Raw genomic sequence first — 576,716 nt, 5'->3', positions numbered from 1 at the left:
AATGGAAAGAGCATAGGTTTGGGAATCAGAAGACCTGAGTTCTAATCCCGGCTCTGCCACTCACTTGTTGTGTGACCTTGGGCAAATCACTTAATTTATTTGCACCTCAGTTTCCTCACTCATAAAATTGATCTTTCTCAAATCCAACTTCTCCTGTTTTGCTAAAATTAACATAAATTAACTGTTCTCCCTAGAACAGTTCATGTGGGACAGTGACTGTGTTTGACCTGTTTATTTTGTATTGACACCAGTGCCCGACACACTGAGAAGCAGCATGGCTTGGTGGTAGAGTATGGAGCTGGGAGGCAGAAGGACCTGGTTCTAATCCTGGCTCTACTACATGTCTGCTGTGTGACCTTGAGCAAGTCACTTAACTTCTCTGGGGCTCAGTTCCCTCATCTGTAAAATGAGGGTAAGAGTGTGAGCCCATGTGAGACAGGCACAGTGTCCAACCTGAATAACTTGTATCTACTCCAGTGCTTAGAACAGTGCTTGGCACATAGTAAGCATTTAACTAGTTATTTATAATGATCCTACTGATGCCTGTTTACTTGTTTTGATGTCTGTCTCCCCCCTTCTAGACTGTGAGCCTGTTGTGGGCAGGGATTGTCTTTGTTGCTGAATTATACTTCTCAAGTTCTAAGTACAGTGCTCTACGCACAACAAACACTCACTAAATAGGATTGAATAAATGAATGAACAAGTGATATTATTATTATTTAATGTGTTTAACAAATTCATTATTATCATATTTGTTAAGTGTGTCAAGCACTGTTCTAAGCTCTGGGGTAGGTACAAGTTGATCACATAGGACACAGTGCCTATCCCACATGGGGCTCACAGTTTAAGTGGGAAGGAGAACAGACATTTAATCTTCATTTTACAGTTAAGGAAAATGAGACACAGAGAAGTTCAGTGTCTAGTCCAAGGTCACACAGGAAGGAATAGAAAGAGCCTGGATTGGAACCCAGGTCTTCTGACTCCCAGGTCTGAGCTCTTTCCACTAGGAAACACTGATAAATTGTTAAAGTATAGTGCTGGGAATAGGATGTTTGGGGCTGCAATGAGGCAGAAGGACAGGGATGTAGTGATTAGATCATTCATTCAATAGTATTTATTGAGCGCTCACTATGTACAGGGCACTGTACTAAGTGCTTGGAATGTAAAATTTGGCAACAGATAGAGACAATCCCTGCCCAATAACAGGCTCACAGTCTAAACAGGGGAGACAGCAAAGCAAAACAACAAAACAAAACAAGACAACATCATCAAGATAAATAGAATCAAGGAGATATACACCTCATTAACAAAATAAATAGAGTAATAAATAATATATAAAAATGAGCACAGTGTGGAGGGGAGGGAAAGGGGGAAGAGCAGAGGGTGGGAGAGGGAAGGAGAGGGGAGGAGGAGCAGAGGGAAAAGGGGGGCTCAGTTTGGGAAGGCCTACTGGAGGAGGTGAGCTCTCAGCAGGGCTTTGAAGAAGTGAAGAGAGTTAGTTTGGCGGATGTGAGGAGGGAGGGATGCAGAAGCACCATGGTGAAGTCCAGGAACCCTGAGGGCCACAGTTTCTAAATGCTGAACTGGAGTGACCCCAGTTTTCAGTTCCTAGACCAGTGAGCCCGCAGCAATCAGTCCCATCTCAGTAACCGCAGCTTCCATTTTACCGTAACTAAAATTTTTAAAAAAAGAAATTATGCTATTTCTTAAAGACTTAACATATACCATGCCCTGAATAGAGCACTGAGGTAGATACAAGTTAATCAGGTCGGATGCAGTCCCTGTCCCTCGTAGAGATCACAGTCTAGAAGAGAGGAAGAGCAGGACTAAGTAATAAATACCCTAACTTAACTATGTTTGTCCCTCCTCCCATCTCCTATGAGCCTTTCAAATAGCTGGAAAAAAAAAAAAACTAGGGGACCAGGAAGATAGAAGAGTTTCATCTGGCATTTCCATCCAAACAAATAATGGAATAACTGTCAGACTCCTCCACCCCTCGCCCCGGAGCCCACTACTGTGTATGAGCTCCGAACACAATAACCCCAAAGTTCATTCAGCTGGATCCTGAACGAAAGCAAGGATGGTGACGTCAGTTTTGGTGCTGTTGTTGATTGAGATAAGGCCTTTGTCAGCTGCTTTACATGAAGATTACAGAACAATCTTTGCTCTGTACTTACAGAGATGTCAGCAATAAGTACAAGTACTTTCTAGCTAGAACCACTCAGTCACCTGTAGCTAAACAGGAGAAGTTGGATTTGAGAAAGATCAATCTCTCATTTGTCTCACTCGATGTTTTTAGGTAATGGTAAGCAAAACATATAACCCCTCTTTCTGGGTCTTTCAGTACCCAAAAGGGTCGACTATGAGAAAACAAAAAGAATAAGGGGATAATATTCAATATGAAAAAGTTTTAAATTTTATCTATTCCCCATTAGCTACAATCCTCATTTTTTTCTTTTCTGCTGCAAACGTCAGTTAGTGATTGGATAGCCAGAACAATCCCCATTTTTCTCCTGTAAAGCTTTATTGAAAGGAATAAGGAAAAGAATAGTTAAGTAAGTAATTTGGGTCAAGTCTACTTTGAAATTTTCAGGATCTTGTTTGAAAATCCTTTTACTAGCTACCAGTACCATTTCCTCTCCAAGCATTAAGATTTCATGTCATCTCACCACTCCCTGTTCCTCAATACAGTGAACAAGCCTAAATGTGTTTGCTTTCCCCTTTCTTTTGCAAATTCTGCCTGTTTTACTTTTGGCCTTGTAACAACTCACTCACTTATAACTTTCAGTCACATCTGCTGGGCAAGAAACTTTGAAAAAACATTTCCTTCAATGCAGAATTGAAGACAAGTGTTTGAAATGCGTGGGTTTTTGCCAAGTGAAGAAAATGCTGCTGCCTCAAAGGGAAAATTATAGTATTTATTAAATGCTTACTAAGTGCCATGCACTGTACAGAGCACTGGGTAGACAAAGGATAGAACAATCAGACCCTGTTCTCGTCCTGAATGGGCCTTTCAATTTAAGAGGTAGGAAAAGCAAGCGTCTTATCCCCATTTTCCAAATGAGGAAACTGAGGCACAGAAAGACTCAGTGACTTATCTGAGGTCACAGAGCCATGCTGGGATGGGATTAGAGCCAGGGCTGCAATTAGAACTTAAATCTTCTGGCTTCCAGTCCTGGGCTCTTTCCACTAGATAACCCTGCCTCCCTTTACAGAAGAGAAAGGAATGTACAATAATAATATTAATAATTGTGGTATTTTTAAGCACTCAATATGGGCCAAGTGCTGAGATACATGCAAAATAATCAGATTGGATAGGCTCGGTTCAACATGGAGTACACAGTCTAAGGGGGAGAGAGACTGATATTTAATCCTCATTTTACAGATGAGGAAAGCGAGGCACAGGGAAGTTATGTAACACACAGTTCCCACAGCAGACAACTACCTGAGTCGGGATCAGCACTTAGAACAGTGCTTTGCTCACAATAAGAGCTCAATAAGTAAGATTGAATGAATGAATGAATTAATGAATAGAACACCCAAGCCCTCTAATTCCCAGGCCCGAGGTCTTTCCATTAGGCGATTCTGCTTCTCAGTGATCCCATGCCCTCATTGGCCTCAGTGATACAGTGCAAATATGAACCTTGTGGTGATAAAACTCATCTATCCCTCTCAAACAAATACCCTTTAAAAGGGGAAGGTCCAAAAAGTTCTTCATAAATGTCATTATTGATTTCATCAGCATCAAATGACTCTGAGGAAAAAATCGAGTATTAATAATTTAAGTTAGAGCAAATTTGAAACAGGCGAATGAAGTTTCCCTTAAAACAGAAAATGCTCCACAAAAGTAGCCAGTAATATAAATTGGTGTTGAGATGTACTTTCCCTATCTCTTAGTACAATGCTTAGCACAAGAAGTGTTCAATAAACACTATTAATTGATTGATAGAGCATAAGGGTGCTGGTAAACCCTTTGCTATGTAAATGGAGCCATCAGAAAGAGAAGAATGTTTTATCACCAGGAACTCTAGAATGTCAATAAACTTTCAGGTTTTCATTACCTACAAGCCAGTTTTCAGAATATTTTTTCCATTAATTCCTAACATTCAGGCACTCCAGTTCTATGGCAAATTGTCACACTGCTTAAACAGACACAAGAATTTCAAAACACAGCAGTTAGTGACCTACCCAAGGACTCACAATGAGTCAGTGTGATAAACGGACACTGTTGACTCCTTATCAAACACTGGGTCTCAGCCCTTGAGCAGTTTTTCAAGCACTTTTCATTCCTCTCAGTGTTCTACCACCTTCCAGAACTCTCCTGCCCCTCCCTTCATGGTCACTACATGTTCTTGTCCATCAACAATTCAGTCATATTTATTCAGAATGTGTTTGTTATATTGTGGTATTCTCCCAAGCGATTAGTACAGTCCCCCGCACACAGTAAGGACTCAATAAATGTGATTAATTGATTGATTGTTTGAACAATTTGTGCAGAGCACTGTACTATAACTTAACTGCTCACAGTGAGTTTACAGTTTAGAAGGGGAGATGGCCATTAATATGAATAAATAATTTGTGGATATGTAAATTGGAGTTGAGGGTAGGATAATGATGGTATTTGTTAAGCACTTACTATGTGCCAAGCACTGTTCTAAGCGATGGGGTAGATGCAAGGCAATCAGGTTGTCCCATATGGGGCTCACAGCCTTAATCCCAGTGCTCTGTACATAGTAAGCGCTCAATAAATACTATTGAATGAATCCCCATTTTACAGATGAGGTAACTGAGGCAACGAGAAGTGAAGTGACTTGCCCAGAGTCACACAACTGACAAGTGGTGGAGTGAGGGTTAGGACTCATGACCTCTGATTCCCAAGCCCATGTTCTTTCCACTAAGCCACTCTGCTTAAGGTGAATCCTAAATGCCCAAAAGGCCCAGATTCATTCATTCAATCATATTTAGCTTACTATGTGCAGAGCAGATCCAAGTGCAAGGGCTGTAAGCTTGTTGCGGGCAGGGAACGTGCCTACCAACTCCATTGAGTTACACTCTCCCAAGTGTTTAGTTTAGTGCGCTGCACCCAATAAGTGCTCACTAAATGTGTTTGATTGATTGAAGCCAAAGTCGACCATCTTAGCAGGTAAAACCGACCTTGATGGTTCTTAAGAGGACAATTTAACTTGTCGGGCATACTCCAGGTGACAACTTCCCCACAGAACAACCATCCTGGGGATTCAAACTGAAATGTTTGATGTTTTACCGGATTTGGCCAGTCCCGACATTCACCGAAGCATTACAGGTGAGAAAAATCTTTTCTCTCCCCTTCCCTGTCTGTTCTGCGAATAAGCACTCAGTGATGAATGGCTCTTAGAGCAAGCTCTGCCTAACAGTCAATCAGTCACTGGTATTTATTGGGCCCTTCCTGAGTGCTGAGCACTCTACTCGAAGCAGCATGGCTCAGTGGATACAGCACGGGCCCAGGAGTCGAGGACCTGAGTTCTAATTCCTGCTCCGCCACTTGTCTGCTGGATGATCTTGGAGAAGTCACTTCACTTCCCTGGGTCTCAGTTCCCTCATCTATGAAATGGGGATTTAGACTGTGAGTCCCAGGTGGGACAGGGACTCTGTCTGACCTTATGTGTTTCTTTCTACCCTAGTGCTTAGAATAATGTCTGGCACAGAATAAGCATTTAACAAATACTTATATTATTATCACTAAGTGCTTGGGAAAGTACAATGGAGAATATAGACATGATCCCTGCCCTCAGAGAGTTTTTAATCTTATCAGAGGAGTTTTTAATCTAATATCAGATTTTCAAGGTGATAAAAAGATCCCTGAACAGATAACCAAAAAGACGTAAGCTTACTGTAGGCAGGGAAAATGCCTTCCAACTTTACTGTACTGTACTCTCCCAAGCGTTTATTCATTCATTCATTCATTCATTCAATCATATTTATTGAGCGCTCACTATGTGCAGAGCACTGTATTAAGCGCTTGGAATGTACAATTCGGCAACAGAGACAATCCCTGCCCAACAACGGATTCACAGTCTAATAAATTCTTAATAAATTCCACTGATAGGTTGCTGAACTGGAGAGGCAATTTAGTTCAGAAATGGATAATGCGGAGATCAGTATGTTAATTGAATCTCAACAGTTCAGTGCAGCAGTATTAGTAATAACAGCATTTATTTAACACCCACTGGGCAAAATGAACTCTACTAAGCACTTAGGGAAGTACAAAATCAGTAATCAACACATCCCTGTCCCCAAGGACCTTACACCCTAATGGGTGAGACAACGTGTATCTTTGTAAGATGTCAAAGCAGATGAAGTGTCATGGTCTCTCCACCACCACCCAAATCATGAAATTAAAAAGTCTTGAATCTGTTTCTGAGGAAGTAGATGAATTTATAAATGGGATCGAAGAAGAAGACAATAGAAATGTCAATCAAAGATGTAGAGAGGTGTACACAGTTTTTTAAGAAAATAAAACAAAAAGAAAGCTGCTGTTGAATCTAATTTAGATGAATTCTTCACTGAAAGTGAAAAAAAAATACCAGCAGTGTGCTTCTATTTTGGAGCTGTGTGCAAAGACTCATAATCATATCACAACTCCTCAATTAATCAATGTGTGATGTTATGCTTTGCATTTCTTCAACCAGCCAATCGATGGTATTTATTGAGTGCTTACTGTGTGCAGAGCACTGTACTAAGCACTTGAAGAGACACAATCCCTGCTGTAAAGGAACTTACAGTCTTATGTAAGAGGAAGTTGTTAATAGAAATGTGTGCGTTTTAGGGGTAGGGTTGGGAAATAGCTATAGGGCTGGGGAAATAGTGTGCATGGGAGAGGTAATAGGAAGAGAAAATAGGGTTGTGGTTTGAAAGCTTAGTCAGGGAAGCTTTCCCCAAGGTGATATGTTTTCAGGTGGGGAGAGTAATATGACATTCCCTTTCCAGAGGTTCTGGAATGGATCCTAACTTATAAATTGCAAATCTATAGGAAAACAAGTCCCAGGATACAACCATTTATAATACAACCAAATTTTCAAGGAAGAAACCCAGTTGAATCGTGGGATGTGCTTCTATTTTGTTCTAACTCATGCCATTATCATTTCAAGTGTACTAAGTTTGATTTTTAGACAAAACACATTTAAGTTACAATTAACCTATAATATATATAAAGGAATAAAAGTCTGATCTAACTAAAATGAGGAAAAAATGCAGACTCATAGCCAAACATGCAATGCCATGCAAATCTAAGTAGCACTCTTTTACTTATAACTTGCTTTTTTGAGAGTTACCATGTGACCCAATCTCTTCTTGTGAGAAGTGACTGCCAAAGAGGATCTGCGGTAGTGGAAGATCAGATGGGGTTTTTCAACACTAACTCAGAATTTTGTATTTTATTCTTTAGCAATTCTATTAAATCCCTGGCATTTTAGTTAAAATACTTCCTGAGTTTCACTGCCTTAACTTCTTCTGTAGTGGGATCATTTTTTATGAGTATTGGTAATTCAAGTAAGCATTCCAGTACTGTGTTTTTCCCACAAAATCCTTTTACTTTTATTAAGGGGACATTCAAATGTGTACAAGAGAAAAATACATGGCCTATAAACAATTACATCAATGTGTAGATAGCAATCAAGTGAACAAAATACAGATTACAGGGACTTAGATTGCTAACTCAGTGAATTGAATCATTCAATGAACGGTGATATTTATTGAGTGCTTTCTGTGTGAGGCACTGTACTAAACACCTGGAAAGGTACAGTATAATTAGAGGACATGAATCCAGCTTTCGAGGAGCTTATAAACTAGTTGAGGAGGCAGGCACTTAAAAGAATTATAGGCTGGAGAGAGCAAGAAAAAGCATATATGCTTTGAATTTGACCCGGTGCTGGACATGGTTATCTTGTGTCTAGCATGTGGTTCAGTGCTTGAAAAATAATGAGCGCTTGACAAATACACTTATCAACATCATCATCACCATCCATAACTGTACATAAAAACTATAGGAGATTTTCAGTACTTAAGTATTTAGGTGGTTCAAAAGTGCTGAAGTGGCAGTTGTGAGGATAAAAACTGGGGAGATTAAAAATTAATAGGGGAAGTCCTGCAGGAGATGTGATCAGAGAAGGGCTTTGAAAATGGGAGCGTTGCGGTCTGTTGGATTTGCAGGAAGGAGTTTCAGGCAGAGACAAAGACACAAGCCAGAGGTTAGCAGTGGGAAAATCAAGAATGAGCCAAGGGGAAAAGATTAGCATAAATGACGGGAAGAGTATGACCTGGGATATAGGCTTTGGAACGAGTGGATAATAATAATAATAATAGTATTTGTTAAGTGCTTTATTTGTGGCAAGCACTGTTCTAAGCACTGGGGTAGATACAAGGTAATCAGGTTGTCTCATGTGGGGCTCACAGTCTTAATCCCATTTTACAGATGAGGTAACTGAGGCACAGAGAAATGAAGTGTCTTGCCCAAGGTCACAGAGCAGACAAGCAGCAGAGCTGGGATTAGAATCCATGTCCTCTGAATACCAAGCCCAAGCTCTTGCCACTAGGCCAAGCTGTTTCTCTAATGAGAGGAAAAGATAAGATTGATTGCCATAAGGGCAGTGGTAAGGATTTTTTTCTTGATGGAAAACATAAATGTCCTGCTCTCAAAGAATTCCAAATTGGAAGGATGAGGTAGACAAAAATAATCTACAAATAATGTTCCTAGGAGAATGGGCCAGGAAGTAGTCCAAGTAAATCAGGAAGAAGAAGCAGAATAAGTGAATAAATATACAAATGAAATCCAAATTAAAGTATTCATATGCACCTAAGTGCTGAGGATAAGAATAAAACAAAATAGGTAATTGCTAAGGTGGCCTTTGAATCCAGGTTGCTGTGAATCATTTGGGGAAGTCTTCTGGAAGAAGGTAGTATGTTAAGAGGGCTTTATACACAGGGTGAGCTGTAGTCTGGCTGATTTTGGGGGGAAGGAGTTCCAGACTGTGGGGGCCACATGAGTGAGGGGGTGGAAGTTGGAGAGTTGCAAGTGAGGTACAAGAAGTTTACCTTGGAATCAAGCCATCATTTAGTCAGTGATATTTATTAAGTGCTTACTGTTTGCAGAGCAATGCACTGAGCTTTTGTGAGAGTGAACAACAGAGTTAGTAGATGTGTTCCCTGCCCACAAAGAGTTTACGGTCTAGAGAAGAAGACAAACATTAAAATAACAGATATGTACATAAGTGCTGGGGGTTAAAGATGGGGTCAACATGAAGTGCATAAGCGATGGCAGATGGGAGAGAGAGTGGGGAGGAAGAGGGCTTAATCAGGCAAGGCTTCTTCAAGGAGAAGATATTTTAGTAAGGTTGGAAGGTGTGGAAAGTAGTGGTCTGTCGTAAAGGGAGGGAGTTCCAGGCCAGAGGGAGGATGTGGGTAAGGGGGTGGTGGCAAAAGAGATGAGATCAAGGGACAGTGAGTAGGTGAATATTAGAAGAGTGAAGTGTGAGGGATGGGTTGTAGGAGAGAATCAGCAAGGCAAAGGGAGGGAAGAGCTGATTGAACACTTTAAAGCCAGCGGTAAGGTGAGCTTCACCTTTTCCCTCTGCTCCCTCTGCTCCCTTTCTGCTCCCCCTCCGCCCTCTGCTCCCTCCCCCCTTCACCTCCCCTCAGATAAGCCCCCTTTCCCTCTGCCCCTTCCCCTCTCCCTTCCGATCCCCTCAGCACTGAGCTCATTTGTATATATTTATGCTACCCTATTTATTTTGTTAATGAGGTGTACAGCCCCTTGATTCTATTTATCGTGATTATGTTGTCTTGTTTTTGTCTGTCTCCCCCGATTAGACTGTAAGCCCGTCACCGGGCAGGGATTGTCTCTATCTGTTGAGGAATTGTATATATCAAACGCTTAGTACAGTGCTCTGCAAATAGTAAGTGCTCAATAAATAATATTGAATGAATGAATGAGTTTCTGTTTGTCATGGAGGTGGATAGACAACCAATGGAGGTTCTTAAGGAGTGGGAGAACCTGGACTGGATATGTTTTTCAGAAACATGATCCAGGCAGCAGAGTGAAGTGAGGAAGAAGCACTCCCTAGTGGATAAAGCATGAGCCGGGGAGTCTGAAAGACCTGGGTTCCAGGTCTGCTACATGTCTGCTGGGTGACCTTGGTCAAGTCACTTCACTTCTCTAAGGCTCAGTTACCTCATCTGTAAAATGGGGATTAAGAATGTGAGCTCCATGAGGGACACTGTGTCCAACCTGATTGACTTGTATCTACAGAACAGTGCTTGGCACATAGTAAGTGCTGAACAAGTACCATAATTATTATTACTAGAAGGACCTGGGTTCTAATCCCAGCTCCACCACTTGTCTGATGTGTGACTTTGGACAAGTCATTTAACTTCTCTGGGTCTCAGTTCTCTCTTCTGTAAAATGAGCATTAAAAATGTGAACTCAATGTGGGACAGGAACTGTGTCCAAACTGATTAACACGCACCTACCCCAGCATTTAGTACAGTGCCTGGAATATAATGAGTACTTAACAAATACCATTTAAAAAAAACAAAAAAAGAAGTAAAGACTAGAATGAGGAGAGAAGGGAGTCAGGGAGATCAGCAAGGAGACTGATGTAGTAGTCAAGACAGAATAGGATACGTGCTTGGGTTATAATGGTAACAGTTTGGATGGAAAGGAAAGGGTGGATTTTAGTGATGTTGAGAAGGTAGAACAAACAGGATATGGTGACAGACCGAACATGTGGGTTGTTTGAGAGAGATAAATCCAGGACAATGACGATATTATGAGCTTATGAAACAGGGTAGCCCCTCTCAGGGTTGCACCTGGAAAGTTTCCAGTACTCTACCAGTCTTGGCTACAAGAGGAAGAGTCAAGCAGAATCCTACCTATTATATTCCTAGCTTGGCCAGTGGCTAGAGGGTGAAAGGCAATCTGCTACAAGTCAAGACTCACCCACACAGGCCATCAGACTCATGGGAGAAAGTCAAGGGCAGAGACTCAAGTTTACTGTGTGGAAAGAGCAATGGTAAACCACTTCTGTATTTTTACCAAGAAAACTCTATGGATCATTCTACCAGAATGATTGCAGACAGACAGTGGGATGTACAGGGAGAGATGTGTCTTTGATGTGGGTATGGGTCGGAAAGAACTCAAAGGCATAAGATAAGACAAAAGATGGAGAATGGTGGTGTTGTCTAGAGAAATACAGGGGAGGACAGGGTTTGGGTTGGAAGATGAGTTCTTTTTGTTTTGGACAAGTTAAGTTTGAGCTGTTGGCGGGACATCCAAGAAGAAATGTTTAGAATGAACAAAGAGTGAGCTGGGGAGTAGTAAAGTAAACAAATATTTAAGATGGGACAAGTTGGTAGAAGTCCTTGAAGCCAATTAAGAGGAGTTTTGACTTGAAGCAGGAGGAAATGGGAAGCCATTGGAAGTTTCTGAGGCATGGAGAGATTTGGGCTAAATGACAATTCAAGAAGACAATACATGCAACAACACGTTGGATGGATCGGAGAGGGTGAAAGGCTGGAGGAAAGAAAACTCATATGGAGGCAATAGTCTAGCCATGATCTGACACAGTTCCAGTGAAATCTTAGAAGAATAATTGAAAAGTAACCAATCAGGTGATCAATAGCATTTATTCAGCACCGTCAATGTGGGTGCACTATAGTATGTGTTATGGAGGACCTGGGCCCTGATTTTGAGACAGTCCCTGGCCCCCAAATGAAATACAGTCTAAATATTGGAGGACACATATGTAAAGGAAAATAAAACAGTGACTGAATTCTATAATTCAAAAAATCCAACAGACAAATGCTGGGAAGGAAGAGTACTATGGCTTTTCAGTGCTCCAAGCTAGACTGCCAAAGCTCTAAATTGCTATACTCCTTTCCCAATTCCCCACATCCTGTGTACATAGGTTCCATTGCTGAAAGAGAGGGAAGAGGGAATGCCAACAACTTTGGCAATATCTGCTCTGCCCCTCCCAAGGACAGATGAAACCCCACAAATTATAAAGACTCTGCCAAGATGAGTCAAGGTGACCTTAGTGTGAGCACAGACCCTTTTGGGAATCAGGACAATGTAGAAGAGAGTGAGAGAAGAGGAAATGAGGGCTTAGTTGGGGGAAGGCCTCTTGAAGGAGATGTGCTTTTAATAAGCCTTTTAAGGTGAGGAGAGTGATTTTCTGTCAGATATAAAGGGGAAGGGTGTACCGTCCAGTGGCAGGACATGAGTGATAGGACCATGGTTCACCAAAACTCCTCTTTATTAAAGTGCCACTTGTCTGCTGTGCAACCTTAGGCAAATCGCTTAAGTTCTCTGTGCCTCATTAACACCTGTAAAATGGGGATTAAGATAGTGAGCCCTATGTGGGACAGGACTGCGTCAAACCTAATTATCTTGTATCTGCCATAGTGCTTAGTACAGGGTCTGGCACATAGTAAGTACTTAAAAAATGCCATTTAAAAAAAAATCCCACTGACACCACTTGCCAGAATGCACTATTCCAGCATAATCTAGTATATATTCCCTATTTCTGTGAAGACATTTGCCCTTCATAGTCCAGGAAACCAACTTAAAAGTATCCCAAACTCTCCTCCTTAGTCCTCAGTTCATCAGAGGTGGGTAAGTTGAGCAAGTTCCTCTGTTCCTTTGGTAACTGTGAGCAGGAAACCCCGAGAAGAAGTTTCTCCTTCTGGTGATGCAAACAGTACCTGTTCTTCTCCTTTGAATGAAGGTATGCATGGGCCCTTGGAGAAGAAATTTCCCTTTTAGAGATCTAATCCATCCCATTTCCTCCTCCTTTTGAGGATTGCATGCTGGGACACTTTTGAGAGATATTTTATTTTCATGATGGTGTGCGGGAACCCCTGGGAGGAAGTTTCTCCTCCTGGGGCTGCAAAGAGTCAGTTTCTGAACGCCCCTCCCAGGGGCCTCCAAGAAGCCTTCCCTGACTAACCCCTCATTTTCCCACTCTATTTACCCTCCTGTCTGTGTTACCTACGCACTTGGGTAAGGAGCTCCTAAGAACTTTGATACTCACCCCCACCCCCACCATCAGAACACTTAAGTATATACTTTACACTGTACTTGACCCCTAACTATAATTTATTTGAATGTCTGTCTCCTCCAAAAGATGGTAAGCTCCTTCTGAGCAAGATTTGTGCCTACCAACCCTATAGAACTCTCCCAAGTACTTAGATTAGTGATCTGCATACATTAAGGGCTCAATAAATACCATTGATGGATTGACTGATGGATGTAGGGCCTGAGATATCCACATTATTTCTGGAACTGAAGTAGACTCATGCCCCATCTTGCTGCTATGTTTACTTGCAGCTAGCTTATGTCTGTCCAGTTGCTGACCAGTCCACTGGTAACACTTGTTCCAACTTCTGAATAAACAGCTCGCATACTTTAATATTGCTGCAGGCAAAATCCTAAAGAAAAGCAGAGATCCCAGGACCCAAAGACATACATTCGGTGACTTAATAGGGAGAAGAGAGGCTGCTTATAATCAATCGTTCAGTAGTGTTTATTGAGTGCTTACTAAGTGCTTTGGAGAGTATGATACAAGGGAGTTGGAAGACATGTTCGCAGCCGAAAAGCAAGAGAAGCAGCTTGGTCTAGTGGATAGAATACGGGTCTGGGAGTCAAATGGACCTGGGTTCAAATCTCAGTTCTGCCTCTTGTCTGCTGTGTGACCTTGGGCAAGTGGCTTAACTTCTCTGTGCCTTAGTTCCCACATCTGCAAAATGGGGAGTAAGATTGTGAGGCCCATGAGAGATAAGGTCTGTGTCCAACACGATTTATTTATTTGCTTAGTACAGTGCCTGGCACATACTAAGCGCTTAAATTCCACAATTATTATTATTCTACTCTAGAAGGTAAGACATTAATGTAAATAAGGTTTTATAAGTCTTCATAAATATTATCTCATCATGAATAGTGCCAGGAAAGGCCATGAGATTTCAGTGATGACTCTATTGTTGTTACCTTCAAGAAGAAAGTTGAGAGAGGCAACCTTCAGTTTGTCTCATTTTGTCCCACAGCTGGCAAGATCCTGTCCTGAATCCTGGCTCCAATTACTGCTTAACAGAAATCTAAGGACTGTCCAAGTTGTCATCTTGTAACTCAAATGGCAGTAATGTTTGCCACTTCCAGTACCCTTAAAAGTAGCTTGGATAAACCAGTCAATATTCTCAATGAACTAGGATATGGGGAGTCAAAATAATAATAGTAATTCATAATTATGGTATTTGTTAAGCACTTACTATGTGCCTAGCAGTGTCAGTACCACTAACAATAGTCGGTCTTCCCTGCATCCAAAAATGAGTGAGTGGGGGAACCCAGTTCCTTCCTCACTGAAGCAAATCAATTTACTAAGGGTTAACACAGTAGATGAAATTTTCTCTAGGGAAAGCGTTCTAGTACTTTCAACTTAATCCATTAGATTGTAAATTATTGGAGAGGAATGACGGTGTGATTTACAAATACCAGAATTATTATTATTTACTTTTGGTGCAATTTCCCAAGCATTTGGGGCAGTGCCTTGCCCTCAGTGGTGATGATTGTCCATTGGGAATGATGAACATCCCTGATCTTGGGACATCAGGATCTTGGATGGTACAAAACAATTGATGAGAGCCCAAGTGTGTTGCTCAGCACTATTTGTACTCTCTTGTTGCTGCCAGTCACATTTTCGTGAACCGGAATTTATCAGCTGGGTGGGTGGGCAGGGGTTGTACCCCTTTGGAAAGGGATGTCAGAGGCCTATTTAATAAAAATAATGTTGGTATTTTTTAAGCGCTTACTATGTGCAGAGCAGTGTTCTAAGCACTGGGGTAGATACAGGGTCATCAGGTTGTCCCACATGAGGCTCACAGTCTTAATCCCCATTTGACACTTGGGGTCACTGGGGCACAGAGAAGTGAAGTGACTTGCCCATAGTTACACAGCTAAGTGGCAGAGCAGGGATTTGAACCCATGGCCTCTGACTCCCAAGCCCGTGCTCTTGCCACTGAGTCACGCTGCTTCTCTAGGACCAAAGTGATCACAGGATAGTGACAGTGCTAGCCTTCAAAGCAGCTACCTCAGTAATCTCTGAAGTCTTCACCAATCCATGTCAGATACCCATTTTTCAAGATTCCAGCCACACATGTAAGCCTTTCGTGGGCAGGGAATGTATCCATTTACTGTTGTATTGTTTTCTCCCAAGTCTTAGTACAATGTTCTGCACACAGTAAGCACTCAAGAAGTGCAGTTGAATTGAATGAATGAATGAATGCATGTCCACCTAGTGAAATACCACAGGTGGTTTTTTGGTCAGAAAATTTCACCGCTGATGCTGAGTCACCCAGCAGGTAGAACTGAGACTAGGACCCTTACCTCCTGTTGCCCAGAGCAATGCTCTTTAATGGACTAACAGCAGGACAATCACATTCAGTGCCTGATGATAAATCCTTGGCACCTAAAGGAGAACAAGGGGCAGAACAAAGGGCATCCCTGGTTCAAACCCATATCCCAAAAATTCTAATTTTCCTAATGGGGATTATGGGAGAGGCATGCATGTACCGTAGCTGCTTTCATCACCCAGAAAAGATATCAATTGATTGTCAGAAACTCCTGGGCTTTTGTTGGGAGTCTCTGACTGATTAATGTCCTTCTTGTCCTCGCTATAGGTAGGTAGAGAAACAGCCAAGGTGAGTTTTGAGGGGAAGTATTTAGGGATGAGAGGAGACAAAACAATATAGATGCGAGGACTCTCGATTACTATGCCTTTCTTTAGCCCTCCTGTCTCTCCTCCCCCAAGCTTCTTTGCATTGGCTATCAATGGTGGCCTTTCCAACTCCCTGCTGTACAGCTATCACTACTCTTGCTTTCCCCCTTTCCCAACACAACTTCTCCCCTCATATTCTGCCACTGCCATTCCTAGACAGGGTCTTTGGATTAGTTTATTCATTCATTCAACCATATTTATTGAGCACTTACTGTGTGCAGAGCACTGTACTGAGGCTTGGGAGAGTATGCTACAATACAAGTACAAGATGAGTACAATACAACAACAGGCAGACACGTTCCCCTTCTACAATGAGCTTACAGTCTGGGGGAGGGGGAGACAGATATTAATACAAATAAATACAGTAGAGGTATATATACAAGTGTTGTGGGGCTGGGAGGTGGTGGAAGAACAAAGGGGACAAGTCAGGGTGACTCAGAAGGGAATGGGAGAAGAGGAAAGATGGGGCTTAGTCAGAGAAAGCCTTCTGGAGGAGATGTGCCTTTAATAAGGCTTTGAAGGTAGGGACAGTAATTGTCTGATGGATTTGAGGAGGGAGGGCATTCCAGGCCAGAGGCAGGATGTGGGCAAGGGGTTGGAGGTGAGATAGACAAGATCTAGACACATTGAGAAGTTTAGTATTAGGGGAGTGAAGTGTGGGGGCTGGGTTGTAGCAGGAGAGTAGTGAGGTGAGGTAGGAGGGGGAAAGGCGATATAGTGCTTTAAATCTATGGTGAGGAGTATTTGTTTGATGTGGAGGTGGATGAGCAACCACTAGAGTTTTTTGAGTTGTCCTGAACATTTTTAAAGAAAAATGATCTGGGCAGCAGAGTGAAGCATGGACTGGAGTGGGGAGAAACAGGAGGCTAGGAGATCAGCAAAGAAATTGATGCAGTAATCCAAGTAGAGATGTCTTGAAGGCAGGAAGAAATGTGAGACTGCAGAGAAGGAGAGAGATCAAGGATAGAGACATAGATTGGGATATTGTCTACATAGAAGTGGTAGTTGAAGCCATGGGAGCAAATGAGTTCTGCAAGGGAGTGGGTGTACATGGAGAATAGTAGGGGTACCAGAACTGAAACTTGAGGGAGCCCTGCAGTTAGGGGGTGGGAGACAGGGGAGGAGCCCATGAAGGAGACTGAGAATAACAGCCAGAGAGACAAGAGGAGAACCAGGAGAGGACAGAGTCAGCGAAGCCAAGATTGGATAATGTTTCCAGGTGAAGGGCGTGGTCCACAGTGTCGAAGGCAGCTGAGAGGTCAAGGAGGATTTGGATAGAGTAGAGGCCATTGGACTTGAAAGAAGGAGATTACTAGTATTTATTGAATAAGAGACCTAGATAGAATCAAGTCATGTGCAGGAATTGACCACCATTGGATTAGAAGTTTACATAGGAGACTGCCATTCTTCACCCAAATTTAGGATTTAAGGGAAGGAAAAGATGCCCTATGGTTTAAACTGATGATGAATTTATAACTGCTTAAAGAACTACAGCACCTCCACCTGGGAATGCACCCGGCTTCAGGGTGATGATTATTGTGTCCATTACTTGCTATGTGCCAAGTACTGTTCTGAGTACTGAAGTAGATGCAAGATTATCAGGTAGGACACAGGCCTTGGCCCGCATGGGACTCACAGTTTAGATAGGAGTGACTAGGATTTAAAACTCATTTTACAGATAAACAAATTGAGGGTTGGAGAAGTTAAGTGATTTGTCCAAGGTCACACAGCAGACAAGTGGCTGTGCTGGTATTAGAACCCAAGTCCTCTGACTCCCAGGTCTTTCTACTAGTGACACTTCGCTTCTCTAGGGCTAGGCTATTCACTGTGCCCTTATCTCACCTATCTCACTGCCAATCCCTTTCCCAAATCCTCCCCATAGCCTGAAACTCACTCCTCATCCTGTAAATGTCAGATCACCACTCTCCCCACATTCAAAGGATTATTAAGGTCACATCTCCTCCAAGATGGCGTCCTCTATTGAGCCCTCTTTTCTCCAGCTTCCTCTCCTTTCTGCATCATCTATGCACTTGGATGTGTGACCTGTGAGTATATGATATTAGCCCCACCCTCATCCCCACAGCACTTATGTATGTAGCTCTAAATTATATACTATAAGCCATTTATTTATAGTAATGTTGTTTTAATGAGATGTTCTTCCCCTTGATTCTATTTATTGCCATTGTTCTTGTCTCTCCGTCTCCCCCGATTAGACTGTAAGCCCGTCAAAGGGCAGGGACTGTCTCTGATACCGATTTGTATATTCCAAGCGCTTAGTACAGTGCTCTGCACATAGTAAGCGCTCAATAAATACTATTGAATGAATGAATGCATGAATAATGTCTGTCTCCTCCTGAAGACTGTAAACTCACTATGGCCAGGGAATATCTCTGCCAATTCCATTGTATTGTAATCTCCCAACCACTTAGTATAGTGCTCAGCACATAATAAAATAATAATAAAAATAATGATGGCATTTGTTAAGCGCTTACTATGTGCAAAGCACTGTTCTAAGCACTGGGGAGGATACAAGGTGATCAGGTTGTCCCACGTGGGGCTCACAATCTTAATCCCCATTTTACAGATGAGGTCACTGAGGCACAGAGAAGTTGTGTCTTGCCCAAAGTCACCCAGCTGACAAGTGGCAGAGCCAGGATTTGAACCCATGACCTCTGACTCCCAAGCCCATGCTCTTTCCTCCGAGCCACGCTGATTTTCGGTAAAAGCTCAATAAATGCCATTGTTGAAGATGATGATGATGATGCTGATACTTCTCAGTGCTTAGAACAGTGCTTGGCACATAGTAAGCAATTAACAAATACCATCATTATCATTGCTATCATTCTCAGGTAGCGAAGACTGTCAATTTTCGGTTAGACATCAATAAAATATTGTTTCATTTTTGAAACTAGGACACAAAGCATCATCCCATGTTCTGAGGACGTTACCCCATGGAAGAGATATCATCCAGGATATCTCTTCCGTTCTAAGGTTGATTCTCAATGGCCACTGTAATGTTGAAAGCGTTTCATGGTCACCTTTTCCCACCCCACTTAATCCATTAAAGAGAAACTGTCTAGCAAAGAGTGTATATCTTGCTGATAGACTGTAACATAAAAGTTTCATCTTTTTCAAAAAAGTACTTAGGAACATACTAAAAGGTGGATTATCGACTCAGTTTGGAAGATTGCTTCTGTAGATTGTTTCTGCTTCTGCTTTTTCTAAAACTCCAGAGCAAATCAAAAGTGATGATTTAATACCAGAAATAGCATTTAGGGTAAAGAAGCAGTGTGGCTCAGGGGATAGAGAACAGACCTGGGATCAGAAGGTCCCGGGTTCTAATCCTAGCTCAGCCACATGTCTGCTTTGTGACTGTGGGCGTCACTTAACTCCTCTGGGCCTCAGTTATCTCATCCGTAAAATGGGGATTGAGTGTGAGCCCTATATGGGACAGGAAGTGTATCCAACCTGCATAGCTTGTATCTACCCCAGATCTTAGAACTGTACTTGGCACTTAGTAAATGCTTAACAAGTACCACAACAATCATTATTATTATTATTATTATTATTATTATTATTATTAATCACAACTCTGCCATCTGCATGACCTTGGGAAAGTCATTTCACTTCTCTGCACTTTAGCTTCCTCATCTGTAAAATGGAAAGAGCATGGGCTTTGGAGTCAGGGCTCATGAGTTCGAATCCCAGCTCTGCCACTTGTCGGCTGTGTGACTGTGGGCAAGTCACTTAACTTCTCTGTGCCTCAGTTCCCTCATCTGTAAAATGGGGATTAAGACTGTGAGCCCCACGTGGGACAACCTGATTCCCCTATGTCTACCCCAGCGCTTAGAACAGTGCTCGGCACATAGTAAGCGCTTAACAAATACCAACATTATTATTAAAACTGGGATTCAATACATGTTCTTCCTCCAACTTAGACTGTGAACCCCAGGGTCAGAGATGGTCTGACTTGCTTAACTTTTATCTAGCCCAGTGCTTACTATAGTGCTTAGCCCATAGTTAGCACTTACCGTGATACTGGTTAAGTACTAACTTAAGTACCAAGTTAAATATTCCAAACTATGTGGTGATTGAGAATTAATAAAATCCAATTACTCAGTGGTATTCACTGAGTGCTTATTATGTGCAGAGCACTGTAGTATGCACTTGGGAGGGTACAACACATGATCCTTGCCCATAAGGAGCTGACAATCTAATGGAGAAAAGTGTGGTGGTATGAGTGAATGTCAGTGTGAGTGCTTAGCTCAGTAATGTCTTAGTTAAGGGGTGAGGGCACCCCAGACAGCTCACTGGCTTTGCCAGCCATCTCTCAAAACATGCTGTAATCTGCTGAGTGTCTGGGCTAGAGAGAGTGTGGATGATTCCCTGCGACTCATCACCACTGCTGAAGCAGCGTGGCTCAGTGGAAAGAGCACGGGCTTTGGAGTCAGGGCTCATGAGTTCGAATCCCAGCTCTGCCACTTCTCAGCTGTGTGACTGTGGGCAAGTCACTTAACTTCTCTGTGCCTCAGTTCCCTCATCTGTAAAATGGGGATGAAAACTGTGAGCCCCACGTGGGACAACCTGATTCCCCTATGTCTACCCCAGCGCTTAGAACAGTGCTCGGCACATAGTAAGCGCTTAACAAATACCAACATTATTATTATTATTATTATTAACTGTGAGCCTCACGTGGGACAACCTGATGACCCTGTATCTACCCCAGTGCTTAGAACAGTGCTTGGCACATAGTAAGCGCTTAACAAATACCAACATTATTATAAATAACTCAAGTTCCTGCCCTGTTGTCCAGGGGATATATCTTTCTCTTCACTCAGTCAGCCCTTGACCTAAAGTGTTATGGAGATGGCTGGCTAGACACAATAATGTGCTTCATGGGCGAGATACACATGGGGGGGTCGATGAGGGGTTGGAATCTATGTTCCTTACACATTTTCCCTTTCACACATGTGGATGGGTCCCACTCTAGGTGCTGGTACTTTTGATACTGCAGGGCATCTCTAAAAATGATTCTGCTTACCACCTTGACAGATTTAGTTTGACTTGTGCGTGTAGAGAGTTTTTGAAAGGATTTTGTGGTGGAACATCCTTCCTTTGAACTGAGTCCATTTATTGTTATATTGTACTTCCCCTAGCACTTAATAAGAAGTAGCATGGCATAGTGGATAGAGCAAGAGCCTGAGAGTCAGAAGGTTGTGGGTTCTAATCCCTGCTCTGCTACTTGTCAGATGTGTGACCTTGGGTGAGTCACTTCTCTTCCTCTGGGCCTCATCTGTAAAATGGGAATTGAGAGTGGGAGCCCCATGTGGGACAGGGACTGTGTCCTATCCCATTTGCTTGTACCCACCCTAGTGCTTAGTATAGTGTCTGCCACACAGTAAACACTTACAAATCACACAATTATCATTATTATTAGAGCAGTGCTCTGCACACAGTAAGCGCTCAATAAATTCAGTGAATGAAACTCTGCAGGGCAAATCCAACCCTGTGTCCCTCCTGTCAATCAGTTGACTATTAAGCACTTATTCTTTGCAGAACACTATACTAAGCACTTGGGAGAGTACAATAGGGTGGTTGCAATATTTGTCAAATGCTTACTATGCCATGTACTGGGGTGGATACACAATAATCAGGTTGGATACAGTCCCTGACCCACTCAGATGGATGATTGATCAGTCAGACTGCTTCTTGCACTCTCAGCCACATTCATTCATTCAATAATATTTATTGAGCGCTACCTATGTGCAGAGCACTGGACTAAGCGCTTGGAATGTACAATTCGGCAACAGACAGAGACAATCCCTGCCCATTGACGGGTTTACAGTCTAATCAGAGTTTCCATCATCGCTTCAAGCTCTCTGCCATGAAGTGGCAGTCATCACTTTGGAGAGCTAAAAATCCAGACTATTAGCAGGATTCCTATCACCAATCAATCAATTTTGGACTTTTAAATGTCAGCCTGAAAAATTAGAGGACATTCTTCCACTGAGTTGTTTTTGTCTTTGTTTAGTTTTCGTATCAACTGTTGTTTTGCTTGGAATGATCTGCAGGCTTTTGTTTCCATTCCTGAAGTCTTGGATAAGTGGGAAACTATGGTAAGAACCCATGGAATTGAGCTTTCCAGCACAGGTCCTGAAAAGCCAAAACCAATTGCAAATCTGAAAATACTGTTTTCCTCTCCTCCAGGACTGGGCATTTGAAAGACAGAAAACATTTTTCTTCTACAGATGTTAAAGTGATTTTCAACCTTATCAAAATCCAACACAAGAGTGGTGAGCATGCATAAACATCTTTTTCTCAGGATGCTAGTGATAGGAGCAGCATGGCCTAGTGGAAAGAGCATAGGCCTGGGAGTCTAATCCTGGCTCTGTCATTTACCTGTTGTGTGATCTTGGGATAGTCACTTAACTTCTCTGTGCCTCAGTATCAGCAAAATAGGCATAACGTCTGTTTTCACTCCCCCTTAGATGATAAGCCTCATATGGGACAGGGACTGAATCTGGACTGTTTTTATTGTATGTACCCCTAAACTTAATACAATACTTGGCACAGAGTAAGTGCCTACAAATGATTTTTGTTAAGCACTTACTATGTGTCAGGCACTGTTCTAAGAGCTGGTATGGGTACAAACAATTCAGGTTGGACACAGTCCCAGTCCACATGGAGCTCACAAATACCGCAGTCGTCATCATTATTGAAACCAAAAACAGAATCTAAAATTTTGAATGCCAAGTGCGGCTCATGGACCTGAACCTTTCATTCAAGCATATTTTAATCATATTTATTGAATGCTTACTATGCGCAGACTACTGTATTAAGCCCTTGGGAGAGTACAATATAATAATAAGCAGACACATTCCCTACTCACAACATGCTTACAGTTTAGAGGAACCTGAAGTACTGCTACCAAATCTAGGCCCTTTCAACTGACCTAACGGTCATTTGGAACTCTTTACCTGTGAAATGCCATCAATAGTTCTTTCTTGGTGAATATTATGAAATTATAGACATTTTGTGACCCTAATATCTTGAACCTTCTTGACAAATGACTGTAAAATGAATAATATCAGTAATTCTGATTCTTTTTGCTCTGAGGTTTTGAGAAGGTAGGTGCTCCTATGTCACATCTGTGGTAATGGAATACAGATTAGTCGTGTGACCTTCTCCAACACTGCCCTTGAAACCCAGCTGTCTAATTCAGTGGCCTCCCCTCCACCCTCCACCCTCCCACGCAGTCTACCCCACATCCCAGGATTTATCATTTCAGGTAGCAGCTGCTACTACTTCAGATGACTCCGCTCCTCTGCCATCCACCTCTTCACCATCCCCCATTCTTGCCTATCCCACTGTCGATCCCTGGCCACATCCTCCCGCGGTCCTGGAATGCCCTCCCTCCTCACCTCCCCCAAACTAATTCTCTTCCCCTCTTCAAAACCCTACTTAAAGCTCACCTCCTCCAAGAGGCCTTCCCAGACTGAGCTCCCCTTTTCCCTCTGCTCCCTCCGCTCCCCCTCTACCCCTCCTTCACCTCTCCTCAGTTAAGCCCTCTTTTCCCCCCTTTCCCTCTGCTCCTCCCCCTCTCCCTTCCCCTTCCCTCAGCACTGTACTCGTCCACTCAACTGTATATATTTTCATTACCCTATTTATTTTGTTAATGAGATGTACATCACCTTGATTCTATTTATTTGCTATTGTTTTAAAGAGATGTTCATCCCCTTGATTCTATTTATTTCTACTGTTCTTCTCTGTCTGTCTCCCCCGATTAGACTGTAAGCCCATCAAAGGGCAGGGACTGTCTCTGTCTGTTAGCGATTTGTACATTCCAAGTGCTTAGTACAGTGCTCTCCACATAGTAAGCACTCAATAAATACTATTGATTGAATGAATGAATGACTATCACCAAAACCACTTTGAGGTCTGTCCTTATCTATTCAGCTAGTGCCAGTAACTGGGCAGATCAGACTCACTTCTTTTAGGAAACAAAATCATTAAGCGCTCCCTGCTGAGGGTTTCAAGATCTGGAGACCCCCTGGATTGTCTCAGCAGCTCACTTTACCCATATCCTAACTTCTTCAGAGTCCCCAGTCATTTAGACTCCTCTAGACTGTAATCTCGTTCACTGAGTCCTGTGCAGAGCACTGTACTAAGCACTTGGGAAGTCCAATTCAGCAACAGAGACAATCCCTGCCCACCATGTGCTCACAGTCTAGAAGGAGGGAGACAGACATCAAAACAAATAAACATGCATTAGTAGCATTATTATAAATAAAAAGAATTATAGATATATACATACTAATAAAAATAAATAGAATTATTATTATAAATATTTACATATATGCACAAATGCTGTGGGGTTGGGATTTGGGTAGGACAAAGAAAACGAGTCAGGGTGATGGGGAGCGGGAGCAGAGGAAAAGAGGGGCTTAGACTAGTAAGGCCTCCCGGAGGAGGTTAACAGTGAACTGTGTCAACCAACTATGTTGTATTTTTCTCTCCCAAGTGCTCAGTACAGTCCTCTACACACAGTAAGTTCTCAATAAATTCCACTGATTAATTGACTGAGAGAAAAACACCCAGATTTAGGGGAATGCCTTCCAGGGTCCTGCCATTGGGGGTTGAAAGTTTTTGGGTGACTTGAGAGTTGGATGTGCTCAGCAGGAATCCTGAAAACAGCTGGCAGATGTTGGAGGTGAAGACTACAGTGGTTACCGAGGTGATTATGAAGGCAGCTATCCTGGAAGTCACCTGCTAATCTATAGCATATCATCTCTCTTAATTTGACATAAATTTAATTTCAGAGCATTCATAGAATACTCACTGGAGGCAAGGCTCCATATTAGATCTTTCCCAAGTATCTAATATGGCGCCTTGTCTCCAGTGGGTATTGCCCACAAATAGCTTACACTCTAAAAGGAGATATGGGCATATAACTATTTAAAAATGGAATCATCGGAATAGGTAACTGAAAATAAATAGACATGTACAAAAGTGCGGACGGTGGATATCAATTTGTTCATAATACTAGATATGGTTTTGGAGGTAGACTTTTTACATGTATTTTGCAATAATAATAATAATGATAGTATTTGTTAAGCACTTACTATGTGCCAAGCACTGTTCTAAGCGCTGGGGTAGATACAGGTAGTCAGGCTGTCCCAAATGGGGCTCACAGTTTTAATCCCCATTGTATAGATGAGGTAATGGAGACCCATAGAAGTTAAGTGACTTGCCCAAAGTCACACAGCTAAGTGGCGGAGCCGGGATCAGAACCCATGAACTCTGACTCCCAAGCCCAGGCTCTTTCCACTAAGCCACACTGCTTCTCTGTCTCCTTCTCACTTGCTGCATCCCCTATCCCAGCAGGAATATGACCAGCAAGGATAAGTGAGTCCCAGTGGTGCTGTGTAAGCAAGGTCTATTAACTCAAACACGAATTTCTTTCCCAGTACTTAGTACAGGGCTTTACAGTGATAAGTATTAAATGAATACTGTTATTTCTAGTACTCCTCTTCCTATTACTACAACTATTACTGAAGAACAGCATGGCCTAATGGAAAGAACATGGGCCTGGGAGTCAGAGGACCTGGATTCCAATGCCAGCTCTGCTCTGTGACCTTGGGCAAATCACTTAACTTCTCTGTGCCTCCATTTCCTCATCTGTGAAATGTACTTTCTCCTATTTAGATTGTGAACCCCAAGTGGGACTTGATTATTTTGTTACTACGAAGCAGCGTGGCTCAGTGGAAGGAGCACGGGCTTGGCAGTCAGAGGTCATGGGTTCTAATTCCGACTCCACCACTTTTCCCCTGTGTGACTTTGGGCAAGTCACTTAACTTCTCTGAGCCTCAGTTACCTCATCTGTAAAATGGGGATTAAGACTATGAGCTCCATGTGGGACAACCTGATCACCTTGTAACAACCCCAGCACTTAGAACGGTGCTTTGCACATAGTAAGTGCTTAACAAATGCCATCATTATTTATTTATTGTTTATTTTACAGTGCTTGGCACCTTGTAAAGTGCTGAAGAGATACCACAGTTATTATTGGTACTTCTACTAACCATCAGTACCATAATCAGTTCCTTTTCTCAGAAGCAGCAAGGCTTAGTGGATAGAGCATGGACCCGGGAGTCAGAGGGATCTGGTTTCTAATGCCCACTCCACCACCTGTCTGCTGTGTGACTTTGGGAAAATCACTTAACTTCTCTATGCCTCAATTACCTCATCTGCAAAATGAGGGTTAAACCTATGAGCCCTATGTGGGACAGGGACTGTATCCAACCTGATTTACTTGTGTCTACTCCAGTGCTTAGAAGAGCACTTGGTATTGAGAGCTCAAATAAAGCTGCCTTATTAAAGACTGTGATCCTGCAAACAACTACAACAAGGGAGAGACTTTGCAAAGGCACTGATGGGTTCTACCTGAGGCAGGTGATTGCGGGCCTGTGGGAGTGGAGCATGGAGGGAGGTGAGTCTTTCTCTCCCTATTCTACCCAGTAAGGGGCCTGAACCAATCAATGACTGCATGTAGAGCCACAGCTGTGATGCTTAAGGCAGATAAAAGGCGCTCATTATTTTTTTTTTTCTTCCACAAGTACAGAGGGAAACCTCTGCAGCAGGAGAGCAGCATGTGGAAGCAGAAAGAGGAAGCTTTGGCAGAAAGGGCTCCTTTGACCCCAGACTGGTAATGGACCCTTGGTGCAGTGGAGTGAATGTGTGGATGTGTCACTGCCTTGCACGTTGGTAAAACTAAGTAAAAAACTTGCCACAGTAACGTTGGTAATCAGAGGTATGGTTTAAACTCTACTATGTGTCACTGCGGCTCCTCCGGTCCAAGAAGGACCTGGTTGGTATGAACCGGGCGCTCATTACATTTAGCACATAGTAAGTACTTAACTATCATAATTATCATTATTATTGTTACAACTATTCACAGACCTGAAGACTATGTGACTGGACCATGTTTGATCCATCATTTTAAGAGGAGCAGCATAGTTTACTGGGTAGAGCACAGATCTGGGAGTCAGAAAGTCATGGGTTCTAATTTTGGCTACAACACTTGTTTGCTGTGTGATCTTGGTATAGTCACTTCACTTCTCTGTGCCTCAGTTACCTCATCAGTAAAATGGGGATGAAGACTGTAAGCTGTATGTGGGACAGGAACTGTGTCCAACCTAGTTTGCTTGAATACCCCAGTGCTTAATACTATGTGCCAGGCACTATAAGTACTTAACAAATACCATAATTACTATTAACTATCACTCCATCACTTCGGGTTCACATTCTAAAGGGTCTATTGAACTTCCAAAGCAGGCTAATGTGCCCCAAGTCTCTCCAGCATGTGGAGGTAAGTTTATTAATCTTCCATTCATCTATGTCTCAAGTCAGTCATCTCAATCAATCAATCAATCGAGCCATTGGTGATATTTATTGAACATGTACTGTGTGCAATCCTAAGGGCTTGGAAAGTACAGAGCTGCTAAATGCAATCCCTGCAAAGAAGGAACTTACAGTCTGCAAGAATTCAACCATCTCAGCTACCACCATTCCAATATGTACTTATCTGTTTATTTTCCAGTCATTCAGTCTGTCAATATGGTGCCTGGAAGCACATTTGGGAAAATCTAACAGAAGCTTAGTCTGCCTCCTTTGACCACAAGACACTTACAATTCCATGAAAAAGACAGGGAAAAATGCTGGAAGCAGGAAGAACAAAGAAAAAATAGGTAGTGTGAGTGTCCCAAAATAAAATGTTTTTTAAGAAGTAAAATAATGTGCATTTGACTGTATATAGCAGCTGATGACTTCTTTGTTGTTGTTTTTATTTTTCTAGTACTGTTTACCATTTATAACTTCTCTGGCACTTATAACTATTGTTCTCACAATTTTTGTTGAATCTGTGTTGACTCATCTCTCATTAAACTGCTAAGCCTCTTGAGGGCAAGGACTGTATATTTTTTCTGTATACTACCCTAAATCCAAGACAGTGTTCTGTGTGCAGAAAGCACCAGTCTATAATAATTTTGAGGATGATTTCTACCACATTAATCCAAGCACTTAGACTATCTTGCTTTATTACAGTATCAGACTCCTTGCTGAACCCCCTGCCTCCTGTCTCTCCACAACAGTCCGTACTTCACTTTCCACCCAGATCTTTTTTCTATGAAAGTTCAGTCCATGTTTCCCCACTCCTCAATAACCTCCAGCAGTTGTCCATCCATCCCTAAATTAAACAAACCCCTTACCATCAGCTATAAAACAGTTAATCACCTTGTCCCCGCCTACCTTACCTCACTGCTTTCCTTGTACAACCTAACCCACATGTATCACTCCTAATGCCAAACTACTCACTGTACCTCAATCTCATTTAATCTTGCCTCCGAACTCTTGCCCACTTTCCATCTCAGGCTTGGGAGACCTTCCATCTTTATATCCAAAAGATGATCACTTTCCCCACCTTCAAAGCCTTATTGCAGACACATCTCTGCCAAGATGTCTTCCCTGACTAGGTCCTCAATTTCTCTTAATAATAATAATGATGGTATTTAAGTGCTTACTATTTGCTGAGCACTGTTCTAAGCCCTGGGGGAGATATTAGGTAATCAGGTTGTCCCCACGTGGGACTCAGTTTTAATCCCCATTTTACAGACGAGGTAACTGAGGCACAAAGAAGTTAAGTGACTGGCTCAAAGTCACACAGCTAATAAGTGGCAGAGCTCGGATTAGAATGCACAACCTCTGACTTTGAAACCCGTGCTCTTTCCACTAAACCATTCTTCTTCCACTCCCTTCTGCTTTGCCCTTGAACTGGAATTTGTACCCTTTATTCATCTTCCCCAGCCTTTCAAAACTTATGAACATATCTATAATTCATTTATTTATATTCATGTCTGTCTTCCTGGTCTAGGCTGTAAACTCTCTGTGGGCAGGGAACATGTCTGTCAGTTCACTATACCGTGCTCTCCCAAGAGCTTAGTATGGTGCTCTGCAAACAGTAAAAGCTCAGTAAATATGACTGATTTATTGATTGATACCACATCAACCTGGTTATGCCCTGAAGCCAAGACTGCTCTACTGACCCTTAACACAAACTTGCGCAAATAGTTTGAGGCTGTCTATTGTGACTTTTGCCTAAATTTACATGTGATCCAAGCCTCCAAATCCCAAGACTGTGAAGCAATCTCATTCTGCAGGGCTAAATGCAACACTAAATCTTCACTGTCTTTTAAAGAGTATACATTACATTGAATTGCTTTAAGGATATGGAGACCATTCAAGTGAGGCCCCTTTCTAACAGTGGATGGTGAAAATAGTTTCCCCAGATCCTGTGAACCTGCTTAAATATACTGTTTCCAGATTCTGCTCTCTCCAGTCAAGTGGAATTGATTTAGGACACAAGCTGATCTTCCAGTTTCTTTGTTCCCATCAGTCAAGCTTTGGTTCCAGGGAAATCTGGGCCATTTGTCTCAGAAAGTGGCAGCTCTGGAAATCTGATATGTGTGATACACAATTAGGATCAGAAACTGTTTGATGAAAATAAGCCGTTCTGACTTGTAATGAGCCAGCAGTCACTGACAAAGCAACCAACTCCTTGACAGAGACTCTGTTTTGAAAGCTCGCTCCAGCTCAACACCCATTTTGGTGGCTTTCCATGTTAGCTTGCAGCTTGGAAGGGCAGTTTGATGCCCTTGGAGCTGCTGACTAATAATAATAGCAATAATATTAATAATAGAGGTATTTAAGTGTTTGTATTTGGACTGTGCTTCCTCATTCCTCAAGAACTTCCAGTGGTTGCCTATCCATCTCCACATCAAACAGCAACTCCTCACCAGTGGCTTTAAAGTACTCCATCACCTTGTCCCCTCCTACCTGACCTCACTACTCTCCTACTATAACCCAGCCTGGACACTTTACTCCTCTAATGCTAACCTTCTCACTTTACCTCGATCTCATTTATCTCGCAACTGACCTCTTGCCCACATCCTGCCTCTGCCTGGATTGCCCTCCCTCCTCAAACCTGACAGACAAGTCCTTCAAAGCCTTACTGAAACCACATTTCCTCCAAGAAGCCTTCCCTGATTAAGCCCTCATTTCCTCTGCTTTAAGTCCCTACTGGGTTGCCCTGATGTGCTCCCTTTATTCGTCCCCATCCCCAGCCTCACAGTACTCAAGTACATATTTGCAATTTATTCATTTATATTAATATCGGCTTCCCTTTCTAAACTGTAAGCTCACTGTGGGAAGAGAATGTGTTTGTTATATTTTTGTGTTGTATTCTCCCAAGCGCTTAGTAAAGTACTCTACACATTCATTCATTCATTCAATCGCATTTAATGAGTGCTTACTGAGTGCAGAGAGCACTGTACTAAGCACTGGGGAAATTACACTACCCTTAATAAAGAGAGACAATCCCTGCCCACAATAAGCTCACAGTCTACGGGTGGGGGAGGCAGACATCAATACAAATAAAGGGACTTTAATATAAATAAATTTACAGATGCATAAGTACTGTGGGGCATGGAGAAGTGGGAAGAGTGAAGGGAACCAGTCAGGGCAATGCAGAAGGGAGTGGGAGATGAGGAAAAGTGGGACTTAGTCTGGGAAGACCTCTTGGAGGAGATGTACATTCAGTAAGACTTTAAAAGAGGGGACAGTAATCAACTAGTGGATTTGAAGAGGGAGGCCGTTCCAGGTCAGAGAAAGGATGTGGGCCAGGGGTTGAGACTGTGAGCTCCATGTGGGACAGGGACTGTGTCCAACTCGATTTGCTTGTATCCACCCCAGCACTTAATATAGTGCCTGGCACATAGTAAGCATTTAATAAATAACCCTATTATTATAGTAAGTGCTCAATAAGTACGATTGACTAACTCTGGGGTAGATAAGAGTTAATCATTTCAGACATGGTCCCTGTTCCACCCACCTTACCCCCCTCCTACCTCACCTGGTTACTCACCTACTACAACACAGCCTGCACCATTTGTTCCTCTATTCCTAACCTTCTCACTGTACCTTGATCTCATCTAACTCATCACTGACCTATTGCCCATATCCTGACCCTGTTCTGGAATACTCTCCCTCCTCATATCCAGTGGACAATTATGTTCCTCACCTTCAAAGTCTTACTGAAGGTCCATCTCCTCTAAGACCTTCCCTGACTAAACCCCCCTTTCCCTTTCTCCCAGTCCTTTCTGCATCGCCCTGACTTGCTCCCTTTATTCATTCCCCCTCCCAGCCCCACAGCACTTATGTACATATCTGTAATTTATTTATGCATATTAATGTCTGTCTCCCCCTTTAGACTGTAAGCTTGTTGCAGGATGGGAATGTGTCTGCTTATTGTTATATTGTACTCTCCCTAGCTCTTAGTACAATGCTCTGCACAAAGTAAGCACTCAATAGAATTGACAGAATGAATGACTAGGTGGGAGAATGAGTATGTATTCCCCACTCTATAAATGAGGAAACTGAAGCACTAAGAAGTTAAGGGATTGACCAAGGTCATATGGCAGGCAAGTGGCAGAGCTGGGATTAGAACTCAGATCTTCTGGTTTCTAGACTTGTGCTCTTTACACTAACCAAGCTGCTTCTCCCATAGATGGATTCTTCAATCCAGCCCACCAAAAGCTGTGTAAGGTTTCCTTTCTGATCCCCAGAGTGTTCTGCAGAAGACCAATAATGAAGCCATTTAAATTGTTTGCAGCCTTCCCTGTTGCAATTACTACTAATCTGCTGTCAATCAAGCAATAAATTTTAATTATTGAGTGCTTACTGAGTGTAGAGCACTATACTGAGAACTTGGAAAAGTATAACAGAGTAATTGGACACTTTTTTTTAGAGTATTTGTGAAGCACTTACAATGTGACAGGCACTCTACTAAGCACTGGGGTAGATTCAAGCTAATTAGGTTGGACACAGTACATGTCCCACATGGGCTCACGATCTTAATCCCCATTTACAGCTGAGGAAACTGAAGCACAGAGAAGTTACTGACTTGCCCAAAGTCACACAGCAGACAAGTGATGAAGCGGGGATCAGAACCCAGGTCCTTCAACTCCCAAGGCTGTACTTTACACACTAGGCCATGCTGCTTCTCTGGGTTGACATCTGAAGAGACGAGATTGAGGCACGGTGAGTAAGTTGGCATGAAAGGAGGGAAGGGGGCTGACTGGGTTGCATTGTGTGAGAAGTGAGGTTAAGGAGGGAGGAAGAAATGCTGGAGAGGAATGTTCTCTTGGTGAGGAGATGGATTATAGGGCTGCTGGAAACACTGGGAAGCTCCAGGGAAGGAGAAATCTGGAATTACAGTAGCCAGGTTCTAGATGTGAAATCACGTCTTCTTCATTCATTCAACTGTATTTCATTCATTCATTTATACTGTACTTCATTCATGAACTGTATTTCATTCACTCATTCATTCAACTGTACCCTACTTAAAACTCACCTCCTCCAAGAGGCCTTCCCAGACTGAGCTCCCCTTCTCCCTCTACTCCCTCTACCACCTCCCCACCTTCACCTCTCCACAGCTTAACCCTCTTTTCCCCCCATTTCCCTCTGCTCCTCCCCCTCTCCCCTCCCATCCCCTCAGCACTGTACTTGTCTGCTCAACTGTATATATTTTCATTACCCTATTTATTTTGTTAATTAAATGTACATCACCTTGATTCTATTTAGTTGCCATTGTTTTTATGAGATGTTCTTCCCCTTGACTCTATTTATTGCCATTGTTCTTGTCTGTCCATCTCCCCCGATTAGACTGTAAGCCCGTCAAAGGGCAGGGACTGTCTCTGTTGCCGACTTGTTCATTCCAAGTGCTTAGTACAGTGCTCTGCACACAGTAAGTGCTCAATAAATACTATTGAATGAATATTTATTGAGCACTTACTGTGTGCAGAGCAATGTACTAAGCACTTGGAAAGTACAATTTGGCAACATACAGAGACAATGCCTACCCAACTGTGGGCTCATAGTGTAGAAGAGGGGAAACAGACAACAAAACAAAACAGACAACAATAGCATCAATGTAAATAAATAGAATTATAGATGTATACACCTTAATAAAATTAATAGAACAATAAATATGTACATATATACACAAATGCTGTGGGGCAGGGAGGGGGGTAAAGTGGAGGGAAGTCGGAGTGATGGGGAGGGGAAGAGGAGCAGAGGAAAAGGGGGTCTCAGTTTGGGAAGGTCTCCAGGGTCTCCTTTGGCAGATCTTCCCTATTTGATTTATACTCCCCCCCAACCCTCTAACTGCCATTTCAACAGTTGTTGAGGAGCAGCATGGCCTAGTGAAAAGAGTTCAGAATTGGGAGTCAAAGGGACCAGGGTTCTAATCCCGGCTCCACCACTTGTCTGTTGTGTGACTTTGGGTAAGTCATTTACATTTTCTGTGCTTCAATTCCTTCAGCTGTAAAATGGGAATTAAGACTGTGAGCCTCATGTGGGACATGGACTGTGTCCAACATGATTAGCTTGTATCTACCCCAGAACTTAGAACAGTATCTAGCACATAGAAGTGCTTAAATACCATTTTAAAAAAAGGATTGTCATTTTAGCACTTAGGTACTCACAATATTCTGCAGCACTTTGGGGGCAGTGATTGTGTCTTCTAATTCTATTATTCTCTTGCAACCATTTAGTATAATGCTCTGCCCTCAGAGGACACTTAGAAGGCACTCTGCTCCAGAATGTCCACACAGATATGACCAATCAATAATGGTTCTTGGACTTAAATCCATAAATCGTGGCATTCCATGAGAGTGAGCAGAGGAATTATAATAAGATAATAACAACTATGGTATCTGTTAAGCACTTACTATGTTCCAGGCACTTCACTAAGCACTGGGATGGATAAAAGCAAATTGGGTTGGACACAGTCCCTGTCCCATGTGGGGCTCCCAGTCTCAATCCCCATTTTATAGATGAGGTAACAGACACAGAGAATTGAAGTAACTTGCCTGAGGTCACACAGCAGACCAATGGTGGAGCTGGGATTAGAACCCATGACCTTCTGACTCCCAGTCCCATGATCTATCCACTAGGTCATGCTGCTGCTCTATGGTCGGGTGAATTATGGGCTCCTTTGCGACCCAGGGTTTCTTGCAGAATGGGTCCCCAAATCTCTGGCTTTATCAACAGGTAACCAGTCCAGGCTCTACATCCCAGCATATCCCCGGGATGGTGATATTTTCAAAAAAGACTAACCCCTGAATCCTATTAAATGATTTTCTGAAACCTCCTGCTTTGGCAGAAGACAATGTGTTGTTATAAAACCATATTTGGTTTGGAGATCCCATTAAAAATTCATCCATTCGTCACCTGGAGAGCATCAAAATGTGTTCCACGATCTTGAAGCGGTTGTAAGTGTAGGGTGGAGCTGTAGTTTTCCATGGCTTGCTGGTTCGATGAAAATTATCTCTCAGGATTTTCACTCTGGATTTTTTCTAGAGCAGTGGTTTTGGGAAAGCGATCACTGAGAAGCAATCTTAATTTCATCTTGGAAACTTTCCCCATCCCACCCAGCCTTTCTGTCTCCCACCCCTATACTGCTTACTGCTCTGGAGTTCAGAGGCCTCTTCCCATCTAATCAATTGTCATGGATTCCACAGGCATTCCGCTCCCACCTCTAACAGTTCTGCTGTATTATCTGGGAAAAAATTTAAACTCTTTACGGCTCAGGTTTCCACTCGGTAAAATGGACATTCTTGTGAAATCCAGGAATATGGTACTTATTGTATGTCTGGCAATTTATGTTCCCTTGTCTCCCCCATTAGATTGTAAGCCTCTTGAGGACAAAACACAAAACTGAACGTTTGGAGTGCAATCAAGAATAGGACATGTCATTGTCATCATCATTATTGTATTTGAGTATCTACTTCGAACATAGATAAAATGCAGTGTGATGATGGAAATAGGACTGATTTAGTGTAGAAGGGATGATCATATTCCTGTTGAAGTGATTTTTGAGTGTTAATAGGTAGGTGAATTATTAGAGGAGAGAGGTGCCAGTTCTGGTTACCTGTTCTTTTGGTCATTCATTCTCATCATCACCATTTGCAGCAGCAGCAACAGAACTGATTAACATTTACTACTGGCAGAGCACTTGGGGGCATGCAGTCAAATTAGAAAACATAGTTCCATGATGGATTGGTGTATTTTACAAGCAGCACACTGATGAGGTGAAATCCTTAAAGATGATCTAATAAATGGGTTCTACTCTTTATATTGGTTCCTGATAGATTGTCTTCATAGTCTAAATTCTCCTCTAAAAGCTCGTTTGGGCAGGAAATGTGTCAACCAAATCTCTTATATTTTACTCTCCCAAATGCTCGGCACACATTAAGCGTTCAAAAAATATGATTGATTGAAGTCTCCAGATCTTGCGATTGAGGGGCAGAGCCAGGGAAGAGGGAGGTGGGATTTTCCGTGACCCGGGGTGGCCTCTTCCCACAGTGAAATGAAGGTAGGGTGAGTGGAAGAAAGGCATGAAGGGAAAGGAATTTAAGAATGCTTAAATTTTGTTCTCCTATTTTATATTCTTTAGGAATTAATTAATAGAAAGCCATCCTCCTTGTGATTATGCCTTTCATCTCTCTCCCAGGTCCCTTCTTCCAAAGGTGACCCTCACAGTGGGGGCAAGGGGGACAGACTTTCTGGGGCATGTGTGGACTGTGGGAAGTGGGGGGCAGACCAGGTGGCAAGGTCCCAGATCATAAACATCCCACTATGACACCTCTTTTCCAGGTCCCTTCCTCCAAACTGACTGACCCACATGTCAGGGTCAGAGGACAGAGGCTGCACAATCCTTCCTTCTGAGCTGATCAAGGAAAAGACCAGGGGGCAGACCCCAGGCCAGTGCCTGATTGTACCATATGACTGGCAGATATTTATCACAGAAGATGTAGTGTCATGTTGAAGTATAATTCAGTGTTGTGTATTAGGAATTAGTAGATTTGCTAGAATGTCCAGACACATTCATAAATAAATTAAAATATGCCTCAGGCAAAATTTCACCCTTATTGCTTACCTGAGCACTTGTCATCCCCTTGCTCCATATCCCCACTGACCCATCTGGGCAGACTGGGCAGTCTAAGTTCCCTCCCAGGAAATTGCTATCATGTGGTCCAGGGAGGAAACTGAGGCAGAAATCCTGACCCTCAGGGGCATAAACATTCCCCCTAAAGTCATCTCATTGTAAAATGGGGATTAAGATTGTGAGTCCCACATGGGACAACCTGATTACCTTGTAACTTCCCCAGAGCTTAGAACTGTACTTGGCACATAGTAAGTGCTTAACAAATGCCATCATTATTATTATTATTGAAGATCATTTTTAAACCTACTCTCAACAGTTTCACTGCTGGTCATGACTGAAATGCTTGTGTTTAGAAGATGTTCATTTCCTTTTCTTTTTCTACTGGTCCTGCTAATACACATTTTACCCCTGGAGAGTGTGATCATGTTTCTTGTAGTTTATATTTTCAAAACTGTTCCAAGTTTTCCAGTAAGAAAGAGGAAAGGAGAGAAAAGGCGAATGTCTTGACTCTTAAAATAATCTTTCAGCACACAGTTGTGGGAAAGTCAAAGATCATTGGACCTTAGGAAATTTCTTCTCTAACAACAAAAAAAGAAAGATATAATGTAATCACTCTGAGCACTGCAAGTGTCGTGTCTTCAAAGAACCTTTAAATATTCCTCCCATACGTGCTTATTTCCAAGCAAGCATGGCACCCACCTCCTGGAAGGAAATCAAGGATACCACACATCTGTCACTCGAAAGGTTTCCTAGTGTGTCTTTAGCTCAGACATGTCATGGAAGAGCCCCTTGTCATTTCGGTAGAGTTTTACAAGGTTTAAAGAATTCTCATGAATCTTTTTTCTATTTTTACTTGCATAGCTGAGAGGAGAAAACACAAAACAGAATAAGAGGAAGAAAGAATGAACTCCTTAGGGTAATCAAATCAAGCCAGTGAAATCAGAAAAATATTTTCTTCACAACAGTGACAAAAGTAATTTAACGAGGAAGCCAAACAGGAAAAAAAAATACAACCTCTGAGCACGAGTCTTTTGAGATGAAATTTTTATTGAGAGGGGACCAGGGGAATATTGAAAAGCACGCAAACCGGCATTAGGCATGTTTCAAGCTTTACCTTCCTCCTGCCTGTGGAGAGAGAAGAAACATAGAAATAATTTTTAAAAGTATACTGTTTCTTGAAAATATAAAATATAAAAGAAAGCTGAAGATATGCAAAATTATCCTGTGTATGAAGCCGAAAAATAAGGTAGTTTCTATGGGTTTTGAAAAATCATTCCCGCATAGAATCTAAATTCTAGACATTATTTCTCATCTCAGTAATTCAGAGCTTGAAGACTCTCCAGATATATACCGGAAAGAATATGAGTGCCCAGCATATATTTGCAGCTCTAAGTTTTGTTTGTCATCATTGTTAAGGAGTATTTATGGTGTGCTTCCTGGAGAGGCATGGGAAGATGAATAGGTTGCTATTTTAACTTAGCCCTTTATATTTGCCATCCCTCATTTTGCTAAGGAATGCTCTATTGTAGCTCCGAGGCAGGAAATCAGAAATATTGTCTCCATTTTACAAAGGCCAAAGAGGCTAAATAAGTTGGATGGGAAGAAGGAGTCAAGCATTGTGATTTAAGAGTAGAGGCTTACTCAGCCAGGTGAGCTATGAGCTCTCATTCCCTGAAGGTCCTTGAAAAGAGAACAGTCATCGGTCTGGACACTTTAGGGGTGGCCAACCAGGGAAGCTGAGGGATAGACTCAATGACCTTCAATCTTATGATTCTATGAGACACTTTCAAAATTATATTTCCAATTGGGAAGCTTTTCTATCTGAGCTGAGACATTATATCCAACAATGCTTCCAGGATTCCAGAGAAGCAGCGTGTTCTAGAGAAGTAGCGTGGTCTAGTATAAAGCTTAAGCCTGGGGGCCAGAAGGACATGAGTTCTAATCCCAGCTCCGCTACTTGTCTGTATGACCTTGGGCAAGTAACTTAACTACTCTGGGCCTCAGTTACCTCATCTGTAAAATAGGGATGAAAACTATAAGCCCCATGTGGACATTGTGTCCAACCTATTTTGTTTCTACCCCAGCACTTAATACAATGCCTGGCACAGAGTAAGTGTTTAAAAAGCACCATAAAATATAATGATTCAATCAATCAGTGGTATTTATTGAGCACTTAGTGTGTGCAGAACACTCTACTAAGCTCTCAGGAGAATACAATACAATAATGTTGGTAGACATGCTCCCTGACCTCAAGGAGCTTACAGTTTATTATTATTTTATTATTATTATATTTAAGTGCTCCAAAACTGAACTCCTTAACTTCTCATCCAAACCCTGTCCTCTCCTCTGTTTCCCATCACTCTAGACAACACTACTATCTCCCTCTCTCACAACCTTGGCGTTGTCCTAGACTCGTCTTTTTCATTCCATTCACATATTCAATCTATCTGTTCTACCTTCACATCATTGCTAAAATTCAGCCTTTCCTCTCCATTCAAGCTACTACCATGCTGATCCAAGCATTTACCCCATCCCACCTTGACTCTTGCATCTGCTTCCTTGCTGAGCTCCCACCCTCCTGTCTCTCCCCACTCTAATCCATACATCACTCTGCTGCACAAATCATTTATCAACAAAAACATTCAGTTCATGTCTCCCCACTCCTCAAGAACCTCCAGTGGCTGCGCATCCACCTCCACATCAAACAGAAACTTCTTACCATTGGTTTTAAAGCACTCAATCAGCTCGACCCACCTTTCCTCACTTCACTGATCTCCTAGTACAGCCCGGTTCGCACTCTCCACTCATCTGGCACCATTTTACTCACTGTGCCCCGATCTCAATTTTCTTGCTGCTGACCCCTTTCCCACATCCTCCCCCTAACCTGGAACCCTCTCTCCCTCCATATACACCAAACCACCACTCTTTCCACCTTCAAAGCATTACTTTAGGTAATATCTCCTCCAAGAGAGCTTCCCCAATTAAGCCATGTTTTCTGTGGATCGCTCTCCCTTCTGTGTCGCCTATGCACTTCAATCTGTGACCTTTGGACGTTTGATATTCACCCCACCCCCAACGCCACAGCCCTCATGAAAATAGATTTAAATTATATACTAAAAATTATGTATTCATATTAATGCCTGTCTTCTCCTCTAGACTCTAACTTCACTGTGGGCAGGGAATGCATTTGCTAATTTCTGTTGTATTCTCCAAAGTGGTATCGTATATGCCGAAGCACTTAGTACAGTGTTCGGCAGATAATAACTGCTCAGTAAATACAACTGATTAATTGCTTACCATATGTCAGGCACTGTTCTAAGCACTGAGGTTGATACAAGTTAATCAGGTCAGATGCAGTCCCTGTCCCACATGAAACACTTAGTCTAAATTGGAAGGAGAATAGGTATAGAATCCCCACTTTACAGATGAGGAAATGGAGGCACAAAGAAGCTAAATGACTTGCCCAAGTTCACACGGTAAACCAGTGGTAAAGGCAGAAAAAGGACCCAGGCCTACTGACTCCCAAGCCCATGCTTCTCACAGCATGGCATAGTATGAAAGAGCCACAGTAGCAATAATCTCTCTTCATTCAAGTTGTCCTCATCATGCCAGTTGTTCTTAGCAGCTGGGTCTATTACTTATCAAAGGAAAACAGTCCTCCTGAAGAATGTAGTTTAAATTTTTTAGCAGTCCTCAAAGCAGGAAAAAAGGCCAGAACTCTGATTGATTCAGCAAGGAAGTGATTCCTTAGTTCTGAAGCCATTGGAATACAAGCCAGCTGCCATGTTTTCCCTCCTTGTTTGTTCTGAACAAAAAAGAAATTTAGCCAGAATATTAAGAGGAAACAAATGTATTTGCAAGAAGGCTTATGGGGGGAGGGAGTGTGTGTGTGTGTGTGTGTGTTAGAGAGAGAGAGAGAGAGAGAGAGAAATTATGGAGTGTGTATACAATGTTTTATTCTTATCTTTATATCTGGGCTTGCCCTGGAGACAGGGATAGGGTGGGGAGAATGGGTAGGAGTCCTCAAATATTTTAGTCCCAATGAACTGGAACTGGAGGATCCCTAAATGGTCATTTGGGAGCAAATGGAAGGAGTGTGACCTAGTGTAAAGAGCATGGGCCTGGAAGTCAGAGGACCTGGAATCTAACCCAATCTCTGCCACTTGACTGATTAGGGACCTTGCACAAATCACTTAACTTCTCTGGGCCTCAGTTCCCTCATCTATAAAATGGGGGTTCAAAACCTGTTCTTCCTCCTACTTGGATTATGAGCCCCATAGGGGGCAGGGACCACATCAGACCAGAGTAACTAGAATCTACCCTAGTGCTTAGAACAGTGACTGTTGCTTAGTACCCTCTCATAATATCCCTACTGGATTATTGTGTCAGCCTCCTTTCTGATCTCCCTTCCTCCTGTCTCTCCCCACTCCAGTCTATTCTTCATTCCGCATCCCCGGATCATCTTCCTACAGAAAGGCTCTGGCCATGTCACTCCCCTCCTCAAATCTGTTGCCAAATTGTATATTCCAAGCAATTAGTACAGTGCTCTGCACATAGTAAGCGCTCAATAAATACTATTGAATGAATGGAAACAACTTACAGCGTGGCTCAGTGGAAAGAGCACGGGCTTTGGAGTCAGGGCTCATGAGTTCGAATCCCAGCTCTGCCACTTGTCGGCTGTGTGACTGTGGGCAAGTCACTTAACTTCTCTGGGCCTCAGTTCCCTCATCTGTAAAATGGGGATTAAGACTGTGAGGCCCACGTGGGACAACCTGATTCCCCTATGTCTACCCCAGCGCTTAGAACAGTGCTCGGCACATAGGAAGCGCTTAACAAATACCAACATTATTATTAACTTAGCACATGTTATTATCATTAATAAATCATTTATTATTATTAGTCCATGAGAGCGAGCCTGTTAAATAAAAAAACCTCTTCTCCACTCTATCTTCTCCTAATCAGTATCAGTACTGATAGTCACTACCAAGTGTCCATTTACATAGAGCATGGTACTAGATTCTGGGGAGTCATGCAAAAGAAGTCAGTGACATGATCCCTGCCTTCAAGGAGATTACAGTCCAGGGGATACAATAATAAATATAACTCAATGAAAATACCAAAATTAAGAGAGAATAAATATGAATGCATATTTAAGTGAATAAATATTTCAATATGAAATCAGTAAGCAAAGAGGAATATGAGTGCTGAAGAGGCTGATGGAAAGTCATGACCCGGAATAGGAAGACTGATCGGAGAATGTCAAATGAAAGAAAAGAGGAGGGTTGTGGTTTGGTGAAATTAAGGATAGAGAATATTCTAGGAAAGGGAAAAGGCACCAGTAATACTTTGGAGGCCTTAGAGTTAAGAGCAAGTAACCAAGGATGGTTACAACTGTTGACTTTTACTGAATACTAACCACTTGTTTTCACCTCCTCCATCATGCCACTTGTCCATTTTGATGCATCTTCATAGAAAGGAAAAGAGAAGCTATGCTCAGTTTGTATGTCCTAGTGTGCTTCTCTCTAGATGTGGCTCTTTCATTTTATGAAGTATATTCTTGTAGTATTTACAGTTGAAATCAGTTTATCTCGTCTTGAGAATCACCACTTGGTTAAGTCTCTTGCTAACAATCTCTAGACTTTCATCTTGGATCCATGACAATTTCAGTGGATATTTCAATTGTCCACCTCTACTCAGTGATTAACAAGGGTTCACATGCCTTTTTAATGGTATTTAAGTACTTACTATGTGCCAGGGACTGTACTATGCACTGGGGTAGATACAAGATGATTAGGTAGGACAGTTCCCTGCCCAACATGGGGCTCACAGTCTAAATCAAAGGAACTAGGATTCCCCATTTTACACATGAGTAACTAAGGCACAGAAAAGTTAAGTGACTTGCCCAAGGTCATACAACAGGGAAGTGGAAGAGCTGGGATTAGAATTCAATTCCTCTGACTCCCAGGCCTGTGTTCTTTCCACTTAGGCCACAATGCTTCCCCATGAAGGGCATTCATTCCATGAAGCCTAAAAGGGTGTGTTTCACTGAATATAACCCAGAGAAATGATAATCTTATGAAAATGACTTTCTACATAGATGCTATGCTGGTATGGTTTCTCAAAGGAAGTGTATTAATCATTTCAGTGTGAACCATGCAACCAAAATTATCATTTGGTCACTAGCCAAAGCTTTAAAATTGACAATACAGAAAAAAACACAATACAGCATTTCAAAATTTCTGTAATCTGAGCTCAAACTGTCTACTTTCTTAGTCTTAACTGAGAGTTGCAGTCCTTCACATGTAAAACAGAAGAAATGTATCTGTGCCTCTTTAAGCATGACTAATTATTTTCAAACATGACTGAGGCGCCTGGTAACTTAATACCTGGCAGCTTCTGCTGGCTGTTCCTGTATTAGGATTAGCAGGAAAAATTCCTCCTTTCTGTCATCCTATCTTTTTCTGTGGTCAACTGGAAACTTGTTTGACCATTTCTTGAGAAACAGGGCAAGCTATTGCCTGAAGACAGTAAACTCTTGAGTGACTGAGTGACAGAGATGAAAACATACCGGATTGCTTAGGTAGCAGCAAACAGACTTATGACTACAGTTGGTCTGCACCTCTTACACTGTGAATCGTGAAGTGTAATCAGTACAAAACAGTTTTAAGAGTTTCAAAATGATGATCCTACTATAAGTTTGAAATGCCTCAAGGATCAAATGGTGGAAGAAGGCTCCAGCGCAAACTGTTATATTTCTTCTCCTGTCAGTTATGAATAACTCCATAAAATGTGTGATTGATAGTTCCTCTCATTGGAGCCTTGTGCATTTTACAAAATGTTAGTTAAATATAATTTGTGTTGATGCATCTTTACTCATTCTAATGACATTTGTTAAGCATTTATTATGTGTCAAGCTCTATTCTAAGTGCTGAGGTAGATATAAATTAATCAGGCTAGACACAATTCCTGACACATATGAGACTCACAGTGAAAGTATTGAATCCTTATTTTACAATCAATAAATCAGTTGTATTTATTGAGTGTTTATTTTATGCATAACACTGTAGTAACCACTTGGGCAAGTAGAATATAACAGCATAACAAGGTTGGTAAATGTTCCCTGCACACAGTGAGTTTACAGTCTAGAGGAGGAAACTGAGGAACAGAGAAGTGAAAAAACTTGCCTAGGGTCACACAACAGGCAAGTGGCAGAGCTGGGATTAAAGCCCAGGCCCTTGATTCCTAGACCCCACTTTTTTCACTAGGCAATACTGCTTCTCTACATCTGTTTCTACATCTGCATTTGTCCTATCACCCCCCACCCCCTGGCCATTAGGTGGTAGGCTTCTTGAAGGCAAACTCGTTTCTTACTTTTCCTTGGGACTTTTCCCAAGATCGAGAGTAATGGTTTCCCTATTAGAATATTCAAAGAATCCTCCTAACTGGTTAATCTTTTTATAAAATCATGGAGATCTTAAAGTATGATTTTTTGGATTCAAACTTTGCTGGATTGCTTACTTCCTGGTCACCACAGTGCCCAACAAAACAAAGGATTTCAAAGACACATTAAAATCTTTCTGTTATTGCCAAAACAATGACAAAACTCACAAAAGCCAGAGAATTGAAGTCCAAGCCAGCTTGCTTCTTTTCTCGATGGTGTGAAAAGAAATATTTTACTGGTTGGGAAGATTTAAAAGATGCTTTTTCAAAATGCTTAAATGAAGTCTAAAAAGTTGAAATTCAAATTGATCTAAACACGAAGTAAGATGCCTGAGATACCAACTTTAAGTCGTCAGTCTCTGTCTTAGGTGCCACTGCTCACCCATTTGGCTTTTAGGAAGACAGAAAGAGCAATCTGATAATCTTTGCTATTTTCCCCATGGGGTTGTGTTAAAGGGAAGCTTGAAGTCAGGCACTTCCTATTTAAACAGTTCTGGGAATCAGTTTTGACGTTGGATCCATAATCATCTATTTCCAGGGCTGATTAGAATGTTTGTTCCATTTCCCTTACAAATGTAAATATTCCCCACTCTACCCTCCTTAATGAAATTAATGGGAATTGAACACCCTCAAAGTAACAAGTGTTTGTATTTTATAAATGATGGTAAAGACTGATTTCCAATCAATTAGTCTATCATCCAATTGTACTTACTGAGCAGGTTCTGTGTGGAGTACACTGAACTAAGCACTACGGAGAGCGTTAGTACACAAGTTCCCTGCCCACAACGAACTTGCAGTCTAGAGAAGCATAAGAATATTAATAAAAATAAATAAATTACAGATATGTGCCTTTTGTGCTGTGGGGCTGAGGGTGGGGTGAATACAGGGTGAAAATTCAAGTGCAAGGGTGAATCAGAATGGATGAGTGAAGAGGAAATGAGGCCTTAGGCAGGGAAGGCTTCTTGGAGGAGATGTGCTTTAAATACGACTTTGAAGGTGGGGAGAGTGATTGTGGGATGTGAAGTGGGAGAGTGGTCTGGGCCAGAGGTAGGATGAGGGTGAGGGGTCAATGACAAGATCAAGAAGATCGAGGTACAGTGAGTAGGTGGGCATTAGAGGAGGTAATTATGAGTTCCGGAGGGTAGTAGGAAGACACAGAGGTAAAATAGGAGGGGCCAAAGTGTTTGAGTGCTTTAAAGCCTATGATGAGAAGTTTCTGTTTTCTTTGGAAGTAAATGAGCAACCACTGGGGTTCTAGAGGAGTGGGGAAACACGGACTGAACAATTTTGTAGAAAAATGATCTGGGCAGCAGAGTGAAGTATGGACTGAAGTTGGGAAGAGCTAGAAGGCAGGGTGGTCAAGGCTTAAACATTCTAAACCATGAATAACAGCTTATAATAATAATAATCATTGTGATATTTAAGCATGTACCATGTCTAAGCACTGTGCTCAGTATGGATGTCGATACAAAATATTCAGGACAGACATAGTCTTTGTTCCAATAAGAGTTCGCATTACCCTATTTATTTTGTAATTGAGGTGTACATCCCCTTGATTCTATTTATCGTGATTAAGTTGTCTTGCTTTTGTCCGTCTGTCTCCCCCGATTAGACTGTAAGCCTGTCAGTGGGCAGGGATTGTCTCTATCTGTTGCCAAATTGTACATTCTAAGCACCTAGTACAGTGCTCTGCACATTGTAAGCGCTCAATAAATATTATTGAATAAATTCTAACTATGAGAGAAAAAGGGTGTTGAATCACTATTTCATAGATGAGGAAATCAGGGCACAGAAAAGTAAAGTGACTTGCCCAAGGTGACACAGCAGACAAGTGGAGGAGCTAGGATTTGAACCCCAATCCTCTGAATCCTAGGTCCATGCTCTTCCCACTAGGTCATGCTGCTTCTCTGTAGCAAAAGTCAAGACTGAAGGTGATAATCAAGGGACTTGGTTTTAGAAACAATCAGCTTTCATTTTTCACCTTTTGTCTCCTTAAATATAAGAGTTTCCTCCCCCTCCCAAATCCCCACTATTTTGCTATTCTTTAATCTTGGCTTTCATTCAGTCTCCAACTTGTGTTCCTGGCCAATTTTATATTTGAAACATCCCAACTCTCAAAATCCTAATAATGGGGCTTTCTGTTCCATCTATTTTTTTAAAGATAATAACTAAGTGGCTCAGAAAAGTTTGGATCTTAGCTCTTTTGGGTTCAGCCGCTAAAACCACAGAATATTCAAAATCATCTGCTAAACTGTTGGTATTCCTTACATTTGGTTTTCTGGACATTTCAGTTGAATTCTGTCAAATTTTTGATGTATTTCTTAAACCTTTAGAATGAATACTCCAGTGCTGTGTGTGTCTTTGTTTTAATTTTATTTTCCAAAGAAAACTGAGTTGATGAAGATTAACACAGTGGTTCTGTAATCGATTGATTGACTCTGGACATGTCTTATGCCTTACTCTGCTTTTGCCACCTTCAGCTTCTCTGACCAGTGAGCCTGCAAGTTGTGCTTATATTGTGTGTGATGTTTCACTGTTGAGATTTACCAAGTATATGCTGGGCTCCAAAAGAGTTTTAATTTTGAAAACCTCCAAAGCCTCTTCAATGTCCCAGTACAAGCAGACTGAAGCTGGTAGACTAAACCTCTCCCTAGTGAAAGCATCAGGACTCCAGGAGCTTAACAACAGACTAGAAATTCAAGGACCTACCTCTAAGCCCGACCCCGACTTAACTCTGAACGATCCAGGAAACTCCCCAATTCTTCTGTGTCGGCTTCCTCACTTGTGAAGGAAAGAATAAGAACAGCACCTGGTCTCTTTGGTAAGAATAACTCAGAAAAACCAGCATTATACATTTCATACTTCCAAAATGAATGATGCCTGGTAGCTAAAACTCAGGAGAACCAAAACACGGAGCTTGACAAATATCCCAGTGCTCCCGACATCCGGAGTGAGAAGGAAAAGGAGTATCATGGTGAAGGTTCTCTCTTGTCCGCAGAAAAACTAAAAGTTCCTTACCACAGGTTAAAGACTCCTGCTGACGGGAAACCACAAAAGATTTCCAATAGACTCATAGTATCAGAGCTGACAGAGTGGACAATAAAAATAAAACACTGGGAAGGAAGAGAAGGCAGTTCTGGGAGCTGAATATGAATCATGCTGGCTGCCATTACAAGTTAAGGAATCAGGGTCTGGGAAAATGCCACCAGGATAGGCTGCCTGCCTTTCCCCTGCTCCTGCTAAGGAGGACCCTGAGTCAGCATTCAGAAGGCCTCAGAACACAGCCCAGGAATATATTTCTGCTGTCAGTGAACAAAGGGCACATTTAGCAGTCCCAACTTGTTTCAGGAGCCGATTACCTACTTAGCAATCTGCCTTCTGACATGATAAAACACGAAAACGTTAACACCCAGACACTTCCTTAAGCCCATGCAAATCGAAGGCAGTGTCTTGCTGCCAGCTCGTGTGTGGGGCTTGAACAGGACATAGTTGGATGCAGAATTAATATTTGCTTTAGAGTTTTGTAACTAGAACAAGACAAACCAACCCTGGGGAGTGTTTCCTCCCTCCCTCTTCTCTCTCCAGCGCAGTGTGACAGTCACAGCCAGTGTTCAAACAAGAACAGGAGAGAGGCTGCCTGATCCAAATGAACATTTCAGATAGTGGATTAAATTTTCCAGCTAATTTGAGGTTTCCCAGTTGGAAGCCGGAAAGTCAATTCTCACTTTCTGTTCAGGCGAGAGCAATTATCTGGTAATTTGGGTATTTAAGGGAAAGGCAGCCAAGCTGCTCTCCCAAGTCTATTTAGTAGGGTCACCGTTTGCACTAAATGGAGTTGATCAGTATTCTGGTGCAAATTAGCAACCCCAAGCCTGGGCCCCCAATACATGTTACACAGCCCCCAACGGGCCCCCTGTGAGAGATCCCATGGAAATTCTGAAAGATTAGGCCCTGCCAGATCAGAATTCAGGAGTCAGTATTCCAGAGGTGATGGCCCTCGCTTTTTAATTGATTTCTTACCCCACTTTTTCCTGCTTCTAAAAAATGTCTGGTACCACCCTAAGGGCTAGTGATCCTGTCAATTAATCAATCAGTCATTCATTCAATCGTATTTATTGAACGTTTACTATGTGCAGAACACTGTACTAAGCACTTGGGAAGTACAATTCAGCAACAGAGACAATCCCTGCCCACAACGAGCTCACAGTCATACTTTCAGAGCACTTTCTCTGTCAGAGCACTGTGCTACAGCACTTGGGAGAGTATAATAGAGTGATAGAAACTATCCCTGCCCTCAAGGAATTTACCATCTAGCAGGAAGACAGACACTAAAATGAATTAATCTAATCTAAACTAATCTAATCCTGGCTCCACCACTTACTTGCTGTGTGGGTAACTCGCAGCATGGCCTAGTGGCAAGAGCATGGGCTTGAGAGTCAGAGGATGTGGGTTCTAATCCCAGCTCCACCACTTGTCTGCTGTGTGACTTTGGGCAAATCACTTAACTTCTCTGTGTTTGTTACCTCATCTGTAAAATGGGATTAAGGTTGAGAGCCCCATGTGGGGCAATCTGATTCCCTTGCATCTGCCTCAACACTTAAAACAGTGCTTGACCCATAGTAAGCACTTAGTAAATACCATAAATATTATTGTTTTCTCTAATTCAGTTACCTCATCTACAAAATGGGGAATCAGACTGCGAATCCTAGGCAAGACAGGGACCATGTCTAACCTGATTAACCCCAATGCTTAATACAATGCCTGGCACATAGTAAGGATTTCATTCCAAGCACTTAGTACAGTGCTCTGCACATAGTAAGAGCTCAATAAATACTATAAATACTATTGAAATACCTTAAAAAAATTATAGGGCGGGAGAAGGAACAGAGTATACTAATATGTCCAAATGTATATAAATGTTGCAGAGAAGTGGACAGGTGAGTACTCAAGCCTTGGGTGATGTGGAAGTGCTGGAATGGCAGAAAAGTGTGTTTGAGGGGGGAGGAGGGAAGATCAGTGATTAGGGAAGGACTCCTGGAGGAGATGTGATTTTAGAAGAGCTTTGACGATGGGTAGACTAATGACCTACCCAGTAAGAAGAGGGAAGGAGTCCTCTAAAACTGTAAACTTGTTGTGGGCAGGGAATATTTCTCCCAACCCTGATTTATCATACTCTTCCAAGCTCTTAGTAGTCTCAACACAGTAATCACCTAACAAATACCATCGATTAAAGGAGTTCCATGCAAGAGAAAGAGGGTAACCCAAAAACTGAGGGTGAGAGAGTCGAGAGTGAGGTACAGCGAGTAGGTTGGCTTCAGAGGAGCGAAGCTTGTGAGCTGGGTGTAGTGAGAGAGGAGTGAAGATAACTAGGAAGGAGAGAGTTGATTGCCTGCCTTAAAGTCAAGGGTCAGGATTCTTTTCTTGATGCAGAGAGGAATGAACAACCATTGCAGGATTTCAAGGGAATTCAGACCATCCTAAAGACTGGATTCTCGTTCAGCTGCCACCTTTTATAAATCTTCACCCTTTTCAGTGGCCATGTGATTGCCACTGGTTTCTGTCATCTTGGCAGAGGATACAACACAAAAACGACCCTATGCATCGGTCTGCATAATTCATACTTGCTTTGAAAGCCAATTCCCATCTCCTTGGTGGGAGTCTAGCAGTGACATTCATGGCAGGGTCTGCTCCATTCTAGGAAGCCTAGTGATTGATCATAAATCCTTCTTCCTTCTCTTTCACTTCCCTGCAGGGTAACACCCTCACACTGGCCCTCAGTTGATGACCAACCCCAGCTGGGAGAAGTGTCTAAGCCACTAGTAGTAAGAGCATCCATAGAAGCAGCATGATGTAGTGGATAGAGCACAGGCCTGGGAGTCAGAAGGTCTTGGGTTCTAATGCCGGTTCCACCACTTGCCTCCAGTATGACCATGGGCAAATGACTTCACTTCTCTTGGCCTCTGTTGCCTCATCTGTAAAATGGGGATTGAGAGTGTGAGCCCATGTGGGACAGGAACTATGTCCAACCCTATTTGCTTGTAACCATCTCAGCTTATATCCATATTAAGCGCCTAACAAATACTATAATTATTATTATTATTAAATACTATAATTATCATTGTTACTATAATGTATGTACAGTAATTTGTCTATTTTATTTATGTATATTAATGACTGTCTCCTCTTCTAGACTGTCAGCTTGTTGCGGGGGGGATGTGTCTGTTATTGTACTGTATTATACTCTTCCAAGCGCTTAGTACAGTGCTTTGCACACAATTATTGTTCAATAAATATGATTGAATGAATGAATGAACAAATTCTAAGTGAATGTCCCAAATCTCTTTGTTATCATAAATTCCTCTTTATATCTGAATCCATGTTTCTCTGCTCCAAAGCACAAATTTTATGCCATTTGCTAAGTGACCACTATATACAAAACGCTGTACTAAGTACTGGGGTAGATATATGATCATCAGCCTGGACGCAGTCCTTGTCCCACATGAGGCTCACAGTCTAAGTAGAAGGGAGAACCTGTATTGAATCTCCATTTTGGAGATGAGGAAACTGAGGCACAGAGTAGTAAAGAGACTTGCCCATGGTCTCACAGGAGTCAAGTGGCAGAGCTGAGATTAGAAACCAGGTCCTCTGACTTTCAGGACCGGGCTCTTTCCACTGGGCCACTTTGCTTCCCATCCATTACTCCATGTTCTGTGTTCAACACACTCTTCCTCTTGTTTTCACAAGCTTCCACACTGGATTATGCTTGACTTTCTTGCACACGCCATAGACAAAATCTTCTGGGGTCTGTTACCACCACAGACATCTCAAAGGAGGAAAACCTCAGACCTCTCTCTCTGGGAGTTTCTATGAGAAATGTCCTCAGCCTTTGTGACCTTGGACCCCAAATCCAGTTTGGCCACGAATTAACCCAACATTAGATTTTCTCAACTTCATTTACAGGTGTTAAAAGTCACAGCTCTTTGTGGGCAGGATACATGTCTACCAACTCTGTTGTTTTGTACTCTCCCAAGTGCTTAGTGAAGAGCTGTACACAAAGTAAGAACTCAATAAATACCATTGATGATGATGGGATATACTGCTAGTTCCAAAGATGCTGGTTTGAGTCCACTCAAATCTACGTCATGAGGTGCAGATACTTTCCTCTTACCCAAGGAGTTCTCCTTTTAAGTTATAATTAAAATTAGGAGCAAAATTAAGATTTTTCATAATATTTGTTAAGCAATCGCTATGTGCCAGGCACTCTACTAAGCACTGGGCTAGATCAAGATAATCAGATTGAACAGAGTCCATGTCTCACATGGAATTCACAGTCTTAATCCCCATATTAACCATGGTATTGCATGAGGATACAGCGTGAGCTTTTTCCTCCTTTTGACAAGCAAGTCTCCTACTATTTCATTAGACTAGTGGAGAGATACAATTCTTGGCTGCTATTAATTATTGAGGCGTCATCCATATGGAGCTCAAATGTTGACAAGGCAGAGGAAAGTGTGAGGTCAAGAAAGAAATAAACGTAGACATGAGTTTATAACTGGCCTGTAAAGTCTATGCATCCCCTTCTCTTTAAATAGAGTAATATCAAATTGAGCAGATGGTCTCATTCCTTCTGTCAGAAGTCTTTGAAAGTGTCTTTCCTGGAACTGTTAGCATTGGAAAAGATAGCAATAGATCTTTTTTTTTCCTTTTCTGGCTAGGATTTATCTATAAGATTGAATAAAGTTGGGAAGCAAAATTACATTTTGAAATGGATGTCTGTCCAGGCTCAGAGCCATGAGTCTTTTGGAGCATGGTGATAGCAACAATATGAACCAGGAAGATAGGAAATTTGGAAACAAATGGAATTTGGGAAGCATCTAAGTATTGCAAAATTTAGTTCCAAAAAAACTGAAAAGCCCTTACTACTTGAAATATGTATTTTCCTCAATATTCAACCACTGATAGAATGTGATCTAAGGGAGAAGGTATAAATCATTAAACAGTCAATCACTCATCTTTATTGAGTGCTTATTTTGGGAAGAGCACTTGGAAGAGTACAATATAACACTTTTACAGACACATTCACAACTAGCTTACAGTTTAAGGGGATGCCACTTCTTTGGTCACAGAAAATGATCCATGTAATTTAAGAGGAAATGGAGGAATGTCAACATTGTTTCATAATTGGAATTTGAAATCCCTAAATGGCTTCCAACCACTTGGCTTATCCCAAGGAGTCAATCTGGTCATTTATCCTCCTAAAGTCAAAAAATTAGGACTTTATCAGGGTAACAATCTTGGCCTCCATCATCTCACCATATAGTTTTGCCCAAGAGCCACGTCTTCAAGAAAGTCCCTTGTAGTTAGTCCCAAGTTCTCTATCAACTCTTGTACCAACTATTGGATTCTTCCAAATCTTTAGTACAGTGCTCTGCACACAGTAAGTGCTCAATAAATATAATTTACTGATTGACTGATTCTCTAAAGCAGTACATCTCCTAGCCATGAGTTTGACAACTAGTGACAGACATTAAGTGGATAAGTATCATCTTCCTTTGAGTGACTTCTTTTGTCACTGGGTGAGAAAGCACTGACATGAGACCAAAGTGTTTAGTTTTGCAGTTTGGGGAAAATGTGTAGGAAAAGCAACCATTTTCATTCAACAAAACTGTTTTCTGTAAAAACAGTGAGCCTGCCCCATTAGTTAGGAAATAATTAATTACCACATGGAAATTTAGCTTAAACACTTATAATTAATACTGTATTAATAGTTCCAAAGCAAAGAGACTATTACAAGTTAGAAGTGGAATTATTTTTTGAATTCAATATGGTTATTTAAATAAAGAAAAAAAATACTATGCCTCTTTGCTAAAGTGTTTTACCGTCATGTGGAAAAACACTCAAATGTTTTATAGCCTGAATGTGGCAACACCTTTATATTTTCTCACTTTGTCCTTGTTTCTAAACTTATTATCTTTTGGTTTAACACTAGTGTTTTGTACTCGTTGCCTGACAACTTGACAAGATATAAATGTTTTTCAAAGGGAACAAGCAGAATCAAGCCACAATTTAATGATGTAAGTTTTAACTCTTTCCCTGTTCACTTCAGATATACCCAGTTGCACTAACCTATGCCTCTATTTTAAGATTTTTCTGCTCTGTGTTTTGAAACCAATAACAATAGCATCAATACTCTTAAGCAAATATTTACTGGAAAAGCCACTGTTTCCCAACATCACAATAGGGTCCTCCTTCAAGGAGAGGAGAGTGAGTTGGAATCTGAAATTTGGGAGCTCCACAGAAATCTGGGAAATCCCTGGAAGAAGGTCTGATTCCTCTAAGTTTTCTCTCTGTTGGATTCTAATAGCCCCAGAGAAGGCTTCAGGCCCTTAGTAGCCTTCATGATCAGGATGATCATATTCCATATATCTTGGACCCAGTAATTCAAACATGCCCGGAAATTTATGTCATCCAGATTAGGTTTAAATAAAGAGATGGGACAAGTATCCAAAGTTCTGAAATCACTGAAGAGATCACAACCTTTCACCTCTTCTCCTTTCTGCTGCTATGGCTACATCAATAGATCATACTTACTGAGGGCTTACTGTGCCCAGAACACTAAACTAAGAGCTTGGGGGAGCACGAGACAATAGAGTTGATAGATGTGTTCCATGCATGGAAATTGGGAACACCTTTTACTCCAGATTTCCAAGGGCCAAGGTTCACAAAATGCACAATAAATTCAAGCATTTACATTCTCCCAATCAAACTGGGCTTATGATCCTTTGAAGAAGGGTATTGGTTTGATTTGTTCACACGTTGGAACACTTTTGTATGCAGAGTAGTTGATTTTTTTCAAAATTTGGGAAAATCTTGATCTCCAATCCCTCTGATGGAGTATTCCTAGCAGGTATTAGAGCTAAATCCTGCATTTCATAACATTTTTTGTAAGTAAGAATAATATAATTCTTTGCCTACTGAAGACAATGCACTGTAGTAAATGCTTGGAAAGTAAAAGACACATAACCGTCCACAACAAGTTTAACCTCTAATAATGGAGGAAGAAGTAAGAATATTTACAAATAGAATGATCAAAGTGAGAAATTAACTGTATAGTTGAATAATTAAAATAATTCAGTGCTTACTATGTAGTAAGCACAGTTCTAAGTGCTCAGTAGATGAAAAAATAATCAGATTGGACACAGTCCCTGTACCAGTTGGGTCTTACAGGGAGAAGAGGTATCTAATCCTTATTTTACAGATGAGGAAACCAAGGCACAGAGCAGTTAAATGACTTGCCCAAGATCACACAGCAGGGAAGTGGCAAAGTTAGCATTACGATGCAGGTCCTCTGACTCCCAGGGCCTTTGGTCTTTCCACAAGGCCACACTACTTCTCTCACATTTATCAAAGGGGCTCAGGATGTATATTAATGAGTGTACAAATCAATCAATTATATTTATTGAATACTTTCCATGGACAGAGTATAAATGCTGGATATTGCTGATGGGTTTGCACAACTTGGGTGATGGGAGCTAATCATGGAAGGCATGTTGGAGAAGGTGCCTGAATGTGAAGATTGCTGTGATTTGTCTGATTTAGTTAGGGAGGGAGGAAGTTACTAGCTGGGGAATAGGTTTGGGGGAGAGGATGAGGGAAGGAGAGGCAAGAGTGAAGCATTTCCCCAATCTGTAATTTATTTTAATGTTCTTCCACCTGTACACTTTAAGTTCCTTGTGGACAAGGATCATGTCTAGCAGCTCTATGCATTGCACTTTCCCGAATGGTTAGTACAGTGCTCTGCAAGCATTAGTCACTCAATGAATACTATTGATTGATTGATTGAAAGAAGAATATGATCTGGGGAGTCAATGGCAAAGAGAGCAAATAGACGATTAATCAATCAATGATATTCATTGAATGCTTACCGTGTGCAGAGTACTCTACTAAGCATTTGTGGTAAGATGGAACAATTTGACTGACACCCTTAAAGCTGATTGTGAGGGTTTTGCTTAAGAGGAGCATGAGAAGCCAGGAGAAGGCTTTGAGGAGAAGAGGGATGTGTGCTGAGTGACATTTAAAGAGATAATCCTAATCCTTGCAGCAGTGAGTGGTGTAATTAGAGGTGGGAGATTAGAGAGGTGGGAGAGCAAGTTGTCTACCCCCACTGCCTCCACTTACTCTCCTCTGATTCTCCTTTTGATCCCTTCCAATCTGGCTTTTACTCCCTTCACTCAACTGAAATTGCCCTCTCAAAGGTCCCCAGTGATAACTTTCTTGCCAAATCCAATGGTCAGTACTTCATCCTAATCCTCCTTGACTGCTCAGCTGACCTCAACACTAACAAACACCACCTTCTCCTGGACACAGTAACCAACCTTGGCTTCACTGACACTGTCCTCTCCTGGTTCTCATCTTGTCTCTCTGGCCACTCATTCTCAGTCTCTTTCACAGACTCCTCCTTTCCTCCCACCTCTTACCTATGGGAATCCTTCAAGGCTCAGTTTTGGGTCCCCTTCTATTCTCCATCTATACCCACTCTCTTGGAGAACTCATTTCTTTCCATGGCTTCAACTAAGAGAAGCAGCTTGGCCTAGTGGATAGATCACAGGCCTAGGAGTTAGAAGGATCTGGGTTCTAATTCCAGTTTTGCCATTTGTCTGCTGTGTGAACTTGGGAAAGTCACTTCTCTGTGCTTCAGTACTCAACTGTGAAAAGGAGAATTAAGACTGTAAGCCCCAGGCGGAATAGGGACCACATCCAACCTGATAACCTGTATCTACCCTAATGCTTAGTATAGTGCCTGGCATAGAGTAAACACTTAACAAATACCATAAAAAAACTATCATTTCAATGAGGATGACTCCCAAATCTACTTCTCCAGCCATGATCTCTCTCCTTCTCTAAAGTCTCACAATTTGTTCTGCTTTCAGAACATTTCTACTTGGTTATCCCTTTGACACCTCAAACTTAACATGTCCAAGACAGAGCTCCTTCTCTTCCCACCCAAACCCTTTCCTCCACCTGACTTTCCATCACTGTAGTCAGCACCTCCAACTTCCCTATCTCACAAATCCATATCCTTGGTATTATCCTTAACTCTTCTCTCTCATTCAACAAATATAGTCAACCTGTCACCAAATTCTGTCAGGTTCAACCTTCACAAAATCACTAAAATCTGCCATTCCTTCTGCACCTAAATTGTTACCTTATTAACCCAAGTACTTATCCTAACTCACCTTGACTACTCTACCAGCCTCCTTGCTGACCTCCCTGCCTCTTGTATCTTCCCACTTCAGTCCATACTTCACTCTACTGCCTGCATCATTTTTCTACAAAAATGCTCAATCCATGTTCCCCCACTCATTCATTCATTTATTCAATCAATAGTATTTATTGAGTGCTTATTATGTGCAGAGCACTGTACTAATCACTTGGAATGTACAATTCAGCAACACATAAAGACAATCCCTGCCCAATAACGGGCTCACAGTCTAAATGGGGGAGATAGCAAAGCAGAACAGAACAAAACAAAACAAGAAAACATCATCAAGATAAATAGAATCATGGAGATATACACCTCATTAACAAGCTAAATAGGGTAATAATATATACAAATATGCACAGTGCTGAGGGGAGGGGAAGGGGGAAGAGCAGAGGGTTTGGGGGGAGGGGAGGAGGAGCAGAGGTAAAGGGTGTTCAGTCTTGGAAGGTCTCCTGGAGGAGGTGAGCTCTTAGCAGGGCCTTGAAGAGGGGAAGAGAGTTAGTTTGGTGGAGGGAGGACATTCCAGGACAGCAGTAGGATGTGGGCCAGGGGTCGATGGCGGGATAGACACGAACAGGGGACCATGAGGAGGTGAGCAGCAGAGGAGCGGAATGTACGGGGTGGGCAGTAGAAAGAAGGGAGGTGAGGTAGAGGGCAGGGTGATGGAGAGTTTTGAAATCAAGAATGAAGAGTTTTTGTTTCATGTGAAGGTTGATAAGCAAACACTGCAGGTTTTTGAGGAAGATGATCCAGGCAGCAGAATGAAGAATTGATGGGAGTAGGGAGAGACAGGAGGAAGGGAGAACTGAGAGGATGCTGACACAATAATCCAGCCGGGATATTATGAGAGCTAGTACCAGCAAAGTAGTAGTTTGGAAAGAGAGGAAAGGGCAGATCTTGGCAATATTGTAAAGGTGAGACCAGCAGGTGTTGGTGACAGATTGGATGTGTGGGATGAATGAGAGAACTGAGTCAAGGATGACACCAAGGTTGCGGGCCTGTGAGATGGGAAGGATGGTAGTGCCGTCCACAGTGACAGGGAAGTCAGGGAGAGGCCAGGGTTTGGGAGCGAAGATAAGGAGCTCAGTTTGAGATATGTTGAGTTTTAGGTGGCAGGCAGACATCCAGGTGGAGTCATCCTGGAGGAAGGAGGAGATATATGCCTGGAGGGGGAGAGAACAGGAGAGGAGATATAGATTTGGGTGTCATCTGTGTAGAGATGATAGTTGAAGCTGTGGAAGTGAATGAGTTCACCGAGGGAGTGAGTATAGATGGAGAAACAAAAGAGGACCAAGAACTGACCCTTGAGGAACCCCTACAGTCAGTGGATAGGAGGGGGAGGAGAAGCCCTCAAAGGATATAGAGAATGAACGGCCAGAAAGATAAGAGAACCAGGAGAGGATAGAGTCAGTGAAGCCAAGGTAAGATGAAGTGTGGAGGAGAAGGGGATGGTCAACAGTGTCAAAGGCAGCTGAGAGGTTGAGGAGGATTAGGAGAGAGTAGGAACCGTTGGATTTGGCAAGAAGGAGGTCATGGGTGACCTTTGAGAGGGCAGTTTTGGTAGAATGGAGGGTTTGGAAGCCAGATTGGAGAGGGTCCGGGAGAGAGTTGGAGTTGAGGAATTCAAGGCAGCAAGTGTAGACGACTCATTCTAGGAGTTTGGAAAGGAAGGGTAGGAGGGAGATAGGATGATAACTGGAAGGGAAGTGGGGTCAAGAGAGGGGTTTTTAGGTTGGGGAGACATGGACATGTTTGAAGGAAAAGGAGAAGAAGCCGTTGGAGAGTGAGTGGTGAAAGATAGAAGTTAAGGAGGGGAGGAGGAAAGAGGCGATAGTGTTTATAAGGTGAGCACCCCTTAGGAAATTCCAGTGATTTTCCATCCACCTCCACATCAAACAGAAACTCCTTTCCACTGGCTTTAAAGAACTCAACCACCTCACCTCCTCCTACCTTAACTCCCTGATTTCCTACTACAACCCAGCCTGTGCACTTCGCTCCTAGAATGCCAATCTACTTAATGTATCTTGATTTTATCTATCTTGCCACTGATCTCTTGCCTACATCCAGCCTCTGGCCTGAAACACCCTCCCTCTTCATATCTGAAAGAAATCACTCTCCCGATCTTCAAAGCCTTATTAAAAGTGCATTGCTTCCAAGAGGCCTTCTCCAGCTAAGCCCGTATTTCCTCTTCTCTGACTCCCTTCTGTGTCATTTTTCACCCTTAATTCATCCCTCCCTTAGCCCAAAAGCACTATGTGCATATCTGTAATTTATTTATATTAATGCCTGTGGGGGCTGTAAGTTTATTGTGGGTAGCAAATGTGTTTACCAGCTGTGTCATACTGTACTCTTCCAAGTGCTTAGTACAGGTATTTCTACATAGTAAGCACTCAATATATATATGATTGATTGGCTGCTTCATTGAGTCCAAGAAAATACCAGGGTTGTACTTTCAGGGGCAGGGAGCATAGTGATTTTACTGATGGATATGGGAAAGTTAGAAAGAGGAATCAGTTTAGACAGGGAGATTAGTAAATTCCAATTTGGACTTACTGAGTTTAAGTTGTTCAAAGGACATCCAGGTGGTGATGATGTGGAGTAAAGTGGAGATGCAAGATTGTATCTTAGATAAAAGACCAAAGTTAGACATGTAGATTTGGCAGCTGAAGCCATGTGATCAGTTGAAGTCCCAAAGAAAGTCTGTATTCAGGAAGATTAGGAAACAGAATAGACCCTTGTGGAATGCCCAGAATATTCATTCATTCATTCATTCATTCAATCAATCGTATTTATTAAGTGTTTACTATGTGCAGAGCACTGTACTAAGCACTTGGAAAGCACAATTTGGCAACAGATAGGGCAGGGTCACAGTCTAAAAAGACTAGATTAGACTGTAAGCCCGTCAAATGGCAGGGACTGTCTCTATCTGTTGCCGACTTGTTCATTCCAAGCGCTTAGTAGAGTGCTCTGCACATAGTAAGCGCTGAGTAAATACTATTGAATGAATAAAAAGGGATGGAAGGCAAAAAAGCAGGCAGCAAATGTAGGACCTGGATTCTTATCCCAGCTCTGCCACATGTCTGCTGTGTGACCTTGAGCAAGTCACTCAACTTCTCTGCCTCAGTTACTTCATCTGTAAAATGGGGATGAGTGTGAACCCCATATAGGACAGGGACTACATCCAACCTGAATAACCTGTATCATCCCCAGGGCTTAGATCAGTGCTTGGCATATATTAAGCACGTAACAAGTACCATAATTATTACTATCATCATTATTGAAAAAAAATCAAGATTCATCCATCTAAAAGGGAAGTTAAAAAAATATTTTAGATACTCAACAATGAATTTCATTTTCAAAAGTATTGCAGTGCAGCTCATCAATTCAAAATGTGGACTATGGCCTCTGTAATTTGAGGACATTCTTTTAAGACAATGAGTGACTTTGTTGAGAAGAAGTTGTCACAAAAGACTCTTAGACATCTGATCTTGTAGATTTTACGCTAATACTTAGACCCTTTAAATATGTAAGTAAAAATACATGTTGTGCCTTTTAAATATGAAAGGACTAGTTGTTTGGTATTTTTAAATCTCTCTTGTCTAACCTCATGCAACCACCAAATCACTAACTTCCTCTACAAACTTCTCTGGAGCCTGTAATTGCAAAATGTTATTGTTTGCTACACTGAGATTAGTACAGTGTATTGTTTTCTTAGGAAAGAGGGAGATGGAGATACGAAACTGGAATCTGGTGCTTTATCTTACCAAAACAATCCAAACCTGGGTGAAAATAGGCCACACTGGTATTTACTGAGGCATCTGGAAAATTACCATCTGGGTTCTGTCCAAAAGAGTTGGGGTCAGAACACAGTCTTTAGGAAATGTCTTTAAACTCAAGAAAGGTTCATTTTGGGTGCAATTTAAATAGCCTAAGTTCAGACTTTTCTTTCCAAACTTTCAGGGAAGAGGAAGTCCTCTCTCTCACTAGCAGAGTTTACCTGGTCAAATTGATGATCATCGTCCAAAATGATTTAACTGAATTAGCAGATTTAAATTATGGAAGCAAATCAAATCAACTTTCGACATATGTTGGGAAGCATTCCAAGACAATTTCATCTAGAATCACTTTATTCCTGTATAGGAACCACTCGATTGGAACTGCATTCAGGGAACTAACTCTGTAGTGTTAGAGAAGTTAGTGTAGAGAAGCAGCGTGGCTCAGTGGAAAGAGCACGGGCTTTAGAGTCAGAGGTCATGAGTTCGAATCCCGGCTCGGCCACTTGTCAGCTGTGTGACTGTGGGCAAGTCACTTCACTTCTCTGGGCCTCAGTTACCTCATCTGTAAAAGGGGATTAAGACTGTGAGCCCCACGTGGGACAACATGATTCCCCTATGTCTACCCCAGCGCTTAGAACAGTGCTCGGCACATACTAAGCGCTTAACAAATACCAACATTATTAGTGCTGCCCATAACATGTATTGTAAGATCTGAATGATAATAAAGAGCCTGATTCCCCTGGTTAATCTCAGCAGACACAGAATAGCCTGCTTTAAAATGGGACAGTTTAGCTGCAGGGCCTCACTGATCCTGTCTTTATAATCATGGTTTGATTGTAAAGCCCAAGACCAGCACAAACCTATCTAAAATGTGCCTCTTCTATCGTTTGACCTCCTCATATCCCTGCAGTGTACCATGGGGAGATTCAGAGAGGGGGGCAACTACCGCTGACTCCTGCAAATATTGTAAACTCCTTAATCAATCAATATTATTATCTGCTATGTGCAGAACAATATGATAAACACTTGGAAGAACAAGGATAAACAGTGTCATCTAGTGGATAGAGATCAGGCCTGGGAGTCAGAAGGACCTGAGTTCTAATCCCTACTCTGCCACTTGTCTACTGTGTGACCACTTCTCTGTAAAATGGGGATGAAGACTGTGAGCCCCATGTGGGACATGGACTGTGCCCAACATGATTAGCTTCTATCTACCCCCGCGCTTAGTACGGTGCCTGGCACACAGTAAGCATTAAACAAATACCATTAAAAAAGGGCAATAGATATTCATATACCTGGAGCATTGAGTTTACAATCTAGCGGTAGCCGGGATCACAATTTATATTCCTTCTTTTATCACAACCAGCCAAAGCTCTTTTGGACATGTTGTACATAGCCTATTGCTTAAGCACTAACTTAGAACATATCCCTCTATGCTTCATCCTTCTTTCTGAAAATTATTTTCATGTTTGCCCCACAAGACAGTAAACTCCTTGATTGCAGGAATCTTGTCTAACTATGGCTACTGTGCTCTTCCATTCGCTTTGTAAGTGCTCCTTACCCAGTAAGCACTCAGTAAATACTAATGATTGGATAGATCGGTAGTAGAAACTCTGCACATAACAGGCACTCAGTCCCATCCCATCATACAGCCTAGGTCGCATTTTCCATGGGCACCCACTGGTCCATTCTCATTTGAGGTGGGGAGAATTGGGCTCAGATGATTTCTTTGCCTGTGACTTTGGAGTCAAAGGTAATTTTTAAATCAACCAGTTGGTATTCAGCACTTTCTGTGTGCCAAACACTGTACTAAATATGGCAAAGTACAATACAAGAGAAAGAGTGTGGCTTAGTGAAAAGAGCCTGGGCTTGGGAGTCAGAGGTTGTGGGTTCTAATCATGTCTCCGCCACTTGCCTGCTGTGTGACTGTGGGAAAGTCAGTTAACTTCTATGTGACTCAGGTACCTCATCTGTAAAATGGGGATTAAGACTTTGAGCCCGTGGGACAACCTGATTATCTTGTATGCACCCCAGCACTTAGAACAGAGTTTGGCACATAGTAAGCACATAACAAGTATTATCATCATCATCAATACAATAAAGTGGATAGGCAAGAGTGTGGACTAGTGAAAAAGCAAAGGTCTGGTAGTCAGAGGGGCTGGTTTTAATACCCGCTTGACCTTTTTTGTTTTTTTGCTGTGTGACCTTGGGCAAATACTTAACTTTTCTGTGCCACAGCTTCCTCATTTGCAAATTAGGGATATAATTCTACTCCCTTCTACTTAGACTGTGTCCGAGCCCGATATGGGACAGAGACTATTTCCAACCTTATTATCTTGTTTCTACCCCAGTGATTAGCACAGTGAATAAGTGCTTTACAGGTACTGCAATTATTGCTCAATGTAAGGAGCTTGTAGTCTGTAGGGGGAGACAGACTTCAAAATGAATTTTAGAAAGGGGAAATGATAGTGTCTAAAGACACTTACATAAATGTTGTAAGTCTGGTATTCCTAATGTTTAAGGGCTACAGTTTCAAGCTTATAGTTAACACAGAAGGGAGGGCTAAAAGGTGAAGTGAGGGCTTATTCAAGGAAGACCTCTTTGAGGAATTATGATTTTAGTAAGACTTTGAGGGTGGAGAAAGTGGTGGTCTGTCAGGTATGAAAAGAGAGGGAGTTCCAGGCCTGAAGGAGGATGTGGACAAGGGTTTGGTTATGAGAAAGATGAGAATGAGAACAGTAAATAAGTTGGTGGTAGAGAAGTGTGGGGGTTGAGTTGTAGTAGGAGATTGGCAAGACAAGTTAGGAGTGGGAGAGCTGAATGAGTGTCTTAAAGAATTATGGTATTTGTTATGTGCTTACTATGTGTTAGGCACTGTACTAAGTGCTGGGGGGGGATAAAAGCAAATCAGGTTAGAGACAGGGACCCACATGGGGCTCACAGCCTTGATCCCCATTTTACAGATGAGGTAACTGAGGTACAGAGAAGTGAATTAATAATAATAATAATAATTGTGGTATTTGTTAAACACTTATTATGTACCAGGCACTCTACTAAACTCTGGGGTGGTTAAAAGCAAATTGGGTTGGACACAGTCCCTGTCTCATGTGGGGCTCACCGTCATAATCCCAATTTTACAGATCAGGGAATTGAAGCCCAGAAAAGTGAATAGTCATGCCCAAGGTCACTCAGCAGACAAGTAGCAGTCAGGATTAGACTCCTAGTCCTTCCGACTCCCAAGCCCATGCTCTATTCACTAAACTATGCTGTTAAAGCCAAAAGCAAGTTATGTCACATCATCAACTTCATCATAAATGATTGAGAACCCTCTGGGGAGCAGTCCTGGATCTTGGACTAGAGAAAAAGGCAGAGGAATTATAGTAAACTTTCCCTTCAAGAAGCTTACAATTTAAGAAGGGCGGGGCAAGGAAAAGATGGGGTGAGGAGGTAAAATAAGTATAGACAATATTGAACTCGTGGAAAATACCAAAAATATAAATGATAATAATAATAATGTTGGTATTTGTTAAGCGCTTACTATGTGCAGAGCACTGTTCTAAGCGCTGGGGTAAACACAGGGGAATCAGGTTGTCCCACGTGGGGCTCACAGTCTTAATCCCCATTTTACAGATGAGGGAACTGAGGCACAGAGAAGTTAAGTGACTTGCCCAAAGTCACACAGCTGACAAGTGGCCGAGCTGGGATTCGAACTCATGAGCCCTGACTCCAAAGCCCGTGCTCTTTCCACTGCGCCACGCTGCTTCTCCTGCGCCACGCTGCTTCTCCACTGCACATGTAAAGGTGTCTATATGTGTTAAAGTGGGTTCAAATGTATAGCCTCTATAGCAAATCTGATCGACGTGTGATGCTGTGTTTGAAAAATTGGGTGCCAGTCCCCAAATCCCTCCCAAAAGAGTAAAATTATACAGCAAAAATCTGAAGATGAAACAATAGCCCTTCACAGCTAATAAAGACTCAGGGTTTCACCTTTTCCCAGAATATTTCTCAACATTTTAAGGACTAGCTTTTTCTGCCTTCCTGTTCGACAGACTGGGGTGATATCGTTTCCCCTGGTGGTCTGAGAGGGAAGGGGAGCCCATCTTTTCCCCTTCTTTCCCTGTCTCACATCTGCTTCTGCTCACCCACTGGCCTCAGAAACTCCCAAAGGGAGTGAATTGGAATATTGCTCCAGCTGTGATCATTTGTGAGAAGGAGAAATAGAGTCCTATCAACTTTGGACTTCCCCAACATTCCCTTGGTGCTCTCAGGAAGTCAGGGTTGAAGCAAAGGAAGATAGAAGGAGCCACATGGCAGCACTTAAATCAACTTCCTGAAACTAGTGGCCAGACTGCTGGTAAAAGCTCCCCAGGTGCATGCAGCTAAATGTCCACGTTGTGATGCATCATAATGGGAGACACATTTTCATAAATTAGGTTACAAAAGTTTGACCCTTCCTCTCCACTGTAATTGTCCATTCATCTTCACCACCATCTCTTTTGTCCCTAAAAGCCAGATTGGAAATCTCACAAAAAACAAGCTTCCCTGGGAGACTCCCAGTACTTCTGCTTCCTGTCTGGGACATAGAGACAAAGTGGTGGGAGCCTGTCTTGTGATATTTTGGCTCTTTCTTCTTTCTAACAAGCCAGAAACTACTGGAGGAAAGAATAAGCCTAACCCAAAATATTTCCGAGTCCCAGGTTCAAGTCGGAGCCTCAAGATGAACAAAGATTTGCGGTGAAGAAAAGGAAAGGATTTGTTCCAGATTATTTTGGCATCACTCAGGTTAAACCGTGCCCCAAGAGAAACTGACCTATTTGACTTTGGGTTTCATGGCTCTCTAGTCTGGACACCCAAAGCTAGGAAAATCTAATCAGAAGGTTTTCTAATAATAATAATTGTGGTTTTTGTTAATCTGTTACTATATGCCAAGCTCAGTACTAAGAGCTGGGTTTGTTGTTGTTCTTTTATGCTGTCGATTTGTGTCCAACACATAGCGACTCCATAGACTCATTTTTCCCAGAATGCTCCACTTCCATCAGCAATCGTTCTGGTAGCATATCCATAGAGAATTCTTGGTAAAAAATACAGAAGTGGTTTACCATTGCTTCATTCTGCTCAGTAAATGAGCCTCTGCCCTCGACTCTCTTCCATGCTGCTGCTGCTCAGCACAGGTGAGTTTTGACTTGTAACAGATTGTCTTCCATTCTCTAGCCCCTGCCCAAGCTAAGAATGGATTGGGTAGGCCTCTGCTTGACTCTCCCTCCTGTAGTTGAGACATAGAGTACTGGAAACTCTACAGGGGTGACTCTGAGAGGGCAGAGCTGGGGTACATTCACTATAATCTGGACAACACAATCCCTGTCCCACAAGGAACTCAAAGTCTAAGGTGAAGGAAACAGGTACTGATTCCTTGCTTTACAGATGAGGAAACTGAGGCAATGAGAAGTGAAAGGACATACCAGAGTTCACCCAGGAGGCAAATGGCAGAGCCAGGACTTCTCTTCTTTTATTTTCACTGTCTCTTCTTTTATTCATGAGTTTTGTAAAGACCGTATCACTAATTCATGGCATGCACTTTCCAGAGGGAATAGAGATTTCAGATATAAGGGAAAACAGATGAAGTGGCTTCCTTGAACATCTCAGGTATCGCCCAGACTCCCTTCCTAGATGTTAGAGTTTTCTGGACAGGACTACCTGTGAAGACCTACGTTTCTGTCCCTTGGATTTCCTTCACTGCTGTGGATATATTTCTGTCATCTGGGTCAGTCAGGCAATCAGTAATTATTTATTGAGAACTTACTGTGTGGAGAGTATTCATTCATTCATTCAGTTGTATTTAATAAGTGCTTATCCTGCACAAAGCACTGTATTAAGCACTTGGGAAGTACAATAGTAGAGTACAATGGATACATTCCTTCCCCACAACAAGCTCACTAGTCCAGAGGGGGAGACAGACATTAATATAAATGAATTACAGATATGTACATAAATGCTGTGGGGCTGGGAAAGGGGATGAATAAATGGAACAAGTCAGGACAGTATAGAAGGGAGTGGGAGAAGAGGAAAGGAGGGCTTAGTCAGGGAAGGCCTCTGGATGTATCCACCTTACCTGGTATGCAGATTATATTTGTAGAGTTGTATTTGTTATGTCATCCCCCATTAAACAGAAGTGACCAGGATTTTTTTCTCCTTTCTAAATACTGTAACACTTTGTTCAGGATGCTCCCTCAACAAATTTAGTTGATTGGCTCTTATTGATGGAAATTTTCTGTGGGGCCAGTGGGAAATTAACAAAATAAAATCTTCCAGGGGCTCAGGGATTCAAGGCCATTTTGACTTTCATGTGTTTTCCTCACAGTGGGGAGAAGGGAATGATTATGAGGAACAGCATGGTATAATGGATAAAGCATGGGCCTGGGAGTCAGAAGGTCATGTGTTCTAATTCCAACTCTGCCACTTGTCTGCTGTGTGATCTTGGGCAAGTCACTTCACTTCTCTGGGCTTCAGTTACCTCATCTGTAAAATGAGGATTGACACTATGAAGCTCATGTGGGACAGGGACTGTGTCCAACCCTATTTACTTGTATCCACCCCAACAGGTAGCACAGTTCCTGGCTCATAATAAGCATTTAACAAATACTACAATTATTATTATAATTATTATCATCAACATCATGTTTATTACTGTTGTGGGGTGACTCTGGAAGTAAACAGTTGAGGGTAATTTCAAGTTGAGGGAAAAAAAAATCCTAGTACATTGCTAGTTCTACTGGTCAGTCTACATCAATTACCACAGCAGAGCATGTTCTCTAAACACCTCTTATAAATCTCAAGCATTCTCTGATCAATCAATCAAATCGATTAAGGGCTCACTATGTGCAGAGCACTGGGCCAAGTGCTTGGGAGAGTATAATACAACAGAGTTACTAGGCACGTTGCCTGACCAGAAGTAGTCTCAAAGAGGAGATAGGTTTTAAAATAAATTACAGATATGTACTTAAGTGCTGTGGGGCTGAGGGAAGGATGAATAAAGGGTAAAGGTCAAGTGCAAGGACAACGCAGAAGGGAGAGGGAGAAGAGGAAATGAGAGCTAAGTAGGGGAAGGACTCTTGAGGGAGACGTGAGTTTAACAAGGCTCTGAAGGTGGGGAGTGATTGTCTGTTGGATATGAATTGGGAGGAAGTGCCAGGTCAGAAGGAGGACATGGGTTTAGCCCCTTCCTTAAACCTCTCTTATTTCCAGAATTAATCCAGCTACTGCACAACACAGAATTGTTCCTTGTCCACATCTGTTTCCAGGACAGGTGAGGGGTCTCCAGGTAGAGACTGATTTTTGAACACTGTCTGATACAAAGGACTGTTGGCTCCGGCAGGCTGGGCTTGGCCCGTCCTGTTACAACAACACTGGAAGATGCACAACCAGACCTTGGGAAAGAGCTTGCCTTAATTGCAGGCTGATAGTAGGTGGTCGAGGAAGCATACAGGGAGGATGAGTCACCCTTTGGAGTAGCAGGCCCAGAGGAGCAGATGTTGGGCAAGCTTCTACAGAAAAGCAGCCTTTATTCCCAGACTTTGTCCCCCCTTCCCCCCACTCCACCCTCCCCCTCCCAAGGTTCGCCACATCTTGCGCATGCTCAGGGGACAACATTAATTTTGGTAATATCCAATTGTGTGGCTGGGGGTGAGCCATTCAAAATCTCAAATGTTTCCCTCTTCAACCCCTACCTTACTTTTAGTGACCTATTACTGGCTATTCATCATGAATTTACCTCAGTCTCTCTTGAATCAACCAACAAATTCTGCTTGCCCAACTCCCCATAGAAACACATCCCACAGATTTAACACATAATTTCCTTGTAACTCAAGTTTCCTTGTCTGTAAAATAGGGATACAATACTTCTTTTCTTCTCCCTCAGATTTTTGAGTTTCATGTGGGATAGGAAGGGTATCTGATTTGATTTTATTGAATCTATCCCAGTGCTTAGCACATTGCTTGACACATAGTATGCATCTAACAATTATTATTATTATTATAACCACCTTTAACCAAATTTATGTCAATTTCAGATCCCTTCAGTGTTTAGATCTGAAGTCAACTTCTTCAAGATGCCTTCCATGATTAGATAAGAAAAAAAATTTTGATAAACGAATCAACTACTGGTATTGACTGAGCAACCTACTAAATGCCTAGTGAGTAGTAAAGTAGAACAGCAGAGAAGAACACATTCCTTGATTCAGTGAGTTTGAAATTTAAATTGAATGTGACATCCAGACCTAGAAATTTATTTACAAAGCATTCATTCATTCAATTGTATTTATTGAGCACTTACTATGTGCAGAGCACTGTACTAAGCTCTTGGAATGTACAATTTGGCAACAGATAGAGACAATCCCTGCACAACAACGGGCTCACAGTCTAAACTGAGGAGACAGGCAACAAAACAAAACAGAATAAAACAAAGCAAGTAGTCTGGTCTCAATATCATCAAGATTAATTGAATCATAGATACATACACATCCACAACAAAATAAAGTAATAAATAAAATATACAAATATGCACAAATGCCGTGGGGAGGGGAAAGGGGAAGAGCAGAAGGCGGGAAAAGGGGGAATAGGGAGGGGAGGAGGAGCAGAGGGAAAGGAAAAGCTCAGTCTGGCAAGGCCCCCTGGAGGAGGTGAGCTCTCAGTAGGGCCTTGAAGAGGGGAAAAGAGTTTGGCGGATGTGAGGAGGGAGGGCAATCCAGGACAGAGGTAGGACGTGAGCCAGGGGTCAACGGCAGGACAGGCGCGAACAGGAGACCAGGAGGAGGTGAGAGGCGGAGGAGCAGAGCGTACGGGTGGGCTGTACAAGGAGAGAAGGGAAATGAGGTAGGAGGGGGCAAGGTGATGGAGAGATTTGAAGCCAAGAGTGAGGAGTTTTTGTTTCATGTGAAGGTTGATAGGCAATCACTGGAGATTTTTGAGGAGGGGAGTGACGCGCCCAGACTGTTTCTGTAGGAAGATGATCCGGGCAGCGGAATGAAGAATAGACTGGAGCAGGAAGAGACAGGAGGAAGGGAGATCTGAGAGGAGGCTGACACAAAAATCCAGTTGGGATATTATGAAAGCTTGTACCAGCACGATAGTAATTTGGATGGAGAGGAAAGGGTGGATCTTGTCGATATTGTGAAAGGTATTTGTTAAGTCCTTACTATGTACCAAGCACTGACTGTTGCTCATCCCCTTCTCCTCCACACTTTATCTCACCTTGGCTTCACGGACTCCGTCCTCTCCTGGTTCCTCTCTTATCTCTCTGGCCGTTCATTCTCGGTCTCCTTCGCAGGCTCCTCCTCCCCCTCCCATCCTCTAACTGTTGGGGTTCCCCAAGGGTCAGTTCTTGGCCCTCTTCTGTTCTCCATCTACACTCACTTCATTGGTGAACTCATCCACTCTCCCGGCTACAACTATCATCTCTATGCAGATGACACACAGATCTACATCTCTGCCCCTGTCCTCTCCCCCTCCCTTCAGGCTCGTATCTCCTCCTGCCTCCAAGACGTCTCTATCCGGATATCTGCCCGCCACCTAAAACTCAACATAGCCAAAACTGAGCTCCTCATCTTCCCTCCCAACCCCTGTCCTCTTCCTGACTTCCCTATCACTGTGGATGGCATGACCATCCTTCCCGTCTTTCAGGCCCGCAACCTCGGTGTCATCTTTGACTCGGCTCTCTCGTTCACCCCACACATCCGATCCGTCACCAAGACCTGCTGGTCTCACCTTTATAATATCGCTAAGATCCGCCCTTTCCTCTCCACCCAAACAGCTATCTTACTGTTACAGGCTCTCATAATATCCCGGCTGGATTATTGTGTCAGCCTTCTCTCTGATCTCCCTTCCTCCTGTCTCTCCCCTCTCCACTCTATTCTTCATTCCACTTCCCGGCTCATCTTCCTGTAGAAACACTCTGGGCATGTCACTCCCCTTCTTAAAAACCTCTAGTGGTTGCCTATCAACCTCCACATGAAACAAAAACTTCTCACTCTAGGCTTCAAGGTTCTCCATCACCTTGCCCCTCCTACCTCTCCTCCCTTCTCTCTTTCCACTGCCCACCCCGCACACTCCACTCCTCTGCCGCCCACCTCCTCACTGTCCCCCATTCTCGCCTATCCCGCCGTCGACCCCTGGGCCACATCCTCCCACGGTCCTGGAACGCCCTCCCTCCTCACCTCCGCCAAACTAATTATCTTCCCCTCTTCAAAACCCTATTAAAAGCTCACCTCCTCCAAGAGGCCTTTCCAGACTGAGCTCCCCTTTTCCCTCTGCTCCCTCTGCTCCCCCTCCACCCCCCCCTTCACCTCTCCTCAACTAAGCCCTCTTTTCACCCCTTTCCCTCTGCTCCTCCCCCTCTCCCTTCCCCTCCCCTCAGCACTGTACTTGTCCACTCAACTGTATATATTTTCATTACCCTATTTATTTTGTTAATGAGATGTACATCACCTTGATTCTATTTATTTGCTATTGTTCTTGTCTGTCTGTCTCCCCCGATTAGACTGGAAGCCCGTCAAAGGGCAGGGACTGTCTCTATCTATTACTGATTTGTACATTCCAAGCGCTTAGTACAGTGTTCTGCACATAGTAAGAGCTCAATAAATACTATTGAATGAATGAATGAATGAATGAATGCTATGAATGCTGGGATGGTTACAAGGTTATTAGGTTGTCCCACTTGGGGCTCACAGTCTTGATCCTCATTTTACAGTGGATAGAGCAGAGGCCTGGGAGTCAGAAGGTCATGGGTTCTAATCCCGGCTCCACCACTAGTCTGCTGTGTGCCTTGGGGAAGTCACTTCTCTGTGTTTGTTACCGCATCTGCCAACCCAATACAGTTGTATCCAACCCAGCGCTAAGTACCATTCCAGCTTAGTACATTGCCTGGCATATAGCAAGCGCTTAATGAATACCATTATTATTATTATTATTATTACTGGGACCTGGGTTTTAATCCCAGCTCTGCCAAATGCTTGCTCTGTGACCTTGGGCAGGTCACTTAACTTCTATGTGCCTCTGTTTCCTCAACTATAAAATGAGGATTCAATACCTGTTCCCACTCCTATTTAGACATTGAGCTCCATGTGGGCTGGGGTCTATGTGCTACCCGATTAACTTGCACCTACCTCATTGCTTAGAAGAGTGCTTTACACATAGTAAACACTTAGCAAACATAGTAATAAATATAGTAACTAATATTAATTAATAAATATTAATATCACTTCATAATGAAATAGTAATAATAATAATAATAGCTGAAATACCAAGTTAACAATGTGCTAATTGAATTCCAATGTGACTTCAGGGTAAAACACATTCTGCAAGCAGAGGATCCTGTCCCAGGGAGGCTAGGAAAAAGGTCTGAGGGGGAAAATACTGTCCTGCAGTGTCCCACTCACACTGGTTTTTTTACATTTCCATTTCAGTTTCCTTAGTACACTGATACAGAAAGAACTCTGGGCATTGTATCATTCAAATAAAATCTCAAGTCTATGCAGTTAAGCCCCTGCTGTCGAGTTAGGAGAAAGAGCACTTCCCTGGGAATCAGGATGTCTGGGTCCTAAATCCAGATAGGCCTTGTGGCCAACAACAGTGAAAGTTTCTAAAAATCGAGGGAATTTGGTAAGATGGGGATGTCCAAAGATAAGCCTATAAAATGGCTTGTTAACATAGTAACGAAGTCAGTAGCACTTACCAAGACAGTCAATTGCTGGCACTCTGCTGTAGTCTCTTTGACTGTAAGTATTAATAATAATAATAATAATAACAGTATTTGTTAAGCACTTACTATGTGCCAAGTAATGTTCTAAATCCTGGGGTAGATACGAGGTAATCAGGTGGGGCTCACAGTCTTAATCCCTATTTTACAGATGTGAAAACTGAAGCATGGAGAAGTGAAATGACTTGCCCAAGGTCTCACAGCAGATAAGTGGTGGAGCCTGGATTAAAACCCACATCCTCTGACTCTCAAGCCCATGCTCTTTCTACTTGAACACTTAGCAATATACTACACTCTTGTCCACCTAATTGCTTGTAAATTCTTCTACTATATGAAAGTTCTTAGAGGGCAGGAGTCATGTCTACCAACTCCATTATACTTTCCCAAGCACTCAGTACAGTGCTTTTACAGAAAGTGCTCAATAAATACCATTAATTGATTCCATTCTGTGCCCCCTTGGAAACACGATGGGCAGCAACAAATCTTAGACTGAAATCTGAAGACTGAGGCTCAGCCATCATTCCTGACCGAGTTTCCATCATCGGTGCATTCAGTGCAAAGATCACAAGTTGAGGCAGCATGGCCCAGTGGAAAGATTACGAGATTGGAAGTCAGAAGACTTGGGATGAGAACCCAGCTCCACCACCTGTCTGCTGTGACCTCAGGCAAGTCACTTCACTTCTCGGTGCCTCAATTACTTCATCTATAAAATGGGGATGAAATACCTGTACTCCCTCACCTTTAGACTGTGAGCTCTTTGTGGTACAGGAATGGGGTCTGACCTGTTCATCTTGTATTTACTGCCGTGCTCGACACATGCTAAGCTCCGAACGGATATTATTGTTATTATTCTGCATGAGTGCTTCACTCAGTCCCAGTGTAAAAAGCAGACTAGTCCACAGCAGTGTCTATTATTGAAGAGAATAGGAGAGTATTGTGTTCCAAGGCCAAGATATCCTGACCCAATCTGACCAAGTCCCTTGTGTTACCAACTTGGTTGCATATATGATCCCATTTCATCACTTAGCCTGTTTACTTGTTTTGATGTCTGCCTCCCTGCTTCTAGACTGTAAACCCAATGTGGGCAGGGATTTTCTCTCTTTATTGTTATATAGTACTTTCCAAGCGCTTAGTACAGTGCTCTGTACACAGTAGGTGCTTAATAAATATGATTAAATGCATGAATGAATGAACCTACTCATTGCTTCTATGTGTGTGAATTTAGACTGGAAGCTCACCGAGGGTCATATTCACTGTCTTTCATTTCATAGTAGCCCGATCTGTAGCATCAAGCACAGTGCCACATGCCAGATGGTAGCCTTAATAATAATAAAAATTGTGACTTTAAGCGCTTACTATGTGCAAGACACAGTACTAAACGATGGGGTGGATACAAGCAAATAGGGTTGGACACAGTCCCTGTTTCACATGGGGCTCACAGCCTCAATCCCCGTTTTACAGAGAAGGTAACTGAGGCACAGAGAAATGAAATGTCTTGTCCAAGGTCACACAGCAGACAAGTGACAGGGCCAGGATGAGGACCAATGACCTTCTGACTCCCAGGCCTGTGCTCTACCCACTACACCATGCTGCTTCTCATTGAATGTAAACTAGCATCTACTTAGACTGTAAGCCCCATGTGGGATAGGGACAGTGTCTGACCTGATCATTTTTATTTTCTAATCCAGCTCTCAGTACAGTGTTTGGCACATAATAGGTGCCTTACAAATATCGTAGTTATTATGATTCTCAATCAGATATCCCCACCTACCTTAACTCATTGTTTTCCTACTACAACCTAATCTGTGCACTTTATTCATCCAGTAGAGAAGCAGCATGGCTCAGTGGAAAGAGCCAGGGCTTGGGAGTCAGAGGTCATGGGTTCAAAGCCTGGCTCTGCCACTTGTCAGTTGTGTGACTGTGGGCAAGTCACTTCACTTCTCTGTGCCTCAGTTACCTCATCTGGAAAATGGGGATTAACTGTGAGCCTCACGTGGGACACCCTGTATCTACCCCAGTGCTTAGAACAGTGCTTTGCACATAGTAAGCACTTAACTGTAAGCCCGTCAAATGGCAGAGACTGTCTCTATCTGTTGCCGACTTGTTCATTCCAAGCGCTTAGTACAGTGCTCTGCACATAGTAAGCGCTCAATAAATACTATTGAATGAAAATACCAACATTATTATTAACACCAACCTACTCACTTGTCTATCTCATTGCCGATCCCTTGCCCACATCTTCCCACTGGCCTAGAACTACCATTTCCCCTACTACCTTAATATATGACGGACCACCACTCTCCCAGTTGTCAAAGCCCTACTAAAATCATATCATGGCCTGGTGGATAGAGCACTCTCTTGGAAGTCAGAAGGTGTGTGACCTTGAGCAAGTTACTTCACTTCTCTGTGGGTCTGTTCCCTCATCTGTAAAATGGGGATTAAAACTGTGTGCCCTACGTGGCACAACCTGATGACCTTGTATCTACCCTAGCACTAGGAACAGTGCTTGGCACATAGAAAGTACTTAACAAATGCCATTATTATTATTATTATTATTATTATCTCTTTCAAGAAGCCTTCCCTGAATAAGCTCTTCTTTCCTTGTCTAACCCCTTTCTTCTGACTCATCATTCATTCATTCATTCAGTCGTATTTAGTGAGCGCTTACTGTGTGCAGGACACTATACTAAGTTGTTGGGAAAGATACAATACAGCAATAAAGAGAGACAATCCCTTCCCACAGTGAGCTCACAATCTGGAGCTGTGGGAGAAATACATCAGTATTTACATTAGACTGTAAGCCCATCAAAGGTCCGGGACTGTATCTGTTACCGATTTGTACGTTCCAAGAGCTTAGTACAATGCTCTGCACATAATAAGTGCTCAACGAATACTATTGAATGAATGAATCAGTACAAATAAACAGACATCAATATAAATAAATAAAATTACAGATATATACACAAGTGCTGTGGGACCGGGGGTGCTGGGGAGCAAAGGGAACAAGTCAGGGTGACAGATGGGAGTGGGAGATGAGGAAAAGTGGGGCTTAGTCTGGGAAGGCCTCTTGGACGAGACGTGCCTTCAGTAAAGCTTTGAAGTGCTGGAGAGTAAATGTCTGATGGATTTGAGGAGGGAGGGTATTACAGGCCAGAGGCAGGATGTGGGCCAGTGGTCAGCGGTCAACAGTGAGGCAGATGAGATCAAGGCACAGTGAGGAGGTTAGCACCAGAGGAGTGAAGTGTGCAGGCTGCGTTGTAGAAGGAGAGAAGTTAGGTTAGGTAGGAAGGGACGAGGTGATGAACTGCTAGAAGCAGCGTGGCTCAGTGGCAAGAGCCTGGGCTTAAGAGTCATTTCTAATCCCAACTCCACCACTTATCATCTGTGGACTTGGGCAAGCCACTAAACTTCTCTGTGCCTCAGTTCCCTCATCTGTAAAATGGGGGTGAAGACTATGCACCCCACTTAGGACAACCTAATTCTCTTGTATCTACCCCAGTGCTTAGAACAGTGGTTGGCACATAGTAAGAGCTTAACAAATACCAACATTATTATTATTATTATTATTAAAATCAATGGTGAGGAGCTTTTGTTTGATATGGTGGTTGATAGGCAACCACTGGAGATTTTTGAGGAGGGGGGTGACATGTCCAGAACATTTCTGTAGAAAGATGATCCGGGCAGAGCAGTGAAGAATGGACTGGAGTGGGGTGAGGCAGGAGGTTGGGAGATCAGAAAGGAGGCTGATGCAGTAATTTAGGCAGAATAGGATGAGTGATTGTATTAAAGTGTCAGCAGTTTAGATGGAGAGGAAAGGAAGGATTTTAGTGATGTTATGAAGGTGAGACTGAGAATTTGGGGATGGTTTGGATAAATGGGTTGAATGAGAGAGGGGAATAAAGGATAATGCAAAGGCCATGGGCTTGTGAGACAGGTAGGTTGCTGGTGCAGTCTACAGTGATGGGAAAGTCTGGAAGAGGACAGAGTTTGTGTGGGAAGATAAGGAACTCTGTTTTGGACACATTAAGTTTGAGGTGACAGTAGGCAGGAGGAGATGTGAGCCTGGAGAGAGAGAGATCAGGGGAGGAGATGTAGATTTTTGGCAACATCCACATAGAGATGGTATTTTAAGTTCTCCAAGGGAATTAGTATAGATGGAGAAAAGATAGGACCAAGAACTAAACCTTGAGCGACCCCCACAGTTAAGTGGTGGGATGCAGAGGAGGAGCCCACAGAGGAGACTGAGAATGAATGGTCTGAGAGAAGAGGGGAACCAGGAGATGACAGTCACTGAAGCCAATGTTGGATAACATATCCAGGAGAAGAGGGTGGCCCACAGTGTCAAAGTCAACTGAGAGATAGAGGAGGATTAGGATGGAGTAGGAGCTGTTGGATTTGGCAAGAAGGAAATCATTGGTGACCTTTGAGAGGGCAGTTTCAGTGGAATGAAGGGGACTGAAGCCAGATTGGAGGGGGTCCAGGAGACAATTGTAGGAGAGGAATTTAATAATGTTGGTATTTATTAAGCGCTTACTATGTGCAGAGCACTGTTCTAAGCGCTGGGGTAGACACAGGGGAATCAGGTTGTCCCACGTGGGGCTCACAGTCTTAATCCCCATTTTACAGATGAGGGAACTGAGGCACAGAGAAGTGAAGTGACTTGCCCACAGTCACACAGCTGACAAGTGGTAGAGCTGGGATTCGAACTCATGAGCCCTGACTCCAAAGCCCGTGCTCTTTCCACGGCACCACGCTGCTTCTCCTATATATTTGAGACTATGCATTTGTATCCATACCCCCAAACACTTCAACCCCTTCCCCACATTCTTTTTCTGTCCTGGCACTCCCTCCACCACCTTATAAAATGGATGAACACTCTCCTCACCTTCAAAATCCTTCTAAAATCACATTTCCTTCAAGAGACCTTCCCCACTAAGTCCTCATCTACCCTATTCCCTCTCCCTTCTGTGTCACCTATATACTTTTTTACCAGTTACTTTATTAAATTTTTTCAGCATTTGATTGCAACCCCCCCAACCCCAGACCACTTACATACATATTATTATTTTAATCTCTTACCCTCTAACTCAGCAGCAGAGAAGCAGCATGGCTTAGTGGAAAGAGCCTGGGCTTGGGAGTCAGAGGTCATGAGTTCGTATTCTAGCTCTGCCACTTGTCAGCTGTGTGACTGTGGGCAAGCCACTTAACTTCTCTTTGCCTCAGTTACCTCATCTGTAAAATGGGGGTTAACTGTGAGCCTCACGTGGGACAACCTGATGACCCTGTATCTCCCCCAGTGTTTAGAACAGTGCTCTGCACATAGTAAGCGCTTAACAAATACCAACATTATTATTAACTCCTTTTTAAAATTTATATTTGTTAAGTGATTACTATATGCCAGACATGTACTAAGATCTGGGGTAGACACAAGCTAATCAGGTTGGACATAGTCCATGTCCCACATGGAGCCCACAACCTTAATCCCCATTTTGCAGATGAGGTAACTGAGGCACAGAGGGGTTAAGTGACTTGTCCAAGGTCACACAGCTGCAAGTGGAGGAGCCAGAATTAGAACCAGGTCCTTTTGACTACCAGGCCCGTGGTCTATCCACTAGACCACACTGCATCATCTTTTTTGTGGGTAGGAGATGTGTTTACCAACTCTGTTGTATTGCAGTCTCCCAAGTGCTTAGTGAAATGCTCTGCCCATAATAAGTGCTCAATGAAGGTCACTGATTGCTTCATTTCCAGTTTTCAATGTTTTGAGACCATACTTTCTGGGGTCCCCTGAGGCACGAGACCATTTAGGATAATGTTCATTGCAATAATTGAAAGTAAAGACTGAATGAAAGCAGGGGGATTCAGAAACCCACAAGAAGTCCCCTCAGGACTTCTATGCCTCTTTCCAACCCCTCGTGATATTCTACACCAACTACAACCTGACTGCCATAATTCCAGTTAACCCTGGTGCATTGAAAAGACAAAATAAAGTTCAAGCCAAATGACACACGGCATGAAATATGAACTTCAGAAGAGCCTAGATTTTCTTGGAACACTCAAGAATTGAGACCAAAAGTAAGTCAGCATCCAGATTAGCTGAGATAAATTTGCCTCCAGATGAAAGAGATCCTTCAGATTCTCTGCCAGGAAAATCACCCTGAACGGAGCCCAATGTACTCGTCGGTGTTCAGAGTCTCAAGCGAGGGTGTATCAAGGCAGGGTACAACAGGTTCGATGAAAATTCACCTCAAGAATATGAACTTCTTACTCTTCACACCCATCACACCCATCCAGGAAATCTGGGTATGAATCGTCTTCTGAGAAATGCAATGTATTGTGCCTATCCTTTTAAGGCTGCAATAAGAGACAAGTTCTAGTTATACCACGGAACACTCCCTTGCCCGCTGTCACCTGGGCAATGCCCAATCTATGTCTCATCAGCATTTAGCCTGCCAATCTTACAGCAGGTCTTACAAAATACCTGACCCTTGATAAACCCTTAAGCATCTCGACAGATGTGGATTGTTCACTAAGAAGGCAACTGGCCAGCACTGAGTCACGGCTGATGTTTATATACATGTCCAGTGATTCAGTCGTGTTGTCTGGCAACCAAGACAAGTTAATGAATGAATGAGAGCAGCTGCTTCGAATGCAGGAACAGAATGATTTAAGCATTCTGCCTATCTAGTCGCCAGTCCAAAGGAGAGGCCGGCCACTAATGTAAGGTAAAATGGGAAAAAGCTGACTGCAGAACATTTGACTTCTTTGCTATAATTCATCTCACTTTGATTCAAAGTGTCAAAGAAAGAGAGAGAGAGCTTCCGTGAAAATTGCAGGGTCATCAATTAAACGATTCCCAGACGCTCCTGACCCGCTTTCTCCTTCAGCAGAGATGGGTTTCACAAGCACGCTGCTGCCTGGCCTCTTGTTTGGTCAGAAAACATCTTAGGCGTAAATATCAATGGGGGCCGGGGTCGTGTATGCCCAAAGGAACATTCTTACATAGTTCACTAATCTGTGATTTGTTATCCTGAAATCATTCACTCGGGATATCATTTAAGATCACTGGAAACGAGAGGAGACAGGATGTGGTTTCGACTGCAATTCCGTGGCTGACCTACAGCGGGATCTTTGCTGCTCCCAAGGCTATAAATTGATCAAAAAAGTGACTGGCAGCAAAATGGCATGCCACCACCGTTTGAGGAAAGCAGGAAGTACAGTGTCGGAATTGGATTGTCAAAAGGTCAAACGCATGGGTTTTCTCATCGTTACCCTTCCAGCTTTGCTTAAATAGAGGGCAGATTGCGGGACAGTTGAGCAAACTGAAAAGTGAGTCCCACAGCTGTCTTACTGTAAACTCCTCCACTCCAGAAAAAATAAATTGAATGAGCATATTGGAATTGTGCAAAGCTCAGCTGCTTGGTTCTGGAGTTATGGTGGGGGAGGGATGTAAGAATCACTTCTTCTGGTTGATGGTGATGTTTGCCCTGTGGTTCTCTTTGAGCATCATAAACTCTGAGTGAAATTTTTGTCCATTACGCAAGCCTCACCTCCAAATAATGATTCTCAGAAGTCACTTTTCCTGTGAAATTCTGTCATTAGCCCCTGATTCTCTGAGGTGTGGAAGAGCACTTCTCACTATATCCTTCTTCTTCCTCTTGCTGTCACTTTTTAAAGAGAAGAGCAGCATGGCCTAGCAGAAAGGGCACAAGCCTGGGAGGCAGAAGACCTGTATGCCAATACCGGCTCCTCTACTTATCTGCTGTGTTACTTGGGGAAGTCATTTGACTTCTCAGTGCCTCAGTTACCTCATTTGGAAAATGGAGATTGAGTACCTGTTCTCCCTCCTGCTTGGACTGTGAGCCCCATATAGGACAGGGACTTGGTCCCATCTGATTGACCTGTATCTACCCCAGCTCTTAGTGCTTGACAGATAGTCATCATCAAATGCCATCTAGTCGTTTCCGATCCAAAGCAACTCTGGATATATTTTCTCCAGACCATCCTATCTTTGCTCTTCTATAGTCACTCTGGTATGTATATTCATAGAGTTTTCTTGGTAAAAATTACAGCATTGGTTTACCATTGTCTTCTTCCACCCAGTAAAAACTTAAGAAGTCTCTGCCATTGTCCTGAATCAACACTGTGATCCTTTGTTCATCTGCCTCTGACTCTTTCTCATACCACTGCTACTCAGCATGGATGAATCATCTTTGATGCTTTGGCTTAGACCATTCCATTATGGTTAAACCTGGTGAGAGAATATCTCTCAATTGCATAGTTCTAAGCTTTTTTGGAGTATGCAAACTCTCCTCCCACGATAAGGCATTGATTCTTAGGAGAGATAGTAAGTGCTTACAAATGCCATAAAAGAATTAATTTTGTCTGCCTTTTTCCCCCATTAGATTTTAAGGTTCTCAAGGGCAGTAAGCCCTCTCTTTCTTCTGTTGCACACTCTCAAGCATTTAGAACAACGCTTAGCACTCAGCAGGTACTCAAAAATTACTTTAGATTGATTGACTTACAATAGATTATCCTATGGTAACCATATTAAGCATTTTAGAATATTCAGAAGATCTCTAAGACATGTCCTAGAGGAAATTGTAAGCTCCTTGAGGATAGGAATCTTGTTTACCAACTCTATTGTACTCTCCCAAGCTCTGCACAGAGTAAGGGCTCAACTAATATCTTTGATTGACTGATTGATTAAGCTGACAATTTAATAAGGAGGATAGGCCAAAAAAGAGAGACAAGTATGCATTTGTGCCAATTATAAGAGTGGATATAAATGATTAACACAGTAGATCAAATAGATCAATGAAGAATTACAAATGTACAGCTTGCATTAAACAGGTCTGTGGGGGCTAGGGAAACAGCCTCACTGGGAAGATAAAATGATTTGCCTTTGATTGTCAGGGAGGAGGGGCTATCAGACAATCTTTAGAAATTTTCTGAGCAAGCAAACTCACGTTCACCTGAGCCAAAGGAAGATGTTACTTATTTCCTAATTTGGATAGCCCGTGGTTATCTTATAGCTAACATAAAGCTGATATTTACCCCCCAAACCAATGTCCCTCTAAGTGAGGATTGGCATTCCCTCTCACCTGGGCCTCAAGACCACCATTTTATAATAATAAAATTTGTGGTATTTGTTAAGCACTTACTACATGCCAAGCCCTGTATTAAGCGCTAGGGTAAATACAAGATAATCAGGTTCCTCATGGGTCTCACAGCCTAAGTAGGGGAAAGTACCAGAATTAAATCCTCATTTCTGCAGATGAGGAAATGGGGGCACAGAGAAATGAAGTGACTTGCTCAAGGTCATGGAGCAGGAAAGTGGTGGATCTGGAATTAGAAAGCAGGCCATGATTCTTCTCTCCCCTGATACTCTTCAGTGTATTCACCTAACTGAATTCACATAATTCATCACTACATGATAAGCTACTTGAGAGCAGGAACTGCATCTTTTATTTCATATTGCATGTTTCCAAGCGCCGAGTATAATGTGTGGCATTCAGTAAATGCTGTTTTGATGATGATTAATCCTTATGGTTTGACATTCTGCAAAGAGCAAAATTAGATCTTTGCTCTACTCAGTCAATTTATGGTGGGGATTCTCAAAGATGGAAATATTCTTACCAGTGCACTGACTTTACTGATGCCTCTTTGTCTCTGAGCTGAGATGCTCACTAGCTCAGAGAGGGAATGTTCCAAACTGAGGGATTCCAATCATACCACCCACACTATGAGAATCAGAAGGAGAAAAATGAGCCTGTTTAATCATGTGTTTTCTGTAATGGAGTGTGTTTACTGGAATGCAAAGGGTAACGGGGGGGGGGGGGGGAATCAGAGGATAGGAGATGGTGGAGAATGTAAATAGGGCATGAGGAAGTATGGGATGGGGGTAGGATGACGAAGAGTCTAACACAATTTCTTTTTGATGTCCCCCATCTCTGCTTTGCCCTTTCTGGTGAGCAATCAGCTCACTGGTTCACAGATTCTCTGGGCAAGACATACATAGATAATGGATGATGGCAGGATACCCTGAGGGATACCGAATGGAGTACTGAAATTGGGCACCTACGAGGCACTTGGAGGTGGATAATGCAAATGGGGTGAAGATTCAATTCTTGCCTTCAAGAAACTTATAGGAGGGAGACATTCCTTAAAATAAATTTCAGATATGAAAAGCAACCAAATATGAGGGTATGCATATAAATTCTGTGTGACTGGTGAGTGAGACTAAGTGAATAGGAGAGGCAGTTGGGAGGGAAATAGGATAGAGGGATGAAACTTTAGTCCAAGGAAGCTTCCTGAAGAAGATATAATCATCACCTCTAGACACTATACAATCTCTAACCTCACCAATTCTGAAACCCTTTATCTGACCACAGGCTCCTGACCCACCTTCTCTCCCACACACCCCCTCCCTGCAAATCTGTCCTGTTCCCCCACAGAGAGTTTTTTTATCCCATCCAATTTTCTCAAGTCATCATTTCATGTTTAGTCTCCATAACCAAGCTACCTTTCCTTGGTGACCAAACTGACCCTCAATATGCCCTCTCTACTGAACTCAACCTACTTGCTCTCCTAACTCTTCACCTATCTCGTATCACTAACCCACGGCCCTGGATCACCTCCTCAGTTTGCCTCCTTTGCTCCTGTGCCCATGCCACAGAGCACTGCTGGCCGAAATCCAGATATCAGGTCAACCTCGTCCACTTCAAGTTTATCCTTGCGTGCTTTAAGTCTACCCTCTCCTCTATGTGGCAAAATTATTTTTCCATCCTGATTGACATCCATGCCCAATACCCTCACCAGATGTTCCAGATTTTTAACTCCCTCCTCAAGCCCCCTGTTCTCCGCCTCCCTCATCTCTTGCCCCTAATGACCCGGCAATGTACTTTATTGAGAGCATTGAAGCCATCAGGTGTGATCCCCCTAAAATATCCCCTGCTTCTTTCCAGAAACCCCCTTCCTCCTGCCACTTCTTCTACTCTATCTTCCCCAGCAGTATCTCAAGAGAGCTCCTGCCTTCTCTGAATATTACAGTCGATTAGACTGTAAGCCCATCAAACGGCAGGGACTGTCTTTATCTGTTGCTGACTTGTTCATTCCAAGCGCTTAGTACAGTGCTCTGCACATAGCACTCAATAAATGCTATTGAATGAATGAATATCCATCCCCTCCACCTGAGCCTCTAACCCCAGCCCGTTGCACTTTATTAAAAGACTTGCCCCTCCCGTCTTCCTGTTCTGTTCATTATCTTCAACTGGCTGCTCTCCAATGACTTTTTCCCCACTGTTTCAAACATGCTCATCTATTCCCTATCATAATAAAAATAACGACTGTGTTATTTGTTATGTACTTACTATGTGTCAGGCACTGCTCTAAGAGCTGGAGGAGATGCAAGCTAATTGGGTTGGACAGAGTATGCGTCCTACATAGGGCTCACAGTCTTAATCCTATTTTATAGATGAGGGAACTGAGGCATAGAGAAGTGAAGTGACTTGTCCAGGTTTACACAGCAGACAAGTGGTGGAGGTGGGATTAGAACTCAGATCCTTCTGACTCCCAGGCCCATGCTCTAATAGGTCATGCTGTATCTCAAAAAAACCTCCTTTGATTCCCTGGCTCCCTCCAGTTATTGCTTCATTCCCATCCTACTGTTCCCCGTCAAATTCCTGAAGTGAGTTGTCTAGATCCGCTGACTCCACTTCCTCTCCAATTCTCTCACGGACCCTATCCAATATGGCTTCCATCCCCTTCACTCCATAGAAACCACTATCTCAAAGGTCCCAAATGACTACAGTGCCCTGTACACAGTAAGCACTCAATAAATATGATTGAATGAACGAATGAGTGAATTTCCTTCTTGCTAAATCCAATGGTTTTTACTCCATCCTAATCTTCCTTGACCATTCAGCTGCTTTGACTCTGTGGACCACACCTTTCTCCTGAAAAAATATCCAACCTTGGCTTCACTGACACCATCCTCCTCTGGTTCTCCTCCTATCTCTCTGGCCTCTCATTCTGAGCCTCTTTCACGGGTTCCTCCTCTGCCGACCACTCCATGTCTGTGGGAGTCCCTCAAGGTTCAGTTCTGGGTCCCCTTCTATTCTCCATCTATACTCACTTCCTTAAAGAACTCAGTCACTTCCATGGTTTCAACTCCCCTCTCTGTGTGAATGATTCCCAAATCTACACCACTAGCCCTGATCTTTCTCTCTCTGCAGTCTCATATTTCCTCCTGACTTCATGACATCTCTGCTTGGAGGTCCCAACAACTCAAATGCGACAAATCCAAAACAAAACTCCTTATCTTCCCACCTGACCTCTTCTGACTTTCCTACCACTGTAGATAGCACCACCAACCTCCCTGTCTCACAAGCCTGCAACCTTGATGATATTGTTTTGTTTTGTTCTGTTTTGCTTTGCTGTCTGTCTCCCCCATTTAGACTGTGAGCCCATTATTGGGCAGGGATTGTCTCTGTTTCCAAATTGTACATTCCAAGCACTTAGTACAGTGCTCTGCATATAGTAAGTACTCAATAAATGGTATTGAATGAATGAATGAATGAACCTTTATTCATTTCTGTCATTCTACCTACATATTCAGTCCATCATTAAATCCATCAGTTCAACCTTCACAACTTCACTAAAACTAAAATATGTCATTTCCTCTCCATCCAAACTGCTACCTTGTTAATCCAAGCACTTTTCCTATTCCATCTTGATTACTACATCAGCCTCCTTGTTGATCTCCCTGCATCCCGTCTCTGCCCACTCCAGTCCATATTTCAATCTGCTGCCCAGATCATTTTTCTACAAAAACATTCAGGCCATGTTTTCCCACTCCTCAAGAACCACCAGTAGGTGCCCTTCCACCTCCACAACAAACAGAAACTCCTTACCTTGGGCTTTAAAGCACACAATCACTTTGTCTTCTCCTACCTCACCTCACTATTTTCCTACTACAACCCAGCCTGCACACTTTGCTCCTCTAATGCTAACCTACTCACTGTACCTCCATTTAGTCTATCTCTCATGGACCTTTCTCCTGTGTGCTGCCTCTGGCTGGAACACTCTCCCTTTTCATATCTGAAATGTGATCACTTTCCCTACCTTCAAAGCCTTATTGAAGGCACCTCTCCTCCAAGAGGTCATCCCTGAATAAGTCTTCTTTTCCTCTTCTCTCAAACCCTTTATTCACCCCTCCCTCAGTCCCACAGCACTTATGTATATATCCATAATTTATTCAATTTCATTGAAGTCTGTCTCCCCTTCTAATCTGTAACCTCGTTGTGGGCAGGAAATATGTCTACCATATCTGCTGTATCTCACTTTCCAAAGTAATTAGCTCAGTGCTCTGCACTCAGTAAGCTCTCGGTAAATACAATTGATTGATTGATTGATATAATTTCAGTTGGGAGTTAAAGATAAGGAGAATTGTGGTCTGTTGTGTATGTAAGGGGAGGGATATCCAGGGAGAAGGGAGGGCATAAGCAAGGGATTGATATCTGGGGAGGTGAGAGCAGGGGACAGTGAATTAGTTGTTATTAGAGCAGCAACATGTGCTGGCTAGGTTGTGGTGGGAGAGGAGCAAGGTTAAGTAAGAGAGAGAGAGCTGACTGAGTGCCTTGAATCCAATGGTGAGGAATTTCTATTTTGATGTGGAGATGGATGGGCAACCATTGGAGGCACTTGAGGAATGGGGCAAAGCTCATTCATTCATTCAATTTGTATTTGTTGAGCACTTACTGTATGCAGAGCACTGTACTCAGTGCATGGGAAGTTCGGGTGCAGCAATAAACAGTAACATTCTCTGCCCTCCATGAGCTTACAGTCTAGAGTCTGGGAGACAGACATCAGTACAAATAAATAAAATTACAGGTATGTTCATAAATGTTGTGGGGTTAGGATGCATAAAGAGCAAAGGGAGGAAGTCAGGGCAATGCAGAGGAGAGTGGGATTAGTTTAGGAAGGCCTCTTAGAGGAGATGTTTCTTCAATAAGGCTTTGAAGGAGGGGAGAATAATTGTCTGTTGGATTTGAGGAGGGAGAGCGTTGCAGGCCAGAGGCAGGACCTGGGCCAGGGGTCGTCAGTGAGACAGGCAAGATCAAGGCACAGTGATAAGGTTAATTAACACCAGAGAAGTGACGTAGGTGAGTTGGGATGTAGGGGAGAAGCAAGGGAGATAGGACGGGGCAAGTTGATAAACTGTTTTAAAGCAAATGGTGCGGAGTTTTGTTTGATGTACACATGGATGGGTAACCACAGAAATTTGGGGGGGGATCAGGGTGAGTTGTTCTGAACTTTTTTGTAGAAAAATGATTTGGACAGGAGAGTGAAGTATGAACTGGAGTGGAAAAGGCAGGAGATTGGGAGTTCATCAAGGAAGCTGATGCAGTAATCCAGGAGGGATAGTATAAGTGATTGCATTAGCATGAGAGCAATTTGGATGAAGAGGAAAGAGCATATTTTAAAGATGCTGTGAAGGTGGGACAACAGGATTTAGTTATGTGGGTTGAATGAGAGAGAGGAGTCAAGGATAAAACCAAGGTTAAAGGGCTTGTGAGACCAGAAGGATGGTGGCACTGTCTGCAGGGATGGGAAAGTCAGGGGGAGGACAGGTATTGTGTGGGAAGGTAAAGAGCTCTGTTTTAGGCATATTAAGTTTAAAGTGACAGAAGAATATCAAGTAGAGATATCTGGAAGGTGGGAGAAGATGCAAGACTGGAGAGAGGGAGTGAAATCGAGGCTGGAGATGTAGATTTAGGTATCATCCACATAGAGACAATACTTGAAGCCCTGGGAGTGAATGAGTTCTCCCAGGGAGTGGATGTAGAAGGGGACCGAGAACTGAACCTTGAGGGACCCCCAAAGTTAGGGGGTGGGAACCAGAGGAGAAGGGAGAGAGCAAGAGTTTTGATAAGGTGAGAAGGGATGGTTTTGGATGCCCAGGTGGAAGCAGAGGCTTTTGAGAGGACACAGGAGTTCTCCTCTAGAGATACTGCTGGGAAGGATGGGAGAGTTGAAGAGAGGGCTGGAATGAGGAGGATCTGAGGAGGGGCAGGGGCGATTTTAGGGAACTGATGCCTGCTGGTCTCAATGGGCTTAATAAAGTAGGTAACCAGGTCACTGAGGGCAGGGGACCTGAGGAGGGAGTTAAATAACTGGAACAGCTGGCAAGAGAGATAGGCATAGGTGTCAATAAGGGTGGAGAAATAGCTTTACTGGGCAGAGAGAGCAGAGTTAAAGCACGCAAGGATAAACTTGAAGTGGAAAAAGTCAGCATGATATCTAGATTTCTGCCAACAGCACTCTGCAGCTCGAGCACAAGAGTGAAGGAAGCAGACTGTAGGTGACCCAGGGCTGTGTGTTAGTGGTCCGAGACTGATGAAGGGGTTGGGGAGCGAGTGAGTTGAATTCAATAGAGTGAGTGGCGTTGAAAACGTTTGGCGATTGGTCATCAAGGGAGGGTAGTTTGGGTATGGAGGCTAAGTGGGGCATGATGAGTTGAGAAAATTGGATGGGGTCCAGAGATCCGAGGTCTCTGTGGGCAAGTAGTACAGATTTTTGGGGAGGAGGTAAGTGAGAAGGCTGTGGTCAAATAGAAGTATTTCAGAGTTGGTGAGGGTAGAGATTGTGCAGTGGTTAGAGATGATGAGGTTGGGTATGTGTCCATGTTGGTGAGAGGGTGAGGTGGGGTGGAGAAAGAGGTCTTCAGAGTTGAGGAGTGATGGAAGGTGGAAGCAGCAGAAAGATCATTAAAAACATCTATGTGGATACTGAAGTCCCCAAGGATCAATGTGCGCATGGACAAAGAGAGAAGAAATGTTAGAAGGAGTTCAAAACGGTAAAAGAAGGTGGAGGTGAGACCTGGGGGGTGGTAGAATCTAGATTGGGTGGTAGTGTGTGCAGTTTGACAGTTTAGAAAAAATGTTCCAGCCATTAGAGCGAAGTACACCTGGAACTTCCTGCTGACAGGGAGGTCAGCAAGGAGACTGACACACAAGTCCAAACAGGATATGAGAAGTATTTGAACTAGTGTGATAGAAATTTGGATGGAGAAGAGGAGCAAGTTCTGGGGATTCTGTGGAGATAGAATTGAGAAGAGGAGCAAATTCTGGGAATTCTGTGAAGATAGAATTAACACGATTTACTGACAGCCTTTCTTATGAAAATGTTTACAGTGGACAGAAAGGAAACCCATGTTTGTTCTAAAGGTTGACAAATGATCAGAGGACCCTCATTTATTGGTTAAAAGATAAGGTGATAGCTTTCATGAGGTATGTCATGTGCCCCACCCAGGGATCACTCTTTCACAATATCAGGTGATCTACTTATGAGCCCTTAACCAGGAATTTGATTTACTTACTAATTCAAGCACTCAAATGACATGTCAAAAAATTAAACGAAACCACCATTACAGTAGAAAGCTTTATTTTAAACTAAAACAGAGGTTAGGCACATATGCCGCCTCCGCCCCCCGCCCCCGCCATAGTTACCAGTCTAGTTGGTTTGGCCCAAGCCTTCATGAAGATGATAGCTTCAAGGAGTCAGACTGCCCTCAGCTCACCTTCATCCTGGTTCAAGGCCCTAGGTGCCTCTGTACATGTCTTAGGTGGTTACATGCCGGGCAAACTGGGCCAAAGAGGGCCAATTCTTTCCCCCTTTTATCCATTGTTCTCTGGGGATTGCAGTGGTGGGCAGGGCATTGGGGGGTCTGCTTAGGATTGCCTGCTGTCTTCTCCTTTCTCCTTACCAAGTAAGCCAGAGAGGAAAGCAAACCCTCTCCCAGGGCTCATCTCCCCGCAGGCATTGCCCCCTCTGGCAATTCTTTTCCTGCCCAGCAGAGCAATTTAGCCTCTCCTTAAGCCCTCAGCAAGGCACATCAGTTCCTCTCTTCAAAACTCCTCAGAGAGATAATACAGTTTCTCCTTTAAATTGTCCTTGGGTCCTGTTGCTCCCAGAGTCAAATAATACAAGATGGAGTCACTCTTGTGTTGTTGCTCCCAGGGTAAAATAATGTAAAATGGAGTCACTCTCGCTCACCACAAGGTCTAGTTTTTGAAAGCTAAATAGAAGTATTGACACAATAATATTTAAAACACAGCTGAACTACACCTTAACAGAATATGCCAAACTTGGTTAATCATTTCCAAGTACCAACATATCAATCAAAGTTATTTATTAAGGGCTTACTGTGTGCAGAAGATTGTACTAAGGTTTTTAGTAGACTACAATTACAAGAGAGTTGATAGGCACATTCCCTGTCCACAATAAGCTGACAGTTTAGAGGTTATGTAGCTGCATTTTTACTTCCCTTTCCTGTATCATTTTAAAGAACTAATGGATTAGTTAATATATTTAATAGTAGGGAACCATTCCTAGAAGTATCTGAAAACTTTGTCTTTGTTTTTCTTAGACCTGTACAGGAAGTATATCTTTTACGACTTAAGTTATCTGCTGTTGTAATCATAGATTTTTGCTAATATAATGTGGAATGAGGAGATTTGATTGGGGCCTGTCTATCCTTCAAGGTCCAGTGCCGTACATTTTGTAAATAAGGGTACTGTTGTCAGACATTTCCCAGGTGCAGTATTCTATTTGTATGACAGTTGCGAAGAAAATACAGAATCAGTCTGGGTTGTTTAATGACAGAAACTTGGTATCACATGCATGTAACAGTTGTTACATTGCTCTTATTATACTCTCTCAAGTACTTATATTCTGCATAAGTGAGCACTCCATAACTATGATAGATTTATTGATTGATTGGTCTTAATTTACTAGATGTGAGTTCATCAAAACATTTTTGTACAAACAGGTTAAATTCAAACCATTTGGAATCCCCCTCCCCTTCTCTTTCTACCCCAACCTACGACTCCATGGATTTTCAAAGCCCTACACTGAAATAATATCTCCTCTAGGAAGCCTTCTCTCTCCTCGTCCCATCCTTCTCTTCCTTATGGGAAACAGCATGGCTGAGTGGAAAAAAACATGGGTTTGGGAGTCAGTGGACCTAGGTTCTAATCCTGGCTCTACCACCTGTCTGTTGTGTGATCTTGGGTGAGTTACTTAACTTCTCTGTATCTTAGTTTCCTCAACTGTAAAATGGGGATTCAATTTGTGCTCTCCCTCCTACTTAAACTGTGAGCCCCATGTGGGTCTAAGACTGTGTCCAACCAGATTAGTAAGCATTTGACAAATATTATTATTATTATCATTATCCTTGCTCTCTTCTGCTTCACCTATGCATTTGCATCCATATAATAATAATACTAATAATGGTATTTGTTAAGCACTTACTATGTGCCAAGCGCTATTCTAAGCACTAGGGGAGATACAGGGTAATCAGGTTGCCCCACGAGGGGCTCACAGTCTTAATCCCCATTTTACATATGAGGTAACTGAGGCACAGAGAAGTGACTTGCCCAAAGTCATACAGCAGACAAGTGACAGAGCAAGGATTAGAACCCACTAATAATGACTACCAAGCCCGTGCTCTTTCCACTGAGCCACACAAGCACTTTGATCCCTACTCCACACCCACCCCAAAGCATTTATTTATTTATTCATTCATTCATTAGTAATTATGGAGCACTTATTGTGTGAAGAGTACTGTATTAAGCACCTGGGAGAGTACAATATAACAAAAAACAGACATGTTCCCTGCCCCCAATGAGCTCACAGTCTACAGATGAATGATCTCATATAATCTGCTGCTTTCCCTTTGTGTAATATATTTTAATGTCTAATCTCCTCTGGGCCTCAGTTACCTCATATTTAAAATGGGGATTGAGACTGTGAGCCCCTTGTGGGACGATCTGATTACCTTGTATTTACCCCAGTGCTTAGAACAGTGCTTGGCACACAGTAAGAGTTTAACAAATACCATTATTATTATTATTATTAAAGAGTCACTTTCCCCAAAGTGTGAAAGGTTCTTGCTCTTCTGGGATTGGCTTTAAAATCATAGGGCTGGAAAAGACTTTCTGCCTTAGCTAAACCCCTATTTTGGAAGACCCCCCCCCCCAAAGAAGGAGTTACCTGAACATCTCACAATCAAATTACTGATTCACCCCTTTCACTTTCAGCCTGTATGAAAGTATCTATGACTTTGGGCAAGTCACTTCTCTGAGCCTCAGTTACCTCATCTGTAAAATGGGGATTAAGTATAACATCCTTTTGTTTCTTGACTGTTTTCATAAACGATAGAAAGTGGAGGATGAATCTGAAAAAAGTTACAGATTTGGGGAATCTCATTCAAAAAGTCTCCCCATAAATTGGGTAACTCACCGGAAATTTCTTTTCATATAAACCAGCCTGCGAATCTTAAGAAAACTGAAGCCTATGGAAGGTATCTTCTCCTGGCCACTGTTAAAGCTCAATCACAGCAAGCAAGAAGGCTTTTCTCTCATCCAGTTTCATTTAGGAACAACTATTACCAGGGACATCATCCAGTTCAGGAAAGGGTTTAACTCTGAATTGGAAGGATGAGATTTGAATTTTCCCAAGGATGCTTCCCACATGGATTTAGATCATTTTAACAGTTGTGTGAATTCTTGCTAACACTGGAGCATATTCCAAGCAAGTGTCTCACCCACAGGACTCTGTGGGGGGGAGGGGAGGGGAGATGGTACGGGACTCTGTGTGTGTGTGTGTGTGTGTGTGTGTGTGTGTGTGTGTGTGTGTGTGTGTGTGAAAAGTGCATTCAGTGATTCCTGTTTCTCTGAAGACATAAAATCTAAACAGTAATGAGGAATGCATCTTCCCCTCTCATCTTATTTATGGAATGACAAGAAATAATCAGAAATGTTTGGAAGCAGGGAAGTAGCATCTGTTTTTTATTATGCATACAACATTTACAAATATTTAATTTTAGGTGATGAAACTTGGAGGGCAAATGGTATGAAGTGATCTTGCTGAGAACTGAGCCGAGACCTGTTTGCCTGAGAGTGAAATGCATTCAGCATTCCAAATTGGCAGTAACCTTTTCTGGGAAGGAAATCATTTTCTCTCTACCTTCAGACCATAAATTTTTTAATGTCCTCATCCCTGGGAGCAAGTTTGACTTGACAAGCATCCAGTGTGCCTGAAATATCCAAGGCTTCTTCACTAGGGGTGGTCTCCAGTATTCATTTTCTAGGTGGAAGATCATTAGCCTGACCTTTGAACTATCTTTTACTCTATTCACTTATTATTGAAGAGGCATTTTCACACTTTAGAGAAATGTCACCTCTTGCTTTTCATGTGGAGAGAGTTCTGTATTTAACCACACTAATGGCCAAATAAAAAGTCAAAGAGATACTTAGAAATTAAGTATTGGATTTGGTGGAGAGCTATGGGACTCAATGCACTTTTGTTCCTCAGCATTCAGTGGCAGCAGCGACCACTGGAGAATGAAGATTTTTTCCTCATTAAGAAGCAGCATGGCTTAGTGGAAAAAGCCCAGGCGTGGGAGTCAGAGATTGTGGGTATATAATCCCTCTCTGTCACGTATCAGCTGTGTGACTTTGGGCAAGTCACTTAACTTCTCTGTGCCTCAATTACCTTACCTGTAAAATGGGGATTAAGACTGTGAGTCCCATCTGGGACAACTTAATTACCTTGTATCTCACCCAGCGTTTAGAACAGTGCTTGGCACATAGTAAGTGCTTAACAAACTACTTCATTGTCAAAGGGTAGAGAAAATGTGGAAACTTCCCATATGTCCTGTAGTCTTACTTCAGTTTCATGTGAAGAAACACATAAATGAGAAGTGTGACCTAGTGTAGTCAGAGGACCAGCCTTCTAAACCCAGTTCCGGCTCCTCTCTGCTGTATGATTTAAGAGAAGTTAGGTAACTTCTCTGTCCCTCAGTTACCTCATCTACAAAATGGGGATTAAGACTGTGAGCCCCACGTGGGACCTGAACTCTGTCTAATCTGGTTAGCTTGTACCTACCCCAGTGTTCAGGCAAGTGCCTGGCACAGTGTAAGCACTTAACACATACCATTAGGAAATTAAAAAATGAAACAAGGCCAAGCTTTTTGTGAATATTAGTCACCAACTCCTTCTTCCCCACTGGAATATAAACTTCTTTTGGACAGGGATCAGGTCATATGCTTCTGTTGTACTTTCCCAAGCACTTCAAAAAGTGCAAAGTGCAATACAGAATCCTCTGTACCGTAAACTGCTTGTGGACAAGAAATATGTCTACCAATATTCTACTCTTCCAAGTGCTTAGTACAGTGCTCTGCACACAGTAATCACTAAATAAATACCATTCATTGATTTTACTACTGCAGTGAGAACTCAATAAGTGACTTTACTATCACTGAAACTTTGTGGTTCCACATTCAAGAACTGAGAGATGTCATTTGAACATAAAATATTTTCTCAACATTTGCTTCTTCATGTAGCACCAACTCTGATGACTTTAACCAAGGTTGCACTTACAACGGGACAGTGTGACTTAGTGGAAAGAATATGGGCTTAGGAGTCAAAGGACATAGGTTCTAATCCCGGTTCTGCCACTTGTCTGCTATGTGACCTTGGGTAAGCCACTTAACATCTCTGTTCCTCAGTTCCCTCATCTGTAAAATGGGGATTAATACTGTGAGTCCTATGTGGGACAACCTGACTACCTTGTATCTATCCCAGCGCTTAGAATAGTGCTTGGCATATAGTAAGCACTTAAAAAAATACCATAATTATTATCAGGAATGTTTCCTCAAAGGAATGGAGAATTAAGGTGTTTGGTTCATCAGGTGGAAAGTCAATAGTCAATACGAAAAGGAGCCACCAAGAGAATGACACTCAATAGTGCGTGGGCAAGGCCTAGACCATCGGTTTCCAAGCTGGGAGGCCAATGCAGGCCTACGCAAACCTAATCAGCCCACACTCCCCCAGAATCCCTTGGCTGCCATGTTCAGGTGGCCATCACTGAGGGTCCTCTTCCCTTACCCCACCTCCCTGCCCAGTTTCTCAGCCTGGCTCTGTCCCAGGTGTCAACAACTCAGGAACGGCTTGCTATTTTAGAGAATAAAGGGTCCTGATTTACAAGGTTAAAATAAAGCACTTTATTTGGCCGGGGAGTGAATGGATATTTCATTTCTCATCTGCTTCCTGCAGAAAGGAAATGATTGCTGTTGCTTGAAAATCACAGCAAGCAGCAGAGAGAGTTGATCGATTTATGAAAATGGGACCAAAATACTCCACTTCAAACATGGACAGTTACTAAGTCTAAATGTCCTTGAACACTAATAGCATTAGTAGTAGCTATGGTTATTGTAGTAATAGTGGTAGTGTATTTATTAAGTATTTATGTGGAGACATTTCCTCCCCAAAGGAGTGTACACTCAAAAGGGAGATATACATAAAAATTGTTCACTCAAAACAAGGAAGAAGCAGTTATCTTGCAAGAGATTCGGACCTTATCGCTGAGGCTTACAATGCTAAGGGTGAGAGTGACCCCTGAAAAGGCTAGGCCTGACCCAAAGAACACTCTAGTTTCAAATTCATTCATGGTATTTATTGAGTGTTTACTGTGTACAGAGAACTTTACTAAGCACTTGGGAGAGTACAGTACAACAATAAACAGACACATCTCCTGCCCACAATCTCCGCTCAACCTGAATCCAAGCCTGGGCCAAGGGGATTCATACAGGCTCTCAGATCCACATTTTCTGCAATTTGTGATTTCAGTCACAAAAAGCCATGATGTATTTTCACACATTAAATTCTTGGCTTATGGTGTTTCTTGGCTCCTAAGTGGCTCCAGCCTGGAAGAAGTGCTAGCCAATTGGGAAAGGTGTGGGGAAGGGAGAAAGACTTAAGCCCAGCTCAAGTGGCGGGGCCACTGGGAGGCACTCAAAAAAAGCCGACATTCCTTGGCTGACTCCTCCTCCATTCCTGCTCAGTACCAGATAGGGGACAGACAAGCTGAAAAGCAAAACTTCCCCAAAATAAAACCAGAGAAATGGCCTCTCAAAAGTGAAGAGGTCATATTTGGAGATTTTCAGGCCATTAAAGTGTCCTAGTGGGCCAGATTGGCCCATGGACCTGTAATTGAACCACAGTGGCTTAAATACAGATCTGCAAGGGACAAGTACATTCTACAAGCTTGCATAAGTCATTCATGCCTTCCGTAAGACAAACAGTTACAAACAGAAACTTTCTATTTGGTCTCCAAAGTGGCATGTTTGACCCCACCATCAATATTATGGTAATAATAATAAAATGGAGGTGATGGATAGATGTCAGGAATGAATAGATTAAAGTTTATTTCTTCAATTTTGCAGTCTTATAGTACAATTGGTAATAGTGTCCAAGCAGAGTTGCTATATGGCTGGCCAATTAGGGATATATTAATGAGAAATCTCAGCCATGACTGAACATCATAGCCCTCTTCTTAGTTGGGAATGTCCATTGATATAGTCAAAATAGATCTGGAGAGATGAGAATTGTGAATATATATTAACAAAACAGGGAGTTCAGGTTTGGAGCAAGCTTCTGGAGAATAATATATTCATTTCAAAGAAGAATCCTTTTATAATTCATTTGCACATCACTCTAGCTTGAATTTATCTTCCCCGATGTGTTTAGAGATCAATTAGGAAGCTCTTGATTGTTCTTAAACAAATGTGAAATTTGATTTTATCTTTAGCTGCCCTTTCTCTGATAAATTACTCTGAGAATAGCTGCTCATTTCTTTGAAAGATATCTAATGAAAAGGTCCTCGGGAATGGAATTGAGCTCATCACTTCAGATTCCTACTGTATCTATTAGGAAATTAATGAATGTCTCTGAGAAAGCAGACAGTTGTATTGAAAGCATCTTCTTCGCTGGCTGAATTTTCTGCAAACACCTTGCTCAGGTTTCTAGCTATGTAAAAGTTTTGAGCAATAAACTGCATCATAGAAAAACAAGACTATCATATCAAACGTGTAGTTTGTCACCTTAAGGGAAGTAATTTGCTGTAGGTGAATGAGATATCTTGACCTTTAAATAGAAAACCTCTGTGCTCAAATTGTGATAAGGCAGCAAGAGGAAGGGATGGAAAGTATCTATTATGAAAGCCAGAACAGGCCAATTCAGCTCATAGAAAGACTGAGAAAGATTCTTGAGCTTATTAGAAGAAGGAAATCTCACTGCAAAATAAAAAAAGAGAGTCTTTGGCTGAATATCTTCCTTTAACCCAAGATGAGATGTACAAATAACTACAGGCATCGTTTTCCACCCCACCAAGAGCTCCGGAAAATGTCATTCTTCGAGTCTACTGAGGTAAATAGTACATGTAGATGTGATCCATCTTCTGCTTCATTATTCTGCGCTAGCTCAGCTCCCGCTCGTCAAAGCAGCTATAACCTGAATGTGAGAACTACCTGCTTCCTTGGCATTGATGAAAGCCCTGGCCTAACTGGGAGTTTATGCTTTGCTAGCCCGGGTCCCAAAAGACGAAGATTCATCCATTCCCATAATCATATTTATTGAGTGCTTACTGTATGCAAAGCACTGTACTGAGCTCTTGGAAAGTACAAATAGGCAACAAATAGAGACAATCCCTAGCCAACAACGGGCTACCAGTCTAGAAGATTTCAGGGACCTGTAGAAAGGGCCCAGGCACCACCAACCTTGGCCAGGTGAGTTGTGGATTTCATTTCATTCATCCATTCATTTAATCGTATTTATTGAGCACATACTGTGTGCAAAGCATTGTACTAAGTACTTGGGAGAGTACAATACAACAATAAATGGACATACTCCCTGCCCACAACGAGTTTACAATCTAGAGTAGTTGAGCCTTCTTTTCTATCACTTCAGGTAGATAAAAACTGGGTCAGGTCTGGTACAGAGTGGGATAGGCCTGAAAAAATGGGTGACTTGGATTTTCTTTTGCCTTTCCAGTGAAGTTTTAGGACAAGGAGGGCGTAGCAGAACAAGCCGCTAGCACAGGTCAGTGTGCAGCCCAAGGGCAGAGGAGCATTGGAAGTGGGCAAACTAATCCTTTGTTTGATCGGACTGCTTCCATCAATCTGTCCAAATGCTTTATGAAAGAGTACAAGGGAATTTCTAGGCAGAAAAACCAACCATATATAGTATAAACACATTTCCTAAAGCATCCTATGACAGTAGCAAGTTACAGATAAGTGGTTCATCAAAATTCCCAGAATTGCTTTGTTTTTTTCTTTCTTTGACAGCACGGAATCCCAACATTTATTAAATCTTAATCATGACAAAGTGATGAAAGAGAGGATCATTACCGGAGATTTGTTCTCTGAGCTGACAATCTTGTTTATTTCCTTGCTCGCTTTTCCTTACAACCCTTGTTTCTCAGATGTGAAAGTCTGGCAGCCTGGAAAAGAGACATTAGTGGAATACCGTAGAGACTTATGAGAGCCCTCAAACATTTCAGAGATAAAAAAAAAACAGGCATTGACTACAGCTAAATGAGCCACCCAAGTGGAGTTTGTGTGCAGCATATGACAACGGTTTTTCGTGCCAATATCCCAGTGTGCACTGCTATATTAGCTGAGCTGAACTAGGAGAAATACTGTAAAAATTAAATTTTGAGTTTTGGATAAGTGGATGCATAGAAATGCAAATTTTTGCACCATGTGTTTATCTCCATCCTTTCTGTCTGCTTAAATATAATTGAAGACTGAGGGTCAAACCCGTTTTTGAGCATATCAGCTAAGATACAGTTAGTATGTTCTTAGACTATAAGTACATCCTCTAGATTGTAAGCTCACTGTGGGCAGGGAACGTGTCCGCTCATTCATTCATTCAATAGTATTTATTGAGCACTTACTATGTGCAGAGCACTGTGCTAAGCGCTTGGAATGTACAAATCGATGACAGATAGAGACAGTCCCTGCCCTTTGACGGGCTTACAGTCTAATAAGGGGAGACAGACAGACAAGAACAATAGCAATAAATAGAATAAAAGGGATGAACATCTCATTAAAACAATAGCAGATAAATAGAATCAAGGTGATGTACATCTCATTAACAAAATAAATAGAGTAATGAAAATATATACAGTTGAGCAGACGAGTACAGTGCTGAGGGGATGGGAAGGGAGAGGGGGAGGAGCAGAGGGAAATGGGGGGAAAAGTGGGTTTAGCTGCAGAGAGGTGAAGGGGGGGTAGAGGGAGTAGAGGGAAAAGGGGAGCTCAGTCTGGGAAGGTCTCTTGAAGGAAGTGAGTTTATCGTTGTATTGTAGCCTCCCAAGTGCTTAGTACAGTGCTTTGCATGCAGTAAGCTATATATAATGAATGAATGTCTGAATTCTTAGACTATAGAGACTTTCCACCGTTTCCTATTCACAGTAGACCCAGAACTACCCTGGGCCTAGAGCCTTAAGTAAGGTGGAATCCATGGGGACAGCATAGCCTAGGGGAGAGAGCATGGGATGGGAATCAAAGTACCTAGGTTCTAATCCTTTCATTCATTCATTCATTTGTATTTATTGAGCATTAATAATAATGTTGGTATTTATTAAGCGCTTACTATGTGCCGAGCACTGTTCTAAGCGCTGGGGAGACACAGGGGAATCAGGTTGTCCCACGTGGGGCTCACAGTCTTCATCCCCATTTTACAGATGAGGGAACTGAGGCCCAGAGAAGTGAAGTGACTTGCCCACAGTCACACAGCTGACAAATGGCAGAGCTGGGATTCGAACTCATGAGCCCTGACTCCAAAGCCTGTGCTCTTTCCACTGAGCCACGCTGCTTCTCGAGCATTACTGTGCACAGAGCACTGAACTAAGTGACTGGGAGAGTACAGTATAACAGTAAACAGACCCATTCCCTGTCCACAGTGAGCTTACAGTCTATATAGGAAGGCAGACATTAATATGAATAAATTACAGATATAATAATAATGATAATGTTGGTATTTGTTAAGCGCTTACTATGTGCAGAGCACTGTCCTAAGAGCTGGGGTAGATACAGGGTAATCAGGTTGTCCCACGTGAGGCTCACAGATAATCCCCATTTTACAGATGAGGTAACTGAGGCAGAGAGAAATTAAGTGACTTGCCCACAGTCACACAGCTGACAAGTGGCAGAGCCGGGAGTCGAACCCATGATCTCTGACTCACAAGCCCTTACTCTTTCCACTGGGCCATATTGCTTCTCTAATATGTACAGGATTATATATGTACATAAATACTGTGGGGCGGGGAGGAAGGGATGAATAAAGGGAGGAAGGCGCAGAAGGGGGATGAAGAAGAGGAAATGAGGGCTTGTTCAGGTAAGGATTCTTGACTAAGTCTTTGAAAGGAGAGAAAGCAGTCACTTCATTCATTCAGTAGTATTTATTGAGCGCTTACTATGTGCAGAGCACTGTACTAAGTGCTTGGAATGTACAATTCGGCAACAGATAGAGACAATCCCTGCCCAATAATGGGCTCATAGTCTAAATCAGGGAGACAGACAGCATAGCAAAACAGAACAAAACAAAACAACATCCTCAAGATAGAAGCATAGAGCTATACACATCAGTAACAAAATAAATAGGGTAATGAATAATATATACGAATATACACAGTGTTGCCTGCTGTGTGAATTTAGGCAAGTGACTAAACTTCTCTGTGCCTCTAGTTTCCTAATCTGTAAAATGGGGATTTGATACCTCTTTTCCCTCCCTCTTAGACTATGAGCCCCATGTGGAAAAGAAACTGTAACCAGTCTTATATGGTGTAGTGGATAGAGCACAGGCCTGGGACTCAGAAGGTCATGGGTTCTAATCCCAGTGCCAGAACTTGTCTGTTGGGTGGCCTTGGGTGAGTCACTTAACTTTTCTGTGCCTCAGTTCTTTCATCTGTAAAATGGGGATTGAGACTGTGAGCCCCATGCAGGACAGGGACTGTGTCCAACCCAATATGCCTGTATCCACCCCAGTGTTTAGTACAGTGCCTGGAACATAGTGAGTGCTTAACAAATACCATTCTTATCATGTATCTACCCCACTGCTTAGCTTTTTGTAAGCACCTAGTATATATATCACAATGATTACTATTAACAGCACAGTGGTAGAAATCATCTGCCAAGGCAGGCATTCTGGTATGATAATGATGGTATTTGCTAATCACTTACTATGTGTCAAGCACTGTGTACTCGTGTACTTTCCAAGCACTTAGTATAGTGCTATGCACACAGTAAGTGCTAAATAAATACGATTGAATGAACCGAATGAATGAATGAATGAAGCACTGTTCTAAGCCCAGGGGTAGATAAAAACTAATCAGATAGGACAAAGTCCATGTCCCACACAGACGTCACAGTCTCAATCACCATTTTACAGATGAGGTAACTGAGGTCAGAGAAGCAAAATGACTTGCCCAAGATCACATAGCAGACAAGCGCCAGGGCCGAGATTTAAACCCAGTTCCTTCTGACTCTCAAATCCTGTGCTCTGTCTGCTAGGCCACGCTGCTTCGCGATGACTGGTGTCTGTGGACCAGGACATCTAAAGTGGCATGGAGACTGGCTGCTAAGCTGTCCCTCATAGAGCACTTGTGCTTGCGAAGAAGAACACTCTGCTCTCGGTCCCTCCCGAGGGTGGGGCACAGGACCAGAGCTGGGATATGTGGAAAGACACTGACATCACTGTTTCCCCTCTTTCGACACAAGGGGATGTTTGCTGGAAGACTATAGAGCAGTGATAATAGTGATTAATAACTATGGTATCTGTTAAGTGCTTACTATATGCCAGGCACTGGGGTGGATAAAAGCAAATTGGGTTGGATACAGTCCCTGTCTCATGTGGAGTTCACAGTCTCAATCCCCATTTTACAGATGAGGTAATTTAGTCACAGAGAAGTTAAGTGACTTACCTAAGGTCATATAGCAGACAAGTGGCAGAGACAGAATTAGAATCCATGACCTTCTGACTCTCAGGCCCATACTACATTCATTCATTCAATCATATTTATTGAGCACTTACTGTGTGCAGAGCACTGAACTAAGCACTTGGAATGTACAATTAGGTAACAGAGAAAATCCCTGCCCAACAACGGGTTCCCAGTCTAAAAGGGGGAGACAGACACAAAACAAAACAAGTAGTCAGGCATCAATACCATCTAAATAGATACATAGACTCATAGATATATACTCATCAGTAATAAAATAAATGGAGTAATAAAATATATATAAATATACACAAGTACAGTCGGGAGGGGAAGGGGATGGATTAGAGGGAGGGAGGAGGGGGAATGGGGAGGGGAGGAGGGCAGAGAGAAAGGGAGGGCTCAGTCTGGGAAGGCCTCCTGGAGGAGGTGAGCTCTCAGTAGGGCTTTGAAGAAGGGAAAGATGTTAGTTTGGCAGATGTGAGGAGGGAGGGCATTCCAGATCAGTGGTAGCACATGGGCCGGGGTGGATGGTGGGACAGGCGAGAACGAGGCACTGTGAGGAGGTTAGCGGCAGAGGAGCGGAGTGTATGGGGTGAGCTGTAGAAGGAGAGAAGGGAGTTGAGGTAGGAGGGGGCAAGGGGATGGAGAGCTTTGAAGCCAAGAGTGAGGAGTTTTTGTTACATGTGAAGGTTGATAGGCAACCCCTGGAGGTTTTTGAGGAGGGGAGTGACATGTCCAGAGCGTTTCTGTAGAAAGATAATCCGGGCAACGGAGTGAAGTATAGACTGGATCAGGGAGAGACAGGAGGAAGGGAGATCAGAGAGGAGGCTGATGTAATAATCCTGTCGGGATTTTCTGAGAGCTTGTCCAGCAAGGTAGTAGTTTGGATGGAGAGGAAAGGGCGGATTTGGGCAATGCTGTGAAAGTGAGACTGGCAGGTTTTGGTGATGGATTGGATGTGTGGGATGAATGAGAGAGCAGAGTCAAGGGTGACACCAAGGTTGCGGGCTCGTGAGATGGGTAGGATGCCAAAGAACCCAAAATAAGCACTCAATAAATGCCCCTGATTGATTAATATGGTTCAAATATACCACTGTGACTGATGTTACTTGAAACAAATTCCTATATTACAACTGTGTATTGTGTGTTTTATAATTGCTTTAGGCTAGTTTGAGTTCATTGCATTAAACGCTACACTGTAAAATTGCAGAAGCATAAGGCTGTCCAAAATGTATAGCGGTGGCCTGAGGTTGGTGCAGTTGGATGATACTAGTTCAGATGCAAAAGATTTGTATGGCTCCATTAGTCTAGTGGGGACACATAAGGCTGAGAGAGAGGGTGGGAAGTCTAGCAGTAGCACTTGATGAACTATCCCACAGGCATTCGCTCAACATTGTCTTTACAATGCCAAATTTCTAGTGTGTTGATGGAATTTATGTCCAGCTCAGTTCACAATTGAGGAGAAACATTCCGTAACTCCATAATAGTACGCTCCTTAAATTAGACACAGAGCCTGTCACATATGGGGCTCACAGTCTCACTTCCCATTTTACAGATTAGGGAACTGAGGTACAGAGACGTGAAGTGACGTGACTTGCCCAAGGCCACAGAGCAGACAAGTAGACAGCCACATGAGACTAGAGGAAGGGGATGAATATGGCAGTGGTACCAGCTCAGTGCAGTTCCTGCTGGGAGGCAGGGTCTTCTTGTTCCACATGGAGACAGTTTAGGCTTCCAAAGTCAGTCAATCATATTTATTGAGCGCTTTCTGTGTGCAGAGCACTATGCTGAGCACTTGGGAGAGTACAATATAACAATGCACAGGCACATTCCCTGCCCACAATGAGCTTACAGTCTAGAGGGGGAGGCAGACATTAGTATAAATAAATAAATTACAGATATATGCATAAGTGCTGGGAACTGGGAGAAGGGATGAATAAAGGAGCGGGAGACTACACTGCTTCCATAAAACTACACTCTAAAGAGTCTTGGGCAATCTGCTCCATTGCCCTGACCTCAGTATCCCTGCCCAGGTTTTAGGGAGCTCCATGAATCTCCCCACAGCAGCCTAAAGATAATAAGTAGTGTGTTTGGGCCTGGATCATCTCTGCATTCTATCTTAGTCATGTTGACATCATATTTCCTGGAAAGGGTTCCTCTAGAAATATCCCATTCCCCAAAATCACTACCCACCTCAACCTCTGTAGAGCTTTTGAATGATCAATCGATCAATGGTATTTATTGAATACTTGCGCAGATCATTATATTAAACATTTGGGAGAGTGCAATGTAAAAGAGTTCGGAGATAGGTTCCCTGCCCACAACAAGCTTACAGTGTACTGGGGGAGGCAGACGTTAGTTACTTGTTAAGTAAATTGTAGAACGGTTTTCACTCCTCCTTCTTCACTCTGCCTCCCAACCTTCACTCATTCCCAAAGGGTAGACTTGCTTATCACCAGCTCACTGAATCCTAATTCAACCAATTAGAGAACCAGCCACTGAGAAATCAAAGAGTAGTCTCCACCCATTGAGACTGAAGCTATCAGATTGCCACAGAATTTGAAGAGAGATTTAACCAGTATTACCTCTCAAGCAGACAGCCTGACCGAGTGTCGATTAGACTGTAAGCCCATCAGAGGGCAGGGACTGTCTCTATCTGTTACCGATTTGTACATTCCAAGCGCTTAGTACAGTGCTCTGCACATAGTAAGTGCTCAATAAATACTATTGAATGAAATAAATACTATTGAATGAGTGAATTATGGAAACAGAGGTACACTGGGTACTTTCTGAGACTTTTCAGTATAGAAGGGGGATTGTATAATGAATATTATAAAGCAGTTAGAGAACACACCTTGAAATAGCAGTGATACCACCAGGAGGCCAAAAACTGAAAGATTCAAGAGAATTCTTGAGAGCAGGGATTCACTGATTGGCTTGGGTTTTGGAAAGACATTTGTGGACCAATCTTCCCTTCAACTGTTTCATCACTAACGGCCGTGACCATAGGGAGCTTTCCATACAACTGCATAGAAAGTATTGAGACTGAGACTTTTTTCTGGTGTTTGTTAAGTGCTTACTGTGTGCCAGGCACTGTACTAAGCACTGGGGTAGATAGAAGCTAATCAGGTTGGACACAGTCCCTGTCCCTCATAGGACTTACAGTCTTAATCCCCATTTAACAGATGAGGTAACTGAGACACAGAGAAATGAAGTGTCTTGTCCAAGGTCATACAAAAGACAAGTGGCATTGCTGGGATTAGAACTCAGGTCCTTCTGATTCCCAGGCCCATGCTCTATCCATCATGCCATGCTGTTTCCACCAGTGATCACTCAACTAGTGATTGCTCCTGAGGGAAGAGAGTTTTAGGAAAGCAGAAAAGAACTAAAAAGAGGTATAATATAAAACTTACAAAATTTGATTTTTTTTTTCTGAAAACCTAATTAGCAAAATGAGTGCAATTAACCAGAAATGACTTTCTAAAAATGTCTAGCGAGAATCGAAGGGCTTTACTAGGAGGACTGAAAGGTGCTTAGAGACGTTAATCTATGATTGTTGAAGAGAAGATCAAGCCCAATTCTCCCTCAGGGGTCTTAGAGTGCTCTCTTAGGAACAGAGGAGAGAACTAACCTCTCTCCAACCCCATCCTTTTTTTACCGTGCCTGCTTCCACTGGACAATCTCCACCAGGTAGTAATACCTGAACGTGTAACCTCTCCCCTCCTTCTGAGCCTGTCTCACTGAATAACTTTAAAAAATATTCAGTGCTATCCTGGTTTTGAAGAGAGTTTGGAGCTGTAGCATCAGTGCCGATAGTAATCTCACTAGGAACGCCCAACCATCCAAAAACCTGTCCTGGGAAGATCCTTGTTCTCTGAACTTGCATTCTGCTCCTTTGCTAAATGCCATAATCAACCAAGCAAGCAAGCATGTATGCTGGGAGGAGGGTTAATGTTTCTATTTTTTTGGTTTTCCATTGGGAACCCTGAATGATCACACAGTGTTCCAGGTTTCAATCCCCAGTCCTCCCTTCCTAGAAGCAGAGGTATAATTTCCCAACCCTCTTTGTTTATGGTTTATAAAGTGCTTGGATTTCTTTTAGGAAAGCAACTTAAAAATCCAATAAAAGTAAAATGGCACACTAGGACCCCAAACCACTCATCCTATTATTGATTTCTGCCAAAGTAGGGATTCTCGGATACTCTGTGGACCTTCCCTGACCTCAGAGGATATCAAAATGCAACATTTGTGGGCACCCATAATTCCATTTGTTAATTTGTTTTTTTTCTGGGCACTGACTGCTGATATCAAATCAACTGTAAAAGCTAACTGAACCTTTTAGCCTTTCTCTGCATGGACCTACATGCAGCTACGAAGATGGGCTAAAGTGTTCATTTTGGCATCTGTAGAGTTTATCAGTCTCTTTTCTTAAAAAGTTGAAGCATCATGTGTTGACTCTACCAATTCATGTATCTGCTAAAAACTACCTAATTGTTATTAGATCTGTGAAGCGGCATGGCCTTGTGGATAAAGCACAGGCCTGGGAGTTAGAAGGACCTGGATTCTAATTCCAGCTCTGCCATTAGTCTGCTGTGTGACTTTGGGCAAGTCACTTCACCTCACTGTGCTTCAGTCAACTCATCTGTAAAATGGGGGTTAAGACTGTGAGCCCCATGTGAGACAGGGACTGTGTTCAACTCAATTTGCTTGAATCCACTCCACTGTTTGTACTGTACCTGGTACATAGTAAGTGCTTAAGTACCAAAAAAAAAAAATCTGTGATTAGGTAATGTTAGGTAATGTTCAAAGGACCTCCTGTTCTCCTTCCTACTTACACTGTGAGCCCCATGTGGGACCTTTTTAATCTTGTATCTACCCCAGTCATTAGTACAGTGCTTGGCACATAGTAAGCAGTTAACTAAAAACACAATTATTAAACCAAAGTGTTTATGAAGCTCTAATCGGAACTCCTCACCAAATCTCTTTATAAAGGGGGCAAGTGAATCGCTGAAAAGGAAAACAGATCAGGACATGCTAGAAAATGTGCAGTGATATAGTGGAATTGTCACTGGTGGATGGATTTCAATCAATGGTATTTATTGAGCACTCTATGCAGAGCACTGTAAAAAGTGTTGGGTAGAGAGGGGTGTTAAGCAATCGAGTTAATAGAAACTGCCCTCGAGGAGTTTGAAATCTGAGACTCACGAGATGGGGATTAGATTTTCTTCTTTTTCAGGACCAGTTTCAGAAAATAAACAAAGTCAGAACTTCCTTCAGAGTGAAGCAGAGCAGGGGACAACCAGCAGCGTGGCTCAGTGGAAAGAGCCCTGGCTTGGGAGTCAGAGGTCATGGGTTCAAATCCCGGCTCTGCCACTTGTCAGCTATGTAACTGTGGGCAAGTCACTTAACTTCTCTGGGCCTCAGTTCCCTCATCTGTAAAATGGGGATTAAGACTGTGAGCCTCATGTGGGACAACCTGATTACCCTGTATCTACCCCAGCGCTTAGAACAGTGCTCTGCACATAGTAAGCACTTAACAAATACCAACATTATTATTGTGACCTTCTGAAGATGACAACCATGGGATCCTTCTCCAAGATGGCAGCCCTGTGGCTTCTCTCGAAGATGGCCACACTGTTGCCCTTCTCAAAGATTAGCAGCAAAACAGAAATGATCAATTAATCAATGGGTGATTTTTTTTTGAGCACTTACTGTGTGCAGGGCACTGTATTAAGCACTTGGGTTAGTACAATACAACAGATTTGGTAGGCACAATCTCTGTCCACAAGATAGTGAGATGTAAGTTGCCGGGTCTCAGAAACGAACTACTTGGGATGTTCGTTTGAGGGGTTGCTGAGGGAACAGGGCAGTGTGAAGACAGCAGCAACTTGGCAGTGGCAATGCCGGAGCAGGGGAGAAACAATCTTCCTCAAAATGTTACACATGATTCATTCATTCAATAGTATTTATTGAGCACTTACTATGTGCAGAGCAGTGTACTAAGCACTTAGAATGTACAATTCGGCAACAGATAGAGACAATCCCTGCCCAATGATGTGCTCACAGTCTAAATGATGTCATTACCTTATGTATAAGAGTCTAGAATGAAACATTGGAGAGCTTAGTACAGTGCCCTACATAAAATAAGCACTCAAAAAATGCTACTGATTATCAGGTGGCATAGGCCTGGGGAGACTTTGGAAAGTTCCATAGTATTTCCCCAAAATCTGGGTGAAAATAACCACTTTTTCCCAAGATTCTATTGTCAAACATACTACCTGCCAAGTGTTTGTATTTAATGTTAGTGATAATCTCATCCCCAAGCAACGTGTAATTCACTCAGAGAGAGACACTTGCAAACCTCATCATTTGCTCTCGCTATTGAGAAACCACGAGTCGGACATTGTGGATGCCGAACCCAGGCAAACGAGCTGGGATTAATACTCCTGATAATGGATTCTGACTGCTGCCTTACAACTATGTCTACCCCAGCGCTTAGAACAGTGCTCGGCACATAGTAAGCGCTTAACAAATACCAACATTATTATTAACATTATTAACTAGATTGTCCTCTTTTAAGCAGGCAGTGACTATATTAGAATCACTGAGCTATCCAAGATATATCCTCCTGCACCCTATAGAGGCTCAGTTATAACACTAGGATGATCCATGGCTCCTGAAAAATTGGGGATACCCCACATAATCATGGTATTTATCAAGCACTTACTATATGACAAGCACTGTGATGGTCACTGGGGTGGTTACAAGATAATCAGATGAAGCATAACCTTTGTTTAATTCTGGCCTTGTGATGGAGAAGCAACATGATTTAGTGGACAGAGCACAGACCTGGGAGTCAGAATGTCATGGGTTCTAATCCCAGATCTGCCACATGTCTGCTCAGTTATTTTGGGCAAGTCACTTCACTTCTCTGGGCCTCAGTTACCTCATTTGTTAAATGGGGATTAAGAGTGCGAGCTCTATGTGGGAAAGGGACAGTGCCCAACTTGACTATAACTTACCCAAATGCTTAGAACAGTGCTTGGTACTTAGTAAGTGCTTAACAAGTGCCATAATTATTATTACCTAAGAAGGATGGAGAACAGTTGTCCTATGCCCATTTTAATTATGAGGAAACAAATTTACATAATGGTTAAGGGTAAAGATAATATTTTAAAAGGTATTTTGTTGGAACTGCAAATGAATATTGCATAGGGGGCCAGGTTCAGAAAAAAAGTTTCTCTTGCCACTACAGTGGCTTTAATGCCTGGTCATTCTGGTAAAAGCTGGTGTTCAGGTAATGTTGACTCCAGCTTATGTGGACACCTACTGAGGAAGATTGCAACCCACTGGCAACCCATCAGCCCCCAAACTGGACCAGGGTAGCGTCTATGACTGCGGAAAGACCTGAAACTGGGGAATATGAGTTTCTACTCTGTCAAAGTTAGTAGAAATCCAATCCACATTCTTCAATATACACCTCATTTACCTCTTCAATGCTTGTTTACCTATAAGAGTCAATCTCTATCCTAAACTAAATGGACTAAGTGAGTATTATTAATGATTTCACATCATTTTGTAATGAACTGGGTTGGGAAGATATTTGAAGCTGCCTTATTTTTCCTCAAAAAGTACAGCTAAACCAGTGTGTTCTTTAGGTCTGGACTAGGCTTTCTTTGTTTGCAAAAATAAACAAGTCTGTCTTGCAAAATCAAACAATTGATCGATAGTATTTATTCAACACAATGCCGCAGGGCACTCAACTAAGCATTTGAGAGAGTATAATGCAATAGAGTTGGTGGACATGATCCCAGCCTCCTTATATCCAAGTGTTCAGTATCTTGCTTTGCTTACAAAAAGCACTTAGTACGTGTCAGTAATGATAAAGACAGTGCCTGTTTACAATCCCATTACTTTATACCAACTTCAGCACTTAGAACAGTGCTTAGTTACATTATTATTAGTAATAGAAGTGGAGAGGTGTAGTGTTCCAGAACAGTGTTTGGCATATTATTAAGAATGCTATTTGTTAATCCCTTATTATGTATCACACATTGTATTAAGCACTGGGATAGAAACAAGATAATTAGATCAGATTCAGTCCCTATCTCTTGACAGGCTCACAATCTTAGTAGGAGGGAGAAGAGGCATCAAATCCCCATCTTATAGGTGAGGAGACTGAGATCCAGAAAGGTAAGCGACTCTTGCACTTGGCCACCCAGCAGTTAAGTGGCATAACCAGGATTAATAATAATAATAATGATAATGATGGCATTTCTTAAGAGCTTACTGTGTGCCAAGCACTGTTCTAAATGCTGGGGGGAATACAAGGTAATCAAATTGTCCCACATGGGGCTCACAGTCTTAATCCCCATTTTACAGATGGAGGTAACTAAGGCACAGAGAATTTAAGTGACTTGCCTAAAGTCACACAGCTGAAAAGTGGTGGAGCTGAGATTAGAACCCATGACCTCTGACTCCCAAGCCCATCCTCTTTCTACTGAGCTACACTGCTTCCAAGTCCTCTGACTCCCAGGCTCTTTCTCTGCGGTTCTACCAGGGTTCCTGTTGTCGTTTTAAGATGGATGTTCACATGCCTTTATCATAATAATAACAATTATGGTATTCGTTAAGTGCTTACTGTGACCCCGTTGTTGGGCAGAGATTGTCTCTATCAGTTGCCAAATTGTACAGCCCAAGCACTTAGTACAGTGCTCTGCACATAGTACGCTCTCAATAAATATGACTGACTGACTGAATGAATGAATGAATGAATGCAAATAGACTAGTATAAATAGTTAATTGCACAAACACAAAAGCTCAAAGTTATGAATAAAACATGTGAAAAATAAATTAAAAGTCTGAATGATGACAGAGAGAATAAGCATGAAATGATTACTATTTCAAAGCTTGTATCTAAGCACCCGAGTAGATACAAGGTAATCAGGTTGTCCCATATGGGGCACAGTCTTAATCCCCATTTTACAGATGAGATAACTGAGGCATAGAGAAGTCAAGTGGCTTGCCTAAGGTCCCACAGCCAAGTGGTGGAGGTGGGATTAGAAACCACGTCCTCTGACTGCCAAGCCCGGTCTCTTTCCACTAAGCCACGTTGCTTCTCATGTTTTCCTTTGCCACACTTAGGGTGCTGAGGAAGGGGTACCAAGTCTTTGTGAAGGGGTGGGACCTTCCCATAAGTGGCGCTGACCATCTCCAAAGACCAACAGGCCCCTGGCCAGCATGAGAGGCCATCTCACTAATGGGAACCAAGCCTCCTCGCCATGGTGTGCCAGCTCAGACTCAGGGTGCTCTGGTTTGTGGGTCTCCTCCCCTTAGGCCTGCTAGGGCTCCCCTCCAGCACAGGCTGAATGCAAGATAATTGAAAGTTCAATGTCCTGTGGTAAACAGCCCTGGGGGGATTGCGTTATTAAATTAGAATTAGAATTCTCTGTTGGGACTTTCAGGATCATTAGAAATGCCTCGTGTACTCTTGTGGCTCTGCCCTAATTTCCATTAGAGTGCAGTGATTATGCTGTGGTTTGGTCCTGTTTTACATAAAATTCAACCTCCAGCATACTCCAGCCCTCCCCTTCTCTCACCATCCTTTTCCTTCCAACTCTGCCTCCTCTCCCGCCTTCATCTCCTTTTTAACTTGTTCCTTCCAATCCCTTTCCGGGAAAGAAGAGCACTGTAAAGCAATCAGTACATTTCTTTAAAAATACAATAGAATACATGATTCCAAATAGGAAAATAATTTGTGCAACAGGCAGAAATTCAAAAAGCAACCCACTGTAAATGTATATTCAAACAAAATTCCAGTAAATAAATGAGTAGACCATGCAAACAACTAAGCACTCAACGAAAAATGAATATATACAAATAGTCCTTACAAATATAGTGTAAATAGTTAATTGCACAAACACAAAAGCTCAATGTTATGAATAAAACATGTGAAAAATAAATTAAAAGTCTGAATGATGACAGAGAGAATAGGCATGAAATGATTACTATTTCAAACCATTACACATCCACAGATAAAATAAAGATGAATTGGAGAAATAAAATGACATCTGTAACGTTACACAGACCTTCTTTGCTAGGACACTGGTTTACTACAGGGTTTTAAGTAGCTAAGATTTGAAGATGTGGCTTGCTGCTTGGTCGAATTCACAAAAAACACTCGATTTCTCAAAAAACACTCGATGCAAGCAGTTTTCAGCGAAGAACAGAAGAGTGACTCCTCAGCCCTCTGGTGGTCACACACAATTTACAACTTGCTTCTCTCAATTCTAGATTCATTCAGTCGTACTTATTGGGTGCTTACAGTGTGCAGAACGCTAATAATAATAATTTTGGTATTCATTCATTTATTCATTCAATAGTATTTATTGAGCGCTTACTATGTGCAGAGCACTGTACCAAACGCTTGGAATGTACAAATCGATAACAGATAGAGACAGTCCCTGCCCTTTGACGGGCTTACAGTCTAATCAGGGGAGACAGACAAGAACAATAGCAATAAATAGAATCAAGGGGATGAACATCTCTTTTGTTAAGCTCTTACTATGTGCCAAGCATGTTCTAAAGCGCTGGGTAAATACGAGGTAATCAGGTTGTCCCACGTGGGGCTCACAGTCTTAATCCCCATTTTACAGATGAGGTAACTGAGGCACAGAGAAGTGACTTGCCCGAAGTCAAACTGCTGATAAGTGGCACAGCCGGCATTAGAACCCATGACCTCTGACTCCCAAGCCCGTGCTCTTTCCACTGAGCCATGCTGCTTCTAATTAAGCGCTTGGGAGAATACGAAATAACATTAAACAGATTCATCCTCTGCCTCAACGAGCATACAGTCTAGATATCTTCCCTAATATAGTATGACAACATTGTAGCCACTGACCGTTGGTAGTAGCAGTAGTCATAGTTAATGATAATAATGATGGTATTTGTTCAGCGCTTACTATGTGCCAAGCACTGTTCTAAGCGCTGGGATAGATGCAAGGTAGCCACATGGGGTTCACAGTCTTAATCCCCATTTTTCAGATGAGGTAACTGAGGCCCAGAAAAGTGAAGTGACTTGCTCAAGGTCACACAGCACAAATGGCAGAGCGGGGATTAGCAGAGTCATGACCTTCTGACTCTCAGGCCCGTGCTCTTTCCACTAGGCCACTGCTTCTCATATAGAAGTATCAGCTATATGATTGATACTTCAACTCTCTTCTCTGCTTCAACCGCTTCAACTATCATCTCTATGCAGATGACACACAGATCTACATCTCTGCCCCTGTCCTCTCCCCCTCCCTTCAGGCTCATATCTCCTCCTGCCTCCAAGACGTCTCTACCTGGATGTCTGCCCGCCACCTAAAACTCAATATGTCCAAAACTGAGCTCCTCATCCTCCCTCCCAAGCCCTGTCCTCTCCCTGACTTCCCTATGACCATGGATGGTACAACCATCCTTCTCGTCTCTCAGGCCCGCAACCTCGGTGTCGTCTTTGACTCGGCTCTCTCGTTCACCCCACACATCCAATCCGTCACCAACACCTGCCAGTCTCATCTTTATAATATCTCCAAGATCCACCCTTTCCTCTCCACCCAAACGGCTATCTTACTGTTACAGGTTCTCGTAATATCCCGGCTGGATTATTGTGTCAGCTTTCTCTCTGATCACCCTTCCTCCCGTCTCCCCGCTCCAATCTATTCTTCACTCTGCTGCCCGGCTCATATTCCTTCAGAAACGCTCTGGGCATGTCACTCCCCTTCTTAAAAACCTCCAGTGATTGCCTATCAACCTCCACACAGAACAAAAGCTTCTCACTCTAGGCTTCAAGGCTGTCCATCACCTTACCCCCCTCCTACCGCTCCTCCCTACTCTCTTTCTACTGCCCACCCTGCATGCTCCGCTCCTCTGCCGCCCACCTCCTCACCGGCCCCCGTTCTCGTCTATCCCGCCGTAGACCCCTGGCCCACGTCCTCCCGCAGTCCTGGAATGCCCTCTCTCCTCATCTCTGCCAAACTCATTCTCTTCCCCTCTTCAAAGCCCTACTGAGAGCTCACCTCCTCCAAGAGACCTTCCCAGACTGAGTTTCCCCTTTTCCCTCTGCTCCCTCTGCTGCCCCTCTACCCCGCTCCTTCACCTCCCCTCAGCTAAGCCCCCTTTCCCCCCCTTTCCCTCTGCTCCTCCCCCTCTCCCTTCCCCTCAGTACTGTGCTTGTCCACTCATTTGTATATATTTTTATTACCTTATTTATTTTGTTAATGAGATGTACATCCCCTTGATTCTATTTATTGCTATTGTTTTAATGAGATGTACATCCCCTTGATTCTATTTATTGCTATGGTTTTTATCTGTCTGTCTCCCCCTATTAGACTGTAAGCCCGTCAGTGGCAGGGACTGTCTGTATCTGTTGCCGATTTGTACATTCCATGCGCTTAGTTCAGTGCTCTGTACATAGTAAGTGCTCAATAAATACTCTTGAATGAATGAATGAAAGAAGTAGTAGTAGAAATAACATTTATTCAGTGCTTACTGTATACCAAGCATTGAAGTAAATTCTGAGAAAAACTGCTCCGGTGAGAATTAGACATGGATCCTATGTCTCAAGAGGCTTCCCATCTGTGAATATAAGTTGGTATTTGTTAAGTGCTTACTATGTGCCAAGCACTGTTCTAAGCACTGGGTAGATACAAGGTAATTAGGTTGTCCCACGTGGGGCAACCTAATTATATAATAATAATAATAATAATAATGTTGGTATTTGTTAAGCGCTTACTATGTGCCGAGCACTGTTCTAAGCGCTGGGGTAGACATAGGGGAATCAGGTTGTCCCACGTGGGGCTCACAGTCTTAATCCCCATTTTACAGATGAGGGAACTGAGGCACAGAGAAGTTAAGTGACTTGCCCACAGTCACACAGCCGACAAGTGGCAGAGCTGGGATTCGAACTCATGAGCCCTGACTCCAAAGTCCATGCTCTTTCCACTGAGCCACGCTGCATAAAAACTGCAGACAGACACAATAGGAACAACGAAAAAATAAAACACTAAAACAGCATAAAAGACAAGACAAATGCACACTGCACAAAATAAAAACAAAATCAGTAGGATGCTGTGGCTATTGGAGCAGAAATTCAGGCTCTTTGTGGAAGGACTGCAGTAGCCAGAGCAATAATAATAATGTTGGTATTTGGTAAATGCTTACTATATGCCAAACCCTGTTCTAAGCACTGACGTAGATACAAGGTCATGATGTTGTCCGACGTGGGGCTCACGGTCTTAATCCCCATTTTATAGATGAGGTAACTGAGGCACAGAGAAGTGAAGGGATTTGCCCAAAGTCACACAGCTGATTAGTGGAGGAGCAGGGATTAAAACCCATGTCCTCTGACTCTCAAGCCCATTGTCTTTCCACTAAGTCATGTTGCTTCTCTGCAATAGATACAATAGCTACTGCAGAGAAGCTATAGCTGCAGCTCTAGCTTTAGCTACTAATAACTAATAGCTACTGCAGCCACTTGCCTTCCTGAGATTTTATAGAAGTCTTCGCTTAACTTCTTTGTATTTCAGAAGAGGGCTGGTCATTAAAAAATATGGACAGGTTAATTTTTAGCTCTTATTTACCAGGAGAATAAAGAGAATAGTACCCTCCCCGAGTTCCCAATCCCTTCCCTCTGAGACCCGCTCCCCAAAAAGGTAGTGTAGCTGTGATTTTAGACATCAGCAGAGCAAGTTTCTTGCAATTTCTAGGGAAATTTGGCAGTCCTGAGAAATTTGCCAAGATTTTTGTTCTACTCCATAGCAACTAACTCCTTATTTCCCCATCCTATCCAGCTTTCCTTCTGCATCGCCTACGCACTTGGATCTGTACCCCATTCAGTATTTTGATATTCACCCTACCCACAGCCCCACGGCACTTATGGACATATCCTTATTCTCTGTTTCCCTTAGAAAAGGGAAGAGGAAGCCAGAAGAATCCCTCTGTGGTTCTCTTCTCTGAAGATGTAGCTGAACTAATCAGAGAGAGAGAGATTGGGAACCAAGTAGAGGGGTCAGAATGGGGGAAAAATGAAGGCCCTCAGCCATCTTGAACGTGAGCGGTGAATGATCTGTGTGTCTGGGTGAGCGGAACGTAAGGACAGTTTGTCCCGTGGACTCTGGGCAGACAGAGGACACAGGGAGGGATCGGGAGGGATCCCTGGAGATTTGGAGTCCTGCAGTTAGGACTCTGGAGAACCGAGGCCCCTGCTCCTGAAGGAAAGAAGATTCTGATCCCAAGATGACACAGGAAAGTATACATCGTTCTGGAAGGGAAAGTAGTAGATCCAGGGAAAGGTGGTTTGAACTGGATTTGCTTTCCTCTGTTACCTGGTTAAGAACTTATTTAATAGTGTTGAGGTCTCAGATTTCCCTGTCTGCCTTGATAGGGACTGGAGAAGAAGCTTCACGGGTCAGGGAGACATGCAGACTGGAGGACCCATGAGAATGGGAGGGTGTGTTGATTCATGAGCTTCCTGCAGCCAGCCCTGAGAGGGGTGTGATAGACTGGTCCCCAGTGAGCTCTATGTTTCGGGGGAGCAATAGGGGTACAGGGACTTGGGAGGGGCTGTAGAGGTATTGGAGAGAACTGGAGGCTTTAGGATCCAGCGGAGGCTGACTGGGATCTGGGCATTCCTAAAAAGATATTATCATTTTATAATATATATAAATGATATATAGTAAATGATTAAATATATTTAAATTAAATGATATAATATCATTTTAGGAATGCCTCTGAGGAATCTTCCAGGACAGATTAGCCCCACAGCACTAAAGTCCATATCAGTAACGCGTTTTAGTGTCTGTCTTCCCCTCTAGACTGTAAGCTCTTGTTATCAAGGAACATGTCTACCAACTCTGTTGTAATGTACTCTCCCAAGCACTTAGTACAGTGCTCTGTACACAGTAAACGCTCAAGAAATATCACTGATTGTTTGACGGTGCCTTGACTGACTCAGTTTCAGAGTGAATCAAGTCAGGGTGATGGGTGATAGGTCTAGTCCAATTTCGAGGTCACAATGGGTGAACTTCAAGCTGACATCAAAACTCTCATTTAATCTACCCAGGAAACTTCTAGGACTGCAGAAGGCGCAAGCATCAACAGCAGTCTTATGAACAATGAAGTCATGGAAGGCTCACCTGTGTTGAAGCAGTTCTCACAGAAACACAACTCTGCTTCCAGACAATGTGAGAAGAATGAATTATTACTATTATTATTATCGTCATCGTATTTTTTTAAGCGCTTACTATGTGTAAGCACTGGTGTAGATACAGGTTAATGAGGTTGTACACAGTGCCTCTCCCACCAGACTGAGCTCCTCTTCCCCCTCTACTCCCTCTGCCATCCCCCCTTTACCTCTCCGCAGCTAAAGCCTCATTTTCCCCTTTTCCCTCTGCTCCTCCACCTCTCCCTTCCCATCCCCACAGCACTGTACTTGTCCGCTCAACTGTATATATTTTCGTTACCCTATTTATTTTGTTAATGAATTGTACATCGCCTTGATTCTATTTAGTTGCCATCGGTTTTTACGAGATGTTCTTCCCCTTGACGCTGTTTAGTGCCATTGTTCTTGTCTGTCCGTCTCCCCCGATTAGACTGTAAGCCCGTCAAACGGCAGGGACTGTCTCTATCTGTTGCCGACTTGTTCATCCTAAGCGCTTAGTACAGTGCTCTGCACATAGTAAGCGCTCAATAAATACTATTGAATGAATGAATGAATGAACATGGAGCTCACAGTCTAGGTAGGGAAGAAGACAGGTATTGAATCCCCATTCTACAGCTGAGGGAACTGAGGTCCAGGGAAGTTAAGTGACTTGCTCGGGTTACACAGCAAACAATTGACAGAGTCAGGATTAGAACTCAGATCCTCTGACTCCCAGACATCTGTTCTTTCCAGTAGGCCACACTACTTCTCAATGAATGATTGACAGCAGGATCCCCCAGCAAATGTATGTTGAAGTTAAAAGGTCCACCAGCTGAAGGGGCTTCCTCCATTCATTCATTCATTCAATCATATTTATTGAGCACTTACTGTGTGCAGAGCACTGTACTAAGCACTTGGGAAATACAATTCAGCAACAACCCTTTCTCTCAGCTCCTCCTCCTCTCCACTCCCCCGCTCCCTCTGTTCTTTCCCCTTCCCCCCACGTCAGCACTGTGCTCATTTGTGTATGTTATTTATTACCCTATTTATTTTGTTAATGAGGTGTATATCTCCTTAATTCTATTTATCTTGATGATGTTGTCTTGTTTTGTTCTGTTTTCCTTTGCTTTCTCCCCTGTTTAGACTGTGAGCCTGTTAGTGGGCAGGGATTGTCTCTAACTGTTGCCTAATTGTACATTCCAAGCGCTTAGTACAGTGCTCTGCACGTAGTAAGCGCTCAATAAATACTATTAAATGAATGAATGAACAAATGGAGACAATCCCTACCCACACTGGACTCACAGTCTAGAAGGGGGGAGACAGACATCAAAACAAGTAAACAGGCAGCAGTAGCATCATTATAAATAAATAGAATTATAGATATATCCACGTCATTAATAAAAAATAAATAGAATTATAGTTATAAATATATACATATATACACAAGTGCTGTGGGGAGGGGGATAGAGCAAAGGGAGTGAGTCGGGGCGATGGGAAGGGTTGGGGGGAGAGGAAAAGGAGGGCTTCATCTGGGAAGACTTCCTGGAGAAGGTGAGCTTTCAGTAGGGCTTTGAAGAGGGAAAGTGTGCTAGTTAGGTGGATTTGAAGAGGGAGGGCTTTCCGGGACAGAGGTAGAACATGGGCCAGGGGTCAACAGCGGGACAGACGAGAACGAGACACAGTGAGAATCTTAGAAATTACATGGGAATGTGATGGTCTAAACACATGCAATTTTCCATAACATTGACTTAAGCAGACTATACATCTGGGTTCAGCTAGGACAATGTCACAGTTTTACCAGTAGACATAAGCAACTTTAATCAAAGTATACAAATGCCCCAGTTTTGCTGCTAGATCTGTTGCATTTAAACTGATCACCCCCTTGACCTTCCTTCCTTTAAATTCTCAGACTTGCAAATATGAATGGGAGTCTGCCCAGTAGAACTGCACGCAAGTTCAACAACGGGGGAGTTGAAGTTCAGACAGCCCCCATCCCAGCATTGGAGGGTGACCCTGAAGCCAGGTGAGACTGCATGTATGTGTATCCCACTGGAGAAACTGTACAACGTCACCGGGAATTACCACAGCCCTGGGAAGGGTCTCTCACCTGCAGGATCCCCCCCTCTCCCTGTGGTTGGCTAGAGTCAGATGTTATACCGGGACAACCATTAATTAATTAATTAATTAATTCATTCATTCATTCAATAGTATTTATTGAGCGCTTACTATGTGCAGAGCACTGTACTAAGTACTTGGAATGTACAAATTGGTAACACATAGAGACAGTCCCTGCCCTTTGACAAGCTTACAGTCTAACCATGGATGCAGGGAGTTTTCTGAGGGTCTTTGGGTCATAGGGCGTCAGCTCCGGGAGCCCATGTGCTCTGACTGTAGGCATAGTGGTAATATTTATTATTATGTGCAGAGCACTGTGCTACATGCTGGGAAAGAGTAGACATAGGTCCCTCTAGGGACTCACAATCTATTAATATAGGTGGGACAGGGGTTGAGAAAGGATTGGGACAGAAACACTGTGATCAGTGAAACACTCAAACATTGAAACAGCCTAAGTTGTTATGCTGTCGAGTCATGTCTGACCCATAGTGACACACACGATGGACACATCTCTCCCAGAATGTCCCACCTCCATCTGCAATCGTTCTGGTAGAGGTTCCATAGAGTTTTCTTGGTAAAAATACGGAAGTGGTCTCCTTCCACACAGTAAACATGAGTTTCTGCCCTCGACTCTCTCTCATGCCATTGCTGCCCAGCAAAGGTGAGTTTTGACTTGTAGCAGATTGCCTTCTACTGTCTAGCCACTGGCCAAGCTAGGAATGGAATGGATATGCCTCTCCTTGACTTTCCCCCCCATAGTCGAGACTGGTAGAGTATTGGAAACTTTTCAGGTGCAAACTTGAGAGTTAACAGCATAAGGGAAAAGTTCAAATACACAGAAAAACAAAAACAAAAAGTCAGTAGGGAGTTGTGGCTAGAGGAATAGAATTTATCCCCGTGATTCAGCATCCACAGCAATAACTATCACAGCCATTAGCTTTCCTGGGGTTATGTAAACTGTTCTCATTCCCTCCATGGAGGTGGAAAGCAGGATACGATGAGGTCCCCTTGATGGTGCAGAAAACCCAGCAGCCCTGGATGCCATGGCCTCACACCCCATAATAGATAATCAGGTTGCACACAATCCCTGCCCCAATAGTATTCACAGACTTAATCCCCGTTTTACAGATGAGATAATTGAGGCACAGAGAAGTGAAGTGACTTGCCTATAATCACACAGTAGACAAGTGGTGGTCGGGATTAGAACCCAAGTCCTCTGACTCCCTGGCCCAGGCTTTTTCCACTAGGCCATGCTGCTTCTCTGTGATGACTAGTTCCACTGGCCCCCAAATTTAGGACACAAAGGAGAAAGCCAAATGAGACACTATCTCGTGTCCCCTCCCTGAGGGAAGTGTAAATCAGAGAGGGCCAATAAGAGAGAAGGACCAGGAAGGATGTAGACTTTCAGCCATTTTGGAAGCAAGAGATAGAGAACTCTGAGCCTGAGCAGTCAGGACAAGGGGAGAGCTCATGTTGTGATCCTGGATGGACACAGGGCACAGGGAAAGATTGGAGAGGATCCTGGGAGAGGGTTTGGATACCGTGGAGGTTTGGGGTCCAGCGAATCCAGAAGAGTGAGGCTCTTGGTCCTGAATGGGAGAATGGACACCCTGAGCCAAAATAAACTTCTAAAGGGAGAGACTAGAATCTGAGATCTCCCAAAAGAAGAGGAAGATGAGCTCAAGGAAGCCTACAGGGCAGTGCATTATCCAACCTAGGCTTCACTGCCACTGTCCTTTCCTGGTTCTCCTCCTGTCTCTCTGGCAACTCATTCTCAGTCTCGTCCGTGGACTTCTCCTCTGCCTCCTACACACTAACTGTGATTGTTCCTCAAGATTCAGTTCTGAGTCCCCTTCTATTCTCCATCCACACTCATTCCCTTGGAAAACTCATTCATTTCCATGTCTTCAACTACCATTTCTGTGCAAATGATTCCCACATCTACATCTCTAGCCCTGATCTCTCTCCCTCACTGCAGTTTCGCATTTTCTCCAGCCTTCAGGACATCGCTACTTGGATGTACCAAGTAGAAGCAGCATGGGAAGCAGCATGGCCTAGTGGCAAGAGCACAGGCTGGGAAATCAGAGGACCTGGGTTCTGATTCCCACTCTGCCACTAGCCTGCTCTATGACCTTGGGCAAGTCACTCAACTTCCCTGTGCCATAGTTACCTAATCTGTAAAATGGGGATGAAGACTGTGAATCCCATGTAGGACGGGGACTGCAAACAACTTGATTACCTTGCATCTACCCCAGTGCTTAGAACAATGCTTTATATACAGGAAGCACTTAAATATTATTATTATTATTGTTATTATTATTCACCAACACCTCAAACTTAACATGTCCCAAAATAGAACCCCTTATCTTCTCACTCAAAGCCTGTCCTCCTGTTACTTCCCTATCACTGTAGAAAGCACCACCGTATTCCCTGTTTCACATCCTCCCTGTCTCGATCATCTCGCTTTCATTCAATAGGTTATTGAGTGCTTACTATATGCAGAGCCTTCTTCAACCCACATAGTCTGTCACTAAATCTTATCAGTTCATCCTCCACAACATCACTAAAATCTGCCCTTTCCTCTCCTTTCAAACTGTTATCATATTAATAATCCAAGCACTAATTCTATCCCTTCTTGATTACTGTATCAGCCTCCTTTACGACCTTCCTGTCCCTTGTTTCTCACCACTCCAGTCCATACTTCACTCTCCTGCCCAGCCTATTTTTCTACAAAACCATTCAGTCCAATTCTTCCCACTCCTCAAGAACCTCCAGTGGTTGCCCATCCACCTCTGCATCAAAAAGAAACTCCTTACCATTGACTTCAAAGCATTAAATCACCTTGCCCCTCCTACCTTACCTCCCTGATTTCCTACTACAACCTAGCCCTCATACTTCACTTCCATAATACCAACCTAGTCACTGTACCTTGATTTTGTTCATTTCACTGCTGACTTCTCTGCCACGTCTTGCCTCTGGCCTGGAAGCCCTCCCTCTTCATGGCCAATAAACAATCGCTCTCCCCAACTCCCTCCAAGGTACATCTCCTCCAAGAGGCCTTCCCTGACTAGGCTCTCATTTCCTCTTCTCCCACTCCCTTCTGTGTTGCCCTGGCAGTTGGATTTATACCCTTTATTCATCCTTCCCTCAGCTCCACAGCACTTACACATCTATACACATCTATAATTTATTCATTTTTATTAATATCAGTGTGCCTCTCTATACTATAAACTCCTTGCAGGCAGGGAACATGTCTACCAACTCTGTTTTATTGCAGTCTCCCAGTCGCTTAGTACAGTTCCCTGCATACGGTAAGTTCTCAGTGAAATACGATTGATTGATATATTGATTCAGAGAGTCCTGAAGGAGAAAAGTATTAGCTCCAAGGAAAGGCTGTTTGAACTGCCATGTTTTCACTGTTACCAATCTAAGAAACTATTAAATATGATTGAGATCTCAGGTCTTGGTGTCTGCCTGTGGTAGGGACTGGAGGGAAAACCCTGTGCACCTAGAAAATGTGACCCCCAGTGAGGCGTGGGGGTGGAAGGGAATGCTTTCTCTGAGACTTTCCTGCTGCAGGCCCTAGAAGGGGTATTAGGCTACTGCCCGATAATATTAATAATAATAATATTGGTATTTGTTAAGCTCATACTTATACGCCAAGCACTGTCCTAAGATCTGGGGTAGATTCAAGGTAATTAAGTTATCCCAAATGGGGCTCACAATCTTAATCCCCATTTTACAGATGAGGTAACTGAGGCACAGAGTAGTCAAGTGGCTTGCCTAAGGGCCCACAGCAGACATGTGGCAGAGCTATTAGAACCCAGATCTTTCTGACTTCCAGGACTGTGCTCTATCCAGTAAGTCTTCATTTACAGCTGAGGTAACTGAGGCACAGAGAAGTTAAGTGACTTGCATAAATTCACACAACTGACAAATGGCAGAGCTGGGATTAGAACCCATGACCTCTGACTCCCAAGCCTGTGCTCTTTCCACTAAGCCACACTGCTTTTCATTGAGAGTCACCTGGGGTTCAAATGAAGGGTGGTGGCCGTGATGGGGATTCATTTGTTCATTCATTCAGGATGCAGGAACTTGGATAGCAATGATCAGGTCCCCAAAACCTGCATTAAAAGAACAGCAGCCCTGAAGGGCTTAGACTCCAACAGAGGCTGACTGGGTTTCAGATACTCTTAAAGTGACCCAGGATCCCTTTTTACCATTTTAGGCCCGAATCTCCAGGATTCCCATAGCCCCCTGACTCCCCAAAATGTGAATAAAGACAAAATTAAATAAAAACAAAACATCAAACTGTTCCAGTAGATTCCTTTATTACAGTTGTAGCTGGGAAAGGCTGCTACAGGAAGGAAGGCAAGGCAGATGATTCATGTAAAAACTAAAGATAATAAAAATAATAATGATATTTATTAAGCATTTACTATGTGCCAAACACTGTTCTAAGTCTCTGGGATAGATACAGTGTTATCAGATTGTCTCACGTGGGGCTCACAGTCTTATTCCCCATTTGCTGATGAAGTAACTGAGACACAGAGAAGTGAAGTGACTTGCCCCAAGTCACACAGCTGACAAGAGGGGGCTGGGATTAGAACTCACACCCTCTGACTCCCAAGCCTGGGCTCTTTCCACTAAGCCACACTGCTTCTCTAAAGATGGTTGCCACAGTGAGTGAGAAGGTTGGGGGAGGGGAAGTGGGGACCCTCTGCTTGTACAGTGGCCATTTTGACAAAGGCTGTAGGGTGGGTACCCCTAATGGTAAGAGTGCAATCTTGGGAGCCAGGGGTTGTGGGTTCTAATCCCGGCTCTGCCACTTGTCAGCTGTGTGACTGTGGGCAAGTCACTTAACTTCTCCGTGCCTCAGCTACCTCGTCTGTAAAATGGGGATTAAGACTGTGAGCCTCACGAGGGACAATCTGATTACACTGTATCTACCCAGCACTTAGAACAGCGCTCTGTACATAGTAAGCGCTTAACAAATACCAACATTATTATTATTATTAAATGGGGATTGAGACTATGAGCCCCGTGTGGGACAACCTGATGACCTTGGATCTCCCCCAGTGCTTAGAATAGTGCTTGGCATATAGTAAGCACTTAAGGAATGTCATCATTATCGGCTCTGGCACCTGACAGCTGTGTGACTTCAGGCAAGTCACTTAACTTCTCTGTGCCTCAGTTACCTAATCTGTAAAATGGGGATTAAGACTGTGAGCCGCAGATGGGACAACCTGATTATCCTGTATCTACCCCAGCAGTTGGAACAGTGCTCGGCACATAGTAAGCACTTAACAAACACCAACATAATTATTATTATTATCTCGAATGTCCCAAATAGTGTCTCTCTTGGAAGGGTAAGAAAGCAAGCAGGTGCTCCCATTGATTGCTGCCCTGAAGAGGCTGTGGATTTGCGGGCCAGGGAGTAGGACATATGAGGAGACAGATAGATGCCCAAAACACAGCTTTTTAGTGAGATTAAATGGGGCAAGGGAAATCAAGAAGGACAAGCAAGAAGGAAAGGTTTTTAAGAACATAGTAATGCAAAATCTCCAACAATATGGTTTTACAGTTGAAGACTGGCAGACAACTGGAGCAGAACCAGAATACTTCCCTGCACCCAAAATTGGAGTGGCAGCATGGCCTACTGGAAAGATCATTCATTCATCCATTCAATAGTATTTATTGAGCGCTTACTATGTGCAGAGCACTGTACTAAGCGCTTGGAATGTACAATTCGGAAACAGATAGAGACCATCCCTGCCCAATGACAGGCTTCCAGTCTAATCAGGGGAGACAGACGGACACAAACAAGACAACATAATAAGGATAAATAGAATCAAGGGGATGAACACCTCCTTAACAAAATAAATAGGGTAATAAAAATATATACAAATGAGCACAGTGCTGAGGGGAGAGGAAGGGAGGGGGGAGGAGCAGAGGGAAAGGGGGCTTAGCTGAAGGGAGGTGAAGAGGTGGAGGGGGAGTAGAGGGAGCAGAGGGAAAAGGGGTAGCTCAGTCTGGGAAGGCCTGAGTGTCAGAGGTGCAGGTTCGAGTCCTGCCTCTGTTAGTGGCCTGCTGTCTGACTTCGGCTAAGTCCCTTAATGTCTCTGTTCCTCAGTTTTCTTAGTGACTATTTGCTAAGTGCTGGGGCTGAAACAAGATTATCGGGTTGGCCATGATCCCTGTCCCAAACAGGGCTCTAAGTCTAAGAGGGAGGAAGAATGAATATTTAGTCCCTACATTACAGATGAGGAAACTGAAGCAAAGAGAAGTGATTTGCCCAGAGTCACAGAACAGGTAGGTGACAGAACCGGCATTGGAACCCAGGACCCCTGACTCCCAGTCCCATGTTGCTTTCACTAGGCCACTCTGCTTCCCTACTCTCTCTACCTAATAAGGGTGTTGTCATGATAGAATTAGATAATCGATTCGTAAGCATCTTGGAAAAAGAATAAAGGGCTGTACAAACACAAGATATTTTTGTATTTTATATTAAAAGTTTCAAGAGACTCCTGAGACAAAGAGACAAGTGAAAACAGCACCAGAACCTGCAAACAAAAACAAAAACAAAAGGCAGCAGAAATGAAAAGACAATTTTTGCAGATGAATTGACTGGCTGGGGTTCTAGGTATTGATTGCGTAGTGTACTGGATAGAGCACGGGCCTGGGAGTCAGAAGGTTCTAATCCTGACTCTGCCACCTGTCTGCTGTATGACCTTAGACAAGTCAAGTCATTTCTCTGTGCCTCAGCTACCTCACCTGCAAATTGGAGGTTGAAACTGTGAGCCCCATGTGGGACAGGAACCATGTCCAACCTGATTTGTTTGTGTCTACCCCAGCACTTAGTACAGTGCTTGGCACCTAATAAGAGCTTAAAAACTGCTACAATGATTATCATTACCATCTTCAGCTACACACATCCTATGTACACTTCCCTGCCCTTGGGGTCATCTTTGACTAGGAAGGAGAAATGTACATAAACCTCAGGAAGCAACTCAAGTATCCTAAAACATAAATTTATCTATGTCTAGTGTCAAATTCTTAACAGTTCTTTATAAGGCAATTTCACTTAAACTTGTCTGTTTAATTTGTGTATCACGTTTTCACCTAATAACTGGTTATGCTAAGATATTCTTGAAATTAAATCAGGAATCCATATATTCATTTCAAATCTAGCCATAATTCAAAAAAAGGAAGAGTCACTAATTCTCTTTTCATTCATGAATTTTGATATGGATCTATCGCTTTACATTTGTTAAGAGTTGAAATTTGCTGCCATTAATTTTTTCTAAATTTTAGGCATGCTCTTAAAATAACAATTCATCAGCGTTTAGTCATGTCTGGCTGAGATGAAATTTGCTATAACCTACTGAGTTTTAGCAAGTGGCAACTCATAGATCTGCTTTATATACTGTTATTTGAATGAATGAGGTGTGCCCTTTGATCCGTCTTAGAAAGGTAGGACAAATTAAATAGGATATATATGGTATTATTAGGGACTGTCAGGTAAGTACTTTAATTGTACATCTTGCCAGGTTTTACATTAATTGTCTTAGTTTAACAACACTTTAGAGTCTCATGAATAATGGGCAGAAATTGATATTAGTGACTAAGAAACTTTGGCTAGATACTATTGCAGTTTTCCATGCCACCAGTAGGTGGCGATAGTAGTTCCATTTTATTATATTTCCAATTCTAAATTGTAGTAAGTAATAATTATTCTTTTAGGAACACTGTTATAAGGATAGTTTATTTTTAAAAAGATACATTCATCAGTGCATAGTTTATTTCTCTCAAAATATCTGTGTTTATGCTAAGTTCATAAACAAGACACAGAAAGATTAAATTCTTTTTCTGGACCCATGGAGTGAGTGAAGGAAAACCCAGGCTTATTGCTCAAATGTTTCTGATTCACCGTATGGACCCTGTTAGATTATAAACTCTTTTGGGGCAGAGACCAGGCATGTTAATTGTTTTGTAATCTCCCAAATCATCTGTCCAGTGCTTGGGACATAATAAACACTCAATAAGTACTATTAAATGGTAGATGATTGGTAGAAGGCTTTCATCATCCCATTTTTCCTCATCGCCCACAAGATTCTATAACATTTTAAAAATTTTTACAATCATGAAAAAATAAAGGAAATCTTATTATGATATTACACCTCAGTGAGACTCTGTTGATATTGATATATCTTGTGTTCCCAAATGTCTCTGTTCTTCTCATTTGTGTTTGTAGCCTGCTTCTCTCATTAGATTGTAAACTCTCAAAGGGTAAGGCCTACAACCCCACAGAACCTACTCTCAGAAATCAACGACTTCAAAGGCTTATGAACATGAGAGTTGAATTGCCTTGTTTTATGCTGCCGAGTCATCTCTGACCCTCATCTCTTCTAGAATGCTCCACGTCCATCTTCAATCATTCTGGTAGTGTAACCATAGAGCTTTCTTAGTAAAATTACGGAAGTGGTTTACCACTGCCTCCTTCCACGCTGTAAAGTTAAGTCTCAGCTCTCGACTCTCTCCAGTGTAGTTTGGCAATAATAATACAGAAACCTGAACTTAGATGTTCAGATACATACTATCATTCATCATACACTGAATTGGGAGCCCAAGCTTTTGAATCTGGGATGGTAGGGAGGAATCTTGATATTTCCAGGGCCACATAAACAAATTATAATGATAAGTTAAGTTTACTATGTTTCAGGCATTCACCCGCTAGGGTGGGTACAAGCAAATCAGGTTGGACACAGTCCCTGTCCCTCATAGGGCTTACAGTATTAATGTTGGTGTCAGGTCTGAAGTGTTCATCTATTGGGGACAAATGGCAGCTTCACAGGCCCATCAACATAGAGTGATCCTCTCACCACTGTGGGAGGGGGCATGCCCCCCCCACAGGCTCCACATCTGCTGAAAGAAATCTCCTCACCACCCTTTTCCTCATCTTCCTGCTCCTAATTCCACTGTGGCTGCTGTTGGGGTGAAGATAGATCCATTCCATGAAGCTAATCAATCCATCAATTAATAAGTGGTCAGAGCACTGAACTAAATGCTTGGGCAAGTACAGTGTAACAGAGTTGGCAGACATATTCCCTGCCCACAGGGACCCTTTATGGAAGCAGTTCATCCAGTTTGGTGACCTCCTCAAATTTAGTCATTTTTGAGGCCTTGGTGACTATTCTTTTTCTCAAGGTGAAATACTCAGCACTCCTAGAGAAGATGGGGAGAGGTGGGGGAGAAAGTGAGGTAGAACTCCCTTCACAACAACAAACACAACCACTTTTGAGTTCCTTTCAAATAAGAGCGAACACCATTCTCTTTCTGGTTCTCATTTAAATCTTTGGCAAACTTTTGAAGGTCTTTTCATTTTCTTTATATAGGTGTCTGTGAAGGATTGCATAGCCTTAAGGTAGTATGTTTCTACAGAGCTATGATATTGATCTTCCTGCTTTGACATTTCAGAAAGGTTTTCCTCACTACTTCTCAAAACGACTAAAAATGGGTACAGCCTTTTAAGGTAGTAAATGCCAAATAGCAGTAATCTAGAAAACATTCTTGACCTTTTGTCCATTTTGGCTCCTCAGTGTGCTAAGAGCTACAACTGCTCTGAGCTGTGGCACAAGCCAAAGGTGTGTTTTTCATTCCTTTATTTGAAGATATGGGATATGCCAAAGGAAAAGCATAACATCATTGCTACAGTTGTAGGTGCTTAGTACTGTGCTGTGCCTTCAGTAATTCCTCAATAAATTCCATTGATTAGGGATGATTAGTGGTCAAGAGTCGTCAAGAGTGGGCAGTTCAAATTAGGTGTAGATTTTCTCAAATTATCCTGAAGCTTTATATTTGCTAATAGTCTCAACACATTTTGGACAGCAGCGACACTCACAGCTTTTACAGATCAGTTCATTTCATCCATAAGGACAGATTTCTCATAGCCATATGTGTGCCTCTACTTGAGACCCTTCTGATTTGATCAGATATACGGCCAATCGAATCATTTCATCTGTACGCCAGTGACTCTTGAAAAGAGAAATAGAGCAAAACTTGAAACATTTTTCTTTTTTACTGCGTATATGTAAGGGCTGAAGATGGGTATAAGTAAGTGCTAGAGATAACTCTTGGGTTAATTTATTTATTTTTCATAGTATTTGCTAAGCCCTTACTATGTGATAGGCACTGTGCTAAGAACTAGGTACTTGTCTTAAGTTATCGAGTCATCCCTGACCCCTGTGACTCCATGCACACCTCTGTCCCAGAATACTCAACTCCCATCTGCAATTGTTCTGGCAGTGCATCCATAGAGTTTTCTTGGAAAAAACATAGAAGTTGTTTACCATTGCCTTCTTCCCAGCAGTAAACCTGAGTCCCCACCCTTGACTTTCTCCCATGCCACTGCTGCCCAGTATGGGTGAGTTTTGACTTGTAGCCGATTGCCTTCCACTCACTAGCCTCTGCCCAAACTAGGAATGGAATGATTAGGCCTCTGCTGGACTCTCCCTCCCATAGCCGAGACTGGTAGAGCACTGGAAACTCCAGGTGAGACCCTGAGAGAGGAAAAACTGGAGTAGATATAGCCTAATCTGATTGGACACAGTGTCCCTCCTGGGGCTCAGAGTCTTAATTTTCATTTTACAGATGAGGTCGCTGAGACACAGAGAAGTAGTAATAATAATAACTGTGGTATTTGTTAAGTGCTTACTGTGTGCCAGGCACTGTACTAAGAGCTGGGGTCAATACAAGCAAATCAGGTCGAACATAGTCCCTGTCCCACGTGGGTTTCACAGTCTCAATCCGCATTTTATAGATGAGGGAACTGAGGTCCAGAGAAGTGACGTGACATGCTCAAGGTCACACAGCAAAGGGCAGAGCCGGGATTAGAACCCATGACCTTCTGACTCCCAGACCCAGGCTCTATCCACTACGCCATGATGCTTCTCGAAATCTATATGTCTTGGGATGTGTTGGGAATTAATCAGGGAAGGCATTTGGAGGAGGTGGGCTTTTAGAAGGTCATGAGCTGGTCAGGGGTGATGTGGTCAGCTGCATTTAGTGAGGGAGAGAGGGAGTTCTAAGTAATGGGAACAGTGTGAGCAAAGGGAGTTAGGTTCCAGAGGCGACAGTGACATAGGATTAGAGTTAATTAAAAGGAAGGTAGGGATTGGGCTGTAGCGTAGCGGGGGTGGAGAGCAGATACGTGTAAGGTAAGGAAGCAGTGTGACCCAGCGGAAAGGTCATGGACCTGGGAGTGAGAGGACCTGGGTTCTAATCTCAGCTCTGCCACTTGCTGTGTGACCTTGGGCACATAGTTTACCTTCTCTGTGCCTCAGTTTCCTCATCTGCAAAATGAGGATTCAATATCTGTTCTCCCTCCTACTTGGAATGTGAGCCCATGTGGGACCTGATTATCTTATATCAACTCCAGCACTTAGTGCAATGCTTGGCACGAAGTAGGCACTTAAATACTATCATTATGATGATGATGATGATGATGATGATGATGATGATGATGATGATTACAAGAAGAGTAGGGAACACAGATTGGAGTCACAAGGGTCACCAACAATTCAGAATGCACGGTGAGCAATCAGTCGGTCGGTGGTATTTATTGAATCCTTTACTGAGTAACTAGCACTCTACTAAGTTGGGAGGGAAGAATGCAGTGCGTAGTTAGACCCAGTGATGTAGTGGCTAGAGCATGGGCCTAGGAGTCAGAAGGTCATAGGTTCTAATCCTGGCTCCACCATTTGTCTGGTGTGATCCCTTGAGCAAGTCACTTGACTTCTATGGGCCTCAGTTACCTCATCTGTGAAATAGGAATTGAGATTGTGAGCCCCAGTGGGACAGGACTGTGTCCAACTCAATTTGCTTTTATCCACTCCAGCGCTTAGTATAGTGCCTGGCACATAGTAAGCGCTTAACAAATACCACAATTAGTATTTATTATTATTATTTACAATCTGAGGGGGAGAAGAGAGTACAGGGAAGGAAAGAGGATTATCTACAGTGTCAAAAGCAACCAAGAGGTCAAAGAAGATCAGAACATAATAGAGTCCGTTAGACGTGGCTGTAAGATTAGATTACACCCTGTTAGATTGTCTCTATTTGTTTCTGAATTGTATTTTCCAAGAGCTTAGTACAGTGCTCTGAACACAGTAAGCGCTCAATAAATACAATTGAGTGAATGAATGTAAGGAGGTCATTAGAGAGTGTAGCTTACAATTTTTCAGCCTTAGTTGTCATCTTCCCTTAGGCCTGAGTATCTTGTGGGGGCATACATTTCATCGATCCCACCCTATTTCCAATAAAGTTGTCTCCTAAGGCATCTCAACACTTCTGCCCACCTATTCCGGGAAGCCTTCCCTCATAAATTTTGCAGCATCCCAATCCTTCAATCTAATATCAACTTGGATATTTTATTCCCATCTATCACACTAGTACACAAATGAAGATTTCTTTGTATGTTGACATATTTATTCAGCTATTTCACCCTGACATAACCTGGCATATCCCCCCTCTTGCTCCTATTAGTTGTAAATCATTTTTATCTGTCCCTTCTCTTTGAGGGTAGGAAGTATATATCTTGTTTTTGCTGGGCATTTCCAAGTCCTTGGTGCAACACTATACCCTCAGTAAGCATTCAGTAAATACTACTGATTTATGATGGCCTCCTCCATGTAATTACTGGGTGATTTATTGATCCTCCTGTGTCACATCAACTCTCTAGCTCTTTTCATCAATGCAATTTATATTAGCTTTTTGTGCCCAGTAAATTGTAGCTTCCTTGAGGCTTCCTCCAACAAGCTTTCCCCAGTTAATTTCCCGGCATCTGAGGCATGGAATCCCTTCAGCCAATTCTAGCATTAATAAACGTATTTAGATTCTCCGAGGTATTTGGATGTATAGCTTATAGCTTGATCAATGTATTTATTTTAACCCTCTAGTTGTAAATTTTCTTTTATGTTTCTCTGCCCCATTGGAGGGGGAGAGATCTTTGCCTGGTGGGCAAAGATCCTGTCACTTCTTTCTCCTGTATTGTCCAAGCACCTAGTACAGTGCACCACACTATGGTAATGATAATGATAATAATGATGACAGTAACAATTATAACAATAGTTTTTGTAAAGTACTTATAATGTGTCAAGCACTTTACTAAATACTGGGGTAATAATAATAATAATGTTGGTATTTGTTAAGCGCTTACTATGTGCCGAGCACTGTCCTAAGCGCTGGAGTAGATACAGGGTAATCAGGTAGTCCCACGTGAGGCTCACGGTTAATCCCCATTTTACAGATGAGGTAACTGAGGCACAGAGAAGTTAAGTGACTTGCCCACAGTCACACAGCTGACAGGTGGCAGAGCCGGGAGCTGAACCCATGACCTCTGACTCCGAAGCCCAGGCTCTTTCCACTAAGCCACGCATATGAGATAATCAGGTCTCACAGTCTAATTAGGAGGGAGAACAGGCATTGAATCCCCATTCTGCAGTTGAGGGAACTGAAGCAGAGAGAAGTTAAGTGATTTACTCAAGACCACACAGTGGGTAGTTGGTGGATCAGGATTAGAATCCAGATCCTGGGAATCCCAGGCCCGTGCTCTTTCTACCAGGCCACACTCCTTCTCTATTCAATAAATGGTTATGGCATTTGTTCGTGGATTAGTGGAAAGAGCATGGGCTTGGGAGTCAGAGGTTGTGGATTCTAATCCCATCTCCGCCACTTGTCATTCATTCATTCAATAGTATTTATTGAGCACTTACTGTGTGCAGAGCACTGTACTAAGCGCTTGGAATGTACAAATCAGTAACAGATAGAGACAATCCCTGCCCAATGACGGGCTCACAGTCTAAACGGGGGAGACAGCAAAGCTAAACAGATCAAAACAAAAACAAGACAACAGTATCAAGATAAATAGAATCGAGGGGATGTACACCTCATTAAGAAAATTAATAGGGTAATAAAGAAGCATCATGGCTCAGTGGAAAGAGCCCGGGCTTGGGAGTCAGAGGTCATGGGTTCCAATCCTGTGTCTGCCACTTGTCAGCTATGTGACCGTGGGCAAATCACTTAACTTCTCTGTGCCTCAGTTACCTCATCTGTAAAATGGGGATTAATGTGCGCCTCACGTGGGACAACCTGATTACCCTGTATCTACCCCAGCACTTAGAACAGTGCTCTGCACACAGTAAGCACTTAACAAATAGCAACATTATTATTATATACATATGAGCACAGTGCTGAGGAGAGGGGAAGGGGGAGGAGCAGAGGGTGGGGGGAGGAGGGGAGAGGGAGCAGATGGAAAGGGGGGGCTCGGTCTGGGAAGGCCTCTTGGAGGAGGTGAGCTCTAGTAGGAGCTCACTGTGTGATTTTGAGCAAGTCAGTTCACTCCTCTGTTCCAGTGACCTCATCTCTAAAATGGGATTAAGACTGTGAACCCCACATGGGACAACCTGATTACCTTGTATCTACCCCGTGCTTAGAACAATGCTTGGCACGTAGTAAGTGTTTCACAAATACCATTATCATTATTATTATTACTATTACTACTACTAAATGATACTACTATTACTACCAGGAGCTTGTAATAGTAGCAGTAGTATTTATTAAGCCCTTGCTGCTGTGCAAAGACTGTTCTAAGTGCATGGGTGATTTACAGATTCAGCCCCAGACCTAGAAATAATAATAAATGTGGTACTTGTAAAGCACTTAATATTGGGCAGGGATTGTCTCTGTTGCCGAATTGTACGTTCCAAGTCCTTAGTACAGTGCTCTGCACATAGTAAGCACTCAATAAATACTATTGAATGAATGAATGTGCCTATCACAGTGCTAAGCACTGGAGAAGATATGATTCTGAGATCCAACACAGCCCTGTCCCACAAAGGGATCAGAGTCTAAGAGGGAGGAAGAGCAGTTATTTCATCCCCAGTGAGGGCTGAGATAAACTCAGGCAAAGAAAAGTTCAGTGATTTACCCAAGGCTTCTGAGACAGGAAGGATGGTGGTGCCATCTACAGTGATGGGAAAGTCACAGGAAAGAGAGGGTTTGGGTGGGAAGATGAGGAGTTCTGCTTTGGACACGTTAAGTTTGAGGTGATGGAAGGACGTCCAAGTAGAGATGTCTTGAAGGCAGGAGGAGATGTGAGACTGAAGAGAAGGAGAGAGATCAGGGCTGGAAATCTCCATGAGGGCAGAGACAATGTTAGATATACTTCTACTGAATGTATCTCAGAACTTATTACATAGTAAGCTCTTAACAAATACCCTAATCATTATGACAGTATCAAAATCTGACGGTCGCAAAAACAACCATAGTGATCACCATAGCCAAGAACCGCTTTAACTAAGTATGCCAGTCAGATGATTACAGCTATGTTCTGCCCATATAAAGTACTCTGTAAATGTTAAAAACAACACGTTCGATTACATTTGTATGTTAATGAGATGTCCATCCTCTTGATTCTATTTATTGCTATTGTTTTTGTCTGTCTGTCTCCCCCGATTAGACTGTAAGCCCATCAGTGGGCAGGAATTGTCTCTATTTGTTGCCTAATTGTACATTCCAAGCGCTTAGTACAGTGCTCTGCACATAGTAAGCACTCAATAAATATTATTGAATGAATATATTTATATGTGTACATGTTTGTTGATTTATTCCACTATTTCATATCAATATATTTGTATATTTCCTTCTTCTCCTACAATTTGTAAATTACATTTGGGTCTCCCCCTTGAGATTCTAAGTTCCTAAGAGCAAGGAACATCTGTGTGCTTCTTTTGTACTTTCTCTAGTGCTTAGCACAGTACTTGGCATTGAGTAAGTGCTCAGTAAATACTATTGACTGATTAACTGTTAGTGGCAATCATGATGATGATGATGTATTTTTTTCCCAACTTCTGAAAACTTGATTTGGTAAACTTAGAACAGCATAATTTAACTCAGATTGTTTTGCACTGGGTAGAGAAATACGAAAATAGCAAACCTTCCCTGCTGATTACTGAAGTTTTCTAGTTATTCAGGCAGTTCAGAAAACCTTGAATTCAGCAGAAGATAATTCATTAGCATTTCACAGGGGAAAAAAAATCATCTGAAAGACACAAGGAGAAAAGACTGGATGATCTTAATCAAATTGCAAAATGTCAACTTTTCTGAAGCGATGAAAAACAACATATTCAGAACTGGCAGGATATGATTGATGGATTAGAAACTGCACAAAAGCTTAGCTGAGTTTTATTCAAGGATCTTTTGTGATATTTCTGAAAATTGAATATTCAAGGATTGTTGTGGAGATTTTTGTAGTCAGAATAGTTGTTTAGTTCAGAAGTTACGCGGTTTTGGTGTAGTACACGGGTTATGTAATAACACCCTTTAAATTTGTTTTACTCTATCGACAAATACTAAATTCCCCAAAGATTGAAAGCAATTTGGCTTCAGGAATTAGACTGCCAGAGAAAACATTTAAGCATCAAATATGAAACACTGAATATCTGAAAAGAAAGCACATTTTATTAATGTGTCTTGATTTAAGTCCCTAAAAACCTGGCTCAATTTCAAGGAGTTTTTCTTCATCAAAGATTTTGCCAAACTTTCTGTATTTTATAAATCATTGTTTTACATTTTTTTAATGATATGTGTTAAGCTCTTACTATGTGCCAAGTTCTGTACTAAGCACTGGGGTAGATACAAGACAATCAGGTTAGACACAGTCTTTACCCACATGGGGTTCACAGTCTAAGTAGGAGGGAAGAGTTCTTTCATTCATTCATTCAGTCAGTCAGTCAGTCAGTCAGTCAGTCAATCATATTTATTGAGCGCTTTTTGTGTGAAAAGCACTGTACTAAGCACTTGGGAGAGTAAAATATGACAATAAATAGACACATTCCCTGCCCACAGTGAGCTCACAGTCTAGAGGGGAAGAGTTAATCCCCATTTTACAGATGAAGTAACTAAAGCACAGAGAAGTCAAGTGACTTGCTCAAAATCACCCAGAAGATAAATGGCAGAGACCTAATTAGAACCCAGGTCTTCTGACTCCCACTATTCTATGCTGCTTCTTTATGAAAGGCCCAGTTTTCTGGGTAGTGAGTTCTACAAACCAACAGGCTTTGCAATAAGCAAAACTGTTATTCCTTCATCATTCAATCAATCAGTCGTATTTATGGAGCACGCACTATGTGCAGAGCACTGTACTAAGTGCTTGGGAGAGCATAATACAACAGAATTAACAAACACATTCTCTGCCCATAACGAGCTTACATATATAGGTTAAACATGATTGCCCTTAAATGAGGGAACATTTTTAAAGTTCTTGCCAAGTGGCTGATTTCTGTTTGATATTATCCCTTGTAATAATAGTAATAATGATGGCATTTGTTAAGCACTTACCATGTGCAAAGCACTGTTCTAAGTGTTGGGAAGGATACAAGGTGATCAGCCTATCCCACGTGAGGTTCACAGTCTTAATCCCCATTTTACAGATGGGGTAACTGAGGCCCAGAGAAGTGAAGTGACATGCCCAAAGTCACACAGCTGACAAGTGGCTGAGCCAGGATTTGAATCCATGACTCTGACTCCCAGGCCCAGGCTCTTTCCACTGAGCCACGCTGCTTCTCTACTTAATTTAGATATAGTGGACATCAACAGAAACATCAAAAAAGCTCTGTCCCTCTTCTCTGGGAGCTTAGTTGAAATGCTGAATGCCTTTAGCCAAGCCTTTTCAGTACACGTTCTAACTACACTACTCTATAAAAACAAAAATGATTATATTTAAGAGCTCACTGTGTGTCAAGCATGGTTCTAAGCACTGGGGTAGATACAGCCTAATCAGATTGGACACAATCTCTGTCCCTAATGGGGCTCACAGTCTTAATCCCCATTTTTCAGATGAGGTAAGTGAGGCCCAGAGAAGTTAAGTGACTGGTGCAAGATCACACAGTGGACAAGGGACGGAGTGGGGATTAGAGCAAAGGTCTTTCTGACTCCTAGGGCTGTGTTCTATCCATTAGGCCATAACAGGACAGACAGGCAGAGGCTGAGCTGTAGGGACAGAGAATTAAAAAAAGAAGCCGTTTGGTCTAATAGAAACAGCTCAGGCCCGAGATTCAGTGGACCAGTGGAGCAGCAGCAAGGTGTAGTGGATAGAGCACAGAACCTGGAGTCAGAGGTTCGTGGGTTCTAATCCCAGCTCCACCACCTGTCTGCTGTGTGACCTTGGGGAAGTCACTTCACTTCTCTGTGCCTCACTTACCTCATCTATAAAATGGGGATTGAGACTGGGAGCCCCATGTAAGACAGGGACTGTGTCCTACCCAACTTGTGTGTACCCACCCCAGCTCTGAGTACAGTACCCGGCACATAGTAAGTGCTTAACAAATACCACAATTGTTATTATTATGTGGGTTCTAATCCTGGCTCTGCTACTTTTTTTATTGCACTTGCTAGCGTTTACTATGTGTCAGATACGGTACTAAGCGCTGGGATAAATACAAACTAATCAGTCCATGTTCTACTTTGGGCTCACAGTCTTATTCCCAATTTTAGAGATGAAGCATGGAGAAGTTAAATGGCTTGCTCAAGTTCACAAAGAAGACAGTGCTCTTTCCATTAGCTCATGTTGCTTCTCAGACACTTCAGTAGACACTTGTCTGTTGTGTAAGTCACTTAACTTCTCTGTGCCTCAATTATCTCATTTGTAACATGAGATTAAGACTGTGATCCCCATGTAGGACATGGACAATATCCGACCTGAAAATATTTTAACTACCCCAGTGCTTAGTACAGTGCCTGGCATATAGTAAGTGCTTAACAAATACCAATTAAAAAAAAAGAAAGACAGATAGTGAGAGAGAGGTAGAAATACAGGCACAGAAATGAGGGGCATAAGGAATCAGGCAGAGAGAAGGAATGTATTTCAAAATGTAACCAAGGTTTGTAGAATAGGGGAGGGGAGGGTTCCTATCCCTTTAAGGGAACTCAGCCTGTGAAGAGGCCAAGAAAGAGTTTCTCTTTCCATAACTAAGAGATCAGCTGGAGGCAGGAGAGGAGAGAGGAACCAAAACAGAGAGTCTTGGTCAGGTAAGAGCAAATTTGAATTAAACAATTTTTTTTTTAAGCGTTTACTGTGTGCAGAGCAATCAATCAATGATGTTTATTGAGGACAGTACAACAGAACCAGCAGACATGTTCCCAGGCCTTAAGAGCTTACAGTCTACAGGACTCTACTAAACATTTGGGAGAGTACAATATTAATAGAGTTGGAAGATATGATCCTTGCCCACAGCAAGTTTATAGTCTATAGGGAGAGACAGATACTAACATACATTAATTATAATATATATTATATTGTATTCTATAAAATGTTTAGTACAGTGCTCTAAACACATTAAGTGCTCAATAAAGATGATTGATAAATGAATTACAGGAATGTACATAAATGCTGAGGGAGGGGTGAATAAGGGGGGCAAATAAAAATGCAAGGGTGACTCAGAAGGGAGTGAGAAAAAAGGACATGAGGGCTTAGTCTAGGAAGACCACTTGGAGGAGATGTGCTTTTAACTTGAAGTCCAATAATAATATTTGTGGGAGCTCTAGGCATGGCACTCCCCTCCTCAAAAACTGTATTTTCCCTCCCAAACCCTGTCCTCTCCCTGACTTTCCCGTCACTGTGGATGGCACTACCATCCTTCCCGTCTCACAAGCCCACAAGCCTGTGAGCCCATTGTTTGTCAGGGATTGTGTCTATCTGTTGCAGAACTGTACATTCCAAGCACTTCGTACAGTGCTTTGCACATAGTAAGCGTTCAATAAATATGATTGAATGAATGACTATATGAAATTTTCCCAGTGAGACTTTCTTTGAGAACTGCTGTTCTTCAGGAATGAAAAAGCAGAAGGCAGGCTGCATTTAGAGGCACTTAATATTGCTTAATGATATCAGCTGCTTAACTAGCCCAAACCGTGTAGTTATTAAATCCACTGATGTTCAAAGGATCCAGGCTGGAGCTGACTGCTAAAACTATTCCGTGGGGAGCCCCTCTTAATTAGTTTGAGGAAACTGGACTCTGACATATGGGGTGTTGTCAGCTTTAAATATCAAGGGGTAGAACTAGGTTTTTCAGTAAAGTACTTGCTTTCCTCATTTCTTAAAGATACTTCATCAATCATGACTCTCTAAGAATGAATGGAATTGCAACTTTACCCTCTAATCGGTGAGCTGTGTCAGAAATTCATTACTCCTGAAAGTATCGATAGGTTCACAGGGGTTTAGATACATTGGTAGTTGATTGGTTCATAATGGCTTGTCAGAGGGAAGAGAAGCTTAGGGACTTTAAAAGGATGGATATCAATGCCTAGAGGAGCACTCCCCTTCTGGATCACTGAGCACACCTGCAGCTAGAATCTCTGTAAAGCTCCAACCGGGGAGATGTTGAAACAGTTCAGAGCTGCAGCTGAGAATGGGGGTGGGGAAGCTGGATTTACACTGGGTGAATTCGTTCAGCTGAGTGGAGAAATGTAGCATCTTGGAGCTCATGATGCAGCCAGCATCAACTCCTCTCACCCTTGAGCATTGAATTAACTCTAGAACTGCCTGGGAAACAGAATGGCCTAGTGGAAAAAGCACAGGTTTGGGAGTCATTCATTCAGTAGTATTTATTGAGTGCTTACTATGTGAGGAGCACTGTACTAAGCACTTGGAATGTACAATTCGGCGGCAGAGACGATCCCTGCCCAATGACAGGCTCACAGTTTAAACATCAGAGTCAGAGGACCTGGGTTTCAATCCCGGCTCTGCCACTTGCTGTTGTTGTGACCTTGGGTGAGCCGCTTCACTTCTCTGTGCCTCAATTTCCTCAACGGTAAAATGGGGATTCAATTCCTGTTCTCCCTCCTGCTTGACTGTGTGCCTCATGGGGGACAAGGACTGTGTCCCACCTGATTAACCTGTATCAATCTCAGTACTTAAAACAGTGCTGACACATGGAAAGCATTTAATACCTTATTGGAAAAAAAAAGTCAAGGATAGGTTTGGGCCCAAGTTGAATTCGCCTCCGTAACATGAGGCTGTGGAGTGGAATTCACCTTTGGAGTTCTCTGGCTTGGAACTGATGCTGTCTTCTCCTGTCAGGAGCAAAGGGCTTTTTTTTTTGAGAGGGGAGGTTATTTGTTTAGCACTTACTATGTACCAGGCACTTTACTAAGCACTAAGGTAGATATAAGTAAATCAGGAAGGACACAGTCCCTGTCCCACATGGGGTTCACACTCTTAATCCCCATTTTATAGTTGAGGTAAATGAGGAACACAAAAATGCAGTGACTTCCCAAAGGTCACACAACAGACAAGTGGCAGAGCCAGGATTATTCATTCATTCAACTGTGTTTATTGAGCACTTACTGTGTGTTCAGTTATCTCATCTCTAAAATGGGGATTGACTGTGACCCCTACGTAAGGCCAGGACTGTGGCCAAATCCACCCCAGTGCTTAGTACAGTGCCTGGCACACAGTAAGCTCTTAACAAATGTTACAATATAGCAGTTAATGAAACCATCCTATTTACTAACACTCAATATCTGCCAAGCTCTTAGGAGAGAACAATTTGACAGATTTAGTCGATGTGAACCCTGCCCTCAAGAAGTTGACAATGTAGTGACATAACTTTGTTCCATTTAGTGCTCTTTCTGCCAAAGTATTTAATATTATTGATCTCAGTTCAGGCTTTACAACATCTCTGCGAGGTAGAGACAGGGGAGTAGGATTATCATTCCCATTTTTCAGATGGAGAAACTGGGTAGTAAAGAGGTGAAGTGACTTCCACTTAGGCAAGGGGAAGAGCCAGGACTAAAACCCAGATTATCCAACTTCCAGACCCACACTTTTTCCAGTATTCTTCCTCCCCAAAAGTTGAACAAGCTTTTCCCCTTTCTACCATCCATGTCTGAGCGAAGCTCACTCATGTGACAGGACATCGTGAACTCCTATTTCTTCATAGATGAAGTGTGCAAGAGATTTTCTCACCAAGACACTTAAACTTGGGAGTGCAATCTGATTGCTCACAGCATCATCTTTGACCCCAAGCTTTCCAAACAGTGCAGTGGTGCTCGTTGAAAAATATCTGCTATTTGAGGGAAAAAAACTGTAATAATTGGCAAGAAAACCATCTTCTCTGGCTCCTAAAGAAACCTCAGGTTTTATACATAAAAGGGGTTGTGTGAACTGTCTCCTCCCACTAGCAGCATGGTGCATTAGATAGAGCGTGGGTCTGGTAATTAGAAGGTCATGGGTTCTAATCCAGCTACTCCACTTGTCTGCTATGTGACCTTGGGCAAATCACTTCACTTCTTGTACCTCAGTTACTTTGTCTATAAAATGGGAATGGAGATTGGGACCCCAGGAACTGTGTCCAAGCTGATTTACTTATATCCATCCCTGCACTTAGTACAGTGCCTGGCACAAAGTAAGCACCTAACAAATACCATGATTATTAGGGATGCCTTGGGTTGCTTCTGCAGTGTTTTGAAGAGGAGCAGCATTTCATATTTTGCTTTTTTAAAGGATGGCCAGCATTTCTGAGTCAGAGGGTCACAGCTGGGAACCTCTTTCTCCCTAGAGCATTAATTGAGCCCAGATGTCCAAATATGTAGGACGACGTCTCCAACTCTTCCTTTTAAATGTAGAGAAAAGCAGAATCTCCCACAACTTAACCCTCTAATGGCCGGTTGTTCAAACTACAGGATGGCATTTTCTCCGTTATATTTAATGAGAAGCAGCGTGGCTCAGTGGAAAGAGCCTGGACTTGAGAGCCAGAGGTTATGGGTTCGAATCTCGGCTCTGCCACTTGCCAGCTGTGTGACTTTGGTCAAGTCACTTCACTTCTCTGTGCCTCAGTTACCTCATCTGTAAAATGGGGATTAAAACTTGAGCCCTACGTGGGACAACATGATCACCTTGTATCCCCCCAGCACTTAGAACAGTGCTTTGCACATAGTAAGTGCTTAACAAATACCACTATTTAATAATAGACACTCATTACATGCTTACTACATGCCAAGCACTGTACTAAACACTAGGGTAAGATACAACACAATTAGGTTGGATAGGGACTCCCTGTACCATATGGAGCTCACGGCCTAAGTGGGAAGGGGAACAGGTATTGAATGCCCATTTTACCAATGACAAAACTATGGCACAGAGAAATTAAGTCACCTGACCAAGGTCACACAGCCAACAAGTGGCCAAGCTGGGAATAAAACTCAGGTCCTCTTTCCACTAAGCCACATTTAGTGTTTGGACAGCAATATCTAGATCTCTTGGGACAAAACTAGATGTCAGATTTTGGATGATTTGGTGCATTAGTATCTTTGATAATAAGAATAATAATTGTGGTATTTGTTAAGCACTTACTGTGTCCAGGTCACTGTGCTAAAGGCTTTCATAGATAAAATTGGGTGCAGTCCCTAGCCCACATGAGGCTCATAGTCTTAATCCTCATTTTACAGAAGAGGTAACTGGGGCTCAGAGAAGTTAAATGATTTGCCCAAGGTCACACAGCAGATGAGTGGTAGAGCTGGGATTAAAGCCCAAGTCCTCTTTCCACTAGGTCATACTTAGTGTTTCAACAACATTGGCTGGGTGTCTCGGGACAAAGCTAGATGACAGCTCTAGGATGATTTGGTTCATTACAACATGACTCCTTTAATTACCACTTCATGCCTTTCTCTATGTTGCTGCTTTTGACTAGTGGCTTTTGTTTGTCACAGGGGTTTTTCTGGTTCCAGTCATATTTTCAAGGATCACTGCTCCTTTTTTGTTTAACCCTTGTTCTTTGGCAAATTGTGTTCCCCAGATATAGCGTGCACAATCAAAGTGTGCTTGATACAGCTTCTTAAATGAAAAATCCTACTAGTAGGGATGCCTGGGCTGATGGGGAATGAATGTACTATTTCTTCAGAAAAGGGAGAGCAAGACCAAGGCTGACCTATGATAAGTTGGCCTCATTCTGTATCACTCTTACACTGATCCTAACTGCCTGGGAAGAAACAAACCTGGGGAAAAAGAATTAATAGTTTGTAATGTTTGCAGCCACAATCCTTCAATCAATTAGCCAATCAATCAGTATTAGAGAAGCAGCGTGGCATAGTGGACAGAGCACGGGCCTGGGAATCAGAAGGTCATGGATTCTAATCCTGGCTCTGCCATTTGTCAGCTGTGTGACCTTGGGCAAGTCACTTCACTTCTCTGTGCCTCAGTTACCTCAGCTGTAAAATAGGGAGTGAGATTGTGAACCCCTTGTGGGACAACCTGATTTCCTTGTAACTACCCCAGCACTTAGAACAGTGCTTGGTCCATAGGAAGAACTTAACAAGTATCATAATTATTATGATTATCATTATTATTATTAAGCCCTGATGAGTGCTAGGAGCGGTACTAAGCAATTGGGAGAGTACATCCTTAGCAAGATACAAACTAAGCAAGATTAAACCCGAAGTTTAATGGAGGATTTAGAGAAAAATCATCATGAAAGCAGGAGGAAGAACAAGGATAAAGCGGGAATCAACGAAAGCACATCAGGGAGAAATGGTAGAACAAGTAACTGAATGAATGTGCATAAATTTGAAAAATGCCCGTGTACATGGGTGCTGAAGAAAGGAAAGGGACAGGGTAGGATAGGATAAGATAGGGTGGTTGTTGAAGTGATGTGATTGATGTGTATCGCTAATCCACTTTACCATCTGTCTCTCCCTGTAGTAAGCTTCTTGAGGACAGGGATTGCACCTATCAACTCTATTCTACTCTCCCAGAGCTTAATGCAATGCTCTGCATATAGTAAGCAATCAATAAATACTATTGATTGATTGAAGAATTTTACAGTCTACTAGAATGAGTGAAGCGTGTGAGTTGGAGGTGATTGGGTGAAGAGAGCTGGTATGTATACTGGAAGGGGAATTTTTAAAGCTATCCTTAGATGGATGTTTAGATGGATTATCTGATATCTATTTGATTCATCTGTAATGGTAGGACTTTCAGGCTACTGTCTGTTATTTTGGTCTAATGGATAAAACTTGGGCCTGGGAATCAAAAGGACATGGGAACGAATCCCAGCTTTGCCACTTGTCTTCTGTAATAATGTTGGTATTTGTTAAGTGCTTACTATGTGCCGAAAACTGTTCTAAGCGCTGGGGTAGACATAGGGGAATCAGGTTGTCCCACGTGGGGCTCACAGTCTTAATCCCCATTTTACAGATGAGGGAACTGAGGCGCAGAGAAGTGAAGTGACTTGCCCACAGTCACACAGCCGACAAGTGGCAGAGCTGGGATTCGAACTCATGAGCCCTGACTCCAAAGCCCGTGCTCTTTCCACTGAGCCACGCTGCTTCTCGTGCTTCTCGCTGCTTCACGCTGCTTCTGTGTGACCTTGGACAAGTCACTTCACTTGTCTGTGCCTCTGATACCTCATCTGTAAAATGGGGATTAAGAATGTGAGCCCCTTGTGGGATAGGGAATGTGTCCAATCTGATTAGCTTGTATCTGCCCCACTGCTTAGAATGGTGTTTGACACATAATAATAATAATAATTATGGTATTTATTAAGTTCTTACTATATGCCAGGCACTGTACTAGCTCTGGGCTGGATACAAGCAAATCAGGTTGAACACAGTCCCTCTCCAACAAGGGGCTCACAGTCTCAGTAGAAAGGGCTTAAACAATACTGTCATTGTTAGGTAATGGGTCTCTCAAAAATATATCTAGAAAGGTAATTCAAATCCCCAAACCTGCAAACAATAACCAAGAGAAATGTGACATGAATAGACCCCTGAGAAATTAAAGGATTGCTCCGGAGAAGGAAGAATCCAAGTATTAAGCTCGGAATAATCAGAATTATTCATTGAATCATTGTCATATTTATGGGGTGTATAGTGTGTGCAGAGCACTGTACTAAGCACTTGGGAAAGTAAAATGCAGTAATAAAGAGAGACAATTCCTGCTCACCAAGAGGGCACAGTCTTTGGGGTAGGGGTCAGAGTGGGGAGGGGAGAAGGACATCAATACAAGTAAATAGACTTCATTAAAAATAGTAGATAATAGTAAATATAGTAGTTAGGAGGTTTACATCTCAAAAACAGAAAACAAAAGCAAAGGGGAAAACCTACAGAAAATTCAAACTGCATCAACAACTCCTAAATACTCAAATCTCTATCAAGAACCTTGGTGATGTTACCTTAAAAGGATTCTAAAGAGATGACACATGGAGAAGCCATTCAGAACGAACTAAGAGTAAACGCTGTAGTCAGAGTGAGAAAGAGGACTCCGGGGCCTCTACTCAGGGTACTGGGGTATATACTATCCCCTTTGCCCTCAGGGTAATAAATAGCCTTCGTTGGGAGTTTTGTTCCTTCTTTCTATTATTTAATAACAATTATTGCAGCATTAAGTGCTTACTACGTACCAAGCACTGTTCTAAGCACTGGGGTGCATACATGTTAATCAGGTCGGACACAGTCCTTGTCCCACATGGGGCTCACACTCATATCCCCATTTTAGAGATGAAGTTACCGAGCCACCAAGAAGTGAAATGACTTCTCTAGGTCACACAGCAGATGCAGCAGAGCCGGGATTAGAAGCCAGGACCTCTGACTCCCAGGCCCGTGCTTTATCCACTGAGCCATGCTCCTACTTTAAACCACACCACTTCCCCCCAGCCCCTTAGCTCTGCCTCCAAAAGCGGTCTGGGTGTGTCTGTTCCATAACAGTATGTGGCTCCGGTTGGCTTAGGAGTCAGTGAATGACAGTGGCTGTCCTTCCGTGCTGGGAATTCCTCGCTGCTGGGAATTCTCCACTGTTTCTCTCCTGAAACTGCCAGGCTGCCTGGGTTTTTGGAACAGCCATAAAGCCCCCAAGAAGAGGACAGGAGAAAAATCTGAATCGCCAGGAAGCTCACTAAGGACAGTGATAATGTCTACCAACTAATAATAGTAATTGTAGTAATTGTTAAATGCTTACTGCATATCAAGCCCTGTATTAAGTGTTGGGGAAGATAGAAGAATATCAGGTGGGACACATAGAGAAGCAGCGTGGCTCAGTGGAAAGAGCCCAGGCTTGGGAGTCAGAGGTCATGGGTTCGAATCCAGGCTCTGCCATTTGTCAGTTATGTGACCGTGGGCAAGTCACTTAACTTCTCTGTGCCTCAGTTACCTCATCTGTAAAATGGGGATTAAGTGTGAGCCTCACGTGGGACAACCTCATTACCCTGTATCTACCCAAGTGCTTAGAACAGTGCTCTGCACATAGTAAGCACTTAACAAATGCCAACATTATTATTCTTTATCCCACGTAGGACTCATATGCCATATAAGAGGAACAACAGGTATTTCATCCCCATTTTACAATTGAGGTAACTGAGGCACTGAGAAGTGAAGTGACTTACACAAAGCACACAGGAGACAAGTGGCAGAGCCGGGATTAGAATCCAGGACATTCTGAGTTCTAGGCCTGTGCTCTAATAGGCCATGCTGCTTCTCTATCCTTATAATCTCTCATTTCCCTTGACTATAATTCATTTTAATGTCTGTCTCCCTCTCCAGTCTGTAAACTCCTTGTGGGCGGGGATCATGTCTACAAACTATATTGTACTGTACTCTCCCAAGTGCTTAGTACAGTGGTAGACACAGAATAAGTACTCAAAAAATACCATTCATTAATTGATTGCTTACAGTGAAGTAGGTAGGCAGATACTTGCCCTCACCTCAGTGAGTTTATAATCTAGGTGGGGGAGATATGCATTAATATAAATTACAAGTAGAGGGAAGTGACAGAGTATAAGGATATGTACACCAGTGCTGGGTGGGGTGAATACCTAAGTGGTTTTAGCAGATATGGACTCAAGTGTACAGATGATGCAGGAGACAAAATCAGTGGGGAAATAAGAGATAAATCAGGAAAGGCTTCCTGAAGGAGATATGATTTTAGTAGGGCTTTGAAAATGTGGAGAGTGGTAATCTGTTGGATATAAAAGGGCAAAGGAGTACAATCAATCATATTTACTGAGTGCTTACTATGTGTACTAAGTGCTTGGGGGAGTTCAGTATGACAGAATCAACGGATGTGTTCCCTGCCCATAACAAGCTTACAGTCTAGTGGAAGATACAGACATTAATGTGAGTGAAGAAATAATTTGCAATATAAAATTTAAGCTTATGAGTTGCAGACAGGAGGGAGAATTGAGCAAAGGGTCGATGAGAGAGAAGAGATTGTGGTACAGTGAGTAGGTTGATTTGAGATGAGCCAACTGTGTGAGTTGGGTTGTAGTGGAAAGGAGTGAGGATAGATAAGAAGGTGATTGTGGATTTGAGTGCCTTAAGCCATTTCCAAATGGGTCCTCATCATTCTACTCTGTCCACCCCAGGCAGGTCTTTTCCAGTCCATGGAACAAGCCTCCTGGAGATTAGCAGACAGGCAGAGTAAATTGTTCAGCCAAAGACTCTTTATTCATTCTTGTCTCCCAGTCAAGAAGCCAGTTGTCAACTACACATGTCTCAGTGGTTGATGAAAGCAAATCTCTGGCGAGTCTCTCTGGGTCTTTCCTCCTTGGAAAATATCCTAACTACTTTTTCTTCATTCTCTGAAGAAGAGGACGCTAGGCAAATCTTTTTGAGGATAGGCTTTTTGTTTTTTTTTCCTCGTCTCCTCTGCAATGTCTCACTTATCTCTGCTTAATTTGCTGTCAGTTTTCCATCTCTCCCAGCGGTTCCACTTTCTCTCTAGTTCTCAAAGTAAATTTAGTCAGTCTCCATGTACTGTATCCATTTCTAAATAATGATATAAACCGGTGCAGGGAATTTTAGGAGCTTATAATGTTTTGCTCTGCCCACCCTCCAAAAGCACAGTGTGAAAATATATTTCCTCTGCCAAGGAAAGGCCCAGTGTGGGAGAATCGGTTGTTCCAATGAATACAAATCCAGTTTGGAATGAGACTTCTAGACGAGACCTGTTGGGTGGAGCAGGTAGCAAAGGTGGGAGTGGAAGATTCATTCATTCAGTCATATTTATTGAGTGTTTAATGTGTGCAGAGAGATGTACTAAGTGCTTGGAAAGTACAATGCAGCAATAAAGAGAGACTATCCCTGCCCATAACAGGTTCACAGTCTAGACTGGGGGAGGCAAGATCTGACACACCGATTGCCCATGCTGGTGACCAGGTGGACTGGCATTCATTTTGCCCACCAGGGCAAATGCCAATTATCAGGTTGTCATCAGGTTAGGAAAATCTGATGTGACAACTCCAGCACTGAGAGAAGCAGATTGGCTTAGTGGAAAGAGCACGGGCTTGGAAGTCAGAGGTCATGGGTTCTAATCCCAGCTCTGCCACTTGTCAGCTGTGTGACTTTGGTCAAGTCACTTAACTTCTCTGTGCCTCAGCTATCTCATCTGTAACTTCTTGGTGCCTCAGTTACTTCATCTATAAAATGGGGACTGTTAGCATCAAGTGGGACAACCTGATTACCCTGTATCTATCCCAGAGCTTAAAACAGTGCTCAACACATAGTAAGTGCTTAACAAATACCAACATTATTATTATTATTGTTAAAATGGGGATTAAGACTGCGAGCCCCACGAGAGACAACCTGATAACCTTGTATCTACCCCAGTGTTTGGCACACAGTATGTGCTTAACAAATACCATCATCATTATTATTATTATTGCCCTGAAAATAATAACCCTCTTAAAGCACCCCCTTGAATGGAGGCCTGGGGTGGGGGATGGAGGGGGTGGTGTTACCCAGGGCTCCCTTTGCCTGCTATCAGAACCACTCTTAGGAAATACAAATGAAAGTTAAATGAAATTCAAATGAAAATTTAAAAATTAAGTGAAGGAAGTCAGTGTTCCTTGCAATTATCTCCCACTCATTAGTGGATAGTTGCTCCCAGAGTTACTAAGAAAGGTCACAAGTTCTATGATTCAAGTGACATCTTTAATTCCCTTAAATGGACCTTTTGCCAGGGTATCCACTCCATGAGAGCAAGCAGGGAATCCAATTCAGGCAGAAATATACGATTTAAAGTTTCAAGGAGACTGCTGGGTGAAAAGCTAGTGAGGATTAGGAGTGAGAGACAAAATAGTGGTGACTGCACTCTGCTTCCCCAAAGCCCATTCATTCATTCATTTGTATTTGTTGAGCGCTTACCATGTGCAGAGCACTGTACGAAGCCCTTGGAATGTACAATTTGGCAAAAGATAGAGACAATCTCTGCCCAACAATGCGCTCACTGTCTAAAAGGGGGAGACAGACAACAAAACAAAACAAATAGACATCAATACCATCAAGATAAATAGAATCATACATATATGCACATCATTAATAAAATAGAGTAATAAATAATATATACAAATCAGCACTCCACAAGTGCCTTGGGGAGATGAAGGGGGTAGAGCAGAGAGAAGCAGTAGGGGTAATGGGGAGGGAGGAGGGACAGAGAGAAAGGGAGGGCTCAGTCTGGAAAGGCCTCCTGGAGCATCCCAGAAAACAATGCTGCTGCCTTCACAGACTTGTCTTTTCCAAAATCCAGAAACCTGTGATTTTGCTGGTCTGGGAAATCCTGGCAAGTGGCCACCCATTGCAGCTGAGAAAAGCACCATAGCAAACTTCTGCTTTCCCTCCTGCTATAACCTCCGCCTTCCTTCCCTCCACCCAGGGTCCTTGCTCCCTGCATGCTCTGTGCCCACTGGGCTGGGGATAAAAGCTGCTCTCACGCACTCTCAGACTCCTCCATTCATCTCCACCAGGGCTTAGAGCCCATTCTGTGTGTGTGTGTTTGTATGTTTCGTCGCTCGTATTCTCTCCCAGCACTTAGTACAATGGTCTGCACTCAGTAAGCGCTTAATAAGTGCTATTACTATTAGGTGGCAGATTTGGAAAGCACAGTCTATCAATGTCATGCCTCTTGTCTGCCCAGGGTATCGCCTACTCCTCTTGAAACTGGCAAGGCTGGTTTCAGGTAGTGAGGTAAAAGCCTCAGAGACCCACATGGCTGGGGGAGGGTTGAGGGTTGACCGCAGGGGACCTTTCAAAAATGGTGACTTTCTTGAAAATGGCTTCTTGAAAATGGCTGCCATGCAACTTCTCTTAAATATGGCCACAACATTGCCCAGCTTAAAGATGACTGCACTGCTGCCCTCTTCAAAGATATGTGGCATTGCCACCCTTCTCAAAGATTGAGGCAGAACAGAACTAATCCATTAACAGAGAATAGGTCAGGGGATCAGAGGGCATTTGGGCAGGGGAAGCAGCGTGGCTCAGTGGAAAGAGCCTAGGCTTCGGAGTCAGAGGTCATGGGTACGACTCCCGGCTCTGCCACTTGTCAGCTGTGTGACTGTGGGCAAGTCACCTAACTTCTCTGTGCCTCAGTTACCTCATCTGTAAAATGGGGATTAACTGTGTGCCTCACGTGGGACGACCTGATTACCCTGTATCTCCCCCAGTGCTTAGAACAGTGCTCTGCACATAGTAAGCGCTGAACAAATACCAACATTATTATTATTTGATCAAGGGATGGATGCAGGCCATCTTATTTCCCACTTTTGCCATTTGGAAACTTCTATGTCACGTCTCAGCTACATCTGGGCACTCGCCAGTCCCCTAAAGCACATGCCTGCTCTCTTGCTGTCTCTTACCGGCAACATATTTTAGTGTCTGTCTCCCCTACTTGATTGTAAGCTCTGTCTTTCCTACTAGATTGCAAGCTACCTAAAGACAAGGATTATATCTACAAACTACTGTACACTCCCAAGTATTCAGTACAGTGCTCTGCACCGAGTAAGTGATCAAGGAAAACCATCACTTGAATGGTGGAGGAGGCAGGGGAGAAGCACTCTTTTGGAAAAAGCTGCATTATTGTTTCTCTGGTGTGATGGCATCATGCTGAAGGTGGAGAACTGCCCTTCCGCTACCCTTTGGGGCAGTGAACGATTGCACACTGGAAGCTAGGACACCATTTTCTAGTTAAACAAGAATCATAGCATGGCTCAGTGGAAAGAGCCCGGGCTTGGGAGTCATGGGTTCAACTCTGGCTCTGCCACTTGTCAGCTGTGTGACTGTGGGCAAGTCACTTCACTTCTCAGTGCCTCAGTGACCTCATCTGTAAAATGGGGATTAAGACTGTGAGCCTCACGTGGGACAATCTGATTATCCTGTATCTACCCAAGCGCTTAGAACAGTGCTCTGCACATAGTAAGGGCTTAACAAATACCAACATTATTATGATAAATAAATAATTTAGTTTAAATCACCTGCTCATAAGATAATGAGAAGCAGCATGGCATAGTGGATAGAGCATGGGCCTGGGAGTCAGAAGGACTTGGGTTCTAATCCTGGCTCTGACACTTATCTCTGGTGGCATCTTGGCCAAGTCACTTCACTTCTCGGGGCCTCGGTTACCTCATTTGTTAAATGGGAATTGAGATTGTGAGTCCCATGTGGGATTAGGACTGAGACCAACCTGGAAACCTTTTGTCTTCCCCACAGTTTACTGCAATGCTGGGCACTTAGTAAGTGCTTAACAAGCACCATAAAAAAATAAACACATTGAAAGCATCCAGTGTCCCCTGAATGATCTTTTCAGAATCTCTGAGAGAATCTCATGTCCTCTAAAACCCGGGACCTTGACATTTGTGTTGTGTAAAATTCCAGACGATATAAATAATTAATTATAGGCAAGCATAAAAGCCTCATACTGTTAACAAGATTGGTTCCTGACTCCCAAAAGACTAATTACCCCTCCGCAAAGCATTGCATACTATCCCTCTGGCTTCTGATGGTTATATGCATTATAGTTTGCTCTTTATCTAAAAGATCTATCCTCAGGGGCAATTGTGAAGAATAATAGATTTTCTCTATTGCCACTGGCTCTTGGTAAAATCAGTTCGCTTCAGTGCTCTTCCTGGAAAAAAAATCTTCTCAAGTCTTGTTTCTGTGACACATCTACTACAGTTTTCTCAAAAGAAAGTTCTAATGAAATTCACTATTTCCTTCCCCACAAAATGCTTACATTCTTCTATAATGCAAGCTCCCCGGCTCTTATAATGAAAATTGTTCTTTGGGAAGAATCAAAGAGATTGCATGTGGATGCCTTGAAGAGCAGTATAATTTCCAATATGGGCACAAAGACTTGTCAAAAGCCTTTAAAAAAATTAATTCTACATTGCTGGAAGATAAAAATTTCTTGGAAAGATAGACTCATTATCATAGAATTTAAAGTTTCTTTTAGAAGGCAGTAGATAGCTGATGATTCAGGCATGCCTTGCAGTATCTCCCTGGTGTATTTATTATAGTCCTTGTATGACAGGGCAGTAAAAAAGAAACAATGCTCCATAATGAACATGATTGTGCTCACCTTTTATTAAACAGGCAGAACAGAGGTTCCATTTCTAAGCTGCTTTTTCCCTCCCCATTTGTAATTCACTGGAGAAAATAGTCTTTATTGCCTTTTTATGAGATCTATGACTGTAATCTTTAATTGTAATGGGGATTCAATACCTGTTCTCCTTCCTAGTTAGATTGTGAGCCCTGTGTGGGACAGGGATTTTGTCTGACCGCGTTATCTTGGATCTTTTCCAACACTTAGAACAGTGCTAGACATATAGTAAGGACTCAACAAATATTATTATTATTACTGTTATTATTATTATTATTATTATTATTAATCAGTCACAATTATACCTAGAATGAGGCTCATATATGCTAGACATATAGTAAGGACTCAACAAATATTATTATTATTACTATTATTATTATTATTAATCAGTCACAATTATACCTAGAATGAGGCTCATATCTTTGTTTAGGGTTTTTCTCCCTTTGTCTGTGAATACAGCCTAGGATGTGGCTTGTAATAAAATGTGCAGTGAGAATGTTTATCAGGAAAGTCTCTCTGGGGAAGATGGGCTTTCAACAATCAGCCTGAAAAGGACTTCTTTTGAAATCTTCTTCTTTTGCCCACCTAAAGAAATGTCCCAACTTAAAGACAAAATGGCTTGACAAATATTGCCTGTGCGAACCTCCCCAAAATGATGCAGATCAATCAAACTCCAAGTTCACGTTTTAACAGAACCATAAATGCATTTTTTTACACACAAATTCCCAACTTCATGCCATTCCAAGACATCAGGAGCATTTCTTCTGGCTCTGAAATGAACTTCGCGTCTCACTTTCTGATTAAGAACAAAGTGATTTGAAGTCCTGTTGATGGCAACCATTCCTGATGCCCCTTTCACAAGATGAGAGCAAAATTACCAGTGAATTTTGAGACTCCAAAATTCCCAATCCAAACTGTACTCTACTGGGTCCCCCTGAATGTCCAAAGTGACACTGCAGACCAGTGGCAGATATGAGATTAGAATTTGGCCCGCTAACCCCCCAACCAAAAATTCCTTCCCCAGAATCATACCAAATAAGAGACTATGAATAAATCAATCTATGCTATTTATTGAATGCTTACTGTGTGCAGAGCTCTATACTAAGCATTTGGGTATGTACAATACAACAGAATTGGTAGAACACAATCCCTGCCTGCAAGTAGTTTACAGCCTGTGCCGGGGACAGACATTAAAGTAGCTTAGGGATAGGGGAAATGGAGAATTGGCACACAAATAAGTTCAACCAAATTTGATTCTTTGGTTTTAGTGGTTCAATGAAGGACTGGTATCACCTTGAGTTGAGACCTATTTATTTAGGAGCCTTCGATGGTTGCCCATCCACCTTTGTATTAAACAGATACTCCTTTCCTTCTGACTCTAAATCACTCAATCACCTTTCTCCACCCTACCTTACTTTGCTGCTTCCCTACAACAACCCATCTGCCCATTTCACTCCTCTAATGCCGACCTACTCACTGTACCTCACTCTTATCTATCTTGCTGCTGACGTCTCACCCCCGTCCTGCCTCTAGACTGCCCCCATCCTCCCTCTTCATAATCAGCCAATGATCATTGACCCCACATTCAAAGCCTTATTGAAGGCACACCTCCTCCAAGAAGCCTTCTCCAAATAGGTCCTTATTTCCTCTTCTCCCACTACCTTCTGCATCACCCTTGCACATGAACCCTTTATTCCCCTCAGCCTCAACCCTTCAGGACTATGTACATTTCCATCATTTATATTAATGTCTGTGTCCACCTTCTAGACTGTAAGCTCACTGTGGACGAGGAACATGTCTACCAACTCTGTTATATTGTACTTTCCCAAGGATTGGTACAGTGCTCTGCTCAAAGTAAGTACTCAATAAATACAATTAATTGATAGAATTAACAAGATTTAATGACTGAGCATGCTGTGTGAGAGAGATGAGTCAGTCATTCAGTCCAGGATAATTTTAAAGTTACAGGCTTGCGAGACAGGGAGGATGATGGTGTTCTCTACAGTGGTGTCAGTGAATCAAGAGGAGGAGAGGGGGTTTAGGTGAGAAGACAAGGAGTTCTCTTTTGGACATTTTCAGTTTGAGGTAGCAGTGGGACAACCAAGAAGAGATTTCCTGAATAATAATTATGGTATTTGTTAAGTGCTTACTATGTGCCAAGCATTGTTCTAAGTGCTGAAGGCAGAGGGTGGGAAGCAGAGGAGGAGCCAGTGAAAAAGACTGAGAAGGAGCTGCCAGAAAGATAGGAGAAATGTGAGTGGATCATGTCAGGAAAGCCAAGGTTAGACAGTGTTTCCAAGAGAAGGGGGTGGTCCCTAGTGTCAAAAGCAAGCTGAGAGGTGGAGGAAGATAAGATCAAGTAGAGGCCATTGGATTTGGGAAGAAGGAGATCATTTCAGACTTTAGAGAGGACAATTTCAGTAGACTGGAGGGGTTGGAAGCTGGATTTCAAGGGTTCAAGGAAGGAATTGGAAGAGAGGAATTGGAGGCAGTGGATATAAACCACTTGCTCAAGGAGTTTTGAAGGGAATGGTAGGAAGGAGGGATATGGGACAATTATTAGAGGGTGCCATGGGACAAAAGCAGGCATTATTTTTAAGAAGAGGGGATATATGGGCATGTTTGAAAGCAGTGAAGCAGCAGCCATTGGAGAGTGAGAAGTCGAAATGACAGTCAGGGAGGGAAGAAGGGAGCAAGTATTTTGATCCCAAGAGGCCTTCCCAGATTGAGCTTCCCCATTTCCCTCTGCTCCCTCTGCTGCCTCTCTACCCACCCCCACCTTCACTTCCCCTCGGCTAAGCCTCTTTTTCCCCCCCTTTCCCTCTGCTCCTCCCCCTCTCCTTTCCCCTCCCCTCAGCGCTGTGATCATCTGTTCATTTGTATATATTTTTATTACCCTATTTATTTTGTTAATGAGATGTACATCCCCTTGATTGTATTTATTGCTACTGTTTTTGTCTGTCTGTCTGTCTCCCCCGATTAAGTGTAGTAAGCCCATCAATGGGCAGAGACTGTCTTTGTTGCTGATTTGTACATTCCAAGCGCTTAGTACAGTCCTCGACACATAGTAAGCACTCAATAAATACTATTGAATGAATGAAGGAATGAATAAGGTGTCAAGGAATGAGGTCAAAGACACCGGTGGAGGAAGTAGAATTTGAGGGAAGGCAGAAGAGCTCCTCTTAACATACTGCTGGGAAAGATGGGAAAGTCATAGAGGGGACAGGGGAGGGAGGAACAGTGGAGGAGCAGGGGAGATTTTAGGTAGATTACGCCTGATGGTTTCAATTTTATTGATGAAATAAGTGGTGAAGTCATTAGTGCCAAGAGATGGGCAGGCAAAGGACTATGGGATTTAGGAAGCTACTTAAAAGTCTCTCTTAGACCGTGAGTCCCATTTGAGACAGGGACTATGTCCATCCTGATTATCTTGTATCTTACCATAGTACTTAGTTGAATGGCTGGCACTTACCAAATACTATTATTAATGTTACTATTAGTAGTAGTAGTAGGTGATAACTGGAAGGTTCAGTGTGGTTAAAGGAACTTTTTTAAAAGAAAGGAAATATTATTTCAGTGGGTCCAAAGAAGTTTTTTTCTTTTTTTTCTAGTTGGGGACATTCCTGGAAGTAGTCATTGTGATTGACTAACAATGACAGGGTGGTACTTCAATCATATTTATTGAACACTTACCGTGTGCAAAGCACTATACTAAGCCATCAGGAGAAGTTGAATTTTAAGACTAAAATGGGAACTAATCTATATGCAATGAACCTTTAGAATATAGTTAAGTTCCCCGTTCGTGGGATAAATTTAGATTCAGGAAACCTAAACAATAACTTACTCTTACTAAACGAGGAAATATATTTATACTCTTTTCCATTCTGAATCTCATTTTGGACCCTTCCAGTCTGTGTCCTTTTTATTCCTAATGACATAGCAAATATCTGACATTTTTCCAAGGACTGGTTAGAATATCTGTAATCTCTTGTTGAAAAATACCAACTAATGGACTGTTTTCATTATGACATTTTATTAAGGTTCCAGGGTCTTTCTTTTCTCTGACTGAAATTCAGTGTGCAGACATGCTTTGGGGTGAGTGAATAAGAGGACATAACATTTCTAGGTAGCATAAATGTTAAGGTCCTCTAAAACTAGCAGGATGGCCTTATCAGAACAGATAAACTTGCTGCCTAATAGAAATCAGTGGGGCACAATACAGCCACCAAGTGCCCATTCTCAGAGTTCTCCAAAGGCCAGACCTCCCCAGAAAACCCTGTTCTCTTGGGTCAGAACTGAAAAACTGCAAATACTGCCTATCACTTTTGCAAGACTGGGGAATTTCTCTATTGTAAGAGCTCACCAAATTCCTACACTGACACCTACTGGAACTCCACTCTGGTCAAGCTCACTTAGTGGAGGCCTAGCCCAGAAGGAAGAATAAGGGCAAGTTGGGAAGCCTTAGCTTAGACTGAGAAAGAATCCCACTCTGCAAAGAGCAAAATGGATGGATTACTGCCTGTGGACACTTCCTTACCTTTCTCATTTTTGTCTGGACGCCTCCTTCGGAAAGGAATCAGTAAATTAGAGATATACTTCCTTCAAACCAGGATCTTGTTGCTTTAGGAATACAGGGGAACAGGGTTTCCAAATCTGGGTTAAGAAACATGCAGATTGAGCTGTCTACATACTATCAGTCCCAGGAGGAAAGCTAACCCCTAGGCTAGTTTTAATCAATCAATCAATCCATCAATCAATTATTGAACGCTTGCTATGTGCAGAGCACTGTACTTAGTGCTTGAGAGAATTCAGTGCAGCAGTGTTAGCAGAAACATTCCCTGCCCAATACAATCTTACAGTCTGGAGGGGGAGACAGACATTAATCTGAATCAATAAGTAATTTATAATATATAATTTAAAGATATGTACATAAGTGTTGTGGGATTGGGAGTGGGGAGAATAGCAAATGTCCAAGGGTCACAGATTGAAATGCATAGGCATCACGGAAAGGAGAGCAAGATGGGGAAAATCAAACTTAATAGGTTGAGGTCTCTTGGAGGAGATGTGATTTAGAAATGTTCTGAAGGTAGAGAGAGGGTTGGTCTGGCACAGACAGTGGGGGAGGAGGTTTCAGCCTAGGGGAGGACATGGGAAGAGGGTGGGTGGCGGGTATATTCAGTGAAAAGAGCCTGGGCTTGGGAGTCAGAGGTCATGGGTTCGAATCCTGACTCTGCCACTTAGCTGTGTGACTGTGTGCAAGTCACTTAACTTCTCTGTGCCTCAGTTACCTCATCTGTAAAATGGGGATTAACTGTGAGCATCATGTGGGACAACCTGATTATCCTGTATCTACCCCAGCGCTTAGAACCGTGCTCTGCACATAGCACTTAACAAATACCAACATTATTATTATTACTGTACATGAGATTGGGGCAGTCAGTAAGTTGGTACTAGAGGAGCAGAGTGTGTGGGCTGGGTTGCAATAGGAGATCAGTGAGGTAAAGTAGGAGGGGGTGAGCTGACTTAGTACTTTAAAATCAAGGGTATGGAGTTTCTGTTTGATTTGGAGATGGATGTGTAGCTAAGGGAGACTAAATTCACTGTGGGTGGGGATTGTGTTTGTTTTTTGTTATATGGTACTCTCCCAATAGTTTAGTACAGTGCTCTGCACATAGTAAGTTCTCAATAAATACAATCAAATGAATTGAATGGAGGAGTGGGGAGACAGGAATTGAACATTCTTGTGAATGAACGATTTATGGAGCAAGGTGGTGGAGTGGGGAAGAGACAGGATGCCGGGAGTTCAGCAAGGTGGCAGATGCATTAGTCAAGACAGGACTGGGTAAGTGCTTGGATCAGCATAGTAGCAGTTTAGATGGAGAGGAAAGGGCAGATTTTAGCGATATTGTGAAGGTAGAACTGACAGGATTTGTGACAGATGGAATATGTGGGTGCAATAAGAGAGAGACAGGATCAGCCTTTAAAAGGTCAGCCTGTCTTGCCACCCTGAGCTTTCTTTTCCAGGATTGTAGGCCCTGCTGATTGGGGAAGCCTCAGAAATAAATCTACAGCCCTCTCATTCTTTTTCTATTTTTCTTTTCTCTTTAAAGAAAAACTCCAGGGCAAAAAGAAATCCCCTTCAGATCTTTCATCAGAGTGTAGATAAGGGTGACTTTTAAATGGGCTAATCTTTAAATAAACAGGTCTTCCAGAAAGAGGACATTGAATGTGCTTTTAAAAAATGATAATAGGAATATTTATTAAGCATTTTGTGTCAAATCCTGCCTATGCCCTGGGTAGATTCATGATAATCAGATGGAGCATTCAAAGATAAGCAGAGGAAATAGTCCCATTTTATAGATGAAAAAATTGAGGCCCAGGGTGATTGTGAGTTGTCCAACGTTACATGGCAGTAAAGTGGCATAACTGGCATGAGAACATATGTCTCCTGATTTCTAGTACCATGATCCCATAGATCATATGGACTAATGACAAATAAATTGCTTCCATGTTCACTGGCAGTCATAGAATGTTTCAACTGTCAACCATTTGAAAGGTAGGGCACTTAAAACACATTTTTTAAAATCTGTAATCATTCATGTATTGTACTATGTAAGTCGTCCTTCTCCGGTGTTTAATGCTTTGTTCTAAATTAATGATAATGATACAGTCAAAACTGGGGAAAAGAATAAAACAAACTACTAACCACGTGTTTTTAGTTTAAAATTTCCAGGAAAAATCCTGTTTTCCATTATTCTGAAAATGAACAGAATCAAAAAGGGAGGGCCATTAAGGAACAAAAGATAATTTTTAAAGGTTTGGTGAGTGTACACATAAACAGTCATATTCTGCACAACTCATTTCAAACTTAATTACTACGGTCCCAGAACAGAATAAGGGGAAAATTGAAAGACATCACTAGCCATATTAAGACTTTTGAACACTAGCTAGATTCATTTGTGAGCCTTAAAATTTTAAAGCTGTTGCTTGTCTGCTGTGTGACCTTGGGCAAATCACATAACTTCCCTGTGTCTCAGTTACCTCATCTGTAAAATGGGTAATAAGACTGTGAGCCTGTGACCAAACCATTTATCTTGTACCTACACCAATGCTTATTAAAGTGCCTGGCACATAGTAAGTGCTTAAGAAATACTATGAAAAGTATATTTTCCTCTCTTTCTGAAAAAAAGATTTGATGATATGGAAAATTCCCTAAAAAAAAATTGCTGGGTGATATTCACAGTAAACCTATTTGTTCTCTGCACATTTCAAGGTTGTTTTTCCCAACAGTGTGAGCACAGTCTGTGTTTGGGCAAAGCAGTTATATAGCTGAGAAGAAAAAGAAGTGACAGTGAAAAAAGCACAGGCCTGGAAGTCAGAGGACTTGGGTTCTAATCCTGGTTCTGCCACTTGTCTGCCATGTAACCTTGCATAAGTTGCTTAAATTCAGTCAATTGGTGGGATTCAATGAGCCTTTTCTGTTTGCCGAACAAAGTACTAAATGATTAACTCCTCTGTGCCTCAATTTCTTTATCTGTTATATGAGGATTAAGTACTCCTTCCCACTTAGAATGTGAGCCCCTCAGAGGATTGGGACTGTGTTCTGACCTGGCTATTGTGTGGTTCCCAAATACCATGATTGTGATTATTATTATAAGAGGGACATAAGACTCCATCACCTTGCTTGGCCAATCCCAATATAATTAAGGCAATTATCAGGAAAAGAGAATCATTCTCTTCCATGCATGGATTACTAAGGCGATGACTGTAGAGGCATCTGAATAATGAAGAAGGGTGGCTATGAGTCTGGGATTCAGAAGACCTGGGTTATAATCTTGGCTTCAACACTTGCATGATGTGTGTCCATGGGCAACTCACTTAACTTCTCAGTTACTTTATTTGTAAAAATGGGATTGAGACTGAGAGCCCCACATGAAACATAGACTGTGTTTAGCAATATTAACTTGTATCTACCCCGGCACTTCATACTTTGCGTGGCATATGGTAAGTGCTTAAGAAATACCACTGGAAAAGTGAACAATATGAAGTTCGTTTTTTCTCAAGTTTTCATTATTTGGCAGAAATTTTTTTCTCTTTCATTTATTATCAGCCAATGGTGTTTGAGTGCTTTCTGTTTGCAGAGCACTGTCTAAGTGCTTGGGGGAGTACAATACAGTAGAGTTAGTAGATGCAATCCCGGCCACAAGGCGCTTACAATCTAGAAGGGAAACAGGCATTAAAATAAATTACACACAAGGGAAAGGCAGAGTGAGAGGGTAAGTAGAAAAGTTCCAAAGGCTGAGGATGAGGTAAGCACTTAAAAAAAGCCATTGATTGAATTTCAAATGCTTAATGGGTACAGATCCAAGTGCAAAATCAGTCAATCATATCGAGTGATTACTATGTGCAGAGTTTTGTACTAAGCGCTTGGGAGAGTACAATATAACAGTATTACAGACACAATCCCTGCCCACAACAACATTCTAGAGGGGAGACAGACATTATTATAAGTAAATATATTACAGGTAAGTACATAATTTCTGTGGTTCTGGGAAGGGATTGAATAAAGAGAGCAAATAAGGGTGATGCAGAAGAAATTCAAAGAAAAGGAAAAGAGGGCTTAGTCAGGGAAGGCCTCTTGGAGGAGATGTGCCTTCAATAAGGTTTTGAATCAAGTACTTAGTACAGTGCTCTGCACACAGTAAGTGCTCAATAAATATGATTGAATGAAATACGATTGAATGAAGAAAGGGATATGAGAAGGGAGGGCGTTCCAGGTCAGAGGCAGGATGTGGGCAAGAGGTCAGCAGTGAAATAGACGAGGTATAGGTAGAGTGAATAGGTTAGCATTATTCATTCATTCATTCAATAGTATTTATTGAGCGCTTACATGTGCAGAGCACTGTACTAAGCGCTTGGAATGTACATATCGGCAACAGATAGAGACAGTCCCTGCCTTCTGATGGGCTTACAGTCTAATCGGGGGAGACAGGCAGTAAATAGAGTCAAGGGGAAGAACATCTCATAAAAACAATGGCAAATAAATAGAATCAGGGTGATGTATATCTCATTAAACAAAATAAACAAAATAAATAGGGTGATGAAGATATATACAGTTGAGCGGATGAGTACAGTGCTGAGGGGGTGGGACGGGAGATGGGGAGGAGGAGAGGGAAAGGGCGGAGAAGAGGGTTTAGCTGCGGAGAGGTGAAGGGGGGGTAGAGGGAGCAGAGGGAAAAAGCGGGGAGCTCAGTCTGGGAAGGCCTCTTGGAGGAGGTGAGCTTTAAGTAGGGATTTGAAAAGGGGAAGAGAATTAGATTGATGGAGGTGAGGAGGGAGGGCATTCCAGGATCGCGGGAGGATGTGGCCCGGGGGTCGACAGCGGGATAGGCGAGACCGAGGGACGGTGAGGAGGTGGGCGGCAGAGGAGCGGAGCGTGCGGGGTGGGCAGTGGAAAGAGAGAAGGGAGGAGAGGTAGGAAAGGGCGAGGTGATGGAGAGCCTTGAAGCCTAGAGTGAGGAGTTTTTGTTTTGAGCGGAGGTTGATAGGCAATCATTGGAGGTGTTTAAGAAGGGGAGTGACATGCCCAGAGCGTTTCTGCAGGAAGATGAGCCAGGCAGTGGAGTGAAGAATAGACTGGAGCGGGGCGAGAGAGTAGGAAGGGAGATCAGAGAGAAGGCTGACACAGTAGTCTAGCTGGGATAGAACGAGAGCCTGTAGCAGTAAGGTAGCCGTTTGGGTGGAAAGGAAAGGGCGGATCTTGGCGATATTGTAAAGGTGAGACCGGCAGGTCTTGGTAACGGATCACGTGTGTGGGATGAGCGAGAGAGACGAGTCAAAGATGACACCAAGGTTGCTGGCCTGAGAGACGGGAAGGATGGTCATACCATCCATGGTGTTAGGGAAGTCTGAGAGAGGACCGGGCTTGGGAGGGAAGATGAGGAGCTCAGTCTTGCTCATGTTGAGTTTTAGGTGGCGGGCAGACATCCAGGTGAAAACGTCCTGGAGGCAGGAGGAGATGCGAGCCTGAAGAGAGGGGGAGAGGACAGGGGTGGAGATGTAGATCTGCGTGTCATCTGCATAGAGATGGTAGTCAAAGCCATGAGAGCGAATGAGTTCACCAAGGGAGTGAGTGTAAATGGAGAACAGAAGAGGGCCAAGAACAGTGTGCAAGCTGGCTTGCAATAGTAAGGTATGCACAGATATGCACTATAGGGCTGGGGGTGAGATTAATTTCAAGTGCTCAGAGGAAGCAGATCTAAATTCAAATATGATGCAGCGGTAAGAGATGATACATGATACAGCCCTCTAGACTTTGTTTCTTGTGGGCAGAGACCGTGCTTACCACCTCTGTTATATTGTATCCCTCCCAAGCACTCAGAACAGTTCTCTGCACCCAATAAGTGCACAATAAATACAGTTGATTGAGGGAGTAGGGGAAATGAGAGCTTAATCGGAGAAGGCCTCTTGGAGGAGATGTGATTTTAATACAGCTTTGAAAATGGGGAATGTGGCAGCTTGTCATATATGAAGGGGCAGGGAGTTCCGGGGACTTGGGCAAGGAGCCAGCAGAGAGATAGAGGAGATTGAAGATACAGTGAGTGGGTCGATGTGACAGGAGCAAAGTGTGAGGAAGGGTTGTAGGAGGAAATCAATGAGGTAAGATAGGAGTGGGCAAGGTGATTGAGTGCTATAAAGCCAATGGAAAGGAACTAGTCTTTGATGCAGGAGTAGGTAAGCAACCACGGGAGGGTCTTGAGGAGTGGGGTGGTATGAACTGTGTGTTTTTTAAACAAATGATCCAGGCAGCAGAGTGAAGTATGGATTGGACTGGGGAGAGACAGGAGGCAGGGAAGTTAGTGAGAAGCCGATGGGGTAGTTGAAGTGGGATAGAAATGTTTGGATCAAACAGTAGCAGTTTGGAAAGCGTAAATTTTAGGACTGCCGTGCAGGTAAAAAGAGAGGATTTGGAGACATTGTATATGTGGGTTGAGTGAGAGAGATGAGTTGAGGCTAATACTAAGGTTATGGACTTGTGAAATGGAGGATAGTGGTATTGTCTTTAGTGATGGCAAAACAGGGGAAGGACAGAGTTTGGGTGGGAATACGTGACTCTGTTTCCTTATATGTAAAATGGTGATTGAATACCTGTTCTCCCTCCACCTTGGATTGTGTGGGACAGGTACAGTGCCTAATTTAATGATCGCATAATTAACTAATCTAATTATCTAATGATCGCCTGTTCTTAGCAAAGTGTTTGGCACACAGTAGGCCCTTAAGGAATGTAGTTATTATTATCATCATCGTCGTTATTCTCTAGATGTCCAGACAGTCATAGGTAAGGAGACTGGCTCAGGGGAAAGAGCACAGGATTGGGAGTCAGAGGTCATGAGTTAGAATCCCGGCTCTGCCACTTGTCAGCTGTGTGACTGTGGGCAAGTCACTTAACTTCTCTCTGCCTCAGTTACCTCATCTGTAAAATGGGGATTAACTGTGAAGCTCATGTGGGACAACCTGATTACCCTCTATCTACCCCAGTGCTTAGAACAGTGCTCTGCACATAGTAAGCACTTAACAAATACCAACATTATTATTATTATTGTAAATTGTATGAATAATTGTATAAACTGTTTTCATATAATGTTAATGTATAATGTATAATGTTCTCCCTTGAGTTGAGCCATACTTCTTGCTGTCAGTGCATTTTGGGGGGAAAATAAAAGGTCTTCAAATTTAGAAGGATTTTTAAAAATCATGAGACAGTGTATCTTAAAAAAAAACCAAAGAATGGGGAAAAACTTCCCATAGGTGTTGTGGGCTTTATAATATCCTCCCTTTTCTGTGGCAGTCTGCCACTCTGAAATTATCATCTGACATTTCTGTAAGTGTCTCTCTGGTAGTTGAAAACACCCAGACAGCCAAATGTAACCTCTTGAATATTTCATATTATGAGCAATTCCACTTTAAAAATGATGTGCAATTGCTCAATGACTAGATAAACCATTCACTTGCTCTCAACTGCATTCCAACCAACTGTAATTATTCTGAGACATCAGTTCATAATTTTTTTTCTCACTAAGATGATTTTCTGCATTTTGTTGAAATGTATGTCTGAGAAACTTGGCAGTCCACACGAAAGTTGGTCTAAGGAGACTAACCGAGAGCTATCGGCTGACTGGGATAGCATGAATCATGTAAGAATAGACACAGAGAGATTTTAACTCAGCGCTTTACTTACAAATCAACACTCCCTTAAAGCACTTATGTTATATTGCCTCAGTCAGGAATCAGACTCTCAAGAGTTCAGCACAGACTCACCAATTCTTTCCCAGACAATGATCTGGGTAATCACACAATCACATAGTAGAGCAGAGCTAAGGGCTCTTTAATTCAAAATCCAAATAATCTCTCCAGTTGATGTAAAGCTAATCCAAGGATAACATTCAAGCTAATTTCCTGAGGCACTTATTTTACACCCAGAAGACATCTTCATTGAGATTCTGCAGATCTTCCTGGAGGCTCAGGTAAAAGGTCCAACGTTTCATGGCCAGCGTGGCTAAGAAAGAAAGAACACTGCTGATCTTCCTTCTTCCCAACAGGGACTGTGGGGGATAACAAGCCTTAGAGATAATGTGTACCTCTCCCAAAAATGGAGATTTGCCTTTTCCTAGCTGGGTAAGGCAGGTTCAAAAATCAGATTTGGGTGCTTAGAAATGCTGTTTAATATTTTATGCCCTCAAACCTCAGTGGGGTAGGGCACAGAAGGTTTTTGCCAACTCTGGCATGTCTCATATGTATTGTTTCATGCAATTTTAATGATTTTTGCATAAAATCCCAGGGATGAAAAAGTAGAGGCGGAAGTGCTTTTTTGGTATTCTATATGGTGTTTAGAAGCATAGGTTTTAAAGGTTGGTCTTTGGCAAGGAGATGTTGGAAACTTTATTTCAGTGTACACATATTGTCAAAGGTTACATGCCAATATGTATACATATTGTCTGCACACAGTGTCTTGCAGTCAGTTGGAAGCCAAACTGTGCTTTTTATTTTTTGGCTACCTCTTTGTGCGTGTGTGTGTCTTTTGTCTTCAAAGATGTAAGCTCACCAAGAGCAGGGATCATGTCTTCTAATTATTTTTCATGCTCCCAAGTGCTTAATACAAAGTTCTGCACACAATCAGGAATATTTAAAGAGGGAACACTTAACTGTCCTTAATGTTAGGGATAGATCCTACCTATGCCCCTGACTAAAGCTACAAAGAAAACTGATCACTCCCATTAAAAAAATCATGCTGAAACGAATCTTAAAAAACAAAAGAATGGGGAAAAACTTCCCATAGGTGTTGTGAGCTTCATAATATCCTCCTTTGACTGTAATAATGTTGGCATTTGTTAAGCGCTTACTATGTGCAGAGCACTGTTCTAAGGGCTAGAGCACTGTTCTAAGTGCTGGGCACTGTTCTAAGCGCTGGTCTGCCACTCTGAAATTATCATCTGCTGTTTCTTTAAGTGTCTCCCTGGTAGTTGAAAACACCAGGACAGTGTTTTCAACCCTCTCCTGTATTTTTTTTTTTAACATGAAGAAAGATCCTGTTGCAATAATGGGTTTAGGACATGTTTTTCTTTTTTTTGGAACTTGCCTCTTGATGACCTGTGTAAAGCTTTTGCTCAAGAAGAGCCTAATCCTCTTCCGATTGCTGTTGGACAGGTTGTTCTGTTAGCAACAGTGGCTTCCTAAAAGCCTACAGTTCCGATGCAGTGGTGGTTACATTACAGTGATGAGAACTGTGCTTCGTGATGTCTCCAAATAGTTTATTAATAATGATGATGATGACGATGATGGTATTTGTTAAGCGTTCACTATGTGCCAGGCACTGTACTAAGTGCTGGGGTGGATACAAGCAACTCAGGTTGGACACAGTCCCTGTCCCATTTGGGGCTCACAGTCTCAATCCCCATTTTGCTGATGAGGGAATTGAGGCCCAGAGAAGTGAAGTGACTTGCCCAAAGTCACACAATAATAACGATGGTATTCGTTAAGCACTTGCCATGTGCCAAGCACTGTTCTAAGCGCTGAGATAGATACAAGGTAATCAGGTTGTCCCACGTGGGGCTCACAGACTTACTCCCCATTTTACTGATGAGGGAACTGAGGCACAGAGAAGTGAAGCGACTTGCCCAAAGTCACACAGCTGGTATGTGGTGGAGCTGGGATTAGAACCCATGATCTCTGACTCCCAAGCCCGGGTTCTTTCCACTAAGCCAAACTGCTTCTTTCATTCTGCCTCCCAGTTTTTTTGTGTCTTTTTCACTCCCAATATGACAGCCCACCCGACCTAGCAAACTGGGATGCTGTGAGTACTGCTCTAATGTTGGATTGACTCCTCACCAGACCTTATTTTTTAATAGTATTTGTTAAATTCTTGCTATGTGCCGGGCACTGCAGCGTGGCGCAGTGGAAAGAGCACGGGCTTTGGAGTCAGGGCTCATGAGTTCGAATCCCAGCTCTGCCACTTGTCAGCTGTGTGACTGTGGGCAAGTCACTTAACTTCTCTGTGCCTCAGTTCCCTCATCTGTAAAATGGGGATTAAGACTGTGAGCCCCGCGTGGGACAACCTGATTCCCCTGTGTCTACCCCAGCGCTTAGAACAGTGCTCTGCACATAGTAAGCGCTTAACAAATACCAACATTATTATTATTATTAAGGACTGGGGTAGATAGAAGCTAACCAGATTTGACACAAACCGTGTTCCACATGTTTCTCCCAATCTGAATCCCCATTTTATAGATGAGGTAACCGAGGCACAGAGAACTTAAATGGCTTGCCCACAGTCACACAGGAGAAAACTGACAGAGCCGGGATTAGAATCCAGGTCCCCTGACTCCCAGGCTCATACTCTTGCCACTGGGCACACCACACTGCTTCCCTTAAAGATTATCTTGGCCTGCCATCTGATGTTTAGTAGAGTTCCTAGATGATACTGGTGAAACTGCTCACTGCCTGTGCTTTTTGGAGTGGGTCTAGATCTCAGTGATATGTAAGAGCGGATAACACAACAGCTTTGTGACTCCAACTGTGTATGGCACTTTCTGTCCTACTATCAATGTACTGTGTCTTGCGGACTACTGAAAGGCATGCTGTGGTTTTGGGGTTGTTTTTTTTGACTCTCTCCTCGAATCTTTGATTGTTGGTATCAGGCTTTCGACGTTCCATCGTCCTTTCACCAACTCAGTCATACTGTTGTTGTTTTTTTTTTTTTTAAAAAAAAGGTATTTAAGTGCTTACTACCTGCCAGACACTGTGCTAAGCGATGGGTTAGATACAAGCTAATGAAATTGGACACAGTCCATGTCCCACGTAAGGTGCAAAGTCTTAATCACTGTTTTACAGTTGGTCATGGGTTCGAATCCCAGATCTGCCACGTCAGCTGTGTGACTGTGGGCAAGTCACAACTTCTCTGGGCCTCAGTTACCTCATCTGTAAAAAGGGGACTACCTGTGAGCCTCACATGGGACAGCCTGATTACCCTGTATCTACCCCAGCGCTTAGAACAGTGCTCTGCACATAATAAGCGCTTAACAAATACTAACATTATTATTACAAATGAGGTAACTGAGGCACAGAGAAGGACACATAGACAAGTGGTGGAGTGGGAATTAGAATCCATGTCTTTCTGATTCCCAGACACATGCTCTATCCACTGCATATGTTGTTTGGGTTCTATCCTTGATTCTTCTAATTTGTGTTCAACCTTTTTTGATTTATGGTATTCCTTTTTGCCTTAATTTCTCTATCCTTACTAGCAAGATAACCGATCCATTTTAGACAATTTGGTGATGGGTTTAGCAAGAAAGTGTAAAACATGCTATGGGACGAAAGGTGTTTGCTATCGGTGAATTCATTTGCTTATAAATTTGGAGATGTTTTAATGTGGACTATTTTTTAACAATTATAAAGCCATAAAATAGGAATTGGATAATTTTCAGATGACATCCTGTGTGACTGTCCATTCTACACCAGGAAAAATGGTGTAGAAAAATATGTGACTGAATTATATGTAGCATTTCACAGGGGATTCAGATGCCTTTGTATATCTGTTTCATATATTTGCTGATACTTTTTCTGCTAATAATGGAGGAAACTTTTCCATTACTTTCAATTGCTCTACTATGCCATTCCTGGGTCTGACTTCAGGATCCATTTAGCTCAAGATCTTGGACACAATGAGAGAACTAAAGGATGGTTGGGAGACAAGTGGGCTACTTACACTTTTAGAACTCTTGCCATATAGGGATTTTTGGAAGTTCCATCCCATGCTAACTTTCCCCTCTAGTTACCTGTCATTCAGTCAATCATATTGAGCGCTTACTGTGTGCAGAGCACTGCACTAAGTGCTTGGAAAGTACAATTCAGCAATAAAGAGAAAATCCCTGCCTACAAAGGGCTTATAGTCTACAAGGGGGGAGACAGGCATCAAAACAAGTAAAAAGGCATCAATATAAATATACAGAATTATAGATATATACTATTTTTGGTCTGTTCAAGTTGTTCACAGTAAGGGATGGTTTATACAATCCCTGATGGCCAACAGCTCACTTTTTGTTTGTTTTTAAGCTTCAACGTTTCCCCTTCTGTCCCCCTTTTCCCCTTCCAATTCTAACACGGGATTTTTATAGCTTAAAAGCCTCTTGGATACCAGAAACCCTGTTAAATTTGCAAATGGGTATTTTCCAAGCACTTAGCACAGTGCTTTGCAAACAGTACATTATTCTTCTTCTGTTGGCTCGCCTGTGCTGTTCTCCCTTTTTTTTCCACCAACCCAGACTGAAAGGGCAGGAGGATGGGTCTCCCAGCCAGAGCCTGGAGCCATATAGCATGGATTATCATCCCGGTCACCCCACAAAACCCTGTGGAAATGGCGAGGTATGACCCCAGCCGGATGGTTATTGTCATGTTTTTGCTTCATTCATTCAATAGTATTTACTGAGTGCTTACAAATGTGCAGAGCACTGTACTAAGCGTTTGGAGTGTACAATTCAGCAACAGAGAGAGACAATCCCTGCCCACTTATGTAGGGACCATAAATGGTATGTGAGAAGACCCCTGCATAACTCATCCAAAGTAGCGCCATCCTCCTCTTAATCCCCTAATGGTTGGTGAGTGCCGAAGGGGGTCCGTAGCCCGGTGACTGCCTTAACGACCGGCCTAAAGTTAGGCACCTCTCCATGATGGAGATGGGGCCGACGTTTTATCCTTAGGCCACAGAGCCAAAGAAAATGAACCTCAGTTTCATCTGTGTCCTCTCTAGTCAACCGGCTGCCGTGGCAAATGAGCAGGGTGAGTGTGATCGATAAGGCTAAAATAAGCTTTGTGCTAATAAGAACAGTTAATTGGAACTATTGCAATTAATTTTATTGCAATAATTTTAGGACAAATGAAACCAACATACAAAAAAAAGGAATTTGCACCTTGGACAAATGTACAGAACCACACTCAATATACCAGAGCGCCAAATGACCACAGTGAGTAGCTTTGAAAGATGGCAGCTTACTTTCTTTTCCAATTTGACCTCAAATATTATAATAATTATGCTATTTGTTAAGCACTTACTATGTGCCAGGCACTGTTCTAAGCACTGGTGTAGATACAGGTAATCAGTTTGTCCCACATGGGGCTCACGCTTTTAATCCCCATTTTACAGATGAGGTAACTGAGGCACAGATAAGTGAAGTGACTTGCCCAAGGTCACACAGCATACAAGTGGAGGAGTTGTGATTAGAAAATATGCATTAGATCTTCATAAAAAAAAACAAAGCTAGCATGGGAGACATCACCTCATTTCACAGAGGTCTCAATTAGCCAGAAACTAAGAGGGCAGGAAGCTTTAACCCTTCCCTGGCTAAATGATTCCTTCCATCACATGGTTCATATCGGTTCTTTCCTGGCAACCATGATGCATATGAAGAGAAACGGATCTGTCTGGAGTTCAATGGGATTGATTTTGTTCATTTTTTTCCCTGAAACTTAAATGGGCATATATAAGCTAAAGGACACACTAACTCCACCATTTTACAACCAATCAGAAAACTGGATTTTTCCTAAGCACCTGACACAGGTTTGCCAGATTCTCAATGGGACATTTTTGCTAGGATACCCTGTAGAGAGAACGAAATCAATTGCTGATGCTACAAGACCTAGCAAAATCTTGCTAAAGATGTCATCCACAGCGGTGATACTCAGGACTGAGTGAAGTTTTTCTAGCCAACTTATCTGAGTGAAGATAGACACCTGTGAATGCATAAAAAATATACACACAAAATAATTTAAGTTGTATCCTCAAACATAAAAATCTAATTAAGAAAGAGAAGTTTTATTAGGGCAATTTCACTTTATTTTTCCATACAGCAAGGTCAACTAGAGCAGTAATAATAAAATAAGCATAAAAACAAATTGCAGCCCAGGACAGAATACATAATTGGAGCAACTACAAGCAGAAAGTAAGTCTGTGATTACATAATAGTAAAACCAAGCACATCTGTCCTTTCAGCAGATGAAAGTTTTAGGGTTGCAAATCAGAGCAACATTATCAAATCCATCTGGACACTGATTATACACCGATCAAACGACAGCCGAATCTCACTGCTTTATCCGCATTTGCCTTAGAACATTAGGCTCTGTTTTGAATGTTTCAGGATCTTGAAACAGTGAAATTTGCACATTTTCTTTTCACCTGCTAAAAGAACAGGATCACTACAGCGATCAAAAACAATCACATAACAACTACAGCTACGGTGTGCTGTTTGGTTTGCCTGTTCATGAATTAACTTTGTGTGAAAGTCAATACTTGTTTTGAAGATTTGGTTTTGTGAACGATAAACCACTGAAATGGTCAGAAACTGGTTTGAATAGTATATATCCTTAATATAGGTCTCTCTCTCTTTTTTCTGATAGTTTAAACATGCAGTAGTTTTGAATAATGTAAGGAATACTTGATCCATGATTTCACCCTTAGCGGTTGAAGTACCTGCTCGTTTGGGCGATGATCTTCAGGCCGATTTGGACCAGTTGAGCTTTTGTCAGTCATGAGATCTCGGAAGGATGGCATATCTTTCCAGCTGAAAAAAATCCTGGCAAACTACAAGCTGTCCACAAAAAAGCAAAGCCACTTTTTGGAAGGGGTATGGAGTGCTAACTCTGTGCCACTTTTGCAAGCAATTTTGCTCAGCCTGTCATTGTATTAGCCTTAACAAAACTCCTTGTAATTATAGACATTTTTATTCAAAATAAGATCTTACTATTATACAGGTTTCTCTCTTTTTTGACTATATACAGAAGTGCAAAAAGTCAACCTTCTCTCTAGACATCCCAACATGCTAAACTGCAGCATAATCCACCCTCAAGAGTTTGCACAACCACTAGAATTCTTGTTACGTAAACTTTGAGTATTTGGATTATCAACAAAAAGTCCCTTGATCTATTGATTATGCAGCTTATTTATAACAAGGCCTGATATTCAGGGATTTCAAAAAATATTTAAACAATATTTTAACATTTGTAATGGATACAGTAGAAAATAAATTTTATTCTAATATCTAGGAACTAGATTTTTCTTATAATAACTAATTACAAACAAAATAAATCATCAAAATATTACTCAATTGTCTGCCAGGATTGTTGCGATAGCAACAACTTAACTTCTTACTTAGCAATGATTATATAATTATAAGATATCCATATAAAAGATCTTTGTTCTTTTAATGAAAACTAGACAAGAACTAACGATGACTGACATTCTTACATTGTAATATTAAATCAGTAAAATATAAATCATTTAGTTAACAATAATACGAATACTCATATGACACTACATGTAATTTAAAACTGAGTATGTTATGAAGGAAAAAACTACTTTTTAATTTTTTTTGTATTTTGAAAAATACATCAGTAAAATCTAATAAAACAAAATTCTAAAAATTGAAATGGTATTCAACTTGTAATAGAAAATGAAAACAATCTAATAAATGTAAGAAATGAAAATCTACATTTTTAACAAGAAAAATAAGTAATATTCTATAATGTAAGTAACTACAATAACATGTGAAGTCACCTATACTTTCTTAACACGATTGAAATTACATTGGTATGGGTTCCAACCCGTAATGTAATAATCTAAGGCTTTAATAGATGTACAGTACAATCAGTAAAATCAACACATCATTCTTATACTAGAAAGCGTATCTCTCAAGCATAAAAACTTGCAGTAAACTTGGAAGTACAGAAAGTTCTATAACTAAACCTTCACCTCTTCCATTCCACACTAAACTACCAGTGACCTGGCCCCCACTTCAGCAACCACAGGCTTGCTGAACAGAGCAAAAATATCCTTTACTAGCTGCAACATCCGAACCACAAAAAGGAATTCCTTTGGATGAATCCATTCTTAAAAACTGAATGCACATCTATTTTTTTTTTATTTTGTAAAGGCTTTCTAAGGCTATAAGCAGTTAATCTGAACAAAACAAAACAAAAAAATCACATATAAAACTCCCCCAAGTACTGAACCCACCCAATTACTACTGAATTAACATTTCTGTTTTTCATATTTTGGTTTTTCATGCATCTGATGACAGTGCTGCTTCTTTGTTTTAGAGTCACTATTTTGAATGTGACTTAGATGAAGCATTTAAGCAAAAAGTGAAACCATTTCTGCAAAGCATTTATAGTCTTTTGACTTCTGACAGAGGCTATAAATAGAAGCAAAATAAGTTCTTCCAATATTTTCATTGCCGTGTCTCAGAAATGGCACCTCCCTTTTGAGTATCATGTTACACAGTATAATATGCATAAATATTACACTAAAATGCATTAAAATAATTATATATATATATGTATATATATATAATCTCTATGTATCTCCAGTATGTGTAAGTTGTCTGCAATGAGAGTTTGTCTTGTGCTGTCTATGGTTATTTTAAGGATAAATTGGCCATTTCTGAGACAGCTTTGGTTTAAAAAAAAAATGGTGCCCTTTGTTCAATTCTAGCAAATAAGCAAAAAAAAAAGTGGCTCTGAAAATAATAACACTGCAGAAATAATACTCTAATTTGATGTACAGTCTATGGCACTTCATGAGAATCCTTAACAACATGGTATTTAAAGCTACGATTTGCTTTAAAATATACACAGTTGTGGTTTTGCTTGGCACATTCATCTCTGTCCGATCCCTCCCTTACCAATTCTTACAATTTATTACATTAAAAATATTACTCTTAAACAAGAATGACTGCGCATGCACGCTCTCGTCTACAATGGCAATTTTAAATACAAGGTGCACCTTTGTTATTTGTAAACCTTGAAAGAAATAAACTTACTTTAAAAAATTATATCTTGGTCTACAGACGTACCAATACATAATAGAGTCATGGTTACACCATAGTCTGTCTTTTCAAGATGGCATGAGTTTATCAGAATTCAACTATGGGTGCATATTCCAATGCATATTTCTGTGCTAGAAAAGAAAGACGATGTTGTACTTTTGGACAGTAAGGTCACCTCAGCACAAATATCAATTAAATGTACAAAGTATATAGGCAACAGTGTGCAGTGGATATCCAAGTTGTCTGTTCATCTTGTTAACATGCAATATGTGGATGCTGCTGAGGGATTTTTTTTTTTTCGTGTGTGTGAGTGTGTGTGGGGAGGGGTGCAGTTTGCTTGACGATATATACAATATGGCTAATGACCTTGTCCTTTACTCTAACCAAGCACACTGTCCTTTTCTCTTTAGTATGATCTGTAAAGAGAAAAAAAAGAGAAAAATCTCAATCAATGATAGGTTATAACAGAAAAGACACAAAAGCCCCAACCCGTAATGAAAATTTAATCATAGAGGACAGCCAGCAAAATCCTCCCAACTTAGAAATGTGGAGTAAAACCTCTTCTCAGGTGGAGTTTGATTTAAGGATCGATCAATCAATAAACTATTTTGAGTACTGACTGACTGCGCGCATAGCACGGTATTAAGCGTTTGGGAGAGTACAATATAACAGACTTGGTAGAAGTGTTCCCTGTCTGCAAGTTTAGAGTCTTGAGAGGGAAGCAAACAAAAGAGGAGCATTATCTAGTGGAAAGAGCACGGCCTGGGAGTCAGAGGACTTGGGTTCTAATCTCTGCTCCAGCAGTTATCCACTATGTGACCTTCAGCATGTCACTTGGCTTTTCAGTGCCACAGTTTCCTCAACTGTAAATTGGGGATTTAATACCTCCCTCATACTTAGACTGTGAGCCCCATGTGGTCCCTAAGTATCTGGTATCTAGCCCAGTGCTTAGAACAGTGTTTGGCATGTAGTAAGCACTTAACATCACAAGTATTTTAACTTACAGCTATCCATCAGTCATATTTATATATACGTAAGTGCTGTGGGCCTGAAGATGTGGTTAGTAAGGGGTACAAATTCAATTGTAAGAGCGAAGCTAAAGGCAGAGGGAGTAGAGGAAATGAGGGTTTAATTAGAAAAGGTCGCTTTGAGGAGATTTGCTATTAATAAGACTTTGGATAATGATAATAATAATTATATTTGTTAAACCTTTAATAATAATAATAATAATGTTGGTATTTGTTAAGTGCTTACTATGTGCCACGCCCTGTTCTAAGTGCTGGAGTAGATACAAGGTAACAGGTTGTCCCACGTGGGGCTCACAATCTTCATCCCCATTTTACAGATGAAGTCACAGAGAAGTGAAGTGACTTTCCCAAGGTCACACACCTGGCAGGTGGCAGAGCTGGGATTCAAACCCTTGACCCCTGACTCCCAAGCGCGTTCTCTTTCTACTAAACCACGCTGCTTCTCTAACCTTTACTATATGTTAGGCACTGTACTAAGCACTGGAGTGGATACAAGCATATCGGGTTGGACACAGTCCCTGTCCCACACAGGGCTCACAGTCTCAATCCCCATTTTACAGATGAGATAACTGAAGCACGGAGAAGTGAAGCAACTCACCCAAGGTCACACAGCAGACAAAAGGTGGAGCAGGGATTAGAGCCCACAACCACCTGAATTCCAGGCCCTTGCTCTATCAACTACGCCTGGGGAACGTTGTTATCTGATGGCTGAAGGGGGAGGAAGTGAAGCACCAGTGCACAGCCTAAGTCTTCAACAAATGGTTTCACAGAGACTAGACTACTTAGCGAAATCATTTGTGATGCAACTGAACTAAATTTGGAGGGCCATGTCCCTGCAATATTAACACTGGTAATAATAATGATAATTGTGATATTTGTTAAGCACTTACTGTAGGTCAAGCACAAAGTGCTGGAGCAGATACAAGGTACAGTTATTTTTCAGCTCCTAGAGGCTGACCTAAGGAAGCTTACTAATTCATGGAAATAGATCTCCATTTTGGGACATTGACACAGATTCTGGGAGGAAGCAAAAGCCAAGATTCAAGGCATCTATCTTGTCCCAGGACCCGGGAGTGCCCCTGCCCACTCGGTGCCAGCAGAGGACTGGAGAATGGCTATGTGACCCCTGTGTGATTCTGGGTAGGTGAAGATTCTCATTACCTGCACCTCAGTACGGTTCAAGGAGTCATGTTCACTCTCCAATGGCTTTTTCTCCATACTTTCAAACATGGTCATGTTTCACCTAGCCTAAGAAAACCTTCCCTTGATTCCACAGCTCCTTCCAGTTATCACTCCATCTCCCTCTTACCATTCCTCTCCAAACTTCTTGAGTGTGTTGTCTACACCGCTGTCTCCAGTTCATTTCCTTCAGTGCTCTCCCTGACCCCCTTTATTCCACAGAAACTGCACTCTCAAAGTGCAATGATCTCCTTCTTGCCAAATCCAACAGCTTCTACTCTATCCAAATCCTCCTCAAACTCGCAGCAGCCTTTGATACTGTCAACCGCCACCTTCTTCTGGAACCATTACCCATCCTCAGCTTCACTGGCACTACCCTGCCCTGGTTCTCCTCCTATTTCTCCGGCTGCTCATCTCTGCCTCTTTTTTATGGTATTTACTAAGCACTTAATAGATGCCAGGCACTATACAAGATAATCAGTTTGGACACAGACCCCGGTCTACAAGGGGCTCACAGTCTTAATCCCCATTTTACAGATGATGTAACTTAGAAGGACTTGGGTTCTAATGCCAGCTCTGCCACGTGTCTGCTGTGTGACCTCGGGCAAGTCACTTAACTTCTCTGTGCCTCAGTTACCTCATCTGTAAAATGGGGATTAACGGTGAGAGCCTCACGTGGGACAACCTGATGACCCTGTATCTACCCCAGCGCTTAGAACAGTGCTCAGCACATAGTAAGCGCTTAACAAATACCAACATTAAGTCATCACTTCCCTGTGCCAGACTCGCAGGCCCGTACTCTCCACTACTTGCTGCTTCTCTTTCAAAGGCTCCTCCACCGCCTCACACCCCCTAACTGTGGGAGTCCCTCAAGGCTCAGATCTGGGTCCCCTTCTATTCTCCATCTACACCCACTCCCTTAGAGAACTCAAACTGTAAGCCCGTTGTGGGCAGGGAATGTATCTGTTTACTGTTTTACTGTACTCTCCAAAGTGCTTAGTATAGTGCTCCGGCACATAGTAAGCGCTCAGTAGGGTTAAAACAGTGAAAATAGAACACAGTTGCTCCCCATGCCTTCAACTACCACTTCTAGGTGGATGATTCCCAAATCTACATCTCCAGTCCTGATCTCTCTCCTCTGCAGCATCGCATTTCCTCCTTCTTTCAAGACCTCTCTTTTGTGATGTCCTGCTGAAATGGCAAAGTGAACATGTCCAAAACAGAACTCTTCATCTTCCCATCCAAACTCAGCCCTAACCCTTGACTTTCCTGTCACTGTAGACAAAACCACCAACCTCCCTCCCTGACTCACAAGTCCATAACCTTAGTGATAGCCTTCACTCAGCTCTATCATTCTACCCCCATATTCAATTTGTCACTAAATCCTACAGGTTGAACCCCCACCTTGCTAAAATCCACCTTTTCTTCTCCATACAAACTGCTAGCACATTAATCCAAGTCCTTATCCTATCCTGCCTTGATTACTGCACCAACCTCCTTGGTGACCTCCCCACCTCCTGTCCCTCCCCTCTCCAGTCCATACTTCACTCTGCTGCTCTGATCATTTTTGTTCAATAATGTTCTGTCCATGTTTCCCCACTTCTCAAGAACCTCCAGTATTGCCCTTCCACCTCTGCATCAAACAGAAACTCCTCACCACAGGCTTTAAAGCACTCAATCACCTTCCCTCCTCTTTCCTGTCCTCGCTGCTTTCCTACTACAACCGAGCCCACACAATCTGCTCCTCTAATGAACTTCAATCTAGTCTATTTTACAGCTGACCTCTAGTCCACATCCTGCCTCTGACCCTGGAACGCCCTCCCTCTTCATATCTGACAATCACTCTCCCCACCTCCAAAGACTTTCTGAAGGCACATCTCCCCACAGAGGCCTTCCCCTCCTAAGCCCTCATTTCCTCCTCTCCCACTCCCTTCTGCATCACCCTTATAGCACTTGCGTATAAATGTACATATTTATAATTATAAATCTATCTGTTTTTATTAATGATGTGTATATAGCTATAATTCTACTTATAATGATGCTACTGATGCCTCTTTACTTGTTTTGATGTCTGTCTCCCCCCTTCTAGACTATGAGCCCTTTGTGGGCAGGGATTGTCTCTATTTGTTGCTGAATTGTACTTTCCAAGCGCTTAGTACAGTGCTCAGCACACAGTAAGTGCTCCATAAATACAATTGAATGAATTTGCCATCTTTTATTCACCCCTCCCTCAACCCTACAGCACTTATGTACATATCCAAAATGTATTTGTTCATATCACTGGCTGCCTCTCCTTCTAGGTTGCGTGCTTGTTCATTTGTATTTATTAAGCATTTACTGTGTGCAGATCACTGTACTAAGCACTTGGGAAGGTACATTACAGCAATAAAGAATGACAATCCCTGCCCATAACGAGCTCACACTCTAGATGCAGGGAACATTTCTACCAATCCTGTTACCTTGTACTCTCCCAATTGCTTAGTACAGTGTTCCACACACAGTAAGCACTAAATAAATATGACCAAGGAGTGGGATGGAGGGCTGCTAGAGCTACATCCCAAATCCTCATAAAATCAAAGAATAAACGTGAAAGTGCTGGGGAAAAAGTTGAAATACTTTTGAAGGGATTATTATTTAAATGGAGAGTAAAGGAGGGCTAGGGAGAAATGGCTCTCCTTCCCCTTGCTACCAGAGATGTCTTGCTGAACACTGAGGAAAATAAGTGGGGGGTTGGGAGTTAAGAGGAATAAGAAAATAAGAGTTGGAGAGTCAAGAGTAATAAGAGAGTAGGCTTAAAGGAAGGTCTGGGAAACCTCTCTGCCTCTCCACAATCATTTTGTTTGCAAATAATGTCCGTTTCCTGCTTTGCGTCTTCCACGTTACTGGTGTTTATTACCAATAAATTTTCACACTAAGTACCTACTAAAATACCTTTGGCATTTTACTTGAATAAACATGAGCAGCATGTCTAGCTGTATCAATTAATCAGTAGTATTTATTGAGCGCTTACTTTGTGCAGAGCATTGTATTAAGTTCTTGGGAGAGTACAATATAACAGAGTTGGTAGACTCAGTTTCAGTCCACAATGAATTTATAGTATAGAGGGGCTGACAGACAATAAAGGGAGCACCACAGCCATCCCCCACCAAGCACACGCATACAACCCTGCCCGGGGAAGCAGTGTGGCCTAGTGGAGAGACAGCACGGGCCAGGGAGTCAGAAGGACGTGGTTCTAATCCCTTTGCTGACAAATGCTTGCTGGGTGACCCTGGGTTAGTCACCTAACATCTCTGGGCCTCAATTTCCTCAACTGTAAAATGGAGATACTTGTTCTCCCTCCTCCTTAGACTGTGAGCCCCAAGTGGGACGGGGACTATGTCTGACCTAATTAACATGTACCTTCTCCAGCATTTAGAACAGTGTCTGACACACAGTAAGCATTTAATAAATACCCCTGGGAAAAAAAATCAGGATGACACAGAAGGGAGTGAAAGAAGAGGAAATGAGGGCTATTTGGAGGATTGTGTAATTAATAAATGATAATGACTAGTAAATGACTATGTCATTTCTAGCCACTTGTAGGTAGATGATATGCCTGTACCTTTTCCTAAGCCAAGCAACAAGGCTTTGATCTCCTCCCTGGTGGAAGGGGAAGAGGCTGCCAGAATTTAGCTCCCACTGTGGTTCCACAGGAACTGAAGCTTTACTGTGACTGCAGTGACTCAACTGTCCAGCTTTCTCTTCATGAAAGCATCCTGTTTTGTCCCCTCTCACACCAATCGGGCTTCAAGCAGATTTTATTTCATTATTTTACAGACTTAAGAGGTTTTAGAGAGCGGATTGATTAAATTGACCTTAACACACCTGTATCTGAACTACGGGAATATCAATTTAATGATTCTACTGAAAGGTCAAGTTGGAACTGAAGTGTATGTAGAATAGGGGGGATGATTAATGGAAAGGAATTGGTATTATTAAATTTGGAAGACAAAAAATGAGTAAGTGGTGCTGAAAAATCACTGAGAGTACATCAAAACTTCTTTCCCTCTCCTCCATCACATTCTTCCTTCTAATTTTACCATAGCAGGGATCCCACCCTCATCTTTCCTTTAAGCTAACTATGGGTAGGGAATGTGTTCACTATATTGCTATATTTACTCTCTCAAGGGCTTAACACAGTGCTCTGCACTCAGTAAGTGTTCAATAAATACGACTGACTGGCTGACTGGCCCAGAACTTCACAACCCTCTCATTGGTCCACAATTCCTCACTCTTTCAATTCTCACTCAGCCCGCTGCTTAAATCTCCTTCCTTTTCCTCCAAAAATATTTCCTGGATCCACTCCTATCATACCTAAATGAGAACTACTATCCTATCTGGACCTTTTTAGTATCTGACCTGACTCCAACCTCTACCTCTCCAATGTATACATTCTGCTAGCGAGACCGGTTGTCTAAAATTTGATTCTGCTCATGGCTTCTGCTTCCTCAAAAATCATTCCTCTCTGCTTGAAGTCCAAACTCCAGATTATAGCCTTGCTCCAAAGCACTCCAGTAGTTCTCTCTCCCTCAGCGATGGTTTGCTACAACCCTGCATTTTTTTCTCCTCCCAAGCTAATTTACTTCCTGTACCTTAGTCCCTAATTTCCCCCCTCTGTGCCCTTTGCCCACCCTCTTTCTCTTGCTGGAACTTCCACTCCTCCAAGTCCAAGAGGTCACAGCTTTCCCCCATCTTCAAAACTCACCTCCTCAGGAGATTTTACCCGATTAATGGCCTGTTGCAAAACTGTGTCTATCAACTCCTCAACTTACATTAATTTACACTTGTTTTTCTCTATATCCCGCCACACTCCTGTTTCATAACTCTTGCTCCCACTGTTATAAAATAATGTTTGTTTTTCTGTCTCCCACATCCAATCCATAAGCTTGTGGGCAGTGAATGTGTCTGTTATATAGTTATATTGTATTCTTCCAAGCACTTAGTATAGTGCTCTGCTCACAGTAAGTGCTCAATAAACACAACTGACTGAATTCTTAAGGGCAGGGACCGTGACTTCTATTACCTTTAATTTATTCCCCAAGCACAGGGCTCTGCACACAGTAGGTGCTCAAGAAATATGCTACTGATGGATTTTTGAAAACCAAGAAGCCATGAAACACCACCACTCACATTCTGGCTAGGTTGCTAGGATTTTCTTACACCCTGTCAACTTTGCAATTTAGGCTAACTTCCTGCAGGATGCATTCATAGTTGGGTCGTTTGCATTTACTCCCCCTCTACACTATAAACCTGTTGTGGGCAGGGAATGTGTCTACCAACTATGTTGTAGTGTACTCTCCCAAGTGCTTAGTACAATGTTCTGCTCACATTAAGTGCTCAATGAATATCGTCGATTAATTTTTATTGAGCCCCACTTTCTCAGAGGAGAGCAGGACTCCCCAAAATCCTCAGTTTGCCCTCCACTGGTGTTTATTCTGCACCATCCCCACACAAGGTGCACTCGTTGAGGGTGGTTTGGAGGTGGTAGAGGGTGGGGGAGGAGGGTGAAGAGGGGCCTACACCTGCCACTTTCCTGTCACAGTTCTGAGGCTTTAGATCACAGCATGGCATTGCTGACCAAGCTTGGTTCAGAGGCTCCCCATCTTGGGAGACCACTTTATCATGCCCGGTTTCTTCCAAAGTGCTGGTCTAATTCCCGACTCTGCCCACATATCTGCTGTGTGACCCTGGGTAAGTCACTTCATTTCTCTGTGCCTCAGTTACCTCATCTGTAAAATGGAATGTAAGACTGCGCTTCATGTGGGACAGGGACAGTATCTACCTTGTATCTACCCCAGTGCTTACAACAGTGCTTGGCACATAGTAAGTGCTTAACAAACAGTAAGCGCTTAAGAGAAGAAACGGGGCTTAGTGGCAAGAACACGGGCTTGGGATTCAGAGGTCGTGGGTTCTAATCCCGGCTCTGCCACTTATCAGCTGTGTGACTTTGGGTGAGTCACTTATCTTCTCTGTGCCTCAGTTACAAGTCATCTGTAAAATGGGGATTAAGACTGTGAGCCCCATGTGGGACCACCTGATTACCCTGTATCTACTGCCGTGCTTAGAACAGTGGTTGGCATATAGTAAGTGCTTAACAAATACCATTATTATGAAATACCACAATTATTATTATTACAGAGGAAGCCCCCTGAGGCTGACCTGAGGCCCGACTGTGGGAGCCTGCTGGCTGACAGTAGTACTTAAGAACCAAGAGAATGCTGGAAGGAACTTGGGACTCTTCCTGCATTTGGTCAATCAATCAATTGATCCATGGTATTTATTGAGTGCTTACTGTGAGCAGAGTACTCTACGGGGAGAAGCACTGTGGCTTAGTGGAAAGAGCATGGGCTGGGGAGTCAGAGAACCTAGTTTCTAATCCCAGTTCTGCCACTTGACTGCTGTGTGGTCTTGAGGAATTTACTTAACTTCTCTTTGCCTCAGTTTCTTCAGCTGCAAAATGGGGATTCAATGTCTGTTCTTCCACCTACTTAGACTGTGAGCCCCCTGTGGGACATGGATTGCATCCAACCTGATAAGTTTGTATCTGTCCCAGTTCTTAGAACTCAACATGAGCAAGACTGAGGTCCTCATCTTCCCTCCCAAACCCGGTCCTCTCCCAGACTTCTCTATCACCGTTGATGGCACGACCATCCTTCCCGTCTCTTGGGCCCGCAATCTTGGTGTCATCCTTGACTCGTCTCTCTCGTTCACCCCACACATCCTATCCGTTACCAAGACCTGCCGGTTTCACCTCTACAATATCGCCAAGATCCGCCCTTTCCTCTCCACCCAGACGGCTACCTTACTGTTACGGGCTCTCGTTATATCCCGGCTAGACTACTGTGTCAGCCTTCTCTCTAACCTCCCTTCCTCCTCTCTCGCCCCGCTCCGGTCTATTCTTCACTCCGCTGCCCGGCTCATCTTCCTGCAGAAACGATCTGGGCATGTCACTCCCCTTCTTAAACAACTCCAGTGGTTGCCTATCAACCTCCGCTCCAAACAAAAACTCCTCACTCTAGGCTTCAAGGCTCTCCATCACCTTGCCCCTTCCTACCTCTCCTCCCTTCTCTCTTTCTACCACCCACCCCGCACGCTCCGCTCCTCTGCCGCCCACCTCCTCACAGTCCCTCGGTCTCGCCTATCCCGCCGTCGACCCCTGGGTCACGTCCTCCCGCGGTCCTGGAACGCCCTCCCTCCTCACCTCCTCCAAACTGATTCTCTTTCCCTCTTCAAAACCCTACTTAAAACTCACCTCCTCCAAGAGGCGTTCCCAGACTGAGCTCCTCTTCTCCCTCTACTCCCTCTGCCATCCCCCCCTTTACCTCTCCGCAGCTAAACCCTCTTTTTCCCCTTTTCCCTCTGCTCCTCCACCTCTCCCTTCCCATCCCCACAGCACTGTACTCATCCGCTCAACTGTATATATTTTCTTTACCCTATTTATTTTGTTAATGAATTGTACATCGCCTCGATTCTATTTAGTTGCCATCGGTTTTTACGAGATGTTCTTCCCCTTGACTCTATTGCCATTGTTCTTGTCTGTCCGTCTCCCCCGATTAGACCGTAAGCCCGTCAAACGGCAGGGACTGTCTCTATCTGTTGCCGACTTGTTCATCCCAAGCGCTTAGTACAGTGCTCTGCACATAGTAAGCGCTCAATAAATACTATTGAATGAATGAGTGAATGAACAGTGCTTGACACACAGTAAGCACTTAACAAATACCACAATCATTATTATTATTACTAAGCACTTGGGAGAATACAATGCAATAGAGTTGGTAGACACGATTCCTGTCCAGAAGGAGTTTGCAGTCTACAGGGGAAGAGAGACAGGAAAATAAATAACAGGCAGGGGAATCATACTAGTATAAAGATAAGTAGGCTAGGGCTGTGGGGGTGGTGAGAGCATATCAAAGCACTTAGGGGGTTCAGTGCTGAGTGCATGGGCGACGCAGGTGGAGAGGGCAAATAAAGTAAGGAAAATCAGGGTTTCGTTAGGGAATGTCTCTCGGAGGAGATGTGGTTTTAGCAATCATAATAATAACTATGGCATTTGTTAAGCACTATGTGCCAGGCACTGTACTAAGTGCTGGGGTAGATACAAGCAAATTGGGTTGGACACGGTCCCTGTCCCACCTGGGGCTCACAGTCTCGATCCCCATTTTACAGATAAGGTCACTGAGGCCCAGTGAAGTAAAATGATTTGCCCAAGGTCACGCAGCAGAGAAGTGGCAGAATCAGGATTAGAACCTATGGTCTTCTGACTACCAGGCCCGTGCTCCATCCACTACGCCAAGCTGCCTCTCAGCCTAGTAGGGCTTGGTCAGCCTGTCTTTTACACAAGGGCAAACCCAGACCAAGTCTTCTTTGAGGCTACACTCGGGGAGACTCCTTCACCTGAATTTGGAGAATTGAGATTAGTGAGGTTATTTTGTAAAAATTCACCTTTTAACACATGTCCTTTCTGATCCATTTTAATCACTCCTACCTTAGAAGTTGAAATATATATCAATCAGTGCTGAGGACAGTGCCTGGCACATGGCAAGTGCTTAACAAATACCATTACTATTATTATTAATAATAATCACTCAATCAATGGTACGTATTGTGCGCTTACTGTGTGCCGAGCACTGAAATGAGTGCTTGGGAGAGTATAATATAACAGTGTTAGCAGATCTATTTAAGTTGTATATCTCTGAAAGCAGCACTGAAAATTTTCCCTGCTACATGGCCAATGCTCAATAGTTTGGTTTTTTTTACATTTCCAAGGCAACCACATCCTATAAAACGTACTAGAATAATTAAAATGACAAACACACAAAGGATACTTACTGTTTGGTGATGAAAAATCTACATCTGGGTAACATACTTGTGGCTAGTCAGATGTTCGGCAGATATTATGGGTATCTGACAAATAAAAAATTATCGAATGAATGACTCATGCAAGCAAGCACAACCAAGAGACTCAAACATTCTATTATTCATATTTAAGAAAAGTGAAGTTCAGCTGTGAGGTGACAGTCCTTACTCGGTACATATAATAATTCGTTAATGTAAACCCAAATGCCAAAGTAGCAACTTATATATATATATATATATATTTAATTGTGTTAAAGAACAATTCCACCCAGGCAAAAGGAGTGTTACCAGTTGTTTAGGGAGTAAGAGAAGTTAAATTCCAAAAGTGCATGCAGTGCAGTCATCGAAAAGAAGCCCTTTTTGTTGGCCTACACATGAGTGTGAGATTATGTCGATTTGGTAAACGACGAAGAGGAAAACACCAATTTCTAATGCTGTCTATTAACTAACAGTCTTTGTACCTTTATTTTTGCCCCAAAATAGCTACCCAGAATTATGAATGACAAATCGTAGAGAAAAATCTAAGGCAGTTCTTGTTTTCTAAGAGGGAATCTATGGTCTCTTTCAAGCGATGCTCTCAAAATTACACCTGCAGTTTAGAAAATCCATCTGCAGAACCCAGTAGCCCATTTTATTGGTTTTAATTAGACAGGAAAATGAATGGAGGGACAGAGATTTCCCTAGATACCCAAAACTAAGAGCTGAATTGAACCAATTCCTGTGGTTTTAAACTTTAATCTACAGTCAGTAGTTTCCCACGACTGCAATGTTTAAGCAGGACCCTGACTGGGAAAGGAGGCCCAGGCCTTAATGATGGCCCCTCTCTGTTGGAATGGATGCTACCTTCTGGGTTTGATTCATCCTTCAACTTTCAAAGACACAATTTTACACCATTGGTAAGTGGCACTGGAAAGTGCTCCAAGCATAAAGAAGCTTCTCATACCATTTTTCTTACTGCTGCAGGACGGGAGGTTGAACCCAACAGTGTAGAAGCATCAAGGATGGGGCTGTCAAAACATACCAAGGACCTTCAACACCAGTCAATGAAGATGAAGGGCCAGATATCACCTTCTGCGCTCATGCAAGCTACATTTGGTGGCATCAGATAATTCGGCAATGCGTACGCACTGTAGGCATATACATATACATGTATATGTAGATAGATTATATATGTATATATATATATATATATTTATAGAAAGAGAGAGAGCTGTTCTGGTTTGGGACTGCAAAGTTTCCCTATGTCATGAGGGCCCAAGAAAGATATGCATGAAATGATCATAGCACAATGCAAAATAGAAAGTGTCCCTAGAAGTCAATATGGCTGAGAGCATGTTGATATTTGCTTTGCTGTGGTTTTGCTTACACCAGCAGTTCTGAGGTCAACCCATGGTTCAAAGTAAAGAAAGGAAGTTTACATGAACTGTTCTGTTTGGTAAATGACTCCCATTAAATGCTTTTGGAAATTTGAGACTCAAAAGTCTCCCTGAGCTGTCACATTTGCCAAAGTTAGCCTCCTTGTAAGCGAGTACGTCCTCTGAGGTGACTGTCAAAATCAACTGTTTGTTCAGAAATGTTTAAAGTTTGGCTGAAAATGTTTCCAAAATCTAAGTTTGTTTTTTTTTCTCTTTTTAATGGTAATTTGTTAAGCACTTACTATGTGCCAGGCACTATACTCAGTGCCGGGATAGGTACAGATAATCAGAATGGACACAGTCCATATCCCACATGGGGTTCGTGGTCTTAATTTTCATTTTACAGAAGAGGTAATCGATGCTCAGAAGTTAAATGACTAGCCTAAGTTCAACCAGAGCAGACAAGTGACAGATCTGGAATTAGAACCCAAGACCTCTGATTCCCAGGCCCATGCTCTTTCCACTAAGCCACGCTGCTCCTCAAGTTACACTAAAGTTACATATGTGCAGGTGTTTCACGGATACCTAAAAAAAGTAGTTGAAAAATAATCAACTTTTTTCCCAGATTTCTTTTCTCTTTAAGAATTCCTCAAATAGGACAGTGGGCACAAGTGGGTTTTACAATACTACGTCAAGCAAGTGCAAAAGCACATACGGCAAATTGATTCTGCTGCTCTAAAGTGAGACTTCTTTCTCACATATTTCTGTGTCCTATGGGCACAGTGTGGTTGCCAAGTGGCTAGAGCTTTAAAATATAAGAAATCTGGAATGAAACAGAATTTGTCGTAGTCCTCTTATTGCATTTTGCTTTCTGAATGTGTGAAAAGCACTCTCTTCATCCATTTAGGGATGAGGTGATGGACACCAGGCCACATTTCTTTCCGGGTTTGGGAAGGGTGCATATTTTGAAGTATACATTTTTCATTCCAACTTTTTTAATTAAAAAGCAATGGGCATAGTTCTAATCCTCTACCTATATTCTGGAAAGGGTCTGAGCTAACAGGTTTATCTCTGCGACTCCCTGACACTTGAGAGAGGACTTTTAATTTCCATGCATGGCAGTATTTTATCTTAGATCTAGAAATTCAATTACAGTGGGGAGACATTGTGGAAAAACTCAATTTCTTTTGAATAGCCATTCTATTCATTACATCCAAGTCATTTTTCAATGGACTTAATTTACAAGAGTGGTCCCTGGTGGCCTGATGAGTTGCTTTTCTGGCTTTTTTTTAAGAAGCCAGGTGGTAATTCAAACACTGCTGTTTACAGAGATATTTATTTTGGATTCTGTATGTTCTCGTTCCCTTGGAAGAGCAGGGGTGTGGCCTAGTGGAAAGAGCACAGGCCTGGGAATCAGAGGATGTGGGTTCTAATCCCCACTTTGCCAGATGTCTGCAGTGTGACCCTGGGCAAGTCACTTACCTTCTCTGTGCCTCAGTTACCTCACCTGTAAAATGGGGATCAAGACTGTGAGCCCCGTATGGGACAGGGACCGTGTCCAACCTAATTACCGTGTATCTACCCCAGCACTTAGAACAGTGCTTGGCACACTGTTAATGCTCAACAAATGCCACAATCATTATTCTCATTAGAAGAAAAACAACCCTGCACACAGTAAGCGCTCAATAAATACGACTGAATGAACAACCCTCTAAGGCATCGATTATTCAATTGATAATTGAATAATCAACCAGAATAATCACGCGAGAGGTCCAGACCAAATCAGAAATGCTCGTGCAAATGTCATTTTAGTAGCATCGGCAATGGAGCTGCAACATCCTTGGGGTACCGAGGGAAGGCACCAAAGCATTCTGCTGCTCGTCAAACAAAAAGAGAATGTGTAGGCCAACAAGAAGTAGAGTCGAAACCCTCATGCTCAGTAAAAGCCCCGCCCGGATCCCTCTGGCACACGTGAATCCCCCACTGACCCCAGTGGGAAATTCGTGTGCACGGGGGTCTGTTGGATCGAAGCCCTATTAGAGTCGGTTTTTAAGAAACGAAGCTGTAAATTAGCAAACCTGGTTGGCTGTGGCTGTTGCAGCGAAGGGAACACTTGTGGCAGATGTTGTTGCTGCGGACACAGTGGCTGGCGTAGCACCGTGCACCATGGGAACTTTCGGAGGGAAAATCATATAAGCAAACATACGGAAGAGTGTAGCGGTATGGAAACCATGACAACATGGGGGTAGAATAATTGGGCATGGTATTTGATCACAGCGGAAGCCATGTGACGAGACATCATCACCAGCGAGTGACATGCAATCACAGTGCAAAGCAGGACAACATTCCAGGGAGAGAAGGGGAGGGGAAATGAAAGAGAAAAAAAGGGGAAAAAAGCTTGTTACCATCAAATCAAGAAAATCAACACAAACAAGCTTAATCAGCTAAGTCAACACAAGAGTTTTAACACGTGTTCATATTTATACCGATTCAAAAATCTAAGCCAAAGATACAGCTTATTTACTCTGAACTTTCATTTATCAATTGGAACGGAATGTACACTTGCATATTTAATAATGAAAAAATACAGTCATGTTACTTTTATGAGAAAGATTCTAAACACCGGAACTCAGAGTCCAGTCAAAATCCACCAAGGTTGACAGTAAAGGGAAAACCCCTGGGTAGAGAAAATAACTCCGGTGGTCCGTGGGTCAACTGAATTGATCGATGGCACGGAATTGATAGTTAGCCCAGGCAGGGAGGGGGTGCCTGAGAGTCTCCGAGAAGACCCTACTGGTGGATTTTGAGGGGCTTTGAGCTGCACCATAGGTTTAAGATAATCAAGAAACAAAGCTGGCACCTACCAACACTTGTAGCGGGTGTCATGCACAATATTGAGCCTGCCCATCATGCATTGCAACAGGAAGGTGGATTTGAAAAGGGAAAAGAATTAAAACAACCCATCACACGTGTAATTAGAAAATTCATTTGAACAAAGAAGAAAAATTGTTATTATGGGAACAGTGACATGTAACTGTCAGCACAATCACATCATACAGTAGCAAGTGATAAATTAGAACTCGTCTCAAGTGAGGAGTAAAAGCCAATATAACTGTGTGCTGGTACGCTCTGCTTTTTTCATATCGCTTCCTAGCACCATTTCACAATTGAATGTTAAGGGGAAAAACCCTCTTGACTACTTTCAACAAACAAAGAATATTTTTATTTGGCCACCTTCGTGGTTACGAATGAAAAAGGAAACACATTTTTGTTCAACTACAATTACTGAAGATACCACTGGCTAGTAAGGAATTCAGAACACAAAATGATTTTAACTTTTAGCTCTGAAAGCCAGAGATTTCGTTTTTGTGTCCATCTCAAGATAACACCTAGAAACGGATGTGGGACTTGTATAACTGGTTTCCTTCTATGGACATCTGGGTATAAGCTTAATAAAAAGCTACTAAAATTTTCTATGTTTTTGCATTTTAAATACATTAAAATCAGGTAAGAGAAGTTAGTCTGATTTTTAAAAATCTGCTCTGATTTACAAAACTCAAACTTTTACCTGATAGAATAAGAAAACCTAATAAAGGTTCACTGTCTGGGGATGATGGATTCACAAAATGCCTTAGATACTGCCAAGAGGAATATTTACATTGCAGTGTGTTAGTAACAGTGAAAGCTGGTAGGCTTTCAGTGCAAATTTTACAAACAACACTATTGAGTCTGAGGCGCTTGCAAGGCTATAAATTTTTCCACTAATCTAGGTAGAAAAAAATGAAAATTGCATGTAATAGTATACTCACACACAAGTAACTTGGAAGTCAAATTTATTTTACAATCTACAAGGCATTATCTCACACTCAGAGTGACACCTTAAAATGAGACCTTTCCCTGCATAGTTAGGTTTTGGGTAATAACCCATTTTTATCATTTTACCCTTAAATTTGACACGCCCCATTTTAAATACAACCACATCTGTGGTGAAAATGTGCTTGAAAAGTTTACGCTAAATGTGAATTTCCTCAGAGTCCTGAAGATGAGGCTTCTGCTGGACAGACTACTACAGTCATAATTAACTTATCTCCAAACTCAACTCCCTGTTAGAAACCATATCATCAGTCTTTGAATTTAAGGAATGTGCTCAGGTGGTGGGTTACATGATAAGGATGGAGGTTGGGGAGGGAGGATGGTTCTCTTTTATTCTGTCTAGCATAACTTCCCAGACATGCAGCCATTTGCTCATGCAGTAAATTGGCAAAAAATCAATTGTCTGAAGACAGTCATTGACAAAAGTCTAGAGGAGAAAGACCACTAGACCAATAGCTGACAAACCTAATAATGAAAATCCATCTCGAATGTGAAACCACCAAACTTAACTTCGCCAATCTTAACCCATACCTAACTCTCTACCTCTCAACCTGGTCCTAACCCTAAATCTGCCCTTAACCATCATCCTGGCCAGGCTCTGAATTGAAAGAGGCCTTCCTGAAAATAGAGGTGGATTTTAATGATGGGCTGATTCTGAGATTTGGAAATGTTGATTGATGGAGTTTGTCAACCACTGAATTTTAGGTATTTGGTTTCTTGTGATACATCACACTCTCTTTTTGTGCCTGGACCAAGCAATGGATATGAAACATACTGCGTTGGCCTGACATGTGGGGGGGTGGGGCGACCCTAAACCCTCTCGACTGTAAGCTCACTGTAGGCAGGAAAGTGTCTACCAACTCTGTTATACTGTACTCTCTCGAGCCCTTAAAATGGTGTTCTACCCAAAGTATGTGCTCAATAAATATGATGGATAGATACTGTTAATAAAATTGGAATTTCATCTGACATATTACTTAAGGCTGGGAGGAGAATAATAGTGATGGTATTTGTTAAGCGACTGGGAAATCATTAATTCTCAATGGCTTGGCTGATGGGACAAATCAAAAGATGCATGGAAATCACTTTTAAGGAGTATTTATTGGCAAGGTCCATTTAAATACTGTGTGATAGCAGATGTCTCCAATTATTCTATGTTTATATATTTTCATTTTCCTATTACAATACATCATTCCACGCATAATTCAGCCAGATTGCTGAAAACAGAGCTAGTCTTGCAATAGCTTTATGAAACAGAACTGTAAAGCTTTTCGGCTGAAATTGTAGTTTGAGTTATCATCATAATTAAGATTATAACCAGTCCACACAGTTTGGAGTGGAATTTGCCGCAAATAAACATAAGGCGACAATGAAACTACTAGCCAGGGTGCAATAACTCACATATATGGAGCTATAATGCTATCAGGCCCACTTACCACTAATAAAAATCATTCTGGAAATGACCTTAATATTCATCTTGATTTACAAATAAGAAGGCCTAAACGGCACATTGGCTAATTCAAACTTTCCTCGGCTCTTGCGCGTAAGGCAGAATTTGAGTTTGAGTAAATGCTAAATTCATTTTTCCTACACCGAAGTATTTTGGTAGATGAATGTCAAATTGCTGAGGAATGTCATTTGCGGCTTTAAAATATGCTATTTGCACTGAAAACAATGTGAATAATTCCCTACCCTTAAATTGATGCATCTCCTTTCTGTGTTTTTTCTTTGAGGAAAATCACTAAAAAATAATTGGGGTGGTGATTCTGACTTTTGAAGGAATATTTTAGAATTGATCTGGGAACTATTTTAGGACTTGGTAATTGTTTTTGAGAAGGGGACTCTGAATGGGGAGAGTGAATGTTATTTCTGCCTTTGGGAAGAAGGAATGTGATCTACCATTTTCTGGCATGGAAACTGGTGAAAAACAGGAAGGATGGTTCAAAAGCTGTGCTAACGTATTTATCATTGGGTAAGTGGTCCCTTACTTTGATCAAGGAAGAGAGTGGGAGACACTGTGGGCAGAGCCTACTTAAGTTAAATGAAATGAAAGACTTTGTGACTGGGAGTAGTCTGTGTTTCCCTTTCCACAGCTTAAGAACGGGTGGGTTTGAATGTAAATACAGAATTTCTGGTAATAATTCATTTATGCACTTTCACAAAGTTAAAATCCTCCACACGGCCAAATGTTCCACTGTACACTGATTTATGCTGGGGTCTGCAGATTCTTCCAAACAAGTGCCCAAACGCATAATTTTCTCTGCATTTATAAGGTAAATCCCTAGCAAAGCGCAGAAAAGTACAGTGACCGGCCCAAGATACTTCAGCTGTTCAGGAGAAAAGCTGGGTCTTGAACTGAGGATCCTGAGTTTTTTGAGCTCTATGCTCCCATTGCCACAGGAGTTTACAATGTACTAGCTGAAATGAAAATATCAGGATCCAATCTGGGCCTGTATTTTCCTTATTCTGTAGAGGACCGTGTCTTAGCAGAGGCCCTTGGGTACACACCATGTTGGGCCAGAAGCAGTGTGGCTTAGTGGAAAGAGCACGGGCTTGGGAGTCAGAGGACGTAGGTTTTAATCCCAGCTCTGCCATTCGTCTGCTGTGTGACCTTGGGAAAGCCATTTAACTTCTCTGTGCCTCAGTTACCTCATCTGGAAAATGGGGATTAAAACTGTGAGTCCCACATGGGACAATCTGATTACCTTGTATCTACTCCAATGCTTAGGACAGTACTTGGCACATAGTAAACGCTTAACAAATACCATCACCTTTATTATTATTAATGTGCATTTTCACTACCCATTTTGAGTGGAATGATATTAGAGAGCATTCACCCAACAATGGAGCTTGTCTGCATACAACACAGGGCAGTATTGGATGAAATGAACTGTGTGCATGTATGGTAAACTCCATCAAAGTATGTCTTAATGCATGGCTAGGAGAGGACTGAAACCCATCCTTTTAGCAGAACTAGATATTTTTCCACTTCACTGATGAAACTTTTGGCCACCTCAGAGTTTGCAGCGTGGCTCAGTGGAAAGAGCCCGGGCTTGAGAGTCAGAGGTCATGGGTTCTAATCCCATTTCCGTCACTTGTCAGCTGTGTGACTTTAGGCAAGTCACTTCACTTCTCTGGGCCTCAGTTCCCTCATCTGTAAAATGGGGATGAAGTCTTGTGAGCCCTACGTGGGACACCCTAATTACCTTGTACTACCCCAGTGTTTAGAACAGTGCTTTGCACATAGTAAGTGCTTTAACAAATACCAACATTATTATTATTATTATATTATTACAGTGCCTGGCACACAGTAAGCACTTACTACCACAATTCTTACTATCATTATTGTCCTTCCCTGGAATGGCACCCCTCCTTCCCTTCAAAATTCCTTTTCCTGCTTGGTCTTCCCAATTTAAGGCTCCCAATCTTTGGTACTTTATCAGGCACTTATGATCCCTTCTTTGAATCATATGTGTTCACGTTTCTATTATGGTATTCCAAATAATGTGCTTTTAGTATTTCCTCTTTATATTTGAACAGATGTTTGTTCTATTCTGTGACTTCCCAATTCCTACACTCAACTGTAAATTCCTTAGGGACAGGAACCTTGTATCAAAGTGCAGAGAGAAGGGAGAGGGAGTAGGAAAAATCAGGGTTCAATTGGGGAAGGCTTGTTGGAGGAAATATGATTTTAGTAAGGCACTGAAGGTGTGGAGAGTGGTGGTCTGTCACATATGAAGGGAGAAGGAGTTTCAGGCCACAGGGAGATCTTGGGCAAGGGGTGGGCAGTGACTATGTTCACATTAGAGATGTAAAATGTGTGGGTTGAGTTGCAGTAGAAAATCAATGAGGTAAGAGAGGAGGGAGCAAGCTGATCAGTGCTTGAAAGCCAATGGTGAGGAGTTTCTCTTTGATGTGGAGGTGGATGGGCAATTACTGGTAGGTCTTGAGGAGTGGAAAGATGTGTGCTGAACTTTTTCTTTTTTTTACAAAATTGATCTAGACAGCAGAGTGAAGTAAGAACTGGAGTGGGTGAAAGGCAGGAGGCAGGGAGGTCAGCAAGGAGAATGATGCAGTAGTACAGGCAGGATAGAATAAGTGCTTGGACCAATGTCCTTGGAAAGAGAGGAAAGGGTGGATTTTAGAGATGTTATGAACATAACAGGATTTGTAACACACTATGTGTGTCGAATAAGAGAGATGAATCAAGAATGTTAGAGGGTTAAGGGCTTGATACTTAAGGAGGATAGTGGTGTTGGATACGGTGATGGGGAGGACAGGGTACGGGTTGAAAGAGGCGGTGTTCTGTTTTGGGCATTAATCATGAGGTGTCAGTGGAAATTCAAGTAGAGATGTCCTGAAGGCAGGAAGGAAATGAGAGACTGCAGAGATGGAAAGAGATGAGGGCTGCAGTAATAGACTTGGAAATCATCAAAGGGAGCTCTCCAAAGGAGTGGGTGTAGGTGATGAGTAGAAGGGAACCAAACTGAGCCTCGAGAGACTCCCACAGTTAGAGGGTGGGAGGCAGAGGAGGAGCCTGGCAAAGAGACTGTGAATTAGCAGCCAGAGAGAAAGGAGGAGAACTAAGAGAGGACAGTGTCAGTGAAGCCGAGGTTAGATAATGTTTCCAGGATAAGGGTGTGGTCCACAGTACTGCACGCAGCTGAGAGTTTGCAGACAATTTAGGATCGTCTTACAGGCTGCTGAATTTGGCAAGGAAGAGGTCGTTAGTGGAGTGAGAGGGGTAGAAGTCATATTGGAGAAGGGTCAAGGAGAGAACTGGAGGAAAGGAAGTGGAGGCAATGGGTGCAGACAAATCATTCAAGGAATGGAGAGGAATGATAGGAGGAAGATGTGGCAGTAACTGGAAGGAATCATGAGTTAAGAAGGGGTTTTTTTTGGATAGGTTGTAAATGGGCATGTTTGAAATATTGGGGAAAGCAGCCATTGAAAAGTGAACGATGGAAGATGGCAGTCGAGAGGGAAGAATGGAGAGGGCAAGTGTCTTGATAAAGTGTAGAGGGAGTAGATTTTCAGAGGATATGGGAGATTTCCTTTTGAGATACTGGTGGGAAAGATGGGAGAGTCAGATAGAGAGCAGTAGGAGGGAGAGAATGGAGAGGAGCAGGGGAGATTTAGGGAAATCATGCCTGATAATTTCAATTTTATCAAAGTGCGTGGCAAGGACATGAGGGGCAAGTGATAAGAGGGTTTGGGCGGGCAGAGGGTTTGAGAAGGGAGTTAGAAGTCTGAAACAGCTGGCATAGGCAATAGGTAAGGGACAAGTACTGTTTCTGGGCAGAAAAGACAGCAGGTTTAACAGGTGAGAATGAATTTGTGATGGATACGTTGGGCTCGGTGTCTGGATTTCTGTCAGCAGCACACTGCAGCTCGTGCAGAAGACTGAAGGACACATATCAAGGAGGTGGTCCATGGTTGAGGGTTAATAGTATGAGATTTGTGGAGAGATGGGGGCCATACGAGAGTTGAATAGAATGAACGGGACAGTGTTGAGGGCGTGGATCTGTGCATTGAGAGAAAACGGTTTGTGTACGGAAACAAATGAGGCATGATGACTTAAGAGAACTGGAGGCGATCGAAAGATCAGAGGTCTCTTTAGCGGAACAGGACAGATTTGGTGGGGACGGGGGGCAGAAGCCAGGTGAGGAAGTTGTGGTCAGACAGAAGAATTTCAGAGTTGGTGAGGGCAGAGACTGTACAGTGATTAGAAATGAGGGCGATCGAGCATGTGCCCTAATTGGTCAGTGGGTGAGGTAGGGTGAAGCAGAAGGTCAGAGGAGTTGAGGAGTGATAGGAAGCAGGTAGCAGAAGAGACGTTGGGCACATCCACATGGATGCTGAAGTCCCTGAGGATCAATGTAGGGTTGGAGGAAGACAGAAGGAATGTGAGAAATTAGGGGGATAAAAGGGAGCAGATGACTGTTTCCCAGGCTTTCCTATTTTCAGAGTCAGGCCCTTTTAGAAATTATGTGCAAAAAAACCACATGAAAGATGACCATTAGAAATGTGTGGAGAATATTCCTGATATATATCTCTTAGTAACATGGCACAAGCCTTTCAATAATCTCAGAGGGAGATGGGTATGTGTGTGTATGGTAACATTCATGAGAGAGGCCCCTTTGCTCAGAGTGGCATCAAGGGCATCGAGTGGCGGGGTAGTGTCTGCCCAAGGAACGAGGCTACAGGGGTCAAAAACCGGCAGTCCTGGGGAAGCTGGCATTCTGGGGTCCCACCTGGGGAGCTGTAAAAAGTGGAAGCACCTGCTACTGCTCTCGGTGCTTCCTTACCCTAATCCTGGTCTGCCAGTTGTCTGCCGTGTGACCTTGGGCAAGTCACTTCATTTCTCTGTGCCTAAATTACTTCACCTGTAAAATGGGGCTTGAGACTGGAGGCCCATATGAATTGCTTGTATCCACCCCAGTGCTTAGTACAGTGCCTGGCCCATAACAAGCACTTAATAAATACCATTATTATTATTAATAATAATCTGCCTCCTCCTAAACAGATCCTGGGATGCTGGGAAAGCCATAACCCATGATCTAAATGACCCCACTGTTTTCTAGGCTTGTATAAGGGAGAAGCAGGATAAGGCACAAGACTTGCCGGAGCAAGTAGCAATTGGTTCTGTATTGTAAACTCCATCCTCCCTCTCTTGCTGTAAAGTCCTGGCTTGCCCACGCACCACTAAAGGGCTCGAACCTGTCCCTCACATCAATCGCGATAGCCAGTATTAGTTTCCTTTCTTGCTACTTCACTTCTCTTTCCCTCAGTTACCTCATCTGTAAAATGGGGATGGAGACCGTGAGCCCCAAGTGGGACAGGGACTGTGCCCAACCCAATTTGCTTGTACCCACTCCAGCGCTTAGTACAGTGCCCGACAAATGGCACAGTCATTATTATTATTGCCCCAAGCGCTAAACTGGTAGCCCAGAATGATTGGCAGGGTGATTCTCCAGCACAATGGAATACCTAGTCTGCAAATATCCTGGGGCGGAGATCTCGAACCAGCGAATTAGTTTCTGTGGGTTCCTCAAAATGTCCTGCTGTGGTCTCAGGAGTGCATACAGCAGCAGCAGAAGCTTCTGCCCCTGCTGAGGTGCTTCTCTCTGGACCCCCTGACAAGGTCAGAACTCCAGAGAAAGCAGCAAGGGGCAAAGCTGCAGCAGTTGCTGGTCTAGCTGAGGAGAAGCAACGTGGCCCAATTGATAGAGCAGGCGGCTGGGTTCAAACCCCAGGTCCACCACTTGTCTGCTGCAAGACCTTGGGCAAGTGACTTAACTTCTCTATGAATCAGTGACCTTATCTGTAAAAGGGGGCACAAGACTGTGAGCCCACATGGGATGTGGACTGTATCTAATCTGATTAGCCTGTATCTACCTCAGCGCTTAGTACAGTTCCTGGCACACAATAAGTGGTTAAAAAATGCCATTAAAAAAAAAAGAGGACAAGGAAGTCCTCCTGCTCTTGCCAGCCCCACCAAAACCTGAGAAATGTGGGCTTCTCCTGCAACTATGGCAAGATACAATTACCCCAACTTCAGAGGCATAAACCCCAGGATTTCATTGCTCATGACAGCAAGGGGAACTACTGTTTTTCTCTTCTTACCTGCTCAGGCTGATGCTACTGCTCCACTCACGAATTGATAGGAGACAATGGAAGGGAGGCATTTGGGGGAAAACTTTGAGGTTTTAGGGACATAATTCCTAAAACATTTGAAACCCCTGACTCAACGCAAGGTGCCGATTCGTTGAACCATCCAAACGGTTCATTCGTTTTTATAATTTCGCATTTACACCAAATAAGGATAAAAACCTGAAGACTCAGACTCCAGAAATCTACCATTTCATCTACTCTCATTCAGTTACTGTTCCAGGGAGACAAGCTACAGGGTAGTCTTCCAGATGGAAAGGACCAGATGTGTGAAAAAGATCGGAGGGCAAGGTAAACAAGGTGAATTTGTCTTTTAAATTGAGAACTCTAGAATTTGAATACACCATTCCTGATGAAGACATGACACTCTGCCCTAACCTCGGGAGTATTCCATATCGGACCGACTAGACAGAGCCCTTTTCCTCCCCGACCCTGATGGAGGGGAATTGTGAAAACTAGAAGCTCAACTGCACATGCGAAGGGGTCTTTACGATGACCATCAACGGTTTGGACCAGCCGACACGAAGCAGAACTCCTTACCTGGAGGGAGGAAGGCTGTATGCTGTTGTAACTGCATGTTGGCAAGAGCCTGTTGGTATTGGAAAATACCAGTATTAAAGACTGCGGTGGCACCATTGGTTTTTTCAAGCGCAGGCCTCTTTGGTAATGGGGGAAGGACAGCTTGAGGAATTCCCTGTGTGGTGGACGGGTAGAAAAAAATAAAGTCCAGTGAAAAAGAAAAAGAAAAGAAAAAAAAATCAGTAGAAGGCCAAACTAGTTAGGAAGACCATCTTTTTCCATGAGCAAGCAAGCAGCGGAGCGGACTTAACTATCAAATAAAAGGGCAAGATAAAAAGCTTTGAAGGAAGCATTACTTTAGTTTTTTAAAAAATGCTAGTACGAGAAAACATGTTGGAGCCGTATGTTATCACGAGCCCTAATGTTCTACATTACGTATTGCTTCAGGCAATTATTTTGGAAAAAGAAAAGCTGCACTGCCTGCTCCATGAGGATCAACAAATAAAAGCCATGTTAATAGTAATTTTACAGTGTGACCGAAACAGGTGAGATCGATATTAAAATTATACCCGCTCTTCCCCAAAGTCTAACTAGACATGCAAAGTGTACCGAGGCATGCAGGTACGTTAACACTGAGTTACCAACGTTAAAACTACGTAAGAATATCACTAAAGCCATGCCATCCAAACAGATACATAAATACACAGTCATAAATACAGTTTTAATGTCCTCCAAGAACTTCATTAGAACATTCTACAATGTGGTGAAACTGAATGTGGGCCGCTGGGCTTTAGGAATCTTTGGTTGCCGTTTGGTACGTATTTACATCGACAGTTCAGTCTTGCCACCAATTGTGTCAGGAAACCACACTCAGTTTTCCATTGTATTACAATATTTTACAACAGAAAAAGGAATATTTACTACAAAATTAATAAAACTTGTATCTACAATAAAGCTACATGCCAAGCTAAAAGGTGAAAGGTCATAGTACCAGGTCAAAGGTTGCCTCGAGGGGTCGCTTCAGTGATTTGACAGCCGACTGAGTCTTAATTAGCAGGCAGCGAGCACATGATGGCAATGGGCCAGTGGGGTTCAAGCGCATTAACATAAACAGCAAGCAGAGGTGCATCATGGGGGCAGCAGTGCATTTTTGGGTAGGTGAGAAAAAACAAATAAAAAAACAAATCATCGGAATGCCATATACAACGAATAACAAGACTAAGCATGCACAATAAAGGCACTACTGAGTTGTTATTTGGGAGGATACAACCTCTATGTAGTTAATTACAAACGAGATACTCTAACAGAAAAAAAAGAGTGAAAGAAGAGGATAGAAAGAGAGAGAGAGTCTGCCTTCTGTATTTTTGCTCAAGTATCCATAAACAAACACAGAAAAAGACCTCTCATGTTCATTTTACTGTGCTATGGATATCACACAACAATGTCTTATAATGAAGTAATATTTTAATGATCAAATCATGTAGCCATGTAAAAAAAAATAGGACAACATTAACAACAGCTAAGCAAAGAACAAAGAATGGACCCATTAAATTCAGCTATTAGAGCACATTTACAATTTTACCTTAAGAATACATTTTTATTTTTTTTTAGCAAAAGGGGGAAGTCTTCCAATTCCTAGTAAACTCAGAAGAATTGTGGCCTTCCTAGTCTACATTCGGGCTATATTAAACTTCTCCTCTCCAATACATAAGTATTTGGATGCCACAATATCATTCAAGACAATCAAAATAGCAGAACATTAACTATCTCCCTCCTGGTGTAAAAAAATAGATTGTTTTGGAGTCCTTTCCTAAATAGTTTCAGATTAGGAATCAATTTTAAGCATGACATGTTTGGACAATAGATCTGGGAGCCTAAATGAAACACCATTGCCGGGCGGAATGCAGAACTGGGGTTACCGTGGGGGAGGTAAACGGTTGAGAGTGAGCATGCGCTTGCTGCTCCATGCTTTCCAAAACCGCCCCCGCGAGGAGACAAAGCAAAGCAGCGGATTTGGACAATCTGAAACTTTTTAGGAGTCGCTCCGCTACACTGCGCTAACCGAATTTCACTGCCTGGACTCGTGATGGGGATACCTGAACAAACATATTTTCAGCAACAAAAAACAAACAAACAAAAAAAACCAAAAGAAAAATTTAATAAACGAATAGCCTACAGTCCAAAATGCTACTGACTCTTTCCTCTTTCGGAAGGAAGGTGCTTTCGCGACTCACCATGGCAGCTGCAGTGGCTGCTGCTTGAGCAGCTGCAGCTTGGTTGACTTGGTACTGGGCAGCCTTGATCTTGGCTTGCAGGTGTGCAGGGGGGTGAAAATATTTGCACTTTTCCCGAGAGCATCTCCCTTTGATGTAATCCATACACACGGTGACCGTATTGTCATTGGTATCGATCATTGCACTGTCAGCGGGGTGAGCAAACCGGCAGTCATTTTCTCCTCTATTACAATTGCCACGTTGATACTCTCGACATACCTGCAGGGTTACGGAGGGAAAGCCGGTTAGTGAGCTGGGCCACCTGGAACCTTTCTCCACTGGTTGGAAAGTGATAGGGAGGCCGAGAAGAATGGAGTTTGGTAACGGAATGGGCCACATGAAGGAGGTTGCGGGTATTGCTTTTCAAAGAGTGAGGCGGCATAACAAGCAATGATTTCTACATTAGAACACACACAGGGTCATTGCAGTCCCGTCTGGGACGCAGCTTCTTGGCGAGCCAACAAAGATGCCTGGAGAAAATGTGCGGTGGTTGCCTTCCTTGACATTCATCACCCTTGTTGGGGATTGATGTCAGTCATTCCTGACATTGTCCTCTACTTCCCACGTATTCCCCCTAGTAACCCATTATCCACCACTCCTTTGTGAGGTTTACACATCGGTTGCCCTGTGAGTTTCAAATATGATAATAATAATAATAACTGTGTTATTTGTTAAACACTTATGTGGCAGGAACTGTACTAAGCGCTGGAGTAGATTCAAGCTAACCGGGTTGGACGCGGTCCCTGTCCCCCATGGGGTTCACATTTTTACAGATGAGGTAACTGAGGCACTGAAGAGTTAAGTGACTTGCCCAAGGTCACACAGAAGACAAGTGGTGGAGCTGGGATTTGAACTCAGGTTCTTCTGACTCCCAGGCCCGTGCTTTATCCACTAGAACATTCTGCTTCTTGGAAAAGACCTGAAGTGACAGGATCCTCATTCAGAATGTAAATTTTTAAAAAGAAATGTTAGGCTCCTCCACTTATCACCTGTGTGACTCTGGGCAAGTCACTTAGCTTCTCGGTGCCTCAGTTACCTCATCTGTAAAATGGGAATTAAGACTGTGAGCCCCACGTGGGACAACCTGATTATACTGAGGCTATTGATGCCTACCCACTTGTTTTGTGTGTTGTCTGTCTCCCCTCTTCTAGAGTGTGAGCCCGTTGTTGGGCAGGGATTGTCTCTATTTGTTGCCGAACTGTACTTTCCAAGCACTTAGTACAGTGCTCTGCACACAGTAAGCACTAAATACAACTGAATGAATGATGCTGTGTTTATCCCAGTGCTTAGAACAGTGCTTGGCACATAGTAAGCGCTTAACGAATACCACTACTATTATTATTCATGACCTTACTTATGACTAACAAATTAATCTGGAGAATTTCCCAAATAATTTGTTTTTTTTTCCACTAGATAACTAAGGATTCATCAATCAACCTGGGTAGTTATACAACCCAGGCATCCCGCAATACTTTTGAGATCAGTTGGAGAAGATATACTGAAATTGTGCTGGTAGTGGATAGAAAGTTAAAATGATTTACGCTTAGGCTTTCTGGCCAAACTAAAAGATCCCCGCCCGTCAGTTTCCTTACGCATTTATTCTGAGAGTTTGGAGGAATCGCATTGATCAGTGCCTTAAAACAGCCCTTTGAGCCAATGGGGCCATTCCATCCTTTCATCACAAGAGGGCCGTCTAAAGCATATAATGCAATCACTGTGGATTTATTTTCTGAATCCTCCCTTTTCCTGTACTGGGAGAGCAGGAACAGTAAGTTCTGGGCAAGTTAGGAAGCACGTACACGTTTAAACTATGTTATGACTCAAACAGCCAAAGTATTCTCTGATTTACACGTTCATTAGGAAATGGAAATCATTAGCAAATCTGAAGCAGACTTTTCATGACAGTTTTTAGGTCGCAAGAGCAAAAAACTTGCAGCAAAAGCTGAGTGTTTATTTATAAAGTGGCTACTTTCTGAATATGAAGCTCCAGGGAAGGCAGCATAGTAAATATTGTAAAGGGAAACAGTTTCTGTGGAACGACCATCCCATTTGAAGCAGGACAAATCGGCTGTTCCATAAAGAGCTCAGAAAACAGGGAAAATGGAGCTCATCGGAAGTTCATGTTTCTTGTATGTCTGAAAACTGCTTAGAATTTACATTCGGGATGAAATTTTACCCTAAGTCGATAAGAAGTTAATCTTCCACTTATTTCCTAGCTTATATTTTTGATTAAGGAAAATATAGTGTCTCTCCCCACTCTTTAAGAAGTAGCGAGTTTTGGGTATTCCCTCACCCTCTCCTTACCGCCTATAAAATGAAAATGCCATATTAGGAGGTATCAGTTTTGCCCTGGGATTCAGCAGCAGTTCAAAGTGTTTGAATGTTACTGAGTCAGTCTGAGGAAAACAAAAACCAGCCCCAAACTTGGCCATTAAATGTAAGCCAAATCCCGCCTGTTCCAAAAGACTCAAAGAATTCAGTCAACAACTGGCATTTTTCTTTTTTGTTTTCTCCAACATACATGCCTCTCCACTGTGAGGTCTGTGCTGAACTGAAAAATGGGAGGGGAGAAGCTATAAGAATAGGTCCATTCTCCCTCTGCCCTTGCAGAAGGGAGAATGAGGAAGTAGAGGATATCCTGTCTGAAAACCTGTTCTGGGGAGATCTCCCGACCACAGAGACTGGGAAAAGCTGAGATACACGCCGAATGAACATCCAAGTATCTGGGTGGCTGTCTAACTAGAGCCAAACCTTGGGAGTTTTTAAATATTCTCCTCCCTCATGACCCCTCTAAATAAGACAACATCAGCCGTGCTCAGACTGCTGAGTCAAGGGTTCTGGCACTGCTTCGATAATAAATCTGGCTCAAAACAAAAATAAAAGAACGGCAGATCAACGGGGCTAACATCCAAGACATGACCACTGACAACAAAACTCATCATTTCTAAAAGTTTAGCTTTATAATGACAAGAAGAACCAATAGCCTTAAACCTAGATTTAAGAAATTCAGCCCACTCGCTGGGCTGAGTTCCCTTTAACTAAATTTTGCTTCTTCAGAGCATGCGCTATGAATATCTGCGTTCTAATTACATAAAGGATTGCATATCTTGAATGCTAATGATCAAGACCCAACAGGATGATGCTGTTAAGAGAAAGAAAATCTATTTTGTGGGCAAGATCGTGAAAACATAAATACGTGTTATTGCAAAATGCAAAATTGTATTTTGTTGAGCAAATCTACTGTAAAAATGCAAGGTGCCTGTTCCAACAATTATAAACACCATATCTAGGACCTGGTTTCTAATCCCGGCTCTGCCACTTGTCCGCGGAGAAGTCGTTTCACTTCTCTGGGCCTCAGTTACCTCAGCTGTAAAATGGGGATTAAGACTCTTAGCCCTATCTGTGTCCAACCTGATTTGCTTGTAACCACCTCAACACTCAGAAGAGTGCCTGGCACACAGTAAGCACTGAACAAGTACAATTATTATAAAAAGGGGATGATATGGTTTATTAATGGAAAAAAATATATCATTACTGACAAAATCATTTCAGAAGGCTAATTCCAAATTCTCTGAAATCTCTGAAAACTGCACACAAATACCTCTTGCACTGTATTTTGAATGCCTCTGTAGTCAGTTGGCCTTACTACTGAGCGAATCTTCGGGGTGATAATAAACAGGCAGGCGACGAGACAAAATGGTTCCGGTCTCCAAGATGGAGAGGCACAATAAGACATATAAGTCGTGGCCAACTCCTTACACACCAACCAGGAAGGGCACGGAGAGGTCGGGAGCATGGAGGGCAAGGAGGACTTTACCCCAAATTACTGTATTAGCGTTATGATTCATTCTCAGGAATTGAGTGCGCAGTTAATTGAGCAGGCTTTGAAGAGTCACTTATTCGCAAGGATAATTAAGGTCCACAGATAAAGACCTTGTTCTTAAACTATATTGAGTAGAGTGGCGGGGGATAAGCTAATATAAAACCAAGTGCTCAGTGTCCAGGTGGGAGCAGATCCTTAGCATCTCATCAAACAGCAGGAAACTCATCAAAAGTGATGTGGACTCAAACCTTCCTGAGGTCCAAGAGTGAGGCCAATAACATGGCCACTGGTTTAATTCTGGATATTCTATTTTTCAGCCAGTCTGCCCCCTGCCCATAGTGATGTACAGTCCCTCTAGATGCTTTGTGGACAGGGAACGTGGCTATCAACTCTGTTGTACTCTCCCAAGCGCCTAGTACAGTGCTCTGCCTACAGTAAGCACTCAAGAAAAACCACTGATTAACTTATTGATTGGGGTAATGTCTGTCAACATACTGTTTACTCAAACCTTGAGTGTTTTTTTTCTGTGGTATCGATCCCGTGTAATTGCTTCAGAGCTAATGTATTCTATTTGCAAGTACCTCTGAATGGTCACCCCTTCTGAAATTAGTGGTAAGAGTTGGGGGGTGAGGGACATTCAGCCCTGAATGTATATATCCTCAACATAAAAGGCGCCCAGTGTAAAACTGGACAAATGGCCACCCTTCTAGAAACCAGTGAGCCAGTCGGTCAAACAAAATTTTAGTGTCCTCAGGTCTAGAATGATGAGTGCCACAAGGGGCTAGTCTGAGATGGACATTTCAAGAGACCGCTGGTCTGGTTAAGAAAAACCAGACACAGGTGAAGTAGTACCAGTAGAAGGAAAGTCATTTTATTCCAGTGGCACAATTCATCAGAAAGTGGGGCTGAAAATATCAATAGCTTCAAGGAGATTTGGATAAATTCAAGATTAGCAGTCGTAATAGACTCTTAGAGGAAAGTTTCAATCCATCAACTGGATTTCAGGCAATTTTATTTATTGAGGACTTACTGTGGGCAGAGCACTGTACTAAACACCTGGGAGATCATAATATAACTACGTTGGAAGATACATTTCCTGCCCACAAGAAGCTTATAGTCTAGAGGGGGAGACAAAAGTTAATAAAAAATAGATTACGGATATGTACACTGACATGTACATAGATTGGAGCTATAAGATGCTCCATCCCTAATCATTATGATGGATGTCCAGGGGGAAACCAGCACATCTCCAAGTATCTGTTGCCACTTTCAGAAATAGAATAGCAACCTAAATGACTGTTCTTATCTTGTAAAAGCAGTTCCAGCATCCTTATATTCAAGGAGTTATTTTAACTTACTTTACACACACATTTCACACTTTTGTGGAGGCGGTTAGGGGACTGTTCCGAAACAGAACTTCCCACCCCAACACTGCCCTCCCCAAGTCTTTCCTAAAACTGTAGACAATACAACTACCATCCCTATCTCAAAAACCCATAATCTTGGAGTGGCCCTCATCGCCTCTCTCTCAGTTAGCCCACATTTTCAATCTGCCACCAAATCCTGTCAGTTCTACCTTCACACATTGTTAAAATCTGCAATTTCCTCTCCGTCCAAACTGCTACTCACACTGATCCAAGCACTTATCCTACCCCACCTCAACTACTGTATCTACCTCCTTGCTGACCTCCCTACCTGTGTAGCCCCTCTCCAGTCCAAACTTCACTCTGGTGCTTGGTTCATTTTCCTTCAAAATGTTCAGTCCATGTTTCCCCACTCCTTAAGAACCTCCAGTGGTTGCTCATCCACCTCCACATCAAACAGAAACTCCTTACCAGCCGCTTTAAAGCACTCGATCAGCTTGCCCTCTCCTACCTTTATCTCACTGATCTCCCACTGCAGCCCAGCCAGCTGTACACTTTATTCATCTAACGCAAACTTACTCATTATACCTCCATCTCAGCTCAATGCCAACCCCTTTCCCACATCCTCCCTCCGGCCTGGAACACACTCCCCCTCCACATACCAACCTCCACTTTCCCCCATCTTCAAAGCCTGCCTTATAAAGATCACATCTCCCTCAAGAGACCTTCCCCGATTAAGCTCTGCTTTCTCCCTTCCGTGTCATCTGTGCGCTCAGATTGGTACTCTATGGGCATTGGGACTCGCCCTACAGCCGTTATTTACATACCTATAAAGTATTTAATTATATTACTGCTTGTCTCCCCCTACAGACAGTAAGCTCACTGTGGGCAGAGACTGTGTCTACCAACTCTGTTGTATTGCATTCTCCCAAGCACTTAGTACAGTGTTCAGCACAGGTAAGGATTCAAAAAACATAGACTGAATGCTTGATTGGGTTCCCGATGTAGTGGTGCCGTTTGATTCTGGTACCAGAACAGGGGAAGGAATCAGGGAGCGAGAGAGGCGACAGATCAAGCTAAGAGAAAAATGAAGGACAGAATAAAGGTTGGTTGGGCCAGCTGGGAAAAGAGAAGTTTGCATAATGACCAAGAGCCACAAGCTGAAAGGGCTGCATAGTCTCTCTTTCCCCCTTCCCTACTGTAGTAGCTTCCTTCCGAATTCATGGCTCCTTCGGGCATCTCCTCAGAAATACTACTTGCCAAATTATTTTACCCATGCCTCTGCATTCACATGTAGGGCTTATCTCGTCTCTCCTTATGTACAGTATATTTGGACCTGCTTCTGGAGAGGCTAGGAAATGAGAAACAGTGCAAAAGTTATCTCGGTCATAATTTTCATGCGCACCACAAAAGTAGACAGTTGTAGCTTTCTTTCAAAAGCATCCCCGAGTCTGCCTCATAATGCTGGTGGGTAGCTTCTGGGTATTCAGGCCAAGGAGGGAGGGTGTTCCTGTAGGCTGTAAGGTCACTGTGGGTAGGGAATGTGTCTATCAACTCTGTTATATTGTAGTCTCCCATGAGCTTAGTACAGTGCTCTGCACAGAGTAAGCACTCAATAAATAGGACTGATTGGTGAAATCACTAGTTTTTAGTGTCAAATATTTGAATTTTAGTCCAAAGTGGGTTTTCAGGAGCCTGTGGGGCTGTCTTAGAGTTGATATACTCAGACAAGCCATTCGTTCATTCATTCGATCATATTTATTAAGTGCTTATTGTATGCATAGCACTGTACTCAGTGCTTGGGAGAGTACAATACAACACTAAACAGACATAATCCTTGCTTACAGCCAGCACTCCTTGGTTGTGGTCTGCCCAGGCCCCGACCCTGACCTTCTGTGAGAATCCTGCCTGTCAGTGAGGCCCAGGGACCCAATGTTTGATGCGACTGTCTGGTGATGGGAATGGTGGTGTGAGTCACGGTGCTCCATTTTGGCTGGCGATCCAAATGACCCTCCAACAAGTGCACTAGGTTGCATCCTGGCATACTGTTGCATCCATCCCTTGGCTTTTAGATTAAGCCCTCCGGTAGGCATGGGAAGGATTTGGTGTTCCGCTGACCAGACACACACCTATGGATTTGGCTGCCGAGATTGGGAGGGGATGTGGAGAGTGGCACCTCCATGTAACGGTCAAACTGCAGTTCACCTCACACAGATTATTCAAGCATTTGCTTTAGATATAAACAGATTAAAATCCAGGTCCTCTGACCTCCAGGGCCATGCTTTTTCCACTACGCCACTCTGGTCCTAAAGGATATAAAGGGGGGCATATCAACCAACCAATGGTATTTACTGAGCACTTACAATGTGCATATCACTGCACTAGGCGCTTGGGAGAATATAAGAGCAAGTAGACTTGTTCCCTGCCAACAAGGAGCTTCCAGACCAGAAAGAGTTAAGCTACAAGATCCCCACCTCCCCGAGACACACACACACACACACACACACAAATAATAAATAAATAAGTAAATTGCAGATATTCATTCATTCAGTCGTATTTATTGAGCAGCATTCTTTCCTGCACCAAAACCTCCTATATTCAAATGCTATGTCAAAAACTCTCCCAGCCAAGAGATGGACAAAGAATCTTTATGAGTTTCTCTTTCACCTGAAGCTTCCACAACTACTCTTATTTGGGGTTTCATAAAATGAATATAAGGTGTACCTCCTTAAAAGATGGCTCCACAGCAGTCCCAGGAAAATCTTATTCTCTTGAAGAGATTGCCACTTAGATGTCCACTTTCAACAGAAAATGATCCTGCCCACTCCCTGCTCCTGCACCTCCAGGCCAGCACATCTTGGTTCTCCCCAACTTTCCAGTTCAGTTCAGCCTCTTCTGACCCCTCAAACCTACTCCCTGTTACTCTCAACCCCTGGCATCCCCTTTTCCTCTTCTCCCCTTACCCTCTCCATCACCCCAACCTGCTCCCTTTGCTCTACCCCTCTCCTTGCCCCACAGCACTTATGAATATATGTACATATTTATAATTATATTTATTTTTATTAATGATGGGCATAGATTCATTCATTCAATAGTATTTATTGAGCGCTTACTATGTGCAGAGCACTGTACTAAGCACTTGGAATGTACAAATAGGTAACAGAGACAGTCCCTGCCCTTTGACGGGCTTACAATACTTCTTTTTATTTATAATAATGCTACTGATGCCTGTTTACTTGTTTTGATATCTGTCTCCCTGCTTCTAGACTGTGAGCCCACTGTGGGCAGGGATTGACTCTATTTGTTCCTGAAATGTACTTCCCAAGTGCTTAGTACAGAGCTCTGCACACAGTAAGTGCTCAATAAATACAACAATGAAAATATGACTGAATGAACTATATTTCAGTTCTATTCCTCATTAATCAAAGGCACTCATTAAGTGTTTACTGTGTGCAGAGCCCATGGGAGAGTACAATGGAGTAAGTAGACCTGATCCCCATCCCACCACCAAAGACCGTAATGATTCGTATTTTTAACAACTCCACTGCTACTGGGTTCCCTGGGGGCAGGGAGGGGGAGGATAACCCCCCTATAGACTGTAAACCCACTGTGGACATGGGTTGCCTCTCTTTATTGCTGGATTGTACTTTCCAAGCGCTTAGTACAGTGCTTTGCACACAGTAAAATACGATTGAATGAACGAATCCTCATCGTTGCTGATTCTGCCATCGATATCAAGTCTTGTTAGCCCTGCCTTTCAAAGCAGCAAAGTCACAGGACTGGGATGGGAGGCAGCGGGGTATGTCGGGGGGAGAGATAATAACAATAATAATAATGATGGTATTTGTTAAGCACTTACTATGTGCCGAGTCACTTAACTTCTCTGTGCCTCAGTTACCTCATCTATAAAATAGGGGTGAAGACTGTGAGCCCTAAGTGGGACAACCTGATTACCTTGTATCTACCCCAGCGCTTAGAACAGTGCTTGGCATATAGTAAGCGCTTAACAAATATCAACATTATTATTACTACTATTACAATTACAACCAAGTTTGTAAATGTGATCCCTGACCACAGGAGCTTATATCCAATGAAGTGGAGACAGACATTAAAGTGGATTAGAGATAGGGGAAATGGTAGAGAGAGTATAAGAATATTCATAGAAGTACTGTGGGGCTGGGGTGAATATTAAAGTGCTTAAGTGGTAGCCAGCCAAGTTCATAGTTGAAGCAGAAGGGAGGGTGGAGAGAGGAATTAAATGGCTTATTCTGGGAAGACCTTCTGGAGGAGATGTGATTTTAGGAGGGTTTTGAGGGTGGAGAGAGTGGTATATTACTATTATTATTATGATAATATAAATGTATTATACTTTATAAAATATAATACAGTAACAATAGTAATAGTAATAATACATTGGAATTGGACAATCTCATAACAAAAATATGACAAAAAAGTGGAAGAATTGACTTTTTCCATAGTTTTATATTTTGAATAAATTTCCCTTTAAGAATAGAGAAAAACTAACTCTCTTCCCCTCTTCAAAGCCTTACTGAGAGCTCACCTCCTCCAGGAGGCCTTCTCAGACTGAGCCCCCCTTTCCCTCTGCTCCCCCTCCCAAGCCCCCCACACTCTGCTCTTCCCCCTTCCCCTCCTCTCAGCACTGTGCTCATTTGTATATATTATTTATTACCCCACTTATTTTAATGAGGTGTATATCTCCATGATTCTATTTATCTTGATGATGTTGTCTTGTTTTGTTTTGCTTTGCTGTCTGTCTCCCCCGTTTAGACTGTGAGCCCATCATTGGGCAGGGACTGTATCTGTTGCTGAATTGTACATTCCAAACGCTTAGTACAGTGCTCTGCACATCATAAGAGCTCAATAAATGCTATTGAATGAATGAATAGTGAATTTTAGGGGGTATCATTATTTCTGAGATGCTGCATGCACATACTCTGTACTTCAAACTTGGGAATACCTAATAATTGTGTTATATATTAAGTTCTTACTATATGCCCAGCACTTATGCAAGATAATTGTCAGACACAGATCCTGTCCCACATGGGGGCTCAAGTCTAAACAGGAGATAGAACAAGTATTTAATCTCTGTTTTACAGATGAGGAAATAGAGGCACAGGGATTAGGACCCAGTTCCACCATTTGAAATCACTCTTATTTGAAAGGGTCTTGAAACTAGTTAGCTTTTCCTTTTTTAATAATAATAATGATGGCATTTGTTAAGCGCTTACTATGTGCCTAACACTATTCTTTTTTTAATGGTATTTGTTAAATCCTTATTATATGTCACCGTTCAAAGCGCTGGGCTAAGTAAAAGTTAATTAAGTCGGATACATAGGACTCACAGTCTAAGAAGGAGGAAGAACAGGTAAGAGATGAAGAAAGATTTATTCTATGATGACAGAATTTCTGATTTCTTTTGTGAGAAAAGTGTGAAAAATACTATCTTCAAAGGTTTCCGGCACATCATTCGGGTTTATTTCCTAACATCGTAATAATGTTGGTATTTGTTAAGCGCTTACTATGGGCCAAGCACTGTTCTAAGCGCTGGGGTAGACACAGGGGAATCAGGTTGTCCCACGTGGGGCTCACAGGCTTAATCCCCATTTTACAGATGAGGTAACTGAGGCACAGAGAAGTTAAGTGACTTGCCCAAAGTCACACAGCTGACAAGTGGCCGAGCGGGGATTCGAACCCATGAACTCTGACTCCAAAGGCCGGGCTCTTTCCACTGAGCCACGCTGCTTCTCTAACATGAATTCTATATAGTTTAAAATAAATAAATCCATTAATTGGTTGACTTACCAATGTTTGCTTAAGTTCTCTCTGAATGTTTGTATCATGACCTCAGCTTTTCTCCCTCACCCAACTTTTGCATCATTCCACAAAGAGGCAACATATACCACAACTCTACTTCTTTCGTATTCCATGGTAGCCTCACTAAGGTGGGGCAGGAAAGACTAAGAAATACCCAACAAGACTTTCCACATTGGGCATACAGGCAGACTGTTCCTTGTTTTTGTTTGGTTTTTTGGGTTTTTTTTAGAATCTAATGCTGTTTGTAGTTTTGCTTTCCAGATTCATCTCTGCTTTAAAAAAACACATTCTCAAACTGCTTCCGGCTAGATCGTTATGCTTTTCGTAGCTTCTCTTATACCAAAATGATGGCCTATTAAAAGAGCAGTAAAAGTATTTCATATTCACTATTTATATGAAAACTGGTACAGTTTCCTCATCTGTAAGTTGTGGATTTAAATACCAGTTCTCCTTCTTCCTTGGGCTGGGAACCCCATGTGGAACAGGGACTGTGTGACCTGATTATCTTGTACATATTCCAGAACTTAGTACAGTGCTTGGCACAATATGCTTAATAAATATCCCAACTATTATTATTATCACTATTATCATCAGCATCTTACATCTACTCCAGTACTTAATACAGTGCTTGGCCCATAGTAAGAACTTAACAAATATCACAATCACTCTTACTATGGAAATGCTGGGGAATGACTTTCACCTACTTGAGCAATTTCATCATGCTTAAAAAGAATAGACAAGGAAAACTCATCAACACTAAGACCCCTGAAAGTTGTCAGTCTTCCAACACAGAGAGCTGTGATGTTCTACAACTCTGCTGGACTGAATACGTCTGAATCAAGATCTCTCTCCTAACAAGTTAATTTGCTTTAGTGTAAATATTGGGCTTTGGGTTAATGCTTGGCTTTATTTTTAGATCTACATGAGATTTTCCTTTACTTGCATACTGAGACTTAGGGTGAGAGTTCATGATAATGTTAATACATGTTAAAATTATAAATGCAGTATGTAAAAGACCAGAATAAGATTCAAAAGAAAAAAGTTTTTTTCTAGGATTTATAATCTCCTATTGTTAATTACTTTTGATGATGCAGCAATGATTCTGGTGTTCCTTTTAAAAATTATATCATATTTTATGAAGTGTAGTGGAAAAATTGATCCAAATTAACTTCTCTAAATCCACACACAAGACATGCATAATGGAGTTTTAAACACGGTCCAAAAATCATTTTTCAAAGGAAAACAACAAAAATTTCTTCCTCGTTTCACTCCATGTGAAAGCTGCCTCTAATTAGGGTGGTATACACTGTGATGTTTGGCTTCTTGCTCCAAAATCTATGCAAAAAATATCAATACTAAACAACACCGATCAGCTGGGGGGAACAAGTAAAGGAATCCAATTACTTAATTCAATGTCAAAGCTGAAGCGTGACTTTACAGTTTCAAAGCAACAAATTCATGTTACCAAATCATTTATCATTATTAAGCATTTGTGAACCACCCATGGCATGCTCGAAGGGAAACAGGGCAGAATCCCGGCTTTCAGTGAACCTAAGCTTTCCATGTCATCAATACTCTCAATACTACCAATCAATCAATCAATGCGATTTACTGAGTGTTTAATGAGTGCAGAGCACTGTACTTAGCACTTGGGAGAGTATAGATTTGGTAGACAAAGTCCCTGCTCACAAGGACTTCATAGAGCAGGAAGCTGGCATTAAAACAAATAAATTATGGGTACAAACATAAGGGCCATGGGGCTTGCGAGGTTATGAATAACAAGTGCTTAAATTACATTCCTAATTTACTTTTACTAGATTATCAGAAATGTCACATTTGATTTCCACCAGATTCATCTCTCTTTCTGTTTCTGCTTAAGAGTGCATTTTTTCATTCATTCAGTTGTATTTATTGAGCTCTTACTGTGTGCAGAGCAATGTACTAAGTGCTTGGAAAGTGCAATTCTGGAATATAAATACTATACAGTAGTAATCACAATTCAAATACTTGAATTTTCATATAACCCATCACCCATGAATTTTTAAAATATATAGAGAGATACAGATATATAAAGATATATAAAGATGTCTGTCTATATATGTGTTTCAAAAATTCATAGACTGATTAGATCTATTGATAAAGATATATCTCAGTAAGTTTAGAATATGGAAAGAAAAAAATAAGAATCTGGAAAGAAAAAAAGAAAATCAACACCAGACTTCCAGTCCAACAAGCGTAACACACAAAACTAAATAACCTCTAGGGGTAGTTAACCCCTCCTTTTGGCAAAAAGTCAAAACAATCTTTAAAATTTAGGATACGTTACCTAAATAGCCCCACACCACCACCAAGATCTTAGAGGCAAGACGTCACTTCCTACCTCGAGCCTGTCCGTCCGCATTAATTTCTGGGCAGCAGCAGCCGCAGCCGCAGGTACTGGGACCCCAGGATTCCCTGTAACCAACATCGGTGCTGTCGGCAGGATTTCGGCTGGGACCAGGCCTGGGGAAACAGGTCCCAGGTAGGGATTAAAGGCTGCGGATGCATTGGTGGCTAAACTCGGTGCAACCGAAAACATTGGCTGAAAAAGAAAAGGAAAAAAACACGTTAACATAGTTTTTAAACTAGTCCCGGATAATGAATTCATCCCCTTAAAATCCCAGCATTGATTGGCTCTCTCCACCCCGCACCCCAAGACTAAGGGAAGGTAAGTCTCAAACGGGTGGACGTTGTTTTTCATGCCTTTTGCAATAGGCTGAAATTTAGGGGGATACGGTCTATCAGAAGGGACACACCTGAATGTGGATAACACGACTGAGTCTCGCCTCAGCTCTAGAATGGACAGTAGTGGGACTCAGAGAAACCGGACACCCGGGCTCCATTTGGACATTTTTTTTAATGTTGTTACGCACTTACTATGTGCCAGGCACTGGGGCCGATGCAAGATCATCATGTTGGACCCAGTTCCTTTCCCTCATGGGGCTCACAGTCTTAATCCCCATTTCACAGATGATGCAACTGAAGCACAGAGGAAATTAATTGACTTCCCCAAGGTCACACAGCAGACAAGTCTCTCTGAGTCCTAGACTCATGCTCTACCCACTGAGCCATGCCGCTTCTCTAGTCATGATTTTGTGACAATCTTCCCAAACTTAGAGTGTTTCTCCAAGGCAACTCTTGCCCTATTCCCCTGCCATGTTCCGAAGCCATTCTGTTCCCCTCCCAGGGACCTGTGAACAAGGGCACAGATTCAAGCTGCAGAACATGGTGGCAAAGACTGTAAGTTCATTATGGGCTGGGAATGTGTCTGTTTATTGTTATACTGTATTCTCCAAAGCTTTTAGTACAGTGCTCTGCACAGAGTAAACCCTCGGTAAATATGACTGAATGAATAAATGCAGCTGGAGGGAGAGTGGGGTTTTACAATAAATAACACACATTCAAGGTTTCTGATGCCATATCCACAGTAACAGGAAACAGACTGTCATGGCCACCCTATTCACCACAGGTGCTGAGGGTGGGTGAAAGTGGGGGAAGCTCAGTATAAATAACCTCTTTGGGGTAGTTCACCCCTCCTTTTGGAAAAAAGTCAAAACAAACTTTAAAATTTAGGATACGTTACCTAAATAGCCCCACCACAACACCAAGATCTTAGTATATATATATATGTATATATGTGTGTGTATTATATATATATATAATTCAAACCTGTCCAACCTAGAGGGGTTTCATCTATCAATCATTCAATCAATGGCTTTTTTGAGTGTTTACTCTGTGCGGGGCACTGTACTAAATCCTTGGGGGAGTAAAATAGAGATGGTAGACAGATGATTCCTGCCCTTACTGGATTTTTCTAGTTTGGAATTGAGAAGCATAACTATTTTGCCTTGCGAGAGAACATCCATTCTTTGAGAGTATTCAACTTCAAATCTAGCCCGATTTAAACGGAAAACTTATCAGGCAAATATATGAAGTATCTCAAGACTGTGATGTCTGCTCCATTCAAAAGAACAGTCAGTGTGTGTCCTATTGGGATGGTTTCCAGAGGTAAACGGGAGGGATCAGTACACTATATTCTATAACCCAGGATGTGAAAAGCAGTGACATTCCTTCTGAGAGGAAAGGCAAACGTTTGGGAAGATGCCCATTCTACTATAATTCCTTGTCAAGCAGAAACTAACAGTGCTTCCTTCAGAAGGCACATGATTTCCCATTGGAATTGCACTCTCCACTTCCCCCAGCGTGGGATAATTCTTTACGAGGTATGTTGGGAGATCTGTCTTAATAGAGAAGCAGCATGGCTCAGTGGAAAGAGCACGGGCTTTGGAGTCAGAGGTCATGGGTTCGAATCCCAACTCGGCCACTTGTCAGCTGTGTGACTTTGGGCAAGTCACTTAACTTCTCGGTGCCTCAGTTACCTCATCTGTAAAATGGGGATTAAGACTTACACATCAATTAACCAAGGTACAGAGAAGTTAAGTGACCTGTCTTGTCGGTCACACAGCAGATAAGTGGCAGAGTCGGGATAGAAAACTAGGTCCTTCTGACTCCCAGACCCAGACCCATGGATATATGTCCATATATTTATTTATATTCATGTCTGTCTCTCCTTCTATATTGTAAGCTCTGTTATACTATACTCTCCCAAATGCTTAGTACAGTGATCTACACACAGTAAGCACTCAAAACATATCACTACTTCATTGACTACCGACTCAAAATAGTTGTATTTTTGTCTCTTTAAATGTTAGCTCTTTGTGGATAATGAACATTCCACTTTATTTTATACTTTCCAAGTGTTTAGGATAGCACATTGAACCCTGTGAGAGTTCAATGAATGGTGTTTGTTAAGTGCTTATTATGTGTCACGCACTGTTATGAGCAGTGGAGTAGATACAAGTTAATTAAGTAGGACACAGTCCCTTTTCCATATGGAACTCACAGTCCTGTTTAGAGAAAGAACAGGTACTGATCCAATTTTACAGATCAGGGAACTAAGGCACAGAGAAGTTAAATGACCTTTCCCAAGGTCACACAGCAGCCCCACGGCACTTACAGACTTTCAACTCACAGACCTGTAGTTGACTTTAATGTCTGTCTCCCCTTCTAAACTATAAGCTCACTGTGGACAAGGAGCATGTCTACTAACTCTGTCAAGCGCTTAGTCCTTGCACATAGCTCTGCATATAGTAAGCACTCAATATATACAACTGAATGAATTATACTGTACTCTCTCAGGCATTTAGAACAGTGCTCTGCACACAGTAAGTGCTCAATAAATATTATTTTTACATTTTTTAAGCAAAATACAATATTAGTGTGCCATTATAATGAAAGGGGACAATTTTAAGCACCAGTGAAATGATTTATCCATTACCTCTCTCTTTTCACACCACATGACAGAAGGTCCCTGTAACTTTTACTGACCTGTCAGGGAGTAAATCTAGTTACCAGAAGTTATATTTTCCCAAATTTCCCCCAAGAACCTCTAATTGATTTCCCTTTTACCTCGTAAAGTCCTGAGGAGGAAAAGAGGGAGGGAGGTATACCCCTATTTTGTAGCTAGGGAAATGAAAGTGTAAGCAATAATGCTTTACCCAAAGCAAGGAAGCACAGTACTGTATTTCACTGACCACCGGTAAAAAGAACTGGGCACAGAAGCAAAGGGAGGAATTTCTGAGTTTATGTTGCTTCAAAATAATGGAATAAAATGCATCTAAGTTTTCTCCTCCATATACATGCTGTGGCAGCTAATCAATATATGCTTCCTAAAGACCTAATGGCTCTTTCTCCCTATAACACTAGGCTATCTTTCCTCCATACTTGGCACTGCATACAGTGCACAAATGGATGTTTTGAAGGCTGTTAGAATAATTTAAACTGCTTGGCCAGCAGAGACACAGAGTATATATTTTAAAACCCAAAGATAAAGCACTTGCAGAAGTGATCGACGTGGTCTGAAGACGGTACAGCACTGGCAGTCAGGAAATCTGGGTTTTAAAGCTGGCTTTGGCACTTGCAGGTTGTATAACCTTGGACAAGTCACTTAACTTCTCTGTGCCTTGAGTGCTTCATCTGTAAAATGGGGATGCCTAGTCTCTCACCCGTTTAGACCATAAGCCTCATGTGGCAGAGGATCCATGTCTGATTTGATTGCACTCTAACTACCCCAGGGCTTAGTTTAATGCTTGGCATATAGTAAAATGCTTAATAAATACCACAATCGTTACTATTGTTATTTTAAATTGATATGGAAGTTTGAACTATGTTCTATCATTGTGGGCAGGGAATGTGTCTGTTAAATTGTTATACTGTACTCTCCCCCAAGCGCATAGTACAGTACTCTGCACCCAGCAAGAGCTCAATGAATACAATTGACTGATTATAATAAAGTTCCACAATGAACTTTTGTGGTGCTGAATCACATTTAATTCGTCCATCTCATTAGCAATATATAGTGTAATGAGTTTTGCAGATGATCCTTTTAGATGGAATAGGGTCATCGACTGAAAATGGGATTTAAGACTGTGACCCCTATGTGGGACAGAGATTGTGGCCAAGCTGATTATCTTGTATCTACCCCAGTTCTTAGTACAGTGCCTGGCGCATAGTAAAAGTTTAACAAATACCACAATTATTATTAAGACCATTTATCGCATTAACTCTCAGCAAGTCCTTCTCACGGTCCTTCTCCATCAAAGTCCCTCTTTACTAGATGTAGACCAAGCCCAACATATCTGTTTATTTTATTCAGCCTAGTACAATACAAACAAACCACAGGCAAGTAAAATCTGTCACCAGTTTCAACATAGCTGGTGCTTCAATCTCTTCAGCTTATATCATCTCCAATTCCTCTCATTCAGGAAAAGAAGAGTCATTTTCCAAAAGACCAGACACTATCAATAACAAAATCTGGGAGACCTTCAAACTGGATTCTCAGCGACTACACAAACCTACGTTTCTGCAAAACGAGAGAGTTACTGATTAAAAAACAAACAAACATAACTGAGTTCTCACTGCATGGGCAAGTCAGACTTGATCAAAGAACCTTGGTTAGAATACACTGTTACCCATTTGTGCCCACAGGCAGAAGCTAGCTTGCCACTGCAATCGCATCACAGTGCATATAAAATTTTCTAGGCAACTCTCCCACTTCCCCTAATATATTCATCTGAGAAAGAAGTGAATATAATTGGGGCATTTTGAGCCTTTCGATCTTCAAAATCTCATTTTTACTTTGTTTCCTAGTCCTTCCTAAGGAAACAGCATGGCCTCGTCGAAAGACCATGTGACTCGAAGTCGGAAGACGTGCGCTCTACTCCTGGTTCCGCCACTCACCACCACCTTGGGCAATGGCATAACTGCTCTGTGCCTCTATTTCCTCATTTGTAAAATGGGGATTAAACTATGAGTCCCATGTGGGACATGGACTGGGTCCAATTTGGTTATCTTGCATCTACCCCAGCTCTTAGTACAGTACTTAGCACAGAGTAAGTGTTTAATAAATATTCTTATCACTGTTATTACTCTGCATTTTTAACTCAATGAGAGGATGTTCCAAACAAAGAATATCAACTGCATACATACAGAGGGATTTTTGTTTTGTTTTGTTTTCTTCCCCCATGAGAAGCAGCATGGCTAAGTGCAAAGAACTGGGAGTTAAGAGAATAGGATTCTAATCCTGTTTCTGCCACTTGCCTGCTGTGTGACCTTGGGGAAAAATCACTTAACTTCTCTTGGTTTAAGTTTCCTCAAATTTCAAGTGGAGATGAAATGCCTCTTCTCAGGGACCCTGATCTAATTGTGTTGAATCTACACCGGCACTTAACATAGTGCTTGGCACATAGTAAGCCCTGAACGAATACCACCAATATTATTTTTAAAATTCCTAGAACAGTCTACTTCCAGTTCTAAAAATTCCCAGATAATGTTGGATCAAAACATTGGAATCAGAGGCCTCTGATCAGGAACAGGACTCCCCTTCCACTTACAATTCCCCAACCTAGATTTTTATGCTGCTTCTGCTGACCTTGTAGAGACTGTTTCCTTCCTTTCTCCTCTCTCTCACTAATATCAGCAATTTCTCCCCTGACTTCTCAAACTGCTTCAGAAAAAAAAAGAAAAATATCCGTTGGCTTCAGTGTTCTTCAAGCTATTGTTCCATTACCCATCTCCCATTCACATTTAAATCATGGGCTTCTCCTCTGCCTCCCACCCCCTAAATCGTGGATATCCCTCAAGGTTAAGTTCTGAGTCTCCTTCTATTCACCATTTACACCCATTCCCTTGGAGAACTCACTTGCTCACATGGTTCCTCTACGCAGACAGTTCCGAAATCTACATTTCCAGCTCTGATCTCCCTCTCTTTCTGCAGTTTTATATCTCCTCCTTCCTTCAAGAAATCTCTACTTGGATGCTCTGCAGTCACCTCATAGTTAACAAGTCAAAAACAGAACTTTCCAATCACTGCAGACAGAACCAACATCCTTCCAGTCTCACAAGCCCATAACCTTGGCATTATCTTTGACTCCTCTCTCTTATTCAACCCACACATTCAATCCATCATCCAGATCCTGGTGGTTCAACCTTCACAGCATCACTAAAATCAGGCTTTTCCTTTCAATCCAAATTGCTACCATGGTAATCCAAGCATTTATCCTATCCCACCCTGATTACTTTATCAGCCTTCTTCCTGACCTCCCTGCCTCCTGTCTCTTCCCACTCCAGTCCATACACTCTGCTGCCTGACTGATTTTTCTATAAAAATGTTCATTCCATGATTTCCCATTCCTCAAGAACCTCCAATGGTTCTCCATTCACCAACGCCTCCAGAAACTCCTTACTATTAGCTTCAGAGCTTTTGATCACCTTGCTCCTGCCTACCCTGCCTTGCTACTCTCCTAATACAACCTAGCCTACACACCTCACTCCTCTAATGCCAACATACTCACTGTACTTCAATCCAATCTATCTTGGCACCAAACTCTGATTCACAACCTGCTTCTGGCCTTGGAACGCCCTCCCTCTTCATATCCAACGAACAATTACTCTTCCCTGCTTTTAAGCCTTATTAAAGGCGCATCTCCTCCAAGAGGCCTTCCCTGATCCAGCCCTCTTTTTCTTTTCTTCCACTCCCTTCTGTGTCACCCCGACTTCTTCCCTATATTCACCTCCCCACAAGCCCAACAGCACTTTATGTGCATAGCCATAATACATTTATTTATTTCTATTAACATCTGCTTCCCCCTCTTGACTCTGAGCTCGTTGTGGGCAGGGAATATATCTTCCAATTCTGTATATTGTACTCTCCCAAGTGCTTAGTACAGTGTTCTGCAAACAGTAAGCACTCAACAAATACAACTGACTGAATGATAAATACTTTGAGTGTGTTCTTCATATTTTCCCCTCTCCAATTCCTTCTCTCCTGACTCTCCATATCTCCCTGCGGTCGAGAGATGAGAAATTCTCGATTTTATAGTTTTGAATCAATCATATTTATTGAGCACTTATGGTGTGCAAGGCATCATAGTAAGTACTTTGGAGCGTACAATGTAACAGAGTTGGTAGACAAGTCCTGTCCACAAGGAGCTTGCAGTCTAAAGGAAAATACAATAACCTACTTTGTATCGTAATCCACTGATAAGAAACTGGGGTTTCTTAATCTAAAGGACATTTGCTCTGTCTGTCCTGTGCAAACTTGGCTGGTGTCAACAGGGTTGTTTTTCACGACCCAGAAAGATCCTGGTTCTTATATAGCTCTCTGACCTCTGTCTCTGTTTCATTTGCTGGCTTCTCTTCTTTTCTTTGCCCTTTAAATGGGAGTGCCTTCAAATTTCAGTTCTGGACCTTTTGCTCTTCTCACTTTACAAGTAATTTCTTAGGGACTCATCTGTTCAGATGCTCTCAAATTCTAACCCTATGCAAAAACTCTCACGTCTACATATGTTGCTCCCACCTTACTCAAATGATTAGTACTTGAGTAGTATTCAAGTAGAGAAGCAGCATGGCTCAGTGGAAAGAGCACAGCCTTGGGAGTCAGAGGTCATGGGTTCGAATCCCAGTTACACCGCTTGTCAGCTGTGTGACCGTGGGCAAGTCACTTAACTTCTCGGTGCCTCAGTTACCTCATCTGTAAAATGGGGATTAAGACTGTGAGCCTCACGTGGGACAACCTGATTACCCTGAAACTACCCCAGAGCTTAGAACAGTGCTCTGCACATAGTAAGCGCTTAATGAATGCCAATATTATTAGTAGTAGTAGTACAGTGCTCTGTGCAGAGTAAGTGATCAATAAATCCGATTTACTGACTGAATGACTCACATCCAGTTTCATACTTAGTCCTACCTTCAGGACATCTCCCCTTGGAAAATCCACTTCTACCTCAAGCAATCAATGATATTTATTGCGAGTTTACTGTGCAGACACTGTACTAAGTGCTGGGGAGAGTACAGAGTTGGTAGACATGTTCTCTGCGCATAACAAACTTAGAATCTAGAAGGGGAGGAAAGCACTGAAATAAATTATGGACATATACACAAGTTCTGTGGTACTGAGGGTGGGATGAATTAAGGGTACAAATCCAAAGGGAGAGAGAGTGGGGGAAATGGAGGCTTAGATGGGGAAAACGTCTTGGAGGAAATATGATTTTAATAAAGCTTTGAAGTTGGGGAGATTCGTGGTCTGACGGATAAGTATGGGGAGAGAGTTCCAGGAAAAAGGGAGAATGTGGGCGTGGGATTGGCAGCCAGATAGGGAAGAACAAGGTACAATGAGTAGATTGGCATTACAGGAGCAAAGTGAGTGGGCTGATTTGTAGGAGGAATGTGTCCGTTTATTGTTGTATTGCACTCTCCCAAGTACTTTGTATGGTGCTCTGCACACAGTAAGCACTCAATAAATACGACTGAATGAATGAATGACGGAAATCAGTGAAGGAAGATAAGACGGGACAAGATGACTGAGTGTTTTAAAACCAGTGCTATGGAGTTTCTGTTTGATGCAAAGGTGGATGAACAACTACCGGAGGCCCTTGAGTAGTGGGGAAACACGGACTGAATGTTGTTTTTTTCCAGAACAATGATCCTCAAATTTAACATTTCAAAAACTGGCCACGGACTGCTAATTTATCTATCGCTGTTAACGGCTGTACTATTTCCTGTCTCCCTTCCTGTATCTCCCATGACCTCCTCTTCCTTATTCAATGTCCACACAAAATTGCTCTCAGCAATCCTTACCGATTCTTCCCCGGTAACATTTTTATGAGAAATGGCATAGCCTAGAAGATAGAGGAGATATCTGGGCATCAGAAGGACCTGGTTTCTAATCCCGCCTATGTTATTTGTCTGCTGTGACACCCTGGGCAAGTCACTTAACTTCTCATTGTCGCAGTTATCTCAATTATAAAATGGGGTCTAAGACCGTGAGCCCCACGTGGGACATGGACTAAGTCCAACCTGACTGGCTTGATTCTACTCCAGTGCTTTGTACAGTGTCTGGCACAGAGTAACACTTAACAAAAAATAACCATTAGTAAAAAGAACATTAAAAAAAATAAACATAGGTTCTTCTCCTCCTGTCATCCACTTAAGTCTAGTTTACATGAGGCATTTGAGGTCATTTTGCCTGGGGAGGCATTTCAGGGGCAGGATCTTTTTTCCAAGGGCAGTAGTGACTTTTTATTGACTCTGACCAGTGGGCCTTCCGCTGACTGGCACTTATTCCCCAGCTGCTTTTTCTCTTGCTGGATCCTAGCTCGTGATCTTTACTCTGCTCAAGCAAACCAACTCACTGTGTAGTTCACTTGGCTTCCTCGTTTCTGAAACACAGCAAACACTCTCCTTTTGAGCTGGAATGTTCCTTCATTCATTAAATCATATTTATTGAGCACTTACTGTGTGCAGAGCATCATACTAAATATCCATAAGTAATGATAGTAATATTAATAATGATATCTGTAGTATTTAAATGCTTACAGTGTGCAGGCACTATACTAAGCGCTAAAGTGGATACGAGGAAATCAGGTTAGACACAGTCCCTGTCCCGTATGGGGCTCACAATATCAATACCCATTTTACAGATGTGGGAACTGAGGCATAGAGAAGTGAAGCGGCTTACCCAAGGCCGCTAAGCAGACAAGTGGAGGAGCCTGGATTAGAATCCATTACCTTCTGACTCACAGGCTTGTGCTCTACCCACTACGCCACTAAATATAACAATAGAGACATTACCTGTCCACAATGAGTTTACAGTCATTAATGTAAATGAATGAATGACAGATATGTCCATAAGTGTTGTGGGGCACGGTGGGGGGAATGAATAAAGGGAGCAAGTCAGCTTCCACCTCTCCTCTTTCAGCTCTCTACTTAAAACCCACCTCTTAAAAGAAGCCTTTCCAGGTCAACTTCATCCACGTCAACTACATATACTTATAACCTTCTATTTCCCCTGTAATTTATTGTAATGTCTTTCTCCTCTGCAACACGGTAAGCTCCTTGTGGTCAGAGATCATGTGTAGCAACTTTTCTGGACTAGGTTCTCCACACAGTAAGTGCTCAATAATTACCATTGTTGGACTGAGCCTTTGAGAATCAATCAATAGAGAAAGGAGATCCATATAGTTGGGGGGTATGAGGAAGATTCGGGGGTGAGTGATTCTAAAACATGGCATATTTAATACGCTTGCTCAAGAGGGATGAAAAGTGAAAGGTGGGGTGTAAGGGGATAAGAGTGAAAAGGAATAATAATACTAATAATACTAATAATACTTGTCAATTGCCAGGAGGAGCCAAGCACTGTACTAAGCACTGGGACAGATACAAAATAATCAGGTCCAAAATGGAGCTTATAATCTTAGTAGGAGGGAGAACAGTAGGAGGAGGAGGGTCCATTGCTGGGTAGGGATTGTCTCTGTTGCCGAACTGTACTTTTGAAGAGCTTAGTACAGTGCTATGCGCACAGTACACACTCAATAAATACGAATGAATGAATGAATGAATGAATGAATGAATGAAAAAGCTGATTGAGTGCCTTGAAAGCAATTGTCACAACTTTCTGCTTGATGCAGGGGAGCAGGGAGCAATTAGGTTTTAAGGAGTGGTGAGAATTTGCAGAAAGATGTTGTAGAAAAATGATCTAGGCAGCAGAATGAAAATTGGGCTCAAGTAGGGAGAGTTTGGAGGGGGAGAGATTTTAGGCAGGAAATGTGTCTACCCACTCTACTGTACTGTTCTCTCCCAAGCACTTAATATAGGACTCTGCACACAAGAGGCACTCAATAAATTCATTGATCATTGATCAACAAAGAGACTGATGCAGTAGTCAAGCTAGGATATGATAAAGACCAAACCAGCACAGTGCCGGGTTTGTTGGAGAGAAAAGGGTGGGGAAAAAAAAAAAAGGTTTGATGATAGACTAATAAAAGGTGAAGGAGAGAGAGGAATCAAGGATTAGGTTGCAGGCTTCAGAAGAAGGGAAGATGATGATGATGTCAACTCCGATGGGAAAGTTGTGAGGTGGAAGGGATTTGGGAGGAATCTATATCGAGATGTCCTGGAATAAAATAAATGGTGGTATTTGTTAAGCGCTTACTATGTGCACGGTTCTAAGCACTGGGGGCTACAAGGTGATCAGGTTGTCCCACGTGGGGTTCACAGTTTTAATCCCCATTTTACAGATGAGGTAACTGAGGCACCGAGAAGTTAAGTGACTTGCCCACAGCCACACAGCTGACAAGTGGCAGAGGGAGGAAGAATTGTGAGACTATAGATGGGAGAGAGATCACGGCTAGTGAGATAAATTTGGAGTTCGTCTGCATCGCAGGGGCAGTTAAAGCAATGGAATTGGAAGAGCTCCCCAAGAGGTTGAGTGTAAATAGTGACACCACCCAATGTACATACCACTGCATGTGCAAACAGACACACACATATACACAAAAACTCATAGCTACACTACCCAGCAGGTTGAGACAATGGAGAATGCCAGTTTGTCAAGATTTTCAGTTAATAAAAAGCAGGGCTGTCCTGGGGAGACACTCCCAGAGGGGACTTTGTCAGGACCACGCAGAGGGCTCAAGAAAGCTCCGTAATCAGGAGGAAAATCCCCAAAGAAGCCCAGCCTAGTTCAGATGTTTGGTGGGGATTCAGTTCCTGGAAATTCCCCAGCTGACACTGTTGTTTAGAGGGAGAGCTGTTTGCTAATCAAATTAGCAGACTCCTCACTGCTCACCGCCCAGATGCTGCCTAGTTCGGCTTTCCCAGCCCCTTACCTCCCCAGGGGAAGGACTCAGATGTCGCAGGATCACTGCTGTGAGGGGGATGGTCAGGGAATAATCAGTCAAGGCGGTCCACGAGTTGGCGATACCAGCAAACGTGATCAACGGAGTTTACTTGTTGGTAAGGTGCTGGACGATCCAGTTTTTAACTGTACGGATACGTTACAGAGAAGCGACGTGGCTTAGTGAATACAGCACAGGCCTGGGAGTCAGAAGGACCTGGATTCTAACCCCGGCTCCACCATGTGTCTGCTGTGTGACCCTGAGCAAGTCACTTCACTTCTCTTAGTACAGTGCTCTGCACATAGTAAGCGCTCAGTAAATACTATTAAATGAATTGAATGAATGAACCTCAGTTATCTCAGCTGTAAAATGGGGATTAAGAGTGTGAGCCCCACATGGGACAGGGACTGTGAACAACCTGATTAACTTGTACCTTGTTAACTTGTTAGAGAAGCAGCGTGGTTTAGTGGAAAGAGCACAGGCTTGGGAGTCAGAGATTGTGGGTTCTAACTCTGCCTCCGCCAACTTGTCAGCTGTGTAACTTGGGGGAAGTCACTTAGCCTCTCTGTGCCTCAGTTACCTCCTCTGTAAAATGGGGATTAAGACTGTGAGCCCAACATGGGACAACCTGACTACGTTGTATCTCCCCCCGTTCTTAGAACAGTGCTTGGCACAGAGTAAGCGCTTAACAAATACCGTCTTCATTATTATTATTACCTATCCCTGTGCTTAGAACTGTGTTTGGCACATAATGCTCAACAAGTACCATAATTATTGTTACACTCACTAGGTCTACTTATAAACCATTTATGCCCTCGAGGACTGCACTTTTTATCTATTTTTTTTGTAAGGTCTCCACCACTGGACTGTAAACTTCCGCAGGCAAGGCCCACAATCTTAACTTGTAATTCAGTCCACAGTAGAGCGCTTCACACTAAGTAGGCACTCTATAAAATACTGATGAGAAAAATGCCTGTTGGCATCTATTCACCATTTCCTTGGGCTTGTCACCACTTCAATTAACAAAAGTTCAAAAACTTCAATTCTATGTGATCCTGCAAAAAAACCCCAAGAAATTGTTTTGATAAATGTTTTTCATTAAGCACTTGCTCATATTTAAATGTGAAATGAAGTAGCTGGTGTAGGAGCCCGAAAGAGCAAAGAAACTTAGCTTTATGATAGCTGAGAGTAGTAGTTGCTTTTTTTTATTATTATTATTTCTCCCCTAAGCTTTAACTTTCCATAATCATTACTTGGGAATGAACATTGCACATAATGTGCTTGTTTTCCGACAGTCTGGATTTTAGTCTAGCCATTCTTCTACATTGTGGTCTCCCCACAGAAGTAATAAGTAGCAAATGTTGCAGTCATAATAAAGTGAAGTTATTTACCTCAAACCCTCCCTCAACATAAACCACAATTTTCAGTAAAAATTAGGAAGGGTGTGGCAGAGTGGGATACATTGAAAATTTATTCCCAGGACCTGCTACGATTACCAAAGAGCAAAGCAAAATGTATGAATGAATAAAGAAATGCTTATCTAAAAGAACGAGATTATCCCTGTGATTTCCTTTTTACTTTTCCACTAGTAAAATGAGCTGTTTACATGTGTCAATCTTCATTAAGCCATACCAGCCGTGAACTACTGAACCACAGAAGATAAAGTCTGAGCGTTTACAACCCTGGAAAGGAATCTGTTCATGGATTCTTCAAACAAGGTCTTCTCACAGGGTGATTAAATTTAAGGCTAATTGGAACACTTTGGCAGACAAATCTCGTGAATAATAAATGACCCAAAAGCCCTTTGATTCATCCTAAAAGAGCAGCCCAGAATCAACCTAACACAATATTTAGGAAATATCCATATATATTGGACCTGAATGAGAAACTGACATCTTGGTGGTACATTTGATAACTTTATCTCCACCAACCCAATTTCTTCCATGAATAAAAACAAATAAGAATTTAAATTCAAATGAAAAAGCCCAACACCACAAAAATCTCACCAGACCCTGAGTCTCCAAAGCGCAGAAGCGGAAGGAGCCCTCCAGGGCTCACTGTACCTCAATTTAATTTTTCTTGCCACTGAGCTCTCATCCACATCCTCACACTGGCCTGGAACTCCTCCTCCTTCAGACCCAAAAGGTCATCACTATTCCCTCCTTCAAAGCCCTACTAAAATCATATTTCCCCCAACAAGCCTTCCTTAATTAAGCCCTCCCTTCTGCATCACCTATACAAGTGGCTCTGTACTCCTTAAGCACTTTGATATTCTAGACTTTGAGCTCGTTGTGGACAAGGAATGTGTCTGTTTGTTGTTCTATTGTACTCTCCCAAGCGCTTAGTACAGTGTTTTGCACACAATAAGTGCTCAATAAATACAACTGAATGAATCAATGAACCCTTTTCCTTCCCTCCCACTACTTATGAACATACCTGCTTGTAATTGATTTTTTAATATATATCTCCCCTTCTAGTCTATAAATTCCCCATGGGAAAGGATGGTGTCTACCTCCTCTTATGCACTGTATTCTCCCAAACGCTTCATACAGTGATCTGCTCACAGTAAGCATTCGATAAACACCACTGATGGACTGGGATTTGGAATTCTAACAGTGACAAGAAATCATCAGAACCTATGATGTCACTGAAGTTTAGAACTGCTTCTTACGTCTGTTTGAAGGGAGGAAGGACTTACTGATGGAGAATGTGGCCAGTGGTCAGAGGAATGAAGTGAAATTCATGTTGGCCAAAACACAATTTAGGATAATGGGGACTGTTTCGCCAGAAATGCTCAGGTAAAATTTGCCCACGATGGGACCACCCCCCGGGCTTGATTGAATTGAAGAATGAAGCAGTAAGAAGCAACCTATGAATCCTAGGTATTCTGCAAAGGTGATGATTGATGACTGCAAAGATTCTGACATCAGATTGCTAACAGATATTGGGTCAGGAGGAGGCTGCAGAAGTGAAGGCAGCATATCTTTTAAATTTTAGAATATATTTTAGAATATTATATTCTCTTTTAGAAGCAGCATGGCATAGTGGCTAGAGCACGGGCCTGGGAGTCAGCAGGTCATGGGTTCTAATCCCAGCTCCCCCAACTATGTGACTTTGGGTAAGTCACTTCACTTCTCTGGGCCTCAGTTACCTCATCTGGAAAATGGGGATTGAGACTAGGAGCCCCATGTGGGACAGGCACAGTGTCCAACCTGATTTGCTTGTATCCACCCCAATGTTCAGTACAGTGCCTGGCATATAGTAAACGTTTAATACCATAACTATTCTTATTATTACTTTAATTTTTAAATTAATGGTTAACTAACATGAATTCTGAAACTCTAAAGACCCAAAGTATAAACATGAGCATTTCTTTGCATTACATGTTGCCCTTACTAACAACAGAAACACTCCATTTAGCCATTAAATACTAAATACTGAAATCTGGCTTGGAAAGTTGGGTGTCTAGACTGATTGCAGCATGGCAGAGTGGATAGAGCACGGGCCTGGGAGTCAGAAGGTCATGGATTCTAGTGCTGCCTCCACCACTTGCCTGCTGTGTGACCCTGGAAACGTCGCTTCACTTCTCTGGGCCTCAGTTACCTCAGCTCTGGGCCCGGGGGGTGAGGGGTGGAAGACAACACAAACAAATTGGGGTTGGACACAGTTCCCTGTCCCACATGGGGCTACCAGTCTCAATCCACAATTTACAGTTGATGGAACTGAGGCACAGAGAAGTGAAGTGACTTGGCCAAGGTCACACAGCAGACAAGCGGCAGATCCGGGATTAGAACTACTTCTGAGTATAGCATTGTTCTTCCTCCTGCTCCCACTATCTGTAAATCCCTCTGGACTGTAAACTCACTGTGGGCAGGGAATATGCCTGTTTACTGTTGTATTGTATTCTTCCAAGAACTTAGTACAGTGCTCTACACATGGTAAGCGCTCAATAAATATGATTGAATGAATTAATTAAAAGTAAATCGCTTCTGTGATGTGTCCCCCTCATTACATTAGTATCATTTCGAGAATGGGGATGTGTGTCTTACTTCTATTGAACTTTCCCAAGTGCTGAGTACAGTGCTTAGCAAACAGTAGGTGCTCAATAAATCCCCTGGTGTGTCACCAGAGTGTCCTGAGGCCAGCACTGTTGCACCATGCACCACTGGCCTTGCAGATCTCTATCTCTTTTTAGATTACTTCCCCCTGGGGAAAATGACGGATCAAATTTTAAAAAAAAGAAAAAAAAAGAATGAATTTGGCAGTAATGATATCTTTGCCCAGGTGAATTATGAATCAACTCTAGAATGTAGGTGATGGTTTTAAAATGTTTAGTGTTTGTGCTACTTATAGTGGAGTACAAGAACGAAAGCTCACCTCCTCCAAGAGGCCTTCCCAGACTGAGCTCCCCCCTTTTTCCCTCTGCTCCCTCTACCCGCCCCCTTCACCTCTCCGCAGCTAAACTCTCTTCTCCCCCCTTTCCCTCTCCTCCTCCCCCTCTCCCGTCCCATCCCCTCAGCACTGAACTCGTCGGCTCAACTGTATATATCTTCATTGCCCTATTTATTTTGTTTAATGAGATGTACATCACCCTGATTCTATTTATTTGCCATTGTTTTTATGAGATGTTCTTCCCCTTGACTCTATTTATTGCCATTGTTCTTGTCTGCCTATCTCCCCCGATTAGACTGTAAGCCCGTCAAAGGGCAGGGACTGTCTCTATCTGTTGCCGATTTGTACATTCCAAGCGCTTAGTACAGTGCTCTGCACATAGTAAGCGCTCAATAAATACTATTGAATGAATGAAAGAAGCTTAAGATTGAGCAGATTGCATTCTTGGAAAAAGATACTTTAGGAGAAGGATAAATAAATGACTGAATTAAAGAAGCAAGTGTAGACTAGTGGACAGAGCATGTGTCTGGAAGTCAGAGGACCCGGGTTCTAATCCTGGTTCCACCAGGTCTGCCATGTGACCTTGGACAAGTCACTTAACTTCCCTGTGCCTCAGTTACCTCACCTCTAAAATAGGGATAAAATACATGTTCACCCCCACTCTAAGACTGTGAGCTCCGTGTGGGTCAGGGAGCGTCTGTGAGTTGCTTATACTGTTATATCTATCCCAGTGTTTAGTACAGTGCTTTGCCCAGAGTAAGCCCTTAACAAGGGTTATTACTGATTCAGCTAGCACTTTCGTAACTCTGTTTAACCTCTAGCAAGAGACAATATTTCCTAGAAAAAACTATTATCCTTCAAGCACTTGACACGTGCAATGTTACTGATGCCTACCTTAGCCATTACTGAATTTTCAAGACATATCAAAGCAGCGGGGCCTAGGAAGCATCGTGATCTAGTGGAAAGAGTGTGGGTCCCTAGGAGTCCCTGAGGACCTGAGTTTTAATCCGACTCTGCCACTTGTCTGCTGTGTGACCTTGGGTAAGTCACAACTTCTCTGTGCCTCAGTTTCCTCATCTGCAAAATGGAGACTGTGAGCCCATGTGGGACATGATTATCTTGTACCTACCTTAGTGCTTGGTACAGGGCCCGGCACAAAGTAAGTGCTTAACAAATACTATTATTATTATTATTGTTATTATTACAGTGCTTGACAATAGTAAGCACTTAAACACCACAATTATTATATCTCTTTTGGAATTCAACCTTTAATGGGGGTGCTGTTGGGAAATTAATTCTTTTCTTCGGCGTTTACAATATTTCCAAGGCTTGAATCAGAGTCGATGGCACGAGCGCACTTTAAAAATCTCAAAATGGCCACGTTTTGGAAGATCATATGTTAGAGCCATAAGTAGCCATTTCTGGGTTTGAGAAACACATTTGCAGCTCCTGTTTGTTTTTGTTTCTTTTTACATTTCCTCATCCTGACCTCAGATCATATCTACCCACTAAAAACAGGGGCAGCAGCCAAAGAGTTATCAGGCAAACTTCATTGAAAATTTAAGACTTTGCTTGTATTAATATATGGGGAATATTTAAATAGGTTTTAATGCAAAACTTAAAATGAGGAAACCATCTTCCAGTAGATTACTGTTCTATTCTACTCAGGTACTGTCAGACATCTTACTGCATTCTAATAAGAATAATAATAATGATGGTATTTGTTAAGCGCTTATTATGTGCAGAGCAGTGTTCTAAGCGCTGGGGTAGATACAGGGTAATCAGGTTGTCCCACGTGTGGCTCACAGTTAATCCCCATCCCCCAGAGGAGGGAACTGAGGCCCAGAGAAGCGCAGTGACTTGCCCACGGTTACACAGCTGACAAGTGGCAGAGCCAGGATTCAAACTCATGACCTCTGACTCCCAAGCCTGGGCTCCTGCCACTGAGCCATGCTGTTTCTCTATTCAGGGCATGGTAGGGAGAGCATAAGTGAGAGGAATGAGCCTGCTGTCGGGTAGGGATTGTCTCTATCTGTTGCTGAATTGTACTTTCCAAGCACTTAGCACAGTGCTCTGCACACAGTAAGCAATAAATAAATACGATTGAATGAATGAATGCCTGTTATTATTATTGTGGTTGTTAAGCCACTTGTCAGCTGTGTGACTTTGGGCAAGTCACTTCACTTCTCTGTGCCTCAGTTACCCCATCTGTAAATGGGGATTAAGACTGTGAGCACCAGATGGGGCAACCTGATCACCTTGCATCCTCCACAGGGCTTAGAACAGTGTTTTGCAAATACTAAGCGCTTAACAAATGCCATTATCATTATTATTATTATTATTCACAAACACTATGTGTCAAGTACTATTTGCAGCACTGGGGTAGAGAAAACCTAATCAGGTTGGATCTAGTCCTCTGTCCCACATGGGGCTCACGATCTAAGTAGAATGGAGAACACTGAATCCCCACTTAGAGAGGCGGGAACTGGGGCACAGGGTAGTTAAATGATGTTGGTTATTTGTTAAGCGCTTACTACGTGCAGAGCACTGTTCTAAGCGCTGGGGTAGATACAGGGTAATCAGGTTGTCCCACGTGAGGCTCACAGTTAATCCCCATTTTACAGATGAGGTAACTGAGGCTCCGAGATGTTAAGTGACTTGCCCACAGTCACACAGCTGACAAGTGGCAGAACCGGGATTTGAACCCATGCCCTCTGACTCCCAAGTCTGGGCTCTTTCCACTGAGCCACGCTGCTTCTCTACATGCCTTGCCCAAGGTAACAGAGCAAGTTAAGTGGCAGAGACGGGATTAAAACCCAGGCCCTCTGACTCTGAAGCCCGTGCCCTTCACGCTAGGCCGCTCGGCACCTCATCCTATTTTACGTTTCCGGGGAAGGCGAAGACTTTCCTTTACCCACAAATGGGGTATTCCACTAAATTTATTGAGGTGCTTCTCCACCCGAAAACCTGAGAGCCATCTAAGAACTGGGGGAAACGAAAAATAAAAAGTGCTTCTGTGGCACCCACAAGAGGGCACTGCATACGAGTGAGACACAAAGCACGGATTGGATGGGACGCAGCGTGGCTCAGTGGAAAGAGCCTGGGCTTGGAAGTCAGAGGTCATGGGTTCGAATCCCCACTCTGCCCCTTGTCAGCTGTGTGACTGTGGGTAAGTATCTTCACTCCTCTGTGCCTCAGTTCCCTCCTCTGTAAAATGGAGATGAAGACTGAGAGACTCATGTGGGACAACCTCATTCCCCTGTATCTCCCCCAGCGCTATGAACAGTGCTCTGCACGTAGTAAGCGCTTAACAAATACCAACATTATTATTATTGTGAAGGGGTGAGGACATCTTTAGCACAGGTCTAGGGTCACGCAAAAGTGTGTTAGGGACACCCCAGGGGGGCTAATTTGGTTCATGCTGGACCTCAGTGTGGCACAGAACACTGACACTGGTGTTAGGCTGAGAGTCTACCCTCAAAGATGCCCGTCGTATCAATCAGTAAATAAGAATAATAATAATGTTGGTATTTGTTAAGCGCTTACTAGGTGCAGAGCACTGAGAAGCAGCATAGCTCAGTGGAAAGAGCCCGGGCTTGGGAGTCAGAGGTCATGGGTCTGAATCCCGGCTCTGCCACTTGTCAGCTGTGTGACTCTGGGCAAGTCACTTCACTTCTCTGTGCCTCAGTCATCTCATCTGTAAAATGGGGATTGTCTGTGAACCTCAAGTGGGACAATCTGATTACCCTGTATCTACCCCAGCACTTAAATCATAATTTTGAATGCTTACTGTGTATAGAGCTCTGTACTAGGTGCTTGGGGGACTACAACAGAGTTAGTAAACACACTCCCTACCTAAAATGAGGTTTCGTGGAGCTCTACGGGTATCCCTCCACCCCTAAATGATCATTTGGACCGAATTCTATCCTCTGTTTCATGTTTAATGAATCGGGAACTGTTACTTTCTCCCCAGGACAAAATGGTGTGTGTTTCTGTGTGTGTGTGTATCTGTTCTACATAGTTAATTAGTACAAATTACTTAACATTGAGACACATCAACAAATTGGAACCCTCTCCAAGATGCCAATCTGTTAACTGGTGCCAGTGGAGGGCCCCGATCTAAGAAGGCAAAGGAATTTTTCAAGTTCTTCTACTTTGCGGGAAATCTATCTCTTGCTCCTAATTTAGAATTTGGAAGTTATTCATGGCCGTCCCATTGTAGTAAAATGAAATGAGTGCTGGGGCATCGAAGTCAATGTAGCCTGTGCATTTTTTGAACTACTATACTACTACTTTAAACTTTTAAAGAACGCAGATTAAAATAAAGCAAAAAGAATGAAAATATAGCATTTTCTCACCTCGACCGTATGGAATTGATCATTGGTATCACTGACGATGTAATATGGAGATCCCTCCCACCTCACCAAGCAATCCCCCCCTCTTTTTTGGAATGATTGATGCAAAAAGTTCTAAGAGAGAATAATAATTGTATTGAGTTCAGTAGTCAAAATCGATGAAAATAATTACTTATCCCCAATCAGTGGATCCATGTGATAGCAAAATCAGCACCTCCCCATATTACGATAGCACAGTTTTTAAGAAGACACTAATAAGCGGGTTGACATTTCAAACTCCACATTTATGCATTTAAAATTAAGTGTTGCCATGTCATCAAATCAAAAGAAAATAATGAGTAATCACAGTGCTTTTGGAACCAAGGGCAATGACCTTACAGTTTAAAAGTTTATAGAAGAACATGACTGAGGATTGTGGATTCTGGTCATGCCTGTAGTTTATTTTCCCCAGTAAATTTCCCCAGAAGCAGCATGGCTTAGTGGATGGAGCCTGGGCCTGGGTGTCAGAGGACCTGGGTTCTACTCCCATTTCTCCAGATATCTGCTGTGACCTTGGGCAAGTCACTTCACTTCTCTGGTGTCAGATACTGCATCTGTCAAACGGGGATTAAGACTGTGAGCCCCACGTGGGACAGGGACTATCTCCGACCTGAATAACTTGTATCTACCCCAGTGCTTAGAACAGTGCTTAGCACACAGTAAGCGCTTAACAGTAAGCGCTTAACAAACACTAGAATTATTATTCTTATCATTATTATTCTCCAGTCCTTCCCACACCCAAAAAATCTCATGTGCTATAAAACAATGTTTTGCTTCTGGACTCTCAACCCCCACCAGGGTGACACGGCAAGGTGGCTAGAGCTGGCCAGATTTTTGACAGATTTTCTTCTCTTTGCATTTTACAAGCCCTCAGTTTCGCCCACTCTCCCGCTCCTGCCTGCAAAGATATCATATGGATCTCACATATCCAAATATCACTAAGCAAAGACCTGGGCCAGGTCAGCAAAGCTGACTGACAAGATACATTGCCACCTGATGGAGAATCCACTTCAGGTAAGGAAAACATGCAAAGGAGAGGCTCCTCGAGGTAGGAAGGAGGACTCAAATTCCTTAATTTGTGTCCTATAGCATAGCTTTTATTTTTTCAGTACAGCTAAATATGGCACCAGCAATTTCAGGAAACCATGACTACTTTAAAAAGCTGCTTCCCAAAAGGAAAGTCTCTGCCCAGCAGCTGTCTTTCTGCACTGGTGCTGCCCAAAACTCTCCTGATGTTTCAAATTCACTGCGACAACTTGTGGGATGAAAGGAACTGTTAGAAAACAGTCACCCGACACAACGTGGCGCTTAACTGTACAGTGAAGGACTTCTCCCTGGGGTAGTAGCTGAGACCAAAATTTCTTGGCAACTGCGGGATACCTGATACTTGCTATCTTGGTCCAGGCTGAATCCACTGGCAATATGCTGTCTTATAAGAAGCTTGACCCTGGGTCACGAGGTTGATCAGTGAGAGTTAAAAATATGCTTACCACAGGTTGTAATGGGGCACCGGGCATCATGGCATTGGCTAGTTGCATCTGCTGGGCCAACATGGCCATGTTCTTCTGCTGAATCAGGTTATTGCGTCCATTTATCTCCAACTGTGTTTTTAAGTGTGGGGGTGGATGGAGATATTTGCAGTTCTCTCTTGAACAACGACCCTGAAACACAGAAGGAACAATACTCAGTTGGAAATAAGCAAAAGACTATATTCTGTGACGTTTGCAAATACGATGGATCGGTAAAGCAGGCCATCTTGACTGTCGTGGTAGCTAGCAAAGAGGCATCTGTTAATAAAGTCTCATGCTAACCGTGCCCCAGATTGCTATTTTATACCAATGACGGATTCTCAGTCTTTTTTTCGTGGCATTTGTTAATACTTACTACGTACCAGGCACTGTTCTAGGCACTGGAGGAGATACAAGCCGATTAGGTTGGACACAGCCTGTGTCCCACATGGGGTTCACCATGTCTACGTTTTATACATCACTGTATTTACCACACTGAATGCACTGTAAAGATAAAAATAACAAATGCCCTATGTTTTATGGGCCTATGGAAAACTATGCCCCAGATTCTATGGGCACACCCTTCCTCTTAATCAATCAGTGGTATTTATTGAGTGCTTAGCATGTGCAGAGCACTCTACTAAGCGCTAGAGAGAGAACAATGCAATAGAATTAGAAGACACGATCCCTTTTCATAATGCCCAGTCCTCTCTACCTCTCTTGCTGGAAATTGTGGCTAACCTGGGGCTAGCCTAGGATTAGAACTGATCCACAGCAGTTCTGAAAGAGCCTACAGAAAAGTCTTTGGGTGTACACTGCCATTCCACTGTGCCTTCCATGTTCTTCCTCTCGCCCTATCTGCGTCTGGAAAAAAATGGCCCTTTCCTGCCTTCCTTGCCCTCTTGCAACAGCTTTCCTTTTCAGCTCGAACTACTAAGGTGGCTTCCCCTCCTTCATTCTCCTCACTCCATCCAGATCCCATTTCTCTTAAGACACACCAAGGTTCTCAAATGAAGGCCTTGGGAAAGAACCATTCACCTTTATTCTCTTATGCATAAACTCACAGGACATTTTACCTAATTATCCATGTCAAATTTGGGTGTGTGTCTGAAAAGACTTAAGAATTGCTAACTAATCCCACCTCCGCCACTTGTCTGCTGTGTGACCTTGGGCAAGTCACTTCACTTTTCTGGGCCTCAGTTACCTCAGCTGAAAAAGGGGATTAAGACTGTGAGCTCCACTGGGACAACTTGATTACACTGTATCTACCCCAGGGCTTAGAACAGTGTTTGGCATGTAGTAAGCACTTAAATGCCATAGTTGTTATTATTATTGTTATTACTTTGATGACCTCTGGCAGTACCCTAGATAAAGGTAGTGTTCACTTTCTTATTTCCCTTCCCGGATGTTTCTGCAGCCATCCGACTTGGAAGTGGAAACATTGTACTTCCTGTCCAATCTTGATGTAGTTAATTTATATCTTCTTGAAAAGGATACTATACATTTAGTATGCTTGCTGGGTAGGGCAGACTTCTAATATTTCTAAATGGAACATCTGCAAGAAAATCCATAGTCATCTAATTAGTTCCCAGATCACTACCTACATTGATGCGTATCCTTCCTACTGCTATCAAGAAGAAAACCTGAAAATGCACTAAGCACTTTGACTTAGTGGAATTTGTGAACGTAATATCTTATGCACTTTTTGCCCCTCCTCCCCCCAGGTCTCATAGAATCAATAAATCAATCAATTTAATGAGCTCTTACTATGTTTGCAGAGCATGGTACTAACTGCTTGGAAGAGTACAATATAACAGACACACTCCTTGCCCACAACAAGCTCACAGTCTAGAGGGAGACTAAATAGCCTGTGCAGAGACATAAGAACGTCAGTCAATTCAGCAAAATCTACCCCACTGTAATTCTCAGGTTTGGAGTTTGCTCTACATTTCCATCCCCATTTATAATCAGAGCGTCTCCAAATAAGCAACGTTTGGGAACACGGATGGGTGTTGGATTTTTATCATTCACCAGTTTCCTGCCTCTGCCAATATATCTAATAATTAAGCTTTAGAGCCAATTTTTTAAAAAAAACAAACTTTACTTGAACAATCAGCTTTCTTAAGCCTCCTTTGATTTTTCTGAGAAAAATTAATTGGGTGGAGTTTGACCTCACACTGCAATTTGATTCAGCAATGTACAGTCCTTTAGTTATAAGATCTGCAAATAACAATTTGAATGATCTATTTCTATTTTTTTGAGTCAGGATTACAGGGATTTTTCCACCACCTGTCTACACACTTGACATCTCAACATGCATGAACTTCATTTTCATTACCAATCAATAGGCTCTGTAATAATCTTTGCATAATTCAGTTCTTTCAATAACAAGATTTTTTTTATACATCAGATTTGAGTTCTGTACTCATAATCCCGAAGTCTCCCAATCCACAGTACATCTGTTTATAAATATTAAAAATGTTTCCATGAATAAAACCTAGTTTCCAAGTATAAGGCATGATCCACATTAGATTGTCTTGAATAAATAATTCATCATCAAAATCCTGACAGTTTTTAATCAGTCTCAATGGAAAAAAAAATTGCAGCTACAGGTTCAAGTCATAAACAATTGACAATTTATCATCCAAGTTGAGGATTCTAATATATCACGATGTCATTGGTCAGGTCAAAAAGGCCACCAAAATTTTGATCTCTGAGGACTAAGGGATAAAATATCCCAGGGAAAAATTATTAAAAAAAAAATCCCCATTAGAAGTAATTAGAGGGAAATTTTGAAGCCAACTACCTTCGTCTCACAATTTTTTTCTTTAAATTTATCTACTTACTGGTATCATCAGTGCTCTTGGAATCAAGAGATCCCCAAATGGTGCAAATTGAAGGAATTTCTTCCTCTGAGCACTGCAGAATAATTTCCCCAATTTACATTAACCACCCTTAATTGGGATCCACTGCCTAATTAAACTATCAAACCGACCTCTTTATCTTTAGGTAGCCTCGAAGTGACACCATCACTAAACACTCTGAAAACCCAACCACTGCCCAAAAGAAATGCAAGTTCTTCACTTGTCAGTCAGATGCTACCAGAATAGCTCTCCTGAACTGTAGCAGAACCTACTCAGATTGCTGGGAAACTTAGATTTCACGTCATGAGGAGGCTCTCAAAGCTCCTTGAATCACTTTCTGGCTTGACGTGCACCCGGAGAAAGCATCCTCTAGATAGATACCCTCATGAAGCATTTCTCCAAAGAGTTCTGAGTCAACTCCATGTATTACGTTCTTACAATGGAAGACCAATACTGGAATCTGGGATGGACTGAATTAAAGGCACGGTGTGTATCTTACTCTGGCATAGAACTGTAAATCATTTATTTATATTAATGACTGTCTCCCCTTCTACACTGTAAACTCATTGTGGGCAGAGAATGTGTCTTTTTATTATTTTGCACTCTTCCAAGTGCTTAGTACAGCAAGCGTTGAGTAAATATGATTGAATAAGAATACAAACTGCTTGGGGGTTCCTGGGAAGCACCAAAATCTCTTTTTTTGGTTTGGTTTGTGTATTTCCTTTTTGTGGAGAAGCAGTGTTGCTTAGTGGATAAAGCACGGACCTGGGAGATAGAGGACCTAGATTCTAATCCTGGCTCTGCCACTTGTTTGTTGCTGACCTAGGGTAAGTCACTTAACTTCTCTGTCCCTCACTGTCCTCCACTGCAAAATGGGGATTCAATACTGGTTCTCCCTCCTACTTAGACCATAAGCCCCATGTGGGACAGGGACTGTACTAGAGCCGGTTAGCTTGTATCTTCCCTAGCACTTTCAATAGTGCTTGACGCATGGTAAGGGCTTAACAAGTACCATAAAAAAAAAGAATGACCTGCCACGATGAAACAGCAGAACTTTAGTATCTTTGCGCTGAGAAAAGGAGGGAGAAGGGAGGGCATACCTTGCCCGTCCCCAAGTTCCAAAAAGACGTTTGAGCCTATAATAAAAATAATAATGTAACAACAACAATACTACTACTGATTCTAAAATAGTATTGGTTTAAGCACTTATTGTGTAGCAACCACTGAGTGCTGGGGTAGATGTAATCAAGTCAGACACACTCCCTGTACTGCCTCAGTGACCTCATCTGTAAAATGGGGATTAACTGTGAGCCTCACCTAGGACAACCTGATTACACTGTATCTCCTCCAGCGCTTAGAACAATGCTCGGCACATAGTAAGTGCTTAACAAGTATCATCATCTTCACCAGGTTGCCATTCTGCAAGGTAAGGTAGTCACGTTGTCCCATGTGGGGCTCACAATCTTATCCCCATTGTGTTCCCTTGGGGTTTGCCAAGCAGTTCTATTTCCCTTCCTTCATTTTCTGGCCTCTCGTCACAACCCTCACCATATTGGAGTGTGGGCAGCCTACCGAAATGCATCATTAGAGCAACAGATGCCTGTGTGGCTCAACTGGGAAAATCAAAGATATAAACAAATACAGGATGCATATACTATGTCATAAAATCTTGTGCAGAGTATCAAACCTACATGAAAAGAGATCATCCAACTATAAAAGAACAGGATGAGCAGACCTGCCTGGTGGACTACAGAACTCAGTGTAGGTCAAACTGCCTTCTCATGTTATCATGAGAAATTCTAATCTGTGTTTGTAATAACACAGTAGAACCAAGAATCTTCTGCAACTTTGACAGCTGGAGATAATCTGGCCTAATGGTCTTGTAGGATACCATTTTATCTACAAGGCACCATGATGTGGCAGCTGAATCACAAGTCGACAGCTTAAAGAATGTGGAACATTCACCTCCGATATGGCATAGAAGAGTATCTTTTTTTTCTTTACAGATAATTTTATTATAATGAACTGCAATAGATAATCATCTGTTCCTTTACTGTCCGTTCTAAACTGCGGACTCTATAACTCATTACTCAGCTAAAAAAAGTCCAGTTTAACAACGACAGGCCCAGATTTTTCTGGGTTGTCCGAATCAACTTAAGAAAAATATACAAATATCTCAGGTCGGGCCTATCCTAGATGAACTGGTCAGTTTATCTTCTATAAAGCCCCAGCTGCTCTTGCTCACTTAATAATAATAATAATGTTGGTATTTGTTAAGCGCTTACTATGTGCAGAGCACTGTTCTAAGCGCTGGGGGTGATACAGGGTAATCAGGTTGTCCCACGTGAGGCTCACAGTTAATCCCCATTTTACAGATGAGGTAACTGAGGCACAGAGAAATTAAGTGACTTGCCCACAGTCACACAGCTGACAAGTGGCAGAGCAGGGAGTCGAACCCATGACCTCTGACTCCGAAGCCCAGGCTCTTTCCACTGAGCCACGCTGTTTCCCCTGAAATAATAATAATTATGGTACTTGTTAAGCACTTACTATGCACCAAGCACTGGGGTAGATATAAATTAATCAGGTTGGACACGGTCCCTGTTCCACATGGGGTTCACACTCTAAATCCCCATTTTACAGATGAGGTAACTGAGGCCCAGAGAAGTTATGTGACATGCCCAAGGCGGTAGGGCTGGGATTACAGCCGAGGTCCTTCTGACTCCCAGGCTCCTGTTCTATCCGCTAAACCAAGCTGCCTTTCTGAAGGCGCAAGATAAAAAAGAGGTATTGCTTGCATATTTGTTCCAAATGTACAGTTCGACTGTGGCCAAGAGAAGAAGAAAACAAAGCGGGTGATTTTAACAAGGAATCACACACTGTGGACAAGACTCCTGTTTTCCATTCCACCTAAACTTTACAAATCCTCCTTCCTTTGTAAATATCTTTCTTAAGATTACAATAATATTAGAATATTTAGAGTGCTAGTACAGAATATTTTTTGCAATTTTTTTGGACAGATAATTATCAACTCTCAAAATTCTCCACACATTATTTTGTGGAAATCTTTGTAATTGTTTTGACTCTAAAATGTGTCTGATTGTACTGATGTAAATCATCTGGATATTTTCAAGCCTCTGCAATGTTCTCTGGCTCAAGTAACCAACTGTTGCAGGTGGATGAAGAATTTGACTTGAAACAGCTCTGTCTCTGGCATCAACTATCCAGTTCATTTTCATTTGCAGACTGGGGCTTGTGAGAGAAATTTTTAAAAAAGGAGAAAGTCATGGAGTAGATACTCCACAAGTCATTCAATGGTTTAACTACAAACAAATAATTTTCTCATCACCTTATTAAACTAATGTAGAATTGCTAATGCAATTTAGCTGAACCATCTGTTCCTTAAGCAACAAATCTTGGATGCAATTTTATTGTAAAAGTGTAGAATAGTAGGCTATGCTGCTGTATACTTTCACAGCCTAAAATCAAATACCAACTATGGTTTAAATATTTGATTACAAACCATGATAAAAATAAAATTGTCCCAGAAGACATGAAGATTTACATTGAACCCAAGGCCAAAAAAATTTTTAGTTTAATCAAAATTGAGAATAGTATCATATTAGAAGGGATTGACCATCCTTAAAAAAGTCACAAAAAGGGTATTCATTCAAAAAGGGTATTCAGACAATCCCTGCCCAATGCCGGGCTCACAGTCTAAACGAGTGCTTAATATAGTGCTCTGCACCCAATAAGTGCTCAATAAATGATTGACTGAAATTATTCGATCCTTATTTTTGCTCCCTTCTCATCCAGTAAAATTAATAATAACGATGATAATGATGATAACAATAATAATATAGAAAACAGCAATAGTAGTGGTCTTTGTTCAAATCAATCATATGAATAAATCATATTACAAGGTTGGGTTCTCTAATGACAAATGGCTTCAAATGGCCAAAGCGTGGACTGGTTCTCGGACAGTTCAGAGGCTAGTTTGGTTACCTCAGGGACACAGGTTTTGATTAGACATCTAAGAGGTTCTGGTCTGGTTCCTAGTATATGCTGGGTACACACTGGGTATGTCAAACGGTGCCTGACACGATACCAATAAAAGTAGGCAACTATGTAAGATTTAGACCACATCACTACCTAGTAGTATTCATTCAATAGTATTTTCATTCAATAGTATTTATTGAGCGCTTACTATGTGCAGAGCACTGCACTAAGCGCTTAATAGCAGTAGCAGACACAGCATGGCATAGCTGATAGAGCACGGGCCTAGGAGTCAGAAAATCATGGGTTCTAATTTCAACTCCGCTACATGTGCTGTAGGCAAGTCACTTTACTTCTCTGTGCCTCAGTAACCTCATCTGTAAAATGGGGATTGAGACTGTGAGCCCCACGTGGGTCAGGGACTGTGTCCAACCTAAGAAATTTGTATCTGTCCCGGTGCTTAGTACAGTGCCTGGCACATAGTAATCACTTAACAAATACCATAATTATTATTAGTAGTAGTTGTTGTACGCTTTTTATGTAAAAGTTATTCCAGTACACATACATTCATAATGGGTCAGAAGATCATGTTTCTAGTAAGCACTTTCAAAAGGGAAAAATGTAGTTTTTTGCTCTAAGTACAATTTAGGCAGTTAGTATAATCGATCAATCCTATATTTGAATGATTACTGTGTGCACAGCACTGTCCTAAGTGCTTAGGAAAGTACAACACAGTTGGTAAACACCCTTGCAGGCCACAATGAGCTTACAGTGTAGAATATAATAATAATAATATTGGTATTTGTTAAGCGCTTACTATGTGCAAGCATCGTACTGAGCGCTTGGGTGGATACAAGCAAATCGGGTTGGACACAGTTCCTGCCCCATGTGGGGCTCACAGGTTCAATCCCCATTTTACAGATGAGGTATCTGAGGCCCAGAGAAGTTAACTGACTTGCCCAAGATAACACAGTAAACAGGCGGCAAAGCCAGGATTACATATTTGTGTTTGTATCATTCAGACCCGTTGATCCCAGGCCTCCTGAGAACTTTCTCCTTTGGCTTGTATTCTCCAAAGACTTCAGTAACATCCTGTCAAAGTTTGCAAAAATACTTCTTCCATCAGCTCAAATACTGTCATTAAACTACGCACGCAAAACCCACTGGAAGTCTAAACACATCCAGATAAAAGTTTCTGGAAATGTTCCCTTGTCTCCAAAATGATTTGGTGGCCTTTGAGGGCTTGTGAGCAGGTTCATTTTTGTTTCTTAAACTAGAAAATAGCTTAAAGCTACTTCTTTTAAGTCACCACCTGGTAAATGTGAAATGTACATGGAATCTGTGACTGTAATCCCCCAGGAAGTGGTGTTTTTCTATGGCATGCTTAAATTAAATTCATTATAGCAAGACACTGAAACCTCTCAGACCCTCAACACAAGAAAAATCTAGAAATTGCAACACCATTGGCTATAAATGTGACTGCCTAATTTTTCACATTTTGAAAACCTTTTCAAACAGAAATTGTTATCTCCTCTATGGGGTGGGGGCAAAGAGACTCTCAAGTACTTTGGCTGTGGAAACAAACAGCAAAACTGGAACCGAACCCAGGATTTTACTGACTCATTTGGTACTCAAGCCCAATCACTATCCTGCTCCATATGAGCAGTGAACATGTTCAATTTCTCTGTCATGCTTCAGGCTAATTGTTCTTAAACATTTTCAAGTTACCCCAGATTTAGAATGGAGTTTCAAAGGAAATGGCATAGGAAAAAAAACGAGGATTTCTAAATGAATATACTTTCTTCCTTGGATGAATAATACAATTTTTGAAATGCATTTTTCGCCAGTGTGAGAGGCTGCTACTGAGAGAAACCTGTATTAAAATGTATACTTTACCCAAAATAACAGGAATGATTCAAAGTTTATATCCCATATTGCGTTTCATCAACATTCAAACTGGACTCAGACTTTAGGATTTGGATGAGATTCACCAGTTATCGCCCCCCCCCCCGAAAAAAATACCCCAACTTCTCACTGGGATACTCCTGGTCATAAAGAATAGTCCCAAAATTAGCAAGGGAATTTCAGACATCGCACCCACTGTTGACATTAATGCCTTCCCAAAATAACCTCAATGCTGACGTAACATCACCTGCTGACTCAAACATCAGGATACTATGACTTTTCCCCAGCAAACTCTAGTAGCTTTAATTGCACAACTCTCATTAATCATCATGATAACAGCAGGGTTGAAACGCCACAGAGTTCGATGAGGGTCATGCGAGCAGTGAGAGCGCCATTAGCCACGTCTGTGGGGCAGTAAATCATACATTCATTCATGTGAATAAGTCCCACCAACATCCTTTTGATTCTAAGTGCCAGACAGCTGACTCCCTTCAGTCCTACCCCCACCAATATGCAGCCTCAGAAGAAGAGGCCTATAGGAGATTTTCCCAAGCACTAACGATTGGAGTGCCACCGCAGAAGGTCCAAGTTGAGAGTGCCAGTAAACGCCTCACAGGGACTCCAATACCCAATGAACAGTGTGCAAAACAGCTTTAATCGCCTCTAGAGAAGCCCAAAAAGATCCGCTCCATATGGGCTAAAGAGGAGTACTAGATTCTCTACTGTCATGATGGGCTGAGATCCTCCAAAAAATATAATAGCGGTGAAATTAGGTTGTTAAACTTTGTGCCACATTAACCTTATATCTACAAAATGCCATAGAAGCAGTGTGGCCTAGTGATGAGAGTAAGGGCCTGGGAATGAGAGGACCTGGGTTCTGATCCCTGCTCTGCCAAATGTTTGCTGGCTAACTTTGGGCAACTCATTTAACTTCTCTATACCTCAGTTACCCCATATGTAAAAGGTGGATTAAGACTGTGAGCCCCATGTGGGATGTGGACTGTGTCCAATCAGACTAGCCTGTATCTACCAGTGCCTGGTAGAATAAGCACTTAACACATACAAAAAAAAATAAAAATTAACAGTTTGGGCACAAGTCGTGGGCTATATGGGGCTCACAGAGAGGTTAAGTGACTTTTCCAAGATCACAGTGAAGGCTGGTAGCGGTGCTGGAAGTGATGATAATAATAATAATAATGCTACTTGTTAAGCGCTTCTCTGTGCCAAGCACTGTTCTAAGCACTGGGGTAGACACACGTTAATCAGGTGGGACACAGTCCCCGTCCCACATTGGGCTCAGATTCTTAATCCCCATTTTTTATAGATGAGGTAACCGAAGCACAGAGAAGCGAAGTGACTTGCCCAAAGTCGCACAGCAGATATATGCTGGAGTCGGGGATAAGAAGCCAGGTCCTTCTGATTCCAGGTCAATGCTCTATCCACTAAGCCATGCCGCAAAACCCATGTCTTCCGACTCCAGTGCTCTTTCCACTTTCCCATGCTGCCTCCTCATTCCCCTAGCTCCTACTTCTTTATTTAGAGGCAAGAAGGACAAGGGAAAACCGACAAAGTTATCATCTCTCCCTCACTCCTGGTCTGTGGCCTCAGTGCCCTTAGGTCTCTCTGGCTTTCACATCAATGACTTTTGCCAATCCATATCCTAAAAATATGTACTTTTTTGCATTTCCTTAGACATTCATTCCAGGATTATACATTATTATAGAGCCATCAGATTGGAACCATATAATTTTATGAGTGCTTATACTATCTGCAGGCCACACTCTTTTGAAGCTCTCTGTCATCTAGATCAGGCACTGCTCAATCTTGATAAATTACCCTTAACACTTAGGCAATTAATATTCAATTTGTACTGCACGCCTTTCAACTGAGAAACTCAATGTACAAATAGTAGCTTACAAATCCTCTAACACTACATGAGTAGAATAACTTCATGATCATCTTTTCTTTTGCTGAAGGAACAACTGAACACAGAAGCTTAGGGGTATTGACAATAAACAGCCAAACTATCCCTCGTATAGGCGTCTACCTCAGTTTTCTCTTAAGAATTATTTTATGTGGTTGTTTATAGTGCTCTATCTGCTTCCTAAGACTCAATCAAGCTATCTTTTTTTGTGTGTATGCCAGACTCTTCATTGAAAGATGCTTTTTCATGAAGCCTTTTCTGGAACCAATGGGAAAATTCATATTGGAGGAAAACTGCTTTTTACAGACAACATTTTATATTTAATCAACGATGTTTGCACTGAATCTTCTCATTAAAAAACTGTGCATGCTATATCCATTCATTCATTCATTCTAGAACTATTAAAACCTGGCATCCTCTTTAGATGGGGTTACCTTTGATGTGCCATACGAACTGTAACTACTTTTGGAAGTGTAATATGAAGGTTTTCAACCCAATATATGCCTCTCAAACAATCAATCAATTAATGGTATTTATTGAGCATTTACTGTTTGCAGAGCACTGTACTAAGCTCTGGGGAGAGTACAGTATAATACAGTTAGCAGACATGTTCCCTACCCACAACAAGTTTGCACTCTAGAGGGAGAGTGGCTATTTTGGCTATCTCCCCGATAACCTAATTCTGTGTCTGAGCAATTCTGTAGAGGCCTCTAGAGTGTAAGGTCATCTCTACACTGCTAGTTCCTATGGGAACACTTCTACCAACTCTGTTGTACTACACTCCCTCCAACCCAATTCATATTCACCCCAGAGATTAATAATGATAATAATAATGATAATGATGGTATTATTTGTTAAGCGCTCACTATGTGCCAAGCACTGATCTAAGCACTGGGGTAGATAAGAGGTTATCAGGCTGTCCCACGAGGGGCTCACAGTCTTCATTCCCATTTTACAGATGAGGTAACTGTTGCAAGATAGATATGAAAATACATAGGAATAGAGTGAAGGAAGTAACTGGATGCATACATAACATACACACATGCTCAGGAGAGCTGATTATCTGGTTTAAAGTACTCATTCACGGCTATTTACTTCTCTTTCATTTATGCTGATGACCATTTCCCTGTTCACTTACACCTCTGTTAGAGAGATGGCAGGAAGAAAGAGATAAGATAAAACGAAAACAGTCCCTTTTGCTCCTTGTAGAAAGGTTTGGTGCGGGAGAAAGTTAGTTTTAATGGAAGCTTTTGAATTTCATGATTTTACTCTTCCTCATCCCCTTACCATGGATACTCTAGAATTATCTACACTTGTAACTGTCTCTTTGGACAGGTCGATTTTTCACACTGATTTATTTGTGTTCGGCTTAGAACCTGAATGAACGGTAAGATACCTAAGAATTACAAAAGAAAGGGTTTGTGTGCCTGGGAGAGGTCAGAAGTGTAAACCAGCTGCCTTTCAAGCCAATAACAGCATACCACGGACATGGGAAGAAAACCAGAAAGGAGAGAAATTCTGGCAATGAGGCTATTATTGCCAGCTGAGCATTATTCCCACTGCTGTTTTATTTCCAGTACATTCCCACTGAATGTTCACTCGTTAGCTGTTTGGAATTCCAGCTCATCAGCATGCAGGGAAGACAGAAAGAAGGGGAAGTCTGGGAGGAGCAGAGAAGAAGCAGGGAGGAACAAGCTATGCTCAAAGCTGGCCCTGCCCTCAGCAGGCCTAAAGCCACACTGAAACATCCACAAACCTCACTACCCCTAGAGCTACCTTCTTCCTCCTCCTTCTCCTCCTTCCATTACCTCCATCCCCAACATATTATGGCAACAATCATGCTACTTATTAAGAGCTTACTATATGAAAAGCACCATCGTATCTGCTGGGGTAGTATTGCTGCTACTTATAATGGGACCTGTGATATACTATGTGCCAAACTCGGTAAGAAACCCCGAGGTATATACAGGATAAGCCCATGAGACACAGCCCACATGGGGCTCCCAACTACTGGGGATGGAGAGCCAGTATTGAATGCCCATTTTATAGATCAGGAACCTGAGGTCCAGAGAAGTTAATTGATACTGCACTCTCCCGATCGCTAAGTACAGTGCTCTGCACAAAGCAAGCACTCAAAAAATACCACTGATTGATTGATATCCCCAAGACCACACAGCAAGCAAGCCGGGATCCCAGATGGTGATCCTTCCACTAATACTGTGTTTCTGATGCACTTGAGTCCAAACACACTAAGTACCTCACAGAACTCGTGTAAATATCCTTAAACTCAGTGCTTCCCTTGCCTTGTATTATGCTATAGAGTTGTCTCCAACTCATAGCGACGCCATGGACATATCTCTCCCAGAACACCCCACCTCTATGTACAATCATTCTGGTAGTGTAGCCATAGAGTTTTCTTGGTAAAAAATACAGAGGTGGTTTACCAATCGCCTCCTTCCATGCAGTAAATGTGAGTCTCTGCCCTCAACTCTACCACGCTGCTGCCCAGCACATGTGAGTTTTCACTGCTTCCCCTACCTGTATTTTATTTAACGTCTGTATCCTCCACTAGATTGTAAGCTCCTTGACGGGAGAGACTGCATCTAACTCTACTGTATCATACTCTCCAAGTGCTTACTACAGTGCTCTGCATGTAGTAAGTGTACAATAAATACCATTGATTGGTTGGGTAGAAACAATATCAGATCAGACAGTCCCTGTCCCCTATTCTTCTAAGAGTTCAGAGTACACAGTAGCAGTTCAAATTGATTCTCACAGAAAACCGCTATAAAGGTAAAAAGAACGAATCTATTCCCTGCAGCATTTCCATGCATTAGGTTGGAACATTTTGCAAAATCTTCTCCAAGGCTCATGAGAGCTGGATCTGTGCCTTTTGTATATTTTGAAGATCACTAATCACAGAACACACCTGCACTACTGGATACTATTAGATTTACTAACAATAAGAAGAAATGCAATTTCCCTACCATTTATTGTTCCCCTGCCTCTACTTTTATAAAGGGTGAAATTCACATGCAATGCTTTCATAGTTCACTCATGGGTCTTAAATTAAAAAGGTTATCGAGTTGAAACCCTGTACATCTTAAGAGTGGAATAATGCTATCACACGGCTAGTGCTTAAGAAGTGACAAAAGATTGCTAATGGAATTCCAATGTTCAGGTCGTCTATCCAACAGGGAGGTGACGGCACAGGGGAGCAGCGATAGGAGAAGCAGGGGCTGTAGACATGGTTATACTACTGTACTGGCTCATAAACATGATTGTTATCAGTGTTTCAGAGCCTACTATATGAAAAACATTGTACTACACAATTAGAAAGGTACAGAAGAGGCAGAGGACATGGTCTCTGCTCTCGAGGAGCTCCTAAATCTAACGAGTCACTGCATTTACTTGGGGATAATCCTGAGGCTTCCCCAAATGTACTATCATCTCCAGGGGCACTGGGGGATGGAGAGGGAGAACACATCGACAGTTGAGGTTTAAAAGTAAAATGACATAAGTCACCCACACCCCACCATGTACTGTCGGGACTGGATAAGTATGGACGACCGCTGAACCCACTCTGAACCCATCCCGTCCAATTAATGCACTCGGGACAATATAATTCATTCAGACATTACCACTGGTGTTCAGGGACAGAGGACCGAAAATCTTAACTAGAAGAGAAGGCAGAAGGAAAGCTGGGACACCTGAAAGAATGCACTCTGACAGGGCCAATTATCAAATTTCCAGGGATCATGGGTAGGTGGATTGTGAATGAATGTGACTAAATAAGGCAACATTTTTTTTTTTGGTCAAACTGAAGCCAGGAGCAAATAATAAAGATTTACATTCTTGGTTTCATGACACTCTCTCTGAAATGAGTCGATGTTGTGGCCCTTCACACTACAGAGAATATATCAACTATCTGGGGGCCATTGTGCAGGGATTTTCGGATACACCCTTCTTTTACAAGTTCCCAAAATGCAAGCTTCAGCTGGACTCAAGAACTGGAACTCTAATCCAGAAAACTCACAGACACTGCAGAAAAGCCTGCTTGGTCTGGTGGAATGAGCACAGGCCTAGAAGTCAGAGGACCTGTGTTCTAATCCCGGCTCTGCCATTTGCCTCTTGGGTGTCCTTGGTACAGTTCAGTGCTTAGTACAGTGTCCAGTGCTTCATAGGGTTCTCTGCACACAGTAAGCACTTACTAAATACTATTACTACTGCTTTGGGCAGGCCACTGATTTTCCCTGTGCCTCAGTTTTCTCATCTTTAGAATAGGAAATAAACACCTGTTCTCTCTAGTACTTAGAATGTCAGTTGCATATAATAATAATAATAATTATTATGGTACTTGTTAAGCACTTTACTATATGCCAAGTACTGTTCTAAGCACTGGGATAGATACAAGTTAATCAGGTTGGATACAGTCTCTCTCATGGGGTTTACACTCTTAAATCCTCATTTTACAGATGAAGTCACTGAGGCACAAGGAAGTTAAATGATTTGCCCAAGGTCACACAGCAGATATGGGACAGGAACTCCAGTGTGTCCAACCTGATCATCTTGTATCTGCCCTATTGCTTGGGACATAGTAAGTGTTTAACAAATACCAGTATTATTATCATCCCCAGAAATCAACACCGGCTGTGGATCATATGTCCATAAGGAAGGTCCTTGCTGTACTTGTATGTTTATTCCAGTTAGGAGGGAGAGGGAGAGAGAGAGGGAAGGAGAGAGAGAATGGGCTGTCTCCATGTCCCATAGGATCTGAAATTCAGTTACATCAATCAGTGGTATTTATTGATCACTTACTACGTGCAGAGCACTGCTCTAAGCATTTGGGAGAATACAACAGAATTAGCAGACATGTTTCTTGCCCATAATGAGATTACAGTCTTGTTATTTGAATCTCTGTAAGCCCCTAAACAAGGGTGAGTGGGTGCTTTGATCTTCATCATCAATAGTATTTAACCGAGTGCTTACTCTTAGTGGTGTTTGAATAATCTCTTTGGGGATTATTCCATTGGCAGTCATCCTGCATCTGGGCTCCACTTTCCATCTCTACTACCCGGATTTTGGCCCATGAGTATGCACGTGTGTATGTGTGTTTGTTTGCTGGGCTGTGAAAATCTGTGTGTTTGTAGTAAAAGAAGCAGCAGAATCAGTGAGGCTCAGTGGAAAAGAGCATGGGCTTGGGAGTCAGAGGTAATGGGTTCAAATCCCAGCTCTGCCACTTGTCAGCTGTGTGACTGTGGGCAAGTCACTTAACTTCTCTGTGCCTCGGTTACCTCATCTGGAAAACGGGGATTAAAACTGTGAGCCCCACATGGGACAACCTGATCACCCTGTATCTACCCCAGCGCTTAGAACAGTGCTCTGCACATAGTAAGCGCTTAACAAATACCAACATTATTATTATTAAAAGCATTTACTGAGCACGCACTGGGTGCAATGAATTGAACCAAGTGCTTGGAAGCACAAAAGAAAAAAAAGTGCCATTGCCTGCCCTCATTGCTTTTGGGATGTGAAAATGTGTACATGAGTGAATGGGTGAGTAATGAGTGGGAAGCTATGCACAAATAGGGAGCAGTGTTTGTTTGTGTAATTAAACTTTCTCTACGAGCACCTGCCTCTTGCTCTATCTGACATGCCCATTTTCGAGGTCCTGGGGCTACCGGATTCCAAGAGACGAGGGAGGGGTAGAAGGTGAGTAGATGCTCCCGGGGAAAGAGCAGCACCTTGTGCGGTACTTCAGTTCACGTGCAAACCCGCCGTGCCCCCTTCTCATGAACCTGCTCAACCCCCCAGACAAAAACTGTCATCTAAAAGGACGCCCCTGGGGTCTGTGGCCATCCCAGCATGGCTCACTCAATCACTTCCTTCAGACTGCTGCTAGCAGAGAGGATGATGAGACAATCTGTTTACGGCGGCAGAATGGTCGGCCTTTATCTGCAGTGGGGATCGGCTATATTAGCATTAGTCTTTCAGGCTGAAAGACTAATGCTAATATAGCCGAAATTTTAGGTTCGGTACATTTTTCCTATTATAAACAACACCACCAAATTAATCCCAGATCACTTCTCCATTTATTAAACATATTCAAGAGTCAACGTAAAAAAAAACCTAAGAAAAATGCCACTGGCACCCTGAATCGGCATAGGACAAGCTACAGATAAGGGACAGGCTAAAGTCAGGGGCCTCATACCACGTAGGCAAGACCAATGTTTTTGGAGACATAAAATAGTCACGATCCTGATCCCACCCTGAGAGCCTGTATTCAATCTGGCCCCTGACCCGAAGACAGTTTTTTAGACTCATCCACATTCCAGACCTTTTCGGCTTCTCTCCTTCCTACTGCCATCCTTGGCAAACACAGCGTGGAACTCAGGGGCCTGGAAGGGGAGAATAGGGGAGGGGTACAGAGCTGCCATCTGGTAGGTTATTGAGTCAAGACAGAGGCACTGACCAGGGCATAATCAATCAATCATATTTACTGAGTGTTTCCCATGTGCAGAGCACTGTACTCAGTACTTGGGAGAGTACAGAGTAACAGAGTTGGTAGATACGTTCCTTGCCCACAATGAGCTTAGTCTAGAGGACAGACTAATATAAATAAAGAATATGTACATAGTAATAATAATAATGTTGGTATTTGGGTAATCAGGTTGTCCCACGTGAGGCTCACAGTTAATCTCCATTTTACAGATGAGGTAACTGAGGCACCGAGAAGTCAAGTGACTTGCCCGAGGTCACACAGCAGACACGTGGCAGACACAGGATTAGAGGTGCAGAGAAATTAAATGACTTGCCCAAGCTCACAAAGCAGACAAGCGGCAGATCCGGGATTCGAACCCATGACCTCTGACTCCCAAGCCGGGTCTCTTTCCACTGAGCTACGCTGCTTACATAAGTACCGTGGGGCAGAGGGAGGGGGTGAATAAAGGGTGCAAATCCAAGTGCAAAGGTGATACAGCAGTGAGTAGGAAAAAAGGAAATGAGGGATTAGTTGGGAAAGTATCCTCACCCAGGTGACATGAACCAAGTACCATTCACCCCTTCCTCGCTGCCTTGGGCCCCAAAAGTCCACTTAATATCACAAGGCTGCTGAGGCAGAAAGTCCTATGATGACATGGTGGAACTCTCATTGTGGGCAGGGAGGAGGCCCACCAACTCCGTTGCATTATAGTTTCCCACACCCTTAGTACAGTGCTCTGCTCATGGGAAGTGCTCAATAAATATTCTTGATTGATTAAAAGCCCATATAACTATCACTTATGAAGCATAGTTGTCTTACATCAGCTCTCACTTATCCAATCCTGCAATTTTGTGAGAGTCAGGATAACTTCTCTGGTATCTGGCTGTTTGACCCTCCTTCAGAGTGTAATTATCTTTACCCCTAACACCAATTAAAACACTTGACTTCTCGGGGGTGGTGGTGCCATTTTCTGAACTGTAATTAGATGCTGCGGGGAATATTCATAAATGCTTATTTAAGCCGAGAAGTATGGAGATGATGTGACTCACAGTAATGTCAGCCACAGCAACATGTATCTTAATAAGCAGGAATGTGAAAGTGAGAGGGGAAAGCACAGACGGCTGTCACATGATGTTTTTCTTCTGCTATCATATCCACATTGCGGCTGGAAGCCCAGGTTCAGCTATTTCGCCAGCCTGCGTGCATTAAATCAGGATCGACTTAGCGTTAGATCTGGACGTTTTAATATCCCCTTCGCTGGTGGCTAATAGGAACGGCTTCCTTGCATTTTGTCCAGGTCTTGAGAATGCTAAGAGATCTTTGAGGGGTGTAGTTTTCGTGCTTGTTACCAGTTTACCTCAGCACATCATGACTTCTTAATGAAAAGCAGGGCAAAAATGAGTACAGAATAATTACTCTGCTATCTTGACCCGAAGAGAAGGCAGCGCCCCTGCTAGCCTCCCTGAACCTCAGTTTTCTGATAAGCAAAATGGGGACGATACCACCTGCCCTTCTACCTACCTCACAGAATGGTTATGAAGGCAAAAATGGTGAGAAGATAGAGCACAGGCCTGACAGTGTTAATCCCAGCTCAGCTACTTGTGTGTTGTGTGACCTTGGGCCAGTCATTTCACTTCTCTGTGCCTCAGTTACCCCATCTGTAAAATAGGGATTAAGACTGTCCATATGGGACAGGAGTCGTGTCCAACCCACTGTATCTATCCACCCCAGTGCTTACTCTAGTGCCTGACACATAGTAAGTGCTTAACAAATAACACAGTCATTATTATTATACAAGGTTGGATATAGCCCCGACCCTAGAAACAAATGCCACAATTATTACTATTATAATAGCCAACAATAATAATAAGTAACACTAAGATAATTACCACTAAGAGTATTGTCTATTGCTGCTGCTGATTTTTAATTTTAATTCCCAATTTAGGTTCCCTGAGCCTCCTGTGTCTCCCACAATTCAGCAACTTTCCCAGCAGGGCACAGAGGACCCTTGCTTCTCCGTCAACCCGGTTCCTTGGTCTGGGTCTCCGATCTCAGCTTCCCTCCAGAATTACCACTCAAAAGAAGCCGGTTCTTGTGAGGAAAGGCAGATGAGTGAATGGCAGGCTGGGGAAGCATCTGCTCCCTTTCCTTGCCTTAGGGGCAGGGTTGCAGATCCGGCCACTGCCTCTTCCCCAGACCAGCTCCCAGTTCTCCTGATTTCCCTTGCCTTCCAGTTTCACTCCCTGATTCTCCAGCAGAATTAAGGCTTCAGGGCACACAATGCAAGGCGATGATGTCACCTACAAAGAAGGGTTGGGGGTGGGGGGAATGGCAATTTCTCATGATCCTTGTTCTTTTTCTACCCTCCCCGGTTTTCCTCCCACCTGCACTAGAGCCTGTCCCGGGTCAGTGTGAACTCTGGTGCCATGGCCAAGCTGCCGCAGCAGGCACCAAGAGAGGGAGGCTCAGAACGGAAAATAAGAATACCACACAGCAAAACATTTGTTTCCATGTCGGTACCAGTCTGACAAACCAGTCTGTCCACTATGAAACCAGATGACTGGCTACCCTAATAATCAGGGATTCTAGTTCTCGCAGGGCCAGACTGTTACCTCTGGGCATATATTTAAATATCTGTCTTCAGTAATAAATGATTTGACTCTATTCTCTGAGACCAAAAGAGCTTCATTTTATGCTGCTTATAACAACTGCCTTAAACTAACATCTAGCCTTGGTTCTATGAACACTGTCCTGTTCCTGCTTTTCCCCTCAGTGAATTTTCTTACTCCCTTTCACTGGCAATTCCTTCTGCCTCTCCCGATGCTTGGTCCTGGATTAATTTTCTCTTTTTACTAGAGAAGTAGCAAGGTGCAGTGGATACAGCACAGGCCCAGGAGAAAGTCGTGGGTTCTAATCCCAGCTTCAACCTGTATCTACCCCGCCACTTAGAACACTACTTGTCACATAGTAAGTGCTCAACAAGTATCATAATTATTATTATTAATAGTTATTCACTCACTGGGTAAGCTCATCTGCTCACATGGCTTCACTCTCAGCGTGGAAAGAGCACTGGCCTGGGAGCTAGAGGACCTGAATTCTAACACCGGCTTCTCCACGGATCTGCTGTGTGACCAGGGACAATTCACTTGACTTCTCTGTGCCTCAGTTCCCTCACCTGCAAAATGAGGATTCAATAGGGATTCCTCTTCCAACTTTGACTCTGAACCCCTTGAGGGATCTGATTATCTTGTATCTACTCCAGGACTTAGTTCAGTTCTTGGTATATAGTAAGTGCTTAACAAATACCATGATTAATATTATTATCATCATTATTAACTACCACCTCAATGCAGGTGACTCCCTAACATACCTCACTAGCACTTGACCTCTCTCCTCTACAATCTTATTTCTTTCTACTTCCAGGACAACTCTAGATAAATGACACACCAGAACCCCCCATCCCCTGTCCTACTACAATGTAAGAATAAGCTCCTTGTGGGCAGGGAACATGTCTACCAACTCAGTTGTACTGGACTCTCCTAAGCACTTAGTACAGTGCTCTGCACACTGTAAGCATTCAATAAATGCTATCCGTTGATCATGTCTACCACCTCTGTTGTACTGTACTCTCCCAACAATTTATTACTCTGCTCTGCACCCAGTAAGTGCTCAATAAATACCACTGATCGATTGATCTTTGAGAAATTACATCACACTACCTCTATTGTGCTTAGCCAAGTGCTTAATAAAGTGTTAAGCACACAAAACACACTAAATCAGGGTGGGGATACTGTGCACAATTACTGAATATTCTTGAGATAAGTGGTGATATTCGTGGGCCAAAGAAGAATTACCCGAAGCTGAATTCGGATGTCTTCTGAGAATAGGAAGGGTGAAATGAACCTGGACGATGGTTACACGATGTACTCTGCAGACAACTCTTGCTTTAAGAAGGTGTACAACTGATTCTAATTTTTAAGAACATTTTAAGGAGCGTACATGAGGTTCTAACCCAATCTGATTTCAATACAGCATCTCAGGTTAACAAATGCACCCTGAAGTTCATTAAAATTAAGGTTAGTCTAAGTAGGTTAATTGTAATAGTAAGCTCATGACTGTCAAGGAACGTGTGGCTAATTCTTTTGTATTGTGCTCTCCCAAGGGTTTAGTACAGTGCTCTGCACACAGTTAGTGCTCAACAAATACCACTGATTGATTACATCTGTTCAAACACAGTGGGTTCAAATTTACTAGTCTCCCTGTCAATCCCATGGTGAAGTAGGGGATGGCAGTGGTCTAGCTACACCTAATTAAAGAATGCCCATGCCAAATCTTCATACAAGAAAAGCCAAACAACCCTGAAGGGACGATAGAACCTGGCCACCATGGTATGACACATCATGAGCAGTTTCATGACAGAAGTTTCACGATTCAGGCATCTGGTGATGAGGGGAAAAAAAAAGTGGGAAGGAGAAAACCACACCTTCTCTACACACATCTGTCCACTACAGAATAAAAGGGAAGCCACAGGGACAGGACAATCGCTTAGTATGGTGCCCCACACACAGTAAGTGCTAAATAAATAATAACTGTGATATTTGTTAAATGCTGTATTGTATGCCAGGATGGGGGTAGATACAAAATAATCAGATACCACAAGGGGCTCACAGTCTAAGGAGCTGGGAGAATAAATACTGAATTGCCATTCTGCAGATGAGGGAACCAAGGCACAGAAGAGTTAAGTGACTTTTCCAAGGCCACATGGCAAGTAAGTGGCAGAGCCAGGATGAGAACTCGGGTCCTCTGACTCCCAGGCCGCGCAGCTCCTGCATAAATACCATTGACTGATTGACGGGGTTTCTCACTGAAAATCCAGGCAGTGGGTTATTCTTCAGAAAGCCCACAGTGGTAGCTGGGGAAGAATGTGGGTGGTAGAGGAAGAATACATTAATCTTGGGATACATACTAAGTTACAGAACTGTATCTACAAACTATGCTTTGCTAATCTTCATGTGAGTTATAAAAAATACAAGTGGGAATTATTGTATTGAGAATACATATAGAGTCAGAACGACCTAAAAGTTCAAATGTTGACACTGTTCTAACAAACCTTGTAAATCACTTCCCAACTTTCCAAGCATCTCCAAGTTTGGTTAAATTCCAGGGTTCACACCAAAGCATAAACCAGGCCAATAGCTGCCTCATCTCTCCCCAGCATATCTTTCTGAGAAGAAAAAGGAAAGAGCACTAGAAAAGAGCACAGGCCAGGGAGTCGGATGAAGAAGCTGGGTTCTAGTCCTAACTCTGCCGTTTCTCTGTGCCTCAGTTCCTTCATCTGCAAAATGGGCATTCAATACCTATTATCCCCCCTACTCAGACTGTGAGTCCCATGTGGGACCTGATTATCTTGTATGTACTGAGTGCTTAGTTCAGTGCTTGGCACATAGTAAAAGCTTAGCAAATACCACACTTATTATTATTATTGTTGTTGTTACTATTCTCTCTCAGGGTTTGAGGACACCCCTCCTAGAAATTGTTTTAAATCCACTTGACATCCTAAAACATTGATTCGATAAGCACTGCTGGCCCCAGCCAGAAACTCGCTTTTTGTGCATTCATATACACAGTCATCTAAGTACTAATAATAATGGTGGCATTTGTTAAGCGCTTACTATATGCAAAGCATTATGCTAAGCGCTGGGGGATACAAGGTGAGCAGGCTGTCCCACGTGGGGCTCACAGTTTTAATCCCCATTTTACAGATGAGGGAACTGAGGCACAGAGAAGTAAAGTGACTTGCCCAAAGTCACACAGCTGGCAAGCGGCAGAGCTGGGATTAGAACCCATAACCTCTGACTCCCAAGCCCGTGTTCTTTCCACTGAGCCACGCTGCTTCAAGTACTAGCATTCAGTACATTGTTCTGCACACAGGAAGTCAGTCAATCTTATTTACAGAGAGCTTACTGGGTGCAGGGCACTGTGCTAAGAGCTTGGGAGAGTACGCTAGAACAACAGGCACATTCCCTGCCGAAGCACTCGGTAAATCCCACTGATACATCCTTCCTGAATGCCGGCTAGCAAAAGACAGCAGAACTACTACTCTTCTGAGAAAGGAGTAAAACCAGATGTTTCAGGGTACCCCCGCTGAAATCCCAGAATGTTGACTGCATAGGGTTATGTGCTGTTGGCAATCCGAGAGCAAATTGGCACAGTGACATTATGCAGGAGAAAGGAAGTTCCTCAAGAATTTAGACAGCACCATGCATGCTATGGATGCTCAGTAAACAGGCATTAAATTAAACATTTTTCCTGACAATTTGAATGCTTTCACTGGATTCATACGGTCAGAAAGGCATGGAAAATGCTTGTGGTTAGGCTTGCCACGCATTCTGGCAAAGAGAAGCAGCGTGGCCTAGTAGAAATAGCACAGGCCTGGGAGTCGGAGGATCTGGGTTCTGATCCCAGCTCCTATGCATTCGGAGAAGCAGCGTGGCTTAGTGGAAAGAGCACGAGCCTGGCAGTCAGAGGACGTGGGTTCTAATTCCGGCTCCACCACATGTCTGCTGCGTGACCTTGGGCAAGCTATTTAACCTCTCTGTGCCTCAGTTACCTCATCTGTACAATGGGGATTAAAACTGTGAGCCCCATGTGGGACTACCTGATTACCTTGTCTTTACCCCAGCACTTAGAATAGTGCTTGGCACATAGCAAGCACTTAAATACCATAACAAAAATAATAATAATGAAAAAAATAATAATAGTACCTGCTTGTGTGACCTTGGGCAAGTCACTTCACTTCTCTGGACCTCAGTTACCTCTTCTGTAAAATGGGGATCAGACTGTGAGCCCCATGTGGGACATGGATTGTGTCCAACCTGATTAGCTTGTATCTACTCCAGTGCTTAGTATGGTGCCTAGCACATAATAAGCACTTAAATATCAGTAAAAAAGGGGTCTGGACAGTCCTGAATTTTTGTAAACTGTCTCAAAATTGAGATTATCCTGGCTAAATTGGTCAATTTTTCATCAATTCACTGCTGTTCCTGCTCAATTTACATGTTCGGATGTCCACGACTGTACTGAAGTATGCTTAGTTAATGGTCAGTTTAGGTTCCATATCCCTCTGACACTTGTTTGGCCCTTCCAGAATAAATTTTAAATTTTCCCTTATCCCTTGCTCTGATGGCACTTGACAGGGAAAAAAGGAAGTTAGGCGAACTTGAGCAGTGGCCTAGGTTTGCTATAAAAGTTTAACAGTTAGCCTTCTTAGGTTTCACGGCATAGAGTGCTTGGAAAAGGACACAGCTGGGAATAAAAATTCCTTTACGTGCTTGCAGCTCTCCAAAGGACCATGTAGACCTAAATCGGCTGACTAGGCCTCCCCAATTAACTAGGCCTGCCCCGATTAAGCCCTCTTCTCACAGTTCCCTCTCCCTGGCAACATGGTGCGACGGAAGAGCTCCGGGGCTAAAAACCGAAGGTCCCGGGTTCGGGTTCCAGCTCTGACATCCATTTCCTGTGTGGCCTTGGGAAAGTCACTTAACTTCCCATGCTTCAGTTTCCCCAGCTGTAAATTAGGGGTAATAATACCTGAAACCTACCTTGCAGTGGTTTTGCAAGGAGGGAATAACTAAGTAATGTAAGGCACTTTGGTAATAAAAGCACCACCTCGAAGCACAGTTGAAGCGACAGGGTGCAGTGGTTAGAGCACTGGCCTGGGAGTCATAAATTCATGGATTCTAATTCTGAATCTGCCACTTGTCTGCTATGCGACTTGGTCAAGTCACTTAACTTCTCTGGGCCTCAGGTGCCACATCTTCAAAAAATGGGGATTAAGAGTGTGAGCATAATGTGGTTCAGGGGCTATGTCCAACCTGATTAATGTGTATCTACCCCAGTGCTTAGAACAATGCTTGGCACATAGTAAGTGCTTAACAAGTACCATCATAATAAGAAGAATAGTTATTATTATTATTATTATTATTATCTATGCAATTGGATCTTTATCCTTTGGGCACTTGGTATTCATCCCCACCTCAGCGCCACAGAACCCATGTACATATCCATAATTGATTTATTTTTATTAGAATCTGTCTCCCCCTCTAGACTGTAAGATAACCGTGAGCAGGGAATGTCTCTATCAATTCTGCTGTAGGGTACTCTCCCAAGTGCTTACTATAGTACCCTGCAGACCAGTAAGTCCTCAAAAAATGTCACTGACCGATCGATAAGTCCTGGGCTTTTAGCTAGATTGGTGCCTATGATTTTACTTTCTTGACCTTAAAATGTAATTAAAATGTTGTCTCTGGAACTCTGGGAAGCACTAGTTTCTCCGGATCTGCGAAGCAGATCAAATAATCAAATAATCTTACTTACTGAGTGCTTACTGTGTGGAAAGCACTGTACTAAACACTTGGGAGAGTTGGATATAACAATATAACAGATGGTAGACGTTCCCTGCCTACAACACATATGGATGTTTTCATTCAGTTAATTCCCTTAACATATTCTTACGTATAAAATAATTACACCTATGAAGCCCACCTACTGAGGAAGAAGACTCAGTGTTTTTCCACCCAATATGCTCATTGACTATGCTCAACTGCAAAGAAAAGCCCAACCATTCCAGAAATCAATTGATGGACTCAACCTTTAATAAATCTACCCCAGCACTTAGAACAGTGTTTGGCATGTAGAAAGCACTGAACAAATACCATCATTATTACTAAATATCCCAGCACCGACTTGTTAACAATAAAAGGAAATGAGAGAAAAAAAAAAAACGTTTAGCGCTTCACCCTTCTCTTTCAGCACTCTCCATGTTAAACTCTTATTTTAGGAGTAGAAAAAGCCAGTGACCACTGACTCCTGCTCCTATTTTCATTCATCCAGTGCCTATTTCTCAGAAACATTACTGCTGAATATTTCTGAAATTACCTGGATAACTTGCTTGAGAAGACCTGGCCTAAACCTAGATCTGGATCACAAATGATAGGAATATACCCATATATCCTATATGCTGCACCTTTTCAGGTTTTGGCACATCTCTGTCTAGACAAAGGGCCCGTACTGAAAGTAAGTGGAATAAATAGTGAATCAATCAATGAGTGGTAATTATTCAATCAATCATATTTACTGAGCGTTTACTGCCTGTAGAATGCTGTACTAAGTGCTTGGGAGAGCACAATATAAGAAAAGCAGCGTGCCTTAGTGGAAAGAGCACAGGCTTGGGAGTCAGAAGGATACAGTTTCTAATGCTGCTGTTTCTGCCACATGTCTGCTGTGTGCCTTTGAGCAAGCCACTTAACTTCTCTGTGCCTCAGTTACCTCATGTGTAAAATGGGGATTAAGACTGTGAGCCCCACATGCGACAATCTGATTACCTTGTATCTCCTCCAGTGCTTAGACCAGTGCTCGGCACATAGTAAGCACTTAAAAAATACCATCATAATAACTATTATTATTAACAGACACACTCCCACTCACAGTAACCTACAGTCTAGAGGAGGAGAAAGACATTAATGTAAGTAAATCAATTATGGTTATGTACAAAAGTGCTGTGAGGCAGAGCATGGGTGAATAAAAAGAGTAAATCAGGGCAACGCAGAAGGGAGGAAGAGAAACAGAAATGAGGGCTCAGGGAAAACTTCGTGGAGGAGATGTGGCTTTAATAAAGGCTTTGGTGGGGGGAGACTAATTGTAGGCTAAGAAGAGAAATTATTATTAATTGTTACTAATTATTCCAAGGGTTTACTACAAATAATTTATTCCATTATTTATTTATTCAATTATTTATTGAGTGCTTACTGTGTGTGGAGCACTATACTAAGCACTTGGGAGAATTATATATACATATATATATATATATATATATATATATGTGTATGTACATATATATATGAGTTGATAGAACATTCTCTCCCAAAGCGAAACAGAATTTTTTTTACCCTGTATCATACATGCAGTCTTCAAACTGAGATTTGCAGTGTAATTCACATAACAAGATCAAAGGGAGATTCCTTGTATAATAGGAAACTTCGGAAGGCAATCTTCAGTGTTGCTCTTGCCTGATGCTATGTGGGAAAGAGCAATAAAGTGAAATGGGGTAAAAAGTGGCCAGGAAGGAGGATGGGGAAAGACAAAAGGATTGCTTATTGGTCATGACATTTTCTTTGCCAATTTCTCACAATGTAGTGTAGTTTTAGTAATAATCAATGGTCTGGCTTGCCTGGATTTGATGACCATTTCATCTGCAGCTAAAAATTGGACCCAGAAAGCCACTACTGCACTGGGAAAGAACATGTGATAATTAAAATCTGAACTTTTCTGGCTGGAATATGATATTTGGAAGCGTCAATACATTTGGCGGTGGAGCAAGATTTTTGAAGAATTGCTTGAGGGAGACTCGACATAGAACGTTAAGTGCTACCATTAGAAGGTTCGGGATGGCTAATGACTTTTTCCTTTGGAGCCGCTCATGTTTTAATACATGTTTAACTTTGTCCCATCTCTAAACAGCTGCGAGCACTTAAAGATATGTAGCGTCGCCTCATTTGATTCTAGAGGTTAATAACTAATGCTATTATTTAAGTTTGAAATATCATGAATTTTTCCTCGTAGTCCATGTTTCTGGAATTCTGGAGAATTATGGATTTACTACCTCCTTCCCCCCAGGGGAATTCTACCGAAATGTCAGTAATCCTGACAACTCGTACATACATTTTGTAAGGAAAGAAATGGTATTAGATTAAAGAATTAAATAGCGTTAAATATGTACCAAAAACCCCCACAAAAAAATATCATGAGAATCCCCACAATTTAACCGAAGAGCACAAACTGCCTCGGGATAGCAGAAGTGAATTCCGAGTTGTTCAAAATATGTCAGCTTTGATGTGAAAGCTATTTTTTTTTTTTACCTATGGTTCCTTTAAAAATTATCACTGTGATTCTCTCCTTTGTGAGGCTTCGGGGCATTAAATCTGTGGATTTAACTGGAAAGAGGACAGAATTCTCCACTCTTCCTCTCCTGGATCACACTGTGGAAGTAACTGTGATCAGAAATAAGCACCAATATGCCAACCTAATCAACGGTATGTATGGAGCGCTTACTATGTGCACAGCACTGTACTAAGTGCTCGGGAGAATAAATGTAAAATAGTTGGTAGACACATTCCTTGCCCATAAGGAGTTTATAATAATGTTGGTATTTGTTAAGCGCATACTATGTGCCGAGCACTGTTCTAAGCGCTGGGGTAGACATAGGGGAATCAGGTTGTCCCACGTGGGGCTCACAGTCTTAATCCCCATTTTACAGATGAGGGAACTGAGGCGCAGAGAAGTGAAGTGACTTGCCCACAGTCACACAGCTGACAAGTGGCAGAGCTGGGATTCCAACTCATGAGCCCTGACTCCAAAGCCCGTGCTCTTTCCACTGAGCCTATGGTCTTCCCTGCCAGCCTGGGATACCTTAAAATCCCTTGGCTCCAAGTTAAGACCCCACAAAGGGAAGTGATGCTGATTATTTCACTAAGGTTCATAGCAGAGAGACCCCAAACCCTTACTTCAGGATATTGTCAGATTAAAAGAATTTCACATTACTTTCAATAAGGAAATAATGGCTCAGGATTTCAAGGAGAATAACAATAAGAATAATGATATATGTTAAGCACTTATGTGGAAAGCCTTTTACTAAGCTTTGGGAAAGACATAAATTATTCCTATCAGACACAGTCCCTGTCCAACATGGTGGACCAAGACTAAGTAGAGAGGAAGACAGGTATTAAATCCCCATTTTACAGATGAGGAAACCGAAACAGAGAAATTACTTGCTCAACGTCACACAGCAGGCAGGTGGCAGAACCTGGATTAGAAACCAGCTCCTCTGAGTGCTCGCCCATGCTCTTTCCACTAGACCACATTACTAGCTTCCTGTGTTCAGGTGCTATTAAAAACAGTATTTAGTTGTGACGATACCCAGATTAAGTAGAAAACCAGATAATGCAGGTCAAATAACTTCCTCCTTTGCCTGAGTAACAAAGTGTCATAATTTGATCCTGAACCCACATTGCACTGGGGCAACTGTCTTTTTGTTTTATGGTAATTGTTGAGTGCTTACTATGAGTAAAACACTGTTCTAAGTGCTGAGGTAAGTACAAGTCAATTAAGTCGGCACAGTTCCTTTCCCACATGGGGCTCACAATCCTAAGTAGATGGGAGAACACGTGTTGAATCCCAGGTTCTCTGACTCCCCAGCCATGCTCTTTCCACTAGGAAACACTGCTCCTTTTTTGTGTCCTTCATGCTTTTCTCTACTGTCACCCTGAGTTGCTAACTCCAGGTCATCTTAGAGTTTACTTATATTACCCTTGTCCCTGTGCACTTTGCTTGCTTACTAAGTTTATAGGGTAGTGACAAACTTGATTAAAGAACACACTTTTGCTAATTCTATGGGGCTACATATTAGAACAAATGATTGACCAGAATTTCTTTACAAACACACACACACACACACACACACACACACACAAACACACACACGCACACAGACACGCCGGCTCCGATGGATTCTCGATATTTTAAGGATTACAGGCGCCCTAACAGCTCACTTTCCACTACTCTAGTCCTTCAACAGCACATGGAGAGGACTTTGGCTGGTCTCCCTTTAGAACTGACTAGATCACTTGTCTTCCCACGATCTGCAGAGAATAAATGCGATTTAGTGAACTCCCACACAGTGCCAGGACGGCACTCCGGTCCTTGGGAGAGTACAACAGATGCAATACAAGGTGTCCCCTGCCCTCAGAGAACTTATTTTACCAAGGGGAGACAAAGGAACAAACATTAGCCACAAATAGTAAGTATGGGAAGCAGAGCAATGGCAAAGCAGGAAGTAGCCCCAATAGAGCAGGATGAAAGGCCAATTCCTTCACACTACTATCAGTGTGGCTCGGTGGAAAGAGCATGGGATTGGGAGTCAGAGGTCACGGGTTCAAATCCCGGCTCTGCCACTTGTCAGCTGTGTGACTGTGGGCAAGTCACTTGGCTTCTCTGTGCCTCAGTGACTTCATCTGTAAAATGGGGATTAAGACTGTGACCCTCACCTGGGACAACCTGATTACCCTGTATCTACCCCAGCGCTTAGAACAGTGCTCTGCACATAGTAAGTGCTTAACAAATACCAACATTATTACATTATAACCACCCTCGAGCTTTCAGAGTAACTGCTCTACTTACTGCTACCTTCCTCTCTCCTTCCCCCACTATTCTCTCCCACAACCAATCGTATTTCTTTAGCATTTACTGTGTGCAGTGCACTGTACTAAGCACTTGGGAGAACATTCATTTGATCATATTTTTTCATTCAATCATATTTATTGAGCATTTACTGTGTGTGGAGCACTGTACTAAGCGCTTAATAATAATGGCATTTGTTAAGCGCTGTTATAAGCACTGGGGGGGGGTGGGTAGAAGGTGATCAGGTTGTCCCACGTGGGGCTAACAGTCTTAATCCCCACTTTATAGGTGAGGTAACTGAGGCACAGAGAAGTTAAGTGACTTGCCCAAGGTCACAGAGTAGACAAGTGGCAGAGCCAGGATTAGAACCCAGGTCCTTTTGACGCCCAGGCCCATGTTCTATCCACTAGGCCACACTGCTTCTGGTGTTCACAATAATTCCCAAATATTTATATGAGTTAGCACCTTCTCCCACTCTCTTTCTCCTCTTCTCTTTTTGGCCAGAGATATAAACAAGAGCCAACTTGACTTGGAGCAAAATTTTCCCTCCTCTCTTTGCTCTTATCTTCCTTTTACAGCAGGGGTTATCAAGGAGGGTCTAAAGGGCAACCAGTGATGAGGTATGAGTAGGCCAAATTCATTAATTCAGTCATTCAACTGTATTTAATGGGCATTTACCATGTGCAGAGCACTGTAATCCATAAACTTGAGCACACGGTTTGCAAACTGGTATCGTCTACAAATTGGTCCACCATTTGCAAAACCCAAATCTATAAGACAAATACACGAACCCAAATATAATCAGAGTGGTAACCAGTGAGCGTTTTCTATGTGCCAAGCACTGGGACAGACACAAGACAGACACTGTCCCTCTTCACACAGGGCTCACATTCTAAGTAGGATAGAGAACAGGTGGATACAAGCAAATCAGGTTAGACAGTCCCTGTCTCGTGTGGGGCTCACGGTCTCAATCCCCATTTTACAGATGAGGGAACTGAGAAAAGGAGAAGTTAAGTGACTTGTCCCAGGTCACAGAGCAGATCAGCGGCAGAGACGGGATTAGAAGCCAGGTTCTCTGACTCTGAGGCCCGTGCTCTTTCCACTAGGTCAAGTTGCTCCTCCACGTTATATATCGGTGATCACCTTCCTGTCTGTGGGATGAAATGAACTGTAAGCTTGTTGTGGGCTGGGAACACGTTGGCCAACTCTGTTTTACTGTACTCTCCCAAGTGTGCAGTAAAGTGCTCTGCACACAGTAAGCACTCAAAAAATACAACCGAGTAAACCACCCAAGAAGGCTTACCATGCAAATTTAGCTACCTATCAGACAAGAAGTACCCGGATTTCACCCGGGTAACGACAGGCATACTTCTATTTTTACAGTGTAATCTCTGTGTACTACCTGGTGAACTAGAGGAAACACAATTAGACTGATTGAAGCTCATTCAGTCATTCACTCGTTCAATCATATTTATTGAGCGCTTACTGTGTGCCGAGCACTGTAATAAGCTCATGCACACTTCTTGGCCCTGGGTCTAGACAACACCATACCTCAGCCAGTTGCCTTCCTTGTTTCCAAAAGTCTCCAGGGAAGGATTAATCAGTTGTACTTCTCAAGCACTAAGTACAGTAATCTGTACATCGTAAGCACTCAATAAATACGACTGAATAAATGGTATTTACTGAGTGTTCACTTTGTACAAAGCACCATACTCAGCGCTTGGGAGACTTTAATACATAATAAAAATGGTAGACTCTTGTTCTATAACTTTCTTCAGCAGGCTTAGTGGCTCTACAAGGGGACAGAGGAAAAAAAAAAGGAAGTTACTGTTAAAGGCACTCTGGCAAGTCATGTGATTAGACTCAGAGCCCCATCGATCGATGGGTGGGGGACAGGGAGAGGGCACTTGAACCAAGGTTGGAAGCAAGAAGAAGAGCAGCCTGGGGATCACAGGAGGAAGAGAGGCCGGAAGGATGGCATCAGCTCGCCCGTGGGGAGGCTGACTTGGCTGGCGTCTTGCTTTCCCCTTGCCGAGCCCCGGAGATAGGTGGCCATGGGGAATCCAAGAGAAGCTGGAAGCACCACAGTTACCCAGATTCCTCAGAGAGAAGACCCAGCATCACGGATTCGTCAATAAACTCACTGCACGCGCAGACATTTCTCATCCACAGGCACCGTCACTGCCGCGTAAACACATTAGATGAGCCTATGCTTGATTATTTTAAACTTATTTTTACTTCCTACACCAAATGGTCCTAGAGGACAGTGCCTACCAACCCTACCATATTACTATATTCTCCCAGGGCTTAGTCCAGTAATCCGCGCACAGTAAGCGCTCAGTAAATACCATTAATTGATGAAAGTAACAACGGCACTGTCTCTGCAAACCAGATCATAAATGCCCGCTTAAAAATTGTACTGTTGTAAAAGGCAAAGCCAACACATAAATTCTTTTCCCTACAGAGAACAGAAGGGGAAAAAAGAAACAGATTAACCTAACCATTTAGAGGCAAGAAAAGAACAAAGTTATATATGCAGTTGGAAATGATTTTGCACGGTAACCCTGTATTTTTGGAAATGAAAGAGAGAAGGACATCCTGGTCACATTGCTAGTAATCTTTGAGCAACAGTCTCAGGGGAGGTGTGGTACACTGCCTATTTTTATTTCATAATTGAGTCCCTGTTGCAAGATGATATCATGCCTGGAGCTGAGTAATACTTTCATAATAAAAGGCAGAGTTGTTAGTGACTTCTGATATGCTACAAACCTCACTTCTATGAAGCCTCATCTAAATTCTTATCAACAACTTGGGAGTCCCCAAATCAAGCCTAGGATTCATTCATTCATTCAATCGTATTTATTGAGTGCTTACTGTGTACAGTACAATTTGGCAATAGATAACCACCTTTGCTCACGCTTTGGACTAGAATGTGTCTATCGCTTGGTTGATTTTGTCGCATTTCCCTCCGAAACTATGAGTTTTCGCCTGAAATTCAAAAAGCACCTTCAAACATTGGGAAGAACCATCCGGAAATCTCTGCAAATGAAATTGGGCACCACCACCATCAAGACGCATTTTTCCCAACTGACTGAATGTGGTCATGCAGCGCACATGGCGTATGTTTGTTCTTTTCTACTTCCCCTTTAAAAGATGTGCCCTGCACCGGCTGAGTAAAAGCCCTTTATTGACCCTGTCCAGTGTAATTAGTGAAAAGTAAACTTGAGCAAAGGGCACTTAACCGAATGTGAATCTCTGTTCAAGTGTGACCTCCTTTCCTCAATAGGATTCAAGAGGGGGGTTCGATAAATCCATGGTTGAAAAGTCCATAATAGGTTACTGGAGCGAAAAGTTAGGAATGGTAGAAGGGGCATTTTTCCCTAGGAGGAGGATGTGAAGGGCGGAAATGATCAACCTATTTCTCCAGGCCCCCTGCTGTCACCGCTGGCCACAGAATACTAGGCTAGACAAATTACTGGCAGGACCCTGTATGTCACTGCTTAATCAATCAATGGTATGTATTGAATGCTATGTGCAGAGCACTGTACTAAGCACTCAAGAGAGTACAACAGAGTAGACATGTTTCCACCAGGAGTTTACAAGAGTAGAGTGGAAAGACCACGGGCCTAGGAGTCAGAAGTCTTAGATTCTAACCCAGTACTTGGTAAAGTGCCTTCAGTAATGTTGGTATTTGTTAAGCACTTACTATGTGCAGAGCACTGTTCTAAGCGCTGGGGTAGACACAGGGGAATCAGGTTGTCCCACGTGGGGGTCACAGTCTTACTCCCCCATTTTACAGATGAGGTAACTGAGGCACAGAGAAGTTAAATGACTTGCCCACAGTCACACAGCTGACAAGTGGCAGAGCTGGGATTCGAACCCATGACATCTGACTCCAAAGCCCGGGCCCTTTCCACTGAGCCATGCGGCTTCTTCAGTTCCTAGTACAGTGCTTGGCACATAGTAAGCGCTTAACAAATGTCATTATTATTATTAATCCCAGCTCTGCCACCTGCCTGCTGGGTAATCCAGAGCAAATCAATGCTCTTTTCTCTGCCTCAGTTTCCTGATCTGGAAAATGGGGATTTAATACCTAATAATAATAATGATGGTATTTATTCAGTGCTTAGTGAGCACGATAGAGTCGAGCTAATGAGATTGGATACAGTCCACGTCCCACACGGGGCTCACAGTCTTAATTCCCCATTTTACAGATGTGGGAAGAGAGGCCCAGATAAGTTAAGTGACTTATTCAAGGTCAAACATCAGAAAAATGGCAGAGCCGGGATCAGAACCCAGGTCCTCTAACTTCAAGGTCCGTGATCTTTCCATTAGGCCACACTGCTTCTCTAATTCCTGTTTTCCTTCCCCCTTTGAATGTAAACGCCATGTGGGACAGGGTCCAGCCTGATTATCTTGCCTCTACACCAGCGCTTACTCCAGTACTAGGCCAGCAGTAGGCCCTTAGCAAATACTACAATTATTATTACCGAATGTGGATTGTCACACTAAAACCACTTCTGAGAAGCCCGACACCCATCCCCGACTGATCCTTGTAACTAGATCCAGCCTCGGCCATAACCCCAACGGCAGGACTAAACCAGTGAACTGTGAATCTTATGTCTTACAAACAATCCAAAAGGGGATGTCTATGGTGACGAATAAAGTGAAATGTGCCAATCACTCTCTATAATTCATTCATTCAATAGTATTTATGGAGCGCTTACTATGTGCAGACCACTGTACTAAGCGCTTGGAATGTACAAATCGGGAACAGATAGAGACAGTCCCTGCCCTTTGACGGGCTTATAGTCTAATCGGGGGAGACAGACAAGAACAATAGCAATAAATAGACTCAAGGGGATGACCATCTCATTAAAACAGTAGCAAATAAATAGAATCAAGGTGATGCACATCTCCCAGAGGGAGCAGTGTGGCTTAGTGGACAGAGCACGGGCCTGGGAGTCAGAAGGACCTGCATTCTAATCCCACTTGTCTGCTCTGTGACCTCAGGCAAGTCACTTCACTTCTCTGTGCCTCAGTTATCTCATCTGAAAAATGGGGATTAAGACTGTGAGCCTTACGTGGGACAGGGACTGTTGACCAACCCAACTATCCCAGCTCTTAGTACAATGCTTGGCCCATAGTAACCGCTTAACAAATGCCACAGTTAGAGTTACTATTTTGATTACTGTTATTACTGAGTGTGGCTGGAATAAAAGGGATGACTTTTAATTCTAATTCTACCCTCCCGGTAGAGTGGAGAGTCCGGGGGAAGGACCACTTATCTGCAGGGGAGAGACTCTGTAATACTGTGGAGGACTGCAGGATTCTGAAGAAAGTAATGATATGGGCCAAAAAGGGTAGGCAACAAGGATAACTTTAGCAGCGGTATTTCAAGAATGTTTTGGAGCTAAACAGAAATGATTATAAACTCAAGACTGCAGATGCTAAAGAACAACTTGTACTTGACGCCAATCACCCTGTTTGGCCTACAATAACAATGATGGTTTTTACTGAGTACTGTCAAGCACTGTGTTAAGCACTGGGATCGGTACATGCTTTTCACATCACGAAAGGTCCCTGGCACACCATCTAAGACGTGTTATTAGCTAGGGAGAGAAGGCATTTTTATCCCCACTTCACAGATGAGGAAATTGAAGCCTAGAGAGGTAGAATTACTTAAACATGGTCACAGAGCAGGCCAGTGTCAGAACTAGGGGTAGATCCTGGGTCTTCCTGGCTCTAATCCCATTCTCTTTCTCCTGGGCCACACCATCTTTGGTTTGAGGAAAATACACTCGGCCAGATTTATTCCCCTCACTCTCTCTCCCACCCTGAATGCCTACCAGAAGCAGCGTGGGTGAGTGGAAAGAGCCCGGGCTTGGGAGTCAGAGGTCACCGACTCCGCCGCTTGCCTGCTGTGTGACTTTGGGCAAGTCACTTCACTTCTCTGGGCCTCAGTTCCCTCATCTGTAAAATGGGGATTAAAGCTGTGAGCCTCATGTGGGACAACCTAATCACCTTGTATCCCCCCAACGCTTAGAACAGTGCTTCGCACATAGTGAGCGCTTAACAAATACCACCATTATTTTTATTACCACCGATCTGATGCTCCGGTCCACCCAATGCTTTTGGTTTGTCTTTCAGTTAAGAAGGCTTGGCCGACTGTGCGTTATCGCAGCATCCGCAGAAGTGGACAACATTCTACATTCTCACGCTCCAACAGCGCTTTCATCAAAAGGCATGAATTACGTGACACCCAGGATGTGGTTTGGGTCACTACAGAATGTTCGAGCCTAGTCTCTATTGGTGATGGAGACGATCTTTAGGGCTTTTTTTACCCTGAATATTATCAGGGTGCCAAGCAGCCATTTTGACTCCTTAGCTAATGGTACTGCAGAATATGGTTCCAGTGGCTAGAGTGAGAAGAATGATGCACCAAGAGAGAAAGTTGAAGGAGAACCAGTTTTGTTTGAGAAGAAGAGTTGAACATTTTGAACGTGCTGCAATTCAAATAGCCACACTAGAAATTCTTTAATTTTTAATGGTATTTATCAAATACTTAATATGTGCCAGGCACTGTTCTAAGCGCTGGGGTAGATACAAACTAATCACGTTGGAGCTCACAGTCTTAACCCCCATTTTATGGAGGCACAGAGAAGTTATGTGATTTGCCTTAGGTCCCGCAGCAGACAAGTGGCAGAGCCGGAATTAGAACCCAGATCCTCTGACTCTCAGGCCTGTACTCTTTCCACTACGTGATGTTGCGTCACAAATAATTTAATGCTGGGAGGTATATTTCAATCAGGAAATAAATAGGCTATTTGGATCTAATTACGGAGATGGAATCTGGGGAGAATGCCCATAAATTTCAGGCCAACAGCTCAAAGCAATTCACATTTGGTCTAAGTGGGTGCTGGAACTTTTCTCCTGAAGATCACTTTCCCCACCTTCAAAGCCGTATTACAAATACATCACCTCCAAGAGGCTTATCTCCGACTAAGCCCTTCCACCTGGATTTCTACCCATATTCATCCCCACCTCAGCCCCACAGCAGTGATCTACATAAACTTTCTTTTTTTTAATTAATGTCTGTCTCCCCCTCGAGACTGGAGACTCACTGTGGGCAGGGAACATGTCCATCAACTCAGTTATATTGTACTCTCCCAACTACTTAGTACAGAGCTCTACACACAGTAAGCACTCAATAAATACGACTGACTGACTGAAATCTTGATGATTTGATGAAAGAGAAAACATACCAGTATTAATTCAAAGAAAACATTTTTGGATGTAGATCTATCAATAAAATTAAACTATAGAGAGGTGACTAAGTTCTAAAAGAGCCTCATAATTTGGGGCAGTCATATTATTTTAACCACTGAAATACATTAATGATTGGGTTATTAACAATGGTATTTGTTAAGTGCTTACTATTTGCCAGGCACTGTAATAAACACTGGGATGGATACAGACAAATCAGGGTGGACACAGTTCTTGTGCCACGTGGGATACACAGGCTCAATCCTCATTTTACAGATGAGGTAAATGAGGCACAGAAGAGAAGTGACTTGCCCCAAGTCACACAGCAGACAAGTGGCAGCGCCAGAATTAGAACCCATGACCTTCTGATTCCCAGGTCCGTGCTCTATCCACTATACATGCTGCTTCCTGGGGATCAGAGGGTTTGAAGATACCACCGCAACTGACCTTTGGCAATTCGTAGTCCTACTTATTGTTATGCCCACACCAGCAGATTGTTTTACATCCTTGTGCTTCATTGCTACTTCACTGCATTAAATATTGTAAAACTGCCAAAACATAAAAAAAAATACAATCCAGTATAGGAAGGCTGAGGCAGCTATTGGGAAGGAGAGAAACTAGGGTGCCTCCGAAAGAACTCACAGAAACCGGATACCCAGAAACATGCAGCGTTAAGTGAGCAATGCAACATCCTCCCGTGCGCCATTTTGCAAAAGTGTGTGGGCACCTAGAATTCTTTTGGCGGGGGTGAGAAGGGGATGACAACACTGCACCCCCATCTGTTCTAGAGCGTGATCCCCTTCCAGGTCTCTAAGAAACCAGACGATCTTTTCAATCCATGCGATTGGCCGCAAGAATTGGATGTGCGGGGTGACCGAATGCTGAAAAATCAAAATCCCGGACACAAAGGAAGTCCAAACTGAATCTTTGCCAGAGAGGGGACAGACCAGCCCAAAACTGGACCACCCAGTCAACGAATGATCCCCCTGGTAGCTGCACGACTCCTTAACTGATGCCTTGCACGGAATCTACGTAGGCTAAATTATTCATAGTATTGCATTAGAACATTTCCTAAATCTTCCATCTAGTTATATTCAAGCTACGCAATTGAAAATGCATGTAACAGCTGAACTGGATGAAGTTCAGGATGTTTCTCCCACCTGAAATTCCTACCCTGAAAAGGAGACCGCTAAACCTAGTCTAATATTCACTGGATTTATAGATTACCTAAAAAAATGATACCAAAACATGAGCAGCATTCTCCACTGGTTAATCTTCTCTTTCCAAAACGAAACAGAGTGAGAGTACCCTGGAAGGCATCCGTCACAGAGTTGAACTAGTATTTCCTTATTTAAAGTTCAGTCTGATAAAATGCGTTCAGTAGTCGAATCAACCGTGAGGTTTGTTTTTTGGGGGCTTTTGTGTGTTTTAAATAAAACCAAAGAAAAAAATCCAACAAGCTAAAGGCAGTTCTATACCCACTCACGAGCATCAATTCCAAGGTCAGCTTTTGCTGATCACATATGCCATCTAGGTTACAGCTAAATCCTGCCTTTCTTCTTGAAGAATACCCAGGTGCGTTACATAAGAGAAACTGCAGAGGCAGAGTGCAGCATCTGTTTCATGGTGCACGACACGAATACCTACCCGTGTAAGACAGAAACCACACTTGCAGAAACTAATCTTGCAGAGACCGTGGAAACAGGAAGAAGGACACACTCCCAAGAAAAACTTACAACCAAGGGTGATAATCAGAATAATTCAACTGCTTTGTCTTCACAATATTTGTATCTCGTTTGGAGGATTGGGGATGGTGGCTCTTTGGGCGAGTGTAATGAATACTGATTCCCGGAAGCAGATGGCAATCCATGATCATGGACCAGCAAACTGAAATTCAGTTTATCACGGCATGTCTGCCCAGGGACTGAAATGCAGATGCCGAGAAGCAGCGTGGCTTAGTGGAAAGATCACGGGCTTGGGATTCAGAGGACGTGGATTCTAATCCCAGCTCCACCACTTGACTGCTGGGTGACTTCTCTGTGCCTCAGTTACCTCATCTGCAAAATGGGGATTAAGACTGTGAGCCCCACGTGGGACAACCTGATTAACTTGTTCCTACCCCAGCACTTAGAACAGTGCTTGGCACATAGTAAGAGCTTAACAAATATCCTCCTAATTACTGTTATTATGCTGGAGAGTCTGTCTGGGTGACTGAATCTTCCTGAGAATACTTGGAGGCATTCAGGATCACCTAAGTGGCTTCAGGCTACTGCCCGCTGGTTTTGGCGGGGAAAACTGGCCGGGGGGGGGGGGTGTACTGAGAAGCAGCGTGGCTTAATGGAAAGAGCCCGGGCTTGGGAGTCAGAGGTCATGGGTTCTAATTCCAGCTCCACCACTTGGCTGCTGTGTGACCTTGGGCAAGTCACTTCACTTCTCTGTGCCTCAGTTACCTCATCTGTAAAAATGGGGATTAAAAAATGTGAGGCCCACGTGGGACAATCTGATTACCCTGTATCTACCCCAGCGCTTAGAACAGTGCTCGGCACATAGTAAGCACTTTAGAAATACCATAATTATTATGGAGGAAGGGGGAGGTAGCCTAGATATAGCCCGGATCATTTCCAGACTCCCACTAGGCCGCCACAGAAATACGGAACCCTGGAAACATCCCAACATGGGGGGGGGGGGCTCTCCTGGAACGTCCTTGAGTGTACCGCCCCTCCGAGTCCCAACAACAACAAAAACAACAACGAAAATGTTGGTGGTTGTCATGACAACACAGAGATACTCCAGGAAGGAGAAGATGTTGAAAAGAACGTTTTGGGGAATGACCTTATTGACGACTTTTCCCCTAGGCCTGTTTTAGAGTGAGGCTCTATAACTCAAGACTAATGAAACTAGCGGCCCTATCATAGTCAAAGAGCGGCTTCATTCGGTCTCTCCTGGCAAATGTTCCGGAGTCAAGGCCGAGTCCAACACCGTCCCTGCATTGGGGAAGGTTATGCTACTGCAGGGATATAAAAATAGGATAGCAAAAGCACATGCACAGCAATCCTGAAGAGCTTTATGAAATGAGTCATTACAATAAAGCCCCAATTAAAGAAAACTACCACATTTCTGTATTATTCCATTACAGAAGTCTCATATTGACCTCACAGATATATTCTTTCGGAGCTACGACACTTTCAAAGCTGCTCTTGGTCTGGGAAGGCGTCAAACTTGAGCTGCACAGCCTTGCTGTGTCTGTTTATTTAGGCTATTTTTAAAACACTGCAGCAGCCGAACCCAAGTTACCAAATACCTGCTACAGCATTCCGCCCTATGTTTATTCAAGACTCAGAGCTTAGAAACACCCAACTGGACAGCATCTTGTTTTCCATAAATCAGCTAACGCTGGAACGCTAAAATATCTCTGTGAGGGTTCACGGATGCAAGGAGACTAAAAACGACAGACACGCTATTTACTAAAGCCTGAAACATGATCTGAGTACAAGCCTGTTCTTTCTACAAGGTGAGAGACCCAACTACTTTGCCCTTATGAAGTGACACAATTAGCTATTCACAGGTATCATGTAAGAGGCTGAACTGTCTGTGCTAATCCTGAGAAGCTTCTTGACAAGCCAGCAGGATGCTTCTGTAGATGTGGAATCTCTGCAGCACCTACAGCATGCGTAAGTTATAGCTAAATAATTCAGCAAGCCAAATCCTTAACCTTGGGGAAAAAAAAAAACTTTTGTACGAAAGAACAATGCCATATCTAACTTTTCCTTTGTGCAGGATTCTTAGCAATTCAAAGCACCCGAGGAAAATATGCTGGAGCCGGCTATCAGAGTGGTAGTTTTCCACATAAAGGTTGTTTCCATAGCAACAAGCTTTAATATGAACTACAGAAAATATGAGCGGGATACGCTATCTCTTCCGTCATTTACATTTGAGCATGAAACCTGAAGAATATATTGTACAAGGACATTTGGGACTCTACCCGCAGGAATAGACTTTCTTCTTCATTAGAAGCAAAAGTTTGGGGGCTTGTTTTTTTACAACAGAAAACCCATTCCCTGTTTGAGGTATTTTTCAGAATATGTCGTTCGGTAAATATCTCCCCAGTCCAGGGGCCAGACTATTTCCTTTCAGAAGGCTGGGCTAGTCCTCAAGATATCAAACCACTTGTTCGTGTTTCCGAGGCTAAGCCTTCTGGGGGAATCGGTGTTTTCATCAGGGGTCCAGCAAAAGACGCTGTTGACTGTCCTCGGTCCCTTCCTCTCCAACCCCAGGAAAGCACAAAACAGGCACATGCTTTCACGTCCTCTCAGGTTGTTCAATCCTGCCAGACAGATAATGCAGCACCTTTTCACTGGATTATATGATTTTCTTTTCTATTTACAAATGTTGGTTTTTTTAATTTTCAAAATTTCCAGTAAATGCTTTCATCTGCCTCAGAGACAGCCTACAATTTCTAAAATAGCTCTACTCTCCTTTTAGGTGGCATAATGACGGATTCATACAACTATTTCAATATAGTCTAAAGACCATGATGGAAAGACATAGAGTAAAGACATAAAAGTAAAAAATGTTGCCAGAGTTTGTTAAAACATAAATACTGGAGATGCGTTAACAAACATGGAGTCCCAGAGTACACATCAGAACGCTGACAATAACGTTAATGGAACTTGAATGTATTAAACTGATGCATGTTTTTCACCTTTTAATGTCTAGTTATTCATCTTTTGGTAACCATGGAAAATACCAGTAATGATGTGTGTACAGAGCAGTGTACCTGACAGCAGAAAACACCCCAAGTAGAAGGATGATATATAATCCTGGTATTTACATCCAATGTATCAACTGTCTCCTTCATACGGTAATAACCTCCTTTACTTCAGTGATGATATTTTTATGGATAATCCCTGTCCAACCTTACCTATAGGTGGGAGACCCTGACCCATTTTAAACACCACATCTGATTTCTTGAAAAGTCCCATCAGTGGCAAGACAGGAACACGTTCAATCAAGTCTCAAAATAAATCGATTGATCGATTGACGAAGCAGCACTGCCTAGTGAAAAGAGCACATAGCTGGGAGTCAGAGGACCTAGATTCTAATCCTGGCTCTGCCAAATGCTTCCTGTGTGACTTTGGGCAATTCACTTAACTTCTCTGTGCCTCAGTTCTCCTGTTCTCCTCCTCCTTAGATTGTGAGTCCCGCACAGGCCAGAGACTGTCCCCAACCTAATTCACCAGTATCCAGCCCAACACTCAGAACAGTTTCTGACCCACAGTAAGCACTTAATGAATACCATTAAAAAAAATAAAATGCAGTTGTCCTCTACAAAGCTAAAAAGACTGGAACTGTAAAAACAAAGAGGGGCATATGTTTTAAGGGGCTGTTCAGTATCACTAAACAGTCACTTTTATCTCTGGAAAGATTCAGAAGTCCTAATTCTGGAAGTTGCCAGTTTTGAAACCACCTCCCTGACACATTAAAACAAAGAAAAATGTTTTTTCCTCTGTTTCTGCCTTCCTGTTGCCTGAATCCCATTTGTGCAGTACTGTTGTGACTATTATTGCACTAAGGTTTGGCAATGGACGTGTCATTTATGGATAGCAGAAGAGTGGGAAAGAAAAAGATAAAATTAAAAGGTGTGAACTAAAGGACAACTACATTCTTAACTGCAATTTAGCCAGCTGACACACGGCAGGAGACCCATATTTCCCAAAAAGCCACCCCTTTTTTCTGGACTAACCGGAGGGAAGGATAATTAATCAGTCAACAAACTGGATTTACTGAGTGCTTAATGAGTGCAGATCACTGTACTAAGTGCTTGGGAGAGTACAATGTAACAGAGTTGGTAAACACATACCCTGCTCACAAGGAGCTTACAGTCAAGAGGGGTAGAGAGATACTAAAATAAATAATGGATATGGACTTGAGTGCTATGGGGCTGAGGGTGGAGTGAATATCAAGTGTAGTATAGTGCTCCGTACACAGTAAACTCAATAATAATAATAATAATAACAACGAAATTATGGTATTTGTGAAGCACTTACTATATGCCAAGCACTGTTCTAAGCGCTGGTGTAGATACAAAGTAATCAGGTTGGATACAGTCCCTGTCCCAAGTAGGGCTCAGAATCTCAATCTCCATTTTACAGATGAGGTAAATGAGGCTCAGAGAAATAAAATGATTTGCCCAAGGTCACACAACAGACAAGTGGTGGAGCAGGGATTAGAATCCATGACCTTCTGACTCCCAGGTCCATACGTTACCCACTACACCATGCTGCTTCTCCGGTAAATACGACTGAATGAATATCAAATGCTTCAAGGCTACAGACCTAAGTACATAGGTGATGAAGAAGGGTGAGGGTCTGAGAGGTGGACTTCCCCACCTGATGTCCTCCCGATGTCTCTTCTTTGCTCGGTCGGTTCAGAGCTCAATCAATGCTCTTGATTCATTCAATCGCATCTATTGAGCGATGTGTGCAGAGAACTGTACTAAACGGTGGGGAGATTACAATATGACAATAAATGGACACATTTCCAGCCCACAAAAAGTTTACAGTCTAGAGGGATGATGATGACAGTCGATGACAACGCTTGCAATCTAATATTTACTAACTTATTTATACCCATTTTCAGCACTCAGTTGTACATTTTTCTCAATTATTTATTTTGAGGATTATAGTTGTAAATCGATTCTCTCTCCCCATTAGAGTACAAGCTCTTTATGGTAGGAAACATGGCAATTTTTTATTCTGTACTTCCCAAGTGCCTAATAATGGTGCGCTACATCCAGAGGCACTCAAATCCTCAATCTATCAATTGTATTTACTGAGCGCTTAACTGTGCTTGGTAGAGTACAATGAAACACAGTTGGTATAAACTTTAACTGCCCTCACCAAGCTTACAGTCTAGAGGGGGAGACAGACATTAATATAAATTATGGATATGTATATAAATGCTGTGAGGCCAAGGGAAGAGTGAATGAAGTGTGCAAACTCAAATGCAGGGGCCATACAGAAGGGAGAGCATTACTACCAATAAGTGTTACTATCAGTCAATGGCATTTAATGAGGGCTTTCTGGGTCCAGAGCACGGTACTAAGCACTTGAGAAAGTACAGTACAACAGAGTTAGTAGTCACACACCCCCGTCCACAAGGAGCTAACTACTAAAAAGGAGGTTAAATGCAGTCGTCCGATGGGGTAGCCCTAGGGAGAGGACTCCTGGATCCCATTCCTGGGTTCTTTGGCTTCTCCTGTAACACCCCTCTCGACAACACTCCAGAAATTTACCAGATGCTTTTTTCTCCTGCCTTCAAAACAATTTTACTGGGAGGGCTCGCTTATGGGGAAGGAGAAGGGAGAAAGGAAGGGAAAAGAGATCTCAGGGAATTATGGGTGAGTTACCCCATGGCCACTATCCTATCTGTTTCCTTTTCTGCCCTTCTGCCCTTACCAAATGGGCCTCACAACTTGTAAGGCACTTGGCTTCTCTAAACACTCTACACTGCATTCCGTGAGCAACCAAAATAAACCTGAAAATAATCCTCTGCTGACTTGATAACTCTTCCCCCATCTAAATGAGTCAACACTAATTCCTGAAACTCTTCTAATAAGAATCCTTCCATTTAAAAATCAGTATTAAGTGACACTTGGATAAACAGGGAAATTTACTGCCACTGTCCTAAATTATTCAGATAGCTATTACAACATAAAATACAGGTCACCACATGACACTACAACTTTACAAAGTTAAGTACTTTTTGCCAAAACAAAAGAGTCTCTGTCCTCAGCAAGCAAGAATGACTTCTGCCAACGGAGATCTCGGTGCATCAAACTTAGGGATTGGAAAACAGACACCACATAAAACCCACGGCTTGCTTGTAAATGGTAAAAACAACCTACAATTGCTGCACATCTGTTTTGGTTCATAGAAAAGTATTCTAACAGTCTCTTGTACAGGATATAAAATATCAAGTTGGTTTTCTTTTCTTTTTGTCATAACAGCAACCATTACTAACACTGAGATGGTGGGACTATTTATGCTCTCAGTGCACTGAATTTGTAATTCACAATAAACTTTATTGAAAAAGCAAATAAACAAAGGGTTGTCTAAATCAATTTTACTGACCTTGGCTTCATTATAAAATGTACAAATTCCATTCTCAGCGAGTCAGTGAGTTTGCCTATGACTCGTAGGAAGGCAGATGTCCAAAAGTAACACCCATTTGGCCAAAGAATTATTGTTCGTAAAAACCATTTTTTTAAAATGTACTCACTACTTTGGTTTGCAGCTGAAGGGTACATCAGCAGTAGCATGCTTCAACTGCCACACAGTTTTACTAAGGATCAATTTTTGTGGCCTGAGTTTGGCCTTTAAAAAAAAAAAAGCAGACAAAAAAAATTCCCTATGAGATTTCTGGAATAAAAGGCTACGAAACTTCTGGTAGGCGTCGAATGTCAATTTCTTGGGAAATTCGTAGGAGAGGTCACACTAAAATTAATCCAATATGTACACCAGCTTTTGGGAGGGGTCAGTGATTATTCAAACTTCAATTTAACTTTTACAGAGTGAAAAATGTCCTCTTTCAGACTAAGCCAGGCTCTGTTATCCAAAACTTTCAATCAAACCCAGAATGCTAAATTGACTCTCCTCATAAAGTTTCTTTCTTGGAGCATATTATCATCGTTAATACCAATAACAGCATCATTTTGTATTTATATAGGAGTTCTGAGAACTTTACGGGCTCATGCTGAGTAATCCTCTCAAATCCCTCTTGAGGAAGAGAGGGCTGGTTCACCTATTGTATGAAAAAGAAAAGGGAATTCCGTGAAAGGGAATGGACTTCTCCAAATGATATAAGGTGGAGTAAATGGCAGATCAGAGACCAGAATCCAAGTCATCATTCTTCTCCAGTACTGTCTGAAGCCCACTGCCCCTCAGAGATCCTCTAAAATATGCATTCCCTATTCTCTATTGCCTTCTCTGCCAAGTCTTAGAGAGTCAATCTAGCTGGAACCTGAAACGATGATGACGCAGTAGATTCTCTATATTCTACAGCTTACTCATAGACAAATCAGTCAGTTGCTCCCTCAGGAGGCAATTCTGACTAACCTAGCAGGATATGATCATCTAGAATGTCTAGCAGCTACTTAAACTAGAGGTAAACGACCACTCTGAGGGTTCAGGTTCTTTTTTTTTTCTTCTTTTTTTTGGAAATAATCATCCGAGGCCACAGCTTTGGCAAACAAAGCAGGCGGGGGGGGGGGGGGAATGGGACCCATCATGGAATAATTCTACATATTTTAAGAGCTCTGCAAGGGTGGCCTTGTTTGTGCTGAGCTGTATGGATAGTGGCTCGCTTCATTCCTTCCTCCTCCTCGAGTTACCAAAATAAGCATGACAGCTTTCAACACTCTGCTGCCCCCTTGGGCTACACTGAAATGAATGTCACTAAATAACCAATAGCTTTTGGTCCTATTTCTTGATGAAACAAATGGCATTTTTTTTCTAAAGAGCGTTCAGAATGAGACCCACGGTCAAATACACTGAAAAAAGTCATGTAGGCAGTCTTCAACTGCTGCTAGCTGTAGAACACCTAGAAATCTAGCAAGCAGTGTCAGTAGAAAAAGGAGCAACGGAATCTGAACGGGTTCACAGTGCTGCATGAGAAAGGATTTGAATCAATCGATGGTATTTATTGAGCGCTTACTGTGTACAGAGCACTGGATTAAGCGCTCTGTAAAGCACGACAAAATGGAGTTGGTAGATGTGATCCCTGCCCACAAAGAACTTTAAGTCTGCAAGGAGAGATGGTCATTTAATAATCCAAGCATTGCTGTTTTGCCTCAAATGACCACCTCCCCTTTGATTTACGAATTCTTCCCCACCGGATCTTACTGTACTTTATGACCTTCTGCATGCTTCACTTACAAACCTCTCCAGTCAACCATATTCATATTTCCTCATTCACCCTCCACTTAAAAATTCACTGTGCCCTTCCAGACTGCACTCCAGTGAACCAAGACCGATTAAGCCTTGAGGAATTCAAGAGCTCAAGAAGCTGGGAAGGGACTTTCGTGTTTCAGTGCTTGAAGTCTGGTTTGCACCTGATCCAACAGTGGCACGTAATGTTGTCAGAATCAGATGGCTGTTCAATGACTTTCAGGCATCAATCCAGTTAATAGTAAACAACAGCCAAAACAACAAAACCACTTTTCCAAAGTGGCTTTCTTTTTGATAGTCCCATGAAAGAACCAAGAGCCCTCATCTAGAAGAAAACCTTCCAGAACACAGGAGAGACACAAACATTATAAGCATTCAAGAAGGATCGCCCAGATCCTACTCATCACACACGGAGAAGATGGTGCTATGCCCCGGAAGAATATAAGAGAGTTAGTTGTCATACCCCTGCTCTGGATGACCCTACAATCTTGAGAGAGAGACACACACAGAAGCAGCATGGCTCACTGGAAAGAGCAAAGGGGAGGAAGCCAAGAGACCTGGGTTCTGCCACTTCCCTACTGTGTGACCTTGGGCAAGGGACTTAACTTCTCTGTGCCTCAATGTCCTCACCAGTAAAATCAATCAATGAACTGCAGTTATTGAGTGATTACTACGTACAGAACGATGTAATTAAACATTTGGGAGAGTACAGCTTGGAGAAGTGGCGTGGCCTAGTGGAAAGATCACAAGACCTGAGAGTCAAAGGACCTGGGTTCTAATCCTGCCTCCACCACTTCCAGCTGTGTGACCTCGGGCAAGGTACATCGCTTCTATGTGCCTCAGTTCCCTCATCTGCAAAGTGGGGATTCTATACCTGTACTCCTTCAAACTTAGATTGTGAGTCCTATGTGAGACCTTATTATCCTGTATCTATCCCAGCGCTTACTACAGTGTCTGTCACAAAGTAAGTGCTTAAAAATATCACAATTATTATTATTTTAAAAATTATGGCACTCGTTAAGTGCTTACTGTGTGCCAAACACTGTTCTAAGTGCTGGGGTAGATACAAGTTAATCAAGTTGGACACAGTACAATACAGTACAATACAATTACAGTTCAGCAGATCAGATTTTGTAGACATAATTCTTGCCCTTAAGGTGCTTACCATCTAGTGAGGGAGACAGACATTAAGATAAATTACAGATGGGGGAAATGGAAGAGTAAAGAGTATATGAATAAGTGCTGAAGGGCTGGTGGTGGGGGCGAGTATCGAAGCATCTAAGTGCATATGGTTGATACAGGAATGGGATAGGGAGATAATCACAGTGCTTAAGGGAAACAGACCCAAATCCCTAGGTGATGAAGAAGTGTGGACCATCCTGACAGGACTCCTGGGGAATGCTTGCTCGGACAACTTGGACATAATTTGATCATTCTAAAACCCCTCTGCTGCGTGGGTGGGGTGGATTCCGACAAAGGAATGAGTCAGCTAAGACTGCCTTTCAATGAGAGATATCGGCTTGACGGGCTCCTCCGGCGGATCGCCAGGTCTCACAGCTTTACCGTGTCTCTCTAAGTATATACGCACGAAGAGCAAATAGCTGTCCGTTCTCACTCTTTGTGAGGATTAACCCTACTCCAAAAGTCCATTTAGTAGAAATAGCACCGACCGTTGTCCCCAGATCTGGGCAGGCACGACTCGTGCAGCATACCAGCTCTGCAGGAAGGTGGGTTCCCGATCAGACACCGTGATGAAAGGGGAGGAGAGTGGCATGTCAAAGGGTTGAGAAGCCCCATACCAGCCTGGGTGTCATCGTTAAAAGGCACCTCGGAAGGAAGACTATTTTCAGCAGTGGACGGGAGGAAAAAGCAATTCCTTCCAATTTCCATTCCCGAAGTGATCTGGGTGGAGGAAGCATCCGCCTTTGCTGGAAGCTGGCACAAGGCCTGCCACAGTAATGAGATGTGGATTCCGAAGAAGTGCCAGGTAGATGATTTCAGTGGCAGCGAATGGAGAGGACACTCCACTGCTAGCCTCCAACGATGGAGTGAATCTTCCTGCCCTTGGCAGTAGAGAAGAAGGGAAAGGAGATCAGGGAGTGTAGGAGCTGGGAGGACCATTGGTCAATCGATCGATGGTATTTATTGAGCGCTTACTGTGTGCCGAACACTGTAGTAAGCGCTTGCCCACAAGGAACTTACAACAGGGAAGGAATGAAGGAATTTTGGGAAGCAATAAAAGGAGACTGTCTAGAGAGCAGATGAAGACATAGGGTATGGAAACTGGAACTGAGTACGTAGGCAGAAAGAAGGCGAAGAGAGGCAGAGCAACTTAAAATGGGACTCTATGAAGGACTGGGGGGGAAAGAGGGGAATGAGAAGGAAAGGGACAGACAAAATGGGAGATGTGATGTGGGAGGATAGCAGGATGCCGATGGCAGTGAGGGAAGGAGAGAAGAAGAGATATAGGAGATACTATTGGGGTAGCAAGGGGACAAAGACGGAGGTGGAAATGGGCAAAAAGAGATGGGGAAGGAGGCAGAGAGAAAGGAAGAGGAGAAGAAGCCCAAGACACTCTTGCATGTTTCATGGGTCTATTGAGCAGATTTATCTGCTCTCTCCAGGGCTTTTATTTAATTTCTTCAATCAAATCTAAACTCCCCCTGTCCCTAGGCTTTAGTTAAGTGACAGCAAAACACATAACTTTGCTTCTCAATTCTGTGCCTCTTGAACCGGTGAACTTTAAGCCTCGGGTGTGAATTTCAAGGCTCTCCCATTCTTAATCTCATTTTACCTTCTCTGTCATTTGTCTCCCCACTTATCTTGCTCTGGGCCTTAACCTTCATTCATGCCAGAGAACTTAGATTCTAGAACAAATAAATATGCCATCCTTCAGTTTTTGTAAGAGCAAAATGCGATCATCTTAGGGAGATATTTCCAGTCCCAATAAACCCTGGTAGGATGCCATTGGCAGACAAATTTTATTGAACGGAGAGCAATGAGCATGGTCAGACATCCCTCTCTTCTTCCAGGCTTGCTGCCCTTCTTGGCGTGGGTATAAAAGTAAATGATTTCATGCTACTATTTGTCGACTCCGTTAAACATTAAGCCCACTGTCCTCTAGGCAGTGAGCAAATCATCTTTCATTCTGGAAGGGGTTGAGCTCTACCTTAGATTTACCCCAGGGGGAATACAATTTCTCCCTTCCCCCTCGAGCTCATATCGCAGTTCTGATTTCATCTACTCCTTTCTAACGAAAACTACTAAAATGGAGCCAACAAAAATGTTCAGACCAGCTGGCTCCTTAAGAAGGCCCTTGTTCTACAAGAACTAAATCGAAACAGCAATAAATGTGAGGAATAGACTCTAGGGGATCGAATTAGCTCATTTCCATATTTTTTAAATACTTGAAATGAGCTCCCTGAGCAAAGAAAAAAAGAAAAAAAAAAAAAGGGCGGCTCAAAAGAAAGTTCACTCCACCCAGCTTCTGTACTTCCAGATAAACTGTGTCCAAAGGGCAATTATTGCACAAGAAGATTTCTCCAGTCAGGATACGCTTGATTTATGGTATTTCAATAATTAACTATCGGCAAGCTTCTTTATCTTTCGGGGTGACTTTCAAACAGCATGCATATACCAAGTTATTCAGAAAAGGTTTTCCTTAATTGAAGAGTTGAGGTTCGGGTGCTGTTTTGTATTCCCGGGTGTTTTATTTGGCTTTTGGCAGGGAAAGAGTGCACACAAAGCTACTGTTCACTCTCGCTCTCTCTCTCTCCCCCCCACACACATATACAACATATAAACACACTCTCCAGAAACCCTCAGCCCTTCAATCAATTCATCCTTTGTTTCAAAGAATTCTGAATGTGGGTGGGGTTTGGAACAGTGTGCATTTCAGAACTAGCTTTCTGAAATGTAAAACCTGCATCATAAAAAAACTCATTATAAAAACTATTTTTAAAATATTGCCATTTGAAAACATCTGAAATAAGTCCACTCTTAAATGGAGAGTCAAGGATACAGATGGAGGCCATTTTGGACTTCCAAATATAACAAAAAAATATTTCAGTCAAACTTCATCTTAAGCCCTAATGAAGTATTTTAGGAGAACAAATTTTCAAACTATTAAATTCTGAACTGGGATCCCTTGACATGCATTACATGTGAAACGACTTTCATCCAAAACTCTGGGAAAGGGCTCAGCTCATAGTTCTGTTCCTATCTTTTATGATTCATTAAAATAAATGAAAAAATGACAGCCTGGATGCATTTGTACCCTCTGTCCTCAATTTTACTAATACCATATCAATCAATCAATGGTACTTATTGAGCACTTACTATGTGCCGAGCACTCTAAGTGCTTGGAAGAGTATAATACAATCAAAGGTCCTCAGATGCAAATCCATAAAAACAGATCAAGTCATAAAAGTACAAGAGACCTTCCCCAATTAAGCTCTTTTTTTTCCACCTCACCTTCCCTTCTGCATCGTCTGTGCCCTGGGATATCTGATATTCGCCCCATTCCCAACCCCACAGCACTTATGTACCTAGCTTTAAATTATACATAGTAAGTTATTTATTAATTTTAATGTTCATTCATTCAATAGTATTTATTGAGCGCTTACTATGTGCAGAGCACTGTACTAAGTGCTTGGAATGTACATTTCAGCCACAGATATCTGCCTCCCTCTCTAGACTGTATGCTCCTCATGAGCAGGGCAAATGTCTGCTAATTCTGTCGTACTGTACTCTCCCAAGTGCTTAGTCCACCTAGTAAGAGCTGAATAAATACCATTGATTGACTGACACAAGAGCCATTCTTACCTATAGCTCAATTTTACATGTTTTATAAGCATGGAAAGCACGTAAGTATTGTATTTACAGAATGCTATGAGATTTTTGTTGGGAAAACTAGGCAAATAAAAGCAAACACAACACTCAATACATTGCTCAGTAGATTAGGCATCTTAACGTTACCACCAAGTATATCATCAGCAAACTCCAAATCGCACTGATACTTCAGTTCTAAATAGGCACTGTTTAACTAGTAAAAAATAAAATAGACTATTTAACTAGTCTCACTGGTTCAATTCATGAAAAGTTGGGCACTCTATCAACACGACCGAAGAGTCAGACAACCACCATGCGATGCCAATATTGACTTGGTACCCCAAGCAATCTTCCTGGAACTTGAATACTGTTTCACAACCTCCCCTTAATAATAATAACAACTGTGGTACTTGTTAAGTGTTTACTACGTTCCAGGCGCTGTTGTGAGTGCTTGGGTGGAAACAAGCAAATCAGGTTGGACACAGTCCCCGTCCCATGTGGGGCTCACTTCTCAATCCCCATTTTACCAATGAGGGAACTGAGGCACAGAGAAGTGACTTGCCCGAGGCCCCACGGTGACAAGTGGAGGAGCTGGGATTAGAACCTGTGACTTTCTGATTCCCAGGCCTATACTCTATCCACTACACCACGCTGCTTCTCTAAATGCCATCACCCCCGTAATGTTTTCAGTGGTAGTTTTTAATCTGCTTCCTATGTGCAGGGCACTGTATGTATTAAGGGAGATGCAAGATAATCAGGTTGGACACGGTCCATGCTCCATATGCGGCTGACAGTCTTTATCCCCCATTTTACAGAAGGGGTAACTGAAACCACGCTGCTTATTCCTGTTATGACCCAAAGAAAGTGGAGGAAGAAAAGATGTGCTCTAACTCCACATGAGAAAATAAAACTCAGTTTTTCCTTGAGTCTTCTATGGAACAAGAAATAAGCTGCCTAGTCAATTACAGCAAAGTCATTCCAGCCCTCCTTTTAGAATCATCCTATTGACCCTTCCCAAGAATGTGTTCCCACAAATCTAAAAACAATAATTCAGAGCAATGTGGGATGATGCCAAGAAAAGTAAAAAAAAAAAAAAAAAGAGAGAGCAACATCTTGAGAAAAGCATTTTAAAACGATTACTAAGATGGTATTTAGAAGTAAAAGCCGGCACTCATTTTTATGAGATACTCCCAAAAATGGCAGTTCTGGTTTCATGGATAGACAAACAGCCAAAACATCATTTGAGGAGAGGGTGACAATTAATTATCCTGTATTAATGAGGAATAGACACCAGACAAGGCCAACACCCTCTCTGTTGTCTTCTTCTGAAGCACTGGGTTACTGCAGAGTTAAGATGATAGGAATGTGTTTTCCTTAAAAATCTTATTCATTCGCTGGGTTTTCCCAACTGAAAGACCACCTATACAGTTAATTTTCTCACCCAGAGGTAGTATTTCTTATTTAGCTAGTTACCATTTCAGACAGCATTACAAGCTTGTAACCCTGTCTAGATTAGGGTTAAGACCAAGTTAAAACATCCAGAACCACCGATTTCTAGACCAATACTTTTTGCTCTGCCCAGTGTGAAATTTGTTTTCCTTCAAAAACTGTGTTCCAACTAAACAAGCTGTGCACAGGGTATGATTTCTGAGCCGAACTAGAAAACATTTTAAAATGGAATGTGTCATTTTCTTCAAAGAAGGAAAAACTGTTAAGGGAGGATTCTTTGGGGGAATATAGCTCATTTGTGGAAAACTACCCAGCTGCTTAAATTCACGTGCATGGAGAAAGGATCAAGTCATTTTTTTTCAACTTCTGTCCAGACTCCCTCGGGAGCATATCATCTCCAAAAATGCAGGCTTCAACAACAACATTTTTCCTGAAATAGTGACAATATTCTAGAAATTATGAGGGAGTAAATTCGGCAGCCGTCAAAATCGGAAGGATTGGGGTAGAGTAAGAACTTCCATGGTAGGAGGAGAGAGCATGGGTCTGGGAGTCACACCACTTGGCTTCTAACCCTGGCTCTGCCACTGGCATACTGTGTGTCTTTGGGCAAGTCATTTAACTTCTCTGGGCCTCAGTTTCTTCATCTGAAAATTGGGGATTCAATACCTGTTCTCTCTCCTACTTAGATTGTTCGCCTCATGAGGGTTGGTGCTGTGTCTGATCTGATTATCTTGTTTCTACTCCAGCACTTAGTAGAGTTCTTGGCATACAGCAAATAAGTGAAAAGCAACTTGGCCTAGTGGATAGAGGTTGGCCTGGGAGTCAGAGGACCTGGGTTCTAGTCCCAGCTTGCCATTTGCCTGCTGTGTGACCTTGGGCAAGTCACTTAACATCTCTGTACCTCAGTTCATTCACCTGTAAAATGGAGATTGAATCCAACTTCCTCCTACCTGGACTGTGACTCGAATGCAAGATAGGTCCTGGGTAAAATCTGATAAGCTTGTATCTACCCCCTTGCTCACAAGAGAGGATGGTACATAGTAAGCAGTTAATGCCATTTTAAAAACTGCTTAAATACCACCATTATTAGTTTTAAACCAGTCGCTTCTCTGCTAGCCCCATTTGCCAAATCGTGGTTGCTTCAGCACTGAATATGCGACGTGGATGATGTTATTTGTTTAGTGCTTACAATATGTCAACCACTGTTCTAAGCACTGGGGTAGATACAAGGTAATGAGGTTGGACATAGTCCCTGCTCCACATGGGGCTCACAGTCTTAATCCCCATTTTTCAGATGAGGTAACTGAGGCACAGAGAAGTTAAATGACTTGACCAAGGTTATGTACTCCATTTTCTAAAGGAGCTTAGTAATGGATGACGTCCTTCTAGGCCAATAGGAGAATGGGCTTAGTCTGGCCAGACATCTTGGTCATGCATGCTCTTTCTCGATACTTGGAGTGAATTCTCACACTATCAGACCTTTACTGCATCCTCTGGGTCGTTAGGACCTCCAAGACTTCTTTCAGTAGCCTCGTCTGAAGTCTAGCCTAGCTGAGAGAAGCAGCGTGGCTCAGTGGACAGAACACGGGTTTTGGAGTCAGAGGTCATGAGTTCGAATCCCGGCTCGGCCACTTGTCAGCTGTGTGACTGTGGGCAAGTCACTTCACTTCTCTGGGCCTCAGTTACCTCATCTGTAAAATGGGCATTAAGACTGTGAGCCCCACGTGGGACATCCTGATTCCCCTGTGTCTACCCCAGCGCTTAGAACAGTGCTCGGCATGTAGTAAGCGCTTAACAAATACCAACATTATTATTATTATTATTAGTCCTCTCAGAGCGGGAGGTTTGAGTGCAATGTACCGTTAACACTTCTCAGCCTCTAGCAGGCCCACCCCCAAACCAATTCAGCCCTGTATCAGGATGAAATCATCATCACCTATGGTATTTGTTGAACTATTACTGAATGGGAAGTTGTAAGGGCTCAGGAAAGCACAAAAGAAGCAAGACACACGATCACTGCCCTCCAGGAGCTTACAATTTAAGGGGGTGGGAAGACCAACAAATGTATTTACGTTTAGTGGGAGCAAAAAGAAGAGCTGGGATATAACAGGAAGGAGTAAGAAAAAAAGTTAGAGTAGGGAATAACAAACAGGAGGTGATGAGAGCAGAAACGTAAAATGGAGAAAGCTGGTAGAGTCTTAAAACCAATGGTACCGAGTTTATGCATGATTTGGAATCCTCTGTAATGAAAACAATTTATCAGGCCTTTGGGGTGCACTGCATTAAATATCACAGCATATCACTGGAAAAAAGCATTGCTTTGGGATCTTTTAACTTCTGTAACCATATATATGAGGCACATTCTTATGCGGAAAAAGTTGTGTCAATTCCTGAATTTCCACAACTAAATCCAAGTACCCCAAGTTGCATCAACTTAACAGTGACCCCTAGTACTTCTCTACTGAAACCTATCCTTAGCACTTAAGTACATAATCAATATAAAAATCAATAGTATTTACCATTCTTCATACAGTAATTATTTTTTCACTCATTTAGTACTCCATTTCATCTTTCTATACTCATTCCTAGCAGTAGGCTACCCATCCCTCCTCTTCCCCTCCAATTTATAATTTTATGACTGCCTGCCCTCCAATTCCATACTTACATCCTTAATAATATTGAGAGTTATGCCAACGCTACAATAGCTACAGTTCACTCAGATCAGATATAGTCCCTACCCCCTTGGTACACCCAGTCTATAAGAGAGGAAGAAAAATATTTAATCTCCAATTTACAGGTGAGGAACCTGAGATACAGAGGAGTCACCAGACTTACCCTAAGTCATATTCCAAGAGTTTACTACAGTGCTTGGCACACAGTAAATGGTCAATAAATACCATTGATGATGAAAAAGCATAGCTGGGATTTTTACCCGGGTGTCCTTCCACTGGCTCCTGTTGTACTCCAAGGTTCTGCACAAACTGAGTATTTGAAATATCTCCATCTTGAAACTGGATACCGCTTTTATACTCGTTGTGGGCAGAGAACATTTCTATCAGCTCTGTTGTATTGGACAAGCGCTTAATACAGTACTTTGCACATAAGGGCTCAATGAATATCGTAGATGTGATGATTATTTATCCAGAGCACCTTCACATCATTTATTGTATTTTATTCTCCAAACATCCCCATGAGGAAGGAGCTATCATTTCAGATGTATTGGTGAGGAAACAGAGTCACACAGCTGCCTAGCAGTTGAGTTGTAGTTAGGTATTATGTTTCCTTACCCAAAGACCCATGCTTTTTTTTTTAATGGTCTTTTTTTAAGTGCCAGTTATGTGCCAGGCACTATACTAAGTACTATGGTAGATACAAGCTGCTCAGGTTGGACACAGTCTATGTCCCACCTGAGATTCCCAGTTTTAAGCCCCATTTTACAGATGACATAAACAAGGCACGGAGAAGTTAAGTGACTTGCCCAAAATCACAGAGTAGACAAATGGCAGAACCAGATTAGAAACCGGGACCTTCTGATTCCCTGGCCAGTGCTCTATCCGCTAAACCATGCTGCTTCTCATGCTCTTTCCAGAAAGTCCTGCCACCTCATTGATGAGAGGGGATTTGAGTACCTGAAACAAGCTAAAAGATTATTTATGTGTGTCTTCAGAACACAGATTAGGTTTGGATGTCATACATATGTATTCATTCATTCATTCACTCATTCTCTCTCTGACTCTGTTTCCTCTGTCTCTCTCTCTCATATGCATACACAAACACGAACACACACACACGACAATACTGTCGGGGATGGCTTCATCAAGAACAACAATATGAACCAGAAGCAATAATGACAGCAACAAGATGAAGGATTATTTGCTGATGCTGACCTTTGTAATCAGTTGCTTTCCGGACACTTAACAAATAGTCAATTAGAATTGCAATCCCTTGTGAGGTGGGGATTTCTATCGATTTCAGCAAAAGGATAGAAGATGAATAAAGAGTGGTCATTTTCACAAGTCACCTAAAATTTCAAAGGGTAAAAGTGCGAGACTGGGCTATTCTTTTAAGCATTCCTTCTTTTAGCCACGAAACAACGTATCTTGTTATCTGAGGAAAAGCGTTTATATATTTTATAGATTTTAAAGTATCACAAAAGCTGACATTTCAATTTTAAGAGGTGACTGTCACAATACACTCTTCTCTTTTGCTATGGAAATTGCCCCAGGAAATGAAGGTCCAATATCAGGCTATGGAATCAAGTTTCTTTTCTGAAAGGAAAATAAATGGTATCTGAGGTGTGGTGAAGTCTTAGATATTTCAATTAACAGCAAAATTGGAATTAAAGAAAGGGACAAAATTTCCCTGGGGAGAGGCAGTGTCAAGAGACTTCTCTCAGTTCACGCCCAAAAATGACCTACTGGTCAGTAAAATCCTGATATCTTGAAAAAAAAAATATCTGCATTTAGTATAGTGTTCTGTAATTGCGTGTGACAGGAAAGGAAAAGGATTTTATAAGATCGCCGATGACTGATCCAATTTTCAACACCTTGAAGAACCCCTTTCAGGGGACAGGTCCAGTGGAGCAGTAAAATGCAAATGAAGGATCATATCAGAACCAACGCTATCCCCTTATGTGAAAAGGGTTTCTGCCTCAACTAAAACAAACTTCTTTTGATCCAAAAGAAGTCAAACCATTTGCAGACAGGTGGCTGATGATAAAGGGCTATTTCTGCCTATCTTGTTAGCAGTTCAAGTACCCCTTCAAGAGCTCATCTGTTTTTCCAATCATTACTGCCACATTCTGATCCATCCTAAATACTCAGCTCCTCTTGTCTAAATTGTATCCAAATTACCCGATGAATGACGGATCGATTCTGCTTCCCTGACAATTGCATCCCATCCCATTTTCAGTCCATTTCCTATGACTGCGAGTGGACACCTAGGCTTGCCTGGTCCTGGCCAATGGTGGAGTTGTCAGGGTGGATCCTGCAATTTGACAGGATTGAGGAATGCCTGTGTTGATGTCTAATCACTGCTAATAGGGCTGAGAAACTGCTGTTTGTGAAGCTGTCGCCACACTCTCGGGACGTCGGTGTCTGACACAGCACGCAGAAATCGGCACAGATGTTTCCTAGAAGAAAATGCCTCAGAGCTCCTTTGTTTGGATTTTTTTTTCCTGGTATAGATGAAGGATATTAAAGTGCTAATCTTGTTTGTCCTCTAGCAAAGGGACAACAATATCTCCACCGCGTTCACTAAAACGCATGGTGCCTGCTTCTCCTAAGTCTTTTATAACTGGATTAATTAATATAATTCCTCATCTGCAGAAATTATAACAGAAAATACACTGGAATATAATAAATCAAAGGATAATTATAGCACATACTGTGCGTTACCTAACTTGCACTGAAATTCTCATAAATATGACCTGATTGTTTCATTATGATTATCCTAAAGGTACTGCTGAAGATAAAGTTTCTTGAGAAGCTTTAGTGTGATAAAATGAATTAAACATCTCTTGAACTCAAATTTTAAAAACATGACTATTGAACCAAACTACTTCAAACTGCTTCATCAATACTAGTTACAGTAATCAAATCCCTTAAAATGACAAGCGAGGTCATCACCCAAATCTTGTCAAAATATTTCCATTTTGGACTTTTAATGGATAGTATAGGAGATCATTTTTGCATAATTTTGGTATGTTTAATTATGGTTTATTAATGTGTTTTAGTCTGCTTCTATTGCATTTAATTGCTTTAATCTACTTTAAAAGCATGTCAAGTCATTTACAAGTAATCCTAAAATGGCTGCCACAGACACAGCTGTGATTTCCTAACTATGCCACAATTTATGATTTTTCTGTTAATTAAGGTTGAAAATAGGAAATTGCACCAAAAGGTAATTTATCTTAACTCATCAACCAAAATAATTGACATTAGTAAGTAATTAATTTTGCCACTCATTTTCATAATGACAGACTACAAAGGATGACAGTAAGATGTCATTCAGTGTGTGTTCACTGACCTAATTGCACTATTTTTTTCTTCATTAGTATTCACACCATCTTTAATTTAATATTGTACCTGTCATAATTTCTCCTACTCGACCATCAGATTTCTGAGTTCCCAAATAGAACACCAAATTGAAAGATTACTTCCTTAAACTTTTTAAATAAGTACCACTGAGACAGCAAATGAAGCATTATAGTTCAATCTGATTTGTTGTTGTTTAGCATGAATTTGTGCATGAAAATGTGTTACCTATGGGAATTAGACTGAGGCATTACACTGCAGATCCTCATGCAATGACACTAATAATTTTAGTAGGTATTAAACATTGGGATGGAAAGAGAGAAGAAGTAAGTGCTACCAAACAAAATGATAAACTGGCTGAATGACAAAGCATGTACTAGTTTTAAATGAGAAAGATATAGTAAAATTAAATGCTGCTTCAAAAGCAAAGGTGTGGTCTTATTTTTGATATAATACAGGATATTTCCATAATCAATTCATGGTGTGCAGATCTGAATGATAGCAGAAAAATACAGCTGTCTTTCATTCTCAATTGATCGATCAATTGTATTTATTGAGCCTGAAATTCAGAGCACTGTGCTAAGCACTTGGGAGAGTACAATGCAACATAATTAGCAGATACTGTCTCTGTCCATGAAGTTTACAGTCAGGGGGAGGGGGAGAGAGAGACATTAATAGGAATGAATAAGTAATTTATAATTTTCAATTCAATCATATTCATTGAGCACTGACTGTGTGCACAGCACTGTATTAAACGTTTGGGAGAGTGTACTAAAAGCTGTGTATAACAATGAACAGACACATTTCCTGTCCACAAAGATATATATTCAAGTGCTATGGACTGGGGGTGGGGCGATTATCAAATTTCCAAAGATCTCAAAGAGGATCTTCCTAATGAGAATTACAGCAAAGTACTCAAGGCATTTTTTTTTTAAAATAGTGTTTGTTAAATGCTTACTCTCCACCAGGCACTGTACAAAATGCTGAGGTAGACACAAGTTAATCGAGTTGAGCACAGTTTCTGTCCCACAAAGGGCTCACGGTGTTACCTCATCCTATTTTTAATTTGATTAATCAATCACATTCGTTGAGTGTTTACTGTGTGCAGAGCTCTGTACTAAGTACTTGGGAGAGAGTACACTATAACAGAGTTGCTGGACATGTTCTTTGAATACAGTGAGCTTCGCTGACAAAAAGTAATTCCTCCGCCCAAGATAAATCCTCAAAATTTTCACTCCAACGCCGATAACTGAGCTACTCAAAACAACTAGAAAATCAAAAATTATCGAGAATCACCCAATCAATGGTACTTATTGAGAGCACCACTCAACATCCTAAATAGATGAGCAAGCAGATGTTGAAAGGTGTTTGATTTGATTAGTGCACAAATGGTATCACTGAGGATTAGTTCTTTTTTGGCTTCTTTGGAATTGTTTGCTTTAAAAATAGACAGAAGACTCTCCTCATGGACCTCAAATCCAAAGGATCTGAACACTGTTCCTGTCTTTTGGATAGTGGATGTAATATTTAAAATTATCCATGGAGCTCAGTTACCAAAGGACTTTGTAACATCTCCATCTTTATCCCTGTAGACCCCACCCCTTTGGCCACCTCTCAGCAAATAAAAAAGGATTAAATGAAGATAGATTAAATTTTCCTCTTGCTGTTTGACGTGGCCACTTTAGAAATTAAAGAGAAAGAAATATGGCACAGGTTCTCAACCAGTCAAGCTGGCTGCAGTGTGTGCTTTATACAATGGACATTGACCTTTCTTTCCAAACATCACTCATAACCTGTTTCAAGAGGTTAAAAAATTGGTTTAATGGCTGACTTTCATTATAGGGAAAAGGCTTTTGCCCCAACCTTAGGATGAATGATCTAGGCTTGTTAAACCTTTAACAGGCAAGTGGCTGAAGCTTTCAAGTCATAAAACCCCTAAAAAGCATCATAAATACTACCAGTTTGAATCCTGACATCCTGGTGAGATCGTTATTAGAAAGCCTAACTTGAGCCTAGATAATAAATTCCGGCAGCTTTAGGAGGTTGATTTCGGGGATTTTAATCAGATACTGGTAGATCTGAGCTCCAAGATTCGATTTTAGGCCATTCAAGTCCTATGTGGCCTACCATGTTTTACTTCTCTTCCTCTTGCAAGTTGCCAAATCACACCTGTCTCTGAAACATAAAAGTACTTCCAGACTGGGGAAAGAAGAGGATGAAAGAATTTATGAAAGGAAAACAGTCTAATTCAGGAGCCCTGAAAGAACCCCTCCCCTGATTATCTCAGTTTATCTTTGGGGTTTTTATCCCCTTACTGAGAGAGACTCATGAGATATTTACTTCACTCTTTACAATGACCCTTCAGCCCTGGGTAACTGTCCATTCTGAGGATACTACTTTGAGGACTCCATGCTAACTATCCCAAACATGGGGTAAACAAAGCACCACAAGTTACTGAAAACTGCGAAGGATCCGCTGTTTCTCTGCCATTGAAAAAGCTGATAAATATGCAAAATAGCTGGCTGAAGTACTCTTGAGGCACACACTGTGTATTAAAAACCCTTTGCACTCTTTCTAGTTCTAGTCAAATTGATTCTTGCAGAGTTATGTCAATAAGAAAAGGAGATGGAATAATGCTTGGGTCATCGGTTTGGATAATAAGCATCCATGTCATTAGAATTGTCTCACTATGCCTCAGTACTGTATATTTTCCTTCCCTCACAGTCCTCCCCACCACCCCCATCTTCCTCATTATCTTAAGTACTCCTTCTTCTTCAAGCTTAGCTACTGAAAATTAACCCTTGTGTCAGAAAAGCACCATGCTACTTGAGCGTTTAAATATACAGAAAAGACCATATCAAAATTTCCCAACATTCTACTTGCCATATTTGTCAAATGAAACGATACCTGAAGGTGTTTTATTTGATTATAAAGTCTATCACATTAATCATGATTTCTTTCTCATTTCTATTTCCATAGAGTAACTATCTTTCCACCCTGTTGTTTTATGCTTAATGGCATAATTAGATTGTATTTTATTTCCTACAGTATTGCCCAAGTATACGTGTGAGAATTGTAGTATCTGTCCCCAAAACTTAGAATAGTTGACTACATATACACATAAACACTCTTTAAAGAGACATATTGTTAACATTTACATATATAATATATATCCAGTACCGTATCTTAAATAAGACATTAGGTTGCTTTATATTCTCCCACGTTGAAGCTTTCAATTCAAAAAAGGTAAATAAAACTGATTCTTACCCCTCATCTCTACTCTAATGGGTTAAATCATTAGAGCATCAATTCGGTGCCAGTAGTCTGGAAAAAACACAATTTTCCTCCCTGGCTAGTTGATCTATTGCTTCTAAGTAGCTAATTGCAGTGGTTCAAACAGAATAATAATTCATGAACAAGATTATTGTTATTATTGAAAGCACGGGAACAGAGCTGAAACTTCTGCATGCACAAACTGTTTATAATATCATCTCTGAAATAAAGCCAAGTCACCCATTCTTTCCAACTGGGTTTCTGCACTGCAGCAAAAAAGCAGAGTGAGAGGAAATGGTGAAAGCAGTGCTGGTGTAATCTGCAAGTCAATCACGCTTAATTGGTCTAATAAACAAAAACATTACATCAATTACAAAATCTTCACAATCACTGTCATGTTTTCAATCGATTCATTTCTTCTCATTTACCCAACAGAAAGACCATTTTGCACTGAGAGGTAAGATGCTTTACAATGCCATTCTCTATGTGGCTAATTATAGTAACATCCTTTCAAAAAGCAGGTACCGTTAGCAGCAGAATGGGATTCGCCTGACTTCGTACTGTCAGCCCAATCCTTGCAAAACTCAGTCATTATAAATTAGAAGAATTAGAAGAACAGTTCTTGGAGGTAAATTTTGAAAAATAGCCCAGGACACAAAAGGTTAATCAATTTTACTAAATCAATTCATTAATTTTACTAAATCACCCCAATCTCACCTGAACAAAGTAGGGAGCTATACTCTAAAAAAAAGGAGAATGATTAAATTTAGAAGCAAATTTAAATCTTTCTTTCCTAAACATTTCATATGAATCTAAAGTTAGCTTCACCTCTGTCACCAACCTCAATAGTACATGCTCAGTGAGGAGCACTATAATGGGCACTTGGAAGAGATACGCAGTAAATATAATAAATGGTATTTACTAAATACTTACTGTGTGCTGAAGACTGAACTAAATGCTTGGGAAAGTACAATAGAATAGAGTTGGTAGATGTGAACCTTGCCATAAAATGCCTGCCTTTGAAGAACCTATAGTCTACAACTGGAAAGTCGAGGAGACATAGGTAGATGATTTATTAAGAGTGGAAAATATGGAAAAAAAGTCCATCACAAACCACAAATTAGACAGATCTCCAATGGTAAGTTTCTATTTCTCCATAATAATAAGAATTATAGTATTTGTTAAGCACTTACTATAGTCTAAACACTGTTCTAAGCACTGGATAGATATAGGATAATCAGGTTGTCCCACATGGGTCTCACGGTCTTAATTCCCATTTCACAGATGAGGTAACTGAGGTACAGAGAACTGAAGTGACTTGCCCAAGGTCACAGAGCATACAAGTGGCAGAGTCAGGATTAGAACCCACATCCTCTGAATCCCAAACCCGTGCTCTTACCACTAGGCCATGCTGCTTATCCATGGCACTTTCTCCTCCTCTGTCCCCACTCTGTACTCCTCACCTGAATCCTTCCAGCAGTGGGACACATTCTTGTTCTTACTAATGTCAAATTTACTCCATCTCATATTTTTGGCATTTCATTTCACAAGCCAAATCTCACCCCTTAGTTCAAAGATGAATGCCTGACTTTAACAAAGGTTAGTCATCAATCTAGTGGGAGGAGGATGGGGTTACTACCCTTAGCTATAAGAAGAGAATCCCATCAGGAAAGCATAAAAATAGAAAGAAGCAGGCTCTTCACCAGATAAAGCAAGAAGGATCCACTTTTGTATTCTCTAATAGAGGGGTAGATAGTTTTCTAGAAGTCTCTGCTGGTAGAAAAGAGCCCAATGGGAGGACCAAGCCAAAGATACTGGGGCATGAAGGTGACTAGACTAAGAGAACAAACCAGGACATAGGACTATGAGAATTATTTCTATTAATTTTGTTTGTTTTTTAATGGCATTTGTTAAGCCCTTACACTGTACTAAATGCTGGAGTAGATAGGTTGGATACAATCAGTGTCCCAAGTGGAGCTCACTTTCTTAGTCCCCATTTTATAAATAAGGTAACTGAGGCACAGAGAGGTTAAGTGAACTCCTACGGTCACACAGCAGCAAGCGGCAGAGCAGGGATTAAAACCCAGGATTTCTGATTCCAGGCCCACGGTCTTTCCACGAGGCCATGATATTTCTTAGAAACCCCACTGGGGAGTTACCTGAGTGTCAGTCTAGCAACCTGGATGCCACGCCTCACCCGGAGCGGTAAGAGACGGATTGACTTCCTAAGACTCTGAGCCCAAGTGAGGAGCAGAAGAGTACAAGCAAAGAGTAAAAGAATAGGCAATTTGTTTTATGCTTTTTATTTTCTTAATCTCTTTAGGGCTAACATTCTGAGGATCAATCAGAGATCTGAACCTTGTGGTTATTTTTTTTAAGAGTAAAAAGGCAAATGTGAGACGACTCTGAACATAAAACTATCCCTTTTGTGCCTGAACCAGTAGCTCATCCAAAGATGCCCTTCAGTGGAGAGAGATTAGTGTGAAAGACGAAGGGTCTCTGAACCACAAATATTTAAGCCCTGGAAGTTAATAATATGTAAACATGCTATTAACCCATGTTAATATTAATAGATAACTCCATCCTAGCAGCCTTAAACTGCTGTCACATTGACTCTTCCTACAAAGCAAGAACACCACCCTTTGTACCCTTCTTACTAGGGTGGCTGTGAGGGGAATATTAAATCAAAAGATACTTACAATGATATATACAAATAGATTAAGGGAGCATAGAGTCACTGAGTCAAATCTAAGCCAGCATTTAAATGCAACCCAAGGGCGGGAGAGTTTACATAGCCCTGAATCTTTCATGAAGGGAATTGGAGTTTCTAATAACATTTCTTCAGCTCAAAGGTTAGGGTCAACATGAAAGCTCTTCTCTTATCAGCAAAGTAGGACCAGAGGCTGAGCCTGAACAGCACAAAGGAAGAGGAGGCTTGAGCACAATTCAGGTTGAGCGGCTCCATATTGATGGCCTAAATGGATGATTTAGGGCTCTAAAGGGGCTTTCTGGGGGGCCTCAGTGATCTGTTGGAGTTATCAACAAGGGAGCTTTGGTCAGTCTTTGTGTGGACATAATGCAGTGGAAGTTATGTGCCCTACACTGGACTTTGCAACCAAACATGCACCCATGGATAAACTGCACTGTCAGTCCCTTTGAGGACAGAGAAAAATGGTATATGTCTACACACATACAAACGAGGAAGCAATTAACACATAGCTGCTCAATGCTCCATTTAAATTGGGTTGTAGGTGCCTAATCTGCTGTCTAGAACTTTATGCTATTCTTGGGGTACAAGTCTTCAGGAAAATGTATTGCTACTGCTAAGCAGGAGATTTGACCAACACACAAGTTTTTACCTCCAAATGACATCACACACTGCTGCTGTAGTAACCAGTTTTTAGAGCAGACCACTACTACGTTTCTAAACCATCTTTACTTACTTATCTTCCAACTAAAACAGGCACTTCCATTTCCTAGATAAGCAAAGGCCTGGGAGTCAGAGGACCTGGATTCTAACTTCAGCTCTTCCGCTTACCTGCTGCAGGACTTTGGTAGAGTCATTTAACTTTTCTTTGCCTCAGTATTCTCACCTGTAAAATGGGGATTTAATACCTGTTCTCTTACCTCCTTAGACTGTGAGCCTCATGTGGGACAGGGATTCTGTCCAACCTCATTGATCTGTATCTATCCCAGCACTAGAAACAGTGCTTAACACATAGTTAGTGCTTAACAAATACCATACATAACCTCTATTGTATTAGCTTGTTCTGTAAGGGCTCAATATACATTGACTAGTTGACTGATTTATAGGATGCTACCTCTAATTTCTAGGTGGGATGAAATAATGAAAAATCCTGTTCTTAATCAAAAAGCATATAAAAAATGTAATCTACTTGTGGGATGCCCAGAAAAACTAGTTTCACATCCAAAACTAACTCTTAGACAGGAAACTGTTATGCTAATTTTCCTTTAACTTAAAATGTGCTTTTTAAAATCTTCTCTCCTATTTTGAAGGGTTTGTAAATGAGGATCTATGGCACTGGGTGGGACAAAAGTGTCCTCGACTAAACCAGTGCATGATTTTTGCTCCAAAAAGCCCTCCCAGTTAAAGAGTTCTTTTAAAATATCAGAGAAACAGACTTATTGAATGTGTCTGCCTCAGTATTATCTCACCTGGGCAAGCAGCCCAAGAACCACCAGTGGGATTTTTTTAATTATAGGTCATATGTCTCTGAAATATTAGGTAGCTTTTCATGCTGATATTGAAAAACAGGTGCTATTTTCCTACTACATCTCAGTCAGAGAAGTAAATCAGTGCTAGAGCCGGGCATTTTAGTACCCCGATCAAAAAAGAAAACTTCCATTCTTAGCAGTCAGACTCAGGGTCAAGAGCTAGCGGTTTGGAGGCCCAAACACCCAAGAGAGAAAGGTAGGAGGTAAAGGGGCAATTTAAGAGTCAAACTACTTGCCTCTGCTAGTAGGCTCACTCCTTGAACACTCCTTTCCCCAGATTAAGGCTGGGAGACTTCACAAGCCCAAGAGGTTCCAGGGCCCAATTTCATATCTGGGTTTGTGAGGGGAACAATATTTCAAAAGGAGAATTACCACAGCACCAGGGAATTCTACTTACAGCCAAAGAGATGATGGCCACAGGCCTAACCTTCTGACTTCAGGGGCACATCACCCAGAGAGCAGCTGGGGCTGCAGATGACTGAAGGTGCAGTTAACCTTGATGCACGCAGGCTTTGACAAAGAAGGAAAAGGGGGCTGTGGAATGCTCCAAAGAGTGATGGATGTTTGCCTACTGACTGCTACCAACAAACCTGTCCCCTTTCAGCTACAGTGGATTACCAGACTCATCTGTTAAGTCTCAGGCTTATTTCAACCTCACACATGCCTAGTGCTCTCGCTTTCTGTTTATGGATAGAAAATCAATCCCATTAGAAATGATGAGTCATGAAGCTGAGGATAGAGACAGTTTTATATATGTCAGTGAAGTGATTTCAATGTTCTTCCTCTTCAGCTCTCCACAGCATCATTTAGGGCTTTTAATGGTAACACCTGTTATTCTTGCTTAACATTTACGGAGAGCTCTATTCAGGTGCACGTTAATGGAGTTCTAGCATGTTTCACAAAACTTAAGACCGAACTATATCTTGGGCAAGTTCCTACTCTCAAATTTATTAGAACAAGACTGGCTTTCTTTGGGTGGAAAGGAATCTCAGAGTATATATTAAATACTTTAGAAACAAAAGAACCTTTCAGCCAGAGGCTAATTTTCTTAATCACTTGTTTTTGTTTAACTAATTTTTTCTTCAGAAGGCTGTAATAGAGCCCTACTGATGTTCATTATGTTACTACTACAAAGCCTAAAAGCAACCTAATGGAATACATTAGATTAGCAGAGCCACCTACTCCATATATCAATTAAAGCTAGCTATTTTTCAACCTGACCTATGCACTTTAAGAGGATGTTTGAAAATGATGAGTGAAAATAAAATAGCAACAGAATCTATATGTGCTCCAAATATTTGGAAAAAGGGATGGTCTTGCAGTTTTTTAGAAAATTTATTTTATCCCCCATGACCCAGTAATGATAATTTAGCTCTTGATGGGATACAATGTCATATCAATGTAATTCAAGCTCCAATAATAATAATAATAATGGTATTTGTTAAGCACTTACTATGTGCCAAGCACTATTCTAAGTGATGGGGTAGATACAAGGTAATTAGGTTGTCCCAAGAGGGGTAGCAATTCTACACAATTGTTTAGACTTTTCATTTTCTATCACTTTAAATCTCAAACCAACTATTTTTTTTCTACCACTACAGAGTAAATGTTTTTATAATGTTGGTATAGTTTAAAGAAATAAAAGATATCTCTTACTTCAAACACACAATGGATAGATCAACATTTCTAGAGTAATAAATATATTCAATATTAAAGTATTCCATAGGATTCATTCAATGTTTCAAGCCCTTTCTTAGAGAAATTGGCTAGTACTTTTCCTTGTAAAACTGCTAGAAAACCATAAACTACTCAAGGGCAGGATATCTGCCATTTCAACAGCAAGATCCCAAGTACTTAATACACTGCTCTGTGCACCAGTCCTTCAAATACTGATGGTCATCATTTGTTAATTTAGTTGAAAATTCTCCTTAATTTTCTCCATTCATATGATGATATGATTACCTTTCTGGTAAATTAAACTTTGCAGGTTCTGGGGTTCATTTTTTCCTTGATATTCATATACTTTAATATCAGTTTCTTTTTATAGTGTGCTAAGTGAATTACCATAATGATGACTCTGCAATGATTTTTTTTGCAATAATCAAAAAGTATTATATTTGTTTTACATCCCCTTGAAGGGGATTTACAAAACCCTGAAGAGTATCATTTGAATACAAAGAAGAGAAGCAAGTGAATAGGGTTAAAGGAGTTCAGCAAAAGGATACACCTTCTAGGCTCCAACCACTAATTCACCCACTCACATGGTGACGATAATGGAGTCTGCCAACAGGAAAGACAAATGGGACTCAAGCCTTGAGACTTCAGGACCAAATTATTGTGCAGAGGGATGGATTATCAAGCTATTGGCTTGCTCTGGGATACCTGCACCTCCTTAATCCCTGCCAATCACATTCCTGCTGGGGCACAGAGTAGAACAAGGAAGTTAGAGGGCAAGGATAAGACACACTGTGAAGCGCTTGTGTGATGTCTGCCTCATTCCCAGAGTAAGTGCTCTATCCAAAGGATGGACAGTAGGGCTATACAAAATTCTCCCTTGCCCCATACTCTGAATTCATGGATATTTGTTGTTTTCCCTCACTATAAAACCTAAGGCATATACCTTCTCTATTTGAGTTCTACAGGCTATCACCATTCCTTGTAGAGTGAAGTTTTTGTGCCAGAATTACCTACATCATTGAGAGTTAAAACATTTTGAACCCATTATCTTCATATTCCAGACAAACAAAACATCTCTCTGAATATCTGGAGAAATCTCCAGATCTGAATCATCCTTATCAGTTATATGCAAAACACAGCCTCACTCTCAGGGAGGACTGTGGAGTTACTCTCATTTGCCCTTATTTGAAAGGCTGTTTTGAGTTTAGCACTTCAGAAATTACAGGGAATGTAATGGTCCAAACACATGCAATTTGCCATAACATTGACTTAAGCAGACTACACATCTTGGTTTAGCTAGGACAATGTCACATTTTTACCAGTAGACATAAGCAACTTTAGTCAAAGTATACAAATGCCCCAGTTCTTCTTCTAGATCTTCTTCACTTAAACTGATCACCCCTTGGCCTTCCTTCCTTTAAATTCTCAGACTTGCAAATCTGAATTGGAGCATGCCCAGTAGAGCTGAACATTAGTTCACCATTTCGGGAGTTGAAGTTCAGACATCTCAGAATGCTAAAGTACTTTAACTACTTTGTTTCCCTCCCTCTTCCTCACATTAAACAAGAAGGAAGGGAAAAGCACATAATCTTGGAATAGAGCCTAATGTCCTGGTTTTAAACTTAAATACAGAATTATGGCTTCTAATTCTAGTTTCCGACACCTGTGTACCACATGGTCCCATATACCTGAGTTTAGACTCCTTGTGAATAACAGAAAAACTGGACTCAAAAGTTTTATAAAGCACTTTGAAGTTCTCGGGTGATATAACTGAATATGATCACGGTTCTGAAAAACCTGGGACCAAACTATGGGTGGACTTTGGAATTTTGTGGATTATAATAATAATAATGATAATAATAATTGTGGTATTTGTTAAGCACCTGCTATGTGCTAGGCATTGTACTAAACGCTGGGGTAGATATAAGCAAATTGGGTCGGACACAGGTCCCTGGCCCACATGGGGCTCACAGTCTTAATCCCCCTTTTCCAGATGAGGAAATAAAACACAGAGGATTTAAGTGACTCACCCAAGGCCACACAGCAGTCAAGTGGCAGAGTCGAGATTACAACCCAGGTCCTTCTGACTCCCAGGCCCATGCTCTACCCACTAAACAACCCTGCTTCTTACAAAAACTTTGAAATTATTTTGAAAGTATGGCATTCTGAGTGTCTCAAAAGCCTATGTTTTGTATACTTAATGGAGTTCTTGGGCATTTTATTTTGCATTATATACAAACCACTCAGACTACCAGCTGTACAAAGTTGCAAAAATACCTAGCTCCCATCTGGGCTGCACTGTGGATTTCAGATGTCTGAGAATTTTAGGTAGGAGGACTTTCAATCTTCTACTCTACACAAGGAAGGAAAAGAATGCACTATTTTCATATGGGCTGTGTCCTTAATAAACTACTTATTTATATCCCTCACAAAGAGTAGTTGTGAAAGGAGCTGTTGGTATGAAATCTTACGACAGCTATACAGTTGTTGGGTAAATGGTGACCTGGTGTTCTTCAGTCACTATAAGGTCTCATTTCAAAATGCCAAGGGGTCACCTAATGACTAAATTTAGTCTAGTGAGGAAATTTCATTTATAAGCAAAGTTCTACTATTTTCACAAGCTAATTCAAAGGTTCCTTTGGGCTTCATTCACTCAACCATCAGCAAACACAAGGAACATATTCTGCATGACTGAAATAATAATCATGCGCTAAATACAACTTAAGCAGATTGGACAGAGTCCCTGATCCACACGGGGCTCATAGTCTAAGGGGTAGGGAGAGCACATATCTTGTCCCCATTATTAGAGATGAAGAGACTGAGGCACAGAAAAGTTAAGTGACTTGCCTAACGTCACACAGGAGGCAAGTGGCAGAGCCAGAATTAGAACCCAGAATTCCTGACTTCCTGGCCCATGCTCTTTCCACTAGCTCGTACTGTTTCTAAACTGGGAGTCTGACTTTGTTTTCAACTCGACCAAAATTCAAAGTATCTTTTCTTATAAAGAACCAGGGAAGTATTTAAATTACTTTATATTTCAACCTAACTACTTTACATAGTGACAGCCCACATTATCAAATTCTTAGTGTCAAAGTTCCATATTGAAAATACCAAGAAGATGTATTAATGTTCACTTTTTAACCTGGGATACTGCTTCCAGATTTGATTTTTATCTACTCAAGTTGTGGGATGAAAAAACAAAGATGAAATTACCTTACTGTGCAAATAACTGTCCTCCTCTGTGGATAATTATGATATTGGTGATTGTTTTCACTATGTTTTCCTATCTGTCATCTGTCTCCTTAAAACACACACTGAATGTCAAAGATCTCTTTAGCATGATAGGAAAAGTATAAAATGAAGACATTCCTAAATTGAGGTCAGAGTGATGAGAAATAATGGATTTGATATATTGTTTGGATAATTTTTAAAAAATTGGGGCATTACAGTCTGTGAGTGTTGAGAACATAACCAGTATATACAGTGCATTTATGATGGCATTATTTACCAACAAATTAGTTAAAAAAATCATCTTTGAAAATATGATTGATTGCACAATTTTAATAAAAGTTTTGCATATGGTTTTCTACTGAAACCATTTGTGAGAAAACCCAAGCACACACATCAATTGGTCAAATTTTAACTACTTTTTATGTGATCAAAACCAATTTAAATGTTCGAGGGCTTGCAAGTGTTCCATTGGAGGAATGACTACAGATAATTGTTTTATATTTTGTAAAAAAAATAAGATGAATAACAGAGGGAAGAATGCACCTTTAGAAGCCATTGGTAATTTTTTTTTTTATTAATCGGTGTGGTCTTCACCATATGAAATATACCACTTTAACAGTTAAGCAGTGACTTTTTCTATGATAAAGTAAGGCACATGAACAATTCCATCTATTTATCATTACAACTTCATATAAGGCCTACCAGCAAGGGCCTATGAATAAAGGACCACTGTTCAGAGAGCAGCCAGCTGCAGGTATAGTGGATGACTTTCATCAACAATTCCAACTACTGTCTACAATTCCCTGGCAGAATGACTCAATCATTTTAACCATTAAACAGTCAATCGCATTGAAATGTGACTTGTTCCTGAATTTTCTTTTGAGATAGTGCTGTTTTTCAGGTGAATAGATTTAATTTACTTTTCTATAAATTGTTTCTTAATTTAATTGTAGGACCTAGTTTAAAAACTATTGTAAAAATGTGAGAATAAATGCTTCAGTAAAGTCGATTATTCTTTTACTGATTGGCTTACATGGTGTACATCCCTTAAAGGAAAACAATTTTAGAAAATTCTGGCAAAATGACAGAGGTTCTATTCATTCTACAAATGATCCTTTCTCAAATATGAAAACTCTACCAATAGTCTTTCAAAATAATTGATGAATCTTTCCAATTAACAGCAAAAGGCTCATAATCTTAATGTTTCAAGAACATTTCTGTTTGATTTTATTCAATTTTGTATCTGTGCTTTCACATATATATTTGTATGAATTATATTGATATAAATATGCATTCATATAGGATTGGTTTGAGCTTTATTACAGTAACCAAGAGTATCCTTAGATTTGGCTTAGAACTATTACTTTAAGCCTGTCTCCCCAAACTCAGGAATAAACAGGTTGTCACAGATATTTAAACTGGATAATTAATGTTTTCTTCTAACTCTAAATTCAATGGAGGTCTCTCCATTATAGTGATGAAGACATTTGAATTATATCTTTAATCCAGTAATAGAACCTGTCCCCTACACTGATTTTGGAAGTGAGACTTCTATTTTCACTTCATGATAACTTTTCTAAAGTTTTTCTCTTTGAGTTACGATTCCTTAGGTTCAGTCCAAATAGACTGGTGGTGGCAGTTATTTACATTTTAAAAATACAATTCACAAAATATTCCTTGTCTTGATTTCTAAAGCATTACAAGACTGTGATAAGGAAAAGGACAACATTAAATAAGGCCTGATACTATTTGTACAAATAAAATCAGCAGAAAACTGTATTATTGAAAGTTGAAGTTACCCTGAGCATCAACTCCGGTGGATCTCAAGGGCAGCCATGGAGTTTGAAAATTGTCATCATCAAAATAATCTAATAACCGATATAATCTACATGATACATTCTCATTGAAAATTGTATTTGCATGCATTTCATTAGATACCTTTAACTTCAAGTCATTTATCAAGGATAAGTGAAGTTTTGAAAAAGGAGCTGCCACAACAAAACTGCCTTTGAGAACCACTGGAAATTCTAGAATTTCAGAGTAACAAGTGCAGAAGTAGATTCTTTTGATTTCCCATTATGGGGAGAGAAAGGGGAAAGGCACAGTTTCTCTTTGTTCACAACTGTCTTTATTCCAAAATCTCAGAAAATATGCTTATGTGAATCAAGGACCTTGACCCAAAAAAAATTAAATATGCGATGAAATTGATACCTCTACTACTTGTTCAAATTAACTGGTATATCTGTGCAAATGGTCTTCTAAAGAGTCATTACTACTGTGAGGAAGATCTTTTTTTCCCCCTTTCCACATCAATTTCCATTTCAAAGCCAAACACCCTTCATCAGAAGAAATGCAGTGTTAAAGAGCAAAGCTTCATCTTTAGCAGTAAAATTCTCCCCCATTTTCTGAAATTGAATGGAAACCAAATTATGTTTCCATATGCATACAGTAGAAGAATGCTTTCAAGAAGTTATTGATAAGCAATTCTACATAAGAAAAGTAATAATTCACCTGTTACATACTCAAGTACTCCCCAATTTTTTAAGGCAATGTCTACAAATAGCCATTTAGTAATTCAGCATTGTATTTGGCTGCTATCCTCACTTTCTCTCTCCCACCATGAGGTCATCAGTCATTTTAGTATTCTCCATTGGTAACAATGCAACAGATTATCCAAAATCAAAAACTCCACAAAGACTTTCCACTTTTGAAATAAAGGACAGATATAATACCATCTGTATTTTATAATAACAAGAACCTTACGTAACTACTTGAAGATAAATAAGATGTTTGGAGAACAGAAATACATCAGAAATGTCCAAAAACATAAAAGGGAAATGTTTTATGTTCAACCTTCACTGCTTTAATTATGTAGTACATACCTGACAGGAGATTTTTAAGTATGACTTTTTAATCAAGAAAAAAGCCAAAAATATGTTTGAACTATATTTTTATATTTAAAATTTATATAATCTTAATTTTCTATTTTTGATTATCTCCACCAATATTTGCATGCCCTTTTACCATATAATGTGTCATCGAGAAAGACATGAATAACAATGCACTTGGGCAGTTTTCTAATAAAATAGCTCTTAGGCGGCTACTAATTTGCGGGCAGCCCTCAGGGTAATTCCATAAAATTGTCTGTGTTTTCCATGCTTAAAAGTGTTTTGACTGCAGTTCTTAATATAACATATATTTGTAAATTACATTTATCTCCAGTTTAGTTCATTTTTTTAATTTAATCAATGATCACTATTACCTCTATGAAAGAAAGCATTAAATCAATACCTCTGAGAAAAAGGAAAACTGTCAATATAAGTAAAACATTCCAACTTTAAAAAATAAAGACTTTGTTATCCATTTACTGAATTTCACAAAGATGAAAAAGATCCTGTGAGAGACTTCAAAGGAATTATCAGATAAAGTAACAGGTCATTGTAACTATTACTTTTACAGCCAATCCTGTAATTCCCTCTTTCATTACAGTCACGATCACAAGAATTTCATAATTAAATTCTCATCAAGTACTTAAATTATTTTTTCCCACTGCACAGATATTTCTTGTGACAACACAAATAATTACCTGGAAATGAAAATTGGTATCTCAGTAAAGTTTTCTATTACCAGTAGAGAAAATGAAGATAAATTGTTTTAGCCGTTAAACTGAAACTTGTGCATAAATGGAACCTGGACTACTAATCTCATGTAGACCTTTTCAGTCACACATGCTCTCACAAGTAAATTTCACAGTCATTGGCATCTTCAAATATTAAGGACAACTATGTAATAATAATAATAATAATAATAATGGTATTTGTTAAGCACTCTTCTAAGTGCTGGGGTAGATACGAGATAATCACGTTGTCCCATGTGGAGACCACAATCTCAATCCACATTTTACAGATGAGGGAACTGAGGTGCAGAGAAATTAAATGACTTGCCCAAGGTCAAAGAGTAGACAGACGGTGGAGCTGGGATTAGAACCCATGTCCTCTGACTCCCAAGCCCATGTTCTTTCCACTAAGCCACACTGCTTATATATATATTGTGTGTTTGTTTCTTGACTCATCTGACTCATTCATCCCACATATTCAATCTGTCCCCAAATCCTATTAGTTCTACCTTCCCAACACCACTAAAATCCACCCCTTCTTCTCCATCCTAACTGCTCTACACTGATTCAAGCCCTTATCACAGCCAGCCTTCATTACTGCATTGCCTTGCTGACCTCCCTGCCTCCTGTCTCCCCCAAATCCAGTCTGTACTTTCATTCATTCATTCAATAGTATTTATTGAGCACTTACTATGTGCACAGCACTGTACTACGTGCTTGGAATGTACAATTCAGCAACAGATAGAGACAATCCCTGCCCAATGACGGGCTCACAGTCTAATCGGGGGAGACAGACAGACAAAAAAAACACACTGCTCCCCGAGCTTGTTTTCTAAAAAGCCTTTCAGTCCACTTCTCCTCACTCCTCAAGAACCTCCAAGGGTTGTCCTCCCACTTCCACACAAGCAGAAACTCCTTACTATCATCGGCTTTAAAGCACTCAATCAGCTCTTCCCCTCCTCACTTACCCTCACTCATTTTCTACTACAACCTAGCCCACACACTGTGATACTCTGACACCAACCTATTCACTGTACCCTGAACCTATCTATCTCACTGCCGACCCCTCACCCACATCCTCCCTCTGGCCTGGAATTCCCTCTCCTTTCATACAATAATAATAATAATGGCATTTGTTAAGCACTTACTATGTGCCAGGCACTGTACTAATTACTGGGTACAAGAGTCCACCATTTTCTCCACCTTCAAAATCCTTTTAAAATCACATCTTCATCAGAGGCCTTCCCAGACTAAGCCCTCATTTCATTCATTCATTCATTCATTCAATCGTATTTATTGAGCATTTACTATGTTCAGAACACTGTACTAACCGCTTGGAATGTACAAGTCAGCAACAGATAGATATAATCCCTGACCAACAACAGGCTCACAGTCTAAATAGCAGTGACAGACAACAAAACCAAACAAGTAGTCAGGCGTCAATACCATCAAGATAAATAGAATCACAGATATATAAACATCATTAACAAAATAAATAGAGTAATAAATGATACACCCAAATATCCGCAAGTGCTGTGGATTTCCCATACTCCCACCTTCTTATGTATAAACTTTGGACCCTGTAGCTTTTAACATGAGATATTCAAACCCATCCTCAGTCCCACATCAATTATGTACCAAGCACTGTGCTAAGCACAGGGGTAAAAACAAAATAATCAAATTAGACACCTATCCCACATGGGGCTCAAAGTTCAAGAGGGAGGGAGAATAGGCATTTTATCCCCATTTTATATGGCACATATACACAGAGAAATACACATATATGTATGTATATTTCAACCAAAAAAGTCGGGGATAAAATTTAGCAAGTCCTAGAAGTTAATGCCTATCAAACTAATGCACTAAAGGAAACTGAGCAGTAAAGGAGGCAAGAGGTTTGGGGTGGTGGAAAGAGCACTTTTTACAAAAACTGGACCAGAAGTGAATGGCTTAAACTGTTAGAGAAGAGGGAGCCTCTGGAAGCCACTCCTCTGGATTTAAACAGTGGCTTCAGTCATGAAATTCAAAGCACTGCATTGATTAAATGAACAAAACCATTTCAATTTTTATGACATTCATGTGTGATTGATGGGAGACAGATGTCATTTGTCCCATTTTACAGATGGAAAAACCAAGCCATAGAGAGGTTAAGTAATTCATTAAAACTACAGATAAGGTCAGTGAAGAAACTGTATTTAGAGCCTAGCTCCTCTGTTTTCTCAACTACATCTTTCTGCTTTATTTGGCCTGAAAATTGCTACATGAAGTTTGGATAACGAAAGGTCCTAATATAGTTCGATATTTCAGTCTCATAAACTGAAAATCTGTTTAAAACCTGAAAGCATACTTTTTAGGGACTCAAAGATAAAGTCCTCTATTGGATTATTTACCAGAGTAAACCAGTGCTAACTGTTTGCATTTCTGCTTAAACATTCATGTGCTTATTTAAACTGCATGAAACAGGGTACTGTAGGTTACAACAGTAAAAAATGGGCTTCTTTTGGAGTTGACTAAAAGATACATGCTACAGGTCAAGATAATTATAACTCAGAGGACAGCCATTAAATGAATTTAAATTTACTGCTCAAAAAGCAGTTTATTTGGATAAACCTAAACGATAGCTAGGAATTTATAAAAAGTACCATATTGTAAACAAGCATCACATCCTTTCTATGTCCGAAAAACCAATGATGAAGTTGTTCTGGGGGTTTTTTATGGTATTTGTCAAGCACTTTCTAAGCTCTGGGATAGTCATATATCAGTCAAATGGGACACAGGCCTGTCCCATATGGGGCCCAGAGTCTAAGAAGGAGGAAGAATAGATGTTGAATCCCCATTTTATAGTTGAGAAAACTGAGGCACAGAGAAGTTGTGACTTGCCCACGGTCACACAGCAGTTAAGTGGTAGAACCAGGATTAGAACCTAGGTCCTCTGAATCCCAGTTTGATACCCTTTCCATCGGGCCACAATGCTTCCCATTGCTGCCATGCCACTTGTTCTGTCTGTGAAAGTCCACAAAACAAACGTTATTTGTAGGACCCTACCAGGCTTAATTAGATTGGAGGCCTTATGTGGACAAGGATCATGCATATTAATTATATTGTTCATTATTCAGTCCATTCATTCAATCGTATTTACTGAGAACTTCCTGTATGCAAACCACTGTACTAAGCGCTTGAGAAAGTATAACAGTAAACAGACACATTACTTGCCCACAAGAAGCTTGTGCTCTGCCAGGAGTTTAGTACAATGCTCTGCATAAGGGAGCACTCAAAAGATGCCACTCATTTAGTAATTATCAATCGATGCATTTATTAAGCCCTTCCTGAGTGTGGAGCACTCTAACAAGCTCTTGGGAGATTACAACAGAGTTGGTAGACACATTCCCTGCCCACATCAGTCTAGAGGTTGATTAATACTTCCCAGTTCAAAACCCCCTGAGAATTAGCTTCAAAAGCCCCTGGGCTCAAAACAATTCTCTTAGGGCCACAAAATCTGTACTGGCCTAGGCCACACTGTGTCACTCAAATAACCATACTTCCCCTCCGTCTCCTGCTCCCTAAAAGGAGAAGCCAAGGAAAGTTAAGTTTGTGACTGTAATAAATGCACAACTGACTAATTTATTGCTCCAAGTCCCCTTTCCTAACACTTTAATCCATGAAAATCAGACAAGGACTATGGAAGGTACCCAAAAATACTAAAAACATCTTTAATTCCTACTGCCTGAATCTTACATCCCCTAATTTGGTTTATTTCAGAACCTTGGATGCATGAATAATTATTTTCATGGCTGTTTGAAACCTCCCTTTTCCTTGCAGTTTGCATTTCCAACTGTAAATGTCTGCACACTCTAGATTTATATTGGCGCCCAAATGCCGCATGATCCAAACTCCAGGACACAAATGTAAGCTCAGGGACTCCAATGCTATGAAGAATAACAAGAACATGCCCCTCATCAATCAATCATATTTACTGAGTGCTGTCTGCAGAGAACTGTACTAATCACTTGGGAGAGTACAATATAACAGAGTTGGTATAGACATCCCCCACCCACAAGGAGCTTGCAGACTAGAGACCGCTCCTTGAACTCACTGATCCAAAGTAGGAAAAGCATCTCTGAATCTATCTTTTGAAGAACACAGTACTTCCTGCCCTAGGCTACTTAGGAGGTCTGAGAAATAATCCACGGAATCATTTTAGGAAGCATCATTTCCCAAAATAACTTCATTTGGTTCGGATAACCTCTTCTTAGGTACGTAAACTTAAGTCTGCACAAACATCTTGGAGAAATGCAAGATATATATGAAGGAAGGGAGGGTATTTCAAAAATATTCTATAATCATCAAGCCTAATTTGTAATCTTTAGTGGTAAACAGTGATAAGCATACTGAGGGGGAGAAAAATGTCCCAAAATCCCCTTTAAAAGGTGTCTCACATTCCAGTGCCTAGCTTAAATATTATTGTCTGACTTCCTTTGTCTGGCTCTAAACCAGGGAAACAACCCTGGAACTGATACAGTATAATTATTATAATTGATTTCTGTGTAACACTGGGGCTGTGTTCTGAAAAACCTGCATTAAGGAAAACTCTCATTGTGCTACTCCCTGAATTTAGAGGTATACATAGAATCAGTCGGTCAGTCGATCATATTTATTGAGCGCTGACTGTGTGCAGAGCATTGTACTAAGCACTTGGGAGAGTACAATACAGCAATAAACAGACACAATGAACAACTCACAGTAGTCTGTGGCATAGTCGAACAATTGATTTTACTAGCCCGGAAGAGAATTACTGGCCTAGTATTACTGATCTTCTATACTGAGTACTGATCTTCTCTTAGAGAACTGAATCTCGTTTTGGCACACGGAGGGAGATGTCAGCCATTTGGATTGGGAGCAGAATAAAAGAAATTGGAAAGAGTCCAACAGAGAGGACAAAGCCAATTAAAGGCCTTTACTAAAAGGCTATAGGAATTGTGGTTATTTAGCCTGGAGTGATGAAATGAGAGGGAAAACAGCAAAATAGCCCTCATCTATTTGAAGTGTTATGTATGCAGAATAGCATTTTCCATTTCCATTGAAAACAAGACAAAGGAAAGAGTCTTGAATTGGACAAGGAAGGATTTTCTGAGTTATTAGGAAGATTGTCCTGAGTCATTGGAGTGCTCTCGGGAAGGGGGGAGGGAGGAATGACTGGAAATCTTTGAAGAGATGGTTGATAATGTATTTCTAGATGTATTTCTACCTTACAGGCTGGAGTTTATTTTATTTTTTTACTCTTTTTCCCTCAGATTAGGGGGCAAGGAATTAAAATGTGCAAACCTCACTGCAAATACAGATGTCTTTCCACATTTAGGAGTGAAAAGAAAGTACTTTCTTGGTGGATATAATTGGTCACCACAATACTTCATTTAATCATTGTTAATAATGAGAGAACTGCTAAAACACCACCACCACTACCTAACTGCACGTAAAAACTTTTAAATGATGATTACCAAACAATAAATGCTTCTTGCAGCTATTTGTCTTTCTTTCAGGGTCCACATACATTTTAGTTTAATTACACAAAAACACACTGACTTGATTCATGCCCAAGTCTGTCCTACCCTGAAAAATACCAAAATGCAGAGAGACTAAAATAGAATTTAAAGATCCAAGTACAGCAGAGAGAAAACTACATTGGCGCCAAAATCCCAACATGTGTAAGGCATTTTACAATAAAGTAAACTTACTTGGGTCAAAACATATTGTTTCAATAACATCCAAAGCTCGCTACCTAATTAAAACTCACATAACGAATTGCCCAAATAAATGAAAAGCAGTCACTAAACACAAACGAGAGGAGGATGTCAGGGAACCAAGACAAAGACACTCTCTCTCCAGAATTTATGCTGAATAAAAATGCTTCTATGCCTATCAGAATGAACAAACACTTCTCACACATGTACAGGCGTAACACCTAAATAATTAACCTGAACTTGCTGTAAAAATGTTATGTCCAGACACGAAACTTATGTCATATGCTTCATGGAAGTGGAAACTACTGATTTTTTTAACCCTTCATTGTATTTTACATGAACAGGGAAGATCCCTGCCATCTGTGACTCCAAAACTATATAAATAAGCTTGTGGGGAGGAAAAAAAAAGAAGTTGATTTTTTTTCAGCAATATTCTCAGGACAGTCAAGCAGACAGTCTTTTCTTTCAAAAATAAACCCAGGTCTGAACCACATGGTACATGAATGCAGTGGATAGAGCACAGGCCTGGGAGTCAGAGGTTGTGGGTTCTAAACCCAGCTCTGCCACTTGTCTGCTGTGTGACCTTGAGCGAGTCACTTCATTTCTTTGTGCCTCACTTACCTCATCTATGACATGATGGTTGAGACCGTGAGCCCCACATGGGACATAATAAGCGCTTAACAAGTACCACAATTATTATTATTATGCAGCCCCACTCTAACATCACCTTTGGCACTCTATGTTACTCGCCTGTTTTGTCATCCTTTTCAATGCTAAGATCAGACAGGGATTGAAGTAGGTGAGAGAGGTTTTGAAGAGTGGAATTTCCTTTATTTCTGCCTACCATCGCCCTCTTCAAACTGGCTAACATCAGCTCCTGTCTTGATCAGGCCACTAGTTTTCTGGGAGCCACTGCATCCTAACTGAGAGAAGGAAGTGGCAGATGGAAATAGAGGTGTTTTATGAAAATGCAGGGACAGATGCAATTCTCACTGGTCTCAATGGGCACCACCCTGCCGACACTTTCCATACAGAGGCCGTGTAGCCCAGGGGAAAGGGAATAGGCTTGGGAGCTATAGGACCTGGGTTCTAATCCAAACTCTGCCACTTGACTGCTGTGTGATGTTGGGCAAGTTGCTAATTTTTCTATGCCTCAGTTTCCTCATCTGTAGAATGGGGATCCTGCCTCTGTTCTCCCTCCCGCTTAGACCGTGATTCTCTGTGGGACAGGGACAGTGTCCGACGTGACCATCTTGAATCCACCACAGTGCCTGCTACAGACTAATATATCACGACCGTATCTTCACAAGCCAGTTCCAGTCCTGTCTACTGGGGCTTGGGAGTGAAGAACCTGGACACTTTGCTTGGGCAGGACTGTGAAATCTTAAACCCCTAGATTGTCAGCAACCTGAGGGTAGGGAACATGTTTACTAATGCTACTGGACTCTCCCAAGTGCACAGCACTTTGCTCAGAGTTAAGACTTTACTACATTGTATCGATTGTAGGCCTTGATGTGGAGGAATGGTGGTCATCCTACTCATTATTCTACCTACAGAGGGGAAAGGAGATGAGCACATTGCCAAAAGGAAATATGAGGTCAGGATTAAGGGGGAAGGGGAGGCTCCCGGAGATGAAACTTGAAGTTTTGAGTAGGCGGAGAACTGCATGGAGCGAGTAGGAAGAGCTGCAAAATGGAGAACTGAAAGTTCTCCTCCCCAGTCAACACTCCAACCCTTGGCCCCCATCAGGGGTGCAGGCCATGGTTTCCGGGTTGAGATTTCTGAACCAGTCCAGTGCTCGTTCTGCCTCTGGAATTGTGGGATCCTTTGTGATCCCAAGGCATAGACTCTCTTTAGAGAAGCAGTGTGGCTCAGTGGAAAGAGCCCGGGCTCAGGAGTCACAGCTCAGGGGTTCAAATCCCAGCTCTGCCACTTGTCAGCTGTGTGACTTGGGCAAGTCACTTCACTTCTCTGGGCCTCAGTTACCTCATCTGTAAAATGGGGATGAAGACTGTGAGCCTTACGTAGGACAACCTGATTACCCTATGTCTACCCCAGTGCTTAGAACAGTGTTCTGCACATAGTAAGCGCTTAACAAATACCAACATTATTATTATTATTAGAGAGCTCAAGGTGTGCCTCTGGGCTCATGGGAAAGGAGTGTCACTTCCTGAGTCCTTAGAGGCCTGAAGGTGGGGACTGCTTGATGGTGGAAGAGCATTTTCCAGATAAGTTGAGAGGGTTCTCCTGAAGAAGCCAGCTTCTGAGGCAACTGAGAATAAAGCGAAGGCTGCTATCTTCCTTCTCCCAACACTCACGGCTTCTCTGAATCTGTACCCCAGGGACTCAGACACCCTTTCATCCAATGAACATTACGATCATGGCCCAGAGCAGAAAGAACGATGTCGGCTACTTAAAATCTACAACTAGAACAGCCCTTAGGGAAAGCACTGACATTGTAAGAAATAACCAGATGTCCTCATAGGACACACTTCACATCCCAAAATGACTTCTTTGTGGGGGCCTGAGATCAACTTTGTAAAAATAAGGGTCTCAGGTAAAGCAATACAATATTAATGAACTTCTCCTGTATTTACTGGTGCTTACAATCACATCTGCATGCCATAAAGAGATATTTAGCATTGATGTTACCATTCCACACAATGCTTCATTATAAAACAGGATGCATGTGTCAGCGGTAAACCTTCACTGTTTTTATTCATGTTTATGTTTTGCATTCAAGGCAATCACTTTCTTGTACTCCTCTGTGGAGACATTAGCAGACAGAGGGGAAAGAGAAAAATAAACCAGAGTAATAATTCAGAACTCACTAGAGGAAGTGATTTAATAGCCTGTTCTTAGGATGTTCTGCAGGGGATTGCACCATTTGCTTCTTGCAGAAGCATTAATGCCTCTGCATACTTCCTTTAAAATATTAAGGAGATGCCCAGAGTGATGAAAATATTCAACTTTCTTTCCGAGCAATAAGCAGGCTGATTCTGGAGTCCACTGATCACACCAATCGTCAAACAAAAATGGTCTCTTAACTGGTGGTGCTATAGAGCCTTATCTGTGAAAGCTGAGACCAGAACCCTCTTTCTTTTAATGTCAAATGTCAAAGAGGTCATTTGTGATGTCCAATTGCCTAGTTTTTGTAAGTGAATCAAAAGAAATGGCCTTTCTTTTGTCCTTTTTAAGTATTTTCAGTTGAATACGTGGAGCCTACATTTCACTGCTGCTGTATGGAATTAGAAAGAACTTAAGACCAAACGCAACACCATTACCAGTATTTGTTAAGCACTTACTATGTTCCAGGCACTGTATTAAGCACTGGGGTGGATACAAACAAATCAGGCTGGACACAGTCCCTGTTCCACATGGGGCTTCATAGTCTCAATCCCCATTTTACAGATGAGGTAACTGAGGCTAAGAAAAGTGAAGTAACCAACCAAGATCATACAGCAGACAAGTGGTAGAGCCGGAATTAGAACCCATGACTTTTTGACTCCCAGACCCATTCTCTAGCCTCTATACCGTACTGGTTCAGACCAGTGGTCCATTCAGCCCAGCATTCTGCTCTATAGCAATATGACACTTGGACACCCATCCTAATGGTTAGGGATGTTCCATCTATACCTTTAGTAATAATAATAACAATAATTAATAATTATGGTATTTGTTAAGCACTTACTATGTGCCAAGCAATTCTTTTGGCAAGCCCACTATGGATCTCTCACCAACAAATTTATTTACACTTTGCCTGAAACTGTGGATTTTTTCAGATTGCATAGCTTTGGGATTGCCCCCAAAATTGCTAAATACAATATAGTATTAGGCACTAACAGGATATTAAGAAATCCCAATAACCATATGGGCTCAAAGGTGGGTTCTGATCTGGGAATTATGTCTATGCACTTTAGAAAATATGTATTTAAGATGGCCTTTCAAGTGCCCTCTTCAAAAGTGCATCCCACCAAAAGAAAAACAAAAACAAAACCAAGACAATGAAATACTTGTGTTCAAAAACATTCTTTGATCTCCCTGAAATGAAGACAAGTAGTGTGGTCTAGTGGAAAGAGTATGAACCTGGGATTCAGAGGACCTGGGTTCTAATATTGTGTCTGCGCTGTGATCTTGGGTGAGTCACTTAATGTCCCTGTTGTCTCAGCGGGGATTCAATTGTACTCCAACCTACATAGAACGGGAGTCCCATGTGGGACACAGTGATTCATTCAACAGCATTTATTGAGCACTTACTATGTGCAGAGCACTGTACTAAGCGCTTGGAATGTACAATTCGGCAACAGGTAGAGACAATCCCTGCCCAATCACGGGCTCACAGTCTGAATGACAGTCCCATATGACTGGACCCTTCAACAGAGGAAGTGGCCCCGAGGAGGCCCAGCTCTAGCCAGGTAAGCAGCTGAGGAGGTGGAAGGGGTGGTCCTTTTCCTCACACTCTCCCGGCCTGGATGCGGGGTTCAGTCCGAGACGGGAGGAGCCCTGCACCTCTGACTCGGATTCCAGTGCTGATGTTTGCCCTTCGCCAGGGTCATAATAATAATAATGATTGTGGTATTTGTTGAGCGCTTACTATGTGCCAGGCACTGCACTAGGTGCTGGGGTGGATATAAGCAAATTGGGTTGGACATGGTCCCTGACCCACATGGGACTTACAGTCTCCACCCCCATTTTACAGAGGAGGTAACTGAGGCCCAGAGAACTGAAGTGGCTTGCCTAAGGTCTAACGGCAGACAAGTGGAAGAGCTTGGATTAGAACCCATGACCTTCTGACTCCCAGGCCCATGGTCTATCCACTAAGCCATGCTAGGATAGTGTGGTACACGGGTTAATCCCTCAGGCAAGGAAAAGTAAAGATGGGTCAATTTGAAGTTACTGGTACCCAATCTCATTTGTCATTCACGGCTGTTTGACCTAGAAGAGTTGAAGGAATCGATCTTGGGACACACATTTTTGAGTTGAGTTCTCGAAGCTGCCCTCATGTCAGTGAGATTTTCTTTCCCCCTTACAAATGATTTATTTACATTTATATTTTAATTACAAATTATTTATTTATATTCATGGTTGTCTCCCCTTCTAGACTACAAGTTATGGGTGGTAACGGGTTTAACCAACTCTGTGTACTCTCCCAAGTGCTTAGTACAATGCTCTGCACACACTAAGTGCTGAATAAATATCACTGATGATGACATGGACTGTGTCCTACCTTATTTTTTATCTACCCCAGTGCTTAGAACAATGCTGGGCACATAGTAAGTACTTAACAAGTACTATTATTAATAGTAATATTTATTAGTAGTATTAGTATTATTACTCCAATATTGCTGGAAGAACATATATTTCCAGCAGTGGATGAACTGAGAGATTCTACTGTGAACCAATTCTGACAGTACCTAATAATGATGTTTTTCAGGACAATTTCTGCTTCCAAAGGAGGCACATATAAAATGAATAAAAACTATCTTCATAGGACTAGTTGCCTAGAAAGGGAACTTTATGTGCTGTTATTCAGCAAAGCCAAACTACTAGGTTGGGTGCAGTTACCTTGGAGTTAATACTTCACCCTTCTCTCCATCTATTATAGCCAAATTTTTCATTTTTCAGTTTTAATGTAATTTTCACCATGCAAATAACAGATTTATTCATTGTTTATTCATAGTCAATTTAGTGTGCTTAAGAAAACACCTGATTTACATGCTTTTATTTGCTCTTAAAATATGGGATAACAAACACGTACGTATTTATTTTCACATCATTAGACACTAGAAATAAAATGCTGATCTCTAGTTTGTGACTCTTCCTCTAACTGCCACACTGGGAAGAACTAATGTAAAGGTGATCGAGTGTCCCTGTTATTGTGTTCTTTTTTAATCTTATGGACACAATAAATCCGCTCTTGCTACGTAATTTATCAGTTATAAATTTCCACATAAAGGTCTGCTGGATATGTGTTCCTGGGACTTTGGGACCCTGCCAATTGTCCCATTACCAAGGCATTTCAATATTCTCCTAAAATTCTCTCTCATGTTCCCAGACCCTGTGGTACAAGGTTAATGTATAAAGAAAGTTGGAGAACAATTAGGCAAGGTTTCTCTGAATAGTTCTAAAGATTCCCTTTTCATCATTCTTGACCATCAACTAGATTGGTAGCCCGTTGTGGGCAGGGACTGTCTCTCTTTGTTGCCAAACTGTACTTTCCAAACGCTTAGTAGAGTGCTCTGCATATAGTAACCGCTCAATAAATATGGCTGACTGAACAAATGAATTTTCCTTTATGACATACGGAATTCCTAATTTTTTGAGACACTGGATCTAGCCATATAAAGTATGTCAAAAGGTACCACCCTCAGTCCTAGGACATAAGGCCTGAAAAGTAGGGGGGCTGAACTACCATTTAATACTCTTGTGAGAGCCTTTGTTAGGGTTCTTCCTCAATGAAGGAAAGAAGAGATGAAACAGACAGAAGAGCCACTAACAAGGCTTCAGACAGAGCAGAAAACTGCTGAGAGACTAAAGCAGCATGGCCTAGTGGATCGGGCATGGGCTTGCGAGTCAGAGGGATGTGGATTCTAACCCCGATTCCACTACCTGTCTGCTGTGCGACCTTGGGCAGGGCACTTAACTTCTCTGGGCCTCACTTCCCTCATTTGTAAAATGGGGATTAAGACTGTGTGCTCCATGTGGGAAAGGGATTATGATTAGCTTGTAACAAGCCCCGTGCTTACAACAGTGCCTGACACATAGTAAGGGCTTAACAAATACCATTATTATTATTGTTATTATTATTATCATTACTGTTACGGTGTTGGCCAGTGTAACCAGTGTGGGGGCTTTCAGCCTACATAGGGAACTGCTTATGTGCTGGACAGTGGGTCCCCAGGTCATGGGCTAAGAGAAAGGACTTCCTTTCAAGACGATTGACAGATTGATCGATTGTTACTCCTCCTGTTGCTGAGCTTTGTGGTTTGGATGCTGTTCTCTGAGAAGGGGCACAAAGCCCCTGGAGCAGTCATGGGGTTTAGAGGTACCCCCAGAGAAACACTAAAATGGGAGACCTCACTTGCATGTCCATGACCAGCCTAAGGGAGGGCTGACAGTGCCTATCCTACCTAAACTGACTGAGCAAAACTTTCCAAGTGGTTCCAAACCAGCTTCTACATTTATGTTTAGATGGCCTTGTGCCATGCCAATTGGAAGGAAAAAAAAATTCCAAATTTTACAATCTGAATGCCAGGAGTAAAGGAGAAGGTCTCTTAAATGGGGCAGAAAATGCATCTCTTAATGAAGGTAGTGGGTTCTGTCATCAATGTAAGACTCTGATTTTGACCAAAAGATAATAACACTCTGTCATGCTACCAAGTGGCCAGTTAATCTGCCGATTCCTTCAAAAGCAGCTACTGGCTTCCACCATTTTTGGCAGGAAAGGTTGGTAAAAAGTCACTTTATTTGAACTGCACTTAATAATAAGTAAATAAATAAATAAAAACCCAATGGTAAAACCAAAAGTTTGACTTCTAGTTTTTTTTATTATTATTTCTCATTCCTTAGTGTGGTAAACAGAATGTTTGCTGTGAGGGTGAAGAATTGGAGAAGTACATTCATTCATTCATTCATTCAATCGTATTTGTTGAGCGCTTACTATGTGCAGAGCAATGTACTAAGCACTTGGAATATACAATTCAGCAACAGATAGAGACAATCCCTGCCCAACAACAGGCTCAAGTACATGGATTTCAACAATAGCACCAAAAAGTCCAAATGCTATGGCACATTCAATAACATACACTCAAGTCATTTATTTCTTATTATTATGATTAAAACATATGTGCATTGTTCAGTGGCTTACTTATGTGAGGCTCTGATGTCCCTTCTAAGCAGATGGGACAGCTGGAGTTGGTTGACTATGCACTTTTTCTCATTCTAGGGTCAGTTTGCAATGCATAGCTCAAAAAAGGCAGATTTGGGGCGGTATTGGAATTCACGATAAGAATGGGAAAACCTAACACTACAAATCTTGACTCTGAAGTCAAGCAAGTGATGGGCCAATCTGAGTGCTTAAGTTTTCAGCTGGAGAGTATCTATTTTCTGATGTCTTCATTGATCAGCAATTTCACAGGGCACTTCAGGTCTTAAGACACCCTCCTGATTTCACCTGATCCCTGGCCTTACCGTTTGATATCCTTACTGGAACAGCCTTACTGTTTGATATCTTCTGAAGAGGGTTCTTGGTGCCTTGAAGACTCCTGACCCACTACCATCAACAGCCATTATCTTTACCGCATGTTCTTTAGGGTGCAGGCCACCACAGCAGGTGGACAGGAGGTAGTTCCGAACCTGCTACAACCACTGAACTGAAGCTTGGAAAACACTGGGCTTTTGTTAGCTGGAGGAGTTGTAGTCATAGCTTGGGAAACCTCTTCTAGACTGTGAGCCCACTGTGGGAAGGGATTGTCTCTCTGTTGCTATATTGTACTTTCCAAGCGCTTAGTACAGTGCTCTGCGCACAGTAAAAGCTCAATAAATACAATTGAATGAACGAACCTCAGTAAATTGAGTGCAAGTTTAGGGAAGAAGCGTGGCCTGGTGGGTAGAGCCCGGACCTGGGAGTCAGGAGGACCTGGGTTCTAATCCCAGCTCTGCCATTTGTCTGCTGTGTGACCTTGGGCAAGTCATTATGCTACAGTTACCTCATCTGTGAAATGGGGATTAAGACTCCGAGCCCCACGTGGGTCAGAAACTGTGTCCAATCCAATCACCTTGTATCCACCCCAGCGCTTAGCACAGTGCCTGGCACAGAGTAAGCACTTAACAAGTATCACAATTATCATTATTGAAGGGCAAATAGCACAGTGGCCCAAGTATAGGCCGGAGAAGGGATGTTTACAACCCAGAGTTGTTGTCATATGGGTAGAGTTAAGAGACGGGGAAAATGACCACATGACCCAGCAAAATGATCCTAGAATGAGGGGAACAGCTGCCCAACAAGAATGATGGGGAAAGAATTTGGAAACATTGGAGCCACAAGGAAAGGTGACGAGGATCACGGAGATAAGTGATGCTTAGGGTCCCACAGAAGCCACAACTTTAGAGTGGAATAGAGATAAAGCTCTAAAGAGAAAAGTAAGGAACACATGTGTTAGTATTTCAATTTGATTCCAGTTTGCATATTTAACTGAGCTCAAGATGGTCTCCATATCACACTAATCTTCATTTTACATAAATGACCATACTTATCTTCTAGAAGGCACTCACTTTTTTGGTCTTTGAAATAAATCAGCCAAGCCTAATGGGATTTAATGGCTTAAACTTGAAGAAAAGTCAATTCGGTGTCAAAGATGAATAGACTTGTGACATTCATATTTATTTGTTTATAGTCACTAAGTACTATGGCTCCCACATATGCCTCCCAGCAGCATGGCTCAGTGGAAAGAACACGGGCTTAGGAGTCAGGGGTAATAGGTTCTAATCCTGGCTCTGCCACGAGTCAGCTGTGTGACTTTGGGCAAGTCACTTAACTTCTCAGTGCCTCAGTTCCCTTATCTATAAAATGGGGATTAAGACTGTGAGCCTCATGTGGGACAACCTGATTAGCCTGTATCTACCCCAGCGCTTAGAACAGTGCTCGGCACATAGTAAGCGCTTAACAAATATCAACATTATTATTATTATTATTATATCAAATTACCTACATTTGCATAATTAAATCTAGGGTGCCTCACCAAGCCACACCATTTGGGCATCTGGATTAATCTAGAGCCTCAAAAGCAGCTAACATAGAGTTCTCATTATATTTGAAGTGGTTTGAAACACAGCAGCCTCTGATAGTCAATCACTTTTTAATCCACATGGAAATGACCTAAAATGATTCCGTTTCAACTTTAAATAAAACCATGATAGTTATTTTTGACTTCCTGATGATCACTTCCAATTGTGTATCTTTCTACAATTTTGTCTGACAGAAGATAGTAAAATGCATCAATGTAATGCAAGTATTGACTTAGTTTGGGTTTCACCTGTATCATTTTATCAGATGCAAAAAAAATTATGTTTCATCAAAGGGCAATTTGATACGTAGTAACTTTCTCTATGGTTACCCAATCAATGTAATTGCTAATTAAATTAGTTCAAATAGTCCTTGTTTTATCATTGACAAAAAGAAATTAAATCCAGGCCACAAATAGAGGCAACTGATTTCTTCAGTGAAGAGACACATGCAGCTTTAACAAGTGTAGAGACTAAAATATTAGTTACCAAGCATTTTCTACTCCAGAGCAACTTGGAATAAATTCCACTTCAGCCTCAGAGATATTGTTCTTGTTCAAGGTCCCATGGATTTTTATAGATTTCACTGTCAACTGCAGTGGGAAAAGATCAGAGGATTTGGTGATACGTATGTTCATTTATTATAGCTGCTCTGATTCATTCATTCAATCGTATTTATTGAGCATTGTGTGCAGAGCACTGAACTAAGCGCTAGGACAATACAATTCACACTTGGAAAGATGTTCCCAGAGCACTGCTTAGTAAGGGGATTACCGGTCTGAATCCTCTAACATTGAATCAATTGATCAATTAATTAGTGGTATTTACTGAATGCTTACTCAACAGTGTGCAGAGTACTATACTAAATCTTGGGAGAGCACAAGACACTAGAATAGATAGACAAGATCCCTCCCCACAAAGAACTCTTCCTATTACCTGAAGCTGTAGAGCACGTTCAAATGTACAAATGTTCTTTTTACCATCCCAAGCTGCAGACTGATACTTCTTTGAATTTTAACCGAATCCCCACCTCGATCAAATTTTCATTTTGGGTACCACACCCATTCAGTGAACAAGGCAGGCTGCGGAGCGGGTTTGGGAATGGAGGCAAATTTACAGTAAAAACACCTCATTGCCACCTTCCCTGGCTCAATCCGGATAACTCTTCTTGCTATTTTGCCTCCAAGTCACTCACTGATTGGGAAGAACTGAAGAAACCAATCCCATTCTCACAAGCTGCAGGCAAGAACTGTGGCCTTTGTCTCATATCCAAATTCATGATTCTACCAGTGGAAAGCAGGTCCTCTATCCTCCCTACGTAATGGGAAATCTCTGTCCAATAACTAGAGGACGAGAGGTTGCCATCATTTTTAATAAAACTGATTCTGACACCAGGAGCCAAACAAATGAAAAAAACAAGCTCAGGAGCGATTTGGAAAACAGTAGGAAAATCATGTTCCCTACATTATATTTAACACACTTCACTGGGAGACCTTCATGTATCTAGGCTGAGTAAAATAAAATAGTATTGAAGGCTAGTCTGCATGGGTATAAAGAAATTGCCCTGAGCAAGTCACAGTGAGACCATCTGGTTTAACATCACCTCGCGGAGTAGACAGTGCCACAGGGTGGTTTTCAGATATCCGATACTCAACTACGCCTCAGGGACTCATGATCTCAAGCCCCACCTTGCTGACATCTAGTTTTCCCCGGCCGGTCAATTGATTCACTCACCAGCATCCATTAGCCACCTCCATGCTGTATCTTCCAACAGAGAGGACACGGCTTCCTCTTGCCGGGGTGCTGTGGTAAGAATCCAAGAAGGTGCCCTTTAACCCACCGCTGGACCACCAAGAGCAAAGGATATGCCAGGTCAGCCGCTTTCTCTTGGCCAGCAAAAATGGAAGCAGCAGCAGCAGCAGAAGCTGGGGTAAGTCCATACAGACCCACCTCTTTGCAGAGCCTGTGCCAAAGCGTTCCCATTTACCGTTCACCTAGAGACACCGTCTATCTGCTTACCCCGAAGATCGGACACCATTTCCTGTCAGAGGCAAAATGCGAGTGTGTTTCTCTTTGATGACCTTTTAAACCTTACCAATGGACACATTCTGGGGTGATGAAGCAAATACTGGTTCATGGGCCAGGCGTGGGAAAACATGGAAATTGCTGGCGAATTTATTCTTTTGCAATGGGCCAGTGCAAAATGCTGAAATTCCTTGACAATAGGAAAAGGCAGACCTCAAATGTTTTGCAGGACAAAGAATTTTTACACCATTTTTATTCCCATCGCATACTTTTCGACATTTGGGCTACAGCCTTTAAACCCAAGATAAAATTTAAGATACGTTTGTTTTGTTATGATCCCTTCACGGTTCCTGGGGGGGGTTACATGGACAGCAAATTACTGTGATTTTTTTTTTCCAAATGAGACATAATAGGATCATGTTGCCTGCCTGGTAATAATGCTCAATTCACAAGACCGTGATAGGATGTGACAAGATAGGCAAGCCTTTTCTAATACAGCATTTCATTTATCCAGCAGTACTTTCTCAAAAAGAATATGTGTACCTAAAGTATCTAGAAATTTTCCATGGAAATTACACCAAACTGAGAATAAGAGAAATTAGATGTACTGTATTCTTAATCAAGCAATCATTAGGGAAGGAATATAAACATCAAGAGGTCTACTCTCTTCTCAGTGGATAAATGAAATTCCTCATTAGCATTAATGAAAACTATACACGCATACAATGTGGGCACAATATATTCCCCACTGAGACTGTAAACTTTCACACAGTATTCACCTTAGCAGAATAAAATTTCAATATGATTTTATGCTACCCTTGCTATTATCCTTTCTGTAAATTTGCTTTTACCATGGTTGCCTGAACTACTCACTTCTCACAAAGTATCAGAGTTCCAGTCTGGTAAGAATCAAAAGATCTGGGGTCCATTACAGTTCCAGTTAGGGAGGTTTTTGTTTTTTTTATTTCTACACTTGAGGGAGAAGGAGAAGGCAAATATTCCCTCTGTCAAAAACGTGGAAAAATGAGGTTCCCCTGTACCTTGATTAAAGTCGGCTTATAACCAAAACTTCAAGAAGTTTAAATATGCTTAAAGCTACATCTTAATCTAACAGTATACTGAGGAGCTTAGTGAATTGATGACCATAAAGAGCTGTGATCTTTAGATGAAAAGCATCAATCATGCAGTTTGTGTTAGAATTTTTTGAAGTACCTAACAGAGGAAGCCTGTCAAGAGAAAACAGAAGCTACTATGAAATTATTTTCAGCACCTACACCTTACTTCTTCGGGTTGTGACTATGAAGTCTACATGAAAAAAACATACTTATTTTGCTGGTGGCACAAGTCAATCCTGTCTGTGTTCCTAGTATCCCCACTGAAAACAAACAAAATTATTCAAAAAGATTTTAGAAGCATTCACCGACAATTTCTCTAAATGGTAACCCTGTAACATATCTGTCAGGATAAAGTGTAAAAATCAAGCTTTTTTTACATGCTCAGAGGCTTGGGCACAGACGCTGGAGAATCGTTTACGCATGGTCGCCAAAAACAGGTCGTTGATCCTGCGTAACCAAACAGCTAAATTTCTTTCGACTGGCTCATTTTAATACCAAAGTACATTAGCTATGGGAGAACACCCCAGCACACCCAAATGGTTAGCTGTACAGAAGGCAAATTGTTACACTGGCTCAAAAGAATGCTCTGTTTACAACCAGGTGATCTGGAAAGGCATTACAAATATCTTTATTAAGCTTGCTTCTCAAAGGGGAGACATTTCTTGTGAACACTGTTAAACGGTTGGTACTGGATCAGGAGGTCCATCTCAGGTACACTGCCCTTTTGATTTAATTTACCCCCCTTTAGATTTAACCACTTCTCCTGGGGGACAACAGGGAGAAGCACATCACCAGATAAATCTGGTTGGGATGTAGGGCAGAAAGTGATTTCCCACTGAATATGACACATGGTATTTGTTAAGCGCTTACTTAGTGTCAAACACTGTTCTAAAAACTGGGGTAAATGCATGCTAAGCAGGTTGGACACCGTCCACTGTCGACATGGGGCTGACAGTCTTAATCCCCATTTTCCAGATGAGGTAACCGAGGTACAAAGAATTGATGTGACTTGCCCAAGGTCACACAGCAAGGCAGGTGGCAGAGCTGGGATCCCCCCAGGTATGAGCAACTATCAATCATCACTGTTCATTCATTCAATACACTGTCTGGAGCCAAGTTGAACTAGCGACTGAAAAGTGAAAAAGCTCCAATATTTCAAGATGTTAAAATTTTTCTGAGACACTCAGTCCTCTTCACTTTGTTTTAAATACACCAAAACGATCTGTCAAGTAAGTGTGCTACTGACTCAGTATGACTTACTATTTCCAAGGCAGAAAAAGAAAAAACATTCAGAGTTTGAGGTAATACTCATTGTCAAGTGTTTTGGAAAGAAACAATTCTGAATTCAAACGAACTCCCCTGTGGCCTCTTTGATATAAGTGAGAAGGGTTTTTTTTGACGTCATTGTTTGCTTTAAAATTGTCCTAAGTTTTCTTTCATCAGTGATGCTAACAGGACCCATTTAACTAAGGTCAGATGACCCTAGAGTATTGGGAAATGGAAAATCACTGTCCTGTAAAGTAGTCAGGGTGTCTTCATAGTTAAGTTAGTATTGCAAGAAAGTGTAGTATTTCAGTCAGGTTAGGATTCTGGGAAAATCTCTATATTACTTTGCTGTAGCATCAAGAGGAATGCTTCATCCATGCTGAAATCATCTAATGCTTTCCTATTTCACTCAATCATTGGAAGCTTTTGTTCACATCCCAATCTCTATGACTCACATACCTTTCAAACATTTATCTGATGGTAGTATACTCTAGACTATAAATTGGACTTTAGAATAGTCTAATAATAATAATGTTGGTATTTGTTAAGCGCTTACTATGTGCAGAGCACTGTTCTAAGTGCTGGGGTAAACACGGGGGAATCAGGTTGTCCCACTTGGGGCTCACAGTCTTAATCCCCATTTTACAGATGAGGGAACTGAGGCACAGAGAAGTTAAGTGACTTGCCCACAGTCACACAGCTGACAAGTGGCAGAGCTGGGATACAGTATAGTGTACTCTAGAATGTAAACTCATTGTGGGCAAGGGAATGTGCTTGTCTATTGTTATATTATAAGCTTCCAAGTGATGAATACAGTGCTCTGAAAAAAGTAAGCACTCAATAAATATGATTGAATGAATGAATGAATGAATGGATTTATTGCTTTTGGGCTCTATTCTTTAAGCAACCTTTTTTTTTACCCTTCTATGCTCATGGCCCATATCCACGGGGACAAAGGTACTTCAATCTCTAGGGATTCTCCACTTCCCACATGGAAATGGGTCTCCCTGACTGAAAAGAAAGGCAAAAAAACAGGTAAGTTTTACTTCAGGAAGAATCCCAAATGGAAGGGTGAAAGTTTCACAGGGGCTGCAGTACCTAGCATTCTTTTTTTTAGAAATAAACCTTTCCATTAGCTCTACAAAGTGTTTGTAGGGATATAGCTCATTAATCCCCTCTCAGAATCGCACCTGAAGCATTTCCAGTACTCTACCAGTCTTGACTATGGGCAGAAGAGTCAAGCAGAGGCATACCCATTCCATTCCTAGGTTGGGCAGTGGCTACCGAATGGAAGGTAATCTGCCACAAGTCAAAACTCACCTGTACTGCACAGCAGCAGCATGGGAGAGAGTAAAGGGCAGAGACTCAAGTTGACTTAGTGGAAGATGGCAATGGTAAGTCACTTTCTTATTTTGATCAAAAAAACTCTATGGATACATTATCAGAATCACTGCAGATGGAGGTGGGGAGTTCTGGGAGAGATGTGTCCATGGAGTTGCTATGGGTCGGAAGCGACTCGGCAGCATAAGACAAGACAAGCTTACTAATGCATTTCCAGAATGGTTATCTTCATTAATTCTAAAGTAATGGAATGCATCAAAATGAAAATGTGGTCTGGGAATAAAAGTGCCACTGATTTAAAGCCTTCTAACCATCACATATTTTCATACACATATGTATATATGAAAAAAAACCTGAAAGGGGGAAAAAAAGGGAGTGCTTTTTATAGGAAATGCTTTTCTTCCTTTTCTTTCATAGTTTTTATCCATTTGTTTGTTTGTTTTTGACTGATTCTGGTGTGCTGTGCCCAGAAGCATATGCCATTCTTTTATTTATTTTCAGATTTTTCTTTATCCAAAACAACAAACTTCTTCCAGTTTTGTTTCTGTTTAGCCCTTCTACAATCTTCTTAGGTTGATGCTTTCACCCTGCCAGTCAAATTCTTTTTCTCTCTCGGCTCTCCCAATTAGCTCATATGTGTCTCTCAGCACTTGCACTTTCAGTTCTGCATTCCTATTTTAAATATCTATTCCCTTTTGGCGGGGAACTGGGGAGGCTTCCTTTCTCTCAGAAGTGACTAACCTTCCTGTTATTCCACTCTGTCAGATTTTCCCCCAATATTCTTTTCATGGTGAGTAATGTTTGCTCGCCAAGTGCTTCCTTTAGTCTTATCCTATTCTGTCTCCTTTGTACTGCTCTCTAATTCCTTCCCAGTTTGAAACAAAGTGGATGTTCATTTATTAGCCAACTCTTGGTATTTTTCAAATTAAGGGGTCTTCCCATGCCAAATTTTGATCATTCTCTGCATACGAACAATAAAAACATCACGGTGACCCCAAAAGTCAAGCTCAGGCTAATCCCTAAGAGGGCAAACATAGCACCCACAAGGACTCAGCTTACTCTTCTGATTCACTGCATGAGCACAGCAAACAATAATATTTTCCAGTCATCTTTTCATGGTACTCATATAGATTAAAGTTAACAATGATAATAATAATAATAATTTTGATACCCATTAAGCACTTAGGTAGGCACCAAGAACTCTACTAAGTGCTGGCAACGAGTTAGGTTTGCATTTCTTCCTTCAGCTCAAGCACCCATATTACTTCCAATGATTATAACCTGGGTTCTGCTAGCCCTAATGACTCTTCTTTCTAGTACTTTCAAAGCACCCCAGAAGATTGGCCTAACAAACACTTCTGTTCCCTGCAAGTGTAGCAAAAGGTGCAAAATTTCAGCTCTTTTCGGAACAGGAATCTGGGCCAATTTTTTGCCTAGTGAAAAGAGCACAGGACTTGGAGAAAAATGGCCCTGGGATCTAATTACAGCTCTGCCACTTGTCTGCTGTGTAACCCGGGGTAAGTAAGGTCTCTGTGCTTCAGTTACCTCATCTGTAAAGTGGGGATTAGGACTTTGACCCCCTGTGGGATATGGAATGCGTTCAATCTGATGACACTGTAACTACTCGAATGCTTAATATGGTGCCTCTCACATAGTAAGAATATAACAAATACAAAACAAAAAACACACAAACTGATTTGCAGTCATTTTCAGTCAGATCCCAGAAGCGGAAATTCATGGAAATTGAAATGCATGAAAAAAACAGAAAAACAACTAAATAATGAGAAAGCTACATCTCTATGCCTCTTCTGAGTTCTCCCTATCCCCCCGCCCCCGCAACCCATTCTAATGCTACCCTCACTCCCTGTAAACATTGTGGAGATAATAAAGGTACTTACTAACTTTTTGCAAAAATTTTCAACTCCTATCTCAATGAAGTCATTTTTGTCCCCTTTTCCTCCTCCTACCCTCTCTTTCTAGCCAGGCAAAAGAATCACCCTCTTCACCGATACTCGGTAAAGTTCATACTCTTGCTTTTCCTTTAAACAGATCTTCCTGGCCACTTGACACCATTATTTTCAAGTTCCTTTGTCCACCCCTATTTTAGAAAGTGAGGTAAAAAGGCTGCTTGTGACTCATGATGACAGATGTTTTCAGTTGCAACGTGCAGTACTTGCTCCTATGTACACAATATGGAACATCTCTGAAAATGCTACAGAGGCCACAGGAATTTGGGCCCCTGGGGAAGTAGCATTATGTGGGGAAAAAAAAAGTTCAACTTTTTTTTTTCAAAGCGGGAGATTCTTTGGTGAATAATAAGGAAAGATAGTAAATATAAACAATATGGAAACTGTCTTTTTACATTTATTTACATATATGTATGTATGTACATATATAATAATGATAGTATTTGTTAAGTGCTTATTATGTGCTGAGCACTGTTCTAAGCACTGGAGCACTGTTCTAAGCACTGATATCTCTAAGTAATATTATATATATACCCCAACTCCACCGCTTATATGCTGTGTGAACTTGGTTAGGTCACAACTTCTCCATGCCTCAGTCACCTGATCTGTAAAATGGGAATTACTACTGTGAGCCACATATGGAACATGGACTGTGTCCAACCTCATTAGCTTGCATTTACCCCAGTGTTTAGTTTACTGCCTGTAAGCTCACTATGAGCAGGGAACGTGTCTACTAATTCTGTTGTGTTCTACTCTCCCAAGTGCTTAGAACAATGTTCTGTATATATTAAGTGCTCAAGAAATACCATTAATTGATGTAGTGAGTACCTAAAAATACCATTAAATATATATTAATGTAACATATTACATATATATATATATATATATATATATATATATATATATCTGTTCTTCATATTGGGTGAAGACACCGCTATTAGCTATTTTCTTTTCTAACTCCTTGTCTTTCGTTTCTTATAGTGTTTTGCTCAAATAAGCCACTCCTTTCTTGATATAACACCTGAAATGAACAAACCAATTAGATGACTATTCTTAAGAATAGATAGTTTGTACCAAGCTAATCATTTGACGGTGGTTTTAAAGGAAAGACGATGGAAGCTTTTCTGAAAATGGATTAACATATTTCTGAATGGCAAAGACAGGGAATTCAGAAGAAAAGTACTAGCCAGAAACTTTGGCACCTAAAAATATTTAGCTCTAATGTACACGTATGGCTGAACTTTTAAAGAAAATAGACTGAACTGTGTGCACCCAGAAAATACAGAGAAAAGTGCATATCTTGAAAATGGAATCCAACTGGGAAAAATCCATAGTACTGTTCATGTTTGTAAATCTGGAAAACTATCTGTGGCCCTCCAAGAATGAGGACAGGTAAAAGAGCTGAGTGCACAGCTTACAGGGAAAATGATACATCAAAATAAGGGGAATAACTACCACTTTGCATACTTAAAAAGCTTACCTAGAACACTAATATATAAAAACCAATGGCCATTTCCTATTTGAAACAGTGTCTCCCAGGAACAGAGAGGAACACAAGACAAAGAAAGAGAGTGAATCAGAAAGGCAGAATCATGCACTTGCTCTGAAAGAGCGGTGACAATTGAAAGGGGCCTTAAAAAGAATCCCAGTGTAAATGTGTGTCCCCAGGAACTTAGAACAGTGCCCTGCACTTAATAAATGATATTGGTGATAGTGAGGAATGCTAATAAATTGTAATTGCCAATGTGATTTTCCATTACAATAGTTGTCCTTTAGGGAACACATACGAGATGATCCCTAATTTAGAAAATTAGAAGCAACATCCTAGATGCAGTTAAGCTCCCCTCATTCGGTCCGGCAATTGGCTATATGGAATAAACTGGAATGGCTCAGGCTGCCCCAGAGCTCCCGGCCAAGAGATTGCTAGAAGGCTGCACCAGAGCCCTGCGCCGTATGTTCAGTGTTCAAACAGTCAATCAGTAGTGTTGAAGCAGCATGGCTTAGTGGGTAGAGCACAAGACTGGAAGTCTGAAGGATCTGGGTTCTAATCCTGGATCGGCCACATGTGTGCTGTGTGACTTGGAGTCGGTCATTTCACTTGAGAAGCAGCGTGGCTCAGTGGAAAGAGCACGGGCTTTGGAGTCAGAGCTCGTGAGTTCGAATCCCAGCTCTGCCACTTGTCGGCTGTGTGACTGTGGGCAAGTCACTTAACTTCTCTGTGCCTCAGTTCCCTCATCTGTAAAACGGGGATTAAGACTGTGAGCCCCATGTGGGACAACCTGATTCCCCTATGTCTACCCCAGCGCTTAGAACAGTGCTCGGCACATAGTAAGCGCTTAACAAATACCAACATTATTATTTTCCATGCCTCAGTTTCTTCATCTATGAGCCCCATGTAGGACAGGGACTGGGTCCTACCTGATTAGCCTGTATAAACCCCAGCACTTAGAACAGTGCTTGACACATAGAAGAAGAGTACAAAAGAGCGAGCAGACATGATGCCTATCCTGGAGGAGTTTACATCTCGCAGTTAAGTGCTCCACCTTTCCCAAGTCTCAGACACAAAAATGATCTCTGCCACTGATAGACACAGATATCTCATTCAGCTCTTTTCTTTTTAAATGGTGTTTTCCAACACTGCTTTGGGCATTCCAACACTGAAGTCTTTTTTTTTTCCCCCTTATCGTTCAGCCTCTTGAAGAGACATACATACACGATGGAATATTTGTAAACGTAAAGGATCATTAGACTGTGAACTCATTCTAGACTGTGAGCTCACTGTGAACAAGGAATGTTCTACCAACTCTGATAAAGTGTACTCTCCCAAGCACTTAGTACAGTGCTCTGCACTGGGTAAGTGCTCAAGAAATACGATTGAGTGATTTCTGGAACTGTTTAAAGATGGATTTGGAATCCTGTGATAGTCAAACAGAGAAATGAGAATGAAAGAAACATTTGTTTGGCTCTGGTGTGCAACCAATCATAGCCCTCGATATATTTTGGGAACTGTCAGCGGAAATGGGACTAGAATAAGAACCCATTCAAGCAAATCAATCGGTTATTCCGTTGCTTGTGAATTTATACAATTTGGAGATTGATCCAGTGGTATTCTTACTGAGCAGGACAAGCTGGTGCTGTTCTTCTGGGAAAAGGTAGACTTCCTTCCTCCACTAATGTGATTACAATGAGGCCCTAGAATTAGGATACTCCTGCTGTTGCTTCATACGTAAAGCTATACTATACAGCAGATAGAGACAAATGGTGCAGAGCCACACGCTTCTTATCATGTCTAACTCCAATGCATTACTGGAAGAAAATAAGCTAACTCAATATGAAAGGTCACCCTCATTGAAATTCCTCTAGAGAAGCAGCAGGGCCTAGCGGAAAGAGCATAAGCCTGAGAGTCAGAGGACCTGGGTTCTAATTCCTGCTCTGCCGCTTGTCTTCTGTATGACCTTGGGCAATTCACTGTGCCTCACTTATTTCATCTGTAAAATGGAATTAAGACTGTGAGCCCCATATGGGACATGGACTGTGTCTTTCCTGATTATCTTGTGTATATCCCGGCACTAAATATGGTGTCTGGCACATTGTAAGTGCCCAGCAAATACCATTAAAAAACAATTGCTCCCCTCTAAGTCCACCATTCTTACCTAAATACAGGTCTATCCCTTTCAGAGCTCTACAGACCACAGTAAACAATATTCATTATGCAATGGCTATGCATAACATAGGTAATCTCACTGCAGAAAAAAAATCAATTAATAATGGAAAATATATGTGACCTTTGGTCAATCACTTAATATCTCTGTGCCTCAGTTTCCTCAGATGTAAAATGGGAATTGAATATATTTTCTCCATCCTACTTACTGCATGATCCCTGTGTGGGCCAGGGACTGTGAACAATCAAATAACCTGTTGAAGAAGTGTTTTTCAGTGCAAAGAGCATCGGCCTGAGAGTCAGAAGACCTGCATTCTAATCCCAGCTCTGCCACCTGTCTGCTGTTTGACTCTGGGAATGTCACAACTTCACTGTGACTTAATTTCCTCATCTCTAAAAATGGTTATTAGGTATTCTCTCATTTGCAAAAATGGGGATTATGTACCTGTTCTCCCACCCGCAGCCTCCATCTGGTTTGATGGTTTGACCTCCATCTGGGACAGAGACTGCCTGACTTGATTAATCTGTATTTACCCCAGTGCTTAATACAGGGCTTGGCAGATAACAACCATTTAACAAATACCACAATTATCATCTAATCCAGTGCTTGTTACAGAGTCAGAATTTAACAAAACCCAAAATAGTTATTAAGTGGGTCTAGCATATCTTCCAGAACCCTTAAGGAAGGAACAGGTGGGACAGAGAAAACAACTATATTCCATAACATAAGAATTTTTAATTCTGCAGTGATGGTGGAGGAAACACTAGATTGTAAACTTCTTGAGGCCAGGAACCATGTTCACAAACTCTGTGACATTATACTCTTTCAAGCACTTAATAGTTCTGCATAAAATAACCATTCAATAAAGACCACTGATCAAACCAGCATACTATTTGTACTTAATTAATTTTCATTCATTCAAGAGTATTTATTGAGCGCTTACTATGTGCAGAGCACTGTACTAAGAGCTTGGAATATACAATTTGGCAACAGATAGAGACAATTCCTGCCCAATGACGGGCTTACAGCCTAATCAATTTGGGGGCATGTTTCAGAGAGACATGGACAGAAATCACAGAACCGTAATTAAACGGTTCCATTGGAGCCAGAAGGAGTAAAGGACTCCTCCCTCTAAGTATCTTCCTTAGCTACATTGTTTTACTGTGTTATCTTGAATTGTTGATTTGATCATTTATGGTTGTTTTGGTTCTCACTGTTAAAATTCTATGTGTCTGTTTACCCCATTTAGATTGTGAGGTTTATGGGAGACTAACTGGGTCTAATCCGTTTATCTTGGAATTACTCCAGAGCTTTGCAAAGTGCTTTGCACATAGTAAGTACTTAATAAGTAACATGAAAACTACTATTACCAGACAAAAATGAGATGATAAGAGAGGCAGCATGATTAGAGGACCACCTGATCAATAGAACTCTGTTCAACTAAGTGCTTCAGTAGAGCACTCAATAAATACTAGATTGATCGAACTCTGAGTGTGTGTCCTTTGATGTTGCCAGGTGAAAGAGAAAATGATTTGCATGTTTGATAAAAAATAACATCACATTATATTTCAGTGATTAATGAAGTATAGTGTTTATTATGTGACAGAGTAGAAAAAAAATCTGCTGTGATTCCAACTGTTCCAAAATGAAGACAAATGAGATGGGAATGGATTTAGGAAGGATGTATTATTTTAAATGTTATCATTCCAGACTTTTTAAGTTTGGAAAAGGATGTAATTATAGAGGAAATACCTCACCTGCTCCTATGATAGATGCTGATTTATTTTTTTCATCATAAATAGATATTAATTTCTAATTTTCCAAATCTGGACATTTTTAATAGATTCCCTATTTGTCAAGCCAATCCGTGAGGGTCTACCATGACTAGACACTTTTCACTCCTCCTGACATTTTAATCATAAAGAGACTCAGAGAACCAGATCACGAGGCTATTACTTAATGGCTAAGGTGAGTGTCTACAGCTCATATATTTGTTAGTCTCTTCAGGTCTATTACTGAAGTGTTCCCTTCTCAGCAAGATATAGATTTTGGTTTGTAAAAAGACATGCACATTTTAAGATAATGGGATAGCAAATCTCCCTCCCCGAGCAGAAGATGAGATGTGCAAATTGTTCAAATTACTCTAAGACCGAGAGCCAGCAAAGTCACACAAGCCAATATATCCTTCTGATGTAATGGGTTTTGCAAAATGTGTTACCAGCTTCCCTAATCCTTCCCTCGACACCCCTTAAGGGAATGCAGTACTAAACTTTAAATTTATCCTATAATCCTTTCCAAAATATGGACCAATCTAGTTTTCTTACCTCATCAGTAATCATCATCAATCTCATTTATTGAGTGTTTACTATGTGCAGGGCACTGTACTAAGTAAGCACTTGGGAGAATACGATACAACAGAGTTGGTAAATATATCCCCTGCCCACAACGAGCTTGCAGTCTAGAGGATATTCAGTTACAATTCAACTAATAACAGTGAATCCAGTTTTTACTTTTATCTCTACTGGAAATTAAAAAAAAAATTTAAGTGCTTATTAGGTGCTAGGCATTGTACTCTCTGCTGGGGTAGAAAAAAGGTAATCAGGTTGGACACTGCCCATGTTCCTCATGGGGTTCAGAGTTTTAATCCCCATTTTACAGATGAGGTAACTGAGGCACAGAAAAGTGAAGTGACTTGCCCAAGGTCACAGAGCAGGCAAGTGGCAGAAAAGGAATTCGAACTCTGTTTCCCAGGCCCATGCACGTTCCACTAGGCCATGCTGACTTTCAGTATTTAACAGAGTTTCAGGCTTTAGTCTTGCTACTACTAAAAATAATTGTGATATCTGTTAAGTGCTTACTATGTGCCCAGCACTGTACTAAGCACCGGCATTAAAAAATAACCACATCAGGCACAGTTGCAGTCCCAAATGGTGCTTACAGTCTAAGTACAAAGGAGAACAGTTACTCAAAAAACAATCTACAGATGAGGATACTGCACCCTAAGAAGTTAAGTGACTTGTCTTAGGCCCCTTAGCAGCCAAGTGGTAGAGATAGGATTAGTTGCCCAGGCCTGTGCTCTTTCCCCTAGGCCACAGTATAGGAGACACCAGCAGCCCCGGGAGCCATTTCATCAACATCTTCCGGACACCACAGCCAATTTCAAATGACAGAACAAATGCCACAGCAACAAGGAGATTCTGAAACCCTTCAGTTCACCAATACTCTGCTGGGTGGTGCATGTGAAAGAATGCATGACAGCAGGGTATATAAACCGCTGCGGCATGAGAAACTGGAAGGGGTACACACAACCCTGGAGGGTCGTAAAAAATGTTTTAAAGATTTAGAGAAACCACGTGACATAATAGGGAGAGCCCTACAACAGACAGACAAGGCTGGCAGGCAAAAATCAGGACAGGAGAGGCTCTCCCAAAACAAAGGCTTCATAAAGATCAAAACATAAGGAGGCAGAGTTGAAAACGGGGACGGCCCATGTGGGACAAACCGACAAGCACAACGAGGACCTGTCCTTACTTGCAAAAAACGCAGGAGAGAATGTTGATCTCACATTTTTTTCAGCCACATTCAGGCAATGGAGAGGACCTCGCCGTTACTAGTTTCACTTCAAATACTAAGGATGTGTATCTCCACACATTATGTATTTTAAAACCATGTCCATGTGAGAGGTGTTTATTTCCAAGATCTCTTAGACGCTTCGATGTTTGAAGCTGTTTCTCTACTGCCTTTCAAATATTTATCTGCCTTCCCCAATTCAGTTTGCACTATAAGAAGTGCTTGAGTATCCCACTAACATCAATTCTCCTGACGTGTTCTGTTTAGCAAAGTTGTATTGTTGTTCTAAACATTGCTTCATTGGTGGTGAGCTGACTGCTTTCCAAAGCTCCACTTGTTACTGTTCCTTTTCTGCACTTTGCTGTTCAGGATAGTTAGTATGACTGGCAGGGCACCCAGATGAAACTCTGAGAAGCCGTCCTCTACTAAACACATTCGTAATAATAATAATTATAATAATGATGGTATTTGTTAAACGCTCACAATGTGCCAGGCGCTGGGGTGGATACAAGCAAATCCAGTCGGATATAGTCCCTGTCCCATTTGGGGCTCACACTCGCAATCCCCATTTTACAGATGTAGCCACTGAAGCCCAGAGAAGTGAAGTGACTTGCTCAAGGTCACACGGCACACAAATGGCAGGGGCCAGGATTAGAACCCATGACCTTATGACTCCCAGGCCCGTGCTCTATCCACTACACCACGACGCTTCTCCTAGCCTTGACTGGACTTGAAATGTTCATTTAGTGCAGTGCTTTGCGCACAGTGAGCGCTCAATAAATACGATGGAATGAATGCATGAATGAACTGCGGCATAAGCAAAGTCTCAAAGTTACTCTTGCTATGCTAAACTTGTGTGATTCATTTACACCGCCCACAATTCACTCTTCCCACACCTCACTTTCCTAGAGGGATCCCATGAACCTCATTGTTAAATCCCAAGTCTTTAATTAGAAATGTCCCTCAGGAAGGACACAGCATGTTCTGGAAGAACAGGACTGAAGGTCAGGACACCTCCGTTTTTGTCCCCCACTCTGCCATTTCTCCTCCATTTTTCTGCTCTGTGACCTTTAACCTCTCTCTGTCTCAGTTTCCTCATCCATACAATGGGAATACACAACCTGTTCTCCTCCCTTCTGGACTGTTAGCCCCATATGGGACAGGCACTGAAGGCGATCTGATAATCCTAAATCTGTACCATGCTTGGAAAATAGTAAGCACTTACAAAAGACCATTTGTATTACTATTATTAGAAAAAGTGATCAGAACAAATGCATTGTTGCTCTTCCCATCAGCAATCCTTTTCAAGAGCAGAAATTAAAAGTATCACAGAAGACATCTACCTAAGGCAGAGCATTATTGAGTCGGCTAACCTGCGGTAGGCTGGGGGCTCCCACCAGACTCCGGGAAGGGATTACTCATTTGACTGCTACAAAAGGCAGGGACCGGGTCACACATTAACAACATACTCTGAAGGTGTCCCACCCCTAAAAATCTGATTACAATTTTGGCTGAAGATATACACTCAGAGACTTAAGGACTTGCCAGTACAATATTTGCTCTGGCTGAAATTTACCATCCATGGTCTCAGCTGGGATTCCAAGGGATTTTCTATTTTCACTACAAATTACTTCTAAAATATTTTCAGTCCGTTATAGTAGGCTACACAACCAAAAGTAAAAATAGAAACGGAGTGGTTTCAAATGCCACTAGCACGCTTTAGAGCATTATTCTTCAGATTTTCTCCTTTACAACACCGTTGACAATCTGACACCAGCACCAATAAGACCCATGTAGAGAAAGCCAAAGTACTTACATTGCATAGTTAGCTAATCTGGCTGAATATTCAGGGAGTGAATTTTGAGTGACTCCTCTGGCTAGTTTAGGATGGCTGAGGAAAAAAAAGGCTGGCAAAGAGTCGCTTCAAAAAGCCTCTGAAATGGCAATTAGACCAGCGATCTACCCCACACATTCCCACTAGCGACATGTCACAGGATGAATAGGACCTGCTGGCCAATGCATCTTTTCCAACACCCTGGAACACAGTGATGCGAAACCACAAACAAATGGCTTTCAATCAGTGTTAGAAGCCACCAGTATCCAGAATGAATTTTCAGTTATTTTTAAATTTGCATCAAATAGCTGAGAACACCATACCCAGTCTATTAACAAATCAAAAATACGGAATAGAAACTCAGATGACTGTACTTTTTTATTGCAGGTGAAATTAAGACCTGTAAGATGGTTTCAGTATTTCCTGCAGTGCTTAAACCTCAGGCAACTTTACTGAACATATTTGTTTAAAGAAGTTTACCGATGAGACGAACATATTTTTAAGATGAGATCACTTGCAGCATCATTGTAGTTTACCATTTCTTTTCAGGATGTGACCTGTTTTTTCCAGATGAGTTCCTAATAAAAATATGTTTCATCTCATCATTGGAATGCCAATGGCACCCAAAACGTCCTTTCCATTGCACTCTTTTTAACAGCTGGTAAATCACTCTACTCAGCGGGGCTGACACAAGACTCCTCAAGCAGAGGTAAAATCCGTACCAGCTTCCTAGGATAACAAACATGTTCTGTGTAAGGCCATCTAAACTAAGTGCATTCCCGACTTTCATGCCAGAACAATGGATCAATAGTTTGTCAATTCAAAGCCATCCTTGCCAGCCTAATTGGGTCACAACGACTAAGTATGCTTTTGTAAGCAGCTCTTTCTTTTAAAAACAGAGGTCGGGGAGAGGTGGGGTGGTTCCACACTTCCTCGTAGTTATAAAACCCAAAGTTGATAAAATTCAAAATGCAAAAGTCTCCTCAGTCCTCCTTTATAACATCCGTTATAAAGAACTAAACCTCTGTTTAGACTACTAAAGAACAACTTTTTTGTTGTTGACGTTCAAAGCCAAAAGATTCTCATTTGGAAAGAAAGGGTTTCACAGATATTTTCTCATTCTTTCTCTTTATTTTGTGTATTTGTCCATGTCTGTATCTTGCTGTTTTATTTCATCTCTCCTTACATGTCTGTGGCTAGGCTTTTCTCCCCATTTTTATTTTTAGATTGTGTGCCTGAGAGCCAGGGACTGTGTCTAATTCCCCCACGCGCATTCTTTTCCAGCACTTAATACAGCGCTCTGCAGAGACAGTAAGCACTTACTAAATACTATTAATATTCCCACTACTTTGACAGACTAGTGGCATAACCTAGTGGAAGGAAGACCTGGGTGCTAATTCTGGCCTTCCCAGTTGCCCGCTATGTGACCTTGGACAAGTCACTTAACTTCTCTGTGCTTTGGCCTCCTCATCCGTAACTGTCTGTAAAATGGGGATGAAATACTTGTTCTCCCTTAACCTTTGAGCCCTACGTGGGACAGGGACTGCCTCACCTAATTAGGCTGCATCTAGCCCAGCATTTAATTTAGTCTGTGGTGCACACTACATGAATTATAAATATTTTATTGTTTTTAATATTATTAATGATCATCATCATCACCATCATCACTACTACTCATGGACTTCAGAACTAGTAATCAATGGTCCACATAGGTCTGACATCTTTGCTGCCTGACAAAGTCCTTAAAATAATATTCATATTTGATTGTATCTCTATGTTAATAATTGGTATGTGTTCCTAAAAACTCTTGATAGGAATCTGCCTTTCGTTTTGCAATGTCCTCTCATGAAAAACCTCAGGGCTTCCTTCAACTAAAAATCACAGGACAAAGCATAAACTACAAAAGAACGAGTGTGGTATCCTGACAACTAAGGTGTAGCCGCTGACAAAATAATCGAACATGAAATATATTAATTTTTCTCACCAACACTCAGTGTTATCACATATCAAGTATTAAGTAAATATATGCCCAGTTACCTTCACCTAAAAACTCTTAATCTTTATTAGTATTATTTTTTTAAAAGTGCCACCATAGCAATGAGGGGGGAATCCACAATACTGGATATCACAAAATATTTTTTGAGACTCACTAACCTAGGTGTTAAATGTGACATTTCCTTTTTTTTGTTTTGAATACACAAAGTCAATGTAGTTTTCTTCCATCACAATGCTCTGAATTTTACCAGCATTTTGGCCCAAGCAAGATAAAATGTTGGGCAATATCTGAGGAGGAAATCATTTTGTCATTTTATTATTAGTTATCAATCAATCGGTCGGTTTTATTAAGCGCTTACTATCTGCAGAGCACTTGGGAGAGTATAACTATATAACAAAGTTGATAACAATATAGCAGAGTGAAGAATTACAAATAATTTTCAAAGAGAAACGATATTTTCAACTGGGGAAACTCCAGGGAAAGAAGAGGGGTAGAAAATATTCTATGCAACACATATGAGTAAGGAATTTCTAAACTGGGGAACGGGCTATTTATTTTTAGAGATTGTGTTTGTCAAATTATCCACAGAGTTAACAGGGGAACAAAGCCAGCACTATATGCAAGCTGCAGCACGTGGAGTTTCCTGAATGGTGTTATCCCACTCGGGAATACATCTGCATAAAATGTAAACCTACCAAAAATCGCATGTTGGAAATACTGTGTCTTAAGAATGAAACAGCAGAACTCCAGAAGAGAAGGCGGTGGGGAGGGAAATGTCTCTATCTACAACAGGTGGGATCAGAATCCCTTAGAAAAAGGAGACAGAAGGGAGAATGGAGGGAGGGAGAAAAATTTTCCCTTTTCTACTCCAAATGCTTAAATTTGTTCAAGCACAGGGGATTCAAGGGACTCGCTAAGCATACAGACAATTTTCTTAGGAAACCTAAGTCAGGGAGGGATGATGGGAGACACTGTTGTAAAAATATACACTGTGTGAGGAGGTGGTATTGGGCTAAAAGCTCGGCACTCTAATGGCCGGGTCCAATTTAGCCAAGGCTCTGATCCAGCTTGTGACCTAAATATTGGTTTTCTGATTTTCCTTAGCAGAGAATCTGAATGGGGGTCCCTCGTGGTTTGATGTCAGGTATGCCAAAACAGAGTCTCCCTCTGCCCAAGCCAGTTAGGGCTGTGCTCTGCTCATTTCCACTCAGTGTTCCCCTCTGCATAATCTGCCCTTCGCCAAGCAGAGAACCATGGTGAAAACCAGAGGAACATGGGGCCGTCAGAGGTGGGCATTTTGAGGGCATATTGTGCTCGTTCAAGTTCAGAAAAAGCCAAGTGGAACTCTAAAGAGGGGAAGACACATATTTCTGTTAAGTGCCAGTATTTATTGTGGGATAACTTGAAGTCTTTATGAACGCTAGAGTTTACATTTCATTCAGGGAATTTCAACACCTTCTCCTGACCCTAATCTTTCAAAGAACAGAACAAAAAGGAAAGTGCTGATGTTATCTGTAGAAACATGTCTGCCTGAAAACTTTTCTTTAACTTAAAGGCTTGGGTTTGGCTCCTGGCTTGGAGATGATGGGAAATAAAACCCTTTTTGTGGGTAAGGGCCAAGCGAGCGGATGAAACAGAAGGTAACATTCAGCAGCAGGCCAGCTGCCCCATGAGCTCATTTTAAAGGTGATTTTTTTTTCTTACAGTAAGTGTAAGTTTGGCTGAAGACTGGGGAAATGACACTTGGTGAATACACTATAAACCCCACCAAAGGCTACTCGAGCTTTTCTTGAAATGTCATTTAACTCAACACAACTTATTAATAAAGACTTGGGACAAGAGAAGTGGTTGGTTTAGGAGGGGCAGCTAAAATAAACCTCTATGTAAAGCCAATTTTAATTGTGAACTTTTTTCTTGGCTATAGTAGGCTGGGGGAGAAAAAGCTGTGAAATTTTCATGGCAAAGAAACAGACCAGTCATAAATAATATTCTCCTTCTAGGCGTCATTAGCAACCTCTTGCAATTACTTCTCTCCCTCTGTCTCTCTTTGAGAGAAAGAAAGAGAGAAAGAAAATACTGTCCCCTGTTGAAGTTGGTGTGGATAGTAACCACACATAATGGTGTGGCTAAGAGAAATCTTTGGGCAGTTGCCAATTCATTCCACAGTGAGGTGATGAAGTGTTTGTCACTTGTAAAAGTCACTGCTGTTTACAGAACTTCCTCTTACTATTTCAATTTTCCAGAAAACTACTTTTCGAGGAGAACTGTTCTCTTGATGTCCCACGCCAGGCTGATATGTCCTGCTGCTAATATCTTCCAGAAGACTCTTGTACTACAGTCCACGAAATGGTGCCTTGCTCTGTCTTTAAGAGTTAGTTTGGCCTCCCTGCTTGGATAAAATAAATTAAATTAACTACCCCTACCTGGTTTAGGGCTTGGTTATACTACAGCCAACTATTCTCCTCACAAGGGATGAAAGGGGAATTGCCTCAATACTGGTGGCTGTTTGGTTTCCAGGAGTTCTTTTGAGGGTGATCCCACGCTGCCTTTTGATGTACCGATGAAATCAATCAATCATAGTTATTGAGCAGTTACTTTGTGCATAACACCGTACTGGGTGCTTGGGAGAGTACAATACAACAGAATTAGCAGACATGTTTTCCTCCCATAATGATCTTACAGTCTAGAGGGGGAGGCAGACATTAATTGGAAACTGTTCAAGAAACTAGGTGTACTGTGCCACCAAATTAAAAGAGATGGGAAGCATTTTCCATAGAATGCACCTATTCCTCTCCAATGGAAATCATGAATCAATCAATGGTATTTACTGAGCGCTTCCTGTACGCAGAGCACTGTACTAAGCACATGGGAGAGTACAACACAACAATGTAATAGACACATTCCTTACCGACAGGGGCCTTATTATCTACATGCTTTAGTCTACCCATTATTTCTTAAATTGACTTGATACAACTGAACTCATTCAGCCCATATCCAATCATTATCTAACAGAGGGAATAATAATCAATACTGTTAATAACAAAGACCATTTGTTTGTCAATAACAAATGACCAAAAAACCAAGCCCCAATATTGTTTTAAGACTAAACAGAGACTTGGAAGGCTATAGAAGAAAAACTGACTCAGATACAGTATTTCAGACATGTTAATAAAAACATTTCATCCAGGTTCTGGTTGTAGTAAATTGTTAAGTGCTGACTGTGTGCCAGAAAGTGTACTAAGCACGGGGGTAGATAAAAGCTAACCAGATTGGACAGAGTCCATGTCCCACGTGGGGCTCACAGTCATCCCCCATTTTACAAAGGAAGTAACTGCAGCACAGAGAATTTAAGTGACTTGCCCAAGGTCACACAGCAGACAAGTGGCTGAGTCAGCACTAGAACCCAGGTCCTTCTGACTCTCAGGCCCATGCTCTAAGCACTAGGCCATGCTGTTAAAAAGTAAGTGTTGTTTTTGTTCCAGTAGCTGTTTGCAAAAATATGAATTTATCAAATTATTTTAAGCCATTAATTAAAGGATGGATGGGAATAGTTTTTCAATTAGTTATGACTGCTTTTAGATCATTTCTTCAGGGTAGGAAAAAATGGTGATTAGCTGGAAAGAAAGTCACAAGAATATATAAAACATTAAAAATTATGGGTAAGTGAAAATAGGTCTGTGTGCTTGAGGATAGAAGTGCGGAAGGGAAGAGACAGGGGAGGTAAGAAAGAGGTGGTTTGAATATTGCTTAGAAAATTCTAATCACACACTTTAACCAGAAGAAACTCAACTGAGGTTTGGGAAAAATGGAAATCATAAATAAGAAAGTAGTCCAACTGCCATCCAGGTGTAGGAATTCTCCTTTCTAAAATATTACACACTTTGTAAAGCAGTTCAGGGAACATTTTAGGGGATGACGTAATAAAATGGTATGATATACAAAATGTCAGGCAGCTACTGATGTCCTTATTATAACCATGGCTATACTTTTAAATAACACAGAACTCCCCCAGATTTAAGAAGGGTTTCACAAATTCATAGGTAATAGGTAGGTCAGGAATGGGTTAGTGAGGTCCCAGTGATCTACCCCTAATAGTGCAGGTGAAAATCTGTAAGAACCATCTATGCATTTTTGTTACCATGTCTTGAGTCAGAACGCTAAGGCTGGGCCTGACCCTGTGCACAATTCGCTATATTCCTGTGAAAACTAAAGAAAATACTTTTGAAACTAAGATATATTGGGGTACAAGGCTAAATCGGGAAGCAATATTTTTGAAGTCCAACAATTCCAAGTAGATGGGGTGTAGCAGTCATTTCATTAATGAAGTTTAAATGAATACTGTGATTGATATCTCATGCCAAAGAAGCACCATCATTATTATTCTTATTGTTATTATTAATTGTATTTATTCAGCGCTTACTGTGTACAAAGCACTGTACTAAGCGCTTGAGTGAGTACATCATCTTCCAAGAGATGAGGTGTGAAGATCTACACTGCAACCTGGAAACTTCTAGACAACTTGCATTTTGACCTAAAGCTATATTAGGAGACAGATAACTTCGATTTAATATACATTTTTATCATCAACCATAACAGAGAGTAACCACTGCACAAACTGTACTGCATTATAGTTTTATCTCTTGTTTTGCCCACCTCAACTTCCCAATGGTTTTATCCTCAGATACTAGTTAAGAGAACCTACACTTCATAACTAATCACGTTAGAGTTCCTACTTCCGAATACTGCTGAATTTGGATGATTAAAACAAAGGACACCTGGGTAGAGTGTGAACAACATCTGCTTACGATAAAAACCCATCAGAACAATTAATGTGATCACGAGGTAAAAGTGTGATGAGAAGCCTCTAGTAATCTAGGCCTTTGATTTAATTCAAATTGAAGATATTCACTTTTGAACATTTACATGAAGCTTTATTTTTCCCTTTATTTGAAAATCACCCTGGAAATCTTAAAGGAATAATAAACTTCCACAAATAATAACAGGGACAAAATTAAGCCTACTGCTGACACCACACTGTTCGATTTCATAAGATGGAGATCCAATTTTCCAAATATTTACAATTGTCTTCTTCATATTATTTTCCAAGAAGGTGTAAAAATGAGAGAAGTGCACATTTTCACAGATCAGAAATTCATATATGAGGGTAATTTAAAAACTCATTCTACACTGAGGCATTAATCTGGTATTTTGGATTTTGTTAATGTAGTGCTAATAATTTAGGAGGAAAACATATTCAAACTATATCAGGCCCACAACTGTATTTCTAGGCTCTCTATTATGAAAATTCAAAACAAGCAAAGGGAAACTTTTAAAAAAAAACTCAGTGAGTGATAAAAATGTGGAATTTGTTATGGAATCTGTTACCACAGGAAGTTGGACAAGTAAAGGAAATGAGTAAGTTCAAAGGGGATTGGGGGTGAATTCATGGCCAAAATGTCCTTTAAGGAATTACTGGCGGTAAAGTTAGGGTTGTAGAAGGAAAAGTTAAGGATGCTAGTAAATCCATTTCTAGCCATTACAACAGATGAAAAGGAGACAACGCTCACATAGTCATTTGCCACTATCAATCAATCTAGAAATTAACGGTATTTATTGAGTGCTTTCCTTGTGCAGAGCATTCTATTAAGCGCTTTGGAAAGTACAATAGAATAGACTTGGTAGACCAGTTCCCTGCCCACAGTGAGCTTACAACCTAGTAAGGGAGACTGGAAATTGGACCCTGAAGCACTAATCTCATCAAGTAATAGAAAGGTGCATAGTCTTGTATTCATGGGCAAGAATACACTTCTCTATTTTATAATGCTCAGTTTCTTTATATGAGTGTCTTCGTGGAAAACAATTCATTTAAAGCAATTTCAACTTTCTTGTATTGAACAAACATGGTCAACCTTCTTCCAAGTTCAGTTAGAAGATTGCTTCGACTTATATACATTGGTCATTACGGTAGAGGGTATGTGCTTTCCCAACTGTCTAACATATACTGCAAATTGACTTCATTGAAATTTTATATAAAATATAAAGCTTAAATTTTTTAACCACTAAATTCTTTTTAAAAAAAGAAAACAGCACAACTAGCCACTCTCCAGTGTCAACTTAGCCATCTTTGAATTTTTCTCAAGCCATTTGACTATCTTTACATTAGAGTCATTCAGCAGTCAGCTGAAGGACCATGGCCTAAAGGATAGAGCATGGACCTAAGAGACAGAATGACCTGGGTTCTAATCCTGGTTCCACCATCTGTGGGCTGTGCGTGACTTTGGAACAGTCACTTCACTTCTCTGTGCCTCAGTTACCTCATCTGTAAAATGGGAATTATGACTGTGAACCCCATGAGGAAAACAGACTGTTTCCAACCTGATTATCTTGTATCTATCCCAACACTCAGTATGGTGCCTGGCACATAGTAAACACTTAACAAGTACCATAAAATAAAAATAAGAATACCAAAGAAACTAATGAATAAGTCGTACTACTCAAGCAGCTTGCATATGAGTGACCCATTTTTGTGGAAAACATGAAAAGTGCAGTCCAGTTTTATCTTCCCCCTCACCACAGAAAAAAGCAGAATAATGTGGCAGTCAGGTGGGTGGGGGTAGGCAGAGCAGAGTGTCTCAAACTATCATGGGAAAGATTTCCAGGAAGCCTCTGCTGAAATCCCCACTTTAAGGACAGGGAAGGTTTTTTTTTTTCCCAAAAAAGCAAGAAAGTCTGCCAGAAGCCATTATTCCTTTTAAAAGGGCAAGAGAATGCTTTGTTTCAATATAGTTTCTTTTCACAAAATTCAGGGCATCCCGTACAATTACCTAACCCTGCCGCACAACTTCCTCACTGGAGTTGCTCAACAAAGAGCCAAACACGGCTCAAACGTAATGTGATGTTCTATTAGACTGCATTAGGCTTGATTTTCCTGGCCATAATCCCTCTGTCTCACTACTGCCAAGTGTAATTTTGGAATGTGAAAACTTTTCCTCCTATTGGAGTTGCATGAAACTCTTTCATTGGTCTTTAGTTTGGATCTGGTTCACTCTTTCTTTAATGGGGCACCACTAGTGCTTGAGAAGTGCTCTCCACAAACATTCACACCAAAAGGATCCTGCTGCTTTGTCAGCTGCTATTATTATTTTGAAGCCTTCTTTCTGCATCTGGAGAGGGATTTTTTGGAATCAGTCTTCTGAAACAGAGAACTGGACCATATTGGGTCCAGACTGGCAACTGGGATGATGATGATGAGCAAGGCTCCTCTTACAGTGATGGCTTACACTGAACTTGAAATCCGAGTTTCCCTCTCGTTATGGATTACTGAAACTTGTCGGGAGGGTCAGATTTGAAAAATGAACATCTGCTGCAAATACCTCTACTCCTGAGAAAGCTAATATAATTACTATGGTATTTGTTAAGCGCTTACTATGTGCAGAGCTCTGTTCTAAGCACCGGGGTAGATACAGGGTAATCAGATTGTCTCACGTGAGGCTCACATTTTTTTTATCCCCATTTTTACAGACGACATAACTGAGGCGCAGAGAAGTTAAGTGACTTGCCCAAGGTCACACAGCAGACAAATGGCAGAGCCGGCATTAGAACTCACGACCTCTGACTCCCAAGCCTGTGATCTTTCCCCTAAGCCATGCTGCTTCTCTTGAATTATAATATAAAATTTTCTGTCAATAAAGACATCTAATATTAATGGAAGTTGTACTGAGGAAAAGCAAGAGCTAAAGGAATTTGACAGGAGATGAGCTAAGCAATACATCCTTAAAGCACATGATGTTTTTCTTTTCTTTACTAAAAGAAGGCTTTTAAGGAAAGTATATCGTGATTATAAATTGATGATATAGCTTGACTAGAAGATCATTTGACATTGGAAATTCAGAAGGGAGATGAGAAAATAATAATAATTATGGTATTTGTTAAGTGCTTACTATGTGCAGAGCACTGTTCTAAGCGCTGGGGGAGATACAGGGTAGTCAGATCATCCCACGTGGGGCTCACCTTTTTTAATCCCCATTTTTACAGATGAGGTAACTGAGGCACAGAGAAGTGATGTGACTTGCCCAAGGTCACACAGCAGACAAGTGGCAGTGTCAGGATTAGAACCCTCGACCTCTGACTCCCAAGCCAGTGCTCTTTCCACTGAGCCATGCTGCTTCTCTAACTATCTGAATAAAGTAAAGAGCATTGTGTGTGCACGTGTGTGTGTATTTGTGTACAAACTGACAGATATAAACCAGATTTGTACATTTAAGGTTAACAATGACATATCTGCATTTCTAGATTTGCTTAGCTAACTGCTTGTCTACAGCTCTTTAGAAACAACTGAAGAAGCTGACTGACAATCAAAAATTCCTATCTTGCTTTTGTAAAATTTCTGTGTCATTCATTTCTACGTAAAAAAGGATTTGCTTGCAAAACTTGGCTTAGTGTATGTGTGCAATTTTTAATTACACTACAATAAACAGAATGATTATGATTATTGAATCTACAGCCATTTGAATTCAGCCTGCCATAAGTGCACCTCTAGTAAATGTAACTGTCAACTATGACAGGTGTTCAAAGAATTATGATCAACAATTTAAAGATTCTCAGCATCTAAATAAAAAGTACTATACACTAATATGCATGTAATGCATTTCTGAAAAGGAATATCTTACCATAAATGCACAAGATTAACAGATGAACAATGTGTTTGGAGTGTGACTCACTGTAAAGACTGTTTAACTTGAGTAGTGACTAGATTTTCACATCACGCAACATAGATTACAATGAAAGCAAATGCTCAAAACCAGTTAGCTTGTATATAAATTCTAAGTAGTGTTTGGAAACTTAAAAAAACCTTGAAGGTAAGGTTCAAAAACATCTTGAGTGAACAACAAATTTCAAAAGAATAGTGAAATGGTTCAAAGGTAAAATACAGAAGATCAAATACTAGAGTGTGAATTATTTTCCTCTTAATATCGGGAATACTCAAGGAAATTATAAGGACAAATTCAGAAAAGGCAACTTGGTCTGTCCTCTACATTAGCTGCCCTACTTTACCTCGCAGCCTTCAGCTTTTTCTCAAACTCTTCTCCGCATCCTCAACATATCTCTAAACCATGGCTTTTTTTGGCTACTCAATTGGATGGATCACCGAAGCATGACAATTGCTATTCATTTTGCTTCACAATGGAGAAAAAGTGATGAAAATAAATGCATAACATCAGTGCCCACAAGGCCATCCCAATCAAAAATGGATGGAAACAACACTCATGGGAAAAAGTACAAGTCTTCCAAAATACTCCTACCATCCATAACCACATAGAAACAACTAGTAATTAACTTCAAAATACCACCAACAGATGAAGTGTGGCCTAGTGGGAAGAGTCCAGGCTTGGCAGTCAGAGGACCGGAGTTCTAATCCTATCACTACCAACTGTCTGCTATGTGACCTTGGGTAAGTCACATAACTTCTGTGTGCCTCAGTTTCCTCAACTGTAAAATGGGGATTAAATACTTGTTCTCCCTCCTACTTAGACGATGAACCTCTTGTGGGACAGGGGCTGTGTCCAACCTGATTAACCTGTATCTACTCTAGCGCTTACGACAGTGCTTGACATATAGTTAAGCACTCAATAAATGTCATTAAAAAAATCATTTCCGGTGCTAATTATCTGTTGAGGACTTAACAGGGTCTATCAACCAATCGGTCAATGAGTCCACAGCCTGATTACTTACCAGCTATCTCAGTGCTTCTTACAGTGTTTACCAAGGGAAGCAGCGTGGCTCAGTGGAAGAACACGGGCTTGGGAGTCAGAGGTCATGGGTTCCAATCCCGGCTCCGACATTTGTCAGCTGTGTGACTTTGGTCAAGTCACTTCACTTCTCTGTGCCTCAGTTCCCTCATCTGTAAAATGGGGATTTTACTGTGAGCCTCACGTGGGACAACCTGATACCCTGTATCTACCCCAGCGCTTAGAACAGTGCTCTGCACATAGTAAGCACTTAACAAATACCAACATTATCATTATTATTAAATACCATCTTTGAGTGCTTAGTGTGAACAACACTGTATTAAGCACTTGGGAGAGTAAGATACAATCAAGTTGGTAGGCATGTTTCCTGCCCACAAGGAGTTTACATTCTAGAGGGGGAAATAGACATTGAAATAAATTACAGATATGGAAAATGAGAGAGTATAAGGAACATTTCTTCTTGCTGGGTCAGGGTTGGGCATGAGAAGTGTTTCATTTGTCATTAAATGTAATTTTGTACTTGACCTGCCAAAATGAAGGAGTTTGAAGTTAAGGCTTCTATATTTTTTTTTTCTTTTTATTCTTTCTTAACCTTGCCTCTTGTTGAATTACTTTAGATTTGAGAACTCAATTCAAAGTATTATATTTCTACTTGGAATGTAAGCGGTTCCTTCAAATGCAACAATTGCTTTCTAATATGTATTATTCTCTGCAGAATCCTTTCCAAGTAGTGATGTTCTTGCCATGAGGATATGAAAAAGGACAGAAGACCTCACAAAATATGTTTTATAATAAATCTCTCCATTCTTAGCCTATATGCTACTTATAAACTGAGGGTGTCGCATGTATTTTTTATGGTATTTATGTGCTTCCTATGTTTCAAGCACTGTTTCAAGTGCTGGGGTAGACACAAGATAATCACACTGTAGTCCTTATGCCACAGGGAGCTCACATCTGAACTAGAGAGAGGAGGAATTAATCCCCATTTTACAGATGAGGTAAATGAGGCACAGAAAAGTTAAATAATTTGCCTAAGGTCACAGAGCAGGCAAATGATGGAGATGGAATTAGAACCCTGGTCTTCTGACTACCAGACATGTGCTCTTTCCTCTAGGCCGTGCTGATTCTTCAGGCCACGCTTCTATTCAGCAAAGTATGTTGCTAAAGTAACCCTTAAGCACATTTCTCAGCAAATGTACTGCTTGTGTGACACAATTAATATGAACTGTTTTAGTTTGCAGTCCTTGAGTTAATGGTAAAAGCCATGACCAAAGTAGAAACAAATGGAAACTGTTTTTACAGTTTTACGTATATCATGCACCGCTGTTCACAGCTCCTTCTTAGGAACACTCATGTTCTCACCATTTCCTGTTTCGTATCACCCACCTCAGCTGCTTTTCAAATGGAGAGTTGCCCAGTGGTCTCTTTGGGGTCCAACTGAAAGGCTAGTAACCTGAGGTAATTGATGTGAGACCTAGGGATTTAAACCCGATCAGGAGCCATATATCTTACTTTTTGCCCGAGACACTACCTGAGATTTTGTGCAAAGGAAGCATAAAAGTTACTGTAACACTATCTGAGAACCCTTAATATGAAACGCTGCCAACTGGAGAATGGATTAACAGTTCTAGATTTAACATATACCCATGATGAAAAAGCACCATACAAATTCTGGAATGCAGCTGATAATTCTAGATTCAAACTCCCCCCCGAAAATCGACCTGCTTCCCTAACAAGTCAGGTTCCGTGTCCCTACTCTCCTAGGAAGAATTCAGTGTCCCGGTAGCATTTTACCAGTATCTACCTTGCATTTTAATGGGATTTCCATTAATTAGTATGCTGTAAAGCACATAATGTTTATAATTATGAAAAATGTGTCCCATCAATGAAACAGTTGATTTCCTCAAGGCCAGATATCTACTTCATTAGCCTCCACTTAGCTGACAAAGAGGATAAAATAATCTAACTAAAGATAGCTTATTTAAAATGGATAATTCTTAATGAGACTCTTCTTGCAACTGAAGTGAGTGCCTCAGTTATTCTTGCTCTGTTTTCTCTCTCATTTCTTTCCCCTTGTAGGTGGATGGGGTTTATGCAAAGCAATACTTACCATTAAGAACAGAATGCAATTCTGCCACTTCAGATAAATCTGACTCTATTGTTTCCCCAAAAGATGTTTTGAATTTGGCCTATTTAATCACCCGCTTAAGAATGTTTTCGCCATCTGTAGTTTTGTCTTGTTATAATTGCTACAGAGGTTTGGAAGGCTCTTCTCCACTTATTTTCCATCTATGAAGATTTTAGAATGTTGAATGTGCAAAACTCTCTGAAAGCGAATTATTATTTCTGCTTTAACACACTAAGGCAGACAGGGATGAGAAACAGATGTAATTTATCTGTCGCATGCAGATTCTAAATCCTGATTATGTCAGTGTTTATGCAGAAAATTGAAAATGATAGAAAATCTTCTTGGCTTTTCTAACTTTAATTTGTCATGTTTCATTTTCCATAATTTGTTCTAAACTATTAAATGCAGATGCATTTTTTTAATTTACTCACAGTTGGGGCTAAAGCATGCACTGTCAAAAATTGCAGGGTCTCGATATACAAAGTGCAAACTCTGTGTAAAATAAAGAGTGCAAAATTTTACCTTAGAATCTGAGCTTATCAATCAATTCAGCAATAGAATATATTGAGCACCTATTATAGGCAGAGCACTGTACAAAGCCCTTAGGGGGGTAAAATAGTGCAATAATCCCTGCCCTCAAGGAGCCTAATAATCTAGCAGGGCTCATGAAGCAGCATGGCTCAGTGGAAAGAGCACGGGCTTGGGAGTCAGAGGTCATGGGTTCTAATCCCCTCTCTGCCACTTGTCAGCAGTATGACTTTGGACACCTCATTTAACTTCTCTATGCCTCAACTACCTCTGCTGTAAAATTAGGATTAAGACTATGAGCCCCAAGTGGGACAACCTGATAGCCTTGTATTCCCCTTAGTGCTTTTAACAGTGCTTTGCACATAGTAAGCACTTAACAAATACCATCATTATCATTATTATTATTAATGCCTGGGACCAGTTCAGAGAATAATTTGGTACTCACCCAGGCTCATGACTGATATTCATCAAATTATGTACCTAGCCCATGTAATACTAGCATACGAAGCAGATTCCAGTTGGGGAATTAATTTATGATGAATAGGCCAGAGAGCAATAGAAAGATTATTCTCCAATGACAACACAGTCTGCAATCTGTGGAGAAAGTGATGGAAGGAGCAGGAAATGTACTGCGATAACACAGCCATGAACTGGTCGAGGAGCAGCATGGCCGAGTGGGTAGAGCACAGGCCTGGGAGTCAGAATGACCTGGGTTCTAGTCCCGGCTCCATCACTTGTCTGCTGTGGGACCTTAGGCAAGTCACTTAGCTTCTCTGGACCTCAGTTACCTCATCTGTAAAATGGGGATTATGACTGTGAGCTCAATTAGGGACATGGACTGTGACCAACCTGATTACCTTGTATCTACCCCAGAGCTTAGAACAGTTTCTGGCACATAGTAAGCACTTAACAAATACCATTAAAAGAAAAAAACTGGCCATAACAACCTCATGGTTCTGTGCAGGAATGCCAGCAAGCAATATTACAATGTGGTCTGGTAACAGAATCACTGTACCAATTTATTAGGACTTGGGTACCTATCTTTAAACCCTCTTGCTTCCCTCTCTCTGTAATTTACTTTGTGGTCTGTCTCCTCTGCAATATTGTAATCTCTTCGAAGGCAACTATCACATCTACTAACTCTATTGTACTCTCCCAAGTGCTTAGTACAGTGCTCTACACAGAATAAGCATTCAACAAATACTATTAATCGGATGACTCATTAGCATGACGGAGAAAAGTGATTGTGTTAAAGTTCACTGTTAAAGTTCACTGTAAGAATGTATTTTTTCTACTGGTAAATCTTAGACAGTTTTAGGCTAGCTCCCAACAAAGTGCTAATGAATGAATACAGGATTTCAGATACAGTTCCACAATGCAAACTGCTTAAACAAGGTTTACAAACATTCATTCACTCAATCATATTTATTGAGCACTTACTGAGTGCAGAGCTCCATACTAAGTGCTTGGGAGAGTACAATATAAAAGACCTGCAGCTGATAATCTCCTCTCTTTACTATTTCACCTGTTTTTTGAATCGTCTTTTCACTGCCTTCTTGTTTAACACTGAAACAATGGTTGTCAGTGCAATTATTATTTTTTTTTTTGGTTACAGGAAAGATGTACAGTTTATTGCAGTAATCCTGTATCTGGGGCTTATAAATTAATATAGTTTAATTTTGTCTTTCAGTGTTACAAATTAATTGTCTAACCAAATGTACTCATTCCTTCATTCCCGCTATGACAGATAAACACATGCTTTTCCTGGGCCTTGAGAGAAATACACAGAAGTAATGTATACATAACTCTGGCATATCCCAAGGTTCTAAATGCGATAGGAAACTCATCTCAAATGTTCAAATGGTTCCGTTGCTTTATAGTAATCTTCAGTCTCATGGATTTAAGTTGGTGAAAAGACTTTCTTTAGAAGTTGATACACAGCGCCACCATTTTATAGGGAAATATGAGGCTTCTTGGGTCTTTCCCAATGCATACAGCGATGAAGGAATAGAACAAGGTTTCACTACTGAGATTTCTAGAGGACCCAGAACTGCATCTCTTAGAAAATTGGTTACTAAGTTCTAACTTCTAAGTTCTAAGTGACTTTGAATACAGCTACCAATGGAGGAAGCCATTGAAAAGTGTACAAATTCCACCTGAAAATGAAACTTGGAATTATCAGATTCTTTCTTTATTGAGAACACTTGGAGATAGGAACTCAAAGCTAATTACGAATAATCATGTCTCAGGATTCAGAGTCTAATGCTAATTGTGGGGTGCCAGCAGAAACAGTACTCTCATGGAAAAATCTGAGGAAAGAATTGTGCCATAAGAGATTGCACGCGTAACTCTGCTCTGCACACAATAAGTGCTCAATAAATATGACTGAATGAACGACTGAATGAACTCTCCCTGGGATGTAAATTTGACTGTGAATTTTTCACTACAAGTTTGCATTCCCTGGTAGAAATGACAATTTACGCAGGGTTACGGAGGGAGCTCGGGAAAATTTCCTTTCCTTAAAAGGGTCTCTGAAATCAAGACTGCCAACAGGAAACATCTACAGTCCGGGTTTTGCATTAAGGCAGGATGAGCTGAAAAACTCTCTTTTAGACTGTGAGCCCCCTTTTAGACTGTGAACCCGTTGTTAGGCAGGAATTGTCTCTATCGTTGCTGAAGTGTACATTCCAAGCACTCAGTACAATGCTCTGCACATAGTAAGCGCTCAATAAATACGATTGAATGAATGAATGAATGATCTCTCCACTCCTAGCGTTTATTTTCCTCCAAGATGTATTACTTAATGGCTCCTCTGACTAGCATCTCCTTCACAGGCTTTATTCAGTCTTGTTTGATTCCACTAGCTGAGTCCCGAAACTAACTACAAATGATGATGACTATAATAATAATAATAATGAGAAGGAGGAACAGGAGGAACAGGAGGAAAATGGAAGACTTACTATGTGCCACTGTACTAAGAACTGGGATAGATGCAAGATAGCCATGTTGGACATACAGCGTCACAACAGCTAATATTCAATGGCTGTATTTTTGAGTGAATAAAACTTTATTTATTATGAGGAAACGGACTCCAGGAGATGTACTCACTGGCGTCCCTGCCCAAGGTAAATCTTTTAACACTTCCCCCTGGGAGTACAAAATGTTGTAATAAGGGGGACATATAATTTATTTTAGGATTTTGTTTGGCTAAAGTGCATTGACACAGATAACTTGTTTACTATCTTCAGCATAAATATCCCAGGTGATGATTCTGAAACAGCCCATATGACTTCTTCAAATCATTCACGATATTCAGAGATAAAGAAATGAAGGTGTTAATAGATAGTAGGACTTCACATGGCTAATTATTATCCGATACCATCGCTATGCATCACATCTATTAGTTCCACTAAATCCAGGTCATGGTTTCAACTGCTCCTCCGCATCCCCCTTTTCCCTCCAACTTTCAAGGCACCATTATCTCTGCCCTAACCATAGTATCAGGAAAAATCAGTGAGTTCCATCAGCATAAGAGGATACATTTCTGCTACAATTCAAAACAATGCAAAAACAACAAAAGCTTTCTAAATGCAATCTCTTTGAAGGAAAATACGAAGCTTTGTACTTCTCTGCAAGGAGGGACATACTATGTTCAACAAGAAAAGTATTGGATTAGGGATGCTGATAGTTGAAATCCACTACTTATCCTTGTCACAGGAAATGATAGGTAAGCTTCCCCAAGCTGAATCCCTATGTTTCTCAGCTTGTTTGCTGTCCTGAAATTCAATCTCTTGCCTCTCTACTCTGACTGCCATCCTTAGTGATAGCTCCATGAATGTGGAGTTCTTTTGCATACCTCTTTGAATTATAGTTACGTTGTATAATATGGCAGTTGGTAATATCAAAGAAAGCCTTCTACACATTAACTCTGTGAAGCTATGCAGGGGCATTGAGGAGGCTGAGGAATTCGAATTTTAGTTTAAAGATTCAAAGTCTACAACAAAAGTCTAATTTTATCCCAAATACCACGTTTTATTACATTTAAATTGGATTTTTCCTTGACAGAGTTACACTTTAAGAAAAACTTTCACCTGTGGGACCAATAATGGGAAACCACATGTTTAGATATTAAGCAAGGGAAAAAATAACCATTATTATGTTCAGTGGTGGTTTCCTGCTTGATACTAATGGTTATAAACTAAAGTTTATAGTTTGAAAATGATACATTTTCAAAGTTTGGGTGTACTATATACTTTGTTTTTCTATGAGCTTCCAAAAATAAAAACATTCAGCTTGTTCAACTGAAAAATGATGTAGTTCATTAATAGTAGAGAATCAATAGTGTCAAAAAATGAAATTATTTTTCTCTACTTCTTAATGTTTTTATATTGAGAGAAATTGTCACTAAGTAGAAATAAGAAATGTCTGTATGTCTTGGTAAACTTGCTTATTTGTTTGAAAAAAAAATTAGGTTGTTTCTAAATTTGCTTCAAGTTGGAATGTAGATCACATATAACTATTCAGCCAATTATCCTATAATGTGGAGGTTGTGTTCTTCCAATACCCCCTATTAAGGAAAACTTGAGCTGCAGTATTCGCCTCTTCTGACAGGGCAAACATGCACGCAATCCTTTTTTATTTTCTTCCCCCAACACCACAGTAGCCTGGATCCAAGCAGGCTTGTTTTGCTGGACAAACATTCCCTAAGCCCATAACAATATTCTAGCCAAAAAATGTAATGAAGGTCCATGTTAAGAAAGAATGGAGTACCTGTTATGTACTGTATATAAAGTGTATGGCTGAAGTGCAACTGCTCAAAAGTCTCAACTGCCACGAAAACAAGCTATTTAAGTCTCTGTCCCTTCAGCTCACAACCTACTGCATTGCTTAGCTTGTCTGGTGAGACATGCATTTTGTTCCAGCAGTACACAGATATCATTATTTAAGATTTTCTATTCTACCATCTGTTATACCTTACTCTCCCAAGCAATTAGTACAGTGCTCTGCACACGGTAAGTAATCAATAAATACATTTGATTGATTCTTTTTAAAAGAAACTACTGAAGGCAGGAGGAGTAAAATGCAAATGGTATGAAAATTGAAAACATGCTGGTTCACAACATCTAGGCTCTTGTTAAGTAAAGGAGAGAAAAGACTCCCCTTTCCTACATCCTGTTTGGTTCCAGGTTTGTTTGGTTTTTTATCCCCAGTGCATCGGCTTCAAAATTCAACTGCCTTAGGAAAGTCTACCTACAGATTTAGCCTTCTTGACCAGTTTCTTCCCTGCTAAAGTGTGTTCCTTAGGATTAAGTTGGAGATACACTGGCAGGTACATTAGACTATAAGCTTGTTATGGACAGGGAATGTGTCTAATACACATTAGATTGTACTCTCCCAGGCGTTTAGTACAGTGCTCTGCACACACTGTAAATACAAGTGACTGACGATTGACTGACCGACTGCCTAGTGCCTGTCGTAATTCTCAATCCCACTATTCAATGGATTGATCTTGTTCTAGTGACCACAGAAGTCTGTATTTACAGTATGCTGTATTGCTACTCTATCAAACCCAATAACTCACTTTGCTCTATGGCTTGAAAAGGAAGGGACAATTTGGGATAAGTGATACTCTGGTATGATGAAATGCGGGTGGCATTTGCAGATGCAGGTAATGGCACCAGGTGTCCTGAAAAGCCCTTACGATGTTAAAAATAAAAACTGCAGCATCCAACCCAGAACCTGCAAAGAGTGCTGCAGAAAAAAGAAACAAAAAACACCCAGACACACACGTTTTAATGTGATGACACTGTAAAAAGGAAATCTGATCTACAAGGACACAAACCTCTCAAAGTCAAAATATGCCTAATACACTTTCACTCAGATAACAAAAACAGCATAGTCCTACTACAGGATAATTTCATGCAAAACAAGTAACTTGAAGTTTGAGCACTGTCATTTACTCATCGTCATTGATGAATCTGATCACGTTGTGGAATTTTGTTATTTACGGGCAGCTCTGATTACCTTTCTTCCTGTTCTTCCTTCACCATCAATGATAAAAGCTCCCTTCTTCACCATAAAGCACATTTTCAAAACGGCTGATTCACTTGAATACTTAATGTGTCCAATATGTCGTTTGAAGGCACTTTAATTGTCATACAGCATGCAGTAAGATTGAAATGAGAAGCAAATTAAGCCTCTTACTGTAAAAATTAAAGCCCTTACTGAAAAACAATGAAAACCAAACCATTTACAAACTATTATTTTGCTATCCCTCTGTTTCTGATGTCTATTTATCAAGTGCTGGCTGATTCCTCATTATCATATACTCATCTTAATGATTTTCTCCTTCTTTTTAATGTGACATACATACTTGAGAGCTAATAAACTGCAATTCCCACCTGCCCTTCTGTATTCTTCTTTGCTGATCTTTAAGTCTCCTTATTAAACCAAAATATCAGCGCCCAATTTTCTTCCTGTCAGACTCAACGGGCCAATTGTTTTCAGTTAATGAACAGGCACTTTCCGGAACCTCTCTCCCACTCATTTTCAATGAAACAAATTCTCCTCTTCCAGCCAGAACCTTGACTCTATTCGATTTTATATAAGGCCCAGGGAGAATGGTCAAAGTCTGAAACAGCACGGCTCGTGGGTGCTGCCATTAACCAGGGACCCCGGAGAAAGTATTTGGTTTGCCTCGCTAATGTTCTAAAAATAGCAGATGACACAGACATCATCCATCTCATGCTCAAGTGCACAGAAAAGGCAAGGTTCCAGCATTCTGCAGTAGCTGGCGCACCTTTTAACTGACAAGTCAGCATATAACAGGTTTTCAAAATTCCTTCTGACTGCATGAATGATCTATTCATTACTGACATGGAGGAAACTTCAGAACTCTCCAAAATTCCCCTGGTTTCTAACAAATGAGTCATGATTCCTAATTGTTGTAAAGTCTGATTTGCAGTTGTTTTAGTCGCAAAGCTGCGGAGAACCTAGCTAGGATTTTTTAAAGTAGACTACTGACCTATTTAGAAACAAAAGGTATGTTCACTGTTAGAATATCGGCAATGTTGTTTACATAAAAGTAATGTCCTGGTGTCCAAAGCCTTTTTTTAAAAGTTTTCATTCTATGGTTTCCAGTCAGTTGTTAAAGGGAACATGAGCTACACTTTTGGTAGATGTTTGGTGTTTTTTTTTCAAAGAGACAAAACTGTGGAAATTTTTAAATGGCATTAAATGAATATTCATTTGTCTGGAAATTTAAAAAAAAATTAAAACGGAAGGAAAACGGAAGTTAGTGAATGCTGTTAATAAAACATACCCCTTCTAACCAAATAGAGAGCTTGTAAGTTTAAAAATTAGAAAATAGATATAAGAAGGTTTGTGTTTGGGGAAGAAAGATGCTGTTTAATTCAGGGTACTTTTGGTATGATTATCCATATTAATAATGTCACATTCTCTTGTGCAGAAACCTAGAATCACAAAGTTAAAAAGAAAAAAAAAAGTCTCTGGAAACCCCTCGACAACTTGTCTCAGTACTTGTTAGGAACACTGCCTGAACATCATGCACCGCTACGACATTACTCAATCGGAGACAGTTTTGTAGCTATAAGCACCCACTGATTAAAAATGATGCGAGGGGACGGGCAGGAGGAGAGGTGGAAATATAACATTTGAATCTTAAAAGGTCTTTGTGGTAGCTGAGGGTTGTGAAGGCAACTGTTCTGGTGGGAAAATACCCTCTGCCCCACCCAAATTTAAAGGTAGCCTTCGGGGTGTCCAGCATGTGTGCAGGCTGGATGGTCTGTCAGGATGAGAACACGGCCATGCCCAAATAACTGGGTCAAAATGGGTTCCCCGTGAGCATAGCTCGATCCCTGCACCTGGAACCAGCACTCTGCCTCCCGCTTTGAAGGGGCCAGTGACTGATTACGCTTGTGCCTAGGTGACCACATGCACAATGATTTCCCCAGATAGTTATCCACCTATATATATATCTGCAGGCCGAGAAATTGCATTTTGTGGAGGATAAGAAGTAAGTCCAAGGGAAAGGTTAAAGTTTAGCCTCTAAAGTTTCCCCAGATGGATTAGGGGAATACTTTCCATAGGAACTGTCTTGAGGTTTTCTAGTACGTGCATATGTTAGGGGAGGTAAGAGGGGGTGAGTAGATTAGGTGAGATGGAAAATTCAGGGGGCAGGCAGAGATATGTCTGAACTTAAACTAACACTGACAGCTCATTTTCAACGGTTCCTTCTTCCTCACCCCCTGCAGACGCTGTAGATGGGTAATCCCCAGAGTAATGCTAAAGTTTGCCAGGCATTAGCACAGGTAAATCTGCTGCTGCAGAAAACTCATAAACCAGAAACCCGGCCATTTATTTATTAAAATAGAGCCAATATTGGTACTATTATCATTTTGAAATGTTTGTGCAGTAATGTTTTTTAAAAAAACTTTAAGACCAAAAATGAAAAAAAAGAAGAGCAAACTGACTCTAAGGTATAAAATTGGCACATAAAAAAATGATACTGTACAAAGAAAAATGCACTCTAATTGGCAACAGACTGGAAGCTTTAGGAAGCTTTATACTATACATTAAATCAGGACACAACTCAGGCTTGCGGGGACCCATTTCCCAACAGACTCCTGGCCTGCGCATCAGATGATACGGTCGCCTGACTGGGAATTTTGCACCGAAGATAGTACTTTCTGACATTGAGTTCTGATTCTGTGTCTTCTGAAGCAGAAACGATAACATTCACCAAAAACAAGAAGAACTCTAAGCTACGCACATAAGGAATCTGGAAGCTAAAAACAATTATGATTGCTTTACTGATTCAATATTCCTCCAAATTCATGAAACTTACCCAGGTTTGTAATTCATGCATTTACAGAGATACCTTACTATTACATTTCCTGAGAAATATATTTGCTTCTACCTCTAGAGCATTGTGGACTTTAAAAAGAAAGGTGGAAATCACAAAGGCCGAAGGACTGTAATTGTTAGTGTTCTTTCTAGAACGAGCTTTAACCTGTAAAGGAAATGCTATCTCTCAGCTCAAATCACTACCCTCCGACGGTTGCAATCCGTTTTGGTAAACATAACGGAGGCATCTGCTCCATCATTTATAAAAATAGTCTGTTTCTCTTCTCCAATCAGTCTGTGTGCCCATGTAGAGGTGGGCCACAATACATAACTAATAAGCATGAAGAAGGAAATACTCTCTCTTTTTCTCACACACACACACACACACACACACACACACTCTACACACAACACACACATATCTATACACTGACTAGGCTCTAAGTAAAATACGCTTTGCTACTTTTTTTGCTCCAGGTGGTAGTCTGGAGTTAAAAAAAAACTGATAAAAAGTAACCACAACAACATGTCAGCCTGAACTCTTGCTTTTAATCCGTTTTTCCACCCCTTCCCTGGAAAGGAAAACAAACCACAAAACCAGCAATAAAAAGAGATACCATATATCTAAAATACTAACACAGACGGCTAGCCAGGATTTCCAGGCTCTGTGGTTTCTCTGTTTATAATTCCTTCATTCAATTAATGCTTATCCTTAAAAAATAGAACAGTTACTCACTTTCAATGAATCAAAGCAGGCGATTACTCGTCCATTTTCAACTTGGCAGCTTTTCGATGGATGTGCAAATTTACATTCCGTGTCTGGTCGTGAGCAAGTCCCTCTTTGGAACTCTCTACACACTTCCAGCGTTAGCCATTTTGTGTCCCGAATCGGTGTGACACTAACAGCCATGTTTAGATTTTACAGGTAGTTAAAATTTCAGTGAAACAAACAAACCCCCCAAAAAAGCCGAACTGATAGACTGGAAATGGTGAAATAGTCACCTCCAAAATAGCTCTTCCCCCGCTCCCTGCTTTACAGGAACACGTAAAATGGTGTTGTCGATATCAAGGAAATGATCTCCCACTAGAAATGCACAGCATGAAACTGTTAATCGAAAGAGGTTTGGGTACTCAGAGGAACGCTAGGATCATAAGTAGACTGAACGTTTAAAAATGGGCCTGGGAATCAGCCTTGTGCTCTCAGAAACCCATTCCCAGTGCCAATTTGGAGCCCAAAATGCAAGCATGAAAACGTGGCAGACCCTTTGACACAGAATTTCCAAGCTGCTTTCAGTAAAGTTGTCTGAAAGGTAATCTCCTCACAGCTGAATTTGCAATCGGGTTTTGTGGTGCAATTGGTATTGATTAGTTTGGCATAGACAGATGCAGCAGTTTAGAGCAACAATCGAGAAATGATTTTTTTTCCTCCTTGATTTTCTGGCAGAAGATATCTTACTTTTTCAGCAAACTTTTCTTTTTTTTTAAAAAAAAAACACTAAAGCAGCCTAGGACAATGCCAGATACTTAGAGCTTTTCTCTTGATTATAAGTAGAAATGGGGGTGTCTGGGCTAGAGGTGGAGGGTGGACGTGCTGTCGTCGCAGTCTAGCTGGCAGCAAGCAAGGCAAAAGCAGAAACTGATCTAGAAGCGGTTCCAAGCAGCAGAGACGTCAGGAAAGGCACTTCTTAGTACCAACCTGTAGAAAAAACAGATACGTTAAAATTTACCAAGCAGCACTTCACTGATGTCCCACAGTATTTACACCCTTGCCACGTGATCCTAGACTAGTCAATACTCAAGTCCGTCGCTTTCTTTCACACAAAATACTTACAGAGGAGCATACTGCAGCCAGCCATCGTAGATTTATTAAAAAAGGGGCCGTTTCCCCTTGTGAAGCAATGCATGATAGGGAGATAACCAATCACAGATAGTGTTGCAGCAATATTCTGGGCAGAAAGCCAATAGTGTGGGTTGTCTTATGAAAGGTCGCGCCTGTCAGGCGTTCATTACTATGCTATAAGCACAGAAAATGTCCATCAGATGTGACTTATTCCACTGCAAGAGGACGAGCATGTGGGTTTTGAATTTACCCAACATGCAGTTAGTGGATTAAACCATGTTAGTTTTAAAAACAGCTCCCATCACAAGCCCAAGCGCCTGCAGAATGACTACAGAAAAGGCAAGCTTTTAAACTGCAGATCCACTTTCCGGCTGCTTTCCCTCCTGCTCAGCCTTGGGCACCGACGACATAGAGCCTGCCGAATCCGACACGTGAATAAAAAGGAAAAGGAGGGGGGAGATTTCGAATGGTACATTCTCCTGACCTATCCAATTCACTTCCTTCCAAGCTGTAAGTAAGCCCTGCCTCTCCGCCGAAATCAGCACCCATTCGGACTCTAAAACTAGTCCATTCAGCCAGCAGATACATCCCAGGCAGCCTCGATATTGAACAAAACTATCCTTTACTGGGACATTTTTTTCCAGCCAAAAAGCCCAGATTGGGCAGGGGACGTAAGGACTGCAGGGCTGTCAGGACGTCTGGCCAGACGTAAGTTATAACCTCAAGGGAGAATGTGATTCCATCGCAGAAACATTAAATATGAAGGAGGCAATTTGATTTAAGCAACATGATGCACTTCAAAGCCACGCTTCCCCATGAAAGCAGGGGCATCAGCTGCTGCTTGCTGGTCATTAACTCAGGGTTGCAGTCAGCTAATCTTAAAATGGCATCTTGGTTGAACACTTTACTCTCCCTTCTCAAGACCAAGTGCAGGGCTGATTATTCACGTAATTCACCTAATCAAAATTACCGTTTCGGACCTGGCCAATTAAAGAGACACAAGGAGAAATGTGGAAATTAAATAAACCAGTGATTTTTACTGAATTCACTCTCATTTTCATTCTTGATTAGAGCCATATTGGATCCAAACTTCGTTATTCAAATAGGGGTCTGCTTACTTTCTTTAAAAAAGCCACTATTAGAGGCTGTTTTATCTACTCAAGTGCTGAAAATGCTCTGTTGGCAACAGACACATAGGTAATTCTAACAGAAAAGGATATTAATTTATTTGATTAAAGGCAATTGTTTCACTTCAATAAGCATTTATTAATTAAAGAGGGAATCTGATATACAAATCACATGCCGATTCTATTTGTGAAAGAATATTCCTAACGTAGGCAAATTGGCTAATTTTGACATATTAATAATAGTTATATTTTCATTCAGTTTTCTAAAACTGACGGCTGATTATAAAAAATTCATCCAAGTCCACTATAGCTTCCTGACTCACTCGCTTTCCAAAGTACTATAAGTTTGTGATATAAAAAAGTTTGAAAACCCACCAGCTACCGGAACGGTTTATTTGCACTTGCACCAAACCAAGATGGTTTTCACAATTTGTAACTCCCCTAGTCAGACGACTGAAGAACGCCTAGAGTTAAGCTTCAACTTTCAATGGAAATTTCAGTATTATTTGCTTCCACTTGCAGGCATGCCTTCACCAGGGACGTTGTTGATTTCAAACATTTCTGCCAATTCCAAGGGGACTAACAGTTTAACTATCCAAATCCAAACACACTAATAAACATGGCACACTGAGCACCTAATGGTGATCAGGATGATGAAGGTAATTGTTAAGTGCTTACTATGCCCCAAGTACTGTTCTAAGCGCTGGGGTAGATACGAGATAATCAGGTCGAACACAGTTCCTGTAGAGAAGCAGCGTGGCACATAGAAGCCGCCTGACTCAGTGGAAAGAGCACAGGATTGGGAGTCAGAGGTCGTGGGTTCTAATCTTGGCTCCGCCACTTGTCAGCTGTGTGACTTTGGGCAAGTAAGTTAACTTCTCTGTGCCTCAGTTACCTCATCTCTAAAATGGGGATTAAGACTGTGAGCCTCACCTGGGACAACCTGATAACCTTGCATCTATCCCAGCATTTAGAACAGTGCCTGGCACATAGGAAGTGCTTAACAAATACTATTATTATTATTATTGATATTATATTATTATATTGCCAAGTTTCAGATGGGGCTTTGTGTCTAGTTTTTCACTCCAACGGGAATGTAAATACTAATATAATATTAAAAATTTTAAGAAAAATCTGAGCATCGACAATTTATCTGTATAGTAAAACTTGTCAAATTCCAATAGGGGTAGGCCTTGATTTAAAACACTTTGGATTATGACAAACAGCACTTATGCCCTGTTTCAATTTTAGAACACATTGTTTTCAACTTTAGTTCCCTGAATACAGATAGCAAGGGTGGAAGGATGCACAAATATTTCAGGAAAATGGAGAAACAATTTAGAAAACTGGGATGAAAGAGGGAAAAAAGAGGTCGGAGGATGAGTGCTGGGAAAGACCTCGAGGTGGGGACGGAGGGCATTTATTTCCAGTGAACTACAATGTGACAACTCTATTGTTGCATCTGATTCAATATCAATACATTAATGTAACTGCATTTCTCATCTATAATTGGCCGAGGACTAAATTATGTAAAATTCCAGGAAGTCTATGCTTGTCAACCTTGCTTCAAAAACCCATTTCTCCTTTCTTAAATCTTTCCTCTCCATCCACGCTACCATGCTAACAAAAACACTCAGCAAATCCTACCTTGACTACTACTGCCTCCTAACTGATCTCCCTGCCTCTCCCCTCTCCAGGCTATACTTCTCTTAGATTCCTGGATCATTTTCCTAAAAATACATTCAGCATGTCTCCCCACTTCTTAAAAACGTCCAATGGTTACCTTCCACGTTAAACAGAAACTGCTTACAAGCATTAAATCAGCTCTGTCCTACCTCACAGATCTACTATAACGCAGCCCACACACTTTGCTCCTCTAACACCACCCTAATCAATCCCACCCGTTTCACCATCAACCCCTTGCCCAGGTCCTCTTTAGGGCCTGAGATTCCCTCCCTCTTCATATCCGACAGGCCACATCTCTCCCCCCTTCAAAACCATCTTAAAATCACATCTCCAAGAGACCTTCTCTGAAGAAGACTCATTTCCCCTACTCCCTCTCCCTTCTGCAATACATATTTCTTGGCGATGTATCCTTTAAACACTTGATATTCACCCCGACCTCAGAGTACGGCATTTACGTGCATGTCCTGATACCCTATCATTTCCCCTATCGGTAATGTATTTCAGTGTCTCTTCCCCTGTAAACTGTAAGCACCTTGTGGGCACGGATCAGATACAGGAGTATATGACTACCCAAAGATTTAGCGTTAAGGTTGTACGTCTGTAGGGGCTGAGAAATATCTAAACATTTTTCTAATGGAAAAAACCCATCTCATCTTGTGACCTGAATCAAAACTGGACAACTCTAGGCCCTTTGGCAAACCGAGTATATATGAGGACAGCGTGTCATGCTCATCAGGAGTATCATTTTGTGGGCCTTTACCACAACGCCCTCAACCGAATTCATCCTGGATGTTCTGATATCTGCACATCTCGTCTGTAGATGATCAATCGATCAATCAATCATTCACATTTACTGAGCGCTGACTCTGCAAAGAGCACTGTACTAAGCACTTCGGAAAGTACAATATAACAGAGTTAGTAGATATGTTCCCTGTTCACAGCGAGCTTCTCCCATCCTGGTGCTGCCCGTGGGAGCCTGTGACTTTCTCAGGAGTAAAGGCAGACTGGCAGTGGAGTGGGAGAAAGCATTACAGGCTCCCTAACTCCTGGCAGCAGCTATCAATCACAACACTTCCCAGAATTCGGGGATTCAGAAATTATTTTGGAAATGAGAATTGCTTCTGTCCCGTAAATCTTGGCCAACATAAGAGAGTGCATGAAAGCCAGCCCGTGAAAATGCTTGCAAAACTTCAGGGCCAAATCAAACCATTCTTGCAGCCCGTGATCAAAAAAAATGATTCCAAGTTAGAAAGGCTTGCTCAGGGAAACAAATGCTCACAACCGAAGCAAATGTTTCTACTGTTAAGACTTGTCCTAACAACGCATTTATCCAAGACGCAACCATTTCTTTTGGAAAACAGATTGCCAATCAAATTATGGCCAAAAAGAGAGCACCAGACTTGTCTCTATTTTTACAGCCTACATCACTCAAAAAGCTACCTCTGATCCCCTGTTCTCTTTTTAGCTCAGAAACACCCTTATGTCACCTTTTAAATTCAAAACGGTAATCTGCCTCATTCGTTATTCCTCATCAGAGCTTGATAAGGATGCCCAGACTCAAAGGCAAGAGCAAAAAGGAGAACTGGAGTGCACGATTAAACCTATGGACGAGTTACAAATCATATCTTAAAAAGAAAGATGGAATTTGGGTGAGAATTAAATCCCCTGGAACATAGTATAGCTGGCATGTTTGTAGATTTATCTCTCCCATATAGAACATAGGCATGTCAAAACACAGTATTAAGCCACTCTTAAGACATTTGTCATGAGCTAATGATGATTTCTGTGACAGGTTTAAATCTATACGGCAACAACCACAAATAATGTGATCCCTATATAACATTACGAGACCTCATAATATTTCATTACCTAAGAAACTCTCCGACTAGCCGTTTCTCTAATTGTTCACTTTATCACAAGTCATTCATTCAATCGTATTTATTGAGTGCTTACTACGTGCAGAGCAGTGTACCAAGCACTTGGAATGTCCAGTTCGGCAACAGATAGAGACAATCCCTGCCCAATAACGGGCTCACAGTCTAACCATGGCACAAAGATCCAAAGTTAGAAATCACGAAACCGGACCACTGTACTGGACATGTAATATTGGGGTTGACACATTGCATTGTAGATGAAATCTCCAGACCAAGATGGCGTGGGCTTGGTTGACAGGGTCATATAAGTAATATAAGGTTATATTAAAGCTTCCTCTCTAAATCTCCCTGCCTCTGTCAGTTTGACACTCCATCCATCAACATGGACCTTCTACTGGTGGCACTAAAGGGAGGTCAGAAGTACTGAGCTGAAGATTTAGAATTGAATTTCCACAAGCAATTGTCTAAGTTCTCCTTACAAAAAGTTGGAATAAATGGAAATTACCTATTTGAAAATGCAACCCGTGTCAGGGAAATAGACACTTAATGCAACTGTATCTATATAGGGAGCTACTGGGTGGATTCTGACAGAGAACAGCATTTAAAATTCAAGGAACAGGCAAATTATAGTGGATGATGTTGCTTATCAATTGCACCTTCTTTCCTAAATATCACAAATCGCTGTGCAGATATTAATCTCATAAATCTTTACAATGCTAGGCAGCAGACTTACAGTGAAGGATAATGAATAGCATAGCCTCAACAATAAAGTCAAATCAAACCTTTCATGATAAGTGTATATGTTAGGGGAAAAATACAATTTTAACTGAAAAATTTCCCACCGGAAGAAAAAAGTAAGATTATAGAACCATAGAATTTGATTTGATTCAAAATGGTATGCAAGACAAATTCAAACCAAATCATTCAAGTGTATTAATTTGATAAAGCAAATATTCCATTGTGACAATAGAAGGGCACATGATTGTGAAAACAGAAAGCAAAATCACTTTTCATTATTTATGCCTTATTCTTGCTCCCCTAACAATCTTTGTCCAAAAACTGTGACTCAAGGTTTTAATTATACTGTGAATTAATGCACTCCACTACCTTTTCTAAATTGTTTCTATAAGTCAATCCACTGATCATTTTCTATTCTTTTGCTTTGACTGTTATACAAATAATTCAGCATATGTTAGAATAGCAGTCAACTCAATCAATCGATGGTATTTATTAGATTCCAATTTTTAAAAGCATGCTATTATGTGCTCCATATTTAAGATTATTCTATTTCTAATCTCCTGGTCATGAACAAGTTGAAAATTCAAGAGATATGAAATTATCCTTTTGATAACTAATCTGAGAGTACCAAAAGATTCATTATTGACATAATACTAATTCCACCTCCTGATCATAATGATTGCGAGTCTGTATTATTTCAGGGGGCATGAATTTAGATTATTTTCATTTTCATGGGGTGGCGGGGGCAGCCAAGCTCCTATTTTTTACTTCTTATTCAATTACTCTGAACAAGTCACATAGCATTTCAGTGCCGTGGTTTTGACTGCTAACCTAGTATCGCAATTCTGTTTATCTTCCGAAAGATTTGGCCCACCAATGACCTAATCCAACTGATTGAATCTAACACTATGTAACCAGCATCTCATTTTCAATTTAAATACTGAAGATACCCACCAATTAATGAGCAAGCGAACTGATGACCTGATTATCTGAGATGGTCAGAAGACTATACTATATCAAAATCAGATTCTAAATTTGCAGCTCATTTTCAATTTAAATACTGAAGATACCCACCAATGAATGTGTAGGCAAATTGATGAGTTGAGAATTTGAGATGGTCAGAAGACTAAATCAAAATAAGATTCTAAATTTAATCCTCTTCCTAATAAAGGTACAGAGCTAGTAGGGCAAAGGACATGCTTCATCAATGTACTCTGCCATTGAACCTGAAACTTAATTACATTAGCTATCCATTTGGAGTCTTAGAGTATAAAATAATTTCAACATTTAATTATTCCCATATCATTTGCTTACTTCTCATAGATCATCCGCTAGTTCAGCCCAGTCTCAACACAAGACTGAATTAGATTTCCAGAGATTTGATTTAAAATCTTCTTGTCCTGTGTGATATCCTCATCACAAAATTTCATAGGTATACTTTCAACTGATGTTGTGTTGGAGATTACTGGTAACAAATTACATTAAACATTAATTGTTCTGAGAAGAAGCAGGAAAATCTATGTTTCTAATTAAATACAGAAAGTACAAAATTGAGTGTTTGTGAATAAAATTAATAAAGCTGATGGCATTATAAATGTAGGCTCCCATTACCTCCATAAATTTCATACAACTGAATAAACTTTCATCTCCTAAAAATCCACAGAAAAGGACAAAATATGAAATGTGAAATCTGAAGCCCTTCAGTGTATTTTTTAATGGTATCTGTTAAATCCTTACCATGGGTGAGATACTGTACTAAACGCTGGGGTAGATATAATGTTGAATATAGTCCATGTCCCATGTGGGGCTCATACCGTTAATTCCCATTTTACAGATGAGGTAACTGAGGCACAGAAAAGTTAGAGAAGCTGAAGTTAGAGAAGCAACACCGTCTAGTGGATAGAGCACGGTCCTGGAAGTCAGAAGGACCTGGTTTCTAATCCCCGCTCCAGCACTTGTCTTTTGTGAGACCTTGGGCAAGTCGCTTCACTTCTCTCTGCCTCAGTTACCTCATCTGTAGAGTGAGTATTAATATAGTGAGCCCCATGAGAGGCATGGACTGTGTCCAACCTGATTAGTTTGCAGTGCTCAAGAGTGCCTGGCACATAGTAAGTGCTTAACAGATACTATTTAAAAAAAAAGTTTAGGGCCTTGCTCAAGGTCACACAATAGACAAGTGGTGGAGCTTGGATTAGAACCCAAGTCCTCTGGCTTCCAGACCCGTGATCTTTTCACGAGGCCATGATGTTTCCCTCAGTGGACATAGATCTTGCCTATTTATTCTATATGCAACAGAAACTCAATAAACACCACTGATTGAACGACTGATTCCACTAATCAAAGGGCAGAGACTGTCTCTATCTGTTACTGATTTGTACATTCCAAGCGCTTAGTACAGTGCTCTGCATATAGTAAGCGCTCAATAAATACTACTGAATGAACTAATGAGGAATCGGTCTAGAGCACTGATTCCCAATTATGCTTCTGGGCCTTATTAATAATGAGATAAATTAATTATCTTCTCGGCCTTATTAATAAGATAATTAATTATCTTTGGGGTCTTATTAGTAATAAGACAATTCATCTTTCAGATCTGGCTTTATTGTCCACACAGGGATAGATCCTCAAGCATGCTCAATCAAGCCTAGTACAAACTCAGAACTTCTGTTCTGAAGTAAGCGGCAGACATGTTGTGAAGATGTCGGTGAGAACTCTCTTCTCTGCTCCCAAGGCCGACATTGAAGCCGGGTGGGGGAACAAGTGAGAGAGAGAGGAGAGAGGATAAAGATGGAAAAGAGAACTCCACAGATGGTTCCTCATACCTCTTCACCTTGAAATGAAACTGGTTTGGATGACCCAAAGCCATTCTGTGAATTAAAGAAGGTGATTTGTTCAAGGTGCAGAACGGTATGGGGGAGGAATTGTACCATCAAATTGCTTTGTCTAAATTACTTTTATGCCTAGTATAAAGAAGCAGGCACTAAGCAACCTCTCGCTTCCTAATGTACAGCAGGTCCGTGAGAACCAAAACCTACGCCTGTTTATCACTCTTGTTTAGGTGATTCTAGGTAGTGGAGTCAGTGTGATGGGCTAAATAATTCCCTGACTCTCCCCAAATTCAAACTCAAATTGCTGGGATCCTTTGCTCTTACTGTGTGTCTGCAGAAAATTAGGGTATAATGTGTAAAGATGCACATTACATGTGGGCTTAATACAACTGCAGAGAGAAATAGATGCATAATCCTTAATTTTTTTTTCCATATCCTTGCCTTGTACAAATTCTTCAATCCAATCCTCTGTGTCAGTTTTAAAACTTTGAAAAGCCTGCACCTAAGCTGTCTGGGATGCCCTGTGGAAATGAGCAGGTATCTTCAAACATCTTTGCCCAGGGTGTGTCCCCATAGAAAGATGTTATGCCACTGTCTCAAACCCTCAAATGTTTTCTTATGAAAATTTCCACCAGTGAGCTCCGTGGGGAGACAAACCGCCAGGGGAAAATATTTGCAAAAATGTTGCCCTATTTATAGTATCCCAAAATAAACGTTTGTGCTGATGAAGGAACTGAAATAAATGCTTTGGTTCTAGAAATGTTTGCTGGCAAAACATACGTGTTCAATTGAAATGTTTAGGCTGTTAGGATCCAGAAGTATTGGAGAGACGACAACCTTCATTTTTCACACAGCCATTGAATTGATCGGGCACAGAATGCACCTATGCCTTTTTCCATTTGGAGAGCTCTGGATGACTATTGGTCAATCAATCAATCAATTGATTGCATTTATTGAGTTCTTACTGTGCGTAGAGCATTGTACTAAGTGCTTGGGAAAGTCCAAAACAATAGAGTTGAGATGTGATCCCTGACTACAGAGATAGTAAAGTCTAAAGGGGGATGTTAAAATAAATTACAAATTTGGGAAAACAGTAGAGTATAAGGATATATATCTAAGTGCTGAGCGGCTGGGGTGAGGAACAGAGAAGGGATATATAGGCAAGTGCAAAAGAAGGATCCACGCCATCTCCAAAATGAATGGTCACAGGTGAGTTAGGCAAATGACACTCTGATGATAGTAACAATAATAATAACAAATGTGATATTTGTTAAGTGCTTACTAAGCACTGAGGTAAATACAAGATAAAAGACAGAGCACCACGTGTTTAGGCAACTTTACAATGGAAAAAAGACAGGATTATTCTGAATGATTCTGTTGCAGGTACAGAGCTGTGGACTGCAAATGGCAATGGAACACGACTGCTAGTAAGGACAGCACTGGTACTGATGGATATGTAGTGGACAGGTCCACTGGAATGTAGTAGAACTGGTCTGGCTTCAGTTTCCCTGAAACTCACAAGACCAAGGCAGCCCAGGTCACCTGGGGTCTAAAGAAGTCTGAGGAAACGGACGTGTTCATTGGATGACGTGTTCATTGGATGTCGTGTTCTTGCCGTGTGGCCCCAGAAAAGCTCTACCAGCAGACTTACTGTTTTACTTTGAAAGATAGAACATCAAGATTCCGTCCCCAGATTGGAAAGTTTTCCTTCTCTTCTCAGTGGGGGACAGAGAACTTTGGGGCTGAATAGCCTCAATATATTTTGGACTGCCCAGACCACAAAGAAACAAAGCTCCAGCTCAAACGGGGACTTATCGACCATTTATAGTGAGCAACAGCAGCTGGCGATTAGGGTAAGGAAGGTGAACAAATTTAGTCAGGAGAGTCGCCTTTGCATATTTTGTTAATCAATCAATCAATACCATTATCCTCCCTCTCTCACAAGCCCATAACCTTGGCCCAGGACCCATCTCTCTCATTTAACTTACATATTCAATCTGTCTCCAAATCCTGTCGGTTCCTACCTTCAAGACATCACTAGATTCTGCCCTTTCCTCTCCCTCCAAACTGCTACTAAGCTGATCCAAGCCCTTATCCTATCCCAAATCGATAACTCCCTAACCTCCCTGCCAACCTGTCTTTCCCCACTCCAGTCCAGTCTTCACTCCACGGCCCAGACCATTTTCCCAAGAAAACCTGTCCGTGTTTCCCTACTCCTCAAGAACCTACAGTGATTGGCCATCAACCTCCATATCATATAGAAACTCTTTACCATTGATTTTACAGAACTTGATCAGCTGGTGCCCTCACTGCTCTCTTAATACAGCCCAGCCCACACACTTAGCTGGTCTAGCACCAACTTGTTCACCTCCCTATAAGTCTACCTTGCTGCCGACCCCTTTCCCACATCCTCTGTCCTGAAACTCTTTCCCCAATAAATACTCCAGATCCCTACTCTCCCCATCTTCAAAGCCTTATTAAGGGCACATCTCCTCCAAGAGGTTATCCCCTCTTTTCCCTGATTCTCTCTCCCTTCTGCATCATCTATGCATTTACATCTGAACTCTTTAAAAACTAGATACTGACCTCACCTTCAGCCCCACCACATTTATGTATGTAAAAATAATTCATGTGTAATATTAATGTCTGTCTCCCCATCTAGACTGTAAACTCATTGTGGCAGAGAACATGTCTATCAACTCTGGTGTATTGTACTCTCCCAAATGCTTAATCCAATGTTCTACGCATGGTAAGCACTCAATAAATATCATTAGTTTGCACTTACTGTCTGCAGAGCACTGTACGAAGCACTTGGGAAAGTGCAACAGAGTTGGCAGATATTAACAGTAAAAATACTAATTAATAACAACTATGATACTTAAGTGTTTACTGTGTGTCAAGCACTGTTTTAAGCATTGGGGTAGATACAAGTTAATCAGGTTGGACACAGTTCCTGACCCACATGGGGCTCACAATCTTAATCCCCATTTTACAGCTAAGGGAACTAAAGCACAGAGAAGTTAAGTGACTTGCCCAAAGTCACACAGCAAACATGCGGCAGAGCCAAGATTAGAACCCTCACCACCATCAGAGAAACTGACAAAAATCGAGGCTGTTCCAGCTACACCAGGATGCATGGTGGGGCAATCCAAGGGAACCAGACTATCAGAGAATAACAGAGAGGTAAATAATAGTAATTATTATGGTACTTGTTCAGCGCTTACTATGTGCAAGCATTGTTCTAAACACTGGGGTAGATACAGTGTAATCAGGTTGTCCCACGTGGGGCTCACACTTTTAATCCCCATTTTACAGATGAGGTAACTGAGGCACAGAGACATTAAGTGTCTTACTGAAGGTCACACAGCAGATGAGTGGCAGAGTTGGGATTAGAACCCACATCCTCTGACTCCCAAGACCGTGATCTTTCCACTAAGCCACGGTGCAGCCGATGGGCTCTCGACACCTCACGTCCCCTCTTGGGGAGGCAGTCCGCCAGGTCAGGTGGCAGCTACTGGCTTCAGTGTTCTAAAAGCCTCAAAATGTGCCTACCTTCATACACTGATTGACTATGGTATTTATTACATGCCTACTGTCTGCTGAGGTGGGAATTCAGGATCCAGGCCAATTTCTGCCTTGACAATTTCACTCTATCCTACTATTACTCAGCTCTCTCTTCCACTAGCAACTCTTCTATTCCTCCCAAATTGCTGCATGCGTACAACCTTTCCAAAGATTCCCAGTCCCCCAATCACCTCCCTCCCTAAGGCCTGATAACCTCACCAACTACTTGGTGGGGAAAACTGAAACAAGCAGGCTTGAACTCCCCAAAGCCCCCCCAACGCCTTACAATGTCGCTACTCCTTCCTCCACTTCATCTTTCTGTTTTCTTGCTATTTCTCAAAAACAGTCTGCCATCTGCTCTCTAAAACCACTTCCTCCACCCATGTTTCTGACCCTCTCGTCTCTTACTTCCTAAAAGCACTCACTTCCACTCTCCTTCCCTCCCTCACTGCTATCTTCAACCGCTCACTTTCCCTAATGCTTTCAAGCATGCTCAAATTTCTCCCGTACTAAAAACGTCCTCTCTCAATCCCTCAGCCCCCACCTGCCACTGCCTCATCTCCCTACTCCTATTCCCAATCAAACCCTTGGAACGGGTTGTATGCACCTGCTACCTTCATTTCCCTTCCACCAACCCTTCAGGGACCAAAGAGTAACCAATGATCTCCTTATATCCAAGCCCAATAGCCTCTACTCTGCGCTAATTCACCTTGACCTCTGACCCACCTTCGAGACTGCAGATCATTCCCTCTTCTCTTGAAATACTAGACGGCAGCGGTTTTGCCGAAACAGTATGAATCTGGATCTCCTCCTACCTCTCTGATCACTTCTCAATCTCGTTCACTGCATCCACTTCCGTTTCACAGCCCCTAACTGCAGGTGACCTACAAGGCTTTCTCCCGAGTCTCTTTCTCTTCTCGTCCTACTCCCACTCTGTCAAGGAGCTCATCTGCTCATATGGCTTCAAGTACCATCACCTCTAAAACAGCCGTGGCATTCGTTACAAGCTTGCTATGTACCAGGCAGTATTCTATGCACTGCGGGGGATGTGAGCAAATCGGGTTGGACCCTGTCCCATATGGAGCTCACAGTCTTAATTCCCATTTTACAGAAGAGGTAAATCAGGAACAGAGAAGTGAAGTGACTTGCCCAAGGCGACACACCAGACAAGTGGTGGAGCCAGGATTAGAGCCCATGATCTTCTGATTCTCAGGCTCAGGCTCTATCCACTGCGCTATGCTGCTTCTCTATGCAACTGACTTTCAAATTCACCCCTCCTGGCCTGGCGTTTCATCAAACTGACAATCCCACATTGACTCCTGCCTGCAGGACATCTCCACTTGGATGTGTCCCCATGCCTTGCCTTGCCTTCCCTTCAAAACACTCTCCTGCTCGCAGCTTTCCTATTTCTGCCTATTGCATCACCATCCTCCCTGTCCTAGAAACCTATACACTTTGTTTCAGTGCTCACTCCTCACTACCTTTCAACCATCACATTCAAACTACTGCTAGATCACCCTACATGACGTCCCTCGTCCACCCATTCCTCTCCTCTGGGGTAGTTCTAAGATGATCACTTGGCCAGCTGAATTCACTCTGTACGGCTCCTGACACAATGACACAACTGACCATTTCTTCTTTTTGGTCCAAGGTACTGTCATATGGTGGGCAGGATATTATATTAACCATGGGTCTACAGCTGCCTCAAGCCTCTCCCGCCTCCCAGAGGCATTCCTCAATTAAGCCATCCTTTCCTCGACTCCCCCTCCCTACCACATAATCTATAAACTGGAATCCATACCCTTTCAAGTCCTTGACAATCACCCCACCTTAGCCCCACACCACTTATGTAAATACCCATTATTTACTTATTTAATATCTATCTCCCCCTCTCGACTGTATGCTCGTTGTGGGCAAGGAATGTGTCTTCCATCTTTTTTGTACTGTGTTCTTTCAAGTGCTTAGTCTAGTGCTCTGTAACCAATTAATCAATCATATTTATTAAGCCCATACAGTGTGCAGAGAACTATACTAAGCGCTTGGGAGAGTACAATATAACAGAATTGACAGATATATCCCATGCCCTCAATGCATACAGTAACTGTTCAATAAATACCAGCAAATTATTGATTGATGTGGGGGTGGATGGGCAACCATTGGAAGTTTTAAAGGAGTAGGAAGATATGGATTGAATCAGAAAAATGATCTAGAATGTAGTGTGGAATGGAGAGCAGAGAGGAAGGAGACAGAACGTAAATGAAAAATGATGTGGTGATTTAATTACTTTAAACAACACCATCTGTAGAATTTACTGGCAACTTCTGGAGATGTTGCTGGTGACATTATTACCTAAGGGGTAGTAATAGCCAAATCCTGAAGATTAAGGATGGGGAAGTATGAGTGCTTAACAAATATTATAATTACAATTATTATGACATTCATTTGTGCAAAACTGATCCAAAAATATGCTTTAATTTAAAATTCTCACATAAATCCATTTTTTCTGGTACAGATATGAAAAATTTTTTAATTTCTTTTACATTTTTATATTAGCTCATTTTACTTATTATCATGAAGTAGAAGCTTACCCATTTTTCTTCTAAAATCTGCACACCTACATCTATCATTACTTGGAATTAACATGTACATTTAGTCCTGTTTACATTCTATTTTGATTATGTTCAGTTTCCATCTGACAACATCTACACCACATCAACTTGATCCCTAGCTGGAATCCCTGGCTTCTAGAATCAACAGTACTTCCTGAGTACCTATGGTATCCAGAGCACTGTATATTTCCCCATGCTTGGAAATATACAACGGAGTTAGGTTATAATCTAAGGGGGAGATAGATGTTAAAATAACAAAAACATGAAAGAAGAAAAATATGAATTAATGCTTAGTAGGGCAGATACATTTTAGACTTGTGAGCCCGTTGTTGGGCAGGGACTGTCTCTATCTGTTGCCGAATGGTACATTCCAAGTGCTTAGTACAGTGCTCTGCACAAGGAAGCGCTCAATAAATATGATTGAATGAATATATATGTATAAGTGTATATGGGATATTGAGAGTACACAAGTTCTGAGGTACTGCTGAAATGACAGTTGGGGATAATAAGATGGGGAGATTAGAAAATAATTTACAAAATTCTCCTGGGGGAGATGTGATTTCAAGAGGAATTTGCAGATAGGGTAAGTGTGGTTGGATAACTTTGAAGGGGGAGGGAATTTCAGGCAGGAGAGCAGGGTAGGGGGCCTAAGGAAGAAATAGCAGGACAGACTGAGTAGATTAGTTTGAGAGGAGCACAAAGCGAAAGTTGGGTTGTGGTGCAAGATGAGAATGGACAAGTGAATGACAGAGAGAAAGAGAGTTGATTGAGTGCCTTATAACCAATTGTCAGAAATTTCTGCTTAATGCGGAGAGTAATGGGCAACCAATGAAGGTTTTCAAGGGAAGAAACGCGTGCAGAATGGTGTTTTATAGAAATGAGCCGGGCAGCGGAATCAAGTATTGACAGGAGTCAAGTGTAGTCTAGTGTAAAGAGCTCAGGACTGGGAATCGGTTGATACGGTTGTAATGCCAGTTTTGTCCCTGGCACCTCTGGGCAATTCATTTAATCTTTCTGCCTCCCCGTTTCCCCACTTGTAAAATTGGGATACGCTGTGAACTGTCTGAGACAGGAATTATGCCCAATCTGATTATCTTGTATTCAGAAAAGCACATACATACTTAATAAATACTATAATGACAACGGTAATAATAATAGTAATAACAGTAACGATGTAGGTAAAGCTTGGATTCAGGGAGACAAGTGAGGAGGCTGATGCAGTAGTCAAGACGGGATATAACAAGTACCAAGACTATAGTGATCGTTTGGAAGGAGAAGAAGGGGCGGATCCTGGAGATGTCGAAGAGGAAAAACTGACATGATTTGGCGACAGATTGAATGTGGGGGCTGAAAGAGAACAATGAAGTCACTGTTAGCTGGGGGCCACAATGACATTTTGAAGACTAAACTTACTGGCCACACCAATTTGGGGAATCTATTCAGAGTCACTTAATATTCTGGACAGAAGATGTGAATAAAAGAGTCAAGATCCTTCATCTGTCTCTCCTACAGTTTTGCTTACCTCAAATCCTGAATGACAAAGATAATTTGGAAATGTATATTAGTATTTTTTTTGAGGGCTGGGGTTTCTTCTATATATCTTGTTTTCTACTGCTCCCCTGAACCCTAAATTCCTAAGGAGCAGGGGGTTTTCTGCATATTTTGATATTCATTGAGTGCTTACTATTTGCAATGCACTGGTATACTTTTAAAATAATTTCTTGGCCAGTTCAACTCTCTATGTACAGCTCCTAATACAATGATCCGCTGATCCCTTTTCCTCCTTCGTTTGTCAAAACAGCCTCACAAGATAGAAACAACCATTGGAAGACTAATAATCTGATTACTAGAATATTTAAATACATTCACAAGCGCAAACCTGCCTGCAATAACAAGCTGAGTAGGAAGAGGTTAGGCATTATGGAATCTCCAGTCCTGCTTTTCTGGAGGATGATCTTAGGACTTCAGCAAGATTTTTAGATTTTGTGATTGTATAACCTCATTGTGGACAGGGAACACGTCTACGAATTCCATTATACTGAACTCCCCCAAGCACTTAGTACAGTGCTCTGCACAAAGTGCTCAATCAAATACAATTGATTGATCGATTGACCATTATTGGTCAGACATCCAGTCCAGGGTCCTGTCTCCAACAATTCAATAGACACTCTACTTGACAATCGTCCTAATGTTTAAAGGTGTGTCACTTGATTTCCCTCTCTTTTCTATCCCTTACAATCTAACCTTTCCCTCCTGCAACACATTATATACCTCTCATCATTAAGTTATGCAGACCCACTGTTCTTTTTCCATATACTTATCTCCCTTTGGATAAAAAAGTGTTTTCTTTTGTTTCTCTCGAACCTACCACCCTCAAGTTTCGATGGCTACTCTTTGATTTAGTGAACAATTATTCCTTGTTTGCTCTGCCCACTCCTTTCCTTATGCAGTAGACTTTCATCATGTTCCCTCTCAAGGTGAGTGTTTCAGATTAAAGAGTGCTAAATCTTTATAACTCTGTTTTTCCTCATAAAATCTCTTTTTCCTGTTTTGTCTCATCTCCCTAATCCTCTTGGGTGCCATTTTCTGTACCTTCCTCAACTCTACCATGTTCTTCCTAAAGTGTAGCGGACAGATTTGCACAGAATACTCTACATGTGGTTGTAATAGGCGATTCATATAAATCGTCACATTCAATCTCTTCGTGTTCCGCAAACCGAGAGAAATTTTTAGAGAAGCATTTAGTAGGAGCAGTTTGCGTTAGAAGTCTAATGACATAGCGATGAAAGTCCATATTACAATATTCCCTTGCAAGAAAAGGACAAGCTTTATGAAATAAGTCACAGTAGAACAAACGTATGAATTACTTTAAAACAACAGGGACTATTTCTGTCCCAAGCTGGGAACCCGGACAGCCAAGCTCTTGAGGTACAGGACACATTTCTCTAAGCACCAGGCATATCCTCTGAACCACCTCTAAGACAAATGAAACTCTCTGCAGGATCAACCCAGATCAAACTGTTTCTACCAGTTCATTCATTCAATCGTATTTACTGAGCACTTCCTGTATGCAGGGTACTGTAGTAAGCACTTGGAAAGAACAATTGGGCAACAGATATAATCTCTACCCAACAACGGGCTCACAGTCTAAAAATTCCGCTTTGTCGTACTTCCCCACGTGCTTAGTTCAGTATGCTTGCACACAGTAACTGCTCAATAAATACCACTGATTGACTGGAGATGCTATTTTCTATACAAGAATAAAATCCAAAAATCACAGGTCATGAAGTTCTTAGAGATTTCCTGATCAGTCAATATTATTTATTGAGCAATTTGAGGCAGCACAATTTACTAAGTGCTTGGGAGAATGTAACACATTTGGTAGACATAGTCGCTGTCTTCAGGAAGCTTATACTAGATCAGAAATCCGGTGCATGCATAAGGTTTTCTATCCACTGAACTCCCTGCTGATGGCATTTATTTTAACAAGGCACTACTACGTAAGCTTTGTCCCAGCACTTCACTTAGGATTAGTCTGAGTGATTTAAAGCTGCCCAACTGTACTAATTAATACAATCTAATACTTGCTTCTTCTGCTATTATTATTACTATTATTACTTTGGCATTTGTTAAGCACTTACTGGGTTCCAGGCACTGTTATAAGAACTGGGGAAGATACAAGTTAATCAGATTGGACACAGTCTCTGTCCCAAATGGGCCTCACACCCTTAATCCCCATTTTTCAGACTAAGTAACTGAGGCCCAGAGAAGTTAAGTGCCTTGCCCAAGGTCACGTAGCAGAGCCGGGAAAATAACCCAGGTCTTTCTGACTCCCTAGCACGCTCTCTCCACTAAGCCATGTTGTTTCTCGATTCGTACTAAGGTACCAAATCATGCGTTGGGGTCAGTATCTGGATATGACTGATTGATTGATTGAGAAACAGCATGGCTCAGTGGAAAAAGCACGGGCTTGGGAGTCAGAGGTCATGAGTTCGAATCCCGGTTCTGCCACTCGTCAACTGTGTGACTTGGGCAAATCACTTAACTTCTCTGTGCCTCAGTTACCTCATCTGTAAAATGGGGATTAAGACTGTGAGCTCCATGTGGGACAACCTGATTACTCTGTATCTACCCCAGCTCTTAGAACAGTGCTCTGCACATAGTAAGCGCTTAACAAATACCAACATTATTATTATTGATTGACAAGTCATGGCAGGCTATTCCTGTAATCCCTTAACTAGTTCTGAAACCTCTTCCCTTGAGCTACACTGAACTTGTGGACTTCCACACCACACCCCTTCCGGGAAAGGAACTTCTAGACTCCTTTTAGAACACCTAGACTCCTTGAGAAGCAGCTTGGCCTAAAGGAAAGAGCAGAAGCCTGGGAGTCATAGGAACTGGGTTTAATCCCATCTCTGTTACTTTCCTTCTGACCTTAGGCAAGTTATGTAACTTCTCTGTGCCTCAGTACTCCCATCTGTGAAATCGGGATTCAATACCAGTTCTCTCTTTTAGACTGTAAGCCCCATGTAGGATATAATTATCTTATATCTACTCCAGCGTTTAGTACATTGCTTGATACACAGTAACTGCTTAACAAATACCACAAGTGTTTTAGCAGTCAGACTACTGAGAATGTTAACCAGGGATCTGATGTGATAAGTTCAGATATTTCCCATTTCCAAAACAGGGGGAAAGGAGTTTGTGACTGTGCACCCACAAACTGGTAAGAGTGGAATTGGCAGTATGGCATGCCTCATGAGTAAGAAGACCTCAGAGTGATCAACAACCTAAACTTTTAGTAGGAAAAAGAGAAAGCACAGAGCAGGAAAGAAAGACTCTCTCATTTTAACAATGAGTTCAGGTTATGGTGACCCAGGGTGAGACAGCCCTGTCCAAAAATGGCTTAAAATACGGGCAAGGTGGATTCCTACATTCACCTTCCAGCCTAGCTGGAATAAACTAACTTTGTCCTGGAATTGGCTTAGCACCTATGGGACACTATGACCTTCTTGCTTAGTGGAAAGAGCAAGGGCCTGGGAGTCAGAAGGACCTGGGTTCTATTCCCGGATCTGCCACGTGGCTGCTGTGTGACCTTGGGTGAGTCACTTAATTTCTCTGTGCCTCAGTTACCTCATCTGTAAAATGGGGATTATGGCTGCAAGCCCCATGTGGGACATGGACTGTGTCCATCCCGATTACCTTGTCTATCCCAGCGCTTAGAACAGTGCCTGGCATGTAATAATTGCTATCCAAATACCTTAAATTAAAAAAAGACAGCAACATTTCCATTTTTTCCTTGGGGAAAATAGTTCCCCAATTTCAATTGGGAAAGCAGCACATTTTGAGCATATATGTAGCAAAATATATACCCATCTGAGCTCTGTTACTGATCTTCAAGGAATCTTTATTAACACTTAGAAATGCAATAAAATGTCCTTCTATTATAATTTAGACATTTAATATCAAAAAAGGTGTACTGTATACATTTTTGTACCTTCTAATAATAACAATGAAATATGAGAAGCTACTTTATAGACTGTAAGCTTGTCTTTAGACCTGCTCATTGTGGGCAGGGAATGTGTCTGCCAATTATAATGTACTCTCCCAAGCATTTATTACAGTATTCTGCACACAGTAAGTGCTCAATAAATACAACTGATTGATTGACTGATTAATTATTGTGTTTCTTCTTTGTATTCCTCTTGCTGCTTTTTTGTTCAACTAATTCGCACTTCTTTCTGGTTTTCTGAAAAAATATCTGAATTGGTATCATGCTACTTCATTTTAACACCATGAAAACTGCATTCATAGAATAGGAAAAGAAGTCCAATTGCTTTACGTTTCACAAGAATCAGGATTGCCTACTTGCTTTTTGGTATTTGATAAGGACTTATTTTGTGTCTAAGCACTGGGGTTGATACAAGTTAATTAGGTCTGAAAAAGTCCCTGTCCCACACGGGGGCTCATCGTCTTAAGTAGGAGGGAAAACAGGTATTGAATTCCCATTTTGCAGTTGGGGAAACTAAGGCACAGAGAGGTTAAGTGACTTGCCCAAGCTCATACAGCAAGCAACGCGCAGAGTCAGGATTAGAACCCAGGTTCTCTGACTCCCAGGCCCCTGCTCTTTCCATTAGGCCCCACTACTTCTCAGGAGGTCTTTATTCCATTATCTAGATAGAAATGCAAAATTATGTTGGATCATTAGTGAATATTTAGATGGACTGGGAGGTATTGAATCATTTGGGATCACAGATAATATACTCCCTTATTTTAGTGAACCACACAAGAAAAGAGAGGTCTCTTACAAAACAAAATAAGTCTTGTAGGGTTATTGAAAGGTTGCGTCTTAAAAGTTCGTTTTTCTTTCAATTATTGGCTGGCATTAAATTTACATCCCAAACCTACTATATTAAATTATTTCATATGCATTGTAAATACATCCAGTTTCACTACAGTGTGGGGATCACATTCTTGCAGAACCCCATATTAAAGAACACTCATGTTTTAGTACACACACCATGTCTGGCACCTACACATGGGCGTTGCGATTTTCTTTGTAAAATGCATCAAACTGTATCCAACACTGTCGGAAGAACATACCCTAATTGAGCCATGATGTTCTAGCTGAAGTGCATGGTGAAAGATATACATTCTGACCAAATTGAGTGTGCAAGCACATATTTCCTTCTTCACTTTAAAAATCTGTAAATTAATCTAAGCAACTGATCTCAACTATTTAGAAACACACAAGAGCATGTAGAGCTATTACTTTTTTTTCTGGCTTCTTCGACCCTTACTTAGGTTGCTAATGACCGTCTCATAGGTCAATTTTACTTTACCATAGAGATAACAAAATTAAAAAGAAAAGAAGTCCTAATGCCTTTAAAGAAAAACAATCCTAACACCTTCAACAGATAAGTCTTCAAAAATGGTAATGAACATTCTGAGCACAACTCTGGTCTCCGAATACGTCTTAGTGTTTGGGAGTCTATGCCAAAGTTTCCTTTAGTTGCCCACTTCCTCTGCAGTCACTTCAGCATGGCCACAGGAAACTTAAGTGGCCAGATTAAAGAAGCAACATGGTGTACTGGATACAACACGGGCCTGGGACTCAGAAGGTCATAGGTTCTAAACCCTGATCACACCACTTGTCTGTTGTGTGGCCTTCTCTGTGCCTCAGTTACCTCATCTGTATAATGGTGATAAAGACTGTGAGGCCTAAGTGGGACAGGGACTGTATCCAACCCGATTTGCTTGTATCCAGTGCTTAGTACAGTTCCTGGCATAAAGTAAGCACTTAACAAAAATTGGGAAGCAGTGTGGCTCAGTGGAAAGAGCCCGGGCTTGGGAGTCTGAGGTCATGGTTTCGAATCCTGGCTCTGCCACTTGTCAGCTGTGTGACTGTGGGAAAGTCACTTCACTTCTCTGTGCCTCAGTTACCACATCTGTAAAATGGGGACTAAGACTGTGAGCCTCACGTGGGACAACCTGATTATCCTGTATCTACCCCAGCACTTAGAACAGTGCTCTGTAAATAGTAAGTGCTTAACAAATACCAACATTATCATTATTATTATTAAATACCACAGTTACTATTATCTGGCATTCAGAAAGGTTTCTGCTTGCCAGTTTGGGGTCTAGAGATGTGACTGCATCTGAGGAACACCATCCAGGCCTACTGTAAAGGTCTGACTGCTTACTGGGGCTGCAGAGTGGCAGCAAAATGAGACTTGAATCAAAAAGATTTCACGTCGAGTAACCTTAACTGAGAATGAGGTGCTAACCTGCCTGTTCATCGCCCCATGGAATTGGTAGCCCACAAAATAATAACCTCCCCTCTGGGGCCATAATTGGGAGTCGAAAAATGTACATAAAAAGGACCACAGAGTTAACTGAATAAGTACCAGGAGAGGTAAAGCCCATCTCAAGACCCAGATTCCCAAAATTCACTGCTGTGAAGGCCAAACACATGGTCTCTCAATTATGGATTCCAGCTTTCTGTTAATGGCCATTTCCAGGCAGTGAATCTTGATAGTCACCACCAACTGTTCTGATCTGTTTCTATTTTCAGTTTTAGTATGGCTGGGATCCAGATGAACTGTCTTCTGTGCCCTTACTTTTTCTTTCAATCCTAGGATTAGGAAGAATGATCCTGTTTTCTTACTACTGAATCCTACAGTTTGTTGACCACTAAGAAGAAAAAATGCTCAAATTATACTCTTAATCTCACATTTTAATTTATCATTAGCTAATATTACCAACTCCAATATATGTCTAGAAAGATTTTAAAGATTGGAGTCAAATGTCATATCTGAGTAAGATCACTCCTGGAATTTCAGCATCTTGAATGGGCATTATCAATACTATCAAACATCCTGATTTGCTCTTTATTCAGCCAGTCTTGCAAGAAGTGCATAGATATCGGAAAGTGCCTCTCCACTACAAGCCAGTGACTAATAATATGACATGTCGGCCACTGAACACGTCTCTCTTGCAGGCCAGTTAAAGCTACTGGTGATGCTAGGCCAAGAGTAAGTCCCTCTCCCCAGAGAGCTCATGCCCTTGGTTTTGTTCATGCTAATTTCCTCAGCCCCATACAGGTTTTTTTTACAGAGGCAAAAGGTTCTCAGTTGAGTGAAGATCTGTTGGGAGGGCTAAGGCTGTGGATTTGCTGTTGTTTTAATGAGATGTTCTTCCCCATGATTCTATTTATTGCCATTGTTCTCTGTCTGTCTCCCCTGATTAGACTGTAAGCCAGTCAAAGGGCAGGGACTGTCTCTGTTACCGATTTGTACAATCCAAGTCAGTGGAAAGAGCCTGGGCTTTGGAGTCAGAGGTCATGAGTTCGACTCCTGGCTCTGCCACTTGTTAGCTGTATGACTGTGGGCAAGTCACTTAACTTCTCTGTGCCTCAGTTCCCTCATCTGTAAAATGGGGATTAAAAGTGTGTGAGCCCCACGTGGGACAACCTGATTACTCTGTATCTCCCCCAGCGCTTAGAACAGTGCTCGGCACCTAGTAAACGCTTAACAAATACCAACATTATTAACATTATTATTAGTACAGTGCTCTGCACATAGTAAGCGCTCAATAAATACTATTGAATGAATGAATGAATGCTATCAACAGTGAATCGCCATGATGGCAGGGAATTCTGGTGTCATTCCCAATAGGTGATCCAGCAAGGGTCCCATGAAAATGAACCTTTTTCAGCTATAAAACTAGTGAGCTTTTTCACATTCCTCCACCTCCAAGCAGTGCATTGTACTTGTGGGCAAGCACAATGCGACCAGACCGTGTGAGTGTAAACAGCCACAGGCTATCTATAAACACGGGATTTATTCGGTAAAGACAGAAGGACCAGATGGGCATTCCAAATGGGAAAACTGGCCCTTTTTTTTTTAACCCAACCAAATGCTTTTCCCCATCCCAAAAATCTTGATATCCTGGGGAAGTGGAGAATAGTTTTTTTTACAGTTCTTTACGGAGATATGGGCTCTGCTGAAATACGTGGACTATTGCATCAATCAGGAGCACTTATTCATCAATTATTCTGTGCAGACAATGTACTAAGCATCTCTTGGAAGAGTACCACAGAGTTGTTAGAGACACAGTCCCTGCCCATAAGCACTCACAATCTAGTGGGGAAGACAGACGCTACAATTAACTGCAAGGAGGAAGCAACAGTGTTTAAAAATATGTACTTAAATGCTGTGGGAGAGAAACCTATTGATGGAATAAAGGAGCAAACTGCAAAGTGGAAGAATCCCAGGACTTTGCAAAGGTTAGGGCAAAGATACACCACATGCTGTTGGACAAATTCAGAAGGTCTCTAAAACCCTGTAGATATAATACACACAAGAAGCATTTCACCTAGAGAGGGTTCCTATCTGATAAACAAGCTACAAATCAGCATTACTGACCACAGTAGGACTACAGTATGACTACAGTGAAATAATATAATATCCCCTCAATTAGTGGTTTCCCGATACAATATTCATTTTAAAAGCCACAATTCATGAAACCAAAGTTCTCCAAAGTAGTCATTTCCTACGTACAATGTTCGGAAAACTTGATCCAAGGAAAAACTCATGAAGAAGTTTTGCCGTGACACAAATTCTGTGCACTAACGTCCTTTTCATTTTGCACCATTTTTAGAAAGGTCATGCTGCACCTTGGAGGAAATCTGTGCTACTTCCAAAGTATTTCTTGTATTCCCTATTGTTCACCTCTGCTCTGCAGTCACATTTTCCATTGTCTTCCACGTGGGAATGTAATTCTCCCTTATTTGAATGCTCCTATTTTTCATGTTTATTTTCCCTGAAACCTGAAATTTCCAACTAGAGAATTATAATAATGTAGCAGAAAAAATGTTAAATTCCTGTTCCTGAGAGAAGAGTCTTGCAGGTGTCACTGGAGCATATCCTATACAACAAAAGAAATCTCAACTTCCTACAGATTTTCATGTTGCAAACCCTGCACAGAATTCTAACCTAAAACAAAGAATTTCTGAACTAATACTGACTCACCCAAAGCAGTTATGAATAATGTTGGGGGGAGGAGGCAAGATTTCTTATATACTTACTAATAAACTTCTGGTCTTTACTAGCAATTTTATAACAGTAAAGATACTAGGATTAGAATCACTCTATTTTATGGCTCCAAAAAAGCAAACACAGCTATTCTTTAAAATAAAATAAAAAATCCTTGCTAAAACACTTGAGGGAAAAAGTGCAACCTACAACTGGCAAAAGCAGTGAAATTCTGATATTAGATCCACTAGCTTCCAATCGACTATGTTGGGATCTTCCTGCGAATTTGGTAAAACCTTTCTCCTCTGTTATTCTAGTTCTCATCTGTCTGTCTTCAATTTTCCTCTTAGACTATTAAAAATAAATTTTGGACTGTCACTAATTATTTATTTATCAAATAGAGACTCTCAAAACAAAGTATGCTCTGCAGACTGTAATAAAATCTTACAGTCGACTTGGAATATTTCTTTTCTTGCAGCTCCAGATGACCTTTGTCCAAACACTGCTGTTTATTTATCCTCATATGTAAATCATTCTATGTTTATTAGTGTGACTGGTTGTTAGGGATTGTATTTCCTGGGAACTGACTGGCAGAGTTCTAGCGGTACCTTGCCTGAAATAGCGAGTCCAGTGAAGTGTCAGTTTCAGACACATTGTAAATGCATGTAATCATGGTTCTCCCAGAGCTCGCATCAATGGAGAAAGAGACAGCCTTGGCCCATACCGAAAAAATCAGCCCCAAATGGTCAGGTGTCAGAGCAGACAACGTCCTAGCAGACAATATATGAAACACAAGGTTATAATACGTTTATAATCAATCAATCAATCGTATTTATAGAGTGCTGCGTGCAAAGCACTGACTGACTGTGAGCTCATTGTGGGCAGGGAATGTGTCTCCGTGATGCTATACTGTACTCTCCCAAGGGCTTAGTACAGTGCTTTGCACACAGTAAGCATTCAATAAATACTGTTGGATGAACGAATGACTGTGCTAAGTGCTTCTAAGGTTGCCTTTAGCTTGGCATCCTAGTAGAGAACCTTGACAAATCTCTGCTTCACCAAACTACCACAGCTTGAATAACTCTCTAGCATGCCCTTGGGGAAAATAGAATTTAAATGCTCTAGGTGTTTGAGATGTATCTCTTTCTAATTAACCCAGGAACCTTCTCTCCCTTGATTCCTGATTCGATTCAAAGCAGGCCTTGGAGGGGCCTTGAAATGGACTTATGTTTCTTTTGTAACCAGGGCCGAAGCCACGAAGCCACGCAATAGCTGATTGCCTCTGCTACAGTAGAAGCTGAACCGAGTTGAATCTTCTCAGAAAGAGCTATTTACATTTAAGGAAGCAAAGGCTGCTAAATTGATGCCATTATGGAAAAAGGAGATCTGAAAAAATGTTAATGATTTTTTTTCTTTCACCCCCACAGTCAAGAAACAGTAAGCTTGTTGTGGGCAGGGAATGTGTCTACCAACTCTGTTTCATTTTTCTCTCCCAAGAGCTTTAGTACAGTGCTCTGCACAGAGTAAGCACTCAATAAATACTGGTGATGATGATGATGATGATGATGATGACAGTGACAAATATTCAGGTGGCCTAATCATGTTTCAAAATAAGATTCAAAGACATGTCGGGGGAAAGCTTCCTCATGGGTAGAGAACTAAAGGGAACAGTCTCTTCAGCTGAGTTTGCAGGGAATGGTCAGAGAAAAAGAAGATCAGAGTGATGGAGAGTTTTTCATTCTTTATCTGCAAGCCCCTTCCTCTTTCTTTTGAGGAAATCACAAACTATGGGCTAGGAAAGAAACTGAAATTGCAGAGATGAACATTTCATCTTCATGATGCAAATGAGAAAGTTTAGCTATGGGAAGTTTTGATTTCTCTTCCCCATTTAAAGTGTGGAGAAACTTATGGGATGGAAAATATGCTCCTCAGATGTAGGCTTCAGGGAAATCAGTCTATGGAGGCTAAAGGAAAACCAAAAGGGTCTCCAAATATCACAAAAGTATGAGAACAATGAGGCCATTATACTCTCTGGAAGGTGATCAGAAATTAAAGTAATGGAACAAAAAAAGACTTCCTTAATAGGAGCCCACTGTACTCAAAAAAGGAAGAAAAATAGACAATTAGAAACATTCTCCCAACACAACCTAGGGCAAGAACAGATGACATGCCATTTCTGAACTACCTGGAAAAAGATAAGATGTCTGCACAAATCTGGAGGGTCGTGAGCAGAGAGGCCTTTAGAATTGCTGCACCCTTGACTGATTTTATATTATCCCCAAATCCCATAATTTTGAACCAAAGGCACATGTCTAGTTACTAGCACCCTGCATTTTTGGAAGGTATGTATGGGCCACGAATTCATAAGTTTCTTAAATTTTGTGTTTACACATTATTTAATAATAATAATAATAATAATTTGGTATTTGTTAAGTCCTTACTCTGTGCCAAACATTGATCTAAGCAGTGGGTAGATACAAGGTAATCAAGTTGTCCCACGTAGGGCTCACAGTTTTAATCCCCATTTTCCAGATGAGTTAACAGGCACAGAGAAGTTAAAAGACTTGCCCAAAGTCACACAGTTAATTAGTGTCAGAGTCGGAATTAGAACCCACAACCTCTGACTCCCAAGCACGTGCTCGTTCCACTGAGTCACGCTGCAATCCATATTTATTCGATAATAATAATATATGGCATTAGGTAAGTGTTTAGTACGTTCCAGGTGCCATTCTAAGCACTGGGGTAGAAACAAGGTAATTTGGGTGGACACAGTCTTTGTCCCACAAAAAACTCACAGTCTTAATCCTCATTTTACAGATCAGAGAACTGAGGTCCAAGGAAGTGAAGGGACATGCCCAAGGTCATATAGCGGATAAGTGGCAGGGCAGGCTTAGAAACCATGACCTTCAGACTCCCAGTCCCAGGCTTTATCCACTAGGCAACACTGCTTCTCCAAACTACTTTGTAAGTTCAGCGTTAAACTTTCCAATCGCTGCCCAGTTTTTCATCTATTGAATCTATTATTGCCTAATGCAATTGTATGTCAAAGTCACTTTAAGGTGACAAAGAACAACATGTTTGCATATACTGTTCTTCTTGTGGCATACGTGTACCTTCCTAAAATTATTAGCACCTGAGCTAGGTAAGATTTCTGGAAATTAAATTCACTGGAAATCTGTAATCTTTCTTCCTATAAACACAACAGTACAAATCACTAAAGATGATGCAGAATTAAAATCAGCAGCAAAAGTGGAAAATCAAATTATTATCTGTACAACCAGCCACTAGAGTGTCTACTGAAGCGTGACATCAGAGAGGTTTTGCCGGGTCCACAGTGTCGGTCAGTCAATCATATTTACTGAAGGCTTACTGTGTGCACAGCACTTATCCTGAGCGCTTGGGAGAGTATAATACAATAGACACATTCCCCGTCCACAACAAGCTTATGTGGTGATATCATAAATTGGGCCAGATTAATGCAGGGACAAAAATATAAATGAGAGGAGAGGTGCTGGGGGGGGAGCAACAGATGAGACAGGGGCTAAGAGTGGAGGCACAAGGCCCCAGCCCTTTCCTGGCCATTCTCACTTTTCAGACAGGGGACCCAAAACTCCAGGGAGAGTCTCTCCCTCCACCTTTCCCTACTGTACCCCGAGATGGTGACCCTGTCCCCCACAGTCAGCTGGGAATGAGGCCCCGGTTTAGATCTGGGGTTCTTGGGCTCGGGCTGTGGCGGGCACTTCCCACTTGGAGAAGGAACCACAATTTGGGTCGCACTAGGGCTGGAGGCCGAGCAAGAGGCCCGCCTCCGGGAAACCGAGGCAGGGAGTGTCTAGTGACAACTCTGCAGAGTTTAATCCCAGCTCCACCACTTGTCAGCTGTGTGACCTGGGGGATGTCATTTCGCTTCTCTGTGCCTATCTCATCTGTAAAATGGGAATTGAAACTGTGAGTCCCTCGTGGGACAGGGACTGTATCCAACCCGATTTGCTTGTACCAACCCCAGCGCTTAGTACAGTGCGTGGCACAAAGTAAGCGCTTAACAAATACCATAATTACTATTATTATTGGGACTGCTCGCTCCTCCTCTCACCACCTGCTCCTTCTCTGCTGGGAGTCCTCTGACTCCTTCATTTAACTGTATTTATTGAGAGCTTACTGTGTGCGAAGCATTACACTAAGCACTTGGGAGAGTACACTAAAGCAATAAAGATACATTCCCTGCCCTCAACGAGCTTCCTGCCCCAAGGATCTCAGGAGGGATGGCAGGAGGGCGGGAGGTAAGATGGCCCATTGTGACCCCCTTCTCCAGGGAAACAGCACTCTCACCTGATTTTGGATGTGGTGTGTATTGGTGTTTGGGGGACGGTTCAAAGAGTAGCAGTGGCTGATAAAGTGGATAGGGCATGGGCTTGAGAGTCGGAGGTCATGGGTTCTAAACCCGGCTCCCCCACTTGTCAGCTCTGTGATTTTGGGCAAGTCATTTAACTTCTCTGTGCCTCAGTTACCTCACCTGTAAAATGGGGATTAAGAATGTGAGCCAAAGCTGATTACCTTGTATCTACCCCAGTGCTTAAAACAGTGCATGGCACATAGTAAGCACATAACAAATAGCATCATCATCATCATCATCATCAGTGGGATTGGTAGGTGATCGAGTGAACCGGGCTGATTCCAGATAGCGTAATTCTGCATGCCTCAAATCGTATTATCCCCCCAAAGTCTAGCCCAACTCCCCGGCCCCGCTTGGGGCTGACCCCGCCATTCTCATACCTAATAAGTATGGTAATAATAATAATAACCATTATGGTACTTAGGTGCTTATTATGTGCCAAGCACTGTTCTAAGTGTGATAAGATACAGGCTAATCAGATTGGACACAGTCCTCCCACATAGGGCTCCTAGTCTGAATCCCCATTTTACAGAGGAAGGAACTGAAATCCAGAGAAGTGAAGTGACCTTGGGCATGTCACGATCCGCCAGCAGACATGGCGGAGCCGGATTAGCACCCTGGTCTTTCTGACTCCCAGGCCCATGCTCTATCCACTAGGCTACGCTGCTTCTAAAGAGAGGCGGGGCTCACTGAGGTAGCAGAGAGCACTGCTGGGGCACTCACTGCCGCACCCCCACAGCCACCAGCTGACAGGGGAGATTTCTGCAACTGCAAAATGTGTTTCGTTTCCAGGTAAACATGAAGTCTGGAGCAGCCAAGGCAGAGTGGGACTCGGTGCTCACGGATAATTCGTACCAGCTCTACTGCTTAATTTATCAGAAAAATATTCCAGTGAGTTCCGGGTAACTGTCACATATGCTTAATATTGCAAATAAATGTACTGAAAGCTGTAAACAGAAAGCCATCATCTCTCTTACAATCTAGCTGACCAAGATACTTGGGGAATTAGCCAGTTTCCTAAATCCTGGAGGGGTGGATTCTGAAGATTATTCGGAGGAAGAACTGTTGGGACTTGGTGACTGATTGAATGTGGGGACTGAAAGGGAGGGAGAAGTCAAGGACGATGTCAAGGATATGGGCTTTTGAAACGGAAAGATGGTGGTGCTATCAACTGCACTACGAAAGGTAGGAAGAGGAGGAGAGGATTTGGGAAGAAAGATGAATTCAGTTTTGGACATGGTGAACTTGAGGTCCCAATGGAATATCTGTGAAGTAATGTGGAAGCAGGAAGAGAGGTGAAATTGCATTGGACAGAGGTCAGGGCAAGTGATGTAAATTTGAGAATCATCCATATGGCAGCAGCATGACCTAGCAGAAAGAGCACAGGCCTGGGCATCAGAGGACCTGGGTTCTAATCCCAGATCCGCCTCTTGTTTGCTGTGTGATGTTGGGCAAGTTATTTCACTTCTCTGTGCCCCAGCTTCCTCATCTGTAAAAAGGGGATTTGATATCTGGTCTCCAACTTAGACTGTGAGTCTCATGCAGAACCTGATTAGCTTGTATTGACCCCACTGCTTAGAACAGTGCTTGGCACACAGTAAGCATTTAACAAACAATATTAATGTTATTATTATTATTAGGCGATCAAAGCTTTGGGAGCAGTTCAATTCCCAAGGGATTGGGTGTTGATTGAAAATAGAAGGAGACCCACAACTGAGCCTTCAGGAACACCCACAGGAAGGGAATGGGAGTCACTGAAGGAGCTGGTGAAAGAACACTGAAGAATAAGGAGGGAGAGGGGAAAGAACCAGGAAAGGAGACATTATCAGTGAAGCAGCATGACCTAGTGGAAGGAGCACAGGCCTGGGAATCAGATGACCTGGGTTCTAATCCCAGCGCTGTCATTTGTTTGTTGTGTGACCTTGGGTAAGTCACCTAATTTCTTGATCCTCAATTACTTCATCTGTAAAATGGGGGGTTAAGACTGTGACCTGAACTGGGTCCAATCTGATTATCTTGTATCTAATCCAGTGCTTGATACAGTGACTGGCACATAGCAAGCGTCTGCCAAATACCATTTAGAAAAATGCCAAGGTTAAACAGTCTTTCCAGAAGAAGGGTGGTCCACAATATCAAAGGAGGCAGTCAGGCTGAGAAGGATGAGGACGGAATAGTGTGTCTGATAAAGGAGAGCAGGGTGCACTAGAAATGCATCATATTCTACGACATAGAATATGGACTTAAAAATACTGATTCCAATGGTACGCATTGCCTTCTCTTGATAGAGTGGAGCAGTCCTCATTTCAAACCCTCTCCTTGTTGTTTGAATATTTCAGCCTAGAGTACACACAGTGAGCTGAAATGCAAATTGTGGGGCAAGTAACTAGGGTCTCATCTTGGAAAGTCAAAAGATGCAGTTTATATAGTCAAAATGGGACTACCTCAGGCTACGTTCAATTGAAGGAGAGTCACCGTTACCTTTAAAGTGACCTTAGGGCATTTACTCCAGGAACTCAGAGAAGCAGCATGTCCTAGTGGAAAAAGAATGGGCCTAGGAGTCAGAAGGACCTGGGTTCTAATACCGGCTCTGCCGGTTGTCTGCTGTGTGACCTTGGGCTAGTCGGTTCACTTCCCTGAGCCTCGGGTCCCTCATTTGTAAAATGGGGATTAAGACTGTGAGCCCCATGTGGGAAATGGACTGCGTCCAACCTAATTGGCTTGTACCTACCCCAGTAGGTACACAGTGCCTGGCACACAGTAGGTGCTTAATAAATACCATAAGAAAATCGTCAGAAGAGCTGTTGAGTGGTGGAAGGAGGGTAGGCAACCCACCAGGAAGCAAATGGTTTGGTCACACAACTGCTCCAGTCTTCTTCCTGTCCAAGATAGCTCAGAGAAGTTCGACTCTCCAGGAGGGGAGAGGGCTGGGTCTCAGGGAGGATCAGAGTCAGTGCCAGAGAAAAGGGGGTGACACATAAGCAGAATAATCACTCTTGAAACACACCCCTGCCTAGTCTGGTGGGGATCCAACACTGAGTTGTCATAAACTCCACATCCACCTCTGATGCTCCCAGGACATTGGTTTTCCAAGCCCTTATGGATTTTACATGTCCTCTAGCCCCTTTTGGGAAAACTCCACCATGTATGAGTTCTTCCACAGGCCACTGAGCAAGATACTGTAAACCCACTAGATTATCTAGCCCTGTCCACTTGGGATGGTTGTCTTTCATCAAGTTGCCAAATAAAACACTATCACTTTGTGCTTGCGCTGCTATGAGTAAACCCAAAATATTTTATTATAGACAATCCTCTGCAATTCAGAGCCTAATTTTGGGGGTTGAAAAATTGTCAAAGCTCCTGAAGTCCCACGGCGATTTTTCTAGATTTGTTAACAACGTGGTACCAAATCGGAAAAAAAAAAAAATTATCCTGTACCTACACTTTTTCTTTCCAATTATGCATCATTTAAACCATGGAAATACCTCAAAGGTGTTTATATTTGTCGATAACAAAGAGCCGCAGGTTCTGTGACTGATCAAGGCCTGATGTGAGTGAAGAATTCTGCCAGGACCTGCCTACCCCATCATCATTCACTGACTCTCCATTTGCTTTCGGGAAACATCCACCCAAGTTCGGTAGCTCATTTCCACATCGGAACCTATTGGGACATGCTTTCTCTACTTTAAAAACAGGGAGGGAGGGAGGCCTAAGACGGGGAGGGGGTTCGACATAGATCCATCTCATCTGCCTTGATGCCGTAAATTGGTGACTCAAGTCACCAAAACAGGAACCTTCATGACTGGAGACACCTAGGAGGGAATGGGAGATGGGGCCCAAAGCTAGATGATCAATCTGTCAATCATGGGTATTAACTGAGAGCTTACTGTGTGCAGAGCACTGTACTAAGCACTTGGAAGAGTACAATACAACAGAGATGGTAGATGTGTTTCCTGCCCACAAGGTGCTTAAAAAAAAATACTTTCGTGCCACGATTCACCATGGCTGAAGACTTCTTCCTCCTGCTTCCACATTTTGATAAGTAGCAAGGCCCAGTGGCCTGGGAGTCTGAAGGACCTGGGTTCTAATCCCAGCTCCGCCACTTGTCTGATGTGTGACCCTGGGCAAGTCAGTTCTTGGTCCTCTGTTACCTCATCTGTAAAATGGGGGTTAAGACTGTGAGCTGTGAGCCCCATATGGGAGAGGTACTATTTCCAACCCAATTTACTAGAATTCACCCCAGCACTTAGTACAAAGCCTGGCAGATAGTATGTGCTTAACAAATACCACAATTATTATTATTATTATTCTCTAGGCCTCAGTTACTTCATCTGGATAATGGAGAGTAAAACTGTAGCTCCCTATGGGACAGGGACTGTGTCCAACCCTATTTGCTTATATCTACCCCAGCGCTGAGTACAGAGCCTGGCACATAATAAGCACTTAATAAATACCACCATCATTAATCAATCAATCAATAGTAATAATAATAATAATAATGTTGGTATTTGTTAAGCGCTTACTATGTGCCGAGCACTGTTCTAAGCGCTGGGGTAGACATAGGGGAATCAGGTTGTCCCACGTGGGGCTCACAGTCTTAATCCCCATTTTACAGATGAGGGAACTGAGGCACAGAGAAGTTAAGTGACTTGCCCACAGTCACACAGCCGACAAGTGGCAGAGCTGGGATTCGAACTCATGAGCCCTGACTCCAAAGCCCATGCTCTTTCCACTGAGCCACGCTGCTTCTACTAAGCACCTACTGTGTGCATAAAACTCTACTAAGCATTTGGGAGAGTACAATAGGGGTGAAAGACCACCCCAAATTCCCTTTCAGGATCAGTGTCTACTTTATTCCTAAGACCGTATTTCTGCTAAAGATTTGAAAATATGTGCATCACTTAGTAATGCAAGTATTTATTTTCTGCCCTATTTGTAATGAGGGAACCATTTTGACCTATTTGGGTTTGAATTTGTAGAATCTTAGAAATTGAGCCGCTGGTGTAGAAACCACTTAAACTCACTAGATCTGTGCCCAATGGATATTTGTTGTCAGTTTGTGGCCTATCTACTCTGTGTCTTTAGACAAGGTCTATGATCGGAGTTCACTTGTAATGAATCCTTAGAGTTCTCAGTACATCCGTGATTGTTTCTTGAATTAGTATGGTGATATCATCGCTCATGTAAACTGCATTGCTCGATCTAGAAATCATCTGACACATGAAGTTAAAAACAAAGTATTTTTTATTCAATTTGGAAGACTGAGTAAGATGAATACAATAACTTTGATGGCATTTTTGTTAAAAAATACTTGTAAAAGAAATACAATAGTCTTCCATTATTTAGGAAAACTCACCACCAGAAATTTGTTAAGAGAACAACCGTAAACGAAATAATCGACGAATAAACAGCCTTGTGGCATGCTTCCAGAGGACTAAACATTAAATCAGTCAGAGAAATTATTTGAAATATGCCAAAATGACTTCATGTAGATGTAGTTCTAAAATAGGATAATCCACATTCGATACCTTGACCGAATGAATGATGATCGAGCATATGAACATTTTCACAACTCATATATTTTCCATTTAAGACATTGCCAATATATACAAAAGAGGGTCTTTGGATTTCTAAAATGTATAATAATAATGATAGCTCAGAATCATATCCACTGTTCATTCAGAGACAAACTTCAGTTTGCAAAAGCATCCACTTTTTGCCCTAATAGAGTCTCAAACCACTCCTGTTATGTTTCCTTTATGTAGCTTGAAGACCTCCAAACTTGAGAACCCTGATGTGTTTCCTTGATGTGCATACTTTGAGGTGTCTGAATCTCCATCAGTTTATTTTTATCAATGGAAAAAATATGGAGAGGAAATAAAGCATTTACAATTTTCCAAAATAATTTCCCTCAGATGTCCCTGCCCCATTTTCAAACATTTTCATAATTCCACGTTAGTCCATTTGACCTACGCAGCTTTATAAGCAGGGTTGAGAAATAGTTGGCTTGACTGCGAAAGAACAAAAAACACTGTCATCTTGCACTGAGCACTGGACATTCATCGTTTATATCATGTTTAATCAGGGAAGTTGATGTAGTTTCCTGATGGTCTGAATAAATTCAGTCATCCTCTGAAAAAGTTACAATTTAAAAATGGCTTTTATTAATGTGCTTGTTGTTTTTCTCAATATAAGCCCCTGAACGGCACTGTGTAAAAAAGTGAGATATTCAGATTTCCCTGGAGTATACTAGGTACTTCCTGAACTTTTTTTTTTTTTGCATTAATGTCACGCCACATGACAGTCTTTCTTCTGTAGGGACATATACCCAATTTGAAGCATGATCTTATTTCAGAGAGACAGCCCATACACATTTTTAAAATAATTGATCTCAGTGGAAAAGTAATTCTCATGATATATGGCTAGATTTCATCCTGAGATTAATATACCCTGAGCTGTTATAACAATAGACAATCATGTAGGCTTAGAGCAAGAACTCAGAGTATAATGAAAAAGAGTGTCAAGCCATAATGCATAATGTGGGAACATAAATTTATCAACGAGTCTTCATTTTTACAGTTGTCTCCGACTCAAGTGACAAGATGGCTTCTTTAGATGGTATGAATGAAAATTTGACAGATGGATATCCAGACCCGTATACTCACCAAACAAGTACAACCCTGCACAGAAGATTTTAAGAATGGAGTTTTCAATTTTCATGTTAGAAAAAGAATGGTGAATAGATGCAATATCCATTCGCAGGCATCTATTTTGGGTAAATTACCAAGGATGAATTTAACTGTCCAAGATAGAAAGACTCCAAGATGTAAAATACCATATGTCCACATTCTCTTCTCAAACTTGGTCTACTTATTCATCTAAAGAATACATAACCCTTTGACCATCAGACTACATGATATGGAAGTCACGATAAACACCACAGAGATAATGAAATGGTCATAGAGCCTTTCTTCATACCCGTACAACTCCTCCTGGAGCTAACGACAGTTGCCTTTTGCATAGCGCTGGGAAAAGAGATTCAAGTTGGCAATGAAAGGCCAGGCATATTTCCTTTGCAGTGTCCGAGGAATCGAGCTCTACTGAAAACCTCCTTTCTGTTATTTGACTTTCTGCATTCTTCAAGGATAGAAATTTATACTTTATATGGATCAAAAGAAATTGCATTTTTTTGGCAGGGTACTGGGCATGGTAATATGTGCCTCAGTTGTGAAAATATCTAAAAGAAATGTCACAGGATCTATGCCACTGTACCCTGTTTACAAACCAGCTCCTTTCTCAAGAAAGGGATGGAATTATCAAGACAATTCCCCATTTTACGATGACCGTTCGAATGTTATAGCAAAAATATAGAACCTGATTCTTTATCTTTTAAATGAACAGACCATTCGCCAGAGCCAAAGGTCTCTCCTTATAAAATTTTGTTAATATTTTGGTCAGCAGTTTTTAAAAGGGAAGAAGCTACCACAAAGTAAAACACCTATTATGCATCAGAATATAATTGCTATTTACTGAAAAGCTTATTTTAAAATAAATTTCCGTGCCTTGTTTGAGCTTAGCAAGTTCGGGACAATGATAACTATAGTTTTTCGAAAGTGCTCCTAAGTAGCAATCATACCCTTTTCTGGCCTTCAAGAGGTGTTAAGACTCATCCCACTAATTATAGGGTTTTCCTCTGTTATTACTACCTCATCATTAAATCTCAAAAACTAAATAGTAGTTTTAAGAAAATAAAAATAGATGTTAGGAGGTGTGTTTTGATCCTGCCTATTGACTTCTTTCTTGTTTTGTTATGCATTTTACATGGTATTTGTTAAGCGCTTACTGCGAATCAAGCACTGTTCTGAGTACTAGGGTAGTAGAAGTTAATGAAGTTGGACAGAGTCCCTTTCGCACATGGGACTCAGAGTCAAAGGAAGAGGCAGAACAGGTATTTACTCTCCATTTGACAGATGAGGAAACTGAGGCACAGAGAGGCTAAGTGACTTCCCCAAGGTCAAACAACAGGCAACTGGCAGATTGGAACTGGAACCCAGGTCCTCTGACTCCCAGGACCGCTGTGTTTCTTCCATTAGGCCACACTGCTGTTGTCTAAATGTGTGGATCGAATTCATTGACTCAGCTTGGGAAAGAAAGTCTAATGAATCATAACGAATTCTGACCTGGCCTAAGTCCTTAAGGCAGTAATCGATATTTACCAACCTCTCTCTAAACAGTCCCCAAACAGGATCTCTGAAAGCCAAAAAGGTGACTCACTCACCTTACTACCGTCCCTGAGTAGCAACTCGTTGTGTGCAAGAAACGTGTCTACCAACTTTGTTTTATTGTACTCTCCCAAGCGCTTAGTACAGTGCTCTGCACGCAGTCAGCACTCAATAAATGTCATTGATTAGATTGATTACTGGGGAGAGGTCACAGCGAGCTGTTCAGTTAAGATCAGTCACCCATTTCCTATCTTTAGATAGATGCTGCACACCTCTATAAATCATATTTACATTTCAGCTCTCCGAACTAGTATATTGATGCAACCTAACCTGAACCTTCGCTCCCGCACTGCACGTCACTACAACTGAGGAGTAGATACCATGAAACTTTCCCTAGGCAGAAGCACAACTGCAAACTCTATGAAATATCTGATAAGTCATGTAGCCACTGAGATCAGAATGAGAAACTAAACATGCTTCCTTCACATTTTAGACTTCCATTCCCCAGGAGAGGGCTGAGAATACTTAGTTCCTGATCCGAAGAGGGAACTTATGTTTCATTTCATCGGAATTCTAGACCCAGCAGAACAACAGAAAGCCAGAGTCAAAATAGAAACCAGATCATTTTCCTTGAAATGTGGAATTGCATTTTTATTCTCCAATTTTATTATCGTTCTCTTTGCATGTAAACTACTCCTAGCCTCGGTATATTCATCTTAGATTTTCCTCAAACCTCCTCCAAAAAATGCAGTTTGATTCATCTTGGAAAGATTTTCCTCAAACCTCAAAAAAAAGCAATTCTTTAAAATCACAGGGGTAAAAATATGTGAAGCTCTGCAGAGTCTAGCTGGTAATACGAGCGGATTATTATATTTTAAGTGTCACTACAATTACAGAAGGGCAAACAGGTTCTCTGGTGCTGACCAACCTGTTTCCGAGGCATAAAGGCCTAGCCTTGTGGCCCTCACTCAGAAACCATCCAATTAAAAAAATTAAAAGGAAATGCTTGACGAGGGTTGTTGAAATTAGGTTACTTGTTCCCTATTTTCAGTTTGAGAGTCTCTTCAGCTATGGAACATCAAAATCCACGCCAGACTTTCGTACCAATCTGCCGGCCAAAACAGTGGGAACATATCTGAAAACACGAACATTAAGTGTTCCCCAAAATATCTCTCTAGGAGACTTTTTTCTCTACCAACTGTAAATAATGCATAATATTTTAGTTGATTCCTCTGGCTATAAATGTAAATCTAAGTGACAGCCATCTATCTGACTCTCAAGATACCCCGAAACATCCTATTTTTAAATAGTCACGCAGCTCTTCGAGTGATTTTTATAGTTTTTCAAGGTTCATGGCCACAAATGCTGTAATAACATTTTCTCTTAGAACCCCAGGGCTCATTGCATTACTTATTCTCCGTGAACCCTGGTGAGAACTAATGCTCTGAACTCACAAGATTTCACGGAGAATAAGACGACATGGGGGTAGGGTGTGAAATATAATGAAGTCATGTTCTCTATCTTTTGGACTTGGCTTTTTGATTTTTGCGTCTTATATGACGGAACTAAGCACAGGATACCCCCATGGCTGTGGTTGGTTATTTGGGGGTTCACTGGGGAGTGGGAAATTAAAACACGGTGATTTACTTTGAGGGGTTTTAAGGCCTCGGCTTTCCAAAGGGGAAGAAATGAGAGTGGAAGCTTCTTCATGCCACCCTGGGTGGACTTTGCATGATCTTATGGGTGATTTACACTGAGTTTCCTGACACTCTCCCCAACCCTCCCACCTTCCCATTCTTGTTTTATAGCCTGGAAAAAATTACAAGCACAATAGACTCCAAGAAATTGCACCAAATATTTCCCCTTTAGCCCTGAAAACCTTCACCCCTGCTAACTTCCCTGCCATCCCTCCTCTCTCTCTTGCCAGAGAGGAGACACAAACTCTGCCATCTACCTATTGTTGCTCCAGGACCTTGAATCTGAGAATTCTCACATGACACAACGCTACCAATAACACATTCCAGCTCTGTTTAAAAAAAAAGAGAGAGAGAGAGGGAGCGTGCATATTTTCCTCTCTGTTGTCTAAAACCCACAGTCAAAACAGTAAATATTTCTCCCTGGCTTTATCACTGGTGAAAGAAACGAAAGGCACCACATCAGGGCCCCCTGGAGCAGCTCGGAGACTTACTTTTCGTGCAGTTTTTTTTGCGTGACGCACTAGAAAACTGTGAAAAAAAAAAAAGAGAGGGAGAAAACCTCTTCTGCAGGGCGTCTTCCGCCCTATAAACTTGGCAAAAGACAAACTGCACTGAAATACAGCACTCTCCATATAAGGAAGCCCAGCTAAACATGCCATGCGTAATTTATGTGCAGTAGGCAGAGAATTAACCTTTTAGTGAACATCTTTGGCCCATCCGAAAGCCCCTCGAGCAGGCGAAAAAGAAGAGCGATTTATCTCTGCAAAGAAAATCTCAGCCAAGCCCTGAGCCTACGCCACCGACAGACTTTGCAGACTTCGCCTCCCCCCGAACAAAGCTCATTAAGTCGCAAGGACCCTTCCACGCACCTGTTTCTTTCTTTTCCTTTTTTTAAACACACAAAAAAAAAATAGCTAAAAGACTGCAAAACTGCCTCCTGGCTGCGCTTTTGACAGTGGCTGCAGCCAGCAAACCCACAGGAAGAGGCTGCCTGAAGCAGAACTGCAGCTGCCACCTCCTTGCTTTTTCTTTTCGGCTCGAGATGGTGTGGCGATAGGAAACCCTAAAATGCGGTCGACGAAAAGCCAGCGAAAACCTCATCTCGCTTCCTCGTTCAGCCATCTACCTTTTGCAAAGACGACCCGAATTGGAGGGAGAGGAGGGGAAGAAAAAAAAGACCCCTCCTCTTCCAACACCCTCCCCCTCCCCCCTCTCCCCAAAACAGCAACTGAAAAATGGAAACTTACCTCTCACATTTTTTTTTAATTTTTTTTTCAGAGGCAACCAGACTGGAGGGAGATTGCCCAAGGCATTGCGGGATGCATTATTTGAAGATGACAACGGTGGAAGAAAAAAAAAAATTGAAGTTGTCAGGTCCTGGTCACGGGAGCATTATGAGGCACAACTCATGCAGCTGCAGTGAAAAAGACTGTTGCATATAAGCTGTGCAGACTCTTATCTCTAATGTCTGGTTTCCGTTGCTGCCTGCCCTGCCCCTCCCCCATTCAGCAAAACCTACCAGGAAGCAATGGGCGTAGTTGTCTGAGCCTTAAGAATGCAAAGGGGAAAGGAAAAATCTTGCAATCTTTTCGCTCCCCCGCCGCTTTTCTCTTGCAAAGAGGCAGGGACCCGACAGAGCAAAAATAGGGACCGGCCGGAGAGGGCCCGGGGCGGCCTCCTGGGCCAACAAGAGGGGAAATCGAAGTCTAAAGTTAGAGTTCAAGAGCAACATCCCCTCCATTCTCCTGTTGGTATCTCCCAGCTTATATGTAAAAGATCAGAACCTCCGAGCTGTAGTGTAAATGACACATTCCCCCTAGCGCGCCTTTGGATTTTCTGGGCCGACAAATACGTTCATTTTTTAGCAGGCCCTTCAAGAGCAGCCGGCAAGGTTAGGCTGAAGGTTACATTCTGATGACCACAAAGGCCCGGGACATTGCAGAGCTTGTACCTCAACGGGCACCGGACCCTTTATGTCCCACGAGTGTACTAACCGGCAGAAAGAGGGTCTGCAAAGGGGGCAGGGGGGAGGATCTATCTTGCTGTAGCCACCGTTTTTCCATTGCCCCGTAAACCTGACCCTGACCCTTTTCAACTTCACGTTTGTAGCCCTCTGGCCAAAAAACACCAAAAAAAAAAATGTGCCCTTTTAAACCACACAGTCTCCCACTCCCCGCGCAATACTGTTATTGGAAAGTGTGTCTTTAAATCAACACTGTTGATTAAAACAACAATAGTGGAGCAGATCCAAGTAAACATGTTTTAGGCCAAACATCGCCCCTATTTCTGTAGTAATCGCCCTCCCTTAACATCAAATTCAAGTTCATGGGGTATCACGACTCTCTTTATACCAGTTTGCAGGGAAATTATCCCATACTTTCTGTAAAAGGCCCTACTCTTTCGGGCTTTGGTTCTGGTTTTCTTTTACGAATTCAGAGCAAGTTGTTCAACAGCAACACATAACATTTCCAGGTTGTGAATAGGCTTTGGAGGAAACAAAAAACAAAAATGGGTCGACAATAGTACTACCCTAGGATGGAGGATAATCAGGTTATGGGTGCATGTGGAAATCGGACAACTACCTGCATTGTTAGCCCAAAGAGTTATGAATGTATTTGTGCTGTCATAATTTGCTTTAGGGGATTTTGGATTAGGACTGTATTAAATTGAAGTTACAGTCTGTGCAGAAAAACATTGATGAAGTGTATATTTACTGACTACTTGACTATCATAATGGCCGGCTTGCTGACCTCCTGCCCCCACTCTCCCCAGGCCATTCCACACTTCACTCTGCTGCCCAGGTTGGTTTTTCTAAAAAAAAAAACAAATTCAGTTCACATCTCCCCACTCCTCAAGAACCTCTAGTGGTTAACCGTCCACCTGTATACCAAATAGAAACTCCTAACCATCAGGTTTAAAGCACTCAATTGGCTTGCCCGTGCCTATCTCACTGAATTAATCTCCTTCTATTGCCCATTCCACACGCTTTGCTCCTCACACACCAGTTTGCTGACTACCTCAATCTCATCTATCTGCTGGTGACTCCTTTCACAAATTCCCCTTCTGGCCTGGAACTCCCTTTCCCTCCATATATGCCAGACTACCACTCTCCCCACCTTCTGAGCCTCATTAAGGTCGCATCTCCTCCAAGTGTCCTTCCCCAATTAAGCCCTCTTTTCCCCGCTTCCCTCTCCCTTCTGCATTGTCTACTCACAAGGATCTGTACCCTTTAAGCACTTGATATTCACCCCACCCTCAGCCCTGTAGCACTAATGTACATATCCATCATTTGTTTATATTATTGCCCGTCTCCCCCTCTAGACTGTAAGCTGTTTGTGGGCAGGGAACGGGTCACCAACTCTCTTGTATTGGACTCTGCCCAAACACTCAGTACAGTGCTCTGAACACAATAAGCTCTTAATAAATACCAATGATTGGTTGATTATATTGGCACTTCACTCAGTCACTTTGACCCGTCCTATTTCACCTTGCTACTCTGCTACTACGACCCAGCCGGCACACTTAGCTCCTCTTCTGCCACCTACTCATTGCTCTGCACACAGTAAGCGCTCAATAAATACGATTGAATGAATTGTACCTCGATCTCATCTACCTCGCTGCCAGCCTCTTGTCCATTTCCTGCCTCAGGTCTGAAACACCTTCCCTCATCATATCCCAAAGACAATTACTCTCCCCCTTCAAAGCCTTATTGAAGACACATCTTCTCCAAGAGGCCTTCCCTGACTAAGCCCTCCTTTCCTCTTTTGCCACTCCCTCCTGTGTCACCCTGACTTGCTCCCTTTATTTACCACCCCTGCCCCCAGTCCCACTGCACTTATGTACATAACCATAATTTATTTGTACATATTAATGTACATCTCCCCTTCTAGGCTGTAAGCTCGTTGTGGGAAGGGAATGTGTCTGTAATATCGTTGTCTGTATTCTCCCAAGTGCTCCGTATGGTACTCTGCACACAGTAAGTGCTCAATAAATACAATTGATTGAGTGATTGATTGATGGCTACGTAGTATAAGATTGCCTGGTCCATAGGCCTATTTGGAGTAGGTGGACCAATAGACTTGAGGCCTCCTGATTTATGGGATTCCATTCCTCAATGCAAGCAGAACTCTAGTTTGGTGCTTGCAAACAGGAGCAGTTATCAGCAGAGCCCAGACAAACCGTCCCCATTTCACTAAGGCAACACTAAGGTGTCCTGCCCATCGGGCAGAGTGCGACCCCTCGATAATAAGCCTCATTCCATTCTTCAGCATGGGAGGAGCTCCCCCAGCCCCAATCCACACTGAGGAAGAGGCCACGGGCATGTACCCTCCTACAGCTGTGCAGTTTTAAATAGTTAATGTGAGTGGTCACAAACAAGAGGCAGAGGAGCACAGAGAAGCAGTGTGGCCCAGTGTAGAAAACACAGGCCTGGGACTCAGAAGGGCCTGGGTTCTAATCCTGCCTGGCCACTTGTCAGCTGGGTGACCTTGGGCAAGTCACTTAACTTCTCTGTGCCTCAGCTGCCTCATCTGTAGAATAGGGATTAAGAATGTGACTCCTATGTGGAACAGCACTATGTACGTGCATGCAAACAAATACCACCATCATTATATCTTTAAATTAGATGTTATAATTAATTCATATTATTGTCTCTACCTATAGACTCTAAGCTCATTGCGGACAGGGAATATGTCTGCTAATTTTGTTGTATTGTACTTTACCAAATGCTTAGTACAGTGCTCTGTACATAAGCATTCAATAAATTCTATTGGTTGATTGATTCACGGGGATGGTGTCCAACCCGATTAACTTGTGTTTACTCCAGTACTTAGAATAGTGCCTGGCACATAGCACGCACTTAACAAATGGTATTAAAAACAAAAACAAAAAAAAATGGTGGATGCTGCTCAAAGTAAATAAAAAACTCTCTGGGAGCATTCAGTCTTTTCTTAGTTGTTCTGTATTAACGACCCATCAAGTGTTTCCCTGTTTCTATGGGTATGTTTTAAAGAAAAAGAACTTCCCTCACAGTTCCCTCTAGACTGTAAACTCGTAGTGGGCAGGGAATGTGTCTGTTTATTGTTGTATCGTTCCTCCCAAGCACTTAGTAGAGAAGCAGCGTGCCTCAGTGGAACGACCCCGGGCTAGGGAATCAGAGGTCATGGGTTTGAATCCCGGCTTTGCCACTTGTCAGCTGTGTGACTGTGGGCAAGTCACTTCACTTCTCTGTGCCTCAGTTACCTCATCTGTAAAATGGGGGTTAAGACTGTGAGCCCCACGTGGGACAACCTGATTACCCTGTATCTACCCCAGCGCTTAGAACAGTGCTCTGCACATAGTAAGCGCTTAACAAATACCAATATTATCATTATTAGAGTGCTCTGCACACAGCCTGGGAGTCAGAAAGTAATGGGTTCTAATCCTGGATCCACCCCAGTCTGCTGTGTGACCCTGGGCAAGTCACTCACATCTCAGGGCCTCAGTTACCTCATCTGTAAAATAGGGACTGAGACTGTGAGCCCCACGTGGGACAGAGACTCTGCCCAACCCAATTTGCTTGTATCCCAGCACTTAGTACAGTGCCTGGCACACAGTAAGTGCTTAACAAATACCATTATTATCAATTAATATGATTGATTGAATGAGTGAGTGAATTCAGGATGACACAAAAGCAGCAATCCAGACCATGGGGGATATGGCTTCTGCCTCCATCCCCAGGGCAGCTAACCAGCCACAGAACCACTAAGCTCCTTTAAAATGCTGCATTTGAGCAGAGTCACTGTAGAAATGAACTTCCCTATTCCCAGACCCAGAGCCCATCTTGGAATAGGCACGCAGAAGTTGTTTCTCTCTGGAAGTTGTAGAGGCAGCAAATAGCAATATCATTAATCCAAGAAGAATTTGGATAAATCCATTCTCATTGGAGAGAATGTTAGGGAAGTTGAAGGAAAAGCTAGGGACTTTCATTTAGGAGGTTCATCTCTCAAAATTAAGGTGGATGTGCAAGCACCACAGAGTTTCTTGAAGTTTCCACTGGCCACCTCTAAAGATGGAACTCTGGGCTGAAAGAACCAGGGGCCTGACCATGGCCATAGAAAATTCTAGCTGCCCCTGCAATGGTCTTTGCAGTGGGCCAGATATAAAAGCCACTGCTATGCCTTCTCGGACTTGCTTCACCACCACAGCTGAGCCAAAAAATCCAGTACCTGCACGCTCTCACACCTCTCCCTCCCCAGCACAGTGGCCAAGTGAACTCTGTGAGCCAGCCACTGGCACAAGCAACCCTCCACGCCATCGAGAAGATCCTATCCCATCCTGCTTTTCACCATGAATTGTACTTTCCAATCACTTAGTACAATGCTCTGCACGCAGTAAGTGCTCAATAAATGCAACTGAATGAATGAATGAATGGAAGAGAAAAACTCCCGCAGCATATAATCTCGGGAAAGCTAGTGGCTGCAGTAACCATTGCTTTGGTGAGGAGATACTGAATAAATCAAGCAAACAGTCAATCAGTGGTATTTACTGCATGCTTACTTTATGCAGGACAAGGTACTAAACACTCTGGGGAGTACCATAGGACTAGATTGGTAAACATATTCCCTGACCACAAAGGATTTACGATTCCAGACAGGGAGACAGATATTAAAATAAATAAATAAAATACAGATAGATACATAAGACCTCTCAGGATGTGAGTAGAGCGAAAATCAAGTGTGGAGGAGTTTGGGAAGTTGAGAAGGTAATTAAACTTCTGGAACAGCTGATGAGGGAAATTGGTTCAGCATCTAAGGATGGAGAAGCATTGTTGTTAGGCAGAGGAGAGGGCAGAATTAAAGCAGGTGAAGATGAAACTGAGATGGACAAAGTCAGTCTGGTGTCTGGATTCCCACCAGCAGCAGTCCACAGCTCAACACAGGAGTCGAGGAAACATACTATGGAGGTGATCCAGGGTTGTGCATTAGTGGTATGAGATCGGTGGAGGTACAGAAGAATAAGGGAAATTAGTTCAGTGGAGAGGGTGGTGTTGAAAGTGTCCAGTTCTGTATCAAGAGAAGGTTGTCTGGGTACTGACACCAAATGGGGCATGGAGAATTTAGAAAAATTGTAGAGGGACAAGAGATTGGAATTCTCTTTGTGGGAACAGGACAGATTTGCGGGGAGTGGGTGTGTGGTAGAGAATGCAGGTGAGGAGGTTGTAATCTGACAGAGGAATATCAGAGATGGTGAGGGTAGAGATTGCACAGCGATTAGAGATTATGAAATCAAGTGTGTGTCCAAATTGGTGAGTGCTGAGGGGGGTGGAGCAAGTCACTGGAGTTGAGGAATGAAGTCCCCAAGGATTGATGTAGTGGTGGAAAAGGAGAGGAGGAATGTGAGAAAGGGATGAAGATGTTTCAGAAAGTTGAAGGGACCTGGCAGGGTGTATGGGGTGGTGGGGGTGGATGGGGGGTGGTTGTAGATACCATGACTAGTAAGTGGAGTGGATGAGCATAGAGGAGGATGATTTAGGCTTCAAAATAAGAGAAGAGAGGAATGGGGAAAGTGGAATGTTGAAAAATCTGTACTGAGGAGCAAGAAGGAAGTCAAATCCTCCCCATTTCACAGTGAGTGTTGGGGAGTGGGAGAAGGTGATCTCCCATCACCCCCTGGAGAGAGGGAGAGAGCAGCAAGGGAGACAGACCATCTGGGGTGAGCCTGATTTCAGTATTGGTGAGGAGGAGCAGTGACTTGGGTGAGGAATTGGTCAAGGGAGAAGAGAAGCTTTCTTATGATGTAGCGGATGTTGCAGAGATCACACATGACTGAGGCTAAGGCGAGTGCATGAGGAGGGGACAGCATGAGGGGGAGGAAGGGTTTGGGTGGGAGTGAGCTGATGGTCGGTGAGTGTGGGGACGTGGATTAAGGGGCAGTGTTGGGAAAGGAGAACAGGGATGGAGTGGGGTTGGGGGGAGGAGATGGCACAAGGGGTGAAGAGGAGTTGGATGGGCGTGAGCTGAGCAGGACCAGCGTGTGGGGAGGTGGATGAGTGGTGGTGTGTGGTGAGCAAAAGTGGCTCCATCTTGTATTATTTGAACTAGGTGAGAGGGGCAGGTGCAGGGCAACTAATAATAATCACAACAGTGGTATTTGTTACAGTCCTGTGCTTTCAGTGGGGCCTGCCTCACCTCCTCCAAGAGGCCTTTCCAGACTGAGCTCCCCTTTCCCCTTTGCTCCCTCTGCTCCCCCCACCACCCCCTCACCTCTCCTCAGCTAAGCCCTCTTTTCTCCCCTTTCCCTCTCCTCCTCCCCTTCTCCCTTCCCCTCCCCTCAGCACCGTACTCATCCGCTCAACTGTATATATTTTCATTACCCTATTTAGTTAATGAGATGTACATCACCTTGATTTTATTTATTTGCTATTGTTTTAATGAGATGTTCATCCCCTTGATTCTGTTTATTGCTATTGTTTTTGTCTGTCTCCCCCGATTAGACTGTAAGCCCGTCAAAGGGCAGGGACTGTCTCTGTTACCGATTTGTACATTCCAAGCGCTTAGTACAGTGCTCTGCCCATAGTAAGCTCTCAATAAATACCACTGAATGAATGAATGCCCAGTTAGTTTTCTATACACTATGTCCGAGGCAGGTACTTATAGCATGCTGCTTATAGAGAAGCAGGGTGGCTCAGTGTAAAGAGCATGGGCCTGGGGGTCAGCGGTCATGGGTTCGAATCCCGGCTATGCCACTTGTCAGCTGTGTGACTGTGGGAAAGTCGCTTCACTTCTCTACCTCAGTTACCTCGTCTGTCAAATGGGGATGAAGACTGTGAGCTTCATGTGGGACAACCTGATTACCTTGTATCTGCCCCAGTGCTTAGAACAGTGCTCTGCACATAGTAAGCACTTAACAAATACCAACATTATTATTATTGTTATGTCTACACTGGGAAGAAGCATAGCCTAGTGGATATTCATTCATTCATTCATATTTATTGAGCACTTACTATACGCAGAACACTGAACTAAGCCCTTGGGAAGTACAATTCAGCAAGAGATAGAGACAATCCCTACCCAACGACAGGCTCAAAGTCTAGAAGGATAGAGCACAGGCCTGGGTGTCAGAGGGCCTAGGTTCTCATTGTGGCTCCACCACTGGTCTGCTGTGTGATCTTGGGCAAGTCACTTAACTTCTCTGTGCCTCAGGTTCCACATCTGTAAAATGGAGATTAAATACGATTCCCTCTAATTTAGACTGTGAGTCCCATGTGGGTCAGGGACTGTGACCCAGCTGATTTTCTTGTAACCACCCCAGCTCTTAGAACACTGTTTGACACTTAGTAAGTGCTTAACAAATACCACAATTAATTAATTAAAATAGTAGTACTACTGAATACTGCTACTACTACTAAAATAACCAGTAAAATAATTGATTATATTCTTGTTGTAAAAAATTCTCAGTATTTACAACAACTTGCCTAGCTACCATGTCCATTATCGGGATGTAGACTCCTCCCCAAACTCAAGTTTCCCACTGAGCGTTTCCATCCCATCCCCCACAGTGAGGAGAGAAAAGAAAACCGAAAGAGGGATAATGGGAAGGGGAGGGGCAATCAAGTTCAAATTTGAAACTAGGCATTTAGTTCCCTGTGTGAAGAAACTGGGGAAATGATTTTGCCACTTCAGCAGTGGGGACTGTGGAGACTTGATGGGGACAAAAGATAGACTGAAACAAGTAAAATTTCTGCTGCAATTAAGAAAATACAAAGAAATACAGGAACCTCCCTTGATTGTTAGAAAGAAATGAAAACATAGTTATGAAACAAGAGAGCTAGAAAAAAAATAATTTCTGGAGAAAGAAGTAAGGGCTGAAAGGATCTCAAAACTTGAAAACCCAGATAATATCCAGGATAGAAGGAAATGGGAACCCAAACCATACACAACAAAAACTTGCATGACATAGAAAAATCCTACTCAAACAGTGTGGCCTAGTGGAAATAGAACATTATAGTATTAATTATAATAACAGCAATAATAATAATCATTGTGGTATTTGTTAAGCATTTTCTATGTGCCAAACACTATTAAGTATTTATTATGTGTGAAGCACTGTACTATGTGCTGAGGTAGTTACAAGATAAACAGGTCCCATAGTCCAGGCAAGAGGGAAAACAGTTTTTGAATCCACCTATTGCAGATGAAGTCACTGAAGCCCAGAGAAATTAAGTGACTGTACAAGGTCACAAAGCAGGCAAATGTCAAAGTCGGGATTATAAACCAGGCCATTTGACTCCCAAACCCATGCTCTTTCTACTAGGCCACATGGCTCTGTCACTTAACTCCTGTGTGACCTTGGGCAAGTCACTTAGCTTATTTGCCTCAGTTTCCATATCTATAAAATAGGGTTTTAATCCTACTCCAACCTAGGTAGGCATGATCCCCATGTGAAACAAGACTATGTACAACCTGATTATTTTGTATCTCCCACAGCAGTTAGTGCACTGCTTGGCACCTAGTAAGTGCTTAATAAGTGCCACCGTTATTATAATTATCATCTATTATGTGAACTGACACTAGTAATAATGTCACCTCTGGATCTAAGAAATTAGCCTGGTCTACTGGATAGAACTCAAGCCTGAGAGTCAGAAGGACATGGGTTCTAATCCCGGTTTAGCCACTCTCTGCTCTGTGACCTTGGGCAAGTCACTTCACTTCTCTGATCCTCAGTTACCTCATCTATAAAATGGGGATTGAGACTGGGAGTCCCATGTGGTTACAGGGACTGTGTCCAACCTGATGGTCTTGTATCTACCCCAGAGCTTAGTAGAGTGCCTGGAGCATAGTAAGCACTTAACAACTGCCATACAAAGTAAAAAAATCTAAAACATAGGGATGCAAGTAGTGAAACAATTAGCTAAGATCAGTGACCCATTCACTGTGTACTGTCTCTGACAGTGTTATCAGGCTGTCTGATACTTGTCCTCAAGATCATTCATCCTCACTGTTAAAAATGGGCTATCTAACATCTGCAACTTTTCTTCCAGTAACTATTTACCTGCCAATTTATCCAAACCCCTCTTTAACTACCTTTGGCCTCCCAGCTTCCTGCTTAACAAATTCCACATGATTCCCAGCCACAAAATGCTTTCTCCCGTTGGTTTTGAACTTGCCACTACCCTTCCAAGTTCCCTTTCCCATCGCAACGACCTTTTTGGACTTTGTACTTTTTGCAATCAATCACATTTAATGAGTGCTTACTGTGTACAACACTCTATACTAAGCACTTGGGAGAAGCCCAGATGTTTTTCTCTATTTACATAATTTCATCTTTTCTATCATGTCTGTCACCAAAGACTTCCCCACTGTAGCTTTAGCTTTAGATTGAACCCTTGGAGGGAAAGGAATCTTATCTAATGCTCACCTTTTTACATTTCCCAGCACTTAGCATAGTGCTTTGCACACAGACACTAATTACTACTACTACTCCTATTTGTCACTCTCAAACTTCCCCTTTCCTTATGGTGAGAATTTTGGTGAACAACAATTATAATCAACAAATCAATCAGTGGTAGTTACTGAGTACTTACTGTATGTAAAACATCTACTGTGTGCAGGCCACTAAGTACTTGGGAGAGTGCAATAAAACTGAGTTACCTCAATGCTTTCCTACCATAATAATAATAATGATGATACTTGTTAAGTGCTTACTATGTGCCAAGCACTGTTCTAAGTGCTGGGGTAGATGCAAAGTCATCAGGTTGTCCCACGTTGGGCTCACAGTCTTAATACCCATTTTACAAATGAGAGAACTGAGGCACAGAGAAGTTAAGTGGCTTGCCCAAGGTCACAAAGTAGACAAGTGGTAGAGTCAGGATTAGAACCCACATCCTGTGTCTCCCAAGCCCACACTCTTTCCGCTAAGCCACGCTGCTTCTCCGTCTATGATCCGGCACATTCACAAGACTCCTCTAACACCAACCTACTCACCGTAGCTAGATCTCATCCATCTCAGCTGTGCACCCCTTGACCATTATTTACTTCTGGCCTGGATATCTCTCCCCCTTCACATCCGTCAGACCATAGCTCTTAGCTCCTTTAACTCCCTTTTAAAATAATATGTCCTCCAAGAGGCCTTCCCCAACTAGGACCTCATTTCCATTAATTCCTCTCTCCTGCATCGCTCTTCCACTTTAATTTGTGCCCTTCATTCACTTCACCCCTCAGTCCTACAGCACTTACATTCATATACAAAATAATTTATTTACATTAATGTCTGTCTCCCCTGCCCCACCCTCTTGACTGTAAACTCCTTGTGGGCAGGGAATGTGTCTCCAATTTTGTTACAGAGTATCTTCCCAATTGCTTATTACAGAGCTCTGCACACAGTAAGAATTTAATAATGAATGCAGTTGATTGATTGATAGATACATTACCTGATCTTTTCCTGGTCAGATGGTCACTGAAACGTTACAGTGATATTTTCGTGCAAGTTTTAAATTTCTATCTAAAAGGAATGAATACTCTCTGGTACTTCCATTATCAAGTACGATTTTGATGCTGCTTGCTATCCTTCATAGAGAGAGTCATGTCCCTGCCTGTTTGCCTTTAGCAATCTTTTTGGTTGACTTTATGGTAGCAACTCAACTAGCCATTTAATCTGAGTCATTAAAGAATTCCATATAGATATCTCCCATTCCTCTACAGACCTATGATTGCTCTCCAAACTCCTTGAGCAATTTGCCTACATCCACTGCCTCCATTTCCCCCTTCACTCAACAGAAACTGCCCTTTCAAAGGTCATCTATGACCTTCTTGCCAAATCCAAGAGCCTCCACTCATCCTAATCCTCTCAGATGCATTCAACAGTGTGGATCACCCTCCTTCTCATGGAAACATTACCTAACTTGGGCTCGACTGATACTGTCCTCTCCTGTTTTCTGCCCATCTCTCTGGCCTCTCATTCTTCGCCTCTTTCGTGAGCTTCTCCTCTGCCTCCCACCCCCTAACTGTGGGAGTCCCTCAAGGCTCAGTTCTGGATCCCCTTCTATTTTCCATCTCCATCCACTCCCTTGATGAACCCCCGGCTTCAATTACCATCTCTGTGGGGATGATTACCAAATCCACATCTCCATCCCTGATCTCTCTCCTTCTCTGTAGCCTCATATTTCCTCCTAACATCAAGACATCTCTACTTGACTGTCCTGCCAACATCTCAAATTTAACATGTCCAAAAGAGAACTCCTGTTCTTCCCCCCTAAGCCCTGACCTTCCCATGAATTTCCCATCACTGTAGACAGAAGCCCCATCCTCCCTGTATCTCAAGCCCATAACCTTGATGATATCCTTGAATCATCTCTCTCATTCAACCCACATATTCAGTGTGTCACCAAACCCTGCCACATCATCGCTAAAATTTGTTTTTGCCTGTCCACCCACACTACTACCTAATTAATCCAAACACTTATCCTATCCCTCCTTGATTACTGTATCAACCTCTTTGCTGACCTTGTTACCTTCTATCTCTCCCCATCCCAGTCCACACTTCACTCTGATGCCCAGAACAGTTTCCTAGAAACCAATCAGTCCATGCTTCCCCACTCCTCAAAAACCTACAGTGGTAGTGGTAGAGGAGCAGCGTGGCTTAGCGGATAAAGCCCGGACCTGGGAGTCAGAAGGACTTGAATTCTAATCCCGGCTCTGCCACATGTCTACTGTGTGACCTCGCACAAGTCACTTAACTTCTCTGGATCTCAGTAACCTCATCTGTAAAATGGACATTAAGAATGTGAGCCCCATGTGGAACAGGGTTTGTGTCCAACCTGATTAACCTGTACCTGCCCCAGCACTTAGAACGGTACTTGGCACATAATAAGAGCTTAACAAGTACCATTTTAAGGAATCAGTGTGGCTCAGTGGAAAGACCATGGGCTTGGGAGTCAGAGTTCATGGGTTCGAATCCCAGCTCTGCCACTTGTCAGCTGTGTGACTTTGGGCAAGTCACTTAACTTGTCTGTGCCTCAGTTACCTCATCTGTAAAATGGGGATGAAGACTGTGAGCCTCCCGTAGGACAAGCTGATTACCCTGTATCTACCCCAGCGCTTAGAACAGTGCTCTGCACATAGTAAGCGCCTAACAAATACCAACATTATTATCACATAGTATGCACTTAATAAATACCATTATTGTTATTATCATTCGCCCATCCACCTCTGTATCAAACAGAAACTCCTTACCCTAGGCTTTAAAGCACCTTGCACTCTCTTTCCTACCTTACTTTCCTGATTTCCTACTACAACTCTGTGCACACACTTCGCTCCTCTAATGCCAACCTACTCACTCTCCCTTCATCTTGTCTTTCTCACCACTGACCGCTCACCTGCACATGGCCTCTGTCCTGGAATGCCCTCCCTCTTCATATCTGACAGATGACGACTCTCCCCACTTTCAAAACCTTATTAAAACTACATCTCCTCCAAGAAGCCTTCCCCAACTCAGCCCTCCTTTCCTCTTTTCCTCTTTTCTCACTCCCTTCTGTGTCACCTTGCACTTGGATTTACACCCTTTATTCACCCCTCTGTCAGGCCCATAGCACTTATATACATATCCATAATTGATTTATTTATATTAATTTCTGTCTTCCCCTCTATACTATAGGCTCACTGTGGGCAGGGAATGTGTTCACCAACTCTGTTACAGTGTACTCTCCCAAGCGCTTAGCATAGTGCACAGAGAGTGATGGATCTCCCAAAACTGATGTAAGAATTTAATCCTGGTCTTCAAACCAAACTTCTGTTGTACTTTCTAAGACCTAAAGACAGGGCTTATTTAAAATTCTCCCTCTTACTTTGGATTGTAAATTCCTCAAGGACATGGACCTTTTTTAATGTTCTTTTAATTCCCCATAGTATTCAGTGAAATGATTTTCCACAGTAAAAACCAGTGTTGATGATGATGATTTTGTCCTTTTAACACTGTCCTATAGATTGTAAAAATCTTGAGCACAAGGATCGTGTCTTTCATATCCATTATATTCTCTCCATTGCTTAGTACACTTCCCTCTACATAGTTGATGCTCAATTAATACTACTGATTTTTTAATGGTATTTTTTAAGTACTTACTGTATGTCAGGCACTGTTCTAAATACTGGGGTAGATACAAATCAGTTAGGCGGGGACTCAGTTCCTGTCCCAATTGGGCTCACAGTCCAAGTAGAAGGAAGAACAGGTATTCAAACCCCATCCTACAGATGAGGCAGCTGAGGTACTGAGAAGTTAGTGACTAGCTCAAGATCACACAGCAGGCAACTGGAGGATCTGGAATTAGAACACAAGTTTTCTGGCTTCCAGGTCCATCCTCTTTCCATTAGAACACTCTGCTTCTACTGATGATGAAGATGATAATGATCATCATAATTTCCCTGAACTCTACCCATTCACTTTTCCCAAAGGTCATCACACTCATTAGTGAAAATAACTGCAATGGCACACATCGTTATTTGGCATCTTCTATTTGAGGATCATTGGGTGCCTTTTCAAAAGAAAAAAAAAATACCCACTGTTTTGTAGTGTAGAATCAGAAAGTGAAACATATCTTTAAATTGTGTGATAACTTCTCCATTTCTGGACATCAAATTTTGCTTCACTCCTTGTAACCTGACAATCTAAATGTGTAGTGTCCTTCACTCCTTGTAACCTGACAATTTAAATGTATAGTGTTCTATGCTTAGCATTTTAAACTACTAAAATGGTCGGATTAAAAAGTGGACAGCTAAAGACAATCCAACAGTCAATTAGTCTCCCCCTCCTTCAGGGCCTTACTGAGGCACATCTCCTCCAAGGGACCTTCCCTGACTAAGCCCTTCCTACCTCTTTTCCTGCTCCCTTCTGCATCCCCGATTTGCTCCTTCTATTCACCCCCCCATCCCAGCCCCACAGCACTTATGTATATATTTGTAATTATTTATATCAATGTCTCTCTCCCTCTCTAGACTGTAAACTCATCGTGGGCAGGAGATGTGTCTGTTTATTGTTCTACTGTACTCTCTAAAGCACTTAGTACAGTGCTCTGCACACAGTAAGCACCCAATAATATGATTGACAAACTGACTAAAAACTAAAAAATAGACTTCTTCATCTATCTCTTTACCCATCTAATTTATCTACCCTTCCATCTATCTCTCTATTTATCCAGGCATCTATTTATCCATCTATTTATCTATCTGACTTTCTACTTATCTAAGAGGGTAGTCTGTCTGCAGACTGTCCACTTTGCTTACAGTACATAATCCTGACGTGTTCTGCCAGAAGCATATGCAGGGCAAACCTCTGTACCCAAGGAGTGACTCCTGGTTGACCAGCACATCCAAACAAGGAGGAAGGGTGACAATGGATGGAGGGATAGAGGAAGAGAGAGAGAGATTAACCAGTGAATAGGGTCTGAACCGAGAGTATATGACATGTCTCCTAGACTTAATGAACTGCCAAATGAAAAATATGTCAGAAACAGACCCAAGGGTAGGGGGGAGGGAAAGAATAAATTTAAAAAGAAGTTAACAAGTGAGGAAAATTGTCATTCTTTAAAGGGAGAATAGCCAAATAAATTAGTTAGCTATGACAGACCTAAAAACAAAGCTGTCATCCTTGCCAAATATGAAAAGAGAAACAGAAAGAGAAAAAAATGCATGATTACATAGTAGTAGGAATAGGCAACACACTGGAAAAACTAGAGAGATTGGGTGAATAAGTCAATAGAATGACTGAAAGAACAAAAGATAATCAAAAAGTAGTGAATCAATAAATATGGTTAAATTCAAATTCCTATCAAAAAGTGTCAGAAAGTAATTGACTGTGTGGGGACCCAAAACGCCTGCAAGAAAGGTAGATAATTAGTTGCCAACTGAATAATAAATAATTCCTTGAAAAAGGTAGTTTTCAAAAATGGAAATTGAGACCTCAAATGATTCTAAGACCTCTATAAATATTAGGGAAAAAAAGTCAGAAAGGATTTCCAATGAGTCTGGGAAGTAAAGTAATTCACATAGAGTTTAGGGAGAAAACGGCCCCAGAGATAAATAAAGGAAATGAGCAGTGCAAAGATGCCCATGTTAGGCAGTGCAGTACTAATCACATAGAATACCCTGAGGGATTGAATAGTTGCAAACCCTGCCCCCAATTCCGTTTTCAAATGTAATCCTTCCTAAGTATATGAAAATAATCATTTGTTGATATGACATTATTGTATCTGTTGATATTTATTATTATATCTGTTGATATAGGATATTCTACATTGCTCTCAGGCCCAAAATTGGAAAGGAAAATTGTTAGACTTGTGTTGTTCTAATAGAATGGCTGATCAGCAGGGAATCTGTAGAGGGGGAGAAATTAGGAAGATATTCTTAAGGGGCAGAAAGAGAGGGATAAGCAGCAATAACAAGGGAAAGAGGAGCAACCTGATAAGAAATATGAGAGGAAGGAAAAATGGAAAAGAAGAAGGAAATCACCATCTACAACCAGCTCACTGCTCATTGGAGATGTTACATGAATGATATTGGTTGCCTGTGATTTGAAAACATGATCGTGGTGAAGCATGAATGTCGACACTTGCCTAAAGGAATTAACTAGTATGATTAATAAACCGGGTATGCCCCCAGTGTCATTTTAGCTGTCTCTCTAGTCCATATCCAGGAAGATGGTACAGGTTAAAGTTTTCTGGGTCAAGTTTGTGCATGTTGGGCTAATGTCTTTCATGCTGGAAAGCTATGTACCCCGAACATCGCTCGGGATAAACTGGTCTCCAAACATTTACTCTTCCTTTTAATTTGTAAGAAAGGAACTCTTGGAAAATGTTTGCTTTGGCCCAGAATTTACTCAAACCATCCCCCAAGTCTAGTCACATCTGAAAACTCTAACCCATTACCAATGTTTGTAATGTCTGGAACTCGAGACACACATCTAATTTAAGAGACGAAAAAAGGCCTTTCTTTCAGGAAAATATAAAATGGGATACTGTGTACTGTGTCATCAATAACGGTGGTGTTGTCTTTTGGTCTGGAATGTAGGTGATCTTTCATAAGAAGCAGCATGGCCCAGTGGATAAAGCATGGGCCTGGGAGTCAGAAGGTCATGGGTTCTAATCATGGCTCTGCCACTTGTCTGCTCTGTGAACTTGGGCAAGTCACGTCACTTCTCTGTGCCTCATTCACCTAATCCGTAAAATGAGGATTTTTGTTTTAGACATATCCAAATTTCATGCCCCACCTGCCTTTACAATGTATTTTTTCTTTCTGTTGGCACAGTCAGGGAGCAATTTAGAAAATTGTTACCCTAAGGCTACTACAATAATGTTTTCTGAATCTCTAGTATCTCTGTTGCTGAAGTAACTGTTTGTCCAATTAGATGAAGACAAAGGAATCTATTCTTTCATCTGCATGTGGGGAATTTGCAAGGATAGTTTCTAAGAATCCTTGTTCCAACTATAGGCCTCAACTACCCATTCCTCACCAGGAGACCCAATCTTTCTGAAAGACAACCATAAAGACAAATTAAGTAGCAGTTTCCAGAGGTTTTCAAACCCTTGAGTACTTAAAGGTCTCTTGCATTACATCTGGAAACCATCCTGAAATATATACATTTCCAAGGCACTTTTCTGTCTTACATTATGAGCTTCTGCCTTACTGTACACTTGTTTAAAAAACCAAATGCCACGTTCAATCAGGTTTCTTGCAAAGTAATACTCATAACTGCTTCTGATAACATCTTGCAAAGAAATCAAATCATTGCCTCAAAGTTTGTGGAAGAAGAGAGAAACATGGTTAATAAAAAAATCTTGCCTCTAACAGAACAGATGTGTAAAGTTGAGCATTCTCTATCTAGCCATTCAAAGACTACTTACTTTGAAATTTTACAGGGGTTTAAGCCCAGGAAAATAGCCACCTGGGCCTTCATTTTGTGAATGGGGCATGTGGGGAAACTCTAGATGGGAGGGAGATTCCCTGCAACTTGCAATGCAATGTAGTGTACACAGATAATTGGGGGAATGAATTGAATAATGTGTATCCATGATGGTCCTCTTGGGCCCGGCAACCATCATTTGATTAGTGAGAGTCACGAGGGGTGGAATTCTTCATATCTCTCAGAGGAGTTGCTGCTAATCAGGAGTCTCACTGGCAGAGTTAGCCTTGGAGCTTGATCATTTTCATCAGGAAGATTCCTCAGCCACTCAACAATCAGACTGTTCCAATATCCACCTGATGCTGAGAATGCAGTGTAAAATTACTACAGTACAAGAGGGTTGCAATAACCAAATGGAGGACAGGAAAACATTTCCAAACAGAAGTCACAGCCTCTGGGAACTTCCAAGTCCCTTGTCTTTCCCCTGTGTGTCTCACAGCTTTTCCTTTTCTGTTTTTTCAGCATTACCAGACTTTTTCCAGTTCTATCACCAGGCAAACTAATGAAATACCACTGGACAGGCTTACTTTTTGGTGCAAAAAGGAAAGGGCTCATGTGCTGACTACAGTTGCATTTGATGTTCTGACAGAAAATGGAATCATGAGGCAATGGATTCAAGCTTCATGGCTCCAGAAAGTGACATTTGGATCCTTCATTATCTCATGTATTCAGTGATGTATGATAAAGGATGCAAACTTGTCCAAAAAAGCATTAAAAAAAGACCCAACTTTGACAATGTACTGTACGAGGATCCATGTGCTCAACAGGTCTATCCCAAGGGTTTATATATTCAGTTCATAGAGTGGCTGGTTGTGTTAGTCCATCAGTGAATGGCATATATTGACTATCTTCTAAATGCAAAACATCCAGTGAATAGAGCAGGCTGTTCTTTAATAGCCACATAAGCCCCCTTGCCCCTATATGTCAACCAAAATGCCACGTCAGCCTCCTTGCTGAACTCCCTGCCTCCTGTCTCTCCCCACTTCAGACCATACTTCATTCTGATTCATGGATCATTTTTCTACAAAAACATTCAGTCCATATTTCCCCACTCATCAAGAACTTCTAATGGCTGCCCGTCCACCTCCTCATCAAGCAGAAACTCTTACAGTAGGTTATAAAGCACTCAATCACTTTGCACTCTCCTGCCTTACTTCTCTGATTTTCTATCATAACTCAGCCCACACACTTCACGCCTCTAATGCCGACCTACTCAGTCTACCTTGATCTCGTCCATCTGACTTCTGACCCCTCACCCATTTACTGCCTCCTCCTGGAATGCCCTCCCTCTTCATGTCCAACAGATGATCACTCTCCCCACCTTCAAAGTCTCAATAAAAGCACATCTCTTCCAAAAGGCCTTCCCCAACTAAATTTTCGTTTCTTCTTATCCAACTCCCTTCTGTGCTGCCCTTGCATTTGGATTTGCACACTTTATTCACCCCTCCTTCAGCCCCACAGCACATATGTACATATCCATAATTGATTTACTTATATTAATTTCTGTCTCTGACTCCAGACTGTAAGCTCATAGTGGGCAAGAAACATATTTACCAACTCTGTTACATTCTACTCTCCCGAGCCCTTAGTATGGTGCTTGTCACAAAGTAAGCAAAGGATGATTGATTGATTGATTGATTGATTGATGCTTCTTATTTGGGCAGCTGTTCCAACTGTCTCTTCTTTTTTCTCTCCTCTCTTCCCTCTCTCCCTTCTCTGACCCCAGAGGAAATTATTAATAGTAATAATAATAATGGTATTTTTTAAGCACTTACTATATGTCAAGCACTGTCCTAAGCACTGGGATAGATACAAGCTAATCAGGTTGGGCACAGTTCCTGCCCCACAAGGGGCTTAGAGTCTTAATCCCCATTTTACAGATGAGGCAACTGAGGCATAGAGAAATTAAGTGACATGCCCAAGGTCACACAGCATACAAGTGGCAGATCCAGGATTAGAATACACATCTTTCTGACTCCCAGGTCCATGCTCTAACCACTAGGCCAGGCTGCTTCTACGTTAGGCCTCAGAAACAACTATTAAGCTAGAAAATCACCGTGACTTAGTGGAAAGAGCACGGGCTTGGGAGTCAGAGGTCATGGGTTCTAATCCCTGCTCCGACACTTATCAGCTGTGTGACTTTGGGTAAGTCACTCAACTTGTCTGTGCTTCAGTTACCTCATCTGTAAAATGAGGATTAAAACTATGAGCCCCACATGGGACAACCTGATTACCTTGTATCTACTCCAGCACTTACAGCAGTGCTTTGCACATAGTAAGCTCTTAACAACTGCCATCATTATTATCATTTGCTCCCTTTTCCTTCTCATGTTATGGCTGTCGAGACCACTGAATCACCTCAACCTAAAAGGCAGCCTTTTTTACTTTTTGATTACATTGTTATTTGCTACACGTTAATTATCCTTACCCACTTGCCAAATACCAGGAATGATCTATTCAAAATATAGAATTAGGGACACCAATAAACAGGTTGAGAATTGCAAGAGTTAGACAGGCAGGGTGCAGGCCAAAGGAAATCTCCTCCCAAGTCATAGTGTCAGTGATTATTTCAGGTCCACTCAGATATATAGGCCTTTCCCCCAGCTCCTGGATTATTAAAGATCTAGAAATTTCTGTTTGCAGTGGCTGATGAAGTGTTCGGCCTGCTGCTAGATGGTGCTGAACCCGAGTTCTGAATTTTTCCTGAGTCTACATAATTTAGTGTCAGTGTGTATGGGTTCCAACTCAAGCTTCCAGCGATTCTTGTGTTGGAAACTCACTGTGTGCCCTACTGAGTTCTGCTTTCATTCTGACTTAGTTTTCTTGCTATACTCCTTTACTTATCATTCATTTATCATCTGGGGAAAATCTCTTTCATGGGTGATTTTTTGAAAATCCTACTGCTAATTAAGCCAATTATCTGTATAATTTGGTCCAAAACTTGGCTTTTATGCCTGACTGTGGTTTAATTATTTCTTTCAGCTTGATTTTTTTGTGTAGAGGCAGATAACCTCAAATGAACAACTGACAGAAGAAGGGCCACAATTGCAGTCTTCTCTGAGTTTTCACAAGAAACCGGAGCCAAAACAATATGACGTTCCACTTGACCACATTATTTGAGAAAGAGACAGGAAGGCAAAAGAGAAAACACGCACTGCAAACATTAAACATAATATGACATGGGACCATCTTTTTCTGAGTGCCATGTGGATTCCACCTTAGCCTTTTCAGTCGCATATGCGCTCAGATGTGAATTTCACCATCAGTGGCTTCTTCAAATTTGAAGAACAACTTTATATACACACACACACACACACACACACACATATGTGATCTGAATTGCATTCCTTGTTTCAAGAAAGACTTGTACTACATGGTGCATGGGTAATTTTGTTTTATTTCTCTTTTATGGAAATTTCTTAATTAAATATTCCCTATAGATAAGGAACAACGAAGCACCTGTTTGCTCCTCTGTACTGAAGCCTCTTTCATTCATTCATTCCATAGTATTTATTGAGTTCTTACTATGTGCAGAGCACTGTACTAAGTGCTTGGAATGTACAAATCGGCAACAGATAGAGACACTCCTTGCCCATTGACATGCTTACAGTCTAATCGGGGGACACTGACAGACAAAAACAGTAGCAATAAATAGAATCAAGGTGATGTACATCTCATTAAAATAAATAGGGTAATAAAAAATATATACAATTGAGCGGGTGAGCACAGTGCTGAGGGGAGAGGAAAGGAGAGGAGGAGGAGCAGAGGGAAAGGGGGGCAAAAGAGGGCTTAGCTGAGGGGAGGTGAAGGGGGGGGGTAGAGGGGCAGCAGAGGGAACAGAGGGAAAAGGGGGAGCTCAGTCTGGGAAGGCCTCTTGGAGGAGGTGAGCTCTAAGTAGGGCTTTGAAGAGGGGAAGAGAATTAGTTTGGCGGAGGTGAGGAGGGAGGGCATTCCGGAACCGCGGGAGGACGTGGCCCAGGGGTCGACGGCGGGATAGGCGAGAACGGGGGACGGTGAGGAGGTGGGCGGCAGAGGAGCGGAGCGTGCGGGGTGGGGAGTAGAAAGAGAGAAGGGAGGAGAGGTAGGAGGGGGTAGACTTTCCAGTTCCAGATTTAATCAAATAAATCCATGTAATCTTTTCACCAAACTAACCTATAACTCACTTGCTAAGGGTAACATACAGCAAGCTTTGTGAACGATAAAAACAATGTAGAAACTACTCTGGCACAATTAATAGGTCTCTGTTGATATTACTAGAGGGGGACTCACAACCATATTTATGTTTCTTTATTGCAGAGTATTAACTAAATAACAATTCCTTATGATGAGCACTGATAAGTACCCACCCACATATAAAGTAAGAATTCTTGCACTACTTAACCACCCCCACACTCCACAAATGCACTTTTCTCCTGCCTTTGTCGAGAACTTAAAGGTGAGAAGAGTCTAGAAATCCAAAGCAGGCTGTCAGAACTGTTTCCTCTCTTTCTTTTTCTCTTTCTCTCAAATTTGCCATCCTAAAATAATCCATAAAATTAAAATAAAACCCTTTAATTTGACTTTTTCCAAGCTTTTGAAATTTGTTTGTTATTACCGAGTACTGGTCGGCCTGATTGGGAATGTATTAAAAATCCTGTCAGTGGCTCCAATTAATGAGAAACTTGAAGCAGCGTCTGTGAGATGCTGATGTGGTCAGGTAAGACTTGGCTCAGTAAGTTTAAAAAAAACTGTTTGGCATCAAAAGCCAATTTATAAAAGAAGATTCAGAAGGAAATATTAAATAGAATCAAGAAAGTTGTCAGAGGGGTAAAGGGCTATTTTTTCAGTTGTAGCAGAAGTAGAAACATCTAATCAATCTGTTCCTTTCATCGTCTCTGTAATTAAAGAGAAAAAAATTCAGTTGGGAGTTTAAAAGAATAATTTTTTTAGGCCAGCATGAATATCCTTATGATTATTTATGATGCAGAGCCACAGAAACTTTTGCAAACATGGTATTTCTTTTTATTCTGCTTTTTGACTTTAGGAAGCCCTCGATGTGTTCATTAAAAGAGAATAGAATCCTTTAGAGTTGTTTTGGACAGAGGTAAGTGACCACAGAAAACAGAAGACTGGGGTTTTACAACTCCTTAAGAACTCTAAACTCTAGAGTGAGGGATGGAAGGAAAATGTTTTTAGAATATGAAGTACGTTTAGCAGGGCCTTGGAAACAGAGAGAGCTGACGTCTCTTTGAGTTCATATCCTGCCTCTGCCACAACGCCCTCTCCTCTCTTTTCCCAATTTGCAAAATGGAGGAGGTTTCCAGGGAAGTTCTGAAGATCAGCATTACTTGCAGAGTGACTTGCAGTTGTTTTTATGAACGAAGGGGCTCAATGCTGAGACAACCACTAAAAGGAATCCAGGCTTTTGGGCACAACGTCAGCCAGGGAAAGTAGCTCTGACAGCAAACCCAGGGGACAAGGGCAGGAGGAGGAACTTAGATGTGTTATGAGGGTCAAAGTCCTGACTATTTGGCAAAAGTCTAGTGACTAGCATCTTGTAACGCTTGACCATTACTTACAAGTAAAAGATGAAAGATCTTAACCTGTCTGAAGCAATGACCTCATTTTCTCTCTGGGAAAACATGCCTGAGGTAGAAATGAAATCTAGTGTAAAATGTGCCTGGCATTATTCTCCCAGAAGAGGAAGCCTGTTAATCCTCTGGAGAGAGGGAGGACAATCTCTCCTCTCCTGCCCCAGTCCAACTCTATGCTTTTAGGAGCCTTACAAATAAGCCACATTTGGCTGTGATGTCTCAGATTATATCCCAGTGTCCCTCAGACCTGGAGACTACTGTGGCGAACACCAAGAGTATGGGGAAAAAGGGCTACCACAAATCCCAGCTCTATGACATGCACATGTATGAGCCAGGGTGATTTCAAACAGTACAAAGGGAAAGACCAGCATGCTAATGGGAAACTCTAATTTACCCTGGCTAAGATAGTAATGCACAGTGACTTCTCCACTGACCACAACCATTTGCTTAAAATCCACTCCGGGATTGAGAATAGAAATCTGGGATCTAGCAATCAACTTGTCGTGATTGCTCTTTCAATACTTAGGAACCCTTTGTTAAATGATACAAAGCTCAAAATGGCAAGTTGGCAACTTCCATGCCATAAATCGAATCAATCAATACATGGTATTCATTGAGCACTTACTGTGTGCAGAGCGCTACACTTAGGACTTGGGAGAGTACAATAACAATACAACTGAGTTGGCAGACATGTTCCCTGCCCACAAGGAGGAGACAGACATTAGGAGGAATAATTTATATGTAATTTAAAGATATGTACATAAGCATTGTGGGGTTGATGGTGGGGTGAATGTCAAATGCCCAAAAGTCATAGAACCAAGCGCAACACCTCTTCAGAGAGATATTCGGCCATAGATGTGTCAATCAGTGGTATTTATTCATTCACTCATATTTATTGAGTGCTAACTGTGTGCAGAGCACTGTACTAAACACTTGGGAAGTACAATTCAGCAACAAATAGAGACAATCCCTGCCCACAGGTGGCTCATAGTCTAGAAGGGGAAAGAGAGACATCAAACCAAGTAAATAGGCATCAGTAGCACCATTATAAATAGAAATAGAAATATATACACATTAATAAAAATAAATAGAATTATAATTATAAAAATTTACATATGTACACAAGTGCTGTGGTGCAGGGTGTAGAGCAAAGGGAGATGGTTGGGGTAATAAGGAGGGGTGGGGGAGCAGAGGAAAAGTGGGATTTAGTCTGGGAATTATTTATTGAGATTTTACTGTGTGCAGAGCCCTGTACTAAGTGTTTGGGAGAGTACAATACGTTAGAGTTGGGAGAAACCGTCTCGGCCCTCAAAAAGCTTACAGTTTGCCCTGAGGGTGATAGTTCAGCCTAAATTAAAGCAGAATCCATAGGAAATGATACTTGACACAGATTATACCAATAGCATATAGGATTGCTATCGCTGAAGCCTGTTGAAGTAATTTTCTAAATGTTTAGTGCGTCCAACCTGAGTATCTTGTGTCCATGCCAGTATTTAGCACAGTGCTTGGCACATAGTAAGAACTTAACAAATGCCACAGTAATTATTATTAGGATACACTTGGGTTTGTGTGGTTACCCATTAGGCCCCAGTCCAAGCGAATAATGTCCAGACATCTCCTTCTATACCCATCTCATACCAGAAAAATAAAACAATGCACCTACCAGTTTTCAAGTGACTATAAGGTGTACGTTCCTAGAGAGACTGTCTCCATCTGGGAGCCGTAGGAGACCGTCCTGTTCAAATCTAGTTAGAGGAGTGAAAATTAAACTATTTCCCCAAGTGCATGTCCTGGCTTAATCACCGGTTACTCCTTCTAGGTAAACAGTCCAAGACATCCTTTTAACTTCAGCCGCTGCCTCAGAAGAAAGTTTGATTCAGCCTGTGCACGTGACTCTTCAGAGCCGTACTGTTAGACTTTATAAGCAAATGTGCCCTCCCGATACCAAATAAGAGGAGAAAATAATGAATGCGAGTTGCCAAGGGCTGTTTAGTAACAAATGCTTGAGGCCACAGGAATGATGACTTCATCTCCAGAAAGGGGAAGATTTACACTACAGAAAGTCTTTATTTTCCAACGTGATGGATACCGACAAGCAGCAGCCAAACCAAATAAGGTCTCTTGGCTCTGAAGAAGACATTCCATTGCATCCGCTTCTGGAAGTGTCATCAGGAAGAACCGATCATCATCACCATGTTAACCAAACAAGAATTGTGTCACCATCTCCGTTCCCTTTCGATGATCCTTTCCTAAGCTCAGGCGGAACTTGAGCATTCTTGACCTCTGCCCTCCCTGCAATGTCTGGGGAAAGACCTGCTTTTGCTATCAGGCCAGGGACTGGATTTAAGGTGCTAAATAATAGGAATTCTGTGAAAAATCATCAACTTGGAGGTTAAGTTGAAGCTGCAGTTTGGGTGCCGATTTTGGCAGGAAAACCCTGACTCTCTTATTAGACAACTGAAAAATTTCATTTGTAAGATTCAAATGTTTTCAAGAGGCTACCACTCACATAGTACCACTACTTGGTAGGCTACTTAGAAATGACTATGAATAAATGGGTGAAACGTGTTTAATTTCAATCATGTGTTGAAAATACTGCACAAATGGATAGTGTAGTCTTTCATTAAAAAAGAATCCCCGAGTTTGTGTCACGAAGCTTTAGAGTTCAGCGTCGCTTCAAAATGGAGGGTGAGTCACAGAACTGTTACTACTAGGAATCCAGCTCAGTATCATTAAGCATAAAAGTGAGTTTCTTACGCATATGTGAGTGTCAGCAAAGGGCCAGTTATGGATGAGTTGAAAATACGTGCCTCTAACAGTAATTTACAGTAATGAGATATAAAATTTGAAGGGCTAAATGTATTTTTGTTGCTTTTTTTAGGAACACCCTTTTTTTGGTTTTTTGTAATGGTAATTAGTAAATTCTTACTTTGTCCCAAGTACTAGAGTAGATATAAGATAATTGTGGGAGTCAGAAGACGTGGATTCTGATCCCATGTCTACCACTTGCCTGCTGTGTGACCTCCAGTAAGTGACTTAACTTCTCTGTGCCTTGGTTTCCTAATTTGTGAAAATGGGGATAAAAGACCTATTCTCCCACCCCATTAGGATATTAGTCCCATATTGGAAAGGGATTGTTCCAGAAATGCTTATCTCATTTTAACCCCTGTGCTTAGTACAGTGTTTACCAAAGATCTCAATTCCTATTTTAATCAGATTTGAAAGACCTCCTGCCCCGCACAGTTTTCACATTCGAGAGGGAGGTAAAAAGGAATGTATTCCCCATTTTACAGATGAAAAACTGAGAGACAAAGAAGTTAAGTGACTTGCCCAAACTCACATATTAGGCCCATGGCAGCCCTGACTAGAACCCAAGTCTCCTGATTCCCATCCTGTGTTTTTTTTACTAGGCCACATAGCATCCTTTTATTCTAAGAAAGCAAATTGAATATTTTATAAACTAAGAAAAAAGAAGAGACCTACCCATTTAATTTGTAGTTAATTATGTAGTAATTTGTAAGAAAGGTTAAGGTTTCTCATGATAGCAAAAAGGGGAATTGTGAATTTGAATTTTTTTTTTTTTAAATTGAGACATCTGAATTGTTGAATTGTTAAATGAACAAGATCACAGTAAGCTAATGATACTACTATTACTATTACTCCTAATAATAATGTCATTTGTTAAATCCTTACTATGTAGCAAGAAGGTACTGAGGAGTGGGGTAGAAACAAGATAATTAGGTTGGACATAGTCCCTGTTTCACATGGGGCTCACAGTCTGAATTTAGGGGGAAATAGCCATTGAATCCCCATTTTCAGATGAGGAAACTGAGGGCCATGGATGTTAAGTGACTTGCCCAAGTTCCTACAGCAAGCAAGAGGCAGAGCCAGAATTAGAATCCAGGACCTATGACACCCAAGCCCAGCCTCTTTCCACTAGGCTGCACTGCCCCTATTCTGTTAACCTGTTCTCTGCAGAAAAAAAATAGTGTAATCAAGACTCATACCAGTCGATCATGCCATTTCCAAAATTAAATTTACAGGGTGAAAAAAAGCAATTGATCAGTTGAGCAATTAGATCATTAATAGTGCTTATTAAGAGAAGCAGTGTGGCTCAGTGGAAAGAGCCCGGGCTTGGAGTCAGAGGTCATAGGTTCGAATTCCGGCTCTGCCACTTGTCAGTGGTGTGATGTGGACAAGTCACTTAACTTCTCTGTGACTCAGTTGCCTCATCTGTAAAATGGGGATTAACTGTGAGCCTCACGTGGGACAACCCAATTACCCTGTATCCACCCTAGTGCTTAGAACAGTGCTCTGCACATAGTAAGCGCTTAACAAATACCAACATTATCATTATTATTGTTATTATTAAGTACTTGATCTGTCAATGAACTGTCCTAAACACTTGGTAGAAAAATAGAATAAGCAGACACCATCCCTGCCCTCAAAGAGTTTACTGTCTAGTAGTGGGTAGCAGACACTAAAATAAATTACAGGAAAGGGGAAGAAGATAGGTACATAAGTATATGAGGGAGTTGGAAATAATGATATTATTTGTTAAGCACTTTCTATGTACCAAATGCAGAGGGTGATAAAATGCAATCAGATCAGTCACGATCTCTGCCCCACATGGGGCTCACAGACTAAGGGAAGGAGAACAGGTATTGAATCCCCGTTTTACAGTTAAATAAACTGAGACAAAAGAAGTTAAGTGATTTGCCCAAGGTCCCACAGCGGACAAGTAGCGGAGCTGGATTAGAGCCAGCCTCCTAGCCCTGTGCTCTTTCTGCCAGTACCTGCTGCTTCTCACTGTGCCACCCTGACCTACTTCCTTTGAAACCAACACAACACGAAGCTAGAACTCAACTCACCTAAAATGATCTAAATTTCACTGGCAATCTCAAAGAATGACCAGTTAACGACCCGGCAGCCCAGAATTAGCCAGGTGATCCTCTACCTCCAACAATCTAGTCGGCTGCTGGGATATCAAAGTATGTTGTAGACAGCATATGCAAGAATATAAATATGAATAGAACGAGTGGAAAGAGCCCGGGCTTGGAAGTCAGAGGTCGTGGGTTCTAATTTTGGCTCAGCCACTTGTCAGCTGTGTGACTTTAGGCAAGTCACTCAACTTCTCTGAGCTGCAGTTACCTCATCTGTAAAATGGGGATTAAGACTGTGAGCCTTACATGAGTCATCCTGATCACCATGTATCCCCTCCAGTGCTTAGAACAGCGCTTTGCACTTAGTAAGTGCTTAACAAAGACCATTATTATTATTATGAACGCTGCCTCTAGACTGAAAACTCATTTTGGGCAAGGAATGTATCCGTTATAATGTTATATTGTACTCTCCCAAGCCCTGAGTACAATACTCTGCACACAGGAGGTGCTCAATAAATGACAGATTGTTTGACTGACATCTCAACGTAGAAATCAGACAGCTTTGGAACTTAGACATATAGTTTCGGATCCACTGTACCTCTCGGGTGGCTCTATTGGAAACAAGCTCCAGAAGGCACATGGCCTAAAGGTGGAATTGTTTCGAATTGCCTGTCTGGCATTACTATTAACCGAAGGACCCCTGAGCAATTCCATCTCCCTGGCTACGGGGCTCTCCTCCCATCCACGTTTGACTTCTGATTCAGGACTCCAGTCTTCTTGGTTTGCTTGTTTCCCACAGCTCAGAGTGGGGTGGACGTCGGAATGTGGCGGTGGCTAGGGTGTGAGAGGGGTCAGAGGAGCTTGAAGGCTTATGGCTCAAAGTCTAAGCTAGTTGATAGAGGAAAAAGACAGAAGAGGGAAACAGGAGAGAGAGGCAGAGGTTTATGAGGCATCACAGAAAGGAGACAAGAAAGAAACAGAAAAGGAAATGGATAAATCTTTATTGATTTAATTGCCAGATGGGGAAATAGGTATCTCTTTATTGAGTGAATTGCTTACATAAGGTTTTCTTAGTCAGTTTTTTCTAGTCTCATGCTCTTTTGCGTAATGTATGGTTAGCAATTTGCATCAGCTCATTTCCCCTTTTGCTTATAAGGTGGAGCTGGTATGTCCTCCAAACATCAAATAATAACAATAATGGTATTTGTGAAGTGCTGACTATGTCGATTAGACTGTAAGCCCGTCAAACGGCAGGGACTGTCTCTATCTGTTGCCGACTTGTTCATCCCAAGCGCTTAGTACAGTGCTCTGCACATAGTAAGCGCTCAATAAATACTATTGAATGAATGAATGACTATGTGCCAAGCACTGTTCTAAGTGCTGGGGTAGACATAAGGTAATCAGGTTGTCCAAAGTGGGGCTCACAGTCCTAATTCCCATTTTACAGATGAGGTAACTGAGGCACATAGAAGTTAAGTGACTTGCTCAAAGTCACACAGCTGACAAGCCTGTGTATGTGGATATTAGATGCTCTATAAGTACTGCTAGAGATGCTGATAAATATAAAGAACCAGGCAAAAGGGTACCGAAAGAAAGAGAGGCAGGCTTATTCATACACCCACAGATGTCGCACCCCAATACATACGCTGACATATACACACACCTACACGCACACACAACCACACACAGAAACCCATTCTCTCCAAGTTCTGATCCTTGACAAAGGGGAAAGAGCGACTTTGAGATTTAATAAAGAAACTCTATAGACTGTAAGTTCCTTGAGGGAAGGGATCGGGTCTACCAACCCTATTTCACTGTCCCATCCAAAGCACTTAGAACAGTGCCCTTCATGCTGTAAGCAGATAGGGAACGTATCTGTTTATTGTTATATTGTACTCTCCCAAGGGCTTAGTACAGTGTTCTGCACACAGCAAGCGCTCAATACATAGGATTGACTGACTAAGAGAAGTAGGGTTGCCTAGTGCATAGAGCCCAGGCCCGGAAGTAATAAGGATATGGGTTTTCTTCCCTGCTCCACCACTTGTCTGCTGTGTGACCTTGGACAAGTCACTTCACTTCTCTGGGTCTCAGTTATCTCATCTTTAAAATGGGGATTAAGACTGTGAGCCCCATGTGAGAGAGGGACTGTATCCAACCTGGTTACCCCAGTGCTTAGTACAGTGCCCCACATATAGTAAGGACTTCAGAAAACCCACTAAAGAAAATGAACTCTGATTGTAAAAGCAGTAATAGTCATGGTACAGATGGAGAACCTTCTAAATTGCATTTCAATGAACCTGGCTCTTGGAATGAACAACCCTAGCACAAGACATGCCTGCAAAGAGCTCACTTTCTGAAGTGGGACGTAGAATAGAAATATTCATTCCTTCATTCAATCGCATTGATTGAGCATTTACTGCATGCAGAGCACTGTACTCAGTGCTTGGGAAGTACAATTCAAACTCAAATTCCAATATTCTCCCTCAGTGATATCAGCATAAATGAAATTGAATGTTGAGTTGAATAAATACATACAATACAAGGGTTGAGTCTGGGTCTAAATGAATGCCTTTGTAAGGTAAGGGACAACCGAAGATGGGTTGATAAGATTAAGATTCCCCAAAATTAGCTGGGGAAGTTTGTTGGAGGAGGAGGGATTTTAGGAGATGTTTGAAGGTGGGGCAGAGTGTGAAGGAGGATCCCAGTCTTTGGGGACAGTGTCATCAAGGGGTTAGAAATAGACAAGACCTATGTGGCAATATCAGCAAAGCTCCCAGAGGTAGCGTGGCTTAGTGGAAAGAGCACGGGCTTGGGAGTCACAGGTCATGGGTTCTAATCCTGGCCCCCTGACTTGTCTGTTGTGTGACCTTGGGCAAGTCACTTCACTTCTCTGTGCCCTAGTTCTCTCATCTGCAAAATGGGGATTAAGACTGTAAGCCCCTGTGGGACAACCTGATTACCTTGTATCTTCCCCAGCGCTTAGAACAGTGCTGCACATAGTAAGTGCTTCACAAATACTGTAACTAACACAGAAGAGATCTGCTTAATAATGAAATGATATCATTATTATTGAAAGTAAAGTCACTATTAGCTTCATTTTATTATTATTAGTAGTAGTAATAATAATGATAATAATCGGATTTGTTAAGCACTGTACTCGGTGGATACAAGCAAAACAGATTGGACACAGTTCCTGTCCAATGTGGGGCTCACAGTCTCAATCCCCATTTTACAGATGAGGTGACTGAAGCACAGGGAAGTGAAGCAACTAACTCACGGTCACACAGCAGAGGAGTGGCAGAATCAGGATTGGAACCCATGATTTTTTGACTTGCAGACCCTTGTTCTATCTGCTGCACCCTGCTTTGAACTGGGGACTTCATGTCAAACAACAGATATCTGGGGTTCAAGTTTTATACCAAATTTTCTAGATTATAAAACTAAATATCTTGGGCAGAGTGTATTTGCTCTGAGCTTGGAACAAGGAAGGGGCGGCATGGAGTTTGAGCCAGGTAGGAGAGTAAACAGAAGGCCAGCAGGGACAGGTGGGAAGGGGAAAGGTGAGGAGACAAAGGGGAGAGATAACCCCTCTCATAAGCATCCATGGTCAAATTTCTTGGGAATATTTTCAGAGCCCTGTATTCATCACACAGCATGCCAGCACACACAGTCATGATGTAATCAACCCTGGATCTCGTCAGGATAAGGTGCAAAATAAAAGGTTTCCACAGTAAATATTCAGTGGAAGTCTTGGGTGAAGAATAATATTTGCATTTGTTAAGTGCTTACTATGTACCAAGCGCTGTTCTAAGTGCAGCGTGGCTCAGTGGAAAGAGCCTGGGCTTCAGAGTCAGAGGTCATGAGTTCAACTCCCGGCTCTGCCACTTGTCAGCTGTGTGACTGTGGGCAAGTCACTTAACTTCTCTGTGCCTCAGTCACCTCATCTGTAAAATGGGGATTAACTGTGAGCCTCACTTGGGATAACCTGATTACCCTGTATCTACCCCAGCACTTAGAACAGTGCTCTGCACATAGTAAGCGCGTAACAAATACCAACATTATTATTATTATTACAAGGTAATCAAGTTGTCCCACATGGGGCTCACAGTCTTAATCCCCATTTTACAGATGAGATAACTGAGGTACAGAGAAGTGAAGTGACTTGTCCAAAGTCACACAGCTCTTTTCATTAAGCCAAGCCGCTTCTCTGGAACACATGAAGCAGGATGGCTCAGTGGAAAGAGCCCGGGCTTGGGAATCGGTGGTCATGGGTTCGAATCCCGGCTCTGCCACTTGTCAGCTGTGTGACTGTGGGCAAATCACTTCACTTCCCTGTGCCTCAGTTCCCTCATCTGTAAAATGGGGATTAAGACTGTGAGCCTCACGTGGGACAACCTGATTACCTTGTATCTACCCCAGTGCTTAGAACAGTGCTCTGCACATAGTAAGCGCTTAACAAATACCAACATTATTATTATTATGCCTGAATCCAATCACATAGGGACTCCATCTACATACTAATAATTGTGACATTTGTTAAGTATTCACTATGTACCAAGAACAGTGGTAGATACAAGATAGATCAGACACAGTCCTTGTCCCACTTGAAGATCACAGTCTGAGTAGGAGGGAGAACATGTTAACTTGTTGTGGGTAGGGAAAGTGACTACCAACTCCATTACAGTGTGCTTTCCCTAGCGCTTAGTACAGCATTCTGCACATGGAAAGAGGTCGATAAATACGATCGATTGATTGAATCTCCTTTTTATAGATGAGGAAACTGAGGCACAGAGAAGTTAAGTGACTTGTCCGAGATCACACAGCAGGCAAGTGGGGCCGCAGGGATTAGACCTCAGGACCTCTAACTCCCAGACCCATGCTTCTTTCCCTAATCTTGCTGCTTCTCTTAGTGGGGGAGATGTCTTTCCCATCACCCTACCAGATGAGGAGCATGATAAAAACTACAGTGAAGACAAGAGATAATGACAGAGGCGGGCATGGTCAGCCTTCAGCTCTTCTCCATTCCAGAAAGAGGGGAAAGGAAAAGAGCTTAAGAGAGGCTCATTCTTCATTTTTTAAAAAAACTACTGACAGAGTCAGAGCTTCCCCACACATAATTCCCTACCATGACTAGACAGTTACCAAATTAATAATGTAGGAGGCATTGATACATTGAAGGCACTGCATCCAGAGATGATTTTCACTGCGATGTGTTCAGAGTTATGATCCTAACAACTCCCTTTTGGGTTTAACTAGGGCTGTAACTAAAATCCCTCAAGTACCGTGGTGACACTTGGAGACAAAAACATGGTTCTTTGTGTCCTCAGAAATCATTTCCATATTGTGGATGAAAGAAATTCACTTTAATGCTGACGTAAAGGTAGAAATCAGGGTTAAAATGTTCGAAAAGTAAGAGCTCATCTCAAAGGAAATGCCAGACTGAGGAAATGTGCCAGGAAGAAGGAAGATTCTGAATGTTAAGGTTTTTGGATTCTGATCAGCTCCTCAGAATGGTGAGGAGTCTGAAAACTGCTCCTCTCCTCCCAGATGCTCTTGCTCTTATTGTTTTCATTGTTGTCCTTGTTTGTTTAAATTGTTTCATTGTCTCTCATTGTCTTTATCATTTCAATCTTTCTGTGTCTGACACTAACATCTCCTCTCCTTTATTCTTAGACTGTGAGCCCCTGACAGGACAGGGACTGGGTCGGAATTAAAAGGAGTAAGCGTGGTATTTGTCCAGCTTTTACTATGTGCCAACCTCTGTTCTAAGCAATGGGGGCAGATACAAGATAATCAGGTCTCTGCCCCACGTGGGATTCACTGTCTAAGTAGGAGGGAAGACAGGGGTTGCATCTCCATTTTGCAGAAGAGGAAACTGAGGCACAGAGAAATTAAGTGACCTGTCCCAGGTCACACAGTAAGATCCGAAGAGCCAGAATTAGAACCCAGGATTCCTGACTCCCCTCACCCTTACTCTTTCCATTAGGCCATGCTGCTTCTCATCCTTGCAACTTTTTCAAATGCTGAGCATAGTAAACCATTTAGACTGTGGGCCCCTTATTGGGCAGGGATTGTCTCTATCTGTTGCCCAAATTGTACATTCCAAGTGCTTAGTACACTGCTCCGCACATAGTAAGCGCTCAATAAATACTATTGAATGAATAAACCACATACACTAGGCATTTAGTACAACACTCTGTAAACTGTAAGGACTCAGTACTCTGCCTTGCACACAGCAGTTGCTCTATACAGTGCTCTGCACACAGGCAACACCCAGTAAGTGTTCTGCACATAGTGGACACTTACTACCTACTACTGAATGAATGAATATCCCTCAATATGCTAGTATCTCTACACAGAGATGGGGTTAGTTAATTATCATTTATCAATAACAGTAAAGTACTAAAAAACACCTTGTAAGTGGAGAAAACTCCTATAATTTGATTTAGAGTGTACTTGATTTGGAAAGTCTGAAAAGTTTTGCAATGATCTCTTTAGGGAATAGAAACAAGGAAGCAGTGTGGTCTACTGGAAAAATCACTGGCCTGGGAGTCAGAGTATCTGGGCTCTAATCCTGACTTCACCACTGGTTTTCTGTCTGACCTTGGGTGAGTCACTTAACTTTTTACCTCATCTGTAAAATGGGGATTAAAACTGTGCGCCCCATGAGGGACATGGACCTGATTAGCTTTGTATCTATCTACCCCAGTGCTTAGTACAGTGCCTGGCACCTAGAAAACACTTAACAATTATCATACAAAAATTATCTGCTTGTCCAACTATAACCCTTTAGAAAACATGAAGATGAAAGTTTGATACCACCAAGGGACAAGGGAGTGCCCTAGTGCCATGGATACCTCATCCCTGATGTTCCCATCAACTTTAAGCCTCTCCCCAGAGGAAGCCCATTGTTCTAGAGCTGTTGGGATGGGACCAGAATTGAATTTCCCTCTAAACCAAGGGTAATCCCCAGATGATTCTAATTGGTATTAATGATGTGAAAAGTAGGAGGCAAAATGCTCATTTAAGGAGAGAGGAGTAAGTGGGGATGGGAAAAAAGCACTTAGTACAGTGCTCTGAACACATTAAGTGCTCAATAAATACGATTGAATGAATGAGAAAAAAATGGCAAAAATTTACTAGCATTGTTCCTGGTGACTGGTTACATAGGGTTAAGTGCCATTCTTGAACAACAAGGAGCAGTTTTCCTTGATCGTGTATTTTACACACATATTTTTCCCTCTTCTAGCTAACACCTCAGTAGTATAACAGTCAAAACTGCCAGGTACATTTCAGTAACCACTTTTGGCCTTCCCCATCTTGAATTCAGCCCAAATAGTCTTCAAAAGAGAGAAGATGAAGAGAACAGGTTCCTACTCCAAAGTTAAAAAGAAAAACCCAGGTCTGTGGAAATTCATATAGATTTGGGGTGAAGATATAAGGTAAGTTTCAATTTGACTTCTTTTCAGGTTTTCAAGAGTAAGCAAAGACAGACTATTCCTTGGTTTTTCTCTCACTCTTGTAAATTCTGCATCGTTAAAATTGAGATGCATCGGTTGTCGGGACAAGTTTTGCTATCAGCCCTATAGGTTTAATTTGCTTACAGGAAAATGATGATGATGGTAATCTTCTAAAATGATGCTACGTTCTCTCCACAGTGAGAGACTACAAGAGAACTCAAGTAACAGAACTGAGCTGGAGCTCAGATGTACGAGACCCTACTTAGTCCCTACCAAGCCAGACCCCACATGAGAAGGCATCCTGGGCCTTCTCCTTTCAATAAGGAGGGATGTGGATCTCTCTCAGTGGTATGGAAGGGACAACGACTGTGGGTTCTGTAGTTACCTGAATTGTTGTGATTATTATAGTTAGTGTTATTATTGTTGTTATTATTATCATACTTGGTAAGCAATTACTACGTACCAAGCACTGTTTTAAGCTCTGGAGTAGATACAGGAACATCAGACTGAACAGAGGGCTCAACAGACTACATAAGAGGGAGTACGATTTAATCCCCAATTTACAGATGAAGGAACTGTGGCACAGAGAAGTGAAATGACTTGTACAAGGTCACCCAGCCGATGTGGCAGAGCCAGGAGTAGAACCCAGATCCTCTGACTCCTAGGCTTGTGCTCTTTCCACTAGACTACACCGCTTCCCTGAATGTTTTTACTGGCTCTTGGGCTAACCTATGTCTACTGATTCAGATTTTCCTGTCCTTTAGAGATTTGTATTTCAACATAATTAAAATAATAATAATAGGGAAAATGATCATGTAAACTGGAAGCAGAGAGATGAGGGAACACATGGACATGTATGCATTTTAGTAAACATTGACAATCATTAGGTTTCCTTAGCCAATCAGGAAGCACATCCACGCTGGTCTTCCACCTTGTCCAATCTAACATTTCATTCTCTCTATCGCAGTCTTGGAACTAAAAAAGTATTATGATTATTACTACTAGTGATCAATCAATCAGTGGTACTTATTGAGCGCTTACTGAGTGCAGAGCACTCTACTAAGTGCAGTGTGAAGCATTTCTAGAAGCAGCATGGCTAAGTGGAAAAAGCCCGGGCTTGGGAGTCAGAGGTCATGGGTTCTAATCCTGCTTCTCCACTTGTCTGTTGTATGACCTTGGGGAAGCCACTTAATCTCTCTGGGCCTCAGTTACCTTATCTTTAAAAGGGGGATTAAGACTTTAAGCCCCAAGTGGGACAACCTGATCATCTTTTATCTACCCCAGCATTTAGAACAGTGTTTGGCACATAGTAAGTGCTTACCAAATACCATGATTATTATCATTATTACTAAGTGCTTGGGAGACCACAATAGAGTGGGGAGACTTTATCCCTGGCCCCAGTGAGCTTACAATAATAATACCTTATATTTGTAGAGCTCTTTAAAAAAATCTATACCATTTTCACATCAGTTTTATCCTCACACCATCCCTCTGAGGTAGGGAGAGGATGGTATTATCGTCATTTTATGAGTTAATCAATCCATCAATCAGTGGTATTTATTGAGCACATACTGTGTGCAGAGCATTGAATGAAGCTCTTGGGAGAGTACAATGCAACAGATTTGGAAGACACGTTCCCTGTCCTCAGTGGGCTTACATTCTAGATCGGGAGACAGATATTAATATGAACCTATAAATTACAAATACATACACAAGTGCTGTGGAGCTGAGAGTGGGTGATTAAAGAGAAGGAGACACAGAGAGAGGTTAAGTGACTAGTCTAAGGTCATACAACAAATTCTGTCAAAGCTAGAACGAGAACGTAGATCTCCAGAGCTCTTCCCACTAAATCATGTTGCTTTGCCCACCTCTTTAGTTGATCCCTTTTTATTTCCTCTAAAACGATGCTGGTAACAATAACTTACAGAAGGATCTTCTTGACTTTCATTTATTCTCAAGCCACCATTCATCTCAGACAGAGCTATGTATTGTGCAGGATTTAGCTTACAAAATTAAGGAAGCAAATAAAGCAAAACATCTTCAAGAAATTTGCACTGACTGTTGCTGCAATCCTGGCAAGACATCAGCTGGTATGGCTGGAAATTCACATTATTGTTGCTATTAATGACAATACATTTTTCACTGGTTATCTGTCAGACACTACTGTATTTTGAAAAAGAGGCACTAGTTCTACTATCAGGAAATCAAATTCCCACTGTTTTCTTAAAAGTTTGAAAAAATCCTTCTGGTTTAAAACATGAACACCCATGGTGTATTTTTAACCCTGAATAATTCAGAAGTACTAGCAGACCATACTTTCGCTACCTCAGGAATGTGTCTTTTTGGGGTTGAGCATATTTTCCCAGAGTTAAACACATAAACTATAGTGGAAGGTGAAATCTGTCCCACTTTTCTCCCAATTGAGTTGAAGCATCTCTTTCGATAATCCTTACATCCTGCAGTCGGCCCATCAGCGACCAGTTTGGGGAACGTGGCTTTTAGTGAAAAACAAACCCCTAAAACCTGATTCCAAATATGGAAATAAGCACAGAGCTGATCTTTCTCCTCTTGAGCAAGCACCCAGGGGTGTCTCCCTCCCTGCATTTGAGACTTCATTTTCACTTCTGTTACTGTTCTGTTTGTGGTTTCAGATCGTAATTTCCTGTCTGCAGAGTTTCTCTTCTTTGTTGAGCATAGCTTCCTCTACTGTATTGTATCACACATATTTAAGTAATGAAGAAGAATAATGCATAGCTATAATTCCTAAAGCTTTTGCTGAAACTAGGAAAATATATAAAAACACTACCAAGTTCAGGACATGTCTAGCACAATCGCCCTATTGTATGAAAATGTATGAGAGTTCACATAACACCATCAATTCAATATAGAAATGTAGTGCAGCTTTAAAACTTCACAGAAATTCTTCAAATTTCACTTTAAAAAGTACTAATTGGCTCATTTCCAGACATCTTTTACCAATGGCAAATGATTATGTACACAAGTCACAGGAATTGAACGTGAACATGTAAAGGCTATTTAGAGTCTAAACGTTACATTTCACTACAGGCACAAATAAGTGCTTAAAAAAATTAGACAAAAAAGAGAAATGTCCAAATGAATAGGGGTAGGATCTTTTACTTTGATAAAACATGCTCTCAAAGCCAAAGTTTGTCAGCTTTGATGGAGCATAGGCAGTCGAAAAGAGGGCCAGGATAAATTTTTGTTCACAACTCAGGAAAACATTTCTACCTGCTGCCATTTTCCAGCATCATTATTTACCTAAATTGTTTCTCAGAATAGACGTCCCCAAAACATTTGAGATTTGATTGGCCTTTTCAAATAACTCTCCACTATTTTATTTTCAATTCCGATAAATAAAAGGAAACCTGCTCAGGAATTGTAAAAAGAAATGGATGATTTAATAAAGATCCCTGTCATCTACAGGTTGAGGAACATAAGAAGACAGTCTTTAAAAGAAGTAATTGAATAAAACCACTGTACTTCTAGAGACAGTGAACATCAATATCACGATATTAAATCATAAAATAAGCTCCTCTGACTCTCTTTGGTAAAGAGATCTCATTTGTATTACTGGATTAATAGGAGAAGTCAGCTACCAAAAAGAATATGGTCGATTTCCGTTCGGTTTTGAAATGCTTCTGATGCTTCCAGCCGTATCGTTCATTAACCCTTAAATATCGAGACCCCACATGCATTCATTCAATCGTATTTATTGAGCACTTACTGTGTACAGAGCACTGTATTATAGGTTTGGGAAAAGTCTCTAGAGTACCAAAAGCTGAGTTTTCACCTCATTTGAATTGTATTTGGCCAATAATGCTATTTTCTGTCCTGAAAGTGTCTCTCTACAAAGGGTCTGAATTTCCATGCAACAAGAGAAAGTCAAAAACAGAGATGAAAGTTCATATTTTGACCAAGAAAGTAGGGAAAACAATGAATGGTACAATGCCTTTCTTTGGAAGATAGAAATGGCTAGCCTCTAACAAGAAAAAAAATAAGAAACCAAGAGCAAAAAGAATGGTCAAAGTGAATTTTCAAACCAAGCATAATTTATCAAGTGTTTATGTAGATACACAAACAGAGCAGGGGTGATCTTTTCAACTTTCTGTTATTAAGACAATTAAGACCATGTAAAATACTTTTCATGGAGTTTCAAGGAGTGAAGTACGAAAAGTTCTGCCTCCACTTTGTAACTTAACTAAGGCACTTGAATAGTTACAACTTAAATAACAGCATGAAACCATTTTAGAGAGAGAGAGAAAAAAAACCTTATTCTTACCTGTTTGCCTTGTGTTTAGCTTGTCGTGTAAAGCCGCTTAAATAATTTTGTAATGCTACTACCACCTCAGAAAGCTGAGTTCTGCTATGCACTTTTTGCTAATTATCACATTCTTTTTTTCTCAGAAGAAGGATGATGGGATAGCTAAAGAGGAAGCAGTGAAAGACCAGAATAATTATGCACTCCGAACCCTATAGGTCTAAGAATGTGAAATTAGCTATTCACAAAAGCGTACAGTGGTAACCATAGCAACAGGCTGTGGTTTGCCTAGTAGACATGTATATTATATATATATATATGTTTAGAGAATGAAAAATGACTTTAAAATAAATATTCCATTAAAGTATACTATTTAATTTAAAGCCACATGCCCTGAACATCTGAGGGATGAGACCAAGGAGGAAAAGGATTCCCAAGGATGCCTTTAACAGAAAGTGGTGTGCATCCTGGGTGTGTGTGGGGGGTGGGGGGAGATCAGGAAGGTTTCAAATCTACCAATTAAGTCTTTGCAATGTGACCCAAATGCTAATCTGACCACCGACATCTGGTTTTGAAAAAAGAAGACTTGAGCAAACTGACATTTTCCTGGAATCTGGTTAGTGGTTTGTCATCATCCACAGGTCTTATAGACTTCCTTCCTCATGCAAAGTTGTCTGTTACACAAAGATAAAACATTGCAAAACTGAAACTGTTACTTATCCGCCAGCTATCTGTTTCACCCAGATCCAGCCACCAAGATCACATGCCAGGTGCAAGCCTTTAGTTGACAACCTTTTGTATGAGAAGGGTACTTAACTAAACCTTTCATTCCCTAGATCCACCAAGCTACTTTCTCCAGATCTTTTCATTTACTCAGATAATTGAGCAAGACCTGGTGGGAAGAGCACAGGGTTGGAAGGTGAGACCTGGTTGCTAATCCTGGCTCTGTCAGTGGTCTACACAATATCCTCATCTGTAAAATGGGGATGAAATAGATTGAGAGTTTCTTTGTGGAATGGGGGCTGAGTCTGCTTGCAAAAACTTGTATTTATCCTAGGAAATAGTAAATACTGAATAGATCATAATAATAATAATGGTACTTGTTAACTGCTTACTAGGGGCCTAGCACCGTTCTAAGCACTGGGGAGAGATACTAGTTAATCAGTTGGGATATAGTCCCTGTTCCACATGGGGCTCACATTCTTATCCCACTCTTATTCTCTGAGATCTGAGGCCCAGAGGAGTGAAGTGACTTGCCCACGGTCACACAGCAGATGTGGCGGGGGCCGGGTTTTGAATCCAGGTCCTTCTGACTCCCAGGCCTGTGTCACTGGGCCACGCTGCTTCTCAAAATTGTGCTCCCACCCGGTTTTGAAGTGGGGACCGTTAGTGTGTAAAGTGAAGGTGAGGGTGATTCGAACCCTCAATCCTCTGATCTGAAGTCAGATGTCTTATCCATAGGGCCACGTGAGCGGTATAGATGACATTATGATTCATTTTTTGAGTGGAAGTGGGTGGAGAGTAATGGTAATTTTCAAATATACACCATCTTCACCTGGGATATCATTTCAAATTCATACCTGCATTTTCAACGTTAAAAAATGAAGGAAAGGGAAGACATAAAAGGAGAACATACTTTATTTTTATTATGAGGATGATAGTTTTAAACACTTACTATGTGCAAAGTCCTGCATTAATGGCTGGAGTAAATGCAAGGTCATCAGTTAACTCACAATTAGAGTGGTCTCAAGTTGAATGTAACAAAAAACCTTCCTTCTCCCTGGTGATGCTTTCTAGATGTACATTAACTCCCAAACACCTAGTACAATGCTGTGCACATAGTAAGCACTGAAAAAATATGATTGATTTATTAATTGGTTGATGAAGTCATGCTTCCAGGTCATTTTAAACTGGAATTAGAGGAATTAGGCACTAGAGGAGTTCTAAGAAACAGCTTCCTGAAATGTGGAGGGTTACTATCAATTCCAGGTTTAGTCTCCATGGGCTCAAACTATGGAGCCATTGTGAAATCATTGGTATTGATTGAGCGATTTCTATGTGCAGAGCACTGTACTAAGCACTTGGGAGAGTTGAATTCCAGAGAATTAGCAGATACGTTACCTGCCCATAATGAGCTTAAAGTCTAGAGGGAAAGCATTTAAATTGATTTATGGGCCTAGTCCTGGTCATAAGGAGGGAAACACCTCTGTCAATCAACCAATCAATCAGAGACATTTATTGAGCACTACTGAGCACTATTGAGCACTAAATGTTTGGGAAAGTACAAGGAAACAAAGGTGGTAGATACGTGCCTTGCTACGATGAGCTTACGGTATAGAGGGGGAGACAGACAATAATATAAATGAATAAATTACAGATATGCACACAAGTGCTGTAGGGCACAGGGAGGGGTGAATAATGGGTACAAATCCAAGTGCAAGTTCAATGCATAAGGGAGTGGGAGAAGAGGAAATGAGGACTCAGTTGGGGAAGGCCTCTTGGAGATGTGCCTTTAATAAGGCATTGAAGATGGGGAGAACAATTGCTCTGTCAAATATGAAGGGGGAAGGACTTCCAGCCCAGAAGCAGGATGTGGGTGAGGGGTTGGCGGTGAGATAGATGAGATCGAGGTTCAGTGATTGGCATTAGAGGAGTGGAGTGTGGGCTGGGTCGCAGTAGGAAATCAGAGAGCTAAGGTAGGAGCGGGGAAGGTGATTGCTTTGAAGCCAATGGTAAGAAGTTTCAGTTTGATGTGGAGGTGGATCGGCAACCACTGGAGGTATCTGAGGTGAGGTGAAACATGGACTGAAAGGTTTTGTAGAAAACTGTTCAGGGCAGCAGAGTGAAATATGAACTGAAGTGGGGTGAGACGGGAGACCGATGCAGTAATCAGGGCGGGTTAAGCTAAGTGTTCAGATGATCGTGGTAGCAGTTTGGATGGAGAAGAAAGGGTGGATTTTAGTGATGTTGTGGAGGTTGACTGATTGGGTGACAGACCTGGTGACAGATTGAAAAGGCGTGTTGTATGAGAGAAATGAGTCGAGAACAGCACGAAGTTTACAGGATTGTGAGATAAGGAGAATGCTGGTATTGCCTACAGTGAAAGACAGAGGGAGGATAAGGTTTGATTGAGAAGACAAAGAGTTCTGTTTTGGACATGATTAGTTTGACGTGTTGGGACATTCAAGTAGAGATGTCCTGAAGGTAGGATGAAATGCAAGTCTGCAGAGAGTAGAGGTCAGGGCTGGATCTATAGATTTGGGGATTATCTACATAGAGATGGTATTTAAGCCATGGGATTGAAAGAGTTCTCCAAGAGAGGGGGTGTAGATGGAAAACAGAAGGGATCTCAGAACTGAGCCTTGAGTGACCACCACTTACGGAGGTGGGAGGCAGAGGGAGAGCCTGCCAAAGAGACTGAGAGGAAGCAGTCAGAGTGATATGTGGAGAACCAGGAAAGGACAGTATCAGCAAACCCAAGGTTTGATCACTTTTAAGTGGAAATACTAGATTACAAATCCCTTCAGGGCAGGGACTGTGACTACTAACTCCTGGATGTGCTTAGTACAGTGTTCTGCATATGGTAAGTGCTCAGTAAATACTATTGACTGACTGATCAATAAGGATGGCATTTGAAGCCATGTAGGAGGATGAACTGCTAAAAGAAGTAGTGCTAAGTATGAAGAGAAGGGGATCCAGATCAGAACCTGGAGGGACACCTATTGTTAGGGCATGAGAGGTAGAAGAAGAGGGGCAGGAAATGTGTCTTTTATTGTTATATTGTACTCTCCCAAAGTGCTTAATACAGAGCTCTGAAAAGAGTAAGTGCTCTATAGAGAAGCAGCGTGGCTCAGTGGAAAGAGCACGGGCTTTGGAGTCAGAGGTCATGGGTTCGAATCCCCGCTCGGCCACTTGTCAGCTGTGTGACTTCGGGCAAGTCACTTAACTTCTCGGTGCCTCAGTTACCTCATCTGTAAAATGGGGATTAAGATTGTGAGCCCCACGTGGGACAACCTGATTCCCCTGTGTCTACCACAGCGCTTAGAACAGTGCTCGGCACATAGTAAGCGCTTAACAAATACCAACATTATTATTATTATTATTAAATGCAATTTAATGATTGAATGAAAAAGAGATCAAAAAGGAGTCAATTAGCAATGTGGCCTAGTGGAAAGAGCATAGGTTTGTGAGTCAAAGGACCTGGTTTCTAAATCCAGCTCTGCTATTTGCCAATTACGTGACCTTAGGTAAGTCATTTATTCATTCATTCATTCATTCATACAATAGTATTTATTGAGCATTTACTATGGGCAGAGCACTGTACTAAGCGCTTGGAATGAACAATTCGGCAACAGAGACAGTCCCTGCCGTTTGACGGGCTTACAATCTAATCGGAGGAGACGGACAGACAAGAACAATGGCAATAATTAGAGTCGAGGGGAAGAACATCTACTAAAAACAATGGCAACTAAATAGAATCAAGGCGATGTACATTTCATTAACAAAATAAATAGGATAATGAAAATATATACAGTTGAGCAGACGAGTACAGTACTGAGGGGATGGGAAGGTAGAGGGGGAGGAGCAGAGGGAAATGGGGGGAAGAGGGTTAAGCTGCGGAGGCAGAGGAGAGAGTGGGAAAGAGCTGAGTGAGAGAGGGGAAGGGGAGGATAGGAAGGGGCGGGCGGGAGGAGGGGAGGAGGAGGGACATGGTGAGGCCAAAGAGGTGGGTGGCAGCACTGACAACAGTAAAGAGTAACAAACGAAATCGGTAATATAGCAACAGTCCTTTCTCTGTGCCTCAATTTCATTCATTCATTCATTCATTCATTCATCCATCCATCCATCCATTCATTCATTCAATCATATTTATTGAGCGCTTACTGTGTGCAGAGAACAGTTCTAAGCACTTGGAAAGTACAATTCAGCAATAGAGACAATCCCTGCCCACACCTGGTTTACAGTCTAGAAGGGGGGAGACAGACATCAAAACAAGTAAACAGGCTTCAATATAAATAAATATAATTATGGATATATACATATATGCATAAGTGCTGTGGGGCTGGCGGTAGAGCCAAGGGAGTGAGTCTAGGTGATGAGGAGGGGATGGGGAAATGAGGAAAAAGGGGGCTTAGTCTGGGAAGGCTTCTTAGAGGAGGTGAACCTTCAGTAAGGCTTTGAAGTAGGGAAGGAGAGATTGTTTGGAAGATTTGAGGAGGGAGAGCATTCCAGGCCAGAGGTAGGATGTGGGCCAGGGGTCGATGGCGGGACAGGTGAGAGTGAGGCAAAGAGAGAAGGTAAACGCCAGAAGATCAGAGTGTGTGAACTGGGATGTAGAAGGAGAGAAGGGACGTGAGGTAAGGAGTGGCAAAGTCATGGAGAGCTTTGAAACCAACAGTGAGGAGTTTCTTTTTGATATAGAGGTTGATAGGTAACCACTGGAGATGTTTGAGGAGAGAGGTGACATGCCCAGAACGTTTCTGAAGAAAGATAATCCAGGCAGCAGAGTGAAGCATCGACTGAAGTAGAGAGAAATAAGAGGTTGGGAGGTCAGGAAGGAAGCTGATGCAGTAATCCAGTCAGGATAGGATGAGTTATTGTACTAATGTGGTAGTGGTTTGGATGGAAAGGAAAGGGCGGATTTTGGTAATATTGTAAAGGTGAGACCTGCAGGCTTTAGTGACAGATTGGATGTGTGGGGTGAATGAGAGAGTGGAGTCAAGGATGACACCAATATCGTGGGCTTGTGTGATGGGAAGAATGGTTTTGAGGTCCATGGTGATGGGAAAGTTAGGGAGAGGAGAGGGTTTGGGAGGGAAGATAAGGAGCTCTGTCTTGGACATGTTGAGCTTTAGGTGTCTGGAGAACATCTGATTAGAGATGTCCTGAAGGCAGGAGGAGATGAGAGTGAATGAATGAATGAATGAATGTGAACCTGGAGAGAGGGAGAGAGAACAGGGGAGGAGATGTAGATTTGGGCAGATGATACCTGAATTGAAGCCGTGGGAGTGAATGAGTTCTCCAAGGGAGTGAGTGTAGATGGAGAATAAAAGGAGAGCAAGAACTGAACCTTGAGGTACGCCTACAATCTGCAAAATGGGGACTCAATAACTGTTCTCCCTCCTACTTAGAGCTTGAGACAGAGATGGTGTTGGGCCTCAATAGATCAAGCAGTCAGCTTTATTGAGTGCTTAATGTGCAGAAAACACGTGTGCTTAAGTGCTTGGGAGAATTCAGTATAAACATTCCGTAGACGTTCCCTGCCCATGAGGAGCTTAGAATCTAGAAGGGGAGGAATTTGTACCTAAGTGTTGTGAGGCTGAGGATGGTGTGAATAAAGGGTACATAGTTCAGTGCTTGGCCCTTAGTAATGACTTAAAAAATACCACAATTATTATAAGTGGCCAGAGAGGTAAGAAAAGAATTAGGGGAAAATTGTTGGTGAACTCAGGGTTAGTTAATGTTTCCAAGAAGAAGAGAATGATACACACGGTCTAAAGTTGTCCACTGGTCGAGGGGGATTAGGATAGAATAGGGTCCATTAGATTTTGCAGGGAAAAGGAAGTTGAAGATTATGTAGAACGCAGTATCAGGAGAGTGAAGGGTGAGGAACCCAGTAGTAATAATAATAATGGTATTCATTAAGTGCTTACTATATGTCAGACACTGTACTAAGTGCAGGGGTAGATACAAGTTTATCATGTTGGACACAGTCCCTGTCCCACAAGGAGCTCACAGCCTCAATCCCCACTTTACAGATGAGGTGATCGAAGTCCAGAAAAGTGAAGTGACTTCCCCAAGGTCACACAGCAGGTCCTTCTCACACTCAAGTCCATGCCCTATCCACTACACTATGATGGAGGATCCAGGAAGTGGGACAAGAATTGTATGAAACCTTTCATTCATTCATTCCTTCGATCGTATTTATTGAGCATTTACTGTGTGCAGAGCGCTGTACTAAGTGCTTGGGAGAGTTCAAGATAACAATAAACAGGCACATTCCCTCCCACAATAAGCTTACAATCTAGAAGGGGAGACAGACATTATTTTAAATAAATTACAGATATGTTTATAAGTGCTGTGGGGCTGGGAAGGGGGAATGAGTAAAGAGAGCAAGTCGGGACAACACAGAAGGGAGAGGGAGAAGAGGAAAAGGGGGCTGAGTCAGGGAAGGCCTCTTGGAGGACATGGGCCAGGGGTCAGCAGAGAGATAGATGAGATAGAGGTACAGTGAGAATAATAATTATGGTATTTGTTAAGAGCTTACTATGTGCCAAGCACTGTTCTAAGCAGTAGGGTAGATAGAAGGTAATCGGTTTGCCCACGTGGGGCTCACAGTCCTAATCCCCATTTTACAGTTGAAGTAACTGAGGCACAGAGAAGTGAAGTGGCTTGCCCAAGGTCACATAGCAGACAAGTGGCAGAGCCCGGATTAGAACCCATGTCCTCTGTCTCCCAAGTCTGTGCTCTTTCCATTAAACCAAGCTGCTTAGAGGAACCAAGTGTGCAGGCTGGATTATATTAGTTTTGACAAACATGGGAAGAGGGTAGTGGGTTTTCTGTGGGAAGGTGCAGTGGGATCCAGAAAAGGTTCTTTTTAGCATTTAGGAAACAGGGTCATGTTTGAAATCAGAGGGGACAGAGCCCCGACAGAGTAACCAGCTGAAGATATTGGCTGGGGAGGAAAGATGAGTGCAGATGTTTTTAAGAGGAGATGGGAGATCCCTTCAGAGGCACAGGAAGAAGGGTAGATTTTGAAAACAGGTGGGAGGGAGGGAGAGAGTTGAGAAGGGGAAAGGGAGATTTTGGAGGCTTTGTGCCAGATGATTTTGATTCTCATTAACAGTACTTTTTGAGTACTTGCTATGTGCAGAGCACTGTACCCAGCACTTGGGAGAGTACAACACAATAGAGTTGGTCGCTCTTATTGATTTTGTCAATGACAGTAGTGGCAAGCTCGTTGTGGGCAGGGAATGTGTCCGTTTATTGTTGTATCATACTCTCCCAAGTGCTTAGTACAGTGCTGTGCACACAATAAGCATTCTGTAAATCTGATTGATTGAAGGAATGAATACTTGCTAAGCTTTACTGTAAGCAAAGCACTGAGCTAAGTGGTGAGGTAGATACGAGATAATAATTAGACATCGTCCCTGTCCCACTGAGGGCCCTCAGTCTAAGTAGGAGGGATGACAGGTATTGAATTCCCACTTTATAGCTAAGGAAACCGAGACACCAAAAAGTGAAATGACTTTCCCAAGGTCATAAGGCGAGTGGCAGATCCAGAATCGAAACCCAGGTCCTCTGATTCCCCAGCCTGTGCTCTTTACACTAGGCCACGTTGCTTCTCTGTTAGCTAACGAGATCATCAGGGCAAGAGAGATGAGTGAGGGAGGTGGGGATATTGGGAACTTCAGGAGGGTTGCCACAAAATATTCCAGAAAGCTAACAAGTCTATCCCTTGGTGTGATTCAGACAGTGTCATCCTACAACTGGTCTGATCAGCTCCACTTGCACCCATGAATGCATTTTAATGTCAGTCATCTTTGATGTGGATATATGTACATATATACACATGTGTAGTGTATGCATGTGTATGCACATATATGTGAATATAATTGAATGCATTAATTTATGTCAACTGAAAATATTATAAGGTTAATAGCATTATTCATTCTCCTTTATTGTTACAATACACCTTGAGTTTAACAAATCTATTAGTGATTACATGCCTAGTGAAATATGGAAATTCCTCACTTCCAGTGAATTTCAAATTATTTTTGATGTGATAATGAGTCCCAAAACATCCAAAAGGCTAAATAATCTATCTGGCATCCTGAGAGAATCAGGTCCTAATTTTCTTCCAATTTAGAAGATCAGCCAATTATGAAAGGGATCATTAATCTTCTTTCTAAGAGGTTATGTACAATCCATTGTTTAAATTACAGATCTCTTGGAATTAGTTACAGAATTCCAGGCATTCAGAGCATTGAATCTTAGTTCCTGAAAGAATTTACTAACTGAGGCAATGACAATTGTGTCTTTTCAGAAGGGAGGAGAGTACATTTGTGCTGTTCGCTGGTTATGAATAAGTCATTTAAATGAGTCTATTGCATATTTGTCAATGGTAATTTTCCCCATTTTTCACTAGATGCCACTTTTTAAAAATTTATGTTAAATTATTTAAAATGCAATATCTAGATTTATTTACTTTGAAATATTGAAAGGAAAATCATGCACTATTTTTCACTCAGTTCACTCAATGAGCCAATTATAAATATATAATATGATCCATTAAAATCACTGCAATTATATTGAAATACAGATAACACCCACCACTCCAAAATTAAAATCTATTCAGGTAAAGGTTTATGTTACATTTGTCTATTGGATTCTGAATTCATTTGGGAGCTTTAAGCTAAATTTTATGTTCTTTATTCAGAGGCACAATTATAGGACTGCATATTTACAATAATAATTGGATTTAAAGATAATTGAAGAGTAATGCATGTGGTTGTTTTATTTAATGGGTCTAATTTTAGATGACAGCTATGGATCATTTCATATATTAAGAAAGGAAACATACCTCTGTGGAGAAAAGTATCTTAATCGTCATTGTGATATCTGTTAAGTGTTTACTATGTGCCAAGCACTGTACTAAACATAAGGGTGGATACAAGGTAACCAAGTTGAACACAGTCCCTGCCCCACAGGGGGCTCACAGTCTAAGTAAAATAGCTGCTTTGGGTCACAAAAAATACCTTGCAACCTCCTTTCAAAAAGCAGAGCTATCTTGGGGAATGCACAGTGGTCTATTGGAAGGAGCATGAGCCTGCGAGTCAGATACAGCATGGCTCAGTGGAAAGAGCCCGGGCTTGGGAGTCAGAGGTCATAGGTTCTAATCCCAGCTCCACCACTTGTGAGCTGGGTGACTTTGGGCAAGTCACTTAACTTCTCTGTGCCTCAGTTACCTCATCTGTAAAATGGGGATAAAGACTGTGTGCTTCATTTAGGACAACCTGATCACCTTGTATCCATCCCAGTGCTTAGAACATTGCATGGCACATAGTAAGTGCTTAACAAATGCCATCATTATTATTATTAAGAGTACAATGCATTAGAGTACCACACAACTCCTAAACCATTAATTCTCACTGAAACAATAGCCTCTATGAATGTATGTTTTCCATAACATGAGGTTTTTCATGACATGACTAGAGAGTTACAGCACAAAATACACTTCTGGAACGAACTTGGGGCACTTAAGCCCATGACCACTCAAATGTTTGGTAATCTGATCTAGAAATCTAGGTCTCCTCAGTATCCCTCTATAATAATAAGCAGCTTTATTTCTTGTTCGCTCATAAATTTTTATTTTAGAAGGCTCAGGATTCACAAGATCGTCCTCAACATGAATGACATGAATTAGCAAAGGAAAACAACTCGACACTCTTGAAGGAATATAAAAATCTATCATGAGGTACATGGGGCCTAGTAGAGTACACTGCACTAAGTGGATGTTCAATGTTCAATAAATGTTACTACTATTACTATTATTACTTCCACAGATACTGTTACAATATTACACATAACTAAAAGGTTTATAGTTGCCTTGTATTTGGATTAAGATGAAATGTCAGGTTTGAATGATAGGAAGTGCAGAGGGTTCCCGAATTACTGGGAATACTCTCAATCATTGTTTTCCTCCCTTTCTGATTTTACCTCTCATAATCTTCATTCCCAACATCCACAGTTTCTTCTTGTTCTGCATTTTTCCTGTCACTCAATTCACCACATCCGCGTTGAATCCTCCCCAGTCTCTGGAGCATTTCCCTAAAGCGCTCCAGAATTCCGGCACAGTACTAAGCTGTTCTTTGGGGGACTGGATCCCATCAACATTTATGTCCTGAAGTATTCGGCTAGCTGTACAGTGGTCCACTCGTTCTCTGTTCTACTGTTACTATAGTGACCCAAGCAGACACAGAGCCCCTGAATGGTCCATGTGTTTTCACTTCAGATTCCAAAAGGAGGTGGAGCTGAAGAGTCAGAATTACAATTGCAAATCTCAAAGGCTCTGGTTTTCCAGAGCTCCTCCTTCTCCTCCTCTCTGTTTTACTGTTGCCATAGAGATGAGAGAGCAAAAACTTTCCAGATGCTGATGTGGTCCATTCTTCTGAGCTCCTCCTAGTCTATGGAACTTGTTTCCATAGAGATTGAAGGAATCAGAGGGAAAAAAAAAAGTTCCCACTAAGTGACCCCGAGGAATAATTTACAAGTCTCCAGTGAGATCCCCTTCAGTGGCTTATCAGTTGGTTTAAGATTAGTTTGGTTTCATTGATGAGACATAATCACTCAGTCAATAAGTTTTGGGAAGACACTTTTTTTATTTTGTTTTGTTCTGCTGAGCATGTAATGCGAAGGAAGGATTCATTTTTCACCAAGCAATTATTATTAGCCTATTTCACAATTTTGAATAGTTGCTTTATTAAATTTTATGGATGGAACTGTGTTTTCTTGCTTTCAAGAGTGCACAGGGAGCTAAAACTCACAGTCTGTACCTTTCATTCTGAACTGGTTCCTTAAATTTATTTGAATAATGATATGATGAAAAAGAAATGTCCATATTAGTGTTTTTTAAGATATGGCATCATGACCTTCAGACTCTTCTTACAAGATGAGAATTTTAATGTACAGTCTTCAAATTCCAAGTGACTCCAGACTGATTCATACACCGCCAATGTGGGGCTATTGTGATACCCAGGAAAGAAGAAAGGTATCAACCCTGGAGATGCCCCTGCTCTTCTGCAATCCTTTCCTCCACCAGCCCCCCACCCTCTTCGACTCTCCTATCTTTTTCAGCAATATCTCAAGAGGAAATCTCCTGCCTCTTTGCAAATTCTACACCCTCCACTTGTGTTTGTGACCCGCTTTCATTCATCAAAGCAATTCCCCCCTCCTTGCCCTCCCTGACTGCCATCCTCAATTGCTGAGTTTCCAGTGGCTCTTTCCCCACTGCTCTTGAACATGCCCACGGCATATCCTAAAAAAAGCCCCAAAGTACAGTCCCTTGACCTCATGGCACCTGCCACTTATTGCCCCATCTCCTTCTTACTATTCACCTCCAAACTCCTTGAATGAGTTGTCTACACTGGCTGCCTCCTCTTCTTCCCCTCCAATTCTTTTCTTGACCCACTGCAATCTGGTTTTTGCTCTCTCTACCTCATGGAAACAGCCTTCTTTAAGGTCACCAAAAACCTCCTTCTTGTCAAATTCATCAGCCACTTCTCCATCCTCATCCTCCTGGACCTTTCTGCTGCCATGACACTGTGGACCATCCCCTTCTCCTGGAAACATTATCTAACCTCAACTTGACTGACACTCTTCTCTCTTGCTTCTCCTCCTCTCCAGCCTGTCCTTCTCAGTCTCTTTAACAGCCTCTTCTTCTGTGCTCACCCTTTAACTGAGGGAGTCCCTCAGAGCTCAGTTCTGGGTCCCTTTCTAGTCTCCATTTACCGCCCCCCCCACAACTCCCTTGGATCATGTATTCACTCCCAAGGCTTCAACAACCATCTCTAAGCAGTTGATTCCCCAATCTACATCTCCAACTCTGACCTTGCTCCTTCTCTGAAATCTCCCATTTCCTTCTGCCTTCTGAATACCTCCATTTGGATTTCCCACCAACACCTCAAACTTGACATGTCCAAAACAGAATTTCTTTTCTTCCCACTTAAATCCTGTCTTCCCTTTGCCTTTCTATCACTGTAGACAACACCATTATTCCTATCTCACAAGCCCATAACCTTGGTATTATCCAGTACCTATCTCTGTTTCCCAACCCTATTGCAACAAGGGCACAAAATCCTGTCTGTTCTACCTTCCCAACATCTCTAGAATCTGCCATTTCCTCTGCATCCACTTTGCCAACTTGTTCATCCAAGCATTCATCGTTTCCCACCTTGACTACTGCATCAGTCCCCTCCTGATCCCCCTGCATTCTCTTTCCCATCTCCAATCCATACTTTATTTTGAGGAGCGGGATCATTTTTCTGAAAAACTGCTCACCAGTCAAATTTCAACACCCTTCAAAATCTTCCGTTAGTTGGTCCTCCACCTCTGTATCAAACAGAATCTCCTTAGCAGAGTTTAAAGGCATTCACTGAGCACTTACTACGTCAGCTCTTCCCCTCCTACTCCACCTCTCTGAACTCCTACTACAACCCAGGCCACCTATTCCACAACTCTAACACCAACTTACTCTCTGTACCTTGATCCCATCTATCCCACCACTGATCCCTTGCCCAAGTTCTCCACAGGCCTGGAACACCGTCCCACTTCATATGAGATAGACCACCACTCACCCAACCTTCATAACTCTCCTATAATCACAACTCCTCTGAGAGGCCTTTTCTAAGCTCTCATTTCTCTTACCTTCCCTTCAAACAGCATCAACTCTAAACATGGCTGTGAAGGCCTAAAAACTTTGATACTCATCTCAGCTCCACCATACTTGTTTAAATATTCTTATACTCTCCTGTTTCCCTGATCCATAAGCTTCAATGTCTGTCTCGCCTCTAGACTGTAAATTCCTTGTGGCCAGAGATTACATCTACCAACTCTGCTGTATTATACTTTTCCAAGCACTTAGTGTAGTACTCTGAACACAACAAATGCTCAGCAAATATCACTGATTGGTTGTTTGATTTCTAAGAGAGGATGACAACTACAGATCTAAAGGTTATATGGATTAATAAGTAGTTTGGATGCAGACTTTAGTCAAGAACATTTCAGACAATGGACAAAGCATTCTCAGATCATGATTGCATCTCCTGAAAGTATGTGGAATCCTGCAAACCTAAGCAAAGTTGCTGACCTCACATTTCATTCTACCAGGGTATTTGAGGACAATCCTTATTTCCTTTCCTGCCTATTTTCCATAGACCACTGCTTTAAGGCTCTCTCCAAGGCAGAAGAAATTCACTCCCTATTTTTCTGTGATGAGAAGAGGTTGCCTGGTGGAAAGTCCTGACCTGCTCCCTTTATTCATCCCATCGAAGCCCCACAGCACTTACATATATATCTGTAACATTATTTGTTGATGTTTGTCTTCTCTCTAGGCTGTAAGCTTAGTGTAGGCAGGAAATGTGTCCGTTTACTGTTATATTGTACTCTCCCAAGTACACGATACAGTACTCTGCATACAGTAAACACTCAATAAATATGATTGACTGACTGAAAGATTATGGAGTTGGGAGTCAAAGGACCTGGGTTATAATACTGGCTCCATCACTTGGTTTCTGTGTGACCTTGGGCAAATCATTTAACTTTTCTGTGCCTCAGTTTTCTCACATATAATGGGGAATAAATACCTGTTCTCCCACTCTCTTAGATTAAGCCTCATTTGACACAGGGACTGATCTGATCTGATTATTTTGTATCTATACTGAGTCATGGCACATAGTAAGGGCTTAAAAAATGCCACAGTTTTTATTTTTATTGACGAGTGAAAATCAAGGTTGATGAACAGTTAATGACTTTCACACTTTCTTTCAAAAGCTTGTCAGCATTTTATCTTCTTTGAACTGCTTTTTCTTGTCTCAGAAGTTTGGTTTTCACACATCCTCCAGCTGTCAGTCATAAACCACTCTTGACTAATTCCTTGGGGAGAAGGTAGAACCAGGCATCATTGGGGCTGCTTCAATTTAATGTTGACTAAGAACAAGGTGTAGGCTGGTCTTGGCTTTGGTCTTCTTTGGGCAAGATTGTCAAAACAGTGTGGCACTGACTCTAGAAAGTGGTTCCAAACCATCCTCCTATCTTGTTTTTTGGATCTCCAGAGCAGTTACCAGAATACAGAAATAGCTCCAGGACAACCGTTTCCAAGATTTGGAGACACTAAATCAATCAATGGTATTTATTGAGTACTCACTATGTGCAGAGCACTGTACTAAGAGCCTGGGAGAGTACATACACCAGAATTAGCATGAACATAGTAAAAAACATTTGGAACATAACATTAGATCTCTTGTGTTCCCATGGTTCTGTTGAAGTGATTGAATGAGATAGAGCAGATTATATAACACAGCTGTACTCCATGATGATAGGGGATCCACATTTAACATCCTTTCAAATCTGACGTGACCAAATCATATCCCTTTGCAGTCATTTATTTAATAGTATTTGTTAAGCACTCACAATGTGCCAGGCACTGTACTGTCAGGGTTGAAACAAGTTAATAAGGTTGGACACAATCCCTGACCCCCTTAGGGCTCACAGTCTTAATCCCCATTTTACAGATGAGGTAACTGAGGCCCAGAGACTTGCCCAAGGTCACACAGCAGACAAGTGGCAGAGCTGGGATTAGAACCCAGGTCCTTCTGATTCTCAGGCCCATGCTCCATCCACCAGGTCATGTTGCTTCTCTAATTACTGCTGCTGACAGTGATGATGATGGAGTTTCCCTTTGGGAACGATGGATGATCCTTAGTTCTGAGACTGCAAAATGGAGAACCTGAGTGAAGAAATTGACTGTAGTGTTAATAATCTGCTCCGTGCCTCTCGTGCTCTTTCTTACCGGCCTGCCATGTTTCAGCTGTTGTCCAGAAAGCCGGAGAAGAGTAGGCAGGCAGGGGTGTAACACACTGTGAAATGCCTGTAAAGTTTTTTTCATCTATAAGAAGTGACCACGGCACTTCTGCGAATCGACACCTAATCTTGGCAGGAGAGTTAGAGTACGGTGATAAAGCTTAGCGCTCTGCCACACCGGGTTACCCATAATGGAAAAGTCTAAGCCAAAGGGTCAGGCAAAGTCAATTCGCTTGTGCTGGGCATCAGTGGCATGGGAAAGAGTCAAAGGAGGATGATCAAGCGATCAAAACTTTGAGCAAAGACAAAGGCTGAGACTGAAGTTTTTGCAGCGTAAAATGGTAAACTACTTCTATATCTTTACCAAGAAAACTTTATGGATATACATTCCAGAATGACTTTACTGCAGAAAATAGGACATTCTGGAGAGCCCATGGAGTCGCTATGGATCAGAAAAGTTTTGACGGCATTTGAAGAACCAGAAGTGACCATGGCAGAATGTTGATGTTGTGCTGTAGGGATTTATTTCTACGGAGAATACCTTGGGACCTGCTGCAGTCATGGCTGCCCATATTAGTCATCTATTTTGCAGAATTCCTCTTAAGCCTGAAAGTCTCCCAGAATTCCCCAGATGGTTCTTCAGGTCAAAACCTTCACCAATGACGTCATAGTCCCAAGAAGTGAATTTCTGGGCAGACAAAATATCCTTAGTGGCCAAAAAGGCATAGGTCTTCTGATAGCATCAAATGTTTTGTTCTGAATACATCATTAGTAATAGTGGTGGTGAAGGTAGTAGGAATAAGAATAGTAGCAGAAATGATGATAATTGTAAACTCCTTGAGGGAGTGGATTGTGTTTGCTAATTCTCCTGGATTCTTCAATTTGTTTAGTACAGGATACTGCTTCAGAGTAAGCCCTCAATGAATGTCATCGATTGATTGATTGATTATTCATTCTAAGCACATACTATGTGGGAAGCCCCGAGGTTATTATAAAATGAATAGATTGGAGTAAGCACTCAATAAATACTATTGATTTATTGATTGATTGGCTGATTATCCATTAAGTGCATACTACATGGGAAGCCTTGTGCTAAACCCTGAGGTAATTATAAAATGTATATATTGGACACAGTCCCCAGTCCCAGAGAGGACCCAAAATCTAAATAGGAGTGATCCAACAGAACAATAACAGAAGAAAGCAAAGCAACCATCACTGACAGCAATATTGAACAAAGTAGCTAGTTACAGTTCTGTAAGGGTGAGCTCTTACACAGTTCAAGGCTCCAGACATTGTCTTGTTCAAGGGCTTTGAATCAGATCTGAGGGACATGGGAGCTGCTGTTTTTCCTGGGCCTGCTGGGACCCAGTAAAAGTTCAACAGTGCTGGGTGGCTGTGGGAACCTCAAAAAGCTGATTTTTTTAAGGTATTTTTTTAAGCGCTTACTATCTGGTATATGTTAAACACTTACTATGTGCTAGGCACTGTTCTGAGCACTGGGGTAGATGCAAGGTAACCAGGTTGGACACGGTCTGTGTCCCACATGAGGCTCACAATCGTAATCTCCATTGTACAGATGAGGTAACTGATGCACAGGGAAGTTGAGTGATTTGCCCAAGGTCCAACAGCAGGTAGGTGGTGGAGCTGGGACTAGAATCGAGGTCCTTCTGACTACCAGGATCTATACATATTTTCCAAAAATGTAATTCATGAGCCTTCATTATTGATACTTTTTTAGATTAGAATTTGATCATGGAACTGTTTTAGTTTTTAATCTATATCTACACCCATATCTATATCTATATCTACACATGTATCTATATCATCACATATATACCTATACATATATCTATATATATTCATTCATTCATTCAATCATATTTATTGAGCACTTATTGTGTGCAGAGCTGGGAAGTACAATTCAGCAACAAATAGAGACAATCCCTGCCCACAACGGGCTCACAGTCTAGAAGGGGGGAGACAGACATCAAAACAAGTAAACAGGCAAAGGTATATATAGGTACATATATTTATATCCATAGCATCATCTATATCTATATACACATATGGATCTTGGGAACGCGTTAACGTACTCTGTGTTATCTCCTAAGGGAAACCATACTTTTTCTACATTCTTTCACTTAATACTCTATTTTCATAGAATCTATTCATACTGCTGATCAGGGTATAGGAACATACCTGTTCATCAGTCCATCAATATTTATAGAGCACCTGCTGTGTGCAGAACACTGTCCTGACCACTTGGCAGTCTAGAGTGAGTTAGTAGACACTATCCCTCCCCTCAAGGACCTGATTATCAAGATGGGGAGATAGGCAATGAAACAATTTAGTAATAGGAGGAAGATAAGAGGAATAGATACATATATGAGTCAGTGTTTAAGTAGCAAGATATGTAAGTTGTTATATATAGAAGCACAAGGAGTATCTGTGAGGACACCAAGGCATAATGGGTGCAGATGTGCTGAAGTGATAGTTGGACGATTTAATCTGGGGAAGTGAAGTTAATAGGGAAAGCCTTACCTGGAAAAGATGCTCTTTCCTAATAGCTTTGAAAGTAGAGAGAGCTGTGGTCTGTGGTCAGTCTATGTACTCAATTCAGTTGCTTATTTTTTACTCTATTCCTTCCTCTCCCCTCTCAGGGTCACACCTGGAGAGTTTCCAGTACTCGACCAGTCTTGGCTATGGGAGGGAGAGTCAACCAGAGGCTTACACATTCCAATCTTAGCTTGGGCAGTGGCTAACAAGTGGAAGACAATCTGCTGCAAGTCAAATTTTACCTGTGCTGGGGGTCAGAGGCATGGGAGAGTGTCGAGGATGGAAACTCAAGTCCACTGAGTGTAAGGAGGCAATGGTAAACCACTTCTGTATTTTTTACCAAGAAAACTCTATGGATCCACTACCAGAGTGAAGATGGAGGTGAGGTGTTCTGGGAGAGATACGTCCATGGCATCGTTATGGCTTGGAGACGACTCAATGGCACAAGACAAGATTCCTTAATCTACTCATCCAGGTTGAATTTTTATTCTTCCTTCCCCTTTCGTTAACTAAATCGATGGTCAATCAATGGTATTTATTAAAAATGTATTGTGTTCAGAGCACTGTACTAAGTGCTTGAGAGAGTACAATATAATGTTACTAACTGAAAACAGTTTACCTCTGGGTATCTTACCCAATAGACTGTATGAGAAAACTGCTGTATGGAACTTTTAAGTTACTTGCTCAAGGTCACATCATCTCCCTTGGGGGACCAAACAGAATGCCTCATCTTCCCACCCAAACCTTACGCTCCCTGCACTTTCCCATTATTGTAGAGAGGATCACCATCCTTCCTTTCTCCCAAGCCTGTAACTTTGACATTATCCTCGACTCCTCTCTTTCATTCAGCCCACATATTCAGTCCGTTACCACATCCTGTCAATTCAACCTTTACAGCATCTCTAAAATCTGCCCATTCCCCTCCATCCAAGCACATTGATCCAAATACTTGTTCTATCCCGCCTAATTACTGACCTCCCCTCCTGTCTTTCCCCGCTCCAGTCCAAATTTTACTCTGAGGTCTGGATCATTTTTCTAAAAAAAAATATAGTCCATTTTTCCCCACTCCTCAAGAACCTCCAGTGGTAGCCTATCTATCTGCATCATTCAGAAACTCCTCACCATTGGTTTTAAAGCATTCAATCAACTTGTCCCCTCCTAATATCCCCCTCTAGACAGTAAGCTCATTATGGGCAAGGAATATGTCTACCATTCTGTTATATTGTACTCTGTACACAATGAGTGCTCAATGAATATGATTGATAGATTCATTGACTGTTGGCATAGATAGAGCCTCTACCTCCATTGTTCTCATCTAGACAGTACAATGCTCAACATATAATGGACTCTCAATACGTATTATTTATTGATCAGCTCATTGACAGCCCTTCCCTATTGGTCTCTAAAATGGAAATACATAAAATTATGTATAAATATATACATATACATAGACATATATGACATGAAGTCGGCATGGGCAGGTATTGTCTCTCTTTATGCTAAATTGTACTTTTCAAGCAGTTAGTACAGTGTTCTGTACATAGTAAGTGCTCAATAAATATGATTGAATGAATGAACATATATATATATATATATATATATATATATATGTATATATATATATATATAAAGGACTAGCAATCTAACTTTACTATTAGAACTCAAGTTTAATATTTGTGTTTTTCCCATTTGTGCATACAGTAAGAGCTCAATAAATACAACTGAATGAATGAACATACATACATATATATATATATAGATGAAGTACTAACAACCTAATGTTGGTATTAAAACTCAAGTTTAATATTTGTGCTTTTCCCATGGAAGGGAGGGATAATGTGGACGGGGAAGGGAATCCGCAGTGAATTTGATTTCCTCTCAATCTGGAAAGTCTTAATGATTGAAGAGAAATAATTTTAGGTGGTCTCTGAAGGGGAGAAAAATGCCAGATGAGACTAGAGTGGTCTGTGGTCCACCACACCATAGCTTGTGAGGGAAGTTGGTGTCACGATAAGAATAGTATTGAGGATAAGGACTATTGTTTATGGAATTTCACCTTATTCACCCTATCCTCAACCCCACAGCACTTTTAAACATATCTATAATTCATTTATATTAATGTCCATCTCCCCCTCTAGACTGAAAACTCACTGTGGGCAGGGAACCTGTTTACCAGCTCTATTATAGCGTACACACCCAAACGTTTAGTACAGTGCTCTGCACACAGTAAGAGCTCGATAAATATAACTGATATAATCGTTTGAATCAGTATGAGATTGTGGAGGCAATGCTAGAAAGCGTGGTGAGCTTTATTAGACCCCGAGAGGTCGCTTCCCTGGGAAATGTGGAAAATAGTAAATAAGAAACGTTGAGGGAAAGAACTTGTCACCAAACCTAGGAAGGAAACAAATTCAGGATCAACACCTCCAGGACAGAAGTACCCCATAGTTGAACCAAATTCCCATAGTCATGGGAATCATTTTAAATGATAAGATGTCATCACAAAGGTTAGGATAACTATTACATGATTTAACCTGTTCTAGTTTTTATAGTCTTCCTTTCTGTAACTCTCTAACTGATTTAGTCAAGAAAAAACTTATTTTCCAATTCCTGATCATTTCTTCTTTGCAGCCACATTTGATAGGTTTCATTTTTGCTTTCACACGTTGTTTTATCAGCCTGAATAGGGCCTTAAGAATTTTAATCCCAAGTCATTAATGAAAAGTAAAAAATTGAAACCTTAATTTTACTAGAGAAGCAAACACTATCTTAGAGATAACTATTCACTCCAGGAGTTCTAAGGGATAGAATCATTCAAATCCCCTAACTCATTGAGTACCATGTCCCCTGAGGCTTTTGCAAAGCAAGTAATTTACAATCCGGTGACTGGGTAGAGTCCTAGCCCTTAGGATAGTCTAGTAGAAATTAAATGCACAACCAATGATACAGTAATACTTAAATTATCCAGACAGTTAATAAAACAGAGTGTAAAGATAACTGAGATATTACAGCTTATATATAGATTTAATAATATTTTGTTAGCTTCTGTATTGTTTATTAGTTAAAAAGTTCTTCCAGAGCAACTTCAAGGCTTTATATGTTGCCCCTTTAGTAAGTACAATCTAAAAAATAAAATTGAAAATTGAATTACAAGATATATTTACTGCTACACTTTATTTTCTCTAGCAATTACAAATCTAGCAAAATAATTTCCTGTCAAAACAGGGTGGGAAATTTCCCCAAATACCCAGAGGATGTTTAACAGAGCTGTTGTTTTTCCTATTTGCATAATGTAGCATTATTCAAGCACTAAAAACAGACTTACATCTATTATTTGTTTTTACAAGGGAATTTAAAAAAAATTCTGAGAATTACTTCATTTGACAGTTTATACACAGGTAAGATTTAAAGTTCTTAATAATCAATCAGTAATACTTTTTAAGCACTTACTGATTGCAGAGCATTGTACTATGCTTTTGAGAGACTTGAGAACAATAGATTTGGTAGACATGCTTCCTTCCCACAAGGAGCTTGCAAATTATAATTACTGCCTATAATTATAAGATTAATAAATAATTACTGCTAATCTAAGAATGCATTCTGTATATCTGATGTCTGTCTATCTTTCTCGATCAGTGTATTGTGTGTGCATGTACGCAAACTAAGCACTGTTTACACAAGAGTGAGTCCTGGAAAACATGTGCAATTATAACCCTCGTGAAAGGGCTTCAGGTATTACAATAACAGTAACTGTTATATATAAGAAATTCCAATTAGGGGAAAGTTTTATTCAAATTCGAATAGCATCCTCTTTCCTTAATGATCCTAGTGTATTTTCTGCTCATATAGACAGACTCTCCATAAATGCAATTAACTGTGTTGTACAAAGAAAGAGAAACAGAAAAAAGACAGGGTGAAAGAGAAAAGGTGCAGGGCAAGGAGAATTCACCAACAGTTGGAAAATCTTACCATTTCCTCAATCTTACCATTTCCTCCTAAGTAAGATCTCCATAGCTGCTTGTTGTTTTTTACTGCCCATTAAAAAAAATCTATCAATCTATGGTAATTATTGAGTGTTTAGTGTGGGCAGATCACTTTACTCAGAACTTGCAAAGAACAGTATAATAATGTTGGTATTTGTGAACCCTGTGAGCAGCCTTATTAAGGACATACTCCTCCAACAGTCCTTCCCCAATTAAACCCTCTTTCTCCTAGCTCCCTCTCCCTTCTGCATCACCTATGCACTTGGATTTGCGACCTTTGGGTATTTGAAATTCTCCCCACTCCCAGCCCCACAGCACTCACGAACACATCTGTAAATTATATATTACACATTTTTTACTTATACTAATGAGAAGCAGCATTGCTTAGTGGCAATACCACAGGCTTGGGAGTCAGAGGATGTGGATTCTAATCCCAGCTTTGCCTCTTCTCTGTTGTGTGACCTTGGACAAGTCCCTTAACTTCTCTGTGCTTCAGTTACCTACCTCATCTGTAAAATGGGGATTAAAGGTGTGAGCCCCATGTGGGACAACCTGATTACCCTGTATCTACCCCAGTGCTTAGAACAGTGTTTGGCACATAGTAAGCACTTAACAAATACCATAATTATTATTATTATTAATGTATATCTCCCCCTCTAAACCGTAAGCTTGTTGTGGGCAGGAACTTGTCTACCAACTCTGCTATATTGTACTCTCCCCAGTGCTTATTACAGTGCTTTGCACAGAGTAAGCACTTCAGTAAATTCCATTGATGATGATGGGGTAAAACTAATCAGTACATCTGTCAGGAGAATGATGCTCATTAGGCAGAGTGTAGGAAGAAAATAAAAAAAGAGAATCAGGGTGTCACAGAGGGACACATTTCCTGGGAATCAGGAAGGAGAGTAGCAACATCATTGATGCACTCCAAATTGCTCCTACCTGAACCTCACTATCTCCACTCCCAGTATTCATTCATTCATTCATTCATTCATTCATTCATTCATTCAATCGTATTTATTGAGCACTTACTGTGTGCAGAGCACTGTACTAAGCACTTGGGAAGTATAGTTCAGCAACAAATAGTAAATAGCAGATGCAGCCCAGTTTTGAATCTCACTATGGCATATAATAATAATGTTGGTATTTGTTAAGCGCTTACTATGTGCAGAGCACTGTTCTAAGCGCTGGGGTAGAGACAGGGGAATCAGGTTGTCCCACGTGGGGCTCACAGTCTTAATCCCCATTTTACAGATGAGGGAACTGAGGCCCAGAGAAGTGAAGTGACTCGCCCACAGTCACACAGCTGACAAGTGGCAGAGCCGGGATTCGAACCCATGACCTCTGACTCCAAAGCCCGTGCTCTTTCCACTGAGCCACGCTTGAGTTGTCTGGATGGAATTTAGACCTAAGTTTCCATTTCAGGTGAAATTGTCATCCTCCAGCTCTATTTGACGCTTAACCAGATTACTGTGGCCTCTCAGCTACGTGGGGATTAGCTGTGAAGTTTCCACAGCCTGTCTTGAAATCTCTGCTTTTGATTCCCGCATTTGTATTTAAGATAGATATTCACTTTAAATTGAAAGGAGTTTCTAGAAAGGCAATGATCATCTGAAATCAAGGCTCTTAGGGGAGTGAACACAGGGATTGGTATCTGAGGACAGTTGGAATTTAGGAAGGAAAGGTACCTTGGGATTGACAATTCCACTTTCCTCCTATTCATTTAGATCATAACCTAGAGCTGGTTAAGATCTTACTTAGACGTTAGAATTTCAAGGGTGCTTCGTCTGAGATGGCCATTTAGGGCCTGTAAATATGATATCATCTGCACCCAGTTGATGCTCCAAAACAGGAGAAGAATAACACTCTTCAACTTAATCATTTCAATGCAAACCAAAATAGGCTTTGAAATTGAACACAGCAGGCTCTGAGAAGTAACCAGAGCCAAAGAGGAACTATAATTCTCTAAAGATATTTAGAGAGTATGCACCAATCACTGGGAGAGAAGCCAATTCAAAATACTACCAGAACTTCCCTAACAAATTACAAATAGATAAAGGTCATGGTCTAAAGACTCCAGAGAAATTTAAATCCATGTAGGAGAGGGATGGAAGCACATTTTTATCTTTGTTCTAGTAGACTTTTATTTTTCAAATTTCTAAAATCTACAAAACCTTAAAATTGTTGCCAGTGATTTATAATTCAGCAATGGCAGGATTAGTACCTGGCCAACAGAAATCCAGATAATCTTTTGCAATTCAAACAACTAGTTGGATAGAATCCATCCACTCTTTGTTCCTTGTTTTGCCTTTTTAAAGGTGGGGTTTTTTTAAATACAGCTACCAGATAGGTCAAGAACCATCTTTGGCCAATGTGGACAAGACTCAAATTTTGATTTATTTTTATAATCTCTAGTGTTGACCATTAGAGGATCCATCATCATATTTTACTGCACCTCTTTTTACAATAGGAAGACTTGAAATCAGTGATGGAACATGCTCTTGCGCCCCAGGAAGCTGTATAAAAAGAAGATGAAGTTCAAGTTCAAAAGACAATCATTTAGTAGCTGTTACTGACACTGTCCTGAAAAAGGTTTGAAATGACTCCCACTCCTAAAATCAAGTAGTCAACATGGAAACTGCAATCTTTGTGGGTAGAGAATGTTTTCTACCAATTTGGGTGCTCTCCTAAGTGCTTAGTACAGGGCTCTGCATTCTGTAAGTGCTTAAAAAATGCCATTGATTGATTTTCATCTCCATCTACCTTTGTCTCAGATCTGGTATCCCATGCCTCTCAAAGTTGTCTCTATTGGTAACCGATAGATAAATTGGTTTTTTTTGTGTGTATGTGTGTTTGTGTGTGTGTTATTCTCCATTCCTCACCATCTTTTAGCTTCCACATTCAAACAACTGATAAATCCTTCCTGGTCATCCAATCAATCAATCAATCAATCCATCAAAGGTATGTATTGAGTGTTTACTGTGTATAGAGGACTGTACTAAACACTTCAGTAAGTACACTACAATTAAGTTTTGGACATGATCCCTGCCAACAAAGAGGTAACAAGGGAAGGCAAACATTAAAATAAATTACAGAGAATAATTTACAGATAAGAGAAATAGTACAGTATTAAGAATATGTACGTAAGTGATGTGGGGCTGGGGCGTTTTCTGCACATTTCCCAAATCTGTTTCTTACTTACCACCCAAACAGCTACTATGATTTATCTGTTACCGATTTGTACATTCCAAGTGCTTATTACAGTGCTCTGCACATAGTAAACGCTCAATAAATACTATTGAATGAATCACCATAGGCAGCACTACCAACCTTCCCGTCTCACAGGCTGATGACTTTGGCGTTTTCTTTGACTCTGCTCTCTCAACTCAACTCACATATCCGGCCAATCTCTAAATCCTGTTGGTTCAGCCTGCACAACTTCACTAAAATCCACCCTTTCCTTTCCATCCAAACTGCTACTATGTTAATTAAGCCCTTATTCTATCCTGCCTTGATTACTGCATCACCCTCCTTGCTGACCTCCCTTCCTCCTGTCTCTCCCCACTCCAGTCCATATTTCACTCTGCTAGTTGGATCATTTTTCTCCAGAAACATTCAGGTCATGTTTTCTCACTCCTCAAGAATTTCCAGTGGTTGCTCATCCACCTCCTCATCCAACAGAAATTCCTTGCCATCGGCTTTTAAGAACTCAGTCACCTTGCCCCCTCCAACCTAACCCTGTTACTGTCCTACTACAACCCAGCCCACACACTTCACTCCTCTAATGCCAACCTACTCACTGCATCTTTATCTCATCTATCTCACTGCTAACCTCTCACCCACGTTCCGACTCTGGCCTGGTATGTCCTCCTTCCGCTCATCTGACAGACAATTACTTTCCCCACCTTCAAAGCCTTATTGAAAGCACATCTCCTCCTAGAGGCCTTCTCTGACAAAGCCCTCATTTCCTTAGCTCCCACTCCCTTCTACATCACCGTGATTTGCTCCCTTTTATTCACATACTCGCCACTTCAACGCACAGCACTTATGTCCATATCTGTAATGTATTTATTTATATGAATATCTGTCTTCCCCTCTAGCTGTAAGCTCACTGTGGGTAGGGAATGTGTCTGTTTACTGTTATATTGCACTCTCCCAAGCGTTTAGTACAATGCTCTGTACACAGGGAGCACTCAATAAATAAATTTGACTGATTGATTGACTCCTCAGTCTCCTCATTAGTCTCCTTGTATCCAGCCTCCCCCTAAGCACTTTGACATGTATATTGGTCAGTTGTACATTTAATTTCTTACTTTGATTAATCCATTTGTAAATACTTTTATGTCTGTCTCCCTCAGGATACGTGTGGCCTAATGGATAAAGCACAGGTCTGGGAGTCAGAAGGACTGGGTTCTAATCCTGACTCAGCCACTTGACTGCTCTGTGACTTTGGGTAAGTAACTTAAGTTCTCTGTGCCTCAGTTACCTCATCTGTAAAATGGGGATTGAGACTATGAGCCTCATTTGAGACAGGGACTGTGCCCAACCTGATTAACTTGTATCTTCCCCAGCAGTTACAAGAGTATCGTAAGTGCTTAACAAATACCATAATTATTATAAACATTCTACAGGAAGGAAATCTGTCACTTCTCTGCTTGGTACTTCCCCAGAGGTTTCTTCAGTGTGTTGCACTAACTACTTTTTCTCTCTATACTTCAGTCTATTACACCCATTGTCACCCAGATCCATTTCTTGAATTTTTGAATTCCTGAACTGCCCCATCTCCAAAGTCTTTCTATAATCTACTATTTAAAGTTTCCCTACTTTCACTATCTTTTATCTCTCCTCCTCTTCCCACCTAGATCCAAGATCACTGAATCAGTGGTATTTAGTGAGCATGTACGGTGCACAGAACACTGTACTAAATGCTTGGGAACGTACAACAGAGTTGGTAGACACAGCATCTCAAGATACGTCAACTCAACATCTATCTTTATCCCTTATATATTTTATCCCCATTCTCATCAACATAAGTAAATGTGTATATTAATCTACATGCTCAATTGTTATTCAGCACTGTCATCCTGTAATATTAGTACTACATTTTATAGCTTTATTTTTCCTCCTGCTCCTTATCTTTGGAAACTATTTTTGACTACTTGTCTCTTTCATTAGATTTCCAGCTCACTGAAGGCAAGGAATGTGTCTTATTCTCCCAAGCACTAATTTCAGTGCTTTGCTCTAAATAGAGCTCAGAATTGCACCACATAAGCAGAGCTGACTTTTCTTTAGCTGTCAGGTAAGCTGGACTGGTTACTATGCCAATTTAGAATTTTGAAAACAAATCTTTCATTTGAAAGGGAATTATTTCATTTGAAATGCAAGTAGCTGTCAGTACTTGTGCTCAGTAAATGCCACGGACTAGCTGATTCATTATGTCCCTGAATTTTTTCTAACGTTTTCCTTTCCTCTGAATTTGACATTTTCCCCATGTATTATCTTAGAAGCTTTTCAGATGCAGTATTTCTTACTTAGCCTTTCTTATTGAGGGGCAGGAAGAGTTCAACTTTGTTTCTGGTGTAAATATCCTTTTACTCTACTATTTCCTCTATGTGTAATTAATTTTAATATCTGTCTCGCCCTGAAGACTCCAAGTTCCATGTGGGCAGGGAGCCCATCTACCAACTCTGTTGTATTGTGCTTTCCCAAGTATTTAGTACAGTGTTCTGTGCACCGAACATGCTCACTAAATACCACTGATTGAGTGATCTCAGATCTAGGTGGGGAGAGGAGGCGAGATAAAAGATAGGGAGAGTAGGAAAACTTTAAGTAGTGATAGAAGCATGTAATTGAGCACAGAGTTTCATTCATTTATTAAATCATATTTATTGAGCACTTACTGTGTGCCAAGCACTGTACTAAGCACTTACAATATCACAACAGACAAATTCCCTGACCGTAATGAGGTCATAATCTACAGGGGGAGACGGACATTAATATATATATATAAATAAATAAGTACATTTCAGACAGACATAACTACTTGGAGCAGTGCACTGACATAAGTGCTTGGGATATACACAACAATGAAGCCACATGTTCTCTGTGAGGTTACTTCCAAGGACGTTACTTTCTAATGGTTTGTGTCTGCTCAGTTTGATAAAAGGTAAATGAAGAAAGAGATGGGGGAAAAGAACCAAATCATACAGAAAAATTAGAAAAAATGGAAGCAGCAAGGCCTAATGGAAGGAGCATGAGCTAATCCCTGCTCTGTGATGACCCTCCACTGGTCCCACCCCAACTAAATATGTTGTCAGGCAGCAGGGTAGTGACCTCATAAAACAATGCAGGAGCATGGAAGAGACATACACACACAAAGATACACACACACACACACACTCACATGCAAACACACACTCCAACCTACACACACCCTGGAAGATGCATGCATTTAGGAAGGAGGAGATGCAAAAGACTACCTGGGTCAGCATACACTCCCAGATCCTTCAAACCAGAGTTCCCTGTGGCCCAGCTGGCTCTCCCCAGTTGTCCCAGTTCATCCAGAAAAATACAGCATGGCTCAGTGGAAAGAGCCTGGACTTGGGAGTCAGAGGTCATGGTTTCTAATCCCGACTCCAGCACTTGTCAGCTGTTTGACTTCGGGCAAGTCACTTAACTTCTCTGGGCCTTAGTTACCTCATCTGTAAAATGGGGATTAAGACTGTGAACCCCACATGGGGCAACCTGATTACCTTGTATCCCCTCCACCCCAGCACTTAGAGCAGTGCTTGGAACATAGCAAATGCTTAACAAATGCCATCATCATTATTACTATTATTATGATGCATCCTGCTCTAGGGTCTTTCCCTGAGGACTTGGATCAGAGATCAGATTTGGTGGGAAATCCCAGCTTGGCCACTTACCTGTTGTGTGACGTTGGGCAGTCACTTAATACTAATGTTGCTCAGTTTCTTCATCTGTAAAATGGGGATTCAATATCTGTTCTCCCTGCTACTTAGACTGTGAGCCCAATGTGGGACAGGGATTCTCTCCTACCTGATTATTTTGCATCTACCACAGCACTTAGTGTTTGCACAGAATAAACACTTAACAAATACTTTATTATCAGATGAAATCTAAGAATGAAGGCCACAAGAGAAAGGAAGTAAAAAAAGTAGGAAACAGCCTTGGAATAGCCTTCTACAAGTGGTCATGATGAACAAAGGTCTACATTTATTTTTCAAGTTTTTGTTTTCTGACTTCCACAGCTTCTGCTTAGCCACAACTCAACCCTTTTATTCTTGTTTATTCTTTTAGTTATGAAAAAAAAAGCGTTGCTAAGGCATAACTCTATTCTTCCTTCTACCCTGTTTGCCTTAAACTCCACCATTCTTCCAAACAGCCACCTAATCTAACACCTACCTCAAACTACCCCCTCCATTTATTTATACCATCCTCAGAATTTCTGTACATTCAATTGTACATTAAGTCATTATTATTATTAACAATAATAGTAATAGTAATAATTTTTTACATTTGCTCAGGACTTACTATATGTGACTCACTGTATTAAGCACTGGGGTAGAGACAAGATAATCAGATTGGACACAGTCCCTGATTGACAAGGGGCTCACAGTCTAAGTAGGACAGAATATGGGTAATGAATGAGGCTCAGAGAAGTTACATGACTTATCCAAGGTCACACAGCAGGCAAGTGGCCGAGTTAGGATTAGGACCTAGTTCCTCTGACTCTGAAGCCCATGGACACGCTGCTCCTCTGATCCTGATTGTTCTATAATTACTCCCTTGGTCTGATCACTCGATAAATATTTTATGTTCATTCTCCCTATTTGAGTGTAAACCCCTTGTGGGCAGGGAAAAATATATTGTGAATTTACTGTTCAGGTGTACAGAAAGAGCACAAGCTTGGAATTCAGAGGATCCTAATTCTAATCCCGGCTCTGACACTTGTCTGCTGTGTGACCTTGGGCAAGTCACTTAATTTCTCTATGCCTCAATTTCTTCATCTGTGAAATGGGGATCAAGACTGTGAACCCCATGTGGGACAGTAACTGTGTTCAACTCGATTATCTCGTATTTAATCCAGCATTTAGTACAGTGCCTGGCACATAGTAAGCGCTTAACAAATACGATAATTAGGTGTACCATGGTTTCTCGATGACTATGATACATAAAATCTTGTGATACATCAGATATGTGCCTGAGGTTTCACCGGATTTTATGTACCGTAATCACCCAGACCCCAGAGCACCCCTAACTCTGCTATTTATATCACACATATTTAAAAGCAGGAGACAATTGCAGGCTGGTAGATAAGGCTGCAAAATATAGCTAAAATCTTTGTCCTTCTACCCCACTTCAATTTTGTGCTGCTTTCAGATGAAGCACAAAATCATCCCCAGGCTCCCTGGTAGCAGAGAAGGAAGGGATTGCAGTTGATGCTAAGGCTGCTATAGCAAGAATCTTAGCTCCATCACCACCAGCAGAGATTTTTACTTTTAAAAAATCTTACTTCAGTTTTCAAGAAATGCATGGATCTAAAAAAAATGAATGAAGAAGACTCTGAAAAAGAGAAATGTTTGAAGATGTGTAGAGATGAAGGAGATATTTAACCTACTACATGTTACTTTGTAAGGAAAAGGAGAACGCCATTGTTCAACCTAAATTGGATGGATTTTCCACCAAAGTTGAAAAATTGCTAAAGAGGTCAGCAGAGCAAGCTTCTACTTGTGAACCTTCCTGCGAAGATTACCCATCAACTTCTAGCTCCTTATTTAGCTCCTTTATTTAGTTATGCTTTGAATAGCTTTAATAGAGAATAAATAATAGCTTAGTGATATTTCACCGTACAGGCTATTGCATGTAAAGAGATTTCATAGTATTCTTTCAGAGGTTCTGGAATGAATTCCAATTTATAATGTGTAATTCTATGGGATGATATGCCTCCTGATGGACATGACCCATCTTTCACGATCTATCCATAATTTCCAAGGAACATACTAGAGCTGTGTTGTGGGGTGTCCCTCTCAGGATTGTTTCTGGTTTCCAGTACTCTACTAGTCTTGGCTAAGGGAGGGAGAGTCCAACAGAGGCCTATCCATTCCTTTCCTAGCTTGGGCAGTGGCTAGTGAGTGGAAGGTCATTTGCTACAAGTCAAAACTCCCCTCTCCTGGGCAGCAGCAACATGGGAGAGAGTTGAGGGCTGGGACTCAAGTTTACTGTGTGGAAGAAGACAGTGGTAAACCACTTCTGATTTTTACCAAGAAAACTCTATGGATACACTACCAGGAACACTTGCAGATGGAGGTGGGGTGTTCTGGGATTGCTATCTTGAGTCTATTTATTGCTATTGTTCTTGTCTGTCCGTCTCCCCCAATTAGACTGTGAGCCCGTCAAAGGGCAGGGACTGCCTCTGTTACCGATTTGTACATTCCAAGCGCTAGTACAGTGCTCTGCACATAGCACTCAATAAATACTATTGAATGAATGAATGAATGAATGTGTCCATGGAGCCGCTATAGGTTGGAGATGACTTGGCATAAGACAAGACTGTGGAGTGTTCTGTATTTTTCCAAGCATTTAGCAGAATGCACTCCATATAGTAGGCACTCAAGGATGGTGATGATATACCGCCCACCCCGCACGCTCCGCTCCTCTGCCGCCCACCTCCTCACCGTCCCTCGGTCTCGCCTATCCCGCCGTCGACCCCTGGGTCACGTCCTCCCACGGTCCTGGAACGCCCTCCCTCCTCACCTCCGCCAAACTGATTCTCTTTCCCTCTTCAAAACCCTACTTAAAAATCACCTCCTCCAAGAGGTGTTCCCAGACTGAGCTCCTCTTCCCCCTCTACTCCCTCTGCCATCCCCCCTTTACCTCTCCGCAGCTAAAGCCTCATTTTCCCCTTTTCCCTCTGCTCCTCCACCTCTCCCTTCCCATCCCCACAGCACTGTACTCGTCCGCTCAACTGTATATATTTTCGTTACCCTATTTATTTTGTTAATGAATTGTACATCGCCTCGATTCTATTTAGTTGCCATTGTTTTTACGAGATGTTCTTCCCCTTGACGCTGTTTATTGCCATTGTTCTTGTCTGTCCGTCTCCCCCCGATTAGACTGTAAGCCCGTCAAACGGCAGGGACTGTCTCTGTTGCCGACTTGTTCATCCCAAGCGCTTAATACAGTGCTCTGCACATAGTAAGCACTCAATAAATACTATTGAATGAATGAATATTTATCATTATTATTATAACTACGACCGTTACCATTCAGCAGATCACACGATTTCTAAAGCGGGTACATGCTCAAAGATGCCTGTTCACTCTCTCTCCTACCTTACTGCACTTTCCTCCAATGACTAGAAACCCCAGAAACTATTTAAAATAGTAGCACATCTTGGCTCTTGTGCCTAGGTTTTGAACTCCTGGCAGCATAGCCTAGTGGGAAAAGTCAAGGACTGGGAGTCCAGAGGCTTGGGTTTGAATCTCAGATCTATCACTTGCCTGCTGTGTGGCCTTGGGCAAATCCCTTAACTACTCTGCCTCAGTTTCCTCTTTTGTCAAATGTGGTTAAAACACCTGCTTTCCCTCCCTCTGAGATTGTGAGTCTAGTGTGGGATAGGGACAGTCTGATCCGCTCATCTTGTATCTATCCCAGAGCTAAGCACTGTGCTTGGAACATAGCACATAATACATGCCAACCAGAATCAACAGGACATCTAACTTGAGGGGTGGAAATGACTTTATTACATTTCAGTTTTTTAGGAACGCCTACATACCATATAATCTACCACCACAGAATTCCCTTAAGCCTTAATTTTTTTTGGGCCAGGAAGTCTATATTGAAGATGCTCCTATTGAGCTGAATGTTCTGCATACGGTAATCTCTCAATAAATACTGATGATAATAATCAGAGACAATTACCAGATCATTTGGACTGCCTTAAAGGTTGGATTTTTCCTGCAAGAGAGCCATTTTGGTTTCTTGCAGTTAAAGGCCCTCTGTATACTATGTGCTGGGGAAATCACCGCTGCTTCATCCAACACTTCAGGGAGAATGGAGAGGTGAAAGGGCAGACCTGCTGATACCGGTCCTGGGCTAAAAGTCTGTCTCTCTCAAAACTGGTAACTAATCCAGGTGATTGATGCCACAAACATCTGGGGGATCAGGTTCTCAGCCTCCTTTGTGGAGCAAAGTGCCCCAGTATTGAAAAGTGGGAGCCCCAATCTCAGGCCCCGCGCTCAGAGTTCATGAGGTTCGACAAGTGTGACATCATCTCCTCCACCACCACCTGTCAGAACAAGCTAATCTCCTTTTCTCTTAGGAGGCTTTGAAGTGAATCACTCACAGCTCAGAGGATGTAAGTCATTCGGGATAATTACTTAAGCCAGTGCTGTAGTAGAGGAAAAAAGGCTGATATTAATCCAAGGATAATGGAATATGAATGATGACTCTGTAGGTGAACTGTTGGGCACTTTAACCATCCAGCTGCCACACCGTTCAAGTACCAGAAGTATTCTGAGTCGGGCTAAGTATGAAGAATGACATGCTGGCATGGCGGGTGGGGAGAAAGCCACCAGCAATGCCTTCCTCCACAATATGGAGAAGAAAAGGTGCTCTCAATTGTGATGACCCTCCACCTGTGGATGTCTACTAAATATACAGCATGGCTCAGTGGAAAGAGCCCGGGCTTGGGAGTCGGAGGTCATGGGTTCGATTCCCGGCTCTGCCACTTGTCAGCTGTGTGACTGTGGGCAAGTCACTTAACTTCTCTGGGCCTCAGTTACCTCACTGGTAAAATGGGATTAACTGTGAGCCTCACTTGGGACAACCTGATTACACTGTATCTACCCCAGCGCTTAGAACAGTGCTCTGCACATAGTAGGCGCTTAACAAATACCAACCTTATTATTATTAAATATGCTGGCAGGAAGCAATGTAGTGGCCTTGTAAACCACTGCAGAGGTGTGGGAGAGCGACACACACACACACACACACACACACACACACACACACACAGGAAAATACATTCATTCATTCAATAGTATTTATTAAGTGCTTACTATGTGCAGAGCACTGTACTAAGTGCTTATGCATTTGGGAAGGAGGAGACACAAAAGACTATTACAGTATTAAGACAGTACAGTGCTCTGCACATAGTAAGTGCTCAATAAATATGATTGAATGAATGACTGAATGAATTTGGGTCAGCATGCACTCCCACATCTTTTAAACCAGAGCTCTCTGTGCCCCAGATGGATCTCACCAGTTGTCCCGGTTTATCCAGAAAAATCCTTAGGCTCTCTCTCCCCTGGACGCTTTACACTCACCCTGCTCCAGGGTCTTTTCCTGATGACTTGGGATCAGAGGACCTAGTTTCTAATCTCAGCTCTTCTATTTACTGGTTGTGTGACCGTGGCTGAGTCACTTAACCTCTTTATGCTTCAGTTTCCTCATTTCTTAAATGGGAATCTAATACCTGTTCTCATTATTATTGAAAATGTGAGCCCTTGAGAGACAAGAGCCATAACTAAACTGATTATCTTGTATCTACTCCAGAGTTTACTACTCCAGAGTTTAGTATATTGCTTATCTCATAGTAAATACTTAACAAATATTATTATCTTTATTATCATTATCATCCCTCCAGAACTCTTTTCAGACTGAATGGGTAGTAAGATGCCAACCAGCCAGCAAGATTGTCAAGAAGACTCCCATAGCTCTACTTCTGGATTTTTGTCTATGCTGGCACACCTGGGTGACCATGGAAATGAACCCTAGGGGAGTAAGGGGCTGGAGCAGGAGGTGAATCTGCAGCTATTATCTTGCAGCTCCTTGCCACCCATAGAGAATAGGCAGAAATATCAGGAATCTTCCCTCTCCCTCATGCTTGGATACCTTCAAAAGGCCTGCTGAGACACAGCAATTTTGCAAATCCTGGGATGCAGTTGAAATAGGAAGCTTTGAAATCTTAATCCCCATTTTATAGAGGTAACTGGGTCACAGGGAAGTGAAGTGACTGGCCCGAGGTCACACAGCAGACGAGTGGGAGAGCTGGGATTAGAACCCATGACCATCTGACTCCCAGACCTCTGTTCCATACACTCTGCCATGCTGCTTGTCATGGTAATTGCAGAGGTGGGTATGAATGAGTTCTCCAAGGGAGTTGGTGTAGATGGAGAATAGAAAGGGGTCCAGAGCTGAGCCCTGAGGGACTTCCACCATTAGGGGGTGGGAAATGGGAGAAAAGCCCATGAAAGACTAAGCCTTCCTTTTCCTTAGCTCTCCTTGCCCTCCCCATCACCCCGACTCTCTCCCTTTGCTCTACCAGCCCACGCCCCCCTGCCCCACAAATGCTATTGATGCTTGTTTACTTGTTTTGATGTCTGTCTCCCTGCTTCTAGACTGTGAGCGCGTTATGGGCAGGGATTTTCTCTCTTTGTTGCTAAATTGTACTTTCCAAGCACTTAGTACAGTACTCTGCACACAGTAAGCGCTCAATAAATACAATTGAATGAATGATGTGTAGTAAAACAAGCATTCAGAAGAGCCAAAGCAATAGCTCAGAATAGATTTTGCTTGGGTAAATTTGCATGCCCAGTGCACTGATATTAGCCTCCCGGTGCCCCCTTGTCTTCTTTGGGAATTTACTCTAGAGCAATGAGAGGATCACATAAAAACAAAATGAATTAGGGAAAATGCCAAAGATAAAAACTTATTCAAATTGATTCTGGTGGCTCTTGGCCAAGAGATGATGCACTACCTTGAAAGTTAAAGTTTCAACTGCTTTGGTACAAAACCAAAATAACCTTGGATTTTAGACGTCCTCATAAAATCTAATGGTTCCACTTAGAAAAATAATTCATTCCTCCAGGCACTTTTCGTTTGCCCTCTGCGTATCTGCCACCTGCTTCCTGACCAGGTTTGTTTCCCCAGTGTTCACATATCTTCCTCATTTTTGTTCAACTGATGTTATACATCCTTTGATTTTATTTTTCATAGCAGTAAAGAATGTAGGCAGAGACAACAGTCAGTATACAAAAAGGGACAGAAAAGGAGAGAGCTATGGAGAGTGAGATAGATACCTCACATAGAGAAGGCAGTATGGCTTAGTGGATAGCATAGGCCCGGGAGTCAGAAGGTCATGGGTTCTAATCCCAGCTCTGCCACTTGTCTACTCTGTGACCTTGGGCAGGCCCAATGGTTACATAGGTAGAGCATAGTATGCAAACACCGATGTCATATTTTGGGCTGATACTGAAGATCTCCTAGTGCTGGAATCCACCATACCTTTTTCTGGAATCAGTATGGCCTAATGGATAGAGCATAGGCTTGGGAGTCAGAAGGACCTGGGTTCTAATCCAGACTTTACCACTTGTCTGCTCTGTGACCTTGGGCAAGTCACTTCGCTTCTCTGTGCCTCAGTTACCTCATCTGTGAAATAGGGACTAAGAATATGAGCCCCACGTGGGATATAATGTTGGTATTTGATAAGCGCTTACTATGTGCAGAGCACTGTTCTAAGTGCTGGGGTAGACACAGGGGAATCAGGTTGTCCCACATGGGGCTCACAGTCTTAATCCCCATTTTACAGATGAGGGAGCTGAGGCACAGAGAAGTTAAGTGACTTGCCCACAGTCACACAGCTGACAAGTGGCAGAGCTGGGATTCGAACCCATGAGCCCCGACTCCAAAGCCCGTGCTCTTTCCACTGCGCCACACTGCTTCTCATCCACTTTGTCCAACCTTTTATCTACAGCACTTACTGCAGTGCAGGGCACATAGTGAGCGCTTAACAAATACCATTAAAAAAAGAAGGTTATCTGTGAATGAATGGAGGGTTGAAGTCCTTTCTCAAGCATGTGGCAATCCTAGACTCTGCTCTCTCTACTGGCACAGATGAGTTATTTATAAGGAGGAGAAAGTAAAATTCCCCAGCTGAGATTCTGCAGCATGCAGAGAGTATCTGCATGCAATCACATACAATTTGAAGACCAGGCTTGCTTTTTGATGTGCTGCAGCACAGACATAAACAAACAAATGACAAAAAACCTCACTTTGGTTTCTGAACAAATTTCGCTTTTCTTTTTTTCTAAAAAGGAGTTATGTTAAATTACCCCTAAAATAGTATTTTCCCTTACTACTGAAAATGAACACAACTCTGAATTAAAAGCATAGAGAAAATGTCACAACACCTGCAACTGGCATAATAAATGAATAATTAGGTTTATAAGACTTGCACAGTAAAGTGTTTGGTAATTTGTTCTCATTAAATGTGTGAAAAAGATGAACATTTATCCCAATCTCTTCCTAGTAAATGTTGCAGAGACTAGTCATGTTTTGCTGAAAAATGACAGGATACTTAGCCCTTCAAGGGACAGGGACCATGTCTAATTCCCACTTGTGTTTTGTACGGTGCTCCACATTCAGTAAGCACTTGATAAAAACTATTACGACTATCATACTGGGAAGCATTGACAGATCCAATGCATCTTTCTATGTATAAAATACCATTATTTTATTATTTTATATATTTATTATTTTATTCAACTGCCATTAAAATAACATCCAAATTTTTTTGATTACCTTGGGGTTTTTCTTTTCCACTCCAACCTAAATTTATTCTTTCATACTTGGTGAATAAGTTTTTCCTTTGGTCTTTAATAAGAACATGAAAAACCATAAAATCTTAGGACTTGCACCCTAGTGCTATTGGATAATAATAATAATTATGGTATTTTTTAAGCACTTACTCTGTGACAGGCACTGTACTAAACACTGGGGTAGATACAGCAAAGTGGGTTGGACACAATCCCTGTCTCATGTGAGGCTCACAGTCTCAATCCCCATTTTACAGATGACGTAACTGGGGCCCAGGGAAGTGAAATGACTAGCCCAAGTCACACGGCCAACACATGGCAAATCCAGGATTAGAACACATGAACTCCCCGCCCATGCTCTAACCACTAGACAACTCTGCTCCTTGCAATAAATAGTAACCTATCAACTAATAATCTAGTTTTGCATTTTGAGCCACCCATCCTTGAATTTGTCCTCCACCTCTTGATATTTTTAGCCTGCATAGCCTCCTGAGTTTGAGGTCACTTCTTATTTCCAAATCCATCTGATTGTGGACTAAAATCTCTTGAAGGACCTGTGTAATTTGACCTCCTAGACATTCATTCTAAAACTAGGAGGTGAGACCAACCAACATGGCTAACTTTCCATTCCTATATCTCTAAGTGCTCCTTCTACTAACCCAATATGGACAATTCATCCATGAATATATCCAAACTTCTCTTACATCTACTGATATTTCCGGTTGCAGAACTTTTCCATGGGAGCAAATTCCATATGCTTACCACCTGCTGGGACACGTGTTTTCTTTTCTTTATTCTGAACCTTGTGTGATGTTACTGGGGGATTCTCAACCCTAAATCCAGGCTGAAAGAGTCCCTGGAGTCACTGTAGGAGCTACCAGGGCCCAGGCCAGCCTCCATTGGGTCCTAAACTCCAACAATTTTCATAATTCTTCTAACTCAGGCTTTTGAAACCCTGATTAAGTGCTCCCTAAATTCTTGCACCCCTATCACTGTCACCACCCTAAGAGTGAAGACCAGGCATATCCCTAAAGGTGAAGAGGTCAATGGAGGTGAGTCCGTCATCCACCTCCCAGGGTTGACTGCAGGAAGCTCATAGAGAGTTCCCTCCCTCCCCCTCTCTCTCTCTCTCTCCATTTCTGCAGCTCCTCAGTTCTATTTGATTCCCTGGTTCCTGGAGTTTCTCCCCAAGCCCGTACCCCAGGCAGAAACCGAAATATGCATCTCAATAATATTTAATAGTTTCTTAACAAGATGACGAAAACACATTCAGTTCAAAATGCCTTTTCTTGGCTCTAATACTTTTCCTCCTATGAACTACGTACTTTTCATTCATTCATTCATTCATTCATTCATTAGTATTTATTGAGCGCTTACTATGTGCAGAGCACTGTACTAAGCACTTGGAATGTACAAATAGGTAACAGATAGAGATAGTCCCTGCCCTTTGATGGGACTTTAATCGGGGAGACGGACAGACAAGAACAATAGCAATAAATAGAATCAAGATTACTTCTCACTAAGCATTTCAAGACTTACACTCCCCTTACTTAAGGTCATCCCTGGTTCCAATCTCTCCCTCTCCGATTTGTTCAGTCACAGAGTGTTGTTTCTCCCCTCAGGTACAGGATCCAAGTCCTCCAGAGGCATAGCTTCCGGATTTTGAACCTCCAGGGTATTCAAACCCTAATTGGTGTAGTGGATAGTGTATGGATCTGGGAGACAGAACGTCATGGGTTCTAATCCTGCCTCCACCACTTGTCTGCTGTGTGACCTTAGGGAAGTCACTTCACTTCTCTGGGTCTCAATTTCCTCATCCATAAAACAGGGATTGAGACTGTGAGCCCCACATGGGACAGGGACTGTGTCCAACCCAATTCGCTGTATCCATCCCAGCGATTAATACAGTGCTTGACACTGCTTAACACATTTGTTAAGCACTTAACAAATACCACAATTATAATCCGGGATCCCCTTAATCTTCTCTTGTTTCCTGTGTCCATCCAGGGTCCATAGCATGAGACCTTCCTGCATTCTACACTGCCCGGCACACAGCTGACTGCCCTTGCTTCCAAGATGGCTGAGGGTCATTTCCTCCCACAGCCTGGCCTCTCTACTTCTTCCCCAATCCTTCTGACTAATTGATTCAGTTAAGTCTTTAGACTTTGCGCACAGGGAGTCCGTAATTAATACTATTACTTCTTCCATCAGGGAAGGGTGCCATGGAGTGATCCTCCTGGCTTTCTTCTCCCTCTCCTGAGTATGAAGACCAGTGGAATTGATCATCACACCTGGCATCCTAAAACTTCCATGACTTCCCCCTTAGCCTTGGGCTATGGGATGTGATGAATGAATAATAATAATAATGATAATAATTATGGTATTTGTTAAGCACCTACAGTGCCAAGCATTGTTCTAAGCATTGGGGTAGATACAAGGTAATCAGGTTGTCCCTTATTGGGCTCACAGTCTTAATCCCCATTTTGCAGATGAGGTAACTGAGGCACAGAGAAGTTAAGTGGCCTGCCCAAGGTCACACAATAGACAGGTGGCAGAGCTGGGACCATGAGAGACCACAAGAATGAGACCATGTTCAACTGGTCCTCATAATATCCCGGCTTTCATAATATCCAGGTTCTCATAATATCCCGGCTGGATTATTGTGTCAGCCTGCTCTCTGATCTCCCCTCTTCCTCTCTCTCCCTGCTCCAGTCTATTCTTCATTCCGCTGCCCGGATCATCTTTCTACAGAAACGTTCTGGGCATGTCACTCCCCTCCTTAAAAACCTCCAGTGGTTACCTATCAACCTCTGCATGAAACAAAAACTTCTCACTCTAGACTTCAAGGCTCTCCATCACCTTACCCCCTCCTACCTCTCTTCCCTTCTCTCTTTCTACTGCCCATTCCACAGGCTCCGCTCTCTGCCCCCCACCTCCTCACCGTCCGCCGTTCTCGCCTATCCCACCGTCAACTTCTGGGCCACGTCCTCCCGCTGTCCTGGAATGCCCTCCCTCCTCACCTCCACCAAACTAATTCTCTTCCCCTCTTCAAAGCCCTACTTAGAGCTCACCTCCTCCAAGAGGCCTTCCCACACTGAGCTTCCCCTTTTCCCCCTGCTCCCTCTGCTGCCTCTCTGCCCCCCCTTCACCTCCCCTCAGTTAAGCCCCCTTTTCCCCCCCTTTCCCTCTGCTCCTCCGCCTCTCCCTTCCCCTCCCCTCAGCACTGTGCTTGTCCGCTCATTTGTATATATTTTATTACCCTATGTATTTTGTTAATGAGATGTACATCCCCTTGATTCTATTTATTGCTGTTGTTTTGACTGTCTCCCCGATTAGACTGTAAGCCCATCAATGGGCAGGGATTGTCTCTATCTTTTGCTGAATTGTACATTCCAAGCGCTTAGTACAGTGCTCTGCACATAGTAAGCACTCAATAAATACTATTGAATGAAGAGTCCTCACCTTTCATGATTTTATGAACTTCAATCGTGCCCATTTTCAACCTGTGTTTTTCCAGTCAAAATATCATATCTTTATTCTTCTGATCCATTTGATTTTCCTTGTCTGTACCTTCTCCAGCTCTGTTTTGTCCTTTCTAAGATGCAGCAACAAGAACAACACGTTTGGAGTCATATATATTGAGAGCTCACCTCCTATAGGAGGCCTTCCCACACTGAGCCCCCCTTTTCCCTCTGCTCCTCCTCCTCCTCTCTCTTTCCCCCCCACCCTCTGTTCTTCCCCCTTTCCCTCCCCTCAGCGCTGTCCATACATATTAGTATATATTTGTAATGTTTGTAATATTATATATTACCCTATTTATTTTGTTATGAGGTGTATATCTCCGTGATTCTCCATAATTCTATTTATTTCGATGATGTTGTTTTGTTATGTTCTGTTTTGCTTTGCTGTCTGTCTCCTCCGTTTAGACTGTGAGCTCATTATTGGGCAGGGATTGTCTCTATCTGTTGCCAAATTGTACATGCCAAGAGCTTTGCACAGTGCTCTGCACACAGTAAGCACTCAATAATTACTATTGAATGAATGAATATATATATATATAATGGTATTTATTTAAGTGCTTATTATATGCCAGGCACTTTACTAAGTGCTGGGGTAGGTACAAGACAAGCAGGCTGGACACAATCCTTGTCCCACGTGGGGCTCATTGTCTTCATCCCCATTTTACAGATGAGGTAGCTAAGACACAGAGAAGTTAAGTGACTTGACCAAGGTCACACAGCACACAAATGGAAGAGCTGGGATTATAAGCCAGATCCTCTGACTCCCAGGCTTGTGCTCTTTCAACTAGGCTATGCAGGGTGTTACCTGGAAGCTCTAGATGCAGCTTCAGGTTTTATAAATCAAACCTAGAAGTATACCGAAGGCCACCATTAGATTTCTGGTTCAGGGCCAGTGATAAGTCTACCTGGACCCAAAACAGAGTCCAACTGTCATTTTAAATTCCCACTGATTTCCACAGGAATCTTTTTTAAGTTGTCTTTGAATTAGGTACCCAATTTTCAACTGGGAGGCTCATGGAAGCATTTTGGTTTCATAATAAAATGCTTGTGACAGTTGACAACGTGAAGAACAGAGGGTCGATAAGGGCACCCCTGCCCCTGGTTTCTCATCGGCATAAAATTGCACTGAATTCCCAACATTCCAACCACCAAAACCATATGACTTGGGACAGTTCGAGAACTAAACACAAGACTCATTAAATGTTATTTGGCAGGAACTAGAGAGGGAAGGATGGCTTTCTGGTTCTGTTTTTTCTTCGTAAATAGTGTCAACAGAGAGTATAAGGCCAATAAATTACTTTTGCCATCTGTTGGTTATGAAGTACTATTTCCATCTCTGCCTCTGTAACTGGAAGGGAAACACTGTAAAATATAAAGGTCTGGAATTACAGCCTTTGTTTTTCCTTCTTACTCACTGCTTTATCCTTACTCTTTCCTAGTCTTGTGGTGTTTACTTCGGTGAAGCTTGTTTGCTTTTCACTCTGTTCTTGCCACATGTTTTTTCATCAGTCTCTGTTCCCAAAGCAGTCACTCTCCCTTCAAGTCATCTATTATATTGGAAGGTGAAGCCACGCAGAGTAAATTCTCATAAATTCTATTGACTGAATGATTAAGTGAATGAAGGACCAATTTCAGTTACATATCTTCCCTTGGAATTTTTAGTCTTTGAACTAATGCCCATTTCAGAGTATTCATTTTTGCTCTAGATCCAAGATCTGCTGAGAGGGCTAAAATGCCGGAACACAGTTTACTCCACTGAGGGTTTGTGGAGGATCTTAATGGAAATGTTCCATGTCTCAGAAAGCCTTTCTTAATGCGTAGGGCTCAGAGTTACTTCAATCCTTATTTTTCTTCAATTTTTAATTTTTCTAGTGACATCCTGGCTTTCACATCTCAGCCTTTCAGGCTAACTTTCTTTCTAATGGTAATAGATTCATGGGTTATAATGAATTGACTGGCCATTTTGATCTCGCTCCTTCAATGCCAACCTATTCACTGTAACTTGATCTCAATGTATCTCACCTCTGACCCCTTGCCCATGTACTCCCTCTGGAACTCCTTCCCCCTTCATATACAATGGACCACTGCTCTCCCTATTTTGAAAATCCTACTAAAAGCACATCTCCTTCAAGAGACCTTCCCTGATTACCTCTATTCACCTTCACTTCTGCATACTTATTCACTCAGATCTGTACCTCCTAAGCTCTTGATATGCACCCAACCCAGTCCTACAGCACTTATGTATATCTTTTTGTACTCTGCCATTTCCCCTAATAGCACTTTATTTTAATATTTTTCTCCCCTTCAAGACTTTTAGCTCCTTGTGATCAGGGATCTTATAATAATAATTATGGTACCTGTAAAGTGCTTATTTTGTGCACAGCACAGTACTAAGCACTGGGGTAGATACAAGCTAATCAAGTGGGACACAGTGCCTGTCCCACATGGGGAACAGTCATAATCTCCATTTTGCAGATGAGGTGACTCAGGCACAGAGAAATTAAGTGATTTGCCCAAGGTCAAACAGCAGACGTGTAGCAGGGCTGAGATTAGAACTCAGGCCCTTTTAACTCCTAGACCTGTGCTCTATCCACTAAGCCATGCTGCTAAGAATTCCATTCTACTGTACTCTCCCCAGTTTTTAGCACGGTGCTGTGAACACAAGAAGAGCTCAGCAAATATCATTGGTTGATTGACTAGTCCTCATCAACAGCAGCACTAAGACCCTACTGTGTGCAGAGCAATATTCTAGGATCCTCAGCACATTCAACAGAAGGGTTTACTATGTGCAGAGTTCTGTCCCAAGTGCTTGGGAGAGTACAGTTCAACAGAGTCAGCAAAAACGTTCCCTGCCCCACTGAGCTTACAGTCTAGAGAGGGAGACAGGCATACATATAAATGAATAATTGATAATATAAGATTTAAAAGTATGTACTCAAATGCTGTGGGGTTGAGGGTGGGGTGAATATCAAATACCCAAAAGTCACAGATCCAAGTGCATAGAAAATTCAGAAAAGAGGGAGATGGGAAAAGAGGGCTTAGTTGGAGAAGGCTTCTTGGAGGAGATGTGACTTTGAGAATGATTTGAGGGTGGGGAGAGTGGAGGGTCTGGTGTTTATGGAAGGGGAGGGAGTTCCAGACTAGAGGAAGGATATGGGAAAGGGGTTGGTGGTGAGGTAGATGAGATCGAAGTAGAGCGAGTAAGCTGGTGCTAGAGGAACGAAGTGTGTGGGCTGAGCTGAAGTAAGAGATCAGGAAGGGGATGTAGTAAGGGGCAAGTTGATTGAGTGCTTTAAAGCCAATGAGGTTCTATTTGATGTGGAGATGGGTGGGCAATCATTGGAGATATTTGAGGAGTGGGGAGACATGGACAGAATGAAGTATGGACTAAAGTAGGGAGAGACAGGAGGCAATGAAGTCAGCGAGTAGCCAGATGCAGAAGTCAGGACAGGATAGGATAAGTGCTTGGATCAGCATGATAGCAGTTTGGATGGAGAGGAAAGGGCAGATTTAAGCAATGTTGTGAAGATAGAACTAACAGGATTTGGTAGCAAATAGACTTTATGGGTTGAATGAGAGAGCTAAGCCAAAGACAGTATTAAGGTTACAGACTTGTGATTCAGGGATGATAGTAGTGTTATCTACAGTAATGGGAAAGATGAGGGGAACAGGGTTTGAGTGGAAAGATAAGTAGTTCAGTTTTGGACATGTTAAGTTTGAGGTGTTAGTGAAACATCCAGAAAGAGAAGTCCTGAAGGCAGGAGGAAATGTGAGACTGCAGAGGAGGAGAGAGGTTAGAATTGAGATGTAGATTTGGGATTCATCTGCATAGAGATAGAAGTTGCACATTAGAATAATAATAATAATAATGGTATTTGTTAAGTTCTTAGTATGTACCAGGCATTGTTCTAAACTCTGGGGTGGATACAAGCAAATTGAGTTGGACACAGTCTCTGTCCCACATGGAGCTCACAGTCTTAATTCCCATTTTATAGATGAGGTAAATGAGGCCCAAATAAGTGAAGTGCTTTGTCCAAGATTGCACAGCAGACAAGTGGCAGAGCTGGAATTAGAACCCATGACCTTCTGACTCCCAGGCCCCTTGCTCTATTCACTAGGCCTATGCCATCCTCAATCAGGGGTCCCTGAGCCAGGAAATATTCTGGCCTCAAGTGTCCCTAGGACACTGGCTGCTGGGAGCAGGCCTGCCTAGGTCCCATGGGGATAGGGGACTCTGTTTCCTTTCATGCCTAAACAGAATGCCACGATGTTCGTTCATTCATTCATTCATTCAATCAATCATATTTATTGAGTGCTTACTGTGTGTAGAGCACTTTACTAAACTCTTGGGAGGATACAATACAAAAATAAACAGACATATTCCCAATATGTCAATAGGGCCTTGTTTTGCTCCCAAATAATGTTTCAATCGGAATAGAGAGGGTAGAGTCATGACCTTTGCAGGGCTATTGCTTGCCCTGGACTTCTGTTCAGGATCTCAATAAATCAATCAGTGGTATTTATTGAGCACTTAACTGTATGCAGAGCACTGTACTAAGCACTTGGGAGTGTACAATATAATAATATAACAGATTTGGTAGATCCGATCCCTGTGCACAATGAGATATGGGGCAGGAAAAGCATTCATTGATTCAATCATATTTATTAAGCACTTACTGTGTGCAGAGCACTGTACTGAGCACTTGGGAGAGTACAATATGGCAATTAACAGTGACAATCCCTATTCATTCATTCATTCTTTCCATCGTATTTATTGAGCGCTTACTGTGTGCAGAGCACGATACTAAGTGGTTGGGAGAGTCTTGTCTTGTCTTATGCCATCGAGTCAGATTTGACCCATAGCGACACCATGGACACATCTCTCCCAGAAAGACCCACCTCCATTTGCAATCATTCTGGTAGCGCATCCATAGAGTTTTCTTGGTAAAAATCCGCAAGTGGTTTACCATTGCCTCCTTCCAAGCAATAAACTTGAGTCTCCGCCCTCGACTCTCTCCCATGCTGCTGCTGCCCAGCACAGGGGAGTTTGGACTTGTAGCAGATCGTTTTTCACTCTCTAGCCACTGCCCAAGCTAGGAAATGGAATGGACAGGCCTTTGCTTGACTCTCCCTCCCATAGTCAAGACTGGTAGAGTACTGGGAATTCCAGATGTGATCCTGACAGGGGACTTGGGAGACTACAGTCCAACAATAAGCAGACACATTCCCTGCCCACAACAAGCTTACAGTCTAGAAGGGAGAAGAGAGAGATAATGAGAGCTCTCTCCCTTGCATCAGTCCATAAAGGGTATTGATTCATGTAAAGGCTCCTCCCCTTCTGAGGAGGATATTACGGTCCACTATCAGACCTTGTCCCAAAGATTATTTTACTGGGTTACAGAACCAACCATTCCTGGGTTGCCAACAGCCTTGCTGGCAAAGACCCAGAGACACCATACCCGGGAATCTCTCTGCCTTTCTATCTTTGATTTTCAGTTTCTTTCTTCAAAATCTTCGCCTCTCATTTTCAATATCAAAGGTCCTAAAGTGCCCTTGGCCTCTGACTTCAAAATCTGATGAAATTAAAAAGAAAAATAGAAGCAATTCAGAAAGGCTGGAATCTTTTTAAATTTTGGTCTTTTCTTAGAAAAACAAAATCCAAGCTAAAGTGAAAGATCAATGGGTCTAAACTCATGACAACGATGCAAGAAAACTCTGCCCATCTCTCAGGAAGTGACATATAGATTTCTACCTAATTCATCTCAATCCAGATAGAAAAGCAGGGAAGTAGCTATCTATGTTCGACAACTAGATGAAGAGGAGGACAAAGAGTCTCATACCCAGGGTGCAGAAATGTCCAGAAATCATTATTTTAAACCGCTTAATTTTTAAAAGAAAGCAATTTTTTTCCCCAGGCCAGGAAGAATTTTTTATTTCTAGAAGAGCACCTCCCAAATTCCTCTTGTTCAATAGTAGTAGGTCTGTTGATTTTATTTTTGTTTTGAGAAATGAAAAATAACCAATTAATACAAAACACGTATTTGGAAATACTAGAATTCTAATATTAGCACAGCTCCATACCTACATACACATTTATCTAATCTGAACTGAGTTCATAATTATAATAATAATGATAACAGTGGTATTTGTTAAATGCTTACTATTTGCAAGGCACTGTACTAAGCGCTGGGATGGATGGATACAAGTAAATCAGGTTGGACACAATCCCTTGCCCCGTATGGGCTCCCATTCTCAATTCCCATTTTACAGATGAGGTAACAGGCTCAGACAAATGAAGTGATTTGCCCAAGGTCACACGGCAGACAAGTGGCAGAGCCGGGATTAAAACCTATGACCTTCTGACTTCCAGGACTGTGCTCTCTCTGCTGGGCCATGCTGCTTCTCTAATCCAAGTCCACTGTTCATTATTTGCAAAACTCATCACTGATCATTTTCTGATGGGTGTATAAAGGATATCAAATATATATAGGATGTGCAGTTTGTGTGTGTACTGTGTGTGTTTTTGTTTGCACGGGCATGGATTATTTACATATACTCAGAGATAGGTGTGCTAGCTCCTACCCTGCATACAGATACATTTTCTAGATTATTCCAGAATCCTAGAGCTGAAAGGAAGAGAAGCAGCATGGCCTAGAGGCAAGAGCACAGGCCTGGGAGTCAAAGGATCAGAGTTCTAATCCTCACACTGCCAGTTATTTGCTGTTTGACCTTGGGCAATTCACTTCTGTTACGGGCTCTCGTTATATCCCGGCTAGACTACTGTGTCAGCCTTCTCTCTGACCTCCCTTCCTCCTCTCTCGCCCCGCTCCGGTCTATTCTTCACTCCGCTGCCCGGCTCATCTTCCTGCAGAAACGATCTGGCCATGTCACTCCCCTTCTTAAACAACTCCAGTGGTTGCCTATCGACCTCCGCTCCAAACAAAAACTCCTCACTCTGGGCTTCGAGGCTCTCCATCAACTTGCCCCTTCCTACCTCTCCTCCCTTCTCTCTTTCTACCGCCCACCCCGCACGCTCCGCTCCTCCGCCGCCCACCTCCTCACCGTCCCTCGGTCTCGCCTATCCCGCCGTCGACCCCTGGGTCACGTCCTCCCGCGGTCCTGGAACGCCCTCCCTCCTCACCTCCGCCAAACTGATTCTCTTTCCCTCTTCAAAACCCTACTTAAAAATCACCTCCTCCAAGAGGCGTTCCCAGACTGAGCTCCTCTTCCCCCTCTACTCCCTCTGCCATCCCCCTTTACCTCTCTGCAGCTAAAGCCTCATTTTCCCCTTTTCCCTCTGCTCCTCCACCTCTCCCTTCCCATCCCCACAGCACTGTACTCGTCCGCTCGACTGTATATATTTTCGTTACCCTATTTATTTTGTTAATGAATTGTACATCGCCTTGATTCTATTTAGTTGCCATTGTTTTTACGAGATGTTCTTCCCCTTGACTCTGTTTATTGCCATTGTTCTTGTCTGTCCGTCTCCCCCGATTAGACTGTAAGCCCGTCAAACGGCAGGGACTGTCTCTATCTGTTGCTGACTTGTTCATCCCAAGCGCTTAGTACAGTGCTCTGCACATAGTAAGCGCTCAATAAATACTATTGAATGAATGAATGAATAATTTAGACACTGTGGACCATCCCCTTCTCATGGATACCTGATCTGATCTTGGCTTCACTGACACTGTCCTCTCCTTGTTCTACTTCTCTAGCTGCTCATTCTCAGTCTCTTCTGTAGGCTCCTCCTCTGCCTTCCTCTAACTATGGTGGTCCCTCAGGGTTCAGTTCTGGATCTCCTGCTATTCTCCACTACACCTACTCACTAGGAGAACTCATTCACTCCCATGGCTTCAACTACCGTCTCTATGGAGTTGATTCCCAAATCTACATCTCCAATTTTGCTCTTTCTCCTTCTCTGCAGTCTTGTATTTCCTCCTACCTTCAGGATCTCTCTCCTCGGATGTTCTGCCAACACCTCAAACTTAAAATGTTCAAAACAGATGTCCTCATCTTTTTACTCAAACCCTGTCCTCCCCATGGCTTTCCCATCACTGTAGACAGCACCACCAACCCCCCATCTCACAAGCCCATAACCTTGGCATTATCCTCAACTCATCGCTCTCATTAAAGCCACATATTCAATCTGTCACCAAAAACAATTGGTTCCACCTTCACGACATCATGAAAATCTACTCTTTTATCTCCATCCAAGTATGCTGATGCAATAATTTATCCTGTCTCACCTTGACTTTTGCACCAGCTTCCTTTCTTACCACTTTGCCTCCTGTCTCTCCCCACTCCAGTCCTTACCTCACTCTATCTGCCTAGATCATTTTTCCAAAAATATGTTCAGCTAACATCACCACACTCCATAAACACCTCCAATGGTTGCCCAACCACCTTTAAATCAAACAGAAACTCTATTCCATTGACTTTAATACATGCAATCAGCTCCTCCCATCCTACCCTACCTTAGTAATTTCCTACTACAACTCAGAATACTCCTCTAACACCACCCTACTCACTGTGCCTCTATTTCATCTACCTCATTGCTGATCCCTTGCCCACATCCTGCCTATGATTTAGCACTCCCTTCCTTCTCATAGACAACAGACCATCACTCTCCCCAGTCTTCAGAGCCTTATTAAAATCACATCTCCTCTCAGAGGCCTTCCCCAAGTAAGCCTTCCCATCCCCTACTGACTTTCCCTTCTGTTTCACTTTTGGATTTGTACTCTTCATTTGTCCCACCCTCAGCCCTGCATCACTAATATACATACCCTTAATTTATTTTAATGGATCTCTCCCCCACTAGTCTGTAAGGTCTCTCTGGGCAGGGAATGTGTTTATCAAGTCTGTTGCACTGTACCCTCCTGAAAGCTCAGTGCTCAGTGCTCTGCATACAGTAAAAGCTCAGTAAATGCAACTGATTAATTGATGCCTGTGCCTCAGTTTCCTCACCTGTTAAATGGGGATTCCATACCTCTTCTCCTTCTTACTTGTACTGTGAACCCCATGTGGGACAGGTACTATTGCCAGCCTATCCTGTATCATCCCCAGCACTTAAAGCAGTGCTTGACATATAGTAAATGGTTAACAAATACCATGATTACTAATTATTAAGGAGATATAGATGCCTCTTCTTTCCTTAAAAAAATTCAGCGACTGAAGCTTCTCAGGTTCCTATGATAGTCTAAACTGGGGATTTAACATTTTGATATTCAAAATGTTCTTCCTTGCATCCCACTTAATTTGTGGGCTTCTTTCAGATCAATTATAAGCCTATATCCCTAATAATAATGATAACAATTTTGACATTTGTTAAGTGCAGGTATGTGTCAGGCCAGTCTACTAAGGGCTGGAATGGATACAAGCAAATCCAGTTGGACACAGTCCCTATCCCACGTAGGTCTCACCATCTCAATCCTTATTTTACAGATGAGGTAACAGGCCCAGAGAATTGAAGTGACTAGACCAAAGTCACACAACAAGCAAGTGGCAGAGTCAAGATTAGAACTCATGACCTTTTGACTCCCACCCTAGTGTTCTGCCCACTACACCATACTGCTTTCCATCCCTGTGCCAAATTGTCTCCCAAAGACACTCACATTCCATGATCCAGCCACATTATCAGCGGCATTACCCTTGCAATTAAAGACTGCTACTAACTGCCTTAAACTCTTTTAATGATGCTCATAGTCTGCTGAGTTAATATTGCTATTCGCCCCACCCTCAGCCCCACAGCACTTATGTACCTATCCTCCACCTCTAGTCTATAAACTCAGTTTGAGCAAGGAATGTGTCTACCATCTCTGTTGTATTGTACACTCTCACACACTTAGTACAGCGCTCTGTATACAGAAAGTGCTTCATAAATACTGTTGATTGACTGATTGAGTTGGACAGGTTTCTCATTAGAAAAGGAAGGCAGTGAAAGACAGGGTGGCTTACTAGAAATAGCTCAGGATTTGGAATCAGGAGTTCCAGTTCTGCCACTTACCTCCTCTGTAACCCTGGGCTAGTTACTTTTTCTGTGCCCCATTTTCCTCATGTGTACTGTGGTAATAAACACCTGGCTTTCATTTCTCCTATATTGTGAACCTTGGGTGGGATAAGAACTGTGTGACCTTAGTGAAGTTACTTAACTTCTCTGTGGCTCAGTTACCTCATCTGTAAAATAAAATTTATGACTGTGAGTCCCATGTGGGAAATGGACTGTGTCCAACCTGCTTATCTTATATCTACTCATTCATTCAATCATATTTATTGAATGCTTACTGTGTGCAGAGCACTGTACTAAGCGCTTGGAAAGTACAATTCGGCAACAGACAGAGGAAATCCCTACCCGACAAAGGGGTCACAGTCTAGAAGATGGTTTCACTCTCCAGAAGAATAAAAAAGTGCTTACTATGTAACAAGCACTGTCCTAAGCATTGAGGTAGAAACAGGGTAATTAGGTTTTCCCATGTGGGCCTCATACTTTTAATCCCCATTTTACAGATGAGGTAACTGAGGCACAGAGAAGTTAAGTGACATGCTCAAGGTCACACAGCAGACAAGCGGCAGAGCCGGTATTAGAACCCATGTCCTCTGATTCCCAAGCTTGTGTTCTTTCCACTAAGCCACGCTACTTCTTACTTAGTAAGTGCTTATTTCAGCTCCTGCCACACAGTAAGTGCTTAACACATACCATTAAAAAAAAAAAAAACTGTTTTTGATCGAATTACCTTCTATCTACTCCAACTCATAGTACAATACTGGCATAAACAGTTAATAAATGCCATCATTATTATTGGATTGAAGGTAGGAGCACGACTCATATGCCCCTAATATGCAGATGATTCCCAAATCTATGACTCTGAGCCTGAACCGTCTCTATCTCTGTGTCTCACGTTTCCTCTTGTCATCAGTACTTCTCTACTTGGCTGTCTCACTGACACCTCAAACCTTAACAGGTCCAAAACAGAAATCCTTATCTTCCCACCTAAACCCTCTCCTCCTCTTGACCTTCCGCTCTGTGACTTTCCCATCACTGTAGACAGCACCCCCATCCTCCCTATCTCACAAGCCCATACTTTGACATTATCCTCAACTCATTTCCCTCATTCAACCCACTTGTGCAATGTGTCACCAAATCTTGTGGTTGCAACCTTTACAGCATCGCTAAAATTTGCACTTTTCTCTCCATCCAAATTGCTACCACATTAATCCAATCACTTATCCTGTCGCACCTTGATTACTTTATCAGCCTCCTTGTTGACCTCCCAGCCTCCCGTCTCTCTCCAGTCTAATCCATACTTCACTCTGCTGCATGGATCATTTTTCTGCAAAAAGTTCAGACCATGTTTCCCCATTCCTCAAGAATCTCCAGGGGTTGCCCAACCACCTCTGCATCAAAGAGAAACTCCTCACCATTGGCTTTAAAGCACTCTGCCATCTTGCTCCCTCCTACCTCACCTCACTACTCTTCTAGTATTACCAAGCCTGCACATTTTGCTCTTTTAATGCTAACCTTTTTACTGTACCTCAATCTCATTTATCTCACCACCGACCTCTCTCCCACATCACGCCTCTGGCCCAGAATGTCCTCTCTCCTCATATCTGACAAACTATCTGAGAGTCCCCTCTTTTCAAGGCCTTAATGAAGGCATATCTTCTCTAAGAGGCCTTCCCTGACATAGCCCTCCTTTCTTCTTCTCCCACTCCCTTCTGTGTTGCCCTGACTTGCTCCCTTTACTCATCCCCTCTCCAGTCCCACAGCACTTATGTAAATATCTGTAATTTATTAATTTATATTAATATATATCTCCCCTTCTAAACTGTAAGCTCACTGTGAGCAGGCAATGTGTCTGTTTATTGTCTCATTGTACTCCCAAAAGCTCAGTACAGTGCTCTGCACACAGTAAGCACCCCAAAAATATGATCGACTGACTGCACTCCCAAGTGCATAGTACAGTACTCTACATACAGTGAGAGCTCAGTAAATATGATCCATTGATTGATGTCCTAAGAAGAAAAACAAGTCTACCAACCTTACCGCTGCACCAATCATCTGATTCAAATTAGAAACTGTTTTACAAAACTCACTGAAGCCTAAGAACTGAAAATTCTATGAACTGTATTAAATTGTCAGATCACCACAGAACTATAAATTAGGTTGAAAGTGGTTAGATAAATAATATGGGCTTTCTCCATTTTACCACCCATAGGGAGACCTTGGTGACCCCTGCCTAGATTTTTAATTAAATGGCATTGAAAAACTGTACTTTGAGGATGACAATCTATCAGTGTTGGAAAGTGAAGCTAACTTCAGATACATGAATGCCCTCCAAGGATGTGGCTGATAACAGCAACGATGACGTTATAGCACAGAATTCCATAATTTATTAATAGAAGTTTCAAAACGGGCCCAGTTTTTCGAACTCTTTTTGGGGGGATTAATTTATTACCATACATGGACAGCACTGAATATTAAGAGAATTTTGAATCTCAGTTTCTTGCATATGATTGTTGCATGAAATGAGCATAAGGTAATTACATGTTATTATTCTGATCAAATTGTATTACTGAAGCATAATTAACTGTATATCATTTTGAAAGAAACTTGAGACCTTTTAAAAAGCCTGAAAGTGGCAAGTAACAAGATGCTTATTTCAAGCTATAAATAAAAACCTCTGGTCACAACATATTGATTGAGACAATTGTTTGTTTCAATAGTCTATTTTAAAGTGTTCTTTGAATATTAATAACAATCTCTGAAAAGTGGTATTTTGTATTCAAGACTTTTGCAACCACAGTTGCACACCACTTGGACAAAACTCTGTGTGGGCTATCGATCTACATATGTCTAGTTGACCCCTTGTGAGAACCATGCTTTTTGTGATAATTACGTCACCACAAGAGCATTAGAAGTAGAAATATTGCTCAGGGAAAGAGCCTCTTGGAGGGCTTTTTGAAAAATGCACCTCCAGAAAAAAAATCCAAAATATTTTTGCATAAGAAAGTAAGGTAGAGGCTCATCCATCTAAATCCAATGGAGAAGGATTTAATTCCCATTTTGCCGATGAGGCAGTGGAGGCCCTGAGCAATGAATTTACCCGCCCAAGATGAAGATGATACAGCAGACTTTACAAGTAATTGAAACTTCCGTTATGTGCCTTGAAGATAATAATAATAACAATGTTGGATTTGTTAAGCGCTTACTATGTGCCAAGCACTGTTCTAAACTCTGGGGAAGATAGAAGGTAATCAGGTTGTCCCAAGTAGGGCCCACAGTCTTCATCCCCATTTTACAGATGAGGTGACTAAGGCACAGAGAAGTCAAGTGACTTGCCCAAGGTCACACAGCTGATCGGCTGAGTCAGGATTAGAACCTATGACCTCTGACTCCCAAGCCCGTGCTCTTGCCATGAAGATGAAGTAGGACTTAGAACTGAAATTAGAAGGAGAGTCAACTATTGAAGGATTCAGTGGTTCTAGCGGGTATCCAGGTCTCCAGTGGAAATTAGCAAATATTGTTGTTGTTGTCTTACGCTGTCGAGTCACGACCGACCCATAGCGACACATGGACACATCTCTCCCCAAACGACTCATCTCCACCTGCAATTGTTCTGGTAGTGGATCTGTAGAGTTTTCTTGGTAAAAATATGGAAGCGGTTTACCACTGCTTCCTGCCTCACAGTAAACCTGAGTCTCCACCCTCGACTCTCTCCCATGCCGCTGCTGCCCAGCGCAGGTGAGTTTTGACTTGTTGCAGATTGCCTTCCACTTGCTAGCTACTACCCAAACTAGGAATGGAATGGTCAGGCCTCTGCTTGACTCTCCCTCTCATAGTCGAGAGTGGTAGAGTACCGAAAACTCTCCAGGTGCCACCCTGAGAGGCAACAAATATTAGAAGATGAGATTTGGCAATTCCCCAATAATCCCGATTCAAAGATAGCCTCCTTGTTGGGAGCACAGAAACACTAGAACACAGGCATTTTAGCGGTCTTTTTCTTGGGTTTCACTAGATCCAATATACGCATTTGCTCTCCAAATCCATTATTGCAAACTGCACAGACACATTGCAAAACTGACAGTTACCCAGTTACAGCATAAATGATTGCCAATAGAGCAATCAGCCGTTTCAGGAACCAAGGCATTTGCTAATGGGATCTTGCATATTAGGTGTGTTGCAGCAGAACTTAACCCACCCAAGCCTTTCCTGAAGAATTCTCTATTTATGAATAGTCAGAAAAAGGATTTTATGGCCTTTAAATCTCCAAGAAATATGAAGAGAACAAGTGCACACTTCCTACAGAAATGAATTGTTTCACATGTTTCCATTAATGCCTTTACATAATGGCACGCAAAAGTCGTCGTTCTTTCTATTAAGTGATAAAAGATACACCTAGAATAATATCTCTATTTCACTTTGTCATGAATAGGAAGGCAATTTTAGAGTGAAAACACTTCAGCGAATACTATATAAAAAACAATTTCACTGCCATAGTCGAAATATAAATATATATCCTGTAAGCACTCCAGAGTTTTATAGTTACCACTTATAATGTATTTAGATTCTATTATAGACAGTTAAATATCTTGGTAACTCAAACATTGTTAACATAACCCACAATACTTTTGGATGTTGTTTCACAACCCTCTCAGTTTGAGCTGGCAAGATTGATTTCTGGTATTCTTCCATCTTAGCCTTTCAGTAGTAAGTGCGAGCAAATGAAATGATATTCCTTCCCTATAAAGAGTTTTTGCACAGTCCTGGTTTGCACAGAAGGCATCTGTAGGTGGCTAATGTTAAAGTGGTTGTTCAAAGGTCTATACTTTAATGCTTTAACTTGAATTGTACTCTACCAAGAGCTTAGTAAGGTCTCAATAAATACCATTGATTGATTGATTGATTGACTGATTCAAATGCATTACATGATGAAAATCATGTCATGGATTTTAAGTATAAATAGATATCTGTCTATATTATATACATTGATTATTATATTATATTATATGAGAAGCAGTGTGGCTCAGTGGAAAGAGCCCAGGCTTGGGGGTCAGAGGTCATGGGTTCGACTCCCGGCTCTGCCACTTGTCAGCTGTGTGACTGTGGGCAAGTCACTTAACTTCTCTGTGCCTCAGTTACCTCATCTGTAAAATGGGGATTAACTGTGAGCCTCACGTGGGACAGCTTGATGACCTTGTATCTAACCCAGCGCTTAGAACACTGCTCTGCACATAGTAAGCGCTTAACAAATACCAACATTATCATTATTATATGTATATATATATATATATATATATATATATATATATATATACATTTTTAATGCTTGGGATAATTTTATTTGCCTGGTGTTTTTTAAGAAATGAAATGAAAACATGACTTCCTATCCCCCTCTGCATCAGATCCAATGTCTCTTCATCTTTAGAAGAATCACATTTTTAAAAAATAGGAAATCAGAATCATTTGCAATTAAATGATGATATAGCATTTCTTTGAGGAGGCTGGGAAAGGTATGAATAATTTAGAGGGGAAAAACGCATTCCATCCTCTCTTCCAAAACACAGGCTTTTGGGGAGTTCTCCTAGCCAAAGATTGAAATGGAGACTACTGAGAAAATGAGCAAATGGTGAGTTGGGGATGATATATATATATATATATCTTATGAAAAGTATCAGCTGAAGTACTGTTTTCTACTGGCCTCTTCTCCTTTGAGTCTTTTAAAGTTGGTGATGACAATGGTGCCTAATAAATGAGCATATTTTTAACATGCATGCTCTGCATACAGATTATTATTCAAGAGCTCACTGCATTCATGTCTGGAAAAATTACAATCTCTCTCCTCAGGTAATAATACATTGTACTGATGAAAGCTAACTTAGCATTTCATATGTAACATTGCAAAACTTGCTGTTGCTCCAGATTTTCCCCAAAGCCTGGTAAAATAACTGGTTAGCTATTTTTGATATTTAGCATGTGTGTTGCAACATATGCATGCATATCATTCCTATTGCCCAATAATATTTTTCACCGAATATATTGTTAAAGGAGATATTTGAGGGCACAGTTTGATTTGGGTAACTATTTCAGAACTAAATCATTCTATTTCAGAACATAGGGTATTTGTTTTTAGTTCTCTTTTGGACATAACAATTTTCTCTTGCAGAGCTCTAAGGAGTTTTCAAGAGAATGCATCAACAGACTTATTTTCAACAAGATGTAGTATTTATTTATTTTAATGTATGTCCCTCTCTAGACTGTAAGCTCATTACAGGGAATGTGCCTTCTTATTGTTATATTTTAATGTTGGTATTTGTTAAGCGCTTACTATGTGCAGGGCACTGTTCTAACCCTGGGGGAAATACAGGGTAATCAGGTTGTCCCACACGAGGCTCACAGTTAATCCCCATTTTACAGATGAGGTAACTGAGGCACAGAGACGTTAAGTGACTTGCCCACAGTCACACAGCTAAGTGGCAGAGTTGGGATTCGAACCCATGACCTCTGACTCCGAAGCCCAGGCTCTTTCCACTGAGCCACACCCAACAGCTTAGTACAGTGCTTTGCACAAAGTAAGCGCTTAATAAATATGATTGAAAAGGAGCCAAACTGGTAATGGAGTCCCACAGTCAAATGAAAGAAAACAGAAATAAGGGAACCCAAGAAAAGGCTGCTCATTTTGGGGAGTTTAAAGAAAAAAACATTGAATGATTGAGTTGCCAGGGTTCATCTAGGTTGTAAGCTGACTGTGGGCAGGGAATGTGTCTGCTTACTGTTATATTGTGCCCTCCCCAGCACTTAGTACAGTGGTCTGCACATGGTAAGCAGTCAATACATATGATTGAATAAATTCAATGGAATGAATCTCATTTTATGACGTGTATGGCTGGGGTGGCTTCAGGGATGGGTCTAGGAAAGCCCCTGGAGACCTCTCTTATTAGTCAGTGCATGGCTCTTCTTACCTCTTCTCCCTGCTCAGCAGATTTCTTGTGAGTGTTGGGACTGAAAAGGCAGGGGCAGGGAATTGGGGTCGCTCTCACTGCTGAAGGTAGGCAGTGAGACAAGCATCTCCTAATCAATCAATTTATCAGGGAATCGATAGAATATATGGAGCATTGACTATGTACAGAGAACTGTACTAAATGCTTGGGGAAGTACAATAAAATAGAGTTGATAGATCTGATCCCTGCCCCAAAGGAGCTTACAATCTCCTCTTATAGTATTCATTAAGTGCTTTCTGTGCAAAAAGCACTATGCTAAACATTGGGAAAGAATGCACTGGTAAGAATCAGACAGGGTTCCAGGCCCTCAAGGGGCTCGAGTCTCAGAATCAATCAATAAATTATATTTACTGAGAACTTACTGTGTTCAAAGCACTAGGGAAGCAGCGTGACTCAGTGGAAAGAGCCTGGGCTTCGGAGTCAGAGGTCATGGGTTCGAATCCCAACTCTGCCACTTAGCTGTGTGACTGTGGGCAAGTCACTTAACTTCTCTGTGCCTCAGTTACCTCATCTGTAAAATGGGGATTATGACTGTGAGCCTCACATGGGGCAACTTGATTACCCTGTATCTACCCCAGCGCTTAGAACAGTGCTCTGCACATAGTAAGCGCTTAACAAATACCAACATGATCATTCTAAGCACTTCAGAGAGTATGACAGAGTTGGAAGATGCATAGACTGCTCACAATGAGCTTATGGTCTAGAGGACTGTAGAGAGAAAAGCAGCATGGCCTAGTGTCTACAGTGTGAATCTGTGAGCCAGAAGGACCTGGGATCTAATTCTGAGTCTGCCATATGTCTGCTGTGTGATCTTGCTCAAGTCATTTAACTTCTCTGTGTCTCAGTTCCTTCATCTGGAAAATGGTGATGGAGACTGTGAGCCCTATGCGAGACAGGGACTGTCTAACCCAATTACCTTGTATCTACCCCAGCACTTAGTACAGTGCCCGGAACATAGTAAGTGCTTAACAGTTACCACTATTATTATTATTGTTATTCAGAAAGGGAGCTGGAAACAGATTTAGGAGGACAAAATAAAACACGAAGAACCCATAATCAATATAAAAGAGGAGGCCAGGGCTCAATATAGAAATGAAATGAAAGCTGTAGGATCCTCAGACTAGGATAGCAGAGTTTCAGGCTTCTGGCGGCTCCGTATAACAATCTCTGCTGCAGTCACAGTCACTGGGACAACTAGGGGCCTCTCCAGCCTTCTACTTCTCGTGGCCATGGCCTCCTGCTGCCGCAGTTCTGTTTTTGCCTCCGGGTTGGAAGGATGCAGTTTGGGATGGCCACCCTGCGATGACCGTAGGGTCCTATTATAAAAATCCACGTACTGAAGTACCTACAGGGGTTTTGCGAACTCTATACTTGTTCATCCAAAGGAGGCTGAAGTGAAAAGCAGGGTGAGTTGAAGTTACCTTATGCCATCTCCTTGTTAATTGTAACAGTAATGACTGTGGTATTTGTTAAGCGCTTACTGTTTTCCAGGCACTGTACTACTGTTGGTATTTGTTAAGCGCTTACTATGTGCAGAGCACTGTTCTAAGCGCGGGGGGAGATACAGGGTCATCAGGTTGTCCCACAGGAGGTTCTCACTTAATCCCCATTTTACAGATGAGGTAACTGAGGCACAGAGAAGTGAAGTGACTTGCCCACAGTCACACAGCTGACAAGTGGCAGAGCCGGAAGTCGAACTCATGACCTCTGACTCCGAAGCCCATGCTCTTTCCACTGAGCCATGCTGCTTCCCCATCAGTAACTTCAACTCACCCTGCTTTTCACTTTGGCCTCCTTTGGATGAACAAGTATAGAGTTCACAAAACCCCTGTAGGTACTTCAGTCCATGGATTGATATAATAGGACCCTACGGATCACCGCAGGGTGGTCATCCCAAACTGCCTCCTTCCAACTCCTAGAGAAGCAGCATGGCTCAGTGGAAAGAGCCTGGGCTTGGGAGTCAGAGATCATGGGTTCTAATCCCAGTTCCGCAGCTTGCCAGCTGTGTGACTTTGGGCAAGTCACTTCACTTCTCTGTGCCTCAGTAACCTCATCTGTAAAATGGGGATTAAAAAAAACTGTGAGACCCACGTAGGACAACCTGATGACCTTGTATCCCCCCTAGCGCTTAGAATAGTGCTTTGCACATAGTAAGCGCTTAACAAATACCACCGTTATTATTATAAGCTGGTGTCTATCCTAGCGCTTAATACAGTGCATGTTACATGGTAAGTGCTTAACAATCACCATTAAAAAAAACAACAATAAAAATACCCAGGCATCGAATTCCCATTTTGCAGATGAGGAATGACTTCTCTTTTAAGTGACTCACCCAATGTCAAACAGCAGGCAAGTGGCAAAGCCAGGTTTAAAGTCCACAACCTCTGATTCCCAGGCCCACATTCTTTCCACTAGGCCGTTCTGCTTCTCAACTGTTATACAGGCCCATTTTTCTCCTGTGCAGGCATTGTCAGTGAGATAACAAATTGAAGAGATGTTTAAATCCATTTAGGAAATCAGAGTCCTTCTATCTGCAACATCCTCCAGTTCATTCCGGCAGGCCAATGCATTCCCCATCTTCAAAGCCCTTCTGAAATCTTGTCTCCTCTAGGAAGCCTTCCCTGATTAATGTCTCATTTCCACAAGCTCTTTCCCAACCACTGGTACCTCAGCACTTCCCTGTCACTTAAGCACCTGTGTACTCACTCCCTGGTACCTGTGGCACATATGTGCATGTGTTTAAACTCTGTTTCTATCCCCAACCTGGAGTTCATTTTAGAATCTGTCTTCCTTATTAGAATGTAATCTCCTTCAGGGCAGGGATCAACAGTTTTGTATTGTACACTCCTAAGGGCTTGTTCTCTGCGCAGAGTAAGCACTCATCTGTTTGCCCTTAGGAGATTCTAGGTACACAGCACAGGATTCTCACTTCTTCAGAGATGTATAAAAGCAACCCAGACAAGAAATAGTGCCACTGCAATTTTTAACACATTTGTCCTTCCTGAGCAAATTGAATAAAATTGTGTTTTTAAAGTATTAGAGGAAAATAAATCAGAATTTACATTAATCTCATTTGTGAATGGATACATGCTTCACTTGACTTCATTTCCTATAGGTATAAATTTGCCTATCCTTGCAGATATTTGATGTATTATTAATATTAATAATTATTATTCTCTCTCTGTGGGCTGTAAACTTGTTGCCTACCTATTCTATATATCCTTCTTCAAGAGCTTAGTACAGTGCTCTGCACACTGTAAATGCTCAATAAAATATGATTGATTGATTGATTAAGTGCCTACCCTGACACTGTACTAGGCCCTGGGGTAGGTACAAGACAATAACAATAATAATTAATAATTATGGTATTTGTTAAGTGCTTATTATGTGGTAGGCACAGTACTAAGTGCTAGTTTGGATACAAGCAAATTGGGTTGGACACAGTCCATGTCCCATGTGGGACTCACAGCGTGGACCGATGGAACAGCGGCAGTCCTGGAAGCCAGAGGTCCCGGGTTCAAGGCCCGGCTCTGATGCCCTTTTCCGGTTTGGCCTTGGGCAAGTCCCTTAACCTCCCCAAGCCTCAGTTTCCCCAACTGTAAATTGGGGAAAATAATACCTGAACCCTACCTCGTAGGGATGTTGACAGGAGTAAATAACTAGCTAATGTAAGGTGCTTGGGTAATAAAAGCACCACACAGAAACACAGGTGTTATTATCCAGCACTTAGAACAGAGCCTGGAACATAGTAAGCATTTAACAAATACCATTTAAAAAAAATCCCCATTTTACAGATGAGGTAACTGAGGCACAGAGAATAAAGTGAAATGCCCAGGGTCACAGAGTAGAGAAGCAGATGATTAACTGCCATGATGTTGCTGATAACCTTTTCTGCAAACGTGGATTTTGTGTGGCTCAGTTGGACTACTGAAAAGCCACACAACTAAGAATTCTCAAGTTTATGCTGGCCCAGATAATTGTGACCTTCAGTGGGCTTCTTAGTTATCTGAACCTCAGTTTTCTTATATATAAATGAGGGAACGGTAGAATCTTTTGTTCCGTGTAATGTCCTCCCAACAGATAAAGTTTCCTTTCCACTCCCTAGTTAGTCCTGGAGCTCATGACCGATATTCATTCTTTCAGTCGTATTTATGGAGCACTTACTGTGTGCAGAATACTGTACAAAGCTCATGGAAAGTACAATTCGGCAACAGATAGAGACAATCCCTAGCCAACAAAGGACTCTGCTGAGCTGTAGAGGACTCCATTACTCACTGGCTGTGTGGGTTGAATCTGGGAATGAATTGCTTTGGTTCTAATCTAAGTCACAATGCAGAGTGTACTTTGCCTTTGAGCCCTTCTAAGCAGTAGGCATTGGGCATTTCTAAAGTCGTCTGTGAAAACTACTTTCCACATTCCCAAGGTTAGAAGTTAGGAAGAAAGAAGCCAAAAAGGGGATGAAAGAGTTGAAATAAGAGAATGAACTACTTCTTTAGGGAGTAAGGATTCTGAATCCTGAACAAAAAAAATAAAAATAGAAGAAATAAAAGCAGAATCAGAGGGACAGGACACTAAAATTTCCTCAGGATTATAAAACAAAATGAATTCTTCTGGTGATCAAGCCTCTTTTCTAGGCACGCTGCTCTCTATCATCCAATTAAATATGAACTAGTTTAGAAGGGATGTTTTGTTTACAGTTAGTGGTCTTCTCGATGTTACTAAATTTCCATTTCCCGTAAAATCAGGGGGAAAAAATATTCCTCCCCTATTTTATTAGGTGTTTTTCTTTCTTTTTAAGAGTAAGGGGAAGAAATCCTACCTTTAAACAAGAGTCAAATAGCACTTCCTTTCCAAAGTTGGACATGCTGTTGAAATTTTTGTGTCAGATCCAGAGTTCATCTTCCATTTCAGGAAACCTGCAGAAGATGATTGAGTCATCCAGGTTCTAATTGATAAGCATTTTTCATAATTTGCTTTAGAAATCACTCAGAAAAATTCAAGGCTGAAGGTTCTGTCTTTGTTAATGCTTTTGCGATTTTAGATGATGGAAAATGAAACTTTACACATGGTAAAGTCAAACTGAACTTTCAGGTCCTTCTGAAATTAGCCCTTAAAACACTAAACCAGCAAGAGTTACCCATCAGTGCTCAAACTTTCACTCCCCTGGGTACTGTATCTCATTCTCAACTTTCCTACCAAACCTGCCCGACTACATGGAATGCATTCCAATCAATAAAATTTAGCTAACACCTATGGGGTGCAGAGCACTGTACTAAATGCAGTGGCCTAGTAGCCTAGAGTAGCAACATGGCCAAGTGGAAAGAGTATGGGCCTAGGAGTCAGAGGATTTATGTTCTAATCCCGACTCCTCCACTTGTTTGCTGTGTGACCTTGGGCGAGTCACTTAAGTTCCCTGTCCTCAGTTAACTCATCTACAAAATGGGGACTGAATAAGGATTAAGATTGAGAGCCCAACATGAAACATGATAATCTAATCTGATTATCTTGTAACTACCCTGATGTTTAATAAGGTTCCTGGCACACAGTAAACACTTAGGAAATATCACTTAAAAAAAGTGTTTGGAAGAATACAATAAAATTGGTGTATAAGTTCCACCTAATAACTGTGGTATTTAACAAATACAATAACCAAATGTTAAGTACTTACTATCTCCTCTGGTGCTAATCTTCTCACTGTGCCTCGATCTCACCTGACTCACCGCCAACTCCTGGCCCATGTCCTACCTCTGTCCTGGAATGCCCTCCCTCCTCATATCCGCCAGGTAATTACTCTCCCGGCCTTCAAAGCCTTACTGAAGGCACATCTCATCCTAGAGGGCTTCCCAGGCTAAGCCCAATTTTCTTCACTTCCCACTCCCTTCTGCGTCACCCTGACTCGCTCCCTTTGGTTTTCCCTGCGCCCCACAACACTTACATATATATCTGTAATTTTTAAAAATTATTTATATTGATATCTGTTTACTTGTATTAATGTTTGTCTCCCCCTTCTAGATTATGAGATTGTTGTGGGCAGGATTGTCTCTCTTCATTGCTGTATTGTCCTTTCCTAAGCGCTTAGTATAGTGCTCTGCTCTGTAAGTACTCAGTCAATATGATTGAATGAATTAAATGAACATGTGCCAGGCATTGTACTAAGCGCTGGGATGGATACCGGCAAATTGGGTTGGACACAGTCCCTGTCCCACGTGGGGCTCATAGTCTCAAACCCCATTTTGCAGATGAGGTAACTGAGCCCAGAGAAGTAAAATGACTTGCCCAAGGTCACAGAGCAGACAAGTGCCAGAGTTGGGAGCCCCTGAGGAGCTTACAGCTCAGTAGACAATTAAGAAATGGTTCATTAAATGGTGGGGGTGAAACGTCAATCCCAGTATGGCACCTGAGGATTGGTTAGCTACTGCCTAACCCTAATCATAACTCGCATGCTCAAATTCATTCAATTATTCATTCAATTGTATTTATTGAGTGCTTACTGTGTGCAGAGCACTGTACTAAGCACTTGGAATGTACAATGTGACCCTACCCAAATATGGGCTCAGATAAAGGATTTCAGAGCACAACCTTAAAGGGATAAATCCAGACAACTAACAGGGCTTATAGCAGTAGCTGCAGAGGGTTCCCAGTGAGGAGTAAAGTTGAAAACAGAGCCCCAGCCCCTTGTAGCCAGTGATAAACTGTGCTAACTGAAGTAGGCTCCTTCAAGCATTCTCTTGTCTTAGCCGGAGACAGGATACTGCAGTAATCATACAAAGTCTCACCCAATCATCCTGCTTTTATGGTCACATTCCATAGTAGGTTGGAGCCCGGTAATGTCTTTAGAGAGATTCAAAATCCTCTCGGGCCTTGAGCCTGGTAGCAGCAGGCTCTTGGACTTTGAATAATTCTGGCCCTGGGACATCCCAGAATCTAAGGGATCTGGCCACATTTAAGCTTGGGGACTCTTCACGGTTGCCACATAGACGAGTCAGAGATTGAATGGGGTCCAGCGCTGCTATAGCTGGAAAGTTAGCAATCCTATAATTATGCAAGAACATCTGCTGGAGTGGGAGGTGTTTCCTGGAGTAGAGAGTATTTTGGAGCAGGCAGAGAGATGAATGGTAGCTGGGATCTAGAATAATACTTATGGTATTTGTTAAGCGCTTACTATGTGCCAGGCAGTGTACTTAGCTCTGGGGTGGATATACACAAATTGAGTTGGACACTGTCCCTTTCCCATGTGGGGCTCACAGTCTCGAACCTCATTTTACAGATGAGGGTACTGAGGCCCAGTGAAGTGAACTGCCCAAGGTAACACAGCAGAGAAGTGGCAGAACGGGATTAGAGCCCATGACCTTCCGACTCCCAGGTCCGTGCTCTAGCCACTATGGCATGCTGCTTCCGTAAGCTCATCCTCAAGACCATACACTCACTGTGGGAAGGGAATGTGTCTACCAACTCTTATTTTGTACCCTACTAAGCTCTTAGAACAGTGCTCTGCACACTGTTTTCTTCTTCAAATGCCATTGAGTCATTTCCTTAGAGCTCAATTAATACGATCGATTGATCAATTCTTACTCCAGTCCAGAGAGCCAGAATCTGAGAAATCTCCCATTCATTCAGTTGTAGTTATTGAGAGCTTACAGTGTTCAAAGTACTGTATGAAGTGCTTGAGTGAGTACACTGTAACAAGAAACAGACACATTCCTGCCCACAACAAGCTCACAGTCTATTGGGACCTAGTAACCATTAATATGACAGGTTGGGCTATGGCTTCCGGGTCAAAATGGCTAAAATTCCATAGATTGCAAACTCCGCAAGTGCAGGTCGGTCCATATTATGCCAGCCCAGAAGGCTTCTGAAGTTGCTGATGATGGTGAGCCACCTATGTGTCCAGAAAAATAAATAAGTCATTTTAAGAAGAGTCCATAGTTTTGGAGTTGTAGCTCATTCACTCTATTCCATGTCAAACAACCATGCCAGGGGCAGTTGGAGCTATAGCATTGTCTCAGAGCAGGGGGTGGGTTTGACTTTCTGGATTAACACAAGTTTGGGGGGCGGTCGGGGAAACAGTGTGGGAAGATAGCAGTGAGGTTGGAAGGTCATCAAGGTGACAGTAGAATAGGAAAATTCCCTCCCTCCTCAAAACCGACAGAAAATTACGCCCTGCTTCTTCAAAGCCTTCTGGAGTGCACATCAGGCCTTCCCTGACTAAGCCTCCGCCTTCCTCTTCTCCCACTCCCTTCTGCATCACCCTGACTTGCTCCCTTTGTTCATTCCCCCTCCCAGCCCCACAGCACTTATGTACATATCTCTAATTTATGTATTTATATTAATGTCTGTCTCCCACACTCTAGACTGTAAACTCATTGTGGGCAGGGAATATGTGTGTTTATTCTTGCATCATACTCTCCCAAGTGCTTAGTTCAGTACTCTCCTCACAGTAAGTGCTCAATAAATACAATTGAATGAATGAATGAATGAAAAATATTGCCTCCTCCTCAAGAAAGCATTTGAACCCTGGAATGGGGACCCCTTATCTGAACTGCTACTGCTGCTGCAAGTTGCAAAACAATTGTTGATTAATAATATAAGGTCGTGGACATTACCACTCCTGAGTTCGACCAATGGTCCATCCGTTGTCTTCGACAGTGACAATGGGGTGCTTAGAGGTACCTAGTGTCATAGTGGAAAGATCCCAGGCCTGAGAATCAGGAGGACCTGGGTTCTAATCCCACCTCCTCCACTTGTCTGCTGCGTGACCTTGGACAAGTCACTTCACTTCTCTGGGTCTCAGTTACCTCATCTGTAAAATGGGGAATAAGAGTGTGAGCCCCATGTGGGACAGGGACTGTGTCCAACCTGATTAACTTGTATCTACCCTGGTTCATTGACCAGTGCTTTGCACATAGTAAGTGCTTAACAAATATCACAATTATTATTATTATTAACTTCCTGGACATCCATCGTTGAGGTAAAGGATGGGCCATCTTATACCCTAAACTTGCTTCTTCTACATCCTTAACTTCCCATCTACTAATTCTTCAATTTGTTCACACTCCTCCTGAATCTACTGATATGCATTTTCATGTTGTAAAAACTACTGAGTCCATAACCAGCTCAACCCAAGTCTGAGGTATTCATCTTCCAAAGTTATCTGCAGCATTATCGCATGTCAGCCGTAGTGGAAATGTTCATTTCAGAATTCATAATGGAAACTTTTTCATCAAAGTCTAACGGGTCAGATTTAGCAATGCATGATCTTTCACCAGAGATTTGCAAAGATTTCGGTGTTAGTGACTGGTATTGTTATCTTCTTCAGCTGGGAAACTGAGAAAATTGAAATTTAACTCCACACTAGAAAGCACGCTGCCCTCTACAGATTTTTTATTTTTTTATGGTATTTGTTCAGCGCTATGTTCCAGGCACTGAAATAACCACTGGGGTAGATACAAAATAATCGGGTTGGACACATTCCAATGCCACATGAGGATCACGGTCTTAATCACCATTTCACAAATGAGGTAACTGAGGCACAGAAAAATGTGAAGTGACTTGCCCAAGGTTACAGAGCTGGCAAGTGGGAGATCTGGGATTAACCTGCCATGCTGCTTCACATTTTCTCCCTTGCCCTAGTTGGTATGTGCCTTAATACACTTGAAGAGGTTATTAACATAAGATTGGCTTATTCCTTCAGTATAATATTCTCATCCCAAGATCTGTGGGAAGCCAAAAGAGCCTACTATCCCACTTCCCTGAAGAAGTTAACATGGCTCATCTGCATTCCACTCCTCATAGACCCACGAGAAAATAATATCATTGAACTAGAGGGGGTAGTGGGAGATTTAGTGTCTACAAAGGTGTTGGAGAGTCTGAGGAAATAGGCACTCTAAAAGCTTTAGTGGATTTCATAACTTAATGATAATGACAACCATTTGTACACTCCATAAACTATAAAGTCATGATTTTGTTCAAAATGCTTAAAATTTCAGATAGTTTATACCTTATTGGAAACACAACAGAAGATACAATATACTGATAAATCTTAAAAAAAATTGATAAAAATCTTAGAATTCAACTCATTTGACTTCGATCAACTTGAAAGGCACAGGTGTCACAAGAGGTCTAGGTCTAATACTAACTTCAGGCCTTCATTGTAGCTTCTGGGTACCAAACCACCAATCATCCCTAGGTTCTTGCCCTTAACTACCTTTTCTAAGTAGTTAAATTTTCTAAGCAGTGTGGGGACTGGGAGAGGGGCGTGTTTCTAGGATGGCAGTTTACCACTGACCAGATCTTACAGGAAATGTAATGCCCTCAAATAGGCATAAATAATGGTCAGTATCCAACTGAAAATTGAGAAGCAGCATGGTGTAGTAGATAGAGCTTGGGACTGGATGTCAGAAGGTCATGGGTTCTAATCCCGCCTCTTCCACTTCTCTGCTATGTGACCTTGGGGAAGTCACTTCACTTCTCTGTGCCTGTTACCTCATCTGCAAAATGGGCATTGAGACTGTGAGCCCCACGTGGGACAGGCACTGTGTCCAACCCAATTTGCTTGTATCCACCCCAGTGCTTATTACAATGCCTACCACATAGTAAGTACCTAAGAAATACCACAATATTATTATTGTTACCTGAGTTCTCATCCCAGCTCTGCCACTTGCCTGGCTGGGTGACCTTGGGCAAGTCACTTAACTTCCATGGGCCTCAGTTTTCTCATCTGCAAAATGGGGATTCAATACCTGTTCTCCCTCCTATTTAGACTGTGAATCCCATGTGGGATCTGATTATCTTGTATCTACCCCAGCACTTAGTACAATCCCTGGCACATACTAAAAAGAGTAATAACAACAAAAAAAACCCCACCACGAGCACAATTTTAAAAAAAGCTATTAAGGAAAATTGAGGGGCCATTTATTGACCATTTTCTGACTGCCAATGAAGTAATATGTTGTTATATCAAAATGTTTTTTCATTTACTCTTGATTTTACTAAAATCTGCCATAATTGTCTATACTAACAAAATCCAGTTGGATCATGGCTGGCTGGATATAAATGCTTAAATAGTTGTTTGAAAAATCAATAGTTGTTGATGAAGAGACTAAACAGATAGTCAGATTAACCATTGCGTTTTAATTACCAAGCCACCCTAATGGGATTTGTCTACATGCTTATTAGGGAAAAGACAAATGAGGTGATTCCAGCCTGATTTGTCACAGTATACCTTTCACCCACTTTTTCCAAGCTGTTTATACAATTAGGGTTGTAGACCCACTGGACATGTTACGATGCAGGGGAAAACATTACAAAGTAATGCAAAAACAAAAATTAAAGATCAGAACACTGGAAAACAACTGCCAAAATATTATTTTTCTAAAAAATCATATAGCCAAGTAAGTGCCTTGTGAACAAGGAAAAAAATTATGTTCTGTTGTACTGTCCCAAGCAGTTTGTAGAGGGCATTGCACCTAGGCAAACAATGGTTTATGTTAGTGAATTAAACCAAAACAGGAATGTTAGAGAATCTATTGCTTTAAAGATTCAGGGTATGTGAGCAGTAGTTGCAAGAAATGATTTTTGTCATTAATTAGAAATTAACTTACTGTTGGAATTAGGAGGGCATATATAGATTCCTGGGACTATGGAATCATATGATAATAATAATAATAATAATAATAATAATAAAACTGTTAAGTATTTACTAAGTGGCAAACACTGTATTAAAAGCTGAGGTAGATAAAAGATAATCCGCCCTACATGGGGCCCATAGTCTAAGGAGGAAACAGAACAAGTATTGAATCCCCATTTTGCAGTTGAGAGAAATGAAGTGACTTTCCAAGATCACACAGCAGAATTGTATTCCATTTGTCCCTAACATAAAAAAATTTCCATAAGAATAAACAGACCCAGGATGCCAGTGAAAGGTGTGGACAGGAGAATTTCCTCACATTAGGTTTTGGGGTTTTTTGCCATTTGTATAATATTGGAGCACCTGACATGTTTGTTATGGTCAGGGAATGTGTCTATCATCTTAGTTGTATTGTACTCCCTCAAGCACTGTACAGTGCTCTGCACAGAGTAAGCACTCAATAAATACCACTGACTCAATGATGGAGAAATGGAAGATACATTCTTCTCTCAACTTCTGTTCTGAATTTATATAATCCTAGATGGCAAAGTACCAAAAAGTTAATTGCCAGTGGAGGTAAAAGCTTTGTGGATGGACACAAAAACCACTTTCCATCTTGTGGTGGAAGAATGTTTTCTATAAACAAAAACTACCCAGACTGGGCCTTTCTTCTCTTCTATCTGGAAAACATCTGGAAGTAAGACTTTAAAATTAGAATCTCTCCTTGCACCTCAAATAGAAATGGACAATGGAGACAAAACCTTGTGGGCAAAGGAAAAAAAAAATGTAGCTGTGGAAACATCCAGGTGTATTGACCTCCACTGCAGAGTGCAAGAATATCTAAAAATGGAAGTACACTGGCAAAATTGAGTTTTTTGATAATCTCTCCACTGCTTTCCTCCCTGTCCTCTTCCCCACTTCCCTCTTCCCACTCCCTGCCTACCCCTAACCTTCTCCATCCCACAAACTCTTCTGTTCCCTTAAACACCCTGAAAAGCTGTTTCCAGTTTTGGAGCTGAGGAGTTCTTTTTTGGTAAACAGCCATTCTGTATTCACGACTTAATTATTCAGATGGCATCTAAAGTGTAGACGGAAACTTGTAAATGGAATGGAAAATGCACTATCAACTCTGGTTTTAAATGAATCTGTAACTATTTCTTTTGAAAGCCTGAAGCGAGTGTTCTTCACTCTCCCATTATCCCAATGTTTCTGTTTCAGTGAAGTATTTTTCTTCCATATTTGTGTAATCACAAACATTGATTTTTTGATTTGTTGTTCCTACCAGTGTGGTGCTTCCACTGAGCCAGAACAAGGATCAATAAGAAAAATGCAGACTTTAGGCTCGGTCTTCCATAGCTTTTATAGGAGTTCTTTGGCTCAGTTGGCATTTTTAATTTAAGCATAAAAAGCAAATTTAGACCATGTCATTTTGCCAGCTCAACTAGATATATAAAATGGCAACAGGGCCCCTGTCTAATTCTCCACCCTCCAAACATTTTAACTAGCTCAGATGATTCTCCAGGGACTCAAGGTTAGTGAAAGGGGTTGAGGGACAGGGGGTGGGTGTCTAACCTTTGCCCCCAAAATAAAATATGAGGAGGTTAGTCCAGGGCTGTCCACTCAGGGTCATACCCGGAGAGTTTCCAATACTCTACCAGTCTTGGCTATGGGAGGGAGAGTCAAGCAGAGGCCTACCCATTCTATTCCTAGCTTGGCCAGTGGCAAGTGAATGGAAGGCAATCTGCTTCAAGTCAAAAAATCACCCAAGCTGGGCAGCAGCAGCATGGGAGAGAGTCAAGGGTGGAGACTCCAGTTTACTGCGTGAAAGGCGGCAGTGGTAAACTACTTCCATATTTTTACCAAGAAAACTCTGTTCATTCATTCATTCAATCATAATTACTGAGCACTTACTGTGTACAGAGCACTGTACTAAGCGCTTGGAATGTACAATTCGGCATCAGATAGAGACAACACGGGCTCACAGTCTTAAAGGGGGAGACAGACAGCAAAACCAAACATGGATCCACTACCAGAATGATTGCAGATGGAGACTGGGGCGTTCTGGGAGAGATGTGTCCATAGTGTCGCTATGGGTCGGAAACAACCCGACAAGTCATAAGACAAGACAAGTCCAGGGCTGGAAAATCAAGAAGCTTGGCTGCGGTGGTGGAAAAGTGGGGAGATTAGGGGTTGGTCCAGTGTGGGTGGGAAGCAGGCGGAAAGGCCTGGAAAAGTCAGAAGGACTTGGGGAATTTGAAAAACATTTCTCTCAGCACATGTTCTAGTAGTAATAGAAGTAGTAGGTAGTAGACGTAATTAATGTAACTAGTTGTAATCGTAAAAGTACTAGTACATGTAGTGGTTTTGTTTTATGCCATCGAGTTGTTTCTGAGTATTTACTGGTATTTCCTGAGCATTAACTATGTGCAGAGCACTGTACTAAGCATTTGGGAGAAAACAGCACATAGGTTATGCAGACGTGTTCCATGCCCATAAAGGAGAGAAGAACCAGAGAGGCCGTCTAGAGGATAAATGATTTCAAAGGGGCTTTGCTAGCGATCAGTCAATCAATCAATGGTATTTATTTAGAGTTTACTGTGGTGAAAGGAGTGGTCTGGTGGATGTGAAGTGGGGAGGGAATTCCAGGTGGAAGGGAGGGGAGAGCAAGAGGTTGACAGAGAGGAATGAGATTGAGGTGCAGTGAATGGGTTGGTGTGAGAAGAGCTAATGTGAGAACTCTGTTGTAATGGGAGGACAATGAAGATAAGACGGGGGGGAGAGACCTGATTGAGTGTTTTAAAGCCAGTGGTAAAGAGAATCTGGTCAATGAAGAGAGGAGTGGATGACTGTTGGAGGATTTGGAGGAGTGGGGGACATGCATGAAGCAAAATTTTAGAAAAATGATCTGGGCAGCATAGTGCAGTATGGGTTACATGAAACACATGAGGATTGCCAAAGTCTGTTTGATTCGATTACAGCTGTCCCTGGGAGCCCCTATCTGATTGTCTCACACTCATTTGAAGAGGTTGATTCATGACTTGCTCATGAGCCGAGTCCCCTGTTAGGTTCTTGTATTTCTCCCTGGTCGATCGGGAGATCTCTGCAATCTTCCATGCAGTTAAATCTTTCTGAGACACAGACACCAAGAGAGAGACAGGGAGAATATTTCTGAAAAATCCGATTCGGTATCCTTCCCTGTCCCCAATTCCATTGCCCGACCACATTCATCTCCTCCCAGCCTCACAATGCAGCATCCTGGCTCCTCAGGGAGGGTTGTGTTTTTCACTTCTACTGTCCCCAGAATCTTCATTCCACTGCATCCTGGTTCCTCGGAGGAGCATCATACCTGTTTCCACTTCCCTCGCCCCCTGAGCCTCATGACACCATTTTCCAACTTATAGCACTGCCACTGTCCCCCATCTGAGGGTAACATTGCCTCACAGTCCTCAGGGTTGGGAAGGAAACCTAAGGTGGGTCTGTCCCTGCTCCTTGGGAGAGGTCGTGCCCATCTGGGGCTTTCCCCCTCCATAACCCCCAAACTCCAGGGGACACAGAGGAGAAGGAGAAGGAAGGGGGTGGGGTGGGGAGAAGAATTCCGGGAAGGCTCGTAAAGGTGGATGTGACAGAGACACCACTGCAGGAGGGCTAAGAATAATAATAATAGTTTTGGTAATTGTTCAGCACTTTTGCTTGTATACAACCCAGCACTTAGTACAGTGCCCAACACAGAGTAAGTGCTGAACAAGTGCTGTGTCAGGTTGGACACAGTCCCGTTCCCATGTGTGGCTCATAGTCTCAATCCCCATTTTACAGATGAGGTAACTGAGTCCCAGAGAAGTGAAGTGATTTGTCCAAGGTCACACAGGAGACAAGTAGCAGAACCCATGACCTTCTGACTCCCAGGCTCATGTTTTATCCACTACGAAAAGAAGATGGGCTCTGGACTGTCCCACCTCCCATTCTCCAGCTCCATCCTCTTGTCACAGTGTCAGTAACTAACAAAGTTTAAATCATCTGGACAGTGGGTGAGGTGGTGAGATACTGCAATAACTTATCTGCTCATCTTGGAGGACCTAAATAGATAAACACGTTGGAGCTCAAAATGACGATAATCCTTCAGGGAACCCGAACTATGGAATGGAGGGGGGAGAGGCTAGAGGAAGGGTGGTCTGGGAGGAGGCTGAAGCAGATATTTTGCATCATGGTGAACTGCTATTATTTTTAGACAATATTCATGTCGTGCTATGTAAGAGCTACTTGGTAAAAACACAACCTGATGACTGGGGGTTATTTTGTTTAGAACCTCTATTACAAACAGATGCTTTTAGATGTTATCAGTTAATTCTATCAGTCAATGGTATTTATTGAGCACTTAAGGTGTGCAGAGCTGGGAGAGTAGAATACAATAAAGTAGTAATAATAATAATAGTATTTATTAAACACTTTCTTTGTGAAAAGCACTGTACTAAGCGCTGGGAGAAAATACACAGTTAGGAATTAAACATGGTCTCTATCTGCGATTGGCCTCACAATCTAAAAGAATTCGAGTTGGTGGATCCGATCTCTGCGTTCAAGTCTCCTGAGGGAGGCAGATATTAAAATGAATTACAGGGAGGGGAAGCAACTGGGTATAAAGACATGCTACATAACTGCTGTGGGTGGGGCTGGGGTCTGTAACTAAGTGCTCAGGGGGTGGAATTAAGTGCATAGGCAACATCATTAGGAAGATGGTTAGGATTAGGGGATGGGATCTTACTCAGGGAAGGCTTCCCTGTTTTAGAAGGAAGAATGAGGAAGGGAAATTTATGTCAATATGCAACAAAATTATGGAGAGAGCAATTTGAGGAAACTAGAGAAAAGTTAAATTTCCCATTCACCCCCCAACATTTGCTTCTGTTGAAATGCCTGACTTTTGAGGTAGTCTCTCTTTATGCCTGTAATCTGGTATTTGCTAACGATTATTTTAGTAGAAATAAGCAAAATCTGCCTATGGTTCAGATCTGGAGCAAAAAGAACTGTCTGTCATGTCTCCCTGTTAGTACATTTCCATTCTGATAAAACACAAAGTCTTCTATACATCTGTGAGTTTTTTTTAGAGTTTACATATTTTATAACTGTAAATCATCTTTTTTCATCATTCTAATTTGGGAAAGAAAGTCGGACAACAAGCCAAACAAATTAACGTAAACTTGGAGCAGATGTTTCTGTAACCTACTGTCAATATCTCTGTCCAAGAGTAACAAACACATCAAATGTGGAAAGTAGAAAGCAACACCAGCCAAATAGTTGAAATGGCATTTGGCATTTGGATTCCTCAAACTGCACGCTAACACAAATCATGTTTCTTTAATTGCATATTATCATATGTCAGAGTTAACATAAGGTATTTTAAAAAGTTACCGAGTAATTCATGTCCAAAGTGAAATTATTATAAATGCCTGCACTCGAATCAGTTTCAGGGTAGAGAGAAGCCCTGAAATGCAAGAATTCAAATCTTATTCCCTTTTTCTAGTTGGCCTTTAAACCCCACTGCACCTGGCAAGGTTCTAAGTAGCCCACAGGAGTTCCACAGATGGCCTATTCTACTGTAGAAATCAGCAGAACCAGGGCAAGATGGTTTATAGTTCATCGCTGAAAATAGGATATTGTGGTTTGAAACAAAATATTTAGACATTACTTAAGCTTGCTATTACGGGTTTGAAATAAAAGTTCTAAATGCTATGACTGGAACTACACCAAGAGACTCAAAGTTTTTAGAACCATCTAGCAGATAGACACTTAAGCTTTCAGAAAATAACTTGACATGCTGATAAATAAAATATCATTCCATTCAGTAGTATAATTCTGTGTGTCTGTAATAATAATAATGATGGTATTTGTTAAGCTCTTACTATGTGCCAAACACTGTTCTAAGTGCTGTCTATATAGACTCCTAAACGTACCTCTTTCCACCCTCACTGGTGATAGCCGACTCCTAAATTGATAACTGATTTTGAAAACTCCAGTTGTTTTTCGGCGTGGACTTGTTTTATAAATTTTGTCTTCTTGAAAGCATATGCCTAAGCTGGTGCACTTCAAAGTGCTGACCTACTTGAAAATGCTATATTTTACATGCAGAACTGCCTTCAAGATTGCAATTATATAAATATCCCAGGCCAACTCCATCTCTAGACAGACTACACAATTTTTCCACTACTAGCAAAAGTCCCTAAGGACTCAGTTCTAAGTTCTCTGTCTCCCTTTGCAGTTACTCTCTTGTCAGTTCGTATGGCTTCAACTTCCCACTGTAAGCAGGTAATTTGCAAATTTATGTCTCCAGCCTCAACTTCTTACTCTCTCTAGCATTTCCTCCTCACTGCAGTTATCTCCCTAGTCCTGCTGAAGTGGAATATTTCAGGGATCCACCTCTTCCTTTCCACCACTCTGGTATAAGCCTTCTGCACTTCCCTGAGGGCAGAGGTCTTGCCTCCCTACTCAATTCATTCAACTGTATTTACTGAGCACTTCCTCTGCGCAGAACACTGTATTAAGCTTTTGAGCAGTGTACTAAGAAGCAGCGTGGCTTAGCGGAAAGAGCTCGGGCTTGGGAGTCAGAGGTCGTGGGTTTTAATCCCCTCTCCGCCACTTATCAGCGGTGTGACTTTGGACAAGTCACTCAACTTCTCTGTGCCTCACTGACCTCATCTGGAAATTGGGGATTAAGTCTGTGAGCCTCGGGTGGGGCAACCTGATTACCTTATATCTACCCCAGAACTTAGAAATTGTGCTTGGCACATAGTAAGTGCTGAACAAATACCATATTCCATCATCATCATTATTATTACTAAGCGCTTGAACACTGTACTACACTACTGAACCCGAGGACTTAAATTTAATAGAGAGCTTTGTTCGCAGTAACTGCTCAAAAAATATCACTGTTGGATTGGTGCCCCAGTGATTTCCTTGATCGACAAAGACACAGGTTTTTATAAAACAGCCACATTATTATTTCTAATGTTAATGATAATAAAAATGATAACAATAATGATGATTCTGGTATTTTTTCAGTGCCTGTGTAATATATGCCAAACCAAAGTACTAAGCCTGGGGTGGTTGATATATAAGAAGAGAAACAGTGTGGCCTAATGGATAGAGCATGACCCTGGGAGTCAGAAGGCCCTGGATTCTAAACCCAGATCCGCCACTGGGAGACCTTGAGACCTTGAGACCTCACTGCTGTGAGACTTTGGCCAAATCACTTCACTTTTCTGGGCCTCAGTTACCTCATTCATAAAATGGGGATTAAGACTGTGAGCTTCACATGGGACAGGGACTGTGATCAACTTGATCAGTTTGAATCTGCCCCAGTGGTTAGTACAGTGCCTGGAGTATGGTAAGGGCTTAGCAAACATCATAAAAATCATTCAGGTTGGTAAAAGCAAAAACAGTGCAAGGCACCACAAACATCAAACATGACAATATGGTGCGATCTTTTGTGTGCATAATACAGCTGGGAACACAATTCCTCTTAGGCCTTTTCAGTCTTGTTCATGCAACCATAGGTAATTTTCACTAACTGTAGAATCTTCTTCAAGTGCAAGGAACAACTCTATAGACTCACATGAGTAACAAGCATCTTTTTAATGGTACTTCAATAAGTCAATCAACCCATGGTATTTATGGAATACTTATTGTGTGCAGAGTTCTGTACTAAGTGCTTGGGAGAATACAATTCAATGTAATTGGCAGACTCAATTCCTGCCCACAAGGATTTACAGTCTAGAGGGGTAAACAGGCAGTAGTATAAATAAATTATGGATATGTAAATCAGTTCCTTGGGTCTGAGGCTGGGGGGAATATCAAGTGTTCAGTGGGAACAGATCCAAAGGTGTTAAATGTGTTTGTCCTCTCTGCTGGATTGTAAACTCCGTGGTGGAATGGAATGTCATTGTGATCATCATAGTGACCATACTCATTGGTTTTTATTTATATCTATTTAATGTTTGGCCCTGAACTAAATCCTTGAGAACACACTACACAGATAAGACTCTTGGTTTCCACCCTTGATGAATTTATAATCTAATGGGGGAAATCAAAAGACACACATGTCCAAAAGTATGTTAGGTAAAAGAGCATAGATCAAATATGGCAATGTAACCTAGTGGATAGAGCACAGGCCTGGAAATCAGAAGGATCTGAGTTCTAACCCCCTACTCTGCCACTTAACCTCTGTCTAATCTGTGTGATCACTTCTCTTAAACCTCAATTACCTAATCTGCAAAATGGCAATTAAGGCAATAAGCCCCAGGTGGTACATGGACTGTGTCCAACCTGATTAGCTTGCATCTACCCCAGAACCTAGAACAGTGCCTGGCATGTGGTAAGCACTTAACAAATACCACTGAAAAATATGTAGCTATGTATCATAGAAACAAAGTAATGGCTACATAAATATATAATTAAATAAGGGATAAATAAGTGGAGAAGGAAAGCAGCTTTGACTTAGTGGAAAGCACACCGGCTTGGGAATCAGAGGACCTGGGTTCTAAATCTGACTCCCCCACTTCCTTGCTGTGTATGATCCTGGACAAGTCATTTCTCTGTGCCTCAGTTTCTTCAATTGTAAAATGGAGATTCATGAACTCTTCTCCTTCCTTCTTAGACTGTGATCCCCATGTGGGACAGATAGATTAGCATCTATCACAGATCTAAGAACAGTGCTTAATAAATATCCTAATGATGATTATTAATTATTATATGAAAATATATTACCCATGACAAAATAATCAGGTGAGCACAAAGGTGGCTGATGAGGTGATCTGAGGAGGAAGGTGGGGGTTAGGCAGGAAATGTTGCTTGGCATATAGTAAGTGCTTAAAAAAATACCATCTTTATTATCATCATTATTATTCTCTTACTCCCTTTATTGAGTATTAGCTCACAGGGCTCCATGAATTTGTGCAAATCCCTGAAACATGAACCTGGCAAAGTAAGGGCTCAAGAAATATGATTTAAGGAATGAATGAATGAATGAATGAATGAATGAATGAATGAATGAATGAATAAGGGGTTCCTGCCTTTTTGCCCACAGAGGACTCATAACCTAAGGCGACAGATACCCAGGGAGAGAAATAATTGGAAAATTCAGCATAAAAATTCAGCAATAACAGACCAGTTGCCCAGTTTTGACCCCTCCCCACTCTATAGTGACTGCACCAAGCAGAAACACCCTGACTCTTCTCCTCCTCTCTCTCTGCAGTTACACAGAAAAACAGCAGTGTTTTAAACCCTAGCAGAAGTGCTGAGATGAGAAAATGGATAAGCACAGGAAAGAGTCAACATTCTGTCCACATTAGCAAACAAGCAAAAGCAATTTCCCCATTCTCCCACTCTCCAACCTGATGTCTTGTGTATTCAAGCAATCGATCGTATTTATTGAGTGCTTTCTGTATATACAGCACTGTTCTTAATGCTTGGGGGAGCATAATACAATAATAATACACATAATACAATTATATAATACAATAATAACATATATAATAATACCCCTGCCCTCAAGCATGCAGTCTAGTAGGGGAGACAGACACTAAAATAAATTATAGACTATGAGGATATTCATTCATTCAATAGTATTTGAGCATTTACTGTGTGCAGAGCACTGTACTATACACTTGGGAGAGTACAGTAAAACAATAAACAGTTCAAAACTGCTGTGGGGCTGGGGAAGGGGTGACTATCGAAGCACTTAATACAGTGCTCTGCCCACAGTAAACATTCAATAAATACAAATGATGGATTAAGGAGTTCCAACCCAACTGCATAGGCAGCATGGCAGAGAAAACAAACAGGGTGGGGATATGAGAGATTAGTCAGGGAAGGCTTCTTGGAGGAAATATGATTTTAGTAGGGTTTTTTTAAAATGGGGAGAGTGGTTCTCTGTTGGCTATTAAAAGGGAGGAAGTCCCAGGCCAGGGGGAGGTTGTGAGCAAGAGATAGGAGGTGAGATAGATGAGATGGAGGTACAGTGAAGGGGTAGGCATTAGAGGAGCAAAGTGTACTGATTGGGTAGTGGGAGAGGAGTGAGGATAAGTAGGATATGGGGAGCTAAGTGAGTGATTTAAAGCAGATGGTTCTCTCTCCCTATACAAGAAGCAGCATGACTTAGTGTAAAGAGCATGGGCCTGAAAGTCAGAGGACTTGGGTTCTAATCCTGACTCTGCCACTTGTCTACTGAGTGACCTGGGGCAAGTAACTTCACTTCTCAGTCCCTCACTTGGTTCAGCTGCAGAATGAGGATTCAACACCTGTTGTACCATCCTACTTAGATTGTGAAACCCACGTGAGACCTGATTGCCTTCTATCAATCCCAGTGCTTAGTAAGGTGCTTGGCACCAAGTAAGTGCTTCAGACCTCAATTATTATGAGTACAGTAGGGATAAATGATGCGATAGTTCACTAACATGTCTTTTATTCTCTGAGCTTCTGTCTTGTACTATATGCCTATCTTGTATATTCGTGTACTTGTATTCATCGAGCACTTACTATGTGCAGAGTACTGTACTAAGCGCTTGGGAGAGTCCCTCTGTTTTTTTCTCATTCTAGATACTTCTGTGTTCTGTATCCACAGAACTCGATGTGAACTCAAGGTCCACCCTGACCTCCAGAGACTGGGCCAGCCTAATAATCAATGGGATTTATTGAGCCCTTACTGGGTATAGAGCACTGGATAAAGTCTAGCCACCATCAGGAAAGCTGGCTGCCGGTCATAGTCTTAGAGACTCACTGGGAAAGAAAATTCTTATTTTCCCCTAGACACCATGTCAAGCACTCTGATAACGAGGGAAGTGGGAGATAGAGGTTGATAAACCGAGGAAAATTCAGCAAAATATCACAGCACAAAGTTCAATTTATCACAATAACAATGAAATGTTCAACAATGTCATGAAAATAGTTGTAAGTCCAAATTCACCACAGGAAATGAATCTCACCAAATGGAGGCTTCAAAACATTCCTTTCAGTGCCATGGAGATCTTCACCTTTCAAGCCGAAACCCACTGTAAATACTCTTGTTCAAAGTCACCTGACAGAGGGAAGGCATGTGACATCTGAACAGTATCAAGGAGCTGTAATCTGCAGCTTGAATGCATGGAAATGCTGCCTGCCAGGCTTGCCCAAACCCAGGATGAAGGTTATTAAAAAAAATTCTACATCCTTTTCACATAAATCTAGTTTTCCTCATACAAACATTGTACTCCTGTGAAGAATGAATCACAAAGCCTGCAATCTCATGGGTGTAACCGGCCACTTCTCAATTACGCATCGGAGGGATGAGTAACAGTACAAACTGTGGGGGGAAAGACAACTGCATTAAATGCTCTTGAAAACAAATTTAAACTGAAAGAAGGAATAAAAAGGGGGAAGAGAGTGTAACTCCTGGGTTTGTCTGATCTGAAAAACAGAGCACTAGATTCGTTTTTACAGAAATGATTACTTCATATATCAGCAAGAAATAGCTTGCTGTGACAAATATTCTCCTTATTACAATCATACTACTCTGCCGTACACACACACACACACACATTTCCATCCCTCATTAGGAAATTCATTATTCACGGATTTAAATTGATGTCCAGCACTCAGAAAATAAAAACTCTCAGGAGGCAGTCTTCCTTAAATATTTCAGTCCAGTTATAACCTACTCTGGGGATCCACAATTGTCTTTTCACAAGCACAAAATTATAATCAATCAATCATATTTATTGAACACTTCCTGTGGCAAGAATACTGTACTAAGTGCTTGAGAGAACACAATATAAAAGAGTTGGTAGACATATTCCCGGTCCACAAGGATCTTATATTCCAGAGGAAGATTAGGGACTTTTGATTTTGTTTTCTACTCTAAGGGCTTGGGATGTTATTTCTTGCTTTTCAGAAACTCCAGTTCCTTATCTTAGGGATCGTTCATGTTCCCACCAAATCTGAGTGCGTATGTGTATAAAAGCACAAAGTCTGTACCTGAGTACAAAAGAACAAATAAGAAGTAATCTGGAGAGCTAAAGCCAAGATTCTGATGGATGAACCGGAGAAGGATTCAAAGAAATGTTCTGAGAAGGTTGGATATTTCCTCCTCTACCTGTTGGAGGATCAACTTCAACACTAATACCCTGTTAGAAAGGAAAGAAAAAAGTTGAGAATCTTTCATTCACTTTCCCACGTCATGGCAATCCTAAATGATTCCAGTGTCGTGCCTGAACTTGAACAGCTTAAGGCAAGATAAAAGACTTACCTATTTGTGTTTCTGTTGACTTTTTATAAAAATGATTCTCTCAAACATTCCTTCCCAGGAATGCTTGCAGGCTGCCTTCAGTGATACTTAAAGATATGGTTGGTGTTCCATTGTTATTATTAACAATAATGGTACTTGTTAAGCGCTTACTATGTGCCAACTACTGTTCTAAGCATCGGGGTAGATAGAAGTCAATCAGGTTGGACATAATCCCTGTCCTACATGGGGCTCACACTCTTAATCCCCACTTTACAGAAGAGGTAACTGAGGCCCAGAGAAGTTAAGCAGCTTGTCCAAGGTCACACAGCAGACATGTGGTGGAGCTGGGATTAAAACCCAGATCCTTCTGAGCTCCCAGACCCTTGCTCTATCGACTAATCCATGCTGCTTCTCTTGGTAATGTTCTAGTTTTCAGCACTAAGAAGACGATGCACTCTCACTCCCTTTCTCTCTTTCACTTATCTTGCCCCAGTAGGGCCAGTGAAAAGAGCATTTGTCTGGGAATTAGGAAACCTGGGTTGTCACCCTGGTTTTGCCTGCTGCAGCAATGCCATCAGCAGTGAAAGTTTTGACCAGAGAAGCACATAAGGTATTGTGCCAGCAGAAATGGTGGCACATGGATAATGAAAACCATGGTGTCTACCAAGGCATGTGCATTCCAAGATATTGAACTGTGTCTCAGTCTCAACAAACTCCTGAGGGCACTTTCAGGAATCACTGATTGCAGGGAGTAAAGACACTTCACATGTCTACAATTCTATTTATTTATATTGATGTCTGTTTACTTGTTTTTATGTCTATCTTCCCCTTTCTAGACTGTAAGCCCCGTGTGGGCAGGGATTGTCTCTCTTTACTGCTGAAATGTATTTTTCACATGCTTAGTACAGTTCTCTGCATACAGTAAGTGCTCAGTAAATATGATCGATGAATGAATGAATGAACATGTACTTGGATGGATTTTTGCAAGAGCTAGTGGAACTACAGACCCTGGACCCCAGGTTAGAGAAAACTTTTGCCTCCTCTCCCTTTCCATCCTCTCTCCCACTGCCCTGCTGAGAGGGAATTTGGCACTTAGAAACATGGCCACCTCTTGCAACATTATGTAGATGGCATCTGAAATAAGCTAGTCTTCCAGGAACCTTTGTTGCTAGGATACACCTAATGAAAGCATTGGTTCAGGAACTGCTCCTCCTCTGATTGGTTCCCCAAGGCAGGATTCGACTGGTGGGCATATCTACCTTTTGAGTGCTTGCCAAGCCTAAGCCAGATCTAATTGGTGGAAAAATGTGTTGGTTGAGTCCCCTGCACCAGTGAAATTGCCCTTCTTACTTTGAACCAGGGAAGGTCTGTATAGTGGACCCTCAGCATCCACTGTTATCTTTCTTCTAATGGCAGCAAGCAGTTTGATTCCCAGCTCCCCCGATAGAAAATGCAAAAACTCGGGGGAAAAGGATATCAGAAACTGCTGGAGGTGCAGGGTGGGGGAGGGAGTGCAGTTCGGATGGAAGAATGAAGGGCTTGGTTTGAGCCAAATCACTCTCTCACAGAAACCAATCAATTAATGCTATGTATTTAGTGTTTCCTGTGTGACATCACTGTACTAATTCTCTTGGGAAAGTACAAAACAGTAGAGTTAGTATTCTTTCATTCGTTCAATCATACTTATTGAGCGCTTACTGTGTGCAGAGCACCGTACTAAGCACTTGGGAAGTACCATTCGGCAACAAATAGAGACAATCTCTGCCCACAATGGGCTCACAGTCTAGAAGGGGATATATAATATCATTTCTAGTAGATATGATCCCGGCCCACCAGGAGCTTATAGTTTACAAAATGGCCCCGGAGAACCTTTCTGTCAGCATTTCTGTTGCTTGCTGTCAATTTTTCTTGAAAAACCCAGGCAGGGCCCTGATCCACCCTGCTTCCTCTCCCCACACAATCCCTCTTTGCTAGCAGTGATGAAATAGAGCCTTAGAAGACTTGAGAAAGGGAATGGTCACTTTGTAAAAGGCTCTTGGAAAACAATCATGGCGAATCATAATCCATATAGTCATAGTAGCTTCACGCTACCTCTCAAGACAGCCATTGTGTGCTCAATGTCAGACTGTAGACAAGACGGTAAGGTCAAGTCATTTAGCTTCTCTGTGCCTCAGTTTCCTCATGTGTAAAAATGGGGATTAAATATCTCTCTTTCCTGGCCACCAGAAACTGTGAGTCTCATATAGGTCAGTGACTGCTTCCAATCCAACCATTTGGCATCTACCCCAGTGCTTAGTACAGTGTTTGGCACATAATAAGTTTCTTAACAAATATCACAGCTATTATTATGCTCTGGAGTTATTGCATGAGGCATGACTGTGGTATCCTTTCTGCATCCCCTCCTAGCCCAGACCCCTTTAAAATCTGTGGGGATAGGGGGATTCCCGTGGCTGGGGTTGACAGAGGGTCCTTCTGCCTCTCACTGTAGCTCTCCTTGCCTCCAAGGTGAATGTCAACATTGCCAGGTTTCCTTCCTGGGCTCTGTTCCCTTATTACTGCTGCCTCTGGTCATTTCACGGGCCCCTCAATCTATATAGAATTACTCATTTGATAGGAAAATAATTATTTTCCTAGGGTCAGTCACTGAAAATCAGTCCTGGAATGACTGCAGTTCAACTTACCTAGCAGAACAAATAAAGCTGTTTCTTCTCCGCTGCACAATTCTAGGTGCTTTTATTTTTGGTTAATTAATATTTTACAAGTTCATGTAAACTACTGGCATTTCAGATTCTTTCATTGGCTTTTTTGCCCACAGATGTCTAGAAAGAATAGTGCTGTGCCTGTGTTTGCATCAGCCTCTATACATGCCCTACCACATGTATAATAAATGTGCACTCTTTTCTATAGATATCTTTAGGATGATGTTTTCACTCCCCAAATCTGCCCTCTTTGCTGAACATTCTCCCCTTTTGCATTCTAGAGATCATTTTTTGTTACCTCACCAACTTTCAGATCAAAACACTACATTATTCTCCCAGCTCGAACAACCCTCAGTCTGGATCAGAAAAAGGCTGCCCATCTGCTTAATGGCCCGGATCCCCACTTCACTCCCTCTACACCACAGCTTGAACACTTCTCTCCACTCATATCGACCTACTCTCTCTGCCTCGTTCTCATCTCTTTTGCCACCGATTTCTTACTGGTGCCTTTCCTTCTGCCAGGAACTCCCTCCTCTTCACATCTGGCAGAACACGACTCTGCGATTCTTCAAAGTCCTTCTGAAATCACATCTCCTCTAGGAACCCTTCCCTAATCCATCTCTCATCCCTCCACACTATAGCCCCCTGAAGAGTCTGTGATATTACTTGGGGGTTTTACCACTAAACCGTGGCTGAAAGAACCCACTAAGTCACTTTAGGAATGCCCGGACCACAGTCAGCCTCCACTAGATGTAAGGCCCTTCATATCTCTTTTTCTGCCACAGGATGGGGGCATTCTACTCACTGCCTCCCAGTTTTCTGCTACTCTCTTACTGGCACTGCTCTATGGCTGAATCCCAGTCTTAGAGCAAAGGTGTAAATGCCTTCATGGACTCCCTACCATCCCATTCCAGGGCTGGCTGCAGGAAGACTATGGCCACAGAACTCCTGCTCCTGGCTCCCCAGGACACTTATCTCCCCGACTTCTTCATGAGCCTTTACCACAGGCAGACAGCCAAGATCTGAAATCGCTACAATATTGAAACACAGTGTGGTGGATGGAGCACGGGCCTGGGAGTCAAAAGGTCATGGGTTCTAATCCCAGCTCCTCCATTTGTCTGCTAACAGAAAAAAATCCTCATTAAATATTATTGATTCATTAATCTTATCTTCCATGTTCCAATGGTTGACTGAGGTTAGCATTCATTATCAAAGGTGAATTTGACCTTACCTTCATGGGCTTCTTACATATGGGAGGTAACTACATCTTCTCCCCTGATCTCTCTCCCTCTCTCCAGGCTCTCATCTCCTCCTGCCTTCAAGACAACTCTACTTGGATGTCCTTCCGTCACCTCAAATTTAACATGTACAAAACAGAGCTCCTTATCTTCCCACCCAAACCCGGTCCTCTCCCGGACTTTCCCATCACTTTAGATGGCACCACCATCCTTAACATCTCACGAGCCCATAACCTTAGAGTTATCCTTGACTCCGCTATCTCATTCAACCCACATATTCAATCCGTCACCAAATCCTTTAGGTCTCACCTTCACAATTTTGCTAAAATCCTCCCTTTCCTCTCCATCCCAACTACTACCATGTTAATGTGATCACTCATCCTATACCACCTAGGTTACTGAATTAGCCTCCTTTCTGACCTCCCAACTTCCTGCCTCTCCTCACTCCAGTCCACAATTCACTCTGCTGCCCGGATCATCTTTATATACAAACGTTCAGGACATGTCACCCCCCTCCTCAAAAATCCCCAGTGATTGCTTATCCACCTCTATATAAAACAAAAATTCCTCACCACTGGCTTTAAAGCACTCCATCACCTCTCCTTCTCCTACCTCACCTCACTTATCTTCTTTTACAACCCATTCATTCATTCAATCATATTTATTTATTGATAGATTGATTGATTGAACCCAGCCTGTACCCTAGGTTCCTGTGGTGCTAACCATCTCACTGTGCCTCATTTTCATCTGTCTCACTCCTGACCCCTTGCCCATGTCCTACCTTTGGCCTGGAATGCCCTCTCTCCTCAAATCCACCAGACAATTACTTTCCCCACCTTCAAAACCTTACTGAAGGCACAGTTCCTCGAAGAGATCTTCCCAGAATAAACCCCACTTTTTCTCATCTCCCACTCCCTTCTGGGTCACCCTGACTTGCTCTCTTTGCTCTTCCCCTCTTTCCCCACCCCAGAGCACTTATATATATATATCTGTAATTTAATTTGTTTACTTTGATTTCTATTTATTTGTACTGATGTCTGTCTTCCTGCCTCTAGCCTGTGAGCTTGTTGTGGGCAGGATTGCCTCTCTTTGGTGCTGTATCGTACTATCCCAAGCACCCAGTACAGTTCTCTACACAGAGTAAGCACTCAATAAGTACAGTTGAATGAATGAGGGGTAGAGGGATGGGGAAGAAGTTGAAGATGAAGTCTGAAGAAATTTCCCCCTTCCCCTAAAAGCAATTTTTCTTCACAAAATAAAAAATAAAAAAACCCCTAACACTTTCCTTAAAAAAAATCCAGAATGTGACACTAGGCAGGATATAAAGAAAACTGAAAGTCTACTAGTTTTCCTCAAAAACAAGCTCTCTAAGTCAATCACTCAATAAATCGATCAATGGCATTTATTGAGTGCTTACTGTGTGCTAAGCATGGTAGTGAATACTTGTGAGAGTACAGTACAACAGATTTGATAGCTCTGTTCCCTGTCCACAAAAAGCTTACTGTCTAGACGGGGAGACAATCATTAATATAAACAACATACAGTCATGTTACCTCAGTTCTATGGGGCTGAGAGTGGGGTGAATACTTAATGCCCACAGGGTACAGATCCAAGTGCATAGGCAACACTGAAGGGAGAGGGAGATTGAGAAATGAGGGCAAAATCAGGAAAGACTTCTTGGAGGAGATGTGACCTTAATAAGGCTAAATACAAATAAAATAAAAACACATGTATGTAGTTGCCACAGGATGATTCATCCAACTCTGTTGTTGGCACTAAGAGGGTTAACATCTTCCGAGCAGATAAAAGACCACAGCTAAATGCCCACAATTCCAGAGTTGGTGGCAGCCAAATGAGAAGTGCTGTCTGACTGCATAAAAATAGTGGATTCACTTCTCTGGGGAACAGTAAAATGTCCCAGCTTCAGAGAGCATGGCAGGCCAGCGTACCCTGTTCTTAGAGCCGGAGGCTCACAACAGGCAAGAGAAATTCCTTCTTCTGAAACTTTGGTTTTAGGGTGTTTGGTTTTGGTTTTAGACCGCTTCTTGCAGAGAACTGGCTTTCTTGTTCTCTGAGAATCCTAGCCAAAGAAAGCCATTTTTTGTGTTGGACTAATACAGTCAAGCAGTGGGAAGCCCAAAACCACATCTCTGTCATTCTCTAGGCAGTGACTTTATTTAAAAAAAACAATAGGCTTAGAAAGGACTCCACAAGGTTACCCTGGTCAGCACTCTATCTTTAGAGCTTGTCAGTCCTGAAACAACCCCAGCTGATTAAAAATACAACATGCTCGGGTTCCTTTGAAGCACTCAATCCCGTTGCCCCCTCCTATCTCACCTTGCTGATTTCCTACTAGAACCCAGCACCCTCACTTTGTTTCAATCTCATCTATCTCACCTCACACCCCTCAACCACTCCCTGCTATTGGCCTGGAACTCTCTCCCACTTCACACCTGATGGGCAGTCACATTCTCCACCTTCAAAGCCTTATTAAAATCACAGCACTCAGCTCCTCAGCACTTTTGTACATATCTATAATTAATTAATTTTTATTATTGTCTGTATCTCCCTTGAGACTGTGAGGTCCTTGTAATCAGGGAATGAGCCTACCAACTCTGTTTTATTGTACTCTCCCTAGTAGTTACTGCGGTGCTTTGCATCCAGTAAGAGCTCAATAAATATTATTGATTATTTATTGTTCCGCACACAAAAGGCGCTCAATGAATACCACTGATTGTTTGCTTGACTGACCGATTATTCACGAAATATGGTAGAAAATTAAAAGGAAAAAGAGTTACTATTTGCTCCCTTGGAAAACTCATTCACTCCCATGGTTTCAAATATCAGCTCTAGTCACATGATTCCCAAATTTACCTCTCTAATTTTTAACTCTCTCCTCTGCAATCTCACATTTCCTCCTGTCTTCAGGATATTTCCACTTCGATGTCCCGCTGACCCCTCAAAAAAACTTACCATGTTCTCGGTGGTTGCCCACCTCCTCCTCATTAAACAAAAACCTCTTCTTGTCAGCCTTAAAGCACTCAACCAGCTTGCCCTCTCATACCTTACCTCACTGCTTTCCTATTACAGCCCAGGTCTCACAGTTTGCTCTTTGGTCAACTACTCAAGGTACCTTAATCTCTTCTAACTTGCTACTAGTTCCTTCCCCCTGTCATCCCTCTGGCCTGGAGCTCCCTCCCTTTTCATATACAGCAGACTATCACTCTCCCTGTCCTCAAAGTCCTTTTAAAATTGCAATTCCTCCAAGAAGCCTTCCCCAGCTAAACACTGTGAAAATGGATGAACAACCATTGGAGGCTTTTGAGGAAGGGGGATATGGCCTGAATTATTTTTTAGAAAAATGATCTTGGCAACAGAGTGAAGTATGGATTTGAGTGGGGAGAGACAGGAGGCAGCGAGTTCAGTGAGGAGTCAGATGCAGTAGTTGTAGTGGGATATGATAAGTGCTTGGATCACTGTGGTATTATTTTGGGTGGAGAGGAAAAGGTGGATTTTAGAGATGTTGTGAAGGTAGAACTGAGAGGATTTTGTGACAGACTGAATACGTATGTTGAACGAGAGAGATGAGTGGAGAATAATGCCATGATATTAATAATAATAGTAATTGTGTTATTTGTAAAGTGCTTACTACATGCACTGTGGCAGATACAAAGTACTTGGGTTGGGCACAGTTCCTGTCCCACCTGGGGCTCACTGTCTTAATCCCCATTTTACAGATGAGGTAACTGAAGCACAGAGAAGTTATGTGACTTGCCCAAGGTCTCACAGCAGACACACGGCAGAGCTGGAATTACAACCCAAGTCCTTCTGACTCTCAGGCCCCTGCTTTATCCACTAGGCCATGCTGCTTCCCTGTTATGGTCTTGTGAAACAAGGAGGTCAGTGGTGTTTTCAACAGTGATAGGAAAGACCGGGGGTAGGGCGAGGTCGGTTTGGGTAGGGAGATGAGGAGCTCCATTTTAGATATATTAAGTTTGAGGTGTTGGTGGGACATCTGAGTGGAGATGTTCTGAAGGCAGCAAGGAATTCAAGACTATTGGAAAGGATGGAAGTCTGAGCTGGAAATGTATATTTGGGAATCATCTGTAGAAATGACATTTGAAGTCATGGGAGTGAATGAGTTTTCCAAGGGAGTGGGTGTAGATGGAGCATAAAAGGGGACGTAGAGCTGAGCCTTGAGGGATTCCCACAGAGGGTGGGAGGCTGAGGCAGAGGTTTGGAAAGAGATCAAGAAGGACTAGCTGGAGGCATTGGAGGAGAGCCATGAGAAGGCGGTGTCAGCAAAACAAAATCTACCTAAATAGCCCCAATCTTTCCCTTTCTCTGCATAGCCCCGACTGTCTCTAAGACATCTCTTTATAGATGTTCTAGCAGCATCTCAAACTCAAAAAGTCCAAAACTGTACTCCTCATCTTCGCTTTCAAATCCTCTCCTGCAAAGTTGACAACACTAACATCCTTTCTCTTCCTGAAGTCCACAACTTGGCATTTTCCCTTAATCCCCTCTCTCCCTTTCAACTGCCATATTCAATCTCACTAAATTCGGTTGGTTTTTCCTCCTCAATATTTCCTGATTCTGCCCCTTCCTTTCCATCCAAACAGCTACTATACTTGTTGAAGCATTTAAGACATTCTGACTTGACTAGTACATCACTCTCCTTAATAACTCCCTGTCTCTAGTTTTTCCCAGCAGACCATACTTCACTCTGCTGATTAGATCATTTTTCTAAAATGTCATTCTATACATGCCTCCCCAATCCTTAAAAATTCAAATTATTACCTTTTCCTCTTCACATCAAAGAGATATTCTCCACCACTGGCACTCAATCAGCTCACTCCGTCTCCCTGTCCTCTCCCTCAATACCCCAGTTGGCTTTGTCATTCCTTTTAAATTAATCTACTAACTGTGCCTTACTCCGGCTCTGCCATTGCCAACCTCTACTCTACCTGGAACTCTTTACTGCTTCAAATTCAATAGTGATAGCTCTTCCCATTTCTAAAGTCCTCTAAATAATCTTTTTTTTTGCTAAGTACTTATTGCGTGCCAATGATTGGACTAAATTCTGGAGAAGATACAGCGCTTTTGTACATATCCGTAATTTATTTATTTATATTAATGTCCATCTCATGTATATATTTAGACTGTAAGCTCTAGACTGTAAGCTTGTTTTGGGCAGGGAATGTGTCTACCCGCTCTGTTATAATGTTTTCTCCCACTTGCTGAGTAGATTCATGATGATGATGATGATGATGATATTTGTTAAGCTCTTACTAGATGCCAAGCACTGTTCAAAGCACTGGGGTAGATACAAAGGAATAAGGTTGTCCCACATGGAGCTCACAGTCTTAATCCTCATTTTACAGATGAGGTAACTGAGGTATAGAGAAATCAAGTGACTGGCCCAAAGTCACACAGCTGATAAATTGCAGAGCTGGGATTAGAACCCATGACTTCTGACTCCCAAGACCATGCTCTTTCCACTAAGCCACACTGCAGTGCTCTGCACACAGTGTACACTGAATAAATGCCACTGATTGATTGACTGATTGATTGGTATTCAGATCTAACTGTCTCTGTCCCATTGGCACCTCATAGTCCAGGTTCATTTTACACATGAGGTACCTGAGGCACAGATAATTTAGGGGGTTTGCTCAAGATCACAAACCAGAGAAGTGACAGTGGAAAAACTGGAACCTTCATCCTTCTGACTCCCGGGTTCATGCTGTTTCCTCTAGGCTACTCTCCCTGACACCCTCCTGAAATCACATCTCCTCCAATAGTCCTATCCTCATTATTTTCTAATTTCCTCTGGTTATATTACTCTTATTGCTTGTTTAGAATTTCTGCTACCTAAGCACTTAATTACTCATAACATTCATAGCACTTTTCTTCATAATTTACTTACTCTATTACTTAAGCACTAATTTGGGTACATGTTCCCATTTCCTTCTTCCACCGATCCATAATTTATTTTAGAGTCTTTCTTCCTTGCTCCACTGTAAACTCCTTAAGCGCTTGGATCATGCACATTAATTCTTTTGTACTCGTCCAAGTGATTCTTACAGTGCTGTGCATATGGTAGGTACTCAATAAATACTATCCATTGCTTGAATGCTCATTTTTGCATTCCACTGTTACCCCTACCTTCAGTCTACCTCCACCTAAACTGTGAGCTCCTTATGGGATGGGGGCTGCTTCTAATCTCTTTGTTTCTATCTCAGCATTTAGTCCATAGTAAGCACCTAATTAATTCATTCAATCATATTTATTGAGCACTTACTGTGTGCAGAGCACTGTACTAAGTGCTTAGAAAGTGCAATTCATCAACAAGGAGAGAAAATCCCTCCTGATAAATATTCAATTGTATTTATTCATTCATTCATTCAATAGTATTTATTGAGCGCTTACTATGTGCAGAGCACTGTACTAAGGGCTTGGAATGAACAAATTGCTAACAGATAGAGACAGTTCCTGCCCTTTGAAGGGCTTACAGTCTAATCGGGGGAGGCAGACAGACAAGAACATTAGCAATAAATAGAGTCAAGGGGATGAATATATCATTAAAACAATAGCAAATAAATAGAATCAAGGCGATGTACATCTAATTAACAAAATAAATAGGGTAATGAAAATATATACAGTTGAGCAGATGAGTACAGTGCTGAGGGGATGGGAAGGGAGAGGGGGAGGAGCAGAGGGAAATGGGGGGAAAAGAGGGTTAAGCTGCGGAGAGGTGAAGGGGGGCGGTAGAGGGAGTGGAGGGAGAAGGGGAGCTCAGTCTGGGAAGGCCTCTTGGAGGAGGTGAGCTCTAAGTAGGGTTGTGAAGAGGGGAAGAGAATTAATTTGGCGGAGGTGAGGAGGGAGGGCATTCCAGGACTTACTGAGCACTTACTGTGTGCAGAGCACTGTGTTAAGCACTTGGAAGGTACAATTCAGCAACAGATAGAGACAATCCCTGCCCAACAACGGGCTCACAGTCTAAAAGACTGTGAATAAATATCAAAACTAACTGATAACTATCATTAGCATCTCTGTGTCATCTGGGAAGCAGCTGGCCCAGTGGAAAGAACATGGGCCTGGTAGTCAGGGGTCATGGGATCTAATTCTGGCTCTGCCACTTGCCTGCTCTGTGATCTCAGGCAAGCCGTGTTACTTCTCTGTGCCTCAGTTACCTCATCTGTAAAATGGGGAATAAGACTGTGAGCCCCAGGCGGGACATAAACTGAGTCCAACCTGATTATCTCGTATCAACCTTGTATCTTGTATCTATGCTTAGTAGAGGGCCCAGCACATAATAAGTGTTTAACAAATACCATTAAAAAACAAAACAAAACAAAAACAAAACAAACAAAAAATAAATAAATAAACTAGCTCAGTTTGCAGCTGGGATGCAGCATTGTCTGAAGCTTTGTTTTATTGTATTCTTAAAGTGTTTCTTTTGTCCTCCTCACTTCTGATTTCTCAATTTCAGGGCACCACGGAGCATCCGTTTCAGTATCCTGCTATTGTCCATTTTCTTTGCACAGCCCACCCAGCCCAGCTGTGTTGGGGTGAATACAGCTTCGATGCTAGAAGGCTGACTTTGTTTCAGGGCGTTTGTGATCCTGTCTTCCATCTGATGCCGAGTTTAGCCTATAACTGATGTTGGTGGAACTGCTGTAGGACTCGGAATCGTCAACAAGGGGGAGGTCAGGCCTCACAACTATAGAGAAGGTTGGACAATATTACAACTCTGTAGTTGCAATATTTGGCTTGGAGTCTAATATCACACCACCTGAGACAGTCTCTCAAAGGATGTGTTGACCTTCTAGATTCCACCTTTTACTTCCTTTACTATGACTGAATCATTGGTCAGTGCTATTAAGAAAACAGAATTCCGTGACCGGGTTAAGCTCTGTGTCACCAATATAGATCTTTTGTTGTATGTACGACTTCCCCCGTGCATCCAGTTGCATTACCTCAGTAGTTTTTCTTTTAGACTTACATCAGTCCAGGTCACCTGACTGATATTTTGGAGCAGTTTGCTATAATTTGCATGTTTTTCTAGGAGGAGTATGCCTCTAGGATAGAGTCATCTGAGTACCACAGTTCTTGTTTATGGAGACCAAAGAAACAATATATTTTAATACTAACATCCAGGCCTCTTGTTGTATCAAAACATGGCTGTGTAGACCCACTTGTTAATCTTGCTTTGCTCCATTCATTCATTCATTCAATGGTATTTATTGAGCATTTATTGTGTGCAGAGCACTGTACTAAGTGCTTGGAAAGTTCAGTTCAGCAATAAAAAGAGACAATCCCTGCCCATGCTGGGCTTACAGTCTAGACAGGGGGAGACAGACAACAAAACAAATAAATAGGCATAAGTGCAAATAAATAGAATTATAGATATATACACATTGAAACAAGTAAAAAGGCATCAATAGAAATAAATAGAATTACAGATATATACATGTATGCGTAAGTGCTATGGGGAGGGCAGAGGAGGAGAAGAGCAAAGGGAGTGAGTCGAGGTGACGAGGAAGGGAGGGGGAGTTGAGGAAAAGGGGGGCTTAGTCTGGGAAGGCCTCTTGGAGGGGGTGAGGCTTCAGCAGGGCTTTGAAGCAGGGGAAGAGTGATTATTTGGTGGATTTGAGGAGGGAGGGCATTCCAGGTCAGAGGTAGGACATGGGCCAGAGGTTGACTATGGGACACGCTAGATCGAGACACATTGAGAAGGTTAGCACCAGAGGAATGGAGTGTGCAGTCTGGGAGGTAGAAGGAGATGGGGAATTGAAGACAAGGAATGGATCGGATGGAGCACCCCAGTTCTGACAAGAACAGGGAAATAGCATTGCCTAGTGGATAGAGCACGGATCTGGGAATCAGAAGGACCTGGGTTCTAATGCCGGCTCTGCCACGTGCCAGCTGTGAGACCATAGGATTTAGCCCCACATAGGATAGGGATAGTGTCCAACTTGATTTTCTTGTATTCATCCTAGTGCTTGGAACAGTGCCTAGCACATAGTAAGAACTTAACAAATACCATTATTATTGTTATTATTATAAATTATTATTAATAATAAAAATGGCTCTGCCACTTGTCTGCTGTGTGATCTTGGAAAAGCCACTTAAATTCTCTGGGCCTCAGCTCCCTCATCTGTAAAATGGGGCTTAAGACTGAAAGCCCCATTAGAACATGGACTGTGTCCAACCTGATTAGTTTGGATAATAATAATAATGATAATTTTGGTATTTGATAAGCGCTTACCATGTGCCAAGCACTCTTCTAAACCCTGGGGTAGATACAGGGTAATCATGTTGTTCCAAATGAGGCTCACCATCTTAACCCCCATTTTACACGAGTTAACTGAGGCACATAGAAGTTAAGTGACTTGCCTAAAGTCACACAGCTGACAAGTCGCAGAGTCGGGATTAGAACCCATGACCCATGACTCCTAAGCCCGTGTTCTTTCCACTGAGCCCCGCTGCTTTTCTACTGCTGCTGGATCTACTGCAACACTTAGTATAGTGTCTGGGACGCATAAGCGCTTAACAAATACCATTAAAAATAGCAAGTGCTTTACAAATATCATAAAAAGATCAGCCATGTTGATATTTATTTTCCACTTGTCTGCTGTGTGGCCTTGGGCAAATCACTTCACTCCTCTGTGCCTCAGTTACCTCATCTGTAAAATGGGGGTTGAGACTATGAGCCCGACGAGGGACAGGGACGGTGTCCAGCTCGATTCACTTGTTTCCACTCCAGCACTTAATATAGTACCTGGCACATAGACTGCACTTAACAAATACCATCATTACAATTCATTAATTCAATCATATTTATTGAGCATTTATTCATTCATTCATTCAATAGTATTTATTGAGTGCTTACTATGTGCAGTGCACTGTACTAAGTGCTTGAATAATGTTGGTATTTGTTAAGTGCTTACTATGTGCCGAGCACTGTTCTAAGCGCTGGGGTGGATTCAGGGTAATCAGGTTGTCCCACGTGAGGCTCACAGACTTCATCCCCATTTTCCAGATGAGGTAACTGAGGCACAGAGAAGTGAAGTGACTTGCCCACAATCACACAGCTGACAAGTGGCAGAGTTGGGATTCAAACCCATGACCTCTGACTCCCAAGCCGGGGCTTTTTCCACTGAGCCACGCTGCTTAACATTTACTGTGTGCAGAGCACTGTACTGAGAACTTGGAGCATACAATTCAACAATCAACAGACACATTCCCTACTGCTGCTCTTAGCAACACAGGAAAATATGACTTACAGGGCATTGGATTCTCCCCAAGGAAAATTGATACACCCTTAAAACACACAGCTTGCTGTGGTTTTTTGATTTCAACATAACTTTCGATTGCTATACAAATGTATTGCTGTGTTTCCAAAATATGACTTTCCTAAAATATTTTTGACCTCTTACATCCCCATCTCAAATCAACACCACCGTCATCCTCCCCATCCCACAACCTTGGGGTCGCCCTGGCTGATCCCCTATCATTCAAGTCTCACATCCTTTCCCACCCTAAGCGCGACCACCCTGGTACAAGTTCCGTACTTGCCACGGTTAGACTCTTCATTCCATTAGCCTCCTAATTGGTCCCCCGGCTGCCGGCCTCTCTTCCGCCAATCTATTCTACATGCCTTTGAATGGATCACCTTCCTGAGGCATCGCTTGCCAAGTGTCTCTCTTCAAAACCTTTCGCTGGCACGTGTCTCTTTACAGCAAACAAAAAGTTACAACTGACTTCAAGGCTCTCCACCATCTTGCCCTGCCTCCACCTTGCCTCTTGCATCTTGCTTCCACCATATCTGTTCTCTTCACTTTATTCCCCAAACTCCTGTCTCCATTCTTCAGCTGCATCTCTCTCTCAATTCTCCTGCCTCCTTCCCTCACTTACACTATTTCTCAGGCTTAAAACTCCCTCTCTCCCCATATCAAACTAAGGCTCTTCCCACATTCAAATCCCCCTTAGAATTCCACTCTCTTCAGTAAACATTCCCTAATTTCCCAGCACCCTGAGCCGTAGCCTCTCCTCGGCCGTTTCACTCAATCACTCACTCAGTGGTATTCATTTAGTGCTTACTGTGTGCAGCTGAGACTTGTTAGTAAGAGGACATGGGTTCTAATCCCTCCTCCGCCACTTGTGTGCTGTGTGACCTTGGACAAGACAGTTAACTTCTCTGTTCCTCAGTTACCTCACCTGTAAAATGGGGAGTAAACTGTGAGCCCTACATCAGACATCCTGATTACCTCGTATCTACCCAAGTGCTTAGAACAGTGCTTGACACGTAGTAAGTGCTTAACAAATATCATTATTATTATTATTATTATTATTATTATTACAAGGAACTGTACAAAGTGCTCGTCAGAGTACGATACGACAGAATTGGTAGATATGGGAGAGGTCTCAGAAACTTAATGAACTTCTTAATGCAGCCAAATTCACTAATTACCAGAGCCTACATCTTCTAATGGTATCAGATTTTTTAATAATATCTATGAATACTGCATAGAGGCCATATTTAGACAGTGAGCCCGTCACTGGGCAGGGTTTGTCTTTATCTGTTGCCAAGTTGTACATTCCAAGCGCTTAGTATACTGCTCTGCACATAGTAAGCGCTCAATAAAAACTACTGAATGAATGAATGAATAAATATTATTTCTCCTAGCCTCTTTGCTGCTTCTGACATATTATTGAAGGGGGACTCTGTCCACAATCCTCTAGACTGTGAGCCTGTGGTGGGCAGGGATTGTCTCTATTTATTGCTGTATTGTACTCTCCAAACATTTAGTACAGTGCTCTAGACACAGTAAGTGCTCAATAAATACTATTGACTGAATAAATGAATCATCTCCAGGGGGAGAAATAGTGTTTCTCACTCCCCCACTGGTCACTGGGGATGAGGGAGGCTTTCACAGGGATCCCCAGCAGAGCCCAGAGTCCCGATGGCACAAAGACCTTAGGTTGTGAGATGCAAAATTATCGTAACTTCTGGGTTAGAAAGTGACAAAAGTGCTCAGGCTCTGTGAATAGCAACTTTCGGTGTGGGAAATGTGGAAAGAATTGTTGGTCTTGCAACAGTCCTTCATCCACACTCTCCCTCCCTTCTCTCCTCACAACCCCCCCTCAAAACACACAGACAAACACACAAACACACGCGCACTGCCATCACTGAAGGAGTCCAAGTCAAAAACAAAGGAAGTGGATATGCTTGGGAAACTTCACTAAGAAAAACATCTTTGTTCTACAAATACATAAAACCTATGCTAAACAAAAAGGAAAGAAAATATACCGATCGGGTCGTTATGCCTATCGACCTCTATGTAAGATGCTATGCCGTCTTCAATCATCGTAAAGCTACACCCTCAAACTTGGGCTTGGGATATGTTTGAAAAGAAGTCTCAGCTGCCCACTTTTAAAGGATTACTGAAAAATTTGAATGAAAAAAATCCTCAGTTTGTTGGGTTTTTTCCCAGGCTACCATATCTTTGCACACTGCATATAGGGAATGAGGGGAAAATCTGGGACGAAGTTGCAGCCACAAGCTTGGCGGAACGGAATTTGGAAAACCATTTACTATTACTACTATTGCTATCTACTATGGCTACTACTGATGATAATGATATTTGTTGTGCACTTGCTAAGTGCCAAGCACTGTACTATGCACTGTAGTAAGATACGAGATAATCAGACCCCATATGGAACTCACAGACTAACTAGGAAAGTCGAGGGGCGGGGAGGGGAAAGAAGGATAGTCTGGGCATTCCCAAGGACCCAAGGAGTTGCATTAAATTCAGTAATGACTCAAAGGAACCACCAGATTAAGTAGTTATTGCTGCTGACAACCTCATCTATAACCTTTAAAATTCTCTGACCCCAACATCTCCCCTTAATCCTCTCCATCTAATCAACTCAACTCAGTCCTTCCTATCCCACCTTGATGACCGCATCAGACTCTTTGCTGACCTCACAGCTTCCTGTCTGTCCCCACTCCATTCCATACTTCACTCTGCTGCCAGGATCATTTTTCTACAAAATCGTAGCCCATGTTTCACACTCTTCAAGAATCTCCAGTGGTTGTCCATCCACCAAACAGAAACTCCTTACCATTGGCTTTAGAACATTCCTTACCTCCCTGGTTTTCCAGTCTGCACTCTTGACTCCTCTAATGCCAACCTACTCACTGAACCTTGATCAATCAGTCAATCAGTTGTATTTATTGCACACTTACTATATGTAGAACATTATTCTAAGCACTTGGCAGAACATAATACAGCATAATTAGCAGACACGTTCTCTGCACGCAAGGAGCTTACAGTCTAGAGGGAGAGACACATGTTAATATGATTTCATTTCTCTCACTGCTAACCCCTCGCCCACATCCTGCCTCTGGCCTGGAGCTCCCTCCCTCTTCATATTTGACAGACGTTCGCCTTTCTCACCTTCAAAGTCTTGCCAGAGGCTCATCTCCTCCAAGAGGCCTTCTCTGAGTAAGCCCTAATTTCCTCCCCTCCCACTCCCTTGTGCATCACACTTGCACTAGGATTTGAATCCTTTATTCACCCCTCTCTCTCTCCCATAGCACTTATGTATATGTCTGTAAATGAAACAATATATATATATTGATTTATTCATTTATTTACTTTCCCAAGTACTTAGTAGAGTGCTCTGTACACAGTAAATGTGCAATAAATACGACTGATTGATAAGATATTGAATCCCCAGTTTGCTGATGAGGGAATTGAGGCACAGGGAAGTGAAGTGACTTGCTCGAGGTCACCCAGCAGGCAAGTGGCGGAGTCAGCTTTAGAACCCATGTCCTCTGACTACCAGACCCATGCTCTTTCCACAGGGCTACACTGCTTCTATGAACATTTGAAAGAAACTCTATCTTCTTTGATACGATACCTGTTAAAGTTGTCTAGAAAACCCCTCATCATTTTTGCAGAGTACTATTTCTACATATGGGTAATTAGACTTTGAGAAACACGGAATCACTGAGTCAAATACTCTTCTTGGGAACCAAGCCCTAGACACTCAATTCAGGATTTAAGCAGACCTCGCAAAATGGAACCAATATTCCTCACATGACTTTACAGCAAAATATAACCACAGGAAATATGTTGCAAATGAACCTAGGGGCCTCACCATATGGAGCAAGATTTTTTGGGCTAATGCAATAAGGCAAGGACAGCAGCTAGGAATAAAAAGTAAAACGGGCCTCATACTCAGAGAACCATGTTTCTAATCCCAGCTCTGACAATTGCTTGCTATGTGCCTTGAGCAAGTCACTTTATTTCTCTATGCCTCAGTTTCCTCAACTGCAATTGGGGATTGATTGTCTGTTCTCCCTCCTTAGACTGTGAGCTCTATGTGGGAGAGGGACCTTGTCCGATCTAATTAACTTATACCACCCCCAGCACTTAGAACGGCGTTTGACACATACTAAGTGCTGACAGATTCTATAAAAAGGTCACATGAGGCTCTGATACTATTCAACATAAGCTTAGAAGATGGAAAGAGCTGTGCATTGCGGGGGTATCCTAAATCAAGAAACTAATGGATCAGTCGAAAAAGCTCTTCATCACTTTGTCCGCTCCTACATCACCTTGCTACTCTCCTACTAGAACCCAGCCCACAGACTTCACTCCTCTATTGCCAAACTTCTCACTGTACCTCGATCTTGTCTTTCTCTCCCTGGATCCCTTGCCCACTTCTTGGCTCTGGTCTGGTACGCCCTCCCTCCTTAAATCTGACAGGCAATTTCTCACCCCACTTTCAAAATCTTATCGAAGGCATCTCTCCTCCAAGAGGCCTACCCTGACTAAGCCCTCCTTTCCTCTTCTCCCATTCCCTTCTGTGTTGCCCTGATTTGCTACCTTGATTCATCCCTTCTCCTAGCCCCAAAATATTTATGTTCATATCTGTAATTTATTTATTTACATTAAAGTCTGCCTCCCCCTCTAGACTATAAGTTCTTTGTAGGCAGGGAAAGTGTTTATTGTGGTATTGTACTTTCCCAAGCGCTGAGTGTAGTGCTCTGCACACAGTAAGCGCTCAATAAATATGATTGAATGAATGAATGAATGAAAAACCATCACAAACTAACCAGTTTGTCATTTAACATCTGACTTCGCTATGGGAAGAAAGATCTCCTATTTGGAAAGTGTTGTCCCTGAGCTTTTCAAGCAGTTTCAGATCACAATCCAAAACTCAGAGTTGCACTGACTATCTCTGAGGCATCTGGCAGTCTGTTGGATTATTGGGGGAGGAATCCAAGAATGGTTCACGCTTCCTCCAGACACAGATGAGCTGTAAACTCACATGAGAAAGAGAAGGATAAGCCAGACCCAAATGCTTTTACACTAGAGTGAGGAGGAATTCCAGTTTCAGGATTAACCAAACTTGACTCTGTTTCTTTGTCTTTATGTCACCCTGTGGAAACTGAAACATCAAAATGGAAATTGCTGCTTCACATTGATAAACTGAGTTCAACACTGTAGGAGATATGAAAGTTTGGGAACAGTTATGGAGCGCCTTTTTTCTGTGGGCCTCAGATAAGCAAACTCATTCCGCCTCCCCTAATCCAAAAGTACCACACATTTGTTATGAAGTGACACACTGTCTGGTAGCTCAGAAGCTGGCTGAATCATGAAGAAGGCTTAGGTGATTCACCAGAGTGTGAGCCCTACCATTTCACTGGTCTGAATGGCACATGGAATGGATTACTCCAAGGTTATCTATCAATCAATCAATCATTTTTATGGCATACTTACTGTGCAGACGGTACCGTGTTAAGCCCTTGGGCGAGTCCAGTATAACAGTTGGTAAACATGATCCCTACCTACAAGGAGCTTAGAGTCTAGAGGGGGAGAAGGATATTAAAATAAATTATGGCTATGTCCACAGGTACCGTGGGACTGAGGGTGGGATGAATAAGAGATACAAATTTATTGACTCAATCGCGTTTACTGAGCGCTTACTGTGTGCAAGGGCAACACTGAAGGGAGAGGGAGTGGAGGAAATGAAAACTTGGACAGTCAGTCAATCAATCATATTTATTGAGTAATTACTCTGTGCAGAGCACTGTAGTAAGTGCTTGGGAGAGTACAATATAACTATAAACACACACACATCCTGCCCAGAGTGAATTTACAGTCTGGAGGGTGACAGACATTGATATAAATAGATATCAAGCAAAAATCCTCACTCTTGGCTTCAAAGCTCTCCATCACCTTGTCCCTTCTTACCTCACCTCCCTTTTCTCCTTCTACTTCCCAGCCCACACACTCCACTCCTTTGGTATTAACCTTCTTACTGTACCTCGTTCTCACCTGTCCCACTATCGACCCCTGGCTCATGTCCTACCTCTGGCCTGGAATGTCCTCCCTCCTCATATCCGCCAAACTGCACACTTCCCCCCTTTAAGCCCCTACTGAGAGCTCACCTCCTCCAGTAGGCCTTCCCAGACTAAGCGCCACTTTTCCTCTACTCCTCCTCCCCATCTCCCCAACTCGCTCCCTTTGCTTTACCTCCCTCCCGGCCCCACAGCTCTTATATATATTTGTGCATATTTATAATAATAATTCTATTTTTATCAATGATATATATATATATAATTATATTTATTTATAATGATGCTACTGATGCCTGTTTACTTGTTTTAATGTCTGTCTCCCCCCTTCTAGATTGTGAGCCTATTGTGGGCAGGGATTGTCTCTGTTGCTGAACTGAACTTCCCAAGTGCTTAGTACAGTGCTCTGCATACAGTAAACGCTCAATAAATGCAATTGAATGAATGAATAAATTACAAGTAAAGGCATAAGTGCTGTGGGGCTGGAAAGGGGGATGAATAAAGGGAACAAGTCAAGACAATGCAGAAGGGAGTGGGAGAAGACAGAGAAGGCCTCTTGGAGGAGATGTCATTTTACCAAGGCTTTGGAATGTGGGAAAAGAGATCATCTGTTGGATACGAAGGTGGAGGGTGCTCCGGGCGGGAGGTCGGACATGGGTTAGAGTTTGGCAGCAAGATGGACAAGATAGCCTTTCTATTTTTCATTCAGGTCTGAAAGCTGGTTTGGAAAAGATACCATTTACCCTGGATCAGATGGCTAGTGACACCTTTTGATGCTCCTTGAAAGTGAAATATGAGCTTAATGAATTTTAAACTTGTGGAAAAAGCTAATGGTATGTGAGCTGCTGAGATCAAAAGTCAGTATGCAATTTAGTGGCTGGTATTTCCATTCAGAAAAGCAATTCTATTAGTTTATAGGACTGTTTAAGTGCTGCCTTGTAAAATAATGTTCCCTAAAGATCAATAATTTAGGACCTTTTATAATAATGCCCTTTCCTAAAGAAAACCAAGCCCCCAAGATAGGATTAATGCTCTGAATTGTCTCTTCATTGATGGTTAAAAATTTGTAAAGAGTTCAAGTGTCAGAGGGAAGATCAAAGGGAGGTGTCAGCTAATGCATATCTCCAGCTATGCAAACACTGAAGTGGTTTGCTAGCAGATAAATCTGTAAAACTGTCATAAAACATGAAGATAAATGAAACTAAAGCTTGCAAAATGTGATTTTGCTGTTGAATCCCGAGGGTTCAGTTAATGTGAAAAGGGAAATATGTTCTCTATATTTATACAGAGAGCTGTCCTACAGTTTCAAAAATGAGGGAATTGGTGGCCAATGTCTTTTTGATGGACAATCTCCCGTGTGCTGTGTGCATAAGTATTGCTCCTGTTTCATTTTTTACCCTCAGTGCCTAAAACTGGTTCTATTTATCCCTATTGGGTTGCAATCTTCATCAATCAGTCAGTGGTATTTATTGAGCACTTACAGTGTGCAGAACACTGTACTAAGGGTTTAGGAGAGTACAATATGACAGAGGTGACAACAACCACCGCAAGTTGTGGTTGTTGAATGCTAAGCTGACCTATCTACTGTACTGTCTTCCATCTTTCTGCTGCTGTATCATATTGTTGGGCAGGGAATGTGTCTATTATTGTTTAGTACTCTACAAATGCTCAGTACAATACAGTGCACACAGCAAGCGCTCAATAAATATGATTGAATTGAATTATTTTGCTTGAGATTTTACTGCACTTTGCATCTAAACCTTTCTCCTGTCCACCCTGTTTACAATGAGCATAGTCTTAAAATCAAATCTATGTCAAAATATTATCAAATAGGATAGTTGATTTACTGATAGAGATGATATAATAGGTGACTTATGACAGGGAACTTTAATTAAAAATGCTTTTTAATGAAACATCATAAACAAAGCAAAGGTTGCAACAACTTTAGATAATCTTGAGGATTCTAATTTTTTTCCATGGCATTTGTTAAGCGCTTACTATGTGCCAGGTACTGTTCTCAGTGCAATGGTAGATAGAAAGTAATCATGTTGGACACCATCCATGTCCCACATGAGGCTCAGAGTCTTACTCCTTATTTTATAGATAAGGTAACTGAGACCCAAGAAGTTGTGACCAGCTGACCGGCTCAGGGGAAAGAGCCCGGGCTTGGGAGTCAGAGGTCGTGGGTTCTAATCTCAGCTCTACCATTTGATGCTGTGTGACCTTGGTCAAGTCACTTCACTTCTCTGTGCCTCAGTTACCTCATCTGTAAAAATGGGTAGTGAAAAAAAGAAATGTGAGCCCCACGTGGGACAATCTGATTACCCTGCATCTACCCCATCGCTTAGAACAGTGCTCTGCACGTGGTAAGCGCTTTACAAATACCATAATTATTATTAATCATTATTATTAAGTGGCAGAGTCAGGATTAGAAACCAGGTCCTTCTGACTCCTGGGCCCATGCTCTATCCACTAGGCCACACTGCTTCTCATTCCATTGTGGAATCTGTGAAAGGAATGGGTAAGGTGCAGAAGGAAGCTAATTAGGCAGAGTTTAGAAAAGCACAACAGCGAGGCTGGCAGATATCTCCAGCACTCAAGTCTCCCAGCATTTCGACCATTAAATGTCCCTTTTCGATCCATTAACCAGTCAATCAATAGTAAGTATTGAGCATGTGCTGTGCACAATGAACCATACTAAGTGCTTGAGAGAGTACAACAGAATTAGTAGACAGGATCTCTGCCCTTTAGGAGCTTAGGATATAAATAAATTACAGATAAGAGGAAGCAATAAAATATAAAGTCTCCTTAAGTGCTACAAGGGGGCTTGAGTACTAAAGTGCTCAGATGATGCCGAGTCAATCAGTGGAATTTATTGAAGGCTTACTGTGTCCACTGTACTAAGCGCTTGGCAGAGTATGAAGCAAAAGAGATGGGAGATGCAATCCCTGCCCACAACGAGCTTACGACAGGGAAATGATGTTGAAAGGCCACTGGGGCAGAGAACTGCTAAGGAGGAATTAAATTGGCAATGAAACAATTTTATAGGCTCTCTCGGGGGGCGATCACATGCTATCCAATATCAGAGGTTATTTTCTCTCAACATTTCATTCTCTATTAGGACTTCTTTTGGGAATTTACCTGCCTATTTTTCACATCTTCAAAGTTGAGAGTTTATCATCAAGCCACCACAAAAATGCTCGGTTTCAACGGTGGGATTTCCAATAAAAGCAAGGGAATTCCCCAGCTCAGATAATGTTAAACAAACAGGTCTGATCACCAATGGAGATCATGTACATTGTGGTTTGTGCATTTTCCAACTGAATCCAAGTCTTTGCCACCCTTGAAAAATGCAGCATAACTGAGAAAACATTGGTAAGAAAGTCAGAGATTTTGGCTCCGGACGGCCTCGGAAGCCATGTCTTGGGCCCTTCTGCACGGGACCAAATCAACCCTGTTTAGCACTATGGTCTAATGGTTAGAGCAGGGGCTTGGGAGTCAGAGTTCTAATCCCAGCTCCTCCACTAGTCTGCTGTGTGCCCTTTGGCAAGTCATTTCACTTCTCTGGGCCTCAGTTACCCCATCTGTAAAACAAGGATAAAGACTGTGAGCCCCATGTGGGACAAGGACCGTGTCCAACCTGATTAGCTTGTATCTACCCCAGCACTTAGAACAGTGCCTGACATACAGTAAGCACTTAACAAATACCATTATTATTATGATCGATTAGACTGTAAGCCCGTCAAAAGGCAGGGACTGTCTCTACCTGTTGCCGACTTGTTCATTCCAAGCGCTTAGTACGGTGCTCTGCACATAGTAAGTGCTCAATAAATACTATTGAATGAATGAATATCATCGGTTGAGAACTGTTACTCTGAACATCATTTCTTTGCAAATATGACACTTGCTTGGCATCCTCCTCTAATTCTCATAATCTGGAGTCAATATGCCCTTGTAGGTAGGAGAGTGTGATTGCTTTGAGAATCCTTGATCGTAGACACTGTCCCGGGACACCCAGATTCCCAGAGAGGAGGTTCACATATTAGCCCTGCGTCCTCAGCATTGTCTTGGACTCCTCAGTTGTTCATCTCTCACATTCAATCTTGTGGTTGAATCCTGTCAATTTTTCATTCACAACTTTTTCCAGTCCTACCTCATCTTCTCCCCTCAAATGGTCACCATCCTGGTCCGTTCACTCACAATATCCTGGCCAGACCTGCTTTATCAGCTTCTAGTCACTTCTCAACTCTGCTCACCTTCTGCTCTACCCTGCCTCAGCCACCCATGAGAAGCAGCATTGCCTAGTGGATAGACCACAGGTCTGGGAGTCAACAGGATTTGAGTTCTAATCCCATCTGTGCCACCTATCTGCTTTGTAAACTTGGGTAAATCACTCCATCTCCATCACTCTCTGCCGACCATTAGCCCACGTCCTGCCTCTGATCTGGAACGCCTTCCTTCCTCTAATCCAATAGGCAATTATTCTCCCCTCTTCAATGCCTTATTGAAGGCATGTCTCCTCCAAGAGGCTCATCCAGACTAAACCCAACATTTCCTCATCTCCCACTCTCTTCTCCGTTATCCTCCCTTGTTCCCTTTGCTCTTCCCGCATCCCAGCTCCACAGCACATATTTTATCTTAGAAGCAGTGTGGCTCAGTGGAAAGAGCACGGGCTTGGGAGTCAGAGGTCATGGGTTCGAATCCCTCTCTACCACTTGTCAGCTGTGTGACTTTGGGCAGGTCACTTAATTTCTCTGGGCCTCAGCTACCTCATCTGTAAAATGGGGATTAAGACTGTGAGCCTCATGTGGGACAACCTTTCATTCATTCATTCATTCAATAGTATTTATTGAGCGCTTACTATGTGCAGAGCACTGTACTAAGCGCTTGGGATGAACAAGTCGGCAACAGATAGAGACAGTCCCTGCCGTTTGACGGGCTTACAGTCTAATCGGGGGAGACGGACAGACAAGAACAATGGCACTAAACAGCGTCAAGGGGAAGAACATCTCGTAAAAACAATGGCAACTAAATAGAATCAAGGCGATGTACAATTCATTAACAAAATAAACAGGGTAACAAAAATATATACAGTTGAGCGGACGGGTACAGTGCTGTGGGGATGGGAAGGGAGAGGTGGAGGAGCAGAGGGAAAAGGGGAAAATGAGGCTTTAGCGGCGGAGAGGTAAAGGGGGGATGGCAGAGGGAGTAGAGGGGGAAGAGGAGCTCAGTCTGGGAAGGCCTCTTGGAGGAGGTGATTTTTAAGTAAGGTTTTGAAGAGGGAAAGAGAATCAGTTTGGCGGAGGTGAGGAGGGAGGGCGTTCCAGGACCGCGGGAGGACGTGACCCAGGGGTCGACGGCGGGATAGGCGAGACCGAGGGACGGCGAGGAGGTGGGCGGCAGAGGAGCGGAGCGTGCGGGGTGGGCGGTAGAAAGAGAGAAGGGAGGAGAGGTAGGAAGGGGCAAGGTGATGGAGAGCCTTGAAGCCTAGAGTGAGGAGTTTTTGTTTGGAGCGGAGGTCGATAGGCAACCACTGGAGTTGTTTAAGAAGGGGAGTGACATGCCCAGATCGTTTCTGCAGGAAGATGAGCCGGCCAGCGGAGTGAAGAATAGACCGGAGCGGGGCGAGAGAGGAGGAAGGGAGGTCAGAGAGAAGGCTGACACAGTAGTCTAGCCGGGATATAACGAGATTACCTGATTACCCTGTATCTACTCCAGGGCTTAGAACAGTGCTCTGCACATAGTAAGCGCTTAACAAATACCAACATTATCTTCATATCTGTAATTTTATTTATTTGTATTGATGTCTGTCTCTCCCCCCCACTCTGGACTGTGAACTCATTTGTGGGCAGGGAATATCACTGTTTATTATTGTATTGTACTTTCCCAAACACTTAGTACAGTACTCTGTACTAAGAAGCAGCAGAGAAGCAGCGTGGCTCAGTGGAAAGAGCCCGGGCTGGGGAGTCAGAGGTCATGGGTTCGAATCCCGGCTCCGCCACTTGCCAGCTATGTGACTGTGGTCAAGTCACTTCACTTCTCTGGGCCTCAGTTCCCTCATCTGTAAAAATATGGGGATGAAGACTGTTATCCCCACGTGGGACAACCTGATTACCCTGTATCTACCCCAGGGCTTAGAACAGTGCTCTGCACATAGTAAGTGCTTCGCAAATACCAACATTATTATTATTACTCTGCAAACAGTAAAAACTCAATAAATATGAATGAATGAATGAATGAACTACTCTGTGCCTCAGTTATCTCTTCGGTAAAATGGAGATTAAGACTGTGAGCCCCATGTAGGACAGGGACTGTTGTCCAACCTGATTACTTTGTATCTACCCCAATGCTTAGAACAGAGCTTGGCACAAAGTAAACGCAATAAATTCCATAGTTATTATTATTGTTATTATTATTACTACAAAAGTCCACTAGCTCCCCTGACATGACTTCTATACTGTGGACCCCCTTTACCTATCTCAAGCTATCATCCCCATATCTCTTTCCTTGATCAATCAACAATATTTACTGAGCAATTACTGTTTGAGGAACCTTGTCATAAGTGCTTGGGAGAGTACGGTACAATTTGTATATGTGACCCCCACCCTCAGTGACATTATTTTTATATTTGTTAAGGGCTTACTATGTGTAAAACGCTGTGCTGAGTGCTGGGGTAGATGAAAGATAATCAGATTGGACGGTCACTGCCCCACAAGGGTCTCAAAACCTAATTAGAAGGGAGATCACATATTGTTTTCCCATTATATAGTTGCGGACACCGAGACGCAGAAAAGTTAGGTGACTTGTCCAAGGGCATACAAGTAGCATGGCCTGGTGGAAAGAGCACGGATCTGGCTGGGAGTAAGAGGACCTGTTCCAATCCCAACTCTGCCACTTCTCTACTATCATCTATACAATGAGAATTAACACTATGAGCTCCACGTGGGACATAGACTGTGTCCAACCTGATTTTCTTGTACCTACCCCAGTGCTAAGTACAGTGCCAGTCTCATAGTAAGTTCTAAACAAACATCATTTAAAATAAAAAATTGGCTGAGCCGCATTTAGAACCCAGGTTCATTCAATCATATTAATGAGTTCTTATTCTGTGCAAAGCATTTTACTAAATGCTTGAGAGAGTATAATACAAGAATAAACAGACACATTCCCTGTCCACTGTGAGCTCACAGTCTAGAGTGGAAGACAGACATTAATATAGAGAAGCAGCGTGGCTCAGTGGAAAGAGCCTGGGCTTGTGAGTCAGAAGGCATGAGTTCGAATCCCGGATCTGCCACTTGTTAGCTGTGTGACTGTAGGCAAGTCACTTTACTTCTCTGTGCCTCAGTTACCTCATCTTTAAAATGGGGATTAACTGTGAGCCTCACGTGGGACAACCTGATTACCCTGTATCTACCCCAGAGCTTAGAAGAGTGCTTGGCACATAGTAAGCACTTAACAAATACCAACATTATTATATTTATACTAAGCCCGGTCTTCTGACTCCCGGGCCAGAAGTGGAGAAACACGGTCTGAACTCCCTGCTTCCTGTCTCTCCCCACTCTAGTCCATACTTCACTTTGCTGCCCGGGTCATTTTTCTACAAAACGGCTCAGGACATATTTCCCCATTTCTCAAGAAAATTCAGTGGTTGCCCATTCACCTTTGCATCAAACAAAAAACTCCTCACCATTGACTTTAAAGCACTCCATACCTTGCCCACTCCTACTTCACTTTTCTACTCTCCTACTACAACCCAGCCTGCATACTTTCTCCCTCGAATGCTAAACTTCTCGCTTTACCACCATCTCCCCTATCTCACCGCCGACCCCTCGCCCACATCCTGCCTCTGCCCTGGAACACCCTCCCCCCTCAAATCCTACAGACAATTACTCTACTCAACTTCAAAGCCTTCCTGAGGGCACATCTCTTCCAAGAGGCCTTCCCTAATTCCTCCTTTCCTCTTTTCCCACTCCCTTCTGCGCCACCTTGATTTGCTCCCTTGATTCTTCCTCCTCCAAGCCCTACAGCACTTATGTACATATCAGTAATTCATTTATTTATATTAATAATAATGTTGGTATTTGTTAAGCGCTTACTATGTGCAGAGCACTGTTCTAAGCACTGGGGTAGATACAGGGTAATCAGGTTGTCCCATGTGAGGCTCACAGTTAATCCCAATTTTACAGATGAGGTAACTGAGGCACAGAGAAGTTAAGTGACTTGCCCAGAGTCACACAGTTGACAAGTGGCAGAGCCAGGATTCGAACCAATGACCTCTGACTCCCAAGTCCGTGCTCTTTCCACTGAGCCACTCTGCTTAATATCTGTCTCTCCCACTATACTGTAAGCTTGTTATGGGCGGGGAAAATGTCTTATTGTTGTACTGTACTCTCCCAAGAGATTAGTGCAATATGTATTAAATACAAGAGCTTACAGTCTAGGTCATGCTGCTTCAAGAGAAAAGCAGAGTTTAGTTATCATGTATCCTTGACCATGAAAATATTTCTATAGGATTTTTGTACAGATGTTCTATTTCCCTAGACTGTAGAGTCGTCATGGGCAGGGAATGTGTCTACCAAATCTGTCCTAATCTATTCACCCGAGCGCTTAGCACAGTGGTCTGCACAGAGTAAGCACTCAATGAATACCATTAGTTATTGATTGATGGTGGTAGCCACCGCACAGTTTTTTGAAATATTCTTTGACACAGTTGTTGAGTAGAAAATGGGGGTGGGTGATCGTTTAGTCTGAGCCAATAGGATATCACCTGTGGAAGTACAGTCCAACTGGGACCCCAGCTCAATATAGCAAAAAAAGCAGAATTTCTTGGCAACATATGATCATGGCTCAGAAAAAGCTATAAATCAGTGTGACGCCATAAGGTAATACTATTTGCCCACTTGGGTGAAAGACTCTGACTTTGATTTACCCTTGCAACTCTTTCAGGATCTTTTAAAATTGTTACAGTTTTCCCTTTCCTTTCGAAAGCCATATTAGGGGACTCAAGGAGGATGTAGATGAAAAGAAAAACTAAGTCAGCCAGACCATCTTATGTCTTCTAATTATTAATTTTCTTGCTTGAAAATTTCACTCTTCAAACACCCACGGCCCTTTTAAGCCTTTACCCATTTGGTTGCAATTTGGCCAGTGCTAAATATATTTTTACTCTTAATCTGCCACCTAAATTGTTTCCCCCAGGCTTTTAATCATGTCAGTTTCTCAGATTACCCTGAACAATTCTAGATCTTTTTAGTATCCAAGTACAAGAGTGGAATATTTTATTCCAGGTGAGGCTCACCAGACAGATTAAAAGGATCATTTCTTCCTTTCTCTGTCATTTAACTCCTCTATGCAAAAAACATATTTCCAGGGACTTTCCTTGCTCATGGGAAGTGAATGTAATCACTTACTATTGCCCATACTCAGTCATAGTTCAGTTTTTACTCCTTTCTCTTTATATCTTTTCCTTCCTTCCTCTACTTTATAATGTTTTCCATTTAGCTAAATTGGTTGACAAATGCCTAAAATAAGCATTCAAATCCTTTTTTTCTATCCTGAGTTGAACGTGGCAAATTCTCCCAAGTGCAAGGCCAAGAAAATAGGATGCAGTCTAAAAGGAAATATATCATGGAATGGATGCTAGTCAAGAAAGACTTTCAGAGGGGACAATTAATGAACCTGGTCATTATGCTGCTTGGGACAGAACCCACTTTGACCCAAATCCTAATTTGAAAAAATTTGCCAGTTACAGTCTATATCCAGTGAGTGAAATCAAGATAATAATAATAATTGTGGCATTTGTTAAGCACTTACTATGTGCCTGGCACTGTACTAAGCACTGGGGCAGATGCAAGGTAATAGTAATTATGGTAATTATGACATTTGTTAAACATTCACTATTTGCCAGGCACTCTTCTAAGTACTGGAGTGGCTAAAAGCAAATCGGGTTGGACACAGTCACAGTCCCATGAGGAGCTCCATCTCAAGCCCCATTTTATAGATGAGGTAACCGAGGCCCAGAGAGGTGAAGTGACTTGCCCAAGGTAACACAGCAGACAAATGGCAGAGCTGGGATTAGAACCCATGACCATATGACTCCCCAGCCCATGCTCTATCCACTAAACCATGCTGCTTCTCTTCAGATGTGACTTTTCTCTCCCAGTTCGTAATCTTGGAAAGATAGTTTTTCGTTCTATTCTTTTTCCTTAGTATTTACCCAATATAGTGCTCTAATACAAACTAGTAGAGAAACACTGTGGTCTAGTGAATTGAGCCCTGGCCTGGTGGTCAGAAGGAGCTGGGTTTTTAATCCCAACTCCACCACTTGTCTGCTGTGTGACATTGGCCAAGTCACCTTTCTGTGCCTCTGTTACCGCACCTGTAAAATAGGGGTTAAAACTGTGAGCTCTGGGCCCCACAGAGGGACAGGGCTTATGTCCAACCCGATTTGCTTGTATTGATCCCAGTGCTTAGTACAGTGCCTGGAACATAGTAAGTGCTTAACAAATATCACAATTATCATTATTTTTATTGCCAATGAGAGGACTGGTATTTCTACCAACCCCAGATCCCAGTCAGCCTTGACAGGGATTTCAAAAAGTGAACTTGATTCAACTCTATGAAATCTAACTTTCTTTCAAAGTAAAGATCTCTTTGTGTTTCCTATCCTTGGAGCTAATGATGGAATGATGAGATGCAGTGTGGTCTAGGGGAAAGAGCATGGGCATAGGATTTGGAAGAACTGGGTTCAAAAGCTCTGCCCCTTGTCTGCTATGCAACCTTGAACAAGTAACTACTTCTCTGTGCCTCAGTTCCCTTATCTGCCAAATGGGAATTAAATACCTCTTTCTCCCTCCTTCTTAGACTATGAACCCCAGGCAGGATCTGATTTTCTTATATCTATTCCACTGCTTAGTACAGTGCTTGGCACATAGTAAGTGCTTAACAAATATTATTATTATGATAGCTAATAATAACAATAATAATGATGCTTTTTCGTGGTGCTCTTTTATGCCACTTTTATGTATGGTACCAGGTAGGAGCTGCATCGGGGGAAACTGATTTCATTTAAACACTGAACTGCTTCTGATACAGAGTTATGATCAATCTCACAGGTCTCAAGCGTCACTCAAAGGTCACCCTCTCAAAGGTCACCAATGACCTCCTTCTTGCCAAATCCAACAGCTCCTACTTCATCCTAATCCTTTTCAATCTCTCAGCTGCCTTTGACACTGTCCACCATCCCCTTCTCAACACGTTATCCAACCTTGGCTTCACTGACTCCATCCTTTCCTGGTTCTCCTCATCTCTCTGGCCGTTCATTCTCGGTCTCCTTCGCAGGCTCCTCCTCCCCCGTCCCATCCCCTAACCGGAGGGGTTCCTCAATCCCTGAGCAGTCAGAGGTCATGGGTTCGAATCCCGGATCTGCCACTTGTCAGCTGTGTGACTGTGGGCAAGTCACTTAACTTCTCTGTGCCTCAGTTACCTCATCTGTAAAATGGGGATTAAGACTGTGAGCCCCACGTGGGACAACCTGATTCCCCTGTGTCTACCCCAGTGCTTAGAACAGTGCTCTGCACATAGTAAGCGCTTAACAAATACCAACATTATTACTCTACACACAGTAAGCACACAATAAATATGATTGAATGAATACTGATAACAATAATAATAATTCCAATGAATGATGCTCTCCAAGTGCTTACTACAGTATTCTGCACACAGTAAATGCTCAATAAATACCACTGATTGATTGATGATTGATTACCAACTATACTGTACTCTTCCAAGGACTTAGTAGGACTTAGTAAACACAATGACTGACTGTTACTTTTAGTCTGTCAGTACAAAAATCTCATAGTCACTCATTTTTATTCATCCTGTTTGTAAAACCCAATCTCAACAGTAGACAGTCCTGGATGATCAATTCTCCACCTTAAACATGGAGAATTAGATTAGGGCTTTCACTCTCCTGTCTTATGCTGTCGAGTCGTTTCTGACCCTTAGCGACTCCGTGGACACATCTCTCCCGGAATGCCCCACCTCCATCTGCAATCATTCTGGTAGTGTATCCTTAGAGTGTTCTGGTGAAAATACAGAAGTGGTTTACCATTGACTTCTTCCATGCAGTACACTTGAATCTCCGCTCTCCACTCTCTCCTATGCCGCTGCTGCCCAGCACAGGTGAGTTTTGGCTTGTAGCAGATTACCTTCCACTCGCTAGCCACAGTCCAAGCTAGGAATGGAATGGGTAGGCCTCTGCTTGACCCTCCCGTAGCCGAGACTGGTACAGGACTGGAAACTCTCCAGGTGCAATGCTGAGGAGTTTAACTCTCTGGGCCCTCAAAATTTTCTAACTGGCTTAAACCTAGCTCTGAACAAAGAGCAAGCCATATGAGTGTGTCCCTGAGATCTTGGGAAGCCTTGTCCATTTGGCAGCTGGGGTCTTCTGAGGTAATGTACAACTGCTTGGAATGGTTCATACTTGGGGTAACAATTAATTCTTCATGTTCTTCATAAAATGAATTCATGCTGACATCCTCTCTGGCTTTCAATTAAAACTTACTAGTCCCATTTTTTGTAAGAGAAAAATGAGTCAAGGATATTTAAGCCTCTACTAATACTGAAATTTTAATTTTTAAAGGAAAGATTAGGATTATGCTACAGCTCATCTGAATAGGGATGAAAAATGCATATCAATTTACTTCCATTAAGGGTGGAGTAGCTTAACAGGAATTACTCATCTTTAATTCTTAATTATACATCAAAGAACAATCCTGTACTAATGCCCACAAAATGTTTAAATTAGTTTTGTCTCATTATTAAGCCCAATTTGACTACTTGCTTTATGGCCCAACCTTCATATTTACAGCTTCTTCAATTCGACCAACTCATAAATGTGGTACTGTACATTTGGAAGAGAAGTCAGGTATCCCTTGGCTTGGCTACTATGTTCAGCAATGTGTTAGTGTTTATAATAGAATTTAGAGGAATGTCAAAGAGCAAAATTATCTCAGGAAAAGAAAGTATTTTGCTTAGATTTCTGGAAAGGATATGGCAGGCATTCTGAGCCTGGAGAAGGACTCAATCAATCAGTGGTATTTATTGAGTGCTCCCTGTGTGGAGGGCACTGTGCTAACCACTTGGAATTCATTCATTTATTTCATTCAATCATATTTATTGAGTGCTTACTCTGCATGTTTGCATATATCGGTACTCTGTATATATGTATACATATGTATATATGTGTGTGCGTGTGTGTGCGCATAATTTATTTATCTATTAATTCATTTACATTAATGTCTGTCTCCTCTAGACTGTGAGCTCTTTGTGGGCAGGAATGTGTCTGTTTGTTGTTATATTGTATTCTCCCAAGCGCTTAGTACAGTTCTTTGCACACAATAAGCACTCAATAATTACGATTGAATGAATGAATGTGTGCAAAGCACTGTACTAAGCGTTTGAGAGAGTACAATACAACAACAGACACATTCCCTGCCCACAACGAGTTCACAGTCTAAAGGGAGAGGAAAACATTAATCTAAATAAATAAGTAAATAAATTACAGATATATACAAATGTCCTGTGGGGATGGGAGAGAGGATGAATGAAGGGAGCTAGTCAGGGCGATGCAGAAGGGAGTGGGAGAAGAGGAGGGCTTAGTCAGGAAAAGCATCTTAGAGGAGATGTGTCTTCAATAAGGCTTTGAAGTGGGGGAGAGCAGTTATCTGTCTGATATGAGGATTATCTGTCTGATATGAGGAGGGAGGATGTTCCAGGCCAGAGGCAGGAAGCGGGCAAGAGGTCTATGGTGAAATAGATGAGATCGAGGTACAGTGAGAAGGTTAGCATTAGAGATAGCTTGGGAAAGTATAATACAACAGGGTTGGTGGATGTGATCCCTGCCCATGTAGATGGAGTAACTTCCTCTATCAGAGGTTGAGTTTCCATACAAGATCAGTTCAAAAACGCAGGATAAACAAAGGATCTTCTCCCGAATCACAAAAAGTGATGAGGTCTAAACTGGAAGGGTTTTTTTAGTAATCATTTTGAATACCAATATTTATTCTATGTTTTGAGCAAATCATTCGACATCTCAATTACCACATTTGTTCTTCTAACGAAGTTGATACATACTTTCCTTGACACATGGGGCAGGGAAGATTCAGTTAATATATATACACCACTCAATTCCTACCACTGTCTGGTACATAAGTGAGGTAGCAGGACAACTTATTATTGCTACATGTCTGGGTATCATTTGAGAATCTAAATACGGATTGAAGATTATTTATGAATCTAGGATCAGTTGTTGAGTATATAATGTTAGTCTCTCTATGTTGTAAATTCCTTGTCAACAAGGAATGTATCTACCAACTCTATTACAACATTCTCTCCCAAATGCTTAGGACAGGCTCTGCACACAGTAAGCATTCAAAAAATACCATTGATTGATATAATCACATCCACATAACTCTAACAATATCTACAGATTTACCCAAGCTCATGGGGAAACTGGTATATGATCATCTAAAGGGAAATTAGGGGTAAATTTAGAGAAGCAACATGGCCTTTTGGAAAAAACATGGGATACAGAGTCAGAGTTGCTGGGTTCTAATCAAACTTTGTCACTTGTCTATTGAGGTACCCTGGGTAGAGCACTTAATTTCTCTATGCCTCAATTTACTCATCTGCAAAATGAGGATTAATTTCCATATATCTACCCCAGTGCTTAATACAGTGCTTGGCACATATTATGTACTGAATACTATAATTTCTGCTGTTAGATTTTCTATACTACTTTCTGTGAATATACCATCAGTCAATCCATGGTATTTACTGAGTGTTTCCTGTGTGCAGAGCACTGTACTAAACAGTTGGGAGAATACAACTGAATTAACAGACAAGTTCCCTGCCCATAATGAGCCTACAGTCTAGAGAGGGAGACAAATATTAATATGAAAAAAATAATTTATACCATATAATTTAAAGATATTTACACAGGAGCTCTGGGGTGAGGGTAGGGAGACTATCAAATGTCCAAGGGTCACAGATCCAGGAGAATATCAAATGTCCAAAGGTCACAGATCCAAGTGCATAAACACCTGTCAACTGTGTGACTTTGGGCAAGTCACTTAACTTCTCAGTGCCTCAGTTCCCTCATCTGTAAAATGGGGATTCAGACTGTGATCCTCATGTGGGACAACTTGATTACCCTGTATCTACCCCAGCACTTAGAACAGTCCTCAGCACATAGTAAGCACTTAACAAATACCAACATTATTATTATTAACAATGCAGAAGGAAGAGCGAGCGGTGGAAAAGGGGCCTTAATCAGGAAAGGACTTTTGGAGAAGGTGTGTCCTTAGTAATGGGAGTCAGGAGGTCATGGGTTCTAATTCCAACCCCAGCACTTGTCTGCTGTTTGATCTTGGGCAAGTCACATTACTCCTCTCTGCCTCATTTAACTCATCTGTAAAATGGAGATTGAGACTGTGAGCCCCAAGTGAGACAGGGATTGTGTCCACCCCTGGTGTACATGTAGTAACCCCATTGCTTAGTACAGTGCCTGGCACCTAGTAAGAGTTTAGCAAATACCACAATTATTATTATTATTTCCCTGTACTACCCCTCCTCCGGGATATAGAGGTGAGGCAAAGGGGTGGTGCTGGCTCACTGGACTGTCCCATTTCCTTCTTCCCTGGATCTGCCCCCTTTTCTCTAAGCCAGCGACTAATCAAATCAATCACTTGTATTTACTAAGTGGTTATTGTGTGCAGAACACACTGTACTAAGTGTGTGGGAGAGTACAATGTAGCATTCATTCATCCATTCATTCAATCGTATTTATTGAGCACTTACTGTGTGCAGAGCGCTTGGGAAGTACTGCATAGTATAACGAAGTATAGCAGACTTGGTAGACACATTCCCTGCCCAAGATGTAGTTTAAAATACTTAGAAATGGATGAGGTGGTGAGATAATATGACAGCTTATCCCATTTTAGGGGATAGTAAAGCTTCAAGGACCCCATTCCTTTGCAAATTTTCAGCCTCTTGCAAACAGTTTCTATTTGGCATGAGAGGTAAGCACACCTTTACTTTGCATTCATGAATCCGATGCTTCACATCTCTTGAAAGTTGTCACCTTGCCTCATTTACGTGAATTGTTCTTTGCTTCTTATAATATGAATGAAAACAAGAACATCTTTTCTTCAATATTTGATATTAATACGTTCTGCACCGATTCTTGCATAGATAAACAGTACCAAGTTCAAAAGCTAAAATATCCTTCTTTTCCAGTAATTTCAGAAAGCACTCTAAAATATGGCCAGAGATAAAACTCTTTCTCCTGAATTAAAACAAGCAGGGCTTAACACTAAAAGGGATAGGAAGGCTTCTTTAATTACAACCCAGTTCTTTCACTTAAAAGGAATTACATTCAAAATACAAAGAGGTCTGTGCTCATTCTGGAACTTGATTTTCACAGTTGCTGTAATTTATAAAATGAAGGTTAAATAATGTCATTTTGTTAAAATTTCCTCTCCTCTGATTCAGTTTTAAGCATAAATCTGACATTATCATGTGTTGCTTAATGAAAACATGCTTCGACAGTGTGAACTGTTTAAATGTAATTAATTTCTTTCCTATTACATACTTTCCGAATCATACTTTATTGTGCCCTTCTGCAATCTGTAACTATGTTAACTGTTAGGAGCTTAATATCATCCTGTTGCCCTGAAACATATCCAAACAAACTAAAAAATCTGAAACAGCACAGACTGCAGAGTTTATTAATTTTTTCATGCTAATGTAAACTTGATTTCTTCCATGGAAGTGCTCTTGATATTAACATTAAAAGTATTCAAATTCCAGGGCACTTACAGAATTCCATTTCATCTTACTGCAATCTTTACAGATCGAGTCGAAGAACAGACCCCTGAAATTCTGGGGTACACATTTATAATACACGTGCTTGTGAAATTTCGTGTCTGTTCCAAGGTTGGAAGAGCCCCAGGAGGATGGCGTGTTCAGTATGGGTTGAGATATCTGCAAATGTCTCTACCTGTAGGTATTGATGACACAGCTTTAATGTAGTCATGAATTTATTATTATAATTTATTATTGTAAATTATTATTGTAATTGATTTATTAACATAAATGTCTCTTCCCCTCTAGACTGTAAGCTCATTATGGGCAGGGAATGTGTTTGTTTATTGTTATATTTTACTCTCCCAAGTGCTTAGTATAGCAATAATAATAGTGATAACTGTGGTATTTGGTAAGTGCTTACTGTGTGCCAGGCACTGGGGTGGATACAAGCACATTGGAGTGGACACATTCCCTGTCCCACATGGGCTCACAGTCTTAATTCCCATTTTATAGATGCGGCAACTGAGGCCCAGAAAAGTAGTGTGACTTGCCCAAGGTCATATAGCAGAGAAGTGGCAGAGCCGGAGTTTCGAACCCCTGACTTCCTGCCTTCCAAGCCCATGCTCTAACCACTGTACCATGATGCTTCCCCAGGTGTTCTGCATTCAGTGCTCTGAACACATTAAGGACTCAGTAAATATGACGGAATGCACAAATTAAATGAATGAATAATGCTCTTGGAGACAGGCAAACTGTAATTGTGGCATTTATACTACTGGACTCTAAGCTGTGAAGAGCCTGAAGCTGTTCTTTTAGCCACATTTTATTGTTGCAGTTATCCCTGCCCTTGTCTTTTATATTGTTTTATCTTTTTATTGCTTTATCTTTCCATATTTGTCTGTTGCTAGTCGGGTTCCCCCTTAAGCTTAGTACAGTGCTTGGCACGCAGTAAAGGGCTTAATAAATATCAATAATACCACTACCTGTACGTATATGGGTGTGACATCTTCAGTTGTTTTGTTTACTGCTACGTTACATATCTTTAAATTAATTTTTTTTATCATGTACTCAGATGATCTTTTGTAAAGATCTCAGATTTGACAAAGACATTACTCAATAGCATGGGACATGCTTACCTTATCACCTGCTCCTCATGCTTCTTGAATTCATTTTATCTGACCCCTTGTCAGCTATAACTGTTCCCTCTATATTATTTTGAAACACTCACAGAGTTCAACTGATGAATGATACTGAGAAGCAGCGTGGCTCAGAGAAAAGAGCATGGGCTTGGGAGTCAGAGGTCATGGGTTCTAATCCTGCCTCTGCCACTTGTCAGCTGTGTGACTCTGGGCAAGTCACTTAACTTCTCTCTGCCTCAGGGACCTCATCTGGAAAATGGGGATTAAGACTGTGAGCCCCATGTGGGACAACCTGATTACCTTGTATCTCCTGCAAGTGCTTAGAACAGTGCTTGGCACATAGTAAGTGCTTAACAAATACCATTATTATTATTATTATTATTGTTAATAATATTTGTTGAAACTACTATATAGCTACGTGGGAGAGTACATCAGTAGTCACAAGCAAGATGTCTGCCCCCCAAAATCTTACCAGTCAGGGAATCTGGGGTTCTAATTCCAGCTCCACCTGCTGTGTGACCTTGGGTGAGTAGCTTCAATTTTCTGTGCCTCTATTTCCATATCTGTAAAATGGGGATTAAGTATCTGTTGTCTCTCCCATGCCGCTGCTGCCCAACACAGGGGAGTTTTGACTTGTAGCAGATTATCTTCCACTTGCTAGCCCCTGGCCAAACTAGGAATGGAATGGGTAGGCCTCTGCCTTACTCTCCCTGCTGTAGTCCAGACTGGTAGAGTTCGGGAAACTCTCCAGGTGCAAACCTGAGAAGATATGATGTCCTTTCACTGAGCTATAATTTAATTACTGGGAAATATTTTTCTATGTGATGTCTTTTTATTCAATTTTGGATTTTGGTTATTGATGATAATTTTGTCTTTTAAATTCCTCTTTTGTTTTTCTAGGGCATTTCATAAATGCTGATTCACCTATTCAGAATAACAATATATGGTATTCTCCAAAGGGAAATGAATGTTTAACTCTGAAGTTCTATTGATTGAGAAATAAACTCATCCTTAAAATTCCAATTCTGCATTCTCAGAAAAGTCACTCTATTATGAAAGTGACTTTCATTTTTTGCTGGGAGAGAGATTAGAATTTCTACTTGATTTCTTTGCTCCTATTCAATTTCCTACCCCAGATGTCAAATTCATCTCTCACATGTGACTTTTATGAGGAAGATATGATAGCTATATTGGCAGAGTGAATGCACTATATTCATAATTGTCAATATTTTTGTAGCAACAAGCTTCAGGATTGAAGAAAGATAATGCATATTGGGCCATTTTAATTTTCCTAGCAATATTTTAATTTTCCTTAGCAGCAGATTTAACTGAAAATTTCCTTTATCTGATTTCAGTTACCTATGACTTTGGACCTCCATGTTATTTTTGAGGTGAAGCTACTTATTAAAATGCTCAGTATTTTATATGAAAGGCATACATTTGCTAATTTACTTATGACTGTATTAAAGCATAGGGAAGCACTATAAAGAGAAATGGCATTTTATCCAAATGATCAGTTAAATGAAGTGTTAAATGACTCATTTCAAAGGGCACAGAAGGGAATTTATTGTCTTTCCTGATTACCTTAAAATCATTAATTTGATGTCGGTTAATTCAAAGCAGGGTATAATTTGATGACTATCACCAGAGTGAATCACAATCTCCATCTTTTCTTAGAACTTTCCTACTCTTCCCCTCTCCAGTTTCTTCCCCTTCTGCATTAATAAAGCTCAATTCCGATTTTCCTCTCTCTTTCCTGACTGAAGGGTCATCTCGATCAAACTCTTCCCTAGTGGTTGGGACACTCAGTGAATCAATCAATCAATCAATCAATGTGATTACTGAGTACTTACTGTGTGCAGAGCACTGTAGTGATTGACTGATTGATTGATAGCTAATGAAGGAGAGTATGGGAGGGAAGACAGGGATTTAAATTCTGCATCCCCACCCACACACTCCACTCCTCTGGCGCTAACCTTTTCAATGTGCCTTGTTCTCGCCTGTCCCACTGTCAACAACTGGCCCACGTCATACCTCTGGCCTGAAATGCCTTCCCTCTTCAAATCACTTCCCTCCTTCAAAACCCTACTGAATGCTCACCTCCTCCAGGAGGCCTTCCCAGACTAAACTCCCCTTTTCCTCAGCTCCCTCTCCCCTCCCAATCATCCCAACTCACTCCTTTTGCTCTAATCATCCTCCCACAGCACTTGTGTATAGATATCTACATATCTAGAATTCTATTTATTTACATCAATGCCTGTTTACTTGTTCTCATTCTATTTATTTATACTGATGCTACTGATGCCTGTTTACTTGTTTGGATGTCTGTCTCCCTCCTTCTAGACTGTAAACCCGTTGAGGGCAGTGATAGTATCTCTTTGTTGCTGAATTGTACTTTCCAAGCACTTAGTACAGTGCTCTGCACCCAGTTAGTGCTCAGTAAATACCTTTGAATGAATGAACAAATGATATATTGAGTTTGAGTTGGCAGTGAAGTGGTTATAGAACACTGTTCACCAGTTTGGAACTCCCATCCTCCCCCAATCCAACAAACCACAGGCTCCTCCATATTTAAAGCCTTCCGGAAATCCTGCCCCCTATAATAAGCCTTTCCTGCTTAATTCCTAGCATCCCAAGCCATATAACCTAATTAACTATCTCTAGAACTTATGAATTGAATTATACCCATCAATCAATCAATCTGCAGTATTTATTTACCACTTACTATGTGTGGAGTAGTGTTCTAAGAGTTCGGGAGAGTAAAATACAACAGAGTTGGTAGACATGTTCCCTACCCACAATAAAGTTACATCTAGAGTGGGAGGCATACATTAATATAAATGCAGGAATGACAGATACGTACGTAAGTGCTGTGGGCCTGAGTTTGGGGTGAATATCAAGTGCTCAAAGGGTCCAAATGCATAAGCAATGCGAAAGGGAGAGGGAACTGGGGAAAAGAGAACTTGGTTGAACAAGGCCTCTTGGAGGAGATATCATTTAAATTAGACTTTGAAGACAGGAAGAGTGGTGATCAGTTGTATATAGAGAGGGAGGGAGTTTCAGGTCAGAAGGAAGATGTATTCAAGAAGTTGAGGGCAACATAGATGAGATCAAGTTTCAGTGAATTAATTGGCATTAAGGGAGTAAACTATGTGTTGTAGTAGGACATCAGCAAGATAAGGAAGGGTGGAGCTGACTATTTTAAAGCCTATGGTAAGGAGTTTCTCCTTGATGTGGAGTTGAAAAACAAATAATAATAACGTTGGTATTTGTTAAGTGCTTACTATGTGCCAAGCACTGTTCTAAGCACTGGGGTAGACACAGGGGAATCAGGTTGTCCCGCGTGGGACTCACAGTCTTAATCCCCATTTTACAGATGAGGTAACTGAGGCACCGAGAAGTGAAGTGACTTGCCCAAAGTCACACAGCTGACAAGTGGCCGAGCCAGGATTTGAACCCATGACCTCTGACTCCAGAGCCCGTGCTCTTTCCACTGAGCCACGCTGCTTCTCAATAAGTATGGTATTGTTTCAGGACTTACCACATGTCAAGCACTTTTCTAAGCACTGCGGCCTTGTCTTATGCTGTCAAGTCATTTCTAACCCATAGTGACACTAGGGACACAACTCGCCCAGAACATTCTGCTCTCCAACTGCAATGTAGTGGATCCATAGAGTTTTATTGGTAAAAATATGGAAGTGATTTACCATTGCCATCTTCCACGCAGTTAATGCGAGGCTCTGCCCTCGACTCTCTCCCATGCCGCTCCTGCCCAGCGTGGGTGAATTTTGATTTTTAGCAGATTGCTTTTCACTCTCTAGCCACTGCCCAAGCAAGGAATGGAATGATTTGGACTCTGCTTGACTCTACCTCTTGTAGCCAAGACTGGTAGAATACAGGAAACTCTTCAGGGAAGGCCTCTTGGAGGAGATGAGCCTTCATTAAGCTTTAGAAGGTGGGGATAATAATTGTCATATGTGAAGAAGGAGGCCAGGGGCAGCACATGAGTGAGAGATGAGCAGAGATATAGATGAGATGGAGTACAGTGAGTAGGTTGGCTTTAGAGGTGTGAAGTGGGCAGGCTGGATTGTAGTGTGAGAGCAGTGAGGTTAGGCAGGAGGTGACAAGGTGATTTAGCACTTTGAAGTCGATGGTAAGGAGTTTCTGTTAGATGTGGAGGTGGATGGGCAACCACCAGAGGTTTTTGAAGATTGAGGAAATATGGACTGAGCATTTCTGTAGAAAAATGATCTGGGTAGCAGAGAGAAGTATGGACTGGAGTGGGGAGAGACAGGAAGCAGGGAAGTGAGCAAGGAGGATGATACAGTAATCAAGGTGGGATAAGTGCTTGGACTGATGTGGTAACAGTTTGGAGGGAGAAGAAAGCGTGGATTTCAGCGATATTGTGAAAATTGAACTAACAGAATTTAGCGACAGATTGAATATGGGGGTTGAATGAGAGAGATGAGTCAAGGACTATGCCAAAATTACCAGCTTGTGAGACAGGAAGGATACCAGTGCTGTCTACAGTGGAAGCAGCGTGGCGCAGTGGAAAGAGCACGGGCTTTGGAGTCAGGGCTCATGAGTTCGAATCCCAGCTCTGCCACTTGTCAGCTGTGTGACTGTGGGCAAGTCACTTAACTTCTCTGTGCCTCAGTTCCCTCATCTGTAAAATGGGGATTAAGACTGTGAGCCCCACGTGGGACAACCTGATTCCCCTGTGTCTACCCCAGCGCTTAGAACAGTGCTCTGCACATAGTAAGCGCTTAACAAATACCAACATTATTATTACAGTTATGGGAAAGAGACGGGAATGAGAGGAGTTGGGGTACTGCTAGGAGATCAGTGGAGGCGTAGAGGAGTGAGGGAGTTTAGTTTATTAGAGAGGGGCTTATTGAGGACTTTGGATTGTGCTTAATAGAGAAGTTGTTTGGGTATGGAGACCAAATGAGAAGTGATGACTTTAGAAAATGGAGATAGTCAAAAGATCAAAGGTCTTTGTGAGGGAACAGAACAGATACGTGTGGAGTGGATGTGTAGGAGAAAAGTCAGGTGAGGAGGATGTGGTCTGATTAGAGAAATTTCAGAGTTTGTGAGGCGAGGGTGAGGGTAGAGATTATACAAGTGACTTGAAATTGGTGAGTGAGTGAGGTGTGGTAGAGCAGGAGGTCAGTGGAGTTAAGGTGTGAGAGGAAACAAACTGTGGAAGTTGTTGGTTTTGTAGTCTCCCAAAGATTATACAAGTAACTTGAAATTGGTGAGTGAGTGAGGTGTGGTAGAGCAGGAGGTCAGTGGAGTTAAGGTGTGAGAGGAAACAAACTGTGGAAGTTGTTGGTTTTGTAGTCTCCCAAGTGCTTAGTGCATCCCTATGCACACAGTAAGTGGTCAATAAATACGAGTGCATGAATGAATGAATAAATGAATGAATGAATGGAAGTGTTGTCAGGAACATCCACATGGATACTGAAGTCCCCGAGGATCAATGTAGTGATTGAGAAAGAGAGAAAGCATGAGAGAAAGGGATTAAAATGATTCTTTAAGTTATAGGTAGTGTCTGGGGGGTGGTAGAAGACTATGACAAGTAACCGGAATGGGTAGTAGAAGTGGATGATATGGGCTTTGAGGGAAAAAAAAAGGGAGTGATGTGGGGGGAGGGGTGGAATGGTGGAACAGTGGCACTGGGGAGATAGAAGGAAACCAACTCTTCCCCCTTTCCCAGTGAGCCTGGTGTGGAACCCTGGTGTGTGGAAGGAAAGGGGAAAGGAGGGGTGGTGGTTCAGTGTTCCTTTCCTCATGGCTCAGTCTCAGGCACCTGGTTCCACACATGAAGAGTCTGAGGCTTTCCCCTCTCTCTGGGCACAGATTCAGGCCCTGGGCGTATTGCTGGGAGCAGGGGGGCAGTTGATAGGATGGTTGGCAACCCTTCCCTTAACTTCCAAGGCATGGAGGGGGGCACTGAGAAGGCCAGGGTTCCCTCCCTCCACTGTGGTCCCAGACCCCGAGGGTGTGGAGGAGCAGATAGGGGCATCATCAACACTCCCCTTGACTCGGTTCCAGACCCTCAGCTTGCACTGGGAGGGTTCAGGAATGGCTTCCCCTTCCATCTGGCAAGGTCTCAGACCCCTCTTGTCTAAAGGAGGGCCTCCCCACATCCTTAACATTTATGTATATGTGTTTATCCAATCACATGTCTATTATTTATTTGGATTATTCAGTTAGTAAATACTTTTACAACTGTCCTCCATTAGAATGTAAGCTCACTATGAGCAGGAAAAATGTCCCTTGGTTTTGTGCATCCCAAGTAAAGTGCATTTACCCCAGAGGGTGTTCAATAAATGCTACTGCTACCGCTACTAGAAGGTGAGAAGGGTTGTGGTCAGAGGCACAGGTGGAGAGGGTAGATTTTAAAAGAAAGGGGGACATTTCCTTTAGTCTTGTCTTATGCTACTAAGTCGACTCTGACTCATAGCAACTCTATTCTCCACTTTACTCATGGAGGATCAGATTAGGGCTTTCACTCTCCTGTCTTATGCTGTCGAATCGTTTCTGACCCTTAGCGACTTTGTGGACACATCTCTCCCAGAACATCCCAGCCCCACCTACAATCGTTCTAATAGTGTATTTGTAGAATTTTCTTTGTAAAAATAGGGAAGTGGTTTATCACTGCCTTCTTCCACGCAGTAAACTTGAGTCTCCACCCTCAACTCTCTCCCATGCCACTGCTGCCCAGCACAGGAGAGTTTTGACTTGTAGCAGATTGACCTCCACTCACTAGCCACTGCTCAAACTAGGAAAGGAATGGGTATGTCCCTGCTTGACTCTCCCTCCTGTAGCCGGGACTAGTAGAGTTCTGGAAACTCTCCAGGTGTGATCCTGAGAGAGGGCTCTTCTCTTGAGAGATGGCCAAAGAGGAAAAAGTGGACGTGGGAGTGGAAGGGAGTTTGAGAGTTAAGGAAAGCTTTGGGAAGCTCACACTTGATCATTTTAATTTTGTCATCAACTGAGTGGATTAGGTGGATGGGAGTCACCAGAAGGGGTGTTCACATGGAAGGTAAAGGTCTGTATTAACAGGTAAACTGATGGAGGAAATGGGCATAACTGAGAAATGATAAGCACTGTTTACCAGTAGTGATCCTGAAAAATGCCGACTTGAACTGCTGTAAGGGTTTTGTTCGGGTGGATGGAAGTGCCTGAGGAAGTACCTGGCAATTAAAGCTGTGTTTTAATTCAATGTGTTCACTTGCACTAAACTTGTGATTTCTGGGCCCCACATGGCCATGTGACTCTTTATAGGCACCCAAGGTCTTGGGCTAATGTCCCTCTGTTTCACTGTCCCTAAACATAGAGGTAGGAGAAACAAAGTTTTCATAGTGATCTCCTTTCTGCATCTCCTCTTGATTCTTCTCCCTCAGAGCATCCTACTGAATGTGGGTTTTGCACTTTTTGGTCTCAGATTCAAAACTTCAATATCTTTCAAGCAAAGCTACAGTCTAGTATGTCTTTTCCAACTGGGTTAAGGGGTTCCAGCTATTTTACTTTAGTTTACTTAAACAGGTGTGAATTTGTCGAAACAATCACCTAAAGGATGATGAATGCTATTAATGATAGTAATACTGAACATGGTTAATTACTAAGTGCTTCCTAGGTGCCAAATCACTGTGGTAAATATTGGGGTTGATCAAAGGGCTTAAAATCGAAGAGGTGGGGATAGCCAGGTATCTTCACCCTATTTTACAGATAAGGAAACTAAAGCTCAGGTAGGTTAAGCGATTTGCTCAAGGTAACAAAGCAAGTGGGTAACAGATCTTGGGAATCGACCCTTGGTCCCCTGAATCCTTGCCAATGTTGTTTCCATTAGACCACTGCTTTAAAAAAGCATCCCTCAGTAAGTTAGTCTCTGATATCATCACTGAGAAGAGAAGCAGCAAGGCTTAGAGGAAAGAGAAAGGGCTTGGGAGTCAGAAGACGGGCTCTAATCCCGGATCCGCTGCTTGTCTGTTGTGTGACCTAAGGCAAGCCGCTTAACATCCCTGTGCCTCAGTTACTTCATCTGTAAAATGGGGATTAAAACTGTGAGCCCCGCGGGGGACAACCTGATGACCTTGTATCTA

At 41.9% G+C, this 576,716-nt stretch overlaps 1 protein-coding gene and 5 non-coding genes across 17 annotated transcripts; 2 read left to right on the top strand and 4 right to left on the bottom strand.

The window, feature by feature from the left end:
- Positions 1-168,989: 168,989 nt before the first annotated feature.
- MBNL1 (muscleblind like splicing regulator 1) lies at positions 168,990-459,106 on the bottom strand. Of its 12 annotated transcripts, XM_029069756.2 has the most exons (12): positions 458,881-459,102; positions 448,183-448,326; positions 366,666-367,625; positions 234,382-234,552; positions 212,213-212,413; positions 198,772-199,029; positions 197,529-197,582; positions 196,559-196,712; positions 187,339-187,374; positions 186,553-186,647; positions 183,093-183,167; positions 168,990-172,433 (listed from the first exon to the last, which is right to left on the bottom strand). In XM_029069756.2, exons 3-11 carry the CDS (start codon positions 366,837-366,839, stop codon positions 183,111-183,113), a joined length of 1,200 nt encoding a protein of 399 aa, XP_028925589.1. In that variant the 5' UTR covers positions 366,840-367,625; positions 448,183-448,326; positions 458,881-459,102; the 3' UTR covers positions 168,990-172,433; positions 183,093-183,110. The 12 variants fall into 12 exon arrangements, with proteins under 12 accessions (XP_028925589.1, XP_028925644.1, XP_028925594.1 ...); XM_029069811.2 differs by lacking the exon at positions 366,666-367,625 and having other exon boundaries at positions 458,881-459,106; XM_029069761.2 differs by lacking the exon at positions 448,183-448,326.
- Positions 459,107-466,390: 7,284 nt separating this feature from the next.
- LOC114816063 lies at positions 466,391-466,528 on the top strand. The gene has a single exon (XR_003763838.1). It is a non-coding gene; the product is annotated as a small nucleolar RNA SNORA7 (small nucleolar RNA).
- A 36,637-nt stretch (positions 466,529-503,165) lies between these two features.
- LOC114817751 lies at positions 503,166-503,303 on the bottom strand. The gene has a single exon (XR_003765613.1). It is a non-coding gene; the product is annotated as a small nucleolar RNA SNORA7 (small nucleolar RNA).
- Positions 503,304-519,652: 16,349 nt separating this feature from the next.
- Positions 519,653-519,790, top strand: LOC114816051. The gene has a single exon (XR_003763827.1). It is a non-coding gene; the product is annotated as a small nucleolar RNA SNORA7 (small nucleolar RNA).
- Positions 519,791-569,236: 49,446 nt separating this feature from the next.
- On the bottom strand, positions 569,237-569,374 carry LOC114816149. Its single transcript, XR_003763930.1, has one exon. It is a non-coding gene; the product is annotated as a small nucleolar RNA SNORA7 (small nucleolar RNA).
- Positions 569,375-575,350: 5,976 nt separating this feature from the next.
- LOC114815606 lies at positions 575,351-575,488 on the bottom strand. The gene has a single exon (XR_003763405.1). It is a non-coding gene; the product is annotated as a small nucleolar RNA SNORA7 (small nucleolar RNA).
- Between the last annotated feature and the right edge of the window lie 1,228 nt (positions 575,489-576,716).

Source organism: Ornithorhynchus anatinus, chromosome 1 (genome assembly GCF_004115215.2).
Source record: "Ornithorhynchus anatinus isolate Pmale09 chromosome 1, mOrnAna1.pri.v4, whole genome shotgun sequence".
Taxonomy (NCBI): Eukaryota; Metazoa; Chordata; class Mammalia; order Monotremata; family Ornithorhynchidae; genus Ornithorhynchus; species Ornithorhynchus anatinus.
The sequence above is the reverse complement of the archived record's forward strand: the minus strand, read 5'-3'. Positions and strand labels throughout refer to the sequence as shown.

Excerpts from the sequence above, each read along its gene's own strand:
- MBNL1 (XM_029069756.2), bottom strand. The coding sequence starts at position 366,839 with ATGGCTGTTAGTGTCACACCGATTCGGGACACAAAATGGCTAACGCTG. Across the intron at positions 234,553-366,665 it reads CCTGCTTTGATTCATTGAAA|GGTCGTTGTTCAAGAGAGAA; the intron begins GTGAGTAACTGT and ends TCTGTGTTTCAG. Across the intron at positions 186,648-187,338 it reads GACACCCGCTACAAGTGTTG|TTCCCATGGTGCACGGTGCT; the intron begins GTAGGTGCCAGC and ends TCCCTCCGAAAG.